Source organism: Vicugna pacos, chromosome 7, assembly GCF_048564905.1.
Source record: "Vicugna pacos chromosome 7, VicPac4, whole genome shotgun sequence".
Classification (NCBI taxonomy): Eukaryota; Metazoa; Chordata; class Mammalia; order Artiodactyla; family Camelidae; genus Vicugna; species Vicugna pacos.
The window spans coordinates 25,636,128-26,212,843 of NC_132993.1; the positions used below are offsets into that span (position 1 = coordinate 25,636,128).

The 576,716-nt window shown below is 38.6% G+C and overlaps 4 protein-coding genes, 2 long non-coding RNA genes and 1 pseudogene across 14 annotated transcripts in view; 5 read left to right on the forward strand and 2 right to left on the reverse strand.

The window, feature by feature from the left end:
• The first annotated feature begins 1,851 nt into the window (after positions 1 to 1,851).
• AASS (aminoadipate-semialdehyde synthase) lies at positions 1,852 to 88,541 on the forward strand. Of its 2 annotated transcripts, XM_072964592.1 has the most exons (28): positions 1,852 to 2,041; positions 9,598 to 9,659; positions 22,636 to 22,684; positions 25,301 to 25,436; positions 30,053 to 30,149; positions 46,333 to 46,557; positions 48,815 to 48,991; positions 51,652 to 51,736; positions 54,581 to 54,648; positions 54,757 to 54,903; positions 55,823 to 55,901; positions 56,032 to 56,159; positions 57,584 to 57,732; positions 58,998 to 59,120; positions 59,501 to 59,612; positions 64,015 to 64,074; positions 64,262 to 64,329; positions 67,000 to 67,121; positions 67,309 to 67,435; positions 70,896 to 71,006; positions 71,099 to 71,207; positions 74,054 to 74,194; positions 79,791 to 79,958; positions 83,523 to 83,618; positions 85,279 to 85,394; positions 86,059 to 86,147; positions 86,678 to 86,854; positions 88,276 to 88,541. In XM_072964592.1, exons 5-28 carry the CDS (start codon positions 30,147 to 30,149, stop codon positions 88,392 to 88,394), a joined length of 2,799 nt encoding a protein of 932 aa, XP_072820693.1. In that variant the 5' UTR covers positions 1,852 to 2,041; positions 9,598 to 9,659; positions 22,636 to 22,684; positions 25,301 to 25,436; positions 30,053 to 30,146; the 3' UTR covers positions 88,395 to 88,541. The 2 variants fall into 2 exon arrangements, with proteins under 2 accessions (XP_072820693.1, XP_072820692.1); XM_072964591.1 differs by lacking the exons at positions 1,852 to 2,041; positions 9,598 to 9,659; positions 22,636 to 22,684; positions 25,301 to 25,436; positions 30,053 to 30,149 and adding exons at positions 37,625 to 37,704; positions 62,898 to 63,026.
• LOC140697355 (uncharacterized) lies at positions 37,796 to 38,577 on the forward strand. Its single transcript, XR_012074314.1, has 2 exons — positions 37,796 to 37,969; positions 38,254 to 38,577. It is a non-coding gene; the product is annotated as an uncharacterized lncRNA (long non-coding RNA).
• A 10,446-nt stretch (positions 88,542 to 98,987) lies between the features above and the next one.
• On the reverse strand, positions 98,988 to 261,763 carry PTPRZ1 (protein tyrosine phosphatase receptor type Z1). 3 transcript variants are annotated; one of them, XM_031674222.2, is made up of 30 exons: positions 261,388 to 261,763; positions 207,968 to 208,033; positions 173,760 to 173,939; positions 171,559 to 171,710; positions 168,455 to 168,550; positions 167,857 to 167,923; positions 161,842 to 161,999; positions 161,541 to 161,691; positions 153,059 to 153,243; positions 151,551 to 151,677; positions 145,116 to 145,162; positions 140,091 to 141,081; positions 132,552 to 132,696; positions 126,091 to 126,182; positions 123,303 to 123,388; positions 120,758 to 120,778; positions 120,490 to 120,586; positions 118,229 to 118,311; positions 116,797 to 116,931; positions 116,100 to 116,234; positions 115,128 to 115,291; positions 113,344 to 113,479; positions 111,830 to 111,976; positions 108,997 to 109,090; positions 108,617 to 108,690; positions 107,138 to 107,266; positions 106,231 to 106,377; positions 102,489 to 102,631; positions 101,551 to 101,686; positions 98,988 to 99,958 (listed from the first exon to the last, which is right to left on the reverse strand). In XM_031674222.2, the coding sequence occupies exons 1-30, from the start codon at positions 261,443 to 261,445 to the stop codon at positions 99,818 to 99,820; spliced, it is 4,383 nt and encodes a 1,460-aa protein (XP_031530082.1). In that variant the 5' UTR covers positions 261,446 to 261,763; the 3' UTR covers positions 98,988 to 99,817. The 3 variants fall into 3 exon arrangements, with proteins under 3 accessions (XP_031530082.1, XP_031530083.1, XP_072820694.1); XM_031674223.2 differs by lacking the exon at positions 120,758 to 120,778; XM_072964593.1 differs by lacking the exons at positions 98,988 to 99,958; positions 101,551 to 101,686; positions 102,489 to 102,631; ... (13 more) ...; positions 126,091 to 126,182; positions 132,552 to 132,696 and having other exon boundaries at positions 136,662 to 141,081.
• Positions 261,764 to 281,258: 19,495 nt separating this feature from the next.
• On the forward strand, positions 281,259 to 282,186 carry LOC140697249 (small ribosomal subunit protein uS2 pseudogene; annotated as a pseudogene).
• A 25,392-nt stretch (positions 282,187 to 307,578) lies between these two features.
• Positions 307,579 to 519,122, forward strand: LOC140697357 (uncharacterized). Its single transcript, XR_012074315.1, has 4 exons — positions 307,579 to 307,659; positions 395,879 to 395,989; positions 517,396 to 517,490; positions 518,863 to 519,122. It is a non-coding gene; the product is annotated as an uncharacterized lncRNA (long non-coding RNA).
• On the reverse strand, positions 517,215 to 550,145 carry LOC140697356 (uncharacterized). 6 transcript variants are annotated; one of them, XM_072964597.1, is made up of 5 exons: positions 549,037 to 550,145; positions 538,889 to 538,981; positions 537,655 to 537,856; positions 536,823 to 536,981; positions 536,451 to 536,615 (listed from the first exon to the last, which is right to left on the reverse strand). In XM_072964597.1, the coding sequence occupies exon 1, from the start codon at positions 549,795 to 549,797 to the stop codon at positions 549,099 to 549,101; it is 699 nt and encodes a 232-aa protein (XP_072820698.1). In that variant the 5' UTR covers positions 549,798 to 550,145; the 3' UTR covers positions 536,451 to 536,615; positions 536,823 to 536,981; positions 537,655 to 537,856; positions 538,889 to 538,981; positions 549,037 to 549,098. The 6 variants fall into 6 exon arrangements, with proteins under 6 accessions (XP_072820697.1, XP_072820699.1, XP_072820698.1 ...); XM_072964596.1 differs by lacking the exons at positions 536,451 to 536,615; positions 536,823 to 536,981; positions 537,655 to 537,856; positions 538,889 to 538,981 and adding exons at positions 517,215 to 517,457; positions 517,579 to 517,864; positions 520,470 to 520,571; XM_072964594.1 differs by having other exon boundaries at positions 536,823 to 537,856.
• The window catches only part of FAM3C (FAM3 metabolism regulating signaling molecule C), a 44,868-nt gene continuing 17,618 nt past the window's right edge, over positions 549,467 to 576,716 (forward strand). Inside the window, exons 1-5 of the mRNA XM_006202231.4 lie at positions 549,467 to 549,604; positions 562,024 to 562,078; positions 565,577 to 565,681; positions 572,266 to 572,295; positions 572,962 to 573,085. Of these exons, the coding sequence (XP_006202293.1) occupies positions 562,066 to 562,078; positions 565,577 to 565,681; positions 572,266 to 572,295; positions 572,962 to 573,085 (272 nt within the window). The 5' untranslated portion in view covers positions 549,467 to 549,604; positions 562,024 to 562,065. The remainder of the gene's footprint in view (positions 549,605 to 562,023; positions 562,079 to 565,576; positions 565,682 to 572,265; positions 572,296 to 572,961; positions 573,086 to 576,716) is intronic.

A 576,716-nucleotide genomic window follows, 5' to 3' on the forward strand; every position in this document is an offset into this window, starting at 1 on the left:
CAGCGGCCTTGTTTTTAAAAAAATGCCAACTGATGAGACGAAACTGTCATTTTCTCCGCAAATTACTACAAAAACTACAATTTAGGCTGATTTTCAGCCTAGATGAAAAAGTCAGGTTTACATATCAGAAACATGGGAGCGTGCATCGGTCACTAAGAGAGGCTTTGGAGGCGATGAGACTCAGGTCTAGAGGCCAGCACTGCCATTTTCCAGCAGTGGGACCTTGGGCAGGCCACTTAATTCCTCTGACCTTTTATTTCCTCATTGGAGAATCGCAGGACTACTGTGCAGATTAAAGAAAGTATACATAAGCACCCAGTGGATTCTTAGCTCATATTAGAGCCTCAATAAATTGTGTCCAAATAATAATAATAGTAACAATATACTTTATTTACTAGTAGAATGATGAATTATTTCAAGTGACTCTTCTGTGTATTAAAAATGTATTCTAAAATATGAATGTAATAATGTATAGATTATTCTAGAAACATGGCTTCTAGAATAGAAGGCTTCTGGTTGCATCATACTTTAAAGATCCTTCTGCTGAAGTCAATACCTTTACCAGCAGTGCTAAGATTATGCTGAAGGATAAAAGTTTTTGTGCATGTGTGTGTAGTGTTTCAAATCGCATCTTCACGTCCAATTTCCTGACCTGTCCTTTCAACAGTTCGCAATGAAAGAAGTAAACTATCACTTGAAAAGAGTGTATTATGTAAAACTGGTTCCTAAGAAACTTGATTTTATTTTAAAAATTTTGTTGGTGCTCAATTTGGTAATGGAAAACATTATTTCACATAAGAAGTGTTCTCAAGAATTGAAGCTTTTCCATTAAGTGCTAAAGATTTCACGTGGTACCAGGTTTTTTAAAGGTTTTTGAAAGAACACCTAAAAGCACCAGTGACACAGCTTGTTCTGCCTGTGTATTCAGAATTAGAATAACGCTTTTGACAGTACCGTCAATATGCTGACATTATTATTAAAGGTCCTTAACCTTATCATAGAGGAGTTAAAGGATGCTTTACAAGTTTACCCCAGAATCATGTGCGAAGGATTGTTGGGTTTCAAGGTTTTCAGGTGCTTTTTCCTTTTCTTTTTTTTTAAACCAAAAGTAACGCTGGCAAAGACAAGGGTGGAGTGACAAAAGCTACTGGTCCCCACAGAGATGAGTTCTCACGCTATCGTTACTAGTGAAAAGAGTTGCTAGCCATGGGTAGTGTTTTTTCATACACTATTATTTTTAAGTGAAGTACTTGCATAAAATTGCTTCCCTCCCCCGTTTTGGAATTCACTTTGAGAGGTCGTAAAATACCCTATTATATAAACTTACAATGGATATTTCAAAAGTGTCTCATATTGCCTCAAGTGAGGTACGCACGGGTTTAATCAAGGGCATTGCTAGGCTTAATGTGCCGTCGCATCCTTGGGTGTGACTGCAACTCACAGCCACTACGTTTTTGAAAATGTAACATTCCAATTCACCTCCCTACTTTATTCTTTGGTTTCCACCCTCCCCCCGAAATTAGAAACATATAAAGATCAGAAATGTATAAAGAGGACAAAAATGTTACCAGACCTCCCAAGACGGTCCCCAGCATGGGTCCTCCTGCCCAGTGTCTCTCTCTCTCTCCAATAGAAGGAGACCAAGGTCGGTCCAAAGGAAAGCTTTATTCTCTGATCAAAGAATGAAGAGCTGCGAGCTTGCGCTCTAGAGTACGGGTCCCCCGGACCCCTGCAGTGGGCGGGGCTGTTTTACAGGAGGCTGGTCAGCCGGGAGGAGGGAGGGGCGGAGTGCTCCTGGGTTCTGCGCAGGCGTAGTTGTGCTGGCTCCCGACTGCAGCGCCGGGTGCAGCGGCTCTGCGCTCAGCCCGCTGCCGCCATGCTGACCTGCGCGGCTCTTCTGCACGCGGCCCGCAGAGCTGGCGCGTCTGGTGCGACCCTGTTCGCGCTAGGAGCTCGGGTCTGAAGGGCTAGGAGCAAGGCCTCTGCTCGCGCTACCCCCGGACCCAGGGAAGCTAGACTAAGCACAAAGGAAAAAAAAAAGGTTAGATTTTATTTTGTTACCCAGACTCTATTTTTATTTTCCAGGAATTGTTAGTGGGCTTTGCTGGTGACAAAAATGGTATAACTACACCATCCGGATACCTCCAGTTGAACTTTCTAATTAAAAAAATTGAAGTACTATATTCACATGATTAGAAAGTTACAACAGGGGCCTGAATGTCAGGGTATTGGTCATGTTAATCATCAATCGGGTTGATGATTCACAGGGATTCCTCTTATTTTTTTAGTTGAAGTATAGTCTGTTTACAGTGTGGTAGTTTCTGGTGTACACTATAACACAGGGATTCATTTTATTGTTATGCTTCAAAATATATATAGATGTTTCATATATTCTTTTGGATGCATCCAATATTGTGTGAATGACAACCTTTATCCCTCTCCCAAATAAGCAACAAAAATAGACTGAACTAAAGAGTAAACATCTCTTCCATCCCTAGGCACTCACCTTAAAGGGAACGACTACTTTAATAATCTCTAGTCTGTCTTTCCCAGGAAATGTTCTAAGCATATAAAAATACACCTTTTAAATATTCTTTTTTTGGACTTCAAAGACAACCGGGCTCCAGAACTAGGAAAACTGGCTGGGAACCCTGTCTCCTTTGATGACCAGTTCGGTGACTTTGAGTACGTTATTTAATCTCTTCATGCTTCAGTTCCTTCATCTGTAAAATGGGGCTAGTAAGCCTCACAGCTTGTTTTCAGGATTGAACGTGTTACTTATATCACATGCTTTCCTGACACAACACTCAGTAAATGTGAACTATAGTTATTACTTACGCAAAGCAGATTATATTCATTTTTTCCAGAGTTACTGAGGTACAACTGACAAAACTGCGAGATACTTAAAGTGTACAACATGACAACTTGATATATGTTACATTGTGAAAGGATTCTCACCAAGTTGATTAACACACCCATCATCTCACCTGGTTACCTTTTGTTCTGTTTTTTTTTTTTTTTTTTTTTTGGTGAAAACACGTAAGCTCTACTCCCTTCGCAAATTTCAATTATACAATACAGTGTAATTGTAGTTGACTCTGTCACTGTGTTGTACGTTAGATCCTCATTTATCTTACTGCTGAAAGTTGGTACACCCTTACCATAGCTTAAGGGCTCACTCCTATTAGACTGCCCCCTTAACCTTCAGATGCCAGTTGCAAGTCCAGCTTGTCCCCTGTGCATCTGACTGTCTATAGATTGGAAGTTCCAATGACCCACTCCTCAGGTTCCATTAATTTGCTAGAGTGGCTCCCAGAACTCAGAGAAACATTCTACTTACTAGATTACCAGTTTATTGCAAAAGGCCATTTGGAAGAGATGCATAGGGCAGAGTACGGGGAAAGGATTTGGAGCGTCCATGCTCTCTCCAAGTATATTATTCTCCCCAAATCCCTACAAATTCACCAACTAGGAGGCTCTCCAAATCTTGTTCTTCTGGGTTTTTATGGAGGCTTCATTATAGAGACATGATTGATTAAACCACTGGCCACTGATGATGAATTCAACCTCCATCCTTTCCTTTCCGAGAGGTCAGGGGGTTGGGACTGCAAGTTCTAACTCTCCAATCGTAAGGTTGGCTCCCTTGGAAACCAGCTTTCCAAACCTCACCTCATTAACATCACAAAAGACACTTCTATTGCTCTCATCACAGGAAACTCCAAGGGTTTTAGGAGCTCTGTGCCAGGAACAGGGATAAAACAAAATGTATATTCCTTATAAACCATGTCACACCATATTGTCACAAATGAAAATATTTCCTTCTTTTTTATGGTTGAATCTATTCCATTGTAAATACATGCCACATTTTCTTGATCCATTTGTTCATTAATGGACGCTTAGGTTGTTTCCGTTCCTTAACTATTACGAATAATGTTGCCACTGAACATGCGAAAACAGACTTCCTTGGGAAAGTGGTTTCGTTTCCTGTGCATATATGCTCAGAAGTAGGAATGCAGGATTATGTGATGGTTCTAATTTTAATTTCTTGAGGAACCTCTATAACAGTATATATTCCCATCACCAGAGTACAAGGGTTCCCTTTTCTGCACATGGTCATGAGCATTTGTTATCGCTTGTCTTTTTGGTAGTAGCCATCCTGCACAAAACACCAGTTTTGTTTCTGTTTTCGTTTTGGGAGGTACTGGGAAATGAACTCAGGACCTCATGCATGCTAAGCATGCACTCTACCACTGAGCAATACCCCTCCCCCTACAGTAGCCATTCCAACTGGTGAGAAGTGATCATCATTGTGTGTTGTTGTTTTTTTTAAATTTTTTGTTGAAGTGTAGTTGATTTACAGTGTTAGTTTCAGGTGTACAGCAAAATTATTCAGTTATACGTATGCATACATTTTTTTTTTCATTGTAGATTTGATTTGCATTTACCCAGTGATTAGTGCTGTTAAAAACCTTTTCACGTACCTGTTGGCTATTTGTTTGCCTTCTTTGGAAAAAAAAATCTATTCAGGACGTTTGCCCATTTTTTGATTGGGTTTTTTTTTTTTCAGTTGCAGGAGTTCTTTTGTATAATTTGGATATTAACTATAGCTTTGTAATATTGTTTGAAACCAAAAGGTATGATGCCTCCAGGCTTCTTTCTCAAGATTATTTTGTGGTTCTATTCAAATTTTAGGATTGTTTTTTACTGTTTCTGTGAAAATAGTAATTGGAATTACTTTTGGAATTTTGATAGGGATTGCATTGATTCTGTAGTTCACTTTGGGTAGAATATTAATTCTTTTGGTCTATGAAGCAAGGACTTTCTTTCAATTTATTTGTGTCTTCTTCAATTTCTTTCATCAATATCTGACAGTTTTCAGTATACAAATCAACCATCTTTCATTGATTAAATTTACTCCTATTTTATTCTTTTTTGATGCTATTGTAAGTTGGATTGTTTTCTTAATTTCTCTTTTTGATAGTTCACTGGAAAAACATCATATTTCAACTCCTGCTTTATTTTAGCTAGCTTTGTGTAACCATCTTTATATATTCTCATTTTAGAACTTTTTCTGAATGAATGACATTGTTTTAGATGTATCTCACATACAATATATAATTTTTAAAATTTACCAAATATAATCTTTTTCTTTTGGCAAATGAATTTACACTATTTATATTTGTTAATATAGCAAATGTATTGTTTTTTATTTCTTTCTATCATGTTAATACCTCATAGTCTTTCTTTTGCTACATGAATTTTTTTGATATGTGCAGATTTTTCTTTTTATAATTTGGACAATTTTTTTGGTCTATTTTAAAACTTATACTTACCTTTTCAACTTTATATATTATACCTAATCTTTTTTTTTTTAGCTACTTTATACTATTTCTTGTAGAAGGAAATAAGAAAGTCAGCAATTTACACTTTCTCTTAACTATTTCCTTATCTTTTGTCTTCTAAATTTTAATTAACATTTTTATTTTCAGTCACTTCAGTAGTTCCTTTTATATTTTTATGTAGTTAAATCTTGACTTACCAAAATGTAATAAAAAATTTTTATTCACTAAAAAGAGGTGCTAAAAGTATAGAACTTATACTTATTCCCGTTTTCCTTCTAAATTTTTGCTTGTTGTATTATTTTTATAGTGCCAAAACTTAAAGCCTTCATTTTCTGCAATTATATTTCCCATAGTTGTTTTTCTTAGTTCTATGTTCAGCGCTCAGAATGCACTGTTTGACCCCATATGTTATGTACAATTGTGCTCTTAAATTTGCTTTATGGTTATAACATTTTTTTTTGTTACTAATTTCTAACATAAGTGCATCGTGGTCAGAAAATGTGGCCTGAATGATGCCAATATTTTACCTTTCTTGAGGCTTTCTTTATGGTTTGTGGTCAATTTTTACTTGTTTCTGTGTGCTGGACATGAATATATATTGTCTATTTTTAAGGTGGCAGATTCTGTATACATCTAGCCTGTTGCATTGTTCAACTATTTTCCGTCTGCTGGTCTTTAATAATAGAGAGAGATATCTTGAAATCTCCATCTCTGCTGGTGATTTGTCCATGTCTTACTGTGTTTTAATTACTTTTTTCTTATTTATTTTGAAGATATTTTACAAGGTATATAAAAAGTTAAAATTTTAAAATAAACCATTTGACTAATTGAACTTTTCATCTTTATATAGTGATCTTTTTAGAAAAGAAATCACAAATAAAATTTTTTGTCTTACGGTCTATGTTGTTTGATATTAAAATTTCCCCTCCTAGTATAGTATGAAATCTTTTACTGGTTCTTACCATTTAACTTTGTGCTTTTTATTTGCCTAAGTTACTTTTCGTTTTTTCTTTTTCTTTCTTTTTTGCTTATTTGGTTTTTGCTCATTGCATATTTTTTCTCTACTGGTTTGAAAGTTATACACCGTATTTCTATTTTATTGAGGGCAGTTCTTGAAATTGTACCATTTAGATTTAATAAAATCCAAAATTAATTGACTGCTAATCCCCAATCCAGACAAGGATCTTGGCACATCTTAATTCATATCACTACTTCTTTCGGTTTATCTGCAATCAGTTTTTTAAAGTCTTCATTTCTTTTTGTGTTCACACCTTCTTTCTGGACTTACCTTGTTTCTTCCTAAAGTCCATCTTTAGGATGTGTCTTAGTGGAGCTCCATTGCTATGTACTCAGTGTTCCTTTATCTTCCCACAAAGACGACACCAGGCCCATACATACATATAAGAAAATTTTTGTTCTTAAAAGATAGTTTTGATGGCTCTAGAATTCTAGTTGTTAGTTTGTTTGGTTTTTTTAGTGAACTCTAAATGTATTATTTTACTTCTCTGGCAACAGTGGACACTAACGTAGTTGCTATTGGTCTTTCTATTAGTCCTTTCTCTCCAGCTGTTTTAAAAATGTAAAGTTTTAAATTGAAAAATGGTTGCTTCAATCTTCCTGATCTCCAATTTTATTATAATATTTCTATATCTCTTTAATTTCTTTTCCTATTTTCCATATTCCTGTCTCTTTGTGTTGCATTATGGTAATTTTTGGTTCTTCAATTTGCTTTCAGTGATATTTAACATACCACTAAGGTGGTATTATTATTATTATTATTAATCAGTAGTAGTAGTAGTAAATGTAAGTTACCATTAATATCCTAGTTCTTGGATTATGTGGTGGATTTCCAAATGTTTATTATGTTTTTAAGATAAAATGAAATAAAATGGCCATTCTTGAACAAATGATTCTAGTGTGCTATGAGTCAAGGGTTACGATTAAATCAATTCTGTGCACCTACTTTCCAATAAAAATACATTTTCAAATAATCTCAGAAGCTTTAAACAGTTTTTTCTCATTCAAAAAATTCTATTTTTTAATTTTTAAGTATATCCTACCTAATAATTTTATATTATGTATTGTTTTTAAAGGTTTCAAGATAGCCTATTTTATTTTTTAATTTATTATTTTAAATTGAAATATACTCAGTTTACAGTGCTGTGTCAATATCTGGTGTACAGCATAGTGTTTCAGTCATACATATGCATACGTATATTGCTTTTCATATTCTTTTTCATTATAGGTTACTACAGGATATTGAATATAGTTCCCTATGCTATACAGTAGAAACTTGTTGTTTATCTATTTTATATATAGTAGTATCTGCAAATCTCAAGCTCCTAATTTATCCCTTCCACTTTTCCTGTCTGGTAACCGTAAATTTGTTTTCTATGTCTGTGAGCCTGTTTCTGTTTTGTAGGTAATACTACTATGACATACTGTGTATCTTAATTTCAACATCTGAAGCCCATCTTCTGAGTCTGTTATGTGTTTTTAATGCTATATTTGTTACTCAAAAGGCTTATAACTAAAAAAGGAAAGATTGATAAATTAGGCCACATTAAAACCAAGAACTTTTATTTATTAAAAAAGTCATTAAGAAAGTAAAAGGAAAGATTTAAAAGGAAAGAAGTTTTCTTGCATTCATGTGTCTGACTAAAGACATATTCAGAGTATTTAAAAAAAAATCCCTACAAATCAAAAAGAAAATGAAAATCATGAGCTAACTGGGCTAAGAATTTGAACAGATACTTCACAAAAGAGAGTTTCCAAATGGTTAGTAAGCCTATAATAAGGTACTTAACATTATTACAATTCAGGGAAGTTGAAATTAAAATTAAATAATTAAATACCATTACACACCTCACACAATGGCTAAAATAAAAAAGACTGGCAGTACCAAGTGTTGGCAAGCCTGTGGAATTCCCATACATGGCTGCTGGGAGTGTAAACTGATACAGCCTCTTAGGAAAAATTTGGCATTATCTACCGAAAATAAACATACGCAAACCCTATGACCTGGAAATTCCACTCTCAACAGAAATTACACCCAACAGAAACATTTACGTATATGCACCAAAAAGCACATACTCTTCAGTGTGGAATTATCCTATACTATCACTGTGTTAGGAATATCCCAAAGCAGCAGTATCCAGTTATAGCTCCAATAGCTCATTTATATTAGAGTGAAAAAATAAATTGTGGAATATTCATATAATGGCGCAATGAAAATGGAGTACTGTGAACACACAACACCATGGATTAATCTCAAGACACAATGAGGAGGGGCAAGAAGCTAGACACAGGAATATGTACTATATTTTGCATTTATATAAAGTCAAAGAATGGGCAAAACTAATCTATGGTGTTAGAGACCAGACACTGATTAACTTTGAGACAAGGGTATTGACTGGGAGACAGACCAAAGGAATGAGCTTTGGAAATACCGGTAATGTTCTATTTCTTTATTTGGCTAGCTAGTGTGTGTATATTTTAAAATTTTATTTTTCAATAAATTTAATTATTTGTGTACTTTGCTATACGTAGTCATACTGAAGTAAGAAGTTTACTTGAAAAAATAACCTGTATATTCTCTATTCCAGAGTTTGACATTAACTTATATAAAATTCATTTTCAATTTTTTAAAGGGCTCAAATTGGCTTTGTGGATTATATTCCATATAACATCTACTGCTTGCTGCGAAGTATACTAAATATTTTGCATTCACTATCTTATTAAATCTTCACAATAATCCTGTATGTTAGAAATTAGGCCCATTTTGTATGTGAAGAATTAAACTCAGAGAAACTGAGTTTTTGCCTAAGATCATACAACTAATAATATAGCTATGCTGGGCTACCCTGACGATAGTTAAAGCTACAAGTTAATTTCAGGACAGAAGCAGTTTTCAAATTGGAGTCTTAAGCATGGAGAACATAGTAAGTCATTTAACCTCAATGTCTACTTTCTCGCTATAATATAAATTACCTTTGACAAGCAGAATGGTACTGATACTTTTTTTCCTGAGTTTTTGAGCTCCTGTAAATAAAGGGAAAAGTTCTAAATGACCACTGTTAATGCTAAATATTTTCTTTGAACATGTTCACCTCAATAGTTTTCTAAATAAAAGGCTTAGAAAATGAACATTCATTTCTCTGTATCTGTTGTTGACTAAAGAATTTCACCCAGTCATTGGGCTTCTGAGGCTGTGATAAATACTTTACTACTATTTGTCTTTTGATGACTTTTACAGGGAGGCAAACTGTGTAGCACTCCAAAGGGATTCTACTGTGAAACAAATTGTCTGACATTACAGTAAGTAGCTTGAAAATACTGTAACCACTGATGAACGGTTGTTGTTAAAGTATCTTAGAATCAATGAAAGAAATTAGTAAATAGAAAACCCAGTCTTAAGAGAGATTTTTTTCTAGTTAAGAAAAAATAAATTAGCACTCTCAGCAGGGGTAAAGCAGTAGATTGTGTAGGATTCTCTTGAAAAAGGAGACTTCACTCCCAATGTTAATTTAATTTGCATGCACTTCTGGGGAAGTCATTTATCACTTTACTGTGGATATACCTTGAATAATATTTATATGTCTATATAAGCATCTAATAAAAATAACTCCTATCTCTGGAAGACCAATTCAGAATTGGTTAACAAAGACATCAATTGAAGGAAAATTTTGATAAGAATTAAGTATAATCCATTTACACGTCACTTACGAACTGTTTCATCAGTGTTATGCACAAAGACTGAGAACAAGGAAGCTCTGGTTGTATTTATCCATTTCTTGTGCTATGTACGATGCCCTAAAATTCAATTCTTTGATTCACAAAATGCAAGTTATCAGGATGCTGACTCCATTTTCAGCAGTCATGAATTTGGGGAACCCAGTTAACAAAAAGAAGACTGAAGCTGATTTGCCTTACAGAATCTGAGTGATATTGCTGATGTCAGTGTGAACTAGGGTATAAATACGGATAGCTTAGCTTCATAATGAACGTACAGGGCAATTAATTCTATCTGAAAAGTGAGAACCACTCCGCCTCTTACCCGTGACTGTTCACCTCTAACGAGGACCTGCTGTTGGGAGGCCCCTCCGGTCTTGCCCTCTTCACGCCCACGTGACTCTCAGCCCCCTGGTGCTCTTTGCTGAAAGGACAGTAGAGTCCAGCATTTACTAGACACCTTAGCGTTTTGGTTTCCTCACTCGTGTAAATTGAACTCCCTCTTCTTGCCATGGTATCCTGAATAAAAGATCAGACACTAAAATTACTTCAATTTTTCATAGGAAAAAGGTGAAGGCCAAATATTTGAAGACCAGAGGGACTACAGATATTTGCTAGATTAAGAAACACTGCAAGACAAAGAGGGCTGTGACTCTGCCGCCCCGCAGGGTAGTGGCGGGAGGGTGGGGGGAGGGTTGGCACAGCTTGGTGGGAGAGCGCATGCTCAGCATGCACAAGGTCCTAGGCTCAATCCCTGGTGTGTCCATTAAAAAAAATTAAAGAAAAGGGACTTGGACTGCCCAGGTTCAAGTTTCCCCACCTTCACTCACTAGCAGCGAGACTGGAAAGGACTTAACCTCTTGAATCCTCAGTGTTTTAAAGTCTGTAAAGCAGGAATAACATCTAATTCTTTGGGGAAGTGATGTAAGGATGAGAAGCAATCATATAGCTACAGTGCTCATTAATTATGATGATAGTATTTATATAAGTATATAATTATGTAAGTGTAATTATATGTTATATATTTTATGTTGCAATATAATATAAAAATATAATAAGAACATAAATACACTTACTAATTGATATATACATGTGTTATATTTTATATGAAGTATTTATTATTATATTATGTATTTATATAAGTATATACAAGTATAATTATAGCAATTATATTCATTATAATTATAATGCCTAGCACATTTTAAATACCCACATTTAAAGCTGAAGGCTTTTGGGTCTGTTTAGCAGCCCCCTCCCCCTTCATCTGGAGGGCAACGTGATTTGAGCACGTGGTTTGAATACTGCCAATCAGTGTCCCAACCCCAGTCACCATGATTAGTTTAGGGTGGGCAAGGGACTGAGTGGGTCAGTTACCCTAAATGTAATTTATCCCCCTTAATTAATATAGTAGTTACTTACTACAGCTTTTATCATTATTAAGTTATTTAAACTATGTCATAGTGTTAAGTCCGTATGTTTATAGAAAACTCTGGTAAATAATAATGAGGTAATTTGTCACATCTTACATGTTAAAGGCAGAAAGAATGGGAAAGTGGATCCAGTAGTAAGTGAACATTACTTTCGAACGGGACTCATGTGAGCCCAGATATTTCCTTTGTTTTATTCCATAATCTGGTTGTAGCAAGCATTCTGCCACTCACTAGCAGAAGAGTTTTGACTAATATTAAGAAGTAACAGGAGTCCTCCAGGTCCAGAGACATTGTTCAGTGGGCTCCGGGAGCAGCACCCAGGGCAGTTGAATCCTAAGTGCATCGTAAACTCAAGCTGAGGCCAGATTTGGGTCCGTAATAAAACCATAACATTCTGGTCAGCTTGGACAGATCAGATTTTCTTTGGGATTTTGACAGATTCTGCAAATCAGATTCAGCAAATTGCAAATGCCCAGATGACAGAATAACTGATAGTAGAGTTAAGATACTGCAACACCTTCCTTTCACCGGAAAAGAGCTGCTCCCCGAGCACCCCTGCTGCTGGCCACTGGTCTCAAGGCCGACTGTCTTTTTTGATCCAGCCGAGAACTGATCATTTTGGTAGCAGTCATCTGACATTCCTGACGGAAGCTTTAAAATTCTGCCTCGATTAACTACAGTGTATTGCTCGACAGCTACTTAATCCTAAATCTAATTTTTTTGCGTTTCCCATCTGATGTTTGAAATGAAAATATAAATTCTGATTCTGACTTTTAAAAAATTTAGTCATAAAACAGTTTGGATTGATGAACTGATCAACTTACGTGAAGAAATTTAAACCTCCTGAATTTTTTTTAATGTCCAATTTTATCCGATGGTAAAAAAATCAGCTTTCAGTACTTGATTGTGAAAACAGTGCCTCCAGAAAATCTGATGTCCTGCTGAGAATGAGACTGGTCAGTGACATTTAGTTGTGTCTTTATCTTTTATCTAGTTTTCTGTTTCTTTCCCCCTACCTCCCACCACTGGTCTTTCCCATGTCTGGTCCATTCATGTTCTGCCTTTAGGGCAGAAAATTGCCTGTATTAGAAAAAGCTATAAGTCGCTGTGGGCTCTGGGCTCCCAGCTGCCACTTGAATAAATAATGCTTTTTTAATAAAAAGATCGTGCAATCTAAAGGTCACATTATAACGACTCGCTTTAGTCTTTAATATGACCAGTCATCAGAGATGGAGTTAGCAGTGAGATTTGAATAAGAAAGATTCACAATTCTGATTTTCATCTGTTCTCCTTGGCAACACTTCCTGAGAACAGTGTGAACGAAATTCCAAGACTAAATAGCCAATAGCATAATACACTTTCCAGCATGCTGAGAAATAGAGAGTGAAGAAAATTAAAGCTCCAGAGCTTTCCCATGGAAGATTTCATAAATTATTTTCTAGTACAAAAATGAGGTTGAAAATAGCTCCCATAACATTTTTATACTTATACCAGGTTTAGACAAAAATCTAAAATTATGCAGGTATTGATACACAACGTACTTACACACGAATAAATATAATTTTAATTATACTGTCATGTATTGGATACCTACTATTTGGCAGGCACTGGGCTGAGTGCTTTACAGGAGTTAGCTCATTTAATTCTCACAGTAGCCCCAGTGTGGTAGCTATGATAAGGTCCGTTGTACAGATGAGAAACTGAGGCTTATAGGGGTTAAGGAACTTTCCTCGATCTGTCCAGCGCAGGAGCCAGGGCTTCAGTGCGGTTTTGTTGGTTTCAGAGCCTGGACTTTTCTTGACAATGCTGTTCCATGGAAACATTAAGTTTGTTTATTTGCTTTTTTTCTTTACAGATACCCTATGTTTGTCACTTCCTACAATGAAACATAAGTTAAAAAATTTTTTTTTCAGTATATATGCATATATTTATTTTTATCTTTTAAACTTATTATTTTGAAATTATTGTAGTGCATTAGGGTTCCACATAGTCTAGTCTGATTTCATCAGTTTTTACAAACACTTTTTGTTCACCATCATTTGGTACAGGATTGTGATGCCTTCCATTAAATGGAAGTTCCCAGTTTTATTTTGTCAAATATTTCAGCCCTTCTTTTTTTTATTGACTCTGACTTTCTTGACTTGCTTACAAAGACTTTTCCCACCACCAAGTTATGGAAATATCTTTTAATGTTTTCTTTTAGGATTTTATTTCTTTTAGAGTTTACTTTTTGTACAATTTAATTTTCTCTCCAAAAGTGCAGCCAGTTTTGATAACATCATTTATTGAATAGTCAGTCTGTTCCTGCTGATTTGAATGCCACTTTTATCGTATAAATTTGTCCACCATTATGCCCTTTATATTGTTCTATTTTTCTTTTAGTCTATTATTGCACCAATACTGTGTAGTTTAGATGTAATTTTCAAAAGTGTATAAATAGCACACTTTAACAAGGAAATAACACTGATGGGGGCCTATGGAGCATGGAGTTTCCTTCTCTAAGTCCATGATGGTCCTGTGCAGGGCCCCAAATCACATATTCTGGGGACCAGGCACGTATCACAAATGTGTGATGAGGTCAGTGCTAAGTAAATAAAAATTGGTCTATACCATAAACACGTAGGTAATGCCTCTCTTAAAAGCATTCCATTTTAATATTGTAATATAACTTCCTGTCCAAACACATCTGTGGCCTCTAAATGTCTACCTTTGGTCTAGTGGAAAGAATTTGGTAGAATCAAAAATCTTTCCAAGCTTCACCATTTATTAACTCTAAGACTGAGCAAATTACTTAACTTCTCAGAAGTTTAGTTTCTTCATTATGAAGGAGAAATAACAGTACTTTCCAACAGGATAGGACTAATTATTACATGAAATAATATGTATAAAAATACTGTGTATAGTGCCTTGTACATGATCTTCAATATCAATAGATATTCGTGGAATTTAAGCAGTGACTTATTCAGGGAAATAAATGTTGTATCATTTGATCTAGGTAAAGGGTCTCCCTTTTTTAGCAAAAAAGAAAATATGTTGTTTTAATTTCATGTTTTTTTGTTTTGGGGTGGCAGTGTGATGTCATCTTTCAATAAAGGCTCTTTTTAGCCCATTATATTCAGGCAGCTGGAAACCTTGTAAATAAAAATTTATGAGCCTCATGTAGAACACTTGTTTTCGGTACTATCTAGGGAATACAAATAATTATCAGATGTCATCCATGTAGTCCTTGCTCTTGATAAATTTATACTCTGATTAAGACACACATATTGTAGAGGACTTTTTATCCTGTCCAACATCTTTTCTCTTTGAGAACTTGACCACCCTACTCTCAATTCATGTGTTGAGTTGGGGTTTACCTAGAAGTAGGCATATGTGTCACAGGCCTGGCCTTTCAGAGAAGTTCACTTTCTACCAGCTATCATTGCTTCGAATCTGAGCTTGGTACCCAAGTCAGTTAACCGAATTCTGAGACTTCTGCTAGAACTATGGCAAAAGAAAATCTTTGAATGAATTGTTAATGCTAGCAAAATATAAGCCTAAAACTGCCTATGAGTCATCACATTGGCAGTCTAAGAAGACTGCCACTGTAGAAGGTAGCAGAACTGAGAGATGGAGGATGGAGACCAAGGCTGGAGCCCCTGAATTTAGCTTTGTCTCTGTGTGTTCATCCCTTGAACCTCCTGATTGCCTCCTGGGTTTATGCTAGTTTGCGCTGTGTTTCTGTTATTTTCAACTAAGTATTGTGACCACGTAAGAGCACAATACGGGTATGAAAAACATGCAAGGAAGCTTACAGTGCAAAATAAACCATCAGTCAGTTTCTTGGGAAATCCGAGAGTCGACTCCGCTTTCTAGGCGTAATGGTTCCAGGTCTAGTTCATACCAACGGGGGAGGAGTTTTGGGAGGAGACAAGAGGGATTAGTGCAGTTTTAAAATGTATCCTTAGAAATTGAGGTTCCATTGGCCCTCACACATAATGGAACCCCAAATCCAATGTAGAGGAATTTTCCTTCTTATGACTAGCCTGCATTATGTTTCAGCATGCTTCCTTGGTGGGGTGCAATGAAATGGACTTAACAAAAGTAGAGAGAGGGAGAATTCACTCAGGTGTAAGGACTGAGATTCAGTTGGGTGATGTTTAGGTGCGGCAGAAAACATACTGGGATGGGAGTGGCCTGGACGGACTTCATTCTGCTGCCCCCGGATGCTTCCTCCCTGTCTTTCTTTCTTTTTCTTTTTTTTTTTTTGAGTTTTCTTTCTTTTTTTAATTGAGGTATAATCAATTTACAATGTGTCGGTTTCTGGTGTGCAGCATACTATTTCAGTCATACATGTACATACATATATTCATTTTCATTATAAGTTACTACGAGATAGTGAATATAGTTCCCTGTGCTATACAGTAGAAACTTGTTGTTTATCTGTTTTTTTTCTATTTTTTAAAGAGCTCAACTTTTTATTGAACATGTCACAAAAGAGGTGGGGTCAAAAAGACCAAAGCCCATGTCATCATCACTGGGAATATCTTTTGGGCACATCTGGAAATCTCTGCTCAGTGCATCTCCTGCCTCAGGGCTCAGCATCAGGGCCACTCTTGCTTCAAGACATGACATCTTTACATCAAGACAACTTCATTAACACGTGTAATTGTGTTCAAAGCGGACATTAGAATCCATAAATCAGGTATACTTTTGTCCTTGAGATCACTAAGCCGAGCGCTAAGGCACAGGACTGGCAAGTTCTAACCTGAGTGAAGTCGAAGGGATGATGGAGAGTGGGACAGGGAGGAGCGTCAGTCACGGCGGCCTCTGGTCTCCCTGGGACGACACAGGAGGCGTGTGAGAACAAGGGCGTGAAGAATCGGGCCTTTCTAGGCTTGAGTCGCGGCCCTGTTGCTAACCGTGGCAGTTCCTAGGAGCTCAGTGTCCTCTGCTCATAAAAGCAGGCAATACTAATGCCCACCTCAAATGACGCTGAGGACACTGATCAGGCGTGGCCCACAGACCACACAACTTGGGCACATGTATGTAGATGCTCAGTGTTTTAGCTTTACCGTTATCCTTATCATCATTGTTGGTGTTGGTTTTATTATAATAGAAAAGATAGACGCTTTAGGGACCGGGCTGCTGCTTTAAGGCAGGCATGACTCACTTCCCAGGTTTGCTTCAGGCACGTATGTTCTGTTGGAGCACCACTGTCCGCCTGGTGGGGACCGGGTGGGGAAGGTAAAAGCTACGTATGCGCCGGGCCTCAGTGATTCCCGAGAAAAGAAAGGAGAGAGAACCCTGCCACGGCGAAACAAACTTCTGTTATGGAAATGTGTTCCACGCAACACATGGAAATTAGCAGCCTTTATTCTTTTTTCCTTCTCACCACAAGCACATGCTGGATTATAAATATCGACAGTATCTGAGTACTTTATCAGATCCAAATAAACAAATGTTTCTGTTGCTAGGAGTTTTCCTCTTTCCGTGAATTGGGAATTTTGCAACTAACAGAGTATCGCACTGTGAACACTGTATGTGTTTGATCCCGGTCTCTTGGTCTCCCTCATCCCCAGACACACAGATAAAATACAAAGCATCCAGCCTGTGGTTTATTACCAAAACCCAAATGTCCTGACACCTGGAAGCACTGACCTGTGGTCCTGGGGAGTCAGAGTATTTAGATGCCAGGGTGGGGATTTTCTCCCTTCTTGTTGCTCAGAAAACATCACAAACCCACTAGACTCCAGATCCTGAGTCCCAGAGAATCCTGTTAGTGTCCATATTCAGATGGTTTTCAGCAGAGTTCTTTATAGTTGTATCAAAGGGCAGCATAGGAAAATGAACACAGCTTCGGGAGTCACGCAGACTTAGATTTGGCCTCCGTTTCAGCCCTTACTGAACATGTGAGAGATTATCATAGCAGTTTGAGACTCATTTGTCTCCTCCGCAAGGTGGAGATGATAATCTGTGCTGAGGACTGAGGGGAGGAGGGGCGTATCAAGGGGCTGTGATTTCCACGGAGAACCTAAAGCTGGGGTGAGCAGGAGCTTCTCCTGCCAAGAAGGGGTAGAATAGGAGAGTGGCAATTGGGAAAATTAAGGCTTAGACACCAGTTTATGTCTCTGACATCCTATGACCCAGTAGTACCATTTCTAAGACTTCACTGCAGACATACACTCACACATGCAAAAATGCTTGCACAATGATGGTCACTGAAGTAATAATAAAAACATTTTTGGAAAATGACCCCAGTGTCCCTTCATATACGAAGTATTGGTTAAATAAATCATGGCAGAGCCATTCAATATACCACGGTGGTACAGCTATTAAAAACAGTGTGGTAGGTCTATATATACTGACATGAAAAAAATGCCCCCAAATATAAAATTAGGCCAATAGAGTAATTCAGAAAAATATATATCATTATCCCATTTGTATAAAAAAATTTCTCCATGAAACTGGCAGTAGTAGTTTTCACTAGGGAAAGGAGTTTGCTGGAGAACTTCACTGTCTATAACACTCATTTTAGAAGTGATGGAATTTATCCCAATGAGCATGTATAATTTTTGCTATAAGGAAATATAAAGATTCACCTTAAAAATTGCAACCTTTCCAACCAATGAAGAAGAAAGAGACACTGGAGTATTTTCAGCAGCAAAATAATAATTCACATTTAACAGAATCACTGGCAGCTGTGTTGATCGTGGAGTGTAGGGAGGGAAGACGGTGGTGGTGAGACCAGTTGTGAGGTTATTGAACTAACTGAGGCAGGAAATGGATGTGGCTTGGACCAGGGTTATGGGAGAAGGAATAGGATGAAGTGACTGTCTTTGTTTTGATCTGTTCAGGCTGCTATAACAAAATGCCAAGACTGGGTGGCTTATAAACGGTGGAAACTCATTGCTCACAGTTCTGGAGACTGGAAATCCAAGATCAGAATGCCAGCCCAGGGTTCTGGTAAAGGCCCTCTCTGGGTTGCAGACTTCTCCTTGTATCTTGGCAGAAGGGGTTAGGGAGCTCTGTGGGGTTTTTTGTTTTTCTTTCTTTGTTTTATAAAAGCACTATCCTCATTTATGAGGGTTCCACCCTCTTGACTTAAGCACCTCCCTAAGGCCCCACCTCCAACTATCTTCACAGTGGACATTAGTGGATTTCAACATATGCATTTGGGGGGAGGGGGCACAAACATTCAGACCATAGCAGTCCTGTATATGTTTTGAAGGTAGAGAAAGTACAGTTTGGTAATGAATTGGGTCTGCAGTATGAGAGGAAGAGAGGAGTCGTGGATAATTCCAGGTATTTCTGGTCTGAGCAACTGGAAGGAAGGAATTGTCCCACGAGACTTCTCTCTTGCCCCCAATGCACTATCTTCTGGTTTTGCTCCTTCTCCTGTGCACATTTTTTTCTTGGTAGTAGGTGAGAAGGCTGGTTACGATGCCCAACTAGCCAGTGTGTAAAGTATAACATTTTTTCCCTTGGTTTTCTTGAGATACAATTGACATATAACACGTGGAAGTTCAAGGTGTAAAGGAAGTTTAAGGTGTAAAGTGTGATGATTTGATATATGTGCACATCGTGAAATGACTAAAGCACAAATGGATGTATAAATTACCATCAGAGGGAAGAGGAAAGAGGAGCTATGGGCCAAGAACATCTGAAGGTTCACTCTCTTTAAGAGAAGGCCACTTTGGTAGGGAAATCGAAAGATGAATTCATAGATCAAGGGAATAAACAGTGGAGTGAACTCTTAGAGCAGATTGTTCAAGAAAAGAGGTGGTTGTCATAAGCTTTAGTCTCCAACCTGAATTCATGCTGGAACGTATTTGCATTACTTTCTGTGTCTTTGTACCGTGAGTTTCTTAAAGTTTATGTGACTTACGTATTTGAACAGTTTTCCTTTGGATTACTCTAATTTCGAGTTTAAACATTCATCGATGTTACATTTGATTTACTTTGAGTCGGCACTTTTGAAATGTAATGTTCGTTTATACACATATTTTATTTTTTTAGTTACAAGTACGTGGTGCAGAACTGTTGGTTTTCACCATTGACTTGGAGATTAGGGTGTGATTTTACCTGATTGAAGTATTTCATTCTTAACTCCTGTAACTTAAATATTTACTTTACTGCAGTGCACCAGTCTCAATTTCAAGTGAAAATCAACTTTAAAAGATAAAATTTGGTGCCATCCAGTGGCTATATTGTGAACTGCAGCATAAACTCAATTGTGAAAAGATACTCACATTGAAACTGTAACTGGTTCCTTATTATACCCTGCAATTCAGAGACACCAATAACTATAAAAGAAAAATGGCATAAGTTTGGAATTACTGTAAGCTGCAACATGGGATAATATAATATGGAAAAAAAAAACATTGACTTAGGAGAATGGAGACAGATGTTCTGGAGCTGCTTCATTTATAAAATAGGAATGTTACACTGTGGCTGAGAGGTGGAAAACAAGATTCCTGGAACATAGCCCGCTGCCTCACCACCAACCCACCGGAAGAAAGTCACACACCCTGCAGGCCTTACCTTAAATTTTACCTATAAAAATACTTCCCTGAAAACCATTGGGGATTTCGAGGTTTTTGAATATGAGCTGCCCATGCTCCTTGCTTGGCCCTGCAATAAACCTTTCTCTTCTCCAAACTCTGATGTTTAGGTTTGTTTGGCCTTACTGTGCACCAGGCGCACACACTTGCCCCCTTTTCAGTCTCCACTTCCTCTGCTCCCGTTCTCTCGTGGATCTGCCCAGGTCAGGAGTTTACCCCCATCACTCTAGTTAAAGTTGTCCCAATCAGAGTCAGAAAGGACCTCTCCTGTTGGGAAATCCAGCGGTGTATTTAAGCCCTCATCTTTCTCACTCTATCAGAAGCATGCAGCCACTTTCTCTCCCTCACTGGTTGCTCCTTCTGCGTTTCCTTTGCTGGACCCTCTTTATTTTTCCAACTTCTGGTCCTCTTTCATTTTTCCATTCGCAGATCACTTTTCTTCTTCTGCATTCACTCCCTGGGTGACTTCGCCCGTTTCCATGGGTGGCTCCCATTTCCATGGCTTAAGTGCTATCGGTGGTACTTAAACATTAAGTACTTAAATTTGGGATGACTTCCAAATTTTTGTCTTCACTCAAGCCCTCTCTCCTGGACTTCAGACTTGTAAACCTGACACCTCCATCTAGGTGTCTAGGCATTTCAAAAATAGAAGCACTATAAATATATTCTTGACTTTCTCCCTTAGATCTGTTCGGTCTCAGCTGTCTCCTTCACAGCAATAGGCAGCTCCGTTCTTCTCATTTCTCGGGCCAGAACCCAGGAGTCATTCTTGATCCCTCTCTTTCTCTTGTGCTCTACATTCAGTATGTTCAGAAAATTCTGTTGGTTCCATCTTTGAAATATATTGTATCAGGATTCCATTAGAGAAGCAGAACCCTACGCAACCTGTATCTATATGTGAAAAGGATTTGGCCTTATAGAGCAATTGTAAACCTGGTCAAGCAGTCTCCATAAAATATTGTCATCACATCTGATACTGGATCTTGAAGCCTACAGCTCAGCTAGTCAGGATGGGAAGATCCGTATCTATATCAATATATAGATTTATTTATCAATATCTGTATAAATGTTTCTGGATATATTTATGGATATCTTTATCTATATACAGATGGATATATACATATATCATTCTGCTCCCATATCTTCCAGAAGAATCTACTCAGACCCACCCTAATCAAAAACTTACATGATAAAGAATTCTGAAAAATGTTGTTCAACCTAGCCAAACTGATAAGCCGCCACAGTCCAATCCCTGCTTACTTGGCATCCACACATATTTCTTAAACCAAAGTTGATCTCAAATGATGACAGGAAGGCAGTCATACTTCCACCTCACCTGCTGCAACTCTATCACGTACAACTGAAAAGCATTCTAACGCTTTCCCCAGGAGAGGCTACAGGTCTCTTTTCTGTCCTTGGGTGTTCCTCCTTCTCCTGGCTGGTCAGCACTCCCCCTTTGATATCCTCTTCACTTAAACACTTAGTTACCTACTATTAATACAATGTATGCTAGATAATAAAGGGTGAAAAGGGTAGGAAAACAAAAATTTTCACATAAAAATAAGTAAAAACACTCATAAATGTCACAGTCCTCATTTCCGCAACAGAGCACGTGGTGGTAGCTCATGTTTATAACACCATCCTTTCCTGCCTCTTCCGTAGTTCCTTTGCCCTGAGGATTTACCACAACTGGTCATGACTCTGCCTGGTGAGGCGACCCTAAATTTCATTCCCAAGGAGTCCGAGCCATCGGAAGTTCTGCTTGAATTGATTGTTGCTGTTCTCCACGGACTTTACTCACAGAACCTGACAGTGATAGGAGGTGTCTCTCATCACGTACTGACAATCTCGAGCTCCCCCTTTTCACTCAGGACCACCCAGCCCCTAGCAGGACAGCCATCCCTTCTCCTGCCTGTTGATTCGGTGTCACGAGGAGCTCAGAGTGTCCAGGTGCCAGTCTCACCTCCCAGTTCAATGGGGCCATTGTTGTGACCCTGAAGAGTAAGATTTTTATTTTTTTTACTGGGTGTTACACTGGTTTATTTTCTAAGTTTCACATGTACACTATATTTGTACTTCTGTATACACTACAGGATTCTCACCACCCAAAATTATAGTTTTGTAAAGTAAAATTCACATTTTATGGCAAGACACGAAAAATTTAAACAAACAAAAACACGTCTCTGCCCTTTGGCCTCCTCTCTCTACCCCAGCCTCCTCTCCCCCCGCACTGTGCACTGTGTGTCTGCACTGTGCATCCACCCCGCCTCCCCCATCGGCAGGAGTACCTGCCCAACCGTGCAGGCCAACATCCTCCCAGCAGCAGCAGGACAGCTCCTTACAAGATAACATTCCTTCTGGATCCTGTGAGGGGCCACGATGACCCACCACTTTGTATTTAAAGACCTGGATTGTGTAAACGGTCGAAAATACATCATTTAAAGTATAGCCTTCAGTCTCAAAAAAAAAGCTTACATAACTGTGCCTTGACTTCTAAAGGGCAGAGCGGTTCTCAGAGCTCTCTGAGATGCTGTTCCCAGGTTATAATCCTCAATTTGACTCAAATAAATTTTCCCATTTCTTTCTTAGATCGACTGATTAATTTTTCACCGACAATTTCCATCTGCCACCACGGAGGGTAAGTTTAACACAAGCAAAGTGTTAGGAAATCCATTGAGGCTGAACGTGTAAGCCACATCCTCCTCCTGGCTTTTGTCAACAGTAAAGATGATGCTTTGGGCTCTGTCAGATTCCTGCATCTATTGGGGTAGGGAGAGCAGAGTGCCATTTATTGTCTTTTTAAAGCCACAGTCACACTGTCTACAAAATTAAAATAAATATAAATATTTTATTTTTAAAATTATACCCAGTCAAGCTAATGTAGACATTTAGGGAGGTGTGCTTTCAGGATTTATGCTGAGCTCACTCTGAGTTTTCAGGGATCCCGTTGCACGTGTCTGTGTTCTGTTTGGGGGTCCAATCAGGCCCTTATAAGGACATCACTGCTGAACATCTTGAACCCTCAAAGTTGCCACAACTGAAGTTCCAGTTGCCAGGGCTCCATTTCCTCATGGATGACAGGTATAGTCTTTCCCAGCTTTGGTTCATGCAAACTGGTTTCTGGTTTCACACAGTGTAAGGGAGGTTGGCCTTGACGTACGTATGTGCATGGGGAAGAGGTAATTGGTTAAAAAAGTAAAGTGCAGCAGCAGCAGTCTTTGAATTTAGCTTGTAAAGCATTTATTAACTGAAATATTTTGCACTTCTTTTTCCAGTTATGTACATATTTTTTGCTTTCAAAATACTTTGACAGTTGTAACCAGAGAAATAGAAAGAATGGAAGTTTTCAAATAAAAGTGCATTTATAAAGCATTTGTATCAGAATACAATCAATCTCCCCCGAAGTCACTTATCACCTGTGTTGTTCAAAAGCAACTGCATATTCTGATTGCTAGTAGCAAGCTGTATAACTGAAAAAAAAGATCATCTAATCCAATCTAAATCCCTTTCCAAGAGACTCAATCAGTGATGGTGTTTAGAAAAAATGCAATAAAAAAACCCTGTTCCCCTTGTAGCCATTATTGCATGTTTATTGCTGAGATAAACTTCTGGTTTGGTTGCCATTGAGGAATTTTTCTTTGAAACTGTGAAAATCAAGGTAACAGTTTATTTTCAGCCTTTTGTTACTATGGAAGTATTCATTATCTTGGAACATCTAATGCAAAGGAAACAAATAGAAATATAGAAGGCATTAATGCAATATGAACTTGTGACCCCCATCACTAAAGCTCAAAGGAGTCTCTTTCCTTTCCTTTCTCAGTAGATTGTTTGAAACTGAGCTGTGAGAATATGGGATGGTAGCTGAGGGAGTCCATTAAGTAAAGTCTGGGGGAGCTAAACCAGGATCCTGCTGCCTGTTAATGCTCACACAGGGTTTCAGCCTAGGGAGTGGGGAGGCAGAGAAAGAGAAAAGGTGAAAAATTTGAGTGTTTGGCTTGGCAACGTTGCTGTGACTAAAGCTTGGCCATTGTGTCTTTGGGAGAGTCAGGTAAATGCTCCAAGCCCCAGTTTTGATCATTTTCCATTTCCTTTAAATGGATGGAGGCAATAAATGAGACGTGTCATAAACGAAAGCCAGGTTGCTCTCATCAGTGAGTGTCTCCCAAACAATTCAGACAGCATCCCTTTCATACCTTCTAACTAACCAGGTGTTCTCTCGCCATCCACTCCTGGTCCTTGACTCTCAGTACCAATCTCACTACAACTCTTAGGTCTTATCTCCACCCCACATTGATACTCATGGGAAGTTTGAAGTGCTAATGTCATTTTAAAGATACGTATGTTGAAATAAATCTATTTATCTTCGTAGCAGCAGCAGTTGACTGAACACAAGCCACCTCTTTCCTGCTGCTGCTTCTTCACTCAAAATAGACAGTTACGGGGAATAGTAGTAGGTGTTGCTGGTGAGAGGCTGAAGGAAACATGCAGGAGAGGAAGTTTTTTGCCCTCTTGCTCAAATTTATCTTTGTCTGTGCGAGATGGCTATGAATGGCTGGAAATAAAGACATCCTGGCTGGGTGACGGGTGATGCAGCATGGTTATTAAAACTTTAAAGTCAGCTGTGTGAGAAGTTGGCCACCAAGAGCTAAAACATATCTTGGAATTGCCTGTCCCATCCTTTATTTCTGAATGATCACAATTAGACCTCTGATATTTAATCTAGTGATTTTTTCTTCCTCTCCCTTCTCTTCCAACTTCTCCTTCTTTTTGTCTTAATTAAGAGCAGCATACTTTCTGGTGGGGATGGCAGATTTGGTGGGGGTGAAGGGCCGGGGAGACGTCCCATGGGCAATGAGTATCTTCATTCACAATTTCCATTTTACACACTTACCTCACCTTGGGTATGTTCGTTTAGGCAAAATCAAAGTATTGGCTTGCTTTTTACCCAAGTTCTGCAACCACTTTGCCAGTCCCCAGTCTCCTTCCCAAGCATTCCAACTCTCCATAATTTCATAGTTGGTATGTCCTAAGTATGACCCAAACTTTTGCCTCTTAGAACTTTAATTTTACTTTCATTTGTGCATTACTGGTCATCTTCAAACACCTATGCTCTTTTCCCACATTTTTCTCCAAAGGACCTTGTTGCCAACATAAAATTTCTCTATTTGTCTCTCTTTAAAGGGATTCCTTCAGGATGTTCCAGATACCACTTCTTCTCCACCCCTGACCTTTTGAACCTACCCATTTCTTTCAGTTCAGACAGCATGAAGTCTACACCCAAGCCTTGGAAATGATTTACGTTATCTAGTATGGATGGACTATATTTCCTATTGGTTTTGAAGGTGAAAGAAGCAAGGATCCAGACTCAGAGAGGCTGCCACCCACAAAAGGTAAAAGCTCTCATGTTTCAGGACCATTTGTAAGCAGGCAAGTTCTAGGACAGCAAATTGTATAGAAAGCAGTAGCCTTACAAAAAAAAATTTATTAATCCAGGTTCAAATTCACAAATTACTTTTTTCTGAGAAGAATCATAGCATAGTGGTTAAGAGCATGAGCTTTGGAGTCCACCAGGGACTTGACCTAAGCTTAGCTCCTCAGCAGGGAGCTGAGTGTCCTCACTTATCTAAGCCTCAGTTTTCTCAAATTGATTGAGGCTAGTAGTATCCACCTCATGAGATATTTTATGGCTTGCATGAGATACTATAAGTTTAGCACTTTTCATAATACTTGACATATTGGTGTTCAAACATGGTAACATTTCTTGTTACCACTTTATTACCATATAATCACCTCATTATTTGTGTTTAACACTGTATACACTTATATTTTTGAATTTCTTCCTGTTGATGAAAAATTAATCAGTTGATCTGAAAAAAAAAAAAGGAAAAAATTTTATTCAAGGCAAATTGAGGATTTTAACCTGGAAATAGCATCCCAGAAGCCAAGGCACAGTTGTGTAAGTTTTCTGAGACAGAAGGCTGTACTTTAAATGGCTGAACTTTAAATGTTTTTGACAATTTACACGATCTAGATCTGTAGATACAGAAGTGATGGGTCATAGTAACCTCTTAGAGGATCAAGAGGGAATGTTATCTTGTAAGGAGTTGTCTTGTTGGTGCTGGGAGAATGTTGCTCTTTGTGGTTGAGCAGGTATGTCTGCCGATGAGGATGTGTGGTTGGTGCATAGTGCAGACATACAGTGCAGAGTGGAGCGGGGGGAGGAGACCAAAGGGCAGATACAATCTTTTATGTTTTTCTTATCTTGCCATGAAGTATGAATTTTATTTCACACTTAGAACTTTCTAAAATACACGTTATATTCTTGGATTCTGACCTGTGTCTTCACCACTTTTCACTTCACCACTCTCTGTTGTTCATGCTTCTTTTTTTTCACCCCCATAGAAACCGTTAGGGTTATGGTTTTCATGTATTTTAGGCTCATTTGCAGCATGCTTTTCACTGGTACTCTATAGAGAACATTTAGGGACTCATCAGTTTCCTGTAAGAATCCAATATTTGTGTTTATATAGTTTTCCAGCATTTCTGCTTTACATGCCTGGGTTCAGGACTCCATCTTCTCCATGAAAGGAAAGTAACACAAGCCAGTCATCAAAATATTGTTAAGAATACTATGCCAAGAATTCAGATAAAGGAACTCAGATCCCTAGGAGCTTATATTGGGGTATTTCTACAAGTTTATATATTCTCCATTATGTCTTGAGTCTAGAGAAGTAGATCTTGAGGTTAATCCAAGTCCACTTTTGATTATCCAGATAAAACCTTTTAAATGAAAAAGGTGGTTCTTCAGCCAGGATGCTGAGTCTTTAAGATCTTATCTGGTTGATCAGTTAGCCCCTCCACTCAGTCTCCTCCTCCTTTCCCAACATTGCTCTTCCCAAGCTGTCCACTTCCCCACTCCTCCACTCCATTTGAATGCTAAATAATAATAACCAGTGCTGTTAAGTTGAATTTCCACCCATCAGTAGCAGAGCTTTATAAATTCTCCAACTGAAACACATTAGTATGTGTGCGTATTCCTCAGTGTTGACATTACATGATATTTTAACAAGATTCACATGAATAACCCACACCTGTCATTCCCTGTTTTACATGCTATCATGACAAGTCACCAAAATTCAACAAAGGGAAGACGATCAGTTTCAAGGACTGCTACTATTATAAGGATAAGAGTTGAGTAATCATTAGTGCCAGGAAATTAAAAAAAAAAGTCCAGATACGCTGTGGTAATTTTGTTTGCTCCAAATGACATTAGCAAACATGTAGAGTATTATTGGATAATATTTCTAGTTACAATTGTATCAAATATAATTTATAATAAATGATATCTAAAACTGATAAATTCCATTTTAACAAAATTGCATCAGCAAGTTATTCAAACTCATTAAACCTCAAAACGAAAATATAATCAAAGTAAAATAATTATAAGGCATGTTGGCTTTTGCTGAGAAATCTTTCCATTTAAAAGTGAATTTAGATAGGGGGGTCCCAAGACTCTAGAAAGAGTTTTACATACCACATGCTCATACGATCTTTAATGTTAATTGATTTAGACGGACAAATATTGATGTGCTTGCTATGTAAAGGAGCTTTAAAAATCTTATCAACCTTAAATTTTATAATTCAGGAGTTATAACTTTAAAAAACAGGTTTTTTAAAAAATATCAACATGATCAAGTTATGCTGATTATTATCTGAGTGCTCTGTCACACCCATTCTCCAGGTTTTTAGCTTGTTCTGTGCCCCACTCAGGAGGTTGACCTCTACACATTGCATCCCCAGAGTTTGCCCTAAGATTGTTTGTTGATTTGGGTTGATGTCATACTCTGGCCACAGTTTGGTGTATGGGAAGTAAAAGATGCCAAGGGACTCTGAGTTAGCAATCTTGCTGAGACTCTGGCTGATATTGGTCCCAGAAGTGATCCTCAAAACGGGATTCTGAGGTTGGGATGCTCACATATTTGAGCGTGTAGATACCTACCTTATTGGGAGGAAATTAGATTATCATTGAAGGTGGCATATGATGGAGTACAGGAAGAGAAGAACTTAGTGAAGGATCAAATAGTTGTTCAGTTAGTTGCTATGACAACCATGGAATGGACTGGACACTTCTGGCTACTCTGGAGAGTGTACATAAAGATAAACTTAAAGTTTTGAATTTCCAGCTCAAAGCACTAGTCAATGAAAAATCTCAATAGTTTTATTAATCAGAAACACCAAGGATCCAGATTTTGCAGGCAAGAAGGTTTGGGTAACTCCACTATATAAAGAATTCTGTTCAGCCCAGGAGCTGATAGAGAGTAAGGGAATGAGTGGGAAAACAGAGAAGCTATTATTATCAGTTTAGGTCTTGTGATCAACTACAGAACACTGTAGCAACAGTTTTAGGTTAATTGTTTTTTCCCCTTTCCTTCTTACATTTGATGAAGAATGCTATTGGTGGCGAACATCACAGTTTAGATTCCAGGGGTGGGAAGTGTGACAGAACTGACATCACTTGACGATGATACTATGGCTGTGATACTTTGTGTTTTCCTGTGTTGGGGTCACAAGTTCTTCTTCCAGGCAAAGGTCAGGAGTGAAGGCTGATGGACAGTAGGGTTATTCTCTGTTTGTGTACCCCCACCTCATACCTTGCTCCATACCATGCCCTTTACCCTCTGTGGCTCAGGACACTGACCTCTGTAGATTTGTTTACCAGGCTTCCCTTGCCCTTTGGCTTCTAGGTGGGTTTTGCCGAAGGGAGGCAGCAGCAGGGTATTGGATGGTGAGAGGAGAAGGATGCTGAGGGGGGTGTTCCCTCTGTCCCTAACCTTTGCTTGGCCACAGTTTTGGCAGCGGCCTATGTTTTATAGTTACAGTGTCTGTCCAGCTCTGCCTCTTCTATGGCTCCAAGCCTTTACTGGGCTCTGGAAACACTGCTTCCCATTCTTGTCCCTTCAGTTGTGAAGTAGCAATGATTTCCCACTCCTGCTGATCCCTGGGTGTTTTGCCAAGCCTTTGGGTTCCCTTAACCTTGCCTGTACCTCTTTCACAGCACTCTTCTCAGTTACAGCCTTTGTGTCAGCCATTTCTCTCCTGCTGGTCCATTAATGCACCATGGTAGGAAGAACAAATTGGGATGGGCTAGGTGAGGATAGCCATTAGTAGTGAGATGTGGCTACAGGTGGTGGAGAAAATGTAGCTAGGAAGGCAGAACACAGAGTACAGAGAATGTGGGTCTAGACATTAGTTGGCATTCCAATGATCTATGTTTGCTTTTGTGTCAATGCCATGCTGTTTTGATGACTGTAGCTTTGTAGTATTATCTAAAGTCTGGGAGGGTTATGCCTCTAGATTTTTCTTTTTCCTCAGAATTGCTTCAGCAATTTGGGCTCTTCTGTGGTTCCACATAAATTTTATGATTATTTGTTCTAGCTCTGTAAAACATGTCATGGGTAATTTGATAGGGTGGTGTCACTCTTTTTAATTAAAGCACTGGTTTATCCCTTGGTCCAATGGAGTTGATAATTCTTTTTTTTTAATCTATTTTGTATACATTTTTATTAGAGTATTTTTCTTACCTGTGAATCTGATATAGTCAAGATTGAGGACTGCTGAATTAGACATAAATTCATCCTAAACTGATATCGTAATTGGTCCTTAGAAAATGGAGTGAGCTGTACCTTGTGGAGTGTGTGTGTGTGTGTGTGTGTCCAGGGAGGGGAAGAGTCCAGTATTTCTTGCTAAGTGTATGTATAGGCTTGGAGCCAGATGGTCCTTGTTGGAGATGTCAAAGATACAGTGTGACTGGTTCAACCAGGGATTCTCAAGATGACATTATTTGCTAGAATATCCACATCAAGCTCCATCATTGTTACCAGCACTCTTGGTTCTTAGGGAATGACTCATGCCAAAATGAGTCATTGTCAAGCCAAAATGTCACTTAGTATTCATTTTTGATAAGAAATACATGTTACTGCTTGACTTTACTTTCTGTCCTGTGCAGGGACGTCTGCTACAGTGGAACACAACCCTCTCTACAGAACTGGATGTAGCATAAAGTGAAAATTTTTCAGCTTCAGCCCCTCCCTTACCTGAACATGGTGAGTGCTGGGAGTGGCTGGGAACCGTAGATTGTTCTAGGAAGAGAGAGGAAGCCAGAACTGCAATCAGGAAGCATATCTATGCAAACATTTTTGGTAAATTGCCCAAAGAGATCTCAGAAGAATGGGACCTGAATTTTCAAGCCTCTAATTATTCATCATGAATTCTTTCCTTAGTATAAATAAGAATTTATTTTTGTACTTAATTTTGAATTTACAATTTTGCCTTTTTTATTGAGGAAGGTCCACCAGATGATACCTCAGGCTTCCCCAAATCTGGATCTGCTCCTGTGTCCTTATTGTAGGAATTTGGGCACTCTGCTGGCCTGACCTGCAAGACTTTCCTTTTTTTTTTTTTTTTGTTTTAGATTCCATGCATCTCATTGCTCTGGGGTTATATCATCGCTTCAGGCAGAAAACAACCAATTAAATTACAGTTTGTCTACATAATCCTTTCCCACGGAGATCTTGAGAGGACAACGGGCTCTCCTGAAGGAGAACTGAAAAATTCCTTAGTACCTTCAGTGATTCATTTAAAACAATTTCTAAAGTTGCTCTTATCTTTCATTTGAGGATGGATTCTTTTCATTTTTCTCTCATTCTCATGTTATTGTGCCCAGTGTACCATGTACAAGAAAGCAGTGATACCATTTTCAAGACAGCATCCCCCAACTCTCTGACACGCTTTTCGTCAGCCTACCTAATGAAGCAGCTTGGGGTACAGAAAACTTGTCAGAGACGGAGGGATTAAAAACAAGTTCGTTTCCACCAGTTTGTTTTCATAGAGGCATTTTCATAAGCAAAATACTCTTGCTAAATGAGCCTGTAGAAATTGCAGGTATAAGAGTGCTTCTCCAAAATCCATAGGCATAGATCTTTTAAAAGTAGAATCAGCCAGCTTCAGTGCACCTGTATTTCACACTGGTTTTAGAGTTCACAGTGAAGCCGTTGCTCAACTGCATTTTCTCTAGACGCTTAAGAGTGAGCAGTCTTTCGAAGATCAATCTAGCGAAGTGATCTTGACTTTTAAATTCCTGCCTATGCAGATGTTGTATGTTTCTACCCTCTTTGTTCATTGCATGATTTTATTTTTTTAGATTTTTATTTTTTTAATATTTTTATTGATTTGTAATCATTTTACAATGTTGTGTCAAATTCCAGTGTAGAGCACAATTTTTCAGTTATACTTGAACATATATATATTCATTGTCACATTTTTTTCACTGTGAGCTACCATGAGATCTTATATATATTTCCCTGTGCTATACAGCATAATCTTGTTTATGCATGATTTTATTTTGTTTTGCGTCCTCAGACAGTGATAGATGAGCAATCACCACAATGCTGGAGGGCAAGCTGGCTCTTTGGTGAATTAAGGATGTTTCCTCAGGGCTTCCATAACAAAGTGCCACCGACTGAATAACTTAGAACATAGACCATTGTGTCACAGTTCTGGAGACCAGAAGTGTTGTATCAAGGTGTTGACAGGCGAGGCTCCTTCTGTAAGCTCTAGGGGAGAATGCTTCCTTGCTTCTTCGTGTTCCTGGTGGCTTCTAGGGTTCCTTGGCTTGTGGCAACATAACTCCAATCTCTGCTTCTGTCCTGGGCCTCTTTTTCCCTTGGTGTGTCCTTTTCTGTTCCTTTTGATGAGACTTTCAGTGGCTTTAAGCCCATATGAATCAGGTATGATCTCATTTTGATTCTCTTCTTAATTATATCTGCAAAGACTCTATTTCCAAATAAGGTCACATTTCGAGGTGCTGGGTGGACATGAATTTTGAGGAGACAGTATTTGAACCACCACAAAGGCCGTCGAAATCCAGGAGGTGCTGGGAACGCCGTTCCCCTCCCATCAGTGGAGATGGGATTGCACTGTCTTGGGCTCAGCCGGTGGCACAGCCACGTTCCCACCAGCACGGCGCGTTCTCAGCAGCCGGGAAGCGGAGAGGAAGCTGAGAATGTGAGCAGGCCAGGGCTGCCCTGCCCAGGAAGGAGGGCTGGAAGAAGCACACGTGGTTTCGAGCTGTGAAACATCTCTTGAGCTTAATTCCTTTCTAAAATCCAACAAAGGTGTCCTAAGCTGAGGGTGGTGTTCCCCTGACCTCTGACTTCTTTGTCCTTTTGGGCTCCGTGGCTGCTCACACTCCTGCGCCCCTCACACAGGCCTCGCACTCAGGGAGGAAGCTTTGCCTCGATCCTTCTGCTGTCAGCCTCTCACCTTCTACTCACTTCTTTCTTTATTCCTCCTCTTCTCCACACTTCCTCATTTTGTTCTTTTTTCATTTGTCGGATTTCATCCATGGTCTAAATCTATTCGTGTCACGAAGCTGCTCAGAGCCCTGAGGCCCGGGCGTGCAGGGCGGGCAGTGGACACATTCCTAGGACAGAGCAGGAGTCCCGGACTCCTAAGGGTTCCTTCACTGCTGGGGTGTTTGGACATACCTTTGGCATCTTAGGCATTTAGCTGCTTCCGGTAAGGAGAGTGTTCATTAAAACTATGTTTACAATATAGCTAACAAACACTGGAGTTAATCTGTGTCTGTAGACCCAGGCAGTGCTCTCTTTACTGAGTCAATTCTTGTCTTTCAGGCTTTTGCCTTTGTTTTGTTTTAGAGGGTTGAGGTCACTCGATAATAGTAAGTAACAGTGACAGGCAGTCCTGTGCCTGTCGTGGGCAACCCCCACATTACACCGCCCAGTGGGAACGCCCTCCTGTGATGCTCTTTCTCTGTTCCTTTCAAATTCTGTTACATTTGGCCAGACGGCGACGATCATGAGCGTCAGTTTAGCATCAGGGTTACTTCCTCTGCCTGACTTTCTGCTTCTTGATACTACCTTGTCTATGCTGAGATTATTTTTCCTAGCTGCGACTTCTTACCCTGCAAAAAACAATTTTTATATTCTTTTCTCCCTCCTATCTCTATAGCGAGATGACTACTATAAAGGGTAAGTTTCGTTCCTCCCTAACCCAAACTAGGACTGGGATGAGAAAGTCCTGGCTCTCCTGCCTCCTCACGGTGACCTGCTGGTTGACTCCAGCTCGATTAGACTTACAATTACTCCAGAAAAACTACTCTTGTATTTTATTTTTGCTTTAATTACTTCCTCCCTCCTTTCTCCAATCTTTTCTCAGTCCTTCAAGACATCTTTTCTTTTGAGACTTTCATTCAAAGGAGGCTGAGAGGAGGAACACTGGCTTGTCCTCCTTGATTTGAGTCTGTCAGATCCTCACTTGTCAGGAAGGTATATTCCAAAATTTGCTTCTCCCAGATTTGCTTATATTATCAGAGCATCTAATTGTCACCCAATTTGTAAAAGGCAGAGATGTGTAACTGAAAATGTAGGAGTCCTGGTAGATGTGTAACAGCAGGTACCAAGCAGGTGGTGATGGACAGCGCACTTGCCCGTGAGCTGTGCCTGCGTAAGCCTCCCTCAAGGGACGCCGTGGTGCTTGGGGACTTTGTGAAACATTAGAAACCAACAAAAGTTGACCCCGGAAATGCCCAGTGATTTAGAATTTCCTTAATTTTTTTTTTCCTTCAGAAGGCTCCCTAAAGACTGCTAATGGTAGAGGAGGTGAACTAAAACTTTGTTTTCTCTTCTTCTTTCATCTAAGGGTCGGGGAAAATATAAACCCCCAGGACATCACTATCTCCGCCCAGAACCTGTTTGCAGCAATTGTGATTTTTCTGTGGGAGGTTTCTGCTCTTATCTTACCGAATCAGATGTTTAAATTCCTTGATGGAGAAGAAGATCTGTTGCATTCCCAAGATAATTTGAGAGTTAGGTAACAATAGTAATTGTCCTCTAGAAACTTTTCTTCCCTGAACTACTTCTTATTTTATACATTTGATTTTGTGTGTCTTGTCTGCGAGAAACTCCTGTTTATAATAAGTAGAACATTTCATTAGGGAAGACTATAGGTGATATTGTGAAATCTGCTGTTCATGTGAGAAATAGAAAGTCTTGAGAAATCAACAGAACAAGTTGAGGAGGACACCGGATTCCTTCCTCCTCTTCCCTCCAAATGTCTGCCTCTTCCCTCTTTACGGCAAAGTTCACTTAAGATTGAGAAGGAGTTCTGAATACAAAGAAAAGGGAGAGGAGGATGAGAGAATAAAGTAATAAGCCCCAACAATAGCTCACATGTGTTAATAATTTGCATCACTTAGTCTTCTTGGGAACCCTGTGATGTTTCCCAGCGTCCCGATGGGGAAAACGGGACACAGTGACCAGCTAGTGAATTGGCAAAGGAGGGACCGAGTCTGGGTCTGGCTCACCCCAGTGCTCACGTGCTACCCTATGGCCTGTCAAGAAGAACAAAACCAAAGTAAGGAACAATGAGGGAAGAGAGAAAGCCAAAGAAGGAGGGGAAAGAGAGTTAGCTTGAGCAGTCTAGACTCAACTTCCCAGTTTCGGATGTGTTGGCCCAGCACCCTGCACGGGTGGAAGGGTTCTCCCATCTTGAAGGAATCTGAAGAGCTGACGGTGGGAGTTGGCTGTGGAAACACTTGGGCCGTAGCCAAGCCTTGTTTTTCTTGCATCTGTTGTCCCTTTTTATTGTGAAGAAATGTCTGAGGCCTGTCACACTTATGTCACTATGATGAAAAATGGTTGAACTGCCCATTTAAAGGAACAGTATTTCTCATGTGCATATTTTGTGAAATTCCTGAACACCATAAGCATTTGGACAGCAGTTTGGAATTCAAAAGAAGGATTTTTTGGCCAGGTTAATGTTTCATCGGCAGGTCAGAAGTGCATGGGATTTCAAAATAAAGCAAGAGAGGAGCTAATGGAGCATCACAGGCCCTTGGTTAAGTCGCCACAATCCAGGAGCCTTTTCTGGCTTTGCCCACATTCAGGGATGCAGTTTTGATAGTTTTCCCATGAGTGTTCAACCACTTGCCAAGTAATTCACAGAGATCAATCATAAGATTCATTCATTTCAACAAGCATTTGCTGAATACGTTTTGTGCTGAATAGATTCCTATGAACCTTCTAGAACTTCTGCCCCCTTCTCTGCCTGCTCTGTTCCTGAGGGGCTGTCCTTTATGGACTGTACCAACCCTCTGGCTTTCCTCGTGTTCAATTTGTGGAAGGCACTAGTGGGAGAAGGGAGGGCAGGAGAGGGAAGTAGGGTTACTCATACCATAGACCTCGAGTCTGCAGACTATGGCCCTTAGTCCCAAATCTAGCCTGCAGTTTATTTTTATAAATAAAGTTGTATTGGCACATGTCATGCCCATCCATTGAAGTATTGTCTATGGCTGCTTTTACTCTCCAAAGGGCAGAGCTGGATAATTGTGACAGAGACCTTATGGCTTGCAAAGTCTAAAATATTAATTTTCTGGCCTTTTACAGAAAAAAAGTTTCTTCACCTTTGCCTTAGGTAGCTCCCTCTCTGAGCAGGGCTATTGATTCCTTAGGCATCTTCCTTCCTGTCAAAAGCCACCACCATCAGGTGGCACTTCTTACTGCTTCAGCTACACCACAGTGAGAGCTCCTCTTATCTCTTCCCCTGGCCCAATTAAGGCCGCTGGTAGCTCTCACTGTTGCTAGGCCCACAGTGCATCCCTGTCTTTTGTTATCCTCCTTCATCCCTGCACACACTCCCTTCGTGTCTCCTAATTTACCCGGTTGGAATTACAGAGAATTACAGATAAGTAGACAACATGAGATATTGTGAAAATAAATAATAAGTGCCTGTTTCTTTAGCTAGACCCTTGGCAGAATACTTTGGACATTATGTCATTTTATCCTCATAATGCTCCCATGAAATAGTTTCTATTATTTTCCTATTAACAGGTAAGGAAACCTAAACTTTTTTTTTTAGACTAAGTCACTTGTCCATCATTTATATCTTGAAGGGGAAAAATTAGGACTCTGATCTAGGCTCTTAATCCTTAGGGAGACAGCAAAGCGCAGATTGCATTTCAGGTTCCTTGCAAGCTGGTTCTGCTGTAAAACTGAAGCTGAAATGGCTGATTTTGGCCATATCTTGAAGAAACTCACATATTGTGTGAAGGACTTTGGGCAAAATAGTCTGGGCATTAGGCTCGAAACAGATGTGTGTAACTCCGGGAAGAAAAGTTTCGAATTCATGTATGTCACTCTTGTTTAGCAATATACACTTTTCAAGGTATTTTCATAGCCTCATAACAAGCCAACAAGCCTGTGAAGCCAGATGACAGTTCTCAGAGCAAACTGAGACTGAAAAATTGAGTGTAGTATATCCACATCCAGTGAATATTAAGCATCCATGCCTATATGACAACGTCCAGTATTCTTTAAAAGTGCTGACTAAGTGGCCCCGGGGGGACAGGGGAAAATGCATTTTGTGAAGACTAGCCTCAGCGCTAGAGGTTGAAAGAACACCTGAAGTCCATCCGTGGTCTTCCTAGGGAGTCAATGGCCAGAGGGTAATCTGTCTTGTTTTTATAACTTTCTCCAATGCATACTTTTCTCATATCTGCTACAGATGCTTTTAACTATTGAACTCTCATATCAACAATCTCGAATCTAGAATATTTTTATAGACTCCATTCATATCACCAATTGCAGAGAAAATAAGAATCTTTTCTGAAAGTTGGGATTTTCCTCTTTATCTTTAGCTTTACATAGCTAAAATCATATTCCTAATTATTCCTCTAAAACCTTCCCTTCTTGCTGCGTTTCCCAGCACTGCTATTGACGTCACCAACTTCCTACTCGCCACGTAACCAAGTCTGAAACACCAGATTTGCTTCAGTTCTTCCTGCAGCCTGTCAGCCTCACCCCTGGTGTGGACTTTGCCTTTCTGAATCCCTTTACTATTACTTTCATTCAGACCTCTTTTATGCACTACCTAGACCATATTCCCTTAAGCACACAACTCTGGTCATCTCATTGGTTTGAGAAAAAAACCTCTGGGGCTACACAGTTCATAAAAATGAAAATTCATTATTCAAATTATTAAATTCATTAATGAAAACTAATATTCATTGGATGTGAATGTAGAGTTGAATTCATTGTAGGATGATTCATTGGATGTAGAGTCTCAGCTGGATTCTAAAACTACTCTAAGAACTGTCATCTGGCTTCACAGGCTTGTTATGAGGCTGTGAAAAGTGTATATCGCTAAACAAGAGTGATACACGTAAGCTCGAAACTTTCTTTTTCCCAGGAGGTACACACATCTGTTGAGCGTGTAGTGTTCGGACTATTTTCGGAGTCCTTCGGCTCCGCCTGTCTTCTGCTACGGACAGTTACAAACAACCTTCCTGGGAGAACGTGATGCCCTCAGCTAACGACGTAGGTCAGAGACCTAAAAAGCAGAAGGATTTTTGGGGAGGGGCAAGGGCAGGGCATGACCCAGTACCCAGCAGCGCCGCCGATTGGCGGACGGGAAGGTTGTTCCCTCAGAGCAGCCGCTGATTGGCTGCGGAGGAAGAGCCATGACGTCCTGAGAAGTTGAGCAAGCACCTCCTCCTCCCGGCTCTCATCCCAATTTCTGCGGGGAGTTCGGAGCCTGCCCTGCCCAGAACCGGGAACGCAGAGGCAGCGGGGACTGGACGAGGTGAGGAGGGGTGCCCCGAGGGGGCTGAGCAGGTGGGCGCTGGGCTCAGCCTGTAAGATGAGTTTGGAGATCGCTGGCAGGTACTTGCTGTCCCCCGGGAGGGGCCGCGAGCTCTGCCTCCTCCTCCCTGCACCGCGGGAGACCCGGGAACTCCGCGTACACCGGCCGTTGCCGGGAAGACTGGGGAAGAGGGTGGCGAGCGTTTGGGCCTCCTCGCCAGACCTCCCTTCCGAGCGAGCGTTTCCCTGCGGGCGGAGGATAGAGGGTAGGGGGCTGTTAGCGCGGCTCCGGGATTTCTGTATAGGAAGGAGGAGTGGCAATTTGCATTTCTTTTTTTTTTTTTTTCTTTTTTGGCGGGGTCAGAGGTGGGGGCGGTTGCCGGGGAGTAAAGGATTGGTCTTGAAGGTGTAGAACAAACCACCTGTTGACTGTTGGGCTGCATCCGTATATAGATGGGCTGACTCCAGGGGGTGGTTGATGGAGATTGTAGGCGGCACCCCCCACCCCACCCCAGGTTCTTTTGGCACAGTTATTGGTTGACCTTTCCAGCCCTGGCTTGCTTTACCAAACTCGGATCACGAACTTCCTCATCCTGCCCGTATGGAACTGGCCCTTCTCTCTGAGATGGAGACAGCTCCGCACCCGTCCCGCCCACTGATGCTGCCGCTCCCAGTCCATTCTCTAACAGAGACAGGAGAAGTGAGAAAGCCGTGTGCCTCGGGGGTCAGCGTCCCCCGAACTCTAAATGTCTTGACTACTCCTGGAAGAAATGTAGTTTTCAGGCACTGATTTCAGGAGATTTGGGAGTGGGTGGGGTATGGGGAGAGGGAGAGAGAGTGTTTAGTAACTTGAATAAAGATGAACATTTTTTGATATTGTGGGTTGTCAGTTACCAGAATGTGGAGAGGATGTACCAGTGATTACACCCACCTAACTGCACAGGACTGAAGAATCGTTGACTTTGACATGTGATTTTCATATACTTTATACTGAAACAAAAACAAAAACAAAAAAACCCAATACACTTGATGTGACATGTGGCTGTGCTCACCTTAGAGGAGTGGGCAGGCTTGCAGCCTTTTTCTTAACATTTAGTAGTCTTTACACATGTGCTCAGTACTTTATGCACATTAGCTCAATTAAACTTCACAATGGCCCTGAGATGTACATATTAACATGATTCCCATTTTGCAGATGAGGCGCAGATAAGTTAAGTTACTCACCAAGGTCATAGAGTAAGTGGGAGGCTGAGGACCCCAGGCCATTTGTGGAGGAGATGAGTCAGAGTTCCTTTGCAGTACACCCTCCTGTTGCAAGCTCTGGGCTCCTGGTCAATGCAGTTAATGCAGGTGATTTAGGTGAATACTCTGTCTTCCTCCATACTGTCTTTGGTATTTTGTTTGGTATTTGTTTCCTTGTTCAGTGTATATTAGCTGGATCTTTGTGAGTCAATTTATGTTCTAAAATTCTAATGCTTTTGTAATCCACAGTGCCCAGTCACTACTATACTTAACAGAATCAGTAGGATTTTAGTATTATATTTCAGTTGGGATGAGGAAACTGAGGTGAAGTAAGGAACCCTGTAGCTAGTTATATGTCTCAGCATCCAGGTCTGGATTTTGCTACCATAGTTTATTGCATTTCATAACATTCATTGGTCTATAAGATCTTGGAAAGAGACTAGATCTTTTGTAGGGCATTGTGGGGAGGAGAGCGATGAGTCCCTGTCCTTATTCATGAGTCTATTTTTTTTCTCTGCTACATGGGTCTTTATGACATTCATTTAAATTTGCTCATTGATCTATTCATTCTTTCCCCAAACACTTGAGTTCTCCTATGCAGTAGTCACTGGATATACAGAGATGAAGAAAACGCAGTTCATTCCCTCCAAGAATTTAGAGTTTAGCAAACAGACAGACAGAGAAGCAGGGAGACATTTTGGATTAGACTCCAGTTCAGAACTAACTTTGCATTCCATCTCAGTGAAGCTTAATTTGTGGGCTGGAGACCATGAGATTCATAGGTCCTGTATCTTCTGATGACTTAGAGTAACCGATGGACTTGAAAACACATGAATATTCTTGACAAGATTAATTAATATTAATAGACACCCCCCCGCCATCTACTTGTTTTTACTTCTATTTTGTAAGGAGCTTAACGTTAAAAGAATATAGCTACGCAACAGGAAATAAAAGTGTGGAGAACAGTGCTGCTGCATGCCCAAGCCTAGTTCTAATACGCTTTGGGGTTGGGAGCTATTTGCATTAGTTCTAGGCCATCACCAGGTGTTCCATTCATTTGGAACTCTTTTGGACCTCTCCAGGAATATTATGATCTGGATACCAAATATGTATTGTGGGCCAAGACTCATGGCCATGGAGCTGACTACCCTTGTTTACAGTGCCAGGGCTTCCTGGGAAGCCACGGCTTTTTAAATATGCTTGCATTTTTTTGAATGAACTGGAAGTGTGGATGTATATCACTTGCATTTCTCACTCAGTACTTTATTTTCTTCAACTCAAGGCTGCGCCATCCTTAGTCTTTTGATTTCTAATCTAGATGTGTGTCTGATTATTACAAGTAACTTGGCACTGAGAAATCTCCCCATGTGATCTGATAGTCTTAGTTTGAGTCACTGAATTATGTTGTAGTGGAATTATTTTAAAGATCTGAAATACAAGGACTAAAGGGTACATCTCTGACTTTGGGGCCTAGCCATAGATGATTTGGCCTTAATTTCTTCAATAATGAATTTGTAATCATTTTTACATGTCCCAGTGGAAGCAACAGAAATTAGCTCTTTTTATACTTAAGCTCTTATATTTGCTTGCACATTGTTTTGGTTTAGGTAGGTGGTTTTTTAGGTTTATAAAGTTTTCTAGTTAGGTTGATATTACAGAAAGGATTGAAGAGACTTAAAGAATTTTTTTAGTATTTGGTGGAAGAATACAAAACTCTATGTAGACCTCAGCTCTCTTCATCTACCTACCATTCTAACTCATGAAAACCAGCACAAATTAGATACATTATTTTATGGCATAAGTACTACCTGAACAATAGCAGATAAATGCAACCTAATCCAATTACATTTAAAAGTCATACCAACCAAACAGCAGATGGTTTTATTATGATTCATCCATTGAGGCTTGGAAAATGCTTTTTATGAAACGTGAAAAATTCCTTATTTATATGGGGCTCACTGCCTTCATTTATATTATCTGCTTTTAGATGATTTTCTCTCAGGTCTATTCTGACTCTAATATTCATCTATAGTTAGTAACTGATAATTCACCAACAGATTTTAATTGGAGCCATTTAAGTAGATAAAATTGTTTCATCCTGCTCCTGTTGGATCCCAGGAAAATGGTCAGGGACTAGATTGCTGCCTCTTTGTAAGCACCTAACATTGTGCTCTGCACACCTTAAATGCCCCCCCCCCCCAATTTTGTTTTAGTTAGAGAAAGAAAATCAAAACTCCTCTCCCATAATCAATGGACAAATGATAGTTCCATCAATAAAATTTCTGGCTTTTATTATATTTTATTATATTAAATTCTCTCTAATTTGAAAAGTTACATGCACCCCAATGCTTGTAGCAGCATTATTTACAATAGCCAAGACATGGAGATAACCCAAATGTCCATCAAAAGATGATTGGATAAAGAAGTTGTGGTAGATACAATGGAATACTACTCGGCCATAAAAAGAATGAAATAATGCCATTTGCAGCAACATGGATGGACCTAGAGATTATCATACTAAATGAAGTAAATTAGACAAAGACAAATATCATATGATATCACTTGTATGTGGAATCCAAAAAAAAATGACACAGATGGACTTATTTACAAAACAGAAATAGATTCATAGACACAGAAAACAAACTTATGGTTACCAAAGGGGAAAGTGGGGTGGGGGGAGGTATAAATTAGGAGTTTGGGATCTGCAGGTACAGATACTATATATAAAATAGGTAAAGAACAAGGTCCTACTGTATAGCACAGGGACCTATATTCAATCGTTTGTAATAACCAATAATGAAAAAGAAATAGGAAAAAGATAAATATATATCTATAACTGAATCACTATGCCATATATCAGAAACAAATATAACATTGTAAATCAACTGTATTTCAATAAAAAATTAATATTAGAAATATTAGAAAATATTCATGCTAGAAACAAATGACCAACTTAATTACTATATTAACACATGCAATTGTGCAAAAAACCCAGTCTACTGACCACTTGAAAGGACCTTCCCAACTAAATAAGCGGTCCTCTGCCTTTGAAGGTGGCTTTTCCTCAGGTATAATCTTCTGTAACTACACCTCACAAAATCTTTTGTTTCTTCTCATTATTTAGGGTGATCATGTACACAATGACTATGGTTTATTTCATGGTCACTGAAAGAAAGTGGTGGGTTACGTATGGAGTTCTAAGCTCTATCTACTATCTGTCTGCCTGTCTATCTCTTTTCTTCTAGTGACCATTTTCTTTCTGATTTCTCTTGAAAAGGATAGAAAACACCAAGAACATTTAAGCATATTTCCCCTCCTGCCCTGGTGCTCATATGTACATTGTAAAGATAGGTAATTTGCAGGATAAGTAAATTACAAGAAATTCTTAAGTCTTCCCCCAAACTGAGAGATGGGAAGAGAGTAAGGTGATGTCATATAGTATGTTCTCCTGTTGCTAGAGTCCACCTGCTAACTGTCCTCCTAGATCAGTACATGTCTGTGCAACTCACTACAGTATCTCATGGCTTTTAGAGACATTTCAGATTCCTAACCAATCCTAGGCAAGTGAAAATGTGTACCTTAGTGTTGTTCTTGTTTTCACAAAAGCAAAGAATCTTTTTAAATTTTATTTTTATGCTATTTGAAACATTGGCCCTTAATGAGATGAATGGAAGACTGTTTAGAAGAAGTCAGGGGAAGGGTCTTGTTTCACGTGCCTGTGACCCTTCTCTTTCTCTCCTTGTTTCTTGCCTCCCCTTCTTTCTCCTTGTTTTCGCCAGCTCTTTCCTTCTCTTCTTCTTTCCTCCTCTTGCTTTCCCATATCCTCCTTGCTCATGCTACAGGCTGTTAACAGCACCCAGCCCTGTCAGGTAACCTCACTAGAGCCAGTGGGTAAGCCTGGAGTCTTACTGCCTTGCTTCCACTTGAAGGCATTGCCAGAAATAAACATCATTTCCTTATATTCTTGGAAAAGCCCACAAAACCCAGGACAAGGAAATCAAGGACAGTCCACCAGGGCATTTCTGTGAAATACCAGGCACCTGCAGTGCTTGACCTCAGAGCCATTCAGAAATCCTCACTGTGACATTTCCTTGACGACCTTAGAATGAAACCGATGATGGGCCCATCCAGAAAGTTCTAGGCTGAGACTAAGTTTCAACGTTCAAGCAATTACTAACATGGTCAAACCTGCTATCATCAAATCTTTTTTCTAAGCACTCAGAAACCTAGAATTTCCCTTGGCAGGGATTCAGGGAGGATTTTTGGTGACACACAGGAAAGGGGTTGATAGAGGCACCCCATGCTGCTGGGAGAACTGGTCATATAGTCAGTACCATATGGATCCGATTTATTTCTGAGATGAGCTGCCAGTAGTTAACAACGTGGGTCAGATCTACAAGGTGCGGATCTGCAGGCTTTGGCAAAGAAGAGATAATCCTGAGTGTTAAATAATAACCTAGGGGTCCTGCTGCTTCTTAAAAGCAGCACCTTGACAGATTTCACTTCAGTTTCTTCATTGGTAAAATGAGGATATGATAGTATCTGCTTACTAAGATTTTGGCAAGGAGGAAATGAAAAATGTCTGTAAAGTGCTTGGCATAGTGTTAAATATAATGTTAAATCAGTGGTAGCTACTGTTGTATTTGCTTAAAAACAAAGCATCAGGATTTGTGATTGAAGAATTCCCTACAAAAAGTGAAAGTGAAAGGAACTTCCCGAATAAAATGCAGCCGGTCAGCCTCTGCTGCTTTCCTTCCTTGTCCCCGTGGAAAGTCTGCGTTTGCAAACATGGATGTGTGTTTTACACGTGTGTATGTTTGTGTCTGTCCTCCCACACTGTACCCCGGACTCCAGACAGAGGCGGGGGAGAGGAGGAGGGGGAGCACTGTTCAGAGAGCAGAGGCTGTGGTTATGAATCAAGTTTGATTAAATTATTTGAACATGATTCCTAATCTTTGTGCCAAGAAATGCTACCAAGTGTAGAGGATTAAGATCGCTTGGTGGCCTCTGCTCTGTGAGATACAGCCCCTGCTGGCAAGAGGGGACTATTTCTGGGCTTACCCATGTGTTCAGAGGACTCACTTGTCTTTGGAACTGGTTTCATTTAAGAACATAGGGATTCAAGTTCTATGGGACATCGACGATTTTCGCTGGGCTTGAGGGAGAATACATGCAGTGGGCTTGGCCTTGGGTTTGGGCTTAAGGTATTTTCTTTTAAAAAACAAAGCCATATAAATAAACCAAAAAGTTAGAGTATGTCACAATCTATTACTGAAACATTGACATCTGTGTTTCGGCCAGATGGAAGCTAGCCTGAGCTCCTGATCGCCGGTGCGTTCGTGTGCTGGGTGTGGCATTTTCTCTCCCTGCCCCTCTTCTAACTAAAGCCTCCTTAGCTGGACTCCTTGCTATTGCCTTTACTCTTTTAGTCTGTTGTGTTGTGAGTCGTCCTATAGATTTTCTGTCTAGGATGGCAAGTCGTTGTTTGCCCCTAGGAAATGTACTTGCATGTTCACTGTTTGGACCAAACTTCCCCATCTACAAGGTGGATCTGATTTAGAGATTGCCATCTGATGTAGCAGAAATGTGTTCCGTAAGAATTTTGCTAGATACTAGCAGTAATTGGTAAGGAATTTCTAGAAGGTGTAAAATCATCTAGTCCCTATATTTTGATGTCAACCTGAAACAGAAAACTCAGGTTTCAGGTCCAAATGATCCAGCAAACTATCATCTGACATGACCTTTGCCTACTAAATTTACATGCCCATAAATAACGGAATACCATTTGACATTTATTTTTTTCTAACATTTTTTATTGATTTATAATCATTTTACAATGTTGTGTCAAATTCCAGTGTTCAGCACAATTTTTCAGTCATACATGGACATATACACACTCATTGTCACATTTTTTTCTCTGTTAGTTACCATAACGTTTTGTGTAAATTTCCCTGTGCTATACAGTATAATCTTGTTTATCTATTATACAATTTTGATGCCCACTATCACCACTCCTATTCAACATAGTCCTGAAAGTCCTAGCCACAGCAATCAGGCAAGAGAGAGAAATAAAAGGGATCCAAATTGGAAAAGAAGAGGTTAAAGTATCACTATATGCCGACGACATGTTACTATATATAGAAAATCCTAAAAGGTCCACACAGAAACTACTAGAGCTGATTGAAGAATTCAGCAAGGTAGCAGGTTACAAAATTAACGTTCAAAAATCAGTTGCATTTCTTTACACTAATGATGAATCAACAGAAAAAGAAAGTAAAGAAACAATCCCCTTTAAAATAGCACCCAAAGTAATAAAATATCTGGGAATAAATCTAATCAAGGAGGTGAAAGAATTATACACAGAGAACTATAAACCAATGATGAAGGAAATTAAAGAAGACTTTAAAAAATGGAAAGATATCCCATTTGACATTTATGCTTTAAAAATTTCTATAAAATGTACTCTGTGCTGACACATAGTAAGCCTCTTGTAAATATTTCTTGATTGAATAAATGGGTAGAGTTTTATGATCTGGAATAACAGAAAAGTGATGGAGACAGAGGTCCAGGTTTAATATAAGAGCAGGAGAATGCGGCACGGGAGGAAACTCTGGAAAGGGGAAGAGCGTGCTTAGCGCAGCAGAAGGGTCAGTGAAGTGAGGCTGGGGTCTCGGGGGGGCGGGGGCTTAGGGCTGTGCGCTTCAGCCTCTAATGCCTGTGGGGAAGACCATGTTTGTTTTGTTTCTTAAATATAAATGCTTTTATAAAATTCAGTAACAGTGAATTACTAGGAAAAACGATCCTGTGATCTAAAAGTTTCCAAGTGCTTACTTTCTGTTTCTGTACCTGTCTCACCGTGGACCAGTAAGGAGCAGTTCACTGCCTGACAGCAGGCTCTGAAACGCACTTTGAGCACACTGGTGTAGGGAACGGGCAGAGGTGAAACTCGGAAGAGGCTGGGGCTGGACTGTCCAGAACATCACACATGGTTAAAGGATTCTCAACTTTATATCTTCAAAGTTGGCAAAATTATCTTCCTGTATTTACCTTGTAGGTTAATTTGCTTAAAACTTTTGTGCTGAATAAATGTTTGATAAAGCATATTTAAAAAAAAAAAATGATTTCCGCTTAGCAGATACTGGTTAGAATTCCGTAAGTTGCTCAGGACATCTTTTTATTTTGGGAAAAACTTCGTTTGTGGAAATCTGTTTTTCATTTTTCGGGTCAAGGAACACTTGACGTCATCCAGGTTTTCCCTCGCCCTCCTCCATCTTGTATCTGTTACCATCTGAGGTGGCTGGATTTTACAACAGATTTCTCTGGAGACCAGAACTAACCTGTGCGCCCTCCTGCCTTGTGCTGTCCTGCTCTCACGATGTCTTTACAGTCACCAGGTTTCAAGATGCTGCGAGTGCTTAGGACCCGACCGGGCAGGCTGGGGCTCAGCCGCTCCAGAGGGCTCCACCACAAGGCGGTGGTGGCCCTGCGGCGGGAGGACGTGAACGCCTGGGAGAGGAGGGCTCCTCTGGCCCCCCGGCACATCAAGGGGATCACCAACCTGGGGTACAAGGTCTTAATACAGCCTTCCAACCGGCGGGCCATCCACGACAAGGCAAGTATTTCTAGTCCTTTACATTTGTGGGAATAAAATGACCCTGTGTGTGAAAATTAGGGGGCATCTGAGTGAAAATAAAATGTTTGCTAGTGTCACTTACATACCACATGGCAGTTTTCCTTTACTTTAGTTATACTGAGATCGTGTAGTCATAATGAGACTTCTAGTTTGAATCCTTTGAGTCCAGCATTTAGCCAATAAGTATTATTTCCACCCCATTCCATGCCTTCTCCAGCTGCGAAATCAAGGGGTTGCTTTTAGGAGATGATGTCCTTCAGTCACTCCTTCACGTGCGTCCCTCGTTCTGGGACTGGGGGAGACAAAGACTCAGGAGCCTCTCTTTACCCTGCCAGCCACTGGGTGAAGCCCTTGACATTCCTCGTTCCATTTATCCTTCACTGTAATCTTATGACACAAGTTTTTGACTCTTATTTTTATCTTACAGAGTGCTGTGTCCACAAGTTATCTGAATCAGTTTTTTTGTGCGGTTACACTGTCAATGTGCTACCTGGTTGGATATTTATTTTTGTTTCAATGACACTTTCACGTTTGCTTTTAAATCCTTTTCGATTCAATTTTATTTTTCAAATGAGTTGAACACTTGCAAGTTTCCAAGATCAAAACCATGTAAAAAGATGAGACCCAGAGAAGTCTTGCTCTCCTTAGGCCCCCACATCCCACCCCCACCACCCCATAGCTTTCAAGTGTCATCAGTTTCTAACTTCGCATTCCTGTGTTTCTTCTTGCAAAAATAAGTCTGTGTGTACGTGTGTGTGTTCTCAGCTCCCCTTCAGTCTTGTACAGAAGGTTGTATGCGATACGTTCTCTTTTGCACCTGGCTTTGTTCAATCTACACCATATCCTGGAAATCACTCCATGTTAGTTCATAGAGATCTGCTTCACTCTACTTAGTGGCTGGGTCGTAATTACCCCACTGTAATGACTCCATGACTTACCATGATTTATTTAGACAGTCTACTATAAATGGGCAAATAGACTGTTTTCAAAGAAACCACAAATGAACTGTACATTTATTGTTTTCTTTTCTCTCCTATGCATCTGTACTTTCCTTTAAAGTAGATTCCTAACTAGATGTATCTTCATTTTATTCAGCTGCCACCTTTGATGCTTTTAAAATTCTGCCTTGTGCATACCTCCCCTTTATTTAAAAATCTGAAATGACTGTCTGTAGCCTCCATGTACTAACTGTGCAATCTCGTTAAATGCCTAAGCCTCAGGTTTCCCACGGGCAAAATGGCAATAATAGTACCTTCCTCATGGGAGTTTTATGAGAATTAAATGAAATAATTCATGCAAAAAGCTTAGTAAAGCATATGGTAATTTATTGATAAATATCAGTGATTATTATTTTTGTGTCATTTTCACCATGAGGGTATTTAATATAAATAAAGCTTATATTCACTATCAGTAACCTAAATGTTCCTCAAATTGATTTACCCATTATGCCCCTAAACATCTTACTTTCCTGTCTCCGTATTTGTATATATTACTTCAATGCCTCTTACTGATATTACCATATTGTATTTCCCATCTCCATCCTTCCAAATCCTACCCAGCCTGTAGATTAATTTGAATTTCCCTATTTCCTTGGTCACCTGGGAATTATCTCAGTATCCATTAAATTAATATATCACTTAGATTATGCTAATCATAATGTTCTTTTGAATTCAACGTCATGTACTGTGCCTCTGGCTTTTTTTTCTTACTGTGTTTTGTGAGCTCCTTTACAGGAGGGATCTTGCCTGTCTTCCTTTGTGTCTTATCACCTCATCTCTAGCACCGTCCCCTGTACAGAGTAAAGCAGTAATAAATACCAGTTGAACCCCCCCAAAAAAGAAAAGGAAATATTGTATGTATCTATGTCCGTCTTTTAAAAATACAACTGAGTAATAAATTACTATTTAGCATTTAATGTTTCAGGGCATTGTTGGTACAAAATGCACATTTTACAAGTATACTGAAATCACATGTGTTAGTGGTTATGAGCAAATTATTAACTGTTCTTAAATAAAAGTGTGCTGAATTTTCTAATTTTGCTTTTGCTACAGAAGTCAGACATGTTAGGTTGATCTTTAACCAGCAGGTGAAATATTAAAAGTAGCTTTTCTATTATTTGTTCCTTATATTTCATCCCTTCAAAAGGTTGTACCTTTAATGGCTACATTTATTTATTAAAGAAAATAGAGATACGACGAAGCAAGGGAATAACTTTTAACCAAAATTACATTCCCAGGAATATGTCAAAGCTGGTGGCATTCTTCAAGAGGATATTTCTGAAGCTTGTCTCATTTTGGGAGTTAAAAGACCCCCAGAGGAAAAATTAATGTCCAAGAAGACTTATGCGTTCTTCTCCCACACAATAAAGGCTCAGGAGGCCAATATGGGTTTGTTGGATGAGCTTCTAAAAAAGGTAATTAGTGACCAATATTCATAAATGTTAACATAGACACATATTTTTTTTTTCTTTTAACTGTCAAGTGGAGTTTTAGCTTTCTTTCAGCATCAATTGTTCACCTCGATGGGAAAAGTGATCTATGAGTTGGTGCTTGAATAGCTCTGCTGCACTTAGGGCTCCTCTGCTGGGCAAGTTTAGAGTTTGTCATAAGAGCAACCAAACAGATTTCATTCCTTTTGTATTCTGAAATGGAAAGAATGATAGAAGCATTTGACCCAAATGATTATTAATTTATAAGGTTAATTAGTCAAATATTGCCAAGTAGACTTTTAGAGCCGAAAAGAACCTCAGGGATCATGTAAGCCACCACCCTAATTTTTCAGATGGAGCCCAGAGAGGTGAAGTGACTTGACTGAGGTTGCACAGCTCTGTAGTACCAGAACTGGACTGGAGATTATTTTTACATTTATTAACATTCATAAGGGAAAAAAAACTTTTTTTGAGATTAAAAATACCATGAAAAAACTATCAGCATTTAAAATACAGAGTAGTCACTTAACCAATATTTACCAAGTGCCTGCAATGTGTCTGACCCTGTTTACTGCAATAGCAGAGCTTACATTCTAGTGGGAGGAGACAGATGATAAATAAATGACATCTCATGTGTCATTTGGTGATATGTGTAGTGGAGATAAATATGATACAGAAAAAAAAAGGAGTGGCAGTGTTAGTTTAAATAGGATGATCAGGGAGTGCCTTGCTGCGAAATTGACATTGAACAAAAATTTGAAGGAGGTGAGGGATCAAGCCACATCCGCCAGGGAAAAGTCTTCCAAGCTGAGAGAATAGCAGTGCTGAGGTCTGGCGGTCTTTTTGAGTGGAGGATTAGAGTAAATCATGTTTTAAAATGTTTATTCTGCCTCCTGTGTGGATAATAGTTGGAGGTGACAGGAGGAGAGCAAAACTGATCAGACTGTTGGCTTGTACTAGCTCAGATGCTTGGTCATAAATAATGGAGGCTTACATGAGGGTGGCGGAAGTGGAGGCTGTCATGCACGGACAAATCTTGAATGTATTTTAGAGGTCTGATCCTCCAGGACTCACTGATGAAATGAACGTGGACTATGAGAGAGGGAGGGGTCAGAGATGATTCCAAGATTTTGGTTTGAGTAACTGGAAGGTGTTCCTGTAGAGTGAGGTGGGGTGACTCCAAGAGGAGCAGACTTGGATGGGAGGGTCAGGAGTTGAGTTTAGGGCCTGTCGAGTTTGATTAGCCCATTAGATATTTAAGGGGAGATGCTGAGTGGGTCATTGGCTATGAGTCTGTAGCTCAGGAGGGCGGCTTCTCCTGATACCCATTCGGCAGTTGTCAGAGACTAGATGGTAGCTAAAGCCAGGAGACTGGATGAGAGCAAGGAGTGAGTGTAGATGACGTTCAAGGTCCACGTCCTGGGATAAGAACGTTAGGCACCAGAAACTAGACTCTAATCTCACAATAGGCAGAAGACAGGAGAGTTCACAAACAGTAAGAGCATGGGGAGAAAATATATTTCACATAGGTGTATGGAATACAGTCTCTTAATTTCATATACACTGGATAGTGGCTGTAGTTAATTTGCAGTATTTCTGAAGAACAAATTCAAAAAGTACTTAATGGAAAGAGTGTTTCACTTTAAGCAGATAAACTCCTCAAAAATTACCTTAGAAACATTTTTTTGTTATATGAACTTTTGTTCATTACAAGAAAGTTAATAAAAACAGACCCAGCAGGGCTGCTTTTGTTCAACATTTTGTAGCCAGTTACTTGTAGTTGAATGAATGTAAAGTATTCTTAAGCTCATGCACATGGTAAAATCATATTATCTGAGGAAATAAAATGACTGTTTAAAACATTCTATAGTTACAATATAATATAATGTATTTTTTAATGCACGAATTTATAAGACATTTCCAAGAGAGAGGGAAGATGCCCAAGGAAAGAGGAAGAACGTGGTTTTATGGAGGTGAGGAAATGAAAACAGGCAGCATGTGCTACTTTGAAAATGATGCTTACTTGTGAAAGGATGGAGAAAGAGACAGAGCCAGAGAAAGAGAGGGAGAGACAGAGAAAGACTTGTGTACGGACTTGAGAAGGAGTGTTGTTATTTTTAAGGTAGAAGAGAGATCTGGGTGTTTTTAGAGTAACTGAAAGGAAGGAACACTGTAATTACAGGGGGGCAATGCAAGAAAGAGAAAAAATTCAAGAAGAGTTGTCTTGGAGGATTTAGAAAAAAGCTGAGCTCTAGCTCACTGGGATTAGTCTCAGGAAGGACTCTTTTTGAGACCAGAAGGAAGGACATGGGGATGAATGGGTCATTATGTAGACCTATTTGTAGATGGTGCTGGGCTAAAAGTTAAAGGAAATCATGCCTTTGTTCTTTTACTGACTACTATTAGGGGCGTTTGACTCCCTGCTAGGACCTTCCTTTCATCTCTAATCACAACCCTGTCCTTGGTTGGTGACCTGGCATTTTCTAAGTATTTCATTGTGCACCTGATGGTAATTTATGTTAGCAAGGCAAGATACATTTTATAAGAGGAAAAAATATGAAATGCTCACTTGCTTGTGAATGTGTTTTACTCATTAAAATTAAGCTTGATGGGTCTGGTTGAGAAATTTTTCATCCTTTCTTCAGGAAGTCCGCCTTATCGACTATGAGAAAATGGTGGATCATAGAGGAATACGGGTAGTGGCGTTTGGACAGTGGGCAGGTGTGGCAGGTAGGTATGCCAGGGCGGTTGTCTCACCCACTTTATACATTTGCCTGGAGAGTAACTGTATGTTGTCTCTTTTCTGTGGCTCACTTCCACCAATAAAAATAAACATGGGGGTGCGACTAAGGGTTATGACTGTCAGGGGGCTAGAATAGGAAGGTGAATCATCATACTATATGTATTACAAAAATTAAAAGGAAAAAGCAGAGAGAAGGATAACCAGTATGGCTAGGCTCTGGATTTTAGGTAGTTCTATTTGAAAGAATAGAAGGAGAGGTCAATTTGGTGATGAGAAACTTAAGAATGGAAGAAAGGGAAAAACAGAGGGTACAGGTACAGGCAGGAACCAGCAGAGGAGCAGTCAAGCAAGGATAAGAGCCGGAGAAAAGCTTCACTGGACTTTTGTCCCAGTTGGTACTTTGAACTGTCTTTAGTTGAGAAGCACCACATGTTATGACTCTGTATCAGGTGAGACTGCTTGGATGTCTGTAGTCATCAGAGTAAGCGGACAGTAAATGTGCAGGGATATACGGTGCTAAAGCCGTACCAGCCACACCGACGTCAGTGGCAGGTCCTGAGCACTCCCCCCGCCCCCGGCAACTCAACATGGAACACGTGTCTTTTTCAAGTTCATCCGGATGGTCCCTGTGCTGGGTCACAAAACAATTCTTAATAAATTTAAAAGGTTTGACATCACAGAGTATGTGCTCTGACTATAATAAAATTGACTTTGAAATTATAATAGAAAGAGAGCTTTAAAATTTCCAAATATTTGGAAGACAGTGTATTTTTGAGTAACCCTTACGTTCAGAGGAAATCACAGGAAAAATCAAAAAATATTTTGAATTGAATGAGAATTTAAGACATGGCGTACCAAGATTTGGGGGATGCAAATAAAGTAGTGCTTAGAAGGAAATTTATAGCACTGAGTGCTTTTATTAGGAAAAAAAGAAAGTTCTCAAATTAATGATCTAAACTTACATCATAAGAAGCTAGAGAATGAAGAATTTAAAATCAAAGCAAATAGAAAGAAGGAAATAATAAAGGTAAGAGGGAAAAGTCAAGGAAATTAAAACAGGAAAACAGTGGAGAAAATAAAAATCTGGTTCTTTAAAAGAAATCAATAAAATTGTTAAACTTCCTATTAGACTATTTAAAAAAGAGAGAAAAAAAAGAAAAAAGAGAGAAGCCAGTATTTACCAATATTAGGAATACAGAGGAATCACACTATATATCTTATAGCCGTTCAAAGGATAAGGGAAAATTATGAATAGGCCGATAAATGTAATAACATTGATGAAAGAGACAAATCTTAGAAAGACACACGTTTCCAAAACCAACTCAAGAAAAAATAAAGAACTTTAATGTCAGTGTACAAAATTCCACTCACAAGCATTTATCAAGAGAAACAAATTATGTTTTGTAAAGAATTATTTGTAGTAGCTGCATTCGTAATGGCCCAGACAATCCAAATGCTTCTCAGCAGAGAGATAAGTAAATGGTGGTACATGCACACATTGGAAAACTCCTCAGCAATAAAAAAACAAAAGCAAACTAGTGATACACACAGAGTACTCACGAATCTCAAAAACATCGTGCTGAGTGAAAGCAGACACCCAAAAAAGAGCAAAGACTCATTTCATTTGTATCAAACTGTAGAAGGAACTGTACAGACAAAATCAGTCGTTGTTTGGGGCCAAGCATTGAGGAGGGTTGAGTGGGGTGATGGGAATGTTCTGTATCTTGGTTATGTTGGTGGTAATGTGGGTGAGTACGTTTGTTGCCAGTGATCAAACTATACACTTTAAATTGGGGTGACTTATTATATATAAATTATTCCTTTAAAAGTTTGACATCAGTAGGTCAAAGAAAATTCAGCCAGGGTACAGAGAGGGAAAGTTCTATTGCTGAAAAGAAGAGGAGAGTGAATAATGAAGTCTTCTCTACAGGCATGCTGAGTATTTGGTCTCTAAAGGACACCCAGAGTGAGAGACTCATAAGGTGGTTGGTTGGGTCTTGAAATAAAATACCTGTGTTAGAGATACAGGCTTGGAGTCATCAGTCTAGAGAGAGTACTTAAAATTTAGGACTGGATGAGATTAACTAAGGAAAAGATACGTAGAGATTGAAGAGAACAGAGCCTGGAACAGAATCCTGAGTGTGACTGGTGTTCAGGAAAGGACAGGGGACACCACGATAGGAGGGGTGGGCGTGGGAAGAGGAGCCTGCAGGGACGTAGGGTGGAATGTTTGAGTCAGGCATGTGCTAATGGAAGGAGAGTTCCTCGTGGCTCTGAAAAGTGAGTCAAGATCTGACAAGTGCCCACTGAGTTTAGCTACGTGGGTCACTGAAGTAGCTGATGGGCGGGCCGTGGGGCAGCTCATAGTGTCAGTGGTGACTTTGTTTTTGCTTGGTCATTTGTTTTTGGTACGAGAGAAATGGAGGCGTGTTTAAATGGTGCTAAGAAAGAACCAATAGAGAGGGACAAAGAAAAGACATAATTCAAGAGTGAATTCCTGAGAGAGAGAGAGAGAGAGAGAGAGAGAGAGAGAGAAAGGAAGGAACTGGGATGTGGAGCAAAGGTGGAGAAATTAACCCTAGAGAAGGAGAGGGGCATTCTTTCCATTTTAGCAGAAAAGTGGAAGGAATCGGTAGGGACGCAGCTGGGCTAGTGCTTTTGATGGCAGAAAGCTGAGGGGATTGCGAAGATGACTACTGGGGTCCCTTCCCACTCTGGGATGCTGTGGTCTGCGCTTTCTCAGAGCACCGAGTAGGTTGGAGAACGGGCAGGGAGAACAGCTTCGACTCCTCCTGACTAATGGTCTGTCTACTGGTCTGACTCCGCCACAGGGATGATCAACATTTTACATGGAATGGGTTTAAGGCTCCTTGCTTTGGGACACCACACCCCTTTTATGGTGAGATGTTTGTTGTGTTTATTTCTTCTGTAACTGCATATCACATTTCAAGAACAGAAACACGTCTCGGGTGGTAGACTGACTGGAACCGCGTGTGCTTGCTTGCAGCACATCGGCATGGCTCATAACTACAGGAACAGCAGTCAGGCTGTGCAAGCTGTCCGCGACGCTGGCTATGAAATCTCTCTGGGTTTGATGCCGAAGTCCATAGGGCCCTTAACATTTGTGTTCACGGGGACTGGTAACGTATCTAAGGTAAATTCCAACCGCCTTCTTTGTGTAAAGCAGCCTGAAACTCTGACAGTCACCCAAAGGATGTGGGAGTTTTGTGGGCATTTCACAGCCTGTCTCTTCCGTGACTGCATTCTGTTTGGGGTACTTTTCCTACCTATGTAGTTTTCCCATGGTAAAGGTCCAAACTTACTGTCTTTGCTTTTAGTTGGTTCTAAGCTGTTAGAGACATTGGCTGCTTTTTCTTTTCTTTTCTTTTTTTTCTTTTTAGAAGGATAACTCCTTGTTGTGTAAAGGTCGGTTCTTAGGGTGTTCTGTTTTAGCTCCATCCCTGAGATGTCTAAAAGTTTGGAACTGGACCCCAGGATGTAAATTTTTCAAGACTACTTGGAGTTTTGCCAATAAGATGCTAAGAAACTAAATTCAGGACTGGAGTTAATACTTTCTTCCTTCTGGGATGGTTTTTAGAATGCATCTGTGATCCCCCAGAGTAACTTGTAATTGTAAAATAGATATTTCTTCAATGAAAATATTTTACCAATAGGACATCACTGTTTTGTATTATACTGTGAGAGAGTCATCTGAGTGTTTTTTTTTCTTCTAGGAAATACAGTTTCCTTATCTGAAATAATTTCTGCAATGAGGCAAAAAATAAATAGAAATATTTTTATTGTACTGCCATTTATAAACACTCTTGTTTCTACTCTGAGTAACTGAAGTGAAACAAATAAAGCCCCTTCCAATGTGGTGTTCAAACGGGAATAAAAGCTGGTTTGCAGCCCACATGCAAAAAGCTGATCTGTGCTCTGTGATGTGGTCCAGTATGCGGGCAGGACAAGTCAGGCTGTGGAGTTGTGGGGAAGATGGGTTGGAATCTTCACAGGAAACTGTGTTAATTCTTTTCCTATTGATTTTTAGATTTTCATTCATGCCTTATTTACAGGGAGCCCAAGAGATCTTCAGTGAATTACCTTGTGAATACGTGGAGCCGCACGAATTAAAAGAAGTTTCCCAAACTGGAGGTAAAGGGGGAGGGAATGGGGACTGCATGCATCCTTTACTGTTTTGAATGGTTTCTGTGTTATAATATTTTATCACCATAAATCTTCATCATTCATGACCCACTCTGCTAATTTCTTTCTCCTCTGCAAGATCTGAGGAAGGTGTACGGGACGGTGTTAAGTCGCCATCATCATCTCGTCAGGAAGACCGACGGTGTGTATGACCCCGTGGAGTATGACAGGCACCCTGAGCGCTACACCAGCCGGTTTAGCACCGACGTGAGTATCGCACCAATGCTGCGGGCTTGGCTGCTCATGCTACACCCTAGTTAGGCTGCTTTCAAAGAGAGAAACTGTGAGTGTGTGGACCGGGTGTCAGTTCCCCGTGTTACCTCGTGAGCCCTTTGGGGACCGTGAGGTGGCCTCAGGAGTTGCTGGCTTTTACTGATGTTCGGACTGGCCTTTGCTCAGTGGCTTTGGCGGTTTCTGTGGGCATGCCCTTTGCTTCACTGAGTCTGTTTCTACTCCGGGTCTGGGTGTACCCAATAGCTCTAAACCATTTCCTGTGGATTACCATTTTCCATTTTTAATCCTGAACTAGTTAGTACTGTTGACCAAGCACAATGTCTGTGAGGTGTGAGCTCAACATAGGTCTGTCCCTTCTATGGCCACAAATTGCAGCCATAAGCTTAGCTAGTCTTCTTGAAATACATGCCGTGGATTACAGGGGACAGGATGAAAGAGTTACCTGTATAAGCACGGACCCATCCCCACTCTACAAAAAAGCTCTTTCCAACTCCGATCCTTCTGATGGGGAGACACTGGTCTCATCCTGTGAGAAGGATAATATGTTTGTGGGCTCTGTAGTCACTGTACAGTCCTCCTCAAAATAAACCAACCAAAGTGTAGGCACTATTGTGCACTTATTTCCTATTGTGAAAAGGAATGTTTTAAGTCATTTTAAATATGTTTGAAGAATATAACGCTTTTAGATGCTAGTGTGAAACTTAGCGTCATAGCATGTAGAGCATGTTACAGAGAAGGGCTGTTACCTGTAGCTTGAGCATGCTTGAGGTGCTTGAGAAACGGTTATAGAACTCATTTCAAGTTGAAAAACCTTGAATCGAGTATATTTCCATCCCTTCTCTTTTTTCCAATCACAGAAGTGTGGGGTGGTTGGATGCATCCTAAAATGTATACTGACCTAGTTACCATGTACGCATGCACGTAGCACACTTGTCCGTGGAGCTTACAGATGTTATCTGATTTAATCTTCACAGCATTCCTTTGAGGAATGGGGTACGTATTATCCCCGCCTGGCAGGTAAGGAAGACAGAGCCCAGAGAAGTTGAGGTAGCATGACTGAGAGCACATCCAACTAGAGACTGAGCTGGAAATAGAGCACTAGGTCCCTGGAATTTCTCTTATTTCCTTTTTCTTAGCTACGCAACGCATTACAGAACGGGAATATTAATATATTTATGTTCATATATTTCTCTATAATGGGGGTAATTCTTCACAGAAATCTGGGTGGGTATTTATTGTCTCTGCCTCGAAAGGTGGCGAACGACTTGGCAAATAACAAAGTCAGTTAGAAGTAACGTTAAATTACTTCTCATGAACTTGACTGGTAGGTCTCTTTGAGCACCCTGCTTTGAGAAAGGCTGTTTCCTCTCTCCTTGAACTTGGAACTTGCTTTACAGATCGCACCGTATACAACTTGTTTAATTAATGGAATCTACTGGGAACAGAACACCCCTCGTCTGCTCACTCGCCAAGATGCTCAGAGTCTGCTGGCTCCAGGCAAGTCCTCAGGTGCTGGTGTTGAAGGCTGCCCGGCACTGCCACACAAGTAAGGACTTCAGCAGTAATGGCAGTTTTCAGCCAGGCCCTGTGAGGGTGTCACACATCGGGGACCCGCACATCACAAGACTTGACTACCAATGGCCAGTTGTCTGCCTTGTCTTGTTCGACCTCCTGGCAGACATTGACAGTTAACCTTCCCTCCTGGGAATTCTCTTAACTTCTGTGACTCCACATGCAGCCCAGAAGGCAGCTCCTCAGAGAGGTCGTCTCCTGCTTCCATGTTCCCAGCTCCCTTCAGTCTGTTACTGGGTTTTTTCCCCTGAAATTTATGATCATTTATTTCCCTGTGTTTATGACTTTCCCTGCCCTACTAGAACTTAATCTCTCTAAGGACAGGGGCCCTATTTATCCTGGTCACATGTACTCAGTACATTGTCTGACATATAGTAGTCATTCAAATAATTACTAGGTGTTGAATAAATTAATTAATCAGTAAGTATTCGTGGAACACCTGGTCTGCCTGGCACTCTGCTAAGCTGAAGGGCAGAGGAAAAACATGGTTGCTACCTTCAGGCATGTGGCTGGCACCAAGTAAATGCCCAGGGAATGTTAGGAGCAACCAGTATCACAAGAGTGTAGAAGAGAGTGGGAGCGAGGGCGCAGCAAGGCCTTTAGGAGGAGTGAGGAGAATAAGAATTTCAGGTGATAGGATTGGTGTTTGATAAATATGGAGCCATCAAAGCACAATTTAAGACAATGAGTGGGACAGTCTAGCCCCAGTATGAAGTTTATATGGGCAAATGGAAATTGGGAGGTTGGGCAGGAAAACTGGTCAGCTGCTCAAGGAGTTTGAATCCTAGGCTGAGACTTTTGTTCCTAATTACAGAGATTTCTGTCATAATATGTAAAATCATGTACTATTCAGCAGGATGGGGATGGTGTAATGAAACCTTTGTAAGTGATTTAAAGTTGGCAAACTCGTTAACTTGAGGCTGCTCGCAATGATTTCTCAAGGTATGGGTTTTTGTTTTTACTTTTCTCTCTTCCTTTTCCTTCATCCTCCCTCCGCTTCCTCCTCCTCCTCTTTTTCCTTTTGCTTGTGGAGACTAAAACTGCTACTGGGAAGATTCTCTATATCCCAGAAGATCAGTTTCCTGAACAGTGAGCTATAGGATAAAGAGCTGAGAGCCTCAGAGATGTTTGGCATCTACACTGAAAATTGTTCAAGGACCTTTCATTTTTATTCATTTTAAATTTTGTTGGAAACTTGAGCGTTCCATGCCCTCATCTAAGTATCGATGTTATTTACAGACTTGTGGCAATATGTGACATCTCGGCCGACACAGGAGGGTCTATTGAGTTTATGACGGAGTGCACAACAATTGAGCGTCCCTTTTGCATGTATGATGCAGATCAGCATATTATTCACGGCAGGTGAGTTCGCTAAAGCTGAGATGATACATCATTTGCTCACTTGGGAATATGAGGCTAACATAGTCAATATTTTACATCTGTAGGAAGGCTATGCAAATTTCCAGAGATACGTTCAAGCATATTAAAAAAAATTGATAGAAAAACCACATAAAAATCTGAAAGCTTAAATACATATGTACTGTATTTAAATGGGAGACGGGTTGCCGAAGAAGGGAAAAGTGTTGTTTGAAAAGTCCTGTTTGTTTTCTTATGTACTGGGGTAACTGGGGTACAGAGTCACAAATGATTATGAAACAAATGTAATGGAGTCAACATCTGGAAACATTAGCGCTTACAAATAACATTTTGTCCGTCTGAATAAAGCGTGTTGCTTCTCCTAGTGTTGAAGGCTCTGGGATTCTGATGTGTTCCATTGACAATTTGCCGGCACAGCTTCCAATTGAAGCTACAGAATACTTTGGAGACATGCTTTACCCTTATGTTGAAGAGATGGTAAGCAGACGGGTCGCGTCCGCAGCACCTCTGTGGCTTTAATAAGAACAGTGGAATAATGATCTTATGAATGTTCTGGTCTTCCGTGTCTAAGAAATCTGTTGTAAAATGAAATGCCAGCCCTTCCCCAAAGTACTTATTGACACTCTTATTTTACATATTCTGCTTACTTGCCGTTTGGGAAATATGATTGTATAACCACCTCCGTGCTTAGTTACCACTGCACTTGCCTCTTATCATGCACATTTTATTAAGAGTGTTCCTGACATGTGATAAAATATTTGCTTTAATTTAACTTCTTTCCCCTGCTTCCTAGGTCAGTTCATTCTGGGACATTCTTACTGCCCTGTGATTAGCAGATTTGAAAGATCATAAATATAGAAAATGTTACTGGATTTTAGTCACTAATGTTAAATGACAGTTAAATGACAACCTGTGTTCTGGTCGCATATCTTTCACTGTGATCAGTGATTGGATGCTGAAATACTGTGCAAGTTCCGTTTTCTTTATTAAGAAAATCTTTCTTGTTTCAGTGTGTAGCCCGTGTTCATCCCCCTCCTGCTTTATTTCTATTGCTGATGACTGTCTGCCTCTGGCCGTGGTTCCAAAGGCATGAATAGTGGCTCTTGGCCTTTGCATCCACAGTTTCACCCAGGAGCTCTCACTCTTAAACGGGACGGTAGTTAGTGAGGCATGAATAGGGTGCGACTTCCAGTCTGTGACCTTCCTGGCTTTCTCATACTATTCCATTTTAACCCTTTCTGAAAAAGTCAGCAGGGAGACCTAACAGGCTCTAGAAAACGCAGGCAGCAGGTATTATCCTGGTTAGACACAGTGGTATGTAGTTCAGAGCAACTCTTAGCTTATTACATCAAATTATGGGAAACGTTGAATGCTCATTTGTCTTTGCGGGTGGGTTTGACTGTTATTTCTTGGAATGTCTTGGAATGTCTGGTTGCTCTGGCATCATCAACCACTCTAAGAAGTTGTTCCAAGCCATTTTCAACTCACAAATTATTATGTTTCAGAAATTCAATTGTAAGTTTATTTCTTTTGGCCCTTAGAACGTTTTTTCACTTCAATTTGTCCTTAATCAAAATTGCCATTCATTCAGTACAGTTGATCTCATACAGACGTTTGGAGAAAATCAAGCCAATTCAGTGAACTCTTAGAAAGGTGTGATTGAGGGTTAGCCCATGTAACTGATGAGGGATAATTAAAAATTTTTTTTAAAGAACAAAATATAATTTTTTACATTGTATAAGAGTGTAAATATTAAAGTGGCACAGATAGATGATGCATAAGTATGCAGCATGATAAATTATGACAAAGACACCCAGGTAAACAGTACATAGGTGGATATAGAACAATATTAACATCCCAGAAACCCCCTTGTGCCTCTCCCAGCATGATTCCCACTCTCCTTCCTAAAGGGACCTACCATCTTGTCTAATAACTATGGATTAGGTTTACCTTTTTGGGGAAAATTTTTTTTTTTGGACACATTAGTCAGAGTTTAAACTCACTTCTGATAATTTCAGTAAACATCTGGGGTCTGCTTATGTTCTCTGTTTTACTTTTTTCTTGGTTTTCAGTCAATTCTTACCACTTATTATACCTGTTTATTTGTAATTGAATGCTGAAAATTGAGTGTGTAAAGTTTTAGAGATGATTTGAGGCTCTGGATGTTGTGTCATTTTCCCCAAAGAAGACTTCCTTTGTTTCTGGAAGGGAGATAGGCCAGGAGAAAGTCACCTCAATTCAGGTAGGGGTGGAGGCCATTCAGAGCTGGCCTTTAGTCCTTTGGGGACCCAGTGGTTTTCAGTTTACCATTTACTTTAGAATACAGGCTTTCAGGGTCTCAAATGAAAATCTGGCCTTTGCTAGGGTCCCCTTCAGCAGAACTTAAACTCCAGTTTTTGGTACCCTATTGCTTAAAGTCGGCCCAAAGCTCTTCTCAGTTTCTCAGTCTCTCTGCTGCTTGGTGCTCAACCTCTCAGCATCCCAGCCTCTGCTTCCACATTGGCAACTACGTCTAAGAAAAGTGGTGCTAAGTGTTGGACTCCTCTCTTTGGGCTTCCTTCTCCAGAACTGTGGTGCAGCAAGTCTTTGCTACCTTTGAACCTAAAGGCTGAGACTTGTCAGGTTTTACCTGATTTTACTCAGTTGGAGGATTGGTCTGAAAAGTGCTAAGTCACCACTGCTGGATGGAAAACATACATTAAAAAAGGTGATATGCTTGTATGTACTTAAATCAGTAGCTGATAGACTTTTAGGCAGTGGGACATGGTGAGTTACGTAAGACAATGAGGTGTCGGAGATTTCTGGCCAGCCCAGGTGTTGCTTAGATGTCCAATGACGAAGCCAGCACCTTCCTCCTCAGCAGTGTGGTGGGATCGCCTTGGTGGCATCTATCCTCAGCCTATTTTTAAGCACTGGATGTTTGTGAAAATTGGTGACTGTCTCTTTGCAGCCTTGATATATGTGTATCTGCTTACCACTGAAAAATGAAGTATACATGTCTGCGTTCTCTTCTGATAACTGTATGGGAGCTGTATTTAAAGTACCTCGGAGCATACTTCAGAGATTTTGTGGGATCGGTTCCAGACCACTGCAATAAAGTGAACATAGCAATAAAAAGAACTGCCAAGCTTTTTGGTTTCCCAGTGCATATAAAAGTTAGTTTTACACTATACTGTAGTCTGTTAAGTGTGCAATAGTATTATGTCTAAAAAAACAATGTACATACCTTAACTTAAAAACTTTATTGCTAAAATAAGCTGATCATCATCTGAGCCTTCAGTGAGCCTTAATCCTTTTGCAGTAGTAACGTCAAAGATCACTGATCACAGATCAACATAACGAATATAATAATAATGACAATGTTTGAAATATTGTGAAAATTACCAACATGTGACGCAGAGACACAAAATGAGCAAACGCTGTTGCAAAAATGGCCCAACAGACTTGCTCGGTGCAGGGTTGCCACAAACCTTCAATTTGTTTAAAAAAAAAAAAAAAAAGGGAGGGTTTGGGTAGGAGAGGCAGAGCCTGACTGCGGAGGCCAGGTAGGGGGCCTGACACTGTCTAGAGGGCGATGGAAAGCTACGGAGTACTTAAAATAGGGAAAATAATCAGCTTTGTGTTTTAGATTGGAGATAAATGGAAGCAAGAGGAGTGGGAAGTGGTTCCTGTGGTCCCAGCAAGGCCTAAATAACGCTGTGGAATTAAAGAGCAGAGAGGGGGAAAAGGTACACAAGAGCTCAGCGGTTTCAACCTATACAGGTGAAATTTGAGCTCATTTTGCTGTCTCCGCATGGCTCCTGGCTCGTAGACAGAGTTGGAAGGTGGAGAAGTCGGCTTGAGAAGGGAACACTCCAGAGGTGCCCAGGAGAAAGGAGCAGGGGACCCCAGGTGTGTTGATTCCATGAGTTTCCCAAAGGACGCCCTGGCTTGTGAATATGTCTATTTATCTTTTTTCCACCCCCCTAAAGCCCATATCCCAGGGATACATTAAAGTGGTTTAAATATTTATTTTAACACAGTAAATAAATACTGTTCTGCCAGCATCTGGTGGGTACGTTTTGCCCTTTCTTAGCTGAGCGAGTGTGCTAGACCTTAACCGTTGGATGAGGAGGGCGCGACTGTCTCATTAGCCCTCCGGCCCGGCTCATCAGAAGTAGCACTGCTGACTTAGATGACTTTTACCCCCTGGTAGTCTGTTCAAGACTTGGATTCCTTGGGGGAAAAAAAGGAGGACTAGAAGGATGCTGGGATGTTAATATGAGAGATGTGGCTTTTGTTGGCCATCTGACCCACTCCTGTGAGATAATGGGGAGAGCGTGAATGACTTTCTGAGATCTACGAGGTGAAGTCATTTTTCCTTGAGACTTGACGTTGTTGAAATGTTGACGTGCCTATGCATGGGACTGATACTGACCTGAGGGAGACTCCCTGTTGGAGGGTTGGTGGCCCTGCTGTCTGGAACACCCGTTCTCCACTTCTGATAGAACGGCCTGGCCCTTGGGGCTGGGGTGGGGGCCCTCAGAGTGAGGACCACGGCTGTAACCCTCGCGGTGGTATTTGCCTGTGTGCTCAATATGACACATCACGCTGGTGGGGAAGCGTAAGCTTTTTCATGATTCCAACAAGCAAAGATGCTTATAATTAAATGTTTGGTTTTAGAATTAGAAATTATACGGAAGTAGCATGCTCTCAGGGGCAGAATTCGTTGCTTGTAGAAAACTTCTATTACCAATTATTTATACGATTCAGTGATTTTTCAGAAAGCTGTTTTCTAAATTCTTTTTTTCCTTTGGCTAACATTTTAATATGGATATAAGTAGCGAGAAGCCTCCTTTACAATGCCATTTATCTCTTTCCAATTTCATTTCCCTTTCAGATATTATCAGATGCGACACAGTCTCTTGAGAGTCAGAATTTTTCTCCTGTGGTTCGAGACGTAAGTTACGGAGATAATCTCTTTTCATGAATGTATTTCCAGCGTCACTCCCCTCTCCCTCTTTCCCTTTTTCTCTCCCTGCCTTTCTGTATCTGTGTCACCCTGTCTCTCCTGTACTAGTCGTGAGCCCATGTTTGTGGAACTAAATGAAGTGACTAAAGAAATGTCTTGTGTCGTATACCTTTAGGCAGTAATTACATCCAACGGCACGTTGTCTGATAAATACAAATATATCCAGAAACTCCGAGAGAGCAGGTAAGCATTGTTCAGATCCTCTTGTTTGATATTTCTAGTCTGACCTGGGGTCTCATGAGTATTGTTTATGCTCCCATGTGAATTCGTGATACTAGGTATATATACATTTTTTTAAATGTCTGTAAATGTAGGAAATTCAAGCTAAGTGACTGGCCAAAACCAACATGAATTATTTCCTCTTGAACGGTATTGTAACGTAATTTTGGCCGTCTAATACCCTTTGTAGACTGTTGTGTGAGCACGCAGAAGTCCAAAAGCGCAGTCCTTTGGGTCTCCTCTGCTGCTTTCTCTAGAGTTTTGCACGTTGTAATGTCTCAGTTATTCTCTCGAAAGAAAATGAGCACGCTAACACTTTCACACTGGCTTCAGTTTGGTTTTTAGCTAAGAATTTGGATGCTTTTTTGCTTAAGATGATACTCAGCAAAGAGGGCTCTTGGTGAGAAATTTTAAAAAGTAGTGAAGAGAGAAAATGGTGAGAGGCCAATTTTCCTTGGGCATTCTTACAAGGAGGAAGGCACCGAAACGTTATGCGGCAAATCTGCTCAAGAGACTAGTTCTTTTAGAAAAGGCTCTTGTTTCCTTTACTGGGTTTACTACTCACACTTCGGAAACATTGACCTTTCTTTGGAACGTTCTGGTCTTCTTCAGCTGATTGCATTTGATCTATGTTTATATCTGTTCCACTTGTCTATTAACATTTAACAAAGTAACCTATGCACTAAATTCTCAGGAGAAGCCAGAGTGGAAAAACTAAAAACAAAGAAACTGTCTGATCTTGTTTCTCAGTAGTTTTACCCTACAGAGAGTAAATAGAGATCTGACCAGATCGAGTACTACTATGTCTTTTTTGGTGTATGTAGCTTACGGTTACTTATTATGTGTCAGTGAAGTATCTTGGCATGATATCAAGAGTGTGTATATATATTTTTAAAAAGGCCACTAGCTATTCTACAATTTTGAAATCCTGCCCGATTATAGACTGTATAGTACAGGGAAATATACACAAGATCTTATGGTAGGTAGCTCACAGAGAAAAAACTATGACAATGAATATATATATGTTCATGTATAACTGAAAAATTGTGCTCTGCACTGGAATTTGACACAACATTGTAAAATGATTATAAATCAACAAAAAAAGTTAAAAAAAAAAGGCCACTAGCTCAATAACCCCATAGGAGAGTGTCTCATAGGGGAAAGCTGCCCACGTATTTGTTTGATGTAGCTCTGTGTGTCTTTGGATTCTCCGCATCTGATGATCTTGTATGTTACTAATCCCAATGACGTGCCCACCATGACCAGTCACGATGATACCTTCCCTCTTTATATACTGTATTTCATGTAGCAGCAGGTCTGCTTGGCTCCAGTTGCTAGGACTTCCTGTCTGCCTTCCCAGGAGGGATCTGGTGCCAAGAGACTGATAATGAAGACTGCATTTTGAAAGGAAATTTGAGCTATCTTGAACCCTGCCTTATCCATTTGTTCTCTTCATTCCTTACCAGAGTGATTATTAACCTGGAGTGTTTGGGGTGGCTGATGGGGTGGACAGTATTAAAACTTAGGAGCAAGTTTTTAAAAGTGTATTTTGAACACTTTATTTTTTGGATATCACAATAACATGTTTCAGTTACACAACCCATAGAAAGTGTTGTTAGAAAGGATATACAGTAGTCTAGTAGTAGTGTTTCTTTCTGGGAGGTGGGATGGGATGGGGGCAGAAGGTGAAGGAGACTTCATGTCATCAGTAATAGGAGCATTGGGGGTGAAGGTGGGTAGAGACATTTTATATTTAAATTTATTTTTATTCACTTATAATTACTGAAAGGGTTAACGTTTGAGAGACATCCTGGCCCAAGAGATTCCAACAACAGAACCTTCTGCTTAAGTCCCTGACACCAAGCCATTTCCGTGGTTCTACAGTGACATCTGGGAATTTAATTCAAAAGACTTTCATGAGTATCTTCCATATTTAAGACAAGATGCAGTGAGCATTAATGGGTTTATAAAGATGGATATGATTTAGTTAACTGTCTTGGAGGTCATAGTTTGCAGGAAAGACAAAGAATTATCTGTCAGGAAGGCATAAATTCCAACAACAACAACAAAAGGCTAAGAATTAAAATTCTGCCTAGTGACTCGTCTTAGGTTTGTTGCATTTAACCCATGATATTTGTGATTTCAGAATTATGGTTTTAACTGCTTTCAAGTGACCCTAAAGATAAACGTCAAGACAGTTTCTAATATGGATGATAATAATCTCCACCGATTGCTGTCTCCTCTGGATGTTGTGAGGAGTAAATAAATAAGGTTCCTGATGTCAGGCTCTAGCATGATTTTGAATTAAGTTCCCAGAGAAGGAGAAGGTGTGAGACCAAGTTACTCAGCTGTGAGTCAGCCAGGCATTGGTTCAGCATCTGCACCTCGCTGGTGATACTGGGAATTCATGCACCGCAGAGACGTCAGGGTGTAGTGTTCACCTTACAAAATCTAAAAGAATTTGTGGAAAATGCTAGTATAGGGAACTTTTGTTGAGGTTCTTGTCGTAAAGTATGTAGGAAAAATTATTGCTTCATAGTCTATAAGTTTTAGTTTGGCTTGGGGATAGCAAGATTTTCTTATATAAAGATTTTTTCTTAAAAATTTTCTCCCCTCCCCCCCTTTTATTAATAGGGAACGCGCTCAGTCCCTTTCAATGGGCACCAAGAAAAACGTCTTGGTTCTTGGATCTGGATACGTATCTGAGCCTGTACTGGAATACCTGTCAAGAGATGACAGTATAGAAATAACAGTAGGTAAATAAGCCCCAGTTGTTAAAAAAGAAGTAAAACTGATTTCAAGACATGGTTACTTTGTGAATTTTAGATGACTGTCTTGCTTCTAAACTTTGAAAAAAAATATTTTTAGAGATATTGAAACATGTCTTACTCACTGACTAGTGGAAGGAAATCTAAAGATTGGACTTTTTTATTCTTGAAATAGCCTCTGACATGAAGAATCAAATTGAACAGTTAGGCAAGAAATATAATATTAATCCTGTTAGCCTGGTCATTGGGAAACAAGAAGAGAAGTTGCACTCCTTGGTGGCAGCACAGGATCTGGTCATCAGGTTAGTATGTAACAAGGAATGATTTCCATCTATTTTATTGTTGTTGTCATTTCTCTTTCTGTATTTTCTCCCCTCCCCTCCCCTCCCCTCCCTTCCCCGACCCTCCCCTCCCTTCCCCTCCCCTCCCCTCCCCTCTCCCCTTCCTTCACCTCCCTTTTCCTCTCCTCTTCTCATCTATCAGTAAACTTTTAAATTGAAGTGTGCATCCAGAAAAGTGCACAAATCATTAAGTGTGTAGTTCAATGAATTTTCACAAAGTGAACACACTATGTACCCATCATCCATATCCAGAAACAGAATGGTAACCAAGAAGCTCTCCTTATGCCCCTTTTTATTACTAGTCCCATCCTTCAAGGGTAAGCACTGTCCTGGCTTCTAACACAGAGATTGGTTTCTGCTAGTTTTCAGTTTGTACAACTGGAATCTTTCAGTACGTCCTCATTTGTGGCTGCCTTCTTTCATTCACCAATGTGATTGTGAGAGTCATCTGTGTTGTTGTCTGTAATTGAAGTTTATTCTCATTGCTGCATAATATTCCATTGTGTGAATATACTATTATTATTCATTTGCCTGCTAATGGATGTCTAGGTTGTTTCCGGAATTTGGCTGTTAAGAATTGTGCTGCCAAGAACAATTTAGCGTTTGTCTCTTGGTTACCATATGTACACATTTCTGTTGGGTATCTGCCTAGAGGTGGACTTGCTGGGTCATGAGGCACTCATGGCTCATATACTGGTCGCTGTTTTATCCTTTGGACTTATGAAGCTTAAATGAAGATGAGTAGATTTTCTAGCTCCATGACCACTTTTAGCCTTAGCTGAGGATGTATCTTTAAATATATCATTTCACCGTGTAATAAAAATGCAGATCTAACTTCCAAATACAGGGCCACATGAGGGTCACTCTATAATTAAACATGGTTTTGAAATATCAAAGTGATGAGAATGAGCCATGTATACTTAGAATATAATTTTTCCAAGGTGGAAGGAAGAAATTACCTGCTTATTTATACTTAGATGACTTTCATAGTTAGATCAGACTCAAATGATATCTTTGGAGAAAGCTCTGTGATGTCCTTTTTTTTAAAAAAAAAGGGCTTGGAAAACAGACACAAAGAAAGGTAATTCTAAGTGAAAACTTTTGCATTATCTCTTGATGTATTTAAATCTAGGCTCACTTTGGGCACTTAAAATATTATTCAATGTATATAAACTTACTGTGCATTAACTATTTTTTTAACAAAAATTTACCAAAAACCAATAGACCTTGTCTGTCAGGATATGATAATGAAAGTAAGTCCTTGCTCAAAAGTGAGCCTTCTGAATAAAACAAAAAAAAATTGTTTTGCCACACATAGGTACCTAAATATAACATTGTTTTTTGATTAAAAAAAAAGAGAAAAAAACCACTATTAAACATGTTTGGAATGGAATTAAAAGCAAAATATGACAACAGACACAGACAATAATCTATTAATATGTGCAACTTTTAAAAGTCAGTAAGCTGATGGCTTTCAGTAAGACTGAGCATTAGCAAAATCTGCTTTATATTTGATTTTTCTCCATTGGCTGAGTTTCTATGCTGAACAGTAGAAGTGCTGTGAAACATCGTTATCCTGTAGGTTCCTTACGTAACTTTTTATTTTTTAAGTTGGAGAAAGAATGTTTAGATGTAAATAAAATGTTAGGGACTACTAAAGTAAAATGAGTAAAGAATGTGTTTCATAAAAATATTTTATAATAATATATCAAATCCTCATGGTTTTATTTTGCAAGGTTAGTTTTAAATGATTTAATGCAAAGTAGTAATTGAGTTTGGTAAGTTACTTTGAAAATTCGATTTGTATTTTGTGTGAATTTTTACAAATGGCATTTCCAGCTGTTTGGATTAATTGAGTTATGTCCTCCTGAGTAATTGCTACGTTATATACACAGTGAATTATGAACTTAAATCCCTTTGTCTAAAATAGGTGCCATCAATCAAAGTCCTGTCCTTCTAGTTCTCAGCATATTAGGTTAGTGCTGATCGTGCCAAAGTTTAAAAATATTATTAGGTCTTAATAAAATTTTTAGCATACAACTTTTCAATGTAGAGAATGTGACAAGATGTCCTCACTTAACTTTTAAGATAATGCCATTAAACATTTTCTATTAATTCTTTTCCAACGGAGTTTTGCAAGTATTTTGTTCATTGGCTTCTAAAAGGCTACCAGATTTAGTAATAATTCTTTTTGGTTAAAAAAGCCAAAAAAAAAAAAAAACCAGAGATCAAGGGCTTTCCTATTGATACTGGCAAAAAATTTATACAATTTTATTCTGCATGATATTAAATCTAGGCAGCAAAACTGTTCTGTTAACCTGAGGAGGAGTAAGTGCCTAAGAGATAGTTTTATTGTTCTGTTTTATGTGGACTAGAGAAAATCTGAAGTATGCGGGAGGAATTTAACGAGTACGGTGACATACCGTAATAATGTTTGTACGTTCATGTTTATATTTTCATTGGTGCTTTATTGCTTTACCAAATGGGCAATAAGCTAGTAGAACTTAAATATTGTTATGTGATTGACAGAATGTTTATTATTCCTTGGATAGACTATGAATATACTCATTTATATCAACATTTATGGAAACTCATTTTGTGTGATTGTATAGTCCCAGCATGAAAGTACAGAGCCAATCATTTCTAAACCATTGGGTTTAGAAAACCCAATCAAAGTGGAGTTTGGAATACAGCTTCACTTTTTGCTCACCATATAGACTTTTAGCTGTTTCAGTAGCCTTTTCACAATCAATGCCATTGAACCTTAGTTCCTCACCTGGCGTTTCTCAGATTGTGCTCTTTAACGTAACATATGGGTCCCCCTGACTTAGTTTAACACTAGCCATTTGGGAGATGTGGAGGTTAAAAAAAATAGCAATGCTATTGTTTAGTAGGGAATCCAAGACAGAAAATCATAGAAATACAGGGATGAGTGGAATAAATTCCATTAAATGTTGTAAAGAGATAGCTGAATGGATGCAGAGGAAGATTTGGATTTGGGGGAATCTGGGAAAGCATCTTGGAAGATATACCTTTTCAGACATTTCTTTAAGGAAGGTATGACCTCGGTGGGTGGGTGGGCGGGTGGACTATTTCAAGTGGAAGGCACAGTGAGATAAGGTCCAGAACGGGGAAAGTGAAGGCTGTGAGTGGAGAATTTCAGTAGCTTCTTTTGTTCCCAGACATGATTTATGAAAGCGATGCAGGGAGGAAAAATGGAAAGGTTAGTTGAAGATCATATTGTGGAGCGTTTTAAACGTGATAACAGGATGAATTTATTCTATAGTCTTCAAGGAGTCGTTGGTCGCCTCTGAGAGAATAATTTAATCAACGTGATATCTTTAGTGCAGTTCACGTTTAGTACATTGGATGGAGTGCTGGGAAGGAAAGTTTCTGATTAGTCTTGCCCTCTGTTTTTAAGCTTGTTGCCCTATGCGTTGCATCCTCTTGTGGCCAAGGCGTGCATCATAAGCAAAGTTAATATGATCACTGCAAGCTACATCACCCCAGCACTGAAAGAATTAGAAAAGAGGTAAGTTTCAGTCATTTTCAAGAAAGTAGCTCCAGGGAATTGTTTTTGTTTGCTATCTAAATTTCCCTCCCTTCTCTTTCCATCTCTCGTAGTGTGGAAGATGCCGGCATCACAGTCATTGGCGAATTGGGATTGGACCCTGGTCTTGATCACATGTTGGCAATGGAAACAATAGATAAGGCCAAAGGCGTGGGAGCCACGGTGAGCCCAGCTGACACCCAAAGGTCCTTTTAGCAAAATATTAAGAGGTCCAGATTTTTGTGTACAATAATAATCTTTCTATAATTTTGATTAAAGAAGCTGCTGTATCTTTTTTTAAAGGTTATACTTCACTTATAGTTATTATAAAATATTGGATATATTCCCTGTGTTGTATGATATCTCCTTGTAGCTTATTTTATACCTAATAGTTTATACCTTTTAATCCCCTGCCAAAGTAATGCCCCTCCCCCCTTCCCTCTCCCTACTGGTAACCACTAGTTTGTTCCCTATATCTGTGTTCCCTATATCCCTATATCTTATATTCACAAGTTTGTTTTACTTTTTAGATTCCACCTATAAGTGATACCATACAGTATTTGTCTTTCTCTGTTTTACTTCACTTAGCATAATACCCTCCAAGTACATCCATATTGTTACAAATGGCAAAAGTTCATTCTTTTTCATAGCTAAGTAGTATTCTATTTTATACACACATCACATCTTCTTTATCTATTCCTCTGTTGATGGATGCAGGTTGCTTCCATATCTTGGCAGTTGTAAATAATACTGCTACAAACATTGTGGTGCACATACCTTTTTGAATTAGTATTTTTGGTTTTTTCAGATTTTTACCCAGGAGTGGAATTGCTGGGTCATATGGTAGTTCTATTTTTAGTTTTTTGAGGAAGTTCCGTAATGCTTTTTCCGCAGTAGTGGAACCAATTTACATTCCCACCAACAGTGTAAGAGGGTTTCCTTTCCTCTACATCCTTGCTGACATTTGTTATTTGTGTTCTTTCTGATGATAGCTATTCTGGCAGGTGTGAGGTGATATATTACTGCGGTTTTGATTTGCATTCCCTGATGTTGAGCATCTTTTCATGTGTCTGTTGGCCATCTGCATTTCCTCTTTGGAAAAAGCCTATTCGGGTCATCTGCCTATTTTTTAAATTGGTTTTTTTTTTTTTTGATGCTGAGTTGTGTGAACTGTTTATATATTTTGGGTGTTAATTCCTTATCAGTCATATCATCTGCAAATATTTTCTCCTATTCAGCAGGTTATCTGTTTGTTTTGTTGATGGTTTCCTTTGCTGTGCAAAAGCTTTTAAGTTTAATTAGTTCCCATTTGTCTACTTTTGCTTTTGTTTCCTCTGCTTTAGGAAACAGATCCAAAAAGTTATTGCTGTAATTTATATCAAAGAGTGTTCTGTCTGTGTTTTCCTCTAGGAGTTTTGTGGTTTCTGGTCTCATATTTAGGCCTTTAATCTATTTTGAGAAAAAACTACTGTATTCTAACTAATACTTTGACTAGAAATTTCAAATAAAATTTTGAAACTGCAGAAGTATCTGTGTGGTAAAAAAAAAGTCCAAGTCTTAAGAATAGATTTTTAGAGAAATAAATACTACTATTATATTTTGATTTGATAAAAGATTTTAGACTGCTTTGGAGATTCTATAACAAAGTTTGACTTCTAAAAGTGGGCAGATTTTTGTAGTATCATTAATCTGTTGGTATATAAAGTATCTTGTACACACAAGAAAGAACACGACATAAAAATGTTTTGGTAAATCAGATAAAATATAACCTAACCTAATGTAATAAATATATTACCTAAAATAGGTTTTATATCTATAATGAGTAATATATATATAATCAAATATAGAATCAAATTATTTAGAATATTAATTACTTACATTTTGCATTACTTACATATGAATTAATAAATGCCAACTATCATATATAATCAAATTATAATCAAATCTATAATTTGAATACAATGTCAGGAGGCACTGACCAAGCAGAGTTGAACTAATAGCTGGATCTTTTTTTTTTAATATAAGTATAGTTGATTTACAATATTAGGTTCAGGTGTTCAGCAAAATGATTCAGTTTTTTTCAGATTATCTTACACTATAGGTTATTACAAGATATTGAATATTGTTCCCTGTGTTATGCAGTAAATACTTGTTGTCTATCTATATTATATATGGTAGTGTACATCTATTAATCCCATACTCCTAATTTATCCCCTTCCTTCACCTCTTGGTAACCTTAGGTTTGTTTTCTACATCTGTGAGTCTTTTTCTGTTTTGTAAATAGATGAATTTGTATTATTTTTCAGATTCCACATATAATAGTGATATCATACAGCCTTTGTCTTCCTTTGTCTGAGTTACTTCACTTAGTATGATATTCTCTGGGTCTAACCATGTTGCTACAAATGGCAATATTTCATTCTTTTTTATGGCTGAGTAGTATTCCATTATCTATCTATCTATCTATCTATCTATCTATCTATCTATACACACACACACACACATATATATATATGTACACACACACACACACACACACACACATCTTACATCTTCTTTATCCAGTCATCTGTGGATGGACACGTAGGTTGCTTCCATGTCTTGGCTATTATAAACGATGCTGCTATGAACATTGGGGTACATGGTTCTTTTCAAATTAAAGTTTTCATCTTTTCTAGATATATGCCCAGGAGTAGGATTGCTGGATGATACAGTATCTCTATTTTTAGTTTTTTAAGGAAACTCCGTCTGTTTTCCAGTATGTTTTCCAGATTTTTAGTGGAGCAAAATGATAGTCACAATCTCTAGAGGATTTAAACTATGCATATATAAAATATAACTGATTAACCAAATAGTGTTTGGCTTTAAGGATATATTTTTGAAAGCCTTTGTAACTTTAAGAAAGGAAAAACTGTAGGAAGTTTACCTTATTTGTGTCATTGTACTCAATTAATTACTTGGATAGATTATTCTCCCCCACTTATTGTTAATTCTCCCTAACTTACTGCTTTTTTTTTTAAATTTTACAGATTGAATCTTATATTTCCTACTGTGGTGGGCTTCCAGCCCCTGAACATTCAGACAATCCTTTGAGGTACAAATTCAGCTGGAGTCCAGTGGGAGTTTTGATGAACATAATGCAGCCGGCCACCTACCTGCTCAATGGACAGGTGAAGGATCTCCACCCAAGCTGTAGGGATATAGACCTGGCAAAGCTGCCTAGGAGAGTCCAAACTCTCTCTCCTGCTAGCAGAGCCCTTCACTGCCGGCTCTGCTTTTTCTGCATTCTCTCCTCCTGACGTGTTTCCCAGCGGGTGCTTTCTGGTCCATTTAGCGCACTCTCCTCACCGTTCCCAGCAAAACCCATCCTCGTTCTTTCCTCTTCGCCCTCCTGCAGGTTGTTTCTGCAGTTTAAATACCTGCTTCTCGACTTCTCTGCATGTGTAAATGCTGGTCATCTCAAGGTGTATTTCAGCATGACAAGCATTTACTGAGTCTCTACTAGGTGCTGGATTTGGGCCAAGGTCTTAAAGGTTGTCACACCAAATGAAGTTCCTAATCTCAGAGAACTCACAACTGGAATGAAAGTGGCTCTCCAAATGGAGAGTTTGGTGGGTCAGGGAAAGAAACTCAGATTCCTTTCCCAGCTGCTCTGTAGCAGAATGCAAGAGGTCCCCGAGTTTAGTGTTATTTTCATCATTGCACCATAAGGAAACTATGGCTCAAAGAGAATGTTTCAAAGTCATCGAGATGGAATTCAAACCCAGGTCTAACTAACTCCAAAGCCTTTTTTCGCTCCTTTACCAGGTCACCTAGTGGCCGGAAAGGCAGACACTGGAATGACCAGCTGCGATCCAATGAGAGCAGTTCCAAAGCGTGCTCACATGCCACAGCGATGCAGGTGGAGAGGGCAATTGATTTGGCCTTGGTGAGGAGGTCTGGGAGAGGAAAATTAGCAGGGAAGAGAAGGTGCTCTCAGCCTTGAAGGATAAGAAGGTGCCAGCCTGGCAAAGACACTGCCACTCAAGCCTGTGCTGAGCATCTAGTTCATTTGATTCTTGCAACAACCCGATAAGGTTTATAAGAGAGAAAACAGGCTTAAGAAACTTAGCAAACTCAGCCGCGGTTACAGAGGTGGCACGTGGCACAGCCAGTATCCAAATTACACCTGTCTGCTCTCATAGTTCATGCTCTCAACTGTAAGGAAAGACACATTTAGGAACAAATACAACTAGACTGAGGCTTCCTCTTTAAATTTTATACCCTAGGCACCTCACTCACGTCGCCCCGTCCCAGCCCTGCGGGGAGTGATGGATTACGTGATCAGATGTGGATCTTAAAAAGATTATTCTGGCAGTCTCAGTGTATCTGTGATCTAAATGTGTTTCTTGTATGAACAGGAGTCATTTGAAAGAATTTCTTAAGAAACAAGGTGAATGTTATCAGCCATTGGCTTCTGTGCCTCCAGGGCAGAGTGTGGCTCACAGCCGTGGCTGCACATTGGAATCACCAAGGCAGTTAAACAAATACTGATGTTTGGGTCTCATGCCCAGAGATTCTGGTTTGCCTGGGTTTGAGGATCTTTAAAAACTCCCCAAGTGATTCTAATGTGCTACTGAATTGGAAAAGAACTGATTTAGTGACCAGAGGACAACAGCTGCACTTAAAACACTACCAGACAAGCAGGGTGCTTTACTGTGATGCTTTAAAGATACACTCATATATTTCAGGGTATAAAACAGGACCCCTGAGTCCTGGTCCGAGTGCTGACCTCCCTCACAGTGTCATCAAAGACCAGGCAATCGTAAAGGTCCACTGGGCATCGGTGTCCTGAGGTGACACGTAGGCTCTAATTTTCCATCCAGTTCTCCAATCCTATGAATCATGAAAGTCTAGGCTCCCCACCCCCACCGAAACTCAGTCTGATGTTCTACCAGGCACATGTCCTTTTCTGTGTCACCGCCTATCTCCTGCTGCATGTCAAAGTTCCTTCCACCTTCTGCAGCCGTGCAAAATAGACTGGCCTACGTTTGATATAAACTCACATGTGAAAGCAGGAGGAATTCTTGCTTCAGTTGGGCAAAATGCTTATTTTCAGGAAGCCATATAAATGATCAAGATGATAACAAGGAAAGGGTCAGCGGAGCGCAAAATGTGTAACAGGAAGAGCCTGGAGTGGGGTGCCAGGGGGCCTGGCTTGATGCGCCGGCTCTGCCGCTGCTGGCCGGCTGGTACCAGAACAATCACGGCATCTGTCTGAGCTCTGGGCTCCTTGCCTGGGGACAGACACAGTCATACCAGCCTTGCCGGGCTCTTGCAGTGACCTCAGTGAGGTCATATAGATTATAATCTGCTGAACAGCAGATTGTCAGGATGTCCTGAGTCCCTAGCAAATATTAGCTACATAAAGAAGTTGATGATGGTGAGGGCTCAGGAAAAGCAAGAGGTTATTTTCAGGCAGCAGAAGTTGTATTTGTTGAATCTGAAGTTTTTCCCTTTCATGCTGAACTCCTTTTGTAAAACAGGAGAGCTTTTTGCATCTCCCTGACACTACGGCAGACACCAGGAGAAAACACGATGCTTTTCTTTTCTTTGCTAAAATGATACTTTTTTCAAGGTCTCCTCTTGTGGATGCAGCTTTTCCTGACCACGCCAGCCCCCGTTCACTATTCTTTTGTCTGAACTCCCACACTTGGATTGTCTGTGTCTAAGAATTTTCCGGATGCTGTATTATTCACTCAGTGATTCAAGTGTATCAGTCTGTCTCCTAACCCAGACTGTTAAACTTCTTAAAGCCTCTCTAGTCCCTCCATCCCCTCTGCCACCATCACGCTCCATCTACCATGAAGTAGGCCTTACGTAATTCACAGAATTATCACAAGGGAGCCAGGTGACTTCTCTGGCTTCTGCTTTAAGTTGAAACCTTAAACTTTTCCAGCAACTCAGGCAGTGGCCCAGGAATTAGAACATATCTCATTGGAAATTACTGCAAGGATGTGGGACAGTGAGATGCAGCACTGGTACTGTTGCTAACTTCTAACTTCTAATCCTGTTTCTAACGAATGTGATTTTCTTCCACATATTTGGAGACAGTGATTGTGTCTTCTTATAGTTCTGTTTCCCTCATGGGTGGTGGGACATTGATGGCACCTGGGGTGACGTGGCAGAGCTTCGCCATCGTCTCCTTCAGCCTCCTCCCCCAAGCCACTGGAAGTAAGGATTGTGCTTGCTCCGCAAACACAGCTGGGGGATAGGTCTTCCAGCTCTCTTCCTGCTGCCCACGCCTCCCTTGGCTGCAGCGCCCCGCCCCTCCTTTGTAGGAAATCAGGAGCTGGTTCTGCTCTCCTCTGCAACCATTCTTAACGCAGTTCTCAGCTACATCCCTGGGGGCGTGCTACCCCTCATCAATCAATAACCATCTTGAAATACTGATCCACAAATAAGCACAATTAAGTATGGTGTAGTAGAAAGAACATGGACATTGGAGTCAAATAGACCTGGGTTTAAATCTGCCTCTGGGTGACTCTCTCAGCCTCAGTTTTCACCTCTGAATAATGGGTTATTGCATGGATTAAAGGTAATGTATATAGGGCACCTGGCACATGGTGGCCCTTTTATAAATGCTTGTCTGTGTATTACCTGTGTTAAACGTCTTGTTAGTTTAGCAATCAAGCTTATTGTCAATGATTCTCAACGGTTAGAAGACTTGTGGGAGAAAGAGTGGCACTTAGAGCCGTCTGCACCAGCAGTGAGTAACGAGCCACTGTTTCTGCCAGGGGTGGGTCTCGGATGTGAGCATTGTTGAGTCAGAAAAAAAAATGCACACTCTCTGCCAAATAGGTAAATACATCTTTCTCTCTTTATTCAAGTCATTAATAAGTATGAAACAGGGTAGGGCTTTTTAATGAACCCCATGATATGTCACTAGAAATACAACTGTGGATTGATACCAAATTATAAAGATTACCCAGTAATTTTGGGGTCAAGTTGCTTCAGCAGCCGTCAGTCTCTCTAAATGAATCATTACTGTTCAGCTTACATTTCCCTATTTTCTCTAGAAGGATCGCGTGATAAACTTAGGAACTAGCTGATTTATTTCTGATTAGCTCATTGCTGGAATATAGTAGTCTTTATTGAGTTTAAAAAAATTTTTTTTTAATTTCCTAACCTTCAAACAAGTAAAATCACACTTCAGAATTGCCATAGGGTATAGAAGCGAGATTGGTAGGGAGACTCTAAAAGTTAACATTTGTCTTTTTATTAGACTTCTTAAAAAATTTAGAATCCTCATAGAAGAAATTTGTTTTAAAAAAATAGTGCAGAAATGGTTCCCCCAGAAGTGTTTACTGGGAAGTCCTGAAGAGTTTCACAAGAAAATTAAATCAAAAACATACCTCGCTTCCTTCAGATTCTCACTCTTGGAATTTTCGATGGTGCTTGGTGTTCTTCAAAGTGAAACTTTTCACTGGAGAGACCCCGCCAGGCCTGACTCTGTGGTCAGCTTTCTTACCAAGACATGTGCAGGAGCTCCCTATAAATAAACCCCGGGAACCATTAAGTTTAACTGAAGCTTCCCTTGGACAGATTCCTCTGGCGCCATCAGCAGGAGCACCGGCAGCTCCCTCCTGCTGGGTTGTTTGATGCAGCTCTTAGACACGTGGTCAGGAATCGTTCCCAGTGTGTGTGCAGTCTTGTTCTACCAGGAAGCCCAGCCCTGATTTTATTAGTCCAGTCAGTACGTTTTCCATGATCTCAGGGAAGATCATCAACCTCACAAACTAAAAGCAAAATTTAGTCCTTTAATCAAAATTAAAGGGAAAAAACGTTTCACTGCATTTTGTGCGTGATGTGGGGGAAGGAAGAGGTGAGAGGGTTACTGAGAAACCAGAGGAGCTTGGGAATTGGTGATTCAGCTTCCCACCGGCAGTAAGATCAGGAGGTAGCACTTCTTTGAGTTTCACTGTTAGTTCATTGCATTGTCCTTCTTGTGAGGGGCAGGCCCCCCCACTCCGCATCCCCGACATACACACACGCATCTGTCCAGTAGTCTAGGCTGTGAGCTCCTTACTGTTGGCTAGTGTCGCTCCGGACACTTGGTAGACCTTCAGTAAATGCTTGTTCAGTGAGCAAAGGAGTGAATGGAGACAGGAACTGAATCTTTTTAATATATTTTTATTGAAGTATAGTCGGTTTAAGGAATTGCTATCATCGCTTTCCTTATCCCTCCCACAGTGAGAGCGATCCAGGCACACACACAGCAGGTGCTCAGTCCATGCGAGCTGTGTGGATGGACGTGTGGATGGAGACTGGGGCCTGATGCGGCGTTCAGATAGGGGATGGGATGAAGAAAAGGAACAGAGTGAGAATATCGCCGTTGCTGTCTGGACATAGGAACCCCTTAAATGCATGTCTGTTGCTTATAGTATGTTGTTTATTTAAAAACAAAACAGAACTCTAGTGGGACATAATTCAGTGCCATCTTATCCAGGGGCAAGAAAAAGTCAGAAACAAGATCTTAGTGAAAAACGAAAATGCTTTAAGGCAGATTTTAAAGCTTGTTAGAAAAGAGACCTTGTGAATTATGATATTAGTGGAACAGATTACTATGGTATGTTGATTAGGGTGGTTTCATTAAGACATTTTTTTTTCACATTCTCTATTTCCATCTTGTAAAACCTGGATTTCTTTATTATGCAAGCAATGCAGGTAAACCCTAAGGAGGATGACCCGTTTTAACCCCCTGTGCCCCTGTTCAATGTTCCGCAGGTGGTGAATGTTGTGGGCGGGGCCTCCTTTCTGGATGCCGTCACGCCCATGGACTACTTCCCCGGATTAAATTTGGAAGGTTATCCAAACAGAGACAGCACAAAGTATGCTGAGATTTATGGCATTCCGTCGGCTCACACGTTGTTACGGGGGACACTGAGGTACAAGGTAAATGGCTCCACTGGAGATGAAACATGTTGCCTGTTTTGGTGTAAGTAAATACTTAATTTTTCTTGGTAATCAAAATGACTAAGATGATAAACTAGCTTGCAGTCTCTCTCGGGACTCTTCTGGTTGATTGTTTCAGGAGACAACTCAAAACAGCAGGAACAGAGAGGGAAGTTTTGACTCATGAAAAGTGGGGGTAGATGAAGGGCCAGCTTCAGGTGTAGTGAGATTTGAGGGTGAAGTGACCTCACCGGGACATGGTTTCTCTTCACCTGTCACCCTCTTCCTGCCAGCGTTGGTTGCGGCCCCCTTTCCGCACGACAGCAGGGGGTGGCAGCATCCCTAGCCTCTTAGGTTCACATCCTGTGGGAAGGACAAAGTACATCTTCATGGTTAAGAGTACAGTTTTTGTCTCCTAAGCCCCTGAGGTCAGTGGGATGGAAGGTACCGGTCAGCATTGGCTTCTGTTTTATGTCCCTGATGCTGAGGATTTATTCAGTGTCACTTTCCACAAAGCAAATCTGAAATGTTTTTTAGCACAAAACGAAGTATAGCTTCTACATTTTTCATCACAAAGGAGTGGTTACAGGTGTGACCAGATTAATACAGCTCGTGTAATAGTTCCCTAGGGCTGTTACAACAAATTACCACAAACAGTGTGCCTTAAGACAACAGAAATGAATTCTCTCACCATCCAGGAGGTCACAGTCTGAAATTAAGATGTGGGTAGAGTTGGTGCCTTCCGGAAGCTTTGAGGGAGAAACTCTCCCTTGCCACGCTCTCCTCCCTTCCAGTGGTTGTGGGCAATTCTCAGTGTTCTTTAACTTGCAGATGCTGATCCATCTCTGCCTCCATCTTCATATCACCTTCTCTGGTTTGTGTCTCTGTGTCCTCTCCTCTTCTTATGAGGACATCAGTCATTGGATTTTGGACCCACCATGAATATAAGCTGATTTCATATTGAGATCCTCAACTAATTATATCTGCAAAGATCCAAGTCAGGTCATACTCTGAGGTTCTGGGAGACCATGAATTATGAGGGGACACTCAACCCACTAGAGCCAACTTACCTAAAATACATAGATCTTTGAAAATTAGAGATCTGATTTCAGATCTCTCTGCCCTGTAAGATTTCCTGGTACCTGTACTCTCCACAACGTGATGTCCTCACTGTCCAGGAATCAAATGAATTGTTGGTGATGACATCCTGAGATCTAAGAACCAGGGATGTTTCACAAGCCTTTGGCACAGCAGAAATTCTGGTGTGAACTGAAGCCACACCATCTCCACATCTGGCAGATTTTGATTCTGATTTCTTTAATTTGTTCTAAGATTATTAGGTAGTGACTTTTAGGGGAGGAGGGAGGTTCAGAAGTTAGGATTTTCTGATAGCTTTAGGTATAGTCTCTTGCCAAACATATACATCCAGGAATAGAGGATTTTCAGAGATTTAAAATTAAATAAAGCTCTCAAGAATATGTATAGATAAGTCATCCCCACAGAACCCCAGAGGATGGAAGATGTCAGAGTGTTTGTATCCATGAGGGCCACCACCCTGAGCAATGTCAGCAACCCTTCGGTAACGCAAATATTCTTTCCAGCATAAGAGATGAGACCCTGTTGTCCAAGTATGGCAGGGTGCTGCTCTCCTGCACCTGCCTGTCACCTGATCCCTCCAGCTCCAGCTTGGTGTCACCTCCTCATGGGGTCTTTCTTATCTTCTCTCCTTGACTCCCTCCCCCACATCTACGTGAATTTCCCTCCTCTGTGTTCCCATGGCTCTGTGTTGACCCCATCCTAGCACCTCTGACATCCCTCTGTGGTGTGGTCACCAATGGCCACGCAGTTCTGCTCACCAGGTGCCAGGCCTCCTTTGTTCGAGTTATCTGACCCTGTTCCTGGACTCTCGTTTCCTCGCTGGTGGGGACGGCACTGTTCATCTCTGGGGCCTCAGCCCCTAGCCCAAGTCCCACACGTGGCAGCAGTGTGCTAAGTACTATTGATAAATGGATACACATAATAAATTCATTGCTAGAGGTCACTGTAAAAATGTATTTCTGAGATGAAGAAATAGCTTGGAAAAATTGCAGCATTTGGATGATGTTGGAAGAGAGAGTCTCTGGCATTTGTCAGATCCTAGAAGCAAGCTGGGGGTATTGCTTTTTTGTTTCTCCTCTTTGAAATTTATTTACATTGGGTTAGGGTTAGAGCAAATAAATGTGAATTCTTTAATTAGTAACCTTTCAACAGTTTGAATAATACAACCTTCCAGAAATGTGGAGATTCATACATTAAATTGTGGAATATCCAATGGCGACAGGCACTATTTTATAACCAAACAGCTTTACGGCTTCCTGGAATAACTCCCTGCCCTTTGTCCTTCCTCCACTTCCTTCCCCTCCTCCTCCTCCTTTCCCTCTCTCTCTGTAACTGCAGAAGCTATAAAGCCACTTATTCTGACCGTCCCATTCCCACCCCCACCCCCACCCCCACGATTTGCTCACAGGAGAATGTACATCATGGTCTTCCTTCACTTCACAGTCATTCAGAACCTATTCATCGAGTCATTGGTTCTCTTTCAGCATATGGAGTGATGGATAATGGAGTGATGGATAATGGAGTGAGGGCGTGGCGAGGAAGGGGACACGGACACACACACATTCTCTCTCTCACACACAGTCACACGCTTTCTATTCCTACAGTCCAGCAGCTGAATAGACAGTTAGTTACAGTTTGCATTAAGTGCCATTATAGACGTTTGTACACAATGCTATAGGAATGCAGAGAGGAGGGGAGAGCCCTCTCACCGGGGGGGCTCAGGAGGTGTGCTGAGCTGGGTCTTGAGGGAGGAGTAAACACTTCACGGGTGAGAAAGGGTGGCCGCTACATGCCAGGCACGGGAGCAGCGTGCACCGAGGCCCGTGTCTCTGCAAGGGCACAGCGGCTTGTCTGGGGAACGGCGAGGGGTGGAGGTGATGCTCAGTAAGTCAGGCGGGAGGGGTGTATTGGGATGGGTTTTACATCACATGCCAAGGATTTCAGACTTGTCCTGTAGAGCACGAAGGACACATGAGGAATTTTTATTTTAGAAAAGTCTCTCTAATTCCTGCCTTCTCCCCTGCCTGCTGTGTGCGTTAGGATATTGGCTCTTCGTTGGTAGAATGGATGGTCTGCTTTGGGGATATGCTTACAAGCTCTGTCTTGCGTTATAAGAAAGAGAACAACTGTTCTATTAAATACTATTCTGCTGACCTGAAAGCATATAACACAAGAGGAAATTTGCCCTTATCCTCTCAGAAAGCGCCCCTCACGTGTTACCCGGAAACAAAAGTGATGACCCAAGTTTTGCAAGGTCTCTTATGTAAACCGGTGGAGTTGTGACACTACTGATTTTGGTTTGAAGCTGAAGGTGGCTGCATCCTTACTAGCAACACAAATGGCTGTTTTCAGCCTGTTTCCTAAATGAATGACAAAGATAGACCCCTCTTTTCCCAAAGGCTTTTTGATTTTTTTTTTCTTTGAAGAAGAACATTTTTATATATTGCTTAATAACTCTTGTTATAGGGCTATGCCAAAGCCTTGAATGGATTTGTAAAACTGGGTCTTATAAACAGAGATGCGTTTCCTGCCCTTCGACCTGAGGCCAACCCGCTCACCTGGGTGAGTGACTCCATGTTATACACTGCCTGCTGCTCTTCAGAATGCCTTCGGAAATGGCCAGGTTTGAACTTTGGTTTGGGCCAGCAGAGAACCAGTTCTGTGGCTTATGTTCAGGAGATTCAGCCCTCCCCCCAGAGCCCCCTTTCCCTTCACTATTATGGGCGGATGGAGAGAACATGGTGGCCGGCTCGTGGGGCCTGTTTCCTGCAGCTGCGACCGCTTGATTGCTCCCTCAGCCCTGGGTAGAGGTGGACGTGCTCTCTGCCTTGTGCTTTGGGCTCTGCCACTTGTCTAACTAGTGACCCAGTGACAGCAGTTAAGCTTGGGCCTCCTGCAACTGTTAAGGGCAGGAGGGCTGCTGGTGGTATCATGGAACTGGATTCCCAACCCCCGAGTCCCATTAGTTCTTTCATTTGGCCGTTTGTAGCCATGAGTAACTTGAATCTTTAATCGCTGAGTTTACGCCCATGTCAGTGTTGTATTGAAATCCTAGGGTCTTAGGGTTGGCAGGCACTTGGGACGCTTGGGACTGAATGCAAAGCAGAGTTTCCGCCAGCTCCCTGAATGAACTTGTTACTAGCTGGCCGTCCAGCTTAAATTAATGCACACAGACTGCAGTAGAAACGCTGGGCGTTTATCACAAGGAGAAAGGAATCAATGTTGTAAATCCCAGCGTCTCACAGGTGCTTCGGTATTGTTGTTGGCCAGTTGTTTTTAAACTTAGGTTTTTTTGTGTATCTGAGAGCCTTTTCAGTCTAAGTTTCAACTTTCATGAATTTGCTTGTTGGACAGGAGAGGGCAAGCATCTCCGGAGGGAATCTGGTGTCGAGGCGGTTTGGCTGGGAAGGTTGTTGCAGGCGTTCTTGGGGCTGGTCCTCGTGTCTTGCAGCAATAGTCTAGGACAGAGGCGGACAAACTTTTTTTTTTGTAAAAGATTGTAAATTTATTATTAGGTTTATGGGCCATATAGTTTATGTCTGACCTCTCAGTTCTTATGTATAAACAATACATAAACAACAAGAACAAAAAACCATGGCTGTGTTCCAATAAAATTTTTTCATTTATAAAACCAGGTGGTGAGCTGAGTTTGGCCCGTGAACTAGTTTGCTGATCCTTAATCTAGAGCATAACTTTACCCTTGAGAGTCTGGACAAAGTCTTGTTTAGGAAGTAGGAAAAGCTATGACCACCGTTTATATGTTCTTCCCTTGAGATTTTATTATCTGCAAGGTCTTTCTCATTTCTTGAACCTATAAAAGAATGCTGGTTGCTACTAGCAACCACAGCAATAAGCCCCTTCCATTCTATCCTGGCCAAAATCAGCCTCTGGAGGGTGAGACTTAATGGGTGAAAAAGTGATGGAGAGGCTGTGCAAAGGCAGGCAATGTGGTGGGAAATAGGGTATCACCTTTTTAGTATTGATTTAATGTTATGACCCATTCTGATTGCTGAAATATTATTCTGAAATACCACATGTGTATTGATGCATGGGTATGCAGATGTGTGTACGCACTTGTATGTGTCACCGTTCACTCTTTCTAATTATTCCTAATTTAAAATTTGAAGAACATTTGAGGTCCAGTGTCTTAATATGATCATTTCTCAACTTAGCTTTTATTTTATTAGGAGCTTAGAATTTTTGTCTTTATTCGTCTAACCAGAGAGAACTCCTCTGTGGCCTGGTTGGGATTGCACCCACCTCCAAGTGTGATGCGCTCAAGGAAGCTGTCTTTAAGAAGCTGGGAGGAGACCACACTCAGCTGGAGGCTGCTGAATGGTAGGCACGCACCAATCAACTTAGAGCGAAATACTGGATCAATGATCACTCCGTCCTTTCTAGTCAAAGAAAAGTCAAGATAGAATTAAACACTTCACATTGTCTTTGATTAATTTGCTGCTCTAATGTTGGCCCATTGTAGAGAGACAGCTACGTACCATGTTCATGTGGGGATAAAAAGCAGATAAAGAGAGACATTCGATGGCAGTTATAACTTGGGAAATACTTGTTTAGAATACTTCAGTGCTCGGTTCCCGAGAAAGGTGGGATGCTTTTTCTCTCCTGCAGGAGATTCTCCCAGTCTTCCTTTAACTGCTTTAAAACACTTACTCATGTGGCTGCGGCACATTATGTTGGTATCCTTGATGTGGGAGAACTAACCTGCAAATCAGACTCATAAAAACTTGGCAATAGTGAATGCTTACAGTGTGTCTGTCCCGGCTCCAGAGAGCACTCCTGGGGGTGGGAGTCTGGGGATGATTCTGAAGGTTAAAACATTACTATTGCTATTATTATTCTATAAGCACTCAGGAGTCCTATAGCTTGGACTGTCAACTTGTGATTCTGCCCTTTCAAGATAAAATCCAGTGAGCGCTCCCTTCCGCTTCCCGGGTGAGAGTATGAGCAGGACTGAACTAATGCAGCCATCTCTTGTGCCTCCCAGGTTGGGCTTACTCGGGGACGAGCAAGTCCCTCAGGCAGAGTCTCTCGTGGACGCCCTCTCCAAGCATCTGGCCGTGAGACTTTCCTATGGTAAGGCCACGGGCTACTAGCTAAACCTCCCAGGAGAAGACTCATAAGAACTAGTGAATTAGATCGGAGGGCCGGAGCCACACGGTGGGAATGGGGAGGCACGGTGTGAGGGAAAGAGCGCTTGGACTATTTTTCCAGAGGGGAGAATAAGAGAGCGAGTAAGTCAGAAAGAACTTGGGTCATATGGCAAAGGAACAAAATCATTAGTTTGACTTTTACTGTGTAACATATTGGGGAAATGCTGAAGGGACATTCTGGGGACAAGCGGGGGAGGCCTCTGCGGAGGGGCCCTCGTGTCGGTAGCCAAACTATAGTGACACCAACCTGGACAGAGTAGCCCGATCACGGTTATCATTTCCTGGAGTTTTTTATGTGGTCTCTAGGCTAAAGAGCAGTGTACCTAATTGTCCACGGAGAGCGTGTATAAAGGGAAGCGAAACGAGAGCAGAAGGCCAGGAGCAGCAGATGAAATATGATTTTGGAGTTTCCATGATAATGACATTTTGAAATGTCTGTTTATTTATTTGAAGGCCCTGGAGAGAGAGACATGATTGTGATGAGAGACAGCTTTGGAATCAGGCATCCTTCTGGACATTTAGAAAGTAAAACAATTGATCTTGTGGTTTATGGGGATGTCAATGGCTTTTCAGCCATGGCTAAAACTGTGGGGTTACCCACTGCTATGGCGGCCAAGATGCTACTTGATGGTAAGTTCTTTCATCGGAGGACCGAGTCTGTCTCCCAATCATCTACAGGTCTTTCAGTGCCTGGACAGCAAATAATTCCTGGCTTTTCACTAAAAGTGAGCCATCTCAGAAGATCCTTCATCTTTGAGGAAGGGGTTGTCATCCCTAGTTCATAGGGTTGCTGTGATGCTAACGAATACATAAAGCTCCTACTGCACAGAGGGGCCCCTAGGGAATGTTAACTGCCTTTCTTTCTTTCCTTGGCTTTTTTTTTTTTTTTTGTATTTTAGGGGTGATAATGCTAAAATAGCAGAGGATATTTACTTCCAAACTTCAAAAATGTAGACCATGTTTTATCAACCTTCATATCTCAGTAAATTATCAATACTCATTAAATATTTTAGACTAAAAGAATTCAAATTTCAACTCTCCACTCTCCCCTTAGGATCACAAATACTTTTTTTTTTTTAATAGACTTTATTCTTTTAGGGCAGTTTCAGGTTCACAACAGAATTGAGCAGAAAATACACAGTTCCCACATAGCCCTCGCCACCCACACATATGTACTCCCCTACGTCAACCTCCCTCATCAGTGTGGCATATTTGGTACAATCAATGAACCAACGTGGGCACATTATTATCAACCAAAGTCCACAGTTTACATTAGGGTTCACTCTTGATGTTGCACATTCTGTGGGTTTTGACAAATACATGATGGCATATAGCCACTATAGATAGTATCATACAGAATAATTTCATTGCCCTAAAAATCCTTTGTGCTCCATCTATTTATTCCTCCCTCGCATATACTTTTAATAAACATTACCTCTGAATATAACACCCCGTTTGGCCCTTGTGAAGGTATGAAGTGAGGTAAAAAACATCAAGGCATATAAATGTGAAATCATGAGAAGACACACCTATAACAGCATATCAGCTGATATCAGAACAAACCACCTACTTAGTTACCGAGGAACCGGAGTGAGCAAATGGTAAAGGAGGAGGTCTTCAGGGCCTTGAAGGAAAGTGCCTGACTTACTTTTCCAGCTGTCCTAACAGATGCCCGTGCCCAGACGACCAGACTGGCTTTAATTTTATCCTGCTGGTGTTAATGCTTTTTAAAAAATGACACCAGCCAGTAAAACACACCAGTTAGGTTGACTTTACCTTCCTAGCATACTTTTCTCTGATTTGGTACTTAATGTAGTTAAGTGTGTAAATTCAGACACTGTCCCTAAGTCCAGCTGTGCTTTCAATTAACCCCCTTTCCTTACGGAGTATTAATAATTCAGCAGGGCCGTGAAAGCAGCTATTTTAAAAAATCCCCAGGCCTCTAACTGTTCGTTGACTTGGAGTTTACCACTGTATGGAAACCCTTGCTGTAGAAATTAGCCCTTAATACCACCTTTAAAAATGGTAACTACAAATTTATTTTCTTCCAGATGAAATTCAAGCTAAAGGCCTGATGGGGCCCTTTTCAAAGGAGATCTATGGGCCAATATTGGAGCGAATTAAAGCAGAGGGCATTATGCATACTACACGGAGCACAGTCAAAGCGTAATTGAGAATTATATTTTGTTTTTAACCTTCTCAGGCAACGTGGCTCTGAACATTTGTGCAACAAACATGCTTGCTAACGTGCTGTTTTAAAATATAAAGCATGATATGTTTTGATTAAGTCAATACAATAGTGTTTTTGAAATATAAATCTCTATTTTAATATGAAGACACTTGGCTCAAGAGACGTTGGTAATGCCAGAAAACATTAATAATTCTATCATGTATTTTTTTCCCATGTATGTAAAAGCACGAATGATTGTGCTATATGTTAATTTATTATATAACTTTTTTCTTATAGGAATATATTTTCCTATAATCAGCAGATGAAGTTTTATTTTATCTTTTCAGGAAGATAAAGTTTCTTCATGCTGCTTTCTTTTTGTATTTTTAAAATTGAGTCAGTTAGATGCTTCTAGATTACTTACCTGCAAACCTTTGCAGTATTGCTTTTTTTTTTGCCTTTTTTGTTAAAATTACGATTTATTTAGAAAATGATATTTCTTGTAGTTTTCTTTTGAGTATTTGGAAAAGGAAATTGGTAAGATTAAATCAAAATCCACATGATCACCTTACTAGGCACAGAAAAAGCATTTAAGTGAATCCAACACCTTTTCATGATAAAAACACTTAACAAACTAGGAATAGAAGGGAACTTCTTCAACCTGACAAAGGGCATCTATGAATAACCTGTGGCTAATGTCAGACTTAATGATGAAAGACTGAAGGATTTCCCCCTAAAATCAGAGGCAAGACAAGGGTGCTTGCTCTTGCCACTTCTATGCAACTTATACTAGAAGGTCCAGCTGGGGTAATTAGGCAAGAAAATGAAATTAAAGACTTCCAGATATTAGAAAGGAAGCAGTAAAACTCTCTCTATTTGCAGATGGTATGATCTTACACATAGAAAATCCAAAAGAGTAAGAAACTATTAGAATTAATGCATGAGTTCAGCAAAGTTGCAGGATACAAGATTAATATTCAAAAGTTGATTGTGTTTGCATACAGTGTCAATGAATGAAACAAAAGTATTATTAAGAAAATAATTCTAAGAAAAAGTGTCAAGAAGGAATAGATTGAGAGTTCAGAAATAACTTATATTATGGTCAATTGAGTTTTTGAAAAAGGTGCTTAGACAATTCAATAGAGGAAAATAGTCTTTTCATCAAATATTCACATGCAGGAGAATCGGGTTGGACTCCCTACCTCACAGCACATATGAAAAATTAACTCAAAATGGACCAAAGACCTTAAATAGAAGAGCAGACATGAAACTTTTAGATGAAATCATAGGTGTAAATTTCCAAGGCCTTAGATTAGACAATGGTCTCTTAAATAATGACACCAAAGCACAAGCAACAAAAGGAAGAAAATAGGTAAATTGGATATTGGAATTTAAAACTTCTGTGCTTCCAAGGATACCATCAAGAAGGCAAAAGACGACCTGCAGAATGAGAGACAGTTTTTGCAAATCATTTAGAAAGTAAGAGAAGAACTTGTATGTTCAATTAAAAGATAGCCTAATTTAAAAAAAAAATGGACCAAGGATTAGAATTGACAGTTCTCCAAAGAAGATATACAAAAAACCAATAAACACATGAAGAGATGCTCAGCATACATTAGCTATCAGGGAAATAACAAATCAAACCAACAATGAGATACCACTTCAAAACCACCAACATGGCTATTATGAAAAAAATTATAAGTGTTATTGGTGAAGATGTGGAGAAATTTGAACCTTCATAAACTGCTGGCAGAAAATAAAATGATGCAGCTGCTTGGGAAAACAGTTCGGCAGTTTCTCAGATGGGAAAACAGTTACCATGTGATCCAGTGATTCCACTCTTAGGTATATACCCAAGAGAAATGAAAATATGTTCACACACCAGCTTGTAAACAGATGTTCATAGCAGCGTTAGTCAGAATAGCCAGAAATCAAAGCAAGACAAATGTCCATCAACTAGTAAATGAACAAACAAAATGTGGCATATCCATACAATGGAGTATTACTTGACAATGAAGAAGAAATTAAGCACTGATACATGTTACAACATGGATAAACTTTGAAAGCATTATGCTTAGTGGAAGACGCCAGGCATGAAAAGCCACATGTATGATTTCATTTGTATGAAATGTCCAGAATAGTCGAATCTCTATATAGAGAAACTAGATTAGTGGTTGCCTAGGACTGGGGTTTTTTGGGGGAATGTGGGAGCGACTGCTGATGAGTTTGGGGTTTTTTGGGGGGTGATGAAAATGTAGAGTTGATGGTAGTAGTGGTGGCACAACTCTGTAAATACACTAAAAAATCACTGACTTGTATATTTTGTGTGAATTGTATGGGATGTGAATTATATCTGAAGTTGTACAAATAAAGCTTTTTTTTTCTCCTTGGAGAAAAAAATGTTTGTCTTTAGGAATATAAATTAAACTTTCTGCTGGACTGTGCTCATCTTCTGGCCTATGAAATGAATTTTGCCCTTGAAATAAGCATTATTATATGTGGGACATAATGGCAGCTGAGGAAACATCTGTGCAATTTGAAAAGGATCAAAGTTGATTCAGGCCTGGTCCCAACCTGTCAAAAATAACATGTGGAGATCAGTAATCTATTAATGAGTTAAAGACACATCTGTAATGGCAGTTTTTTACCACAACACCGAGTATAACATGATCAGTTAGGAAGTACAACTTGTGTGCACCAATCCCACCCCCCAGTCTGGAAGAGCGCCCAGATGGCGTGGGGAGTGGGGCACTAGCTCCTGGGGTGGGAGGGGGGAACCCATGGAGACAATATAATTAACTGGTCTGGGCTTTATGGTAATATTGAGTGATAAAGGGGTTATGCTTGAAGAGGAGGTCTAACATCAGTGCTGGAAAGGGGAAGGCCAGTAAGCTGGAGTAGAGACAGGTGGAGTCAAAACACTGTGTTACTGGCTTGCAGTAAGTTTTGCAGCACAATTTCATAATAGAGGTGGTGGTGGTAGGATCTGGGTGTGGATGGATAGATTATAGTATAAGCATATGGCCCTCGAGCCCCAGTTCGCGAACCTCTCTTGTAACCGTTTGGGTAGACTTAATACTCAGATCTTTTTGCCTTTTTTGCCCCCCCACCCCACCCCACCGGGAACACCGATGCGTGTATTTCCAGCTTTCCCTATCCGAGACTCATGAGACGCGAGAAGCTTCTTTTCGGAGAAGCAGTGTGATTGGTTCTACAACATACCGGCCGTTTCCTTTTCCATAAGGTGAGGGTAGCAGTAACTCGCAGGATGGTTATAAAGGTCAGTGAGAGAATGTGAGAGGAGAGCCGGACAGCTAGTGTTCAGAAACCCTCGCGTTCTTCACTCTTTTGCAGTAACATTTCTGCTTGAAGTTTCTATTAAAGATAGTGAGTTTTAGCTTTGAGATTATTTTCACTCTTTTGGATACTTTGGAAGACCCCTCCGGGATCCTCATGCTTCTCAGACAAGCCATGGCTGTGTCTGCTCCAAAAAGAGAATCGTAAAGTGGCTGTGGAGGGAAAGGACCACGTTCGTCGTGCAGCCAGGCCTCTGACCTTACGGAAGAGAAAACACGTCTCACAGAAGTTAAATGACTTGCCTAAGGGGACAGGACTTACTATGGAAATTTGATCGTCATTCAGAGACTCAGGATACTCTGAACTTGGGAAAGAACTCTGAGTTAGAAAACCTCTCTTCCTGTGGGTTCTTAGGGCCACTACTATCCCACGTGATGCCTTTAAAAAATACTTGTTTTGGGGGAGCAGCTACATTTTTTTTAACTTATTCATATTTAATGGAGGTGCTGGGGTCTGAACTCAGGACCTTGTGCGCGTGCTAGGGGCAAGCACTCCACCACTGAGCTATAACCTCCCCTTATGATTCCTTTTTGAGAATCAGGGAAGGGCACTCCTTCAAGACACTTCTATCTGTCAAAAAATCGTCAGATGTGTAATTTATTAGAGCAATACACTTTACTACTGTCTGATGGGAAAATGTCATAATAAATATTAATCATTATATACATGTCATAATAAATATTAAGCATATTAAATAAATGCCATAATAAATATTCAATGTCTATGATGTGATTAGCTGCCCCCTAGATGCAGGGCACAATTTGTATAGCCCTGCGAAGTAGCCAATCTTATCCTTGTATGTTGTATAGATCAGCTTTCTTTAAGATGGTTCACATTTGTTGATGGTTTGCACTGGAACGACATTGACCAGACCTGAATTCTGGAAAGGATCCAGTGAGAAAGGCTGCCTGTTTGGAAGGAATATTTGTTAGTCACTGACAGTTACTCTAATACCTTCCTATTTCCAATTCTTTTTCAGTCCTCACATTCATTTTTAATTTTTAAAAAATTAGCCAAGTATTACAAAACATGGGGTTAAGCCCTAACTTGCAAGGTCATTGGGTTCTGCCCCTCTGGTTTGCATCATCGGTGTGCTAAAGTAGGAGGTTTCCAGTGTCTTCCAGTGTTGATTGATAATGGGTACCACATCACTGGATAACAAATTTCTAAACCCCTGGGAGCCTCACTCCAAGGCTGTGAGCCTGACAAAACTGCAGTGATGCAGTTCTGTCTTTGATTGAAGATGATTCTGGGTTGTTACCACGCATAACTAAATCAGCAGCCCAGCCCTTGGCTTCAATAATCTGAGTTCAAGTTCTTTGGAATGAGGTTCTTTGTGAAGCCGGCACTGGGCGAAGCAAGCAGCCACACCTGATCCGAACCCCCCACCCCAATAATTCCGATAGAGAAGAAACATGCTTGCCTCATTAGCAAACTACTGAAAATGAGGCTTCTTCTTAAGTTGAGAGAAATACTTAAAAAGAGGTAGAAATCAGATGGGAGTTTAGCAGAGGAAAGAAACTGGAGTAGGTGCTGTGAAACATGAAGAAGACCAAGGCAAAACATGAGGGAACTGCAAATCGCAGTGGCGTGGGTTGTTAGAATACTTTAATGTTTGAAAACGTAAATATTTTGTTTGGCACGGTGTGGTTCTTTTTATTTTCTGGTCTATGAAATTTGACATTTAACATTGTCTGAAATGGGGAAAATGGTTCAATACATAAGATGTTTAGTGACGAGGGTGGTCCTATTCAGCCTCCTATTCATCTGCCTGTCTGTTAAATGGAGATGCTCTTCAGAGTTCATTCCAGCTTCTGTTTTCTTTATAGATGTTCTCTCTGTGTGCATGCAGCCTGCTCTATGGCTTTGAATATCATCTATATCTCTCATGAATTCCTGCCTTTCTCACCTAAGCTTCAGAGTATATATGCATCTACCTCTGGACATCTCTATTTGGATGTCTCCTGGTCTTTTAAACTCAATGTAGATTTAAGAGTTTATGGTATAAACTGGTGTTTCTCAGTGGGGCCACTCTTAAGAATATCCCCCCAAACTAATTTTTCCACCTGATTACATGTCTCAGAAAATGGCAACCACCATCTTCCTTGCTGCTCTGGATGAAGCATCAAGGAATGCTTCCTTTTCTCTCATTCCCACATTCAACAAACACATAGCTGGCCTCTGTCTTCTAAATCTTGTCTGAGGGTATCTACAGGGTGATCAGCAATTCAGCAGGGGTAAGCAAATACATAATGTATGTTTTATTACAATATCACCAGGCATGCTAAAATAATATCTATGTTTCCAAACATGGCTTCCTATGTTTGGTGGAACATGATTCACATCCAGAACCCTAGCTGCAAGGGAGTCTGGGAAATAAAGTTTATGGTTTTATTAGCTTGGAAATACAAGACGAGTTCTGGTTACTCTCACTGTGTAACCAGCTACCACAAAATATAATGGCATAAACAGTGATTTATTTTGCTCATCAATCTGCAATTCGAGCATGGCTCAGTGGGAACAGCTTGTCTTTGCTTCACACAGTCTCATTTGGGGTATGTTGGCTGGTAGCTGGGGATTCCATTTCAAGACAGCTTGCTCACATAGCAGGCAAATTGGTTCTATCTGGAAGCTCAGGATAAGGCCTTGGTTTCTTTCCACACGTGTCTTCTCGTGTGTGGGTCTGTCAAGGGATGATGGTACTGTTCTAAGAGTGAACTATCCCAAGAGATCCAGGCAGAAGCTATATTGCCTTTTATGACTTAGCCTCAGAAATCACATAGCATCACTTTCATTGTAGTCACAAGTCCACCCAGATTCAAGGGAAGGAATCGTAAACCCCACTTCTCAATGGAATGAGTTTCAAAGGGTCACACGTGGGCTGAAAGACATGGTTGGGCTATTTTTGGAAAATACAACCTGCCCCTGGAAAGCCCCTAGAAGGACAGTGGCATGTGGGTGGATTCTGTGATTACACAGTAATGACCCATAGTTATCAATTTTTCCTCACTGGCCTTAATTATTTTCTAAGCATTTCAGTTTTTGTCTAGGTGGTTCTTTGAATCTTTTTATATATCCCTGTGAGCTTAGAGCTGGACACACTGTATAAACAAAATGTGGAGTATTTTTCATTTATTCTCTAAAAAGCCCCAGAAATGTGCTTTTAGCTTTGAGTCCATAAAAACACTTACTTGAAGGAAAGGTGCTATAAGACACTTCTCTACTTTAACAGTTTTCATTAAGAACCTTAATGCTATAGTTTTCAATACATAGCTTCATGGAACAAGGTAGAAGCAAGGGAAAAATGACTTCCATCAGTTCATTTCTCTACGTGGATAATTCAGAACTGAAGCAATGCCCCTTGGATTGAAGCAAGATTAACAGGAATCTGAGACGTGGCAAAAATCATGTCCAAAGCTGCAGAGGAAAGGATTGCAAGTTAGCATATTTGGGAAGTTTCTCAAAGGTCAGGCTGTGTTTCTCATGGTCTGATTAAAAGTGATTGTTGTGTATGGAACAAGAGGTTTCAATCTCACACCCACAGTTTTTCTTACTCCCACTTTCAAATCTTATTTTTCTTTTTAAAAATGATTGCTTTGAAAAAAAACTTAACTCTAATTTAATGCAAAGGATGTTTAGGTTCTTAAAACTGGTGTGTGTTTAATTTACAGACCTTAACATTTGATACCACCTACTATAGCACACTGAAACTGCACTAATGAGAAGACCTCTAATGTAACAGGATATTCTGCAATTACCAACTGAGTGGGTGATAGTCAATCATGGTTTATAATAATGAAAATGTTTTGCTTATTTTGACAAATGTGTAGATTTCCCCACTTTCCCTAAATAGTTCATTTAATTCTGATTCTCTGTGCTACCTATGAGTGAAATTCAGTTTTAAGAAAAAATTTTAAAATGTATCTGCTTATAAAGAGATCTTAGTTTCTAAGTTTTGTATGTTAGAGAAATGGTTTAAGTCATTTTGTATGCTAACATTTTAGGGACTTTCAGATCAGAAATGTGAAAATTAAGAGTCCTATGGTGTAATACTGAATAGAATGTGTACATATTAAATGTTTGTATTAATTTTATGTGAAGAAACAGATACCATAAAAAATTCTTAGAGTATTAGACTGGGACCTATGATGGACTTTATAATCCTGGTGCATTTGGCTAAATAGATGAATTAAGCTTATCCTTAATACTTCTCTCAAGATTGCAAAACTGCTCTACATGACTTAATATCAGAGATCACGTCCGTGGAGAACACACTTTTTCAATTGGTCTAATTTATATAGGTGCTATGGAAAAAAAAGTAGACATGTTTTGAAAAATTGAGACATTTATTGTATGCTGAGGAACACTGTCTATAGTGTCAGGTTTCCCAGGTCTATTAAAGAGAATATTTTTGTCCTAGGTGAAAACAATTCATTCACTAATTCTTTATTCATCCATTCATCTAAAATGTATTGAGTGTCTTTAATATCCCAGGTGCTGTTCTAAGTGTGAAAATACAGAGGTTTATAAGAGAGTAAATTAATGGAGGCACTTATAAACTCATGGAGGAGACAGACAACAAAGGAATTTGAAATGTATCAGGAAACAAAATGTGCTATGGAGAAAAGGCAAGCAGATATGGAGATGGGAGGGCCTGGGGGTGAGGCAGGTGCAGGGAGGTGGGCTGATGTCCAGCTGGGACACGCAGGACAGCAAGCCAGCTCAAGGTCCTTCTGTGATCCATGTGAAATAGTCTGAACATCTTTCTTAGGCACAAGGAGGGAATGCCACTCCCACAGGCCGCTGTGGCTGCTGCTCCAGGGAGGAGCGGTTTGAGCAGAGGTCTGAACCCGTGAGCGGAACAGCAAGACCCCAGGACCTCGGCAGTGGGAGGGGAAGCTGTACGACGCTTTCGGAAAGCAGGAGATGATTAGGGCACCTAAAAATGTTCATACGATCTGCTCGCCAAATGGCACTGAGAGCAATGATCCTAAATATGGGAAACGTTTTTGCATAAAGAAATGTTTACCACGTGTTGTAGTAGGAAGACTCTGAAGAGAGCCTAGACAGCTGACATCAGGAATATGATCACCAGGGCCATGGTACATCCGCGAGGGCAGGTCTCCCCACCTGGGTACCACTGACATGTTGTGCTGGATGGTTCTTTGCTGTGACGGCTGTCCTGTGCGCTGCAGATGTGGGGCAGTATTCTTGGCTTCTGCCCAGTAGGTGCCAGCAGCACGTCGCCTTACAGAGGTGACAGTCAAAATGTCTCCAGACATTGCCAAATGTCCACTGGGGGGCAACCTGTCCTTGGTTGAAAACCACTATACTAGGAATATTATACAATGACAATGATAAGTTTATAGATTATATGTAATAAAAATGCCTATGTAACAATATGAAAAGCAGAATAAAAAATATATATTCATAACAAGGCCACCAATATGTAATAAAACAATATGCGGATAAAACCTGTGAATGCAATGAAACAATAAATGAAATTTGGTAATGGATGGAAACAATTGGGTTAGGGTTACCGGCTTACTTACCAGGCTTCATTCATTTTCTCAGAAATGATTGCTGTGTGGATTGTTTTCCTCATAATTCTCTCATAATTGTATTTTCTCATAGTTGACAGTTGTCTCAGAGTTAAAGATCAAAAGATAAAGAAAGATGGCTATATCTGACAGGACTGTCTTTTTAAAAAGTTGGTTTCAGGGTATTTTTATTAGAATTTATCTATAAAGTAATTATACATGATAACTTGCAAAGTTACTTCCTCTCAGAAGAGCAAGACACTTCACTAATGAAAAACCATGTAGGAAAAAAAAATTCTAAGTCCCTTCAAAGGCCATTTGTTCCTGGGACAAAGGCTAAGGAAAAAATAATTATGGTGACATGTACTCTTTGTTCAAATTAGTTTATGATTAGACTTTGCAGGTTATGGGGAAACAAAACTGTAAAACAAGAGGATTAGGAGTTAAGGCTAGAAAAGCAACAGAGGAAGCAAAATTAACCGTGTGGCCATCTTCCCCGGGAGGGTGAGAAATAAGCTCATTATTTTTATACCCAGCAGAGCAGCGCTTACAGACGCTTTGTGACCGTGACACTTCACTCTTTGTTGGACTTTTTTCTACTTCCTATCACGTCATGACTATCGCTTTAAAAGGAAAGCTAAAAAACAGAAACATTCATTTTGAGTCTATTTTAGGATTTGGTGAAAATGCCCTGATTTTGCTCGAGGAAACTGGAGGCTCTCTGATCACTAAGGAGCAGTGGTTCTCAAACTTTATCTGCACCAGTCGCTGAGCCCCAGCCTCAGAGTTCCTGAGATGGTAGATCGGGGACGGGGGCCCAGGATTTGCGCTTCTAACAAGTTCCCAGGTTTTGCTGATGGTGTGGTCTGAGAACCACACTGTGAGAACCCCTGGGGGAGAGGAAACTTTTCTTGCCTTCCGCCTTAGATGCTGAGCTGGGTGTTACTGAGGGATGGTGCCCCCGTCAGCACTGGGGAGGAGAGGAGACGGGAAGGGTCAGAAATCTAATAATACCCTCATCTAACAGTAAGCACTCAAGAATTACTCTCACATTAAAGGAAGAATAATTGGAAAAACAAAACAAAACAAAACGAAACACTCCTGGCTAAGGCAGGGGGCTGCTTCCAGTATCAAAGTAGGCTCGTTACCCATGATTCTCTGCTCCCCTGCCCTTCACCTGCGCACAGACGTTGAATCCTGACAATCTGCCTTAACCCAGGACTTCTTACCTACTTTCACTCTGGGAGATACGACCTCCTGGTCCTTCTCTATTCATCTATCTGCCTTCCAAACCAGCTTAGCTTGTCCCTGACTGGCAAATCTGCTTGCTTCTAACTCCCAGCTGGGTTCTAAACCAGTTTCCCCACATTTGTTGGTACATGGCACGCTTAGTTTCTGAGTGGCATTTTCATAGTTCCCTTAAGCTAAGAGAAATACATAATGGTTCTGTTTATTAAGTAGTTAAGTCCAAGTACTTTAATAGTGCAGTGGTACAGTGTCCGTACCTGTTGCTGTGTTGTCCTCAAAAATGTAAAATTTTGCCAGTTCCCCGTGTGCCTCAATGCATAGTTTGGGAATCGCAGCTCTACGCACAGTCCCATCCCATCCACCTTCTTCCACGCCCATCATCTCAGAGGGACCACGTCCACAGTTTTCTGCTCCACATGCCTCAGCACTCCACAAGCAAACACAAACCAACGGCAATATTTATATTTATTTTTGTGATGACTTGGATAAAAACCATTTAAACAATGTTGGGTAAGGTGTTACTCTCATAAAAACATCTTCTTTCAAAACAAATGCATTTTTTATTTTCCATAGAAGTTAAAATTACATGCTACAACAGAGTTAATCACTAAACACAAAACGGTGTGTTTGTATCAGAAGACTTGTCAAGTAAGACCAGATAATGAACTACATCATTAAACTAAACAATTACACAGAACTAGAAAACTGACTCAGTAGTAAAATATAAAAATCTACAATTATAAATATAAATTTGGTCCAGGGAGACTCTAGAACAGTATTTACAGTAAGTATCAGATTATTTCTACTTCAGGTGAATACTGCAGTTGTAAAATGTTGGCTATCATAGGGAACAGTGTTTTATTTACAGTGAACTATATTAAAAGTTACATTTCTAGCAAACCTGATGATTGCTACAAATACAGCTAAAAATTTGACACTAAAAACAAACATGTTTTCTGTAGTTGGAAATTCCTAGTATCTATAAATTGAAATTTTCTGTTAAAATCAATATGAAAAAAAGATACCACAATTCCATTCTTAGAAACACTGTAAATTTCAATCATTTTAGTTTAAACACAATTAAGTGAATTACAAGAAGTTTTGCAAAAAGGCACACGTTGTTAATGATGTAAATTTGGCAGCAGAAGCCTACGTCATGAAAGTTACTGTCAGGTAATGAGAAGCAAACAGATGACAGAAGAACTGAATGATGTTCCTGTCTAACTTTAGAAAGAGGACAACAGTGCTCAGATGTGGACTCCCCTACCCGTCTCTGGCTTAAACTAAAGACTCTAAGCTCTCGGCTATATTTCCATCAGGCAGTGCTGTGCCATTGCTGTCCAGAGAGGTGGACGGATTCTCTTCCTGCCTCGTGCTCACAAGGCTGAGAACTGCTTTGTAGAGAAACTGATACTGCTCCTGGGGAACAGAGAATGGGAGGTTAGGAACAGGAAGCTCCGTGAAGACACACGTTTGTAAAAAGAAGGACTGTTTGTAGTCACCCTTCGACACCATCCATGGAAGGGCATGGTGTTCAGGGCTCGGTTTTAATCAGCAGAGGTATACCATCTACATGAATGCCTCTTTCTGATTGAATTTAAAGTAGTTCTACAATTAGCTGAGAACATTCACCTAGAACATTGGCCCACATGCATTTGCCAATGGCAAGTACTCTGTTCTCATTCGTTTAACCCATAAAATTGGATAGTGATGTCACAGGGTTCTGTTACTGGTTTATCAACTTGTGTGTGAACCCTTTGGCAGTGGGTATCTGTGACCTACTCATAAATAACTTACTCATTCTCCTTTCTCCAGTTGTGTTGAGGTCGGTTGGGTTTGTCTCTTTATGGAGAGGTCTCAGAAAGGACTGTGCCGTCAGCCCAGGGACTCATGCAAAATGCAAGCCTTTCACAAAACCCACTGTTGACCAAGGATTCCTCACCCTCGACCAGCCTGACCGGTCCTATGCCGTGCATTGTGCAAAGGTGAGCGTGTGCCTGCTGTGGTCTCGGAGCAGAGACACACAGAAGAATAAAGTAGTTGCTCTCTTGCAGAGGCCGACTCCGGGTGGTGGGATGGGGGAAGGCAGCTGCAAAGAACGTGGGCTGGTGGCTAGCAGTAGGACCACAGGCCTCATTAAAAGCATTTGTGAAACTTGGGTTTAAGTTCAGTCTCTGGAAAACAATTTCACACAGGACAAGCTTGATACAACTCAACTGGCCCAAACGAGCCTTTTAATAGGGCACCTCTGAAGTGCGTGTGCACAAGGGTCACCTTGCTCTCTGGCCAGCTGCTCTGGGCTGGAGCTTTGAAGATGGACCCTTTAAAAGGCCCTTAAACATACCCAGACCAGGAAGCTGGAAGTGGGCCTATGACTCCTACACCCACCTAAGCTTCTCCCACTGGGGCATTGGCACCAAGTTCCCTATCGTCTTTCCAGCCCTTGTTTCTACAGTAATAAAAACCTCCAAATCATTTTCGGAGTTGAGACTTCTCTTTACAGATGTGCCATGTGTCTTTCTCAATTGTATTAGTCTCTTTCTCTCTCTCTCTCAAGAGGACCTCAGAATTAGCTATTTCTTAAGTTCAGAAAATGAACTTGGCTTGAGAAAAAAACAGTTTTAATGTTTAAGTCTCTGACGTCTATCTTCTGACTTTTCTGAGGCTATGCAGAACTTGAACCCCAAGAAAGAAACTATTTTTTTGTTGGATAAATCTGATTAGTTGGCACTCCGACTGAGGATATTTTTAAGAATTACAATGAGTCTTGCAAAACGGCACACAGAAGATTTAAAATTTTTGATCCATCAATTTTCTGGAAGATAAACTTCAAAATGTTTACTGTTTATTGTTCTGGTTCTCTGGATTGCAAACTGAATATAATTCAGCTTGAAAATGAGATGCTAATGTTATCACCTTGCTCTTTCTTGATACGTGGCAAAATGGTTTCGGCAATCTCTAGAAAGTAGTGCTCTAACAGGAAAAGTTTGGTTCGTTGCTTTATTACTTACAATGTCAGCAAAGACTCCTGGCCTCATCAGATTGATCATCTTGGCCACCTGGTAAACATCCATGGAGTTTTCTTTTTCTAGTTGGTGCATAAGGGTTGTCAGAGCACAGAAAGTTCCTGCTGTCACTCCTCCGTGCCTGGAAGCAAAGGGAAGGGACAAAGACTCCATTCAGACGCATCAAGTGTTCACCGCTGGAACTCACAGAGCACGTGGCTTTGACAACTTTGCAGTAAGAACACTGAAGTTTTTAATTGTTTCATTATTTTATTGTGCATGGAACTGTGGTTGAATTAAATGTGATTGAACTAATGTCCATGATATTAGTAATGAGGTGCTTTATAGAAGTTTGATATTTGGTTATACATTTAATATTTTTATACTATGGAGAGAGTTGGCAATAAATCACAATGATCTGACTTAGGTATAATATATATTATATAATATATATCATACGTAATATATATAGAAGACAACTCCAGCATATGCATTTTTTAATTTATTCACAACAGAAACCTGGAAAGATCCAAGGGATAAAAATTTCTATTTCTGGTAAAAAAGAAATATATTAATTTCACTCCTATCTCAGGAAGTCAATGGCTGAGAAATGTCTCACTGGTTAGCACCACCACCAGCACCACCAACAAAATTCAGGTTCTAAAACCCTGACCCATCACACGAAGTATTCTCAGCGTACATAACGCAAGGGCAGATTCTTCTGATCACGCTCCCATCTTCTGCCTTCAACAGGAGCTCCAGGAGAAGTGGAAAACAACCTCAAAACTATTCTGTGTTAATCTGGTCCCTGAGAAGCAGATAATCCACCCTGGCTGAAGAATTCACTATTGGTCCAAAGTATTAGGTTAGAACAAAGACAACAGAAATACACAGACACCCAGAAAATGCTCGGGCGTGAAACGAGTTAAAAGTGTGAAACTTACTCATCGTGGACAATCACAGGCCCATCCCTGGTGGCAGCTTCTTCTTTGATAATACTTATGAGTTCAAACGTTTTACTAATGGGGCTATCTGGATTTGGCCATCTGGGACACTGAAAATGTCTCACTTCAAGTACATAATCATCCTATAAGAAAACATAAAAATGAATGTTTTTAAAAGAGTCATATTGGTTAGTGAGTAGATTTATTGAGGAAAATCAGAAATGACAGGAAGGTAATAAAACCAAATCACACGCAGAGTGAGCAGCGGCCGTGTGGCCCGTCCTCCAGCACGGAAGGGAGAAACCGCTCTGACGACACATGTGCCACGTATGGATGTAATCTCTTTTTTACTCCAAAAATAAACCTTGTTCGTGGGCTTATCTTGCCAGTCAAATCATGTCTAAGGATGTACCAAAGATGTGTGTGTGCCGATAAATGTAAACTAACAAAAAGAAATCTTCAGGTTTAAAATTTGTTGTGACAATAGAAGTTCTTCCTTTAAAAACTGTGAATCACTGTATTGTACACTTGTAACTTATATAATATTGTACATCAACTATACTTTAATTAAAAAAAAGAAAAAAATAGCATAGACTTCTTCAAATACTGGCATTACTGAAGTTTAACTACGAGAAGAATAAGATTGCATGACACAGTAGGGGAAATACTGGCAAAGAGGACAGAGATGTAAGTCCACTATTGTGCCAGTTTTGAGTCCTAGATAAGTGACCATACTGGATTGTGTGACTTTAAATCTCTTAAACCTCTGACCCACAGTTTCCTAAAGTCACTTATGCATATACAGAAATTTGATTGATAACTGAACTGGTATAGTTGATTTATAAATGATGTTGAACAGTGGTTATTCATATGAAAATAATGAAACTAGACCCTTGACTCACAAAATATAATACAAGACATTTCAGCAGAACTATCAAACACTTAGAAAGCAATGTAGAAAGGTATCTTTATGATTTTAGTGTAAGAAAGGATTTTTAAGACCCTAAATGATGGTTTCCTTATAAAAGAGGGAAAGAAAAATATTAACAAATCCTTATGAGCCAAACTTAGCATCTACAATTCTCCAAAAAAAAAAAAAACAAAAAAATCACAAAGTCAAAACATCAAATTACAAACCAGAAGAATGTGTTTGCAATATGTATAGTTGACAAAAGATTACTATCCAAAATATATAAAGACCAGCAATAAATCAGTAAGAAAATGACAGACTAACAGAAAAAAGGGCAAATATAATGAACAGAAACTTTACAAAAGATGCTGTAAAGATATTCAATTTCATGTGCAACATGGAAAATGCAAATTAAAACCACCATGAGATCCCATTTCATTCCCACCACAATGCTGGTGAGGATGCAGAGATTCCAAATTACTTGTGCACTCCTGATGGGAGAGCAGACTGGCAGAATCATTTTGGAAAATCGCTGGCATTACTCAATAGGGTTGAGGAAAGTTGACGATGCCCAGACGCAATGACCAGGCAGGGGAATTCCCAGTACACCTAAGAAAAAATTTTGCACGTAGCTAAAAACATTCATGGCAGCACTATTTGTAGTAAAAAAACAGAACAATACAAAGCAAGTAATAACCCCAATGGAGAATGGGAAAAAAAAGCATGTATTTATAGACTGGAATGCTAAACCACAGAAGTAAATGAATTTGAACTACAATACTCCAGTCCATGGGTAAATCTCAGCATTGTAAGGATGAAGGAAAGCAGAAAATCTCTGATAAGTATATATAATATGAAGCTCAGAAATACTCAACACTAAGCATGGTGTTAAGGAGTACAAAGAGAAAGGGGAAAATTATAATGTAAATCACGAAAGTGATTAAAATGGATTCAGGAAGTGGTTACTTCTAAAGGGAGGAAGAGACAGAATGGAATGGGGGCACAGGAGGGACTTCAAAGGCAAAGATTGTGTTCTTTTTCTTGAACTCATTGATTGTATCAACTTTATATCACATACATATTTTATGAACATTCTCTTTAATCTATTCAAAATTTAATAAATCAAAAAGTAACTCATACCAAGTGAATAAGTAAAAGGCTCTTTTTATTCGTTCTTTCTTTTTTTTTTAACGGCCCCAGCTCTTGATTTCAGTTGCTTATACCAAACCTCCTGGGCACTATAATGAACCCTGAGTATATGGTGTAGACCATCGCTTCCCTGCCAACCTCAATGCTGTGATTTTTTTTTTTTTTCGCCAGGGAGGCAGGGAGAAGTGTCTACAAATGTCTGAAGTTATGGAACTTCCCACTTCAGCCTTTTCTTCTTGCTTGATCACTGCTTTAGAAACACTGCCCTCTCCTGTTAGACTCCTAGGTTGTCAAGCTGTTCATCCATAGCAGCTGATTTACATAGAGATGACATACTAAATTGGGATCAGTCATGAACGCTTATTCTCTGTTTTGGGTTTTTTTTTTTTTGGATAATACTAGGAGAAAAATTGTGCTGATTACACAAAGCCAATCTAGGTATTAGACTTGGTCAGTGATCAGGACAGTGGGTTATGATAAGATAATGGTATCTAATGATGATTACTCTTGTGATAAGCTTTCTACTAGTTGGTGAGAGTGATGAGAGGAGCTCATGAGAAGCACAGAGCTGAATGGGTGTTTAAGGAACAATTATAGGTAGAAACTAGCGTGGACTGTTAAGTGCTCTCAGGGACCACAGTATTCTTCTAATTGTTGCCCCTCATTTTACAAATAAGGAATGTAAGTCACTCTCCTCAGGCCAGGTTGTTGCTTATCAGTGATCAACATGTTTGTTTGTTTGTTTATTTGATGTACACTCAGTTACAATGTGTCAATTCCTCGTGTACAGCACAATATCCCAGTCATGCATATACATACATATATTCATTTTCATAGTCTTTTAACATGTTAATTTTTGTTCTAATCAGGTAGGATACTATTCCACTGCTATGTTGTTTACATTAAAATCCTATTTGCATTCTTAATTTTATAAATTTTGATCAATCAGATATTCTAGAGAACAGTGAATCTTCCTATATATCCTATATGATTCACCAGTTTCCGAATTAGAGTGAAACTTTTAAACCATCTAAAATGTGATTTCATTTTTTTTTCTTATTGAGAAGGTACCCTGAATCTCACAGGCCGTACTCCTCATTATTAGCATCTTTTAGTATTTCACTGGAGCTGTACAATAGTTTGTGAACTGTGCTATAATTACAGAAATAATTATTAACAGAGAATTCAGATGGGTGCCTTGCTGATAACCAGGAGTTTAGTAAAACAGCCCTAGTTCACAGCACTGCACGCTTTCCAGCAGTTCACTCGTTAGCTCGCTGTACATTGGGAGAGAGAAGTGAGCTCGTCTTGATTGGTGCTATTTTTCCTATTTTACTTAGAAGAATACAAGGTGAGAATTAGGATTAATGAAAACTTTTTTTTTCTCTGTTTATTCTCAACTTAAGTTCTATCAGCAACTGCTTTGGAATACAAGGAAAATCTCTGACTTCCTGCACGTGTAGAAGTCAGGAGCGGTGGAGTTTAGTGACGACTAATTGTTAAGGTTCTATAAGATTTTGAAAATAAAATTGACAAGTAAGGTAAAATTTATTATTTGGGTAATCTGTCTCCATTTATAAGAAATCAGATTCCTTCTTCTGAGTTCTAGGAAAGATCCTTCAATTAGCATATATAGAACGTGTGCTTAAGATGAAAAGTTTGTCATTTAAACTACGTCCATACCTGTGTAGCTTCCAAGATGAAATCTTGCATTATAAGTTTTTCTTCATTAGACAGACATTTGTGTTCTTCAGCCATAAGAGTGACCTTAAAACTCTCACAGTTTATAGGCTCATCTTTATTTGGCCAGTAAACAAATTCGTCTTCTGCCTGGAGGATTAAAAACCAAAGAAGATTCTAGATTTTAAAAAAACATCTTTAAGTCAGACTGCTAACTGAAGTTAACTGGTCACCATAGAAAATTCAACTCAAATTTTTAGTTGAATCTCAAAATTTACTCTTAAAATCTTGATTCTTAAAACAGATTGATGTGCAGAATAAAATATTAAACTTAAGAAACCAAATTGGTGCTTTGTTATGTTGCTTTCTTAGCACATCAGTAACAAAGGTAAGTTGTTGCTTCTATAATTGATAACTCAGCAGACAAGAGTCAAGTGATTTTAGGAGCTCAGCAATTTTCAGTGCTGCTTGGAATGGTCAGTATGACTTCATAAACAAGAAATGAATCTCAAAGTTAAGTTTATATGCAAACCCTAAATGAAATAGATGTTTTAAAAAAATTCTACAGATCTCCCAAAACTTAGGGAATCTCCAAGTATCTTAACAAGTTTTATTTGAAAAAAATGTAAATAGAAGCATATGGGCTGACTTCATTCATGACTGCAATTCTAATTTTCATAAGCAGACTCATAAATATTTAAGTTAATTTTAACCTACTTTTATTTAAAACTATTGTTCAACAATTTCAGACTTGGGAGACTGCATTTAAACAAGGCCCAGTAGTAGACAAGGTGTAACTTCAATGACAGTTTATTAGTTTAGAAAAATACACTGTATGGTGGACATCTGGTGGTTGTGCCTTGACATTTCCCCTGAAAAGAAAGCACCTAAAGTGACCCGAGGGACTCACCATATTTTGACCATCCGGAAGCATAATGACCAGCTGGGCGTTATGGTCCCATATCATCCTCCAGAAATCCTTGATGGTATGGAGAAGGGGATGCTGGGTGACGATGAATTCATTGCTCTGGTAATAACCCTACAAAACCAAGAAGATAGAAAGAGCCCTGGCATATGACTTGAAATATTCAGAAAACATTTATAGGTTAATGGACCTGAAGTCAAGTCAGGCTTTTTTAAGATTGTGTCTCTAAATAATAATGTGATTCTTATTGCCAATGCTATGGGCATTTCCCACGTGCCAGGCATAGCACCAAGCGTTTTCTTCCCTTTACGCCATTCATTCCTCACCGCAGTACTATGAGAAAGGTAATGTGATCCCCATTTTACAGATGATTAAACTGAGGCTTAAAAAGTTAAGTGTTGTGCCCAAGCTTACACAACTCTCACATCTAGAAGGAGACTTACTAAAATGGCTTGTGGACAATGTCTCCTACATTAGGTAGAGAGGAAATCTAGAGATTTTCTCTTTCTTCCTTTTCACAAGTCCCAGTGGCAGGGTGCCAAGTTTCACAGCTACTGGTAGCATGATACCTTCACACCCTGGCTCCAGCACAGGAGAGGAACCAGGGAGGTACTTTGCAGATTTTGCCGCAATAACCTGGAAGCTGGTGCCAATGAACGAATCATGATTTCTACATTGCTGCTTACTAAAATCATGGCTCAGTTAGCCCCTTCTGCAACAGGGTCTCTCAGATCCCGTTCCCATCCCCCATGGGCTCATTTGAAGTGTGGCATGTTTCTAGATGCCACCATCACACATCCCCCTGTTCCTGCATGGATATTCCTCTGTACTTTCTTTTCTGGATAAACAAAACAATGGTTTTGGCATGGCAATCAGGACCCTCTCAACTGAAGTCAAGCTCTGTGACTGACTGACCTGAAATAGAGTTGGTCACACAATCGCTACTAAAGCCCTTACCCCTCTGACAGCAGATCTAAATGCAGACGGAAAGGATTGTATCTTGTATTCTATCTTTAGAAATCCAAGTCCCCAGATGAGCCTAGTTTGCAGGGGAGGAATCGTACCATAAACCTGGCGCCACCAGGTCGGTGAGACTGGGCTTGGCTAAAGCTGGCGTGTCCTGGGTCTGCAGGGAATCTGCTTTGGTAAATGAGACGGAGCCTCTTAGGCGGGTGAGTGGATGTTTTGTATTGGCTTATCAGTTCTGAATGATGGATGTGGTTCCTACATCTCCTCATTTCCCTTGATTGAGGGTTCTCCAGTTCCACACCCATAAAACATCAAGGAATGCTGTGATTCTACTGCTGCTGTGGGCTGTGACCTGCAATTACCAGATGTGACTTCTGTCCACCAGGGGTGCTGCCCCCACCCCGCACCTGCCAGTCACTGCTTCGGGCAGTCCACCCTGGTTGTGGTTCTGGTAAAACAAGCCGGCGGGCAGTCTCCCCCGTGACCCTGACTTACCATGATGTAGGAGGCGTTGATGTAGTCTGTGCCTTCCCCACTCAGGGATGAAATGCCAACCCTGGATCTTTCCACTGGAACACAGAACATTCATCACAAACCACCAAGCTCAGTGCTGTACCGCTCCCCGCCCCCAACCCCCAACAGCAGAACAGCTGCATTGTTCAACTTGACTGTCTTTGACTTTTAAGCTAATTTTGTGCTTTTAGACGAGACTTCAGGATTTAAGAATCCTTGTTAACAGTTACATTATCCGGCATGATTAGAAAAATATGAGAGCATTGTTTTTGTTCCAAGATGTACAAATATTGTCAAATTACCTACAAGGCTTCTATTATTTAAAACGTTTTTTTTTCCCCCCAAGATTCAACATAGCTTACCAGGGATGATGGAAGAAGTTCTGTTCTTTTCCCTGTTGCATTGCTTTAGGGCTGTGGAATAGTCACTTTGCTGTATATTTGACTGACTCAGAAGCTGAGAAAGGATGTCAGGGAAAAAACACAGTCTTTCATTTAAGTCACTCAAATACTCAAACACACACACTCATGTACACATGCAATCCAACAAAGTTGAAATACTGAATATAAATATATGAGTTGTTTCCCAAGAATTCCTTGAGTTACACTTGTTTTAGGGGACTTCTTGGCACATCTGTGTTCTATACAAGGGGGTTGGAAAAGGAAGAGACCACGTGATGTCTAGCTGACTGTTAGCACTGGGAAGCTCTCCTCAGGGCTTTCTTACAGGTGTGCACCCTCTGCTTTCTCTACCTGAATCTTCCAGGGCATTTGGGAGATAAATTGCATGGTATGTGTCTGCGTGAGTGTGTAAACATGAATAAGCAGACAGCTGGATTTTATTCATTTAGTACTCCATCACATGAATAGTCCACTTGCTATTTATCTAATCCCCAGTTAGTGAATGTTTGGGCTACTTCCAATGTTCGCTATTTCAGACTCTGTAGCGATGAATACCCCTTGTGTAATTCTCAGTGCGCATACATGTGAGGGTTTCTGGAGACAATCAGGAGTCACTGGTGTTTGATATTTGACAGGCTAACAGATGAAAAATGGTACATCACGGTTTTGATTTGCATCTCCTCAATTATTGTGTGACTGTGAATTTTAGTTATTTCTACTTTGATGATTGCCTTTTCGTATTTCTACTTCGCTGTCATTTATTAATTTGTAGGGGGTTTTGATGTCTTAAATGTACATCTACAGTCTAAGAAAGTTGCAAACGTCTTTGCTCTCTGTAATCACTCAGATGTTTACAGACAATTTATTAAGCTTTTCCTTAAGATTTCTGTGAATTACATTTTTTACGTAAGAAGTCCTTCTCTACCTTGAATTCTCAAAAGATATTTTCCAGTATTTTCTGTAACAGTTATAAGACTTTGTTTTCATCTTTAGATATTTAATCCATCTGGAATAATTTTACTGTTTGAGGTGTGGAAGGGACCTAAGTGTACTTGTTTCCACATGGAAATTGTCCCAGCATCATTTACTGAATATTCTGTTCTTTCTTCACCAATTTGTAATGTCAAGTCTGTCATATAACAACTTCCACAGGCACGTGGTGCCTCTGGCTAATTTGTTTTTCAATAGCAATTATTATATTTGCACAAAAAGTCTTTCATACATAACACAACAAATTTCTATTCCTTATTTTTCAGTATCTCTTGGGATATTTTTAGTTCTTTACTTTTCAATGTTAATTTTAAAATCAATAACACACACAAAATCCTGGCCTGATGTAGTTTTCTGATAAATATTTGTTGAATAAATAGACATGCAATTCATTTCAAGGACATTTTTCTATAGGTAAACTTGAAAAATACCTTTTCTTATTGGACAGTGTACACACCCCGTACACACTTCCCTAAATTTCCCTGGTTATGATGGTAACAGGAAACAGAATCAAATGTCTCTCTTTATAATTGGATACTGATCTGATAATTGACATTTCCATTTTGATCCTGAATTATCCAATATAAGTGATATCAATTCTTTTATGTAAATGTGTGTGTGTGTGGGGGGAAGTCATATTTAAATGGGAATTCTGTGGAAAATGGGTAATACATGTAAATTTTTTCAACTTAGAGAAAAACTGTACTTTGCAACCTAATGTCAGTGCTTTATATTTCTTTATTATCTGTTTCTGGATGCTGTACTGTGCACTTTTTCTTTCCTTACAGTGTTTCTTTATGACTCAAGTAAGCTTGGCTGAATATAGTAGTTACATCTTCCTGTCAGCAGGTTTTCTAAGTCCAGCATCCACCCTTAATCTGTCTCTTACTCCTAACAAAAGCACAGAAGGTGCTGACTGAGAAGGCAGAAAGTCAGAGGGAATTCATAATGACTAAATCTTCTAGGTTGTAAGTCAGGGGAAAGAGAGAGGAAAAAACTGCAGTCTCAAAGTTTGCTGACTCTCCTGGGCTTTTCCAGGGCCTTCCAAGTTCCTCCTAGACAGTCCTTCTTTGGAAACCGGCCCTGTTTCTCTAGCAACCCTGGGAAGTAAGAGGTTAGCACAGGGACAGTGGGGAACAAAATAACACGCCTCCATTCCTCTGGACGGCCACAGCCCTTCAAGTCCCCCATCCCAGCTGGCGGGGCTGATGACAAGTGCCTTCTGAATTCTCTGCTGACTGATTTCTGGAAGTCGGAGGGCCAGGCTGGGGGAGGTGGAATATGGAACAAAGCACGCCCACCTGCCCCCTCTAGCTGACTGCCTCGTGACAGGGTGAGTGGGAGAAGTCGGGGTGGAAGAAGCTATTCGTGCGGTGTGGCCTGTTCCCGCCCAGGGGCTTAACTGAGACAGCCTCTTCCCAAGAGCAGCGGGAACAGCCCGGGCCGCAGCACTCACGGCTGAGTGGTCTGGTTTTCTCAAAGCAGTAAGAGCACTTGTCCTGTCTGAGTCAGAGGTTCTGCCTGTTCGTTCTGCTCTGCCCCGGGCCCTCCTGTTCTGGACCACGTCTGTGTTTCTGAAAGTCAGTCTAGGGTTTCTGAGCACTTTCCCTCCTGCTGCTCAAAATTAGGGTGTTCCTTGAAGTTCACCAAGTGGCTCTGTTGCCTGTTGTCAAGAACAGCGTGAAGCCACTTGCCTACAGAGCCCTCAGCCTGTCTGTGTGGCCTCGTCCACTCAGACGGGGAGACACAGGGACATGCCATTCTGTTGGTGACACCCCAGAAAGGGGCTTCCGAGAAAACTCACCTTGAATTGTTTTTCTAGCTTTGTTTTGCCGGACGGCCCGGGAATGAGGAGCGCGTTCACGTAGGCGTGGATGTGGCTGTCGGGTACCTCGGTCTCTTTACTCAGGATGGCCTCCACCAGCGCGTCATGAATGAAGACGTACTGTTCCTGGCAAAACAATGACAAAGAGGAATATTACTTCAGGTTTTCCTTATATGTATCCAGGTACAAAAGTATCTTCCAGTGACGGACAGAAAGACTTTTACAAAATGGTGGTGGTAAACACAAAACCTGGCAGGATGTCAGATGGAAGAAAGGAGGTCGTCAGGAGAGAACACAACTCTTTCCACACCTCACTTGTCTACTTCTAGTGTATCGGTGTTTCTGGAAGGAGGCTACCAGAAGATTTCCGGCAGCAAAGCAATGCCCTCGCTGCCTGTCCTTCAACCCTGAGACCCTCTTCCCCATTGTGCGCTGACTCCTGTACTTCTGATGGGCCCTCTCTTCTGTCCCTCCCAATTCTCTCCTTTAGCCGGTCATATGTAACTTAGAACAGTTCCCTACACTGGTTTTAATAGTTACCTTCTTTTCCATGTTGGGGGCTCTTCCCTGGCCTTATCTGACTGCAATGTCATTTCCTCGATGGAATGAAGTTCGCTTGGTTTGAAGTCCACTCGGTCATATGTTTCTTATTGCTTATAAGCTGCCATCCTTCGTTTTCAATTTATATCCGATTTTATTTAGAAACAGTGAAAATAAAATACAGATACACAGACTTTGTCCTGTGTCATCGATGGTAAATGATATTGGTCTAAAAAGGGATATACCTGGAGCATAATTCACACTTTTTAAATGTGAAAATAAAGCCATTGATTCACTATATGCAGAAAAACTTGAGGATGCTGCCGGGGGGATGAGTGTTAACTGATCCACTTACTCTTTCTGAACCTTCTCTGCGACCAATGTCATTTCAAAGATAGTTTCCAATTTGATCACAAAATAGACAAAATGTAACTGGATGCATGGCTTATACACAATTACCTGGTGTTACAGGTTGAATTGTGTTCCCCAGAAAGATACGCGGAAGCCCTAAACCCCTGGTACCTTAGAATGTGACCTTATTTGTAAATAGAGTCATTGCAGAGGTAATTAAGTTAAGATGAGACAGTGACTGGTGTCCTTATAAGAAGAGGGAAATTGAGACACAGACATGGATACAGAGGAGAGATGGCGTGTGAAGCCGGAGGCAGAGACTGGAGTTACGTGCTACATGTAAGGAAATATGGGGCTATCGGAAACGTGAAGAGACAAGGGAGGATCCCTCCCTATCGGTTTGGGAGGGAGCATGGCCCTGCCGACACCTTGCAGAACTCCGAGGCAATGTATTTCTGCTGTTTCAAGCCACCTAGCTTGTACCACTTTATTCCAGGGCGCCCCATGAGACTAAGGCACCGGCTAATACAAACGCTGGTCTAGCCAGCATTTTAGAGACATTTCCAACCCGCAGATAAATGAAATCACCCTTTTCATCATACCTCAGTTTGCACCAAGTAATTTCTTTGTGAACGAATGTGTTTTAAAAAGCCGAAAACGTTGACAGTTCCTTCGTGTTGAATTTGCTGCAACATACTGTCCAGCACGATGTACGTGCCCGTTCTTCCAACCCCAGCGCTGAAGAGCACAAAGGCAAGAGCGATTACAATGTCAAGTATAAAATACGTTTGACGACAAGTCACTGCCGGCTGTCTTGGAAATTAAAATAAAAATTGCCACCCCCAAGCAAATGAGCCACTTTAAGAAATAATCTAGCAGTCCCAAATGGTAAGCGTTTGGGAAGTGAAGCATAATGCTTCAAACAACAAATAAAAAGTTGTTTTTTTTTTCTTTTTGGCTCACAGGTCAAACTACAAAACAACCTGACTATTTCTGTTGGAGATTTTTTGTTTTCAATAATTATAGTTATTACTCATTATATATTATAGAACGAAAATATTAGGCATCAGAGCATAGCAAACAGACATATAATTGGAGAAAAATAAAAGCATCAACTCCACCAAACTCTGAAAAGAAAAGGTCTCTGGGTCCGTGTTGCCAGGTAAACACGTTTGTAAAGGTTTCCGCATTAATGGAAATAAAAAGAGTTGGCGAAGGCCTTCAGCTGAAAATACCATTTCAGTGAGATGGTGAGGAATAAAGCATAACTTCAGTCATTTCTAAAGGGCCATTATCTATGGACTTCTTCAAAGCCTCCTCTACTGGAGGGACAGAATTCATAGACAGGATTCTTTTCAAATGCTCTGACAAGTAGGCAGTGCTACAGCGGAAAATTAGCACCTGCTCCACACAATGCTCGGGTCCTTCTCCATTTGCTAAGAAACAATCCCTGACCTTCAGAGCTATTTTTCTTGTATCTTCCTGTTTCCCTCAGCTGATCGTCAGGCTAACAGATAAAAACAAACTCCAGATAGGTCTCTCAAACTTGGAGGATAACTCCTGAGACAGGTAATTAGAATGTGTCGGATATGCTGCATATCAAAGGGAAACACTTGCTTCTGTAAAAACACAGACATGGCTTTGACGAAAATACGACACGGAGAAATGAATTTGATTTGTGTGGTCGTAACGCTTGGCAGAGAGTCAGCACTCAGTGAACATTAACTGCTATCTTTATTTTCACTGAAAAATATTCCCCTCAAACCTCTAACACATTTCTTTTTCTCTTTCTTTGAAATAACATTATTTCTATTCATCATCCCAGGCTTGGAAATGAAACTACTTGGGCAATGATGAATTGGTAACACATTCAAGAGGATACATTAGAAGGAACTCAGGAAAATGAGAAAGGGGTTTTGATCCCAAACTGTTTAAAAACAACTGAGAAGTGTCTTGATACATTCCCCACACTTTCTGGGCTTTGGTTTTTTGAATGTAAACCTGGAAGAACAGGTCTACAATAGACTACTAACTCTTAGCAATAGGGGCTGTGTCTCAAGCGTTTTTATCCCACGACATTATGTTGTAATAAATGTTTGTTTAGTGACAAAACACTATGCTGCCTGCCTCACCCAGTTATTAAGTTGAAATCCAATTTCAAATAGAATAATATACACCATTAAAAACACCTGGTGCTTTGACATATTCACCAATCAGATCCTGAGTCAGGCACCCTCACTTCCTCAGGGCCCCGTGGCCTCCTAGGACAACGGGCGCGTACTTTCATGAAATCCTTCCCCTTTTCGCAAAAGCTTTGTTCCTCTGACTCCCTTTTTTGTTGGCGTAAGCAATGCTCTGGGCGTAGGAGCCGGGCTCCGAGACGCACCTGCAGTGGACAACGACAGGCCCCACGGCGTGGCGCTTGGCGTGGGACGCCTTCCTCACAAAGGTCAACACAGGCAGCGAGTACTCGGGCACGCCCATGTCCGGCCACTGGGTGTAGTGGTACTGCGTGACCAGGCGCCCACTGGGTCTTCCTTTCTGGGACCCCTGGAAGAGACCGGACAGCTGATCAGCTGGAACACACATGTGTGAGCACGCACACCCACACCCACCCACCTACACACACACACACACACACACACATGGGGTCCTGAAGCATCAAGGACTCATAGCTTGATGCTGACTGAGCACACTATGCACCATCACGTGAGTAGGTCTCAGCTAATCCGCTAATGGCCTTAGGAGCAAAGGCTGAGGTTTCCCGAAGAAGGTATTCTCCTCAAGATTAAACCACAGAAACCTTGCCTGAATTTCCAGCCTGGAGTCTATTTCTTAAAAACAAACAAACAAACAAACAACCCCCCCCCCCTCTCTAAATATATGTATGTATACATACATATATATATATATATATTTTTTTTTTGAGGAGCCCTGACTCATAAATTCCTTTTCCTTTTCCTCCTCCTTTCAATCTTTACACATTTTAGTTGCATGTGCAGCGGTCACATGGGACAGGGACTTCTGCTCATGTATCATTGCAACCACTGGCACCAAGACAAACATGGTGCCAAAGCCAGAGCTGGCATTTCTCCTATGGAGACTCGGGAGAAACCTTTGGGGTTAAGGTGTAGCTGTGGTAAGAATTCTTAACGACTTGAATTATATATATTTTTATCCTGTTTTGGTTGTACCAACCATTCACTTAAAAAAGGACAGATGGGTTACTCCATTAATGATATCTGTCATTTGCAGACTCACCTCTTTTGCTATTTTAAATGGAGGTACTGGGGACTGAACCCAGGACCTTGTGCATCCTAAGCAGGTGCTCTACCACTGAGCCATACCCTGCACTCACCTTTTTGATCTTTGTGTTTCTTAGAGTGAAATTCCTCACAGTATAATAAGCAAGCGTTTGAACGCTTTTCTGCGTGACCAGAAAGTTCCCATATTCTTCACTCCCATCTGCAGGCCAGTACTGGTCGCACTTTCTCTGCAAGAGAGAAAGTAAAGGTGCTCTTTCCATATTTCAAATGCTCAGTGTAAGTCGTTCCTGAAATCAGCAAAGATCAGAGGCCACAATTCCCTCATTCTTCTAAACGTTTTCTTTCCTTTCTAGGTGACTGCAGGTTAGTGGTAGAGGAGACCAGGGACAGAATCACAGAGCTGAAGAGACTTGAGATGCGTGGGTCCCACTTCCCCCTTTCACATGAGGAAAGCGAGGCCAGATGTCCTGAGTCACTACACAGGCAGGACTGGAATCCATCTCCCGTGAATAAAATCTACTTCACTCTATGTAGCTTTTCAGTGAGTCTCATTTATTTATTTTTTTCTCACAGAACAAAGAATGTATTTAAAGAGCAGGTAGCTTGATTTATAGGGAAACCTTCGGACCTACAGTGTTCAGAGTTTCCCTGTAGCTGTCATACCTACTAGACAGGAATGCAGAGCAGCTTTCCTGACTCCTGCTGCGTTCTCAGGCTGACTCTACTAAAAGCAGCTGAAAGCACTTCTAATCACTATTCTGGGGGAGACACAATAGATTACCCACATACCCTTCCTTTCTCCACAAGGTTTGTTATCATGACAATAACTTCCACGTTATGCTCCCATATCATTCTCCAGAAATCTTCGGCTGTGGATTTCAGTGGGCCTTGGGCGGCAATGTAAGCTTTTGGTCTGTTGTAGCCCTGAAGAAACAAATGACAAATGTTTCTTACTCGCAGATTTGTATGCCATTTTAAACCGTTAAGGTTTTAAGATCAGCCTGTTTTTCTATGAAAGAAAATTATAAAAAAAAAAAAAACTTACACTCTGGGGAAGAATACTTGTGCTAGCACAGGCAGCAACTCCTCTTTAATATGACTTTTGTTGTAAAAGAAAAGAGTTCTTGTATTCACACAACCACTCTCTGCACCTCTAGTCCAAGTGCATTTAATCCAAGCCCATTTACTTTGCTTAGTATCTGGCCCTTAACGGTGCTGCTTTGAAATGCGTTTGCGGCATTAGGACTCAGTTGTCTACACCAGTCAGGAAGCGTTTGGTGCTGTCTCCTCACCCTCTCCTTGGTGGTACTAAGTGATGCTCATCATTAATAGCTATCTTCCCTTATTACCCACCATTGGCCAAGACGCTTTACAAACATTAACCCTAATGCTTCCTCTGTATGCAAAATGGAAACATCAACACTGATTTGGAGACAATGGAGCTGAACCTCAGAGGGGTTACGGGGCCTTATGCTAGTGGCCAAGCTGAGATTCAAAGCCAGTTCTAACTCCAAAGCCCGTGTTCAATCTGACACTCTCTCTTGTGGAGGTATGAAGTGGTTGCCTACAACAAACCTGCTGTTTCCTTCTATTTGGAACTCATTTCTTCGAATTCACTGTCCCAAACAGCATAAACCTAAAGGCAGAGAGACTGCGAGGTCAGTGTCAAGAACATAACTGCGTTCCCCCGGCATTCAGCCGGCCACAGTGAAAAACCAGGAGGTTAGTCAGTGGTCCACGGTCCCTGGAGATCTTCAGTAAGTTTCTCAAAGCTGGGTATGCTGAGCAGTGCCCGGGATCATAAAGGCTGATAACTGGTTTACTAATCATGTGCTTGCCTTTTAGCCAGGGCTACCCTGGGCATTTTTCAGTCAGTAGTTATTGATCATCTGCTATCTACATAATATTCATTGTGCTAAATAAGCACTGATCCTACCCCTCTTGTTTAAGGAGCTACAAACCTATCAGAATATACACATCCTACTTTGAACGTACATTTTCAGCTGAATTCCCTCTCTCAGCCACGGGATAAACCAAGAACAATGACTCGAGCGCCATTCAATCTAAAAACCTCTGGCCACGGGGTGTCTTAATGCTGATTTGTACTTTTATTAGCTTTCATGTAATATGTAGTAAGCACTGTTATACATACAATACCATGGCGTGATAAATTTGTAGTCTAATAGAATTTTCATAAATATTTCAGTTGAAACATACTCACATCAACATAATTGGCATTGATGTAATCAGTCAGTTTGCCATCTTTTTCAGCAAGTTGTGCAAGTTTAACCCTACTATGATCATCTGTAATAAAAAAAGAAAGAAAATACTTCACTACAGCATGAACTGCTTTTCAGCATAAAGGTCATTTATTTTGACATAATAATTTATCAAATACAATTAAAAGCAATGGAATAATCATTTACTTTAGTAGGCTTCTGGAGGCTACCGAGATGACAAAAATAAAGATAGATATAACAAAATCCTCTTCTTGCTGGAAGTTTTCCAACATGGAAGGTGAGAGTGGCCATATACACAGAAAGGAATGTTCAAGTGTCGAGAGAGGTACAGGATCCTAGAGGGCCAGGAAGGCAGAAATCATAGTGGTTTGGGATGACAACAAACCTTTCCACAGAGGTTGAATCCTGAAGTTGGCATCTGAGATGGGACACTGGGGCTGTGAACACTGGAGAGCCAGTGAAGGGGAGAGAACAGTGATGGGGGTGGCAGAAAGCTGAGGAAGGATGGCAGCATACACGCTCTGATGTGCTGATGGAGGAAGGGGAAGTAGAGGCGGGAGCAGAAGGGGTCTAGGAAGTGTCCGTCAATGGTTACTGCAAACAGCTCTTTCAAGGGAAGACCTCAAAGAGGAACCACCGCAAAGGGAGGCGGGAGAGTGACTGCCCAAGAACTGGATCCCGCACCGCCAGGGAAGAGGGGATGAAAACCATGGTCACTTACACATGGCGCATGGGGGTCATTAAATATGTGGAAATGGGGAGTTACTTCAGTCCTACAGGGAAGCCATTTATTTGGAGGAACTACGTAATGAGAAAGGAAAGCGATCCTAGAAGGACACGTGGTCTCTCACTTGGCAGACTATTTTTTTTCAAGGATGAAGACGTGAAGATATGAATACAGTGAATACAGACCAAGCAAGTGAAAGGTCTCCTGGGACAGTAATGCCTCAGTGGCAGCAGCAGCTCCCAAGGTGCAGGAAGTGAACACAGAACTGGACGCACAGCAACGGGAAGATGGGTTTGGAGGCCAGGCTGACCTATTTTTGTATTTTAGTTCTAATATTTTTAGAAGGGTGTTCCTGGGTAAATTTTCTGGGTTGGTTTTCTTCATCATTAAAATGGGACTGTTATTAACTATCTTGACAGGTTGCTTCAGGGACTGAATGAAAAATGGCTATATAGTGCTAGGCACATAGTAGGTGTTCAACAAATATTCACCTCCATCCACTTCTTAGTTAATTGGTGAGTATTTTCTATTTGGCTTGTAGAGGGAATGGTCTAATTACCACATCTCCCTGTCCAAGAAGCAACTGAGTTTTCATGTGCAGCAGGGTAGAGGCTTCAGGTGAGGAAGGCAAGCATAAAGCAGAGCCTTCCATCGAAGAGAAAAATTGGTGTAAAATGTGTGGGAAAAAAGACAGCATCTATGCGAATTATTTAAAACAGTGATCATAGAAGTTTCCACTCCAGAAACTAGAATGAAACCAGAATTTAAATCACTAAGCTGGTAATACTGTGTTCACACAAATCTAGGAAGGTCCACTGAATATATAAGGAAGGATGCTGAAGTTTGCGGGAAGAATGAAGACAGATTTCAAGAGATGGAGGGAACTATAAAGGAAAATAAAAGGGAACAGATGTGAATAAGAGATGCTGCAAGAAGATGGAAGAAAGATGATAATTTCATGGGGAAAAAGTAGGTAAACTTACACTAAAGAAAAGAGCCAGATAGCTGCTCACGGCAGAGAAAAAGAGAGAGCAGCTAAGACAGTAAAGGGAAGGAAGCAATAAACAGAATGAATCCAGCTAACCCTTTATAAGACCCCAAGATAAATGTCAGGAGAGGAAGGAAGAGGGTAGAAGGGAAAAAAAGTCTAAAGAAAATCCCATTTGGGTAGTAAATTCACCTAAAGTAGGTGGATCTCAAGTGAAAACAGGACTATGGAATAGAAACGATAGAAACCATAAGAACAGATTTACAGTCCATGGGGTCTGAAGAAAGGACTGGATTGAAATTTGAGTTTATTTTGTTTAATGAAAGAAACAGATACCAGTAACCGCAGAACGTATCTGAAGTGCGGAGATATAATGCTATGTGTTCTCTAACGCAAGTCTTATTTCCTGATACAAAGGTCCCGAGAACAGCTACACTGAGGTCTGCTGTCAAGAGACTTCAGGACGTGGAATTAAAAGCCCCGCAGTGACTGAGAACAAAGGCAGAGCTGAATGAGGACATACTTACAGGCAACGATATTTACATATCGGTTCTTGTGCTTATTGTCGGGGTGATTGGAGCTGTCTGCTGTGATAGCTAAGTCAACAGTACAGCTCTGCACCTCCTGGAAAGAAATTGTACGTGTAACATTTCAACACACGTCCTTGCAAATAAAGTGCCTTAAAATATACTAAGGAAGACAAAACAAACAAAACAATCTACTCCCAAAAAATTTTTTTTCACACGTTACAACTATTTCTGGGCTATAAGAAAATGCAGTGAAAGAATGCCTTACCTGGTAAAACTCTTTCAGTGTCTAATGAGGGAATGAATGCCAAAAAAGTAAAGAAATCAAATTCCACAGCACACGACAAATGAGAAAGAAAAGTGTTCATATTAGGTTTACAATGGAAAACCACGATCATGCAATAAATACATTTGTCAAATACCAACAAAACAGAGTGTTTCAAACAGTTGCATGCAAATCAAACTTCTAATACTTTGGGACCTTAAAATTACATAAAAGGAAAAAAAATAACACTTTTAAAGGGGACAGTGGTATAACAGTATGATGAATTTTTAAAATGCTGATGAGAAAAACCACGTATTTGATGACACATTTTTGACATATCAGATTTTCTAATGTCAAAATATAATTGTATTTGTCCTCAATAGCACTATTTGACACTGAGTTAGTGAAACTTTTTTTTGTTTATTTTGAGAAATTTTAAAGAGTAAAAAGCTTCCTATTAAGTGGTTGGTAATAGATTTAGAACTGTCAAAATATTAGCAATCCCCTAAAATTTTTTATTGTATATACCATGTATTTTGAAATAAAATTTAGATAACATTAGTTTCTACATATTTAATTAGTAGATCTCTTTTTAATTAAAATTTCAATGGGGAGAGAAAAGTTAGTTTTGCCATTTTTCTTTTAAAATGAATTAAAATCCTTCTCAGGGATGTCTTCTACCTAAATATGTTAACTTGGAATTCATCATGATTTAGTACGTATTAAGATATTAACAGGAAAGCCTTATAATTTCTGAGAACATATATAACCCAAATATAAATCTGATTCATCAGCAAAATGGCTCAGCCTTTCTCCAAACAAGCTTTTAAGGCCTCTTTCTCAGCAAATCATTCTGACGCTGGGTTTAAAAACAATTTATTACATAAACCACTTAAAAGGTGTTGCATTATTATTTATTTATCTGATTATTAAGTTAATGAAAAGTTTTCTTCCATCAGACTGTGAGTTAAAAGCAATGGAATTAAGAAAACACTTTTTGAGTAAAAATGTGAGGTTATTCTATTAATTTAATCATTATGAACTGCTTCGTAATTTTCAACATGATTTTATAGTTGTGAAAACCGTGACTCTGCCCTTGTGCATATGCTATCAGCACCTTTTATTGTAAATTGTCTGTTTTTCATTACGGTTTTGAACATTTGGAAGATCAGACCTATCCATAACAGTCTCTCTTCTGCAACTATGATCTTGTTTGGTGTGTGCTTGATCATTTCTATGAGTTACTACTGCACCACCCAGTAATCTCTATTATGGCAAGAAAAAATAACATGATGTTTTAAATATATAATTCTTTATATTATTCCACATTACCCGGTAGTCACCTCACACTGTTTTCTTATTCAGTGCAGTTATGACTTAGATTTCTTTTAAGATCAAATGAGCTGGCTTCTGTTTTTAATGACAATGACCATATGACAATACACTTCACTTTCCTTTGGGTTCTCAAAGTTTCTAATCTCTGGCATTTTCCTTCCCTAAGTATGTTCTAGTTGACGTGATTCCTGGGAAGCAGCTGCTGGATGTGACGGGGACAGTGGAACACCACTGGATTAGGATCTGAGCTCAAAGGGCTCTGAGCACTTGGGGGTGAGGTGGGGAGGCAAAAAAGCAATGAGATGCTTCCAAAAGGGGAGAGACTGGGCTGAAGCTGGAGAGCCCTCGATTTCTAGAATGGAAAGGGCATGAGAGTTTAAATCACAGACTAGGTTTGAATCCCAGCCCTGATATTTGTTAATTGTTAATTAACTTCTGTGGAAGTTGATTTCATCAGTAATAAGAATAGAAATAAAATGGGTGAGGGTTAATTGTTGAAGCATTTAGTACAATGACCAGCACAGGAGAGAGGTAACTTTACGTTTTGTGGTTATCACTGTTAACTGTGGGCTTATGTCGCCCTATTTTGAAAAATCTGCCTAACTGATCGCTTGGGAGGCCGTGATAAATATGCACTAAATGTCTCTGCCCCCACCGTCTAAGTGTGTTTTACAGAATATTACTAGAAAAATCTTCACTGGTTGTTAAGTTCAAATGTGTTTTAGAAATGCGTACTTTCTTGAGAAGAAGACGGGGTTTTACCTTGCGTAGTATTCATTATGCCTTCCAAATCAGTGCTTCAGCACTTACACTGTTTTAATACTTACAATTAAGAGCTTGTATGTACTTTGGCTGAAAATTATGAAATTTAGTTATTTACTATGATTCACATAGTTTAGAAAATTAAAAGGAATCAATCAGTTTTTGATTTAGACTTAAAAAGGGAAAAGAATACTGGAGTTCTGATCATATGGGAGAGAATCAACTATGTTTTGGTTTTTTCCACTAGTACAATTTGACTTTTAAAATGGAAAGCCGATTTTCTAAATTACACGACTCACCCATAACACATCTCCTAAACACATAATTGATTATGGAACTAATATTCTCGCTAGAAGTAAAAATGGTTTCAATGTTAATAAACAGTCTACTGCTGAATTTTTAAAATTTACCATTTTCTATATTATTTAAAGTATACACATTAAAATCATACCTCAAATTCTTCAGTAAACCCACTACTTGCATGTAAGTCTGCAACATGTTTTGGAAAGTGCTTTATTGGAATTGCTCCAACATCATCTAGGTGAATAAAAAAAAATTGGGTTGGAAAGGACAACTGAACAGAAGAAACTGTGCCTCTCATTTATAAAAATTTATAAAAAGCCTTCTAAAACAACTTCAAAGTTCAGTTATTTCTATAATCTGGATTGAATCTGTGTTCAATAAAACATGAAGCCACAATTACCAACTTTCTCTATATTTACTATCAATCATAAGCTGCATTTTAGAATTCTGATTTGATCAGGAATCCCTTTTCCTTTCATACTCTAAAGCGAAAAGAATTAATTTTCAAAGTTAGGTTATAAATACTACCAAAGCCTTACTTCTTATCAATGGACTGCATCTCTTTATAGGTAACTTTCTTAAACATGAGTGATAATTGCCTGTAAATTCTAGGGAAAAATGCAGAAATAATATATTTTCAATTTTAACGTGGACTAAACATAACATATAATGCAATTTCAGTTTTATAAAATCGTACAATTTAATGTCTCTCAGTTAAATATTCAGATGTTTATGTCTGAAAGCATTTTTTCCTTCTCTCTAGAAATAATAGAAAACATTTATATGCAGACTATTCATTAAAGATAATGTCAAAACCTTTGGGACTTTAAATCTGTAAAATTTCAAGAACTGTAACTTGAAAATATGCTACGTAAACAAAGTCATTAGGTCTGTTAATTAATTGTGAAAGGGCCAAATTATTTTATCTGTTTTTTTTTCCCCTGGAAAGACTTTCTTATACTAAACATATTACTAGTTCACAGTGTGCAATTTCACAAGTGATATCTTGGACAAGGAAACATCAAACACATTTCACTAGAAACAGTTATTTACATCAACAGATGTTCAGCATCTAGTCCATTTAATATTGTTAAGCTTCAGTTACCAAGAATTTATTGATTTACAAAAAAAAATTAGAATCCATCTGTTCTCTTTTAGATGAGTATACCTGAATATTAAAATTGAATTAGCGAGTTAAACTTAAGAAACACTAGACGAAGGTGTAATTCCACCTTCACACCTACAGAAGGAACTTGCCTGGAAGTAGCTTTTATAATTAGGTAAGAAAACAGAAATAACTTGTCACATCTAAATCACTAGTTCTCCTAGTAAAGGTCTGTCAAACCCACAGAAATTATCCTGCACAGCTAATCTCTTTCCATGAGCGAAACGACTACTTTTTATTTACAATCATGTCTTTTGGTAATTTCTTTTATGAACTGGTCCGCAAGTAAGTGAGACTAACGTATCCTTTTATTTTCTGATTTTATATGAAAATGCACATATGGGGCAATCAGGAGTGCATCTTTTGAGGGCGAAGCAGGTGAAATGAGGACACGCCCTTGATCACTGTTTGTCTGAGAAGTAGAACAGGTGATTCTGGATTCCCCTGGGCAAGGTCCTGATTTTGGATTAATTATTGTTAACAAGAAAACTACATTGGCCTTTGAATAATGTGATTAATGTTCATAGCCACCCTAACAGAGTATACAGGAGATGTATGTTTGGAAAGTGAAGAGAATCAAAATGCAGCAGATAACTGAGAGCACCTGGTCTCAAAATTCTAAATACATTAATAAGAAATTGTGCTCTACTAAAAGAAATGGACAGAATTTTAATATAAACTAGAAAAACAGAAACAAAGTCTTGGTAGTTAAAGACAGAGAGTTGGGAAAAGAGTTAAAAGAGTGAAACACTTCTAATTCCTATGCCTGTTGAAAATTACAAGGAAAATGCTTCTCTTTTGAATTTTCTGCTTTTTAGATTACGAGACTTGAGAAGATAACATCATGTAGAACTTGGGCCTCAAGCAATGACATGTGACGTCTCAGACGATTTACATTTAACAAGAGGCTTCTGTACAAAGACCACGACCACGGAAAGAACTGTTCCTTTTGCTTCCCCTGGTTTGGTGACTCTCCGTGTCCTTGGCTCACGCTCTGTCCGTCAGTACTGCTTTTGTAGTTCACGTATTTCTAGACAAACTTTTTTTTTGTTATCACTTTTCATTCTGAAATGTTATAAAATGTTAATTCAATAAGTGTCTGTGATCTTAGTGACAGTGTGAACTTTAGGGTCAATGAGCGTCTTACTCAAAATGACTCAGGTTGATTCTTGAACACTGTTAACTAGGTACGTTCTGATAAAACACATGACGTTTTTCCCAGGTATTCATCTGTCTGACATTTTTACTTAAAAGTATTTCAGGCAACCATACATTCTTTGTGCTACCCTCACCATTTTTATAGTTTCCTTTTTTTCTAATGTAGTTAAGAAACTTTTTCTCATATACACCCAGATAATCAGAAAGGAATTACACTTTGCCTTTATTTTTGTGGTTCTGTCCTGTCCATCTTTATTGAGCTGCTTTAGTCTGGCTTTGTCGTTTCAGTTTCCATTAAAGTCACTGAAATGACCAAAAGTCAGCATCATTCCTTACTAATATTTTATTGCTATGTTTATGCTTTTGAAAACATACAACATCTGAACAATTATAAATTATTTTGCAGTATCACCTGCATGGTTAAGAATGTTCAAAATTAATGAGAACAATTAATAAACCTGAGTGCCTGATACACAATATTTTGGGCAACACAAATATTCCCTGATCTACATCACAGTCATTTGCAAAGTACCCCAGTAAGGACAAACCTTCCAACATTGTGCTTTTCAGTTAACAGCTACCAGCTACTCATGGTCACACTTCAAGCTGTTACCTGAAATTGGAAAGATGGGCGTTGGAGGTGTGGATATTACTCGAGGGGACGTACTGTCCTCTAAATAAAAGTGTGCAGTCTGGAAACATTTTCTGGAAAGAAAAGAAAGCAATTTATACTACTCGCTGGTATGGACAATAAGACAACTTCTGAGCTGCTTAAAAATTATGACAGAAATCTCCAGGATTAAAACATCAGTGGATCTCTATACCTGTTTTTACAAAACACAGGTATTAAAGAATTTTATAGCCTCCAAACTTGTCAGTTTTACCTGTACCAGACGCAGAAGAGCGAGCAGATTTGAGACATGCGGAAAGCAGAGATGATACTTGCAGCTGAGCCAAGTAGGAGGACACCTCAACGCCCAGTCCCCCACAGCTGCGATGCCCCAGTGTGCCCTGCCTCCCTGGGCAGGACCAGAGTGGGAAAGAAGGTCTGTCCAAAGCTATTTTTCACTCAATATTTAAGTGACTGTTCCGGGTATATGCAGCTGCTAGCAAAAGGCAGCAAGCTATCACCATGTAGCAGTGAAATTCCACAGTGGTAACATGTTGATGAAAAAAGGAGGCAGCTTTACCTTTGAAGTTTGATAATGCAACAATGACAGAGCAAAGTGAGGAAATAATGAGCATATAACCCAAGACAGGGACGATTTTCTCTCCAACAGATACTAGCCTTGTTGGCGAGGGTTTTGAGAGTGAATGTATTTGGAGCCAACGACAACCATGACCTACAATGTCACCTGGATCTATTTTCACTCAGATAATAAGAGTAACATCTGGCAGGAGCAAAGTGCAGACTACTGAGAAGAGCAAAGAACCAACTGCTGCTGAAAACTAATGCAAACTACCCTTAATTAAAACAATTTCGATGATTAAAACTGCTAAGGACACTCTTTGATGCGGGTCATTTCATTGATTTGAAATATTACTCATGAGTGGTTCAGTCGAAATAGAAAGATCTGTTTGAGGGAAAATGCCAGTCTTCCTTCCATTTAAAAGATTCCAGGAACAAGAAATTTATCCTAATGAGCTTTAACGTAACATTGTGTTCTTATAGGACACACTTCAGTTGCGGTATTTTCTCAATAATCAGTTCCCTGCATAGAATTCTTCAGTGGCTTCCCGCTGGAATTAGAAAGCTTTCAGTGACTTCAGCAAGGGCTGTAGGACCCTTCTGTGACCTAGTCCCCTTTTGCTGTAACTGTTTCATCTCCAAGTCTCCCTCACCCACTAGGCTCTAGCCCTCACTGGCTCCTTCTTTCTCCCTCAAAGAAGCCCTGTCGGTATCACCTTCGGGCCCCGGTTTCTGATTTTCCCTCTGGCCACCTGCCTCCTTCCCATCACTTATGCATTGGCTCAAATGCCATTTCCTCTGAGAGTCCTTCCCTGACCACCTGAGCGAAAAGTATCAGCACATCCTGCCAAGTCACTAATCTTCCCCCTTCTGTTTGCTTTGTGGCACGTACCAGTATCTGAAATACCATATTTATACATTTGTTTATTTGTCTTTTATGATTTTAGTTGGTCCTCCCTCACTGGAAGATAACTCCCCAAAAGGCAAGGTACTTTGTCCTAACGCAGTGTCAAGAACAGTGTCTGACTTGTTGTAGGTGCCCTGAAATACCTGGTCAATGAATTTACGCTGTATGTCTGGGTGGGACAAAATTATATTGTTTATTACAACTTTAATGTCACAAGACAAAAAAATATTCAAAAGCAACGATGCGGATAGCAAAAACTAGCTTCCTGCTCTGACGGTATAAACCTCTGATAATCAAACCTGTGAGAACGTACATAATTGACAGAACGTAAGAATGTCTTCAAGAGAGGTAGGAGAAAGAGGAGCAAGTGAGGAGTAGCGTCCAAGGGACCCTGAGCTAGGTGCAGATCCTGGGAAGTGGGAAGAGCATGGCGGACTAATGACAAAGGGGAGGGATGAGGGCCACAGGTGATTATGATAAAGAAACTATCCTACTGAAAGTCCACACTTGAGCAGAACTGACACCAGTCTGGAGCAGAAACAACAGGGCACATGCGGCTTATCCGTGCGACTACAGATGTAGTGTATTCTGACACACTGATATGGAAACACCGGGTTTGATACCCACTTTTAAGATCACAAAATTAAAATCTCTTTGAGTTCCCCTAAAATCCAGTTCTATAAGCTGGTTAAAAGGTTTCTATTTATTTTTCATTGCATTTTAAAGTTGTAAAATGCCTTAAGGGACCTAGTGCAGTATGACAGCTGATACAAGAATCCCTTCCCCAGCATCTTTGATGTATAAAGAAGGTCTCGTATGAACACCTTCAGGGACAAGGGGCTTACTTCTTTATGGGGACCATCTGTAGTTACTAGACATTTCTTATACCAACCGAGAACGTAGTCCCTTGTAAGCAATCTCCAAATGGTACACAAAGAGGAGGCTCTCCTATTCCAAGTAAATCCCACCAACCATAACGTACTCAGCTGCATTCTAGACTCTCTTGCCTACCTGAGCCTCAAATGAGATTACCTTAAAATTTCAAAACATTTGGGAGGGAGAGGTAGAATATATAGCTAGAGAAAGATGGATGGATGGATAGATAGATGGATAGAGGACATGTCTGGGATAATGGGAAGAAGACATATAGGTAATGAAGTTTAACAAATTACTAGTATTCATTGTAGTATCTGGGTAAATACCAGCTCTATTCTTTTCAGCTGTGTAATCAAATACTTGTTGGTTTTAGAAAACAAGTGGTCCAATAATGTTACTTGCATTAATAAGTAACAAGGAAATGTATAAATCATGCCAATAAGCTTGTAAGTGGGAAAACTAAAATTAAAACAGTACAGGATGAATTCTGGATGAAAAGCATCTGAATTGGATTAGTTAGGTACACTTTCTAGTGCAGTCTTCCCAGGAAGTGACATTCTTCTTAAAAGACTGCATGATACTAAGAGGCTACCATGCTGGGTTGATAGTTACCTTCAGTGACCCACAGGTTTGAATTCAAAATCAAGAGAGAATCCATATCGCTTCTCTTCCCCCTCTCCAGAGCCAAAACAACTGTGTCTGTGGAAAGTTCTGTTTCACATTGCTTTTGATGGAGTGCTGCTTTGGTGTTTTTTAGATTCTAACTATTCAAAAAGCTTTCAAAAATTCACCCTCTATCATCTTTAAAAAGAACGTTTAAAACATATTCCTTACGGAAGGAATTTTGCATCTTAGAAACTTACGATTTGGCTCATGTAAATTATACCTTAAAACATCTGGAAAATAATTTCAAGGCATGTTATTTAACGTATGACAAGATTCAGTATCCATGGTCCATCTGTTCTGTATCAGCAGTGAACGTCTTCGTGTCTATGTGCTAAGTGTTGATAACTGTCTCCTGCTAATTATCACTCAGTCATGATGAAAAAAGTGATGACTGTTTTAAACTTGTAGACATAGGTCCTATCAATCAATGATAATCCGATTATTTAATTTACACCTTTTCATCACAGTATTTAGAATTAAAAGCTAGAAATGTGTAATTATTATTCCATTTTTGGATCCTTATACAAATATGAAACAATATTCATCATGCTGTATTCATCACAGAAGCCCTAAAGAAAGTCTGACTGCAATCTTAAAGATGATTTCATGGACCCTCCCCACTAGTGGTAAAAAGAGGTCACTAATTCTTTGCTGGGTAAGTGTCTGGTCCAAGGTCATGTAGCAAATGTCAGGACGATATGGGAAAGTGGCCCTGATTTCATCACTTCTAATTTGTTCTGTCTTTCTGCTACAACATGCTTTCCATCAAGATTCACACAAAACATAGAAGACCACCTTAAGTTAGGTAAATTAGACAAAAGAGAGGATTTACTATACCACTTTGAGATTATTTTTCTCTCCTAAAAAATTAGATTAGAGAAGTGTTTAAATATATAAACTGGAAAAATTTAGAAGGAAAGGACCATGTTATTATCAGGACTCTTATTGGTATGCCATTAGATTTGTAAACCTTTCTACAGGCTGCAGCTTCCACCAAGGTTTAGAATGTTTTCTTATTGGCTAGTGAAATCATATTGCTTAAAAATGCAGCTACACTGGAATTTGAATAATTCTCACAAACTTTAAAGAATGCACTAACATGGTCATTCTGTAATTCAGCAAATTGCTAAGTTATTATTTGCTGAATTACAAAATGCCCCTAGTGCATTTGTATTACTGACCTAAAAAGTTACATTTTGAAGCGAATTGACTTCATATGGTTGTGAATCAGAGAGATATGAGTAACAAATCTTATAAGGATATGTGATAGTTAGATACAAAAATACATACATAAAACCATGAGTGCTCATGTTTTTAACTATTTCTGTACTCAAGTTATGTGTTATTTGTGAAGAAAAGAGAGACATTCGTGAGAAAAGAGAAACATTTTATCGATGAAAGTCAAATTAATATTTTCCAACTTGTAATTTTACCTTTTTTTCTCCACATTAAGTACAGATGAAATGACCCATAAATAACAGGAGATAAAAACCACTCCAGATTTGAATTTTCCATGAAATCTCAAATCATATTAAATAAGACACTGATTTTAAAATTTGTAGAAAATAAACTTGGGATATTAAATAACAGAGATGAAGAGACTTATTCTACTTATTTCAACCTTGTGACTATAAACTGACATCTTTATTGAGATTTATTCAAATGTTATTTACTATGAAGTAAAATTTGGTCCTATTTTCCCTCCTATTTTATATTTGTTTAAACTCATTTTCCATTAACTTCAAAAATTGGCTTGGCAGAGAAAATCAGATTAGATATAAAGCAGTAATACGAGCAAACATGGTATCAATGTGGCCAAGAATTTTGGCCAACAAGCCCTGTGGGGAGTAGGAAGAAAAGAAATATGAATTTTTTGTTGAGTAGACATTTATGGACGAGGTACTGGATTCATGGTACTGTTCTAAGCATGGAATCTTCTGTAAAAAGAGACACTGCAGTAACAGGGATCGCTAAAGAAAATGGTTTTGTTTGCACCATGTTATGAACAAAACAGACCCCTAACCCATGGAGAGTAATAAAAGCACGATCTGTTCTCCATAGCCTGCAGTCTACTCTGTTCTGTCAAAGAAGGCAGATGTGAAATACAGGTGCTCATGTAAACATTCCACCTTAGCCACCAATGTGCAACCACATGCGGCTACAGGAAAATTCTTTCTTCTTAATAAGCATAAATTTCTTGACAGCAAGGACTCTCATTCATTTGTTCATTCATTCACTTAAAAACTTTTCTTAAATTTTTATTTATTTATTTAATCTTTTTTGGGGGAGGAGCTAATTAGGTTTATTCACCCATTTACTTAATGGAGGTACTGAGGGTTGAACCCAGGACCTCATGCATGCTAGGCATTCACTCTACCACTGAGCTATACCCTCCTCAGCATTCATTTACTTTTTCTACTTTCCCATAGTAGTTAACATAGTACTAGGCATATGGGAAACAATAAATATTTTTGAAGACAGTAAATATTTTTGAATGAACTAAGAGAATATACTTTGGAATAACACAAAGAGAGGTGATATGAACGTATAGAAAGATGTTGCTAAACAGAAAGGAATTATAAATCTTCTGAACAAAATTCTCTTTTATTTAAAAGTAGAAAGTACTAAGCTATGTCCTTTCTTAGTTCGCAGATAGGACTTCTTGAATCATCATAAAGTCTTTGTTTTCCAAAGACTGTTGTAACAGTTAAACTGATTTGCATTGTGCCTCTAGTAAACTTACCAATTTGCAGAATTCTCTGCTTGTTATATAGGATGGGAAGCTTATGATGGGTGCAATGTTCCTTGTCCTTTAAAGGTTTTAACAGGTTACTGATAAGAATGAAGCTATCTTTCATCCGCAAGGCAAATTCCAATGAATTTAAAAATCCTATGCATCTTAGTCTAGTCTATTTTCTAGTTATACTTATATTCCAATACTTGATTTTTGCTGTTGTACACGGGTTAGCATTTTTTGTTATTAGTATGCAGTTGATATGTATCTTATACAAAATCCACTGCTATAAAATTTTTTATTATATCAAAAATCATGTTTTCCAAAATAATACCTTTTAAAGTTATGACAGTTGGAGCATTTAAAGTGGGAAGTTTGGATTTATGTCAAATGCTATGATAATGTTTGAATGCTAATTAGATTAACATGAATGTGCAACTGTCAAAATACTGCGGTAAACGTTAACTGAGCTAAACTTCCTCCCTTTTACTCTTAATTGTTTGACAGAAGTGATAAGTAATCAAATCTCTTATTACTATATCTTTGGATTTACAAATTCAACTTATTCAGCTAGCTGGATAAATTCATGGTAGCTCTCAAGTAAAAGACCTTTTGAATATGCTTTGAAGAACGTTCAGGTAACCAACAGGCAAAATCAGAGCTCTATGAAACATACAGTTCCTCAACAAACACTCAACTTACCTCCAGTAGATGAGAATACCCACAAGAACCACTAGACAGATAAAAGTCAGGGCTGACACGATCACGAGGGGTATAACTGCCTTCTTCTCGGATTCCAACCCCTCAGCTAGACCAACGCGAGACTCATGGCTACTATTACTGGCCTCTGTAGTCAGAGAAAATCGAGAGAGTTGACATTTTAAGCTGTAGGAAAAGTACATTTTTCAGCCGAATAACTGCAACCTTCATTGCTTTTGCTTACCTTTAAAATTTCAACTTTATGAAGCAACGAATGTCTGTGATTCTACGCTAATTTAAGTAACACAAAGTTTAAAAAGTAAGGCAGGCTATACAGTTGCAAAAAAAAAAGTCACGGGTATGAGATGTGCAGTGTGAGGAATACAGGCAATCACTATGTAGTATCTTTGCATGATGACGTATCCTCACTAGACTTTCCATGGTGATCAGTTTGAAATGAATAGAAATACTGAATTACTATGTTGTGGAGCAGGGATTGACATAGAGTGGTAGGTCAACTATACTTCAAAAACAAATGAACAAATAAACTCAGAAAAAAAAAAGGTAAGGCAGGCTTATTGGAGCTGAAGAATTATAATATCCCAACAAAGATTCACACCCAGGAAAAGGTGCCGGCCGTGGCAAGAAATGAGCATAATATTGCCTTGAAAAGCTTGTTAGAAGGGAAATGAAAGTATTAAAATAAGAAAACGATTCAGTTTTTAAATCAAATGATCAGGAAAAACAATGCTACTTACCGAATCACCATAGATAATCTCGATTTTCCAAAATTAATTGTTATGGAAATATTTTTAACCTCACAATTAGGTAAGTAATTAGGAGCAATTAATAATTTCATGAAGACAGAATCTTAGGATAATGCTTTTTACATTAGGATAAACCTTCATTCCAGTGAACCAAAATTTAAATGTAAGTTGCTTTTAAGACATTATTTTGAATACCCTTCTTACCAACTGTTTTTCTCAGTTAAAAATAAAAATCCTATTGCATGTGAATTGAAGGAATGCCCAGATCTAAGAAATTCTTTTTATATATGCAAATGTCAATTATGAAAAAGTCAAAATTCTGTCTTTAGGTTAATTTTAAAAGGTGGCAAATAATGATTTTTGTGACCAACCAGGAGCATTATTGTTCTAGCACTTTGAAAATCACTGCAACTGGAACTATCCTTCCAAATTGTCAAAAAAAAAAAAAAAGGATTCAGAACTGCAGGGTGTCATTGGCCAGTCACAATTCTTCCCTTCTACTTTGAGGCGTGTGCAGAGGGAAACCAAGATGACTGAACATTAGAACCGTTCTGCCATGATGACATGCTGACACTGCTACAAAGTAACAACCCTTATCCTGTCTACCTGTAGAAGTTCTGGAAGAACTAAATTTAAGTTCCTCATCAGACTCTGTATTGCTTTCTACACATCTGGTGCATTTGGTACTTTTATACCAAGTGTCTTACTATTAATGATATGAGACAATAGCAATCAATTTAAATTGAAAATATTTAAGAACAAATTTGAGAGTCACAAATTCATAAATACAGCATTGAAATATACTTAACTGGAGAGAACTTAAGATTTTAAATGATAGCTTCCTTCTATAAGGAGAAATGATATAGAAAGGGTCAAGAATTTAATCCACTTACACAGAAAATATATCAAAGGAGTATAAATGACACTCAGATTTCCCAAGATGTTTGTTTTCATGACTGCGGAAGCATGTTAGAAAAAAGTGGAATTCAAAAGTGTGACTAAAAAATCATAAAACTGTATGAAAAGTGGGACTATTGTAAGTCAACCGATCCCTGAGCTGTAGTTAATAGTCTTGTGAGAGAAGGCTGCACTTCACCTTCTATCATGTTAATCATACGCTCTGGTCATGACATCCTGTGGTGAGGCTCATGTAGAGGTCTATGTCATCTGATGGTGAATGTACTGATATTTCTTTATGAAACTTAGGAAAGCAAACTGATTTACATAGGATTGTCTTCTCATTTTCTATTGTAACTCTTGTTACCTAAATGGAATGTTCATGGTTAATAAATGAAATAATCCACTTAGCGCAGTCCCTGGTAGCTAGAAATTACAAATGGAGGTTAGCATTATTATCTACTTCAGTCATTCTTGAAGTATGCTCCCCAGAACAGTGGCAGCAGCATCACCTGGAACTTATGAGAAATGCACATTTCGGACCCCATCCCAACCATACCAAATCTAATGAATCAGAAACTCTGCAGGTAAGACCCAGCAAGCTCTGTTTTAACAAGCCCTCCAGGTGATTTTGATCCACATTAAAGTTTGAGAACCAATGATGTACATTAACTTATATACAAAGTGAACTTATTTAATTATTTAGGTCTTTGATGACCACAAATATTTGTTGCAATATGTATATAGGTATATGAACATATATATGTATGTATCTTGATATATTTGCATACATATATATGAAATACTTCTGATCAAATATGCAATACATATGTAAGATATATAACAAAATATGTAACAAATTATCATACGGATTTATCACACGCACTATACACACGCACTAACACACACATATGCATGCACACATAGTCTTTTGTACAGACTTTTCTCATAAGTTCTCTGGGAGGTTGGATTTTAAAATAAACCTTTTAATTGAGGAGTTAGAATGATAAATCCATGGTAATTACACATTCTGAAACCGAGGTGTTTTATACAAGATGAGATTCCACATGAAAGTACAGACAATCACCTGGCTGCTTTGCATACTATAATGAGCAGCTACTTGTATTGATTTTTAAATTCAATAATTACGGCTAAAGTTTTTTTTGATTTGACTCCATAGTGTATATGGGTTACCTAAATGGTAAGAATCTACTACTAGATGATTAGGAAGATTAATTAAGATTAATATTTAAAAATACATTTTGAGAATAAAACAGTATAATTTTGGTATTACAAATTAAGCATTGTATATATTCTATTGTCCTCAATCATGAAAACATAGTCTCTAGAAGCTGGACACCAATAGTATGTTTCCAGTCTCAGTTTTGTACTGACTCTCTCTGGGACCTACGTCAAGCAATCTAGTATCTTTGGACCTCAGTTTATGGACTCATAAATTGCAGATACTAATATCTGCCTTATCTATATTGTTTTGAGGAACATGTCTTGTAAATTATTCTACATTCTAGAAGTTGATGATAAAATGATAAATTTCAGAATTAGTCTATATGCATAAGAGGCATATTCAATTATTGGATAAGACAGACTACATAGGATTTTTTACAGAGATAGCTTTAAAAACAGGCAACAATATCCCCCAAACCTGTTTGATCTTATTTACGTCATTAATGATGTTACTTGATGACGCTGGATGTTAATCGCATTTTCTCCTCATCAGTGGGAGAACACACCCTTTAAATAAATCTGATTTGAGAGTGGAAGAGAAATTGCTAAGTCTTAGTCAATACTAGGTTTGGCATTTTGCAATATATAAAGTCTTTCCATAACAGCATAATCTAGCAAGAACATATAGATGATGTCACTTACCTAGTAAGATAGAAAATTGGATGAGTTCCTGATGCTTTCCTTTAAAATAGATCTAATAAAAATTTTAAAACTACAAGTACTATAATTGAAGCCAGATAACAATCCATATATATGGCAACACTAATGAATATGGTGACCCAAGAGTTCATGATTCATTTTCACATAACAGAGTGTAAGTGTTTAAACTGGAGTGCAATGTTAAATTGGTCTCAAGTCAGAATGCAGAAAAAACTTCTCTATCAAAATGTACAAACTTTTAATTGATGCTGCACTGAAGGAAAAGCATACAACTAATTCAAGGGAAATAACACAGAGGAAAAACATCCTAATGAGATTGGTGTCTACGTTCTGGATTTTAAATATCCACTTTTATGCGATAAGAGTGTAAGAGGTTACTTCAGCCTATCTTTTGACTTACCACTGAGATTTAAATATTCTCATTGTTAATTTAAAAAATGCCTTAAAATTTAACAAAAGCAAATTATAAAACTCATGATCAATGCAATGAAATCATCTAGTATTTCACCTGCTTCAGGGTATTGAATTTCCTTTTTTTTCCCCATTGGCATCTAATGCCAACATCTGTATTATATACGCTGCAAGTAATCTGCTCGAAGAAACATCTGGCAGATAAATTCATCTGCGTAAAATACATTAACAACTGAAATGCATTTCTACAGAAAATGCTCTAGTGTTGTACATCTTGTCATATAATACTTATACATACCATGCATATTAATGCTCATTATTTAACTTCTTGGAAAGCTGTACCATAGCAAGTAGGAAGCAGAATGTATTTTGTGAGTTCACACTGCCCTCTTCAGACAACATTAACGTAATCAAAGGCATTTTTTAAAAATTAAAACCTTAAAAAAAAAATCTTACCGCTAACTCTCAAAACTTAGTAAGAGAACTTTTTTTTAAAGCTCCCAAGCTGATGCAGATGTGCAAATTACCTAATTCCTTTCCACTGGATGGGTCAGAGAAAGGTGCATATATCATATTACTATCAGAGTTTATAATTCATTTTCTACTTCGATAGAATTAGTTTACAACTTATTTTGGAATATAAGTAAACATTAAAATTAAAATCATCTAAAACACACTCCAATCTATTATTTAAAAAGCAGCATACTAAAAATGTATTATGCACACAGAATTGCTCCATGTAACAGGTATCTTGTAGAATATGAAAAAAAAAATTGACAATAGATAAAAATCAACTTATCTCTTTTAGAGAGAATTGAATTAAGGCCCAAAACATGTTGAGTATTCATTTGAAATAATGAATAAAATCAGGCTTTAAAAAGTGTAAATTGATTTGTAAATATCTTGATTTAAAAAAATGGTGGTCATTTTACCAAATTTCTCTCTCCATGATTTTTCTATTTTTTGAGGACGCAAGCCACCACAGCTCAATCTATCCTTTGGATCCATAACTAACCTGCCTCTGAAATGTTGAACACTTCTGAGTGCCCGCTACTAACAGTCGGTGTCGAGGACTGTGGGGGTCCAGGAGTCTTTTCTGAGTCACCTGCTTCCGGGACCCCAACGCCATCTCTTTCATTAACATCTGGAAAACTGAAATCTGTGGAAGTCTCGTTATCATTAAGGCTATCTGAGGCAGCTTGCCCCGATCCACTCTCTTCATCACTTGTGAGAACTGCCCATGCTTTAGACTCTGGGGTGAAAGGAGGCAGGGCATTCCCAGTCTGAATGTCATTTTCCTGTTTTCCATCATCGTGCTTTGGGGGTGGCACATTTGTTGTTGCTGGTTTATCAGTCTGACTGTCTGATATTACACCTGTGGCTTTATTTTCCTCTTCAGATTTCTCAGATAGTGAGTATGAGATTGGGTTATTCTGATCCACAAGACCGTTTTCCTGGCTGTCTGAATCATTCATTACCTTTTCCTGTGATTCTTTATAGGAGAAGCATGACATGCACTTATTTATGGATAAGCCACCTCTATCTCTGTCATCATAATCATCATCATCGTAATCATCACTGTCACCATTGTCACCACCACCCACTAAATCGGCATCAGATCTGGCACTCTGAATCAGCTCCGAAGTTGTTCTAGAAGGAAACAGCAACTTGGTTGTGGTTACAGAACCATCTTTGCTGGGAGAAACAGCTGTAACAGAAACATATTCATACACATTTCCTAAGGGAACAGAACGATCAGCAGTTACAACTGTAGGAACGCCAGCCAACACCTCATCAGAAGCAGGACCCTTGGTGGAGGTGAAGACTTCATCAGAATAAATAAACGTGTTTATAAGTGTATCTGGGTGTGCATCAGCTGATAAGACAGGGGTAGCAAATGCATGCTTTCCTTCTGGGGGAAAGGCAGGGTTAAGCTCCAAATTGGCAGTTTGGAATAACGCATCAGTACTGTACAAGGAGGGTACCACTTGCTGGGAACTTTCACTTTTAAGCAAAACTGGTTCAAAATATTTCTCACTTGCGTAAGAAATGGTTAAACCTTGAAGTGAAGCAGCGTGCATATTAGAAGTAGGCGATACACCAGAGACCGGTACAGATGCAGAGGGCTGCGTGTTTTCACTTGAAGCAGAATCTGATGCCATGAGATGCAATGCTGTTGAACTAATTTGATCAACCTTGGGGGTTTCAGCCAACACTGGGTCACTAGGCACAGCTGGAAGAGCAGTTCTAAGCAACGTGTCAACAGCAGAAGCCTGAAAGGAAGGCTGCAGCAACGCTTCAGTATTAAAAGAAGCTGAGGGCTCATAAAATAAGAGCTGGGTTGAAGGAGATAACATTTCACTAGAAGCAGGGTCAGCGGAGGCTGGCTCTGAGTTTGCACTAAGCACAGGTTTAAGTGAAGTATCACCAAATGCTTGAGATACAGCGTGTGAAGACTGAACTAAAAAGTTATTTTCTGGAACTTGACTAATCTCACGATCAAAAACCTTAGTAGTGGGATAAGCAAGCAGCCCTGGAAGTACGCCCTTTGTGCTAGACATGGAGACAGGGGACTCCTGTAAAGACGCATTCGACTTATTTACATGATCATACAGGTCAGGCAAGACTGCGCTTCCAGAACGGTAAGCCGGCTCACTGAAAGGAGAAATTTGCTGTTCAGTCTCATTGCCACGTATCATCTCACTTTTAGAAAGCCGCTTGTTATCATCACCAAACAAAGGTGATGGATGTGTAAATTCGGCTACAGAAACAGGTGAAGACACGTTAAGACCATCTGTGTCAGGTAAAAGAAACTCTCTATCAGAGGAGGCTCCAGACCACTCCCCATCACCAGAGAGGCCATGAGTAGGCGGAGGCAACGACGCGGTTGGGGTTACTAAGAAAGACTTAGGCATCGGTGTGTGGCTAGGGCTGCTAAAGAGGGAAGCCTGAGCAGAATCCTGCACAGGTACTGCAGAACCGTAAGGAACAGTGAAGAAGTGTTGGGAGCCCTCATTATTACTTAAGGCATAAGAAGGTTCAGGCCCTGAAGAACGTGCATGCATCACGGCCTCACTGCTGGACGGTTCAACTTGAGAAAACAGAAGCGTTTTATAAAGGACACCAGGTTCACTACCGCCAAATTCCACGGTCTCTGAAGCAGCACGAGCAGTGGTCTGATGTGACAGCACATCAGAGTACGGAGCAAGGCTGGGCTCTAACAGCGCATCACCCCCAGCCACTGGCAGAGAAGCATGCAGGGACACCTGATCACTCTCAAGAGCTGAAGTGACGTGTGGAAGGATTTCAGAGACTGTATACACATGGCGAAGCAATTCACTACTGAAGGAAGCAGAGGAGAATGGAAGCAAAGGCGCACCATCATAGGAAGACAGGATGGATTCAAACGACACACCGACACTGGGAAATACAGGTGTAGCATGCAAGGCCGAATCACTACCTGAAGCAGCAGGGGTAGTGTTGAGGATCTGATTGTCAAGCAACAAAGGGGTGGCTAGAGGAAAGACGTCACTACTGTAGGAAGGTTGAACAGGTGTCTCACCGTTGTAGACTGGCTGGGTTGTCTGCAAGTGGACCCCGTGGACGGTGGGGACTGAATCATGCTGTCCGGAGGACGGAGTAAAAGCATGAGGATTTACCTCCGTTGGGAAGGACGCAAAGGTAGGATAATGTGGCATCTCCATATCCGTGAGCGAGGGGCCCTGTGACACCACGGGGCCTGGAGAAGAGGACTTGGTGGTCTTCTCGGGTTCATCAATGTCTGTCTCAGTGTCATTAGTCTGGGGAAAGCCCTCTCTACCTGATCCGACATCGGGCTGTGTCGTCACATCTGTGGTATCAGGAAACCACACATTTCCATCAAGGGAAGGGTCCCCGAGAGACTCCTCCGAACCTGAGGACGCTGAATCTTCAGAAGCATTTCTTGTAGATGCTGGTACAAGGACATCGTATGTGACTGCCTCTGGGTTTTCTGAAGAAGTTTCGTAGCCATGGGATCTGTTCTCAGAGATGAATGGCACAGCCGAAGTTGCAGGACTGGAGCCTGAAGAATCATCAGCTTCCGTATCGAGCTTGAAACTGGTCAATAAACTCTCTTCCTCACTGATGTCGGTAGATGCCTCTGGAGATTCCGTTCCAGAAACCATATGGAAAGATTCCACAGTCCCAGACAAGTTCATCTGTGGAACTCGGACAACACCATCACTCAGAGAGGCCGAAGTGTCTTCCAGAGTGAGAGGTGGCAGCTGGGTCACAGGGCGTGAAGTCAAAGGGACACCTTTTTCTGGGGCTAGTTCAGTGACTAGTTGGGAAGTGGAATCTAAGGATGTGTTGGGAGTACCACCCTTTCCAGAGAATTCACTTCCTCTCGTTGGGGACCGGTTAGTCTTGGCTTCATTGTACTTAGCCCCTCCTCGGTTGTAGTTTGTCGTGGTAGGAATCTGGGGTTCCTTCCTCCTTATTTGGTTTGTGGCACTGTCTCTACCAGGATTCACAATGGTGTCTTCTTCAATGTCTCTTCCCTCTTCTTCCTCCTTTGAAAAGCAAGTAAGATTTAATGGAACATCTGGAAACATGAGAAAGATGAAATCTTAATAATATCTTATACTGCATTATACTGCAAATCTTCACTTGTGGGATCTTGGCAACTTCTCATAAAGCACCACCCTATCAAACCCACACCTCAATTCTATAACCTTTATTATCTAGCCTCTAGGGAAAGTAATTAAACTCAATGAAAACATCTTATTTATGTCTGCTTTTGTTTTAGGGACGGAAGTAACGAAATGAACAGATATCACAGCTTTCAAAAGAAGAACACGCCGTAGTTGTATTTCCTTATCGAGCGTGTTATTTCACATGGTATTTATTTTCTTGTTCTTATATTTCTCTGTTCAGTTCATCTGGCAACAAGCTAAACAGCCATTAGATTCTTGTAATGTGAAATGGCAATGAAGCAACTTATTTCAAAGACCAAAGTAGGTGTATATGCAGAATGCTTCATTGTATATATTCAGAATAAATCACAATTTTAAGCCATCATAAGAGGAAGGTTTAGGACTAGAAGAGGTTTTTGTTTTGGTTTGTCATTTTGTTTTAAACACTTTTCCCTTAGGATTTAATCTTAGACCTCGGGGGAAATTTTAAAGACAGCTTGTAAAAATATGCTTCTAGTCCTAGCCCTTTAAATTTGTTTCCTTTCAAAACATCATTCAGGTGACATCTTTTGTGAACATTTAAGTCACTGTAATGGTCCAGGAGTGATCTGGCCAGAGGTCAACCAAAATCCATGCTTTCCGTTTGTTTTCTTAACTGCACATCTTGTGTTTAATCAGATGCTTAGAAAACTAAATTGCCAAACGTATCAAAATATGATACGTTTAGTCCACATGAGACCTGATTTTGTCAGTTTATTGGCACTGTCATCTGTTAGATCTTTCAAGGTCATGTCCCTTAAAAAAAAAAGAAAGAAAGAAAAAATTGATTGAGTACAAATTGTGAGAATTTGACCAACATCAGTAGAAAGAATCTGAATCTTAAACCATGTGTGCTCACGAGCTTTTGTCTTGCACACATAGAAAGCTGCTCTGCACGAAACATAAGCTTTCAAGCATCATGCAGTAACGACTGCATCATTATCCAGAGCTTAATTATTTAGTCGGTTTTAAGAATTTTTTCTTTTTTACTTCAAGGCATATGTGACAACTCTGAGAAAGGAGTCTGCTTTTATGATCTGGATGGTATTAATGCTGAAGTGGAAATTCTCCAGAGTTTTGCTAAGGATCAATGTGAAGCAAATCTGGATATTTGTCTCATTTTCTGGTATTCCTTCACACTCACATTCTACCAAGATTTTCTAACTTTTTTTTCCTGCTCTATTCAAGCCTCCATTTTCTTTTTTTAAAAAAATGTTTATTGAATGAACAAATGACTATTTTTCATGAATATTTATTTAGTTCTTAAATGGAGGTACTGGGGATTGAACCCAGGACCTTGTTCTTGCTAAGCATGTGCCCTACCACTGAGCTAACACCTCCCTGCCAAACCTTTATTATCTTCTCTCCTTATCCTCAGCAGATGGCTTTCCTGTTTACAGAGAAAATAAAAGTCACAGACAAAACCACCCCTTTCCCTAACATTAAAATACCCAAAACGGACCAACCAGATTCACCCGGCCCCTCTCATCCTGTAGTAACTGAGGTGTTCCCCTTCCTTTCTAATTCCTACACTTGCGTTTTAAATCCTTTCTCTACTGTCTTTTCGGGAACTGAACACAATTGAGTATTTCCCTCTATTTCATGTTTTCAATTTTGTTTTCTCAAATGGATCGTTCTTGTCAGCTTAAACTCAAACCTCCTCTACTTAAAAGGAACATAAAGGCAAATCTCTAATTCAGCTTCTAGTATTCATTCTACCTCTTTCCTCTTCACAGGAACGTTCCCAGAAGACATGTCTTCTATAGTTCCTGCGATCTGTCCATCTCCATCAAGTCCCACAATAACATTGCTTCTCTTCCTCTTTGCTTACATTCTCACACAAACACACTTTATCATTCTCTTATTGTAAGCTATGCAGATTTCTATAAAATTTTTCTTAAAACAGAAGTTACTCACCTTTTCTTCTGTCAGATCTTTTGGGGAAAATAAACCCTATACACATATTAAACACAAATATTCCTTTCACTGCTTTTTTTTTTTCTAGCAGATTTTAGACTGTGAGGTTCAGATACCTCTCAGGATCTGACGAAGGTGATGGACCATTCATTAATCCTACTCAGCTAAGTATGGTGTGTCTCTATGAGGTAATGTTGTCTTGTGTCAACATTTCAAGAGAGTATATGATTCATGCTCTATGATTATTTTAGACATATCTGAAACCCCAAATATTTTAATGGATACTGTTTCTTCTAATTGCTTATGGAGTTACTGTGAATTCCTCTTCCATTCCGGTTTTGATCTGTATCACACCTGTTACCCCTCACAACTTCTATTTAAAAATGTTTATTAAAAAGCCTTGATCACACTGGAGACACTTTGTCTTTCACAGTCATGCATTCCTATTGGAAGAGGATCTGAGGAATATCCCTCAAACTATTCATTTCCGTATTTGGGTGTAAAACCATTACAGACGCATTCCAGGCAAGTGCCGACCTCTATCATTCATTCCTGCGTGAATCAATGAAAGTGAATAGTGTTGTGGACTGTTTGTGCTCCCCCCCAAATTCATATGTTGAAACCCTACACCCCCACAGTGATGGTTTTAGAAGGTAGGGCCTTGGGAGATCACTAGTATCAGATGAGGTCATAAGGTGGAACCCTTATGAATGGGATGAGTGCCCTCATATTAAGAGTCTTGCCAGAGATTGCTTCCGCTCTGCTCGCCACCATGTGAGGATGCAACAAGAGGTCTACAGCCCCAAAGAGGGCTCTCATCAGAACCCAGCAGTGCTGGCACCCTGATCTCAGACCCCTAGGCTCCAGAACGGTGAGAAATAAATTTTTTGCTGCTTATCAGCCACCCAGTTCATGGTATATTTTCATAGCAGCCCAAACTAAGACACAACCCCATGATTTGTAAGTATAATTTCCTTTTCCTGCCTTTGACTTGATTCTAGTAGTCATTTCTAGGTATAATCATATCCACATGCCTGTGCACATGTGTGTGAATGCAAACACACACACACACACATACCTTTAGTTGAATTCTGTGAACTCGTGTTGAAATATGGACTGATCATTTTAGTAAAAGAGTTTTTGTAAGAGAGAATTATCTTAAGATAAAAAATTATTGAGGTAATTACACATGTGATAACACAACCTAATTGCTATTTATTGCTAGATAACAGCATCAGTTTCCACACATTATCAGCTCATACACATGCATTTACTTACAGACACATCCACAGTATCACTAACAATAGCACCTGGATTCAACACATCATCTCAGTTATAATGAATAACACATTTGGGCTTAGGAGGAAATATGAATACAGTCACTTTCTCTCTTTTGTAGGAATTAAGACAATGTTAAAACTTATAAATATTCTTAAATGCCCATTTACATAAAGGACCTGGTGCCAGCAACAGACATTTATAATATAAGTAGTCCAAACACAAATAATCAGATTAAATGGGCAAAAGAATATATACAATTTATACTTTGGCTCATATTTATTACTGATCTACCAATCATTGGTTAAGTTGGTTAAAAATAAGCTGTAGTAATATTAAGAGTTGCTTAAATATTATTTTAGACTTTCAGAAACATTTTTATATTAAAAATTCCAATTTGGGGTATAGTTCATAGCTATGTTTACTTTTAAAGTTCATTTTTTCATTATCAACCCTTTTCTATCTCTTTTTAAAATTGTATCAATTAAAGTGTCTTCCAAGTTCTCTGTAAAAAATCATGTATATTAATTACATGTTTATCTACAAAGCTCAGCAACCAAACCCACAATGAATAATATAACACGAACTTTTTATTAATGCAAAATCTGAAACCTAACCAATAATTCAAAATAGACTTTTCAATTTTAAAGCACTTGAATAAAAAATAGCTATGATACCTTAATTATTTCTTCAGTTCCAATTAATTCAGGAAAGAGGTCAAGTTCTACAAAATTAAAAACAAAATTATTAAAAATTTTTTCAAATATTTCAGCCTTATGGGTCTACTGTAGGATGGAAAGAGGAAAAGAGACTGTTAGCTTGGAAAATATAGAATCACTCCAAATGAAAATGTCAAATTTCAGTTTTCAAGACTACTGAACATTACATAACACTACCTAAACCTCTATGAAACTGCATTTAAAATCTTCATCTCTATCTTTCACTCCAGCCCTCTTTCCTATTCTCATCCCCAAACGTAACTGAAGCTAAGAAAGGAGAGGGGCCAACAGTGAGGCTGATATTACTGGTTGTAAAAAAAAACCTAAGTAATTTTTCATCAATGTAGACTCACTTTCAATCTTAGTATGGCTGATAAAAGCATAGTTGGGGAAATGCCAGGGATCTGGGGAGAACTGACAGATTCATTTTCTTATTCAACTACTTATTCCTTAAGTTCCTCTTCTGACTGAAGGTCAAGTAATTCTTTTTGTTCTGCAGACTTGGGCTCATATCTGTTTGTACACAGGGTGCTGTAACAGGTAAAGTGAATGTTTTCCAGCAGGTCCAGCCTGGATGGGCAGCAGAAAGGACTGACCAGACTGAGTCCCATGCCTTCTTCCCAGGGACACTGAGCGAATGCTGTCTATGCAAAAACCTAACGACCAGGAGGATTCAAGTCTGTCTTTCCCAACTGACCAGAATCCACACATTTCTAGTCCGTGGATATTTCAATCCTAAAACAAGACCTGTTAGTCAATGGTAGGAAAGGTAAGGAGCTGGTTCTCTCTCCAACAAGGAATCTAGCCTCACTGCCAAATTACTGAGGAGCTAGAGGACCACTTTTCCTCGCTTTGCATCCAAGGTGCCTAGATAATCTGGAGGATGGGAGAGAGGGTGACGGTGAGGGCTTGAGCATTATCACAAAGATGTCCTTCTCACTCCTATTATTTTAGAGGCTCTTGTTCCATCTCCAGAGTTTATGCTCTTCACTATCCTAATACTGCGTAGGTTCTATTTTTCATGTCTCTATAGATCCTCAAACGTGGGAAATGCATACGCTATAGAATTTTCAGACAGAAGATAACTGAACTAACATTAAATATTTATCAACCCCAGGCCTGTTTTACAATATAGACTTACTGAGTTTATTTTTTACCATAAAATTTCTTGGTGTTAAGAAATGTAAAACCATAAAATATAGTTAAATGCCTGAACTCTACTTAGAGGAGAATTCAAGTAAAATGGCGAAGTCAGGAGAATTTAGATAAAATTAATACTCTTGACTATTTAGCTGTTTTAAAGTTACTTACCCTGGACAATTTTCGGTGCTATAAAAATAAAAATATTCACTGGAAAAAAAATCAGAGCTTTAATTTTTTAACTCTTAATTATTATTTTTTGTTGTTGTTGTTAAAACTGGCCATGAAGGAGTTTGGACACTTTCATTTGAGTCATTAGTATTCTCCTTGTTCTATTTTTATCTCTATGAAACTTTTTTCCCTCACACTTTTTCATGCTCTTTTCTCTTTATATTTTCAAATTAAAGTGACCTCAACAGTCTGAAAGAGCTGTGTCTCTGTAACCTCTCAGGAAACCCAAACAAGTGAATTTAAAAATGAGATGTCACTAAGCTGTGAAAGACAAATAAAAAGAACCTTCAATATGATTTTCTAGAAACTACAATTAGAGAAGTTCATGCATGGGAAATCCTTCAAATTCAGCACGAGACAATGCATAATTTTACTGAGAAGGCTTTTAAATGCAGACACTCTTTTTCATGTATTTTAAAAATACTTTAACGTTTAAGGGAAAATCATAATCAAATACCTGCTAGTGATACCTACATTGTATGTATCATATATTGTATATTTCTCTGTTAAGAGGCTACAGAAAACTGTCTCAATGATAGTCCATTCTCTTCACCATGCTTAAGGAAGTGTTCTAAAAACTTTTTTTTAAGTGGCCTAACTTCACCTAAATTCATACTTCTAATAAACAAAAGTAATTTTCTTATTAATTGTCAGAGGTGGGGTGGGGTAGACATAATTATCACACTGAGGACTGGTCTTCTTTGCTTTCAATATTCTCTGTGTGTATTGCGTTTGATTAACTTTTATCCATTTACCGGAGCATAATTTAACTATACAGATTACATAACTTAACTATTAAGTTAACACAGATAGTTGTACCCGGTCATTCCCTCTACAGGATATCAGAATCAGTGAGTTCCGCTGTTAACTGTTTTACTATTTGCTGCAATAAGAATTAAGAAGTTTCCTTTGGGTGGTGTCCTAGGCCCTGGATGCAGAATGAATAATGGACTCAGGCAGCCTTTACTCCCTCTTGGTTTCATAGTGCTCTCGTGGGCAAACACCCCAACCACGGATGCCTTCATGTTGGTATGTAAAAACCCACTCCGAAGGACCTTCATTCTGGTTTCCTACCAGACTTAGATCATTTGAACCAACTGAAATTCTGGGGTTGCCCTGGAACACTTCAACAGCCCCACTCCAAATAATCCAGAAGTCTTTTGCTGAGCCTCTTCAGAACAATTTTGAAAGACAGTTTTTATCTGTCTGGAGAATCTGAGCCATGCTTCTGGGTCTGAGAGCTCACAGCACTCAAGGTCTAGCTCTGGTGCTTGGCACAAGACCTCCCAATGGGTACCCTTAACCTGCTGTTTCCTTGCAAATAATGACCAATGTTTTAGGGGCCACTGGTCTGACTCAGGCACTACTGATATATTTAACAGTCCAAAAATTATACTGGTTTCCAGAATCGACAATTCTCACTTCATCAAAATAGACTCCATGAAGGCCACAAAAAGTCCAATAGTGAAGACTGTCTATATCTATATCTATCTATCTATCTATCTATCTATCTATCTATCTATCTATCTATCTATAGATAGATAGATATATATATATTTGAGTTAACATGTAAAATTCACATTTATGTGATAACTGAACAAAAGCTACTGGACCATTCTGGCTTTGCTCTGGGACACACGCAATGTTAGATTTTCTAAAAGAGCATGTTAGTCACACATTAATACTCCACAACACAAAAAAGCAACACTGATGTAGATTGGCAAGCATGGCTTATTTAATTGTTCAAAGATAAGCCAAGTTTCACAGTGCAAAAGGTAAAAGCAATGTAGACTGCAGTCTTTTTAAACTGTGATTTTAAATGTCATTATGTAATAACACGCATAGCATAGTGTAGTATAGACAGAATAAGCACAGATGTATAGCAATTTAACAAAGACAACTATTATGCAACTGAAAAGCACACAAAACAGGAAAATGTGTTGCATTTAAATTAATTTGCCATGCATTTAAATTTAACACATACAATTATCAAGGCCCTAAAACATGTACTTAAACACTGTCCTCTATAGCTATATAATAATTTGATCTACATTACAGAAATGAGCATAACTATTTTAGTTGCAACAAAATAATTATATTTATGAATTGTTCACTCATAAATACAATTTTCTAAAAAGCTTTTGAAAAGAATATCCATTTCTGTTTAACCTTTAAAAGGTTTCCTTAACAAAATTAAATTCTTTCTGAATGTGAGTTTATGCATTTATTTTAAAACAGCAGTTTATAATAATATGTAATGGACACTCATTTATGGTAATACTGTTGTACACAACAACAAATGTAGTGAAATTCACAAGCAATAAATTAATCAAATTAGCCCAAATTAAATGCACAATTTGGAAGAGTGATTTTTTTCCTTCATAGATACTGATTAGAATATTTAAAATATTTGAATATTAGAATATTTAAAATCTGTGACTGAAAGAATGAAGGCAATTATAAATAACCTCCTTCATTTCTTTTTAACAAAAGCAACAAACAATACAACATTTAGAAAACAGCTTATCCCAAATAATAACAGATTAATTCAACAAGGTGTATTACACTGTTACTAAGATAATGAAACAACACGATTAACAGGATGAAATGGTACTAATAAAAATCATGAAATAAGGGGCAAACTCAAAAGCCTCTTACATCTATACTAACCACATAAATCATAAAATTTACAAATCTGATAAGTACTATCACACTAAACCACAAGACAGGACTGCTGTCAAGACTTTTACTGTGATACATTTACCACAGAAACAATATTTAAGATAATGTACTTTCAAAAATGAATTGAAAATATATGGATTGAAATGCCATTGCAGTCTTTACGATCAGAAAGAGTGAGTTCTAAGAGAATTAATATTTTCCTTATAAAAAGAGCAAGGCCTCAAACTTTGGGTAAATTGGTTTTTGATGAAGGACTTTTTGGTAGAAATAATTAAAGAATAAACTAAGTTTTAAACTTTTGGCTTTTAAGAGTAATATCACAGAAGAATATCAAGTTAAATACAATCTTTTAGTAAAACATCATTCCTGTACAAACTGCTCTAAGGGACATCCATGGAGATTAAACGACGTTTCCAAGTTAGCATCTCATTAGTTCAATGGTGTCCTGATCCTTTGAATAAATAGAAATTAAGTTATAATATTTGTTATTTTGTACAAATGTGAAAGTGCTACAAATGATAGAAGAACGTTGTACGTTGTGCCAACATCGAGTCAGTCTAAAAGGATCACTCAGAAATCACTTCTGTAGAAAAGACACTTGATCTGCTTTTTTCATATGCAATAAGCTTCTCTCTCAAAAGACAAAAAGGAAAAAATCTGGAAAGTCTAAACTTCCAGCATAGTTTACAGTATGAAAGCACACAACATAAATAGCTAAAATTATTTTTTGGAAACTCCTGGGAAATTGTTTTATGTTCAAAAATTAGATTGGTATAATTAAACCAGGATGGTAAAATTAAGTGAATGTACGCAATGTAATTCATATCCTAAAGTACACAGTAGGAGTAGAGGAGATTTTTATATGTCATATTTAATCAGTGCACATATGATATTGGCCAATACAGTCAACAGCGTCCTGCTAAAGATGTAATTTTTGGGGTGGATAAATATGGGAAACTCTGGTGAGGGATGACATTCAATGGAGGAGCGTGATATAGTATTACTGAAACCGTGGTCAGTTAACTTGATACTCATCTTTCAATAAAACTTAGAGCTCATGTTCCATTTAATTACAACCTGATTTTGAAAAACAATGCTAAATAAAAGCAATAGGAAAGATGGTTATACCCAGGCCATGAGGCAGGTCATAAGAAATATTATTAAATAATGATACTGCCATCATGACAGTAGTAATATTCATTAGCCATCAGTGTTCCAACTTGGGAAACATCTTGGCAAGTTTTGTAGCCTGCTGAAAAGGATACATAATCTAGCATCTAATGCTTTGATATACATTCTTTAACTGAAAAATTCAGCTAGTGAGAACCACCATGATGAGGTAATCAGTGAACAAGCTCATAATAAAGTCCTGCTATGGCATATAGATCACAAATGCAAGCCAATATACATCAGTTTTCCTTCTGTACATAAAAGTGGAATAGGCAACAATTAGTATCACTTGTAACCACTGCCATTAACACCTCGTGAAAATTTCAGTGAGTAGCCTCATCGTAGGGATGATCAAAGAATATTTACATTTATGAATATGTGTCTGCATGATATATAAACGTATATATGCGCACATACATATACACATACATATAAAACTCTATTACTTCAAGACTGCTTACACTAACAAAAGGAAGACTTTCGTATGTAAATCTGTAAATAGTCAAATTATGATGGTCAGCTTCATTCTTTCACTTAACTGAACTTCATTCAATTACTGCATATGCTTTGAGATCAAAGATTTTCCCATAATACTTAGAGAAGAGGCATGCAAATAAAATACGATTAGAAACACACTTTTTGTTTGCTCCTGTGAAATAATACTGGCAAATCTAAGAGGAAAGCTCCCCCTCGCCACCAAATTACAAGAGTGGATTAAAATATCTAAGATAAACTTTTGAGATGCTTTGTAGATATTTCAAAGAACCTCACATGATCCTAGGATCATGATATACTTACTACAAAATGCTTTGTGGGCTGAAAGAGGAAAAGACACAAGTGAAACCAACTCTCCATCATCCAAAATAACAGTCTTTACATTTAGTCAGCAGTTTTCATCAGATGACCAGTACAGACATTGCAATCGGTTTTGCGGTTCTTACTTTACAAATAGAAAACTTCAATATTAAGAGTAAACTTACTTATTGTTTTGTACCAAAATTGCTGAATAAAAAACTGGATTCTATGCTTTACAAAATTTCCTGATGATCCAGATTAAAAAGAAAATCGTTTTGCCTTTGGGCCAAAAGAATACAAAGTCAGAGAGAAAGCACCAACACATTCAGAAATTAAACTAGCCTCACTTATAAGGCACATCAGGAGAGCACTTACCAGGGTCATTGGAAGGCATGTCGACAATCAGCTGGTCGCTGTATTTTCCATACAAGCCATTAGTGCATATGGCTACGATTTGAAGAACATAACTCATATTGGGTAGTAAATTATTAAGAATAGCACCCTAAAAGAAAGATGGCAGTAACTATACAAATATGTTGTTCTCACAGGAGTACTAACATACTAGACCTCTGTCCTTAGAAAAGTTTTTCTCAGTTGTTCATAGAAACTATTTTCATTTCGTTAACCTAAGAAAAAAGTTTATGCGATGTTGTTAAGTTGAACTTGTGATATTTGTGAATTAGGAAGATACTGGAAAACTAGGCTTTTTAATTTTTCTTTTTAAAAATCAGATCTGGTTTGAGAAAGTTTCTTTATTTTTTAACTGGGATTGATCAAATTCATAAATGAGTAACCAGAACGGTAGATTATTGTTTTCGGCAAACAAACCTGTAGCATTTGCCAGGGGCAAAATGTGAAAAATGAATTTCTCTCTTTTATTTTAACAATGTATAAGCCAGACAGGACTAGAATGATTATCTTCTTTGCATCATTATGGAATGAAGAATAGTATATTCCCAGAGATTCCACAACTTTCCCAATTCACACTGTCTCTGCGGTAGACAACCCAATTAAAGAGTTATTACAAATTTCATCTGTCTTGTTTATATGACATTCAACACCGTGATAACAAAGACAGTTTTTGCTTAAATGCAGGTTGCTGGGACTTGCGGGACTCTTGCCGTCTGTACTCAGAGGTCAGCGTCTTGGACCTACAGTGAGGTCATTCTTGGGCCACACCTAGATGGAGTTTTCTCAACTACACCCCAACACTGCTCTACCAAGACAAAGTTTAATACTGAGATGCTCAGATCACAGAAGGAATCTGTACTTCGTTGTCTTTCATTCTTGTGCATGGGAGGGAGGAAGCAGAGGTGGATCTTTCCCTGAGGATTACTTGCCTCGTGTCCTGAAAGTACTGACTCAGTTGACTTCACATGTTACTTGAGCATCTGATGCAAAGAAAAGGACATTCAAGTCCCCTACTCTAGTCCCCACTCTGTGCTCCTTGTGCTAGTAGAGTATGACGGGGGAGCTGTTTCACACAGGACGGTATCAGAGCCTGAGATTCCAGTCCCAGTTCTTTCCCCAGGTGTGAGAGCACAAAGTACTTAACTGTTCTTTGAGTTCCTTTCTTTATAAAGGAGACTCCCCTAGATGGTCTCCAGTACGTAAATCTCTACTGTAAGTGTTTATTCTACAATGCGGTTGTTGGCAAAGTCAAGGTCTCCGTGTAATTCAAACCATAAGTTAAGAACCTGGTGTAAATCATTGTAAGTTTTGACATAATTAAATAAAGCTTCTGCTTCCCCGTCTCCGACTAGAGAGCTTCATACAAAGTCTAAAGTCATCAAAGGCAATGATACACAATTATTTGTAAATTCTTACCCTGAAAATTAAACTAGAATGTCTTCAATATATGAAACAACCGATCTGATAGTTACCAAGTCTTGGTAGCCGTCAGTCAGAAACTCGTGCTTGGTCTGGTCTTCTCCCTCCAACCGCTGGTACAGCACAGCAAACTTCTCAATCATGGTATCATAAACCACTCGAGGTCTCTCCCATGTCACAAGGAGGCTGGTATAGTTCTCCGGGTCAGCTTGAACATTTTCTGGTTCTGAACTACAGACTTCAGAGGGGAAAAAAAAAGTGCACTTATTGATAGAACAGCCAGACTCTAGGATTTTAACAAGTAGCACATTCTATGAAAATTTCTGTTGTATTTTAGTAAAGGCTAAAAAGTGACACTTTCCCACTGTGGCACTTTTATTCATGCCATTTCCTGTACCTGAAGTACTTCTTCCTTCCCTCCTACCTCCATCTGCTCAAGTCCCATCTTCCCACCCAGGAAAGGTCTCCATCAGGTGCTGCCTCCTCTCTTCGGCACAGTCTGATCTCTGCTGATGTGATCTCTGTCATTTTCAGTTGCCTCTTGTGTTTACCACTATTATTGCATTAATTGCGTGTTCCCTCATACTTTTCTTTTCTGAACAATTCTTAACTCCCCTAGTAGATTATAAACATAAGAACCGGAGTTTTTTTTTTTTTAATTTCTCTACTGCCTAGAACACTGTCTTGAATAGATCTGGCGTACAAATTCATTTTCATAAATAAAGGAACAAAGGCTATCTCCAAGTTTATGGTGTCTTTATTATTCTAGTTTGGAGTAATGAGGAGAATTTCAACGATAAAAGATGGTCTATGATCAGACATTTTGTTGTTTTAAAATCCTTGAAGTAATCAAAAATTCCCTACCAGAGAAAACCACAGAAGAACTACTAAAAACTATCATTTCAGTATTTTTCAGACCTGCTGACAATAAAAATCCCACTTTGGCATCATAAATAGATTAAGCAATTAATTTTAGGGAATTAGAAGATTTGCTTGTCTTAGCTGGAAAAACAGTATTTTGAAGATCGTTCTGGGACTTCTTAAAATGAACTGAAGCCTATGCTGGGAATCATGCCAAAAATGCAGCCCCATCAGGAAGAGGACTCTGATTCTTTCCGAAATACATTCATAATGTGATAATTTGGACTAACTGTGAGCATAGAAATGATAAAACTCATGATATTGTGCTAACGGAGCAAGACAATAAATATAATCTCTTCACAGGCCAGGTAGATTCGCCAAAGAGAGGGAGAAAAGGGTCTCTAAGGCCAGAAGAATGATTACATTCGTGGAATCCAGACTTCGCTTTCAGGGGACACCTGAAGTTACAAAAAGCACTAGATGAGACTGTGCAGTTGACTTAAGTCAACCAACCGTTATTGTTACCAAAACTATTTCAAGGACTCAACAAAAGCAAGCAAGCAGCAGCATCACAATGCGACCAAAAAGCTTTGTCTCTCACAGTCTGTAGTTTTTTCTCATGAACACAGGAGGGCACCCAAAACTAACAACCAACCTTACAAATTGAAACAAATTTTTGTGCGGTTTTTAATAATAGAACTTTTAGCATATGTTATGCTATGTTAGCAGTGGTATATAAATGATTCAGAAAAATATACATTATATACTTTAAATAAATGTATGAATAACTTTTTATGAATTAGAGACAGAATTTTTCACTGTTAAAACTATAATGTTGTTTTTGTTCATTGAGGATGTAGGGTGGGGTGTTCTTTTAGGAATAAGAGGACAATTATTCCATTATCAAAAAACATGAATGCAGAATTAGAAAGTGTATTCTAATTGAGGTCTGGACTACATCACTGTTACTCTATCTAGCGCCACTCTTATTAGTGTCCACCAGATGGCAGAAGACCACCAAATCATCTCAAAAATGAGACACATAAACTGGAGGAACAGGATTGCCTCCCTCTTGCTTCTAATGAACCCCAGTTATTTTCAGAAAGTTGAAAGTGATTCTGGACAATTTCATTTGTAGACTTTGTTCTCCTAAAATCAATCCCATTTTTATAGAATTAGAATGATTTCAAGTGAACTATCTCTTCCTCAAAGAAGAAACTCTTAAAACGCATTAAGGTTTTATGTATGCACATAAAACACAAAAACCTGAGAAGCTGTGAAAAACATTAACTTCTTATCTGTAAAATGCCCAAGGGACTACTTCCTAAATAGTACAAACTACTTTGGTCAGATGTCTATGTTTATCTCGCATCTTGGTAGTAGAAATCAGCAGGTACTTCAAATTTTAAGAATCAGCATTAATATAAAGCAGGACTCTAAAAAGAAATTCGTATTTCCTTGCCAGCAGGTTTTAATTCCTATGCTTTATTCTTTATATATCTATAAAAGGTTACTGGCAATTTGTGTAATAATTTAAAATCGCATTATAATTAGAAATTCATTTTGTAAAACACCCTTTTTGTTTACTGATAATCATAGCTTAGTAATAGGCTATAAAGATTCGGCTGAATCTTATCTTTTAGATTCTGAAATACAGAACTTCATAAGACACTAAAAAGATACACAAAGATATAGACTTTAGAATGTATTCAAGAGAAAAATCAGTATAAAGAAAATCAGTACAGATCATATCAAGTCTGTGATCTTGCCAAAGATTGCCCTTCAATAAGGTACGACTGGACCTTTTAACAGACCATCTAGTTAATTCCATACACAGTACTTGATGTTCAAATATAAAGCTGTGTAATGACCATGGAATAGGTTATTAATTTGCACTAAATTTCCCAGGTTTTCCTTGTATTTTCTATTGAAATTGGTTTAATTACCTTATCAGAAGGACACACACTCTATAAAGTACCTGGATTGAAAACCAAGAAGGGTGTTCCAGATCAACATACACTCAAGACACCAAATACAAGCTACCAATAGATATAAATAAAATAGTAACGAAAATATAATTTCCTTGATTAGGGGGAGTTCAGAACCATGCTGAGGTCCCATTCCCTTGCATGCTTTCATTGCATGCTCTGATTCCCTTCTACAAGCTACATGTGATCTGGGTCGTGGTTACTGATTCTTTAAGGGACATTGGTCAAGAAGCAGAATCTGGTTCCTGCAAGCCCTTGGTCATGAGCCAGACTGTGACAAATCTGGCGTCTATGTCAAGTCACACAGAATACAGGTCAGTGCTTCAGAACAAATGCAAAGGATCCTTACATGCAAAGAATGAGGATATGGTCTCCTTTTTAAGAGAGTGATAAGTGTTCTTACTTAGAAACTTACTTTTAACATTCAGTTCTCATCTGGTCAGTTCCAGGTACCCTTGGACATACAAATAAAGACAGTTCTGTCTCTTCCTTTAGGAAGACCGCTCCTCTGATAGCCTCTACTCGAATTCAGTGAGCTAGTAAATGCAACGAGTGCCTTTAGTTTCCAAATCCCAGACTCCATTTACAGAGGATGTAAAAGAAATTTTTCAAAATTCTGCCACTTAGACCAAACTAGGTCGTCCGTACTTTTCAAAATTACACGTTTTCCCACTAAGGGTTATAAAAGCTTCACCACCTTAGTTGACACAAAGTCATTTCCGCTCTCATCGCTGGTGGGAACGGATGAGAAGAGTGACTACCTGTCACACAGGAGTGAGCAGGACTCCCAGAGCAAGTCCCGAAAGATTAATAGCAAAGCTCAGGTGTCACGAGAAGCACGAGGAGAACATGACGACTCTGGCTGCGTTACGTCTCGTGATCAGCTAATGATGAAAGTTCGTGTCGGTGGTCAAGGGGAGGCCTGAGTTTCCTTCCGCCTTTGTGTTCTATGCGCCCACCTTGGAAGAAGGGACACTTACTCTGAGGGAGCAGGTCCAGTTTTAGATCCATGGATTATAAGCAAAAATGCAAGCAGGGGTGAAAAGATAGGGTGGTGACTCTTGGGGAGTAGCAGAGAGAATGTCACAATTACCCGAGACGTGGCTAGGTTCTGACCCAGTATTTCCCACTGTCTTGCGGTCTAGTACGGTTCCACACAGCCCACAAAAGAAGTCCTTCCGCGAATGCACGCTGATAAACCCACCACTGATAAATCCTTGCTTGAGGTTTATGAGCCTCATTTTAAAAGGCATTCAGACAGGTAATTTGATGACTATTATGAAAGGAACTTGAAGATTTACAGACTCAGAGGACAACCAATATTAAGGTGGTAATTCTCCCTCAGGGGGTAGCAGATCTTAATGAAAGTAATATAAAGACTGCCACAAATGTTAAAAATAATACCTAGAAATGATCTGTCACTGTTCTGCACTTCTAAATGCTACATGCCATTCCCTTCAGATAAAAAACCAAAAAAAAAAAAAAACCAACAACTTCCAAATTCTACTTAATTCAGTCCATTTTCTCTAGGAACACACGGTAACTTCTCCAACAGTTCAGTTTATGACACACAATCTTCTGAGAAGCACATAATCGTCATGTCATTTTTCTGCATATAGTTAGAATGCAGTGGTAATTTACATGTGACCTTAATGAACGCTATTTACAACTACTGACCTTCAAGAAGGTGAGACTACTGATGCATAATTCATCATGACATTTTTCAAGAAATTACAGAAAGTTTCTCATAGCTCAAAGACAACATTAGGCTATAAAGACACTCCTTTCATGCTACCTGGCCTTGAAAAGCATTTTATATTCCATGGGTTTTTTTTTTAAGTTTGTATTAAGTATATTACCACGCTAGCAAATGAGATTTAAAGTGCATTTATAATTCTATTCAACAAACAAAAGCCTTAAACATGGAAAACTTGAATAGTACCCAATACTCGAGGTGACAGTTTGCCCCCTCTACATATACATACGTACAGATGCACACACATCTCACACACACACATACACACGCACACACACACACACTGCAGTAACAGTAGCTATGTGTCCGGAGCGCATTATTTTCAAGAAACAGTACTGCTTTGCAAACTTCAGCTCATTTAAGCCTCACAACACCCCTACAAGGTGGCCAATTTAATCTCTCATTTTATAGGTGAAGAAACTGAGGTTTAGAGGAATTAAACAACTTGAGAATTTTCATAAAAGTAATGAGTATTTGCACTGGGGTTTGAAACCAGAAATTGCCTGGACTTTAAAAGCTTAAGCTCTTCCCCCAGTGCCTCAGGAGGTCCTGCTTCTAGTGAGGGTCTCTCAGGTAGGATAAGGGGCCAGCGGGAAGCATCCTGTGCCTGGAAGGCACGGGGCAGAGCTGGGCTTCTCCGGCTCCACACGCCCGTCGTGTCTGTATGGTTATATTCACAAAGAGTGCTTATTCACTAAAAGACAGCTTTTACCAGCTCCTTCAAGATCAGATGGTTCTATTAAATTCCATGATCCTTAGAAAAGCCGAAGTCCATTCCATGAGGCCAAAAATAAATGCCTTTTAATAAGTGGCAGCGCTACATAAAAATGCAAAAATAGAGGACTGAAGTTCTGGTAAAGCACGCATTCACTCACTATGAGTTCTGCTATGAAGGCAAAAATGAATACAGCTTGATTTCCACCCTCAAGAAGTTGACATGGATATGCAGGCCTCATGTGGTTTTTGCTATTCTTTGCAATGTATTTTGCAAAATATATATTTTTTACAACATTTACTGAGAGCAGAATTCTGAGAATTTTTATGCCACCTCTTACCTCTCTCTTGGTCAAAATGAGGATGTTAGATATTTATAAAGGCAAAATATATAAGTATAATCTGAATGTCCAAAACTGAGAAACCGATTTAATAAGCTGCTCTGATTATAAATGGAATAGTGCATAAAATTAAGAATGGTGTATTAATGATACATTTATATCATTAAATAAAGCAAAATCAGTTAACAGATAAATGTAGTACAGCCTCATTTTTGTGAGACATAATAATATATTTTTAATTTAAGAGAAAAGCCTAGGATATTCCTCAAAATTCCCATAGCAGTTATCTCTGGGTAATGACGTTACAGGAAATTTTTATTTTCTTCTGTGTGCTTATCTGTATTTTCCACTTTTTTTTATAATGTTCATGTAATAAAAACATTTTCAGATAAAATTTTATAAAGATTAAATCCTGAACACAAATGCAATCCTCAACTCTTATTTCAAATTCAGCTCAAGAAGGGAGACAGTGCATCCATTAAGAAAAAAAAATCACGGGAATATGCACACGGAAAACAAGTGCTTGGTGAATGCCAGTACTCATGATGGAAAATGCAAGAATTCAATTGTTCTACTGTTTGAAAAAAGCCAAGACAATTCTTTTATAAATCTGACATGTCATTAAAGTCATCAGTCTTTATTATAAAATTATATAAGCATAAATTATGTTCCTTTGTAAGTATAAAACATCACGGGGAGAGCTTGGAAGTCACTAGAACCAGGAAGACCTGGTTCAAATACTGACTCCAGCCATTTACAGTTCTGTGAACTTGGGTAAGCACTTAACATCAACTTGCCAAACTGTAAACTGAGGACCATAAGGACAATGCCTGGCTGAACACACTGGGTCACATGACACCTGTGAGCTATTACTGTTTTTTGTTACGATTACTTCTGGCCTTCATGACTTAACTCTGAAAACAATAGCTTTCTACATTAAATCTGAACTACATATGGGTTTATGCATTGAATGGTGCAAGAGGCATGCGTCAAGCATAGCCTGTCACATTTTTATGATAAGGAAATGGATTCTTTCAGTTATTTGGTGAATATTTGATGAATGAGAGCTTTACTTTGGCCCAGCAATGGAGGTAAAGTGATAAAAGACTTGGTTACTTCCTTTTGGAGCTCAGAGAGTGGTGGAGGAGACAGTTAAGGAAACAGACAATATCATACAACGGTAGCTGCTAGGAAGTTTGGATGCGCGGAATATAGGAGGCTCCCGGGCACACGGCACAACTCCCACGGGCATCGTTCACCTTGTACTCGCTGGGCACGGCACCTTCACGAGTGCACACTCCTGTGGCTGTGCCAGAGTCACACTTGGTAGGGATGGAAGTAGAATCAGAGATGGCTCCCCAGTGGAGGCAGTGGTCTACTTGAGTCTTAAAGAAGGAGGAGATGAGCAAACGAAGACAGCAGGGAAGAACATATCATGGAGGGGAAACAGCGTGTGCAAGTGCCTCCTGGGAGAGCGTGGTCTGCCCATTTCAGGGGACCTCACAGAGTTCGGGACGAGGGACAAAGCTGGCTGGGGAAGATAAGCTCTAAGACCAGTGAGTACCAAACAGGTCTTAGCATGTAATGACAAACTGTTTGGATTTTATTCTGAAAGCAGTGGAAGACCCTGGGGTTTTTTAATAAACTACAGTTGATAAAAGTACATGACAGAAAAAGAATCATATTTATTTATTTTGTTATTTGGTCATTTATATTTTAGAAAAAGAGATGGTTAAATTGTTTATTTTTTCTAATTAATTGTGTATTACTTACTAGACAGGAAGTTTTAGTATTTAGCATTGCTGGTAGAAATATAATTAAATTTCCTCACTTTGCGGCAATATAATTCAAAACAATGTCACATTAAATGCAGCTATTCATCACTTGTCTTGTGCTCTGGGTTTTTTTTTTTGTTGTTGTTGTTGTTAAAGGATAAACAATTCTCCCAAATACCACACTGAAACAATAAAAACATGCTGTTTTAATGCCTAATCTTCAAAAGCAGGCAGTTATTGAATTAATATTATACATGCCCCAAAATTCATTGCAGGGCTGGGATCAAAGAAGACCATGTACTTGGAAAGGTTTTCCATCTCCAAAGCAAAGGCCACTTCAACTATTTCTTTCATGAACCAGTGCACCCTCAGTGTGAACTGAAAAGAACAAGTCAGCAGATGCAACTGAGTGTGTCCCCTGGACGTTTTCAAAGGCTTCTGACAGCTGTGTCGGCTTCAAAAGGCAGAGAAGCCACTCCAGAGACTTTCCCTCTGCCTCCTCTCCATTGCCTACTTGACAAGGACAAACTTCTTTTCTTTCAAAGAAGGAAACTAGGCGAAAGTCTCACTTTTTATTCATTAATAATTCAGTGCCTTTGGTTTCAATCCTTACTGGGCACTAGGCTTCCCTGGGAGCTGCCAACACAGAGATGAGCACTTGTTTAAAACCCAAATCACGCATCACGACTCAGGTCAAATGTGGTTCTCCCACGGAGACTCCCTAATCATCCTAACCAGCGGATCCGAAGCCCTCACCCCTTATTCATTCCTCTCGTATAGCTGTTGGTGAAGGCAGAAGCTACAAAGTGAATTTGGAGGGGTGTGTGTGTGGCTTTAAAACCTACCTCCCTTACTGAATCTCAGTGTTTCTTATCTGCAAAATGGGGTTGTTTACATGGGGAAGCGCACATATTTTAAATTGGCGTTTTATAAATATGGAGACTGAGGTTCAGAGAAGTTAAACAGCTTACCTAAAGCTACAAAGCTATCATCAAAATATTTCCAAAAATCTACGTCTTATATATTTTCCATTACATCACAGTACCACTTCCAACACAGAATCTATAGGAATTGTAGAAAAAGTGTATTTCAACACGTACCTGCTTCATGAATCTCTTCCTTTCCCGTGTATGAGGAAAACACCTGCCTAGAGAACTTGTACTGTTGTTCTCGAAAATTATTTTGCAAGTAGTCCATCAGCATGACGTAACCAGACTGCTGCATTGTAAGAACTTCACAAAAAACAGCCAACTGGAAAGAAGACCATTTAACATGTAATTTAACATATCTACTTCAAAGGGATCAGTAAGTGCATTGAAATAGATGCTCTGCAGTGAAGCTTAGAAAGTAACTTTTTAAATTGCTTCAAATTACTTCATGTGTTTGAATTTCCAAGATTACCTGGCTTTCAGAGATGCTAACTGTATCTTTAAAAACAATCCAGTCAACAGTGTCTGTGCAGGGAGGAGACGTCAGGGAGCCATTGTACGTGTAATACTTGTCAGTTGAGTTTGGCAGAAGGTTCAGCAATGTGAACGGATTTAACGCAGCCTGTTTCCCTACAAAGGAGTAACATACATCTTAGCCAAAACCCCAACGCTGGAACTTATCTGTTCAAGGCTTCCATGAAGCAGAGACATATGCTTTGGTATGTATTTAATCAGAACTGAAATTTTAACAACATTTTAGATATATCTCACAAATGGTGATAAAACTCCGAATCTTCTTGCATATATCAGTACCTAGTGTTATTAGGTGTTTTATCTTTACACGGGCAAGATGCCAGAGATTATTTTTATATATAAAAGGTATTGAGAAATCATATGGCCATCTGAATAGATACAGTAAAATCATTTGATAAGATTCAACACCAGTTCGTGGAAAACAAAAACAAAACTTTATTCTGATGAATTATCTTTAAAAGTCCACAGTAAACATCATATTTAAGGATGATTTCTTGAAAGCTTTCCTTCTAGAGACAAAGAATGAGATAAAGCACCCTACTATGACCATTTCTATCTAACACTGAACGGGACGGCTATGTACTTTATTCACTTACAATAAAGTAAGAAAAAGAAAAAAAAGTCCTGAAGATTGGGTAGGAGAAAATGATATCATCATCATTTGCAACTTACATGATTGAGCATGTAACATATCAGAAATAACTTACAGATGATTAGAATTAATAAGTGCATGTCGCAAAGTCACTGCATACAAGAGCCATACACAAACTTAACTGTATTTCCATGGGCAACAAACAATAGAAAATGAAACTTAAAACAACATAACACAATAGCAGCAAATATCAAATACAAGTAAATCTAATAAATGACATGTAAAACGTCTATATTAAAAATTTTTAAACTTTTCTTGAGAGAATTAGATAGACCTTAAAATGGTGGGAAACATCATATTAATGGAAAGACTCAGTCTGGTGAAGATGTTGATTTTCACCAAATTGTTTTATGGAGTCAATGAAATCGTAATCAAAATCCCAGATGGGTTGGATTGTGTGTGTGTGTGTGTGTGTGTGTGTATTAATTAACAAGCGGGTTTTATAATTTAAATGGAGTTGCAAAGAAAAGTTAAGACAATCTTGACCAATAACAAAGCTGTAGACACCAGACATCCATACATATACGGTTACTTGATTTATGACGGAAAAACCACTATGTAGTTAAAATGATGGCCTTTCCAATAAACAGTGCTGTATCAGCCGAATATCCTTATGGGAGTACATGAATCTTTATTCCCTACTTCACACCATAAGCACAAGCCAGTTCTAAATAGAGTGTAGATCTAAATGTGAACAGAATACTAAAGCTTTTAGAGGAAAACACAGAAAATTATCTTAATAACCTTAGAGTGGGCTGAAAGTTCTGATATAACATGCAAAAAGTGTTATTCATCAAGGGAAAAGTGATGTCTGTGGTACTCAGGACCAATTTGTCAACAGTCACCATTAAGAGAGTAAAATGGCAAGACAAAGAGTGGAAAATATATTTCAGGTTTTACATATCCATACAATAAAAGTAATGATTTATTCTGGCTATATATACAAATATACAGAACTTGTATTGAGAACAGAGAATTCCCACAAAAAAGTTGGTAGAGCTTTCCTAAGTGTTCCATCCAGCTTTAGAACCTTGAAACAATCCAACTATATCTGTCTCCCTGAAGAGTCCCATTTTTTTGATCTTGCATCTTTCCAACAGCACTTACCGATGGCACTGCCTTGGCCATTTAGTTCTTTGTGTACCAGTCCTCACTCATACGGGCAGCAATCTGCTTACCAGTGAGGTCTGTGTCTAACTTATTTCCCCATCCTTTTCACTACCCAGGCCATTGCATGTCCTCCGCTCTGTCTTGTAGATTTAGGTCATTAAGAAATAATAGTCCCTGGAGCCAACTGAATCTAGCTGAAGTGACGCGGCAGAGTGCAGAGCAGTAGTTTCATCCTTATGCAAGTGCTGTGGGGAGCACCAAACAATACCAGAGTCCCAGACCCCATCCTAGACTCTTGAAATTTAAATCTCGAGCAGTGGGACCTGGACATGCACATTTTTAAAAAAAGCATCCCCAAGTGATTCAAACATGCAGCCAGGGTTGAAACACTTCAGTAGCGTGAAGCCTTTGCAAGCTTTTAGTCTTACTGAGCCCCACTTTCCTCATTACAAAATGAAATAGCTGGACCAGATGATCCTAACAGTGTTCTTACAGCCCTAAATGATAGGAAGACTGGACATACCCAGAAAGCCTGAAGGAAAAAAAAGATTTCCATTTAAAAGATAAATTATTGAATGTTAATTTTTCTGCAATACTGAAACTTCTGAAGCAAGAAGGGATACAGCTGATAAAGTTATAGACAACGGCTTCCAGTCTGAATTTAAGACTAAATCTTGGAAGTAAAAACCAGTTGACAGGATTGATAGTGTCATGTAGATAGAAACTAAATCTAGTTTTAATCTATTTGGAAATTCAAGCTACATTAGGTTTAACAGGTTAATTAGTAACTTCTAAAAGTATGTCTTCCCCCCCCCCCAATGTCAAGGCAAGATTATTTAGAACTCAGACTCAGATTCAAGTTCTCAGAAACAAAGGAAAATATTTATTTTTAATATGTGAATATTTTTCCATTTTTAGATTCATTTTTTTAAAATAAATTGTTATTAAATAACCTCCTTCATAATCATCAAAGGACTACAATTCTTCCTTTCTCTGAAGAAGACAAAATGTATCTTACAAATGTCCCATGGAAATGTCGAGGTGGAGAACGGTAACAAGGTAAGGAGCCAGAAACTGACTCACTGCTAAACTAGGTGGGAAACGACCGAGAGGCCAGAAAAGGGAAAACAGAAGATCTGAACAGGAAAGGTGAAACAGATAATTTTCATGAAATTGGGAAAGAAATTAAAGGGGAAAAAAGTTAAGAAGAAGAGAAAAAATCAGAAGAAAGTTTTGATTCCATCTTCCCTCATCCCAACATAGAGCCCATTCCTTCTGCCTCTGAGCCCCAGGACCACATATCTAGTCTCTGTTATGGACACATTAATGGTTTTGTACCTTTTTGTTGTTGTTACATACACACATGTCATAAGTTTCCACTGTCACGAGACTGCAATTACACTATTACTTTCCAGTTACACCACTATCTTATGAGAAAACTGGACTAAGGTTGTTTTTTGCACCTTGAAAAAAACATGCACTTCGTCTGAATAACCTCACTGTTGCTAACACAAGAGAGAATCACCCCTGAGCCAGTGCCGCTCTGTTTGTGATCAGTCACGCACTCAATCCATACTTTTCATTTGAATGTGAATAATGACTAACCAACCAGTCGGATCCTCCTCCTAAGGAAGGTAGACAGTACGGGGTGGCGGGGGGAGATGAGGAGGGTGAGAGGCAGGGAGATAAAGGCAAAGACCACAGTCGGGCCCAGTGCAAGAGAAGAGCCATTAAATATTTAAAACCAACTCTTATCACGCAGGACAATGACGCTTATTCTGGGGCCACGTCAACACTGCCTGTGAGGACTTTTCAATATCCAAATTACCGGGCTGCATTTGTGATTAAGAAAGTACCACAAATCATTCTGATGAGAACTCCCATTTGAGAGTCACTGATGATGGGACCCTGGGTGTGTCTCTTCCTTGCAGTCTGAAAAGATTTCAACTAATATTTTTTTGCTTTCCTGGGCTCTGCTGGGGGAATATGAATGTATCATCTCTGTATTGTCGCAATACCATCCTCTTTCTCACCACTTCACGTGAGAGCAGTGCCTAACATGGAATGGGTATGATGGAAGGGAGGGAAAGAAAAAAGGTAAGAAAGAGGGAAAAGGAAAGAGGAATGCGTTTGTCTCTTAGATATATAAGAAATGAGCAACCAGCCCACATTGTGATAAGATAGATTTTATAATCCAAATGACGGGTGATAAGTGTTGTTGTTTTGAATAACTCACATTATACGGAGACCATGCAGCAGAATTTGGGAGCTGACGGGCATTTCCTTGTCCTAAGGACAAGCACTGCCTTCAAGTTCCCAGCAGCGATGGCCGGCAGCCAGCACTGGGAAGCCTTCCCTTTACTGGGCACTGGGGGATTTTCTAGACTCTGAAAAAAGACTAAATTTAATCCAACAATTCTCAAAATGAAAACGTTTAACTCTGGGAGGATTTAACTTGTTTAGTTTGGACAGGTCATATCTCACAACCATTCAAGTCAAACTGACATGTGTTTCACCTGTGTTCTGAAACATTTAACTAATATAAATCTCTACAATATATTGGAACAAACTTTATGAACAGACTAGGATCTAAATCCTGGCTCTACCACCTGCCCCCTACATGGGCTGAGGTATCCTTGCTAAATATGTGGAAATATTAAGTATCTAGTAGATGAATTGATAGGCATGGAGGATTTTAATTTTTTGCTAAAAGAGGAGGTAAGAAATTGTTGCCTGGGTAGAGAGACAGAAGATAGAGAGGGTGACAGAGGGCAGACTAGCGCATGCTCCCAAGCAGCCCAAGAAACGATTTGTTCCGCTTCCAAATTAAGAGCCAGGACCCAGGCAGAATGCTGTTGGGGAATCCATATTCCCAGGAAGGGTATTACACAGCAGGGCTTTGATGATACAGCCCCACCCCGCCCCACCCAGTGGCTTAGACAGTAGATATTAAAGAGGAAACTTTAGTCAAAGAGTATGAGCCAGCTGGTCCTTAAGCTCATTCTACACCCTCCTAGAGAGCCCCAGGAATAACTGAAGAGGCCTCAAAAGAAAGTGGCCGAAGTGCCCAGTTACGCGAGTCAGGGCTAACACCAATGTTAGCATCACTCTGGTTGCCCCCACAGGCTGGGCAAAGCCTAGGAACATTCAGATTCATATTTCACGTAACTTTAAGTGCAGGAATTCAAACTAGCTGCCTCCTTGCAGCCTGCATAGATCCACTTTCTGACTAAACCAGGGAAAACTTAAGTGTGGCTTACAGAGGTCAACGCTGAATTTTGCAACCTAGGTGGATGGAGGGAGATACAGCTTTATCCTGTGTTTGATTGCACCTTTTATAGACAAACCAACAAAAAAATGAAAACTGCAGTCCAGGAGCGCACATATTCCTGACTTCTGCAAAGTCTGGTCAATTCAGGTCCTCACATGTAATTGACAGAGATGAATCAATCCTGGGTCAGGCCTCTGCTTTCAAGAAAAGGATCTATGTGAGTTCTGTCTCTGATTTCAAATTTTGCAGCTTCCCTGAGAGGAACAATCCTCATTTTATTGCTAACTCAGGACAATGTTAATGTCCCATTTGTGGGTGCTTAATAAAAACAAAACAACAATAACAGCAGGCTTGCTGTCTCTTGCCAGTGCTGTCAAAGCATTTGCTGTGACAAATGACAAGATCCATGAGACAGTGGTACCAGTATAAAAGCTCAGTCCATCCTGTTCTATGTAAGCATTCACCTTCCTCCAAAAACCTTTTCTTGTCACACTGGTAAAGCAAAGGACTCACCAAGGAAACCACTAGGGAATCCATTTGAATTTGAGTAATAATTCCCTTTTCACTTTAAAATACGATTTTTACAAATTTAATTGTTTTCAGATGATAAATTAGTCTTTAACAGAGACAAAATTAAAAAATACATTTAAATGCATGATGTGATTAGATAATTTTCAATAATAAAATTAGAAAACTTCAACTTCCTGTGTACATTAACATTTCATGATTTTCAGGCATCACAAATTTCTGATAAATTGTTCTTTAGTGAGAAACGTACAAATTGTCAAGTGTAAGAAGTGAGAGAATTCTCCTCTTTACAAATGTCTTCCTTCTAACACAAGAGATTTTCACAATATTGTAAAAATTCATATGTATCCAAAGTAGGATCTGGAAGAAAGAGATTTCTCCAAATAGCTTACCAAAGCGACTAACCCTCTCGACTCCATCAATAATTGCTTTGTAATCCAAATTTTCTTCTATTCCGACCTATTAAAGAAGAATGACATTCTAAAACCAGGATAAAATATTTGACTGACTGTTATAAGAAAGTGTAAAGATTAGTGAATTCCATTTTAAGTATTCACAAGTAATGTTCTCTGAATGCACATTTTTCACAGCAAGGTAAGAACAAATAAACAAACAAAAATCAGGTAACTTTTAAATTTTCCATTAAGACTAGGACATTTTAAAGTGTAATTCACACTTTAAAATTCAATAAAAACTCACACAATAAAAATTCAATATGCTGTGTCCTGACGATGCCTTGCATGTACAAATAAGCAAGTAAGCAAAACTCGTGGTATATAAGTGCATGGATTGGCTCCAGCTGGAATTGATGTCCCCAAGGAATGAATACAAGACCCCCTTCCAAACGTACCAGCCAAGGGGTTGTTCTCTTCAAAAAATGACCACCAGTTATCATCCCACTTGTGAGCTCTCCTATTTGTTATAAAGTGTGTTTTGATATTTCTCATGATTGAAAAGTTAGTGCTAAATAAGTCTCCATATAATGATTACCTCAAATAAAATGGATAAAGCTCTCAACTTCCCTTTTCCTTTCACTGCTTCCTCAAAACTTGAAAATCGGTCCACATCAAAGCAGTAGATTTGCATCTATAAATGTAACAATGATGGCTTTAGTACGCACAAAGACTTGACAAAAGTCAGCAAAAAGACAATAAGATAAATGACCAGTTCAATAAATTCTATTTGAAAAACTCTATAAACTATATAATTCTATACTTTTTGAATTTTCAAAACATTTTATCAGTTATGTGTGTAGACAACTATATTTACCATCACTTTGCATCCTTCAGTGAAGACAGAAATACAAAGTTAGGTCTAGAACTGAAATTACCACTTTGACATTACCAGGGGACACTGAATATTTTGCTAGAGTAGTTATCAAATGTAATAAATTACCAAATGTGATTTTTAACCATTTTGATGGAATTCTTTCAAATATAGTTTCATTCTTTCTTGAATAGACACTCTTTTCTTGATGGTCTGAGTTACCAGCATTGGACATTATTGCACTGAGCTCTATTAAGAGTGAAACTCTCAAGGCCTCTCTGCTTCTACCTAAAAAATACCAAGAGTTTTAAGTTGCTTGTTTTAAGTCTCTCCTGCTGCGAGGCTATATTCATGTCTACTTCAGTCCATATAACTACCTGTAACAGCCTCTACACTCACTGATAAATTGGTGCTCCTCCTGTCATGGGCCTGGAAATGAGATAACTCAGGTGGGTTTAGAAGTTTAACTAAGGGAAGAACAGAAAGCCTCTGCGAAGATCAGTGTGCAGTTAGGGTTACGATCAGAGAAACAGCGGGCGTGAAGCAGAGGAAGTCAGCGGCTCCTGCCTTGGGTGGTCACCAAAGCCCTTTTAGAGAGAGGATTTCTAAGCTGACCCTTGAAGGATGAGTGGCTTAAAAGCTGACAGATGAAAAGGCAGAAGAGATGAATGTGTGTTCAAGTCTGAGGGACCAGCTACCAAAAGGCCTCCAGGCAGCAAAGTAGGAGAAGTATAGGAAACTGAAAGCAGTTTGGCAGGGTTTCAGCTGAGCTTCTGTGAGGAGAGGAGAGCGATGAGGCTGGACAGATCGGCAGGGGCCACACTGGGAAGGAGAAAGAGGCAGGCCCAGCTGTTTGAGCTGGAGGGCAATGCAAAGGCCTTGATGGAGAGAGGGCAGGGCTGGGGAATGAAGGTAGAGTGGGATGTATTAAGAGTGGAGAGAAACCAAGTGCAGAGACTTACAAATCCAAGCAAGAGACAAAGGTGGTTTGAACCTTTTTCTGACCTCCCACATCATTTAGGGGCAGAACTGAGGAGACCTGGTTATAGGACATGGGAAGCCAGAAAGGGCAGGTCAAGGATGCCCCCTAATTTCCCTGCCTGCACAATTACATGGGAAGTATTTTAAAAGACAAACAACAAACAAATGATATCTCTGAGAGATGATTTGAAGGGCTTTTAAATTAAAAAAAGTGTATGAGGTTTAATACACAGGTTCTGTACCATTTCTTTTGCTGAATCACGGTTTTTGTTGTTAGGGTTTTTCTTGATTTTCATCTTTATTCTAAGTAAACAGTATTGAGGGACAGCTACTCTCAGAAATGAGAATGTTGTGTGTTTAATGAGCTGACTTTTGTATTTTGAGGGGAGCGAGAGTAATTAGGTTTTTTTTAAAGGGAGGTAACTTGGAATTAAACCCAGGACCCCATGCACGCTAAGCATGCACTCTACCACTGAGCTATACCCATCCCCTTTTGTATTTTTGACAAACCAAATTTGATAAATATGGTCTTCTTTAAGGATATTTAATATATTAAATATTTTAAACCATAAATTTGAATGTGCATATCCACATTAAGATTTTTTAATTCTTTATGAAATAACGAACTCATTTTTATTATCAATAAAGATTTTGGATTATAAAAGTAATACAGCTTTATTACAGGTAATGTAGAAAATTTGGGAATTTGACGCAGACTCTGTACTCTCAGACACTAATTAGTTTCACGTTTTACAAAATTTGGAATAATAATAATACTGTGTATATTATTTTATATTCAGCTTTTTTAAGGCATTAATATCTTATGATGAATCTTTTGTGTAAAGTAAGTCATTCAATAAAATGATTTTTACAAGATCTATAATAATCCATCACAGTGTATTTAATCATTTCCTTTTGTTTTAATTCTTATTATTGTATTTTTTAATTGAAGTACAGTGAGTTATAATGTGTCGATTTGTGGCGTACAGCACAATGTCCCAGTCATGCATATACATACATATATTTGTTTTCATTAAAGGTTATTATAAGATATTGAATATAGTTCCCTGTGCTACACAGAAAAAGCTTGTTTTTTAAAAAAATCTATTTTTATATACAGTGGCTAACATTTGTAAATCTCAAACTCCCAAATTTATCCCTTCCCCCGCCCTCTACCTCATTAGTATCCTCTTTTTTTCTTTATTTTAGATTCCACATATGAGTGATATCGTATGGCATTTTTCTTTCTCTTTCTGGCTTACTTCACTTAAACAAATCTTTGCATATAAATTTTTGAGCATGTCTTTATTCTTTAAGCTGCTATAAACTGAAATGTTGAATATTGAGAATAAAATATTTAAAGTTCTTGATAAAAACAAGTGAACTGCCCTGCAGAAAGTCTACCAATTTATACTTTCTCCAGATCCATGTGAAAGTGTTTACACATTTCACTGCACATTCATTATTTATTATAATTACATTTATTTTGACAAATATGAATCTGAAAATTTTTCTCATTTTAATTTGAAGTTTTTTTTATTTTCCAGTATGTTGATGAAAATGCCCCCCGACTTTTTTTTTTCCTACTGAGGCTATGAAAAGAATTTCATTCATTCATTCACTTGTCAACATTTGTTGATCGTCTATAATGTGACACTCTGGATTACCAGGAAGTGGGAAATCCAATATGGTTCTTATTGACCTTAGTCTAGTGAGGAAGACAGATTTCAACCAAGTAAACAAAATATAACTGTATAAATTATAAAGCTTGATTACAAATGAATCAAATTATATGCTAAATAAAATCCTAGTGATTTAGAAAATGAAAGAGTAACTAGCGGACTTACCTCAAGTGGAAATTTTTGTCCTTCTAAACTGTGTTCTGACCCATCAGACGACATATTGCATTTCCCCCAGTGAAAAGTTATCTTGCTTGCTTTGAACACCATTTCGGAAACTCCTCCACTGAGACGGTAGTCATTAGTGAGGTTAATTTCCACTTTAACAAAACAATAAAATTGCATTTAAGTCTCTGAAAATCAAAATTATCAATTTAACTGAATTTTCTTCAATTAAGGTACATTAAGAAAATAATTTATTTGATAAATTAAACAAGTAAGTCACCATCTTGGAAGCTGAACTTCGTAAGTCTGCATAGTATATTTAATGTATCTTATTGCCACAAGCGTAAAAAAAACCTCAGACCTTAACTGCACTACAACACTATAAGCAGGAGACAGCCAGTTCACCTGTCCAGTTTGTTTGGCATCCTGAGAAGGCCGGTCGCCCAAAGCCCTGCTCCCCTAAGGCACAGGGTGGCAAGGAGAGGGTCAGTCACAGAGAGAAAGAACAGAAGGGTGGAAAGAAGAAAAGTCTTCTGGGGATACCGCCCCTCCCCCCACCACATTCAGCCTGTTTCTACTCCTTATCAAGCTGCTGCTCTTATCCCACCTCCTTGTGCCTCTAAGCACCACCCCAGGCTTCATCAAGCTTCAGAACTCCTGCCCTAGACTGCATCAAGGGAGTCGGGAGACTCATCCCTACTGAAAGGGTTTCAGCCATCTCATGTTTGAACAATTGATGGCAACTCTCAGAATCTTAAACTCTTCTATTTAAGCTTCATAGCAGATATTATCTGATTATCTGGAAATAAATGATTCTCTTGAGAGCCTAAGGCAAGATTTCAGAGCCTCTCAATCAACTTTAAATAGTCTTTGTTCTATTAGGCAGAAACCACTGTTGGCACTTGGAACTGAATCCAACATATTGGCCAGCCAGCTAGGGATACAAACTGTCATGAATAATCATAGCCATAACATGCACAATAACAATAACGGTCAACATTTATTTATCACTTACAACGTGCCATGCATTACGCTACTTTACATGTACCAAATATTTGGTCCTCACGTAATCCTAGGAAGACAATACCTTTAAGGTTCCTACTACAGATGAGGAAATTGAGTCACAGTGAAGTTAAGTAGCTTGCTCAGGGTTCCACACTGTGCTTTAAATGGCCAGTAGTGAAACCTAAAAAGTGTGACTAAAGATCAAGGGCTTGACCACACTCCACTAGGAAAAACAAAGCAGAGATTACATGCTTTACTGCTTTGTAACATCCTTTAAAGCTGGTAATTAAAATGTCAAGATTTGGGACAAAATACTTTCAAGTATTTAATTAATAATATATTATAACGTAATTATTTTCTTAATTATTCATTCAACAAATACTTATTGAGTGCTTATTATGTATCAGGCACCGATGTAGAAAAATTTTTACTCTCATGAGACTTAAAATTAAATTACCACATTCAAATAATTATATTACCAAAATATGGAAAATAGAGAATAAAAATTCATTAATGATAAAACCACTCCGGCATAGCTGCTATTATAGTGAGTATTTTTTCTAATCTTTTTCCTATGAATATATTTGTTTTTATATAACTTCATGATATACATACAATTTCATTGAAAATATAATGTCAGAAAAAGAATGCTGTTTACTTTTATAAATTATTTTGTCTATCGTTTACTGGAATTTCTTACAGTATTATATTTTGCATACAAAGAAAACAAACTTAGAGAGTATTTCCTAAGAATGGTAATTTTAAACTTTCTATACAGAAGGGTTAGTAATTTCTTAAAATTCAATTACAGTAGATTGCTTTTTTCACATCCAAATATTGAATATAGCAAAAGGCTGAGCAGACAAGAGCAAATAAAATGCCCAAGAAAAAGAAGTCCTGATTGACTAAGTGATTAACCAGTAATGGGGTTATTAAATTACACTGGCTATGTATTACATTATCTTTATCACATCTTCCAGTGAAACATCTTTATTGTTATATTACTGGAGAACATGACATGATGACTTTAGTCATTTAATTTTTTGTATACATTTTCAAAATGTCTAAACTTCCAATTTTCTATGTTCTATTTGATTTCTTGTACCTTATTAGTCAAGGAAAATAAAATGAAAATAACCTAAACATACTCTAGATCTGATAAACATCTTAAAGTCACAAACAAAATGCAAACATTTTACCTGTTTTCCCAGTGTTATGAATGAATGTGTTTTCCATAGATGTTTTATCCCAACCCTGAAATTTAAGTTTCTTAAGATTCACATTTACTTGCGTAAGATCTTCATCAATATTGATAGGAGATTGTTTGGGGCTATTACATGTTGGATATTTCTTTCCCCAATTTTTTTGATTCAATGCTCCTAGGGAAAAAAAAGGTAAGAAGTTAGTTTCTGAAGTTAATATGTAAAAGCTAAATTTAATATTAAAAATTAGTTAATATATTACATAAAAAATAGATACAATAATAGGAAAAACTGAGGCATCTTTAAATCAATTCTTAAAACAATTACAGTCTGCCCTCTGTGGCCACAGGCTCCACACCTGCAGCTTCAACCAATCTCGGAGCAAAAATATTCAGGAAAAAAAAATTCCAGAAAGTTCCAGAAAGGAAACTGGAATTTGTCAAGGGCTGGCAATTATCTACATAGCATTTAGGTTGTATTTACAACTATTTCCATAGCATTTACACTGTATCAGGTACTACAAATAATCTAGAGGTGATTGTAAGTATACGTGAGAATGTGTGTAGATTATATGCAAATGCCACAGGGACTTGGGCATTCTTGGGTTTTGGTATCTCACGGGGTCCTGGATCCAATTCCACTCCAATACTAAGAAACAACTCTATGCTTAGATTTGGATTCTTGGTATTAATATGATACGCTATAAAAAGATGCTTACAGAACAAGTGCAGGGTTCAACAACAGCCTTGTTGAGCCACCAGGCTCGTCCAAATCAGGAGGAAATCTAATTGTCACATCAGGTACTTCATCCTAAGGTTTCAGATTGAAGGGTGTCCAGATGATAAGAGATAAGTTCTGACTTCCTTAGCACTCTCCACAGGGGGAGGTTGCTTTAGACTTTCTCTCATCCCTGCCACTGAGTGATGTGGTTTAATTTCCATCTGCTCAGGGTCTTATTTATAACAATGTAATCACTAGGCTAGCCTTGAAATATCTTCTTCCTTCCCTTCTCCCCATTTTTTTTTTCTGGTCATAAAACCTACCAGATTTTATTGTTTAACAGTAAGAAAAATAAAACAGGGCTTTCTATAAAGATTTTTGCTTATAGTAAAGTGAATTTTCATCTGTTCTACAGAATAAAGAGTTCTCTGAACCAAAACTGCCCTATGTTGCCTTTATTTCACTACCACCTGAAACCACAAACCATCTCTCACAACCTTATTTCACTGGCCATTAACTGAGCTAGCACCCAAGCAGTGCTAAGAACGGGTAGCGTTTATCTAAAGGTCTATTAAAATATATGAGATGTTGTGAGTCCAAGTCTTAACTTTTATTTGGCTAAACTCTAGCATTTTTGCAGCCATCCCATGAAAGAGCAGGTGGCAGCACTGTTTTCAGCTTACATCCTTTCAAATGCTTTTCTTTCAGACATGAGCATGGGTAAGGCCAAGATTTTACATGGCTGGTGTTCAGAGAAATGATAAGAAATCATACTTCCAAACAACTCTAGTGTATGCCATCTTCTTTTTGTGATAAGGCAGTCAATGAGGATTGACCTCCATGCAAGCTCTCATAATGTAACCAAGCTGATTTTGAATAATTTAGCCCAGGAAAGAAATAATAATTAGTTACTCCATGAAACTGCCTCTATAACCAGAGAAAATTAGGTAGTTCATTTCCTATTGAGGCATCCACCAGAATCAATAATAGGTGTGGAAAACTTACTTCATTTTACAACCTAGCTCTATTCTTAGAGATTGTTTGAATACAGGATGCTTTAAATATGCACATTTGGGCTTCTAGAAACAGTTTTAAAGATCTGAATAATAATGTTGATTTCATTGTAAAGAACATTGGCAAGGGGACAAGAAACCACTGCTTGTTTTACTAATGTTAACATAAAAGAAGTAGAGAGAGAAACTGCAGCACGAATCAATGAGACTTTTTAAATGCTTAAATTTTTAATAACAGTACAATAAATTCCAAGCACACCTAGGAAGGGTCTCATAGCTGTGGTGCATAGAAACACAAAATTTTAAGACTCTAGTTAACAATGCATACAATTTCTAAACTCTTTTTTTTCCAAAGCATTTAGTGATCATCTCTACTTGGACTCTAACTTAGCGCACCCACAACTGAACAATTGACTTCTGTCTTGCAACAGGTTCCTCCTACAATCTTTGCCATCCCCTAAACGTAGAGGTCATTCTTACGCCTCTGTTTCCTCCTCAACAAACCTTTTTGGGTCTACCTTCAAAATACTTCCTTAACCAGACCATTTCTCGTCTCCACTGTTAGCACCCCAGCCCAAGCCACTGCCATGCAAGCCTACATCTTCTCTTCCACAAGCAGCATCACCATCACCTAGGAGATGGCTAGGAGAGTCAGCTCGCCACCGTAGCCTCACCAAGTCAGAATCTACGTTTTAACACAATCCCCGGGAGATTCAGATACACATTACATTTTGTGAAGCAATGGCCTGCCTTCTGAGTAGCCTCCAGCTTCTTCTCTTGCCCTATCACAATTCTGCTCCCCCTTTACCTGGTAGGTGGGATTCTGAGATGCTCCCCACCCCAATTTCCACACCCTGTTGTATACACCTGGTATAATCCCCTCCACTTGAGGGTGGGTAGGACCTCTGAATATGATGGGATAATCATTTCCTTGATTAGGAAACATTATGTGGCAAAGTGATGGAGGTGATTATGTTCTTCTGTAGGAGGTTCTGTCTTGGCAAATTGGGAAAAGACAGAGAGAGAGAGAGCCAAAGTGTGAGAGATTCTCCTGCTGGCTGTGAAGAAGTCAGCTCCCAGGGGGAGTGGCTAGGAACTGAGAGTGGCCCCTAGGATCTGAAATTCCCACCCCCCACCCCAGGCTAACAGTCATACAAACAAATGAGCCAGTCATAAAAAGGAAAATACTGTAGGCTTCAACTAAGACGAGGAAGCCAAAGCAGTCAAATTCACAAGGAGAGATGGCAGAAGGGTGGTTGCCAAGAGATGAGGGAAGGGGGAAAAGGGGAGTTGTTACATGGGCACAGAGTTTCCGATTTGCAAGATGAAGAAGTTCTGGAAATCTGTTTTATAGCAATGGCAATGTGAGTATACTTAACACTACTGAACTGCACACTTAAAAAGGGTTAAGGTGATGAATTTTACGTGATGAGTTTGTTTGTTTGTTTACCACAGTAGAAAAATGGTTAAGATGGGAAAAACAAACAAACAAAGGACTGGGGACCTGGACCTCAATCTTGGAACCACAAGGAAGTAAGTTCTACCCACAGTCTTCACACTCTTGGAACAGGACCCTGGGCTTCAAATAAAACAACACAGCTGGCATCTTGATTCTAGATGTATGAGGCCCTGAGTAGAGGATCCAGCTCAGTGGTTTTAAGCCACTAAGTTTGTAGTAATTTGTTTTGTAGCATAAGAAAGCTAACGCAATCTGTAGCTAAAGTAATTGTTTAAAGTACATTTCAGATTGTGTGTAACTCCTTGGGTCAGCTCCTTCCAATACCTTTTTTTTCATCTTACTCAGAATAAATTATGGACTCTTTCCTGGGCTGGCGGATCCTATACGTGACCACTCACACCCATGATGATCCCAATTCTTACCACTCTGTTCTATTCTAGCCACCTTGGCTTCTCTTCTGTTCCTTAAGCATTTGAAGCTTCAGGGCTTGCTTGCCACTTGCTGTCACTCTTTCTGGAATCTTTTGCCCCAACTGTCTGCCAGGCTCGTTCCAATCAGGTCTCTGATCAAAAGCTACTCATTGGAGTAGCTTTCTCTGAACAATATGTATAAATACGCTCCCCTTCCTCAGGCATTCTCAACCCCGCTCCTTACTTTATTTTCCTTCTCCTAAGATATGATATCTTTCGTTTTATGAATCTGAGCTCACAGGGGTCTAACATAAAATGGCAACAAGAAATAAAAAAAGAAAGAAAACTGACCAACTAAAGAAACATTTCTAAACTCAACTGCAGGTCACGTTTGACTGTTTGCTATATGGCAGTTTTGCTGAGTAATCGCCACTAAACCTCTGCTGGAACGTATCAAGAAACACCTGATGTCTAAACTGTATATTGTCTGTCATTGTCTGACAATGACCCCGAGTCACTGGATTATATCTGAGGTGCATCATCTGATTATGCTGAGTTCAAAACACCTACTGGATCATGATGCCAAGTACACTGTAAGTTCAGGAAGCCTCCTTAATTTTTGTGATTAAAAGACAAAAAAGGCCAAAATAGTGACACGGGATTTTTTTAGTGAAAGGGCCATAACACAAAAAAGTCCATAAAAAATAAGACCCTGAGGTTCTTTTTGTAAAGGACTCCAAAAAGAGGATATTTCAAATCATCATAAGTAGAAAACCAGGGAAAGTAAATTAATAAAGTGTTAAAATGGTGGACAGGGATTAAACACAAATCACAGAAGCACTAAATGTATTTTACCTGTTTTCAATAATGAACCATTAAGTTAACCTTATGCTTAAACATTATTTTTTAAATTCCCAAATTGCTTTTAACTTCGCAGTTGGAGACTTCAGTCCGTGTAGTAGCGAAAGCCAGGATGAGGCAGCTGAGAAAGCAGGTGTACCACACTCATTAGACTACACTGAATCACTTGAGTGTTATTAACAAACGTTGTGAAGGAAGAAATTAGGACATGCATTGTAGCTGCAGCAGATTATCAAGGTGATTTTACTCATCAGGAGGACTGCCGAGTACTAAATGTCAGCTCGAGAGAATTAAAATAAATTATTCATTCACATATTCATCCATGCTTTCACCATTTATTGACTCACCTGAATTAGTACCACTCCTATAAATTTCCTGTGCTCACTTCTACTAGAGCACTTAACAGACTGCATGTAGTTTATCAACTTGTCTATCACATCTATAGCTTATTGCCAGACTCTGAGTCTGGCACAGAGTAGAAACAAATTAAATGCTTGGGAAACAGTCTCTGTACATCAAATGAACGTATTCAGTGTTTACATCCTGTGCACTCTTTATTCCAAACAGAACAGAAAGCAATTGTAGGCTCTGTAGGAGACAGATATGCATGAGTTCAAGTTTGTTTGCTTGCTTGCTTATTCCTGCATTTCAGAAGGTTGCAGCCATATTCAATAAAAAGTAGACAGATGCCTAAAGGAGGAGAGGGGCTGAAAGAAGGTAAACGTGGATATCAAAAGCACACAACGCAGGCTTTGAGGGAAAGGTTGGAGGATCCTGGCCGGCAGAGAGCTGAGAACATGTGTGGCTGAGCGATGAGCCCGAGCAAACTCACGGTGGCAGTAAAGTGCAGGCGATGCTCCCAGGGAAGTGAGCAGCCCAGAGAGGTCCAATGAGCCAAGAGTGAATGCTGGCATTCTATACAGGGAGATGGAAGGGCAGACTGTCATTAGACATACCTGCGGAGGCCAGTGGAGGCTTTGGAAAGGCAAGGAGCTCCCTGCTGCCTCGTCGGAGAGATTGAGCCTGGCAGGAGTGCAGGAGGAGCAGGAAGGGAGAGGCTGCACAGTTAGTGGACATTTGCATTGGTATCTCTACTTGTCTTCATTTGATTTTTTTACATAATCCCTGTGCAAGGGACTGAATGTTTATATCCCTCCAGAATTCACATGTTAGAATCCTAACCCCCTGCAAAGTGAGGGTATTTGGAGGTGGGGGTCTTTGGGACGTGATTAGGTCACGAGGGCTCTGAACAACATGAGCGGTTGGTGCCCTTATGGAAGAAAGCCCAGAGAGATCCCTCGCCCCTTCTGAAGCGTGAGCTTATAGTGAAAAAACAGTGGTCTGGGAAAACAGTCCTCACTAGACATGGAACCTGCCAGTGTCTTGCTCTTGGACTTCCAGTCTCCAGAACAGTGAGAAAAAAATTCTAGTGTTTATAAACCACCTTAGTCTATGGAATTCTGTTAGAGCAGCCTGATCGGCTAAGACACCTTGTATTTATTTGAGCTACAATATGTCTGTCTCTTCCTCAGATCGTAACTGCAGCATCTTTCTTAGAACCTGGCACTTGAGGATTAAATAAACATCTCCTGAATGAATAAGTACTTCATTAAAATATCTACGGTTACCTACATTTCAGTATCTTTTTACTACACACCTTCTAAATAGGAACATGTTATCAAAAATATTCCGTGTAGGGAAGTATTATTCCACCAGTCTCTAACATAAAAATATCAACTGAGGAAAACTAAAGACTGAAATAAAAAAGGGATGAGTAAAAACAAAATACCAATGCAAGTGTTTAATATCTGAAGAAAAAAGTGAGAAAATGATGAAATTGAAAGTCAAAGAAAAAGATCATTCTTCCTGTTTCTTTCCTGCATGATTCCCGTTGAGTTTCTTAACTTCTAACATCAGAAAAGTGGATAAAATAATTACAGTGTAAGGTACTCAGCAGAGACCCACTGAAAATTCATAGAAATATGATTAAAATCCCAATATTTCTTTATTTTCAAGGTTTACCATAAATTGCTGATATTTAACAAGATTTGAATAACAGACTTCAATAACAGTAGAATAAGAACTGATTCTTTGAAGACTAAGACACTGTTAGGAAAAACATATGCTTTTAATCTTAATGGACTTCTTTCCTAGTCCAGGTTTTGATGTAAGAAAATGTTTGTGTCTCTACATATTTATACACACAAATACTAGTAAGAGGCAAATGTAAATGTAATATTGGAGTGTAGACTGTAGTAATGATAGTGGCATTGATTGCAAATAACTGCTTTGAATAAACTCCACTCAAGATTCCAAACACTATAAATCAAAGCTTTATAAATCACTGTGGGCTTGCTTTATCTAGCAAATATAATAGAAGTCAAAATTTATAAGTCACTGAAATACTATAAAGCTATCAGCAATCAATGTCTTGGATTCAAATTTCAGTTTATTCAAATACAAAAATGAAATAAATCTGTTATTTCAATAAAAGTATAGCACATAACTTAATACTCCAGCAAAATGGAAAGAAGATATATTTAAGTAGACATTTTTTCAGATGAGCCAATCAGCTGCTTGAGAAAGGGAAGGTTCCTCCAAAGATAAGAAAATAAAACCTAAAAGTACAGAATAACAATCATTAAGTGATTCTATGTCACAGCAGTAAATGTCATTACATAATTTGAGAGCAAAGGAAGAAGGATGTCTGAGGTAACTTTCCACGTTGTAACAAGAATGAGGATGTCTTTTTACCGGCACAAATCAGCGTGCCTGCTTATGTCTTTGGTTAAACAGAAGTCTTTGGAGCTGGAAAGAGCAAAATAGCTGGTGAAGAAAGACAATGGCTGCTATTAAAACTGCACTGAAAGTAGATCAAATGCAAACAATTTCAGAATGAGAAGCTGTCTAGCCAAGACTACATTTTCCTTTATTATCTGTCCCAATGGGACACTCACATTAGGGAGGCAGAGAATCTTTGCAAGCCCGGCAGATATAGCCAATTGACAGAGAGTGACAGGTGGCAGGAAGGATAGTTATCAATTTATTTAGGAAAATGCTATGACAGGAGTTCCTTTAGCACTATGATATCGAGAAATTTATTAACTGAAGTTCAGTATAAATAGAAAGAGAGAGAGAGAGATCAGAAACTTACTTCAAAGTTCCCATTTAAAATTTTAGGACTTTCTCAAGTTGGAAAAATCCAAAGTAAACAAACAAACAAAACTTTAAGGAACATAAACAATAAAAATTACTGCTCTATAATGCAATAAACAACTTCAGTTTTTGAAGATGACAGAGAAAAAAAAAAAACTCAAGATGAAGATGATCTAAGGACACTGACATAATATTACTCTGAAGATAATTAATCACAACCTGATGATACATGGTGGGTATAAAAGAAGTCAAGGAGCAGGACAAGTGGAATGGAACTCATAATGGGTCACAATGAACCAGCGCTTTAATAAAAAAATTAAATGAATCCTACAGAGAAGTAAAGAAAAACTGAGTTAAGGTAGGAAATTACGGGTAACACAATCATTGAAGACTGAAAATAGGATGTCATTTTGAAGGGTTTAGACATGTTTAAATGATTTTTATTTGAAAGTGAGAAAGAGAGATACACAAAGGATGACTCCCAAGATCCTGACTGGAGCACACCTGGGTGTATCATGTTGTGTTGATAAAGAGAACGGATGGAAAGAAAGACTGCATCTGATTTTGGACCGTAGACTGAGATTCCCACTGAAGTTCATTAGGCAATCAGAAATGGGGGTCTGAGAGCCAGGGACAGATTTCTTCTACATGGCACAGAGAGCTATATTCAATATCTTACAGTAACCTACAATGAAAAGGAACATGAAAAGGAATATATATACATATACATATGACCAAAACATGCTGTGCTCCAGAAATTGACACACCATTGTAAACTGTCTATACTTCAATTAAAAAAAAAGAAGTCTGGACTAGAGATGGAGGCTGGTGAACGTCAGCACAGAGGGGGTAATTTAACACTGTGAATGTGGATGAAATATTTCAGTTAAAGTCAGTAAGTGAGAAGAGAGAGGGCCAATGACGAGACACTGAAGCGTATGAACATTTAGGGAGCATAAGGGGAGGAGGGAGCCCCCAAAGGAATTAAGAATAAATGGCCTGGAAGAGAACTGTAAACTAGGAGAAAATGGTACCCTGAAAGTCACAGAAGAATGGTTCCAGCAATGAGAGGTCACCCCAAAACAAATATCCTACACAGCAGAGAGCCCACAGGGTCATGAGTGAAGAGTAAGCACGGGATTTGGTTATTTCTATCTTCAAATCCTATATTCCTAGAAAAAAACTATTTCAAAGAAATGGTAGAACCTGGAATTCAGACCACAGTGGGCAGAAGAGTGAACTGGAGGCAACCAAGCAGGGTTAAAAAAGTGCTTTTTTAAAGTTCGTTAAGAAAGGAAGAGTGATGGTGTAGCACACAAAGACTGATGAAGGATGAGAAACGCTATTTTTAACTCAGGGAGAGATGTAACATGCATACGTATGGAGAGGGGAGAGTTATTACAGGAAGGAGTTTAAATAATGGGAGGTCCACGATCAAGGTCCCCCCACGGGGAGAAGACAGACCATGGATGGACAATTATTAGCCTAAGAGAGGAAAAGAAGCATTTAAAGAAGTCAAGGAAATATGGATTTATTATATCTAACCATTTAGAGGTGAGGGAGTGAGAAATCTGACAGTTCACACTACAGTTTCAGGTACAGAGCAGAATCACATCACGTGGAAGGAAAAGATGTTTGGGAGTAGAGCCGACTTGGGTTCAATCCCAACACCACCATTGTCAGGCACCTCTCACCTGAGCCTCAGTTACCTTCTCTGTCCCAGGAACAAGAATCTCGCTCTCTCAGACTGTGCAAATTAAATGGGGTAATACATGTAAATGGGCTGGCAGACAATATGAATTGTCTTAACCCCTTTCCCTATTTTCTCAGGAAAGCTGGGAGCAGGAGCACTAGCTGCGGGGGAGACACAAGTAAGAAAAGAGATGAACATGCAATAGTGACACTGCAGGCTGAAGGAAAGCCCCAGGCACTCCACAGATGTGGGAGGCCATGAACCTGCAGAGGCACCACTCAAAAGGGTGTCTGTGTCTATTTTTGTTTTTGTTTTTTGTTTTTGCAAGTTCATTAGTCCTGGCGGACACACAGAGAGGGTAGGGAGTTGCGATCTGACAGTAGAGATGAGGAGGTCAGGTGAGATAGAATTATAAAAGGTCAGGAACTTAGAGGTCCTGGCTAAAGAGTGTGACGCTCCCCTCCAACCCCAATCTCAAATCTGATATAGGGCGAGAAGGGTAATTAAAAAAAAAAACTATTAAATAGTTACAACCACAGTGTCCTTGTCATCCTTCGTCTTGTTATAAAATGACGTGTGATGTGTAACGCCCAATACTGCAGTATTTCTACCGCTATACCCTAGTAGGAAATCTCTAACTAATCAAAATCAGGAAAATCACCACTGAAATTTAACAATCCCCAGAAACCATGAAGAGTTCTTGTTCCTTTAACATCACCCCCTGACAAGCCACCATTTTTAAAAGAAAGAAGAGGCCTCAGTTATGACCTTATCTTTGCCTCAATTACTTCAAATGAGTCCACTGTGTTTAATATTCAAGACTGAGGCTAAAGGCAGTGCCGGCTGATTAATTGCAGGACTTGAGCGTGGCGCTTGTTCTTAACTAACTGACCTCAGTAAAAGGCAGGCCAACCATCTGTGGAAGGCTGAGGCAGATACAGAGTAAGATTTCGTGGTTGCTGCAGACCGCCTACTACTAGCGAGAGAGCAAATCCAGAACTAAAAAACATCCCTGGGAATTACTCCTTGGTTTGAGGAATAAAATACTTCTTGCAGAATAGCTCTGAATGTTGCCTTAGTTCACTCACTGCAGCTTCCCCTGTGGTCATCTACGTTTCCTCTTCCCCAATAACTGAAGAGCCAAGGTCTTCGAGCAAGGGAGGAACAGCACAGCAGAGAACGGTGACAGCGGTGGTGACAGTGACACCACCATATGTCCATACCCAGTGCTTGCTGTCCACGTACTCATTATCAGTACAGGGCATGACCGAGGCTCTGCTTCCCACCTCTGCTGGGAGGACCAGGGATTCAGAGTTGAAGCCTGAGACACTGATATTACCTGTTATCTTTGTATTTGTAACAGGACTTCTGATAATTTTCCTACATTGTTGTTTAACTGTTTTGGTTAAAGAACATGCTGCCTATAAGACCAAAGACTCTGGGTGAATTCCTCTATAGAACCATCAGTTCCTCCTTTCTGTATACACTTATCACAAAATACTCTCTAAAATCAGATCACCTAGATGCATGCTACTGGTCACATGCAAGGGCTAAGAAAGGAGCTGTAGGGGAAGACCACAAATCCATTGCTCTGGCTAAGAATTCTACATTTTATATTATCTCTAGATCTTATCTAAACCTAATTCCAGTAAATACAGCTTTTATTTGTTCATTTATTCACTCATTCATCAAATATTCATGGAGTGCCTAGTGTGAGACAATAAAAGTCTGGTACAAAAGATAAAGAGACAAATAAAACAGTATCTATCATCAAAGAAATCATGTTTGAGTGAGGACCCAAGACAGCAAATGGTAATTATAATACAGCCTACAAAGGGTAGTAGCAGAGACATGCACAGAATATTCCAGAGACACAGAAGAGCTGTATCTAATCCAGAAGGGACAAGAGACAAAGGCTTCCTGAATGACAAGATGCCTGAAATAAGTCTCAAATGATGCGCAAGTATTATCAAAGGAAAGGTGGGGAAGGAACCCAGGGCTAAAGGCACCCAGGAAAAGAGAACGGCATGACCACAGATGAGAGAAAGAAGGGTTATCTGAGAAAAACCTCCAGAAGGTCTATGTGCTGGTACATCAAATGCGAGGCAGGGAGAAGAGAGGACTGCACAGAGGTGAGCAGATGTTGAGACCGTGCATGCCAGGACAAAGGGTTTGGACTTTTCTGGAAGGCTGTCTAAGGGGTTCCAGTCACAGGTGGCATAGCTATGTTTAAGTTTCATGGAGGTAACTATGGTTACAGAGTTGACGAGGACACCGCTGATGGCAGATCAGTTAAAGTTTTAGCAGTAGTTTAGGTGAAACATAGTAAGGATCCAAACCAGGGGAAAGTGAAGCAGGGAGAAAGAAGAAGGGACAGATTTGAGAAAAAGGAAACAAACAAAACAAAACAAAACAAAACAAAACAAAACAAAACCTCGGGGCCAGGGAGTTGATTCGCAGTAGGAATTAGGAAGAGGGGGTAGGGAATGTTGACTTTAATCTTTCTGGTTTGGGAGATTGAGGAGGGCAGTGCCACCAGTCAAGAGGCCATTCCCCCAGGGGACTGCTTGCCAAGCCATTCTCTCCCATGTCATCCTCCGTGGCCCCTGTGCAACTGTGCGTCAGTTTCCAGGGAGGGAGATCCACACTCTTCTATGGTCTACACTGCAGACCTGACAATCCCGGGAGCAGCATGAGAGTGTCCTCACTGAACTCCTCTGAGGGTCAGAGCCCGGCCACGGGTGTGGTTAGAGTGGCACCGCTGGCTACAGGCCTTTGCAGAGCATGGTGGCTGGTTTTAGGGTTTTTTTTTTTTAATTCCTATGGTTTAAAAACAAAGGCTAATTATTTAGTAAACATGGAAGAATATTAATTATATGACCTTATAGAGAAGGGCTACCTACACTTTCCCTGAATATCTGTGAAAATATCTTTATTTCAACCATGTTAGCTAATATCCATGACTTCTATTGCTTTTATAAAGATTCATCAGGATTTTAATGAACTGTCACCTTTTTATCCTGAAAAAGCAACTGGCACAGCTATTTAAAATTTAGAGTGATCCTCAGTCTTACTTTAATACAAAGAACAACCCCCTGAACACTTAACTGACAGGATCTACGGGAATGTTTGAAATCAGTGACAAACATCACCTTCACTGAGATTTCCACTGTACACTTTATCTTACAGGGTCCTTAAATTTCCATGGAGAACAGATATAAATGATCCCCACCTAACACAGAAGGGCTCCTTTTATCTCTGAGGCAGCCACAATCAAAAACATGAGTTCGCATAAAATGACATAAAAATTTTAGCCTGATGATTCCATACATGAGAAAATTTAGTCTTCACCTTATTCTCAATAAAACACTGCTCTCATCAATCTAGAGAATAATTTAATGGCAGCAGATTCCTTAAACATGTATATTATTGAAAAATAATATTATGTGACATCAGTGATCATTTTGATTGCTCTTTATAACAGAATAAAACCAGAAGATAATGTTCCTTAAACTAATAATAGAAAGGACTAGAATTAAAAAAAAAAAAAGGCCAAAGAATTCAAGGCCTAGTAGTCCTTTGCATAAATCTGCCTTTTCTCAGGCATGCTATTATATCATGGTCCTTCCAAACCAGAGAAATATTCTATAGACAGACACTCATATAGATATTACTCAAGGGAAATGATAAAATTTATTTCTTCACGAGCAGTTTGAAATAAACAGTCCAATGAGAGCTAACAGAACCTGTGAAATAGAAAAGAAATAGATGATGAAAAATTACTACCCAGATTAAAAGCCTGAAACGAGAAAAATAAAAAGTATCCAAGGGATAATTAAACCAAACTTCTTTCTAAAGTTAGCAAATTTAATGCTTGGTTTAAAAACTCTTAAAGTTGATTCATGAATTATAATGAATTGTTTTAATGTGGCAATAAACAGCTTGTGAGAACCACAAAGTCTACTGCTGTGTCTCTAGCCTTTTTGTTTTCTGAATCTCCACTTATTTTTTAATTAGTTTCAAGTCAGGAAATTCCTGTAAATAGACAAGTTTGGACACTGGCACATTAATTTTTTTCCCTAATATATTTCTTAGTGATGATGTTTGAATATAAGAGTTTTTGAATGTAAGTAATTCCAGTAAACGACAATCCATTAATCAGATAAAACGAGCTGGTAATCAATTTACATCGCAAAGAGATTTATTGCCAACAGTCCACGAAACTAGCAAGGGCCCTTACTCTTTAAGTATATACATAAAAAGGCTGAAGGCTTTAAACTAAGATGTTATGAGTCACTGTCAAGGGACTATCAATCTCAAATAAAGAGAAAAAGATTAAAATTGTCATGTAAGTCAACTATATTTGATTTTTAATAAATTGATTCTTCAAGGCTTTATCTTTCATGCAAAATAAAGCTACACTTGCATGGATTCAAATGCATCTTAACTTGTGTCTACCTTGTGTCCAGCTCAGTGGAAGATTCTGTCACACTCTTCAGTAACTATAGATATAAATAGATTCTCTTTTTGGATTGGCAAGTTCCCTGCCCTTGCACGACTAAACAAAGATGGTGCGACGGGAAGCTGGGGCAAAGGAAGTGAAGCAGGAGGAGAAGGGGAGCCCTTTTAGAAGTGACCGAAATTCTAAGGGGGGCTTAGGGCTCCCACAGGCAGCAGAACTTGAGGGGGTGAAGAGGAAAGATGAGCTTGTGAGTCAACACAAACTAGATCTTTGAAAAGCTGGGAGGCCCCAGCTGACATCTGTTTTGGACATTTTCAACTAATTAATACTGAAGAATGGCCGAAATTAAGAAGAAGGTAAAAGTCAACAACACATGTGCAGAAAAGCAAATCCCTCTGTTTGCTCTGGTTCAGTTAATGTGGTATCCATGCCTTCACAGAGACCATTAGCAAATAAGAAACACTATTTCTATAAGGCGTTCCAGATGATTAAATTAGGAAAATGCATTAAATAAGTCACTCTTTGTCACTGTCTCAAAAGAAACTTTAAAAAGTCATGTTAATCATACAAGAAGTATTGCAAACAAAGTGCTTTTTTTTATTCATTGGTATACAGCTGAGGTGATAATCACCTCAACTCCAAGAAGCCACTGGTGTCCTTTGTTCAAGAAATGTAGACTAGATAGACAAGATTATACTGTATAGCACAGGGAAATATATACAAGATCTTGTGGTAGCTCACAGCAAAAAAAAAAATGTGTGGCAATGAATATATGTATGTTCAGTATAACTGAAAAGTTGTGCTCTACACTGGAATTTGACACAGCATTGTAAAATGACTATTACTCAACAAAAAAAATGTTAAAAAAATATAAACCTCCTTATGGCCTTAAAAAAGAAAGAAATCTATGTAAAATGCTGGGAGTTTAAAGAAGCTGACCCTAGACTATATCTCTATAACGGATGACAAACTGGCTTAGCAATTGTTATTGTCAGCAAATTCACTGTGATTCTATTTGGTACGTCTCTAGAACACCAAATGGAGAAAACATTCCAGATCTAAGATCTAATTCCATAATCACTCATCATGTCTTGCGTGAATCACTTGGATTTTATAACCTTCTAAGTCAAAAATATGTCTTATGAATGAGTCTTCTGATTTTATGTTCAAAGAGCACATGTCTATGACCTTGATGGGTACTTGGAAAGTGAAAGCTGGCCACAAACAGGTTATGTTTCTAAATTCAGCTTTGACTTCCTGATCCTATTCTCTGGACCAGTAGGAATCTGCTACTGATTGTCTCAGTTAGTTTTTTTTTTTTTTTTGTAACACTTCTAGATCTGAAAACACAAATATAAACTTTTTCTTTGGTAGTCTAGGGTCTAGAAGGAAAAGACATATGGATAAACAAATCAATGCAATGAGAAGTAATTTAATAAAGACATGTTTACATGATCAATTCCCTCGGGTGACAGGCTTAGTTTTGAAAAGGAGATGATGTTGACTGTAGAAAGCTGAGTATATGTCACTAAGACAGGATTACTCCTACTTTCTAGCCTGACTCAGAGACCCAGGTCCTTTGAAACTAGAGAAGACAGTGGGGTTTTGATACTTGACTGCAACCCTCGTCTGGGTTTTTTCTTTTTTTTTTTTCTTCACCTATATCTGGCATCAGGGTTCTATGCCATGCTCTGTCAAGTCTGACTCTCCTGGCTTCTGGTTATAACTTGTCCATCACAGAATCTCAGGAATGGGAAAATCCACCCTAGTCAATTATCCCATCATTTCTTGAATTCTCTATACAACACTCTTAAGAATAGGTTTTTCTGCCTAAGCTTAAACATTTCTGATGTTAGAGTATCTTTATCTCCCCCAGCATAGCTTATTCCAATTTTGGATTTTTTTTCAATGTTAGACAGTCATTTCCTCTAATTAAGTTCCTCTCCAAAAGTAACTTCTCTCCAAATGGTAGCTATCTGGGGCCATATAAAATGTTCAGTTATTTTTCTACATAATGACCCTGTAAAAACACGAATACTGACACTGTCATCTCCTGAGCCTTAACTTTTTCATGATAGATTCGCACCTGCTTCACATATATCAAGACACTTTACCAACTAGGGGGCCTTCTTCCAAATACTCTCCAATTTGTCTATATTCTTTGTAAAGCTTGGCATCGAGAGGAGGGCAATGAAATATGGAAATATTCGATGAGTTTTCTAAGCTATAAAAGATAACTGAATCTTTAGCATAGTAATAATAATAATAACAACAGTAGTTTACATTTGTATGGTGCTTCCTTTGGGAAAGAGCATGGCATAATGTTGAAAGAATGGGTTCTGAAGTCAGACTTTCTGGGTGAAAATTGTGTCCCCCTCCCCACTAATCAGATGACTAATGTTATAGGTAGGTCTCTTCACCTCTCTGGTCCTCAGGATTACCATTTAAATGTATGGATCATAATAGGCTGAGCCTTGTAGAATAAAGTACTAGGAGGCTTCAATGAGCTAGTACAGGGAAAGTCATCAGCCCGGTGGTTGACACAAAATAACGGGCTATGTACCCTCTCCATTTTACCACACTTCACTTTCTCTTTCTCCATCACAATCACTTTTTTTGCCTCAGTGCCTTTGCACTCACCATGCACTTGCTTGAAACACTGACCCCCCTTCAATGACTATTTCCTTCATATTTCAGCTGAACTGTCCCCCTCTTGGAGAGGCGACCCCACCACTTCTGCTAAGCTACTGTCTTTTACATCACTGTGTTTATCCTTTTGACAATAATTCTCACATGCTGCCATTATCTTGTTTAGTTGTTTGTTTTTCTTTCCCTAATAGAATGGAAGCTTAATCAGAGCAGGTACCTTACCTGCTCTGTCAACTGTTACACTTACAGAGACTAATACTGAATGAATAAATTGATGTGTATCACCTATAATTATTCTTGTTATTGTATTTATTAGCATTCATCATGTCTCTTAGTTCTCAAGAGTGCTCTCTGAAGCAGGCAGATCATATTTTTAGAATAACTAAAATGCAGAGCAAAATGTATTTCACAAATGTAAGGGGAAATACGGCCACTGAAATGAATAAATCCGCTAAAACTCTCCCAACATTTCTAAGCGACTGCAGAGAATTCGGTTCAATGGAGCATGAAACTCCATTTCATGTGCCCCAGTTTGTCACATTAGGAAATTTCAATATGCGTGTTAAAAGGAAACACTTACTTAGAACCCAGAATGATAATGTTACCATAGCAGATCTATTTAATTTAGTCTGGATTTGGCCTCACAAACAAAATTCTAATAGAGACTAAGGAACAGAATCTTAAAGAGTTACAAAACAAATTCTCACTGCAACATCTTGCTTTCATTTATTTCAGTTAGAATTCCCGGCAGACTTTGAATAAAGGGAAGCGCATGTGAAACGATGTATTTCTGAGACCCCTTTGTTATTTTCTAATCTAAATCATTTCTATACAAAAATCATTAAAATGTAGAATTACTGACTGAATTATCTTTGTTTTCCAATTAAAACTAGAGGTAATTAATAGTTGAAACTAGTGTAACTGAATTTCTGCTCTGCTAGGTAGATGTTTGTGGGTTCTGTGATATTATCTTTCCCTTTTTTTCTGTTAAACAATTAAAATTTGTATGTATTTTCAATGTGAGTAGCAACATATACAACTACACAGTAAAACAGTAAAAGATTTCCTTTTAGTCTTCCTCACCTTCTATTTCTCTTTTATTTTTCTATTAAAGTATAGTTGATTTACAATGTTGTGTTAATTTCTGGTGTACAGCATAGTGATTCATCCATACATATATGTATATATATATATTCCTTTTCATATTCTTTTTCATTATAGGCTATTACAAAGTATTGAACATACTTCCCTGTGCTACACAGTAGGACCTTGTTATTTTCTATTCCTCTTTTATAAGGTAAGTCCTGTTAAATAGTGGGTGTATACAGTTATCCCCTAGTATCCCTGGGGGATTGATTCCAGGATCACTTTGGATACTGAAATTGATGAACGCTCAAGTTCCTTATGCAAAATGGTGTAATATTTGCACATAACCTACACACATCCTCCCATACATTTTAAATCATATTTAGATTACTTATGACACCTAATATAATACAAATGAAATGTAAATAGTTGTATATGTAATGTAAATGCTATGCAAATAGTTGCCAAATTCAAGTTTTGTACTTTGGAACTTTCTGGAAAATTTTTTTCTGAGTATTTTCAGTCCATGATTGGTTGAATCCAACGTTTCTACCTAATGTTCTCTTTGTATCAATAGGTCTCTGATTCCCCGTGTGAGGCTATCACCTTGAGCTAATACACTTTGCCCTGGAAAGTCCCCCTTTTGGCTGACCATTCCATTGGCACATGGATTTATTTCGCTTGGCCTTACCTAATGGCTTGAAGACTGAAATACTTGGGAAAGAATGAAATGAAAGGGAAATGAAGGGAGGAGGAAGAAGAGAAGAAGAGCCCCAGTCCTTTGTCTCTTCATTTACATTTGTATGTATGTGCATTTATCTGTAATTTTGTTTCTTCTTTTTTTCTACCTAAACAAGAATCATATTACATACTTTGATTTGTTTGCTTGTTGTCTCTATACAGTGTCTTGGAGATCACTCAACGTCAATATATCTAACTCTGCCACAATTACAGAAGTGGCTGCATGGTATTCCACAGCATGGTTATACTATTGCCTACTTTTACACACACACACACACACACACACACACACACGTAGTTATTCACTACAGGCTATAAGGTTGATTTCCAATTTTGCTTATTACAACCAAAGTTTCAATTAGCATCTTTGTATACCTTTATTTTAATCTCACTATAGAAATCACATCCTATTAAAACAGAGTGACAAACTTTAGAGAAACTATAATGCAGTAATAACTTCTTTCACTTATGGCTTCTAGAAAGCTGTTGAAGTGTGACATAACAAGCAAAATGTTCAACGTTCTCTGATGAAAATAAAACTATTCTTTTATCATGCATGGTGGGTGGGATGCAAAACTTTTAATGAATGAAGGAGATGTCACAATCAGGGAATGGTCCCTACTGAATTCTATTCTGAAGGTACTTGACTATGCTTAATGATAAGAATTTGACCAAAATGACATACGGCTTCTTCCAAACTTTTGAGAAAGTGACCCAGTCACAAAATCTAACATTCTTCTCAGGATTCTGGGAAAGTTGTCCTCACCCTAGGAGGGATATCCGATGGTTGATAAGGGACAGAGGATTTCTTCTGCCTGCACTGGACATGGACTGAGATGTTACTATGCTTGACATACTGTCACCAGGGTGTGGATGAAGGGAGGTCCAGAATGCAAAGGAGGAGTAGCTATGGCTGGTTGTAGGTATTAACTTGAAGTAGGTGTGATCAGCAGTTTTTCAGGCGTTCCTAACACTGACCAAGTCATTACTAGGCATGGCTCACTTGGGACTTTTCATATAACCTGGAGGTATATTATGAATCCTGCCAAGCCAACAGGCAAAACTGAAATTAAAAAATTTCGTTTTCAAAACTTTCAATGTTAAAAATTTATCTGAAAATAATATTTACTTAAAATAAGACAATGGCTTGGCCTTACAAACTTGGTAGTTGTTTATTTCCTTGTCAGTTTAGTCCCTATAATTTTGGAAAATCTCCAGAGGATAACAGATTAAAATGACTGTACTCAATATTCATGAATGGGATGGCATCCTTATGCAGCAGAATTTAACAGGTCACTCTGAGTCATTTCCTTTACCTACAGATGTCTGTGTTCTGCTGACAGATAATAGGACTCAATTAAAATGAGCTGAATGAATGAATAAGTGAATGAAGTGATTATTGAAGAAGTTAAGGCTCTCCCATCCACTGTAAGATTTTTAAACGTTTTCTGTTAGAATAATAAGATCTGAGAGAAGCTTTTTTTTTTCTCAGTTTCTAAAGACAACTATTAAAATTTTCAGAAATATTCCGTAGGGTGAGAGACGAAATTCCAAGAAAACTGCAGCTCACTGATGGAAAATACAATTTGTATATGTAGAAGTAAAATAACTTACTGTGGAGTTGACATTAGAGACTTGAAAAGTGACAATTACATGAGTTACTTAACTCCAAACAGCTACTGAAAAAAGGAATAACAAATTTTACTAAAAAACCCCCAAATATTTCAATTCCACTTTTAAAATTATGAAGGTAGCACTAAATTACATTACACAACAGCCCCCAAAATTTAGGAGGACATTTTTATTAACAGCATACTTTAGGAGGACTACAAGACTGGAATCTGGAAACTGAAAAGAAAAAAGAACAGGAAAAGAATCTAGAAACTATAATATTTTGATATCATCAGAACCCAGGATCTTTTAGAACCAGGTCAATAAAAAATGATTTTTAAAAGGTTACGAAAAAGAACTTTCCTTGGAAATTGCTAGAAATAAACGTGTCTAGAGTAATACAAGATAATGGTAGCTTACAGTCAGACTCACTAGTGAGGGATTCCCACTGTACCCACCCAGACCAGGCACTTCTCTGTGGGGAAAGATGTCCCTGTCTAGATGAACAAATTAATAGAGATTGTGTGAACAACTGTTCAAAAGCTTAACTTCTCCTTTTACTGACCCAGGTAGCAGCTTTTGAAAATAAAATTTACAATGTTATTATGTATTATGCAGAAGCAACAATAATATTCTTTCATGTCAATGTACCACATCCAGACAGCTAAAGCACTTTCGTGTGTATAAACAGGCACATATATGTTTCTCTTTTTCACTCTGACATTCATTCGTTCCCCAAATTAAGACAATACAAGCAGAGACTGATCTAGATTCTGGAAACTGCAAGATGAGGTTCCCCAGAGCAAAAGCAGCAGGACCAGGGAGAAGTGCTAGGTGTTAAATTTACAGCCTCCCTCTCAAGATTTACTGAATCAGAAATTCTTGAAGTCAGGCCCAGCAATCCTGTTTTAGTGAGATTTACTTAGTAATATTTAGGTAACTCTGATGCACACTAAAGTTTGGGAGCCACCAGTTTATTTAGACCATAAGCTATCAATATTTAATGCTCATGTTAAGCTGTACCATTGTAATTGCCCCTTTGGCAATTTCATTTTCAAAAAAGGAGCAAAATGTAAAAGGTTAGGAACCATCCAACTAAGAAAATGGAATTCACTACTAATCCAGTATTTTATAATTTTTTAATGTTATTTAAATATGAAGTACTTCCATATAGTCACAAAAAGTTATTTTTAGTTGATATCATTTCACATACTGCGAAAAAATAACACTAAACAACTGTCTATTGTAATTTACCATGATTCTTAATACTATTAAACAGATAATAAATAATTTATCAGTGATAACTTGGAGCATACAATCCTCCTAAGATATGTGAATTTCAACACGTTTTGTAATCTGCTGTAATACAGTCCAAATATGGTGAAAAACTTGCATCTATCTGTTTGGCAGAGTTTAATACTTATCTGACCAACAGCTGTTTGCCGCTTAATTGCTTAACATTAGAAAACTGGATGGCGGTGAGACTATTCAATGCCAAATATTAATTAGGATCAAATAAATATGGTTCCTTAGATCTCTGCGGTATCTAATCTATATAAACGTCTTGCAGTGATAACTCAGAAATGATTAAACAGAGGTCAGATGCATTAGAGGAATTTGCATCATATGGCCAAACGTAATTTTCTAACTCAATTTATTTTTTAAAATGTTGATGGCATAAAAAAATGTCAGTGGGACTTGGACTTATTTAAATCAAGCCTTCTTTCTTGTGCTTCAGTATAAAAAAGCAATCTCAATCTCCATAAATGAAAGGAGTAGAATAGCTATTATAGTTTACCGAACCATATACATTTGGAGGGTAGAAATCCTAATTAAAAGTCACAGAACCTTCTCCTCAAATCTACTCTGAAGCCACAGAAACCTACCACAGAACTGGCTTCCCTCACTATCGCCACAGAAATTAAAGACGTGATTATTCTGCTAAAAAGAAACAATAGAGGCTGCTCTCTAAAGATAAAGCGTTCTCCTTTCAAAAGAGAACGAACTCTTTCATGTCAATAGAGGCTCACTTAGAAAATGGTGAACCGGGATGGGGAATCCTTTGGTCTGCAGGTCAGCAACACTGTCGATCAACCTGCAGGAGAATCTGAGCTCCAGCAGTGGGTGACTGCTCTGAAGCATATCCTGAGGGCTCATCAAGGCTGGAGGTGACCTGCCTAATGGTTCTGACTTTCTTAAAAAACTATACTTTCTGGTAAATGATGTAGAAAATGTGACTGAGCTGGCAGTGATTCAGACGATCAACTATGAGAAACGGATTCTCACTGAGCTGGGCTAATGACCCCGATTGCGAAACGAATGCAGGGTGAGGACACTGAACCACAGCAGAGAAGAAAATCAAGTTGTGTGATGACACTTTAGGTGCCCTCAGTGCAATCCTGGCTGGACTGAGTCCAGGTGAAATGCAAATGTATAATGACATGCCCAACTTTCTAAGAGATTACTAGCCCTTTCCACATAAATGACAATTTATCACCTACTATTTAAGGGCACAGATGATTGATAAAGTTATTTCCAACCTTACTGATCTGTAGAGAAGTTCACCTGCTACGATCAAGCAGGAAGAGACCCAGACACAGGCCTTTCAGCTACATAAACCATCAAACTGTTACATGAAGTGAGGAAATACAAAAGAGCAGACTTCCTGTGACTCACAACAACTTGTTAATCACACATAGCATATTAATTTAAATTAATTTATAGTATATTAATTAGACCTTTAGCCCCACCTTTCTCCAGCTCAATTATAAAACAAATACATGTTTAGTGTAGACAAGCTGGAAGATACGGACAAGCAGAGATGAAAATAAAATATACCCACAGTTCCACTTTTCAGAAGTGACTGCACTTAACACATTCCTTAAAAAGGACACACATATAAAGCAAAAAGGACCATATCAAACACAATGGCTTTGGAAACAGCATTTTTTATATCTACCTGAGAATTTAAAGATCTAACAGCTTTATGTTATTACCGATATCGCTGAAACAAGACTCAGATGTGGCCACAAAGGGTCTCAGGAGGCGTGCTGGCAGTCAAGACCCAGGTTCAAGGTCCTTGACTCCTGCTCAATTTATGACCCTGGGCAACTGACTTCATGTCTCTCTTTGGCCATTTGTAAAATGAAAACCCTAGCACCTCTCAGCTTTATTCACTCATGTCATGAATACCTGCTGGGCTCATCCTGTGTGCCCCACTCTGGGAGAGGAAGGCTGAAGAAAACACGGCTCTGTGTCATCTGCCACAAGGAGCGGGGAGGGCCCAGGGACACGGGTGGAAGTGAGGGGTCTGCCCTGGCCTGGAAGGCTTTCCATCTTACAGCAGGTGCAGGGGTGTGGTATTCAGGCCAAACAGTGAAGAACAACCAGAATCAGAGACACTTGCTTTTGAAAAAGCTGGTTCAGCAGGAGGCAGAGGGAAAGATGACTGTGGGGGACAGAACAGGATAGGTGGGCTGGAGCAAATCACGAAAGTCAGTCCAGGCCACAATACAGAGTCCATTTTTCATTTTGCAGGTGATGGGGAGCAACCGAAGGGTTTAAAAAAGCAGAGTAACATAACCCTATCTGTACTTTGGAAAGAGAACAGTGTGAGGGATGTAAACCCGGTATTAAGCAAGTCCCAAGTATTACAGAAAACGGATCTGCCTCGAAGCCTTTTATTGAGCACTTTATATGTACCAGGTACTATTCAAAGTGCGATGAATATACTGACTCACTTTTCATTGCTGCACCTTTCGAGGTAGGTACAGTTCTTAGGTCTTTTTACAGATGAGGAAACAAAGGAGCCAGAGCCTATGGAACCCATTTGGAAGCCAAGCAGTTAGATAGTCTGACCGCAGATCTTGACCCTTATCAGACGAAACAGCAAAGGAACCCCCACTATAACCAGCTTCCTTAGAGCATGGCCAGGTCCATCACCTTTATCTCACCTTGTGCTCCCTGTGATGCCATGAGACATTGGTGGTCAGTCTGTTCTCCTTGAAACCCCCTCTCATTTGGATTCTGTAAAACCCTCCCTCCTCCCCCTACCTTCCTCACATCCTTCTCTTTGGTCTCTTTTACTAGTTCCACTTCCTTTGGTTTATTGAGTAAAGCATTGATGAAAAATCATGCCTAACGTCCCTTAATGCAAATTAGTCAGTGACTAAAATCTTAAGTCATCGCCAGTTAAAATATAGCGTAAATTTTACTATCCAGGATTTTGGATAGGATAAAGGAGAGCAGTTAAGCCAGAATTAATTCACGGGGCCCTAAGAATGTTCTCGTCACATTCCTAGTTTTCAGTCCAGGGAACACTGGAGCGGCTGGGGCACATCAGTTTCAGTCTCACCTGCAGGTTAGCATGGCTGCTCCCTTTGCCTGGAACAATCTCTCACCCATACTGGCTTAGTCAGCCCCTACTTATGCTTTATCTCAGTCTAAAGCCCCTTTCTCTCCGGGGCGTCCCCCGAATCCCTTAACCTATGTAGGGGCTGCAGACCTGTCACCACAGTCTACCACTGGGGCATTTGTTCCATTTTGCAGTCACTGTTGTTGAAGGATGGTTTCCATCCTTCACTGGCTCCCCAGTACCCAGCACAGTGTCTGGCTCCTGTCATCCACCCAGTGTATTAGTTAATTACATTAATCTCTCAAAACTTTCCATTTTCCTTTGAGGAGGAGTAGACAACACCCAGGTAGGAGGCACGTCAGGGAAGTGATAAGAAATCAACTCCTTCACAGTCTAACACAGATTAACTGCACCCAAGACCTTCTCAAGGACACACGGGACACCACTGGCGTGGATGCAGCTCATCTTCAGGAATGAACCTTTGGAGCTTTGGAAAAGAAAAACTCTTGTTATTTATGAAAAAAAGTGCAACAAATAGCTCTTACTTCCTAGAGATGCTCATGAAATATGGAAGGGACCACACGTGACAAAGCCATATTAGCCTCTCGCAGTTTAGAAATAGTCTAGTTTGGCACGTGCCAAGTTTTGAATGTGCTTTGACGCTGATTCTGGGTGGCTCTGCTATTATTTCAACTTCCAGGTGGCAAAGAGCTACAAAATACAGCTTTTTCTGTTTTCCAGTTCATTAATATGTATAGCTGTTTTCTAAAAATTCCAAAAATATATATATTTATATATAAATTTATTTAAATTTTATATATTTAATATATTTATTGGTAAACATTTATAAATACAATATGTATTTATATATTATGCTTATGAATATTTTTATATTCGTAAGCATAAACAAATTTATATATTTATATATAAATAAATCTATATGATTTTTCTTAGATGAATGAATATTATTTTTATAATGAGAAATAAATGAAGTAATTTCCATTTTGCAGGAAAACATATACCAGATCGTTACTCTTGATACTCAACAAGATAATGGCTCAGATCTCTACACTTCATAGATTTTGTCATTGGGAGTGAAATGATCAGAAAGGCATCTATAGTCTTATCACACTCAGTCTCCCCAGCCTGGCTATGGTCTCCTCTTTCTCCATTTGTCACCAAAACTTTTTCTGTTAAATTACAGAGCCAAATGGCACCTTCTAAGGGAAAAAGTTTAGCCCATGTGGACAAGAATCTGACTTTAAGTCCAAGGCTGCTGTTCCTTCCTAGATCATCAACCCCTCCCCTGGCCACGAGCATTTGCTTGGCTGGATTGGGTGCTTGCACTTCGGCTGGGCTGCTCTGTGCGTCTGCCTGGGAACCCCCAGGTCTTCCTCTTCTCATTTCGAGCTCTTGGAGAAGGAGACCACAGTGGAGTTGCTTGGGCTCTTTGTTTCCAGGACGTGCGTGGAGGCAGGAGGGTGAGGGAGGCTCGCAGTGGGGAGTGGCCATGTAAACAACCGGGAGCATCGCAGTCCCACCGATGCCAGGCTCCACTCGGCACTCAGCCTTTGCTGCCAGGTCTCTTCCTCAGTCACAGCAATCATCTCCCAGGGGCTCCCCACTGCCTCTCTCGGTCCTGGCTTCCATCAGGCCCACCTCCTTAGGTTGTCTGAACCCAACTCTAAATAGGTTTTGAATTCTCTTCCCTCCAATGGAATCCTAGGCTTATATAGTTTGAGGAAGGAATCTGGGCAGCTGTTATGTGTCCCAGAACGTCCTGTGAGAGTGAAGAAGCTCCCTGCACAGTCTACGACAGTTTGGAGGCTGGTTTGCCAGAGGTCATAAAGAACCTGTAAGTTCCTCTGCACTCCAGCCAGAGAAAGTTCTAGCGCAGGCCCAGGCAGGGGGCCTCTCACCTGAACCAAACCTACTACATGGTTAAAACAGAGACCTGGATAGGTAACAGGATGGAGGGAGAGCCACACAGACACATATAGACCTCCAATGGATAAAGGGGAAAAAAATCAGTCCGAAGCATGCCTGAATATTTTTCAAAATAATTTTTGTAATTCAGTGCTGCACTTAATAAGAAATCTTTCTGAATACAAGAAATGAACCATTTACATAATTTTCATCTTTTTGCCCTTTGAAAGTCATTGGTTTAAAGAGTCAGAATTACCACACAGAAAACAGGAAACTAAATTAGCCTTGCGTTCAGGCTTTACTGATTCATAAAACAAGAAGTTGACGTTGGTCAACTCAAACAACTGCAGTGGTATTTTGCCTAAGAATTGAAAACATTTAAATGACTCTTACGTGATAACAGAAACTGTGGCCTGATTTAGGTGTTTTTTATTAACCATGTAATATTCGCTCTCCCTCTTTTTTTCTGAAAGGTGTATTCTATGAACCAGGACACTTCAGAGTAAAGAACACAGAGGGTGAGATAAAGGAGGTCCAGAAAAGGAGGAGAGAATAGTGAACCCGCACACGAAGCCCAGACGTCTGAGCAAAGACAGAAGGAGAAGCAGCCAGGCGTTCTCATCTTGAGCTGCCAAGGGACCTGTCCCGTCCATTCAAGACTCCACGAAACATCGGGTCAGCAGGAGTGGTTATGAGGCTGCACTACCGAATCTATGCAATTTTAACCTTACTCGTGGGGGAATACTCACTAGTGTATCATTTTACTCTTAGATAAATTTAGCAAGGATAAGTAAATTATAACACCATTCTGCAGCCACACCTTCATAATTTTTTTTCAATGCTAGACTGAAGTGATAGTTGCAGACAAATAAATTCTGAGTTTTGGATTATGTGAACTGCACCCTATGCAGCTTCTACAGTGAGGCGTGCTCTACTCATCACACTGAGCACAGGAAAAGTTTGTTCAGTCATAAACCTTAGCTAAACTTTGAAAAATGTACAGGTGATAGGAAATATCCATCTATAGTATGCAGGTAAGAAATCAACTCCTTCTAATCCTCTTGTGAGATTATCAGATACACCCAGACTTGTTCAATCTGTTTGGGCTCAGGATAAGACAAATTGATAATCACTTGGATTTGTAGTGTGATTGCTCAAAGAGATTTCTTGCAACAATGTGAAACCTTGATTTGATTCATGCACAACTAAGTAGGGAGTTATTAAAAACTATTTAGTGGTAAGAAAACTAAAATACAGAGCAGCCTGGTCAGTCTGCCTGTTAGTGATGACCAGAAAGCCTGACTTTACGGGTCCTGATTAGCTGTCTGTGACGTCCTCTCACCGAGGCTCAGCCAAGCAGAGACCTACGCTCTGAGTGGTGAACATGCAAAACTATGGTTCTTATCCAACTATCTTGCCTCTCTTAGCTAAAAGTAATATGAGTAAGTTGAAAACCTTTTGTTTCAATATTTTTGGACTGTGCTAATCAAAAATTAGCACACTGTAAATAGCACAGAGTAAGTGGGGAGAGTTTCCTGCCTCCTGTGGCCTGGCCCTCCACAGTCCCATTCCTCAGGGGTAACCACTGCCTACAGGTTGGTGTGTATCTTTTCAGGCCTCTCTTTTATAAAATATAAATATAAATGTATAGTATTTCACAAAAATGAGATAATTCTACACACGGAGTTCTGGAACTTGCCTTTTCACTCTTAAGTTGGAAATGAGAAGTGAGCAGTCCGCTTAAGATAAGGAGTAACGAATCAAAGAGGGAAATAAAAGACGTTAAAAAATTTTCAGATTCTAGATGTTAAGAGAGGTCTGGATGAGCCAGAAATCAGTCATTGTCCTACGGAGATCCAAATTTTCTTGCCGAGTTACCTTTGCTCTTCTTTCTCCTAGGTGAAGAGAAGTAAAACTATGGAACCTATGTCCAAAAATAAGTGCCAAACATCAAACCACACAACGCACAACCTCATATTAGGGCTCTTTTGTTTTCCATAAGTAGTATCTTCCAGTCTATATACTTGTTGGAAATACTACTTAGACAGGGGATTCTATTTTAAGGAAACAGAATCAATTCAGCATTCAGAGCCTCCCTCCTTCTGAGGTTTTCAGGCAAGCGTCTAACAGTGACTCCCGTGTGGCCCTTCTTACTGGTATCCTGTGCAACCCTTTTCACTAAACATTTAAAGGTGTCTGGGTTTAAGAACACTTGAGAATATATCAATACAAAATTTTCCATTTCAAGTTGCCTTAAAGTATTGCGAAAAAGAAACAACAGAATATTTTTTAACATCCAGGAAAGGAAGATTACATTTCAATAGTGACTCCTTCTAAGAACGGAGCGGTGAAGGTCCCTTCACCTCTGATGATCTTATCATTGCTTGAAGATGCTAAGGTCTAACAAATCAAACCAAAAGAAGATTTTAATCCCATGGGATCATCGTGAGCTATGTGTTCCTGATATATATATATATATACACACAAAAAAAGACCAAATGACTTATTTTTATTGAATTATCTTTGCTCAGGCATTATTATAGAAAATTTAAGGTTAATAGAAGGAAGAAAACTCATTTTCTGAAACCCTTAGATGAAATGAAGTTCCTGAGGAAAGGACTAAGTTTTGGTGCTGACATTCCCAGATTTACAATTCACTCATTGCAGACTGACAAACAAGCTTTGCTTACCTTCCTGTAATAGCTTTAAAAATGGGACTGTTGCCTATACTTACCAACCCTGTCATTTCTCAGCGTAATTATAGCAATACATCCAGAATAAAAAAGTTGTTTATAACCTATGTAAAAACACACAACTGAAAGAGTAATACCTTCTCCTGTTTTTTCACCCTCGATTTCTCCACCCATCTGGTAGCCAGCAGGGATTTTTATTGTTTCTTCACATATTACATATGTGTCATCTTTCTTAAACAACCTTAAACAATCTTTCTTAAACAACATCTTTCTCAACAACCTTAGCTTAAGAGATTCCATTTAAATCATGTTTGACATGCCATATGATGTTTTTAAAGGGCTTACAGTGAAGCAGTGAGCTCTCTTACAGATGGATGTTATGATGTTCCTAGTGATTTTTATTAGCAGAACGCTATGTATACAAACATTCAAGGGCAAAGTCTTTCCTTCTGAGATTGCAGCTAACCTGACAAATAGTTCAAAGAGCTAAGCTCTTATGAATGAAACTAGGACTAAGCGTGGTCAAAACCAATTTACTTCAGCCATTCATCCATTATTTAGATTTAAGAATCTTAAAACTAATTTATCCTCAAATTTTATACAGTTAACACATATACTTTTTCACTTTCTAGATGTAATAACAAGCATAGAAACTGAAAATACTACCAACCTTTAATTTCTTGTATTAAAAATAAAAAGAGATAACGTACTTAAGAGTGAGTAATCCACATTTAAAAATCTCAGCTTTGGTGTGATTTGCTTGGGAGCGATACAGTCATTTGGATACAGGCTTCATTTGTTTTCTTTTATGACAAACTAGGAATTCAGACAAAGTAATCGATCCGTACTCAGTTTGAGCTAAGCAGTTATAAAATGTCCTCATCTGAAACTCTTTCTAGTCTCTTCTTAGGACACTCGAATATTCTAGGAACAGATAATTTTCCAAACCAATGAGAGGTACCAATGTAAGCAGAGCAATCCATTCTTTAAAATTTTGGCAAGCTTCCACCCGCACCTCAAATCTGGAACATTCCGTTTTGGAACGCACCACCCCTCCTCCTACAGCAAATGACCCTTTTCAATGAGTCTATCCCTTTGATCACCAGCGTGTCTCTTTAAGGCGCAAAAGCCAACAGCTATTAAATTATGAACAGAATGATGCAACTTGCTTATAAAGCAAAACATTGCATTGTTTACGCATAGACTGGCCACTCTACCGGTGCCACATCTATATGCAGTTTGCCCGCTGAAAGGAAGAGCTCTGTGACTTCCCACCAAGATAACAAGATACACACAGTGGTATTTGCCAAACGCTACTGCTAAAATTGCTGTCTTTCCTGACCTGAGGACACATGCCCTCAGGGTTCTCAGGGATCTCAGGCTGCTAGAAACAGAATTACCAATCCACACCACGGCCCTTCCCTGGGGTGGTGAGACTGTAAAAACCACCCCACTCACCCAGCACCTAGTCTATAGGGCCTCCGTTTTCTGATGCTAGGATGAGAGAGAATAAAGGACGCATTAAAGTTTGTTTTTCATTTTACTCATACTTGGTAAATATCTGAGTTCTGCATTTAAAGGCTCACTGGCTAAAGGAAAATAACCTACTTTTAGTTCTACCTCTGAAACTAGGAAGTTTGTTGTTAACAAAACTAAACCAGGCTGATTTTTATTCTATGAATATCTTTATGTATCAAGTTTCCTACAACAACTACGTATTACTTTTTTTTAAGAAAATTATACTCATTATGCTATATATTAATCCCATGAATTACTCATTTTACAATTGTTAAATTTATAATGTTCAACCATATTACTTTTTTATCTAGAGCAAAAACTATCTAAAAAACAGCAGAGTGGTGAATTTTTAAAAGATGGCTTGTAATATTCTCAGTAATTACAAATAAAAATATAAATGTAACAGGCCAAAGCATGTAGAGCTTCAATACTCATGACAGATTCCTTAGAAAAAGTGTATCCTGGAAGTAGCATTCCTCAATCACTACTAGTGATATCTAAATAAATCTTTTAAAAATTTTTATTTAATTTAAATAATTCATTATTTATTTATATATTTAAATATTATAAAATTATTAATAATGCCCAGATGGTCACTGACATCAGCAGATATTTTTCAGGAGAACAAGGGGACTGTCCGTCATGATGCCATCTTCCATGTTAGGGATACACTCCAAGCATTCATAGTCTTTCATGCTTTTCTCATGCTTATCAGGGGATCAAAAATAAGCTTTTACAAAAACACTAGGATTTCTACTTTGGAGGAAATGAAAGACAAAATGGGTTATAGCTGTCAAATATAAAGTTACAAAGTATATAAATTTTTTTGAAAAGACAACAATACTTTATTACATTAGTTAATAAACTTACAACCAAATTTGTAATACACATAAAGACATACATGAAAATCTCAAGTTTCATATTAATGCATATATATTACTTTCTGTCTAAAGCCAACTTTTTCTCTGTAAAAATAAATGACACTTCTCTTTAAAGAATATTACAGGATGCCAAAAAAAAAAAAACTTAGGAAAAGCATTTTGGCCTTTATTGTAATCAAAGTAATTTTAGAGGAATTTCCTAAGTAATTTATTAAAAGTAACAGTATACCCGGGCCACATCATCAGAAATTGTATTTGAATACGCAAGACTCCCAAACGTTTCAGAAAATATGAAAAATTCAGAAATTGAAAAATATGCTAGCAATTATTTTGTATAAGATTTTTACCTTTTTCTTTACATTTGTTTTTGTATTTGTTCTTCTTTGACAATTGTTTTACTGTTAATATTACTTTAGCTCTATATTATTTTAATAAAGTCAGACCAAAGAATAATATTTTTCCTCTATGCTCAAATCCTTAAATACTTAAAAATATTTAAGAAAAATTTTTATTTATACTTTAAATACAATTTGAAGATACTTAAAAGGTTTCTTTACCTTTTGCTCAAACTAATTTAGTCTAAAATCTTTAGTTTATATGAGTTATGTATTTAATAGAGAAAAATTGGTCCAGGATCTAGGATCAAATCCATATTCAAGTAGAGTATAATACACACTTTTACTGAAAACACAAGTGAAATTGCTTAGGGTAAATAAATGGATTGTTCATTTTTTAATACTAGTTACTCATGTCCAACATTTTTATTCACTTAACTATTACCTTAGGTAGTATTTATTTACCATATGTAAATACCAAAACCCTAATCTAAACCCTGCTGCTTGGAGTAATTTGAGAAATTAAGTAATTGGCAAAAAGCAAATTAAAAATGAGATTTTAACTTTTTCCCAATCAAGTTGACCAGATTTTTTAAATTAATGTGAGTAAAAATGAGAGGAAATGGATAAATTAACATGATTATCTAAAATGTGACTGTATTTATTTGACCACATGTATCAATATTAAAAACATTAGGCACTTTGATCCAACAACTTTTTATTAAAATTCATTTTTTTCTGAAAATTATTTGCTCAAGTAAATTGAATTTGAGATGTTCATTACATTGGGTACATAATAGCAAAATATAAATAAGATTTTTAAAATAGAAATAATTTAAATAATTAAAAATGGTGTAAAGTTATGGAGAATCTTTGTTTTTCATATTTCTCAAGATTAAAAAATTTAAAATAGCAAGACAGAACTCCTTAGATATATAGGTCATAATTATAAATGGGTAAATTAAGGGCAAGTCTTGCTGTATAGTATCATACAGAACTATCACGTACCCATCTGCACAGTAATCCACAGGATAGATATGTCTTAATTTGTTCATTTTTTCCCCTGTTTTGATGGATAGCTTGATTATTTTCCATGTTCTAATTTAAAAAGGTGATACCAATAGCTAATAAAAATTAAAATCCTCACCAGCAATAATCAAATAGAACAAATCAAAACAAAATGTCATTTAAAAAAATATATCAAATTAGTGAAGATTTTCAAAGTGATAGTCATTAAGTCCTAGTTTGCTCAGGGGGGCAGTCACTTACTTATGCTATATGTATGTATATATATACTATCTGGAAAGTAATTCAAGCATGTGTATCAAGAATTTTTAAAGCATTTATTTTTTTCTACTCAGTTATTTCATATCAAAGATTATCTAATAAAAAGTGATAAAAATATAAAGGCATACTGTCTATTCATCTATTTATCACTGTTTAGAGTAGCTTGAATATCCAAATATAACAGATAATTAAAAATAAAACATTTATTCAGTGGACTATTTGGCAGACACTAAGTACCAGGATCAACAGGAATCATCACTGAAATAAGAAAATGCTCAAAAATAATTTACAGGATAAATTGGGTGCAAAACTACATAAAGATATATAAACATAATATAATAAAAACTGGCCTGAAAAGAAGATACCACATTTTCTAGGGGATATCCCTGGAGGGAGTAAAGAGTGATTTTTTACATTCTTCTTTGTGCTTGAATGTATTTTAAAATTTTTCTACGTTTAAAGTAAGAATAAAAAAATAAAGAAAATGAATGCCTCTCTACAAAATCCATCATGCTGCTGCCCTTTATCTATAAAATAAAGTCCAAACCGGCCAGACTCAAACTAAAGCCCTCCTAACTCACTTCCATCTTATCAACCCAACCTTATTTCTAACGAGTGCCCACCCAGCTCAACCACTCAGCTCTGACTCAGACAGCCATCAGGTATGTCACATTCCATCTAGATTCTGCCCAGCCTCGTCCAGTCAGGCCTAGAGCTTCTCTCCTTTCCTAAGGTTTCTGATCATGATTTCTGGGTGTAACTATTTTAAGCCAACTTCAGCTACTCCTGATGCTCTAAGCCAAGTCTGGTAATCGTACAAAATCATGTTAGACCCTGATTCCAATGAACTCAGCACAGTAATTCAGAAGGAAACCCCTTTTGAGAGCAAGAGTCCCGTCAATATTTGTTAAATGAATTAAAAAAAAAATCACAACTGTCATCATAAGAACAAGAGCAGTTAATGTTTATTGAGAATTTTCTGTTTATAAGGAGGCACCACGTCAACTCCATTTATCTCATTTAATGCTCAGAAAAACCCTACATTTCCCAGATGAAAAAACTGAGCCTCAATTAGGTTATGCATTTCTCCCAAGGAGATGTAGCTAGTGTGGACCTGAGAGTCACATCTAGCTCTGTCTGATGTCAATATACTCTACACTACCAATGTGTTAATGGAAAGTCACTAGAAATCATTTTGCACGTGGTATATTTTTAGTGATTAATCTAACTGCCTACCCAGGTAGCTAAGTTAAAATGATGTGCTGAGCTACAAAGTTTTCTTCTGCATATAAAAATACAAAAAAACAATAAAATTTGCTACTGAGTCTCATTACATAATAATATATTTACCTGTATAGGACCAGCCAATCTCTTCAACAAGTTTTCTCTGTTGTCTGTAGTATCCATGAGTCCAATCTATAACCAAGAAAAAACCAGTTAATCAATGTGTAGAAATATATACGTGTGCAAATTTAAAAAATACATAATATGCTCAAAGCATCCTTCATACCATAAGTGGGCCTCGATTAGTCTTTTCTACGTCACCTTCCCAATGGCTCCTCCCTACTCCAACCACCACCATTTTATACTTCACTGTCCCTGTTCTGGTACTCAGTGTAAATTTTAGGGGGGCACATTTTAAGATTACTAAAGTTCAGGCAGAGGCAAAGAAAATATTCTGTGTAAAACAGGAGCAACCTAGAGGGTTTCAGCCCAAAGAGAGGCTAAGGTCGGAAAGGACAAGCCTGCTCTATCTCCAAATTTTTCTTACTTTTCCCTAAGTTGAATGCTTGAAATCCTATTGATTAAAAAACACTTCTAAATTTACAGCCCACGTTTTATTTGTAACTGCTTCTAGGAGATGCAGAAGTTATGTTTTCAAAATTTATTTCCCTTACAATACAAAGCAAAATCAGCTGCCTTGAAGAAATGGAAATTTCAATATGTTTATGTTGGCTGAGAGGAAGGTTGCGTTAGACAGTGTAGGTGAATTTGTCTTTTGGAGGAACAGAGGCGCCTGAGGAAGGTAACACAGTGGGAAGCTTGGGGCATCGCAAAAGTAGTAGATACCTCATGACCTAGAGAGAGAGGCTCGAGATCATGAACGTGGGGGAAAGGGTATAAAAAGAATAAATGGATGGAAGGCAAAGTCTCACTCTGCACAATTCAGAACTGTGCCTGGAGTCACGCCTGCACCGCACATGTGGGGACGTCCTTATGACTCATCCTCCACCTTCCTGTGCCATAGTCTCTTTCTCCCAGACTGTGGGAGACCTCAGCTGCACTGTGGGTTCAAAGAAATCTCTGTGAGCTGGGCTTCGAACCTGATCAGTATTGACCAAACTGTTTCTGTAGAAAAAGCTACAAATAGCTAGTTTATAAATGAATTTGTGGAACATTACTTATTCATAAATTGGGGTTCCGTCAATACAGCTTTCATCTGAAGGCAAGGGTTTACTCACAGTATACTATACCATATCATACCATTCCACATATATATTATATATCATATATAGATAGATCTTTCTCATCTATTGGGAAGAGAGATTATTTCTTCTTTTTCTTTCTACACAGTTTTTTTTTTCCTTTACTGACAGCTCCCAATTTCAGGGAGACAGTTCTCTCAAGGACATTTCAGAAATTATTTTTCCCTCTTGCATGCTATATATAATCTGATTAGTATATGCTAAAATATTTTATAAAAACTAAAAAGCAGGCCAGCCACCAGAAATACCCATTCTGAATCCATAGATTATTCAAAACCAAAACCTACCTTGGAGAAAACAAACAAAAAAAATTGTTTTAAAAATATCACTACCCATAAATAGAGGTAAATATTCTATTGGCCAAGCAGCACATTTCAACAAATAACTGTTTTATATAACTGCTTTACTGAAATATGATTTACATATCTTACAATTCACCCGTCAAAGTGTACAACTTAACAGCATTTAGTATATTCAGAGTTGTGCAATCATCACTGCAAACAATTTGAGAACATCTTCATTATCTCAAAAAGAAACCCCATACCCTTTAAGCTGCCACCCCTACCCTCCTCCATCCCCTCTAGACCTAGATAACCACTAATCTACTTTATCTCTATAGATTTGGATATTCCAGATATTTCTATAAGCAGAATCATGCAAGATACAGCCTTTTGTGAATGGCTTCTTTAACTTAACATAATTGACATTTCCAAGGTTTCTCCACATTGTAGGACGTATCAGTACTTCGTTCCTTTCATTGCCTGACAGTACTTCCTTGCATGCTGATCAAGATGGCCTTACAGTTCCCCTCCGTTTGACTGAACTTTGGACAGGCTTCTTCCTGGCTCTAGGCTCCTGACTTCCCTTTTCTCCCAGCATTTAGTTGAAAAGTATAAATTCTCTCTCTGTTCCTTTGAGATATAAATCTTTATGAATAGCCACATGCCAGTTTTACAACTAGGAATGCACTTCTCAAGAATATGGGAACCATCTCTCTGAAATGTAAGCATCAGAGTAAATAGCACCCTTATCTCCCAGTTTCTGTGGGAGAGCAGGAGCCCAACTTCCAGTGAGATGTCTTCCTCCAAGTTGCAAAAACTACCCTCTGTCATAATGATATGTGTTTAATTTTTCCTTTGGGTAAAGCCAGTTAGCAAACGCAGATGACCCAGGCCTTCCCTCTAACATCCTACATTACTTTTACACAGGGGCTCACCCTAGTTCTTAAAAAATCCTTAACACCTCTGTTTCATCAGAGTTGAATTCAGACTTGATTCTGCCCTCTCTCCCCTGCTGTAAAACCCTTGGATTAAGTTTTCCTTGCCTGTTCAATTTTGTATGCTGTAATTTTCGTTTTGACGACGGATATGCCACATTTTGTTTACCTATTCATCAACGGATGGCTACAACTTCGGTTGTACCCTCTTTGGGGCTATTATGAATAACACTGCTATGTACTCATGCATAAACTTGCTTTCCTACTTAGACATGAAATACTAGGTTCATAATTTATTTTTTAAATAGAGCTGTCCCATAAAATGGTAGTAATTGAATGGTAGTTCAATTCTGGAGACAAGTGTTTTTTTCATGATCAAGGAATATATACAATTAGGTGTTAAGGCCTCAAAGGTCATTTGATTCAGACTTTAACATTCTAAAAAAAAAAATTCCTATTTTAGAGATAAACACTTTTTTTCTCCCCAAAGAAATGTAAGTGGTGTGTACAGGTAGAAAGTGACAAAAATGGAAAAAATAATGCATGGCTCCTGCCCCCTACTCCACTAAATGTTCCTAGCAACCCTGGGTTATTGGTTACTCTCTTATGTGTTTTGCCGAAGTCGGAACATCTTCAAGAGAAACAAAATAAAACAATACACTGAGACTGAACTTCACCAGCAGAAACTGGACAAATAAATTATGCTGATAATCAAAATCAAGTCAAATACATTGATTGTATACCTGATCTGACCAGGCCACCAGCTGGAATTCTCCTCTGAAAATTTGCACTGACCACAGGGAAAAGCTCTATCGTCAACCTTTATGTTCTAAATATAAACTTTTTTTTAAATGTAAAGACATTTTTGTCACAGAAATGCATTTTGATGATTTCAGAAGATCCCATACCATACAAAACCTACATTTAACAAGTATTCCATTGAAATAAACAAAACAGTAAGCTCTTGCTTTAATGATTCAAGCTAAAGGCCGACAGCAAAGTATCAGCGGATTTTAGCTTTCCTTGTAGGGCTTTATCGCTACACAATGAGCATTTGTCCTTGGTTTTTAATTACTTACGTTAAGAGAGCTTTTTTCAATGCAAGATTCCCAGGTGTTGGTAGCTCTCCTCAGTGCCTTTATGTATTGTTTCCTTAATTGTTACTTCAAACAATCTGTTACACATTCATATGCTAATTACATAGTCCTTGGGCGTGAGAGAGTACCCCACTTTTAAAATTCTCCTTAGAGGTCTGATAGATGAGATGTGATGGCTCCAATGAACAAGAAAAAAAAGAATCTAGGTTCACTTTGAAAACCAGTAAATCCTATATAAAATAGAATCTATCAACGTGCTTACAGATTTTAAAATCAATTAAAATGATGAAATATAGAATTGTTTTTGTTTCTGTGGATCTCTGTTTCTTTAGTTTTTATATTTTGTTTCTTTCTGCTTAAAAATATTTGCCAGGTCTGATTTGGTGTGTTTTGTAATGAGAAAACTAAGAAGTAAATTTCAGGAATGAATTGTACACAAGATACACAATAACACAATACTTACATTATTAAACCTTTTTAAAAGGTAACTCTAAAAGGTAACTCCAAAATTTGTCCTGAAAAATTATTTTTCATGAAGTGGCTTTTTGACTTCCTACCAAAATTGAGAGAAATGTGGTTTATATTAGTTTAGGTAAACTTAAATATCTCTCTTTTCAATTTATTCTGCCTTGGACTTACCTTGCACCTAAATATTTACAAGCATGTATATGCCACATATTCCTTTATTTTTTTTATGCAAATAATGGAAATCAAAGCTCTGATAACCACCACATGGAAGATGTAGACAAACTTAGCATTGTTTTGCTCATGTTTTTTAAACCAAAAAAAAAAAAAATCAGGGTGCTCATTTTCTACTAAAAATATCATTATAAATATTTTAAATTATATAAATGTCTCTGATTTTGTCCTTAACGCTAAAGAAAGTCTCTGCTTCGTACTGATCAACAATTCATCACCTGCATTCTACTATAGAATCCAGCAACAGTGCTCTTACAAAATCCACACGCACTTTAATGCTATTAAGGAGCCAAACATGTGACAGAAGAGAAACAGAGTGGTCCTCAGAGAGAGAACCTTCAGGTAAAAAAGTAGCCACAGGTATAAATCTCAAGACTGGGATCCTAAATCTAGATTTTTCAAAGTAGATTTTCCAAAGTAAATGATACTTGCATACTTCACATTCTTTAAAACTATCACTAAGGAACTTTGGGGAAGAAAAGGAAGTCACCTGATGGTAGAAATCTGGAAAGGCAGAGAAGAAGGAACAGGATTAAAGATGACTCTTTAAAGCCCTTGAGTATAGACTTTGATGAGGAAAGACTTAGCAGGATGGACTGAAATGTTGCAGGTAGATGAAGACCATGAGTACCAAGAAGTGGCAAATCATGGAACCAAAAATTTGGGAAGCCAGCTGGGCTCTTCTGTAAGGTCTGCGTAGGTCACTAGGGACTCATTCTTGGTGATGACTCACCGTGATACAAGGGTCATGTAATTTTCACTTTTTGTTTTCATCTTCTCTCCTTTTATCTAGATTTCTTTTAAAAGCAGGAAAGACATCATCTACTGAGCTTACTGATAAGTAATGACTATATTTTGTTTATTGAGCATATTTTAAAGAAAAATATCAAATAAATAAACAAATAAATATCTTTAATTGAAATGAAAGACGTGGGTGGGAGGAAAGTGGGAAAGAAAGGTTAAGTGTCTGGTGATCACTTGGAGAAGAATCTGGGAAACCCCGGAGACAGACGTATTATCAGAGCAATTATCGTCCCTTCAGTCATCTGACAGTCAGACATGCATAAGGCTGAAGTGGCAGTGATGAGAAAGGCTGATGGTTACAGCAGTCATAGCCACCAATTACTGAAAACAAAATAATAGCAGTCCTCTCTCAGAGAAGAAAGAATAAATAAAATCAGAAATGAGTTCCTTTAAGGAGAGAATCAGCTTTCGATTACAGAACACCTGTGAACCCATCGCCTGGCTAGAAAAGCCCTTCAGATACTCTACTGTAAACATCTGTCTTTGTCTGATAAGAAAGCTGAGTTTATGACCCAAGTGATCTAAACCAGAACCCTGGTTAGCTAGCCAAGGCAAACTTTCCAAGTAAAATTCAACCTGCCCATGAGTATAACATAGAGTCTGTAATATCATACATGGCAGATTTTATCTGTGGATTTTCCTGTCGTTCAATGTTAAGCATCAGCTGGCTGTCAAACTGTGTTAGCACATAGCCTGTCTTTAGCTAGCTGGATTACAAGCTCGTATCCAGCATATATGCAAAGACGTTTGTGAAACATAGTTTAGCTAATTATGGTAGTTCAGATAATAGGCTTGTTTAGGATATGTTTATAGTTCAAACATTGTACTTACTGTTAATCACTTCAGATGTAACTTTAAAAAACACACTTTAAAAAATATAATTTCCCTCCAAAATTTGTCTTTCCATTTCAGCTGCTTTCCAGGGTTAGAAAGAAGAATACCACTAGTTTTCTCTCCTCTGCAAAGGTTTAAAGATAAAAGCACTTTTTACAGTCTCAAACCTTAAATTGCAGCTTATCGCCAAATAGGAGGGCACATGAATCCATACTGTTAAAGACAGAAATTTGGGAAAGATATGAGTTACTATAGTTCAGGTGACCTTTTTATTTAAGAATAAGGTTAAAGAGATGAAAAAGTAGATCCCTGAAGTACTATACTAAAAAAAAAAAAAAAATCAAGTGGTAAAATTGTCAAAGGAGATGGAAAGATTGACCGTAGTAGATAATGTAAAAGAACTAACAGTGGGAGTTATTTCTTCCATGTGCTTGGTGTGGTTGTCAGGCAGCCAGTTAGATGCACATTTTCCACAGGACTAAGGATGGGTTTGGAGGTGAGCAATTAGATCTTACTGTTCCTGAGACTCTGAGGACTGTGTATGCTTTCCCAGAGAGGACTGGTATGTTGGCAAGATGTCCACCAAACCAACTCAAACCTTTTCAGTGAAAGCTCTAAATATTCACAGGCTTGTTTTAGAAAGCCAACAGGGTATTTTCTTACTTAGATAAATATGTTTACCCTAATGTGATTTATCCACATTCATAAAATTGAGACGGTTTCTGTTAAAAACATGTTAATAATTTTTATCTTTATCACATAATACCTGTTTCAGATAAATTAGAAAGATAAAGATAAGCAAAAATAATTTTAAAAATCACCTATAAGTTCATCTTTTAACAGAAACCAGTTCTTGCAATTTTCTGCCTATAGATGTTTTTCCAGATGTTGCACTATTCATATACGGTAATTCCATACTTTACATTAATTGAATTACCCTGTTTCATTATAAATCGCTTCTCAAGTTAATAAATATGATTTTACAGCACTATAACAATTCACTTAAAGCATTCTCTACTTTTTGGATATAAAAATAAAAAGTCGACTTAACTTTGGAAAATTTATTCCTTGGGCGTAAATGATATGAGTGATAAAATTGTCCATTAAGCTAGTTTAAACTTATATATAAAAGAAAGTCTATAGGAAATTAAATGCCACTTTTTTCTCCCTGTCAATCCTCTTCTGCAACACCAAGAAAACACTAAAATGGAACAAACTCATTGTTATTGCACAGTGCTGCAAACAATCATTGCAGCTACCTTGTTTTGCCTCCATAACTAACAGTGAATTTATTCCCCCAGAAGAGAGAAACTCAATGGCTGATGAAACAGTGGTAATGGGAGGAGAGATAGAAATAACATGTGTAAAACTATTAGAAGAAGGAACTAAAAATTTAAAAAAGTGGGAAAAGAACAAAATCTATATAAGAAAAGCTGATGAAAGTGGGTAGAAAACATGGAATCCATCAAATTACAAAAAATAATGTGTCATTATATTTGTTATATATTATATTAAGATACCACTATATACTATTATATTACTATCTGTAAAATAATACTGTGTTATTATTCAACAATCTAAATAATCTTAAATGCTTCGTATCCTTTGAGACAATAATTTCATTTCAAGGAATATATTTTAAAAGATTAACAGAGATGAGAACAAAGTGCCACGTGCCAAGATGTCATGGCACTGACAGTGACAGTGAACAATTGGAAAATACGTGAATGTACAAAGAGTAGGGGGAAGTTTAAATAAAATGTATAATGTACATACTAAGAAACAATGTAGGTTATGTTTCAAAATTATGTTTCAAAAATACTGATGCAGAGAAGTGTACATGCTATAGAATACTGTTATGATACGAAATTTGAAAATACTACACATATTCAGAAATGTAAATTTCCTCATGTAGAGCCATTGGGAGTGATTTTTTTAACTTTTTTAAAATGTTCTTACACTTTCCATTATTTTATGAGTTTGCATGAGTTAATATTTTAAAAATGTAAAATGTATTTGCACATCTGAAAGAATATTTCTGATTCTACAGCTGAATTGGTTAGAGACAAATATATAAATATGTTTGAAGATTGGGTAAAGAAAAACTCGAAACCCATGTTTCATTTCTCATTTTGGATTTTACAATAAAACCTTCTCCTTATTCACATGAGCCTGCATGCATTAGCAAGCGTTAACCACATTTTTAAGTTAAATTCAGGAAATCATTGCCAAGTCCACACATGGCAGGCAATCTGAGTACGCCAGCTACCAAGAAAACTAGAAACAAGAATCACAGCAAAACAGGCAATGCAGTAAGTCACAGATCACCTTATTGGCAATGATGATCAGACTGAGCGGATCATTTATTCTTGGGTAAACTTTGAAACAACCTTATTTTATTTTGTGCCTTACTTCTAACAATACTTTTTGCTTAGGTAAAATTCAGTCCAAGCCCAAGTATCTATCCATTAAGTGGGAAAACCTGGCAATTTGGGAGTTTGCAACCTATTCTGAAATAGATGTAGATCATATGTTAAAACTGCCGCCAACGTGTTGTCTGGTTCACTATGTAGTTACATCTGGGCAAGGCAGAAAGAGTTTCTTGACTTCATTCCAGGGTATTGACTGAAAATTCATTTTTGCCGTGGGTTTCATTTTGACTCTTTTCTTCCACTGGTCTAGGAAAAAAGAAAGCTTCAATTCATAGGAAGCATATTCATTACAATAAAACAGCCTGACTTTTTCAATGGATTTTTAAAATATTCTCGATTTGTCAATATAAGGTTAATAAGCCACATTAAGCCTACTTGAGCTTAGGCAGTAATTCAAAAAGATATCAGGGTGAGCACTGTAGATCTACCAAATTTAAACCACAGACATATATCAACATTTTGTGCTTCTTTTCACCAATTCTTGGGGTCAGAGATACAGACTCTCCCTTTGAGTCCTGACCTTGGACAAAGTCACACATCTTTGCTTGTATTTCTACAACAGTAAAATAGCAAAAGGTGTCTCCTGTTTGTTAACAAGCATGCTGCAACAAAAGATAGGGCATATGTTAAGCCATTTTGAGTTCCTTATTAAAAATGTGCTTTTTCAATTCAGGTCATTTTCTGAATTTATTTTTCAAGTATTTAGTTTTTCCTTTCAATAGTGAAGCAAAAAAAAAGTGAAGCAAAAAAAAGGGATGTATGTGCATAGCATGATAGCATATGCATGCTCAGTCACAAAATTATTCGTTTTCTGTTGCTGTTTGAATTTTAGCCTAAAGTATTCTTTAATCTTAAAGATAAGTATGGACACCCAATGCAGACAGAAAAATACAAATCCCTATATTCAAATGTTGAACTGAGTCCCACAAGAACAATGTGAACACTAAAAAACATAATATTTAATGTTAATTAAACTTAAAGGGACTATCCTTATCTAATTTCCCAGCTACATTCTAAAATGAGTGTATTTTAAATAGCAGGATTTTTAGAACATTTATGCTTTCCATGTTTCAGAACGCTTAAGGGAGTTTAAGATCATTATTTACTTATTCATATTGTTTACATTTTAAACAAGTTCTGCATTTTAGAATCACTTTCCCCACTAGCAGTTTTAAAGAATTAAATGCTTTGATGACATCCTTAATTAGTTGGCTTTCAATTATTAATAAGCACTTACCTATAATAGTCACTCACTTTGCTCTTAACTATATGAAAATTACATCTATTGCTTTATTGATACAGATGTTTCATCGCCACCAGACTATCAAGAGATAATTATTATTCATCATCTTATTTTTCTCTGTTATAACATGTATTTGAAGCGAGTGGAAACTGCTCAAATCCTATTGGGTCAATTGATTGATACAGTATAGGGAAGCTCTATCTGGCTAGAAGAATAATTTTATTTGCTTTCCTCTGCTTGATACTTGAATGTGCACCCTGCTCCCATTCCCAGCCCTGTTCCCCCCACAATGCCTCTCTGCACAGCACCCTACTTGTGCTCTCTTATTTTCCTCCTGCAGACATATGCATTCTCCATGGAACCTGGTGTCTCCACGATGCTCATTCTGTGACCCACCAACATCTACTTTAAGAGGAGAGGAGTCAAGTTTAATCATCAATCACAACACACTTATTTTCAAGTCTTGCCTTGGTGACTGCTCCTGACCAGTGACAGCACTGGGTCTTCCTGGCCCAACGTCTTAACAGCTTTTCTCAACTTTTGCCTGGAACTTGAAAGCTCTCTGCAGTGGCAGATGCTCAAAGATGCTCATCAGGTTGCCTGGATAATCCAGGTTACTGCACTCAGAGGAACAATATCTAAAATGCATTCCTGTTTAGTACATAATGAACAGCCTTGGAGAATACGGCTCATTAGTTACTTTTTACACACAATCACAAATGGTTGGCCAGGGATTGGCTGTATTTATTTTGGAATAGTTAACTCAGTTGGAACAAATACGTTTTCTCTCCAGGTTTATCGTCCTGTTTGTGAGGAGGTCAAGAGACTGAACAAGTCAATGCAGTGTTTCAACCTGGACTTCAACCAGGACTCTGCTGGCATTTTGCCCTCGAGTCACTGGGCCACTGGGACACCTCAAGATAATTAACATATTCCTGCAGTGTCTAATGTGATAATGGTGACGGGTAAATGTAAAAGAGCATCTTACAACAGACCAAGAGTCCCACCTTTGTAACTCAAGGGAAAATAAAAGGTGTTTTTCATGAAAGGATTTAGGCCTTGGGATTTATACACGATATATCATAAAGATGTAAGATACTGAGATAGAACTTAACGTTTTCTTTAATATATTTTTAAACATCTATGTGACTTCATACCTTTCTGAAGTTTATGCTTTTGCCATTGACTTCCTCAATGGCAAATATTTTTTGGTGGAAAATGTTCAATTGATAATCTAACGTATGTGTGGCCAAAGACACATTGATTTATCCTTGTAAATAAAATTTCATAATATCCATTTGGTGCTCAAGTAAATGCTGTTTTATCGATGTCTTGAGCTTTACAATAAAAGAACAACAGAGTGACTGAACAGATCTATGATTAAATGAAATGCTACAATCACCACTCTAAGTTTACTCTTACATATAAAAATGGCAAATTTTGATTAAAAATAATACTCTTCTCCCATATTTATTCTTTAAATGGTCCTACAGACTGAATATAGATTACAGGAGAAAAAGGCAAGGGCTAAATGTTGAGTGATCTTGCATCTTTGTAACGAGCACTGACATTCATTAAATATTTTACATTTATGTTCTGGTTTACAGCTACTTCCCGCCTACAGTGGCTCAACTTCTCCAGTCCAGGGTGCCGCTCACAAAAATGAAGAGCTGTTTTTCATTTGTGATGCTGTAAAAGGCTGTGTATCAGAATGGGAAGAGGCTGGAACTAGAGACGGAGCCAGAAGAGCTGGGAATGTAAATCCTGGCTTCCGAATTTCCCAGCTGTGGGCCTTTGGAAGAGCCCTTTGCCCCCGGAGCCTCAGTCCCTCTATCTGAAAAATAAGTTCCTCTATACTGGCCAGGTGGTTTGGGGTCCAGTGAATTAATTCATTTGAACGTGTTTATAAACATCAGCAATTATGCTTTCATCTGGGAAGAAAACCGAACCCGATTTACACATTATTTCGTAGAGTGAACAATGGTTATTTAATGTATTATGTAAGGCAGGAATGTCCTCTATCCTTTCTTTTATGTTCCACGTGAGATATTATCCAATTACTGTTGCTTAAAATGGCTGCTGGATTGCTTACTAGCTCTCTGGGTAAGTCAGTGCTTCTAAATCTCAGTTCCCATATCTATAGAGTGGGTATAACAGACATTATCACATATGTTTAGGATAAAGCACACGTAGCTACTAGTCAATAAATATACATATGGATATATTACATTTAGAGTTTGTCCTGCTATTGTTTTTTTCCCAACTTCAACGATTTCACTGATTCTGTATCTTCTTTGCAAAACAACATACTTTGCCAGCAAATGGGGAGTGGCAAGTCATTTTACATGAAGATATTTCAGAAATATGTTCAATGAATTCCAATACAAGAAGAAGTACACATTTTTTAACCGATGATTTTATAGTCAGTTTTACTCAATAACATACTAATCTAACTGAAAAGATCTAAAGGAGAACTAAGCTTTCAATAATATACAAATTTTAATTTAACCAAAATCAATTCATTTTAAAAGCCGAATAGCTACAGAAATAGCTTCAAAGCCAACGAGCATATAGAATTCTTCTTCTATCACATTAGCAATACCCACAGTTTAGATTTTCGCATCTTCAACATCCACGCAACTACCATGAATCCAAATGGAAGTCAAAGTCATAGAAACTATCCTACCATAACAGACCTAATATAGACAACAGTGTCTCATGCAAATAAGAAAATCTGAGGCCAGAAATTCAAATACCATCAAAAAGTGACAGTAGATAGTTGAGAAAGTTGACCAAACCACCATTAAAAATCAGAAAGATACATCAGCCATACTTCAATTTAAAAAAGTCAGAAAGACAATCCCAAAAGTAGAAATGGACTATTTAACGATGTGAAAATGGCTTTCATTCTTCAATAGTGTTTTAAGAAATTATTACAGATATGAATACTGATACATCACTTAAGAAGTTAAATTATATTAAAAATATCGTCAATAAGTTAGAAAAAACTTAACATTTTAAAAAAATTTTCATTAAAATACTGGGTAGAATTTGTGCTTCAAAGGATGTCCTCCAGTTAACTTAAAAAATTCAACGCTGTGCAATGCCCCATTGCATCACAATAGTGCCAAATGGGATATTCATGCACAATTCAGTTAACAGTCAGCGGCTTCATATTCAACTCCATGCACTCAGGACGCACAACGTAAACAAAACAGGGCCTCTTCAAGGAGGTCACAAACTAGCAGCATAATGCCTCAAGTGCTTGAACATGTCATTCAAGTTCACTGGCAAGCTAAGAAAACAGTAACTACAGACATACACTTTACTTTCAACTACCTTTTATAACCCCAGGGAAAGTAGCTTACAGACAGTCAAACCCTTCAGTTTTAAGTGATATCTGCAGAACTCCAACTAACTGAAATGTCTTGCTTCATATAATATTTAACTGAAAGGAATGTTTTTCGTGACGGTGGAACTCCCAGAAGCCTCTCTGGTATCAGAGCAAGGAGCACTGCTAAGCCAAGAGCTTTGGCTTTTCCCAAGAAGATCCCAGCCAGACCCCTGAGGCTCTGCCCCCATCTTCTACCTGAACACCCCTGGGTAGTAGAGTGGCTACGGGTGCACTGCTCCCTCCTGCGTGCCTGCGGATCTGCGGTGGTGTTCCGTGCCAGGGGACCTGGTGGTAATGCCATGCCCTGCCCCAGCTTTCTCATCTCACGCAGAGCCCCTGCCCGTTAGCAGGGCTGGGTGTGCAGTACACTGAGATGCCCTATGGGTCTTGCTTATTTGTCTCTCTTCAGAGGGAAAAAGACCACCCCCATCGCACTGGAACATCCAACAAGAATCAGTGTAATTTTACCAGACCCTTGGACAATGTTGCCCTTAATTCCCAGCCTACCAAATTATTTATGGGAAACCAGCAGTGCTCTTGGATCTAACAAGAAAACCCCGGGATGCTTTCACCTCTCAAACCAGCCTGGCACATAAGTGAATAAATGAATGAAAAATATGAGCCTCACTTTGTGTTTTGTTCTGTGCTCAGAAGTATAGCAAGTATCCACTAAAAACTCTTCAAGAAGAAAAGGCATGGAGGGTTTTATTCCATGGTCTTTAACAATCTTAGTATGCTTTAGTTTTAATCATATTTTTCATTTTGGTCTTTAAATACTACTGACCACTCAGGACAGTTCAGGAAAAAAAAAAGATTAACAGATGATTTACGATTTTAATGAACTTGATTCTTTGAATTCAAGGCACATCTTGAGGATTTTTCACAAAAACAATTGATCCTTTTCACGGCTTAATGCCGCTGTAACTTCCTGCACACAGCGAGCGGATTGCCATGGACACACGCTCCCGTGCCTTTCACACTCCCTAGTCTCCAGAAGTTTACATTCCGGTACGAGAAGAAAGAGCAGTGGGATCTTTTCTATGCATGACGTTGACTTAGGATCTTAAACAACACACACTTTTGTGAGTGATGATACAGATCGCTACCAGAAATTTCTAGTATGCTAAAAAAAACTTTTTCTATGTGACTGAAAAAGTAAATGCTTTAAAAATTCAGAGAACATCAAGCAAATGAATGATTTAAGACAGTGGTAGACACTTTGGCTTTCACAGAGGTGTAACAACCCAGCTCAGAAAAGCTTCTCTTTAAATAGGTGCTGTATACAGAGGTAAAGAGGACACGTATACAATTTAAAAAATAAATACAGTCAGTGTAGCTGGATAATTCCAGGCAACAGGACAAGTTTTCTCCAGAAACTCAGTTGGATTATTTTTGCCTGAACCTTATGAATGATTTGCTGAATTGTTTATTTAATCTGTACACTGGGAATTCTTTTGGTTAAATATTAAATAATGTGAAATTCTACCCAATCTTCTTCTATTGTACTGACAGTACTCAATAAACAAGAAATGAGAGAAAACTTTCCCTCATACCTGCTGCTCCAATCTTTTTGTAAGCAATTCCAAGAGAACTTTAATTTTACACACTACCTGCTGATTGGTTTATAATATTTATCAAATTAGTAGAGTTTAAATGCAGCATCATTTTATCAAATATATGTTTCTTAAATAGATGAATTAATTCAATGTCTGTAAACACATAAAATGTAAAAACATCTAAAGATGTGCCAACTTAAGTTAAACATTCAGATATCTCACCTACTCCAGGCATCCTGCTGATGATACAGATGAAAATTTCCAGTGTCAGTTCCCCTAATGTAGGTCTTCTCAAACTTTTCCATATCGTAACTTGGTTAGGTGATAATCTGTGCAATGTGCTGAGTTAACACGTAAGAGCTGAGCAGATAAATAGCAGACACACCTGTCACCCGCTAGGGGCACCACAACAGGATGGTGGGAAGCTCCACCCCACCACCCTCAGGTCACTCCTCTCAGAGCCTTTGCTCAGCCACGTCCCTGCCTGGGTACCTCTACTTTCTCCCTCCTCTGCTTCCCTACCCACTCCCAGTCCTTCTCGTCCTTCATGTGGTCTTTGAATACCACTTCTTCAAAGAAGTCCCTTGTTATAACTCTTACACAATCCTCACAATTATAACTGAGTATTAACTTGGGTAATAATTTGCTGGTAGGCTACCTATTCCTGGAGAATTGGAAATGTGTCCATCTTGTTCTGCTGTATACTTAGCACCTACCATAGGCACACAGCAGGGATTCAGTAAATATTCACTGAACGACTAAACCACAAATTAAGGATTTAAAATCTCAGGGGAATGTTCCCCTCCATGTTTAATTCATTTACCCTTCCCTGGTCATCAGCATTTTCCAGACCAGTGACTCTGCTAAATCTCTCCATTTACTATTAGGAGCCAACCCAACATTTTGTTATTGCCAAGAAAACAGAAGCCACTGCACAGGAAAATTTGCAAGATCCCCCCACTCCACCTTTTAATCACCTGTTATCTTCACTCATAGGATTCTTTCCCCTTGTCTGCACACTCTCCCATCCTCTGACCTTCTCCAGGATTTCTTGGGCTTCAATCTCTCTTCACTGGATTGTGTTCTTGAGCTCTTGTAACTCAGTTAAGTCTGCTACCCTAAAATTCCTCTTCCCTAGACCCCTCTTTACCAAATGCACTAAGCCTCTGTTCCTCCACACATTCTTCTAATGGCACTTGTCATTCTCCTTCATGAACAAAGGTGTGTCTGCCTCCTTACTGTCTGGGGTTCATGTTTAGAGCAGAAACCAGCGAATCCTTGGATCCTCTCTGGTCCCAGGTACAGAGTAAGTGCTCAATACATACTTAACACAAAAATGAATAAAAAGGGACAATGAATACAGGATGATGCAAAACAGTGCCGAACACATTATCAACTTTATTGAAATCTCTTATTTTGGTTTCCCCCAAGTGACTGCTCTCAAAGAACAATGGATAAGGAAACAATACTGTAACAAAATGCCAACTTTGCCTTGTCATTATTCTCACGTAAAGTGGCTGCAGCTAATGAAAATGTATGAAACTTACTTCAAACTCTCTCCTGAAATGAGTTTTTTAAATCTAATACTTCTATCAATTACTGGAATCTTTATATATTAGCCCTTTATGGGTAGAAGAATCCAAGTTTTCGTACTGCTGGAAAATACTTCAACATAATTTTCTATTTCAAATGTAACATGGAAACTGACGTTTCCCTTTTCATAACAGCTTGACTTTTTATTAACAACTCTTTCATAGAACTGTAATGAATTTCCCCCTGTTGAATTCTTCCTGTGTGGATTTGCCACTGAGATAAATGTAAGACCGACCTGGCTGTCTAGGTGCCTAAAATGTTGACTAGCTTATTGAAATGTTGAATAGCTCATTAAAATGAAAGGCATTTCATGCACATGTGTGTATAAAATTAAAAGGCTTCTAACATATAATTTTTTTCTTACATATTGTATATGATACAATAGGTCGTACTCTCTGAAAGGTACAGATACAAAGCTATCCTATGCCTTCAAATAGTATAGAAAATGGAAAATATACAAGTAAATTCTGTGGGAAAAAAAAACTCATATGAATGAGGCTCCAGTCAACTGCTTGGGGAAATGCAGGCATACCATGGTGATAACTGTGGATTTGGTTCCAGATAACCACAATAAAATAATACTGCAATAAAGTGAGTCACTCGAATTTTTTGGTTTCCCGGGGCATATAAAAATTATGTTTACATTATACTGTAGTCTAGTAGGTGTACAACGGCATTATGTCCAAAAACCAATGTACATACCTGTAAGAATGCTTTCTTTCTAAAACATGCTAACCATCCTTTGACAACGTATCTTCAATTCATAAAAAAACACAGTATCTACAAAGCACAACAAAGCCAATCACAATAAAATGAAGTATGCCTGTAACAATGTTTACATTGCAAACTACCTGAGAATGGGACTGCTTTCTCCATGACTTTTTCTCTTCGTTTTGAAACTTTCTCTCAGCAACCTCTGGCAGGGGAAAGACCTTGGAAAGTTTACCGTCTTTCATAATCACTTTTTTCCTACCAACCCCTGCCACCCACCTAGGTTTCAGGAAAGGGATGGGCTGTGGAAGGTCAAGAAAAGGAAGAAGTTAAGAACCAGAGGTGGGGGAGGGCCACGGTACACATCACTCAGGTGTGCATCAGACTTCAGACCTGAATAGTAACTTTAAAAGTATTCAATAGAGAAACATTTGTTCTTTACGAAAGAAAACCACACTGTATACTTATTCATTGTTACAAATTCCTGGGACAAGAAAAAAGGAAACTTATTTTATTAAACTGGCCAACTACAATGTAATCAGATTAATCCATAATTGATGTTTTCAAATAAACAGTCAAAATGAGAGCACAGAACCTTTTCCTAATTATTCCACAGCTTGAATCTATGCAGGTTATAGCTGTGTAAATAATTATTAAGAAATGTATATGCTTTCTTTTCTAAGAAAGCTTTCTAGATGTTAGTGACATTTACTTCCCTGAAATGTTACCATTGAAGACTGAATGTAATGTGTTTTGAATAGAAGAAAGACTATTAATAAGTGCAATATTGAACCTTTTATTAATCTTGGATATGAGTTTTGATATTCTGAAGCACAAAAATCTTCATCTTTGTAAACTAAACCTAAACTGAACAGATTATAAAAATGTCAGAAAACTTTCTACAAAATGTTTTTTGCTGCTGTTACCTAAGTTATTGTACAATCCTTTTTTTTAATCCAAATCCAGAACTTCTATGGCTTTCAATGAAACATAATCATTTTTAAATGTCATTTTTGCATGGCTATGAATGCTGCTAAGTTCTAGTAACATATATTAGAATCCCAGTACTCTTTATTTGCAGTTTCTTCTGCTCACAAAATTGATGAAATGTTTTTAGGAATAATCAGATTTTCCTACCATTTTAATCAATCCTATGTTCAAAATCTATCTCAAGTCACTTCTCTTCATTCATCTTGCATTCAGCCCAGACTCAAACCATCACCATCTTGTCTATGAAATGGTTCAACTGCCTCCTAACTGGTGTTCCTTGTTTCGCCCATCCCTCCATTCTTCCTGCCCTCCGTTCCTTTAATCCTCCTCCCTTCATTTAGTTAATTGATTCATTCAACCGATATATATTGACTGTCTATGTTGGTGCCAAGGCACCTGGATACACCAGTGAAAAACCAACCAGCAGCCTGTCCTTGCAGTGCTCTTGTTTTAGTAAGGGAACATTGAAAGTAAATAAGGAAGGTAACAGATGAGCCAGTCATGTAGTGTGTAAGAAGGTAAGTCTCTGGAGAAAAGTATTAGTGCGGAATAAGGCAGATGAACGAGCAGGCGCAATTTTACAGCAGGCGGTCAAGGACAAGCTTGCTGAGAAGGTACCATTTAAGCAACGACTTAAAGATGAGTGAGTGAGCATGTAGATACCTGCTGGGAGAGCAGCTCTGGTGCCGGCGCAAAGCCCCCAGGGCAGGACCACACCTGGTGCATTTAAGGAACAGCCAGGAGTCCAGGATGGCTGAGGCAGAGAGAGGGCAGGGAAGGAAACGAGGTGGGAAAGATAAAGACTGCCTCTTCCATTCTCCTCAAACTTCCAACAGCCACCAGAGTATGTTTTCCTTTTAAAAATATTTATTTTTACCAAAAAAATGACCACGTAGTCTAAACCTTCAAGCACTACTGTGAGACTCACAATGGGAAGCAGCCGAACCTGCCTCATCTCACTCCACTTTTCTAGCCTGTTTTTCCAGAGACCACAATTTTCACCCCTTTTAGCTACCTCTTCTGCACTTTAACCTCGTAATTTTAGATAGGACAGTTTTACTGTGATTTCTTGACTTATGAATTTCGGACATTATGTACTGCCTTTTTACTTTGATGGATGCGTTCCCCTCCAACTTAAATAGCCTCTTCTCCTCTCCAAACTTCCAACATGGAGATCATACTTTAAAAATATTCAACAGTATAATTATGTTAATATTGATGCTGCCAAGCCAAGCAGTACACTATGATTACTTCCTTTCTAATCAACGTTTTCTTTTTCTTGCAGTTAATTAATGCCTTTATTTTTTAATTTGATTCATTTTCTCAGTACCAACTGCTAATTTCCCCCAAATCTGTAAAGCCTCTCGAGATCTCTAAAACACGGACAGATTTTGAAATTGTCTGTTGTGGTCAACGAGTTAGGTAAGAGAGCATGTGGATTTTTAGCCCTGCAATCCTTTGGTTCCGATCGGAGGCACCGCAGCCCGCTGCCTAGCTGGTGTCCTCAGGTTCTCCTTCATCCTGACCGTGGTTTCATTGGTTTCAACTGTGGTTTCCTGAATTCCACGAATCCCCTTTGTGGGTTTTTTCTCTTGCTTTCGGTGGAGCGCTGAAACACATCCTCCAGCCACTTCTGAGAAAAAGTGAATAACATGAAAGTTTCGAGCCTGCCTATGTCTGACAGTGCCGAGTTCTACCTTCACATTCTAGGTTGTAATAACTTTGCCCCTTAATTTTTCAAGATGTGTATTGCTCTCTTCTATCCTCTGATTTCCAGTATTGACACTGAGCAATTTGATGCCTTTTTTATTCTCAGTCCTTTGCAGATTGAGTCTGTTTTTTTTTCTCTTTAAAATTCAGAATCTTTTTTTTTTAATCTCCAGTGTTCTGAATTTTCATTAAAGATACGCTTTTGATGTAGATCTTTTATCACCGACTATACTGGGTCTAGTTTGGCTCTTTAGGTTAGAGTTACACGTTCTTCAGCAATAAGATATTTTCTTACTATTTTCCTTTATAAATTTCTCTTGTTTCTCTTTTTCATTTTTCTGAAACTCCTATTAGTTAGCTATCTAACTCCTATTAGTTAGATACTTGATTTTCTGGATTGATAATCTTCTTTTGATGATCTCCTCTCTCTTATTGTCCATGTCTTTGGATTTTTGTTCTACTTTAACGAAAATTTTCTACCTAACATTTGATAGTATATTTCAACAATTATTTCTTCAGTAGTTAAAAAAATCCTGAGGGCTCTTTCTTGTTCTCTTATTATGCCAATTTAAAAGAATCTTGTTCTCAAGTTATGAATGCAGTATCTTCTATTATGTCTCTAAATATATTAATTCTATATTTTATAAAATTTCACTTGACTTTCTGCTTTGTCTCAGTTTCTCCTGAGTTTCTTTTTTCTGCTTATCTGTTTATTTTGATCACCTTAAGCTGAAGGCTTTGCTTTAATACCTGGTTATCCTCAACTGGCCCTTCTTGTTTATGAATAACAAACAAAAATACAGAGCAGACGTATTTGGTGAGTGGAGTTTGTCCGGTGATGCATTTCACTTTAGATCACAAGATAAGATAGATTTTTCACTGTAGAGTTCTAAATACTCAGATCTGTTTTCCACACGCTTTTGTCATTCTGGGACCAAAACGGAGGAAAGCACCTGAAGACCTCACATCTGACACTCGGACCTTTAGTTAAGTCCCCTATTTTCACCCCCATGATTCCTTCTTATCTCTGCTATGCATGGGTCTCCAAGGCAAGATGTAAAGGGCAAGATGAAAGTCTTAATTTGAAAATAGAAGAGATAAGCTTAGCACACACGCACAGTACATACATATAACAATCAGACATGTTGCAATACTAAAGCCTAAACATGTCCATGGATTTCTGACAAATCCTAAATAAATTTCCATGAAAACTTCAGGCACCAATGAATACCCATGCAAAATTCAACATCATTGATTTTTTTCTATGTAAAAAAAAAAATTTGCTCTATACTTGCAATTTTTCTAGCCCTCACTCAAGACTATCCGACATTTATTTCAAAAAGATGAGTAGCACTGTCACTAGAGTGTCACGCATGATGTTATTCTAGCCTGAAAACTGCTCACTGGGAATATTTTTAGGTTCTAAATGGTTATTTAGTGACCTATTTTAGAGTTTCAGTTCACTCAAGTTTCTAATTTTTAAGAGGAGCATCCCTAAAGTGTGGTCATTTGTAACTAAAGGGCAGCAAAAATACAGAGAAAATCATTACAGAAGTATAAGGTCCATTCCAGAGCACAGGTGTTGTAAGGCTGGTGAGGACTAACATCAGAAGCCCCACGAGGGAGGCTGGGTGAGAAACTAAATCTGATGCAGAAACTAAAATACAGCACAGACAAGAAGGAACATAAATGTCGGATGCATCAGCATTCTTAAAAGGAAGAGAAAAAAACTGAACACAAACTAAGAAATAGAAATATTGTGCAGTTGATAGTCTTTTCCAACACAAACGAACCACACATTGGATAAGATCTGCTATTTCCAGTATCTTGTAGTAACCTATAATGAAAAAGAATATGAAGATGAATATGCATGTATATGTATGACTGAACTATTATGCTGTACACCAGAAACTGACACAACAACATTGTAAGCGGACTATACTTCAATTAAAAAAAAACAAGATCTGCCATTTCTGATGCACCAATTCAGCTGCTAAAGAAGTGGCTGAACGAGATGCAAATGCAGGTGAATACCAGGTGGCTAAACATACAAGGCTGCGATTGTGTGGCCAGAGCATAACTAACCATCACCAAAGCATTTCACCCAAATATTGACGAGAAATTACTCATAAGTGTTCTACCAGCAAATGAGTACCCATCCCTAATTTAAAACATGGCGCCGGTCCCCTTCCTCTACACTTGTTTGACAATAACTGACATATTTGGTTAGAGCTTGACATGACCAAGACCAGAGTCACTGGTTTAATTCTCATGCCAGCCGTTACCTTCTCCGTGTTCTGTACCCGAAGACTGAATATCTGACTTTGGTTATCATTTTGAGACTGGGCAGACACGTGTTCTAAATCCACTTTAAAGAAGAGCATATAACCTTCAAATGGTGACCCAGTTTACTTCATTACACATTTGAAAAAGAAAAGTGTATGACACTTAAGTTACCTTTAATCTTGTGAACTTTACAGGTTAGAAAGTTAATATATATGAGATAAATTAGACTGCTGCAATACGCTAATTTATATATATTTTAAAACACCTTGACCTCAGGCCTTTCTAGATTGTAATTAATGTATAAACACTCAAAATCATGAGAGAATCAAGGCTATTTTCTAATCACTGAAAATACTCTTTTAAACCTACGATTAAATTAAACCATGTGAAAAGTTAGACAGACACTGAGATCACTCTTTAATGTATGGTCTTGGTCCATTACCAACAAAATGTAAAATCATTTAGCATCTACATACCTCCTAATAAAAGAATGGGAGACTTCAGGTTTTCATTCATAAAATATGTTTTTAGTTGTTCAGCCAGATATAATAATGGAAAATAAATGTCTTGGAATTATTTTCCATATTTAATTCATTTTGAACACATGTAAGCTGTTTGTTACGATGGGTCGTTCTTTAGTACAACTAATGATATTTTTAACAAATGTGTCACTCTGCTTAAAAATTATTTTTAGACCTGTCACTCTACATTTAATAATGGCAAAATAATGTTATCCCAATTTTGCATTAATGTAATTAATATTTGTGAATAAAGTTATGTAACATTTTCGTCTTTCTTTCATCCTTTTATTGAATAGTCAGTCATATTCTTAGCTGTCAATGAAACTGAACCCCTGTGAAGAGTGGTAAACAAATAAGGACTCATTGAAGTATGAACTTCTAATACCTGCATTAGAGAATTAAAACTAGGAAATCATCTTTGGGAAAAATCTCTCTACAAACATAATATAGAAGTATGTTATTACATCAAATTGTCACCTTAAAAATGTAGAAACAATATCTTATATGCATACAGATACAACTCAAGTTTAACTCCCAAAAGTATGGATTATACACTTCATTTTCACTAGTGAGTAAAACCTACAAATTCACTACTTTTATTGATATCAGGAAATGAAGAGCAAGCAAGCTACTCTCTAGATGCCATTCAGCCAACAAATGTCTCTGATGTGCTGTGACAAGTGTTGTCAAAACCCTCTGCCATGCCCCACGCCCCACCCAAGACCTCCCCTTGAAAGGGAGGGAAAATGCCAACCACTTACAACACCTTCAAATCAAACTCAGTTTTTGAAACTTGATATTAAGTTAGGTACCCAACAAACAACAACAATGTTCAACTTAATTATAATTACTTTATAAGCCACGCAGCTTAATTTGAACTTATGGAAGCCCACCTCATGACACTGTATCTAAAATATTGTACTGTATTTCAGACTGCTGGGATAGAGACTAGGTTGAACAAAATGGACAACAGTTTACTGAAAAACAAAACTTCTTTCATTTAAACTCCAGTGCACTAGGGAAAAGACAATCCACATAATTTTATAAATACACTGCTATTAAATATAAAAATGCATAAACATGTTGTATATCAGGGAGTGATTAATACTTATCCAGATGCTTCCTTAAGTCTGAAATTTATGTTTTGGATGTAAAGCTTCACAAGACAGAAAACATTCCAGACTTAATCTTTTAAGCTCTGATATAGTATTTAGTCAATCACAGACCCTGTGCTTTTGGAATAATTGCTTCCTTTAAATAGAGGAAAAGCCCTTTTAAAGCTGTAATTACCAGTCTAACTTCTAAGACTAGAGGTTCAGCAAAGAAGTTTCCTAGAAAAAAGCACCAGTGAAACATTACGGTGAGGACAGAGAGTGTTACTGTATATACAGAGAACCACTTTTTTTTTTTTTTGAGAAGCAACGTCTTATGGAGTCAAGATCCTTGTGCCCTCTGTGTAGCAGAGGTAATTGAAATAGAAGGAAAACTCTTGTACTATGATCAGCATCTCTTATAAACTTGGCTACAAATCTAGGAGAGGGGCACAACAGGGTGATGGAGAAAGAATGAAAAGGAGAGGTAGTGATAGAAGAACTACCAGAAAAACGCTGCCGATTCACTTGTGGTAGGACTACATAGAAAAGGTAAAGTATTTTCAAAGCAGGTCTTGATGTGAGTTCATAACACAGACTCTTGTTTTTCTTCACACTTTGTGTGTGTGTGCGTGTGTGTGTAGAAACTAGAACAACGGAATTGCTGCACTTCGCATATATTTGCAACTGTCAGCAAAACCTTAGATGTGAATCTTATGGCTGTCAATTTCCACTTCTTGCAGAAACCCCAGATCTTTCGAATGATTCTCATGTGCTAATCCCATATTCACATGGCTCTGTCATAGGCTGAAGTCAGGAAGTGGGGAGAAGAACCCTTATGGTGAGCACTGTATAAGGCAGCTGTCGTTGGTAAGTCACCCTACGTCTCCCTGGTCCAGGACTCTCCTCGCAAAGGCTAGGAAGTACTTCGAGGGACGCGGGGGTGATGGCTGACTGCTGTAGGATTTGCTCTCTTTCTATGCCCTGGGGAGGGTGTTGCCTCCAATTGTCGGGGGTTTTCCATAGAAGATGGAACTCTTAGGTACCTTGGTTTTCATCTAAGGACGAACATCAGCAATTCCAAGGCAAGAGGAAAGTCCTCCTCAGCATCCTATTGCAGAATTAAATTACCTGTAATTTCTTTGGTTAAATTAACGTGAAACACATATCCTGAGGTTCAAATCAGTAAAAGGACATTCAGAGTTTTAAAAATGGAGATAGACCTAAGTAAATAAAGTTTGCTTTAGAAAATTTTAACTAAATACACTGAACAACTTTAGTAGGTAGCAAAAATGAAGCTGTTTGGCATCTACCAAAGTCAAACTAAGGACCCACCTATAATTATTGGGTCCATGTTAAAAATGAACTATGAGAGATTATGTATGTTGTTACTTTTCCAGGTAGTTGAGCAAAATTGCGCTTGCATGTATTAAAGTAGCACTGACGTGAAAGTTACGTTTTCTATCCAGAGTCAAGTTCTCATTATCTTTAGAAACCAAACCATTAGTTCTGGAAGGTACAGAATTTATTCTCTCAAATTCTAGAAACTCTGGAAATCATCCTTTCAAACTTACTAGACAAAATTATCTGAGTATCTTCTGACTACAAGGCCCATTAAAATTGTATTAATAAGAATTAAAATCCATTTCCTGCTTCAAGGGAATGGTGACACAGAGTTAAGATTATTTACTGTGTTAAAATGGAATAATAAAAATGTTAAGACTCCAAGTAATTATTATATTAATTATGGTCATGTAAGAAGAGGAAGTCAGCGCGTAATGAAAAATATGATACACAGTAAACATTCTCTAAAAGGTTGAAAACAAGGAATGAATAAATGAAATGAGCAAAAGAAATTAAATTCACGGATTTGCTAAAAGTTAATCTGATTATATATATAGGACTATGTTCTAGTCTGATGTATCACAAAACATAGTTGGTGTTTGGACCTTAAGAGTTTGAAAAAAAAAAGGCAAATCAAGTTAAAGACCTCCTTTGAATATAAATTACTTTTTTCTGTATTATTCTGTTAAATGAGTATGCCTTGGAGGTCTCACTGACAGATACCAAATAATTCCCCATTCTGGTTGAGCACGTTTTGAGTGAGGGTGTGTGCTGATTTTGAACTTCCTTCCGGAGTAGAGGACAAAGGAATTGAAGAGACAAGGGAAGGTGAGCCATTTTTCAGGTGTCCCGCTCAAGAGGCTGGCTGCCAGCTGAGGCGACCGCAGAAGGAAAAGAGTGTGGAGAGGACCCCTGGTGGTGAGGTCTGAGATGGGAGGAAGATGGCAGTCTAGAACGAGGTCTCCTGTGCCAGGGGTCTGTGCCTTGGGGGTGCCTCTGGGGCTTGTGCAAAGAGAACAAACACACACATGACCCCACCCATGGAGGGGATTAACCAGAAAATGAGCGATGACTGAAAGTAATCTTTTCTTTTTCTTTCCTTCATGACTGCCAAATGAGAGGAGCATTTAAGAGAGGAGGGGAAGGAGCCAAATGGCAGATTAAGCCTCTGTGCTCCAGGCTTTTCAGGCCTGAGCTAAGGAATGGATAAAAGATGGGGTTTGAGTTGAATCTGTGATTGATTTTTTAAACAGAAACGGACTTTTAAAAACCAAAAGTGAGCAGAAAGTTGTCGAACCTGCTGAGGATGCCATCACATGATGGAGGAATCTGACCTCACCTGGATGGACACCATGACTGGGGCAAAAATTAAAAAGTGCTCATACTTATTTCACTGAGTTGATGATCCTCATCAACAAATAGTTGAGTGAATAGTTACCAGTTTACTCAAAAATGAACAACAGAACCCAGGTTTTCCTTCCCCTTGCCTTAAAATCCAGCAACCTTTAACCAAAGCAGAAAAATCAAGTGCTTTAAACAACAGAAGTCTATAGTAAAGTTAATCTCTACCACGTTTTATGGTTAAAAAATAAACATGACAACAGCTTTTTAAGTCAATAAATTACATTGCCATTGGATAAGTTGGAACTAGAGAATTCCTAGCAAATTTGTACCTAGCAGGAAGAAAAAATGCATTTCTATCAAATTAAATACGTTAATTTTTGAAATCAGCATAGAATACGTTATGTGATCCTTAACCACGAGGAGCAGTTGCCCAACCTTAACTAAGCGATGCTACAGTAATTAACATGGCATTAGCACCAGGTCTGCACAGCAGCAGTAGCCTCTGGAGGCGCCAGACCAGACAGGCTTGTTCTCCTCTGTATTCCCACTGCTCAGCCAGTGCCTGTCACATAATAAGGACTCTGTACCGAAAGAATGTGAGAGCTTTCAACATAGGGAATTTGTGGTAGGCAGCTGTCGCCTCTGGTTTTTCTTTCTCCTACATTAAGAAGGAAACCTGCTGATTTTCTATATTATCCTACATGGCTACAGAATCCTGAAGAAACACAGAAAGCAATGTTCTAAGGTTTTTGCTTCACTTTGGGCATGCAAGGATGATATTACAAATAAATCTTTGGAAATGCATGAAATAAAAAAATAATATAACCATTTTCATGACACCGGATTATAACAGTGAAAGAAAATTCTGGATAACAAATTTCTGGGACAAAGGAATCCTTTGTGCTCTGACATGCATTTATGGAATAACTCCTAAAATCACTTCAGTAAATAAAGTCAAAGGCTAAGTAATCAATATTTTCTAAAAACGTGCTCCTGCAATAAAATGTCAAAGACTAATAATAAATAAATTCTGATTTGACTTGTTAAATATTTCCTTCATCAAATTTTAGAATATACTAACCAATAAAAGCATTTTTAGTAACTATATAATTCCATAATACCCACTGAATTATTTTAAAAGTGATCTATGTTTTATATTATATCCTGGAACAAACATGCAGAAAAAAATTTAAAATCTCATTGTTCTGTTTCCCCAACTAACACATCTTTTTTGGTAATAATATTTACCTAAATTTAGCTTTTACTACATTGCTTAGAAACTTTCCATTGGATTGCCTTAGTCCTACTTTTAGTTTTTTCTCACTTCGAGTAAGTTGTGAATATGAAAATGAGATTCCTGGCACACATGTCTTTGCCTGAATTATGGAAGGCACTTCTTAAAATATTGCTCTCTGTTACTACATTCATTCTCAAGAAGGAGACACTATCACTTAGAATCTAACGGCACTCACGCTGGTAAATATCAGAAACAGAGACTGGGGCACACACATAGGGACACATAACTACTGAGATCCACTCTTTCTTGGGGGCTCAGAAACTAAAGCAAGCTCTCCTACTTACCAACTACATGACATTGGGCAAATTTTTTGACCGCTCCATACTCCACTGCATTTGTAAAGTGGCTATAACAAACCTCATGGGGTTGTTGTTCCAGTTAAATTACATAAAATTACATGGAAAAACACTTGGCACACAGGTGCCTGGCACACAGGTCATGTACAAGGAACAGTGGTCTTTGTGCTTCATAATAGACTTTCCATCATCTTCATTTTGTTCCCCAAACACTGATTACAGCAACGAACAAAAAATGCATAAACACAGCTTCTCGCTCCAGGCATGTCCATATGTTCCTATGCCCTTCTACAAATGTAAAGATTTAAAGCAGGCAGGGAGAGGCACCTGAATGAATTGGGGCAACGTGATTTACCCTTATTCATATCCCAGAATGAACCAATAGGGCAAGGCTATTTGTTGGTTTTTTTCTATTAGCAGATACAGATCCTCAAGACCTCGCTGCCAATTCAACACACTCACATGCTCCCTGGTGAGCTAGTCTTTGGCATCAAAGAGTTCACAGATTGGACGGGCAGCGAAATGTGTGAACAATTACCATACTATGGATGCAAGCAATGAGAGACACATCCAGACAATATGATTTCACGGCAGAGCGGCTCTCCCTGGAAAAATAAGTCAGAGATAAGGTGAGGCTTGTGTCCTGTCCTCGAGGGTGAGAGGCCTCTCCTGGGTTGACTGATTTCCTGAGTCACTAGGGCTTTGACCCTAGGTCACAGTTATGACTCTGTCCTTGGCATCTAATTTCGGTTCACTCTTTCTATTAAGCTTCTCTCTGGTCATGTTTCTTACTTCTTTCCAGCTCCCAGACTTGATCTCTCCACTGTGAAAACCAAATATGATTCCTGACACCTGTATCTTAGGTTTCAACATCCGCTCTTGTGTCCTGTCCTGCCTCAGTCCGAGGCGGACTTAACCTCACTCAGACTTGGGTCGGGAGAGTGCCTATTGACTGGGCCAGAATTTCCTTCGGGAAATGGATCTGGGTCTGTTCCAAGAGCAGGGCAGGCCCTGACATTTCCCCACCGAGAACACAGTTATCATTGCTATTACACAACCAGGTCCTGAGTCACAAATGATAGTTCCAGAATTTCCTGTACTTTAAAAACTCTCTTTTGCTCCAGGCCCCAAGCTGGGTGTTGAACAATTCATAGAGGCACGCTCAGTCTTTACTCTCCATGTAACCTGCCTCAGGGCACCTTTCAGGCTCCCCAGTCCCGGTCTGGCCTGCTCGGAGCAGCAGAGCCTTCCCATCAGCTCTGGTCCTGGCAAGGGCTTGAGGCCTGGGTCTCCCCATGTGCCCGGTCCACAGCCACCCACCCTCTCCCAGCCTCAGCTCTAACTCCCAAGAACGCCAGGATCCAAGCTTTCTCGGGAGGGAGATAAAATCTGAAAGAGACCAGATAAAGTTCCTAAGTGATCGTTCTGTTCAAATAAAATCCAAGCTTTCAGTAAATGTAAAGATAAGAAAAAAATTAAAAAACTATGATAACATAAAAAATCAGATACAAACTTGTACAGATGGCAGAATTTATCTTTCGTATTTCAGAGTGTCAAACATAAAAACAGTAAGCATATAATGAAGCCAGAAATATGCAGAAAATCTATTTGAGAGATCTGGAAATCATACATGAATAAATCGCCAAGGATTAGAAGTTAGAGATATTTTGAGTCATGGCTGAAAATAAATGAATCCACTTGAATTGGGACGTGAACCCCAGTGCCTGGCAGGATTGGCAAAGAAGAGGAAGAAAATGGAGACACGATCCCGTAACTTTTGTTTCAGTCCAATGAAGCTCTTAGTCGTTAGGAAGCTGTTAGTCCAACGAAGAAGGCAGTTAGTTTTGGAACTAAGAAGTTTTTAATACCCTGGAACTTTAATGTTAAGACAGACTGGGGGGGTGGAGGGAGGAAAACAGCGATGGTAGGTTTTTAATTAAGGAAAATTTCAAATATAATTTCAGGCTTTATGATAATAAATAAACAGAAATAGTAGACAGGATTTGCTGGGTTCTCTATGTAGTGACACATATCAACTCGTCATGCACTCCCATCATTAACTCTTCTGTTTTCTGCCTTCTTTAAAAGGCAGAATTCTCAGTTTATTCGAAAGAAACATGATCAAGATTATTCCTTCATCTACTCAAAGTAAGTGCAGTAACAGAAATGAATTTGCCACTATTCTTGCAGGAAAGAGCAATACTTTTTTTTTTTTCAGTCAGTAGGGGTTGACAATAAACTTCAACTTCTCATGCTCTAGAACATGCTATCTGAATATAACAAGAAGATACCTATTATTTACACTCTAGTTATGCAAAACAGCAGGTGAAAGGCTTCCAAGAAATTCCTTTAATAGCAGAGATACCTTCTGAATTGTATGCAGCACCATTTGTGGAGTGGACAAACTTCTACGTCCTGCCTCTTCTGGGTTCTCTTATACTGACACCATGCCTAGAACGTGAGACAGGCCATCCAACTCCTCCACGGTTAGAAGAGAGCTTCGCTGAAGGGAATTCAGGGAGTGCGGTGAGATTGCTGAAGGCTGCACACATTCTTGGGTGTCTCCAAATGCTTCTATGGTTTATTGTTTCAGCACCAGAAAGGCTCATACTTTCCCTCTATACATTTTCAAGTATCACTTTCTGCTACGACAGACTGAACTATACCACCAATGGATGTGACTTTCCTACTTTACTGGGAAAGAATTCCTCTTCATTTTCTCCTTCCTATACTTCCTTCTCCTCCAATTCCTCCTCCTCCTCCTCTTCTTTACTTAAACTAGGTCAACCAATGGACCATTATAATATCATAAGATTTTAGGGAAAATAATGAGTGCTCAGAACCCGAGATAAATGATTGAATGAGAATGAATACATGAGATGGACCACTGCCTGACACACCACTACGCACCTTGGTGTTTCTGGCCACCACAATCATTTAGTGTTTCTTGATCACCTGCTCTTTTTGCCCATGGAGAGTAAATATAGCCACTGCACACTGCTTTGGGAAAGAGGCAGAGAAGGTTGTTGTGCACGGCTCTAGGTGGAGAAGTGCTGTGAGACAACAGGAAGACCACGGCACAGGTGTCCTTCTTAGTTGGGAAAGTGAACACCACCTTCCAGGTGCTGAAAGGGAGGGTTCCTGGTGAAATATGGGCATTAAGACTGGCAGTGACACAGAGGACAGACTAGCCATCCAGACAGCACTGTGCTCCAGGCTCTGGGGACAGAGGAATGCACAGAGGGAGGGAGACCAGTGACAAATGTCCATACTTCTGAAAGCACCATGGCAGCGGGAAGCCTGAAACCAAACGCATCAATGCACGAAACTCAAGATTCTGGTTTCTGAAGAATCATGTTACATGTTTTCCCCAAAAAGATTAGTTCTTTGATATCTAAGCTAAGATGAATTTATGTTAAACCTGAACTCCAACCACTATCATGAATAAAGCCATTTACACTGAAAGGTATAGGGATTAAAAGCAGAGGCTTTGGAATCAGCAGACCTGGGTTCAAATCTTAGCTCTGCCACTTTCCAGTTGTAACTTTAAGGAAGCTGAAAGATGAATAAGGAGTTGAACAAAGAACAAGGTCCGACTGTATTGCACAGGAGCCACATTCAATACCTTGTAATGGCCTATAATGAAAAAGAACATGAAAAGGAATATATATATATATATTCCACTATGCTGTATATCAGAAATTAACACATTGCAAATTGACTATACTTCAATTAAAAAAAAGATGAACAACAATAATGTCTATTATAGCTTTATAATGATTATACGAGAAAATAAATATGAAGCATTTGGTACCAGGAATATCTCAACAAATTACTATTAATAATGAAAATACTAACCAAGCAAGTGTCTCTCTTCACAGAGGCAGTGCTGATTATTAAATAAACCCACTGCTAACCTAGAGATTAAGGTTAACTTCAATGGAGGGAAAAATAGATTGGAGTCATAGATACACAGCAATGGAAAATATCCCATCCCAGAGAGTCTGCTGCCTCAATTCCTCAAAAGTATTCCACTCTGTATTTACACCAGTTACACCCTCATTGGATAATGAAACTTCTTAAAATGTACATTTGTCCATGTTAATTTTGGTCCTTTACAGTCCAGCATGAATTACTTTGATCAGATAAAGCAGTGAAGAAATATGCAACTGAGTAGCAAGGAGATTTGACTGGGAAAAGAAGCAGAACTGCTGACTAATTAGGGAGCTTCCTTGACAAGGAGGAGGACCCAGAAAAGGTGCAGAAGGAGTGGACCAGTCTTCCAAGTGCAGCCTGACATACTATGTATCTGGGGAGGGTGGGTGAACACATCAAGGAGGGGGTAAGATGTTAAGCAAATCTCCTTTTCTTTGAGATTTTCCTGGGTGTCTGAAAGGCCCAGTCTTTTGTATTTCATTGACAATTATCTTCTTAAACCATTAACAGACTGTAGGTTGCCAATGTCTTTCATATCCTTTTCTCATAAGGCCAGCCTGAGTCATCTCGAGGACTCTCAGATGATCTTTTTAGATGAAGAGATCTTTATTTCTGAGATCAACAGTGTCTAACACTAGAAGATTCATAAAAGTGTAGCAATAGTTAAAATATAACAACTTTATACCCTAAGCCTTCACCACAACATGTGGTTTATAAAAAAATCTCTACTCTTCAGTATTTGACATTTCTTTTAAAATATTATCATTTTATAACTCTCTCAATAAATGTCTAAAAAAAAAAGAATTGCTATTTTTGGTGCAAGTGGTCTGCAAGAATTCTAATCAGCTTATGGGATCAACCCCACCCAACATTTGTCAACCTCCTAGGTGTCCTCATTTTCTTATACTAGAACCCCACTGTCTCCAGACACGTATATAATGATTATCTCACATCTGTAGGACTTGACGGGGGGCAAAAACAGGACTAGGAAAGAGCAGAAAGGAGAGACGGGTCTTATTTATTTTTCTCATTGAGTCACAGCCAGATTTTTTAGGCCAACGTCTATTTTTGGGGGCTCTAAAATGAAGGATGAATCCTCTGCTTTAGAACGGAAACAACATATCTGTTCTAAATTTGGATCTCAAAATAGCTAAAGATATTTAAATAAAAGAGAGAATCAATTTATGCAAATAAAAACTCTCAGAGAACGTATGTCACATGGGTCCCCCACATTTTAGGAGGGGGATCATTATTTTTAAAATTAGGGTGATATCTTCACAGAAGAGTTAACAATCACGACATTTAAGGTATTTTTCACTTCTAAAGTCTACTCACTTTCAGAGTGATGAATCCCAGAATAATTGCACAAGCTACATGGGACAAAAACAATGAACATAAGCAGTACATTATGAAGTGCAAACTACATCACTGACTTTGGAAGCGAGCAAGCCATCAGTCTGGCCTGACGAGGAAAAGAAAAATAAACTCGGTTCTTTGAGCCGCATCTTCCCTGGCAGTTTCTTCCACTTGAAATCAACCTATATTCTAACTAATACAGCAATTTAAAATGATGATGTTTAATGACATGGCAAACTCCTGTATTTTAAATTCAAAAGGCAGACCACCAAACCATTAGTAGAAGGCAATTATGCTCGCTCGCTCGCTCTCTCTCTGTGGGTGTCTCTCTCTCTCTCTTTCTCTCTCTCCCCGGTCCCCTCTCTCCCTTTCTTTGTGGGTGATGTGTGCATATGTTCTTAAAAAAATGTGAGGAAATTGGTAGACTAAAACGTTAAAAAATATATTTATCTCGGATGGAATTATGGGTGAGATTTATTTTTACATATTTTATGTAAAATTTCTGAATATTTGTAATGACTGTGTATAATGATATAATAGTGAAGTTGAAAGGTTACTACCTTTTAAAAAGTCTTGAATTATTACTATCTCTATTTTGGGACAAATCCCAAATGCCTTATCAGAAAGATTGGATTTTCTTAAAGTTGTTGCATGAAATTTACAGACACACACACACACACACACACACACACACACACACACACGTGAGAAATGCTTGCAGAACTCTAAGATATACAGGGCAGATAAGTTTGCCCTTTAAATGGTGAAACAGATAAGCCAAATTTAATACTTCTGAAAGAATCATGTTAAATATTACAGTTGCAAATACACAGTTTTAATGTATTTAATTATTTTCACTATGGATGGAGACAAAGTGGTACGCTCTGTAGGTCTAATGTGTCCACCAGTGAGAAGTCTGTGTCCCTTCCTCTCACCAGACAGGCTCTGCATTTTGAAGAAAGCAGAGTACTGCTCCACTCCCACCACCCCTGCCTTTTAATTTTGGCAGCCATTAAATATGCCCGTTCTGGCAGAAAAAAATAGTTGCCTTGGGTGAAATGCTCCACTTTTCTCAGTAACACTCAATGCTATAACATAAAAAAGCAGAGCCCACACATTTTGTAAGAAGAAAGGTTGTGACCAAATAATTTTATGTCCATCCAGGTTGTCTTTCACATGTGAAGAAGAAAAAGATTTTAATTTGTCTTGGTACAGAAAACAGGTCACCTAAGTAGCCTTTAAACAATTATTTCAAGGAATAATCCAACCAAGAAAGATAACATTCTGGTATAAAACAACATACTGTAAGCTCTAAGGCATAAAAAGCTATCCAGATATATATATAACAGCTGATTGCTGAACTAATAATAAATATCCAAAGAAAATATAAAAAAGTAGTAATAGCAATGTTCTTTATTTAAGTTAACAAAACTGGGTGTGGGGGGAGGAGGGAAATAGGTGAGGGAGATTAAGAGGTACAAACTTCCAGTTACAAAATAAGTGAGTCAGGGGTGTGAAACATACAGTGCGGGGAAGACAGTCACTAATTATGTAATATCTTTGTATGATGACAGATAGACTTATCATGATGATCATTTTGAAATGCATTGAAATACTGAATCACTATGCTGTGTACTAGAAACTACCACAGTGTTGCAGGTCATTTATACTTCAAAAACAACCAACGAAACAAACTTACAGAAAAAGAGATCAGGTTTGTGGCTGGAGGAAGGGGAGTTGGAGGAAGGCAGTCAAAAGGTACAAACTTCCAGTGATAAGACAATTAAGTACTAGGACGGTAATGTATAACCTGATAAACATAATTAACATTGCTGTATGTCATACATGAAAGTTAAGAGAGCAAGTGTTAAGAGCTCTTATCACAAGAAAAACTATTTTACCCATTTCTTTAATTCTGTATTTTATATGAGATGATGGATGTTCACTAACCTTATTGGGGTAATCATTTCATAATGTATGTAAGCCAAACCACTAAGCTGTACACCTTAAAATTCATTAAAAATAAAATAACCAATCTGTATGTACATTACCAAGTAAGAGTAACAGAAAAGTTTGGGGAAGCTGGTTGGAGGAGAGTAAAGCATTTCATGTCTGCTGTAGTGAAGAACTCAGAGAAATAATTTCCTTCTTGATAATCAGAGAAAAGCAAAGCTTTAAAGTATTCTATTAATGGCAAGAAGTTAATGGCAAGAAGAATTAGAAATATGACCAAGAAAAAAATACATGAGAAGACTAGACAACGCATAAAGTAAAAACCAGAGAGTATGCAAAACAACTAGGGTGTATAAATATGAAATCATAAAACAAGATGAAAAAATGTTGAAAAAAATATGCTAAGGTTTCAGATAAAGCCAAAGATTGACTATATGATGCTTCAGGGGTCATTTAATGAAAAGTAACAAGAAACGTCAAGATTAACAAGAAAGCTTAAGATACTCATGGCAACACAAACCAAGGAAAGACATGGTGATATGAGCCAAAATAGAATTCAAAGAAATCAAACTGAAAAAGCATAAAGGAGGTTGTTTTATTTATCCATTCATTCAAGAAATATTTACTCAGCACCAATTATGTGTCAAGCAGTGTGCTGGGGACTGGGCTAGAGAAAGAATAAGCATACAAACCCTCATGGGACTTATTTCTAACGGGGACAGGCAGAAATAACAGAATTTAAAAATATATAAAAGTGATAAGTGTAAGGAGGAAAATTAGGAGATGCAGGGCATTTGGAGGAGGCAGGTAGTTATAATTTTACAATGGTGGGTCTAGGAAAGTCCTCAATAAAAAGGTGACGTTGGGAAAAACCAAAGTGAGTCATGAAGAGTTACAAAAGAAAGGAATTTCAAACAGAGTGAACAGCAAAACCACAGCCTGGAAGAGAATGTGTGAGGTACAGCCAGGAGGCCAGTGAGGCTAGAAGAGAAGGAGTTGGGAAGAGTGAGGAGCAGGGAGGCATTTGGAGAAATAACAGGAGGCCAGATCCTTCAGGAATCGATGAAAACTGGAGTGACTTTATCTTTTATTTCGAGTGAAACAGGAAATTGGGGGAATGACATGATCTGACTCACATTTGCACAGATCAGTTGGGAAGCTAGTGCAATAATCCAAGCAAGAGATGAGATGGAGGTGTGAACAGATGGTAGCAGTGGCTGGAGATCACAAGAAAAGACGACCCAGAAGTTTGCTGATAAACCGAATGCACGTTGTGAGAGAGAAGGAGGAATCAGAGATGATGTCAAGATTTTTGGCCTGAGCAACTGAGAAAATGACATCACTTACTGAGATAAAGAAGACAGCGCTAGTTAGGAATTGGGGTGGGAGCAAGAGCAGGAGATGAACTTTGGACACATCAAGTTCAAGAGGTGTATTAAGTATCTCAGTGGGTAACTAGATACCTAACTCTCGAGTTCAGGTAAGAGTTCTAGTGTAGAGATATAAATTTGGGAATCACCCAGGTGGAGAATATAGGCGTGAGATATGCAAGCTGTGTAGACAGAAAAAAGAAGCATCCCAAGGAATGAGTCTTCAAGACTTTGATTTTTACAAGTTGAGAAATGAAAAAGAACCAACAAAAGTGGCTGAGGAAGCCAGTGAAGTAGGTGGTCAACGAGATATCCAAGTGGTGTTCTGGAGTTCAAGCGAACAAAACGTTCACAGGGAGACAAAATAACTTCAAAAGCTGCTTGTAGGTCAACAAAATGAGGACCAAGGACACTGACTATTGGAGGTAGCAATGTTGAAGGCCTTGGGGTAACTGATAAGGACAGTATTTTTTTTTGGAGTGGTGGAAATGGAATTCTGTTTAGAGTGGGTTCAGGAGTAATGAGGAAGAGAACACATGGAGATGGAAACACTTTCCAAAAGTTCAGCTGTAACTGGAAAGAAGAAATGGGGCAGAAGTCGAGAAACCTTTTTTTAATGGTAGAATTAACGGTATGTTAAAAAACACACATTATTTTAACCACATTTACTGATTAATGTAAATAAATCAGTATTCATTATTATCATCTAATAAGCTAACAATCTGAAAGAAAACACCAATGCTTTGATTATGAATGGATATAATGCAAGGGAAAGAAGAGAATTCTGCTGCTAAAGTTATAACCTTTATCTGTAAGCATCACACGGAGACTTCAGGATGGAAGTTCTTCCAAGTCACTCAGAGAACTCTTATCTACATTTTATAACATCATATTGCCCCTTCTGCTTTTTGCACAGAAGATAATTTCTTATCTAAAGCTTCTGAAGTCACAGTAAGCTTTTCCAAAAACATAGACTAAACATAACTTCATGACTAACTTTGCCTTCAAAGAACCATAGCCATAATGGCTGAATTTTGTGTGAGGATTCTCATCCTGAATGTTTAATTCAAGTCTCATTTTAAGTAACTACAGGAATTACAGCTTCTTTAAACAACAGGATGATAATACTGCATCCCTTAAAAATTAATATTAAATCCGCCCAATTCTTCTCTGTGCTCAGAATTTTAAAACTTCAATAAATTTATATACTCCCTATATAATTGTGTGTAAAACCTGATTTTCCCAAAGTCTCACAGGGGCCTTAATCATTGCTTACAGCTATTTGTCAGTTCTTCATCAGATCAAATCCTGCTGCTTCTAGTTATTATATAATAATAGCTTTTTAAACTTTAAATAATCTAGTTAATATTCTATCAAGCATCACTATTAATTTAAACAAGCACTTTCTTTTTTCATCATCTTTTAATTAAACATTTGAATATTGTAATTATTTTCCTCTGCTGTTCTGTTTTCTCTTAATTTTGTATTTCTTAAATTATAATGATTATATTTTGTCCTGGACATGGTGAAACATCCATTTTGAAAATAATTTCTTAAATCATCTATTATTCAATATTAATACAATTCATCCTAAGTTAAAACTAATGACTACTTTTCAGTTTAAGTGACTATTTTAGTAGATTCTTTGTCCTACTCGAACCAGGGTAAGTTTTTCTGAATTAGATTTTCTTATTACTGTCGTCTGTGGAATTGGGAAGTTATAGAAGTCTGTGCAAATAATTGCCTGTTAGCCTCATGAGTATTTAAACTATTTTTATTGAACAAAACACTAACTTGTATAGTATTTCACGAAACATTTGCCCCCTCTCAACAGACTTTGTTTTCAGCAAATCTCTGTACGTTTTGCAAATCTTACTGTGGACTCTCCAGCTATGTTTAAACAAGGTCATCAACCCAAAGAGAAGATACTCTGATTCTTGCCACAAAACATAGTTTTAGAATGTCCCTCATAGCCCCTCATGCAGGACAGGGCATAATTCTGCTATCCACACATTTTTTTAAGACTTTCAGGTATCAAGAATCCTGGCTTTTTCTTTTCCAAGAAAAACAGCTTTAACTCTCCAAATCTAAAACTTAGGCTGTGCAAAAATTTTAAAGCATTGGATCTGTGATAAGATGCTGACAATGCAGCTACTGGCAACCACAGGTACCTAGTGGCTGTAACACACACAGTGTTTTCTCCACACTTGAATCAAACAGGATCTCACATATCTCAGATCTTGTTTTTGTTTTTTGTTTTTTGTTTTTTTAAAAGGGGGAAAAGGAACTGAAAGAAACGGTTTTGGCTGGCACTGGCTGGGTGTTGGAGGCATGAGGAGGTGTTAGCGAGAGGGATCCGGTATCTTTTTGTTCCATTAAAACCCTGGCTTGACAGGAAACACAGGGAAAACTTAGCCACAGAAATGGTGCATCCGCTGTGCGCGCCAACAAGTAGATTCTCCCACCGCTCCTTAGAATAAAGAAACTTATAGTCCTCTTTCTCTCGTGTTTCTGGCCACAGTCATCTTTCTTCCCTTCTTCTGCATTCACTATTGTGCTCTATTCCAATCACTTAATTTCCTTTCGTAAAAGTCTGAATGCCAAGAGTAAAAAGCCCTTAGGAAGTTGTCCACGATGGTTTGCCAATTCAATTCAAAATCTATATAGACTCTTGGACCTGTTAAAATGAGAATGTGATTTGATTGACCTACTTTTAGTTAGTTTTTTTTTTTAAATAAGCGGGATTGAGTGAATTTGAGGGTGAACTGAATTTTAATTCCACATGCTGGAAATGTGACCCCAAGCTTCTGACTCTGCTGAGGAGTGTGCCGAACCAGCTGAGGGGGTGCCAACATTTGCCAGATAAGTCTATCATACTTGCTGTTTTTTTAAGGGACTGCTTTGGAAGGAATTTTCTTCCCTAATTTACGCCACATATATTTACTGAGCACCTACTAGATGGGCCAGGGGTCTTCAGAGCCCAGGGCATATTTCTCTTGAGACCAGACTCCTCCAAGGAGGAGAGCCATGGAAATAACTGAACAACCACATGAGTGGTGTTCCCCTCCTCAGACCCAAAAGAGAGAAGGGTCAGAGGACACTTCACAGTGGAGGTGAAAGATAACTAGGCCACACGTCATCGAAGAAAAATGAAAACCTTGAGCCAAAATGAAGGAGCACAGGTGTGGAGGTCCAGGTTCAGCTGAAAAGGAAGCCTGAGTTCAGGTTTTGAAGCATCCTGCGTGCCCTGGGAAGGCCATCATATGACACCAAGAGTTACATGAACCTCTGGGTCCTTCCCATTAATGAGCAGGAACAACTCTAAATCCCATCTATTATTTTCTCAGTGGTTTCCCCGGATGGAGAGCCTCATTCCTGTACTGGGTTTCATTACTGAAGTCAGCTGCGGAAGAATTTCCTTCTGAGAATTACAGAAACACAGTACGTAGAAGGAAAATCCTTCTAAGATGGAAGTTCCTAAAAGCATTCCAATATCCGTTCCACAAACTTGCAAAAGGCCTTTTCAACAGTGGCGTTAGACAAGCAATAATTTATGTCAAGTAAGTAATGATTATAGTGTGTTTATCAAACTGTATACATTTTGGCAAGAGAACTGGTGAGGATTTCCTAAATTAATAGGAGATGTATTGTAATTTTTATGGCTCATTGTGTGTGTGTGTGTGTGTGTGTGTGTGTGAGAGAGAGAGAGAGAGATTTAATACAGTAGAACTTTCCAGCTATATTTTTATCAACTAATATGTATGTTTGGGATTTACAGATGACTGAGCAAGAATATATGTAATATGCAAAAACTTTCCATTCTTTATTACTGAATACTCTATAAGGATCTTGAAAGGTTTAATCAGTGGCAACTTAAACTCCAGTCTACAAATCCTAAGTGGGATTATATGTGAACATACTTTCCCACTGGGACTGCATAGCCTGGCATATTAGATTGTAGCAGAATGCAATAAACAAGCATAATCACTTCCACACAAAAAATCTGTATCAATCTTTTCTTGATGACCTACTTTCAGTGAGTTTTCTCCAGTATGCAATCACCCAAACAAATCTCCAGCAGGCTGTGCACCACAGTCTCAAAGCCTCACACTGAAAAAAAGTCAGTAGTCCCCTTGTATTTAAAGGGAAAACTCACTACATGGGAGTACATCTTCTCTGCCAGTATTCAGAGAAGACCAAACCCATCTCCCAGTAAGAGGCTTTATATTCCGTTATTATGAGAAGAGAGATTATTTGGCTAAATATTTTCTTCTCTTCACTAGCCTTAATGCCATTGTGTCTAATGTAACTTAATCCTCATCATGTTTGTAAAAAATTAAGAGTTGCTTTTTATTTTTTCAAAGAGACAGACGCTATACAATTCTAATTTTAAAATGTGTAAGAGGAGGAGGAGGAGGAGGAGGTGGGGAGGGGTTCGGGGTGAGGAGGAGCCAGCCACCTTGAAAAGCTCCCGCCAAGTAAAGAACTGGAATACTTTCATATGGGTGTTTAACCATCTGAGGGTGGTGGAGGGGCTGGTATAAAATTTTGAATAAATTATTGAGGAACAAAGAAGCATCTTGTGTGTTCTTGACTTCTTCTGCCAAGAATACTAAATAGCTAAAATGTAACGAAAAGTTAGGAAGAAAGAGAGAAGCATTATGGGATACTCTTTTGTGGGATGGATGAAGCCCAGATTGTGCTGTATCTTAAAGGATTTAAGGGCAATATGGACTAGCCATTCTTGGCTAATTAAAAATGATTTCATTCTTCGTACTTCTTTCCAGGAATCCATTTTGCAGGCAGCATTGCTATCTGTGTCCAAAATTCTTGCCCCATTTTGATAGACTGTTAGCCAAGAATCATATGCACACCAACTCATTCTTTGAAATTTTAGCACCAAGAGTTTACCTTTGTCACAGAATAGCAGCTGCCACCACCAAAAATTTAGCCTCAAATTGGGACAGACTTAACTGTGGAAATTATGTGACATTTTCTTAGCAGTAAGTAGGTGTTGAACAGAACATACAAGAAGTGTGTTTTAACTGAACATCTTGTCTATATATGTTGCTCCTTACACTACTGTTTTGAATGTGGTAGGGCAGAATACTGAAGGGGAGACAAAAGATGCGTAAAGTACTGAATGAAACAGTAAACGCTCCATGTTCAAAAGGAAGAGGTGCTGTTCATATGGCCACGAAGACATTTTTTAAATAAATTCACATCTTTATTTTGCCTTTTTTTTTTATGGCTTTCCAGACTTGAAATCTGATTCATGTGATCAAACATTTATTTCATTATTCTCTATTCTGGAAAGCTCGCACCAGGGTTCATTTTATATTTCTAACCAGCCTAACTCCTCAAAGAGAAAAACTATTAGTGTCAAGCACACAGTGGCTGTTCAATGAGGATCTAGTGAAATAAGTGCCATTGATCTCAACCAGACTCAGTCCCTTTGGCGAAGGACAGCACTGTATTCAGGTCACAGGAAGAAGCAGACCTTCCAGGAGGCAGGAAAAAGTCAGGCTGAAACTATTCAGGATAATTCCTATCATTAAACTTAATGATTTTTCCAAAGGATGTAATCTTTTAATGCTCAAAATAAGATAATATCAATTTTGAGAAGCAGAAAAACACACATATATATTTATTTATTGTGTATATAAGCATATCTAAACAATATACAATCTATGCATGTATACATATATAAATATATTTATATATAAAATACTTACAGGAATGTATTTTATATATATGCACATTACATGTCATTTCCCCATTCTAAAAGCCATCAAAGGAAACTTGACTATAACCAAATGTTACTCATGTAAAATTCATTCAGCTATACTTCTTAAATATAAAAGTCTTGCATCCAACTCGTATATCATAATATAGCTATATTTCTTCATTACACAAGGAAAAATATGCTCACATTTCTATCCTTGACAGCTGCCACTTTATCCCTTTCTGAAACTTAGTGATTAATTTACCACTTTGTATATGCTTAATATATCTTAAGATACAGTAGATAAAATCCCATCATATTTTTCGTACATTAAAAGGAAAAAATTACCAAAATCAATTTCAAATCAAATGCTAGGAAGCTTATTCCATCATTTTCCATCGCACCGTTTTTATGTAAAACACAAGCTGCAAGCAATTTACAAAGATAATAGCTTATGCGATAGGACTATGATAGCCTTCAAGCAATCTGAAATCAGGGATCTTTAGAAAGCCTATTTACTGGCAGACAGTTGACTGAAATGTACAATACACCATGCTCATTTTAAAAAGGACAAAAAACAAGGATTTTAAAGGTGAAAGAAGTAGTTTTGATAAGATGATGAAAGTAGCCTGACACTATGAATATACTCAAATCCTTCCTATCCTTAAGCTTTTTTTAAGGTCGTACCTATGATCTCCTCTAAAATCAATAAAAACAGATCATTTTAAGCAACACCATTTCTTCTTATTACTCCTCAAGGCACTGAGTTAATCAGCTCAGAGGAAATGTTTACCATCAATTCCCATGTTTTGAGGTAAGAAGCCTGGAGTTCTACCACTCAGTAAATAAGAAGTGGTCACGCTACCTGCCTCTATTTCTCTCTCTTTTCTTCCCTTCTAACCATCAGCTTTTATAGCATTGTGTATATCTGCTGCCTCCACTTTTCCTTCCTGGATATTTCTCTTAACTCTGTATGGTCCTCGCAACATCTTCACCTTCTCAAGGAGGATGTTCCCTTGTGTCCCAATGATGACTCACTCTCTAGATAATGGCACCAAGTCCAAGCAATGAGACCAATGACACTTATGTCATATGAGGCAATGTCTTTGGAAATACTTTTAAACATTAAAGTATTACACAGAGGATGGTATTGATATACCTCCAAATTATCTACCTAATGTCCACTTTGACTGACCCAGTGTAACAGCCTTTTAACTGAGTTTCCTCATTCCCAGTCTCACTCTGCTCCAGTCCACCCTATACTCTGATACACCTAAGAGATCTACTCGAATCATTCCACTGCTCAAAACCCTTCAATGGTTCCCCCCTATGTATTAGGCAATCTCCAAATCCTTCAATTAGCCATTAGAAATCCTACCTACTATTTGAAACTTATCCACTAATATACACCCATCCCAATTTTCCCCTCCCTCTAAACACTACACTCTCATTCTTATTCCATGCTTCTGTGTATACCATCATTTTCGTCACCAGTGCCCTTCTCCCAAACAGTGACCCCTGAAGACCTACCTACCCCCACCACCCAGCAGGGTCAACATCCAACATCATCTCCTCTTAGAAACATTCCCAGAGGTGAATTTACACTCCCACACAACTCACAGTTTCATGTTCTGCAAACTCTGCCATGTATGAGAGCTACTTCTGTACAGATTTTTCTCTCTTGCAAAGGTTTACCAGACCACTAGAGAAATATTCTCTCTAGGAGAATATTAATCACAAACAAGGTGCTCAATAAACATTCAATGACTTGATTTGTGCTTGTGTTCTCACCATTTATGATTAAGAATATTAAAACAGTTCTTTGGACCATCTAAAAAGTTCTTTGTAAATTTCTAAATGCTATCAGTGCTTTTCAAATATAGCAAAAACAAATAGTTTAGATAGCATGATAAATAATGAAAATGTAATTTTAAACACATACACAAAATGAACTGCTGAAATGAAAAAATACAGCTAAATCCTGTAACTATTACATAATAAAAAAATCGTAACTCTGATTCTAACCAATTATGCATGGAGAAAGAAAATAATCAAGACAAGGGAACAGTAAGAATATGTATCATTGACAAAAAGAAAGATATTAGGTGCCCATGTCCTGGTAAATGCACTTGTGTCTCCAATCGGAGTGGTTCAGTAATCCTCCCATCTGCTGACAGACTTGAATCTCTGGACCAACTCCAAGACCGTCTGGCCTCCTATAGCTCCCCTGGCTTGCAAAGACTGTGAGGTCAACCATTATAGTCCACACTCCTCCTTCTAGGGTTACTCTGAAACTGAAACTGCCTTAAGAAGAGGAGAGAGGGGTGGGAAGTTTTCCAGGGCCTTTGTCCTGTCTAGCTTTGTTTTAGGATAGGATGAAACTTGCCAGTATCTCCACCTTAAGAAAAACGAACTAAGATTGGTAGTATCACGAGGTTGACCTAGATCTGTCGTTTTTAAACCCTGGCTGTACTGTGTAATCACCTGGGGAGTTTTAAGAAAATATTCACGTCTGGGCCCTTGCACCCACTCATGTACTTGATCCAGGGTAGGGCCCAGATCAGTATGTTTTAAAAGTTCCTGTGGAATATAGTCAGCTCAGGCTGCTATAAAAAGAAAACCATTGACGGGGTGGCTTAAACAACATTTATTTCTCACAGTTCTGGAGGCTTAGAAGTCCAAGATCAAGGGGCTAAAAGATTTGGGACCTGGAGGGAGCTCTTTCTTGGCTTACAGATAGCTGCCTTCTTTCTGTGTTCCCGCATGGCAGAGAGAAAGAGACCTTTGGTCTCTCTTTCCCTTCTTAAAAGGACATTAATCCCATCAAGGGGACTCCACCCTCATGCTCTCACCCAAACCTAATTACCTCCCCAAGGTTCCACCTCCAAATACCAGCACAATGGGGGTTAGGACTTCAACACAGGAATACCAGGAGGGACACAATCATTCAGTCCATAACACCAGATAATTTGAAAGTCCAGCCAGGACTGAGAACCACTGACCTGGATTGGTGCTTATCAATCTTTTTTCACACTGAAACAAACACGACAGGGGATCATGCATGCAATACGCTCCGACAGGCAGACCAAGATTCTGCACGATTCTGTGTGCTGGGTGAGATGCCACCCTTATGTGTCCCATTCCAGGTAATGTGTCAAAATGCAAGAGGACGAAAATGTCATTACAGAAGTACTTCTTAATCTAGTGACAATGTGATTGACAACCATGAGAAAAACCTAGAAAAGTTCCTTATATCTGGCCAGCATTTTTTTTTAGACCAAGCACACAATCAGGACTTTGGTGGTGACCATGATTTCTGCAAAAAGAGGTCATTTTAAACAGAAACATTTTCTTTCATTCCTACTCGAGGTACTAAGTTTATCAGTTCAGAGAAAAGGTCTATTGTCAAGACCCAAACTCTTTAGGTAAAATGTTAGAGCTCTAGGCATCAAGAAATAAGCAGATGGGTCAGTGACAGTGAAAGAAAAGAAAAATAATGGTGACAATGTGGAAAGCAGAGAGAGAGAAGGACAGAAGGATCCTCCCAGAGTGGAGAGGTACCTGCGGACACTGTTCTCAATATTTTAACAGAAAATTCTTTTTTCCTACTAATTAATCATCATTCTTTCCAAAGCTATAAAGCCTATATCTCCAAGGAAACTTGTACAAAATTTATCTTTTGTCAGTGGGTCCATAAATTGGTATGTGCCTACTGAATGAAACCAGAAAGTTGACATTAACCAGGACTCTGAATACTCGCATTTATCTTAACATCTGCGTGCAAGTATCAGAAGCAAAAAGAAAAAAAAGAGAGACAAGCTGCCCATTTTTACATATTATAATTTTTAGGCAGAAAGAAATGTCAACACGTGCTTATAAAATTATGTTAACTACCAAGTCCCCAAAGTTATATTAACACAGTAAAAATATTTTAAATAACAGTATCAAATGGCGTCTATCTCCTTCCTATCAAATCCTTCACCACAATGCTGAGCAATGGTGACTTTTCTTTTTCAATCTTAAACTTGTGCTTAAAAGAATTGAGGTGAAGAGGAAATAGAAACCAAAGAAAGAAAGAGAGAGAGAGAGAAAGAAAGAGTAAGGAAGGAAGGTGAGTGAGGAGAAAATAAAGCAAAGATCCTAATCAAAGAGCAACTTGTTATTGTTTTTAACTCTTGTAATAATTTCTAACTCATCCCATGCCCTGTTCCATTTGAATTCAACTCAGTTCAAATATTTGCTGAACATCTGCTACATGCAGGGCTGAGCCAGATGCAGCACCTATCATCTAGGACTAATGATAAAACCTCAGACAAATTAGACAAACTCCAAAAGCACACATATCCACATAATGTAACTGTACTTCCTGTCAGTTATCTGCTTTCCAGAACTGCCTTGGGCTACTACTTCTCATGGCCAGCTTGACTAGAGAGGACCCAACATGATGGCTTCTGACTGACTGAAAATACTGCCTTCATGGGCTCAAGATACTTCATGGCTCATTAGTGACCACCCTTCATGCCCACTGCCCTCTCCTCCCTAACAGGTAAATGTGCATGCAAGTGCATGTGTGCACACACACACACGCACACACACATCAAACGCTAGCTTTATGCCCTGCCCTCTCCCCCACCCCGGGCACATCCAAGCTTTCTTGCTGCCAACTCATCTAAAATTAAACTCTCACTCAAAATTGCTCCTGCCACCACACATGCAGTATCAAACATGGGGGCTGTATTTTTTCATGAACAGATAGTGTCAGGATCTAGGTGATGCTTCAGTGCATTTCTGGAAGAATCAAAGAAAGTGAAGGTCTGGTGCCAGAAGTGGCATTAAAGATGGATGGCTAAAGATCAGTGCTGACCTAGTTCTTGGATTGAGATCAGAATCAAAAGAAGGAAAAGCCAGAGGAAACTGGCTGATCTCAACCACAAAAAGCTCCTGCTATCTAAGAAGCTTCACAGTACTCTCCCTCTATGACCTTAGGAATTAAAGATTTATTATGCACCTACTGTAGGTGCTAAGTCCAAGAATGCTAAGTCCAAGGATGAATGAAATACAAGTTTTTGCCCTCAATGAGCTAGTCTAGGGGGAGAGAAGGACAGGTACATCACAAAACAACACAGTGAATGCTAGGACAATTTATGGGAAATGAGTTGTGCTCACTCCCGAACCAGCAGCTAATCTCTCCCATTCAACCCCCGTCTATAAAGGCCACAAAGTGACCAGTAAACTCCGTTCATCTGTTGCTATTCCACCTTGGGCCACCAGAATGTCTCTGTGATTTCTGTATGCCTGACACGACACAGGGACACAGGCCAACATAACCAACTCATACCAATACTTCAAATGATTTGAATGACTTTAGAAGTCTTTTCAGTTGAGTTGACTTCTCATCAGTACTATCTACCAACACTTTATCAGTTTTTGATAGACTTTCTGCAGTGATATGAATGTTCTACGTGTGCACTGCCCCATGCGGCAGCCACGAGTCACCTGTGCCCACTGAGCTCTTGAAATGTGGCTGGTATGAATGAGGAACTGAATGAATGCATTTCAATAAATTTGCAATTAAATAGCCACATATACCTGGTGGCCATAGTCCTGGACAGCAGAGTTCTAAAATATAAGTGCTTTATAGGATTGTGCCGTATGATCAAATATTTTTTCCCTTAAAGCCTACACGTATGTTATACAAGCCTCTGAAGAATTACAAACGTGAAGAAAAACTGATTTCCTTTTGTAACCTGCAGCTGCTGCCAGGGACCACTCCCAACAAGACACTAAAAGTTAAAGCACAATCGAAACATACATATGTCTTATATAAATTGGTTCTGACTTTTACCACTGGACTTCTTGATGAATTGGGAAAAATTTTTAAATATTTGAGGTGCATGTATCTTTTCAAATTAGTTTCCTCCAGATATACAGCAAGGAGTGGGATTGCTAGATCACAGGATAAGTCTATTTTCACTTTTTTAAGGAATCTCCATACTGTTTTCCAAAATGGCTACACCAAACTACATTCCCACCAACAGTGTAGGAGGGTTCCCTTTTCTTCACACCCTCTTCAATGTTATCATTTGTGGACTTATTAGTGATGGTCATTCTGACTGTGAGGTGATACTTCATCATAGTTTTCACTCAATTCAAAAGGACACATGTACCCCCAATGTTCATAGCAGCACTATATACAATAGTCAAGACATGGACGCAACCTAAATGTCCATCATGAGATGACTGGATAAAGAAGCTGTAGTACATTTATACAATGGAATACTACGCAGCCATAAAAAAGAATTAAATAATGTCATTTGCCACAACATGGATGGACCTGGAGATCATCATACTAAATGAAGTAAGACAGAAAGAGAAAGAAAAATACCATGATATCATTTCTATGTGGAATCTGAAAAAAAAAAAAGACACGAACTTATTTACAAAACAGAGACAGACTCACAGACATAAAAAACAAACTTATGGTTACCGGGGAGAAGTGGGTGGGGAGGGGAGTTTGAGATTTGTAGATACTAACTACCATATATAAAGTAAACAACAAGGTCCTACTGTATAGCACGGGGAACTACATTCAATACCTTGTAATAGCTCATAATGAAAAAGAATATGAAAAGGAATATATATATATATACACACACATAAATATATATGTATAACTGAATCACTATGCTGTACACCAGAAATCAACACAACATTGTAAATCGACTTTACTTCAATAAAAAATATTTGAAAGTTAAGATATATAATACATTAAGAGATACTTGTGAAAGATTGTTAACGAGTTCTAAAAGAAGCAAATATCTTCAAAGTGAGACTTAAAGGAGGTTTTCAAAGCGGAGATTGATTCAGATCAGCTGGATTATAGGGATCATGTGTCTTAGGACTCTATGTTTATGCGCTGCTTCATTATAAGCGCCCATCCAGTACACTAGAAAAGATAAATTATGCCTTAATTTTTTTTAAAAGGGAAAAAAGTAACATGGGAGCACATGGGAAAATCATGACTGGAGATCTGAAAGAAAGCAAATGAGAACGTGAAAGGTAGCATCACTTCTTACGTGGAGAGTTAGTAAATTCCAAACAGTAAACTGATCTCCTAGGAATGAAAGGAGAAAGAGGATCAGACTTGGGAGTAAGAAGAAACATACAGGCTGAGGCAGGCTGTATGATGTTAGGTACGTCATTTGACTTCTCTGTGCCTCAGTTTCCTCCACTGGAAAATGTGTAAAATGAAAACACCTACCTGAAACAGTTTTGGGCAGAATGAAGTGAGAAAATGTATATAAGATGTTCAGCATTGGGTCTGCACCCCGCGAACACTGATGGATGGTAAATGGAAATAAAATATAAGCTTGTCTTCTTAATCAAGCCCCTCCCTTGAGGTCCTCTGGTCCAGAATGGAGGAGTTCCATCTCCATAATACAGTCTGAACAGTTGGCAAATGGGAGGTCAAGCAAAGCTACCAGGTTAGATGTCAAGTCACTCAAATCTCTTTGGAGTCAGGGGAATGCGGAAATGCAGTGCGTGCTTCCAGAAAAACCTGAATTTTTGCCAGAAGCAAAATTCTCACAACATAAAATTCTAAGCAAATTCTCAAACGTCTAGCACAGACATGAGAGTATAAACGAATTCATCAATGAAATGATGTATCCTGGCAAACTTTCCTGAGTGGAAGCAACTATAGTCTGTAATAAAAAGGAGAGAGAGATGAAATAAAGAAAATTGCTACTCTGCAAATCAAAATTAATTAATTTTCTGAATGGAAACTAGTTACTATTTGGGGAAAAGAAGGCATGAATATTTTCTATTCCTGATTATACTTTGTTTTCAGAAGATAAATAGACCAAGCTGAGAATCCCAGCATACTGGATTTCACCGATTCCATACTCAAGATAAATTAAGCAATTAATTCTTGCAGAGGAATTGGGTATAATCTGTAGTCAAGCAGTTATACTTGACTTAAAAGTTCAGAATTTGATTAATTACAGATTTTACAATAATACTTAACATGTTAATTTAGTGTACCTTGCAGGGTTATAACTCCCTTAATTCAAAGATCCTGAATTCTTATTAGCTGAAGGAAACTGTTCCTCCTTAAATGTTCTTAAAACGCCTACCTCTCCTCTATGACTCATAGTTAAGTCTCCTTACAGAAAGCCACTGAAGATTTTCCCATTACCTGTTCAGTAGGTCACAATTAAATAATAACCAGAGTTACCCAGGCATTGCATTAGTTCTCCACCTAACAGAAAACCTCTCAATTATTTTAGAGAAGGTCCAAATTCACTTAGGGAATTATCTTGGGGACATCATTAATTTCTGCTTCTCTGAGTAATAATCTCCTTCAGCTGAATAACATTAAATGTTGCGTTCCTGGTGTAATTTTTAAAAATTATTATGTTAATATTTTAAGTCAGGTATCAGAAATCAAGTCCACAGTAAAAACCTATTAATAATCCAGAGACTTTATTGACATTTAAATGCCAGACTAGGTGGTGAATAGTTGTTGAAGTATGTACCTGGACCAGTAGCATCCGCATACACTAGGAACTAGTCGGACATTGAGATTTTCCAGCCCAATTCCAGACCTACTGGATCAGAAACTCTTCAGGGTAGGGCCCATAATCTGTGCTTTAATAAGTTCTCCTGGTGACTCTGGTGTACCCTAAAGTTTAAGAATTGTGATCTAGCTAATTCTGGCAAAAACATTTGAGGCCGTGGAACAATCTTGATATAGTTATCCAACTAGATGAACTCGCAGGTATAGTTAATACCCACCCCCCCAAAAAAAACCCATAATGTTTCTCTGTAGTTTCTAGTAATTCCTAGTAGTAATTTGAAAAGTAGGAATCTGTTTCACTCCAAATAATCTAATGAAGATTTTTCTGCTTGGAGGGTTTTTTGAAAGAAGCAATCGATCCGTATGTCCAGTTCAAAAGATCAGGACGTTTCTGATGCTGAAAACGATAAAGTTACCGCAACATTCTTAATTGATCGCTAACAACAGACTCGAGTGAATTCTATAACTTGTTTCTGGACAAGGATAAGGAGGGCAGTCTAACATTCAAATTGTACCAGAGCTGTCACCCTGCACAGGAAGTCTCAGTGGGTAGACCTCTCCTGAGCATCTATCACACGTGCCAGGTCAGCTCTTGGCTCCAAAGACACTGAAGATGAGTGGCAAACACATCCAGGAATACGACCATTGATGTTGAGGGATAAGTAATGGTAGAATAAATTTTTCATTTGTAGATAGTGTGCCTCAGTGTTTTAAAATGTGCTACCTCGCAATCAAGATATTCATTCTATCTGAAGTGGCCAAGGCCCCGAGGTCAGCCTGCAGGCAGCACTGTAAAAGGCCAGCTTTGTTTAAAAGGGAAGGGATACAAAAGTATTCACCTGCCAGTCTCAAAACCCCCACATTTTGAGTTCTAATACAAACTTACATTCAATACCATCACATAAACTTGTGATACACTTAAACAATTAAACTCTTTCCAGTTAAATTTTACATCATCAAAGCATTAAAGAAAATGTCCAATAAGCTGAAATCTATAAATCCAAAACAAGAGGCTACTGACAATGCTTTACTGAGAGAAGCCTTTGCAAAACATGGTATATTGAAATGCAATATGATTCAGCCATGAAAAAACTGAAGTACTGATAACATCCTACAACATTGATGAATCTTAAAACATGCTAAGTGAATGAAGTCAGACACCAGAGGCTATATGATTCTATTTATATGAAATTCTCAAAATAGACATATCTATAGAAAAAGAAAGTAGAATAGTGATTGCCAGGGCTGGGGTCAGAGAGAATGAGGAATGAGTATTCATGGAGTTTCTTTTTGGGGTGATTAAAATGTTCTATAATTAGTGATGATGGTTGCACAACTTTGTGAATATACTAAAACCCACTGAACTGAACAATTTAAAAAGGTGAATTGTACACCACGCAAATTATATCCCAATTTTTAAAAATTCACAAAATACTCAGAGCATGTGGTCTAGATGGCATATAGATCAATATTCTCTGGTTTATTTTTATACTACAGTGAGATTTACTTTAAACAATAATCTAATTACTAAGAGGATCTGGCTTTGTAGTTAAAACAGATATATAACAGAAATATAAATTCAACAGGTGTGTGTATCTGATGACCACAGCACTTTAAAAAAAATTGTCTTCTCCTCTCCAGAATCAACTATGTGGTTTTAGAGAAAACCAGGACCAGACTCCCTGCAAGTCTTAAACGTCAATCGTGTGCATCACATCATTCCTGACTACATTCATAAAGCTTTTAGAATTTAAATTATGTCCATGTATCTGGGGTCCTATTGGCAATTATCATCATATTTGCAATGCAATTCTCATTAGTTAGAAAATGAGGATGATTTCTTTTTGTAAAGGTTACTGTGCCAAGAGCAGCACCATCTATTGGATGAAAATGTAGGTTAATATCTACTTTATTATGAACAATCTCAAAAAAAAATTTAGGAACTTCTAACTGAAAAGAGTAAACTACATGTACTCACAGCGTAAGGTACATTTTCTAACTTTCAGGTTAATGCCTCCAAACCTATTATATTCCATCATAATAGAGTATCTTCTTAAAGGAAAAAAAAGACATTTCTTTAATAACATACAAAAAAAAATCCAGTCTTAACAATTCTTTCTGAAAATGCCTGGAACACTTAGTGAATCTGCATTCCAGGTAAATATTCTAACTGGCTATTTCAGAAGGCGGTTTCAATATCTAATATGTAACCTAGAAGGTGGTGGGTGAAGGATGAATCCATGAACAAATGTATCAACCTGCAGCTCTCCTCTGATTTTGGTAGCAGTGGCAAAACGTTGATAGAAATTTTTATTGAAACTTTTTTTTTTAAGTAACTGCCCAGACTTGAATGTGCCTAAACTAAAAGTACTGAAAAACACTGAAAAGTCAGGTTGGTGCCTGTTCCTGTTACTACCTTTCAAGTGTGTGTGTGTGTGTGTGTGTGTGTAATTCGCACCAGACACGTGTATTTCTCATTCCCGCTTACAATATCCTTAATATGAACTTAACAGCAAGAATGTGTTACGGTACGTAGCCCCCCACCACTGCTGTATTTATTTTTTTTATGTGTATCTAAAAGGCTCTTTCCACACCTCCTTGTAAAAGAGGGAAGAGAGCTGCGAGGACCGGGAGAGTGATGGGCAAGCCTCCCTCTCCCGGCGGCGGGAGCGGCCTCGCCGCGGGCAGCCGGACGACGGCGGAGCTGCGAGGTGGGCAGGGGGCGCATTCGCCCACGCTGCTGACACCCGTCGTGCGGCCGCCGACACCGTGGGATCCCCAGTCCGCCGTCCCTCTCTCCTTCTTGCTAGATGGCGGCGCGGCAGCAAGTACCGAAAGCTCTGAAATCCCCCCACCCGTGTCCCAAACGATCCCGGAGGGAAACCCCCACCGAGGCTCCTCAACTCACCCAGGCGGCAGACACAGAGGAGCTGGATACAGGCGAGGAAGCGCTTTAGGATGCGCATTTCCAGACAGTCCGAGGGCCCCCACCGCGCGGCTCCTCGGCGTGTCGGGGTGCAGAGGGAGGGGGCGCCAGGGAAAGGTTTTCTCCTCCAGTGTATAGACTGGCGCGAGGTTGTGTGCGTGCGTGTGTTTGTGTGTGTGTGTGTGAGAGAGAGAGAGAGAGAGAAACAACCGAGAGGAGGACGCGTGGTGCTCGCGGGCCGGGGAGCCGCTAGCCGAGGCGCATGTCGGGCGTGCGGGACTCGGTCTCCCTCGCCGGCGGCGGCCGCGGTCTGAGCGCTCGGAGCGCGGCGCCGCCTGTGTGCCGGGTGCGCGCTCGGGCCAGGCTGTGCGCGCCGCGGCGCGGCGGGGGCGGGAGCGGGGGCGGGGGCGCGGCGCCTCGACGCAGGGAGCGTGCCGCCGGCCCGGGGCGCGCGCGGGGGGCGGAGGGGGGCGGAGGGGCGCGGCGGCCGCTCGGGGCCGGGTCCCAGGGTAGCGATTCACAGAGCGACGCTCCTCCCCCCCGGTCCCTGCCAGTAGCTTCGCAGGACCTGGAGTTTGCGGAACCCGCTGGGATTTAGAAGCTTCGCGGAGAAAATGTCTCTTCGTTAAGACTCCTTCATCCCTTTGGAAGAGAAGAAGAGGCCAGACCCTCATTGTCCTGCACAGCCAGAGACTGACCTTTGAGGTTCACCTCTGGAAATGTTTTTCATTTGATTGTTGCCCTGCCTGCAGATGCTAAGTGGGTCCAATCAGAAAGGGGGCGGGGGGGGCCCTCGGTAACCCGGGCTCCCCTTTCTCCTTTCTTTCCATTTTAACAAATAACCAAAGTAGTTCCAGACCCCATTTCCTTCAGGGCAGTTGACTGCGAATAATCTCTGGCCCTGATTGTGACCAGTCAGACCCTGCCCCTGCCCCAGACTCCGGTCGAACTGTCCTGCTGTGCACAGCTGCCTGGAGGAACTTTCCACTTTGCAGTGGTCCTTCTGGACGTACGGAACTGCCTAAGTGCCTCTTCACAGAGTAGCAAGGGAAAAATTTTTAATTGCTTAATTGAAGGATATACAAAAGAAATATAACACATGCCTCATGCTGCCTCAAAACTGAAAATGTCACGCTGTACCTGCCTCATTCTACTGTGTTTTCTGTTTTTCTACTTATATATGAGACCCCATTTGTAGCCTACAGGAGTCCACTCGAAGGCACAGGAAGTCAAGTTCTGGAATTATTCTTGTATTCATAGCAATCATTTGTTGCAGGTTTTCTATACAAGTGTGTATCCTGTGTCCTGTTTTTGTCTCAAAAATAGTATTTTAGCTTTAAATTTTTAAAGAAAGCTTATCACATACAAAATTGGGTTCTGAATGTATTTCAAGTGTTACTATCAGTTCTCACTAATACCCACAACCTCTGGACACTAAATGTGCAAAGCTAATGATGCAGTTTGCTATTGCTTCAGGCATCGATTAGAGCTGTGCAATAAATTTCAAATCTATATAGAATATTTATTCAGGAATGCATATAAATATTAAGAAATTGATCTTTGATCTTAACTTCTTCCTGTGAATAAAAATAGAAATGCTGCAACTTTTACGAGAATTATAATGAGAATTGATGATTGCTCATGTGAGTTTCCACTTAGAAAGAAAACTTTTGCTTGCAAAGCAAGAAGTGTGTATCTAAACTAGAAATGCTCTGGAAGGTCAGAGAAGTCGTTTAATATGATCTAGAGTAGGCAGAGAAACTTTCCTAGAGATATGTAGTTAATCCGGAAAGACTGGCTGGAAAAATAATTGATGTCAAAAGGGGTGGAGACAAGAAAGAAAGATGAAGATGTTATGTGCTATATAAAAACAACTTGAGTTAAATTTGAGCAGATTGACTGTGGTTAGACTATGGGAAATACTGATTTCCTCGTGAAGGAATTTATACCTGAAGTGTTAAGCAAGAGATAACCACAAAAGAAACTTCCAAGAACAGCATCTGTTTAGAAGTTAGGTTTGCTCAGGGCTTGTATCGTGTTCTCAATTATCAAGTCTACCCCATTAACCTGCCAGTATAACCCAGTGGTAACAAATTTTATCCTAACTCCCCTCTTATCTGGCTCAAAAGTCACACCACTGGTCACTTGTTTTGAGTCAGAGCTCAAAACAACAACAGCACTGTTAAAATCAAAGTTCCTCTGGTAAAAAAGGCAGATGGATCCTGTGCTCTCTGCTGATTTCATTCTCACAATTGAAAGTATTGTCATTCACTTGGGAAGGTACAAAAGCCACCCTGAGAAAGTAGACAAGTTGCTGTTGAGGTTTGTACTGGGAGCAGGATGGCAAACAATTCTAAGTGACTTAGTGATAGCAATGGAAAACTGACTTGGAAGACTAGCCAGTGTGGATCTGATAGTCCTGGGGAGGCCAATGGAGTGGGAGGCTTGGGAGGTTAAGTCCTTGGAAAATAGGTTATTGCAACGCTTCACCTGTGGAAGAGAAGGCATCAGAAGGGAGGGAACATCAAAAACATCGTAATTCACATTTCACAACTTTATGGGGGTCATGGCCATTTTTTAGATATGTTACCTGACCAATATACATTAGCCATTGTGAGTTAAAAGTTATAAACCCATAAAACCACATACCTGCATTCACAGTCTGAATCAATCTATTGTCCATCTATTCACCTGTGTTCCTATTTATCCATGGATAGATAAATTGATGTAAATATATTCTCTGTATATTTTATATATTTATGTAAGTATATTTGCATATTTTATATTTATATTCTATATTTATTTATTTCATATATAGTCAATATATATATTTTGTGTGTGTATATGTGCTGGTAAAGTTTATTTACAATATGCTGTTTCATGTCAATCACATTTAAGTCCTGGAAGTTTGTTTTTACATGCAGTACTCAGTACATTCCTGGAAGAATACTTCTTATTTTCAAAAATAATAACAAAACAGGATGCAATTGATATGATAGTTGGGTATATTACTGAAGGTTGGGGGGGTCTCATCTGGGATTTTAGCGTGAACTCTATTCAGAGGCTGCCAGTGGCAATTCATGAGAGAGTCACAGAGTTCTTCACTTTTCACCATAAATTCTTTGATAAATTCCTTAATGTTCAAATGAAAATTTGGATCTTCTAGTGGGTCTTCATTTTAATTTTCAGCCAGAGCTGTGATTTCCTCAAGTACAACCAAAGTTTCAGGCGGGTGTCCAGAATTCTCTTGTGCAAAGAAGGTTGTATCCATTTTCATCCATTGCACAGCCATAGCTACAGCCAGAAAGAGAATAACAGCTGTGCTGTGGCTCATACCAGTTGCCAAAGGGGTAACCCTGTTGGGGCTGGAACTCTGGCTTCACTCTTTTTAATGTCAGTACAAATAATCAAGAAACAATTCATATTAAGGAATAGACGATAGTTTTATTTGAGTCAAACCCAGGACTATAGCCCAGAAGACATACATTCAAGAGACACTTGAATTGTGTTCCACTAGACTACAAAAAGGGGGAGGATTTTATAGGCAAAACCTGAAAAATTATATAAGTTGTTTGTCCAGAATTGGAATTGGAAGTGGCAAGAAGTAAGGGTGCTTGTTAAGAAAGGATTGGTGGGGGTCAGAAATGGTTGCATAGTTAGTTGCAAGGGGAGACCTTGAGACCACAAGGTTGCAGCTGGCAGCAGCTAGCAGATATTGTTTTGAAAATGGCTGGTGGTGTCCTTGAATTTGATACAGTACAGAAAATTCAAGTTTTCAGTGATGCAGGAACGTGTCTGAAACCACATTCACAATGGCCACTCAGCTCCATTTTGAATGCCTGAAACACAGTTACTCTAGTTTGATTTTTAAATGCATTCTTTTCTTTAATGGTTAAAGAAGATGTACAATGCATGTTTGGCAGGACATAAGATAGACTGTTACAGTTAGCATAAAGTTCAAGCCAAACCGTAAGTAAGCCAGAATGACCTCCCCATACCTCAATATGTGAAAATTTCTTCCATTAATTGGTACCAATAATAATTATTTGGTTGAGCTGTGCCAACAAAATAAACTAGAGAGTAAATATCTATATCTATACGTAAATCTATCTTTCTCTATCTCTATTGGGTCTTTAAAATTCATCCTTGGCATTCATTTGTTCATTCATTCATTCATTCATTCATTCAACAAAATTCTATTGTGTATCTGTTATGTATCATGCATTGTTTTCGGGGCTGGCCATTCAAGTATGAATTACTCTGTCTCTACCACAAAGGAACACACTGTCAAATAGGAGAGAAAGACATAGCTATTACCAAATGCCATTGCCAGATAAAATACAGGATGCCAAGTTAAATTTGAATTTCAGATTAAACAATGAATAAAGTACAAACTAATTTTAGTGCATTTTAATACATTAAATTTAAAAAATAAATTTAATGACTAATTTTGGGTATAGTAAATAACTTTTAGTACAAAGTAATTTTTAATGTCGCCATGCAATATTTAGGACATATTTCTATTTTTAAATATTAAAAATAATTCTATTTTTAAAAGTTCATTGTTTATCTGAAACTCAAACTTAACTGGGTGTCCTGCATTTTCATTTGCTACCTCTGACCATCTCACTTTGGTGTGTCTGAGAATTGTCTGATGTCAGGGCTAGTCATTTGTGGTTGTGAAATGTTCATGGTTTCCTATAAGTTTCCCTACTCTACAAATTATTTCCAAAGTGCTCCTAACGTGAATAAAGATAGAGGCAGATGGAGGAAGGGGAGTGTTTTCTCTGAAGAATCTGTTTGGCTCGTAAGTTCAATGGAAGTGCTAGGAGACTACAGAATATTGTAGTCACTGAATAAAACATGGAATTAAAGGAAAAGTAAAATATCTGTGCTTCTTAACACTATGACAGTAATAAGATGTTCCTGTTTGACTCACCTATACTATTGCTTATTTCCATCCATTGTCATTGACAAGTATGTTTGAGCAGAAGTCATTGGATTGGATCCATTAAATATTTACACTCTGAGAAAGCAATTGTTATTTTTTCAGCAGTAAAATACTTCTTAATTGTGGGTTGTATTAAGATAATTATTAGTTGCACTAAGAGAAATGTATTCTTTAGAATGGGAGAGGCAATTCCTCTTCCACAGTGTGCTGGTTGTAAGCTGCTGACTGATGGTTCAACATCTGTACACGCTGCTCCCTTATTCCCACCCCATGACCATCCCTATTATAAAACATAACAGAATAATCATATTTCTCTTTCCCCCTAACCACCATGATCTGAACTCCATTATTCAAATAAGTTCCAAGGGAATGTGTCCTCAAATTTGTACGGCATTAAAAGAGATCCGATGGCCAAATATAGATTTATTGCTACTTTTATTTCCTTGCCATTTAAAGGTGAAAACACACTTCTCCCTGTTTTATCAGAGACAAGCATGGGATTTAAAGTCTTCCTACAAGCTTAATTTAAAATCAATATTTGCCTGCTCTCCTAGGCCTTTGAAAAATGTCCAGGGTAGTGTTAGAGTAGAAAAGCAAATGTGCAAAACAAGTTCTACAAACCAGAAAATCAGCCTTGGGCCGGGTCATCGGAGTGAGCTGCTCTATTTGAAATGCATAAACTTTCCTGATAACTGTTCACTTTGCTGTTTCTTGCCTATCTCCAGTCAAAAACAACATGCAGCCACTCTAGATGATCCAATATACTTTTAACAATGTTAAAAATCATTACGTTCACCTTTATTTTTAGCTAAAATATGATCTCTCTATAACTGTTGTCTATTTGATTTTAGGACCAGAAAAATCTCTTCCCTTTACTAGTAGAAAGAACTGCTTTCCTCCTATCCCAGATAATAAAGTTTCCCTTCTTTGCTAAATGTTCAGTCTTCCTAGCTTGATCTGAACCTCCTAACACTTCTGGAGCCAATGATCCATCATTTCTTTGAATCACTCCCTCTCAATTTATTCTTCTCACTAAGCTGTTAAAGTATTTTCCCATTAAAAAATTATTTTCTTGACCAGATGTCTCATTATATAGTACCAGGTGTGGCTTCCTTCTTAATTTTCTTGTAAGAATAGACTATAATCATCTCCACTTCCTTACCTCCCATTTCTCTCAAACCACTAACTTACTGCCTTCCTTATTCCATTTATAGAGGTCTTTAAAAGGTATTGAACCACATTCTAATAGCCTTGCAAGTGCAAAGCACCTGAAACTAGAAACTCATCATTCTTCAACTAGCACTTTCTTGAGTCCACAAAACCTTGGAAGCTTCCTTGACCCCTTCTTCCTCACCAACCCCATCTAATCAGTCACCAAAGTCCTAGAGCTCACTCATAAAATCCATCCTGTCTCTACCATTATTGTTTTTACATAATCAATGGACCTGGCATATATTCAGTGCTTAATGTATGTTTAAATATATGAACTAGTTTATCAAAGAAGGGCGACTGTCAGGCCGATACTACCAGCTACTTCTCTTGCCTACTTGTAACAAGGTTCCAGAGAGTTTCTTGATGTTTCCCTGTCAGTTCGTGGACACTAAGTTAGACTCTCAGACTCAGGAGGCAACCCCTCTCCCTGGACTTTCCAGCTGACATTTTTGACAACAGACTTACACAGCTCGTCACACATTTGCCTTCACTTAGAACTTACGAGGATTTTCTGTCTTCAGCTGACAGCGTGTCTAGCAGGCCTAGAACACCTCCAGCACGTTCCCAACCTATTATGATCTTATTCTCTCCTCTTCCTGCACAATTAACTCCTCCACTGATTCCATTCAAGTAGAGAACAGGCTAGGCCTGAGAACTTCAAACTGCCTCTATTGTTTCTAGCAGCAGTTTTTGGCCTTTAGTTATTTAAAATGTTGAGAGTTAAGAAACATCTATATTTCTGGGCTGTAACAAAACCCTGACATCTGCCATTAGCCATTCTCCCTAAGTATCTACTTTTTACTTACATTATTTCTAGACAGCTTCTCCTGTTCCTTAAAAGAGGAGTAAAAGCTGAGGAGGTCCCTATCCCTAGAAGATTCCCTCATTACTTTCATAAGAAAGAGTATAACCCAAACAGATAATATGATTAAAAGCTGGTATAAACCAAAGTTCTAGAGAACCAATGCTCAGTGCTTTACTGTATCTCCTTCTACCATGATAGTGATTACAGACACATATCCATGACACCTATTAGGTGCCGAGAATTGTTCTAAAGATGTCATATATAATTGTCTAATCCCCCAGCAAACTTACGATGTGAGTAACTTTACCATCTTCCCAATTTTATGGGAAAACTGAGGCAAAATGGTTTGTCCAGTCACACAGATCATAAGTGACAGACCTTGGGCGTAAACCCGTCTACTGAATTATTCATCTACCGTGCCTCTCCCTGAAGGCACTTAAGAGATTCTGCACCAACTAATCCCTTACCAAACTCAGGCCAGTCGCCTTACATGGTTGGAAATGTGTTCTTACTTTGCTTTCCTGATACATATCACAGGTTTACAAAGCTCATTCCATGTCAAATGCCAGTGATATGAACAGTGTGTGATGTGAGAAATAAATACCACTCCAGGAATTCAATATGCTGCCTGCCCAAATGAGATTATTATTCGCCTGAGATGAATACTGGCTTGTGTTTCTCTTCGGTTACCTAAGTAGATATATTTTGAAACTAATCCCTGAAAGGATTTGGGAAATCAGTATAGGAGAGTTGAGACATCAAGACTGGAGAACAGAGGGATGCCATTAGGAGCTTTGTTTTCTTCCCTGAAGCCTCTGGCACCTGGTGAATTTCCAAAATCTTATCAAGAAAGCAACATATAATAATAGTAATACTTATCCCCTATTGACTATCAACTCTATGCCATATATTTTGCATCTGTTATCTTTAATCACTCCCAAACCCCAAATGAGATATATCATTTCCCCATTTTGCAGACGTTTCCCAAGGCTGAATGAGTTAAGCATTACTCAGAGTCAGAGAACTTGTGATGCTAGAACTGGAATTAAAGATTGAGTTTCTCTGATTCTAGCGTGTATGCTCTTCCCAAAAATACCTTGAATTCAGTCAGCCATGGGAAGGCATCTTTCTCGAGCAGCAGTAGCTCAGTACTTACCATGCCCAATAGTGAGCACCACAGTTCAAAGTGAACTGCCAAGATTCCTGCTAGCTTATATTCCAATGAAACTGATTCTTCATAGCATTTATGCCTGTTTATCTATATATATGCACACTTGGCAAATTAAAATTTGAAGGTCGATCAAGCATGTTTAATAACAGGAAGAAGTGCCTAATGATGAGGGTAAATTAAAATAACAAAAACCAAAATGGGGAAATATGTAACAAAACTGAGTATATCAGGATAGACTAGGTTATAATGCAGTTAACAAAAAAAGATGAAATACCTGTGATTTGACCAGACCAAAAAAAAAAAAAAACCAAAAAACTATTTCTTGCTCACTGGAAGCCAGTTTAGGGTTCACATGACTCAGCAGGGTAGCTGACTTGAATGTGGCTGTTCGGCAATTCAGGCTTTTCTGAGATTTTGGCATCTCCTTCTCAACATGTGTTTTCACGATTGCAAGGAAAGTGCTGGTGGGTCTTTCATTGTCAACTGACATATTTCCCCACAGATATGACATTTATCACTTCCATTCCAACCTATTGGTTTTTCCAAAGTGCCTAGAAGGAAAGGAGAAATGAATATGGGTGAGTAATAGATATGTCTCCTACATGGAGTTAAAATCAAAGGGAGATAGAGAGGGAGAATGAGAATATAAAATAAAAGGATATAAAGAAACTCAAAATTAATAGATTACACTGTTTTATGATTGCATAATGGTCTGATCATTGTTTTGCTACCTTTTCTTAAGTTTTGAATGTTAAAAATTACTCTAAAGTCTTTTAGAGAAATATGCCTGTGTAAATCTCCATTGTCAGAATTGAAAAGCTTACAAAATGTTAATCTATATCCTCCATCAATCTTGGGGATGTTGTCCATCCTTGAAGGTTTCTGTAGGAGGGTGAAGAGGGTGGATGGTTAGGAGTGAAGAGGCTGAATATGATGTCAAGGCAAATAGTTTGTATTAGAAAAGCAAATCACTTCTCTGATTTTTTTCCTACCTTTTTTTTAACCTTTGAAAAGCAAAATGTTGATTACATTAATATACGTTAAGATCATGAAGGCATGAACTCATTGCTTGTGTTTATAACAGCACTAGACATTTGATCACTACTTAGAAAATAAAAAATGATTTTACCACTTTTAACTTGAGCCACATTTCCTTGATTTTTACAGTGAGAATATAGTTTTAGAAAGAACCATTGCTGGAAGTAAAGAGCCTGAGGAAAGAACATGGTCCTCCAGTCCAGTTGAGGGACACTGTGCTCCTCTCCAGGGTTAATGTAATCTAAGTCACATACAAATTGACTTGGCTGTCCAGATTTTCATATACTTGTAACAGATTATTAAAGAACACAGACTCTTAGAGGTGAAAATATGAGGTTAATTTTTTTTCCCACTAACTGTCCTTAGTAGTTACTATGTTATAAACTACTTTTCCCATCTCTTACTGCCTCTTGGTCTGAGTCTACACATTTTTCAGGCACTGTTGTTTATTAAAACTCCACTCAAGTCTACAACATCACTATTATGTGGATTCAAGTCTCCTTTTCTTCTCCAGGGATAGATAGACTCAAACAGCTTGGTGGTGGTGCATTCTTCTTACAGGATTTTTAACTCCTAAATCTTCTCAGAACTCTGACCCCTCAGGGCTTGGGACAGAGACATCAGGGAAAAGCGGCAAATCTCTCCTTACTTATCAGTATGATGGCACAATCTTCTCTTCTTGGTTCTTGACACTTCTCTGGCTGTCATTGATTGGCTGTCGGTGCTTTTTGGAGGGTATTCAAACACTAACTCTTAACCATTGGGCAGATAGATGGTGATTTGGAACTTCTCCACTACAAAGTTTTCTGATGTGCATGATCCAGAGTTGTCTCCACCTTTCCTCCCTTGAAGCCTACAACCATTGGTCTACAGCTCAGACCCTTCAGGCTAGTTACCCTATGGTTTACCAGTGTAAATACTTTTTCAGGTGAACAACTAATAACATAGCTGAAGCCCAGCCACCTTCTGGATTATCCACATCCCTAGCTGTGTTGAACAAAATAGTGGTCCCCCCAAAGACTTCTACATCCTAATCCCTGCAGTGTGTCATGTTACATGGCAAAGGGGAATTAAGGTTGCTGACAAAATTGAGGTTGCCAATCAGCCTCCAGAATTGTAGGAAATAAATTTCTGTTGTTTATAAACCACCCAGTCTATGATATTCCTGTTACAGCAGTTTGAACAGACTAAAGCCCCTTCTAATTTTTATTTTCTCTCCTACCACTGCTTTTTTTTTTCCTTTGATTCCTGGAAGATTTTCCTCAACTCTTTTCCAACACATCTATTGAGTTTATTGTTTCTTTTACTGTATTTTTAATTTTCAAGAGCTCTTTTTAGTCCCTAAATGTACTTTAAGAGTAGTATCTTGTTCTTGTTCCAGGAATGCTGCGTTTTACTATCCATTTTACCTTCTCCAGAGACTAAAATCTCTAGTCTCCACTAGGTTGGGGAAAGTATAGTGTAGAGAGTATGTGAAGAAAGTGAAATGATCTAGGATTCTGGCTGCTTCTTAAACAGATTTGCAGCCAACTGCTGCTTTTAAACCATCTTTCTCCTTACTTCCAAAAGCTTCCAGCTCCTGGAGTGTTTTCAAGGATCAGCAATGCCAATTGCATTGCCTCTTGGCCTTTTACCATTGCCAGTTTAGGATTCAGCTCCCTCGGGGCTGGAAGATCAGTTAACACTCATTCTGATTTCGAATTCTGATATTTCATTTGTTTGCCTTTGCAATTATTTTTTTCTCCTTTTTTTTTGTATTTGCGGTATCTTTCCTTAAAAATATTCCTATTCACGCTTGTTTAAGTAGGGCTTCTATAAGGAGGCGGGATAAATGTAAATCTTCAGTTGACCATGTTGAATATCTTCAATTGGGATGGCACCACACATCTTTCTGAATGACTGACTTGGAATCCTCCCTGTCATCCTAATCACTTGGCTTTGGGGGAAGAAAGGAGATGGTACAGATAAAGAAAACCTTCCCAACACAAACCCGGTACTTCTGGGAGAACTAAGCACTGCTCGCCTGTCCCCCGCTGGTGGTTCCAGAGCTGGATCTACAGTCTTTTAGAAAATGTTGAATTAAAGGCACCATCCCAATTTTAGTTTCGAAGTGTCTCTTTTTAGAATTTGGCATTTAATTTTTGGCTTTGAGCTTTAGCTAAAATTCTGAGATAACAGAGAAGATCCCATTCGGTAGTCTTCTGTGCGCTAAGCTGATTTTTCTTTATTTCTTAAGAAAAGTCTTTTTTTTTTCTTTCAAGTTAAATTTCAGAGTTGTTCTGAGTGATCAAACAACTGATGATAGTTATTTTATTTGGGTTTCTTTCACCTGTACCTTTTGATTATCTGTGTCCTTGTCCTTAAACATAAGAGCAGGGATGTATTTTGTTTTTGTGCACTCACAAGTCTTCAGATGCTAATTATTCAGTGCCCAGAATACATGTGTCTTCCTAAATGAAGACGTGATTAGGTATACTTCATAACATACAGTTCTGTGTGCTAAAGAGTGGAAGAACTGAGTTTGGACTTTTAGGAAAAATCCTTATGTAAGACCATCAATCAAATAATAAAAGATCACATTTATATTTTGAAATATTTCATTTTTCCCTTCTTAACTTTTAAAAATATTTAATGGCTTAAGACAACTTGAATACCAGTTCTAATCCCTTGAACACACACACACACACACACACACATACACATCATAAATTCCCAGAACCCAAGTTTAAATGGTACCATAATCAATGATTTAAACTCTGTAACATCACTTCCCTTTTTAATACTCTCTGATTCCATTTAAGGAACTTACTCTGGGACCCTATCTATGTCTAGCAATAATAATATTCATTCCTTGGTGTTCTTTTCTCTTCTATTATTCTGTTATTCTGAAGTAAATTCAAATGTGAGTTTATTTTTCTATATGGTAACAAATAGTATTATTGTTCTATAAATTTTTACACACCAAGGTCTTCTATTTTTTTCTTTTCCTGGCAGTGGGGCACTGCTGGATTTTCCTCAATGACAAGCTTATCCAAAGGTTCTGTGCCTAGTGTCTTGAGCTCATTTTCATCATCATGTTCGAACTTACTAGAAGCATGATGTTGGGAGAGGAGAGTTTCCCTCATCCTATGTATCTTGCATATGCCTGTTAGCAATATTTTATGATCTCACTTTCTACAAAAATGTAGATAGGTTAGAGCTGTAATTTCTGGTAGCTAATTCAATCACAGTGAAAAAAAAATAAAGGAGAATTGTGCTGTACTGCCATAAATTCATCATTCACATTAGGGTGCTTACTTAGCAAAATGGAGCTTCAATCTTTGTTTGAAGTGATGATCACATTTTTGTAAGTGGCCAATCAGGAAAGTAATCAGAAAAGAAACAAAATGCGAGCAAGTGCTGGCTTTGCCTAGTATTGAGCCATTTCACTTAGAGTGAAAGGGAAGAATGAACTAGAGCAGACTGGTGTCAATTAATGACATATTATAGTTAAAGCCCGAGTGGGTTTGGGGGCACAGAGACCCATATGGACTCTGGTCTGTCATTTGCTAGCTGTGTGAGTTTGGGTAGATTACTCATCTAAACCTCAGTTGCCTCTTTGGGGAAGTAAAGATAGGATTCTTGTAAGGATTAAATGAGATAAAGCTTGTGAATGCAGTTTGTACATTGCAAAATGCCATGGAAATCCAACTGGTATGATTAACACTTTGTGTAGCTGAAGGGTGGATGAGATCGTGTTGCAGGACTATCTGACACAGTGCCTGATGTAGAACATGCTCCATGAATATTAGTAGTTCCTTTCTCTATCCAAGAAAGAAAAATGTGTCATCAGTAATGAACAACTGTAAGACACTGTGGAGATTTCAGTGCCACATACACATTTTTGGGGGAAATGATAATGACATGGAATATTCTAAAGTCCATATAATCCAATTGTGTAAGGATTATTATTGTAGCAGAAAGAGTAACAACTATGCTCACGTGGGTTATACAGCACAACTGGTTTTTCCTTTTCCCAAAAATAAGACTAACTAAGCTAAAATTTACATGAGGAATCAATAGCTTAGGTGATTGTGATAATAATAATGGTGAAGTTTAATGCTTTTTAGGAATAGAAAAGAAATTTAGAAAGCCTCTCCTTTATATTTCAATAGAACTGAGATTACTCAGAGATCTAATTTAAGTAAGTAATTATTTAGTTGAATAACTAAGTTACTAAGGAATCTATCTAGTTGGTAAGAAAACCAGAACTAAAATTCAAATCTACTGATCCCTCACTTCGTCCTCTTTCTGCAACGCCAGGCTGCCAATTCTGTAATACATGATTTCGTTAGTTTGATTGGACTTTAAAATACAGTGGTCATTGGAAAAACATTCCATTATTAAACATTCTAATGTGTGAGCCTGGGGTCTAGTGCCTTAGTCAAGATGTGTCTGGAGACTGAGAGCTCTCGTATATGAACAGCCAAACACTGCAATGGTGTCTACCTAAATGGTGTACCCAATGGGGCTAAAATCCTTTAACAATGTTTTTTTTCTTTGTTCCCACTAGTGTTCTTAACTTAATGGTCATTTTGTGTTTAAATTCATGAGATTTCTTGACAGAACAAAAAAGTCTAAAGTAATATTTAACACCTGGGGACATAAATAAGTACAGTCATACTATATATTTCTTTCCCAGTTAGTACAGAAGAAGGCTTAGCAGTGGACAAAAACCTATCAGATTGAGACAGAAATGTTTCCATAGGCATTGTGAACTCAATTAAAAATACTTATTAACCACTTGCTTTGAACATTGTACTAGACACCACGGGGATGGGGCAGAAGGTGGGTACCAAGAAGCATGAGGAATGTCTTTCTCTGGCCTTGAGGAGCTATCAGGCTTTAATTTAATGAATACTGGTTGATACTAGTCAGTTGGACATTGGGCAAAACATATATATGTATGCACACGTCACATTTTGCTCTCTGTAAATAAATATAGTATAAAAATGAAGTTTTTAGTGCAAATATGCACACATATAGCAGTTGAGACTCCTCCTCAATATAATTTTTATAATGCTCTTCTTTAATATATTTTTGGAAGTGATTATTGGATAAATCCAAGAATGTAGTCTTTTATTATGAAAATGGATTTTTGATTAAAAATTATGGGCCCTCTACTATCCTGTCTGATGTGTTGATATCTCAGGCTGTCATTCAGGATAGGTGAGTTGCAAAGTACAATGAAGCAACTCATTGTGGGTGAGCCAGAACGAGCTTAAATGTGTTTCGAAATGATTTTAGGGCAAATTTCACAATGCTAATTGTACTTCAAAGCAATCTCTCTTATGAAACAAATCTAACCAAATAATTGAATGCCATTCAGTTATTATATAAGAAAAATGTAAACTCGATCACAATATATTAGTATGACATAGGGTAATACTACATAAGTATAAATTTTTTTGATAATTAGATATATAAGTTAGACTTAAGTTATATAAAATACAAATGAGTATCTTTATATATTTTGTAAATACGAGAAATTTGGCAAAGTATACAATAAACTTACAGTATTCACTCAATCTCATAAATGAATAAGGTGAATATTTTTAATATATGTTAACTTTCAGTAAGATACAAAAGAATCATTATGCACTTTCATTATATATGTAGAGGAAACAATCACATTGTCTAAAATTTGGTTGTTATATATCAGTACATTTTATACAGATGAGGCATGAAACCACATATGATAAGATAATTATATCTTTATAAAATGTTATTTTGTTTAACAAAATTTATTTGGGAAATGATCAATTAACTGCATTTATTTGATATTCATTGAAATTTTAATTCTAAAATTGTCAAAAATATCCACTGAAAATAGACATGCCTATCTGCTAAATAACAGGCAGTGTTCATTTTAATTAATTGAATTGCTTTTTCTGACAAATATAATAAACTTTTAAACTATCTTTAATATAGTAGGTTTATCATGTAATGCTTCATTTTTTAAGCAGTGAGATGAATTAAAAACAATACTTGAGAGAAATTGCATTGCATCCAAAATTAGTATTCCTAAAGTAAAGTTTCTAATTTACTTTTGTATTTGTCATTATTGAGGATTTAATTACTTATAATTAGAAAGGAAAAAAAAAAACAAAACAAAGCTTTAATGGAATCATCCTATGCTGAAAGTGCATTTTGTGGCTTGTGTCAATTATGATTTATTATACTGGCTTGCTTTTGCTTCTGAGAAAACTGAAGAGCATGCCAAATATGGCAATGAATCAGTGTGGGGGATTGGGCAATCATTGCAATTTCAAAAGGCTTTATATGTTCTGTATCAACATATAGAATATCTCACAAAGTGAGAAAATAAGTCATTATGCCATAATTTAGTGCTACTTTATGTCTTTAAACAAAAAATTTGTATGTATGTGATTTTTTATTACTAAAGTAGAAATATAAGACTCTTGAAAGTATTATAATATAAAGAGAGGAGATGTTGTTTATGATTTTATACACAGATCAAAGGAAATGTAAATTATCCCCTGAGACAAGAGAGCAATTGTTTTGTCCCAATTTCTTCATAGATCTACAGGCTGAAAAGACTCCCCTGCATGGAATGATACCAATCAAAACTAGGGGCAGGAAGGATGGTGGAAGTTTGGGGAACCCTCCTTCTGAATGGAGTTAAAGTGGAGAAAAAGTTCTGAAATATTTTGTAAAAAAAATGAGAATAAGTTTTGAAATCTTCTGTAAAAATAGCTTACCATCTGTATTAGCTATCTTTTGCTGCATAACAAATTACCCCAAAGCTTAACAGCTTAAGACAAGTAACATATTATCTCTCATAGTTTCTGAGGATTAAGAATCCAGGTGCAGTTTACTGGGTGGTTCTGGCTCAGGGTCTTTCACGACATTGCAGTCAAGCTGTTGGCTGTCATTCCAGTGTGAGGATTTGAATGCAGCTGAAGTATCTGCTTCCAAGTTCACTCACATAGCTGTTGGCAGGAAGCTTCAGTTTTTCACCATGTGCCACTCATGACATAGCTTCCAACAGTGCAAGTGATCCAAGATGTATAGTGTAGTATAAACTACCCTGAGAGTGGCACACCTTCTTGACTGTAGTCCGTTGGTGTCACATAGACCAACTCTGGTGTAATGTGGAATGTGACTGACTACACAAGGATGTAAGTACTAGGAGCCAAACCACATTGGGAGTCATCTTGGAAAGTGGCTACCACACTGTCCTTCATTCAGCTATTTTGTTTCTGCATTCATTCATTTGTAAACATTCATTAAGCCTCTTTTAAGTGCCAGGAACTGTGTTAGATCCTGGAGATACAATAACCAAAATAGACATAGTTTCTACACTCATGGAGACAAAGAAGTACTATACATTTACAGTGATTAAAGCTATGTTAAAGAAGCCCACAGACTATCTCATAAATTCCCATAGTATTTTGTTATTTCCTCAACGTAGCTCTGGTGCTCATTTGACTCCAGGAGTGTAGGGAACATTCTTACGTTAACTAATAGCACATCTCCTCTTCTCTGATGATTTTCATTTCCATTCCACCTTACTATATACTCCATGTAGACCATGGAATTTTTCATCTAAAGCCTCTTCATATCCAAAAGCACTAATTTAATTAATCAATTATGTAATCACAACCGATACTGCCAACTCCCTTGTGTAACTAATTGTATTAGGATTGTGCTTTAGCACTATTATGATTTTTAGTCTATTTATCCCACTATATTTCCAAATGTAACCCTCACTGCACCCTCTCTGTCTTCTATCTCTCTTCATTTAGTGGAGGAAAACCACTGCTCTGTTGCTATCAAAGACTAATACCTCTATGTACACATGGATCACACCCTCAATCTAGGTCCTTATCACATCAGTTCTCATTTAGCTTTTTCATTTCTTTCACCTGATGCTTTTTCTGAAATGTTTTGAATGGCATGTTATAAATTTGTATCTCTACCCTATTTCCTCTGCCTTCCAAAAGTCTGCTTTAACTATCTGCCTGGATGTTCCATGGGTATCTCACACTGAGCTTCTGATCTTATTCCCTATGACCTGCCCTCCTCCATTAGTCCTCATTTGAGTACGTGCATCTACCAGCTACCTAGTTCCTCACTCCAAAAGACAGAGTCTTCTTTGAGACCACACTCCTCCTTAGCCCCCAACTCTCATTAATCTCTCCCCAACATATCTTAAATACATTCTCACCATCTCTATTAATACTGCCCTAGGTTACTTCTCACTGACTGCTATAAGAGCTTTTTACTTGCTTTCCACATTCATTATTTTCCTACCTAAATGATTCTCTGAAAACTAAGCTTCAAGTAAGATTTTAAAAGGTTACTGATTTCAATTATGACAGAGGAACTGGAACCAAACTTCCTCGCTTGTCATAAATACTAGTCAAAATATAGGGAAAAACTATGTTTAGATATTAAACAATATATAGCTCAAGACCATGACTCCTGACATAAGGGAAACAGACTAGGTGACCCCTGCACTAATCCTGGTTTTCTGGCTAGAAACATCTCTGGACCACAGTGTAGGAGAGGAGTACCCAAGCAGAGCATGGTGATCTTGTTGACTTGCAGAGACAGATGAGTTTTAGGAGGCTGACTGGCTAGAATCTTGGGGGAAGTTACACAGGAGAGGGGCACTTTTAAGAGAAAGAGCTCTAGAAATCAGAGTAATAATTTGCTCGAATCTGTGGGTAAAAACTAATGAGCCTTAGCAAAGAAGAATGGGAGAGCTATAAGGGAAAAATTCCCAGAGCTTCCCCATGGCTAGGAGACATTCAAGTGCAATGATACAAAGATGACATACTTTGAACATTTGTAGTATTCATTAGAGACTCCAAAAGTCATATTGTACTAGTCAGGTTAACCTATCTTCCCAGTAAAGTCTGCTCTAGATCCACTCTAGAAAAGTAAAAAATAAATCTCACTAATGGGAAATGCAATGTGCAGCATGAGGGTATAACAATACTGCCTAACCTCATCTGAGTGGTCTAGAAAGACTCCCCTGGGGACATGATTTAAGCTGAAATTTAAATGTTAAGTAAGAGTTAGCAAGTTGAAGGGGTAGGAGGAGAATCAGGTATTCCAGCACGTGCAAAGGCTTGGAGGCAAAGAGGACTCAGATGAATTTAAGAACTGAAAGGACACTGTGCCTAGAACACAGGGAGAGATGGGAAGGTGATCTGTAATGACACCAGGGAGACTGGCAATGGCCATAGAATTTAAGGTCTCAGAAACCATATTGTGCAGTTTATCATTTCACACTGTGCCCTGGATGCTTCTCTTACTCTTCGGGTACTGATGACTCATGCTGATGAATCCAGATAACTTCTTCCAGGAATCACAAATGGGACAACGGAAGAGAGAGACAAGACAAAAGGGATATGGAAGAAAGAAAAAAACACAAAGGTTGTGGGAGCACCTTAGACACAGAGGAAATGCTAAGAAGGAAAAAAATGGCTATGTTCTGCAATTTTAAAACAAATTAACCTTAATATTATCTTTTAATTTTTATAATTATATCTCTAACAATAATTAAGAGAAAATTCATTATGACTGAAATGTCAAATAAATGAAGGACAATAAATTTCAGCACAAAAAGTGATCTTTTTGTTCACATGAACTAAACATTTAAGATGGACACAATAAAAAGTCATTAAGTAGAAACTGCACGTTGGTAGTGTCGTCATCAGTGAGTACCAGGGAAGAGATTATAGGTTTTCTGTCTCCAAAATTTTTTCTCTAACAGAAAATGTCACGGTTTGCCAGTGACACAGAACAAATAGAGCTGGGACTTGAGCCTTTCCGTGTAGAAGCCAATTTTATGTTCAACACTTCTGGCACGTTTCTTAGCATTTTATTTTCCTCAGCTGTAAAATTGTGTGAGCAGGGTAGGTGATAGTGGCAAAGAGGTAAGCATGTCCGTTTTGGAGACCTGAGTTTGAGGTGTCTGAAGGGGACTTAGGACTAAGTGAAAAGTCAAACATTGTTTTGGGATAAATTGAAAACAATATTGTAAAGATGTCTTATTTCCCCGGATTATCATAAATTGTTATGAGACCATAAAAAACTATGTTTGAAACTAGACAAGCTAAATTCTAATATTCATATGGAAAAAGGGCTGCTTAGGAATAACCCAAAAAAAGAAGTCTGAAAAAGAAGAATAATGAATATGAATTAACCCTACCAGTTATTAAATGTATTATAAAGCTACAGTAACTTAATAATTTTCATATTGACATAAGATTAGATAGATCTACGGAATAGAATTAGAAATTCAGAAATAGGTTAAATATGATATTGGAATTCAGCATATAATGAAGACAGCATTTCTAATCAGTGGTTACTTATCCAGTATAAGAAATTTAATTCTTGATGGTGGCACCTGCCAGCACCAGTGTCCGAGCACTGGGGACAGCTTCCAGGGATAGCTGCCATCAGTGAATATGTCCCCAGGGTGAGCTACTGCCCACCTACCCCCAACCCTGCCAACTCTCCCTCTCCGGGAGCCTCTCCAAGACCAGCAGGTTACATCTAACACTAAGACGCTGTATAAATACAATCCTCTTCTGCTCCAGAAGTAGAGAAGTGAATATTGATGAATAAAAGTAATAACTGCCACAAGAAAACCTCGCAAGATGAATGCCACCAAGCCTTTTCACGCTGCCCAGAAAGAAGTCCAGATGGCGTTGTTCTGGATTCCCGTAATAACCTAAAGGGAAACTTTCACAGCGCCCTGAGCCCTTGATGTCCTACGAATAAAGAGCAGATGTCCTCAAATTTCCTGCAACAGGAACCTACTTACGTGGCACCAACCTTGATTTCCAAATAGAACAATCATCTACAAAGGAAAAGTGATGGCATTTACCACGTAAATCTGACGAGGACAGAGGAGCGGCTTCTGGCAGCTCGTGCTACCTGGCCGAGGCCAGCGTCACATCTTCCAGGAACACCGGCCAGTGAGCTGTGCTGAACTTCGCTGCTGCCCCTGAGGCCACTCCTACCGCTGGCCGCTTCGTTCCTGGAACCTTCGCTGAGCAGATCCAGGCAGCCTTCCTCCCGGAGCCGAGACTTCTGGTGGCTACTGATCCCAGGGCTGACCACCAGCCTCTCACAGAGGCGTCTTATGTGAACCTGCTCACTGCCGCCCCGTGGGACCCAGACTCTCCTCTGCGCCACGAGGACACTGCCATAGTCCGCAAGCAACAACAAGGCAGCTCGCTTGGTGGGTCTGGAGTGGTGGACGCCGGTCCCGGAAGTTCCGCGCGTGCGCGGACCGTCTCCCAGGAACAGCCCTCGGAGGTCAGCTCGATCTCCGTTTCCACAGAGATGCTGAGGAGACAGACGGAGAAGGAAGAGCAGGCCGCTGCTGCGAAGGCGGTGCCCAAGGAGGAATTTCAGGGTGTTTGGACGGCTCCAGCTATTCCTCCCGAGGTCACGGAGGGGTCTCTGCCCACCCGGCAGTTCCCTGCTGAGGACGGAGCCCCCGCCCGCCATGAGGGCCAGCCTGCAGCCCCGACCGCTCGGGCCACAGAACGGGTAGGAACAACCGCTGAGTGGTTTTAAGCTGTTCTCCCATACACTCTTTTTAAAATTTTAAAATTTATTTTATTTTTAATTAAAATATAATCGATTTACAATGTTGTCTTAGTTTCTGGTGTACGCATAGTGACTCAGCGTACATGTGTTTATATGTGTATGTATATATATATGTTCTTTTTTCATATTCTTTCATTATAGGTTATTGTGAGATATTGAACATAGTTCCCTGTGCTATACAGTAGAACCTTGTTGTTTATCTATTTAATATATAGTAGGTGGTATCTGCAAATCCTAATTTATACCTCGCCACTCCCTTTCCCCCTGGTAACCGTGTTTGTTTTCCATGTCTGTGAGTCTGTTTCTGTTTTGTAAATAAGTTCATTTGTGTTTTTTTTTTCAGATTCCACATATAAGCGATATCATATGGTATTTTTCATTCTCTTTATGGTTAATTTCACTTAGTATGATCATCTCTACACCCATCTATGTTGCTTCAAACGGATTTTTTATGGCTGAGTACTATTCCATTGTATATATATACCACATCTTCTTTATCTAGTCATCTGTTGATGGACATTTGGGTTGTTTCCATGTCTTGACTATTGTAAATAGTGCTGCTATGAGCATTGGGGTGCATGTATCTTTTCAAATTAGAGTTTACTCTGGATATATGCCCAGAGATGAGGTTGCTAGATCATATAATAAGTCTATTTCTAATTTTTTAAGGATCTTCTACAGACGCTTAAACACAAAATGGAAATAAGAATGACAGAAGAAAAGTTTCTTTGAAACAAACACACACAAAATAAATTTAATTATTCATTGACTAATGTTTATAGACAAAAAATTGCATCTTTAAAGTATTAGAAGGAATGATAATATAATTATTTTATGATTTGGAAATCAAAATCCAAAAACTGAAAATCTACCCAACAAAGTTAAGTACATCTATATTAATATTATTAGTTAATTTTTTATGATTATAAGTATCAGGAAATACAAATGGGAGAAATATTTGCAACTTATATAAGACTCTAAGAGTTATTTTAAAAATATATACAAAAAATAAAAAACAGAAATAGACCTTATTCAAATCTAAAAAAAATATTAAGAACTCAACAGACTGTTGGACAAAGGATATAAACAAGTTTTGTCCAAATCTAAAGCTCAGGTGGCCCAGTAGACCAGAGTTGTGGGCCAAAAGCCAATGAAAAAATTATTTCAATGGAATCAAATTCTGTCTGAGATCAAGCATTTGGAGGGTTGAGGTGAGGCCACTGGATATTCATTCAGGATGTCATTTTTGATCTTTGACCAAAAAGTTTAGGTGGAATGCTGGGGAGTAGAGGCCAGATTCCAGTGTGCTGATGAGTATAGCAGAGTTATAAAAGTGGAGGCAGCGATGTAGGTGACTGTCAAGAATTTTAGAAGTATCAAGAAGGGAGGAGAAAGCAGGAGCCAAGAGGGAGGCATGGTTACTAGAACGTTTTTGGTTTATTAATTAATTTTTTAGGACAGGAATAATCAAGCATTTTTGCAGATTGAACAGAAGGCATCACTGGAGAAGTTTTAGAAGAAGAATGGATAATTAATGAAGCAAGAATTTGGAGAAGAGAAATAAGAAGACCTTTGGGGTTTAGGTAAAGATTAAGATGGTATAACGGTAAAGCTCCCATCTTAAATTAGAGATGAGCAAATCCATGCTTTAACCTAGAGACACAACTAAATGAGTGCTCCTACTGTGTCCCCACAGCACCCCCTCCCTGTGGGCTCCCCTCTTCCCCCTTTATCACTGTGACTGTTTACAAGCCTGTCTCCCCAGCCCCCTGCTTCCCCTATCCAGGGAGGGCCTGAATGTTGGAGAAGTGAATGAGCATCTCAAGCCCTTAGCCTTAGCCCAGCTTAGGAGACCAAGTTTTATAAGTAATATAAAGTTTTAAAGGCTCTGGGAGGAGTTAATAAAAATGATGCAGTTTGGGAAAATAGAAGCTATGTAATGTAAAAAAAGAAAATTCTAAGAGACAACCCCATCATTCCTCCTCCCCATAACCGACAATGAAATAAGGAGGAAACAAGTGAGAAAAGAAGGAAATAAGTTGAACAGTACATTAGCACTTACTAAAGATAAAGGCTTCAATTGCAGAAAGTTAGTGGATTATTAAAACCATTGCCCTCCATCCCAGCAAGAGGATTTCTGCTTCTTTGGTGGAAGTCTTATAAAGATAATTGTTACCACTCTCCACATGTGATTTTGTGATGTTGGAGTCAGTTTAAAGAAATCTTATGGGTCCTGTTCAATCTTCAGTGGTATAACTGACTTTTTCTGATGAGGAAATAGGCTCTGGAGACATATGAGGGCTGGATATTTGATGACTTACAGTTATCTGTGGAGGTAAATTTGTTTTAATTTTTATTCCTTTTTATTAGTTTTTCTCCTGTCTTGGAGTGAGATGGATGGGGAACCAGAGTTGAGCTGAGCAGGTCTCTTGTATGTTCTGCTGTTTGTGAGTGGGTGCGTGTGTGTGCACGTGTGGCTGTGTGTGCATCAAAGGGACAGGTTTGGTTACCTCTTGCTACTGCATTTCTCACACCATCCATTTACTTTCTGAATTTCAGATACAAGACAGCTGATCAATGTTAAAATATAGAGTTAGCAAAGGTACAATCACAAGAACTATTAGGTCCACTTAAAAGTGAATTATAGTCATAAAAGGCTGACAGGATCCATAGTTGAAAAAGGCAACACGATAAAGAAACATGAGAAATAATAGGGGAAAAGTGGAAAGCCTGAAAATGCACTTAAAAGATGCCAGAATGGCAGCATAATTGGTGAGGGTTATTTGAAAATAACTGCAATCCAGATCAGATCTAATGAAACCTTGGGGGCATCAAGTTCTAAAATGATTGATAAGGTGCCTATTTTTATTACCCATTGAAGAAAAATGCATTATTATAAACAAATAAGATTCCATTAAGTTATAAATAATAATAATGCTTTGCAATGCTTTATTTTATTTTTTGTTAACCGATTTTACCTTTACCTCTAATATCAACATTTTGAAACTTAAAAACTTTTTCCATGTCACTAAGTCCATAATCAAGGCTGAAAGATTTTCTCACACACACAAATCACATACGGTAAGTAATGAACCATTTTAGAAACAGTATGAGTAAAATTTTAAAAACAAAAAAGTACGGAGTTGAACTCAGGAGAGGTAATTTTCAGGTGCCCCTCACCCCCAAAAAGGGAGAGAAATCAAAGCAAAGCAATAAACAGGTGCTGATGCCAACATCCTGGCCTGTGGGATTTGGAACACAAGGGGCCGGAGTTTTATTTCTCATGTGGGGAAAAGATGTTGGACTGGAAAGAAGGTGAGCAGGGAGGGGAGTGAGAACTAATTATTCTCTAAAGGTCACAGTCTCTAAACACAGCCCCTACTCTCTCTTCCTTGTGTCCACCAGAAACCTAGTGTCATTTAGAGTGATTATTCATTATTATGTAAGATAAAGCAGCGACTATTGTTAAATAAATCTTTTTTTTTTCAGAGGAGAGGAAACTAGTTCAGTTACATAGTCTTCACAGCAAGGGTAGGTCTCAATGTAAGGCCATATTTATTCCATGAAAAAAAATGATGAAGTCCTCTCTTCCTTCTTCCCTTCCTCCCTCCTGCTGCCTCTCCTTTCCTTTCTTTTCCTTTCCTTTCCTTCCTTCCTTCCTTCCATTTTTTTCATTTTCTGATTCTTTTTCAGAATAGTATATATATAGTATATATCTGATTGAGATAGATAGAACCCAACTTAATTCCTGTGTGGCACAAATTTGAACATAATTTATGATTAAAATCAAATGTGGAGACAGTTATGTTTAATATTTAGCCACTTAAGGTACAGCAGGAGTGGTACCACTAGAGGATAAGAAATCATAAGAGAGGGGTGGGAAGTATATATAGCTCAGTGGTAGAGCATGTGCCTAGCATGTATGAGGTTCAGGGTTCAACCCCTAGTACCTCCATTAAAAAAAAGAAATCAGAAGGAAATTAATATTGAAAACTTATACAGGACTTAAGAAAACCCTGGTAGAGCAAATCAGGAGTATTTCTGGAAAACTGGCTAGATTTGTGGATGGTTCTATTGTGGTACAGTCAGATGACACTGCAGTGATGGTCACAGTGATCAGTGAAACAAAATCTTCCCACTCTCTGTTCATGCCTTTGGTGGTTGACAATAGACAAAAAGCTACTGCAGCAGGTGGAATTCCTACATACTCTCATAGAAGAGGTGTTGGTTTCTCTGATAAAGAAATGGTTACACACTAATCATCAGGAAAATTCAAATCAAAACCAGGAGATATCACCTCACACTTGTTAGAATGGCCATCATCGTGAAGACAAGACAACAGGTGCTGGCAAGGATGTGGTGAAAAAGGAACCTTTATACCATGTTAGTGGGAATATAAATTAGTCCAACCACTTCAGAAAACAATATAGAGGTTCCTCGAAACATTAAAAATAAATCTATTATAGCAGAGTTTCCACTTCTGGGTATATACCTGAAAGAAATGAAAATAGGATTTTGATGGGATATATGCACATCCATGTTTATCAAATCATCATTCACAATAGCCAAGATATGAAAACAACCCAAATGTCCATTAATGGATGAGTGGATTAAAAAATGTAGTACTTACACAGAATGGAATATTATTCAGCCATGAGGGAAAAAAAGATATCCTTCCATTTGTGACAACATAGATGGAACTTGAGCACATTATGCTAAATGAGATAAGTCAGACAGAAAAAGACAAGTACTGTATGATATCACTTACATGTGGCATCTAAAAAAGTGAAGCCTGTAAAACAGTGGTTACTAGAGGAAGGGGATGGGGGGAAACAGAGTGATAGTGTTTAAGGGCATAAATTTGTAACAAATAGCAAATAAGCCATACAGATCAGTATAAAGATATGGACAATAATATTGTATTATAGAAAAAAGGAGAAATGGTTACAAGTGAATAATAGGTTGGTCAATTAAATATCTCTTTCCAGCTGAGTTTCATGAAACACATTCCCTTTGTAATATTTTGCAATAGCGGATCGTCAACCTGGTGTGGTAGCAAATAGTGGCATTTTTGTAGTCCTCTTGTTATGTGATATTTCTTGGAATGAGTATTGCTGAAGTGATTTAAGTAGGAATAATTGATGGAAAATGTGTTAACATAATATATACACCCCAAAATGTCTTCTCATACTTTACATTTGATGGATGCTGAAGCACCAAGAAGTCAGATTGTTAAGTTGGAAATGTTTGCCAGCAATGTAGTACATTAGAATTCCTCTCATCACATTAAAGTGGCACTGAAATCCATCCACAAATAGTCCAGGCCATATAGCAATGAGTAAAAGAAATAATGTCAGGTAAGTCAGACATTATTTACTGCTTTCTGAGAGATTGTGAGATACAGTCATACAATCACTTTGGAAATATTATTTCATTTTAGTTTTGAACATCTAAAAATTTCCAGAGATAAAGCTATCAGCAAGATAATATGGAATACTGAAGACAGCTAAAGGAAGACTTTCTTGAGGTCATTCCATATGAATAGACTCCTTCAACACCATTTTACAGGAGGTTTTCAGAGTATTATTTTGAATGACTTCTAAAAGTATGATAGTTGAGATATGATGGCACTTAGGTACATAAATTGTAAGGTTGTTATGTTTAAAACTCTTCATTGATTAGTACTGTTTTAAAGAAAACAATTGCTGGCACTTTGGTCACATTTGATTCATTAGATTCATTATGAAGTCTGATTTTATTACAGTAGCTATAATGCAGGATAAAAGATGTAAGTTTTATACTGCACTATGAGGTTCGTACTTATACTACTAATGTAACTGACTAAATCATTTATATAGAACTTGACCATGGCACTTTGACAGATAAAGCTTTATATACAATTATTCACAAAGATTTTGTTTTCAATCAAGAATCACTGTTGAGTTCCTTGAATTAAATGGATTATCATCCATAGAGATGCTCTCCAGTAGAACCCTCTGCAATGATTAGATTGTTCTAAATCTGTAATGTCCAGTATGGTAGCTACCAGCCATATGTGGCTTCCTGGGCTCTTAAAATGTGACTAGCATATCTGAGAAACTGAATTTTTAATTTAATTTATTTCTGTTTAAGTCTGAATTTAAATGGCTGCACGTGACTAATGATTACATTATTGGACAGTGCAAATCTACAGCATTGACCTATACTGGATGGTAAGAATTCGTGAACTCGGGGTTCCAACTGCTCTTGCTGGCGTGGCAATGTGATTAATTACCAAAAACAATCCTGAGGAGTGTAAAATAGGAGATGATCATTTGTTGATAGAATCAATGGGAATTGAAGATTTAAATGGTGATATGAATTTTAAAGTAGCTGATATCAAAACAGAAAGAGCTGTAATGCAGCCCAATATTAAATTTCAAGAAATATCAGTAAAATTTAGTGGAAGCCATTCAATAAGCCTCAGTAGTAAAGAAGAAATAGCAGTAATAAGCAAACAATTCAAAGCCTTAAGCATCTAGAAAATAATACAGGCCTGTTGTAGAAGATGGCCAGGTTCCATTATCAAAAATGATCTGACTTCTTTGGACTGGGAAAAAATGTTATTTTTAAAACTTTAGGTAAAAAAATGAGTAACAATTCATCAGTCTAACGAAGAAACATTTTCTATATTTGCATCAACTTATACTACCTGTAAGAGACTTCATTCCTAGTATCTTCAAAGATAATTAGGGGCTGCAATAGGATCTGAAGGAGTTTGCACTGCCACAGTGTCTGACACTGAAGACACTGGAGCAATGATAAAGCTGTATCCACACATGAGTGTGGTACTGCTTCACAACATCCGGCCCAGCTGATGATAGATTAAACAGCCCACAGTCCTACAATTAGAAATTGGACAAAAAATCCAGGTGAAAGAACTTGGATGTTATCTGGCTGATAAAAAAAAATGAGGGTTTATTATAAAGTAATTCAGTTTTCTGCTGTCACTGTTGTCAAACTCTAAATGATAGAAGCAGAATAGTAATGAAGGGGCATTTCCTCAGTTATTAATTCTTCTTTCCTGTGATTTCTCAAGTAATTATAGGGTAGAATTCAGCACACCAACAAAGACAGCAACACTTCAGGAGTACTTTCTAGTGTGTGGATGTATGTGTAAAATAAATATATACTAATATTTTGTTAAAAGTGAAATAGAGGGAATAAGAAATAAGAGAAACGAAGTGAAAGACCTTGGTAGTGTGAAAATAGAAAAGGAATGTTTAAAATGAAGCAATACATTTCTATTGGAAAATATATCTGAGGAAATTTTTGAGAGAGAGCACAGAAATTAAAGGATGGAAAAATATGAAACATAGGTTAGGAGAAAGGTTATACATTTTCTTAGAAATGATGCATCCTCATCTAGAGTCCAACACAACTTCTTAGATGCAAACCAGAAAAAAATGATCAATAAATCATTTTTAAAACAAAGAGGGGTTGACTAAACTTACTGTTGCAATCATTTCACAATATATGAGTCTAACCTTTATGCTGTACACCTGAAACTCATACAGTGATGTTATGTCAATTATATCTCGATAACACTGGGGAAAAAAAAACAAAAACAAACCAGAAGCGGCAATAAGCTACTATGAACAAGTCAGTAGAAAAAACAAATAGCAAAATTAGACTCTCAAGGACTCAGATATAGTAACGTTCAGAAGTGGATTATAAAATGATTTATGAATGAAAGTTTAAGAAAATTAAAATACAAAGACACAAAATAAGCATACACTATGATTTAAAATAACAAAGTAAATCTGAAGAACAAACCAGAAATTTTTTAGAAAATCACTGAAACTGCAAGATCTAAAGAGAGTATTAAGAATTCAGCAAAGAGACACAAAGAGAAGGGAAAAAGAAAATGCAAGTTAGGGCATATAAAGGCTGGAATGAGAAAGGGTAGCATACGTCAGATGAGGGTTCTGAAAAGATAAAAATGCAAGAATGGGAAGAAGCAATATTTGAAGAGATAGAGGCAGATAATTCCCCAAATTGAGGAGAGAAATGAATTCTTAGGTTCAGAAAACATTCCACATCCCAGAATGATAAATAAAAATAAATCCAATCAAAAATTCCATTTCAAGACATTCTTAGCAAACTTTGAAGCACCAGAGATAAAGAGAAGATATCAAAAACAAGTGGAGAGAAAAGCTAACTTATCTGTAATGCAAAGTCAGTGAGGGTCACTGCAAGTCTCTCAAAAGCAGTAATAAAAACCAGAAGATGATAAAATAGTATCTCAGTAAGGCTTCGAGGAAAGAACTATCAACTTAGAAATATATACATGGAAAATGATTATATACATGGGAAATGATAGAATTATATACATGGAAAAAGGCACCTTCAAACAAAAACAAATTTTATTACAATTACACATACTTAAGAGAAAATATTAAAGAAAGAAGACAAAAATAAATCCATCTCAAACTAAGTCAGAGATACAAATAGGAATAAAAAGCTTAGAAATTTATGAGACTGATGTGCTGCCTACTGTGCTAAGAAGGTAGATGACAAAAGCTTAGAAATTTACAAACGTGGGTTAGCCACAAGATATGAGCCACAATAACGTCTAATTTGTGGGGTTATAAACAACTAGATGAAACTTATTTCTGGACAAAGTGTAACATTAGATATGAAATGTGTGTAGGCATTAAAGCGCTACATATTGGGTGTCTTAAGAATGTAGACATTGGTTATTTTTGACTTTATAAATTAAACATACATTTTTTAGAATATACATTGATAGTAAAAATAAGAGTATATTACATCCAAGTTAATAATGTAGGGAGAAAATGCAATTAAAGAAATGCCACTAGAAGGCAAGAAGACAGGAAAAAAATGAAGTTTAAGCATATCAATGCAAATACACGTAAGGGGAATAACCTTCCGTTGCCTCCTACACACAGAGCTAAAAGACAGTTTGTTGAGTTATAGGTTGCCTAAAGAAGATATATACAAAGCATAAAGACATAGAAAGTTGAATATAATTTTCAAGATGACCATATAAATTCAGGTATTTTCCTTTTTTTCCTCCTACAAACCATTCAAAATCAATAAAGAGAATAAAAGCTTAAAGTACAAATGACATTTTGTACATCATGGCCACTGGCCACAAATACACACTCTTTACCCCCAGCCCTAAACCTGAAGGATAAAATATACAGTCAAAGATCTGATATTTAAAAAATGGACATTTAATGAAGCCACTATTACTTGAAAAAAGGAAAGCACAGAAGACTAAATAATGAGCAATATTGGATGACGAGTTGGATTGTTTGCCTCCACCTCATAAAATAAGAAGGCTAAGGCATTTTGCGCTACTCTTTTACTGAGGTTGGGTGAAGTTTATAAAAACAGGTAAAAATACTAAGATAATTCAGAATTTTTTAAAGTAGGTAAATTAATATCTAATATATAGATTATTAATGATAAGCTTACCATATCACTTTCTATGCTATATTATAAAAATTATATTTCTGTGAGGCCTAGGAATCAATAGACTTCTCTCAGGAATGAAGAAAAAAATGAAAGGAAAATGATTATAATGTTTAAATTTTATATATTGTATTCTTTGAGCTCATAGTTTGTAGTCCAAAAATATTTAGCATCGTTTTAAGTTTTTTTCATATGTTAGGTTTATACTGGTTTTATTGTTTATGTTGTTTGCTTTAGTCACTTCCTTGTGTATACATTTCTTCAAACACTTGCAAGGAATATTTTTATTCTTATAGAGTGGGAATAGTAAAAGAAAAAAATGCTTCTCTCCTCACAGCACTTACAGCACTGACGAAAGTCCGGGTCTCCCGTATTTCTGACCTTCTTGTTCTAAATCAAGGGTCCCCATGAACCCCCTCTTTGGGTTTGAAAATTTGCCAAAACAGTTCACAGAACTCTAGAAAGTGCTTTCCTTACTCTTACCCATTTATTAAAAAAAGGACACAAGTTAGGAGCAAGCACATGGAAGAGGTGTGGAGAGCAGGTATGGCGAAGGGGCGGGGAGCTTCTGTGTCCTCTCCCCACATTCCACCTTGCCATGTGTTCCCAGCCCAGCTCTTTGAACCCCTTCGTTTAGGAGGTTCCATAACAAAGGAATGCTTCGATCAAATCATCGGCTGTTGGTGAGTAAGTCAATCTCCAGGCCTTCTCCTTTCCCCAGAGGTAAGGAGTTCGGGCTGACAGTTTCAGCTCTCTAATCATGTGGTTGGTTCCTCTGGCAACCAGTCTCTTTTCTTCATTAGCGTAAACTTGGGTAGACCAAGAGGGGCTTATTATAAATAACAAAAGGTGCCTCTCTCACTCTTATCACTCAGAAAATTCCTAGGGTTTTATGAACTCTGTGCCAGGAAGAAGGGACAGAGACCAAATATATATTTCTTCTTATGTTACAGATAGTTAAAAAAATTAATTAAAAAAAGCTATGTCTTGTATTTTAAAGGAATGTATAAATTAATGGCAGAGGATGGGCTAGATAAAGAATGGAAAATAGCAAACATGAAACTATTAAAAATAATTTACAATCCAGAAGGAACTTACTCTTCCATTTAGATTAATATGTACATGTATTAGAATTTATGTATCATACTTATTGTATTTACCTTAAAGGCACATTTCATACAATCTTTATAAAGTACACTGATTTTTTGCTTAGATTAAAAAATTAATTAGTAAACTTGACTGTCTTTTTCCAGTACCTAAAATCTGTTAGTTTGTGGGTGGAATTTGTTATTTTATTGTGTCATGCACTGTCCAACTGTCAATTTGTATTATGTCAGGTATATTTATATAAAAAGAGCAAATTATTTTTAAAATGATTAGAAATATTCCCTGTTCATTCCAATAAAATTCTGTGCTGGTGCTTTCTGTTAATTGTCCCTGGCTCTGTGCATAATAACAGATGGACTCCATGGCTGAAAGGAAAAATTTGTGCATTCTAAAAGCAACTTTAGTAGAAACTCTCAAAGAACAAAAAGGCATAAAAAGGAGTATTTGAAGGCAAAATTGTGAAATTTATGCATTATTCTTTGTGGGCCAGACATAAATATTTTAAAAATGTGTAGGTCGCAGTACAGGTTTCTCTCGCTATCCAGAAGTAGAGCATTCCTATGAAACCTTTCATAAGCTGAAAAGGTGTAAAGTGCAGAAGCAGTAATTACATTAGGACACACCTTCCTAATGGATGCACAAAATAAATGAGGTAAAAGCACAGATGCTCATGGACAGAGTGCCAAGCTCTAGCACCTTGATGACGCTGAGATGCTGAGTGTAGTTCCCGGGGAGGGAGCGTGGGGAGGCCACTCTCACTGCTCGGGGTGTGCTGTCTCTATAACAGCTCCCTGCAGAACAAACACTGAATGCCATTTTCATTTTGCACTTTTTTTTGTAAAAATAAAAATCCTCTTTGGATTTCATTTTGTTAGTGAAAACAAGCACTAATGTAGGTCTTTGATAAAAGCAAAGTGGCAAAAGGTGGACTTTTGAAAAGTGGGGAATACCTGTAAATACTTTCCAAAACACTTGATAATAGTAAGGAAAGACAACTTTTCAAATTCATAACTTATCTGTAGTTCTGTGTTTTTTAACTGCAGCATATTCTCTTTGTTCTTAGATTTGTTGTTCTGTTTTTTTTTTTTTAAGGTTTGTTTGAGCTATATATTTTTGTGAAGATTCTTGTTCTGTGTTTGAGGGAAAGGGCACCGCTAGTGCAACCCAACACTTTTGTGTTAAAGGATGACTAACTGTATCCTTCTCTTGTTCACACTTTTCACTAGTCAGATGAAATGTTTTGCAAATTGACAACATATGCACCATCTGGCTTTGGTGTACATAATTCACACAGTGAAAGACAACGTAGTTACATGACTAAAAGGAACCAATTTGGATCCAGATAGACCTTCTTTTGTAGTAGGCTGTGTGAATATGGACTAATTATTTACCATCTCTGGTTTTCAGTTTCCCTGTCTGTGAGTGAAAACAACCTTAGTTACCTAGAGAATTGCGACATGGATGAAGTGATAAACCAATAAAAAGCTATTGGCTTAAAAACACTACATACATCATTTAGAATTGAACATTAGCTAGTAAGGAATGGCTAAGTTTTTACCTATATATAAAAAATTTAATCATTAAACAAAATCAGTCCTTATGAAAAGAGAAGAATTTTTTTCCCACTAGTCTAGTATCTTTTCTGAATTGGTGGCCATTCATGCCATGGTGATTAGAGGAGCAAGCATTGTGGGACACAAAGAAGGGGATGTCAGCTTGATTTTGGAGACAATAAAAGGCCTGAGGAATCACAGAGATACTTCAATTATAAAAGAAAAATAATCTGAAAAATTTACTTAATATACCAGATATTTGATGATGTGGACCCCAAACCAACACAAAGTCCTTGTACTCCTCCAAATTATCTGTCTGTCTGTCTGTCTGTCTATCTATCTATCTATTTACCTACCTACCTAAAAATTTCTTCCCTGCCCGGCCTCGGGACTCAGGACTTGCATTACATGTCTCCTAGTCCTGGAGGATCTGAGTTGGCTCCTGAACTTGTAGGAACCCTGCCAGCCATCCACCACCATCAGTGCTCCTCCTCCCTTTTAAACTGTAAGATCCAGAACTAGACAAAGCTGTCTATTGAGAGTAAGAAAGCGTGAATTCAATGTTCGGACGATTTTATACTTGTGTGTGTTACATTTTAAAGGGAATGCTTCCACATTCCCTCCTGTTTTGAGATGTGCTTGTGATCCCAGGCTCCCAATTTGGGGTTCAGGGAAAGTCAAATGATCATGTTCATCACCTCAGTTATTAAGGACCCTTCTTTCCTGACCATCATAGCAGTACTACTGATGTTGAAGGTCATCCTTTGCATGTCCAACAACTCTGCCTAATACGAGCCTTATATATTCTCCCAGAAGAAATGTCTCTGCATAAAACCTACAAACTGGGCTGGGCAAAAGAAACTAAAATGATTTGCTCAGGATTTACAGTTACGTGGACTATTACTGTAGCTGTATAGAACAGCACTACCTAATAGATACACAATGTGAGCCACCCATATCATTTCAAATTTTCTAGTAGCCACACATTTTAAAAGTAGAAATAAATAAGTAAAATTTATTTTAATAATATATTTTATTTAATACAACATACCTAAAATATCATTTCTACATGTAACCAATATAAAAACTTTATTGAGATATTTTCATTCTTTTTTCATAAGACATCCTTCAAAATCTGGTGTGTATTTTACATTCATATTGCAGGTCAATTCAGGATAGCCACGATTCAGGTGCTGAATGGTCTCTTGTCGCTTGTACCTTCCATGTTGGACAGTAGAGGGGCGTAGGGTTAATGCAATTTAAGGAAAAACGTGATTATGCACGGGAAGATATTCTCATTCTAGAATTCATGATTGATGATGACTTTTATTTTAAAAACAACTTTCCAAAATACACATACTGGGCAAGGGATGAGAAATCTAGCACACAATATTTCATCTCTTTAAAATTTATAATATGACCACCTAGAGATCCATAGCATTAGGTCCAAATGTCAAATATCAATGTGATTTCCAGTTGAAATTGATCAAAAAGGAAAATTCATATCCTAGACCTGAGAAGACTCAAGAAAGCAGCATAGCTGCCTTTCAGTATCTGAAGGAGTCTCAGGAGATGACCAACACAAATGCTCTTTGTTCAAAGAAACTAGTACTTTAGATGTATATTTAGAACTCCTCTGTTGTCATTTAAATCTAACGGTAGAGTCAAATTTCTGCTGAGAACTGACTTCCTGTATTTCCATCCTGAGGAGAAGCCTGGATATACCCAAGTCCTTCATTCTGTAATTATAAGTCTTGTGTCTCAATCTCCTTCTAAAAAGAGACCCCCTGCCCCCAAATGCTAGGAAGTCATTAGAAATTCATCACCATTCAGTCTTTCAAATCGCTGCCAAGATTGCTAGTAAGAGTGCCAGACAGCTCTTAGCTGCTTGCAGATCTGGGCTGAGCTGAGCAGGCAGGCTGACACCCAGTCTTTATCTCCCATTACTGATTTTGAGTGATCTGACTTCCTATCAGTTTTAATTTTGATGACTTCTATTGGTTTTATTAGTGAGAACAGTAGGAAAAATGAATACTAACATATGAAAAATGTCTATAATGGAATCATATTACTAACATGGATATTTCATTTCTTAATAGCCGTCCTGGTCACAATTTGTAACTCATTGTCAGCTGGGTATTGAATTTTTCAAAAATTCAGATTCTCTGTGTTTGAAATTAGCTTCCTCTGCTTCTTTTATTTTTATAATTGTCATAAATATGGAAGCATATAACATATTATTTCTTAATCATTAAAGATGTGTGACATCAGGGAGAGAAAAATTGAACTTAGTTTGTGGGTCAGCACAATACAGACAATTAATTGCTTTTAAGTTATGCTAAGAGATGGTTTTTATTATATGCAATGTCTGTGTTTTCCAGGGTTTTGAAGAATTATATCTATGACCATATATTATTCAAGATATAAACCTAAAACCCTCCCCTCTGCTCTCTAAAAACAAATCATTATTGTCAAGCAGTGTTTGCCCTCTGAGTTTATCAACCATATATTCCTTAATGATAGATGACTTAAAAGTGAGTGACAGTTCACCTTATAAAACTGTTTAGAGTAAAAAAGATGCAGTTTACTATAATCGGTTAACTACCCTCCCTTAAATTTCTGTGAAATCTCAGCCTGAAAGTAGCTTGTATAAATACCAAAAGGGCATAGTTTGAGATGACACATGCTAAAAACTTTTACTTTTGAGGACTGGAGAAAGTAATGACTATGGAGGTATCTTGTATATTAGGAGAATATCTTTTATTGAACACTTATATGCTTCTTTGGAATAGCCCCTTTCAAAATCTTATATGTCACAGTAAAAGAAATGAAATATACCTTTCCATCATGACAGATCCCAGAAATCGGCCATTAAGTGGCATATATAAAAATACACACACTCTAGAATATACTAGAGACTTTAAAAAAGGAATGACTTGTTTAAAGTTGCACTTTTCTTGTGTTTCTTTAAAAAGAGAAAAAAATAAGACATTGGGTAAAAAAAACAAAGCCATTTAAGACACTCAACCAAAAATGGAAACAAAAACATATATGTATCTGTGTATATATATTAATGGAAAAATGTTTATTTTATATATACATATATATCACATATAATATAAGGAAGTATATACATATACATATACATATATATATGTATATGTATATACCTTTAAAGTAGCACCAGTGGTGCATCACCAACCCAGCTGAGCACTTTATATCTTGTAAGGTCACTTTTCATGCAGATTACTTGGAAGATGACTGCCTCTCTTCTGTGACTTCCATTAAATCAGCATTCAGTAAGCCTGGCTTCCTGGCGAAGAACAGAACATTCAGCTCATATGTGAAGAAAGAGATCTCTCCAATGAGAAGGGAGGGCAGAGAGTGGGAAAAGTAGCAAGTCGGGCACAAAGGCACAAAGGCCTGTGATTCATAAGGAGGGTGGGAGAGCCAGGCCTGCCTCCACTCCAGCCACAGTATAGATGCCACAACTGGCACTTACTTGGCAGACGAACCACCAGGGCACTGCCCTTGGCAGCTTTACAGAGTTAACCTTTATGTGAAGAGGAACCGTTCTGCGACAATGTCTCCAATATGCTTGCCACAAAAATTCTTTTTCCCCCTACAAAAAGGAGGGGAAATGCATGGAAAGGCATATTTCATTTTTCCATTCACCATTTACCCCTTGCTGCAGAGGCAACATTCATGGTTCATTGTGGAAAATTTCCTCTATGCCTTGTGTGTGCCTCATAGTCCCCTAAGGACATGTAAAGGACGGTTCATAGAGGACACAACAACAATGGCTTTTATTAGTTCGCTGCATTTTCCTTTCAATTCAGGGTCATAGCATAACTCTCTCTCCCTGGTCACTTTCTGTATGGGTCATCTTTTAGTCGGTCTCATTCCCAATGGCATAGTCTCTACCTGGAATGTTGTCTTCTGTCCTACTGTCCCTTCTTCACTCACATGCTGCATTATACAAGTGGCTGTGATGGTGGCCTTCTTGCTTCCATTTATATGACAATCAATTGCCTGTAGTTAGTTATCCTCAGTACTCATGCACTGACCGTCAGAAGTGCCAAAATATACACGGTACCTTGTGTTTGAGAAAGAGAAAGCTCTTGTTTAAGAAAGTTGGAGGGAATTTTATTGAAGTGTTGTTCAGTTACAGTGTTGTGCTAGATTCTGAGCTACAGATTCAGTCATACATTTAAATATATATATTCTTTTTCATATTTTTTTCATTATAGGTTATTGCAAGATACTAAATATTGTTTAATATCTGTGCTATACAGTGGGACCTTGTTATTTATCTATTTTATATAGAGTAGTTTGTATCTACAAATCCCAAACTCCCAATTTATCCCTCCCCCAACTTTCCCCTTTGGTAACCATAAGTTTGTTTTCTGTGTCTGGGAGTCTGTTTCTGCTTCGTATATAAGTCCATTTGTGTCATTTTGTTTTTCTTTTTAGATCTCACATATAAGTGATATCATATGGCATTTGTCTTTCTCTTTCTTGGGAGGGGGCGCACAGTTAGAAGCATGAATTCAGCAGGAGAAAACAAACATGAAAATCTAACTTTGTTTTTTGATATCTGTAGAAATACTGGGAACAGTCTCAATACTGAAAAAAAAAAGTATATTTGAAGTGTTTACATGCCTGTGCATGCATACTAGGCTGCCAGCTGAGACTGGTGGTAAGCCCATTCAGAAATTTCAAGCCAGAGCTCCTTTGGGAATAATGTGCTATTGTGCCTGCGAGCTCCAAGTCAGAGAGGGCTTTTTCCCTTACAGCTGGTGTCAGGCTTCGTGATGAATCACTTGCCTCTTTATATTTTTGCTCTTCTTACTTTGTTGGAGATTACTGGCCGTGATTGATGGCTGCATGCAACGGGTAAAAGCAGAAGATAGCTGCTCGAGAGTAAAACAACAGGAAGAAAAATGCCGCACGCTACTTCTGCCTCAGGTTTCCAGCTAAACCAGTCAGCTATGCTTGCCCCAGAGCGGGAATTTAGTTTCCTGTTTTGTCCCTCAGATATTATTGGCTTCACTCATAATAACCAGATCATGCTGTAAATCAAGGAAAATAGCATCTCCTAAACTAGCAAAGGCTTTTAAGCTAGACTGAATATGGCTCCATTTTCAAAGGGTGTTTCAGATGGTAAGAACAGTATCATCTTATATGTTCACTTTCTACGTATGGATACTGCATTGCATAATTTTATTTTTAGTATTGATCATGATTCTAATTAATTAGCTACTTATTAGTCATTTGTTTATTGACAGTCTTACGTGCTAAACTAAGCCCCGACTGAGTAGGCACAGATCCGTCTTGCTCGTTATCCTGGTCACCTAGCACGTATGAGATGCTTAATAAATATATTATGTACTTTGTTATTAAAAATGTATGCATTCCTATGAACATACGAGGAAGAGGTAAGAGTAACAAGATAGGAAGTGATGTAGAAGTTTGGAGGAGGAGACATTTGCTTTTTTGACTCAGGAGGGGAGCTTACAGCAGGCTACAAGGCAGTAATGGTGTTTGAAAACAAAAGAGCAGTGGAAAGATTGAGGGGCTTAGAAGCATAGAAGATATTTGGATAGATCAGACTGTTGGAAGCAGAGGGCTGATTTATGGAAGTTGTTGGAAACCATGCTGGAAAAGACAGATTAGGATCTGTTGGTCCAAAGGTTTATGTAACAAACCAGAGGATTTAGTTTCTGTTTAGTCAGAACGGAAGTCAGCAAGGCTTTTCTGCAGGTGAGTACCATGATCAGGGTGAGACAGTGGGAAGTCTAATCTGAGAACAATGGGAAAGGTTTGTTGCAGTGTGAAGGGGGAAGCCAGGAGTGGCATTAGAATGCTATTGTTACAGTCCAGAAAGTAAAATAAGAGTATGAAATATGGTAAAGGATGAGCATTTGAACTTGGGAGAGTGATGACTTGGAGGTTTTAAGCATTAATTAACAGGCCAGTCATGGCACTGTTAGCAGAAATATGAAAAACCAAACGATGAACAAGTTTGGATGACAAGATAATGAATTTGGTCCTAATCATGTTAGGTTAGAGGCACTGATAGGCCTCTTGTTTAGAAAGTTGGACAAAGCAATTAGAATTTCAGAGTTTTACATCTTAATGGGAGAGCAGTACAGGATAACGGAGACTGCTAACAGGAGGAGCAGTGGATGGATCACATGGGTTGGAGGTGAAGGTCATTGGGTCATCGGAGATAAGAAGGTGAAGTTCTTGAGTGCCGAGTAGTCTGGGGGTAAAGGGTGAGTCAGAGGAGGAGACAGACACAGAAGAACTCTTTACTTGTTTCCCAGCTCCTAGGATCCCTTCTGGCTATCTAGAACTGATGGGAACTAGGAATGAAATACAATAAACCACTAAATATTTATTTAGCTTTTTATGCCTGCAAGCTGCTTGACTGCAGGACTGATGTCCCCACTCCTTTCTAAGATAATCAAGATTCCTGAGTGGCTCCTCTTACTGCCCCTCCTTAGTCCATCACCTGCTACTTGTGACTTTCTTTTTACTTTGTCCTGGGTCTTAGGTCTGAGCCACCCTCTCAGGTCCAGGCTGTAGTCTCTGTGGGCACTGACCTGCTGCTCAGAGCTCACCAGAATTGCTGGCTCCCACATTGGGTCATTTCCCTGCATTGAAGACACCGCCTGCAGCCCTTCCCTAGGGTCCCTTGGCAGTTGCTCTGTCTTTATCAGAGTTTGGCACTGCAGTCACTCTTCTCTAGAGCTTTCAGTGGATGTCTTCATTACATCACACACTACCCATGTGGCTTTCAGGGTCGTATGGTAATGCCGAAGCCGTGAGAAAGTGTTCTTAAGGGAAACTAGCTGTACTTATTGCCATTATACAAGGAACCCCAGTGCCTGATTCGTGACTCCACTCGCCATTTCTAATTAATGCCAATTAAAATGCAGATCACTTTCCGAGAGACCTTGGATTTTCCCTCTGATGACTGTCTTGCCTCAGGGTCTTCCCGTTACACTTTGGCTCCATTCCCAGGAAAGCTGCTAGAGGCATGGTCTCTGGTGGCCACCTTGGTATTTCTGTCTCGCCCTGTTATTGGAGAATCTCCAGCCCGGTGGAGGTCCAGATGACTGTCCCTCCCTTATCTGGTGGGTGGATCTGGTCACAGGGCATGTCATCATCCTTGATCCTGAGCTCAGAGCTATAATAAACTCTAGACTCATTGTTAGTTCACCCCACCATATCATCACAATACCGAAGGATATAAGAACCTGAAAACTTCATTCAGACAGGAATTGACCAGGTGAAAAAGCTGAAAATTCTGGAGAGCCAGAGAAACTGATCCGAGGTACAGCTGTATACAGAGGCTCAAATGACAACCTCAGGACCTGAATTCGCTCCGCACATCTGAACTTACTTCCTGTCCTTTCCATTTCCAGACAGATTCTCTCACACAAGTGGAGACATGGCTACCATATGCATTGAACCAATACCCTCCCAGCCTCAAATTCAAGGAAAAAGGAGGTCTCCCATCTTCCATTAGAAAGTTCACATTAGGCGCGAATAAGTTCTTGACAGTTCCTGAATCGATCATTGATGTAGGGGAATGAAAGTTACTAATTAACTTAGTCTGGGTCACATGCCAGACTCTAGAGCTGGGCATAGGGGTGGCCCCAGAAGGAATTAGATCACTCTTACCAAAAAATAAGAGACGGATGCTGAATTTCTCCAACCTGACACATACCTACTACAACTACCATGTGCCTTTGTCCTGTGGCATACTGGTGGAAACCCACTGAGTGGATATTGTCCACCTACACCTGGAAAGCTGTCCCATGACCATACACCCAGAATTCTGAGATAACCTTGTACAGATTCATTTTTATTTATCAATAATGAGTTTATACTAGGTTTACTGTCTTGTAAACCAGTTTTAATTTTTTTTATTTCAGCAGTATATCATGACCATCTTTTCATATGGATATATATAATTATATATAAACCCTTTTTTGATTTTATAAGAATCTTTTGGAAATATTGTCATAATTTATTCAACTATACCATCTCCTTATTGTCAAACAGTTGTTCTTTTTTTAATTTCAAGTAATTATAAATAGCAATAAATATTCATATGGCTGATACTTAAGGACATATTCTTCGTTGCCTCCTTAGAATGAACTACTAGACGTGGAAATTTGTGACTGAGGTATACAGCTTTCTAAGGCTCTTGTTACATATTGACAGTATGGTGCAGTTTCTCTCTCTCTCTCACACACACACACACACATTCATATTACACTGTTGGTTCATACTAAATTTGAGGTCATTATTTCTTTTTCACACATGTAAACTTCTGCTAAGCTAGGTATTCTCATTCAAGTGCAAAAGCCATCCAGAAGCTTCAATCTCTTAAGACTTTCCGAATACTTTTTCTGTACTGCATCCAGTCGAGGTTTGTGTTATCTGTAAATTACATAAGCAGACCTTCCTTCAGTACCTTTATCCAAGTCTCTGTTAAAAATTCTAAACCGTGCGCAAGCAAGGCCTTGTTGCAGTCTACAAGTCTCCTTCTATGTTGATATCAAATTGGTAGAACTTTAGAATCTTTGGATTTTAGAGTAGGAAATCAGCTCAGAAGGAAGTAGCCCAAGTGCTTATTTTTTTTAAACCAATTAGGGAATAGACTCAAAGAAATTTAGTAATGTTTACAAGGTCACACAGTGAGAATGATAGAGATATAAAATGTTAACTGTTGTTCGTATTTAATTCCACTCTCCTTCCTCCCTACTCTCCAACTGTTTTATCCAAAATTATGTCATTGGAGGATTCCTCACATACATCATTGAAATCAAGACATTTTATGTCAATGACATTTTCTTCTCAACACATCAGCAGAAACAAAGTCAAAGTGACATGACTTATTTTTTAGTGTTCCTATGGTAGCTGTTCCATTTATTAATTCAACCTACATTTTCTCCCTGTGCTAAGGAGTATATATATATATATATATATATATATATATATATATATACCCCCCTTCCTAGCTTGAAGGGCGTGCTCCTTTATGGACACTGGAAACAAAAATTAGTTGGATGGGACCTTGGTGTCCCACATCTTTTCAGTTGAGGTGGCAGGAATCTTGAGTCAGTTGACTTTTGTTTGTCATCTGTGACCATTTCATTATATGCCCTGAGACTCTATTTGACTATTTCTCTCTCTCTCTTTTTTTAAATTTGAAACATATCTTTAAATTTATTTTTGAGGCTCATCTTGTTCAGTGTGGACTTTCGTCTTCCTGATACTATTCATGCAAGTTCACACTAATCTTAGGTTAGCCTTGATCATGTGCCCACGTTCTGTGGCTTGTCCTAGTCTCTTTTAGAAGGTGTCTTTAGTTGCCTCCCTCCATAAAATTTTAAAAGAGGATTTTAAAATGATCACTTAGGCAAGATTCTTTCCCTCCAGCCCATCCTAGATCATCCCTATTATCACAAAGCCCATCCCTTTATAATAACGTATTTTTGCCCTAAACTTTTGAAATACCTTTTCTAAAAGTGAAGCAGAGTTTTCCATTCCCATACCTTACTGTTACTTGGTAATAATCATTGTTACCAAGTTTTGGGCAGCATTGTAGCCTCTATCCAACATTGTTGCCATGTCTACATGGTCAATTTGTTCTTCAGTAATGGTTAAGGTTAGGTAGAGAGTTTTTCTTTTTCTGAATGGACCACAGTTGTCTGGAGGATTCTTTTCCATTTCTGGTATTTCCCAGCAGTGTCTGTGATGGGGTGTATAAATCTGTGTAAGTCAGCAGTTCAGTCCTGCAAAGCTCACTTAGCTGTTGACATAGTTCTCCACAATCAGCTTTATTGGTAATTAAGTTTACCCTCTTTGTGGTATCTATGTATTGTTTCCTTTTCTATTTGTGATCTCTGTCTAGCTCTGCTCTCTCTTAGCTCAGGCAGGGAAGCAGAGATGTTACCTCTTGAGCTCTACCACACCCAACACCTGGGAACCATGTTTGAAGACACTGAGTATAACTCAAATGCCTGTGCTAAAAGCGTGTTAGCCTCCCACTGTGAAGTTCCTTAAAGGTAGCTCTAAGGGACTGTGTGGCAGTAAAATGGGGAAAGTTCTAGTTGGTGGAGAGGAGGAAAAGGCACTAACAATGGAAATAAAGGGGGAAGAAGAAGATGGACAGTGAGAGATGATACAGGAACTTACAGAAAACACACAATTCAAATAGGTTATAGATTGTACATGTGGGGATTTTGATGGTAAAAATAAGTGAGATGGAAAGGTAGCCAGAAAGGCTGTTAGGACAATAGAAGTTCTAATCGTTTTTTTTAAGATAAAGGATATTGATAGGAGGAAAGAGTCCATGAAAAAGACTGAAAATGTTACAAAGGAAGTGTGTGTGTGTGTGTGTGTGTGTGTGTGTTTGGAGAGAGAGAAGGAGGGGGAGCATCTTCTATCAATGTTTCCTACAGTAATTTAAAAACTCAGATTCTTTACTGGACTCAGGGATCTGTATGTTAACACCTGGTGGTTTCTAAGCACACTAAAGATCTTAATCTTTATTTCGAACTTTACTTAGAACTATCATCTCAGCACATTGGAAAGGGATGGAATTTAGTGTTTCCTGGCAAGAGATGAACTTTAAATAAGAGGTAAATCTCTTTTGACACTAGTTGGAATGATGAGAAGATAGAAATATGTTTAGTACACGGTGTAAAAAAGGTGTATGAAAAGAAAGGCAAGAAGACCTGTGTTACTGTATGGTGCCTGATTTTTCACTTCTGTTATTCATTTCAGGAGATAACTTTCTCTGTGTATTAGTCTCTGTGCTGGATACTTTACTTCTGTTCTGTGACTTAATCCTCAACGGTCACTCTCTATATAGACATTATTATCCCTCTTTTGTCTTGAAAAAACTAAGGCTTATAGAAATTGAGTAACGTGTCAGGATGACACATCCAAGTACTGGCTGAACCAGGGTCTAGTGTCAAGTGAATCTGTCTCCAGATCTCCAGCTTCTTTAGCTTAGGGTAAGGGTCAAGAAAGTTTTTCTGTAAAGGGCCAGGGAGTAAAGGTTTTAAGTTTTGTAGGCAACTACTCCACTCTACTATTGAAGTGCAAAAGCAGATACAGATAATAAGTAAATGGTAAGCATACCCAATTCCAGGAAGGCTTTATTTGCGGACGCTGAAATTTGAATGTCATGTAATTTCCATGCGTAACAAAATATTTTCCTTCTTTCAATATTTTTTTCAACTATTTAAAAATGTAGAACCCATTTTTACCTCGTAGGCTGTTTAAAAACAGATGGCGGACCAGATTTGGTCCACGAGCCATGGTTTAGCTCCTGGCAGAGGGCGCTGGCTCGCAAATTCACGCTCTCACAGCATCCATCCAAACATAGGAACTAAGCTTATCCAATCAGGGTGAAAACTAAGGCTGATAGTGTGAAGTAAAAGTCTGAAATAATTATTGTTTTTCAGAGGTAAAACACAACTCTGTCTTAGTTCTGTATAATTTTGCATCTTCTGATCCTGGACCAGAAAAGGCAAAAGCAGGCTTATAACGGGGGCTGTGTTGCCCAATATTTATTTGTTTTTCCAACTTCACATTCCATGCTGCTCTGAGCCCGAGGAAGTTGACCTGAATAGGTGCCTCCTTACTCTCTACTAAGGTCCCTCATCCTCCCTAAAAAGTCCATGCAGGTTGGATGCTGGCTCCAAGGTTTCAGCTCCTTTTCAGGTGTCCCTCTTTGCAGGACACCCTTCCCCTAGGTCTCAGGAACCACTGTCCACCTTGCTACTTCCGGGTATGGGGGGTGCCTGAGTCCTGCGCTACTAGCCACTAGGCACCGCGCTGTCCCTCATGTTTTTCCACATCTTCCTCACGCCTTTGTGTACAGTCCTTTTATTGATCGTTTCCCACAGTACACAACTGGAATGCACTCTGTTTCCTGTGAGGCTCTTTGATACAGAGAGCGTGACTGGCTTTTTAAGAGACTTCTGCACTGTGTCTCATCCTCTGCAGGAAAAAAAAAAAAAGGAACCAAACAAACCAAAACCATTACTTCCTTTGTGTCCACATTGTACCCTGTAATATATTTTTAACAGCTTGTTGAGGTTTAATTGACATAAGATACCCTGCACATATCTAAAGTGCACATTTTAGTAAATTTTGATATATGTGTGTTCCCAGGAAATCATCACCACAATCAAGATAATGAGTATATTCATCGCACCTAAACATTTCCTTGTGCCCTCTTGTAATCTCTCCCTACTGTCCCCTCTCCTTTGGCCCCATCCCCAAGCAATCATTGATCTACTTTCTGTTGTTAAAGTTTCTTTTATGTTTTTAAGAATTATTTATATCTGGAGAATCATTTTAGTGTGAACCCCTTCTTTTTTTTTTGGGTCTGGCCCCTTTCTCTTGGCATAATTGCTTATTACAATATGTTCAATCATTGTCTTAGTCAGTGTTTATTGCCTGCACATGCCAGCATATCCATTTGCCTCTGTTTAGACTTCAAGTCCTTCAAGGTATGCTAACTTGTCACTATACCCCTAGGAAGTAGTACAGTAGTTACTTGTCGTAGAGATGACACCCGGTAATTATGGAAGGAAGGGAAAAAGGGAGGTGTGGGATGGCAAGTGACCTCCATCCCCTGAGAGCTATTTGCTTCTCTAGCAATGAAATTTCTTAGGTACCTTCTGTGGACAGTGCTTAGTAATCTGTTCATAGTTGAAGGCTGTCAGTAGGATTGGCCCCCAGGCAGAAGATGAAGCAGGTGAGTTTCTTGCTCTTTTACCTGGGCTCTGTTGTCCTGCCCACCTCATCAGTCCTCTCATCCCCTCTGCAGGATCCAGAAATCTACCTCGGTCTGAGGTGTCTAAGTGATGTACCAGCTTCTCACCATCCAGACCAGCAGAGGAAAGAGGAGGAGTGGAGAGGGGTCTCCTGGGGAGGAGTGATGAGGTTAGACAGTGTGGGATTCCAGAGCTGAAGCAGTAGTAGTCTTGCATACGTACATGTGATTTCAGGTCAGGGTGTGGGTCATGTACTCCCATACAGACACTGTCCCAGGAGAAATGATTAGAAATTGTACCTTCAAAGCTTCTTTCTCTGTCGTTTTGGGCTGACTCTGTGGAATCTGAAGGACTATGAGGACCTTTACTGAGAGCTAAGTAGTGTGTGTGATTCCTTCCTCGCAGGTTTCTGAACCACAAGACACCGAGCTCGATTCTGCAGGAAAGCACAGGCCTTGAGGAATCAGCTCTGGCTTCAGGCTACAGTGAGTACAAGAATTGATTTGGTTGAAAATCCTGTGATTGAATCCTCTTGCTTCCTCCAGATCTGTGATGTATGTAGATCTTAGCCCATTCGAGTTTGGTGGAGCCTGGGAAAGCCCTCCTCTTCTGTGTTCCCTGGGTTTATTAACACCTATTCAAATTGTACCTCTATTCTGGGACGGAGATGTACACAGAGCCCTTATAGAATTAAAAGGGTAAGGAATTCCAGTTGCCTCTTCCATCTCCTCTGCTCCGTGGTCTTCTGCCTTGTTCGCCTGTTAACGGAGTCAGGACTGATTATTCACACTGTAGTGTGATGGAGTTTCAGAGACAAGCCCAGGCTTGCTGGGCCAGCAACCAGGGGACTCCCAAGGGGTCCTGGTGCTGAAGGAGTACGTGTAACTGAAATCCCAGGCTACAGTTTTCAAGAGTGTTGCCTCTAATTTCTTTTAACTGTGTAGATATAATAGTTTATACGAGGACTAGATAGATTTGCGAGCTAACCTGGAAACTTAACCACCATGTATGACGTGTTTTAGAAGATTCCTTCTATTCCTACTTTGCTAAGAGATTTCTTGGAAAAGCGGAATGGATGTTGTGTGTTTTTCAAATGGTCTTCCTGAGTCATTGAGATGATCGTATAAATATATTTTTCTCTTTTGATTGTTGATATGGAGAGTAACACTGATGGATTTTTGAATGTTAAATCAACTTTGCATTTCTGGAACAAACTCCATTTGGTCATCACATATTATTCTTATGTTGTTATATTTGATCTGAAACTACTTTGCTGAGGATTTTTGCATCTATATTCATGGGGGACACCTCTCTCTGTCCTTTCTGTTATGTCTTTGTTTAGTATCAGAGTGATGCTGGCCTCATTTAGAAGAATTGGAAGGTATTCACACTTTAATCAGTTTTCTGCAAGAGTTTGTGTAGAATGGTAATTCTTCCTTCAGTGTTTGGGAAAATTCACCAGTGAAGCCTTCTGTGCCTGGAGTGTTTTATGTTGGGGTGTGTGTGTGTGTGTGTGTGTGTGTGTGTTTTAGTGGGAGGATGTGTAACAACAAACACAATTTAATAGACATAGGGAGGCCATTCACGATAGCCAAGCTTATTTTTGAGTGAGCTTTGTTAATTTGTGTCTTTCAAGTTCTTTGTCCAGTTTATCCAAGCTGTTGAATTTACTGGCATAAACTTGTCTGTAATGTATCTTTATGCTTTTAATATATTTAGAATATGTGGTGATATAACTTCTTTCTTCCCTAATGTTGATAATTTAAATTATCTCACTTTTTCCCCTTGTCTGACTAGAGAAAAACTTGACTAGAGTTTATCAATTTAATGGTATTCACAAAGAACCAGCTTTTGATTTCATTGAGTTTCTCTATTATTTTTGTTCCCAATCAGATTGATCCACACTGATATTTATTATTGTCTTCCATCTTCTCAATTAAACTTGTGCCACATTTCTATTTTTTTTAATTGGAAGCTAGATCATTCATTTGAGACCTTCTCTCTTTTCTAATACATGCATTTAGTATTATAAATTTTCTTCTAAGTACTGCTTTAGAGGCAGCCCATAAATTTTTATATGTTGTATTTTCGTTTTAATCGAATGAAAATTTCTAATTTCTCTTTTGACCCATAGGTTATATAGAGGTATGTTATTTAGTTTCCAAATATTTGGGGATTTTTCCAGAGGGCTTTCTGTTATTATTACTAATTTACCACATTGTAGTCAGAAGACATACTTGTATGACTTGAATTTTTTTAATTTATTGAAATATTTATTATGACCTAGAATATGACCTGTTTTGGAAATATGATGTGTGCAGGAAGATGAGAGTATATATTCTGTTGTTGGGTATAATGTTCTATAAATATCAATTATGCCAGTTGGTTAATAATATTGTTCAAATTTTCTGTATCCTTATTGAACTTTTCTCTGCTTATTCTATTAAGTATTGAGAGAAGAGATTGAAATCTCCTACTATTGTGGCTTTTGTCTATGTCTCATTTGCAGCTTTTTCAGTTTTCATTTCATGTAGTTTGAAGTTCTCTCATTACACGTGTATAAATTTCTAGGACTGTTACATCCTTCCGATGAATTGATCTATTTATCATTAGAAAATGCCTTTCTTTACATCCTTGTTCTGAAATCTACTTTTTCTGATATTGATATAACGATTTCAGCTTTCTTTTGATTAGTGTTCGCATGGTATATCTTTCACTGTCCTCATACTTGTAACCTATTTGTGCTTTTATATCTGAAATGCATTTCTTACAGGTGGTATATTGTTGTGGCTTATTTATTTATCCAATTGGAAAGCCTCTGCTTATTAAATTAGGTGTGTAGGCCACTTACATATTTTTATTTTTTAATATAGTTTGGTTTAAGTTTATCATTTCGCTACTTGCTTTCTATTTCTCCCATCAGTTCTTTATTCCTTTTCCATCGTTTTCTGCCTTCTTTGGGATTAACTGAACAGTTTTTGTAATTTAATCTTAATTCATTTGTTGCCTGAATGGCTGTAAATATTCTGTTATTTTAGTGAATATTTTAAAGATTAAAGATTACATGTCTTTAGCTCATTACATTCTACCTTCGGATAATATTATACCATTTATTCAATAGTATAAGAACCTTATAACTATGTGCTTCCATTTCTTCTGTGCCAACCATTGAACTAACAATTAATACATATTCTACTTTTATATATGTTATAAACCCCATGATACATGGTTTCTACTTTTGTTTAAAGAAATAGTATCTTTTAAAGAGCTTTACATAATAGCAAAAAAAAAAACCCTCATTTTTCACTCATGTGGTTATAGTTTCTGTTGCTCTTCCTTCCTTGTGCAGATCAGGTTTTTTTCTGGTATCATTTTGTTCTGCCGGAGGTCTTTCTTTAACATGTCTTGTAGTGCAGAATGTGTTTGTGATGAATTCTTTCAAATTTTGTATCTCTGTAAATCTTTCTTTTGCCTTTGTTCTTGAAAGATTTGTTCTAAAGTGGGCTTTTTCTTTCAGTATAATAAAGATACTGCTCTACTGTCTTCTCACTTGCAATGTTTCTGGTAAGAAATTTGCCTTAATCCTTATCTTTTTTTCCCTCTTACACAGTGTGTCATTTTTTTTCTCTGACTGCTTTTAAGATTTTTTGCTTCTCACAGGTATTGAGCCATTTAATTACAACGTGCCTTGAGGTAGTTTTCTTTATGCATGTCATACTCAGACTTACTGAGTTCTTCAATCTATACAATTATAATTTTCAGCAAATTTGGAATATTTTTAGGCACTATTTCTTGAAAAATTATTCAGTCCCATCCTCCAGCTCTGCTCCTTCTATGACTCCAAATACATGTATATTAGGCTGTTTAAAATTGTCCCACAGCTTGCTGATGTTTGTCACTTCTTTTTTGATTCCCTTTGCTCTACATATTTCATTTCTGATAGTTTCTGTTGCCGTGTCTTCAGTGTATTAGTTTTTCTTTCTGCTATTTATTCTGTCTAGTGTTTTTTTTAAATCTCTAGAAATTTAATTGGAATCTTTAAAAATTTTTAAATATCTTCCATGTCCCTACATAACTTTTTGAATACAAGAAATACAGTTTAACAGTTTTAGTGTTCCTGTATGATAATTCTAACATATGTGTTGGTTTTGAGTTGGTTCTACTCAGTTGATTTGTTTCCTATTTAGGAGTCGCATTTCCTGCTTCTTTGCATAATTTTATATTGGCACTGTGAATTTCAACAGGATTTGTGAATGTTACGTTGTTGGGTGTTATTTATGTTAGTGTTTTTATAAACATGATTGAGCTTTGTTCTGTGATGTGGCTACATTTCTTGAGAAATTGATTATTTCTGGTATTACTTTTAAGAGTTGTTAGGGACCAGAGCAGTGCTTATTTGTAGGCTAATCATTTTCCATTTACTTCCAGATGGTAAAATTTTCCATTTTATCACAAGGTAAAAAAACTTGTGTGTACTACCATTTCTCAATTTTTGAGGTTATTCAGTTTGCTGGGTGGGAGCAGGCACTACTTGCTGCCTTGTGTAAGCACTGGGCACCCTTACCTAAATTATTTGGGTGGTTCTTTCCCAGGCCTCATGTAGTTTTCTCAGTGTATGCACTGATCAGTGCACGGGTGAATACTTCCAGAGGGTGCCTTACAAATCTTCAGGCGCTATGATATTCTCTCTCTGTGCTGTTTCTCCTTTTGGTCCTCTTTCCTGAGAACTCCGGATGCCCTGGTCTCTTGGGAATGTCAGTTCCATCTCCTCAACTCAGGGAGTCTCCAGTCTCCACCTGATTACTATCTTCCTGTATTACAGTCTAGAAGCTCTCTCAAGACAGTCATAGGGCTCGTTGCATTGTTTCCCATCTCTCAAGGATCACTGTCTTCTGTTGCCTGATGTCGGTGCCTTGCAAACCATTGTTTCATATATTTTCATTTTTTGTTATTTCAGATGGGAGATAGATCTTGTCCCTGTTTCTCCATGTTGGGTGGAAGTAGAAGTCTTATGTTTTTATAAAGAGAAAATATATCAACAATTTCAAACAACTGACTAGGGATCAAATTTTGAAATATCAACTGTTTTTAATTCAGGTATTGGCTGTATAGTCAGCTCTTTCATTCAGAATGAGAAAACTAAGATAATTTCACTGTGTTGTGCAATAAGAATTGTTTATGGCGAGCCCTTATGTTACCTAAAATAAGCTGAAATATCTTTTGAGACATGAAAAACATGTCAGACTATTTTGCCAGAGTTTTATGGTTCCAAGTTATCTTGCATCCTAATATCATGCATATGATAACTCTCACTTGAAGAGAATACTTGTATCAATTTTCAGCTATTTAGGATAAAGTTCAGGAGTAACTGCCCTAAAGATCTCAATTATTTTATACTCCTTTCTAACAAGTTTATTTTCTCTTCACTCTCTGTCTCTCCTGAGTGGGTTTTATTAGCATTGATAGTGAAAGCAAAAGATCATAGTATTGAGTTTTAGGTTTCTTGCCCTTTTTCTTTCCTCAATTTTTTTTTTTTTTGCTAGAGCGTATTTTTAATGTACTACTCCTTCCTAAATGTTTTTCTAAAATATTAATAAATTATATGCTACAGTGTTGATATCAGTATGCAAAGAGGTATTTTGTTTTTGGAAGCAATAAGATCGTTCATCAATGGTATTCATTTTACAAGATTTTATAGATGCTTGCATATATGTACGTAATTGTTTGTACCTCTCCACAGGAAGAGTTAACATGTTACTAAGCAACAATGACCGCATAACAATAGATGCATAAAATCCTGGTGGCTGTTAGTTTTTACCTGTGTTTTAGCTTTTGAAGGCAAGATATGCCTTTAAAAAAAAATGGCTTGTAGCAATAACATAGGTTAAGTAGAGGAGAGATGCAGAGAAATTGGTAACAGTAATGTCTAAAACAAGCAAATTTAACCCTCAAAATAGAACACAGATGTTTGGGTGGCATCTACATAAGTCAGTGATGGGCATTCCATAGCCACTTTGTGTAGGGACAGCTGTTGATTGAATTTGAAGGTGAATATTTAGAGAACTGTCTGCATGTTACTATTTCTCATGTATACCTGAAGATGAACATTCACTGCTAAATGGCAATGACAACGACATGGTGGGGGTCTTTCCCAGGAAGGCCCCGTAGGGTCCTGCTCTGTTTCAGCTGTACCTTTATATATGTTATATACACAGGGATTCTGTGAAAGCTTTCACTTCAAAAAAAGTTTTGGACTTTCCTGGAAAAATCTGAGAATAGTTCTTTCAGAGTTAGAGAACCAAAATAAACATTTAATTCCTAATTAATAGAATTACTAAGAACTCTGAAGGTCTTTTGTATCACCCAATAGTGGCTGATACAAAAGAAGACAAGAAATAATTAGAATGTAGATAAGTAACTGTATTTTGAATTGATAAATTAAAGTATTCTATCAATCTGTGAAGTCAAGATAATTCTTAAATACTAGGTGGATAATTTTTGATTCTTAGCATCGAACTTTACCAGTGTTTGAGAAATACAAGGATAAGACCACCCTTATTTCCCTGTTGACTTTTACCAGTTTAACCATATATGTCAAATTATTTGGAGTCACCAGTTGGTCATTTTTTTAGTTGCTCTTTTAAAAAGCTGTATGAACAATTTGAAGAGTCTTTGCCAGCTTGAAGCACTTGCTTGTGTTTGGGAATATACTGATAACTAAAGGAGAGAGACTAAATCCAGAGAAGATGTTATATGTCTGATACAATCTCACTTGAGGTCTGTTTAAATGAGATAGGTGCAAAACGTAGTGTTACTCCATCACAGGCCAGGCTCCTTAAAGTGCTTGAAAAGCTTGCGTGAGAATGCGAATCAACTCTCTAGATCCTTCACTGGGAGAGTCTTAAGGTGGAAAATTGTCAGCTGAACTAGACAGTGTGCTTAGTGATTGCAGTGGACTGAACGTTTCTGTCCTCTCAAAATCCGTATGTTGAAATCCTAACCCCCGAGGGGATGGCATTAAGAGGTGGAGCCCTTAGGAGTGACTAGATCTTGAGAGAAGAGCCCTCATGAACGGAATCAGAGCGCTTATAAAGAAAGCCCAGGAAAACCTTTGCTCCTTTAGCCATGTGAGGCTACAGCAAAAAGACGACTGTCTAGAAGTGGGCTCTCATCAGACACTGAGTCTCCCACATCTTGATCTTGGACTTCCAGCCACTAGAATTGTGAGAAATAAGTCTCTATTGTTTATAAGCTACCCAATCTGTGATATTTTGCTATGGCAGCTGTCAGGGAGGAAGACACTTCCTTCTACCCTTCTAGGTTCTTCTGGCTGGTCTAAAAATTAAACTGGCATGAGACAGATTTACAGGAGAAAATCAAACAAATGTTTAATAACACATATACATGGGAGAGACCCAAGAAGACCAAGTAACTTGCCGATACGGCTGAAACCTTCACCTTTAGCTATAGACAAGAGAAGACATTGAGGGTAGTGGTTTGGGAACTCAAAGAGGAGGAGGTCAATTGACATAGAGGTAGAAGAGCAAACGTTTGGTAAACAAATGTTTGTTAGGCCATACGGAGACAAGGAGACACAGAGAGGAACCAATTTTTCTAGGCTTCCTCCTGTCTGCACAAGGCAGCTCCAGTCCCAGAACAGTCCCTCTACCTAGTTTATTCAGATGAAGGAAGATCAGAATTTCTTCCTGAATCTTTTGGGCCTTAATTACTTTCAGCTCAAAATAATTTGCATGCCAAAGAGACATTCTGGGGCTGCAAAGTTTGCTCCCCTTCGTAGCCCAAATGGACTAAGACAGTGACATGGATCGTTTACATTCTGACACAAGCTCCTTATCTCATTGTATACTAACAACAAGGCAGTTCACAGACAAGAAGCTGGGCTGCAGACTGCACTTTGAATAGCACTAATGTCAAACGTCCTATAGGAACTATCTCTGACTCGAGTTCTCCACAGACCTAGATATTAAGACTTCAAGCCATGATCTTATCAGCAGTGCTGAAGAGGAAAGAGTTTCTTCCCCATAAATGCTGTGAAAGTAGAAGCTTTAGGAAAAAAATACCAGGTCACAATGGTAGAGATGACATGCAATGTGCTAAATATGCCTGGTATAAGTCCGAGCCCACCTAGCTGTCAAGTATCTGCAGCCACAGGAGAGACGATAACCACATGAAGAGGTTAAAGTGCCAGACATCACGCAGGGTATTTGTGGTAAAGAGTTAGAGATTCAGAATTTAATTAGGGGAGTATGTAAAGGGAGGCTGTATGGCGTGACAGTTCTGTGTGTGAGGAGAGTTAAAGAAACTAGTAACCAAACTTCCCCGCTGTGAAAATTCAGAAGATGAATATAACCTCACTAAGCTTCAGTTTCTTTATCTGTAGACCAGGAGTAATGATAATCAGACCTAACTAATAGAGCTGTAGTGAGGATTAAATAAAATATGCATGAAATGCACCCAGCATAGAGCATGCTTAATGCATGTTAGTTATTGTAATTTTTTTTTTGCATCCAACTAAAGGACTTTCTACAGTACTTGAAAATAAATCATAGATATTCTTAAGTGTTATTAAATGATCAGGAAGAAAATGTATGCTATAGAGGGAAAGGGTCACACCAAGCTTCAGAGTTTATATTATTTAAGGATATACACTTATTAAAGGTCAAAAAATTCTATACTTAGGTTTGGTAAGCTGAAAACAGCGGAGATGCAAACTAATGTGTTTCAGACTCAATGAATCCTGAAGATTTCCAGAAAAAAAAAAAACAGGTTCTTCCTTTGAAATTTTCTACTTAATGGTGGTTGTAGTCACCTAGTGGAAATCATTTACAGGTCGCTCATCTAAGTCTACTCCTGGCTGCTTTTCTAAAGGTTGCAATTTCAGGAAAATAGCCTCTTTATTTGCAATAACAGTTTCCTCTGTATCAGTAGAGACTCTTAACTTCAGATGGTAGTGAAATAGCACTCACTGATAGAGACAGAGTGTACAATGTCATTCGAGTCAAGAGGTTATGTACCAGGGAAAAGTATCCTCAAACATATATCCCATGACATCAGAGCCGTGCTGGGAAACTCTAGGAGGAGACTCATCCAAGGGCTTAGCATGAAATGAATAATTGCTAAGCCACCAAAGAGGGAAATACCAACATTAGCTTTCGCTTGGTTCCACTGGGAGGAGTCTAATTGGAACCAGCCTTAGGCAGATGCAACAGGTGCACTGAGGTCCCGACTGCCACGCCTACAGCCGCAAAGAGAAAAATGGTGCCCTCTTCCCACCAACCAGGTGCTCCCAAGTCTAAGCCTGGTGAAGATGAACTAGTGCTCAAAGAGATCAGCTCTTGGGGAAAGCACTTGAGAGCCAGGGTATCAGCGACATCAGAATGACACAGAAACGTCACTGTATCCAAGCTCTAGCCACGTCCCACTGCTGGGAGAGGGGCGGACTGCTGTAGATTGGAGAGCGTGTCATCACGTAGCAGCATCTCTCCCTTGCTCCCTTTTTCTCTGACTTACCGCATAACCACCATTCCCCCCATTCTGTATTTTACACTGTCTCCTCCAGTAACTTTTCACCGTAGTCATACTGATGTTAAAAAGGCATCACTTTGTGAGAGTTTGCTCAGGAAGATTCACTCTAACTTTATTCCAGACTCTGCCTACATGTTGCCTCTTCAAGGACTTCCCTGGCCACCCTCTTTAAATATCACACCCTCACCTCTTCATTCACTGGAAATCCTTTTCCTTCTTTCTGTTTCTTTTAAAATTTTGTCAGTACCCTGTGTTATTTCTGGCTTATCCATACAATTCAATCAGCGCCTAAAAAGTACTGATTCTACAAAACAAGGATTTAAGACTTCAAGATCCAGTGCTTTTAAGTCTGTTAGGAACTGTGTTTCTTCAAGTGTGTTTCTTCTATAGACAGTGTCTCTTCCTCAGATATATCCCTATGACTTTTCCTTTGCTACCTCCTTGTAGCAGATGCCTTGCTATAGATTGGGTCAGAGGAGGCTTGGAAAAGAGGCTGCTTGAGTTTTTGTGACAAGCTCCATAGCTGCTCCTAGTGTTTAAGGGTTTAAGGTTTCTACCACCATTTATAAAGAGCTGTTATATCTACATACATAATATTTAGAGGCATATGCCTTCTAAGTCCAGTTCTGCAGCTGTTGACAGAGAAAAGGGTGTACAGGTGTTGTTCTGGAAGCTGACTGTTTTCTTCAGCTAAGATTGTCTGAATGGCACTTCCTGATGAGTCATGGAGTCTATGGGCAGGGTGCTCACATGTCATTACCAAGGTTACTGAAGCACTCTGCCGTCTGAGTGTATTTTCAACAAGGCTGGCTCTGTAAAGAAACAGACAAGGCAGCAATTTTGTTTAATTTGGGGGCCCTCAAAAGGCTAGTCTGAATACAGATTTTATTCGCACTTACTTGATCTGAAATTCCTACCATGGTCACCTTCTAAAGATACACATCTCCTAAATAAATAAAGATTTTTTTCCCTCTAAACACTAGAATTACAAATTAGCTAGCTGACACATTAGCAGGGGTTAGTCACCTGATCAATATTTCATCAGGTCTTTCTTCAATCGGGGGAGCTCAGGTATCTGACATGCGAAGCAAAGTGGTAGTTGATTATGAGGTTAAATAAGACATTGTATGTACAACACTCATCATTTAAAAGGTGTTGGAAAAAAATAATAGCTGTCATTATAATCAGAGGAAAACACAGAATAAATGATTACTAGGTTTCTAAGGCAGGCTAAAAACCTATGTTTATGATATTGTCCCTCAAATTCTGTGTAACGGTTATGAGGACCAGAAACGTTGCTACCACACACACTTCTGCAGTCCCCAGATCTCTTAAAAAGAAGCTCCAGGTGGTTTTACCTGTACCATTTCTAATTCTAAACTATTCACACAGAGATGTAAATGATTAATGTCAAATCAGTCTTTGATATGGAGAAGAGAGCACAAAAATACCAGGTAAATTACAGGGGACAGGTGCGCAGGGGGAAAAGCAATGTCAATTTCTTCTCACTTCAGTCTAAGGCCGACTTTATTTCCTTTTCCTCTTGACTTAGCCTCAAGTGTTTCAGTCACCGAGGGCCCTGCCCAGTGACTCAGTAAACTTAGTTTTCCTGCATGCTAGCGTTTCCTCGAGGCTTGCCAGCTGAAGACTGCAGTTGACTTCTTATTTCAGAAGACTCCTCAATTTCCTCGTTACTATTATGATTTACCCCCATGCTAGCTAATTTCTAAAGTGAAGACGCAGCAGAATGAGTAATACAAATGCTTGAGCAGTTTCTCTGATGATTGATATTCTGAGATAACAACAGGGGACTTGCTTTCCCTTTGGTTTTTGTAGGCTGGAAGCAACAGCATTGATCCATAGGTTCTAATCTTTCTGGAACTATGGCATTCATGCCCAGTGGGCTCCCCTTACGCAGACTTTGTGACCAAAAGGGTTAACAAACATATGCCATTCGTAGGACTCTGATCAGAGAAGGAAATGTATCTCTATGTAGGCCACTGGATGGGGCCCCCTTTCCTATGAGAGAAGATCCAGTTTCCTCTGGAAGAGCACCAAAGCAGACTCCCTTCATCGACCTTACTGATGCCCCATGTCCTTTAGAGTTCTGGCCAGGAGTTAGGATGCGAGGTTCCTTTCATCTCAAGCTCTTACCCCTGGGCAGTCGCCCAACCTCTGATACCTGGTCCCCTCAGCTGTAAAATGAGCATAGTGTCTACAGCAGCTACTTTACTAATTGTTAAGAAGATCATCTGGGATAATATATGAACTTTTATTCAAGAAGCATTATGGAACAAGTTGTGTTAGCCACTCTTCTGGGCATGGAGGGTACAGCAGTGAATAAAGCAGAGTCCCTTCCCTCAACTGGAGTCAGACATGGAAATAATGGCTGCTCATCATCGTAAGCAGTGTCTAGACATACAACAGACATTGGTTAGGTTCAGATAGAAAATTGGTTATTAAAATTGTGAATTTAAAGATGTCCATCGACAGATGACTGGATAAAGAAGTTGTGGTATAGTTATACAGTGGAATACTACTCAGCCATAAAAAAGAATAAAATAATGCCATTTGCAGCAACATGGATGGACTTGAAGATTGTCGTTCTAAGTGAAGTAAGCCAGAAAGAGAAAGAAAAACACCATATGATATCACTCATGTATGGAATCTAAAAAACTGACACAAATGAACTTATTTATAAAACAGAAACAGACTCACAGACATAGAAAACAAACTTAAATTTACCAGGGGGCAAAGGGGGTGGGAAGGGGTAAACTGGGAGTTCAAGATTTGCAGATACACACTACTATATATAAAATAAATAAGGACCTACTGTATAGCACAGGGAACTAAATTCAATATCTTGCAGTAACCTATAATGAAAAAAAATATGAAAAGTAATGTATATATGTACATGTATGACTGAAACATTATACTGTACACCAGAAATTGACATGACATTGTAAACTGACTATACGTCAATAAAAAGAAGTGAATTTAATTAGAACATCACATGAGTGATACACATATAACTTTAATGTACCCATGTAAATTACATTTATTGGTCAATCTTTTAATATTGTATATAGTTCCTTTGAGTACTGATTAAAGTTCTGACTTCCCTTTCTTCCATAAACTATACCTATAAGACATTCTGTATGACACCTAGTAACTACAATTTTCTTAAAACAGAATGAGAGTTTAAAGGCACTTGTAAAACAAACTTATAAAGACACTTATAGAATCCTGTCATATTTTTTATGATTTTTTTCCTTTGATTTTTTATTATTGGCAAACCCATATCTCACTCACTAGATATTTTTCTTACAGGCTTATCCACAAGCTAACTTGGTTTTCATTCCATTTATATTTTATTGGCTTACATCTTGAATAAATAATGAAAGTATTAGATACGAATGGCATACAGAAGGTTGGGAAGGAATCAGCTGCCTTTGGATGAGCATAGAAGTCACTGTCAGAGGCCAAAGGATACAAGTACACTGGAAAGAGATGACCTGTCAGGTGCTGTGAGCAGGCACGGGCAACAGTCCATGTGCTTGCTGGGGGAGTGGAGAAGGTATTGGTGCATTCAGCACACTGCTGCGTTGGTTCAATAAAGATTGGTTAAGACACCTTTACCCTACATACAAAGTGCTCTGAGGGCGCAGCGGAGCTACTGAGTATTTCTGCTTGGATTTGGTCTGAGATAGCCACCAGAGAGAACATGTTATTTGCAGCCAGATCTTAAAGGAGTTCAACAGGTTAAAAAAAAAATGCAAGTTGCGGAGCCAGCAAGGGGCAGGCGGGCTTTCACAGTGAGGAGACAGTACGTGGAAGAACCGTGGAAATAGGTGTCAGCCACACTGGCCAATGCCCACTTGAGAAATGTGGCCAAAGACTAGGCTGCCCCAAATCAAGTGGACAGACAGGTATGATTTTAATCTCTATGTTCAATTTTTCAGTGACTCTCCACTATTCATGCTTAAACATCTAAGCTCTATGAACATTTAGCTCATTTTCATGTCACATTGCTAAAATTTCTGATCAGGTTCATCTACAAAACCTCCTTCCATTGATAGGAGGGGAGGGAGGGCCGGAAGAGCATCAATATGAGCACATTCCTAGCCTGTGGGACCCAGGGAGACTCCATCACTATGGACTGAGAGGACTAAAGTTGCATTCTTACCGACAGAATGTGCAAGCTTCCTCCACTCATCCTGCTGAGAAAGTATGACTACAAAAAACGTGTTGCATAACACCTTGTACTGTTAGAAGGTTGACCTTTACCCACCAAGCCTTCCTTTAGGGATCACTCGTTACCTAACTCAAATCTATCTCCTTTTTTCAAAACAGGCTCAAATGCTGCCTATCCATAGGCAGTGTGTCCTGAACTCTGTCTCTTAGTCTGATAGCATTACTCATCCCTTTGTCCTCCCTGGCGTGTCTCCTGAACCTCTGTTAGAGTAGTTTCTTCATTCTGCCTTGTGCCAAGGGCTATGGGATGCATCATATCTGTGTCTCGGGGTTGTGAGCTTCCTGGACACTGACTCTTTACTCCCAGTAGCATCTTCCACAGTGTAGTCAGTAGCTTCATGTTTAAGTACTTACTTCCTCAAGTGAAGAAATGAAGATAAGAGTAAGAGGTCTTGGTCGTCTGGAAGAGAAGATCAGCTGCGTTTATGAAACATGTTCCTAGAAATGATGGCAAGAGTCGGCAAGAACAAAGAATTTGGGGGAGGTATGAGGAGATTAGAGGTCTGGAAAACAGGACCTTTGAGAAAAGGTCAGAGGAACTGGGATGGTTTAACATGGGAATGAGAGAATTTAAGGGAATTAATAAGATGATAATAATAAGTTATACTAAGAGGCTTTAATTATATACATTAAACAGCTAAGCAAAGGAAGATTCCCAGCTGTTTTCTGGCTCTGCTGAGGATGAAACCAAGAGACACACAATAAAGCTTGTCTACTTTTCTTTCACATATTTTTTAACATTAGGGTCTTTTCTCTGTCTAGACTGTTTCTGTGCAACTCTAGAAAAAAAGGGAGCAATGGTACTCTACAGGCCATTAGGATTTTATTAGGCTGGGATGTGACCATCAGATTGGTCAGTATCTGGGCCATTGTCCATGTGTCTGAAATTCATTTAAACATTAGTGGGTGTTGATACCGCCTTCTGGACTCTCCCATTGTACCATCACCTGGTCAGGATGTGTGCGGGGCCCCAGCCGCCTCTCATGGATATGTGCTCTGTGTGCAAGTGTGTCTAATGGCCACGAGGAGCCTGGGCCCGGGGTGGCCGTGCTCTCTCCTGAGGTCACTTTATGTTGGCGGTGGTTTAGATGAGGAAAAGAGAACCCCCATGGGAGTGCTGCACAATTATCCAGGATGTGATAAAGAAACCCTGAGAACGTTCTTCTCTTACCAGAATGAGAAGGCTGGTTACTGTCACTCAGGAGATTGGGGGAACAGGTGGAGTCACCCTTAACTGTTCAGTCAGCCTGCACCGGTACCATAGAACTAGACTAGACGTTCCTTGAAAAATCACTTAGACCAGAATGTGAAAGCTATTTCTCACATGATTACTAATTCTGTCTTAAGGAGTGATCACTACTAACAAATACAGTTTTGCTATTAAAATGGAGCAGAATCCAGGCTTATTTGTGCGGTGGCATGTTTGGTGTGTGTGTGTGCGCGTATGTGTGAACTGCATATTTATTTGTGGTTAGAAGACAAAGCCTCATAACTGTGAAAGAGGTAGGCTGACCCCAGAGGCAGCTAGTGCAGAGGGAAATCATTTGCATAAATACTTTACCCTACCCAGGGCAGATTTGCGACTCATCACTAAGGAGCTGGAGTGGGGAGGGCGAGGCGAGGGAGAGAGGATTACTTCTTTCACTTCCGCAGTAGGTTGACCTCACTCTTCCCTTGAATAAGTGAGTCTGTGGTGGTGCCAACATTCATGGTTTTCCACAACCTGAGTTGTACAGAGAACCACAGCTATTTTCAGTAGAATCAGACCCCAGCTGAGTAGCATTCTGCCCTGCTACTTTTTTCCCAGAACCGAAGAAATACAAAATGACTTGGCACCAGACGTTAAGAACAAATACACTTCTTCAGTTCTTGTTTTTCTCCCACAAGTGTATTAAGGATAAGTAGCAATAACAATGCGTTAATTCTCGCCTGGCTTGAGACTCAACGAAGCACACCAGTTACCATCAGCATGATTTTACCGATCATTTTGGTTTCTCGGATGGCAATTAAAATGAACATTCTGGTTATTATTCCCTTTTGATGAGAGCCCTATCTTTTTAGATGAGAATCTAACAATAACCCCCCCCCAAAAAAAACAAAAAAAAACCGACAAAAAACCAAATCAAAGCAAATAAACAAACAAACAAAAAAACCCTCCTAAACACCCTGGACTGATTAAATTAAAAATGAAAACGAGGATTGAGTCCTTCTCGATTTAACTTGAGTTTTCAAAATGATGAACGTTATTCATGAATGTTTTACGGTTCACTTGAATGCATATTTTATCAACTTTGAATGCATCTGCAAATTTCTCTTTTAGTTTTGTCTTTTAAAAATAGTAGAACCGAAACTTGTCTTGCCAAGATTTAAAGGGATATTAGTTTTCTCCTCACATATTCTGTCTGGTCTTGGGAGAGGGGTCCATTGTACCCAAGGACAACAGTTTCTTTGCAGTGCTGAATCTTAGACACTAAAGACAGCCTCTCTTCAATGGGGTTACTACAGGGGAAAAAAGAAAATTTCAGTACATCATAGCAGGGACAATCTAATCCTCTTTGCTGGTACATCTGCTCTGGCAGTTTTGCTCTGCAAATCAAAAGGCATCCCATTAATTAAAGTTCCTTTTCCTTTCATTTTTATTCAGCTTGTGAAATGTGACCAGTATTTACCCCCAAAAAAGAAAAAAAAAGTTTCAGGCCACTTTGGTCACAAATACCCCCCCCCAAGGGTGTGCACTTTGATTTGTTGTCTGGTTTCCGCTGACTGTCCTTCCTCATTTTTTTTTTTTTTCTCCCTAAGAAGGAGCCCTTCTGCTTTGGCAGAGTGCAGTATATTCAGAGAGCTTTACAAAACAAAGCTTTCAGCTCTGAGTCAGCAACAAACTCATCTTTGTTCGCGTGGTTCTATTAAGGAAAGAAGGCCAATTTTCTGCAGGTTTCTGTGGCTGGCTTCACAAAGGCATCGCTCTGTGTGCAAGCTCTCTGGCAGGAACAGCCGACTCTGAGATCATCGTTTTCCATGATGACCAGCTGCAATGATCGAAGAAAGAAAATCATAAACTGGTTTATAGAGTGATTTTCCTAAGGGGCCTGAAATATAGGATTCATTCACTGGGAGACACTAAAAAAAAGGCAGCTCATTGGTTGCATTCACATGTACAGCCCAAGGCCTCGTCCACATTTTCCTTTATCTCCAAACACACTTTGATTGGACATTCACATCATTTGTCTTGAGGAGGAAGTGGAGTTCATTTGCATTTCCCTGGGTTTCCCAGGAAATTCCCAGGAATTCTTGCCCTTCATTCGATGGTGTTTTCGTGTGTTTGGGATCACATTAAATTATAATCTCACAGTGTGTCTCCAGGTACTGAACTTTTGTTTAACACTATAACTAGAGGACTGTGAAGATTTCCAGTTGGCCCTCAGGGAGATGGCTTAAGACTTCTAGGACATACAACAAACGTTCAGAATAGAAAAAAAGAGTCTCGTACTCCTGAAGCAAGGTTTTTAAAAAACATACCCCTGTTTGCCATGAGAATTAACAAGACAGAGTTAGAAGATGTGAAACTGTGTTGAGCAAGCTGTGCTAGTGCTGCCTCCTTAACAGTGCTCTATGATAGGTTTATACATATTTGGATTTAAAAAATTTCTAGACTGAAAAAATTGAGTGGGGAATGCTGATCTTAACAAAATGAAACTTCTCTTAAGTGCAGGACGTCTCAGAATCTTAAATATGCTAATGCACACCGTCATTTTCTAAAAAGATGCCTTCTTCTCCTTCCGTCCTCACAGGAACATCTGCTTAAACTTATACTCCATAGAGCTTATTTTGGGGGAAGTGCTGATCAAAACCAGTGGGATGATTGACAACTAAATGCTTCAGAAGTTTAGGTGATCTTGGATGAAGTTTGCAAGAGGAGCTTTAGACATTTGTTTTAATATGGATATATCAAATATTTAGTCAGATGTTATCTGAAACTAGCTATTCAGAAGGCAATTACAGCATGAAATAAGAGAGCCCTGTACCTCACCCCCTCCAAATGTTATCTTTTTATACGTCGAGCATTAGGGGATCTCTATTGGTTTATGGGTACGCTGGTTGTATGACTCTCAGTTCCAAGCCTTCATGGCATAGAAGAAGAGCTGTGATGGAATGCAAAAAAGTCCAGGCTACGTAAGTACATGGAAACCTAGCAGGGACCACTTTGCTCCTTCTCAATTCATGGCTACCAATTAGTCCAGAAATCATCTTTTTGCCATGTTTAAGTATGATGTATTTTTTTTTGTCATCATATGAAAACTGCTAGCAAAGACTTTCTTCATTCTTCTTTTTAATTGTTTCAAACAAGAAATATTTACTAAACGCTAGCTTTGTACCAGGTACATTGCAAATAAGACAGACAGACATGATCCTTGCTCTTCTGGAACTTACCAGCCAGAAAGGAGAAATATCATGTTTCATGATTTCTAGTCACATGATGATTTGTTCATTTTTCCAAAGGGATTTCTGTGCATTTAGAACTGAGTGGGCAGGGCAGAAATTATGGATATTTTGAAAGAGTAATGCATCGGATCCATCCTGAAACTTTCCTGACCCGAAGGGGTCACCCTTATAGGCATCAAACCTATATTTTGTTGTTGCAAGCACCTTGCCTTTAGCATGACTTTACTTTGGGCAGAAATTCATGATGGATAGGTATTATTTGCCCAGAACTCCTGAGCAACTGTTTCTGTTTTTCAGTGACTGATGAGTCACAGTTCAAAGGAGATGTAATCAGTGTGTCAATTGTTGTAAAAAATCAAGGGTGAATTCTACCCTGGAATCCCTGATACAGGTCTAAACTTATCTCGAGTTAAAAAATAAATCCTCAAGGCACATACCTGAGTACTTGATATAGTACACCACATAAAGGATCTTTCTGCATTCTTGAAGCAAGTTGGGGCTTGGGTTGAGGGTGTTTTTCTTATGGAAAAGGGAAAGATAATGGCTGAACTACAGAACAAGACATTTAAAGTTACAGTACTCAGGATGTTTCTGCAGAAGTTACACAGTCAGTTATTTGAAGGATTTTAAATGGATCAAAAATAAACATCACTATAAAAATGTGAAATTCCTGATATCATTGTCAATATGTCTTCTTTGAAATCAACTAAATGGTACAGCCTTTTAATTACTGAAAGAGGAAACGCTTTTAAAATGTTGAAGTTATAGTACTTCCAAAAGTCATCATCTACATGAATTAAATGTAGCCACCTCATAGGGAAATATATTACCTCATTGAGTAATATAAACTTCAGTAAGTCATGGAAATGATTTATATTCATTCAGAACACAGCTGAGAAAAAAAGTGTATATAATCTTGGTTTCTAGCTCCTGAGTGTATGTACTATAATGTCTATTTCTTCATCTCTTCCCATTGTTTTAGTAAACAAATCAGTCATTTGTACGATTTCTACTGCAATTTTTAATATTTGGCTGTCTGGACTGTTTCTGTGTATTTGTCTTTTTTTTTTTTTTGTAGTCCAGATCGATCTAGTCAATTCAAGCTTATTTATTTGTTCAAGAAATACTTAAGCACCTCCTACTGACTACAAGCACTAAAGATAAATGTTAAAAGTGGAAAGGATGCTTTTATAGGATGTTACTTGAAAAATAATTATATATGCATATGTAATGATTCATATTTTTATATGAGGTATTGTATCATATGGAGACTGTTTCTCCTCTTTAACTTTAACGCCTTTATTCCACCCACATACTGTGTATTGAAGGATAACAAGTACTTGAGGCACTGGTCCACGCAGATGGCTTCTCCTGCCTCGTTTACCAACCTCAGAACATTTCTGCAGCTACACTGCTGCAGATGAGCTACGTTGTCAGTTATTTGAAGGATTTTAAATGGATCAAAAATAAACATCACTATAAAAATGTGAAATTTTTGATATTGTTACTAAAGAAATCTTTGAAGTCAACTAAATAGTACACTTTTTAATTACTGAAAGAGGAAATGCTTTTGAAAATGTTAAAGATTATGGGAACTTATTCATCCTGCTTAATTGAAGTTGACATCGTAAGCAAATTGCAGATTAATTCACTCATTCACTTCTCTTTTATGTGTGTCATATGTTTGTATGTGTGTGAGAGAGAAAGAGAGAGACCCTGGTACTTGTCAAGAAGTGTACTGGGAGCTGAGTGTACAGCAGTAAATAAAAGAGATCAGGGTTCCTGCCTTTGTGGAACTTAATTCAAATGGAGGGAAGCTGTTTAATAAAAGGCCAGGTGCTATTTTAGGAAAGTGCTAGGGGAGAACTGAAGTAGTATCGGGGCAGAGAGGACAACACACAGGAGGGGTTTGACACAGTAAAGGTGGATGACCTCTCTTATGAAGCCATACTTGAGAAAAGACTTAACGTTTGGAAGCAAGGCTTTCAGCTGTCTGAGAAAGAGCATTCCGGAAAGAAGGGCCTGTACGTGGAAGGCTGTAAGGCAGAAGCATGCCAGCTGTGATTTAGTAACAGAAAGACAGCCCGTAGGAGCAGGGCGAAGTGGGGCGGGCACAGAAGGTGCGCTAACGAGGAGACAGCGCCCACCTTACACAGCTGGGCCCAGGGGCAAGAGCACATGGAGGCGCACGGATGATGTGTCTGAATGTTTAAAGGTTACAAGTCAAGCTAACATACTCTTAAATAAAATATGTTCTCTCCCTCTTCTTTAACCTTCGTAACACCCAGGAAGCCAGGTTTAAATGTAAAATTCTTGGACTCAGATTTCCAGGTTGGTGAATAAGAAATTGGCCCCTGGTCCTTGGTCTTCAACCCCACCTGTATTGTGAGAGATTATACATATATATGGACATCCCAGACCATTATAGTCAAGTGCCACTTCCACCCCTGCAAATAGCTGCCTCTTGGGTACATCTGCAATGAGACCTGTCCTTAGAGACATGGATCATATGAACAATAGACCGCAGCCCTGGATGTAGGCTTGCAGACATCTGGTGGGTAATTCTGGGCCCCTGGAGAACCAGGGCACTTTCTAGAACTGGGGCTGTAGACTCCAGTTCTGCACATTCCAGTGACTTGTAGACTCCTCAGCTGGTAGGAGGTGAGTGGGAGCAATTGGTCATAGAGTTGGAGAGAGGTAAAAACTGGGCTTTGTAAGCCTGCTCCAAGCCAGGTTCTAAGAATGGTACCAGCTGTTCTTGTAAATCTTGGTAAAGATTTGGCTTTTAATGTAACACTGAAGTGTTTCAATTTGCATTTTCAAAGTCTCACTTTGGCCGCTGTACAGAGTCACCTGGAGTAGAACCAGAATTAAAGGAGGGACCTCAGTCAAGAGGCTATCATAGAATTTTAGGCAGGAGGTGGAAATCTCTGTGGCTTCCTATGAACAGCCATTGGTTCCCAATAGACAAAATACTCTCACACTTTTAAAAGCCCTTGGAGATTCTAGAAAACATTTTTCTGTGGGAGGAGAACAAAAGTGAGAAATGAAAGCTATTTTCACCCACACAGCTTACCAGTTACAATAATGTGTCTTTATAATTCAGCTGTCTTCACTAACATGATTTTACTTATCCACAATTTTTATCAACATGATCTTATTATTTCAGAAAACTCTTGTGCCGAAAGATGTAAGTTACAAATAGCTTTATTGTTTGCTCCAAGAGCTACCTGAAAAAAAAAATGAACCTCAGACTGTTCAACTTTTCTATAGATAGCATCAAATGACTGACTCTTCCTCTTCCAGGCTCTGAAAACTTCTCTAGAAAATCTCACCTTACCATGTTCATCAGTACTAATCTATTTTATCATGATCCTTACACAATCTCAATAAAGTCCTCTGCCTTGGGAAACAGTCTTAAACCAGTCCCAAATCTCCCAAATTTGCCCTCCCTCCTTGGAAAGGCTGCCAAAGTAGTATTCTCCTTTGTCCCATGAGGAATAAATTCAGCTTTGTCTCTTCAGTAGGTTATTTTGGTGATATTTATAGGGAAGCATCTTGGAAGCCTGTTGAGATCTGATCGAGATCTCACACTTCTGCAGCCCAAGACCATCACTCTGGAAACACAGCAATCCTCTGCAAGTCCTTGAGCTTTTAACTCAGGAGTGTTGCTTTGGGTCCAGTCTCCTAGTTCGATCTTTTTCTTTTCTTTTTTTTCCTTTTCCTTTGGTTCCCCAAATACTGACTTTATTTTGTCCTCTAGGAACAATAAGCCTTTTAAAGGAACTCTTTGATCACCTAATTAGATTTGTAAATCTCCTATTCTTGCTGGAAATCTGTCTTATTATTGTGATATTGTGATACATAAGAAAAATAAATTTGGTTATTCATGTATATATAAAGTCTTCGTCCACAGTTTCTGGCTCACAGCTCCCCAAACCCTTTGAATTTTCTGAGCCAAAAGAGCAATGAGAGTATCTTTTGTTATATATAATATTTGATCTCTTGTCCTCGGTTCCTGAAAACACTTCAGAGCCGTAAGGATGAAGTGAGAGTCTCATTATTCATAACAAGCCCGTTTCTACCACAACTGGGTTTATGTTAATGATGTGACTTTTGTAAAGCACCTAAGATTGGGTGCTGGCCCCGGGGGAACCAATCAAGAGTAGAAGGTTGTAAATTTAAGTCCTACCTCCTGAGATTTCCAGTGAGGGGAGAGGGGGTTAGAAGTTGAATCAATCACCAATGGCCAATGACTTCATCAATCATGTCTGTGTAATGAAGTCTCCACAGAACCCCAGAATGCAGCAGTTTGGAAGGCTTCCAAGCTCAGGAAACAGAACACCTCCAAGTATCGCAGTACTGAGCCCCAAACTCCATGAGGGCAGAAACCCCGCTATTTGGTACCTCACCCTGTTTATCTCTTCATCTGGTTGTTGATTTATATCCTTCATAATATACCAGTAATCTAGAGAGTAAAAGGGCTTCTTGAGTTCTGTGAGCTGCTCTGGCAAATCAATTGAACCCAAGAAGGGGGTCATGGGAACCCCTGATTTATAGCCAGTCCCTCAGAAGTACGGGTAACAACTTGGACTTGCACGTGGTATCATGAGTTGGGGGTCACTGGAACTTCCCACTTGTCACTGGTCGGTCAGAAGCACAGGTAACAACCTGGGCTTGCGATTGGCATCTGAAGTGGAGGGCAGTCTTGTGGGACTAAGCTGCTAACCTGTGGAATCTGATGCTGTCTCCAGGCAGATAGTATCAGAACTGAATCGAATTCTTGGACACCCTGCTGATGTGGGGAATCTCCTACCTCCATACATTGGAAATTGGGTCCAGGAACCCAATTACTGATGCCACTAAATTTGTCTCTGTCTTTGTCATTTTTTGGTGTATGTCTATAAATGTTAAGTTCTTAGGGAAGAGGACAGGTATAGGCCCCATAAGTCTGTTCCTCGAGCAATTCTAAGACTGAGAAATTCAGGTTTCTACTCAAGCTGGCTTCACTTGGACAAAATTTGCTCCAGATGATAGGTCATTTATCACAACCCCATGGGAGACTTCCTTAGCCTTGTTCTTTTCAGTGAGTCTGGTTCTGAAAGAGATCGCCTCTAAATTTTTCCACCTCTTAGAAACTAAATTAGTTCAGTTTACAGTTAGAGGCAGTCTAGCTTTAGGATGGGGCCCTGAAATGCAGGGTGCACAAGCCACACTTACAACCAACTGTTCCTAGATTCTTGTGAGTTCCTCTCTATCTACACCTAAAACAGCTCCCCTCTGGATCAGACTCCTGTCTTTCATGTATTTATGCTACAACCTAAAATTAGGTACTTACTTTCCTAAATGGCACAATTTCAGCAAGGATAATTTAGATTTACAGAAGCTACTTTGTGGAAATTTTTTTAGATCAAGAAGAAACCCCGATGAATAATAGCCAGCATATTATGGAACTTTTGATTGCTCTAATGCTTCATAAGGAGGTTGCTATTACAAATAAGGAGTTCATTCACAATTGGGTACAGTGAAGGTTAAAGGAAATGGCCTGGCTGATCATTATACCAGACAGCAGCTTCACAAAACTCCTTACCCTCATGGTACACCAAGAGTCTAAATCTTTGGAGAGTTTCAAAGGGGCTCTTACAAAATGCCAGCTATTAGCTCCAGAATTAGAAAATAAATACTGGGAGAAATCTGGATGAGAATTGTTTGAGGACGACTTCTAATGCTCTTAGGATATATGCCTCGTAGCACCAGAGAACCTCAAATAGGACCTTGCAACTGTAAGAAATTACCCACCACAGCAAGGATGAATTGTCTGCTATATTTAATCAACATGGATGGAGCAGTTTTATTGAAATTGCTGAGGGTGTGACTGGTTCAGGTATCGTCTGTCAATAATATAATTCTAGTAAAACTGTAAAAGTGGAGCATGGACAAGGGTCCAAACCTCAGGACCCCTTGGTGCATCTCCAAATGGACTTCACAAAATTACTCCCAATGTTTTGTAAACCACTTTATTGAGATGTGATTGACATACACAAGGCTGTATTTATTTAATGTATACAACCTGAGGAGTTTGGAGATAAGTTAACACTAGTGAAACCATCACCATGATCTATACCATAAGCCCATACATCATCTCCGAAAGTTTCCTCCTGCTCCATTTATTTTTTGCATAATAAGAAAACTTAATGCAAGATCTACACTCTTAGCAAATTTTTAAGTATACATACAGTATTGGTATTATGTTGTACAGTAAATCTCTAGAATTTATTCATCTCACACAACTGAAACTTTATACCTTTTGCCACCATCTTCCCATTTGCCCCTCGACCCAGTCCCTTAGTAATCACCATTCTACTCTCTATTTCTATGAGTTTGACTATTTTAGATTACTCATATAAATGCAGTTCTGTAGTTTTTGTTCTTTTGTGTTTGGCTCATTTCACTTAGCGTAATGTGCTTCAGATTCATAGATGTCATTGCAGATGGCAGAATTTCCTTTTTAAGGCTAAATTAATATTCTGTTGTATGTATGTAACACATTTTCTCTATCTGTTCATCGATGGACATTTAGGTTGCCTCCATGTCTTGGGTATTGTAAACAATGATGCAGTGAACATAGGGATGCAGATTTCTCTTTGAGATCTTGATTTTAGTGCCTTTTGATAAATACCCAGAAGTGGTATTGATGGATCATATGGTAGTTCTATTTTTAATCTTTTGAAAACCTCCATATTGCTTTCCATAGTGGCTACACCAACTTACATTCCCATCAACAGTGTACAGGTGTTCCCATTTTTTTCTCCACACCCTCACCAACACTTGTTATCCTTTGACTTTTTGAAACTAGCCATCATAACAGGTGTGAGATGATATCTCATTGTGGTTTTTGTTTGCATTTCCCTTGTGATTAGTGATGCTGAGCACCATTTCTTGTATCTGTTGGCCATTTGTGTGTCTGTCTGGAGAAATGTCTATTCAGGTCCTTTGCCCATTTTTAATTGGGTTATTTGGTTTTTTGCTATTAAGTTGTAAAAATTCCTTATATATTTTGGATATTAACCTTTGTCTCAGTTTTAGCTACTATATTAAAAATACCAGAGAGTAAGTGGCTTAAACAATAGAAATGTATTTCTCACAGTTTTGGAGGCTGAAATGCCTAAGGGTGCCAATGTGTTCAAGCTCTGGTGAGATCCCTCTCACTGGTCATAGACTGTTATCTTGTTATGTTCTTACATGGTAGAGAGAGTAGAAGCAAGCTCTCACATGTCTTTTTCATAAGGACACCAGTGGCATTCATGAGGGCTCCACCCTCATGAGGACTCCACCCTCATGATATAATTACCTCTCAAAGGCCCCACATCCTTTTACCATCACATTGGGGGTTAGGATTTCAACATATGAATTTGGGGGGATACAAACATTCAGTCTATAACAACAATTTGTCAGATATTTGGTTTGTAAATATTTTCTCTTATTCCAAATGTTGCCTTTTCATTTTGTTGATTATTTCTTTTGCTGTGAAGAAACTTTTTAGTTGGATGTAATTCCACTTGTTGTATTTTGTTGCCTTTGCTTTTTGTGTTATATCAAAGAAATTCTTGCCAAAGCCAATGTCAAGAACTTTTTCCCTATGTTTTCTTCTAGGAGTTTTACAGTTTCAGTCTTATGTCTTAAGTCTTTAATTCATTTAGAGTTGACTTCTGTGCATGGTGTAAAATAAGGGTCCAAATTTATTCTTTTGCATTTGAAAATATAGTTTCCCCCTCATCATTTATTGAAGAGACTATCCTTTCCCCATTGTGTGTTTTTGGCACCTTTGTCAAAGATCAGATGACTATGCATGTATACATTTATTTCCAGGCTCTCTATTCTGTTCCATTGGCCTAATAGATTTTTAATATATTATGGTCGTTTCTATTTCTCAGTATTTTAGCAGCATTTTCTTGCTTAAGAGTTAGGCTCTAAAAATGCCAAAATGTGTTCCCAGTCTAGGAAATTCTAGCTGGTCTTTCTGGCAAAGAGAGTACCCATTTCATTGGAACTATTGACAAAAAGCTTTGCAAAGTCCTACCAGTTAGAAACTACTGTATATATTGTCTCCAGTCACTAGGAAAGGAAGAAAGAACAAACAGAACTCCAGAATTCAAATCATCAAAACTTTGAGAGACTCAGACTTCTAAGGCCTAAGGTATTGACACGGAGATCTGCTCCTGGGTTTCAATGACTCTCCCCGTATCTTTAATAACAGACTGACCCATATAGCTAGAAATATCACCTGCAATTCTAGACTCCACCTACAAGAAACAGATATGATCAAATTTTGCAAGAGATTCAGGAGGTAGATGCAGTTATTATCAAGAAGTTTTTCAGCCTTTTCTCATATCCTTTCTAGAAAATCTTTGAATGACCTAAAACCTGAGAGCAGGTCTTCTAGAAAGAGCCCACCAGGCACCGTTCACAACTAGAACAATAGTAAAATTCCAATGGGTTGATCTTTGGATTCATGTCTTTCAAATAAAGAAGTAAAAGATATTCTTGAATCACTGGAAGATGGTCCTTAGCAGAGATCTTAAGATGAGGACTCTCTGGATCTCTCCAGAAGCAGACAATCTTCTGAAGGAGATTGTTTCATCTCAAGATCTTCTGGACTGAGCAGATGACTAGGTGATATATCTACATCTATCTGGATGTCTGTAGATAGCGTCCATCCATGATTCACAGAATAAGACTGGGGATTGTAGTGCTTTAATCTGTATTATCTTGTTATTTATTTTTATTGACATTTTATTTATTTTGCTGGTTTAAGGCTATCTTCAACCATGTTATTTTAAGAACCCTATTCCTAATTTTAATATTTACTTCCTTAGTCACTCTGTTGTATGAGTCCCATGCATGGCTACAATTTACTAGTAAACTAAAGCATACAACTAAAGCAACAGAAAGCATATTTTCAATTGGGAGCCACCCAACTTCCCTTGATACGAGTTCCTTATAATAAATCCATTGCTGTCCTGGGTGACTGCATTTGACGGTTAGCTGACACTGTAGCTAGAAAACCCCACAACAGGCCAGATAGTAAGAAATCTGAAACCCCATATCATACTGTACTTACAAAATGAAGTTCCTGTCTCCACTGGAACATCATTCAGTGATCTTTTGTTGGGCCTCACTTTTGAAACTGAGCTTATACAAAAATAGAACTGAGACGGGACTATGGTACAAAAATGGTATATATTTGAAGGCCAACTAACTTTCAAAGATCTAAGAAAAACACACTAATTTTCTTTTGACTTTGATCTATTTAAGGATCTTGATACTACAAACGTCATTGCTTGGCATTGGACCATTCTTGACAAGTGGTGCCAAGCTTCATAATACTATTTGACAGTTGATTAAGGTAGATTATGCAAAAACAGATCACTAACTGGCTATCAATGGCTGGTATTGGATTTGTGTACAAAGGACTACTGATTTCTACCTGCCGACTGGACAGGAACTTGTTATACTGGTAATCTGATTCCTATCTTCAAGATAGTCTGCATCACCCAGGGACCCTTTTAGCCTGTCCATTTTCCCTTTTAGAAAAAAATAGCTCTATGCCTTAAAATAGGCCTGGGAAGTAGGGAGAATTCTACATGCCATGGTTCACAAACTAACAAAAGAGCTAGAAAGTGCCACTGAGAGGAGCCTCACTTGAGAAATTCATGAAACTGGACAGGTGCTTGTTCAGAATAGAGCCTCTTTAGATATAATATTGGCCTCTTAAGAGGAGTATATGCTGTTTCAGGGGAGGAGTGTTGTGCTTACATTGTTGCAGACTTCTTTTGTACTTTAACATCACTAAAAAGATTTGGAAAGGAAGAAACCACAAAATTGTCAGTTTGGCTTATAAACCAGTCTCTGGTACGTTGGTCCTTTGGTTTGAAAGTGAGATCTATTCTCTGTCTAATTTGGAAACCTTAATTCCTGGCTGACAAGTGAATCACAAACTCTAAACATAATTTTCCCCTCAGTGTTTGGTTGCAGTGTTCAGATACATGATCTCCAGATTTTTGAACTATGTTGAGTAGCCACTGTGCTATTGAATTCAACAAATGACCATCCAACAAAAAGAACAGGAAGACCTGACACTTGTCAAGGTTGAAACAACCATCCCTGGAAATGTGATACACTTCATGACAACTCATGTCATGACAGTTTGTGTTGATCACATCACCAGATGTTAATGGACCCTCTCACAGCCCAGGCTGAAGAATGCAACATGGCGGGACAGTGACACGCATTCTGCTTATGGTCTACATATGCAGGACTTCAATTATTTGGCTGTCTCTGTTAACATGACTTTGTTGTCCTTCATCAACATGAATTTAGTATTTCAGGGAATTCTTGTCTAGAAAAAGAAAAGATAAAAATAACCCTGTTTGTGCCAGGAACTTCCCAAAAAACTCATTTAAAGAAGTGCCAAACTGTACAGCTGTCCAGCAGGCAGCATCAAACAACTGTTTACTTCCCCAAACTCTTTGATACTCATGCTTCCAAATCCTTACCTTGCTGGACGGAATCCTGCAGTCCTAAATTATAATGACACATACCAATCTCAGTCAAGCCCTTTATTGAATATACGAACAGACACCTTAAACCAGACTCCCAGTCCTCACAAATACCCTGGTTTTGCCATTTCTTTCTGAGATGTTGTTAAAACTCTCTCAAGAGTGTGTTCTCCTTGACTGTGGTAAGAATGCACTCAACTTTGTGGTCTCCACAGGAGATCTGTATCCATATCTATACATTCCTTTTTATTTTAGCTATATTAGGGGGCTAAAGGTTATCAATTTTGACTTTAATTTGCATTCTTCAAATGGCTATTGTTATCGAGACCTTTTCTATATACTTATGGAAACCTACATCAATACAAATTGTAAGAGAAAAAACCCAAATAATTTATAACAAAAAGTTATAATGATGAATTAAAATCAACAACAATATAGAATTAAAGACAAAGAAAGAGTAACAGCAAATGAATCCTGTAATTTACTAAAAACTACACTGAAGATACCCTAATAATAGTGTATGATTCTACTGGAAAATTTAGGAATCTCAACTGTCTGAAGAAAATTGCTCAGCAGGCCTTTATAACGTTGTGAAGCATAGCATGGCAGCCAGACTTCTTAATGGACTGCTTCATTAAAGCCCTTAGAAGATTCTTTTAACAGTAACTTTGGTTTATGAGTGATAAATGTTAATGAACCTTTATAGCTCACTTAATAGGTTTCTATATAGTGAGGAGGTCCTTCTTATTTGTCTTTGGATCACACTTTGAAGATCACTGATCTAAGCATTGGTTCCCAAAGGGAAAACCACTGGGATATTTTCTCAAAGGGCAGATTACTAGTGTGCTTTCCATATCTGTGTATTCATAAAGTAGAATCCCAAAATGTTCCCTTTGAAAAAAGAGTCCTAAGTTAAGTTATCCAATAACAAAGGGTTGATCTATTCAGAAACATACCAGAATGTACCTGCTAAAGTGACCATTATTCTCTTGGGAGCCTAGTTTTTCTAGCACATTTAAATGCTAAATGATTAGCAATGTATTTGCATAAGATAACTTTTTTTACTCATTAAGCAATTTCCTTAACAGTGTTGCAATTTCTACAGCTTGGCCTCTAACAAAGACAGCTGGGTATTATTTTAAATTTGCTTTAGAATTGTTAAAATGGAGACAAACTAAAAGTTTTATGTATGTTTTTATTGAAGTATAATCAGTTTACAATGTTGTATCGATTTCTAGTGTACAGCACAGTGCTTCAGTCATTCATGAACATACATATATTCATTTTCATATTCTTTTTCACCATAAGTTACTAAAAGATACCAAGTGTAGTTCCCTCTGCTATACAGCATGAACTTGTTGTTTATCTGTTCTACATATATCAGTTAGTATTTGCAAATCTCTAACTCCCAGTTTATCCCCTCCCACCCCCTCCCCTATTCTGGTAACCACAGGTTTGTTCTTTATGTCTGAGAGTCTGTTTCTGTTTGAGGCAAACTAAATTTTTGATTAAAAGGAAAAGCGTGTGAATAAACCATAACAAAAATACCCAGCAGTTTCTTAATGAGCTTCAATAGAATTGTCTAAAGTGAACTGCCAAAGATACTTTCAGGAATTAGAAATAGACTCATAGGGGCCAAACTCCCAGTCTGAGTCTCTGCCCTAGTTAGTATTCCTGAAGCCTGATATGAAATATCAAAGCAAAATTAATTTTCATTATCCTTAGGAGATGATCCCCAATAGTAGCCTAGAATTACCATTTGTAGTTCACTGAGGACTCAAGATATCCAAATTAATAGTGTGTTTCGAAGTAGTATTTATGACCAGAAAATAAACTTGTGGTCTAAAACATTTTGTAAACTTGTAGATGCAAAGAAAGGCGATTCAGTTTTCTGCGAGATTGGGTTATTTTATAAGATGCCCTATGGTTTTCTAGACAGAGGATATAGGAAAATTTGTTTTGTTTTACTTTACTGTCCAAAATACCGTTTGGAAATGTTTCTTTTTGGCTTTAGTAGTTGGTTTGGCTTGGCTGCTGCATCCTCCTCCAAGAGCCAGAGGATCTAAGAAGTTAGCTCTCTGCTTGCCTAGTCCAGAGAGGATGTGGCCCTGAATGTCATGATGATGGCGAACATGGAGAAGCTCAAGAAAATAAAGAAGGCAAACAAACAGTTGAAATGCTTGGATCCTAGTCTGGAAGACGTAGACGGAATCTAGGGGACCAAAAATGAGGGCTGCATAGTTGTCACTGCTGATGTCCTCTGCATGGTGGGGGACACGAGGGAGTGGGGATAGCTTTGTAAGGACATGTATTCAGTAAATCCATGGATACCATGTTCTGCATCCCTAAATATTGTCTTGTTTAATAAGGATGATGATCACATCATAGGAAACCCAGAAAAGGCCAGAAAATTAATTGGAGAAGGCCAAGACTAAGATAGAAGAAACCATGTTGAACACTATTACAGTTTTGTTTGTTAATTTGCTTGTTTTAATTATGCAAAAGTAAATTCACCATGCGGCATCTGAATGCTGAGATTTCTGGGAGTTGCTGTGAGTTTTAGATGGAGGGGAATATCCAGGTTGCCATCAGGAAGCATTTCACTGTTGGTATCACTGGTAAACAGCCCAAGAAATCTCTGAAGAAAAGGACCTTGAATCTGCAGTAACTTTGATGGTTGATTTTCTCATTCTGAATGAATTTTCACTTTTTTATTTCATATTATCTTTGTATTTCTTTATGAAAGATCTCCCAACATTGCATGAGCTTCAGGCCCAACAAAATCTGAATCAACCCTTGATTTTGTGGCTTGCTGACGATTTCAGACAGGGAGCTGGACTCTTCCTTGACACTTCAGAAACATGCATCCTGTGAACAGATGATTTATGCAATATCTGTAGTGTTCACTACTCATGTCTGAGTGATCTCCTTAAAAAGATCCATCTCAGTATATATGTGTGGGTGGGGAGGGCTATATGCGACTCTCGGTATTTTCTGCTCAATTCTGTTGTGAACCTGAAACTGCTCTAAAAGAGTAAAGTCTATCAAAAAAAAAAAAAAAGATCCATCTCAGAGATAATGGTCACTAACAGAGGAGAAGGTCTCCAACATGAGTTTGCCTTGTAACAGTTTTGGTTGCACAAATGCTGTTAGTTAGCCTTCTTCCAATACATAGCTGTTAAGAGATGAACAAACCTGGTGATTATATCTATATCTATATCTATATCTATATCTATATCTATATATATTTTGCAAGAGGAATGAGACACCACATAACAGGCAGCAGCTGGAGCCATGCAGGTCATTGACATATTAGTAAATTATTATTAAATATAGCAGTAATTTTTAATGCTTCTGAAAGCGAGAATTTCATGTCCTTACGTACTTTGTCAACATTTTTAATAATATAAAATGTATTTCCTCTGACATCGGATACAGTGAGGTAACAGAAAATCTTCCTCATTATGGTGTCCATTTATTCAAGCTTTCAGCCCCTAAGTAGGTAATCAGTAAATGTTTGTTGAATGAATTCTTTCAACTCTCAGATAATGACTCCTAGATATAAAGGGTATATATTTAAATGACCCAGTGATAATCAAACTTCAAAAATTAATGCTTGCTTATGGATGGGAAAATAATTTTTGAGATGCTTTTCAAATTATTGAGTGTAGTTTTACTTGAGGAGAGTTTTAAAAATATGTCTTTTTATTGCTAACTGCTGGCATAGTTGCTGATGTGGCAGATGCTCAACAAGTGTTTGCTGAATTCGTGAATATCTTGGTCATGTTAAGGGTTAGTTCATTCATCTGAAAGTAGACATAGTTTATTTACATTTAGGTTGACAATTTATTTGAATAATGGTATAGACTTGTCAGCAATATATTGAAGTTACTTCTCATGTACTGCTATGCATGAGACCCTCAAGGAAAATCCAAAATAGTGTAAATGAGAAGTAGAGAAAATTTTGTAGTCTCAGGACTGACAACCCTGAAGTAATTATATGGCCAAAGATAGTAAGGATGGCCAACGATAAGCATGGGCCAGTAAAAAGGACAAAGGAGGAAATTTGAGGTTGTGAACAAAAACACATAAAGGGGATGATTAAGATATATGTGGGACGTGCTGGTTTACTTGATGAAGCTGGAGCAGTGGTATGTTGAGGAGTAATGAGATGTTTGTAGATGAAAGTATGGGGATGGTGGACCCCGTTGATGAAGGGTCTTAGATGCCAGACTCAGGAATTTAGATGAGATGTCAGAGGCAAGAGAAAGTGATTCTAAGAGACTGGCATGATGAAAGCAGTGTTTGAGGAAGATAATCCTGGCAGCTGTGTGTAGGATAGAATGACAGGCTCAGAGGCTGGAGACTTAGCAGGTAACTGGGGGCTTCGCAGTCATTCCAGTAAGAAGGGAAGGAAGATAAGGTCTGCTCCTGGGAGGTTTCTAGAAAAAGGAGGAGGAGAATACAAATGCATGAAGAGGGGCAGGGACAGCCTTTTATTGACTAGGGGGAGATTCAGGGAGCCAGTTAAACGATGGTGTCATTTGACTGGGTTTAAGACATATTTATATTTCAGATGTCACAGACTCCTTGGGACATGCCTTCTGACATAGATGAAGGAAAGGGGTTAAATGTAAAGATATAAGCTGTAAACTTTAGGAATTACCAATGTAAGGATGATAGCTGAAACTGTAAGAATGGGTAAATATAGAGAATAAACTGAGGAGAACAAAATATCTAAGTAAGCAGCATGAATCAAGAATAGGGAAGGAGAAGGGAAAGAGTGAAACTGTAGCTGAGGAAATAGGATATTATGTTTTAAGAAGAGAAGAAAGATTTCAAGAAAACAATGACCAGTTGGGCCAACTGTAGTCAGGGGGACTAAAAACAAAGTTGAAGATGTAAAAGCTTAGTCGGGGAAATTCATTCATCTAGGGGCAGAGGAGGGAGAAGAAATGATTTTCCTTCTTTTTTCAAAAAGAAAAAGAAAACAACTTTCTCACAGTTACCCTGAAAATATGAGGGTGGACATGGTATTGTCAATACTTTCAAAAAGATTAATATGAGTTTTAATATAAGGGGGTTATATAGTGAGGTATGATTCTTGTAATATTACAGCTCAAAGCTATGAAGTGGAAAAAATAGATAATTTTAATCCTCCAGGCTGAAGACAGGCAGTTCAGTCCAACTCCTAAATGGAAGAATTAGATATACTTTTAACTTTAGGGTGGATGAGTCATTTTTTTAAGAGTTCTTTGTTGGACTATTCTTAGTGACTTGATACAGAGGCTGGTGACTATGTTCTCGTTCTCTTGCTTAAGTTTTCAAAGTGCTGGAAATAGAAAAGAGTACAGAATTTAATCTTGTGATAAACAGGAAAAAAATACTTATTTTTAAGCTCACTCAAAATATGTAAGAGATGTGAAAATAAATCAAAACTTGACGTTGGAAGGAAATTGAGACTTATACTTCTGGTTCTGTGACTGTGATATTTACAAAGGACATAAGACGAAATGGATTTTGGTTTTAAAAAATCAAGGTCTATTATGTATTTGATAACAAATAGTAAATTATATTTAAGTAATTTTTTGTGATATATGGTAAAACATGAGCTCCTCTTAAACTGACTATATACGGTCAGTTTACTACCCAAGCTTATTGGTCATGTAAGACTGACAAGGCTGAAAGTTATTTGCACTTAACTCTATGCAGTGTCATTGTCAAATATGTATGTGATGGTTCTCAATACAGGTAACTGGTTTATTAGGCAGGTTCATTCTGGTGAAGTGAAAGTATGGAATAATTTTATTCTTTCCCAGTTGCTACTTTCAACCATGCTCTGTTAAATCGCTCTTTCCAGTCCTCTTAAAATTATCTTGCACTGTTTCTGTCTTTTCATCCAAGATATTAAAAAACTGATTCCATTCCAGAATGGCATGAGGTCACCTGCATGCCAAATTAGCTCAGTTCCTCTCTATGTCTTGTGCTTGTTTAAAGGTCTAAGGAAGTTGTACTCTGGAGTTACATGTAGAGGTCCAGTTCTTTCATTTCTTCTTCCTTTCTAATTCTGTCCACTCCTTTTCTGAGTTTACTGTTCTCTTCTTACAGTGGAGACTGGGAAGAGAAAGATGAGACCAGCCAAATGTTTACATGGGATGCATGCATGAAATATTAAAGAGTTTCGCTCCGATTCCTATTCTAGGTACCTCTCATATTCTCTTGTTGCTGTAGTCCTGTTGCTCATGATATTTGAAAGACAATTCAAGCATGGGTATCCTGCCTGCAGTTTCTAGCTGGGTAAATAGTGTCTTCCTCCATTTCACTATTTTTTAACAAGTAGGCACAGAGTCATTTCCCCAGTCCTGTTGTCCAAGGGAAATTAGATGCAGTCTCTACTTTTGCAGGTAATCCCAAATTCAGTTCTTCACTTGGCCTGTGGTGACTGAAAGGATGGTCTCACCATCTTTTCCCTTTTGTCTTTCAGGCAGGAGCTGACGATAGCTCCCCATCCATCGTAGCCAGCTCCCTTGTTCCTTAATCGTCATCTGTTGGCTTCTAGTTATTTGCTGTCCACACCCTTGTACATTGTTCTTTTATTCAGCTGTCTTCCACAACCTGTCAGAATATGCCATGTGTGTTCTATCGTAACTCCAACTGAAGTGAATGAGAAACACAATCTCTACAACTCCGTACCATGAATATTTTAAGGTGAAAATGTGACTTACACATATTGTCTTATGAGCTGTTCATATCCAAAAGCTATGAGGGAGACAGAACTTTGGAATATACTAATTTGAATTAAAATCTCAGCTCTAGAATACATAAGCTCATTTGTAAAGTGAGCGTATACATGTCTACTTCATGAAGTTGAAGAAGATTCACAAAGTTGAAGATTCAATGAGATGAAGGAATCACCCAGCAGGTCATATTCAGTAAATATTCATTCAGCCTCTACTTGAGGCCAGGCACTTAAGTTCTTTCTATATTGTAAAATGTTACATAAATACAAGTTAATTTAATTCTTAATCTGATGGAGAAGTACCTGGCAGCCGTGAAAGCATCCTTCTTTGTGTGGAAGGAGGAAGCTGAGACTGGGGAAACTATGACTGGCCCTTTCTTGTGTCCTTCACTTGATTCTCTTACCGTAACAGCAGCGTCTTCATAGACATCCAGTTTACACCCTCTAGTAATGAAATGAAGCAAAATCCAATATGTTTAAAAAGTCAAAATTGCTAGGGACTTATTTTTATATATGACAATAATGAAAGTAAGGGGAAAAGATATCAAAGCAATCCTGTGTAGAATTACTTAAAAAGCCACTATTAATAGGTGAAAATCCAGCGATTATACTGAGTCCCCATAATTAAAAAAAATTTTTAAGTAAATTTCAAATGGTAAATTTGTAAATAGTACCTGAATAAAGTTTAGTTTAAAAAACTTCATTTAAAGAAAGAATATTGTACTGAGCATTAGGAGGCTTGGGATTTAAGTCCATTTCTGCCATTAACAGGCTATTGACCTCGGGCGATAATTTAACTCTTTGAGGTCTCATTTCTAGTTCTATGGTTCAGTTGAAATATTTTATGGCAAATTAATTTATAAACAACATATTTAACATTTCCCAAATTACTAATTCAATGCAGTTGAGAAAAATGTGTTAGACTCCTACGATGTGGAAAGCACAAAGCTGAGTACCACTGTGGGGAGATAACAAGATAAAGGAAAGCTAGTCCTGACCTCAGTGAGTTAGAGGGAGTAAAATGTCAATGCCAGGAGGAACTAAATAAATTCTGCATCTGAGGTTAATGAAGTATTTAATGAAAATGCCAGGAGAAGCCTTTTTCCCCTGCTATTCAAGGAAGGAAATGACACTGTAGAGTAGACAGCTTTTATAAATCAGTAGTAATTCTAGCTGAGAATTGTCTTAAAGAGAAATCTAGCATTAAAAAGTATTTCCTAAAACTGTTAGCAGCTTTTTTTTTTTATTGATGGGGATGAAAAGAAAATACTAACTTCAAAATTACTAGCTTTTGATAGCTGGTAAAAAATGAATATGTATTTTTCTTTCAATAGATTTTGACCTAATGTCTGACAGGGCCATTAACTCATTAAAATAGTGCTTTAGATTCAACACGGAAGTGGAGGCTTCTGTTTCTCCTGTTCAACATTTCATCAAGGATCCCAGCTCTGCACTTCAAGTACAGGGGAAAACACAGCTTCTGCATAGTTACCCGAGGACCCCTGCTTGTTAAGCTTGGTGACATGCCAAAATCTGTAATAATAACAGTAATAGTAATAATAAATTTTTTAAAACCCTCGAAAGTTACTGTGCCACTGTGATAAGGCTCTAAATACACATTGTAACCACTGGTATCAGGGGCTCTATATTCAAATATGCAATCTATAATCATCAATATTCTTATGCATTCAAATATGTGATGAAATTTCAGTGTTTGAAGATTCTTAACTTCCAGAAAGGAAGATAATCCTTTAAGTATAGGAATTCTTTAAGGTTCCATTTATATGGGTCACGTGTATGATGTGACTTATGATACGTATATTTATAAGCTAGTCTCTTGGAGTTGCAATTCAATTTTGTTATTACTAGTGTTTCTAAAATCACAGATATATTTCTTCTGTATCTGTAATTACATTATAGTTGTATCAGGAGAGCTACCTACTTGAAGGAAATATGTGAAGTATCCTTGTGTAAAGTGAATAATAACAATTTAATTTTGAATAAGTTCATATTTTTATACATTACTTTTTGCTTAAAACGAGGGAACACTTGTATGGTCATTAAATTTTGGGGTCTTCAAAAGCCCTGATAAGTTTTTTCTCCTTTGATAGATGTGGCTGGGCAAAAGTGGTGGTGGGGGTATGGTTTGTGTATGTGTGTGTGTTGGAGGGGCAGTAGTTAACAGCCTTCCCTTCTTTCATCTGAGAAAGAACATATGGGTATTGCCAGCTTATCTTGCCCCACTTCCTGCCCTTTGAAAATAGAAGAGTGGATGGGCATTCTCTTGAGGAGAGCTGTCCTGGAGAATGGCTAATTGCATCTCCCCAGAGGGATGTGCAGGTGGAGAGAAATGGAATGTGCTGTGAGCACAGCATCTGAGAGGCTCTGGCAAGGAGGAGGGAAATGATCCAGGGAACTAGATCATAGAAAAGACAGAGTGAGTCCTTTTATGCTAAGGATGTGAGAGGAGTCTAGGCATTTCAAGGTGCTAAGAAAAGAAGATTCTAATTAGCATCACTACAGACTCTATACTGCATTATGTAAATGTGCAAGTTTTCAGAATGTGCAAGTAATAATTGGAGTTTGTGTTTGGGCTGTGTTGTACTAAATCACATGGGTCATGGCAACAACTGTTATATATGTGAGATACATTCCCTTATAAGGGAAAAAAAGTTATTTAAAGTGCATAGTACACAGTAGGCACTCTATAAATATTAGCAATTATTTTAAAAAATTCTTTTCAAGGAGACACACATACAAACTGCAAGGCACCTTTTGCCATAACCAAATTCTAGAAATTTATCCTAAAGAAATAATTTTGCATATGAATTTCTGGACTATGAACTAAAAGAACAGGAATTGCATATATAATGTTCATAAGAGAAGAAATTTTAAATACTGAAATTTTATTTTAAAAGAAGAAATAATAAATGAGAAAAAGAAATTTAAAAACTGTGATAAATGGAAAGCACAAAACAAGTTAGACTTAAAGCCACATAATGTACACTACATTAAATGAAAGAGGACTCCAGTTAAAAGACTAATGTTGTCTGGCTGTAGAGTAAAAAAAAAATGCAGATGTTAGGTTAAATCATATAAATTGCCAACAATTGATGATTTTTGATTATAGGAATTGTAATTTCATATGATTCAAGCTAATAATGTTATTTAGAACAGACAAATATAAAACATAAGGCTAGAGAAACACTGAAGTTAAAGAAATGGAAAAAAATATCTCTGCAAACAGTAACCAAAATAAAGCTAATTTATCTATGTAAACATAAGATAAAATAGAATGAAAAACAGAAAGCATTATCAGAGATAACAAGGGTCAGTTAATAATGATAAAATTTTCATCTCAGTAAGGTATCACAATTTATAATTTGTAAACTTTAAATATAGTAGCCTTAAAATATAGAAAGCAAATAATGAACAAAAATACAAGGAGAAATTGACAAATCCACAATCATAATAAGGTATTTAGAACCTGAATTTCCCAGTGATTAAAGAGGAGCAAAGAAAAAAAATCAGTAAAGAAATCTTGTGCTAATTCATCTGATTTGAGAAATATAATTAACAAACTGAGGGCTAGATATAGAACATTGTGTTCAACAACCTCTTTGAACCTCCAGTGGTAAAAGTGGAGGAAAGAGTTAATGAACTTGAAAGAGATCAATAGATATTATCCAATTTAGAAAACATAGAAAAAAAAATTTTTAAGTTGCCACGTAAAACTAGAAACAACCCAAAAGAATACACAAATAGTGGAGCATAGAATATCTTATACATGTAAGATGTATAACTAGTTATATAATATATTAATAAAAGTAAGCTCCAGAAAGCTGCTTTACCAAGGAGTTAACAGAGTATCAATAGGTAACAAAATATTGCTTCTTTTTCTTTCCTTTTTTATATTGTCTAATTTTCATTAAATGTTTAAATAATTTTTATAAATAAAAACGTATTTTTCCTCCATCAAATACACAAGTAAGGGGGAAATAGTCTAATAATTAAAATGAGGAACTATCTTTCCAAGTGTGAGGCAGAGATAATCTGTACAAGAATCATCTTAGCTTTCTACTTCAAAAAGGTTATCAGGGTCTATGACAGTCCTATAATCAGAATATCTGGAGCGTGTACCTGGGATTCTTCAGGTTAATATTTTAACAATTAAATTAAAAAACCCCCATTGAAATAGAAATATAGGGGAGATGGTTAAATTCAGGCAAGCTAGCAATGATCTCAATGATTGACAGTTACAATAAGTGCCAGATAGATTTCCTCCACTTTAGTCCACTGACATGGCAGGATGAGTCAATTGTGGATACAAAATCTATTATTCTGCTGTCATATTCACAGAGCATTTGAGCTTGGTTCTGTGATATGAGAAATAGAATCCCTTCGTGGAATTAATTTTGACATTCACAAATAGTGATGGTGCACTTAGCTTTACTTACATATTCTAAAGTCAGGATTTCCAAAGGTTATTTTGTTGTTGTTTCAAGCATAGAGGGCTAGACATTGGAATGATCAAATCCTTAAGTGCACTCAATTTAAATATACCTGTACATTCCTACATATACCTAGCTAAAGACTAAGTATACTTTTGAATGAGTTCGGGGGGATGGAAATTTGAACAGAGGCTTTAAATAATAGGTACTAAATGAATAATTTCTTTCCAATTCTGAAAAAAAAAAGATCAACAATTTGAGAAGTGTCTATGGAGTACAATTTCCCTTCATCCCCTACTAAGGAAATTTAGCCAAAGTTCAAATGACTAAGAGATTTTATTTTGCCAGAAATGTATGTAATTCAGGTGAATAGAGTCAGGTAAACTCAAGTATAGGAGATGGCATCACACACAGTGTGGTTTAGCATAGACAGTGTGGCTGAAGAATGTTAGTTCTGGAATCAGACCTGAGTTCATTCCCAGTGTCTACGTTTATTATCTATGTAATATTGGGTATGTTAGTTAACTTTTCTAAGCCTCCATTATTTATCTGTGAAATAAGAGCTTATATTATTGAGCTCAAAGAGATGCCTACTATTTAGCAGACTGCCTGGTGAATAGTAAATGCTCAGTGAATTATTACTAATATTGATAAATATTAGCACATCTGTATTAGTCAGGGTTCTCCAGAGAACCAGTATAAACCTACAGAGATATAGATACAGATAAAGATACATCTATGAAATATATAGATATGTGTGTGTGTATGGAGGGAGAGAGAGATTTATTTTAGGAATTGGATCATGGTATTATGAATGCTGAGACGTCCCACAATCTGCAGACTAAAACTGGAGAAACAGGAAAGTCAGTGGTGTCATTTAGTCTAAGTCCATGAGCACTGCTGTCAAGGGCAGGAGAAAATGGAAGTCCAGCTCAAGCTGAGAGCAAATTCACCCTTCCTGTACCTTTTTGTTTTATTGAGGCACACAATAGATTGGGTGAACCCCACTTGAATTGGTAAGAGCAATGTTTACTCAGTCTACTAATTCAAATTCTAATCTCTTTTGGAAAACCGTCATGGATGCACCCAGAAATAACGTTTACTATCCAGACATCCTTTAGCTCAGTCAAATAAACAGATAAAATTAACAATCACAGATCCACATTCCCATTTGCTTTTAAATAAAAGCACATTGATATCTATGTCAGTTTTTCTTAAATATCTCTCTTAAAGTCTTACTTGTCAGAACTCTTTAGAGTTCTGTATATGTTGGAAGAAATATTTTGATAAGTAGTTTGGGGTGAGGGGATGAGACTTTTAAGGAGCATTTCTGAGAAATCTCTTATCTTTCCTTGGAATTCTATTCCAATGTCAAGCACTTAATGCTCTTCTATTAATTTCTCAAGCATACCAGCTCCTTCTTCTCCTTTCATTAAGCCTCCCCTCTGTGTATCGTCTCTTGGCATGTGCCTTTACCTATAAAGTGAAATTTGGCTTCTTTAAATTTCACTTTCATTCTCATTAAGAAACTTAACAAAGGTTTGTTCTTGGATTTCGCTCCCTTCAGAAGACCTGGAAGTGTAAATTTTTAAGAAATTTTCCTGTCACATGTGGAATATAAAATATACATATTAATATGTTTATCTGCATATGTATTAAATTATATACTTCCACACACTATACATATATGCTCACCTGGCCTTACTGGCATGGGATAGACAAGTTAAGTTTAGGAGGACTCTCTAGGGTAAGACATGGTTCTCAGCACCCTGATAGGGCTGGGTGATACACGGCACTGGGACTACAGAAACCCACGGGAGAAAGAGACGTCACCAAAACAACAATGACGATCTGTAAAAATTATCCTTTTTGCTCTAGTTTTCCTTTCTACCACACTTTATTGTCTGAAGTTTAGTAGTTTACACTGAAGTTGATTCTCCTGATTAACTCTGAGAAAGTAAAACAAATCAATCAGGATTTTCTTCCCCACTGAACATGACATGAGATGCCATCACTGAACAGGAACACTATGAAGAGCCATATGGCTGCTGGAATAATGAGGGAGCATAATTACTACAGTCAAAATGTGGTCATTTATTGTTCAGCCTACATGCACAACTCATGACACTGTGGCTGTCAATTACTGCCAGTTACTGCCAAGGAATGACAAGGTTTTATTACTGCTAGCATCTCCCGGTCAGTGAGATGCACTACAGGTAATAACACCAACAGCATCGCTTGGGCAGTTCAAGATGCCCCTTTCCTCTTGTCCTCTGTGCAGGCTCCAGCAGGGCCGTTCTGGGGAGGACAGGAGGCACTAAGTGTGAGGACACAGAGAGGAGGAGCCTCAAAGTTGTGGAGATGTGGATGTGGAAGTGGGGCGTGGATGATACACATTCACTTCATCCTCCCTGAGATGAGCCTATCCAGGAATGTGCAAATGCCCTCCTTCTTGGGGAGGAGTTAGGCCTTCTCAAGGCTTCTGTCAGGAAAATGCATCTCCAGCTCAATTCCCAGGGCCTCACCCACCGTAGCAGTTGTGAAGATTTGTGGTGCATTCCCCCCCATTGGAGACTACGTCCTTGATATCCAAGTCTCTCCCGCTGGCATTCCTCTGATCATAGCTCTTCCTCCAACACAGGGTCTACCAGACAGCACACTCACAGTCTCTGCAGGTGTGCGGCCAGTTCTTACTTAAAACTGAGATTGTAGGATTGTTAACCAGACTGCTGTGTGACATTAATTGCTCACTGTCTACTCCATACTTAGCCTTACCCTAGAGACTCCAATTCGGGTGGAACTCTGGGTTCCAATAACAGTGCTCCTCTAACGTACTAACCCAAGTTATCGTGATTTTTAAAAAATTCGGCTTAGGCATATATCACTATGGACAGGAACTGCCTTCTAATATTCAGCCTATTTTCATCCCTCCCGCAGCCTCTAAAAATCACTGCATACTCACATTCATTTCTAGCTAAACTTCCTTCCTTTTCTTGTCCTCAGGTCCTGGAGAAGTAACATCACATTGTCAGGGATTCAAACACCTTCTTAGCTCATATAATAATAAAGCCCATCAGCCTTAAGCTGGAGGAAATATGCAGGAGATGAAGCTGAAAATTTCGCTGGAATCCCTCCTCTGTAGGGTGTGCCTCCTTAAAGTGGCAACTTCTGTGGTTTTCACTTACAGGACTGTCTTGCCTCTAGATGACCTAGTTTGACCTTAGCTGGTAACCTCTTTCCTCCGCTTGCTCTCTGCTCTGACACTGCAGCTGTGTCTTGAGTTCCTGGTTTCTAGACCACAAGAAATAAGTTGTTTTGTATTGATTCTTTTACCCCATGGCTAATGTAATTTGTAAGATTCAGACTGACCTGGGTTCAAATCCACGCTCTGCTTCTTACTAGCTCAGGGAATGTAGATAACTTAACCCCTATCAACTTCAGTTCTGTCATGTGTAAGAAGAGGGTGATAATCAGTAAATTTCTGGGTTCTTGAGGCATTAGCAGAAACCCAATAAATGATATATTATTGTAATTGTTTTTATTATGATATTCTGCATCTTGTTTGCTCCCTGTCTCCAGGAACAGTATTCAGTTCTCTTCTGCTGTCTACCTTTTCTTCCCCTCCCTGTTTGTTGCTTATTGACTTGCAGCAATCTTTAGGTATGAGGAGTAGTTTTGAGCCCCATTTTGGAAATTCTGTTCTCAAATACTTGTCTGTAAGAACTCACACACAGTCATCTTCTGGCTTGGGGTAACTTTATGTCCCAACTCCTGGTACAATCCAAATAAATATCTTTTGTTTTGGCATGATCATGAATATACCTCTTTTGGGTTTCTGGACCCAATTTCCAATGTATGTGTGTGGTAGGGGCTTCCCCCTGCATCCAAGCAATGTTCTGACTCCAGCTGGGTGTTCCCTAATTCAACTCAACTCTGACACTGGCTACCCAGAGAGAGCATCAGACTCCACAGATTAAGCGTTCCGTCTCATAAAACTGCCTCCCACCCAACTTTCAGTGCCAGTTGCAAGCCCAGGTTGTCACCTATGATTCTAACCGACTGGCTATATTTCGGAGACTCCCATGACCACCTTCTCAGTTTTGATCAGTTTGCTAGCAGCGTACAGAACTCAGAGAAACATTTTACTTACTAGATCAGCAGTTTATTATAGAAGGATATAACTCAGGGTCAACCAGATGGAAGAGATGCATAAGGCAAAGTATATGGGAAGAGTCACAGAGCTTCCATGCTGTGTCTGAGTGTGCCACTCTCCCAAATCTCCATGTGTTCACCAACCCAAAAGCTCCTCAGACGCTATCCTTTTGGGTTTTTAATGTGGCTTCATTACATAAGCATGACTGATTAACTCTCTGGCTGTTGGTGATTGAGTCAGCCTCCAGCCCCTCTCATCTCTCCTGAGATAGGGGGATGGGACTGAAATTTCCCACCCTCTAACCTTTGGTGGGCCCCACTTCCCATCCTTAGGTGCTTTCCGAAAGTCACCTCATTAACATAACAAAAGACACCTCTGTGGCTCTGATAGTTTAGGAAATTTCAAGGGTTTTAGGAGCTCTGTGCCAGAAATGGACACAAAGACCAAAATATATAATGGTCTTATTATAAATCACAGTATCACAGTATCCCTCATAAAATTAATAGACAGAAATTTCAATTAAATAGTTTGACAGTCTAGAAGGGGAAACTCATGCTCTTGAACGAAAGCAGAGCCCAACAAGAAGAGGAAAGACTCCTCTTCCTTCCTGGCAAGGACTCAGTCAATGAAAAGCCACGGACTCTGTTCACTGTTGCCCTCCCAACTTGCCTTTCCCCTGTATAAAAGCATGCTCCTTCCTTGTGTGTGGGGACTTGCACTTGGCTCACCATGGTTGCAGACCCTGAATTGCAATTCTCTGGTGATCTTGAATTTTCCTGGAGAGATAACTGGCAGTCTATTTGGTTGTGGTCAATGCTCTTCTATTGTCGAAACGGTTTTAAAATACTAATGATCATATTAATGATCACCCAACTCTGACTAGATCTTGCCTGTGTCTTGAGCCCTCTATTTCTTAATGTTTCCCTGACCTAAGCCTGCTACATTGATAAACACATCCTGTTCTCTCTAGAGTTTGTGCTTGTTTGTGTGACTTGACTAACAGTCCTTCAGTCTTGCCCCAGAAGATGTAAGCTCTAGTCCTACATCTTCTACTTACCAACGACGAGACTAAGGAAACAATATCTTAAGCCTCAAGCCTTAAGCCTTAAGCCTTAGGCCTTTATTCTGCATCTCCTAACAATACGGTAATGATAATGTTGCTTTCTTACTCATGAGGTTGCTAGGAAGCTAAAGCTAAATATGTGTGAAAGAAATTGATAAATGATAAACCACTGTTCAAATACAAGGAGTATTCTGTTGGGCTGGTTCCTAGATGTCCTTAGGTTCCTTCTGCTCAAAGGGGCTGTTCTGCACACAAAGGAAAAACTTAATGTTTATGGATCCATTATTCTATTACTAAGATGTGCAATAAAAACTTAAAGCAAAGACTATCTAAATACTTCTGGTTATTATATTTCAGCAGATTTTAGCCGTTTCCATTCTAGGAAAAAATTCTTTCAAACAAGGAACTATTTTTGTTGGTGAAATCATGAACAATGAGAAAAAGAGTAGAATTTGTGAAAAGGGAAAATCTGAGAATAAATGAGGGTGTGGACATGGTGATGCTATGATTCTGTTGTCCGTTTAACTGAATCATGTCCCTGGAAGATGACAGGCTGCCTGGGGTTCACCTTGATGGCAATCATTATATCAGGGATCACAGTCTCATGCAAGTGAAGTTTTATCCTCTCTCTTCTCTCCCAGGACTAAATATTAAATTATGCTGAAACCATGGTACTTCAGGACTGGCTAAAGCCACTAATTCTTCATTCCAGTTCCCTTGGCTGAAAATCTGGGACACAATTCATGCTCCTTGGGCCTTATTTGAAAAATACTGTGGCTAATGTTCTACCACAGATGTTTGCCTTGAGTCAAACATAGTAGAATTACATATGGGCTAGTGGTAAGCATTGCTTTGATGAGATAAGGGATCATTTAACATTATTCTCATTTTACTTTAATGTTTGAGGTCATCTTATCCCAGCAATAGCTCTGGATTCTGAAGGAGTAGTAGTAGAAATGCAAATAAATGCCCCCAAAACATAATGTTTTGACCTCTAGGAAATTCATCGAAAGAGTAGAAAATTATATTCAGAATGAAAGCAACCACATTATCATGTTTCATAGAATTTTCAAACTTTTACTTTATAATGGGCTGTGCAGTAGTAGCCCTTAAATACACATTTAGTGCAGCGTATGATTTCAGCATTTTTTTTTTATTTGTAAAAGAGCAAGAATCCATTGAACAAATGGGCAATGGAAATCAATGGTAGGTTTCTTGTCACAGTGACATCAGTTACTTTAATACATTCAGTGGAAAAAATCAATAAAATACACTGTGATTTTCCTGCATCTATATGTCATTTCTTCTTTTACACAGACCCTTGCATGGCTGCGTACCATTTTTAGAATATTAAGAAAGTTATTCATTTCTCCACATCCTAGTTTCCCTATCTGTTAAATAGGGTGATATTGAAGATCAGACAATTAAATGCATGTGCATGGCTCATAGCAAGTATTTCATGAGTGTCGTTCATTATGATTACTGAAGACAAGTGACTTTTACATAAATCTCACATCTTGGATTGAATAATTGTGTGTTTTTAAGACTTAACATAAATGTCAATGCAAAGAATTCTATTTTTTATAACCATTATTAGAATGTTTTACTTTTGCCAAATATATTTTTTTCAATTTGAAACTTTATTTCCTGTTGCTTTTAATTTTAAATCATCTTGGTATTAAAAGTGTAACTAATCGATGTTTTTTTGAATGCCTGCTAAGTGTCAGGTACTTTCCAAGACTCTTTGGGAGATTTAAACATAAAAAACACCATCCCTTCCCTTAAACTGCTTACAATTTGTTAGCAGAGACAGGTATATTAACAGGCAACTTCAGTATAAAGCAGAGTGGGAAAAATGTTTTAATAGAAACATGGATCAAAATGTTCAAGAAGGCAGACAAGATATAGATTATACTGTTAGAACAGGTGAAAACTTCAGATATGAGTAGAATTTGGGTTCGGGAAGAACATTTCGGGCAGAGGGAAAAATGAAAGCAAAGACATTGACACGTAAATATGCATAGCATGGGCAGGAAATAAACATTACGCGTTTGACCCTGAATCATAAAGTAGGAAAGTGATAAACCTCCAAAGGTTGGGGCAGATCCCAAGGCTGTTCATGTCCAGATGCGAAAGGATGAGGGCAGGAATAATATGCTGGTGGCAGCAGTGGGATGGAGAAGTGGGGGCAGCTAAGGGAAAGTTTGCAGAGGCAGAAGTAATAGGACTTCATAACTAATTAAATGTGAAGATAGAAGAGAAGGAGATGACACTGATTCTTAGCCTTATATGCCTGGAATAATGCCAATGCCGTTATTAAGAAAGGGACAATGGAAGTTTGGTGTATATGATGATAATGTACATATCAAAATGTTAAGTTTAGCTAATGTTAGCTAATGTTAGTTAAGTAGAGAGTTTCCAGCATGAGCCCCTTTCTTTTCTCCACAGGTAGAAAGGGCATAATGAGTGCAGGTCACAGAGTCAGTCTGTGGCCCTTGAATCAGCTGGGGGTTCCCTGAAATCCCCTGGTGAATCTGGCCCGCTGTACCACGCGCACACACACACACACACACACACACACACACACACACACACACTGTGCACCTGCACTGTATTGGTTCACATGAGAAACAGGTTTTACTTTGTTCTAAAAGGTCAATGTGAAATGTGCAGACCAGAGCTTTTTGTTTTACTTCAGCTCGTGGGGGTCCTGGAGGCAACGATGCTGTGGTATTTATTGTGATAGATGGAAAATGGTGTCTGGGAGCACAGATTTTTCCAGGATGAAGTGCTCAGGCCCTTACACTTGAACATTAGATCTCCAGCATTATTCATTTTGCATATATGAAACATCCAACTCCAGTCTTTTGCATTTGGCTATCCAACTGTATCAGTATTTTTTCCTGAAGAGATTATTCAGTCCCCATTGAATGATCTTGGCACCCTTCTCAAAAATCAATTGGCCATAGATGCATGGGTTTATTATGCCAGGAGGCCTCGGCAGACTCCTGTTTCTGGGAGTTGAAGGAAGGTCATAGAGGAAGGGCATCACAGCTGGCTGGCCCGGGCACTGTTGGATACTTCCCAGCCGAGTGGACGCTAAGCCATAGGCCGCCTCTGCAGAACAGCAGTGTCCCTCCTCAGTCAACTTCCTGAGGCAGGACTGAGGCCATGTGCAGGCCCCATTCTGTATACTGACTGGCATTTTCTCAAAGCTATCTCAGAAACAGAGATTGCCACTAATGGTATTCTTCCAAGCTGTGGGGGCCATCCAAAAAAGAGGAAATGTTGTCAAGTGAAACTGTCGACCTTGTTGATATTTTTTGATTACTGATTCAATCTCTTTATTATTTGTAGGTCTGTTCAGATTTTCTACTTCTTTTTATGTCAGTTTTGGCAATTTGTGTGTTTCTAGGAATCTTTCCATTTCATCTAGGTTATCTTTTTTTTTCATGAGCAGTCATTCATACTAATCTCTGATAAACTGTTCTGTTTTTGTAGGGCTGTAATAATGTCTTTTTTTCTTAGTCTAGCTAAAGATGTGTCAGTTTGTGGATCTTTTCAAAGAACCAACTTTTGGTTTTGTCAATTCTATCTATTGCTTTTCTATTTGCTATTTCATTCATCTCCATTCTAGTCTTTGTTATTTTCTTCTTCTGCTAGTTTTGGGTTTAGTTAACTCTTCTTTTTATAGTTCTCTACAGTGTAGAGTTAGGTTGTTGACTTGAGGTCATCCTTCTTTTTTAATTTGAAGCTGTAACCGTCTCTGTGAGCACTGCTTTTACTGAATCTATAAGTTGCTATATGTTGCATTTTCATTTTTGTTCCTGAAGGAAGGCAGAAAGAAAGTATGAATTTATTTTTCAATGTGTTGCTAGGAAGTACCTGTGAGATAGGATCTGATTAGGGAAATGTGTTTGTACCTGGAAGTCGGAAAAAAGATACCGACTCCAAATACAGATTTGAGAATAATTCTCAATAGTTAGAAGTCATATAGATGAAGGATAATTAAACCAATGTTCATGACTGAGAGGTGGAAAGTATACACAAAATGGGAAAAATCTCTCAGGAATGTCAATATTTGAATTGATTATGGAATAAGCCAGCAAAGGAGGCTGAGAAGGAGATGTTAAAAACTGGGAGTGGGGATGGGGACAAACAAATAGCATTTCAAAAAAGAAGTAGAATATTGTAACAAAAGATGCAAAGATGCTGAGCTGTTGAGAGATATTAGGAGTGAAAAGTGCCCTCCAGATCTGGTGACCTAGGGTAAATGTCAATCTTAGGGCTATAATGGAGGAATATGACCGGATTAGATGGTTGGAGAGACTGAGGTAGACCTGGTTTGAGAGCTTTAACTGTAAAGGACAGAAGAGGCATAAGGTGCAGCTGAATAGTAACATAAGGTTGAAAGTTGATTCTCGAGTTTTATGTATTTTAATGAAAGTTACAGACGATTATGGTTTCTCATAATTTTTCATTCTGCTCATTTTCTTTGTGGCTATCCTCAAGCCCAAAGGATTTAAGAGGGAAATAAGAGAAAACAATCAAACTAAGATTTTTAATATGAGTTATAAATTCAATGCAATATTCTAAATCCTTACACTTTTTAAAATCAGATGAGGAGGTGATGCCTGACTCAACATTCCCTACAACCAGGAGCTATGGGAGAGAGACTTCTAGCCAGAAAAGAATCTTAGGGTGCATTATGGCCAAGTTCAAATGTAAAAACATTTTTTTTCATGAAATGACTTCAAAAAATGTTAATGTTGATAGGAAGAAGCAATATAAAGGGAGAGGAAGAGCTTCAAGGGGACAAAGGATACCCACTATCCTGTCATTCCTAAAAAAACACATTGATTCCTTTTGCCTTGAAGGGTTGTTTGTTTTTTTAAAGCATATGTGTCATTTCTTCAGCTAAATATTAGTTCTTTGGTGACAGGTCATTCTCTTGTTTGGATTTCCATCCCTGAATTCACCCCCTGCCACACATATACACACACATGCACACTGCAAACACACAACACACATTCCCTATTGATGAGGGTACGTAATTAATACTTCATAAATATTTGCTTCTCACTTGATAGTTCAAAATATTTAATGGTTAGTGACCTAGAAAAGGCATTTCCCAGTGACTCTGCCAATAGCTTTCTTCTCTATCGTAATAGAAAATGATAAACCATGTTCTCATTCTCTCATTAGTATTCAGCAGCAATAGATGAATACTAAATCCTCACTGAATAATTTAGCTCGAAATGTTTGCCCTTTGATGTACAAGTACAACATAAATAGAAAACACCATGGACTGAATCTAATCTCAGAAGGTTTTGTTTTAGTATGTTTAACACTTAATATGCCAGATGAAACCCTGAGGAAACGAGCACCAAATGCTTCGAAAAAAGCTTCTAATTCCTGTGATGCATTTACTCTATCCTCTGTGGTCCACCCCTCCCCTCGCACCATCTCCATTTCACACTTGCAATTGAAAACCTGAGGATTCCTGCTCCACTGTCTTTGTTGTTTATCCTGGTCTCAGATATTAATGGTCAAGAGGTTTGTAGTATGTGTTTCTTTAACTCCAACTATAAGTTTAAGTTCCTACAATTTCCTGAGCACTACGGTTCACCAATGAGGCACTGGTAGAGGCGTTGCAATTAGTAGGAAGAACACTGAACCAAAACCGATCGGGGTTCAAATCCTGCCTCTGCCACTTAAAAACTCCCGCTTGGACAAGACTCTTAACTGAGCCACAGTGTCCTTGTCTTGAAAGTGGGACTGAGTTTACTTCCCTAGTTCCTGAAGCATTGTCAGGATTAAAGATAGATGGCCTGGTGTGCTATGAGCCCCCAATGAATGGCTGCATTTGACTGGAATAATGAGCACAATTTCTTTCATCTTGTTCCCACGTTCACCTTCATCAGGAAAATTATGTGATTTCAGCTCCTTCTCTCTCCTGGATTTCTCGTCTGGGCCAATTTATGCTCAAGCCTGTGATGTGCTGGGGTGGGGGTGCGGGTATCCTGGACTGTTTTTCTTGTTCCTACGTCTGGTGATAAATGGAACACATGATTGAGATTCACTGGCTTTAATTATGTCAGCTTTACTTGGCAGCTGATCTTCTTCTGCTCTTTCATGTCTTAGAAAGTGACGTTTATTAACATTTAACTTTTATTTATGTGCCTACCTAGTGATGTGTGCGGTACAGATAATGCAAACATGCCCACGCTCTGGGTTCAGGAGCTTGTGCTCTAAGATGATGGACAGCTCTATGCACACCCTTGAGGAGTAGGAAGTAGAGAGCAGTTGTGTGCAGGCAGGGGGTGCCATGCGCTGACCCAGTGTGCTGTCTGTCCCTGTCCTGTACATACTCTCAGTCTGTTTCACGTGCACAGCCCAGCTTCCAGGAGCTCTGGAGGAAAGCATTTGGTCAGCCCACAGTGCAGCGTGATGGCCTGCAGGGTTTCTTCCCAGCTGCAGACACGGGGGCAGATGCCAGGTTAAGTTTTCTCCCACATGGGACTCCTAAGGGACATAGCTTTATTGGGCTGAAGGTGCGGGATCCTGCCAGAATCCCAGAATCAGGCAGTGTCCACAGAGCAACTGAACAGAGGGTGGAGAAGACAGGAGTCAAGAGTTGAGGACTCCTGGGGACTTAAGAGACAAGCCTGACTCCTAAAAGCCTGGCTGTGGAAACGGGCCAAGAGCTATTGAGAACTCGTCGCCTAGCAACATGACATCTGCTGATGAAGGGGAGTTGGAGGCTCTTTAGTTTCCCAGACTGCAGGTAATTTTTCTAGGGGAAGTCTGTAAAGTGTGTTCTTGTATCTTTTCTTTTCTGGAGTCTAGTATTTGCTCTGCATGTCAGTTAGGCAACAGAATGTAGTGAGCTCTCCCTGTATGCAGAGTGAGATCTTCCAGGGGGTCCTGTCGCTTCAGCAGGTGTGAGCACAGATACTATGTTTAAAATTGAAAGCTCAGGGGTAAGTGGGTGAACATCACTTAATGAAAAGTAGCAGCAGCGACAGGCATACATTTCTGAAATAAGATGGCAGATGGAAACCAGCAGCTGTGATGAGAGCGGTAAATAAAACATCAGCTGAAGTTCTTAAAGGAAATATCAAAGAGTGATGGCATCCTACTTAGGAAACATTTATAATTCCTGGGTTTCCTTGTCCTGTGACTATACAAGCTGTCAAAAACCAGGTTAGGAGAACTGCTGTGAAAAATACAAGGAATCAGCCATGCTCCCCTAACCTAAGAGCTACTCAGAAGGCTGTCTACAGGCTGGTACTGATCAGTGAATAGGTGCCCGTCTGTGATCGGTACAGAAACTGAGAGCAAGCACTTCACAAACATTTTTAGCAATTTGACAGAGTAATTTTATGTCTGTTGAATCTAATATTTAAATTCTATTTTTGTCTTTTTGTTTTATTTTATAGTAGTTTATGTTTATTGTATTAAAATTTAAAAATGAGTCCACTATGGATTAAAAATTAAAAACAAACAGAAAAAATCTGGCCCTTTGACATAGTTTGAGAAGCAGTAGTCCAGGCCAGGGGTCAACATGCTTTTTCTTTTTTTATAAAGATCCAGATACTAAATATTTTAGGTTTTGTGGCTTGTACGGTTTCTGTTGCAACTGGTAAATCAGCCGTAAAAGGGCAAAAGCAGCAAATAGACAATGCGTGAATGAATGCATGTAGCCATGTGCCCATAACACTTTACAAAAAGAAAGAGTAAAGTTTTGTAAGCTTTATTTACAAAAGCAATACTCCTGCTCTAGACTCGTGTTCCTCAGACTTTGTGCCATCGACTCTTGAAGATTCTGATTCAGCGTTTGTTGGGGGAGCCCTGGACCCTGTTTCTGACAATCTCCCAGCTGATGCCTTGCTTCTGGTTCACAGTCCCCCACCGAACGGCAAGCCTCCAGAAAATGACTCGGGAGGTCAAAGTCAGAAGACAATGTAGAGTAACTGTGGGGAAAGTTATTCATCTTCCAAACCTTAGTTTTCTCCTCTGGAAAAGGGAGGTGATAATTTCTATCTTACTTAATTTCCATGAAGTTTAAATTAAATTCATTATGTTCAAAGCGTTTATAAAAATGCAAAAAAAAAATCCTGAAAGGTGTATTGTAGATAAAAAGTGCTTTAAACTGCTTTAGTTCAAGCCATCTGAGGATATGTAGGCAAGCAGATTTTTATCCACGTACTAGGGAAGTTCATTTTTATTTGAAGTCCTGCAGTCACAAACGCACGCCCTGCCTGTGGCTAGTCCATCCACAGGGCCGTGATTATGAGTCCACATCACAGAGGTGGCTGTGAGGGAGGAACTCAGAAAGTGCTGCATAAGCATGCTTTTAGAGACTTTGTTAATACTGGTGTTAAAAACCCAGTATTTATTGTGAAAATGAGTGCAATTCAATAAATGGCTAAAAACTGCAGGTGTGAACAAAGTACATATAAGTCAGCCAGTCCAGCGATCCAGCACCTCGGAGTTGAGCTGTAAGCGTGGGTCACCTTCCAGTCTTGTCCTTTAGTTAACGCAACTCGGCTCGGCCCGACAAGAAGTTTCAGCAAGAATGCAGTCAGAACAGTGTTTCATTTTCACACTGAAGGGATTTTTTTTTTTTTTTGCCAGGATTTGTCAGAGTCCCTGAAAGGGCAAGAACTGGGACTTCACCACGCTTACAGAACAGGCTGAATGACGATTTTTTATGTCCACTGGCTAAGAAATATTTGCGTAGGGGCAAAATGCAGGATGAGACTTTCCCTTGCCTAGTAGTGAGGCTGTAAGGGGGCAGACACAGAGCTCCATCTACTTTTTTTTGTGTGTGTGTGTATGTGTATTTTTTATTTATAGTCAGTTTATAATGTTGTGTCAATCTCTGTTGTACAGCGCCATGCTTCAGTCATACATGAGCTTACATATATTTTTTTCACATTATTTTTCACCAAAAGCTACTACAGCGTATTGAATGTAGTTCCCTGTGCTATACAGTAAGAACTTGTTGTTCTGCAAATCTTGAGCTTCCAACTTATCCCTTCTCACCCTCTTCCCCCCTCCAGTAACCGTAAGTTTCTTTTCTATGTCTCTGAGTCTGTTCTGTTTTATAAATAAGTTCATTTGTCTTTTTTTTAGATTCCACATATAGGTGATATCATATGGTATTTCTCTCTCTCTTTCTGGCTTACTTCACTTAGAATGACAATCTCTAGGCCTATGCATGTTGCTGCAAATGGCATTATTTTATTATTTTTTGTGGCTGAGTAGTATTCCATTATATAAATATACCACAACTTCTTTATCTAGTCATCTGTTGATGGACATTTAGGTTGTTTCCACGTTTTTCCATGTTTCTGTGTCTCAAACCTAACAGTGTGAATGGTCACATTGGCTTCAGCCAGTTTGCCACAGAAGATACCATTATTGCCTCTACAGCACATGACCCTGTTGAAGATGATTAGTTTTCTTTTTCCTCACCTTCTAAAGGAAGGTGCAAGGAAGACATCTTGGATTTACTGAGAGAAGCTGCCCCCACATGGAGGACAAGAGCATCTTGAGTCATGAAGACAGCTGTGTTCTGAACAGCAGGGATGGGGCAACTAGCTCTTTTGTCTACAGCACTGAGATCCTTTGTATGCAGCAATTACAGAAAACAACTTTATCTAGAATGGAGAGGGGTGTGGTTTACCAGCCTATAAACTGGAAAAACTGGCAGATCTGAGAAAGAGAGATGCCCAGGGGAAATAGAAATGAGATTCAGGGTCCTGAAGTGGAGAGCTGTGACGATTCTGATCTAGTGTTCTCAGGGCCAGGGGTCGCCTCTGGACGTGGCTGTGAGAGCAGACAAAAAGCAAGGAGGCACCACTGTCCTGGGAACATCAGCCCCCCAGGAGGCCTGCACTTGAGGACCAACCAGGCCTCGATCTTTGCAATCCAAGCCTGGATTTCTAGGCCCTCTTCTGACATAACCTCCAAACGCTTCCTTGTGTTTCTGTAGTAGGAGGCAAGTCCAGGCAACCGTAACCTTGGAGACAAGGTGACCTGTAGAGACTCAACACGGCATATGATGTGTTTTAAAACTTCTGGGCACTTGAAAGCCCTCAGTAGGAATCTCTATCAAGGGAAGGGGAGATAGGGCTTCTGGGCAGATGCATTCATTTGTTGACTGAAATAAAATACACAACCTATGAGTTGAGAGTTATAGTTTATTTGGTGGACTTTCTGAGGACTTGAGCCTGGGAGGCAGCCTCTCAGATTGCTTTCAGATCTCTCAAAGTGGCAAGGTAGAAGCCAGGATATATAGGAGTCTTTGCAACAAAGACCAGGTAGTGAGAACATCAAAAGATTACTGTTAATTAAAGGAAACTAGATATCTCAAGTTAAGGAATTTAGCACTTTTCTGTGTATGGGAAAGTGCAAAGGCCTGGGCTCATTGAAATCGTTCCTTTGATAAGCACCTAGCTATCTAGGGCCAGTGTCCTGTTCTTCCACATCCTGAGTTCCCTCAGGTGCACCACTGGTGGTGGCAGCAGAGCCTGCCTGCCTGCTTTTCTGCATCCTGAGTCCCCCCACTCACTGTTGGGGGTGGCGGTAGCTGCTGATGACTTGACGGCCACAGCATCCTTTGTTTACTGATAAGTCTGGCAATATATTTTGTTCACACATTGTTGGGATCAACAATCTTCATGGGTTGGATGGTAACCTGAGACTATGTAGAGTCTGAAAATGAGGGCTATGTTCTGCAATCCTGGGAGCTGAACTGGGCTGTTCTCTAAGCTAACTTGTTCTAAGAGGAAGAGATCATCCATGGAAAAGATTCGCCCTGTCCGCAGGGATCAGCATCACCAGAGCAGCACCAGTTCTCAAGACTGACACCATGTGGCCGTGAGGAGAAAAGCAGCCTTGACTGATGTCTCCAGTCTTCTCCCCACTTTGATGTTAAAGCCGGATTGAGCTCTTCCTTTCAACTACATCAACTGCATGACGTTTGATAATTCCTGGGGAAGGCATAGCCATGAAAAGGGAGATGCCTGAAAATAAAGTGAATGGGATCTCATGTCATTAACTAGAAAGTAAGAGATGTGATCCTATAGGCCTCCCTCATTTGTGGAAGAGTTTATGGCTTTGTTGTAGGACTGAAATGAAGTAACAGATGCAGAGATTTCTTGTAAAGAACAAAATAAAATAGTAGTAATAATAATAAAGGTATCGTAGGTCATACATATTACAATGACTACCATAGGCTGACAGTTTGTTATTAGATAAATTGTGTCCTAGGCAACTGTTGTCCTTCTTGCTTCACTTTGTGCTTTTTGAAGTTTCACATCTGGAGGACCATCACTGAGTGAGTTGTGTCCCCCAAAGGATATGTGCATATCCTAACCCCCAGTACCTGTGAATGTGGCTTTATCTGGAAAAGGGATCCTGGCAGGTATAGTTGAGTTGAGAGTGGGTCCTAATCCAATAGGACTGCTGTCCTCATGAGAAGAGGAGAGACAGAGAAGCACACCCAGGGGAGTGCTGTGTGATGCCGGAAGCCACAAGTCAAGAAAGCCGGGAGCTACCGTTAAGGAGATAGAAGAGGCAAAAAGGGATTTTCCCATAGAGGGGTTGGAGGAAGAATTTCAGACTTCTAGCCTTCAGAACTCAGGGACAATGCATTTCTGTTACTTTAAACCACCAATTTTGTGGTGCTTGGTTACAGCAGCTCTAGAAAATTATACAGAGACTAAGACATTGAAAAATGGAGAATTTTCTTATCACTCCGATAGAATGGTGTCCAGAAAACACAGGCAAGGTACTGATAAGTATAAAAACATAAACTTTCACCTGTAGCTTGAGGTTGACAAATGAGCTTAATCAAGGCTGGAATCTCTTTGTAGAAGGTGCATGTGGTAGCTTCCAGGAGAGTTGAAGGAGCCCAACAGATGGGACTCTTTCCAGGTCTTTGAGGGGAATGGAAATGGGACGGTGTTCGATGTCTGCCTTCCTCAGGACTTCCTACTCATCTTCCTATCTCTGGCCTTTTCCCCTTCTTTCCTCTTCTCTTTCTCTTTCCCCTTGACCCAGTCACCTCTGAAAAGGCTCTTCCTGCTTTGCAATCTCTTTAATAGAGTAGTGAAATAAGGAAGCTAGTTTGAAAACCTTGCTAGCTAAAAGAAGACCAACAATTTCCTAGAAAGCTATCCTGGAACCCTTCTCACCTTGGGAAATGACGTATAAACAAAGAAAGTCCCCAAGACCCAAGTGACACCCTGGGACTTCAGCCAGTAAGCTGAATCCCATTCTTTCTCAATGTTAGTTGGTGAGTTTACTGGACAGCTGGCTTCTTTTCCCGAGGCAGCACCTGGGTCTGAGCCTGGGTGAATTTAAAAGAAAGGGAGTTGAGGAACAGGTGTATCAGTGTGCAAATTGTTCTTCCCAAGAAGGAGATTTGGGACATGTCAGTTAAGGGGACGTGGAGCCTTCTCTTCTGGAAAGAAACATAAACACCCCACCCCACCTTCACTCCCATAATGCACCCGTCACAAAGCTGCTATTCAGGAGTGAGAGGGGAATCTCCCAGGGAGAGGAAAACTGAGACACATGAGTTCTGAGGCCTGAGATGGAAACACCAGCAAGGGAATCCTTGAGTTAATTTCCTAGCAGCAAAAAGCCGTTTTGGCAGTTTTGGCATTTTGTTTTCATACCTTGAAAATGGTGACTTCTGAAAAGTCTGAGCAATGAAAAATCAGAGAAGGAAGAGCTTACTGTGGCTAACATTTATTCGACCCCTGTATCTTAACAAGAAAGTAAAATTAGTCTAGTGCCTGGAAGCTCACTAGTCCATGCCTTTTCAGTGATTCTGGCTCTGCAATTAAAACTGTAAAATGGGCATATTCTTATTTGGGGCCCTGGTGTTATAAACTGGCCCAAGCCAATGTGGCCATGCACAACTGTGAGACGGCAGAAAAACCTAAACTTAGAGGGAGAGAAGTCTGTCGATGTCCTCTCCCACACCTTCACAAGGTCAAATCAAAACAAGTGTCAGAACACACCTATCTGCCACAGAGCAAACGTTGATGCGCAAGCCAGTCCCCAAACATGAGCTCCGCCACTCTCTCCACTCCAGGACGTCCCAGCTCTCTGTCCTTTGATGCATACTCAAGTATTTTGCATGACACATTCATTCCAGACAGAATGTGGTGATACTGTTCTAGAAGCAGGATTCAGTTAGACTTTCAACCAAAATTCAAGTCCTGGATCCTTGAGTGAAATCTGCAGTCTCCTTAAGCGATGAGACAGAGCACTTAATTGAAGTCCTTTATCCCAGGGATTTCTATCATCTACACCAAGGAGGTTCTTGTGTAATATTTCTAGACAGTTCTCAGATCGGAGGCATCATTCATTTTACCAATTGAAACTCCTTCCTGATATTCTTTATGCAATTAAGAAGCCCTTAATTGGATATGGAGTATTGAAACTTTTAGAAGCTGCCTCTGGAACTAGATCAGAGCTTTTCAGATGCTAACAAACCATCCTTGAAGTATGTGTGTCTGATTAGAATGCTAAAAATATTTGCTGACTCATACCCCCTCCCACCCTCAGGGTATATACACAAAGGTAACTTCTATACATCACATTGTTTAAAATATTTTAAATTCAGAGAATTTACCATCTGGCCCTCTTGTTCCATTAAGATGGACATTTTTCTTTGAGATATTAAAAACTGCTCCCAAATTTTTATTCACACAAAGGAATAAATAGTAATAGTTTTGAATATGCATATGGGGGAGGAGATAGAAATGGAAACCTTTTATTATTTTGAAATGTTATTTTAAAAATAGAACTGATCCTACTAAATCAGCTCCTTTATGTCACTGAGCACCCTCCCCTGCCACCCTCAGTCAATTAAACAGCTGTTTGAACCAGTATCCTGGTAGCCAAAGAGGGGAGAGAAACAGGTGTCACCTTAGACACCTCTCTTTAAGTTTTATGTTGATGTTTAAAAACATTAAGTGGTGAAACTGAGACATCACAAGCAGTGGCCACTGCTGTATCTCACCAGGTAATACTTACCTTGTTGAACTTACTGAAGACCAGAGACTAATTCTTAGCCTACCAGACTCAGAATTTGAATTTGTCAGTGTTTTGGAACTGGCTGGATTTGGGGACACCAACTCATGCTAATTAAGCAACCAAGTGACTAATATATAGACTGGAAATGTTTAATTCACAATGAAAACCACAACTGCCAAAGTAGATTTAATACTAACATTAATTTGACTAATGTATTTTCTCCCTGTGGGCAAGCTACTGGGAAAATCAAATGATCAAGGTTGCAGTTGAACAAGGAATCAACACAGAGGGGCCTGGTTATGTGATAGAAATATTTGATCCCGTTGGGCTCTGCCAGGCTGATGAATTTCCGTTATAGGTACATACCTGCCAAGGGGACCATTTCCTTATGTTAATTCAACAGATAGCCTTATGCCTCATCCCCATGGAGCTTGGATAGGAACTGGATTTTGTCTCTGGAAATCTCCTTTTTAAAAAATTCTTTCACGGCTGGAAACCTTCCTTTTACCAAACACATCCCCTCTGTAAAGATGAGGGCCTCTTCAGTCTGATTAAAATAAAGTCTGGTGGTTCTTGGAGCCCAGGGACTTTGCATACCTGTTTTGAGCTCTTTGTCAATTTTATGGTTCAGCTCACGTGGCAGCTTGATTTCTAACTGAATGAATTATTGTAGGCACCTCTTGTTCCTCCGTGTACCACTTACAGCTAGCGATTATTCTAATCAACACAAAAAGAAAAGCACAGAACTCTTGTGTTGTTAGAAATGAAATTTCAGGAGAATAGCATTTAGAATAGTGATTTATAGAGGCATCGGTAAGTATCTGTTGAGTTAATAAGTTAGTGAATGCCACTCATACTCATTCTGGAAAGAACTTTAAGTGGTGAAATGAAGGCAGGGGTGTCTTCTGATAACCAAGATAACTTGGCACCGCCATCAAAAGCTTGGAGCCCACATGCTCTGTCCACACTTGCTGTTCTGAGTGAGTTTCCTTGCTGTCAGAGAGGAGGAATCACATCCAAAAACTGGATATGAATCAGCCAGTAAGTCATGGGGAACCTAAAACCACATGGAATATTTCCAACATCCTCAGTCCTGTTCTGCAGGAAGAAATGCTTCACCTCTCCCCTCTTCCCCTGTACCCCAGCACTAAGCTCCCCACTTTTGTTCTCTCTCAACAGGAGTAAATAAAACAGCAATCCAGTGTTAATGAAGGGGAGGCATCATGACAAGAGATAAAAGGGGGAGAAAATGTACTGGAAAGAGCTTTGAAAATTAATTAGGAAAAAGGGTAAATAGTTTTGTTAAATCCCAGAGCTGTAAGTAACCTACTTTTGAAGCTCAAGTGTGAATTTAAAAAACTTCTGTTAAATCAGTTTTATTCGACTGTGCTCTGATTATCTGCTTTTCCTTTGAAATATGATCTCCTTTTTAGAGGTTTTGTCCTACTTGAAAACTTTACTCTGTTTTCAAGATGCATTATGATACCACATTCTGTTTTGTTTTACTTTGTTTCAAGAAAGAACCATAGTGAAAAAGGAACAAATCATTTTTTATCGTCTTGTTTTTGTACGCTGTTTTGTTTGATTTAAAATGCTCTTTCTTCTTTATCAAGATCATACTTGCCCAAGATAAAAGTATTTTTTTCGCAAGAAAGAGTCAGTTATTTTGAGGCTAGCTGGGGTTACCTGGAGTTAAACATTAATAACAATATTTAAAATATAAAAATTAACTCTCCTGCTTTAAATGCTTGGGTGGATACCCAGGTGGTCCTGAATCAAAATCACTTCCCTGTTTGCCTTTCCAGCCTCACCTTTCAGCACTCCTCACTCCTACTCCCTTGCTGTACTTAAGCCATACTGAAAACTTGCACCTTCAAGAATGTGCCGCTCTTTCTTTCCTCTTCAAGTCCATGTTCCTGTTGCTCCTGTCACTTCTGATGCTGATTCCTCATAGCTCTACCTCCCCATCACCTGGTTAAAAGTTCCCTTTCCTTCAACCCTCACAGGACTCTACCAACTGGGGCCCCATCACTAATCACTTAGGACCGAAGTGGCCTGTGGACTCTATCCTCCCGGAATGTTTGTTGAATGAGGTAATAAAATGAATGAATATATGAGTACTTCATTAATCCTATTTTTTGATGGAGAGAACTAGAAGTTTCTTCTCACCCCTTCTACTTCACAAACTTCACTCTTGCTGTCCATGTGTTTGGCACCAGTAATTCCCTTATAAATTTTAAAATGTTTCTACTCTGTAAACATTATTTATATATAATTACAGTCTTAAATTCAAGGGGTCTTAAATTACTTCTTTATAAACAATAACTTTTAAGCATTCATTCAGTTGCTCCTTCGTCAGCTGTTTAATAAAGCTCTCACACAGCCCAATGATTCAGTGGTGGTTTTTTGGAACACTGTTTAGGGAATGTCTTGTCCCCATAGCCCCTGTCTTTTCTTTCCTGTTATTTTTAAATTTTAAGTTGCCCCATATTGACACTCATCCAATATATTAAAAAATATCAGAAAGAGAAAAAAAGTATCTATCAATTTCATTACTCATCTTCTCTGACAAAACATATTCTCAGGAGAATCCACTATATCACTCTTGGGAGAGGTTTGGGGGTTGAAGAAAGCAAAGGAGAAAGAGATTCTGTATAGTTTGCATGTGTCCACCAGCAGAAAATTTAAATCATGTTGAATGAACTCATTTTTTGACTAGTCACCCTATGTTTTGAAATTCGAATCTTGATCTACATGTTAAAGATATTGTCAAGTTTGTTTGGCTTTTAAAACAAAAATAATAGTTGGCAGCAATTTTCTTTTGATTTTAATTTAAAATAATGCTTTAGGTGTATATATATATATGTTCATAATACTTTCATTACATAAAGCATACGTGTGTATATATATGTATGTAGTAATCTGTGCCATCTAAAAACTGATTCAAAAGTAAGTCACTATATTTCTTCAGTTCTAAGATCTCATTTTGAATAGAGAGGGAAAAATACTACTTTGTTTAATAAATACGTTTGTCATAAGACATACTGTGAAAGGAAAATCAAAATGGAGTTGGTGTTGCTAAGAGAGTTCTCTGAAATGGAGCTGGGAGGCCGCTAAGGAAGGATGACTTATGCACGTCTCAGCCCAGATGGAAGACACAATGTTCCAGAAACAGCCTATCTATTTATCAGACGCTTTCCTTACAATAACTTGTGACAGCCTATCCCTTAAGGACAAATATTTCCTTTCTTGCATCAGGGTCAATCATAATTCTTGCCAGACAACTTTAACAACCTTGCGGCTTTTGCCTTTATAAGCTCCTGACTCATTCTCTTCCCCAGAGTGCTCTTTCAGTTTTGCGCAAATCTGTGTCTCCCAAATTGCAATTCCTAAGACCCCAAATAAACTCTTTTCTTATTTGCAGCCTTCTGCATTTTCCTGGTTGACGATATCCCAGTTTTAGAACATTAAAAACATAAAAATAAGCATTTTGAAACCAAAGATCTATTATTTATTTTTTATTCTGCCAGAAATCAAGCTTGATTATGTGATCCTTACTATATAAGTATATTCTACATTTTTCCATTTAAATATGTAGCATGGACACCGAATTTCAGCTGGTTTCTAAATATGACTAAATGAAAGGCTTGATTTCCCTTCAATGAAGAGCAGCGGCAGCACGTCAGATGCCTCTTGTCGGAGCTGTAGTGGTTTTCTGTCTGCACACGGACAGGTTGCTCTGCCTCTTGGCTGAGTGCTCAGTATCGGTATTTTGCTGCTGCTCCATCATTTGACTGTGTGATAGTTTCTTTTACCTTTCATTTCATCCAGAGGTGTGTCAAAGCCCAAGCATAATTCCAGAACAGGACAAAGGCATTACTTGGGGCTGAGTATTATTATCTAAGCATCATGCTGATCTAAAGCTTGGCTTATTCTCATTTCTGCCATTCGCTTTATGTAATCATCAGTTAATCAAATTACGGTTTTGTCATCTTCTTAGTCCAGTGGTTTCTCAAAGCATGGGTTATAGACCAGCACCTGAGCCTCCCGGGTGCTGGAAGAAATGGTAATTCCTGGATCCCACCTTTGACCTCCCGTGCTTACATGTCAGAGGCTGGGCTCTGGAATTTGTACTTCTCACAAATTCTCCTGGAGACTTTAATGCACAATGAATTGTGAAATGTTCTGTCTAGTGCAGCATGCACGCAGGAGCTAGACTGTCTGGGTTGAGTCCCTGCTGGAAACAGAGTGACCTCAGATAAATGATCTACACTGTGCCTCAGTTTACTCCTCTGAAAAATAGGGTTATCTTAATACCTTCCTCATAGGTATCTTTTGAGGATTAAATGAGTGAATATTTGTACAGCACCTAGAACAGTGTTTAGCATGTAATAAACACCATATAATTGTCAGTCTAAATCTATAGAAACCATGGGAAAATAGTAGATGTTTATTTAATAAATATTTAGCAAACACCTGCTATGTGCTGGGCACTGGTCCCAGTCTGCAAACTGCTTGCAGTCTACTGGAGGGATTTCATGCAAATACTTACACACTTGGTATGTGTTACATGCTAAGACCTGGAACATCGATCACCAGATTAATCCTTGCAGTCCTAAGAGATAGATAACGTTATTCTCTTCCTTTTGCAAATGGGTAAACTGAGTCACAAAGAAGTTAAGTAATCTGGCCAAGTTTGGACAGCTACTAAGTGATGGCATTGGTAGTGAACACGGGCAGCTGGACTCCAGTACATGCTCATTTAACTTTGTTATACTGACAACGGTATGCACACCCTTAAGAGGAATGCTCAGCTGACCAAGCCTGAGTTGACTCTTGGTTGAATGAGAACATTTCTGGAGGTTAGAAAAGAACTGGAATACAAAGGACTCACTTCCCACAGGTATGGGTGGTACCCCTTCCTTGGGGGTTTGACTCAGCTACTATTATATTCACAGTAAATGAAGAGTCTCAAAAATTATGTTTTAAATAGACACCAGTTTAATACCAAGTTAAATCTTGTTTAAACTCTACTCACTGAACAATCAAGCCTCCTAATTATTCCAAATAGCTATGTTAACCTTCTTAAGCCTATAATTGGTGTCATCTGGTGGTCAGGTTGATCAGCAGGCTTTTTGGGGTAGGGCTGTATTTCATTTTCTTTCCTGTTGAAAGGAGAAAATTATTTAAGGTGTGGTATCCATGAATAGTACTTTATACTTACATGAAATCTCTCTCCAGGTGTTGAAAGGCTTTCATGCCTACTCCCTTTCAGTTCTTGGATGTGTGGTTAGAGGTCATGATTAAGGATCAAGACTAGGGATTATTTACTGGTTAATTATTCAAGTTCTAGGGTGCCATTTGTTTACATGGAGCATGAGTTTCACAATTACAGACAAAAAGAGATTAGGTGAGGTAATTCACCCCTTTGCTTCCAAACAGAACTCCTTTGCTTCGTAACTACATTTGAAATGGTTTGGTAAGAAGGGAGGAGTGTGTCTTTGGTAAAATTTTTGGTGTATTGTAATTGGAAAGGAAGGTGCTTGTAGACCAAACTGGGCAAGGAGACAAGAAGACTAGAATTTCTATTTGCTGATTGATATAGGGGTTAAAGTATACAGTAAGTAATTTTCAAATTTCTTTAAGTATGCATTATACTAAGTTTAAGAACCCATAAAATAGACAGTAGTCATTTGGCCCTACTGCCCACAATCTTTACTGCTCCACTTTATTGCTTCCCCAAGGGTGTTGCTGTGTGGACACATAGACAGAGCAGCAAAGCGTCACCAAATTTCCAAAATTTTAAAGAGATTTCAGAAATCTGGATTTTTAATGTGAAATCCTCTGAATTTTAAATTTGCTCTATTTTATTTCAAACATTGGTCGGCAAAAGAAAAGACATATATATGCTGGATGCGGCCCCGGGATCAACAGTGGTTTCGTCTTCCTATAATTTATTCAAGATGAACACTGTTTGAAAAGCAAATAGTATCTTTACTGCTAAACATGTTCTCCCTTTATAGTCTCTATTTTATTTTTCAAATAAATGAAAATACAGTTAACTCCTCAGTGGCTCCTCAATGCCCACAATCAAATCAAAATGCCTTTAATGAAATTCAAGATCTATTTCCTGCTCCATGTTCCACCACTACCTCTGTATGTGTGAGAGTCGTTTCACCAAGTTCCTCTTTCCCTCCCTGTCTCGCTGGTGAACTCCTACTCTTTATCAACATGGGCCGGAATGTCGCCTGCTGGGCAGAACCTTCTAAGTGAATAATATGGTGGTCCTACAATCCACCAGAAGGATGTGCAGGAGAAAGAACCTGAATATAAAACTATTTTTATAATTGATACCTACTGAGCTGGTTTGACTCACTTTCAATACTTTAAAAATCAGTTAGATAAATATGTATTGAGTCCCTCCTATATGCCAGTCACTCTGCAAGGCACTGGCATTATGAGGATGGAAAGAATGGTCCATCCTTGTCTTCAGGTTGCTCTCAGCCTAGAAGAGACACGCCAGCAAACAACTGGAATGCAGCATTAAAAATGATTTGCTGGAGTTGGTTAGAAGATGCCAAAGGAGGACAGAAAAAGGAAGGGCCCAGGAGACCTCTCCAGAGAAGATAGGTGAGGTGAAGTGGAAGGATGAGAAGAAGCTTTACCTGGAGCAGGAGGGGAGAAGCCATTTCAGGGAGAAGGAAGAAGAATTTCAATCAGAGGGATTAGTATGTTTATATAAGAAAGCCTGGCAAATTCAGAGAATGGCACTGTTTCCTAGCATTATGAATTCATAACTATGTTTAGGTGACCACTGGCGTTGGGTTATCACTGCTATGCATGGTATAGCTTATATGGAACTTGGCTATGAAATAATTTCCCCGAAACTTCCTGGGATGAGTTATGAGCCTCTTAGTGGAAGCCCTTGATGACTCAATAGATAAATAATACTTCTCATGTCCCTGGACTGCAACCAAATTAAGGAAGCATCTCCACATACCCAAAGTCTTGTGTTAGAACAAGAATGTATTTTCGTTTATAAATTCTCTTTTGACCAATTCCTTGGCTCAAACTATGGAAATTTCCACACCACCCTCACTGTATTCTACTGGATCAAACCTCAATACCTCCTACAGAAATTTTAAATGAACTCACTGGAATTTCATTACAGATAATTTGAGGAATTGGGATCTGTGTTTGATGTTTGTTTCTTTCATAATATTTCAACTTAAAATCATTAAATTATTAATGAACCCTGGTCATTTCATCTCTAAGAACCACACTGTTGTATTATATGGTTTGTGATTAGGCATGTGAAATAGCCTGGGAATCAATAACAGCTCCTATGAACGCGTTTTGTCATCCTTCCTCCTGTTCTCCTTACATAGTAGAATGTCTGAGAATATTGCTGTAAAGTACAAAACTTTTGAATTACAAGATTGTGGGGTTGTGTTGAATTTGAAAAGCAAAAACTGGGACTGGCTTTTAGTAACCAAGATTACAAGCAGCAAAAACCTTGAATTTGCTTAGTCCTCAAAAGATGTGGTTTTGCCAACAAAGCAAATCACCTTGGGGCACATTGAGTCAGCTCATGAGAAGGCCATGAGCCATGCTGTTGTCATTCATAGTTTAGTCCCCATTAAATTCCCTTTCAGAGTTAGGTCAAGCGTGAGCATAGGCAGAGTGGGTAACAAAATGTCGTAGAAAGACTCTTGGGGTAATAGTTACTGACATGCTCCACGCCTACCTTTGCTTCTCTTCACTTTCTTCCTTTTCAGATAATTTTTTTTTCTCCACTGAGATACCTTAGGAATGCCAGTAGAGCCAGAGGCATTAATTCATTCTGATGGTCAACTTGAATTAACTCTCCCCTGCAGCACAGTATTACAAACCACTGAAGTCAGGGACCATGTTGCGGTGCCTGCCTATCTATGTTATCTCTAGTATCTATCAGAGGGGGCCTGTTACACTTAATAACTCAACAAATATATGTTAAATGTGAATGAGATGGGAGGTGGGGGAAATGGGTGAAAGTAGCCAAAAGGTACAAACTTCCAGTTACAACATAAATGAGTTCTGGGAATGTAATGTACAACATGGTGAATGTGGTTAACCATACAGTATTGTATATTTGAAAGTTACTTAGAGTAGATCTTAAAAGTTCTTATCACAAGAAAAAAAATTGTACCTCTGTGAAGTGATGGATATTAACTAAATTTATTATGGCAATCATTTCATGATATATACATATTTTAAATCATTAGGTTGTATATCTTTTACTTATACAGTCTTATATGTCAGTTATATCTCAATACAGCTGGAAAAATGTGAATAAACATGCCTTTGTTATACATTTAACAAATATTTGAGATACTGAAATTGGCTCTGGCTGGGCTGTGCTTGTGCTTTTTTTTTTTAAGTAATTATAGTTGGCAATTTATGCATTTGACTCAGTACCAAAATGTGTTTATATCTTAAAATGTTCCATAACTAATTTCAACTCTCTAATCGGCCTCAATGTGTAGTAAGGGTGGGGTAGGGTAATAGAGACAACTTACTAATTAAAAGAAATTCAGTATTTTCCAGTATGTCACTACTCCTGTTTGTGGAAGGTTTAAATACTCTGTATTTCATAGTTTCTTCCATCTCTTCCTTTTCAAGATGGCCTCCAGATAAAGAAGGGAGTTAAGTGCCTTCTTGCGGTAGAGATGGGACTTCACCTTGGTGAGCAGGCACTTATGCTGGGCTCTCAGGTATCACAGGCTCTGGTGTCCAAGTCCACATTGGCAACACTCCCAGGATGCTTGGCCATCTCCTCTGCGGCCTCTGCCCAATGTGGCTTTCACCATACCGTGGCTCTCTCTATGGCTTGGGTGAAATTCTCATTCAGTGCATTCATTTCAGGGATCTCCTCCATCATCCAGCCACCATTTTTATTCCAAGACTGACCCATTTTGGTTTCCTGTGAGAAGTCTTCTAGCCTGAATAAGGAAGTTGGATTAATGCTTTTTCTTATAATCATCTTTCTATTAAAAAACAAATCACTGCTTTTCCCGTATGTAGTTGAGGATTGAATCTTGGGAGTGCACATGAGGGGAGCAGTTGGAATTTAGAGAACTGCCTGACCACTTGTCTCACAACCTTTTCCCTTTCTCTCCTCCTCTTCTAGGACCAGAAATGCTTTCTTTTCTTTCTTATAATTATATCTCAGGGACTTCCCCCAATGTCATATCCTCTTCCTTATGGAAGTGGCCTCAGGGGAACTTGATTTATAGAAGAATAAAAGCACATTGATTTAATATTTTCCAAGTACTGTATTAATTTTACCCAAGAGAAAGCTAAAGCTCAAAGAGGGTAAAGTAACTTGATTGCAAAGTAGCAGAGCCTAGATTCAAAGCCTGGGTGTAAAGCTTAATGGTGGCATGATGCAATTTGAAGTTTTTGAGTGTTTTAATTCCAAGTGAGCAGCTTCGTATTTCTCTTTGCAAGTTTTATCACCAGATATTGCTTCTTACGAAGTTAAAAACATAATTTGATAGCACATCTCCAGCCTCATATAATGTTCAGCACATGAGACCAGAAGCAATTGCTCTAATTAATTAATTTGACAAATCACAGTTTATGTGTGAAAATGAATTAATGATCAGGTGAAATTAAAATCTAAATTAGGGAAGCACATCTTTCATTTTTCACTCATGGTGGGAAGACTTTCTTCAGTTGAGCATTATCCCTGATATGAAAAATAATTGCATAACTATAATTAGCAAAATTCCTCCCATTTGATTCTAAGGAAAAGCAGAGAAACACTTTTCCATTTAAAACCACTGATCTAAGAGAACAATGGACTAGGATCCGTATTTTTTAAAAAGCAACAACTTTAGGCTTTTAAACTAGAAGCGTAAGATATAAAATTTATTTTTACAAACAAGTTTTAAAACATGGCTTTTCAATATGTACTATAGGAAGTAACAATTAGATTGTTGCCCAAGCCTAGTGTAAAAAATAAGATCCCCAAAAGAGGATGTCTCTGGCTCTAGCACCCCCACATCCAAGGGCACGCCAATTCTCTTTAAAGTAATTCTACATATCCAAGTTCACAAGTCCTCTGCAAGCCAGTCATCTTGGTGACTCTACAACACTTGCTATTTTCTTGGTAGTATTTCCAATCAAGGCTACCCATGTCTGCCAAGCTCTGCTGTCCCTCGTGATCTTTGTGAAGATACCCCTCTGCTGGCAGGGCCTATGGATATTTGAGCCAAGACCTGCCAATGCCTGATGTTTCTGAGATTTATGCCAGGTCTCATGAAGCTTGCCATTTGCCAGCACAGCTTACTCAACTGGCATCAGGGGTGCTGACACTCTGATCTCAAGACACCATTGAGCTTTCATTAAAACCACCCTTTTTGGCTATTACATTTTTAATGTAAAGCTCCAGAGAGCTTAGTCAAGAGGTGGGTTGAAAATAGGCATCATACTATGTTAATGACTATCCTTTTTCTGCTATACTTTCTTCATTGTCCATTGTACAAACTTGACCTCATCTCTTTCTTTTCTAGATTGAGTATTTTCCTAGGAACTTTTACATTCCCTTATGCAAAAATAGCTGTGGTGAGCACATTCATAGGCTCAGATGAAGATCTCTGCAGTCTTTCTTCCTGAACTTCAATTTATGTTTACAACTACCTACTGGATATTTCCATTAGAGATCCCACATCTCCCTTGAATTCCAAATGTCTGACTTGAACTCACCATCTCCCTTTATTTCCCACCTGGGTTTCCAGTCTCAATAAATAAGATTGCCTTTCACCCAGTTACCTGTATCAGAAACCTGGGCATTTCCTGCATCTTCTCCTTCAGCCTGGCCACCACCCTTATCCACTTCCTCTCAAATCTTATTCTTCTCCTAAATATCTCTTAAATCCATCCACTTGTTTTCATTTCCACCATCTTATGTCAGGGCATCACCTCTTGCTGGGTCCCTGCAGTAGCCTCCTAGTGTCTCTCCCCATACTTTCTCTTTGCCTTCCCATCCCCTATTGTGTACTCTACATTGTGTAGAAGTAATCTTGTGTAGAAACGACATGGTAAAACCTATCAAAAATGCAATATGATCAGCGATTCCTTGTTTAAAACTTTGAAATTTCTTCTTATTGTTCTTAGTCCCAGCCTACTCTCTAAGAGGACTTAGAGGTCAACATAATGGCCTCTTTTCCCTCTTGAAACTGCCATGTTCTCTTCCATCTCCAGGCCTTTCCAAATACTGTCCCCCCTGTGTGGAATGACATTATTAAATATTTGCTGATTGAATGATCAAATGAGTAATATTTTCCCAGAACAGAGTACATTAAAGGCCCATCAATAGGCAATTTCCCGTGAATCTGTTGACCTTCAGCTGAACAATTTCACTACATTTTAAAATATGTTTAATATTTTACAAACTGAAAGTAGAACTTAAATTGACATTTCAGTATACACCTTGCAGACCTGTTTTGAGGTTCCAGCAGGATTGTTCAACTAATTCTATAGCTTGGATTACAGTATGGTCCTCCTCTATCTGGGAGCATCACCCTCTTTGACTTGGGTGACAAGTGAAGATATAGCCAATGCCCATGGCAGAATGACAAATGTTGAACAGTGAGGGAATCACTGGACATCTTCCACCTGGCCAAATCCCTCCAATCAAACCTGGCATACGTGGAGTGACAGATGTCAGTGTCAGATTGCTCTAATGTCCTTGACATGACCTCCCACAAGATGCTCTAATTTCATTTCAAAAAGCCTGAGTTATCTTTACAATTTTGGCCAGTAAAAAAGAGGAAATAATTTTATGACTCGGCAAGGCCAATGGCATGCAATCCATCTAGAAACAGACCAACAATCTCATCATTCATAAGAGCATCTGGCTGCCATCTACAGGATGCTGGGCACCTGCCAGCTTTGGTAATTATATTCAGCTTGCCCACCTTCCCTCATTACTTCGGCTGGATGACACACATTCAGTTCTGTTCAAAAGAGACTATGCATGGCTCCTAGTAAATTCTACAAGTCAACGATCTCACTCTAGAAACTGTAGCATTTTACGAGTAAGTGAAGTAAAATAATTGCACAATAAATTCAGAACTGTGGCTTAAAAATGGCAAATTATGAGATAATAAAACTGTTAATTATATCACGCAGGGAAACTTAAATATGTTAACTGGTATTGCCTCTCTACTTTATTAAAGAAGAAAATATTTACTTTTACCTAATCTGACATCTTAATCTGGTTTTCTGGTAATTAGATATGAGATCCCTGTGGTACTAGACACACAGGCAGACACACATAGAAGAGGTTTTGTTTGGTGTGAGCTGGATCTTATATAAAGTTTAAAATATAAAAGTCAAAAAGCAGACAAGTGGAAATTGTATTAGAATATAACAATAGTTATGAAACAGCAGATTCCCTTTTTGTACATTTCCCTAAGCTTTCTATAGTTATGGGGTCTTGCATAGTTTTAGGTCTGACACTTTATTTGAAATAGATTGTTTCCATACTTCAGATATTTTAAAAAATAGTTATGTCCTTCCACGCTATTCTGAAAATTTTTGAGAATGGAGAAAAGATTCTATAGTCAGCTGTGGTTTCAAAAGAATCTACCATTAAGGGAGGAGGAACTTAGGGAAGTATATTGAATATTAATAATAGCCAACCCCTGTGTACACTTCACCACGTGCAGGGAAATGTTCTATGTGATTTGCCTATATTGACCCATTCAGTCCTCATATGAGCTCAGTTAGGTGGGTATTTTTAATATTCCTATTTTACAAATGAAGGAATTGAGGCACAGGTAAGTAAGTTTCCCAGGGTTATGGACAAGCAGGTGGAGGAGCCAGGGTTCAAACCCAGAGAGTTTGGCTCTAGAGTTCATGATTTTATCCACCCTGCTTGACTGTCTGCCCTTGAAAACACTGCAAGAAGCAGTTATTCTTTTTAAAAAGAGTTAAGTATTGCCAGTGAACTGAATTTGATATTAGAATGTTCCTTGAGAAGCGTCATTAATTCCGGGAATGAGATAGAAACATGGAGTTGACCCACTGAAGGCTCTCTTCCAGCAAACTTCATCTCCAATAAGTTAGAGTAGCACTAACAGATCAGTACAACCTGCCCACTGGAACTAAATATAAAATAACGTGATTTGCATATATAAACATACAGTTTGCTTAGAAAGAAGTCTTGGGAAAGTTGGCAGCTCAGTTGAACAAGCAGTCATTTGGAGCTTACTATGAACAAGATGTTATCCTAGGTGCTAGGGGAAATGGATCCAGTCTAATGCCAATCTTTAAGGGCCTCATAGGCTACTGGAGACACAGGAATGTACACGGTTACCTCTAATGAAAGTTATCCTGTGATAAGTATTAAAAGAGAAGCAAAATAAAAATGCAAAGGGAGCACCAAGATGAAACTTAGATGGGAGGTGGCGGATTGGCCATCAGGGAAATTGCAGGAGGTAATAGACTTCTGGGCTGAGGTTATTTGAATGAGACTCCAGACATACAATATAAAATTATCAAAGTCATGAAGCATGGGAGTGGTGTGAGGGGTTAGAGATGAAATTGGAGAGGTATGGTGGTGCTAGATTAAAAGCATTGTGTGTGTGTATTTGGCGCAGAAAACATATGTGTGTACCCAGTGTAGCATCTCAGTGTATGTACTGTATATTCACATAGTCTTCACTGAAGACAAATCTTTGTGTCTGTGTATTTAGAAAAATATTGTGCTTAATGTAGTTAGGTCCTCACTCCAGAACAGTGCATTAAAAAGGCTGAAATCCCAGTTCAGACGTGCAATAGCTCTGTGACTTCAGTTTCCTGATCTAGAATATGGAAATAGTGATATCTACCTCATTAAGCCCCCTGTGAGGCATAATGAAATAATGCATATAAATGAGGCATCCCTTTCAGAGGTCCTAATGAGGCACACTTTTATTCCATGATCTAAATCAGGAACTCAAAGTCACAGAGCTACAGCACACATGTAATCCAAGCAGTGCAGAGGGTGGACTGTGCTTGTCTCCCTAGATGCTGGGAATACTGTTTGCAAACAACCTTCCGCTATCTGTCCCTTCAGGGACTGCCTCAGCTGTAGAGAGCCACCTTTCCTAAAGCCATGCCCCTTCCCAGTGTAGCTCCTATGCAAGGACTGTTTTAATACAGGGGTATAAAAATATTGCCATCTCGGTCTAAGTAAGTATAACCTTTAGCTCCAAAGGCTGCTGTGCTGTCAGCTGAGGTCTACTTTGGGCTTACATCATAGCTTGACTTCTGCCTTTGTCCACTGCTACTTTTCCCCCACTCCTTGCACACGTACTTATTTCAAGGACACTTCTTTAAAAAAATCCTGCGTGTTAAACTCAAGCCAACTTGGGACATCCTTTGGTGGTGGTGCCCGTGGGGATAATGGTGGAAGTGGTAGTAACGTCTCAGTGTTTGCAAAGTCAGTTTTGTTGTGCAGAAATTGCACTGGTGGGCAGCAGCATCTGCAGCAGTTTTGTGTGGTATTCTGGGCACCAGCACTATTGGTGGCAGTTTTGTCATTAAGCCGATTCTTTGGCAGAATCTTGGCCATTTGCCTAGAAGCTTAACTTTGAGTCTTATTCTCTAGCTCTTTCAACAATTCTGTGAGCCGTTCAATAGCCATAGCTTTTAAGTAAAATTCTGTTTAATCAGCCTGAATCAGGTTCTGTTATATGGTAATGTATCTTAAACAAGTTAATATTAAACAAACTCCCATATATTAGACCCCTAATACCTGATTGATACATTCCCCGGGATAGAATAATGTTACGAGTATTATGGATGTAAGTTAAATAATGCTCCCCTGAAGAGGTATTTGGAGCTACATTGGCAATAGTGAACGGAGACTGACATTTTGGAGATGGAAAACAAAGATAAGCAAGTTCAGGGATGCATATGAGAAGTGGATTGATGTAACAGAAGGGAAAGGAATGACAAATAAGGATGATGAGACAGGGACTCCAGGCCAATGGAATTTTACTCATATTTTGATAAAGATGAAATAAAGACCAAATCTCTATAGAGACAGGAAATTTTAATTTCATTAAATAGACACGATTTTTTAAAAGTATCCATTTTAGACTGACAAATTTCTAGCTCTGTTCCATGCCTATCAGGGAATGATGCTGCAGTGGGTTTGAAGGGGACCTGCAGATCCAATGATAAAAACTGGCAATAGGTGGTATGTGTGAATAGGTTGAGCAAAGTAGCATCTTTTCTTTTATTCATTAAAATGCCCTAAGAGTAAAAATAAAAGATGCTCTCATATACAACAGAGTTCTGGGTTTAGGTAAATATTGGCTAATAATTGTGCTTTTACATCTGATTAAAATATGATTAGGGTACAAAGATGACAAGCCAGGTCAAGTTAAAAGGAAAACTTATAAGGTAACACCGCACTGTGTTATTTCTGTACTTACTGTTTTTCTCTGTGTTCTAGTTAAATGCTCCCCACAGACTCAGGCATTTTGGGAGGAGGATCTTCTGTGTGTTGACTTGAAATGTTTTCTTTTCCTGGTACATAGACAAATATTTGATGGCATTCAATAGCAATAAAAGAACAGTGTTTAAAAAAATCCATATGAAATGGTTTCCTAGGGAAATGGCTATGTGCTTGGATGAGTCTGGCACTTTGCCCTGAATGTCAACAGTATTCAGGTTGTGTCAGAGATCTTAGGAGAAAATGTGTTGCAGACATCTAAGGATGTCTTGGCTTCCGTTAGTCTGCAGTTCAAACCTGGAGACTGTCAACAGAGGTGCCCCAGCTGTTCTTGCCTGCATGAATGAAATAGAGAAACAGAAGCTGAGTTCTAAAGGAGCCAAGAATCAAAACCTGCAGGATGTTATATAACAAATTCAGAAGCATGAATTAAACCCAGAGAAGAACCAATGGCTAGTATCGCTAAAGAGCGCAGGTGTCTCGTGTTTCTCTTAGCAGTTACTAGAAACAGCCAGACCCCCAAGGAGTCTTTACATCCCTGGGCCCCTTAGGATAGAAAGACTCAAACTCCTGGAAAGGAAATAATACAGAAGGGAAATGGAAATGACATTTACTTTAGTGCCCTTTGTACAGATGTAGCATGAACCATAACAGAGAAGGGAACTGTTATTATTACCAAAAACTGTGATGTGAAACTGGAAGTAGAGTCTTTTTTTGGTCATTTTTGTATTGCTCTCCACAGTTTTGAAAATCACAAAACTCAGAGACAGACAGGCAAGTTGTAATGCTCTAATTCTTTCATCATTTGGAATAGATGAGTGAGAGAAAGACTTGCAAGAGAACTGTAGCTACAGAAACTAAGCATTCTTTCCTCTCCTCCCAAAATAAGCAGAAGAACTAATTACGAAAGTAAAATTAGGAGTTAGGAGACAAACTGCAAAAGATTCTTAAGAGTGTCTAAGCCTTCTGACTGAATGTAGACGCCACAGAAGACTGTGGAGGAAAGCTGGGGAGAGAACCCAGCAGCTACAGGTTTAATAAAGCCCCCAGAAGAATGCATTTCCTGAAGACATAGGGTATACATGCCCTTTACTAGCATAGCAGGTAAGAGAAACGAGATGAGCAGCTTGATGCCAGAAGTCCCTCAGGATCAAGTCATTCAAAGAAGCATGGGAGGTCTACTACATGAAAAATCACATTTGTGGGAATAAGTTGTTTTTGTGGCAGCTTAGAAGAAAGTATTTAGCTTCCAAAAAATAAATATCCTGTAATTCTACTCTGCCCAGCAGCTAAGAATCTCTTGAAAATAGCTGTGCAATTCATCCAAAAGACAAGTAACAATCATAATTTGCAAAGAACTGGTGCAACTCATTTAAAGACAGATACGAAAAATAATTAGCACAATATCCAGATAAAGACACTAAAAGGAAAAAAGAGGACAATGTCAGTAAATTTGAAAACAGATGGATTTCCCAGAAAAAGAAATTGTTGACATTGAGCAAATGAAAAGTATGGACCAAAATTTTGCCCTGAAATAAAATAAAACAGGCAAACAAGGACAGAATATAATGCAGCAATTGCTTCTATGATGGAAGACCACAAAACAAAAATGCAGAACTCAGAGAAAAGATTGCAGAAGATCAGGAAGAGATGAAATTATGCTCAAAGAACTTAGGTAAAGAAGAAAAAAATAAAATTAACAAAGAAATAAAAAGGATATGAGAAGGAATATGCAAACAAATAGACACTGTAGAAACCATAGTAGGAAACAGAGACTAGAAATGAGAAAAATAAAGACGGTGAGATAAAACTAGTAAAAAAATTAAATAGATGAAAATAAGTTTAAAAAAAGGCAAAAGTGATGCAACGTACACATAATTGGAGTTCCTGAAGAAGAAAACCAAGATAAAATCACAAAGCAAATATTTAGAGATACAATTCCTGACCATTTTCTTGAAATTTAAAAAAAGGACTGTATATATTAAAAGAACACACCATAGCTGAGAAAAAGTAATGTTAAAAAGTCAGTGCTGATACATAATCTAGGTAATATGCCAGATTACAAAGATAAAGATCTTCCTGCATAATTCCAAAAAAATTGTGTTACTTAAAAAGGGGACAAAACTTAGATTTCCTCAACCTTTACAACAACACGTAATATCAGAAGACAATGATCTAAACAATCCTTTAAAGAAAAAAATGTGAGTCAAGGGTTCTTTATCTGGCCAAACTGAATAAAGATCACAGACAAATAGTTTGCAACATGCAAGAAACTGGAGATTCTTATTCCAGTGAACCCTTCTTGGGGAAACTACAAGAGAGTAAATTTAGCCATCAGGAGGTGATGCACTTTGAATATATTTAACAATAATACTTAAATAATATTAATAAGTGTTTACACGACACATCAGAATGTAAATATTGTATATCCTATAATTTAGAAATGTCACTGACAAGAATTGGAAGGGGAAAGAAGGCAGGAGACATTAAATATACTGATTGACTTCTCTCTAATCACTGCAAGTCAAGAGGGTTTCAAAATTGACAAAGTAATAGAATTATATGTGCACCTTAATAGCATGAAAAACAAAAAAAAAATGTTGCTGACTAATGTAAGGTTGTATAGAGGAGAGAGAAGATGAATAGGAAGGAAAATATATGGTAAGTTCATTATTTTTTTCTTACTAGGGATCTAATGAAACAACACAAAAGAAAACAACACATTGAAAGATAAAATGATGATTATGATGATAATTATGATTGAAGGAAACATAAAGGCAACATAATAGATATAAGAGTAAACATGTGCATGTTTTGGACCTCTAAATCCACCTATTAAAAGAAAAAAATTCAGATTAGAACATAAAGCAAAACCCAATTCCATTCTGGAAAGGGCTCAAATAGACTTTAGCATGTTGTGCACTGAACAAATCTAAAGATGCTAATAGTCTGTGTGAATAAAATCCACGTAGTACACAACTATCATAAATGTAAATGAAGTACATGACCCTATATAGAAGAAGCATACTTGAAACAAAAGTTGAAAATAAAAGGACTGGCAAAGCTGTATCACACAAATGCAAACAAAAAAGCAGGGGTCATAATCTTAATGTCAAACCAGATTGAATGCAGGACAAAAAACATTAAACAAGTGAATAAAAACATGTTATAATGCTCAAGCATGCAAATCAAAATGAAAAGACACATTACAATACTGGAGCATCCAGCTTAGAACAAAAATAAAGTAGTGAAAATATCTACCAAATAAACAACAGGGCACCATCAGGGCATCATCATTTCATCATTTATCAAACAAAAACTACTGGAATACCTGGGATAAATAGAAACGCATTAATAAGAAGAGACAAATTTACTACTATTTCTCCACAACTGGAATTGGACAGACAAAAAAAACCATATATATATATATATACACACACATATATATATGTATATCACATGTATATAACCATATGTGTGTATATATATGCTAAATAATATACTTTTGTATTATTTGTAATTTATTAATGTGTAATTTATAAATTAGTGTTTCTAATAATGCAAAAACTAGTATATGTGTGCTAAATAATACAATTAATAGGTAAATGTCAAACTCTGCATCTTGAAAACAGAGGTTAGGTCCTCTTCCCAAATGCCTATGGGATATTCACCGTGACTAAAACAGCAATAGTTTCCAAAAAGTAGCAATCTTGGTGCACTAAAACTAGATATTACTATAAAAAACAAAAAACACTATGTACAAATGGCTCTTGAATATATAAAATTATATTCTTCACTCATAAGAAGTATATAAGTGAAAACTATATTGAGATCTCATATGTTACCCATAAGATTTGCAAAATAATATTTCAAAATTTGATAACACAGTATTGGTGAGGGTGTAGAAAATAGGTGCTCTCATAGATTAATTGCAGGATGGCAAATTGGTACAATATCTATGAGTGGCACTTTGGCATATATACCAATATTGCAACGATTTAATTCATCAATCCAGCAATTCTACTTCCAGGAATTTACCTGAGAGATTTACTTGCATTTATGTAAATGGAATATGTACAGAGATGTATATATGGACCAATACAGCTCTATTTGTGTGACAAACATTTTTAAACAACCTAATTTTTTTATAAATGTATGCATTTTTAATTTTGTTTATTTTAATTTATATTTTTAACTGAAGTATAGTTGATTTACAATTTTGTATTAGTTTCAGATATATAGCAAAGTGATTCAGTTATGTACGTATACATATATATATTCTTTTTTGGAATCTTTTCCATTGTAAGTTATTACGGACTACTGAATATAATTCCCTGTACAATATACTAGGTCCTTGTTATTTCTCTGATTTAAATATAGTAGTGTGTATCTGTTAATCACAAACTCCTAATTTATCCTTCCCCTCCCTTCCCCCTTTGGTAATCATAAGTTTGTTTTCTACGTCTGTGAGACTGTTTCTGTTTTGCAAATAAGTTCATTTGTATTACTTTTTAGATTCCACAGATAAGTGATATCATATGATATTTATCATTCTCTGACTCATTTCACTTAGTATAATAATCTCTAGGCCCATCCATGTTGCTGCAAATGGCACCATTTCATTCTGTTTTATAGCTGAATAATATTCCCCTGTGTATATATACCACATCTTCTTTATCCATTGATCTGTTGGACATTTAGGTTGCTTCCACGTCTTGGCTGTTGTAAATAGTGCTACTATGAACATTGGAGTACATGTATCTTTTTGAACTAGAGTTTTTGTGTTTTCTGGATATAGGCCCAGGAGTGAGATTGCTGGGTCATACCGTAACTCTATTTTTAGTTTTTTAAGGAGCCTCCATACTGTTCTCCATAGTGGCTGCACCAGTTTACATTCCTACCAACAATGTAGGAAGATTCCTTTTCCTCCACACCCTCTCTAGCATTTATTGTTCAAACAATCTAATTTTTATCTACACAGAACCAGTTAAATAAAGCTTATTGTATTCATGATGGGATACTATTCAAATATTAAAAACTAATAAGGAAACTGTCATATATTGACACGGAAAGGTCTTTAAGAAGCATTTAGTGGAGAGCAAAACCAAGTCCAAAATGTTACAGTACACTACCATCGTGTAGAAATGTAAATGTTTTCCTTATTTAAAAAAAGTACCTCAGTTTTAAAAAAAAAGATAAAGAAACAATAAGAGTGGTTACCCATAGAGAAAGATGGTAACAGTGCAAATGGTAGACATGGAAGAGAAGATGACTTTTCACTGCTTACTTTTTTATACTTTTTTGATACTTGTTCCATGCTTATTAAACAGTAACAATGTATTAAATAAACAGGTTTTAAAACTGATATAAATATTTACAGTCTACCTCAATATTGCAAACTGGATATTTTAAAAGGAATCTAGTTTTGTTATACATTTATAAACTGAAGTGGCAGAGCGGGCACGCCCTTACAGCTTCATGTGCATTCCTTGGCCCTCTGCAGTCTACGTTCCAGTGAAATTGCTCTTTGAAAACTCACTAACAGCCTGGCCTCCTAATTCCCAAATCCAATAATCCTCTCCTCTCATTTAAATTCCCGGCAGTGGTTGATGCCGCTGTCCACCCCCTTCATTATTGAAACACAGCCTCTTTGTTTGCACTTTACCAACCACAAGAGCCCTGGACCGCTCAGGTCGCTCCTTCACACAGTTCACTCCCCCGCGGGTCCTGGGAACAGCAGGGTAAGAAAGATTTTTTTTCAGTTATCTTTCCTGGTTGAATGACCTACCACCCCTGACAATGGCGAGAGCCTGTAATGCCAGTTGTCTCAAGCTTTTAATGATCAAAGGACCTTGCCAAAAACTTAAGATCATCTTTGAAGAAGCAAAAAGTAATGGGCAGTTCTATTATTTCATTTCCTTATGGTTGCTCTTCTCTGTTTTAAAGTTGGTATGTGCACTACTTGGAAAGAACAGAATTGGGGCTAAGACTTGAGAGGCAGTAGGGGGACAGCCTCCAGAACCAGATTACCTGGCTTCAAAGTCCAGCTCCAGTCCTCACTAGGATGTGCCCTGGACTGAGGGATTCAGACCGTATCTAGCTGAGTTACTCTAAGTACGTGTCTCGTTCGCTCCTCCCTGAAAGCGAGGCGTCGTGGTAGTATCTAACTCACTGGGCTTTAGAGGGTGTTTATGAGGTAATAGATGTAAAATCACTTTGAACTGTTCCTGCCATCCAAGTTCTTGCATCTATTGCTAACAATGTTCCGTTTAGAAGATTCTACCATATTGAATCCAGAGTCAGAAATCTGAATCCCAGTCCCATTTCTGCTACTCATTGAATCTGTGTTTCTAATAAATTTTGATTTACTGTCTATAAAATGGGACGTGGAAACATGATCTCTATAATTCTTGGTGATTCCAGCAACACTCAACTGCTTTGAGAAACAATGCCTTAGGCATGCTTACTTCAAAGCCTGGTAGCTGAAGTGCTGCCTTATGTATAAGCTGGCAAGCTGTTCTGAAGGTCAGAATTAGTCGCCTCCCAGTATGAGCAACATACCAGCTTGTTCTATGAAAACATGAAGTGCTTTACTTATTTTTGACACAGTAGCTACTTCTTTTAGGACAGGAAAAGAATCCTACTCTTAAGAGATAAAGTGGCTCTATAGTTGAATATTTATCTAATAAGCACAGTCTCTTAGAAAGCTCTGATATTGAGGATATGTAAAATAAAACTTGTGTGGCTTAGAAATAGGTCATTCAACAAAAAAGCATTTATATAAGAAATAAAGTATTTAGTTTGACATCACTAAATTGTAATTTGACATTAGACTTTATCTTAACATTATTTTTGAAAACAAGTTATCCTTTAAATTCCATATTCTTCCAGTCCCCTTGATTGAAACCGTAGGGTTCTATCTTAAACAGTTTATTCTCATTTCCTTTTTATGTCTGTATAGCCCTGAGTCCTGACCTCTCTTTTGCTTCACACTCCATTGCCACTGGGTCCACATCCTTTTCACATCTTGATCTGGCAGCAACAGACTGGCTGACTTCAGCCTTTCTATTTTCAAGCTATCACACAGTCCACTGCCAAGTACCTCTTTCTTTGAAGCACTTTCCCCTAATACTCCTATCTGAAAAAAGCACATTGGTTCACAACCATCGTGTAGTGAGTTTAAATTTCTCTGCCAGACTTACAGAGCTCTCCAGACGGAGGGCTCCTTTAACTGATCTAGCTAGTTTCCTCTCTTATTTCTCTCTTCCCCTTTGCCCCCTCCCACCATAGACTTCAGTTTCCTCACAGTCTCAGGACACAACCTCTCTTATTCCTGATTTTATGCAGGAATTCAGTTCCTCTTCCTGAATAGTTCTTTCTTATTTTCTACACCCACCCAACTCACCCATCCATCCCTCCTCTCCACCCTTGGTGACATACCAACTCACAGTTTTGAATGAAGCTTTGAACTGTTGTCTTTCTGTTGTATTTACTGATGTCTTTCTATGCACTTACTATCAGTAACACAGTTTTGTGACTCTCAAATTATTTCAGGTTCATACATTATAATAAACTTAAATGGGCATCATAATGTAGTAGAAAATGCACTGACTTGGATTTACAAATCAGTTCTGCTATTGACCAGCTGTGTTTTCTTTAGCAAGTTATTCTCAGAATCTCACATAGTGAGGCAAGGAGGGAGAAAGGAAGAAAGAAAAAAAGAATTTAGTAATTAAAAAATCTAAATTGAGAGTTGCTTTCAGAAGTATAAATATAGATTACTTACTAAATTGTTACTTAATTCAGTAAAACTGGCTTAAAGAAAGACTAGGACCTGTGTTAAGGGCATGTCTTAATCATAACCCTCAGATACCCTGGCCATTGAAGGCAGTACCTTCTTTTCCAAATAAATCATGATTAGCCCAAGATTTCTCTACCAAGGAGAAGGCATCATAGTTCAGCCAAATGAAGAAAGTGGAGAGCAAGGCACTGAGCTTTGCAAAGTAAAGGACCCACACGTTTGAGTAGGTGTCAGTCCAGTTGGGACTCTGACCAAAAAAATAGTGTTCGTTGTTTGTAATGTCTGTGGTAGGATTGGATTGGTAGTAATCAGGGGCTAAAAGAGGAATCAGTTAGAAATTCATAAACATTCTACTTAAACCTAAGTCCCAGAGACGGCTAAGAATGGGCTTGATGACTTCAAAGAAGCTTTAGATAGGAGAATAGGCAAGTGGCTTCTGAAAAGAAAGGCGGCTTTGAATAGCTAGGTCAGAGTTGTACCTTTTAAAGTTTGGACCTTTAGGGAACAGTGAATTGAGTCTGAGATTGAATCCTGAGGATAAATGCAAAATTTACCAGGGAATTGTTTGTTTTTAATGATGTCCGTCAGTTTTAAAATTATGTTATAATAAATACATATTTTGTATACTTTATTAACCCAGATAGTTCATTTAATTAACAAGAATATTCACATTGCTTTAATGTAACTCAATATGATTATATTCCTGGATATAGCCAAAAATATTTCGGGTACAGGAGATGGAATGAGAATTTTTAAGGGATTTTGCACCAATTTCTAGGCTCAAAATGTCCATTTTGAATATACATTTTGATACATTCAAAATATAAAGTACTAATATTAACAGTATAGTGGAGAAATCTTTTTCAGGTTGATATAACACAATTTACATTTACCATTGATGTAAAATGTAGTCTTTTGAGGAAAAATAAGTTTGCCTTGCCATGAAGAAGTCTCTCACAACTCTGTGTCTGTAAATAAATCTCACAACCGTTTGCCCAGATCTCCACCTAAAAGACGTGCAACTGTGTCAGAGAAGTCACTCTATTTTAATCAGTATTTGCAACTATGATATTTCAATGCAATCGAAAACATAAAACAGTTCTTTGAAATTAGAAATATGACCAATAGTGAAATACAAATTTATGGTAGATTTGAAAAAATTGACATTTGACTCTTTGTTCTTTCTGTGCATAAAAATGATAATGAAGCCATTATAGGCTTTATGGTTTACAAAATATATTCTTATATTGTGACATTTTCTAAGTGATTGTGGGAATTGTGTTCCTACCCGGCTCTATTTTCACTCAGTCATGCCTCATATTTTGTCCAGTGGCCCTTTTCAAAATTAACCATTTTAACTCTGAATATTACCAAGGAGATCTGTTTCTCTTCTAATCTTTCTTAGCATTTGACCAATAATCTACATCGTTTACAACTGTCTCTCAGTATGTCTTCGCAGTGTTACTTTTCAAATTTTAATTATAACATCTGCTTTGACTGTTCCCCCAGTGGTTGTTTGGGACCCTAGCATCCATCACTTACTGCACATATCAACTGGACAAGGTACAGAAAGCCTTGCTTTGAGGAATTTAATCTGGTGTGGTTCAGTAACCTGGTTGGTTGTTACAACCTCTGGCTTCCGAGTTAGCTTTAAGTATGGCTAAGCAAGAATGAAATTACTTCGGCAATGTAATATGGATATAAATTTGGTGGGAAACTATTCTGCTTAGAGTACTTTGAAACATTTCAGAGCAATTTTTAAAGTTTTGCTTGGAAGAATCACTAGGAGGAAAAAGTCTAGATTTAAGACAAATGCAGAAAACAGATTATAAAATATTTAGAACCAGTGCTTAGCTAAGAATTGATTCAAGGTAAATTAACATTAAAAAGTGCTTGAAGGGGGAACTATAAATGATGTATCTGCTCAGGCAGTGAGGGTGATATTTTCACTTATTAGAGGCTGGATAATCAAGGATTGAACACAAGCATGTGAGTTTTCTTTATTTTCCTTTGTGATCTGGACAGGAGATGTCAAGGCTGTATGAACGACTTAAAAGAAGCTGTATTTCTTAGATACATAATTAGGACCAGAGAGTGGAAAGTTAATATATTCTAACTAATTAGTCTAAATCGGAGCAAGTAGAAATGATTCACTGAAACCTGGCCAGGAAGCCCTGCAGCTTCTAAATCAAACTCTAGAAGCATTGAACACACCAGACAAGCTTGTAAAATTACAGATTCCTAGACTCCACTCCAAATTCTGATGCAGTTTTAGTGTGGAAACCTAGAGTCTGAATATTTGATTTGAAGACAGATGTTCCATGGAACATGCTTTTTTAAAAAAAACACTGCTAAATAGTATGACAAATTTACATTTCCTGTTAACACAAGAAGGGGAACTGGCTTGGAGAATAAAATAAGTGGAAATAATCATGAAATGTGAAACGTAAAATTGCCTTATTTGCCAGGATTGCCAAAGTTCTGCAAGCAAAGCAGCTGTGCGTTGAGAATTTTATAAGCAGATTTTTGCATTTGTTGTACAGTGTGTGCACTCTATTTCTCTACGCATTAACTTTTAGTTAGAACCATTGAGACAACGTTTATATGTACATAATGACATGTACATGGTTATAGTGTTGAGTGTGGACTCTGATGACAGATTGCCTGGGTTCAAATCCTGGCTCCATCGCACAGACTTCGGCAAGTTCCTTAACCTCATTGTACCTCAGATTTCTTATCTGTAAAGTGGGAATGATGATAATATTTATAGCATGTAGATTATTGGAGAGTAAATTACTTAATACATATAAAACACTTAGGAAAGTTTCTGGAGGCCCTTAATCATTTACTAATTATAGTTATTGCCTAATAGAATATAATCTGCTGAAATAAATTAAATTGATTGACTATGATAACAGATTTGAGATGAACTGAAGGCAGTCATTGTTCAACCTAAAATGTGAACCCATTAGAAGAGTGAAATAAACAGGATAAAGTTAAGATTAGAGTGAAGCCTGCACCATGATCTTAAGTGTTACGTCTTCCAAGTTTTTTTTTCTTTTTTCCCTGCTCACTCATGAAACTTTTTTTTTTCTGAAGTACAGTCAGTTACAATGTGTCAGTTTCTGGTATACAGCATAATGTCCCAGTCATGCATGTATATACATATATTCACTTTCATATTATTTTTTAGTAAAGGTTATTACAAGATATTGAATATAGTTCCCTGTGCTATACAGAAGAAATATGTTTTTTAATCTATTTTTGTATATATTCTTCTTTATTGGTGTATTTTCTCTTAGAGGTTAGTTTTTTAAAAGTTCTTAATTATCTATTTTTTAGGAAAAAGAGAATTTACTGGAGATCATTTAGGGATACTAGAGCAAACCTTTTTCTTTTCTTTGAAATTCCTGATTCTCCTGTTCTCTATTCTTCTCCCCAGTGTTGTTTTTCACGAAGCTATGATGAAACTAGTTTTCAGCTGCATCCTCTTCTCTCCTGTATCCCAAACACTTAGTACAATTTTAAAATAATTTTACACATAGTAAAGGAGAAAAACATAACGTTTACAAAATAATATTTTCTTGTTTAATCCCATGGCCAGAAAGTAGGCAGTTCAAGAACCAAAAAGCTAAGAAAAACATTTGTGCCTGAGGAAATTAGCCTGACCATCCTCACCTCAATCTGGTGGTAGAGTATCCAGTTAGGAATGAATACTGAACTTGCAAGAGAAATGTTGTCCATTAGGAAATCTATTTAACAGCAGCCAAACTTCTGTTTTGGAGCTGGGGTCTGGGACAAAGTTCCATAAGATGGATGTGATGGGGATTCTGGGGCAGAAGAGCCCTGAGGCATCAGCCAAGATGCAGAATGAGGTAATGGGTTGAAACTTGAGAAGAGATACCAGGCTCTCTTTTAACAACATAAAGCAGCAGAGAGACCAGTATCAAAGACCTACAGAAGTCATCTGTAGATAATGGAATTCCAGATCTAGCAGAGGAACCTGATTATAAGCCCCATTGTACGGGGCATCGGCAGCTGTTGATAACTTCCTGCCCTAGTCTGAGTTGGCTCAGAAGGAGAACAGAACAGAGCCTTTGGGGACCTTCAAACAATAGACGGGTTTAATGAATCTTGTTGAGAGGAACAGAATCAAAGACCGTGTGCCGCACTGCTGTGCCACTTTGTGGCTCAGGGGATAATAAGCGGGTCGTGCTGAGTAGACAGCAAATGGACTCTGGAGGGGATATTGTCAGCAAAGAGCAGCAGCTGTAGAGAGAATGCCTCACAAATGAAAGAGTTATGTGCACCTTGACAACGTGTGTTTTATGCTATGTGACGTCAAACGATTTTAAGAACTTCTCTGCTTTGCTCAACAGAACGATGTCTATTTGTTTTAATTAACTAGAAAAATGAATTGCTGAGTGAGGTTATAAAGAAAAGGAAATACATTAAAAACATTATTCATGAGGAAAGAGATAAATAAAAATCAGAGGGATGGTCAAAAGACTTCTTACTATAAAACTTGTGGTTTAAATAGCCAGTTTCATCTTTATTTTATATCAATTAAGCATTGACCTTTCTCCTTTCCCTAGAATATAACAGTCCTGGCATACAAGGAAAATGTGCATTATATTAACAATGGAGAATAACTCTAAAATGATACCTTAGATGACGAGATCTTGCCTTGCTTTCTTGTTTTCTTCCTCAGGCTTCAATATTTGTCTGAAAACTTTTCTTTTGCTCTAACTCAGTACCTAGGAAAGACTTTTGGCTATAACAATTCAAGGAGAGCACAAACTTTATAATATATTACTGTGGGGCTTGTCGCTTGGCAAGAAGCAGGAATGGTTGGTATTAATGGGAGCATGACGGTTCTGAAAGAAAACCAGCTCATGGCATAATGAATCATAGGGCTCTAAAACATTTATAAATGAATGAAAAGGCTTGGGGATGACATGAATTATGAGTCTCATTACGGCACTGTAATATCTCCAGCAGTGCTTCAGAGGGGCATGACACCTCCCCAAAAGAGTGGTAAGACTTCCATTACATTATTTTTCTGCTGGTAATTGGCTGTAGTCAAGGTAGGCTATGATCTGTATCCCTGGAGTACACACGGCAACGTATTTCTGCATATAAATGTTTCCATCAGTCAAGATCCTGCAAAACTCCTTTCTTTTAAGTGCCAAGCATTACTGTTGACCTTCAAGAAATAATAACAGGCCCTAGCATGAGGACAGCATTTCCAATCTTTTCATTTCTTAAAATACCATTCAGGTAGGCTATCATGCTCCTATTATGTTCCACATGCTGACACAAACTCAGCTATATTAACAAAGATATTTCCCAGAAGGAAAAAAAAATTTAGTTACTTGCAAGGTTACAGGAGTTGTGAAAAGGAAAAAATGTGGTATGCTCTTTATTAGTGCAAATATAAATGCTCTCAGAATTAGCACATCCTTGATCTTTACCATCTCAATTCAGTCTAAGCTAACATAACTTTACTAATTGTGGACTGGGTGAATTGAAGGAGAAGTCTGTCTGAAATAATTAGAAGCCTGCATTCTCAGTCATTCCTAAGAAAAAAATTGTATTATTTTCAAGTAAATAGGCTTATCAAAACATGGCTTTAAAACAGCCAGTGTCTTTGCTTTCAGTTTTCCATTACATTTTTGTATGCACACTAATATTTCTAAAATGCCTGAGAAAAGTTTGTTAGCTTAAGGAGGAAAACATTCTGTTCAGACATTCACTTAACATTGTTCCTGTGTTGAGTCTCTATACACTCACACACATGCTTTTAGTGTGTATGTTTGCCAATCTATCCATCTATCTATCTATCTATCTATCTATCTATCTATCTATCTATCTATCATCTCCTACCTATTGTGATGATGACCAATTAGAATTATGTGATTCCAGTGTGAGGCAGGGGTACTGCTGTATGGTTTCTAAGCTTCTTTTTCCTCCTAGGACAAGATATAGACTTCAGAGTCCAGCCTCCCTTTCAGTGACATAGGGTCGTCTTACTGAACTCTGGTCCATGAATGTGAATGGGGGTGGTATTTGCCATTTCCAGCCTGGCCTATGAGAACATCCTAGGTGATGCTTTTGCTTACTCTTTTGTCTCACCAGCTGCACAGGATCTGGTAGAGGATTCCAAGGCCTTAGGAAGCTACCAGGTCAAAAGGATCCTAGGTGCCTAAATAACGTCACAACACCTGGCTGACCCACATCTAATATAAGGTAAGGGACAAACATTTATTATGTTAAGTCACTGAGATTTTGCTACAGTTGTTAGCCTATCCTCGTGAATTAATAATGAATTGTTTTTTTAATTTAAAATGTGTGAAAATATGAAATCAAAATATTCCTATTTAAGACATACACCAAAATTGAAGATGTATTTTCCTTCCTTAGCCACGTGTTATAGAAATACCTTCTCAGAGATTCATAGATTTTCATTTGTTAAAAAACTGTGCTTATTAGAGAGAAATTGTTGGGCCAAATTAAGAAATTCTTAGAAAAAAGCGCATTTAAGAACGTGGTTTGGCAGACACTTAGGGGCACAAGTCCAGTCATTATTTGGATCCCATCCTCCTTGATTTATTTATCCCTGGATCCTTGTTTTATACTGCTGTCTGAGCCTCTCGGCCTTCCAATCCCATTACTTTTCTTAAGGATCAATATTTGTTGTAGTTCTGAGAAAAATGTCCTGGGTAATCTGAAAGGAATCACATTAAATTGGTAGATTGCTTTGGGGAGTATGGCCATTTTAACAACATAATTCTTCCAATCCAAATGGAAAGAGATATCTTTCCATTTCCTTAAATCATCTTTAATTTTCTTTATCAATATTTTATAGTTCTCAGGGTATAAGTCTTTTACCTCCTTGGTCAGGTTTATTCCTAAGTGTGTTTTTTTTTTTATGTGATTTTTAAAGGGATTGCTTTGTTTTAACTTAACTTTTCTGATATTTCATTGTCAGCATAAAGAAATGAAACAGATTTCTGTTTATTAATTTTGTATTCTCCTACCTTGCTGAATTTGTTTATCAGTGCTAGTAGTTTTTGTGTGGAGTCTTTACCGCTTTCTATACGTAGTATCATGTCACCTGCATATAGTGACAGTTTTACCTCTTCCTTTCCGATCTGGATCCCTTTTATTTCTTTTTCTTGTCTGATTGCTGTAGCTAGGACTTCTAATACCATGTCAGATAAAGTGGTGAAAGCGTCTTGTCTTGTTCCAGATTTTAGCTAGAAGGCTTTCAGCTTTTCACTAGTAAGTATTATGTTGACTGTGGGTTTGTCATCAAAGATGATACAAATGAACTTATTTACAAAATAGAAGCAGACTCACAGACATAGAAAACAAACTTACAGTAACCAAGGGGAAAGGAGGGAGGGATAAATTAGGAGTTTGGGATTAGCATATACAAACTACTAACATAGATAAACAACAAGGTCCTACTGTATAGCATGGGGAACTACATCCAATAGCTTGTAATAGCCTCTATTGGAAGAGGATATACATGTATATATTTGTATAACTGAATACTATGCTGTACACCAGAAACAAACCCAACATTGTAATCAACTATCTTTCAATTTTAAAAAATTCAATATCTGACTGCACATCATCAGAAAAGCCATGTCTTCCACTTTCCTTTCCTTTTCTGTTATAAGTAGAAAAGGAGTTTGGTTAGTTTGTGAAACGACAACTTCAATTAGTATGTGGAGTTTAGTGTGTTCATTTGGGTTTGCTATACTGATCAGACTAACTTATTGCTTGCAGACGATAAAAGGCTCTTTTGGTAGTGATTAGTATCTACATTTTCTTTTTTCTGAGTGACTCATCAGTATAGAATATCTGAATCACTGTAATAACTACAAAAGATGTTAAATAGAAGAGCAAAATAACATTTTTATGTTGAAAAAGACTATAGGATATAAAGCTTATTTTGGTATATCTAAACCACAAGGTATGAATACATAAAGTACATACATACATATATAATTAAGAAATTCATCTATAATATTCCTAATGGTTTTATAAAACTAGAGTAGGCTCATTCTCTTAAATTGTGAGTCCTTACACTTTCCTTCAGGAAGAACTCAACTTGTTTCCCAGGAAGCTTTAAATCTCCCTGAAATTCATACGTTGAAGTCTTAATGCCCAGTACTTAAGAATGTGACCTTATTTTGTGAATAGGGTCATTGCAGATGTAAGTGGTTAAGATGGGGTCATACTGGAGTGGGATGGGCCCCTGTTCCAGTATGGCTGGTGTCCTGATAAAAAGGGAAAATTTGGAGATGGACACACATTCAGGGACACAAGCCATATGAAGACAGAGATCAGCCACGGGACATCAAAGATTGCCAGAAAACCACCAGAAGTTAGGACAGAGGCACAGAGCAGATTCTCCCTCACAGCCCTCAGGAAGAACCAACCTTTGAATGACATCAACAAAATGGTGGAATGGAAGGCCTCCTGCTCTTCTCCCCCTACTCAGCAACAATCAGTTGGCAGCCGCTGGGGGAACTTTGGGATCCAGTTAAGAGATGGTGAAACCCTGCTGGAGCCCAAGACCAAAGAGGGCTGCTTTGGAAAGGCATCCTTTCCAAGGATCCCTGGGGGCATCCTTGCCAATGGTGCTCCCAGCTACAGACCTGAAAATAGCCCTACACCCCTGTGGACTCAGCAACAGCTCCATGTGGCGTTGATCCTGCCGCAGCACCATCTGCCAAGGAACTACACGGGAGTCATGTCATGGGTGGCAGGCCAGCTGACCTTGGTCCTGGCTGTGGGCCCTGAAGTGGCATGTGATCTAGTTCCAAGCCCTCTCAGATGCTAGTCCTGCTCACCCAGGGACCACCTGGGAGACACACCTTTTTGAACAATTGTGGGTGGACCTGCTGTCCTTGGTCCAATTGCAAATGTTGAAGGAGCCCTGACACCCACCTGCAGGCCCTCACAGCCATAATCCAGCAGCTGTCTTGTCTGCCCAGGGACCTCTTCCGGACTGTGGGATCTCTTCACATTCCTTGGCTTGTGGCAGCATAATTCCAGTCTCTACCTTTGCCTTCACATAGTCTTCCTCCCTGTGTCTCGAATCCCTCCTCTCCTTTTCTCTTTTAAGGACACTAGTCATTGGATTTAGGAAGGGCCCACCTTAAATCCTAGATGATCATCTTGAGGTTCGTAAATCACATCTACAAAGACCCTATTTCCAAATACAGTCACATTTACAGGTAGTGGGGATTAGGACTTCAACATATCTTTTTTGGGGGTCCATTATTCACCCCAACTAAAACAGCTTAAAATAGATGATAACTAGTAAGCAATAAACCTTGGGTATTTAGAGAGTGCTGAAAATATGCAATGTAACCGCTAAACAAGGACTTTTGAAATAGAAGATAATTTTTGTAATACTGCAAAGGAAATTCTCATAATAGTCTAGAACTAAAAATACTAGTCTATCTCAGCAAAACTTGGGAGTAGGGGAGAGGGGGGATGTTAAGGGAAATGAAAGTGTTTGCGAACGGCTCACTGGTTGGAGGGAGGATGGAATCAGTGAGAAAACAGAACATCTTGATGGAGAAATAGTTGGAGGCTTGTTTTCTTATATCAGAGAACTAAGTGCTATATTGTGAGATCCAGAAAAGACAAGGGAATTTTCTGCTCGTTAATAAAGGAGAAGAAATGAATGACAACTTTATCAACCCCTCCACACTAAAAAAAAGAAAAAAGAGAGGCACACTGCAAAACAAGTAATAACATAAAAAAAGGAAAAAATAAAGTATATCAAGTAAATCATTAAAAAAGGCAGTTGTACCAAAATTATTACATAAATTTAATATGATTACAATTAGATTTCAAGCAGATTTTTTTAAATTGAATTTCAATAATCTTAGAGTTCATATGGAGGAATAAATATCCTAAAAACTCTAGACAAATGCAGAAATTGAGGGAGGGAGAGAGGGAGAAGAGGCTCTTAACTACTCAGCTGAACTGAGGTGACAGGAAAAAGTGAAGACTTTACACTGAAATCAAGTAAACGTAAATCTGCTCTTGGAAAAAAAAAAATCAGAGAAACAATGAATCCAGATATAAATCCCAGAATATATGGGAAGTTAACATGCACGTAACAAAGTTAGTACTTCAGTTTAGTTGGAAAAAGTGGCTTATTTGTGAAATGATCATGTACAATTGCTTGTCTGTCTGAAAGAAATAAAGTTGAACTCTTAATCACATGATGTGCAAAAACCGACCCCAATTTTAAAAATACACAGTTGGGAGAGACTTTCTTAACCATGACTGTCGAACCCCAACTATGGTAAATTTTCATCTTTGATTATAGAATTTTAATCATATGACAACAATACTCTGAACAAAGGCAGTGGACAGATAACATGGGGCAATTATTTTCAACATAGAGGAAATGTGAAGGATAATGTCATACATGATATAAGTAGAACTTCTGCACGTTGGCCAGAAAAGCCTACAGCCCGATAGAACAATAGGAAAAGGATGTGAATAACTAATCCCAGTGCTGGCAGGGATGAACTGATAAGAATGTTCTCATATACTCTCGTGTAAAGGTGGCATAAATGTGAATTGTTACAATATTCATGGATATCAGTCTGGTACTATTTACTGGGTAATTCCACACGGCCATTGCACTCTCGAAAATCTACCGCATTAAATAAAAGCCATGATACAAGTTCTGTGGACTGGGTTTGTCCCCCTAAGAGTTCATATTTTGAAGTCCTAATGCCCAATGTAATGGTATTTGGAGATAGAGTCTTGGGGAGGCAGTTAGATTTAAATGAGGTCATGAGGGTGGGGCTCTCCTGATGGGGATGCTGACCTTATGAGAAGGGATACCGGAGAGTGCACCCTCACTGTTGCCCCCGGCTGCCCCATCACTGAAATTTAGTATATTCACATAATTGAATTCTGTTTAGCAGTGCTTTCGGTCATGCATGCATGCATGCATGCATCAGTATCACCGTAAGGGCTTGTTTAAAACAGATTTCTGGTCCCCATCACCAGAATTTCTGACTCTCCAGATGTTGGTAGACACCTAAAGTTGCATTTCTAACAAGTTTCTCGGATAATGCTGATGCTGATGCTCAAGGGCTGACCCGCTGAGTATCACCTCTATAAAGTAATGAAAGTGAGCATCTGCAGTTACTTAGAATAATAGTGAGTAGAAAACCACACACCACTGAACTACATTTATTATGGAGTCATTCATAGAATATTCAAATATGCATAATTATACTATGCTTAGGAATGCAGGTATAGGTGCTAAAGCATTTTTTTTAAGGCAAGCTGATGATTATCACAAAGTTCAGGGAAATAGTTACCTCTGGTGGGGACAGAGAAAGGCACAAGGAAAGTGTTGAGTTCTGAAAGTGCCCATTTTCTTTATATGAGTAATTTCTACCTAGGTGTGGACTTTATAATCATCTTTTTATTCTAATTGTTCTTTATTCTATGTATTTTATGTAATCTTCTCTTCTTAGATTGTGTAATAAAAAATTTAAGATACAAACCAACAATATTTTTTTAAATATATATGTCTGTTGGTCTGCATGTGGTCATACGAGCAAGGACCAAGGCAAAGAAGGGTGTATATGCCAGCCTGTTAACACTGATTTTTAGGGCAGGTAGGGATAGGAAGCGGAGGCAGAAATGATTACATTTGCCTTAAATATTATTTATTGTGTTGTTTCACTCGTTACAACAAACACTGCCTTTTAATTTTGAAAATGTATCAAGTAAGGAACATGTTGACAAAACAGGAAAATTTGCTGATAAGTTGACCTGTCAGGCACTCTGGTCTATTCTCTCCATGCTTTCTCTTCTTTTGTTACCCAGGTTATGTAGCATGTTTTTAAAACTAAATTAACCTCTGCTGTTTTTATTTGCTTGCTTTTTCTTTCTTATTGTTAGAGATGCAATTATGATTAGAATCAGTAAAATAAAAAATATACGTAGTCTGAATACTCACGTATGCTTAACAGCAATAGCTTCGTAGTCAGTACGAGTATTGAGCAGCACATAAGAGGCTCGCTGTGCTGAGCACTAGAACACGGTGGTGAGCAGTGAAGAGCCAGGTCCTAACCTCAGAGCACCGCAGTCTGGTGGGGGAGACAGGCTGTAATCAAATGAACATCCAGATAAAAGAGGAATTGTCACATCTAAAACTGTGCCACTTTTGAGAATGAAGAACCAGGAACCTGGCCAGGTGTGTTGGAAAGCACTTTACAAGCAAGTTCTCCAATAATTTTCACATAAACCCTTTGAAGTGGTGGCAGGTATATCCCTTTTGCTGAGATGTAGAGAGATTAAAAACCTTACTTTGGGGAGGGTATAGCTTAAGTGGTAAAGCAAATGCTTAGCATGCATGCGGTCCTGGGTACCTCCATTAAAAGGATGTCCCAGTACCTCCATTAAAAATAAATAAACCTAATCACCTCCCTCTTTCCCCAATAAATAATAAAAAATAATACGATAATAAATAAATAAAATTTTTTTTAAAAAACCTTACTCAAATCTGTGTAGCTAATAAGTGGTCACAAGGATTTGGAGGTTCATCTGACTCCAGCACCTCAGCCGTTACCCATGACGCACAGTGACACAAACATTTACATTTTACCCGACACTTGATTCAGTCACGTGGTAAGAATCATGGAATTGTGACTGTCAAGTAATTCTAAAGTATTTCAAATATATACATTTTTTTCTAAGTAAGAACTTGCTGTTCTGTTTGCTTATAGCCTCTGGCCTCTCCGGTTCCCTCTTCAAACAGGGGTCAGAGTTGAGTTATCCAAGCAGGGTGAAGATCAGACTGTATATTGGCTTGGGCCCTTATGAACTAAAATGTGTAAATAAAATTACGTCTAAAAAAATCCTAGAACGAGCGATCAGTAAATGTTCATTTCCTTTTCTCTCCCTTTTCTAAACCCCGATTTCCTAGAAAATAAAAACCAAGTTCTTTGGATCGATATTCAAGGTATTTAGATACTTTGACCCAACCTGCCTTTCTACATTCAGTTCTTTGGTGTCTGTAATGTTCTCAACCAGATTACAAGGCTCAGTTATTCACAAGCCTGTCTAGAACATTTGCTATGCACCAAGCACTCTACTAGATACTAAATTTTAAAATATATCTAAAACATAGTCCTTGACTCTTAAGAAAATTTCAGTCTGGCGGAGGGCAAATTCAGGTCTGTAAATTATTTCAGGATACTGTGATTTATGCTGTACTTGAATTATTTTACATCAGAAGTCATCTATCTTTGACAAGATACCATTCTGCGTATAACCTAATAGGTGCATAGTACTTCTTGATAGGCAACTTTGTCTGAATTCATAAATAATTCTTAAATTGTTACTGTGTTGAAGATATTTATAGCTATTTGAAAGTAGCCTATTACCTAAACAAACACACCCAGACACTTCACTTGATTTACATGGTGACATAAAAATTAAGAAAGCAAAGGCAATCTTAATGACAGATGGAGTAACAAAAGTTATCTGAGTAGCTCTGAAAACACAGTCTTCAACTGTTAAAGGATTAATCGATGTTGTATGAAAGTCTTAACTTTCTCTATTGACTACATTTTCTGTTGAATTACAGTCATTTTCACAGTAAGAATAATACTAAGAAGTAGGTAATTGAATTGAATTTTTTCCCCACTGTATATATACATACTAGATGTAACAATAAATATTAGTTAATGGTGAGAGTGAGTTTTTGGCTTACAGATTGCTAGCAGTGATTAGGACCAGATTTAGAATTTTCACAAAGATTCTAAGGTAACATCTTTCAATTTTAAGAATGGTGTTGGGCCCCTGCATGATACACACTTCTAAAAATATTTATTGTGTTATGAAGGTATTTAATGTCAGTTTTGTATTACTCATTTCAGGGCAGCTAAGTCAAGGGTTTAATTTTATTGAAGTCACTGCAGATAATCTGAGCATGAAGTGATGTGAACGCACTGCTTCTTCATTCATATCAGGAATTAGGTCATGCTTCTTCCTTGTATGGAGGCATATGTGTATACACTCCCCTCTGCTGGAAGACAGGGATCATAAAGATACAATTCCATCACTGCTTGTGACAAATACTGAGTACGGGAAAAATTAGAATAAATAAATTTCTAACTAACCTGATTTTACTCACTGTAATCTCCAGTCCATGAAAAGTGGGCTTCAGAGTAAAGGAAAAAATGGTTGAGAAGCCAGCAAGAGATGTGTTTCGAACTGAGTTTTGGATCATATCACATAGATATTCTAATGTGTTCAATATAAATTTAGTAATGAGTATATTCATACTCTCATTAATAACTTTTTTCCTCTGGGAATGTTTTTTCAAAATGAGTTTATTTCCTGGAAACCCACAACTCCTATGTAAATGGAAAAAGATGTGTTCTTGAACAACAAAGCTAGGGTGTACTAACTTGGGCTGTGGTGACTCTCGTTGTGCCCAGCTAAAGTACTAAGTGATCTCCACCCACACCTAGACTATGTATCAATCTTTATAACAAGGGGAAAAGGAAGAAAAACATGAAGTAGTTTCCTTACATGCCTCTGTCAATAACTTCCTTTAATTTGTCTTACTATTTTGCTTGTTCGGGAGCTCGAGTGCAGAGAGTTGGTGTAATCATAACTCCTTATTCCACAGTGCACTATCAGCTGTCACCTTTGGTTCTTGCAGAGCCTGCCGAAACCGCTCTCTCAGTGTAACCTCCCACCGGCAGTGCAGGAGAGTACCCTTTTACCCACACCCTCACCATCCCTTGGTATTATTTACCTCTCTACATTTGCAAAATCAGAGGAGAGCAATGTTTAATCTGAAACTAAGATGATGGGCCGTGACCCTGAACAGATTTTGTGGCACATGGAATTTGAGCGTGATCAGTTACTGTGATATAGTTAATACCGATTAAATAATCCATTTTATATAACATTAAGAGGATTTTCATGTAATACTCTCTCATTACATACAGAGAAGATACACAGAGAAAATAGAATCTGAGTATTTGAATGGAGAGAGAATAAATAACGGATTTGGTGCCGAAAAGTATTTACTGTGTAACTGTGATTAGCTCTTGACTGTCCAGTGACTAGTTCTAAGAGAGTCGGTATTGCAATCTTACTATGTTATTTGACCCAGGACGTTAAGTAGTTAAGTTTTTCTGAAACTGTTTCATGGCAGAGACCAAAAAACAACACCCTCAAATTCTTTCTCTCAGATTGCTATATACTGGTGATGATCTGAAGATTTTTAGGCTGATATGACTAATGTGTAAAAGGTGGAGTTTCCAGCATTGAGTTAATGGTGCAGAAAAATGCCGGAGGGAGAATGGGAATAGACTGGGTTTTGTTATGCTAACGTAGCTGTAGGCAAATTTTGTTTCAAACTGAGGACAAAGTGTCAGATCTTTCTGGAGGAATCTTCTAGCTAGGCAGAAAAAGTCACTTTCTACTTTCTTTTGCATAAAATCAACACCAGTGAGCTGGACAGCTGTCCTAACCCACTAACCATTATAAAATAAGGCAAAGGGGGGCTTGTCCCTGGCTCATCATGAGGCGTCAGCCTTTCTTTCTGCTGTGGCTGTCTCAGGTTTTTCTCCACCTTCTCTGACCTCAAACAGGGAAGGAGGAACTAGAGTCTCATTGGAATTGATTCCTTTCCCTCTTATATTAAGAGGGTGGAGAAGATGGCTGTCTGTCACACTCCCCAGTTTGTATCTCAGCCTCAATTCCCAGGCAAGAGTAAGAGTCCCATTTTACATCTTTTTATAAGGGAGATCAGATGGATCTGGGAAGGAAAGCAGCTTGAGCCAAGGAGAACAATCAATGATGCTACGAATAAAGATTTGTGTGGTTTATAACAGAAGTGAGGGGGAAATAAAAAGTCTTAGGGAGATGCATTATCATTCTAAACCTTTACCATATTAATGAGAAATAGGGGTAAAACATCTGTTCCTTTCCTAGTAGGAACGTAGGTTAAATCCACTTGTACATTGTTGATAAGAATGGTTTTGTTGTTTGAAATGTCTGACTATGATATACTGCCCTTAGGGATAAGTTTACCCAGAGGAGAGGGGATCATTCAGTGAATCTGAAATGTGAGGTGTTTGGAGTAGAACCACCTAAGCTGTCCAGTCAAAACCCCAGGGGACAGAGTGGGGTTACTGCCGTCTTCAAGGTGCACCATTCATATCCCTCTCCAAGAGGGAACCTGCTGTGAGGAGTGTGGTTACCTGGCAGCATCCAGCTGCTGCACCATCAGGTCTGTTGCAGTACAAATGCTGAGGCCATGCTCTCCCCACATGGTCTCAGACAGTGACTGAGCATGGCGGCCCCTTCTGCCCAGTGCAGCACTCCTCTAATGGGCAGTCATTATTCTAGGGCCTGACTGAGACTTTCTGAGAACAGCAGTGCAGTCTGAGCTTCTGACTTAATGTTCCTTCCTTCCCGCTCTGTTTTCACAAAGGTCAGACATGCAGTGTGCCTGAAGACTCTCCTTGCTCCCTCCCCCTCTGCCCAGGCATTTTTTTCTCCCCAGAAATCTCTGGCACTTCCAATCCTGTCTTAGGGTCTGCTTCCTGGGGGACTTGAACTGACACAGGGGATGATCTGACAGTGCTTATTTTGTCAGAGGGAAAGAGTAGCAAAAAGCTCTTAATGATTTCAGTGCCCATTCTTAAACCCATGCCTGAAATTTCCTGGTATTTTGCTGTGGCAGACTAAATATATCAACCATCCTTTCTGCTAAAAAATAAAGGTGCTGGGTAAAATATTTTAAAATAAATTCTTAATTTCATCAATGACCTGGTGTTCAGTAAGGAAAACCCAGAGACCAAAACCAAAGTTAAAGAGCTGGGTTAGTTCAGATCCACTGAGCCATGAGCTTGGGTGGCTCCAATAAGTAATTCATTGTAAGATGGAAGTGGTACATAAAAGTTTGGGCAAGAACAGAGCCAGAGGCCACAATAATCTTCAGATGCAGGTGGTTCAACGCTATCAGTCACCACTATTGCACCATGGGGTAACACATAGTCAATGTTTAATTAATGGTGCAATAAAGGACTTTCATTTGGTACAGCTCTGAAAAGCCATTCTAGTTCGATAGTTCCCATCAACACAGAACAGAAGCCTCAGTGGCCCAAAGGGCTTAGATCCAGCCTCAGACTAAAGACACTAACTGAAAAATAAGCCACTCTGACCCAAGAGTAACTTCTGAGAAGTGAGGCTTAACAATGAAATCACAGTCATCCCTACCACTCTAGAAGAATGTATGCATATCCAAGACTGTGGCCTCTCAGAACGATCAGAAAGGGAAACTCCAGGATACTAGGCACTGGAAGAATGAGAGACAAACACACATAAAATTCTTGAACTGTGATAGCATCTTCCAAGCCACACATACATATCCAATGATAATGGGTAATAATTTAGCTGACTAAGGGTGCTTAAGCACAGCCTTTAAACAATTAGTGGTTTATCCCAGCACAGAGGCAAACCCTAGCTTACCATAAAAAGATAAAAACAAACAAAAAAATCTCTAAGCAAGAACACTGAAGGTTGCACAGAGCAGGGAAAATAGACTTCACAAAGATAGTTCAACCAAGTCACTATGCAAATAAACAATCAACCAAACAACAAAAAGAACCCTGGGGTTGGGTAGTGGGAATCAGGAGCCAGAGTTGCTAAGATAAATTATCTAAAATGTCCAGTTTTCAACAAAAATTATGAGACATGCAAATAAATGGTAAAATGTGACCTATATACAGAGAAAAAAAAAAAAAAAGCAGGCAACAGAAACTGCCCAGATGGTGGATTTAGCAAACAATAATTTCAAATCAACTATTAAAGGTATATTCAAAGAACCAAAAGAAACCATGCTTAAAGAATTGAAGGAAGACTTCACTATCTCATCAAATAGAGAACAACAATAAAGGATAGATGATATTTTATGAAAAAAGGCAAATCAAGCCATTGCCAGGTTAAAAATAAAACTTTAAAGAGGGTTTGTTGATATTAAATCTGTCTTACAGCCAACACTAAAGGAATTTCTTCAAACTTAAAGCAAGTGACATCAGGCAATAATTCAAATACACACGAAAAAAAAAAGTGCCAATAGAAAGTAAGGAGATGAAAAGCGTCAGTCCTAGCCCTGAAACATGGTAAGCAGGCTCTGAAAAGACATAAAATTTTTGATCCAGAAGTTCACATCCAGGTATTTGTTTTACAGAATTAAGGAAGCTTTTAAAACTTTGGCTACAAGAATATTCACTAACATGTTAAAAACAGTGAAAAACATCCTACCATGAGAAATTGTTTTAATCAAATGTAGAATATCCATATAATGGAGTGCTATGTAGCTATAGGGAAGAAAAAAAAAAGATGGTATAGAACTAGAAACAAGCAGAATCTTGATAATATTGCCCTTGGGTTTTATCTTTCCTGGTTGAAAATTGTAGTCTTTTTCATCTGCCTTTGTGAGGAACCTGTTCTGCTCACATCGTTCACATGGTCATTTGTGATCCTCTCCATTAGGATTTATGATTCCACCAAATCTGTCCCAATTTTGTGAACAAATTAAATGAGTGATTCTTAACCCTGTTAATGGTGACAAATAAACTACTGGTCTCTTGATTGGAGCCACATTTATTAATCTTGATGGAGGGGTCATATTCTTTAGAAGTCTCCAACAACTTCTAAAGCGTGAAGAAAAATCTCAAACATTGGCTTACAAAGGAGTAAAGAAAGTAACCCAGAATAAGTAATGTTATGATTATTGACACTTCAATCCTGATTTTGTTTCCTTTGTCTAAAAATATGTTAAATTATTAGTTAAACCAGAACCTTAAAATAGTTTCTAACATTTAGAAACTGGAAATTAAATAATATATTTTAATTAATTTTACTTCAGCCTTTTAAGTTTTTAGGTAAGATACAGGATGACTTTAAAAATGTACCAATTTTTAAGCCCAAACAAGGAGGAGTAGAAAAATACTTCCTGAAAAAAAGTGAAATTTCACATTTAAGGAAGACAAATCAATTCAAAAGCTTTTAAAGAACAATTATATAACAAGATTTAGCCTCAAATTAAATTTCACATAATTCCTTTTACCCCTCAAAGAAATGACTGCACATCCTTTCACCATTAATGTAAAAGATACAGGGTATTTATTGGGGGGGAAATGACCTAAGCTCTATTTTAGGGAGGTCTTGATATGATGAGATTGAGTTATGCCTAAAGTACTTTTGAAACAATATATATGACACTAACTAGAAAGATGGAACTGATACTATGGACTGAACCAAACTTAGAAAATGTTAAGAAGATTGGATTATAGTGATTATAACCTGCCTGATTGTCAAGCCAACAAATCTATCTTCACAGCTGCTTAGAGTGAATCTACTTAAGAGTATTTCTGTGATACTCAGCTCAGCAACAAATTACTCTTATCACAAATTGTACTCCTCCTGCTCCATCACTCTTTATTAATGAGCCTCTGCCTAATGCCAGTCCCCCCAGTTGAAGAACATTCCCAGCAACTGGTTTTCCTGGCCCTGAATCTCCGTTGCCCAGTGACTTTGGCACATGTTGTCCAGCCTTCTAGACCATCCACTGTTTCCATCTCCACTTACATCCTTTCACTTGCTGATGGCCTCAGCCTTGCCTCACAAGGGTAGATGGTCTGAATCCTCGACTCGGTTTTGCCTTGTGCGTCTCTTATCTTTTCCTTCATGGATTGTACCTCAGTTTCATTCTGCTTGCTCTGTCACCACCTGACCTTCACACTTGACTCAGACAAAGCTCTTAGCTTTTGTTCCTATATTTACATTCCAGAGCTATTATGCTAATCTTTAACATCTCCCAGGCTGAGCCCCAGGCATAATGCCTTGATTACCAGTTAGGAACAATGTCTATTTTTCCTCTTGCCCAGAATCCTTTGTATGCTCCATAATCACACTGTTGTTGATAAAGTACCTCATCTCCATATACGCTGGAATGTCTATAAGAAAGTATTATTACATTTATCATCATCAGAAAAGAATAAAGCACACAGTTGGTATATGGCACTGTTAGATGCTTTTTAAAAGTAAATTTGACAGCACTGGTTCCTACCCTTCAGGAAGTTTTTTTCTGATTAAAAAGGAGATACAGGCGCACATAATTTAAAATAAGATTTGACGTTAGCTAAGGAGAGTAATTTGTTATAGTTATAGTCCAAGGGCTTTCGTAGGACCCACCAGAGATGATGGATGATGATTCAGTATCATCCTATTTCAAGGAGTTTATTAAATGTATCTATCAATGTTTTTATGAGGACCATGACCCATAGTGCAGTGATGAAATATAACTTTGCAGTGAGTTCCTAAATCTGCCATGCTGCTGATCATTACCCTCACTATGTTCCTCTCCCCTCTTTCTCATGTTCCTGGAAAGTTTATCTTCTCATTTAGTGGTTATAGAATTTTAAATATATGATTAAAAACAATAGTCTTAATTATATAAATGTGGTCCTTAGGTGCAAAAGAAAAGACTCAGCTGATGTTAGAGATGCTTGGAGACTAATATGGCAAGTGCATACCATTCTCTAGTCAATGTCACTGCTTGGTAAAGCAGGACTATAGGGCAGGGCATTCTTTTTTTTTTCCCCTTAGGATTATAAGGCAAACTAAAGTACCAGGCTGGATCAGAAAAAAAAATCATATCAATTATAGAAAGAGTAAGTCATGGATGGGTTCCATTAAGCAAGAAGAAATAGGTGAGAACTTCTGTGATTGTAGAATAAAGAGGCCAGCCAATCCTCTCTGCAAAATAAAAAACTAAAAAAAAATAATAGTTTAAAAAACTGAGGGGAACAAAACCTGACAGAAATAACCAAAGTTCTTGAAATCAACCAAAGGCAGATAAATTGACAAGCATTTATTCTTGAGAACTTTAAGAGCTTCAGATAAGAATCACACAAGATTTCAAAGCAGTCATTATAAATATGTGGAAAGAACTAAGGAAAAATTTATTCAAAAAGTGAAAATCTATACTAGTGACTAAATAAATAGGGAATTTCAATAAAGAAAGAAAATGTATGAAAGAAAACCAGACTGAAATTTAGATTTAAAAGTATACTAACTGAAATGAAAGTTTCCCAAGTTGGGCTCAGTAGCAGATTTGAGATAGGAGAAGATAAAAATAAAGAACTGAAAAGTAGGCTGACAGAAATGATCCAGTTTAAAGAACAGTGAAGAAAGGCTGGAGAAAAATAAAAAGTCTCATAAACCTGTTGCATTCCATGAAGCACATAAAAATATCTGTAAAGGAAGCTCCAGGGGGAGCAGAGAGTAAAAAAGGGCAGAATAAATATTTGCAGAAATAATGGCTGAAAGCATCCCTAATTTGATGAAAAATATTAATTTTCACATCCATCAAGCTTCAAGTTAGATAAACACAAAGAGATCCACACTTCATCATAAAACTACTGAAAGCTAAACACAGAAAGAAAAACTTGAAGGCAGCAAAAACAAAATAATTCATCACATGCAAAGAAACAATATCATGAACAGCTGACTTCGCAACAAAAACAGCAGAAATCAGAAAGCGGTAAAATGACGTAGGCAAAGTGTTTAGAGAAGACAAATCTGTCACCCGAGACGTCTATAATCAGCTAAACTTGTCTTCAAACATGAAAGAAAGCCGAATAAATGTATGTCAAAGTGAAGACCTGCAACTGTAATTTAAAATATTTCAATTAAAGAAAACTAGTCCAGCCCCAGAAGACTTTACTTGTCAGGAAGAAATAATATTGTTACAAAGACTCTTTCAGAAACAGGAGGAGGGACCGCTTACCATTCATTTTATAAAGATGATAATACTCTAATACCAAAGATATCTCAGAAAGGAAAACTACAGGTCAACAACCTTCATGAAAAGATGCTGAAGTCCTTAAGAAAATATTAGTAAACTGAATCCAAGAACATAGAAAAGGATTATATACTATGCGCAATGGTATTTATCCAAGGAATTCAAGGTCTATTTAACACCCAAAAGTCAATTAGTATAATACACAATATTAATAGATTAAAGGACAAAAGCCACATGGTCATCCATCACACAGGTGCAGAAAAAGCATTTGGTGGGTCTAATATAATCACAAAGGTTTTTAATAAGAGGGAGGCAGGAGGGTCAGAGTCAGAGAAGATGTGATGGTGGAAGCAGAGGTTCGAATGATGTGAGGCTGGAAGCGAAGGAACGCTGGCAGCCTCTAGAAACTAGAAAAGGCAAGGAAACACATTCTTCCTTAGAGCCTACAGAAAAAAGGCAGCTTGCTGACACCTTAGCCCCATAAGACTCATAAGAACTATACTATATCTTTTAGAAAATAGTGCTTAAAAACAGAAATGGTGCTTAAAAAACAAAAAACAAAAAACAGAAATAGTGGTTTAAAAAAACCAGAAACAGCAAGAGAAGAGATAAGAAAATTGAGGACCGGTTCAGAAAGTCAAGCATCCAAATTATAGGAGGATGCAAAAGAGAGAACAAGATTGAAAGGAAATAATTATCAATAAATTCAAAACTTTTTCTAGAAATGCAGCGTATGTAACTTTCCAGACTGTTAGAGCCCACTGCTAGAGCTATAATAGCTAAAATCAGACCCACACCCAGGCACATGATTTGGAAATTTCAGAGAACTTCAGAGAGAAGAGGTCAGCTTTTGAAGAGGAAAATACATATAAAGGACTGGCAATCGGAATATCATTAAACTTCTCAGCATTAACATCAGAAGCTAGAAGGCACCAAAGCATGGCCTTCTTTCAGTCAAGTGTGAGGGGAGAACAAAGATGTTTTTAGGAAAGCAGTTTTCAAAAAATTCACTTCCCATACATTCTTCCTCAGGAAGCTACTGAAAGATGTGCTCCCTCAAAGTGAGAGAGTAAACCAGTACCGAGGAAGGAATGAAATACAGAGGATAGGAGAGCCAACCCACAGAGGTGCAGGAGGTCCGGGATAAGGAATTGCAGCGAGCACGGGAGCAACCAGTCTTACTGGAAGGTGTCAGAAGATTTCTCACGTGATCCCTTCAGGAAGATGAACTGACAGGATGCTTGATACAGTGGAATGTGTGTAGGGCAGAGTAAGATACGTGCCAATAAGAGTCCAGTGAGATTGAGACGCACATAGAAAAACAAGCAAAAAAGTAGCAGCAGCCGAACAGCAACAACAACAAAACAATAAATACCAGGGGACAAAAGTTGTGTAGGAAAGAAAAAAGTAGCACCATTCACTACATTGCTTTACCATCAATTATGTTAGCATAATTATACTAATATAAACACAACCTGTTTGTCTATTCAAAATTGAAATGAAATTATATTGAGGAATAGGCGTGAAAGGGTATTATTAGGCAGTAAGGGTAATGAAAGCAAAGAGAGTTAAAAACCCTTTTCCCCCCTCCAACAAAATGAAAGTCAATAAGCATAGCCTAAAACTGAAACACCGTGATTTAAGCGCAGGGAGATTGATACCAAAACAATTACTAAAATTGGTGAAAGGGAGATGTGTGTATTTGGGGTGGGGGGGGGTTCTGTTGTTATTTTTATTATAAAATTTGCAAATTATTTGAGCCTGAAGCTATGTGTATGTATAACTGTGACACAAATCATCGTTTAACAAAGAACAGACAAGAAGCTTTGCAATATCCATGCTGTTCATTGCTTGATTCTTGGCTTAACTTATTCTTTCTAATAAGAGAAAATTAATTTTCCTTCGTCACTTTTAACTATTTCAAAGGAGTTGTTGAATTTTAGGAACTTAAAACATGATGCTGACTGTAGCAGGTATTTAAAATTCATTTCTAAATAGTTATATATATGCATATATATGTGTCTGTATATATAATTCAATTATATGTATATATAATTCATATATATATGAATATTTCAGGCGACAGATATTAACAATCCAACAGGCTACAGGAGAAAAGCATGCCAAGGCTTTGATGCCCCCAGGAGCTGCTGAAGGTCACAAACCAACTATGTAAATACCTAGTGGTAATAATGCTTTAATGCCAAAACTTCATGTTTTTAAATCTTTTTATTCTGGGTGTTGGGAGAGGAGGTAGGAGAAGATAATGAGAGAAGGAATAAGAAGGCCAACTTAAAAAGCCATTAGGACCCCAAAGAAGACCCATAATAACTTACTATTTATTGTCACTGATACTTCTTATGAAACATTTGTGCTACAAATAAAAAGTTTTATCTGAATTCAGCATCGTTTGTTTAGCTTGAGATCAATTAAGCTGCAAGAAGTCCTCATCTGTGGCACCAACAAGTGTATGTCACAGAACCAGGCCATTCACGCCCACGGGGTGCTAATACATTTAGACAAAAGAAAATCAAGGGTGACTTCCAGAATTTTTACAGCAAATTCACTGAGTGCTATGGTCTCCCGAACCCCTAAATTCACACGTTGAACTTCCAGCATCCAATGTAATGGTGTTGGGGGGGGGGGTCTCTGAGAGGCGATTAGACCATGAGGTGGAGCCCTCATTAAAGGGATTAGTGCCCTCATGGAAGAGATACCACAAGCCCCTAGCCCCTTCCGCCATGTGAGGATGCAGTGAGAAGTCAGCTACCTAAGAGAGGGTCTTCCTCTGACCTTGCTGGCACCTGATCTTGGACTTCCAATCGCAAGGTATTTTTAAAGGAAACAATTTTTTAAAATATTTTACTGTGATCTAATTTATTTTTTAAAAGATATACATATATGTACACACATGAATTCCAATGCCTAGAATGGGCCCTAGAAGAATACACACTGCCTGTGGGCAGTGATTACCTCTGGGAAGGTTAGATGGAAAGGGTGAGGATTTAGAGAAGCCGTATGGACTAGTGATTAAGGGTATAGGTTTTGGTGCCAGACCTCCTAAGTTTGAATCCTGGCCACTGACTGTATGTGCCTTCTAGGTCTTTCCATCTCCTCATCTATAAAGTGTATGGAGGCATGAGGGTTGCTTACAACAGATAAGGCACATAATCAACATTACATGAGATAGCAAGCAGGAAGCAAATGTTCATCAGCATTATTAAGGGAGAACTTCAGTTTTTCTTCTATAACTGCTGTTTTATTTAACTCATACAGTAGATAAATTGTACTATTTTCTAATCTAAAATGAAGAAGAGCAAATCCAGAAATGTTGATGTTATTGCTCTAATAACGATGAAATTGTATAAAAATGTCAGGGCATTGAGTTCCAAGACCTGCTGCCCATTCGCTGCTAAATGAACTGAAGTACTCAGAGTAAATAATTACCCCTTTACCATCTCAAGGGCAGGAAATTATTGCTCTTTCCCCTTAATGAATCCCACAGTGCTGTGTACACAGCGGGTGTGCACTAAATGTTTGCTGATAATGATAATGGTGAGGATGCTGACAGCTGTGACACACTATAAAGCTTAATTTAAAAGCCATCAGGAAAATGTAACACAAAATATAGCCCTTCCAAATTTTGTCTGCTTGAGAAACAAATTCTGTTAGGTTATTAATAAAGTAATTCCGTGCACATTGTATTATTGATTGCTTTGGTACCATCTGAGTTTTTGCTCATTAGTATGATCTAATTATTATTTCAGATGATTCAGAGGGCATGGCAAGGTCCATTTCTATTATTTTAGTATTAAAAGTTGGTCTCCTGAAAGCACTTTCTAAATTAAATGCACAAAATGGATGTTATCAACTAAATTATATTTAATCCCTGCAGCAAGGTTTGCAGCGGTGTGACTGCTTTCTGTTTCCCTAAATTACAGTATTACCTTGAAGGAGGTAATTAGGTTTTTTAAATTTATTTTTAATGGAGGTACTGGGGATTGAACCCAGGACCTCATGCATGGGAGCTATACCCTCCTCCTTGCAATGTTACTTTGTTTCTGCAATGACATACTCCTTTTCTATGTGTTTAAGTAGCCTATGCATGGAGAGAATGACTTTATTGGAAAGATGGTGATGCCACTCTGTTCTAGCTCCCTCCCAGTTTTGGGAGGTGGGGCTCCAACTGTTTACTTCTAGATTACCCGGCCTCTCTTCTGAAATCACTGAAGCATTAGCCAAGTAGTATATCAATGACAGTTATCCTTCCTATCAGCAAAATCTGAAATTCATCTTCGGTGATGAACCTCTGTCTCCTGATGCTATATGGTGGTGACTGCAGTGACAGAAGAGACTCCACAGTAGTAATACAGGAAGACACACTGCAGGGAACCTGAGCCAGGACTGTGGGGTGTAGGTGGCCTTGCTCAATGAGAGATCCTCCTTCCATAGCTATATCCACTGGTATCTTCCCAGGAAAGAAAAACTACACTAGTTATCTGAGCAGGGACATTTTAATATAAAGAATTGCGAGCTAGTGATAGGATATAAACTACTTAGAGGAGCAAGGAGAACTCTAAAGACTGCAGGAACAGCAGATATAGGAAGCAGTTAACATTCTAAGGTAGACACAGAACACCCAGGAAGGGACAAACCGGGAAGATGATCCTCCTCATGGCTGACATACAGAACTCATTGAAGAGGGTTGCACACGTGGCTCACTAGATGGCAGAAAAGTTTGCTGAGGAGGTGTTCCAGGATGGGCCTGGCTGCCGGGGTCCTGATGAGACTCACTCATCAGCTGTCACTGGAGCATTAATAAAACTCACTGGAAAATTACCTTAGGTGCCAGCAAAGACTGAAATCTACCTGGGAAGCCACTTACTGGGGTGATGGTGAGATTTGCAGAGAAGCCTAGGGTGCCCATGAAGCTTTCCAGTGGGAAAGCCAAGCACTGGGGTGCCTTCCTGACTCAGTGGGCACTGCTGGCTGGAGTGATGGCAAGATTCACTGAGAGGTGAGTGTCACTTGTAGCCACACACTGAATGATGCAGGTGGAAAAAAACCCCACCATATCCAGGACAAGAAGCCCCCTTCCTCCTGCAGTGTCCTTCCAGTGCTCTCTATTTGCAATACTAATAGTGTGCTTGCTGGCAAAGAAATATTCACGAGGTTGAGCTTCTGTATCACAAAGCAAGACAAAGAAGAAGCACAGAGGCAATAAATTGATAACTGGCACAGTAGTCAAGCCTGAGATACTGGAATTACATTTTATTAAAGAACCTCCTAGAAATGACTCTCCTAATTTCATGACCATTTATTCATTCATTTATTAACTCAGTCAAGAAATATTTATTGATTACCTACCATATGACAGGTACTATACTATGGACCAAGGTTAGAGTCGTAAATGAAAAATATGGTTCCTGGACTTGATCTCTGATGGCTGGTCTTCTCCCTGGAGCTCTTAATTCCATCCCCAATTTGTTCAATATTCCTGTTACTCTCTCGATCTGTCCCCTCCCCCTGGCTTTGGGCCCATTTGTTCCTAGCATGCTCCTCAGCCCTTGATGGCTACCCACAAATAAAATAGATAACATAGTATTAAAAAGTAAAATTGTTTTGTTTTTAGTCAAATATGTTACATATAAAGCTAGAAAGATGGTGAGATCCTAAACTAGAGCATTGGCAGTTGGAGACCAGGAATCAAAAAAAGAAGGGAGGATGCTTAGAACAGGCAACTCCTGGCAAACACTTGGATGGAAGGGCTAAGCAGAAAGAATGACAATCAGGTTTTTTATGTGCTTGTAGAAAACTTTCCCCAAGAAAGGGTCTACAGAAAGGAGAGGCGGCTTGGCGTGGGGACTGGGTACGAAACGATTAGGTCAATGTACACCTTTGAAGTCTCAGATGCATGAACGAAAGGTCCCGCGGGAAGCTGATGTTTGCCTAGAGCAGAAAGTCTAGGAATCGTTATCATAGGTGAGTCTCCCCTGTCCTTGGACGAGTGACTGAATGAGGAAAGAGGAGAAGAGTAAATGTGATGGGATCTGGGGCAGAGGGGAAGGAAAGTTTCTGTATATAATCCATACACGGTCTCCACTGTGGGACTACTTTTGATCTTCATTCTAAGCTAATGACGGAAAGCAAATTATCTCCATCCCATTTCCTTAGCCCATAACAAGAGAAGGGTGAGAAATAGCAGTGTCAAATCTCTGTCCCTCCCACGCTCATGGCCCTAAGAAAAATCACCGTCACCCAAGAGTGATCCGACAATGACAGATGTGCTGCCTTTCATTTCAGTAGGGTTGATTTGGCTGACCTGCCCCTTCTGCCATCTCACTACTCTCTTAAAGCTCTTGCTCAGTGGAGAAGAATCCTCCTGACCTCTAAAAGAGAAAGAGTTATTCTACAGGAATAAGGGAGTAACTATTTTCCCCACCAGAATTGCCAAACAAGCTCCCTGTAAAAAGAGAATACACTCAGAACAGAGAGAGAAATGAGGGAAAATGAGAGGCGAAATGCGAGTAGTTTGGTCAGGAAGAGAGCCCTGCTTTTTTGCTCCTTGTTTCCAGAGCCACTGCTGCAAGTTTATCCTTACACTTCCATTTCAGGGCCATATCCATCCCCTATTTTTAAAATTCCTTAATAATCAGCAGTGTAACACAGGTTAGACTTAGAAAGCACTAAGGACGTTTTTCCTCCCCTTAGTCAGGAAAATATGATGTGTACTGCAGCCTTAGAGTATTTGCCATCTTTCAGTTTTGAAGAGTTACAGATCACATTCCTTTGGATTGGAAAACCCCACTAAGAAGTTAACTGTCTAGTGAGATTTAAGGGCACAAAAACTATCACTAGGGTATCTCTTTCTTGTTACAGTAAGCCAACTCTCATTATTAATGTCACATTTTGTTAGTATTGCCTTTAGAAGTCCCTGTTCAAGATGTGATTGTGCCATTTTAAATGGATAATATATAACAACATGTTAACGTGTTGACAAAGATGGAGTTTTTACATTATCTATATGTCACATAGCCAATGGCATGAGGTTTTGGATCATAAGACAGATACATTTTTATATGAGGGAAAAACAACAACATGGCTGAAAGATCCTATAAAGAACACTCCAGTGGACATTGAGTCATTCAGGAAGCACTGGGGCACACTGGATTATGAGGACATCTTTGTATTGGCAGAATTTAAATGAAGTCTAGGTAATATAGTAGTACGTATTTCTGCATACAGGTGTTTTATTTATTTTGATGGCTATATGACATATATTTAGGAGAACAAAGGAAGTAGACACTAAACTACTCAGGGATGGTAGGGCATCAGGTGCTAACTCAAATGGTTCAGGGAAGAAATAAAAGCTCTCTATACTAGATTTGCAATTATTCCATACATTTGGGACTGGTTCAAAATAAATTGTTTAAAATATTCAAAAATCAACATTGTAAGAAAATATGTTAAAGAAAATCTCAATCTCATCAGTGTTATTTCGACTCATTCATACTTCTCCGGTAATAACTGCTTTCCTTATGTGATACAGTCTGTGTACATTATAACAGAGATTAAGAGGACAGAATCTGCAACTAGATTATCTGAATTTGAACTCCAGTTCTGTCCTTTACTGTCTGTGGGATATGGACAAATTACCCTCACCTATCTGTCCTTCAGTGTCCTTATTTACAAAAAGTGGGAATAAAATGAGTTAGCATATAGAAAGAATTAAAATACTGACTGATACGTATTTGCAGATAAATGTGATAGAGTCAACTTTGTTACCTAAAGGATTTTGAGTTGTTATAAATATGCTCACAATATACTACTAATAATACAGTGATAGTAATTACAGTAATACTAATAATATATCCTAAATCCATGACTAATGATACATTTTCCACAATAAGACTTGATTTTTATTTTACCTACATTACATATATAGCTATTTCTCATAGCATTTGCTAACTGGTTTCTCTTTCAGAGTTCTGAGGTGATATACAAGGGATATAGGAATCACAACATTTGTTAGGGGAGCATTTGAAAACTGCTTCACCCTGAGTTAAGGGCTGTGTGCTTTAAATAATAAGACACTTGGGACAGCTCTTCACAGAGGTTATATGAGCCGAGCCGGCTCAGACTGTAAAAGCCGTGCTAGTGGTTGCCTGGCATCACGCTCTTTTCTGGGAAAGCTGTGCTCATGAAGTGCAGTCACAGTTTCTTGGGCTGGTGATTTTTGGTTCATTATCAAAGAAATACAGAAGGTTTCCTGCCCAAAGCCCTTATGCCGAGAATTCGATGACCTCCACGAAACAGGCTCAGCAAATTCCCATGATGTCAGTCCACTGGGCGGTTTTCCGAGATAGCAGGTCATGGCTGCGCCTTCTTAGCAATATTCCCACAAAGTGGGGAGAAGGTGGGGGTGGGCAGCAACTCTGCTCTCTCTGTTCACAAAATAAGTAAACGAATCACACTGAGTCTGTCTAGCACTGCTGTAAACTTTTCTCTCATTAAAGAATCCCTAGATAATATTTTTTCAGTAGAAACAGATTTCTTTGTTTCCTTTCTAGATCAGGCTATTCTGACTAAGTATTTAGATCCCAAAGCATATGTTTAATGAGTCAAGTGAGGGGCTCAGAGCATCCTCTCCTGTGAAGGCATGCCTTGTTAGAATGTGGATTAAGCTCAAAAAGAAGTGATAGGTCCACGTGTTTTGTTTCTTAGAGTCCACGCATAAGTGAAAACATACTATCTGCCTTATTTCACTTAGGATAATACCCTCTAGGTCCATCCATGTCATCACAAATGGCAAGATTTCATTGTTTTTTATGGCTGAGTGATGTTCCATTATATACATACCACATCTTCTTTATCTAGTCATCAATCAATGAACACTTCCACATATTGCTATTGTAAATAATGCTGCAGTTAGCACTGGGGTGCATTTTTTTTTTCTTTTTTGGGGGGAGGGTTAGTTAGGTTTATTTATTTATGTATGTATTTATGTATTTATTTAATGTATTTATGTATTTAATGGTGGTACTGGGGATTGAACCCAGGACCTTGTGCATGCTAAGCAGGCACTCTGCCACTTCTACAGTCAACCATACAAGACCACTGCACACGTCATCTGAATATTTCAGCCACACTCATTATCCACACACAATAGTGTTCAGTCACGCTGGGTGTGAGGAGGATCTTGATGGCATGTATGACTACACGCGGTCTTAGCTGTGCTCCAGTCCAGCTGGCTATGCGTGAAGGATGAGCCGTCCTCTGCATGGCCGGCTCCTTCTTGCTGCTCATTTTAATCATCGATGACATAGACTTCTCAGTAGAAAAGCATCTGAGCTTTCTCAGATGATCAGGATGCCCTGATGGGACTATAACTGGGTAAATTCTTTACTATGATTCTGCTTTGCAACAACAACAATCAAATTTCCTATTTATGCTTTACCAAATTGACGATTTGTCCTCATGGGAAGTAGGTGAGGCAGGTAAGATAAATAATATTCTCAGTAGTTTGATGAGGAAAGAAGCTTAGGAAGGTTAAATAATCATACCAAGCTGAACACAGTCAATAAATGATAGAGCTGGAATTTGAAACCAGACCCAGTGATCTAGGAGAATACGAGTCATGTATTAGTTTAACAGGCTTTAGAGTAGTGGTTCTTACACTTAGTGTACTTAAGAGTGAGTGAGCTGAGACTCTGAATACGTAATGAACTAGTCCAGGCTGCTGGTTGCCTCCTCCCAAAACAACTGTGGTGAAACAACAGTCAGAAATGAAGCAGGAAGGAGAAAGGGAGAGACAAAGACCTGCAAATCTAACAAAAACCTGTGACAAATTTTGGGGAAACCAAGGTGTTTGGGTTGGGAGGGGTGGTGCAGTATAGACATAGTAATGGCAAGATTGATTGGATAAGAGCTATTAAATTACCTGAATTCAAAGAAAATAATTTTTAAAAAGAAAACAAATAGAAAGCTATGAGATACAGAGAACAGAAACAGAAGTATCAAAATTGAATAGTATTATAGTAAAAAAAATAGACAAGAAGAAGTATTTGAAGAAATAATAAGATAACTTTTGTCTAATTAAAGAAAGATAGAAGGCTTCAGGTTGCAAAATCTTAAAGAGAAACAGAGGGAAAAAAAGGAAAGTTTCCACACCCAAACATAGTATTAGGAAATTTCAAAACATGAAAGAAAACCTAAAAGTTTCTGATAGAAAGGACTGAAAAATTCTTAGAAGGCAATTTGCTGGGTCAAAGAATGTATTATTCATAATATTAATTGACATTGGCGGGGTTATTCCCTATAGGAATTGCACCAGTTTATACTCAGCAAAGTATGAGAGATGCCAGTTTCCCTGCAACCCAGCCAACATGGTGCGTTATCAGACCTGGAATTTTTGACAATTTGATAAATGGCATTTTAGGGTATTTTTAATCTAAAATGACCTCATTAAGAGTAAAGTTTTACATATTTTCACATTTAAAAGCCACTCATATATGCTTTAATGTGAACTGTCCATTCACTTATCTTTCACTCCCTTTGCTGTTGGGTTTTTGTTCTTAATATTATTTTCCATTTTGTCATTTGTCTTTGGACTTTGCTTATAGGCAGAAATTTCTGATTTTTACATGAATAAAAATGCAAATAAATTCTCCTTTATAATTTCTGAATTTTTGATATTGTAAAGAAGGGTCTTCCCACTCCAAGGTTAGAATTCCCAAGAAGTTAAAAAAAAAAATTCCTAAGCACTTTGGAACTCCTGGTCCTGTAATTGTAGCATAGAGCCCAAACTCTGCCTTAGAAATCTCCTCTCTGGCATAACACACCCTCGTGTTAGATACTCAGCAAGTGACTAATGGCGACAGTAACCCAAATGTCACTTGATATTAAACCAGTCACTGAAGGTATAGCTCTGATTCTCAAAAACTATTAACACTCAAAAAGTCAAGTTGTGATCACTTTGAGTACTTAAAACATCACGAAAACATAGCGTCGAGAGCTGTGGACTAGGAAGCGGGAGCACGTGAATAAGCCTCCCCCCCACAGCCCCACTGCGAGGGTTCCTGTCGCCTCCATTGGTACCACTGCTCCTTCTGGGTATCGGGCCTTTCAGCACAGGTGGGGGCGGGGGGAGGAGGTGGCTCAGGCCACGCACAGGGAGAACAGAGGCCATGCACAGGGAGAACAGAGGCTGGCAGTTCTAGAAAGAAGGGGATTCTTCTTTTGTTGCCCATGTTAATCTGTTCTCTACGCTCAAAATTATCTTCCCTACATCGATTCCACCAATTAAAGACTCACTGATGCATTTAGCATAGCACACTCCTTTCTCTCTCCCCTCTCCTCCCCCTTTATTCTATTGGGTCTTTAGACATCATTTAGTTCAGTGGTTCTCAACCCCAGCGGTACAATGAAGTCACCTAAGGAGCTTTGTAAAACTCCTCCTGCCTAAACCTCAAGCCAAGCCCGTTAAATCAGAGCCTCTGGAGGTGGGGTCCTACGTGTTACAAAACCTCCTCAGGTGATTCTACAGTACAGCTAGCAGTTCAGTTCCTCCTCTGGTTAATCAATGAACACTTTGTGCGCAGTGAAGAGCAAGCCTAATTTTGATAAACCTTGAGAAGTGCTTTTGAGGATACCATTTCTGTATTGATACCATTGCAGTAAAGAACTTGTTTTCCCCGATAGCAGCATGAAAAACTTGGGGAAGTTTGACATTTTGCTTTTTTCTTCCAGCATGCCCTGGGAACTGTTTTCGCTCTCTTCACTTCTCATCTCTCTAAAGGAAAGATGAAAAGTTACAAAGGATCTCCCTTTCTTCCTACCTGTCATTACTCCACACTTCACCCTCTCAAATATACACATCCTTTTGTTTCCCATATAGGCTGCTTTGTAGACATTAGTGATCAGATATTCGGCAGCACAGAAAGTCAGTAGGATTCTTTTTTTCAATCAAAGTGCATTTTTCTCATATTTAAGGACATTCGTCATGTTGTAGTAATTTCCCTCTCACTTCCTGCATGTTTAAATATAAATGAATAGGCTAATGTGTAACTTGTGCTCTGTCTCTGCACACTGGCAGCTGGTATTAATAGCTAACCTTTCAGACAATAACCGCTGTTCCAAACCTAACAATCCCATTCTGTTTACCACAGTCTTTTCCACATCCGGCGCATGTGACCTGAAAATAGAATTTCTATGATTCAAGGCATTGCCTCCATTTTCTCCATTTTCTATTTTGCCATTAAGTCTTCCTTTTCTCTGTTCTCCCACAAGGTAATTTTGCTCATATTCCTGCTCAGCAATTTCAAATAGTTGAAGTATATCTTTTTGAAACAAATTTTATCTATACAGATTGGCAATATGATTGTGTCCATGACAGCATTACTTTGATTATCACAGAGAAAGGAAATAGGTGGCCCCTATATTTTTGGCAAAGTGTACATTGAATCCATCATTCTTTAATTCTATTTTCATGGTGTCCTGCAATAATTATAGATTCCTATTTAATGTTCATGTAACATATTTTGTTTTGGGGGCTCTGAGTATGATAATTTAAGATAAGAAGCTTACCTAAAAACCAAGCTCTATTGATACCAAAGGTATATAATCTAGATAGACATGGTATAAAATAACTTGATTCTTTATACCAGAAGAGGTTCATATTTTTAAAAATATGGACAACTAAACTAGAAAATGATATTAAAATAGAACCTATCAAATTTACCACTTTTTAAAACTTCACTTGACTTATATAAAAGGTGATAGTAAACTCACTCTGATAAAAAGCTTAAAGAAGTTGAGCTAGCACTGATGAAACAACAATATGTTTCTTTTACTATTAAAAAATAACTTGAGAATTTGGGGGAATTTTCATTTGCTGGTAACTAGCTATGGAGCATAATTTCTTCACTAAAAAGCAAGCAATGTTATACAAATTCAGATGACTGAGAGGTTTTAAAATGTCCTCAATATGGAAATAATTTGCTAATATTTTCTCAAACTTATTAGAATATTTTTCTTCACTTAGGTCCAATATTTAATATATTTAAAAATAAAGACTTTATCGAGGCAGAGGATATAGCTCAAGCGGTAGAGCGCATGCTTAGCATGCATGAGGTCCTGGGTTCAATCCCCTCCTCTAAAAATAAATAAACCTAATTACCCCCCACCCAAATAAAATAGTTAAATAATACAATAATAATTAAATAAAATATTAAAAAAGACATTCTGCTCACCACATCCTTTTGCTTATAATAGCAATAGGTGGCAAAAATGTAAATTAGTTTTTATGAATCATTTTTCTTGAGTTTTTTTCAGTCCATTTGAATGCCGTTCACCTTATTGCTTTATGTCCCATTTTCCATGTCACTTTCCAAATGAGAAATGTCAGCTCTGTTTTAGCTTTAACAATGTGCGGCTCTTAGATAGCATTTAGGGTTAATTGGAATTTTCTGACTGGGTACATTCTGAAAATTAAAGAGTCAGTTTATCAATAAGCTTCTGTTATCGTCTCAATTTCTGCTATTCCTTAAATTCAGTATGGGAGTCTGACTTTCATCTGTTATGAGAATGACTGCGGAGCATAAAATTCTTAAATATGGTGACTTGGGGAGGGACATACGTTTCCTCTTTTTTAATGAGAAAGCATGGCATCTTTAAGTGTTTTATATTGTTTTATGACACTTTTAAAAATAAATCTTATGTGACTATAAAAATTAAATGGAAAAGTTTTCATAATTAAAGAAATTACTGATTAGAAATGTCATTTTCATCTTTGGTGTCATGTCTCTGTCTATGGCAGAGGTAAAGAATCCACTGAGTTAACCAGAATGGAATTTAACAGGAATGCATGTCACATTTTCTGCTTATATTTTTAGAAATATTTAACAAGAACTGCCTAGTACAACTTGTGAAAGAAAAGACTTAGAAGTTGTGTTAGGCAGGAAGCGTAGTGCAAATCAACAGTAGCTTTGAAAAAGTGAATTTGTTATTTTGCTACATTATAATAGAAGAGTGTGTTTAATAATCCACTCTTCTCTTAACTGGTTAGCTTACACCTGAGGTATTCTATTTAATCTAATCACAACAATTTATGTTTTAAAAAAAAAGATACAGTATTTCACGGAATATTTTATTAATAGCTATTGAGGGGAAAGGAGGTTCTATGGTCAACCATTGAATTACACGGATTTCTTTGCTGCAGGACTTCCCAATGCCTTTAATACACAAAGCACAGTTTACTTCTATGTGAGGATAGAGTGTGTACATTTTTTTCAAAGTAATTGACAATAGAATTCTCTTTTCATGCAGTATCTATTACCATCTGGAGACATAGCTTGAGGGGTAACTGGGTTCTACAGAATACAGTTGAGAAAATGATGATATGTTCAGTTGGAACTTGATCAAAGGAGAAAAACCAACAAAGCATTTCTCCACTCCTCCTTGTCTGACCTCCTCATCCCACTGGTCTCTCTCTTCTGGTCTCTTCTCTGTGACCTAGATGGTGTCTTAGAGTTCAGCTTATACTCACATTAAAAGAAAAATATATTTCTTGCCTTATGAAATATCGGAAGCAGACACAAGAAATTTGCTTACTATGGCTCTAAAAGATTTTTTATTAAAGGTCAAAACTGGGGTATTAGAATGTGTGCAAACTGTTGAAAGGTGACATATTAACATTTTAGTGCTTTTATTGGAATTACTGTATGGAGATGGAGTTTGTTATTACCTATCTCACAGCTTCAGATCCTTATGAATGTGAGGGTTTAGTCAAATTTTCTTTGGGAGTATATAGCGCAGCAGAATACCATCATTAGCAATGTACAAGATGTGTCCTGCGCATGCCAGATAATCTTTCAATGAGCAAAATACATATAGGAAACACAAAAATTATGAAAGTAGATTCCAGAGCTTCAGAGCACCCTAAAAGCCAGTCAGCACAATCATTTATCTGATAATTGACTTCCTTCTAGCCATTAAACGGTTTGGTAGCTCGGGAGATGATGAAATACCCCACAGCGATCGCGTCCAAGAAGAGTTAACTGAATCAAGTGACTTTCATAGTCCTCTCTCTTCTAAAATGTTATAACTCTGATGTGAAGGATTAGAATTAATCCGAAATATGAAATATAATACAGTTTTATGTATTGCCTCTAAATCATCTCATGTTGATCTGTGGAAGGCAATTGCTGGCATTATTGCTTCATTTTTTAAAAAATAAGCTATTTATGAGACTGTTGCTCCATTCACACCAGAGGCAGGAAATGGTTCTGGAAGAAATGGAGACGAGTTCACACTTGACACATCTCCTAACAAATCAATAGGGATATATTTTACCTTTCATTGTTTCCTAATGTCTGATCGATACCTGGTCTGCTGAGGGCATCTGTGATGCTGAGAGGTTCCCGCCTGAGGTGGACGCCATCTTCAGCTTAGCCAGTAGGCAGATCCTAGGTTACTCCTTCCCTCCCATCTTTCATTTCTCAGGTACTGTCAGTAATTTTGGAGAGTACTCAGCATTTCACATACACGGGAAAATATAAACAAGAGAACCTCCAAAAAGTTTGGGGGACCTAGGGCAGAAAGAACCTGTGCCTTATGCAATAAGATATTAGAATGGTTTCAATGTTAAGTCTTTCGAATTCTTTATTTTTGTTAGCATTATTGTTTTAGAACTGTTGTTCTTTTTGAATTCAACCAGTCAAAATTCCGTATTCAACCAAGCCCTATCCCAAGTCATGCTAATGCCTTTGCAGCTCCCATGAAAATTATTCCCTTTTTATTCTTATTGGTACCTACAAAATATAGCCAGTTTTCAAATCAAATCTGTATTATGACAGTAGTTTTTGAAGTGATCTCGGACTCCTCCCAATTTATTATGCACACCTCAGATGACTTTTCTTGAGGACGTGCAGTTTTGGAGTTTGACGGCCCCTTGGGGATTCTTACCAATCTTACCAGGGGACATTTCAAAACTCAGAGTATTAATAGCTTCCGTTACCAATACTGTACTCAATGTCATTTCCTGCCTTCAGTCCCACTATTCCCCTATGCTATCCTAATCCATTTTTCTTACCTTACTTTTTAAGGATAAGGGTAAGTTCTTTTTCCTTGACATATTCTCCTAAAATTACTTAATTGACGTTTTATTGATAAGATGGGAGATTTGCAGTCATAGAAATAATACAAAGGGGTTCCTTGGCAACATTTTGCAAAATTATAATATAGTATCACAATTAGGATACTGACATTTGATATAATCCACCAATCATATTCAGATTTCACAAGTTCACAAGAAGGCTGCCACGCCTCCATTCATGTCATCCACACTGAGAGGAAGGATGATGGGGGAAAGTGACAGACAAAAAGGTGCCAACAAGATTAGGATAATCCATGGTCTAGGAAGCTAGAAGAAGCCTGGTTTCTTAAGCACCTTCACTAGATTTAATCTGAATGCCTGTGTCTCTTAGTTATTGAGTGAAATAAATCACTTACTTGTTTAGGATTCTGTTACATGGGACCAAATTCAATTATGCTTTATAAAGGAGTTGAAATCACGTAAGATAGGTAGCTTCTATGTAAGATTATGTAAGCTACTTGCCAGTTTCCATAAATTCAGTTCCTTAATCACCTAACATAACATGCTCTACTTTCTCAAGTATTATCTTCCCTTATCTCAATCTTTTAGTACATCATTGCTCGTCCTTTGTTCATATGTCCACCTCATCCCATCACTTAATATATGATCTAATATTTTCCTGGTTATGCTTTCATCTTTCCTCTTTAATTATAGACATCAGTCCACAGGTTTTAGGATAAAGGTCTTCATCAACCAAATACTTACATGCTTCCCCAGAAGACTGCACCCTTTTGTAACCAGTATTGTGATACTACCCTGTGGCTATAATGAACTATTTTCTGTTCCATAACCACATCACATTCTCCCACACGCACCTCTCCCTGATAAGTTATTCACATGGACTGAATACTCACCCGTCTCATATCTGTGTCACTAATTCCTGGTCTTACTTTAAATCTTCAAACAAGCTATCTGCCCCAATGATGAGTGCTTGTATCCTTTGTGCTCTCACAGAGTTTCATGCACAGTTTTAATTTAGATTGCAGCGTCTTGTTTATGTGGCTGTCTACTAAGCCATGAACACCTGAAGGACAGGAAGAGGGTCTTATTAATACTCGTGCTCTACCCTCCCCACCCAGCACCTACTAAGCACTCAATAAATATTGGTTAAATGAATATTGACTCTTAGTTATCCACACCTAAAAGGAACCAAAATGCAGATTAAATTTTCATAAAGTAATATCATTCCAAACCCTAAGAGCCAAGAAGTAAATAATTCTGTTTGCCTCCATGAAGTTTTCCGTCTAAGTTCCAAACCTCTTAAGTAGTAGTTAACAATAAACTTTCCTTGAGGCATGTATTTATCCATCTTTGATATCTTGTGCATACGTTTTAGCCAGGATGTACATATAGCTGGGAATATATACAAACATGTAACACATAATCCCTCTGGTCCCGGGAGAGAAAAGGGTCTTCCTGATGAATTCCCACATTCCCTAATGTTCTCAGGCGTTACCCTAAGTATCTTAGTTTGGGGTCCCCACAGAAGCAGGCTCTGAAACAAGGATTTAAGTGCGTGTGGTTTAATTTGGAAGTGACCCAGGAAACATCAGAGGGGACTGAGCAGTGAGATGGGGAAGGGAAACAGTCTGATAAAGTTTGCATTATCAGCCAGTTATGCTCTGGGCATCTGAGGCTTGGTCCTGCTGAGCCACTGTGGATGACAGTGTGACACATGACACAGAGTCGAGGCTCAGCTGAGAGAAGCTAAAGTACTTGATTTCCAGCTCCCAAAATCATCACCTAGGGTCGCTCCAGAGATATCGCTGTTCTGCTTTTCTAGACTTCTCACACCGGGCCTGAGAGAAAGCCTGCAGGTACAAGTTGCAGGTGTTTGCAGAAGGAAACCTTGGGCATGAAGTGTCAAAGTGAGAGCCAAGGGATGCGGGTGCCAGCCTCTGCTTTGTGTGGTACTCTGGAGTATAAATAAAATTTCTTATTCTCTAGTCTCATTCCAGATGTTCCAAAAGACCAGAAGATATTTTTTACATAGTGTTATTTGGACTCTAGAGCAGTGTTTAAGTAAGGATGTTGAGTACTGGAATAAGGGTATTTAAGTAAAGGATTCTGAGACGGACTATACTGAGAAAACTACTTAACTAAAAAGAATGTCCTTGAAAAAAGAGTTGAAGAAGTCTGGAATGAATAGAAGTCAGTGTAGAGCTGTCATCAAACTCTTGAATGACTGCCATTGTACAGACAGACCTTTGTGGACTCAGAATAGAAAACAGGGACTTAATGTAAATGTAACCAGAGCTTAGCTATGCCAGGTGGGTGCACAGTGCCTCTCACCCCATCCTTCCCACTCACCATTGCCAGATATATCCCATAATATACACAAGTCCTTGATGGGAGAGTCTTTTCCTCTTGATTCTAATGCTTGTAAGAAACAAGTGCCTGGAATAACACCTCCGAGACATGGTACGTACATTCTCAGCTCCCACCTACCTAACCATGTGCAGAGGCCAGCTTCTTCCATCATGGTAAAAAATTTTTCGGAAGATTATTGTCATGTTTTATCCCTGCGGCTTGATCTGAGACATTTGAATCAACATAAAAAAAATTCCCCTAACTTTGAATCTCAAGAAGAAGCTGTTGGATATCTTAGACTCGTTTCCTTCTCGAAGACCCCTACACTTACTCTGTACCAAACCGCCCTCCTCAGAACATCCACATCAAGGAAAAAGCAGCTTTTACTCAATCATGGAGTGTGAAATAAATGTGGTGATGGATTTCCCATTACTCTCCTTCTCCTGGGACATTCCTTGAAGCAGTTATTGCCAGCATGATTACTTGCCTTTCCAATTATGCCTCTAACAAAAAGAAATGATGGCTTGTGTTTCTATCACTGGAGGGTTTCAAACCGAGACCAGATAACACTTGTCAGGAATGTTCTAAAAGTGATTTATACATCAAAGAAGTCAAATCAAATGACCAATAATCTCTTTCGCCAATTTGAAGATTGTATCTTTCTCTGAGAAATTTTCCAGCTTGCTAAAATCGTATTTTCTTTGGGGTGGGGAATTGTCTCTGCGTTAAATTTTGTAAGAAATAGTTCCATTAGGCCAGCCTAGTACTTTCTCACCACAGCATTTTTGTAAAACTCAGATATCCAAGGGGAAGAGGCGCCTCGTTATCTGGGCTCAGTATCTTAGTCCTGGAGTCAGCATTAGCCTCGGAAATACTTGTGTGATTTTGCCGGGGGTTGGCAGATGGGCTGATAGCACAAACGCTCAGCTGCTTGTTGCAGTTCTGATGGAGGAGGCCTGGCCCTCACATTCACACAGCCGGCTCCCGACAGCAGGGACCATGGGCAGTGGACAAGGCATCTGCCTTTTCCAACTGCCACGCGCAGCAAACCAGAAAGCGGAATGGAATGTCAATGTCTTAACCAAAAGCCCTGGTGAAATACATCAAATGCATGGCATTAAGTATAGCACACATCCCTAAAAATTAAAGAGGCAGACATGGGGAGGGAGAAAGAGAGAAAGAGAATTAGAGACAGCCCAAAAGTCAGTTGTTTTGGAAACAATGGGTTATGGTGGTTTCACTGAGTTGAATCCATTTTGTTTGGGTCTAAGTGTTCACGTTGTTAATGCCAAGCCTATTCCTGGATCTGAAGAGATAAATTCAAATCATTCCGCGCTTAGGCATGTTAGCACCCATGGTACTATAGATGGCAAGTTTGCTGTCACACTTGCCCTTTAAGAAGAGTGAGACACAGAGGGGCAGCGTCCCTTCCCTGCAGCCTATGGCGGCTTCAGAGAGTTCTTCGATGTCACCAGGCTGTCTCTGGTGATAACGAAAGATAGATTGTTGCATGTCCTCTCTTTTTGTGGACCATTATTTTATGAGTTTTGAAAATCTGCTCCTTCACAGTGTGTGACATTGTGGACTTCATCTAAGGCTTGTTGCACTACAAGGGACAACCACAAAAAAGACCCACCTGGCTCTAACGTGTCATTGGTGAAATGGCATACCCTGGAAAGGCATCAGGCGTGGGTCTTAACCACTGTCCTCTCCAAATCGCACGCCAAGCATGAGTATTGGTCCAGCTGCCTTTTATGCCTGAGCTTGAGCAGAGAAAATTCAAGGACCGTGTCAGAGCTGAGCTATGTAAATACAGTTAGAGCTAAAGGTGTGTGCTCACATCTGCCACCTCTTGGCTAAATAGAGTATCTGCTCTGATGAATTCAATTCAGCCAATGTACATCCCCTGCTTTGCAGTGCAGTGTAGGGTCCTAGGCACTTCAGGGGATTAGAAAATGGGGCCCATTCTTTGTCCATATACAGACTTATATGATCACAGATATTATATTCTTGCAGCAGTTTGCTTGTTTTATGACTGGAACTTTTTTCACATCAGGAAAACTAATGCCTGGCCTTTTCTAAAAAGATAAACAACGCTGTGCCTGGGGTAATAGTGCAAACCTGTCAGCTCAGTAACACTCCTCCGGAACCAAATGGGCTCAGCCTGGACACTAATGGCAAGTTTATCTTGGGAGCTGAAACTGAAAGGGGCATCATAGTGCACCCAGAGATGCTAATCCCAGGAGGGGCCTGAAGTTGAGCATAAGCCAAGTCTCCAGAGAACAGCCCCGGAGGCCAGACTCCTCTCAGTCACTCAGTCTTCAAAACCAAAGGTTTCAGGACCAGAAATGGACGACAAAGCAAAGGTGTCATCGAGACTGACCCTCAGCGGGCTGGTGGCGGGGAGATAGGAAAGAGAGAGAGAAGGAGCAGAGACAGGGAGGCAAGCACAACCACTGCAGACAAAGCGGCTTTCATCTCCCAGAGGACTCGGCGTACGTGAGTCAGACAGAAGTTCAAGGCCAGGGCAGACGGCCGTAAATGAAAAAAATTATTATTCTTGCCGTTATATTGCGTCTGAATTATAAAGCTTTCTTGAGGCCAATTCCAATACTGCTGAAAACACAAAGAAATGTGTTTTGTTTCTTCACCTAGAAGAGTGCAGAAACCACAGCCCAAGCCATTCTTTTTTACTCACTCAGGTGACACAAATGACAGCTGTAAAGCAAATATCTTTGCTGAATGGCAAGATGAAATAGTTATTTCTGAAGTGGAACATAGACACTAAGATATAACCTTTCCAGTTATGAAATAATAAAGTGATTTTCTGATCGAAGTTTTACAGAGCATATTCTAACAAAGTGACCTTCTGTGTCTCTGGTCAAAGCCCGTTCACTCATTTTCTTGCCCCTTCCGAGAAATGTTTTGAACTAATGTCAGCTTATTAGCTTCCACTTAGGGCAAAACTCTTCAACCTCCATTTTAAAAATACGTTTTATGTATTTTATCTGACATTTAGTCTTTCTCTAGGTGTCAATCTTCTAATCTTCTGTTAATATTAAAGTGAAATTTGTAAGTTTAAAAAATGCAATAGCTAAAATTAATGTCAATAACAGCTAAAGAAAAAAATCCCAAATTATGAAAGAAAAGAATTATAGTGACATTCATTTTACCTAGTGGCCCCTTGCAAATGTATCCAACAAATATATATTGGCACTTACCCTGTGCCAGGCAGTGTTCAAAGCCCAGGAGATCAGCAAGGAGAAAAACGTGGAGGCCGACAGAGTAGAAGAGGGGGGAAATTAACAATACATATATAATAATAGTAAATCGTGTACAATCATGTAAAGTATGTAATATATCTAATAACAAAGTATATAATCATGGCAAATGCAATAAAGGAAAACTAAAGAAAGCTAAAGAGATGGCAAGTGATGGAAATGCCATTTTCGATGAAGGTTTTCTGGGAAGCAAATCTGGCACCAGGATTGTAAAAACGTTAAGGGCTAGCGATCTAGAGGCAAACAGACTTGCAGTCTGCAATTTACAATCCCAACTTGACAATTAATTCATTTTCACCCTAGGGTGGTTATTGTGTCTCCCGTTTTACGTCCGTGGGGGTAATAGAGGAACCTTCTTCCCAGGGCTGGTGTGAGTGCTAAGCCCAATGCTGGGCACACGCAATGCTCTGTGAATGTTCATTCTTATTATCTGAGATTTGAAGCTGTGATTTGTTTTCTAAAACAACATTCGTGCTGTACGTCCCTGCTGCCATAAGGAAGCTTATTCAGCTGTTACGGCACGAAGAGCACATCTATGGCTCTAACACGTAGACTTATAAGCAAGCTACCTGGCTCTCATCAGACATTCCTCTGTGTTTTTCCAGTGGTCAGTGGACTCACGTTGTTTCTTATTAACTTACCCTCCTTGGGGTGCTTCTAAGTCACTTTTACTAATTGTCTCCACTCTAGCAAAATGAAGTGTACAATTGTTTAACTGCCAGAGGTTAGTTGCCATTTCATTTTCGTGTTCTCACTTCCAATATATGAACATTTCTCCTAATTACCAATTTTCTAATCTATCTTCCAACCGGGTAAGGCTACATCTTACACCCAGTGAGGGTAGTTATAATGAGACATGAGAAGAAATGAACTGACTGGCATACAAAAAACCAAGTCCACCTATAAAAAAAGAATTCCCAGCTTGGATTCTTAGCAGCGTTGCCACAGGTGATAGATGTGATCATTCTGAACTGATGAGGCTTTTATTTTTATTTTTTGATGCTTTTAAAGACAAGAAGGATGATAATGATAATGATGGCAGATTATGGCAGACATAGCTCCTGCCCGTACTCTGCCTGCCTTCGCTGGCACCCCAGCACCATATCACTTAGGAATGCTGCTCAACTTGATCACATCCTTCTCAAATCCCCTCCCACACAACCGTGAATAATCATTCAGATTACCTGGGGAGAGGGAGTCATCCAGGAAACTAATCACAGTAGTTTATGAGAGAGAGGAAGTGACTTGGGCCAAGTCATAATTGATGACAGAACCAGAACTAAAAATCAAGTTCTCCGATTCCTAGGTCTCCATATACATCCGTTTCACACTCAGTTTCCCTGCTCTGGGTGAGTATGACCGACTTACCCAACATGATCCACAAGCAGGAATATATTAACAGAGGAGGGATTGACTTTTGCTTAGAGTGTGGCTTTCTCTACAGACCAAGCATAAATGCCATCAACATGGCCATATGTAGCTGTAATATTATTTAAATTTATTCCACTTTCACAAAAAAAAGTGTAATGTTATAAAATAGTAGTCAATGTTTGATCAGTTTAACAGTTAATGGAATCATGTGTGCTGAGCAATAGCACCAAGACTACGAGTCCTATCAAAACCAGAGCTCCAGCAAAGAAACTGCAGCGGGTCACTGTGCTTTTGGTAATTGTATGGTTCCAAAATAAATCATTTATGGGGTGAGATTTTACATAGACTGCGTCTGGTGCTTGAATTCATGATGGCCTTTTCTTTTGTATTTACTTACATGCATGCACAAATTGCTGTCTGTATCTCAAGAGAACTCATTATGAATTCCTCACGATCATTTCAATGGGGTAAATGTATACAAGAAGCATCAATTATCACAAATAAAAGCAAACCAATAATCCACTCCAAGTGCCTACACACACATCCAGTTGTGGACAAAATCCATTAAATTAAATATTGCTTGAAAAATACAGGTTAAAATATTGTCATTTTCCTTCATTTTGAAGTAATGATTTTTTTCATTTCATTTTCTTCATAATGAAATAATAATCCAAAAGCCTACTTAAGATAAGTATTGCCCTTACACCCCAGCAAGAGGAGCTCAGCCCTGGGTCCTGTACTTTTGTTGGTCCTACATAACACAAACAAAACAAAAAAACAAATGTCTTAAAGAATAGCTGGGTACCACTGTCACTCAGAATCATCAGTGCTCCCAGAGCACAGCCTGTCCTCTAAACACCTGTTCTAATGATCAACGCCATGCACACCTCTGAGGCACAGTTATTCACGTCTCTGGCTTTCTATTCTAGAAACAAAAGGCAGCTGCCGGTGAGGGCTATGAAGGTCTGTGGTCTGTGCTGCTGCAGAGGCTAGTGATGAGCATTACTTCAGAGAGGAGCACAGAGGTGTTCCAGCAAGAGAAAAGATACATCAGTCTACTGCTTAGATCCTTCCTCTCAAACAGCATGAATACAATACAGTCTTACATAACAAAGAACAGAGCATTCACTTCCAGGACAACACTGTAAAGCAAAAATTCAGAGTCTAACTTAAAAAAAAAATAGGATCAAGAATTTTTTGTCAGAGCATTTATTATGTATTTAAAAAGAAACAACCTAGATTCTCAACAATAAAAGTATGGTTAAGGATAAGTATACACCAATATGTTGCAATATTGTGACCAAAGTTTTTAAATTATGTTTTTAGGTAATATTTATTGACTTAGGATAATATTCAGGGGGTAAAAAGCAAAATACAAGAACTGTGTGCTTCATATAAGCCTGAATTTTTTAAAGTATTTATATATTGTCAAACAGAAATTCAGAGAGCTTTATTTGAGATGAACATTTTATTGAGCAAGAAACAGATTGTTTGCAAACAGGGTGACTTCAAACCCAAAGTAGTATGAAGTTCAGAGATGTGACATTTCAAGATGGAATATAAAGTGAAAATAATAAGTTTTTTAACCTTCACAATTATTGGTTATTACAGTGGAGCTTTCCAGATGGCAGGGATTGGTTAAAATGAGTTTAGTTTTATTTATTAACAGTTTCAGAAAATGAGTTTAGTTTTATTTGTAAGCATCATAGGCATTTCTAATAAATAACCTAAGTTAAGAGTTGCTTAAATGATTTTGTCTGCTTGGGGGAGTCTTTAAGCCTGGTCTCCATCTTATTTTAATTTAACAATATAAAAGAAAAATACATCAAAAATGCTCATAATACGTATAGGAGTTTGAGTGAGTTAGGGTCAATCAATAGTACTCAGTTAATAACTGCTTAAAACAGAAGAATATTTCTTGTTAATTTAACAAAGTCTGGAGGAAGGCTCTAGTAGTATTCTTTCAACAGCTCAACTCTATCATCAGTGATCAGTGTCTTTTTCTAGTCTTCTATTATGTTGCTCTTAGCATATTCGTTTTGGCCTTCAAATTGTTGCCTCATGGTTGCAAAATAGTTGCTGCAGCTCCAAGCTTCGTATACTCACAAGTGAAATGGATGTTAGTAAAAGAGGTTTTTCTCTAAAATGCAATCTTCTTTTCAGGGGGCAAAATCTTTCCAGAACCCTAGGAAGACTTGCCCTGCGTTTCATAGATCAGAACATGGGTCACATGCTTAAAGATGAAAAGGATAATGGTATTACTCATGTTATTTTTAGATTAATCATGAATCATCCCCTGAAGGCTGGGCATTTTATCACTTATAACCTGGTTTATTTTAGATGAGAAAAAAATGGAAATGACCATTGAATAGGTAATCAACAGTATCTCGCAATAAGAATTATAACTGAAAGGCAGAATTATAGTTGATTTTTACTTGTTGTCTCTCTATGTATTTTGAAATTTTATATAATTAGCATGTATTACTTTATAATAAAAGGATTATTTTTTCTTAAAGAAAATACTTCAAAACATTGTAAAGCCCCTAGAGAATTTTTCAACCTGATGACAAATATATGAATTAACTGGCCCAAGAGCCCTCAAGGGTCACAGAAACATAATCCAATAAATTTGCAAAAACCTATAATGGCTGCACTGCTATTTATGACCTCAATCAAATTGACCTGTTCAGTATGATTTAGGCTGTAGCTGGGGGAAATGTTTGTCTTGCTAAAGTTAAGGAACAATAAAAAGAACAGGATAAATCGGAATCTAAACCTAGTCGGGCAAGACCAGTATTTATACCAACAGAGACCCCCAGTTCATGTAAATTACTTCTCGCCCAGCTGCTTATTTCCTCTTTCTTTGGTGGCTGATATCTCTAGGTTCCAGATTTCTCAGGCAATAGATCCAATTTTTAAGTTTAATAAATATTGCAAAATAAAGCCTTAAGGAAAAATGAAAAGAGAAAAAGCCCAGCACAGAATTTGATAACAATTTTAAAGCAGGACTCTGACTCTAGATCCATAATCTTTACTGCTTTGAAATACTGAATTTGTTATTACCAGGGGCAAGGGGAAGCTACAAAGGCAATTAAGAGCTCATTTTGAAAAGATCCACTTAAATTTCTCATTACAATGTCCAATAAAAGCCAAAATATGGTAGTATTTATATTTTTAAATTTAGATACCACAGCATACATAAATATTAGCATGCATGACCCGCCAGAGTTAATATTTTCCTGCTCCTTAAATTCATTTGTCTTGTACTGGTGCATGTGAATTTTCAATCATAAATGTGATTGAAAGTCACATAAGGCAGTCTAAAGTTTAGAGAGACTTCTTTGTAAATTTTATGTTATACTATTTTAAAGTAGATTATTCTTTCAGAAAGATTTTTAAAATGTAAAGATTTTTAAGATTTAAAAATATTTTTGTATTGGCAAATAGATGTATTCAATCCAATATTAACACAAGAAAGTAAATTATATATATACATATATATATATATATATACACATACATTTTATTAATTTAAAAATATACCAAGTACTACTTACCAAATTGTTTGCAGTAGTTACCACTGGGAAGGGGCAGGGAGTAAAAAGAAACTTACTTTTTAGTCTCTGTATTCTGTATTATGTGAGATTTCATAGTAAGTATATATTCATGTATTACTTATATAATTGAGAGTGAATAGTATTTTTAAAAGAAAGTGTTGCATGCATTGTATTTCATTTTCTGCCATTACATATCATGTATCTCATGCCAGGTTTTTCAAGTTGTGGTGCTAGCAGTGTGCCACAGAGCTCTCTGGGGAACAAAATAAGCATGGTGGATTTACTCTCTAGTTAATCATTTAAAGCCTTATTTTTATGGCAAATTAAATAAAATGCAACTTTTGCTCACATTATTAATGTAAATCATGAGGGCTCAATCAATGTCATCCTTGCCATGAGCCACTTAGGGCTGTGGTTTGTAGGGAAACTTGAGAAGTACTAAATTTTGCCTCCTTCCTTTAAGAGCTGAAAGTGAAGTTTGGAGAAGCTTTGCAACTTGTCTAAGTCATGGCTACTCATTTCCATTGTTAAAGAAAAGTTATTCTGACACTTACTAAAAATGGTAAGGGAGACTTTATGCAAGACTATTGCAATAAGGCGAGAGGTTGATCTCAAGTCTGAATACTGCAGAAACATTGGGATTTTTAGTCAGAGTGAGAGCATCAGTAGATAGAAAATTACTAAGAAGAGATTTCAAGGATCTGGGGATTTTTGCTAAACTGGCTTAGCAGGATTTTTGCTAAAGGCAGGCCAGGGTGGAGGCCTAGAGGAAAAGAGGGCTCAGAGGAGCCTGACTAGTTTGGTCAAGGAGGGAGTCTTGATTATTGCAGGCTCTGTTTTTTATTTTGTTTTGCTCTCTTCTTGCAACCAATGATATCTGCCTGCAAGAGTTTGCTCTGGATAATTGACAAAACCAGTCTTTGGTGGGGAGAGTGAAAATGGTTAGATATGGCAGAGTTTTAAATAGTTTCATAGACTTTGGAAGATTTTTTAACACTTAAAACAAAGAAATAAAATATGATCTTTGATTTCTAAAATATTTATAGAGAAACAGAAGTATGCGGCTCATGAAATGGTTAAACAGACTTTTTCTGAAATGTCTGTCCTTACCTGTTTGTAGGGAAATTATATGAGTTTTGACTTCAATCCATCCACTTCCTATGCAAACAGAAAGCATGAAATGATGCTTCTGCTAAAATTGGTAGCACTTTGCTTTAATTCCTCCTTTCTCAATTTTACAAATTCCAAGAGGCCAAAGAAAACATATTATTTTGAAAGTGTAGTTTATTTCTCAAAGATGTTATTATTTCTCCTCATCACACAGTATGAGGTTTCATGTGGTAGCCCATGTAATTTTTACAGCTAAACATATGGTCCAAGGACAAAACAGTCATGGTCCACGGGAAGCCTAGAGACTCAACATCGTGGCATCCACGGCTTCACTTAAGTGGGTTGATCTTACTTTTCTTACGTATCTGGGAAAGTGTATGAAAGAGTCTTCGTGGTTTAAATATTCTGGGGCACTGTTCTTCACAGGAACAAAGTGAAAAGAAATAAGTTCATATAAAGTTTATTATCTTTTAAAAGATATAGTCTTAAAATTCTGATTGCCAATTAATACCATATTTATGTTTCATTATAGAAGAGTTCAATTCTGTCTTTATGCACCTTGGCTTCTGGCTGTAGGCTGATACCCATTTTTTTCCCTTGAAAGAGAGGTTGGGATTTGAGGTTGGGCCAAGAAAAGCTAAAGAGGCTAGGAGGCACTTACAGATGGAGATAATTAGCATATTAAAAATAGGCCAGCCAGATTTTTTTTTTTTTTAATCAGGAAGTAGAGGGGTAAATGCTGTCTCTGGCAAGACTATAGAAGCTGTGGATAGAGGAAATGTGATTCAGACTCTGGTATGAGAATGGTATTTTGCTTGAACCAGGTTTCAAAAGACTGGAGCAGGAGTTCCTTTTACTGGAAACCATGAAGTTGGCAGGCTTTGTAGGGGCCTCCCTTGAAATTCTGCTCCAAGGCCACTGTTTTGAATTTCATTTGAAAGTCTTAGAATAGGAGACCCTTGGTTTCAGAAGACACAGGATAAACATCGTGACCTCCATTGCTTTCTAATGCATGGTAGCGGAAATGGCATTTTTGATACCACCTCCCATTGAAAGGGGATTAATGAGGAAGGCGGTAGTGTAGGTGGGAACCACAACCCTCGAACAAGACTGCTCAGGCTTCTAGGAGCTATTTTGCCAATCCTAAAGCCGAGGCTTGAGGTTGACCTGGATTTAAGCTCTATCCATGGGGTATGCTTAATTGCCAGATAATTCACTGCGGTTTCCTGAAGTTCTGATTCACAGAGTCAGCCCTTCAGATCCTATGTTCCACCCATTCTCTGAAGTTTACTGTTACTCAGAATAGAATAGGAAGTGTCTGTCCTGGAACTGGGCTTCTCAATGGGTGGTGTGGGCACTGATAAATATAGAATTATGCATGTGGGATAGGAGTTTCATAACAATTACTAAAAATGACCAATTTGTCAATTCTAACAATTTTCTGGAAGTGTAGTTAGCCATCTCCTGCTGAGTCTATTTACCATGGATTTTACAAATACAACATCTTAATTACTCTTGTAGTTTTTTTTTTTCCTTACAGGTAGTTAAATACTACAAAAAATGTAGAGAGAGATTATGGATTTCCAAGAAAAGCATTAAAAAATAGAAAAAACATTATTAGTCTGAGGTAGTTTCACTGATGACCAACTTAGAGGGAAGAGTTAGACCAGAAGACTCTTGTCTTTATTTCAGTGGCCCTAGCTCTGTAATTAAATAAGCCATTGCTCCTTTTGTTGTCAAGATTGGGTCTTGGGTTTGCTTCATTCGTGAGCAGAATCAGGGTCGGTGAAAGAGGAAGCAATGCACTGCTTATTTTTAATATGCTTTATTTAATTTTATAAATTATGTATGTGTTTCTAAAATTTCAGGAAATTGAAAACTTTAATTAAAAAATGGAAAATAACTAACCAAAAACTACAGATACAATTTTTATTCCGGTCCAATGTCCTCAGTGTGATATACAGTTCTCTTTATTCTATTTCTCATATTAAGGGCATAATTCTGGGAATTCTATGAAAATGAGATAATGGGGTGTTGTGGATCAAATGACTTTCTGTCTGGCTTGCTTACTAAGAAGGGTGCAGGGGAACGACTTTAGGATGAAGCTCTGGAGACCTTGCAGTGTCTGTGTAGGGGAAGGCTTGCCCCCCAGCTGCGTGAGTCTGGGCAGGACATCTTGTGATCGTCCTGTGACAGGAGGGGATGGGAATCTGTGAAGCGTGTCTCTAAGACCACCTCCCACTCACCTCCCTAGCTTCCTTGGGAGGCTCATGATGGAGGAAAATTTTCTCTAGACTCTCCTTTTGGGGGCCTGAACAAATAAAATAAAATGATTTTGCCACAAATCTAGTTTTAAAAACACCATAAAAATTCCTATTCTTCCATATGCCTGCTTACCTAAACAGACTTTGAATTAGGTCTATTTTGGACATTAAGAGGAAGCAATCCAAGGGACAGGAGTCTTGTCCTTGTGGGTTGTTGGGTTTTCTTGCTCTGGGTAGTGTGGCAGATGAGAAATAGTCACAAAAGCTGCAAGTTGGTTAACCCAACACTGTTTCATTCTTGAATAAACTTCTAAAAAGGAGAGGTTGTTTTTTTAAGCTCTTATTATCATTAATTTAATTTATATTTGTTAAATTTACTATTCTTTCTCCAAAGTAGAACTTAAACCATGAGCTAAGAAAGGCACAGCGCCCTTGATTAATGCAGAAAAACGTTACAAAGATCCCCCCATCTGTCTGCAGTTTCTGACAGCTGCTCATCAAAGTGATAAAATGTTTGCATCCATTCATCAAGCAAACAACTTCATCCCCCTGCCTTGAGATAGATCCCATAAAAAAGTAAATTATTTCATAGGGTTTACAAATCCCACAGACCTATTTTTGCTTCATAAGAAATTCTATTGTAACACCGTCAAGTAAAGTAACTGACAGAGTGATTGTAGAAACCAATTAGCATTCAGACAGGTTGATGAGCTCTGTACTTGCTCACATTTCAGGGCTGATGTCTATTCTTGAATCCTCTTGCACTATATGGTCTACTTTCCTCCTTCCATCCACCAAACGCCCCATAGTGGAGGTCCTCAGGGACTAACTCTTTCTTCAGATGCATTTTCCTTCCTCCATCCTTTATGAGGGAGCAAAACATCAATAATATGCCAAGGGATCCTGGTCTCTCTGAAATAAAGAGAAACGTAGAGTCATCCCAGCAGCCAGAGAAATTCTAGGGCGGCATGGGTTTGAGAAAGGACTATCCTGCGGATTCCAGTGTCAGTGGAAACTTAGAAATGACAGTCCAAAGCAGCTGTCATGTCAAGAAGTATTCTTTTTAAATCTCTCCATGTGCTCATAAGTGAGCCAACAAGACAGAAAGGCACCTGGGAAACGTCAACTGAAGGTATGAAATGAGGAAGCTGTAGCTTTAAGGAACCCTACTGATCTAATGATCTAGTGTTCTATAGTCAGTCATGTTCTTTCTTATTGTATAGCTTAAGCATTAAGGTAGATTGGGAGCTCAATCCCATGTGTAGCAGGGACACAGTTTTCAAGGTTACTAAATGCAAGCCATTTAAACTTTTTGTACAGATCATTAAGTGGGAGTCCCTGACCTAGAAAAACCCATGTATATCAAAGTGCCATTGACCTAAAAAGAAAGAAAGAAGGAAAAAGAGAGCAAGAGTGCAAAAAAAAGGAAGGAAAGAAGGAAGAGAGAGAAAGAAAGCAAGAAAGAAAGAAAAAAAGAAAGAAAGAAAGAAAGAACGAACTAAGAAAAAGAAAGAAAAGAGAAGATGTAAGTAAGGGCCTAGGAATACAAGAGACAGGTAAATTTGGAATTAATGAGCCAAGGTTACAATAATAATAGTTAATACTTAGCAAATGCTTATTTAACGTTAGCATTTGCTAAAAATGTTATGCTTATTATCTCATTTAACGGAAGGGTAAAGTCATCATACAAATATATGTTACATTTGGAGACAGAAGTTGAAGCTGAAATTTGCCTCCAGGGCCAACGGCCTGGTATTTCTAACTAAATCTGAACGTGTTTATAACCTGGACCCTTAAAAATCTATCAAATTGATGTCCAGATTTAAATCATTCAAAGGATCCACAGTGATCGCTATTAGGGGCAATTGACTAAGGGTAATTTGTTTTCACAAGTAGCCAGTTAACTCCAAGGAGTCTTGAGGCAACTTGTCACTGGCAGTCCCAGGGCAGCGACCCTGGCTCTCTCGGTGCTCGGGGGGCTGGAGAGCCATGTCCTTGGGCTGCTCCCTCTTGAGGGTCTGTACTTTTTGAAAGGAAAGAAAATGCTGGGGTGGTGATCACTGCCACCGCAGGGACAGCGAGCAAGCAATCAGCTGTGAAGAGCAGATCCGAGGCCAAGGGCAGTGGCCAGGATAATGAAAGAAAACCTGAGAGAATAAAAGAAGGAAAGAGCTGATCTGGAAGCCACCGTGACAGGAAAGTGCTTGTGCCCTTGCAAGAAAGAAATCCACCAAAACGAAGTGAAAACTGAATGGCCTCCGGGAACTAGAAGGAAAATAGACTGAAGTCAAGGATTTCTTCTGTTTCCTTCCTCCCGCGTCTCCAGGTCGCTGTTAGCTGGCATGAGCACACCTTTTGGGGCGAGATGGTGAAGCACCAGCCTTATGTATTTAGCAGAGCCAGTTCATCCCCAGCCCCTGGACAAAAATGGAAATGTTTCCTGTTAGTTACTAAACAGTCTCACTTCGGTTAAAATGTTCAGTTTCATGGAGCAATCAAAATTCAGAACGTGGTGCAAAGTTGACACCTCTCCCAGCCCCTGGGGTATGGTCAGCTTCTTCTCCCTTCCTACCTGGAGTTTCTATTCTCCATCCCAGTTTGCTGGTCCAAGGCTGACCCCCAACTCTTTCAGGGATGGAGATGGAGTGAAGAGGAGAATTAAGAGGAGCAAGAATTCTCTGGGCCTGGGTGTTTCTGTGCCCCCTGGGTCCTTAGTGCTTGTCCTAGCCCGTGGCATCTAGCAATGCCTCCCTCCAGCTTCTCTCTGCAACCCTGTTAGAAAGGACCTAGGCTGCCTCCAGGCCCAAGTTCTCTCACCAATGGTCCACATCACACCCACGGAAACACTCACCAGTTATCACCCCTGATGAACTCTAGGAGTGCTAGTGGGTCCTACCACAACCACGTTCCTTCAGCGTGGCTGTCACAGATGCTCAGCCAGCCTGTCACCCTGGGGATTTCTCAGGGGAGAATCAGATACGAGTCCACTGTGTCCTTCAGCCTTGGGGGACACAGAGCAGGTAGTTCAGTTACAGATCTGGCTTCAGGAGAAGGGCAGGCATCCCTCAGAGCTTGCCCTTGGAGAGGGATGGACTGTCGGCACAGCTTGCTAAAGAAGGAGAAGTCACATTTCAATCTCCCTCTCTACCCGCTAATGTTCTGATAGGGGTGAGGAGTGTTAAGGGTTACCTACTGGCTCTCAGTCTCTTACTTTTTAATCCTGATCCAACATTTCAACTTGGACTAGGTATCTGTTGTTTTGCAATCAAAACTTTTCACTTCATCATCCTGGTACAAGGGATTGCATATGGTGTGTATTTGGAATTTTCCATTTTTAAATATAACCCAAGTTTTCTAGGCCTCACCAGATTGGGAGTATGAAATAAAGCTGCAGGCTATTTTTATGCCCAAATTATGACGGTAAGAAGTCCAGCTGGTTTGATGACTAGTCATTAGTGCATCTCTGAGTGTTTCCAAGTTATTTTAGGGAGTTCACCAAAAGGATGCCACACGCATACCCACAAGCCAGTCTGGAACTGCGTGGTGTCTGTTTTTTCCTTCCTTTCCTACCCTGGCTTATAATTTGCCACATTCTCTGCCTGCAGATTTGAGGAGTGTCAGGTCATTGCTGGTTTCCAAAGGGAGGTGGGGGAAATGGCCTCTCCAATTGTGTGCCACGTTTGGTCCACAGGATTCTAAAATGGCTCTTCTTTCCCGGAAAATAACTTTTGGCCATCTCCTGCGTCCCATAAATCTTCTAAATCACTCCTAAAAAAATAGGACCATTATTTTTCTGAACGTCATTTTTTTGACCTTGGGCCTGTAACCCAGTCTAAGGTTATAAAAGTAATCACTCCCATCCTTACCTCCCCACCAGCCACAGACACCAACACCCCCAAGTTCGTTCCTTCTCTTCCCTCCTGCCCAAGTCCAAAATAGAAGCCTCCATGCCTATTGGGGCCTGGAAGGAGAGGGAAGAGGAGGTGAAGTCTCACCAGTAACTTATGGGCCAATGCTCTTTCTGGCTAAGGATGTCCAATGTTATTTTTCTTAGACTCTCAAATTCAAGAACTCTTCAGAAAAAAAAAAACAAAGTAGATGACAGTGTATACAGTCTGCTACTTATGGCAGGAAACCTATAAATACGTACAAGTATAAAAAATATCCTGAGAAAAACTCATAAAACACTAACAACAGTGGTTGCCTCTGCGGTGGGAACTTGGTGACTGAGGATCAGAAGAGAAGACTTACTTCTCCCTCTATTTCACCTTGTACCTTTTGAATATTTTACATGTGTACATCTTCCTTATTCAAAATGAAGTTTTCAAGAATCCTTCATAAAAATGTTTCCCTTCAATTTCTAGTAATTTTTAAAATTATGGCCTGGATATTTTTGACAGCTCTGTTGACAAAGGATTTGAAAAGAAAAAAACATGAAAATTCTTCCCTTTACTGTGTGTGATCACATTTTTCAAAGCAAAAGCATTCTTTTCCAAACAGCACTGCTCTATAGTGTTCCCTCTTCCCCAGTGCTCTAACAAAATGCACGCTCTTTTGGTTTAAGTCTCACGTCACTGAGGAATTTAGACAATGACCAATTGCAAACAGTGGCTGGGTGATCTGTTTGTTCTTGGTGTTCTGTGTGGTATGGATTCCACATCCCCGGCTGAATCCGGCCAGTGTCCTTTCAAATGAGCAAATATCAAAAGTCTCAAAGCCGGAAGCAGAGACTTCAGTATTATTATCTCATATGTTTTGAATTTAGTGATTCTAAACGTATGTATAGTAAGCCAGAATGTGCTTATACTTCCAATGAATAAATGTGTCACGTTGTTTTTCTGTCAGGCTCTGTCTACATGATAGTACAAAAAGATGTTTCATACGGAAGAATGGAGACCATGATTTTTTAATGACAGTCAAATGTTTTCACTGACAATGAAACGTAACCTAGTTTTCCCAGATCCAGTATCAGTTGGAAGGGGGCGGGGGAGGAGGAGAAAAAGAATTAGGAGAACGGTGTACACCTTCAAAGTGTGTGGATGATAATAGGGCTGAGTAAGAAAATCATCTTAATTTCAATGAAGCTCTGAGGGTTACTAGGTTTCCTTGAGACTCCTTCCTTCCCACTGATTCTTTCTCAACTTGGGAATGTGTTTAAGTCTCTTCCACTTTAAACTCTCTCTACTCACACACACTCTCACACACACACCCCATTCCCAGAGAGAGACGCACAGACTCACATATGCACCAGATACACAGACACGGGCACACACACACACGTACAGGCACACTGCCCAGAGTCACCATCTCACACACACACACACATCTGCCATCTCTAGGTGCTCTGTTCCCCCCTGGCTGCTGCCTCTTACTCTTTTGCTTCACCACCAAGCTTTTTAAAAAGGGATCTCCACTAGCTTCTCCAATTTCTCATCTCCCTGCTCCTTCTTTCACTGTGATCTGCTCCCGGCTCCCCCACATCATTAAATGACTCTCTCACAGGTCACCAGTAATTTCCTAACAGCCAGACCCCATGAACGCGTTTCAGTCCTTAGCTTCTCTGACCTCTCTGCTAGTGTTTGACATTGTTTAATAAACCTCTGTTGAAACACACTTGTCAGTTGAGTTTTATAGAATTAGTTAGTCCTCATTTTTCTCTTATCTTTCTGACTTCTCATTTATTCAACAATCTTATTATGTTTAAAGTATTATTTGTATTACGCATAGTAGATATCAGGAACTGCAGCATCTTCTCTCACAGAGCTTACTAACAAGTGGAGAGGAAAGCGAGTAAAATCAGCAATTATCATAGAAAGTAATAAATGCCATGACGGGAGGAGTCAGGGAGCTGGAGCAGGATGGAGAGATAGGGTGGGGGCACTAGCCCTTCTGTACTGTTGGGAAAAAAAATGGCTTCCCAGAAAAGTAATATTAAGTGTAAATCTCAAGACGGAGTAGGAGTTACCCACAGGGAAGAGTGTTCCAGGCAAAAGGAACAGAGTATGCGGAGGTCTGGAAGTAAGAGAGAACATTGTTCAGCAGAGAACCTAAAACAGCCTCACCACAGCTGGAGCACAGGTAGTAACTATTGTCATTGGCACGACTTGGTGCCAAGCTCTAGATTAAGTGCTTTTATGTAGAACATCTCATTTGATGCCAACAATGCCATGTGATAGTTACAGGTATTCTGCTTTTACAGAAAATAAGAATAATAATAGCTAATATATAAGTATTTATAATCTATTCATTATCATTATAAGTGCTTGACAATGTCTTAATCCACTGAACTTTCATTGCAACCCTATATTAAATAGTATAGGTTAATATATATAATATTATGTTACTTATACAATATATAATATACATTTTTACAATATATTGTAAATCTTACAGATACTACTAATATCCCCATTTTACCAGATCACAAAGCATATCAGAGGCAGAGCCAAAGGCCAGCCCAGACAGTCTGTACTTTTGCAGGAGTTAGGAGACCTCATAAGTAGGTGCTAAGAATGACGCTGGAGGAGCGTGTTGGCAGTGGAGCTCCGGGGTCCTGAGGCAGGGGGTGGTGGGAGCTGGATAAGGAAGAGGAAGGACAAAGAATGGGCAGAGAGAGCCCTGGAGAGGATGGATGTACAGAGGGACTATCACCCCAGGGAAGGATCGAGGGATGCAGTGGACACTGGCTTCACTACATCCATATTTTCTCCTCTAGGCCAAGTTTTGAATACTTTTCACTTTAATTGGTGGCTAAGGCGGATTGAGAAATACCAACCCCCAATTTCTTGAACAATGCTTTATAAGGCATAAGCATGCAAGTAAGTTGTCTCCACTCCTAAGAAACAGAATCCTTGACAGACCCACTAACATGATCGAATTTCTTCATTGGGAAAGCAGCCTTTTCCTCTACAACCTAACTTCCAAAATAAGAACAGTACAATTACATGAGCACCCAATACAGAGCAGAGCTGCATGCTCTATCTGCATTATCTCACGTAACTTTAGGTGTAAGTTCTGTATGATTATCCTCATTCTACAGATGAGGAAACGGAGGTCTAGAGGTATTAAGTAGCCTATCAAACAAGTTCAGGAGGTGGAATTAAACCCTACTGTCTGAGTCCAGAGTCCATGCTTGTTCTAGTCCAGCCTGCTCCTTCGAGGAAGAATTAATGAATCAGGTGACGTTGGCTGACCTGTTGAACTATCGAATTCACTCCATTTGGAGAGGTGGGATCACTGCCTTCCTGCTTATACTGCGCAGTAATTTACCACCCCCGCTTCTGCTGCAGCCTGGCACATGAGACCCTTGCAGCTTTACAAACGGGTCCCAGGGAGCCTTCCCCATTCATCTCTCACCACATCTGGTTTTTTCTCCACCCTGACCTCATCCCTACCACTATATTCCCAAAGAATATTTAATGTCATGGAAAATTTTTATGACATTGCCTGAATTACTTTTCTTGATGCCAAATAATATGCATATTATCCCAATTTGGGAGATCACACACATGTGCATAAAAAAGACTAAAAGGATAGACATAAATATTATCAATAGTGATTTCAGGAAGGTTTTATTATAGATGGTTTTTATTTTCTTGCTTATGCTGTCTGGGTTTTTCTAGTGATCATCAATAAAAATGTATTTTAATAATAAAAATAGAGCAAAATGTTTTACAATAACTGTTACACCAATGTGCCTTTTTTTTTATAGCAAAGTTATAAAATTCTCTGCAATTTGCTATAAAGTGGAAAATAAAGGAGGTTGTTGCATTCATAGCCATATTGCTGAGTTTGGATGCATTACATGTATTATGTATATTACTATTTAAAATAAAAAAAATGAAAAGTGGATCCATTTTCATTTAGGTAGCAGCAGCTCCTCTGGCAGGCAGCACATGCAGTCATGGACTGAGCTGAAATCAGTCATTTCTTTCTACTTGCTCAGTTCTTCAGGGGTGAAAGCACAGGATGTATCTTAATGTTCTGTCTCCCAACCGGGGCTCTGGTAAGTCTGTCTCAGCTGGAAGTAGCTCTTTGCACACATCTCAGAATCATAATGAAAATAGTCTCTCTTCTGAAAAATAAATGCATCTAATGAGGAGGTCATAAGTACAAAGGGAAAAAAATGGTGTCATTAACCGTCTTGACCCCAACCAATTGAATCCCTCTTCCCTCATAACATTTTCTCTTCCTTCTTTCAACCTAATGCCATCATGTTCAAAGATTTGGGGCTGTTAGCTCCATTAGAAGTAATCTTCAGAACTGGTAATTTACATGCATCAAGGGTTTTAATGCCAATGAGCTCTATAAAGTATCCTGCAAGAACCCAAATTTCCAAAATACATTACAAGAGCAATGGTTTTGCTTCTCTTTTTGAATTTAGTTTTAACTATAGGAATTCTTCTGTCTCTCTCTCTGTCTCTCTCTGCCCCCCACCCTCAGATTGTCCTAGACCTAAACCTCAGGGGGCTGTTCCTACGTGCCACTGCCTCAACTGCTTTCACCACCCTCCCCTGCTCTCCCATGAACTCTTTAAAAAGAATCTCAGAATCAAAAAATTTAGAAGGCACCTTAAGAGTCTTTGCCTCTTTATTGTAGGTGAGGAAACTGCATTCTGCAGATATTAAGTGGTCAGTTCAGGATTATAGATATGGTTAGAAGCAGAGGAGGGTCTCCTGATCCCAAACTGGGTACTCCTTTCCATATACCGTGCATTATCTCCACTGAATCATTCTAAGGCAAAGACTTCCCAAACAATGTGACAGCATTAGAGCAAAGTTTGCTCTCAAGAAAGCCAAATCCCTTTTACCAAGACTCTCCAGGGTTCTCCTTGAAACTCAAGGTCTCTATGAGATTAATGACCATTTGTTAAGGGCTACTGACTGCCAGGTTATTACCTGCATTGTCTCCAACCTTCAAAACAACCTTCAAATTATCTATCAAAATGCCCCATTTTGCTGGTGAAGGGACTGAATTGAGAACCTTAGCAATTTGCCTAAAACCTAGCTGAACATAGCAGACCTAGGATTTCAACCCAAGTCTTAAAAGCTTTTTGCATGTGCCAGGTTGCTTCTCTTTCCATGATACCAGATCTTAACTCCAAGGACAAAATGATTTATCTATGCCTCTTTTTAAAAAGCTGAAAGATATTTACGGTTTGTAATAAAACATACCCATAGCATACTGCTCTTGCTTTCATTCATTCATTCATTCATTCATTCATTCGTTCAGTAGGTAGGCATTGGAAACAGGCATCAATACAACACTCCAGAAAGAGTCCTAAAGTAAACTTACCATGGTATTCAATAGCGCAGTCTTTGAATCACAGACTTTGACCACTTACTTAATAGGTTGTTCTGGGCTGTACACTTGAGAGAAAAAGCGCTTAGAAAGGAATCTGAAGGTAGCAAAATAATTAACTGTTTGGAAAACAAAGAACTACACAAAGAAGGGAATTATTTTGCCAGCTGAAGATAAAGCAGCGTGATAATTATTTTCCAGTGTATGAAAGGTTGTTATCCTGATAATTATGACGGACCATTCTCCATTTCCAAATAGAATGAGACAAGAAGAAATATAACAAAACATAGAGGGTTTGGCTAAATGTATTCAAGAGTCTGCTAGGCCTGATTTTAAAGTTGTGCTTAATTTATGGGGAAAAAAAAGATCATTGAGTTTCAAGAATGGTGGACTCTTAATCACACAAGGCTTTATAAATTAGTGGTTTACACATGATTAAGCTATGATTTTCTTTAAGTAAGGTACATGTGAGGAGAAGAATGGAACAAAATTAACATTAAAGTACCTGACATCGCCGAAATTCTACAGAATAAGGCATTTATATATCACTATCTTATGAAATGTCTAATCTTACCACTTCCCACCTAAAATTACCCTCTATGTATTCCTGCAGAAGAGCTAGCCAATATTTCCATGACCACTTATATTTTGGTGTCCACAGCCCTGGCTCTCTTCTCCCTCTTACTTGTGATTTGGAGCAGGTGGTGTGTGAAGAGCCCCCTTCCCCAATCTTCCCTGAGGCAGGAACCCTAAAGCTTTGTAAACATAAAGACCAGCTGGGCAATCACTGGTTCTGACTCACAATCATGGGGCCCAGAGAAATCTAAGGAGAGGAAGTGGGGAGGGAAAAAAAGAGGACCTTGTCACATTTGGAAGGGGGTTCCAGGGATGACACTTGAGCAGGCTTCATACCTTTTTTATTTATTATTTTTGTTGAAGTATAGTTGGTGTACAATATCATACAATTTACAGGTGTGCAATATAGTGACTCACAATTTTTAAAGGTGATACTCCATTTACAGCTATTAAAAATATTGGCTCTATCTCCATGTTGTATAATATATCCTTACAATGATAAGCTACAGTTCGTTTTATACATAATAGTTGGTAGGCTTTATATCTTTTAAACTATTGTGCAGAGTCAGTTGCTGTGCTGATTAGTCCCTGTTCAGAGCGGTGTGAACATAAGTGAGTACATTATATACTATATATAATGCTTACAATAATGCCTGAAATAGAATAAGGAAATATTAACTATCATTAGAATTATAATCATGACGGTCATGATACTTGTCCTAGGCTGGGTTTCCTAGAAGCAGCCTCTAAAACAAGGATTCCTGGACAAATGATTTATTGAGGATGTGCTCCCAGAGAAACCAATTAGGGAGGGAGGGAGGGAGGGAGGCAGAGCAAGGCAGCCAAAGAAGCCAAGTTCTAGTAGACTTCAGGCAAAGTCCCAGTTCCAGCCTGACCCTGTGAGAAGCTCTGGAGCATAACATGAAATCTCAGCCTTTGTCCTGCCTTGAGGCAAGAGAGTCGGCTTTCATGCCCCCACACCACAGTCATCAGCTGCTGGCTACGCTGGACACATCTTGCCGTCTGTGCATACTAGCAAAGCAGCTCCAGGAGCCCAAGGGCAGTCTCTGAAAGAGGTCACAGGGCCCAGCAGTTAGAGAAGCAGAGCACACAGAAACTAGGGCTGGACGCACAGAACAGGTGAAGGAGACTCGGGGGATCTGGATGGAGCGCTGAGTGTCCTCTCCGGTGCTCCAGGGATACTGCACAGTTTCGCCAGCACCCAGTGAGCCATTGTTGCTATTGGATTTATACTCTGTCATCCAGGTAGTGGTCACGCAGTACGTATGCGCTTACTCAGGCATCCCTTGCTTCCCTGGCTCTGTTCCCTGACACAGGGAAATCAACTGGCACTTTCTACCAAAAGCATTGTTATTATGTTAAGTGTAGCTTTAAATACAACTCAATAGCAAAGAAACAAATAACCTGATTTAAAAATGGGCAAAGGACCTGAATAGAGATTTCTCGAAAGAAGACATATAGATGGTCAAAAGGGATATAAAAAGGTGCTCCAACATCACTAACCATCAGGGAAATGCAAATCAAAACCACATTGAAGCAGGGAGGATATAGCTCAAGTGGCAGAGTGCATTCCTAGCATGCACAAGGTCCTGGGTTCAATTCCCAGTATCTCCTCTAAAATAAGTAAATAAATGAACCTAATTACTCCCCTCCCCCCCAAAAAAATTTTAGAAAAATAAATTAAATAAAAAATAAAAAAACACATTGAGATATCACTTCACACCTTTTAGAATGGCTATTATCAACAAACACAGAAGATAACAAGTGCTGGCAAGGTTGTGGGAAAAAAGGAACCCTTGTGCACTCCGGTGGGAATGTAAATTGGTGCAGTCATTATGACAAACAGTATGGAGATTCCTCAAAATTTTAAAAACAGGACTACCATAGGATTCAGCAAACTGCTTTCTGGGTATACAGCCAAAGAATTAAAATCAGGATCAAGAAGAGATCTCTGCACTCCCATGTTCATTGCAGCATTATTCACCATAGCCAAGATGTGGAAGCAAGCAACCTCAATGTCTATCAACAGATGAATGGACAAAGAAGATGTGTACACACATACAGTGCAATATTATTCATCCTTTAAAAAGAAGGAAATCTTGCCATTCACAACAACATGGATGAACCTATGCTAACTGAAACCTATGCTAAGCCAGACAGAGAAAGACAAATTCTACATATCACTCATAAGAGGAATCTAAGATGGCCAAACGCATCAAAGCAGAAAGTCGAATGGTGGTTGCCAGACATGAGGGGAAGGAGGACATGGGGAGGTATTAGAGAGTACAAAGTTTTGGTCATGCAAGATGAATTCAGCCCTGGAGATCCATTGTATAGCTTCAAATCTATAGTTACTAATATTGAATTGTATACTTAGAATTTGCTAAGAAGGTAAATCTACATTGTTTTCCCATCACCCAAAAATGATAACCATTAAGAGGGCGGGAGGAAATGCTTGGAGGTGACAGATACATTAATGGCATTGATTGTGTTGATAGTTTCAATGATACACACTTATCTCCAAACTCATCAAGTTGTGCACATTGTATAAGTGCAGCATGCCACTCATACATTAATAAAATGATTTTTGAAAAATACCAGTTACTCCTTTGGATAATCTCAGTTGTTGGAATCTCGGGACAAGAATTAGAGAAGGAAAGGCAGGGCAACTAGCTGAGGTGTAGCTGTGACAGAAGGTAGTAACAAATCTCCGTGTGCTCACAGCTTTCTGAGAGATGTGGAAGGGGACGGGGCACTGGGTCTTGAGGAACATTCTTACCGCCTCTCTACTTTGGTGTCCTTTCTGACATGAAAGTTTGCACAAAGGGAGCACTTGGAGCCCAGGTATCCAAGATATGGAAGCTGCAGCAAAGCACACACGAGAAGTGGTATCACTGCACAGCCCCAGAGCGGATCCCTCCCTACACAGGAAAGAAGAGAACTGATTGATTAAACTATTTATAACAAAGCTAATTTTTCAGGTTCCAGATGCTAGACGCCTTCCGACTCTTGGTCTACCACTCATTTATTTCACTGGTTTTACTTCGGATAAAATTTTGTTTCCCTTGAATAATTATATTCTGGAGAATGTTTGACTTTTCAAAATCAATTCTTAAGTTAACTATCCCCAGAGCAGCTGAAAAATTGCCCATCTGATGGAAAAAGCATTTTCATTTTTATGCTCCAATAACTCAAAATTGGCCACAGTGAAATTTTTTATCAAACATTTTGAAAGAGAGGAAAAAAAAAATCAGTTCTGGATTGAAAGTAAGAGTAAGAAACTTAGGGCCCGTGGGGGACAAGAAACTTAGAATGAAAGTGCTTTCTCAAGCAGAGCACTCCTGTTGAGACATGATAATAAAATGTTCACAGTAACGGAGACAAAATCCTACCTGGCACAATCTGAACAAAAGAAAAAAAAAAACACCTTTATATTTCTGGAAGCGTATCTGTTTGTCCAGGCATTTAGGTCTTTCTTTAGGCAAACACTTGTCACTTTTTATTGCTCACCAAATATTGAGTCGGTTGGATTAAACCTTTGGGTTTGATCTTGTTTTACAAAACAGAAGGCCATTTTCCTACAGTTGAGGAAGCCCGTGGATGGATGGCATGTATAAATTGTTATTACAATCATTTTTCAGCATAGCTGAGCTAACTGACATGCACTCTCTGATCCATTTCCCCAGTGTTTAAACTTTAAAAAGACAAAGAAAATGGAAAAGCTTTAAAGCCATCTGCAAGCCTAATTAGCATGAACTCTAAGGCATTGTCTCAATTCTATTGTTGTACTAGAATGCTGCGATAGTAGGTATTGTTTGAAATAAGTGGGCCATGGCTAGGTCTGAAAAGCAGTTTTTAGTATTTGGAAAGTCTCATTGCTCTAGTAGAATCTGACTTGCAATAAAAATACAATTTAGCACGAAGTTTGCTGTTTTCATGGTTCCAAGAAACCATTTATTAAATGGCTACTATATTAAACTTACAATGGCAGGTTAATATACCATAATCACAGTATATTCAGTGTTTTAAGGACTAAATAGCATTTGCTGGACAATTTTCTACTTATTTAAAAGAATTTTTCTGAAGAGGGGAGGGAACATTTAGGCTATAATTGAAAAGCTAAAACACATACATAGAATATGATGCAGGTGAAAAAAATATATATATGCCAATATTTTATAGCTGTATGTGATAAATGTCAACTAGATGGCCAGACAATTTTTTTAAAGGCTCAGAAGAAGAGATCTTGTCACATTTAGTGGGAACAACACCATCTCTCCTCTAGGATATTGTTACCTAAAGAGGTGGAATTGACTGGGACCATTTTAAATTGACTGGGATCATTTTAAAACATGAGGGCCCAGAATTGTAGAGAGAATGCTCAGACTCCAGATAAATTTAGTAATGCCAAAGCAGAGAAAAAATGTGTTTTGTTTCCCAGGGTAAAACCCAGTAAGAGTGAGTGCGTGGTGTCAGAAGAGCGGTCTCTAGGGATGATGAGTGTGGCACCCAAGGAAAGGCTTATGGAGTCCGCGTAACCTAGGGTTGAGCAGGGAGGACAGTCGAAGATTTCTTGGCTCCTACAAAAAGCACAAAAGATGCCAGAAGCAAGCCACAGACTTAAATGAGTCTAACTGGGGAATGAAGACAATGCAGGGTCATTCACACAGACCCAAAGGGGAGCCTCCACTGGGATTGCATTTGTCTCAGCGTGTCAGGTATCAAAGCCAATGTCGGGAGACCGGGATCAATTACAACTCACTGGTGGCCAACAGATGCTGTGAGGTGGTTGAAGTGCTGAAGGTCCTTCACCTGGATGACACTTACGCCTCCCATTGCTCAGATCATTACAAGGTTTAAGGGGAGAAAGAGAAGCAGAAATCAAGTTATTTCCTTGCACAATGAGTTTTGTGGTTATAAAATCTATGTTGTCTGGACACAATTACCCAGTGATCCATTCAGTCATTCAGTGGCATTTACTGAACTAGAATTTTGAAACACTGATACCATCTGATGATAGCCACTATGTAAGTTCTAAGAAGCATAAGCATTAATGAGAAAATGACCTACCCTGTCCTCAAGCTGGTTACAGTGAATAAAATAGAAAAGCATATAAAGAAACAGTTCTGTTATAAAGTAACATGGGCTTTAATAATACATAAACAGTCCAATGAGAATATAAAGGGAGACATAAACATAGCTACTCAGTGGGGTATATAAGAAAGCCTTATTATGGAGGCCATGTGGAGTGGTTTTTTATTTTAGGAGTTGAAAAAGCGATGAACATTTTACCAGATATTTTAACAACAAAGAGTAAAAGCATGCATATTTATCAAAACAGAGTTAAAAAACAATATATGGTTGACTTTTGAACAACACATACTTGAATGGCATGAGTCCACTTATATGCAAATATTTTTCCAACAAATATAGTGGGAAATTGTCTTGGAGATTTGTGACAGTTTAGAAAAACTCACAGATAAACCTGGCAGCCTAGAAACACACACACACACACACAAATTAAGACAAATGTACGTCATGAATGCATAATATGTATGTAGATACTAGTCACTGTTTACATAGGCAAAAGTGAGTGATAGTTTATATAAAATTAATAATGTGTCAGTTTTCTTCCTGTTTTATATCTGTTCTTTCAAAGAATGACATGCCCCCACAGTATGCCTCTCTGTCCCATAAGTAGAGAAGCTACATATCAGCCTATCATCACAGTTAAGTGGTATTTTTTTAAAAAAGTAACAATGTTGCCTATACTGTATTATGAATATGGCTGCAATACTGTATGCCATAAAAATTTGATAAAAATTCACTTATTAGTGTATAGGTTAGGCTCCCCAGAAGCAATCATATCGAATACACTAGGCTGTCATAAAGCAGTCACATTACGGCTGCTTTGTTATCAATGCATGAATTTTGCACCTGTAAAGAAATATGAATTTCTTTTTCACAATTTTTTCACTTTTCATTTGTGATGTCTGGTGTTAGTAATACATATAACATCCACGGTGTTTTGTATCATATATGACAGTATTGATGTAGGTACTAACGGACAAACAATTCATCTTGCAAACAGACGTCATAAACTTGTAGTATCGATAAACACAGTGCAGTTCTGTAAATGCATTTTCTCTTCCTTATGATTTTCTTAATAGCATTTTCTTTTCTGTAGCTTACCTTATTGTAAGAATACAGCGTGTAATACATATATATACAAAATGCATGTTAATAGACTGTTTATGTTATCAGTAAGGCTTCTGGTCAACAGGAGGCTATTTTTAAGTTAAGTTTGGGGGGAGTAAAAAGTTATACACAGATTTTCAATTGCTCAAGGTCAGCACCCCTAATACTCATGTTGTTTGAGGGTCAACTGTAAATGGTTTAGAATGGATGGGGTGAAGACTCCTGTTGTGGAAAATAACATCAGAGAAGTAGGCACAGACTGAGATTATGAAATTTCTTATGCATCTAGAGTTCATCTGGAGTAGCAAGACAGTGAGGTGCCTCTTGGTTCTGGTGAGAGGATGTGATTGGCTTGTATGAATACTTCTGATGCAGGAAAAACAGATGTGGGGCGTGAGGAGGGCCATGTCCCAGGCTTCAGTTGAGCCCCTGGAATGTGCCCCACCAAGTGTGGGTCCTTGGCGTCGCATAGGAAAGAATTCAAGAGTGAGCCACAGTTGAGTAAAGGTAGATTTATTCAGAGAGATACATTGAAAGGCAAGAGAAAGGCCATGCAGGCCATCTCAGAAGAAGGAGAGAGAGAGAGAGAGAGAGAGAGAGAGGGAGGGTGGGAGAGCAGCGTTTTTATGGGCTTAGTGGCTTCATATGATAGTAAGTGGAAGCACCAGTCTAACTAGCCTGGGGAAGGGGCTGGAATTCCCAGGAAGTTGGCCATTTCCCACTCTTTGACCTTTTGTGGCTAGCCTTGGGACTGCCATGGTGCCTGTGGGCATGTTACTCACCATGTTAATATATTACAATGAGCATATAATGAAGCTCAAGATCTGCTAGAAGTCACATCTCCCACCATCTTGAACCTCAAGGCCTGCTGTGGGTTGAATCTTTCACCATTTTGATGTTAACTGCTGTAGCATTCCTTAAATGGCTGTGCCCTGCCCCCTTCCTGTCGCACTTCCATGAGAAGGCTAGAGACTGAAACCCTGTTTGGAGACAAGTAAGAAGGGCACCTAGTCCTCTTGATAAGGAGAATTGTTTGATTAGGGGATGCTAGTCACAGGAGAGAGTGGGGAGGGGAACGGGCAGTTAGGCCATTCGAAGTCCTCCTGGTTCCATCAGATGTTAAGACAGCACAACATATTGGACCTTAATTTTAGATCTCCTACCACAGGACTGTATTTAACTAAATAAAACTTAATAATTGGTTAAAATTAAACTTACATCAGATGGTGCTGCTTTTGGATGGAATATTCTAAAATTCTAGTGTATTATTTAGAAAGAAACGTAGTACATAGTATGTACTCAATAAATGTTCCCTTCCCTTGCTATCTTTTCCTCCTGATCTCCCCCACGGAATAGTTTCTGTCTCTTTGAAATTGCGTAACACTCTGCAACTCCTTTTTTTTTGGATGTATGCAAAAAGGATGTATGCCTTTTTTTTGCATTTGTCCATCTCTAGATGAGGTAGCTAACATTGCATGTATCTCAAGATTCCCTATACTACTGGGAAAGTGCCATGTACATAGTAGCTACTTGATATGTTTATCTAATTGAACTCCAAAGCAGTCAAGCAATTTAACCAAAACAAGAAATAGTAGAGCCAAATCTCTTGACACCAGTCACATCTTTTTTCAACTCTGCGAGCAGTAGACTGCTTGTATTGGAGATTTGAATACTTGCTGTAGAGTGGAGGAAGTTATTTTATTTGAGGAGATCACATTGCCTCTAGCAAAATAGTCCACAATTATGTATTAATCACTTGAACATGCTTCTCTAGTAGAACATAAGAGAACATAAACATGGACAAAATTAAACACTGAATGACGATAGAATATTTTTAACCTGAAAAATTAGAACTTGACTAGTTCTTATATAGCCTCAAAGCATTAGTCCTTCCTCCACACTGTAAAAAACATTGCCGTTTACTACCTCTTCTCTCTTAGATATTCCTTAATATATCTCTGCAGTTGTCCAATATAAGACTGTTTCAGTGGGAAACAGGTGGGCCCATCCCCAGAACCTGATTTGGTTGCTCTAGGGTAGGGTCCGGGCACACATCTGTACCTCTGGGATAGACATCACTGGGATTCAGAGCCGTATAGCCAGATACCCCCTGGATATTCCAACCTTCTGTCCTACAGGCACCTGTAATAACACAAGACATTTCAAATTCTTTTTTTTTTTTTTTTTTGGTATTTGAGTACTTTATTTTATTTTTATTTTTATTTTTTTACAGACTTGGAACTTGATTTTTTTTAAATGTACAGCAACATGGATTGATCTTTATATGGCGTGAAAATGTAAAAAAGAGAATTAAGTCTGTTACAATGTCATTAATGTAAATTTTTAAAAAGACAAATACATACTTAAATACTACATATTTCAGGATTCAAGCCTATTTAAGGATATATATCGAACACATGTAGAGAAGGGAAATGAGACGAACAGGATGAAGAGAGTACCAGTGAGCCAAGAGGAACCTGGCCTGGTTTTATGAAATAAACTGAGCGGTACATATTTAAATGAATTCTTTGCACATGAGCTTTAGAAAAAAAATACGTGTAATTCTGAGTTCTGCCCTAGTGCCAGGCTTTTAACAGAATCCTCTTAAACATTTTGAAAGCTTTATTTAATCAGGGACAATTATATGGTGATGTTTCAAAGGTTGATCAGTGGATTCATTAATTAACACATATAAAAGAAATTAAGGTGTTGACTCACTTTCTAATTTTTTTAAGTTTAAAATATATAATTCAAAATGTTACGAATGATTTTAGTACTGAAAATTAACAAATGTTGTTACAATACTAGAATTAGAGTTACCAGATTTTTTTTACCAAACTGGGATACTTTTGTGAATAAAAGACAGAAAAATCATTTTAAAAAGTGTATAATATTTGCAATGTTTATTTACTGACTGATCACTCATTATATTGGTGGACAGAAGTGATGACTCTGTTCACAAAACATTTTTAAGGATTCCTGCTTCCAGACTCAGTAAGTAACGGTAACTAAGTTCATTCTCTCACCTTTAAAGAGATAACACAATGAACAAAATGCATGAAGCAAAAGAATTCAGACTCTGGACAACAGGCAGTCAGGAGAGGGATCCCTCAGAGATGGGGAACAAGTGAGGTAAGCCCATGATTACCCCAACTGACTACCTACTAAGAGTTTCCAGGGAACAGGAATCTAAACCAGAGGCCAGCAGATCGCTTAGTTGAAAAGATAGAGCTGAGAACTGGGGAAGGCCGAGAGCCTGGAATTTGCAGCACTTCATCCATTAAATAATTCAATTAAACATTTCCAGTTGATTTTAACCAGAATGCAAAAAAAAATTTTAGAGAACTCATTTTTTTAAGGTTCAATACCATTGGAAAATATAAAGGAGATTTATAAGGTCAACATTTCAAAAATCTAGTTAATAGTAGGCAGCACAGAGGAAAGCATGCATTGCTATGGTAACATTTTTTTTTTTATTCAACATTGACCTAGTCACAAAAAGTGTATACTTCACTCACTTGTGTATATATAAAAATATGAGTAAATTTTTGCAACTATAGTTTTGATTAATACAACATAGATGCTTACTTAAATGCAGCTGTGAGTTGAGTGTGCATGGTAATTAATTCCAAGCATTTCTGCTTTATAAAGTTCTTAATTTAATGATAGCATGGTTTTTCCTATGACCCTGTCCTCCACAAATATTCTGTGTATATTATAATGTCAAAACATATAATTTGTTCTTCAATGTTGAACTTTTGATTTAATTTATGGCACCATTAACAATAGTCAGAAGTTTCACTCTCAACTTAGTGAAATTCCAAAAGCATTTCATTGGTTCTGTTAGTTGAATTTAAAAATTGAACCATTGGTGTTAATTCACCTGACTTTCTACTTGAAGCATCTGAGGTCACTGATATAAAACAGGCCTTATTTAAGTGTTTGACAGGTTCTGGCGGGGCCAGCACATTCAATGCAGTTGCTTCACTTTTTGTATATGTTTTTTTAAAAAAAGTGGAAATCAGAAGTGAGTGCAATTAATTCAAAGACTCATTTGATTTTAATGAAAAGTGGTGCAGAGTCTCCCTAAAATAACTACCCACTACACATTTCTGAAGTAGATGCTAATGCCTCTTAAGCATATTTTTTATTTTTCAGTGATATTATTTACTACAGCTTCCATAATTGGATGATAAACATCTTCAGCTTTTTTTAGTTCATTGCTGTCAAAAGGGTTTATTGCAAAATAAAAGAAACTAACTCCAAAATGAAATATCATATTTACTATATTATACATAGAATATATTATAATATGATAAATAAGTACCATTATACCCTACTTAATAAATGACTAGACCACGGTAGCAGGAGCATTGAGACCACTTTCACACACTCTGCAGAGTAACTGCTGCCTCCATTTCTCCAGCGTACTTTTGTGCTGAAGGTGTGAGAAGCACTTTCAGTCATTCTCTCTCATACTGCTGACTAAATGGCACATCTGGTTCACTGTAGAATTGAGAAACAATTGAGATTTTTACCCAGCTCAACACCAAAGCCTGTGTTCTTAGTGGTAATTATGTTTCATTCAGGGGTTATACACTATATATTCTGTAAAGCCTTGCCTGAAATTCTCGCGTTCTGATTATACATTGCTGCGTAATGAACCACCACAGACATAGTGGCATGAGACAACCACAATTGTAATATGTTCATGGATTCTGAGTCCAGAGTTCCTTTATTTAATATATTTCATTTTTCTGAACAAATTTTATTGTGGTAAGAACATTTAACGGGAGCTCTACCCTTTTAACAACATTTTAAGTGTAAGATACATTATTGTTGACCGTACATGCAATGTTGTGCAATAGGTCTCTCTCTAAAGCTTATTCACCTTGATAACTGGAACTTTACATCTGCTGATTAGTAACTCCCAATTTTCCCCTGGCCCCAGTCCTTGGCAGCCACCGTTCCACTCTTTGATTCTATGAATTTTACCGTACTAGATGCCGCATATAAGTGTTTGTCCTTCAGTGCCTGGCTTATTATACTTTGCCTAATGTCGTCAAGGTCCATCCATGTTGTCACATATTGCAGAATATTTCTGACAAGGTGCAGCACAGATGGCTTGTTTCTATTTCATGAAGACTGAGGCCTCTCTTAAGAGACTCAAGTGGTTCAGGCTGGACCATCTGAAGGCGCCTTCACTCACATGCCCTGTGATGGAGCTGAATGAGCCTGAGGCTGGGTTCAGTGGGAACCAGAAGAGTCTGCTCGTGGCCTCTCCAGGTGGTTTGGGCTTCGCACTGTGTAGCAGTCAGGTTCTGAGATGCAGTATAACAAAAAGGAGTGTGTGGAAACATTTCACAAGAAACAGGCGGATGTTTCTTGGCTTTTTAAGACCAGTCTCAGAAGTCACATAGCTTCATTTCCACCATACCCTGTTGGTCAAAATAGGCACAAATCTACCCAGATTCAAGGGCAGAGAACATAGATCACCACCTCTTAAAAGAAGCAATATCAAAGAATTTAAGGCCATGCATTCAATGACCAAATACTCTTCTCTCTCTCCCTCTCTTTCTCTCTTTGTCTCTCACACACACACACAGATAGATTTGATTACTTCTTTGTGTTCTCATGGTCCTTTGTACAGGCAACTGTCTGATCACCTCTGACCTGTTACACACTTATTTGTTTACACACATACCTTCTCTACTAGACTGTAAGTTTCTTAAGGAGCAGGTTTCTTTTATCCCCAGATCTCAGCATAATGCATGGCATGTACTAGCTGCTCAGGCAGTGAGTGTTGAATAGTCGATTGATGAATAGATGGATTTTTTTTTTTAAAGCAACAACAAAAAACACCTACTTCCTCCAGTTACCAATATAGGTTTTGTGCATTAAAACATCAGTTGCCCAGATCTTTCTTTCCCCCATTCCAAATGGATGCCATGAAACCTCTCTTTAGTGAAGGGCATATGAACAAATAGTCTACCTTCTTTCCTGAAGGTGGAAATCACGCGGGAGGCAGGGCATAGGCTTCCAAGAGGAGGTACTGGCGTCTGCAGGTGACCTGGATATTTGACCTTGGAAGATGGGGCTCTTTACTTGGCCATACTTGGTCCTGTGGCTCCCCTAGGAAAGTTTGCTAAACAAACCTTCCTGCCTTCTTGTCCTCCCCTTAGCTCTGAGCACCGTTCAGAGATCTGAAATCTGTTCAGAATTTCCTGTGTTCTGCTGAATTTTAAGAGCTGGTGATTCTTTAAGCCTTGTATGAAGGAAAATACAATACTTACATTATTGAAATGACAGCCTTTTATCCCATATTTTCCATCTTGACTTTTTTTCTGATTTATGACATGTATTTGTTTTCCAATACTTTGGTATTTCAGATTTTCTTTCTTGTTGTTTAAAAAAAAGGCAGTGTTGAAAATGTAATGGAATGTTTTCCTGGATGAAAATTATATACTTGTTTGCTGCCATTCAACCACTCAACAAGTTGGATTTTCTGCATCAACAGAATATGCCTAAATTTAATTTTATTGTTGTTTGGTTGAGTATCTTGTAATAGTTTTAAAATATAAAACAGATTGTTCAGCGAGATTCCGGCTGCCAGAGAAAACATTACTAAGTGGTTCCTGTAGATAAGTTTGGCTGGAGGGTGACACCGGGGAGTGGCCTTCCTTAGCTCTAAAGTACCTTCAACCTCACTGATTCACTTCTGTCTGTAAAGGGTCACCATGAAGGCTATAATGGGCCTGGGGGGAGATGGCTCTCCCAATGTGGTCCCACGGTTGTCCGTAGAATCTGCCAAAGTGAAATACTTGACCTGCAGTTTACATTTAATAGAACTCTCTCTCTTCACTCTGATCCCCTCTCTCTACCACACTCTTTTCCTGCTCAAGATGCTGGAGTAACTTTGGCATTTTTGGGGATCCAGATAAGCAGAGTTAGGAATATGCCATTTCAACTGCAATTTGAAAATGCGTTTGGGGATGTTTCAGTAGAACAAGATGTAAAGGACAGATTCCCAATTTTCTCATATCAGGGGTAACTTCCTTATACATCTTTAAATTTACTCATTAAATAAATGAGATTTTTTTTTTAAAATTAATGAAATAGAAAAAAACAGGCCATAAAGGTGAGCAGTGAAATCAAGAGGAATTAATCTGTCTTTGGCAAGTGAATTGTAACCCCCCAAAATCAAATTATACCCCAAGCAATAATTCATTAAGAAAAAGAGATGTATTTATAAGAAAAGTAATGAATAGACTCTTGGATTATTTGACAATCCAAATAATAAAGAGGAGCAAATCATATGAACATGTTGGGGAGATATTTAAAATTCTTCCTCACTGGACGTGAACTATTGAGGTCAGTGAATGTACATATATGTAAAATCACTTGCAGGGCTTGTTAAAACCAAGATCACTGTGTTTCACCCCAGAGTCTAAATCAGTAGCTCTGGGTAGGTGGCGGGGGAGGGTATTGAGAATTTATTTGTATTTCTAATTAGTTCCTTGGTGATACTGGTGGTGCTGATTAAGGGTCCCACTTACAGAGCCACTGAATTTTTTTTTAAGATAGTTTTCTTACATCTCTTCTTCCTTTTGCTCTTTTTAGTAAACTTAGTCGCCTGTTCCATTCTTTACAAAACAATTGGCTATAAATAAATATTGTCATACATTAATTAGTAGTGACCCTGTTCTGATTGTTTCTGCTGATTTACTCTTTGGTTTCTTGTATAGAATTCCTTCTCTTTAGAATAAGTTCACCGCCATATGTTGTCCTATATCAATTAATTTCTGACCTTAATAGGTGCATATTTAGATTCTGAAGAATTCAGATGGAAAATTATGCCCTTGTTTGACATTTTCAAGAACTGGTATAAAACCATTTAATTCTTTATTTAGTTCAAAAGATTAAAAAAAAAATCCTGAAGGTCATCACAAATAGCTTGTTATTTTCAAAATGGTCAAAATGATCATATGACTGAGTGTGAATATTACGCTTACCGGGGGGGTAGTCGTATTTTATGAAATTGAGGTTTTGGTTAACTGTTCCAGAGAACCCTCGGGAGTAAGTGAATTTAGGGCATTCAAGTGATTTTTACTTGGTTGACAAGGTGATAATTGATTGTAGACTACTTGGCACATAGGACCGTCCCTGGCAAGTTTCTGAGTTCTACCAGATGTTGGACACGGCTTTTAGGATGTTCAAGGACAGCTTCTCATGAGTGGCGTGTCACTCCACTGCTGCGGGGAAACAAAACTTCGTGTTTCGTTTCATCACAATGTGATTCCTTAGGTATCCCTGTCTCATGTAATGCAGTTCTTACTCTCTGATGGAGACAGAAAATTCATTGATCTTCACAGTGGTTGTATGTCTTTGATTTAAACCCCAAACTACGTTGATGTCTCAAAGTTAGATGCTCAAAAAAAAAAAAAATTCAAGACCAAAACTATAATTTAAGCAGATTTAAGTGAAAACTCACCTCCTTCCATGGCAGATTAATCTCCTATTTTTCATCTTTAAAGATTACACGTGAACTGTAGCAAAGAGGTCTTCATATGCTCTATTTTAAAAAAGTGAAATATTTAGTGACTCTTTTGTGTAAAAAAGTAGTCCCACTTACAACAGAGTACCTGCCTTTATAGTATTGAGTTTGATTATTGCTTTAAAAAAGGACTTTTAAGAAGCAAGTAAGGGACTTCCCTTTCTGAGAAGGTGACATCCAGAAGGTAACGTTTCCTATTCCTCCTGCTTAGTCCAGCTAAGACCCCTGGACATTGTATCAAAACAAACAAAAGAAAACTCTGGAAGGCTGGGAGAAGGCAGACCCAATGGGCACCTCAGTACCCGAAGAACGACATGGTGATGTGTTCCCTGGGGGTTCTCCTTTTTTCTATTTTTTTTTTTTTTTTGGATTTTTGCCTCATGCATCTCCAGACTTGGAGCTAAGGAAGCTGTTACCTGGAGATGCCAATGAATGCAGACAAAACAAACAGGCCAAAAACAAACAAACCAAAAAACTCAGAAGGCTGTTCTCTCTAGCCAGAAGACCAGGAAAGGGACATCCTAGAAAGATTAAAAAAAAAAAATTGTACTGCACAGATCCTTAGGGAGACTCTGGGCTGCCTTGTTGCTGGCCTTTCCCCCGGGACCTGAAGAAGCACTGTAAGCCCAGGTCTGATGACATGATATCAACCTTGAAGGGCTCGCCCCCCCACAGCAGACCACGCATGGGCCGATTTCTCCCCGGGCGGGACAAGTCACTGTCTGCATGTGTGACCTGTGTGGTCACAGGGTCCCAGCCCTCAGAAGGGCTCTGCACTTGGTTTAATACCCTGTTGTTGCCATCTTGAAATTCTTAATGATTTTTGCACAAGGGGGCCTGCAATTTCTTTTTGCCATTGAGCACCTCAAACCAAGTAGCTGGTCCTGACTGTGAATCTGGGAGTGCTATTTGCGCTAAGCACTGTTCTGTTGATCAATCACATTACTCTGTCAGCAAAGTGAGCGTAAATGTTTATCACATAAAGGCTTGTCATGTTTCTTGAATCCCTACTTTTTAGGTCTGCAATGCAAATTACATTTATACTGTCATTGCTGTAATGTTAGAAACAGAAATATGAATATGACTGTAGCCAACTGTGCATTATGAAGCACCCCAGTCAAAGGGCACAAATCCAGTTCCCTCACTTTAATTCTTAAATGCTGTGAGCGTAGAGAAGGCTGTCAGGTCATGTTTATCCTGAACCCTCCACCTTCTCTTTCTTCCCACCGTATCGTCTCGTGCTTTCCATCATGAATGCAGTCCCTCCTGTTTCAAATCTGTTCTCATGATCATTTTATATATCATTTTCACCTTACAATAAAATTTCACCAATTAGCAGATAACTCTGGAATATTTGTAATTTTGTTAACTCATTTCTAATTCTGGACTGCAACATTCTCCTCAGTAAAGAAATTATAAACATCAGCTTTGAAAATGACAAAGACATTTTGCTAAGGTCGCCGAAATTTTGCTAATAGGTAAGGTCTAGACCTCCTTAAATAAATAGAAAATTATTCTGATTTCCAAACGTCTAGATTTTTTGTTTTTTTCTTTGAAAGTTTGACTTGTTTATTTTTTGTTTATTTTTATAAATCGAGTATTGCAATGGTTTAGACTGAGATGAACAGATGGATTATAAATCTCTGCCTCTAATGGGTTGCTTTATCCAGGTCACAAAGATTTGCTTTACTCCATTCACAGGCACCTCTAAAAAACAGGGAAGGAAATGTCTAAATTGACAATAGAGCTGTTGTCATAATGCCCCTATCTGATCAAATTTTAACCAGAAAAAAAATGCTGTATCTGTGCTAAAATTGGAAACCATCAGTAAATGCCTAAATGCACGTCCTCAGACTTTCCTCAGCAACCTACTCTGGGAGGTAGAACAAATGGAGGTTCTCTGATGCCCAGACGATTCTCTGCTGTTCTAACAGCTCAGGGTCACTCATATGTTGACCCTGGTTTATGGCAGATAGAGCTTATCTAGGAAGGAACTGAAGGCATTTTATACTTTTAAATATTTTCGTCTTAGGTAAATGTATATATTGCCTTTCAATAGCTCTTTTAGAAAAAGGGTTTGTGATACTACAAATCAAAACATTAAGTATTTTTCCATTCAGCACCTTCTCTGACCCTCATGTTTTTCAACCTTTTCAAAGCCAACTTTATCTTCCTTCTTAATGCGCCTGTGCTCAAATACACTTACACATATCAAGGGTCTGTTTCCTAAAAGAAAACATCCTGTCTTTTTTTTTTCCCTAAGAAAGTATTGCGATATGATAGTCCTAAAGAGTTAAATAAAATAATTTCTTCCTAATTTCCATGTTACAACATGCATTTCAGTTCAGTTTTTATCTCAAAGATGTATTCTAGCCTTCCATTAACTTCAGTGGAATAGGTATGCAAAATGTATTTGAAGAGAAAATTGTACCAGAGGTTGGTAAGTATTTCAAGGATAAAGGTACAATTGAAATGTTCAGTGAGATCTACATCTCTACTATTCAAATGATGTTAAATGCACATCAAAGTTATACAATGACTTTCCTTGGTGTCTCAGATACTTGCTAGTGTAAGTAGAGGTTGCTCTATTTTCTGCGGAGTTAAGGTCTGCATGTACAAAGCACATGGGTCAGTTATTGGTGTTATTACTCATGTATTTCACTAGATGGCGCCAGGAGCACCTGAAATAGCGCAGGGCCACACACCAGCCTCCTGAAATTTCTTTATTTCAGCATTTCCTTATATTGTATAATATTCCATTTCCGAAAAAAAATTAATTACTTATGAACAGTTTATATACCCATGTATACCTACATACATGCTTTACTATCAGTGTTTTTTAAAAAATCACAAAATTCCGTTGGAAATTGTACATTTTGTAACCTATTTCAGGATTGCCATTTACTGTTTTTCTTCTTTGCTTATGAACCATTTATGATGATAACTCAACTTAATAGCATTCTGCCAAACTGCTATACTGTAGTACCCTAACCCAGTTTATTTTTTCAAAATGTATAAATGTCTACAAAAATATTAGAAATCATGGCTGCAGGAAGGTAAAGAGCTTTATCTAAAGTCAGATGAGCAAGCTAATGGTCACAGGGACCCAACTTCCAGCCTACATAATGAGGAATAATTAAATTATAGCTTCTCTGATTCTAAGACTTTTTGCATGAAGCAAGCAGTGAAGTAGGTTAGAAAATTATGGTCTCAAACAAATAGAGCAGAATCCTTCATTTTGCTGATGTTGGAAAAGAGTTTCTAATTTCCAGACTGCTGACCCTCCCTGAAACAGTTGAAGCTGGTTGGTATGTAATGTCCGCTAGTATATAGGAGAGATTTTTTTTTTCTGCTCATTTATTACTTAAGTATCACTGTTACGGAGAAAGTGAGTAAGAAGGACTTGATAGTCACAGAACTGGTGTGGGCTCTGCTGGGCACAGGTGGAAGGGTAGCCTGAGAAGTGGGGACAGGAGGTGGGAACACAGAGACAGACCCGTACAATCACGCCCAGTAGGGTGTTCAAGACAATAAAACACGTATCACTTGAAGGTGGCAATCAGACCATAGCATCTCCCATAGTTGGCCCCAGGGGGTCTTTGTAATGCCTTAAAGCCAAATTGTTTAGACACAATCAGGCTTTTATTTTTTAGCATCTACTGCTGTTTTATACAGAGCTGTCCTGGAAGGAGATGCTTTCAGATCATATACATCAAGTAATTAAAACCTTATTTTGATTTTCAATAAAATATTTTTGTTTTGATTTAACTGCTCATTTATTTCTATGTTTTCTTAATAATTTGAGTGCTGGTTTGTAACAAAGAATATTCAAAGTAGTGAAAGCTGATTTTTTTAAAATAGGTTTTACGCATTGAGTTCGACTTCTGGAAAAGATCTGCCATTTTGAAACAAAAAGATAAATAAGTGGACACCCTTTGTACAGTTTAATAGATCTCAACAACATGTACTATATAGGTAGAAAGCATATATGTGTGTTTGTCTTAAGGAGTGAGTTTTATAAGTTGTTTACCAATTTCTGAAGAATTAACTCTAAAGTCATAAGATTCGAGAAAGTATGAAACTCTATCCGTTACTACACGTGTGATCCTAGGTGGGGTATTAACCTCTCTGCGCTTCAGTTCCTTGCCTTTAAGATGGCGATAATACCGACCTTACTCAGGTTGTTAAAAGGATTAAATGAATTTAGGTGTCTAGACCAGGCCAGCACTTAACCGGGTGCTCAGCCAATATGGTGTTTTCCCTTCTTCCAATTCCCCTACTCAGAGTGATGGAGTATTATTTAAAATGGGCAGGCAAGCACTAAGTCGATGGTATTTTAAAACAATGTGACAGTCTTTATTTGGTCAGTGGGTAGATTCGCTGTAACTGAGAATTATAAATCTCTTTAAAAACTTGTAATCGCCTGCTGTCCGTATCTCTAAGGCAGAAGTTAGGCAAGGAGTGCCAGTGCCCTCCTAGTCTTATCTGATGGTTCTATGTGCTGATAGCTTTTTGCTTGCATTTCTTTCACTTGTCTGAAAAGTGACAAGGGCAGAGAATGCAGCCCCACCGGTGCCACTACCCCAGGCCACCACCAGGAGGTCCCCGTGGTACTGTGTGCAGGACAAAATGAACCTGACAATTAAGGAAATTTTGTCTCCCGGGTCCAGCTAGTTTCAGGAGGACCAAGAATTCTGATCTTAGCTAATTGCTCATTAAACAAAGAACAGGATGCTGGTTAGAGGTAAAGGGAAGGAGGTGTGTCTGCTTTTGGCATCAGTTTCAGGCAAAAGGGGAAAGGTCTGTGTTTGGCTTTGTCATCACAAAGGAATCATCTGCGAGTCTAATAGGAGTCTAACAGGAACAGCAAGTCTCGTCTAAGTCAGACGCCGGAGGGTGGCTCTTTTTGGTAATCTTTTCAGAACATAAAATGGTGAGGGATTTCTGAAGACAAAAATTTGAAAGACTTCTCAACCATCGTTATTTTCTAGAAGCACAAGTCTCAGGTCAAGTTCAACATTGTCGGTCCGCTTTCTCTTTTCATTCAAGACAAGTGGATTTCATTCACTGCTGAACAACTCAGAGGTGACGGTGAATCACCTGAGCGAGGTGAACCAGGGTCTGAGAAAGACTCTTACAGGGACTCTTGTTGAAGCTGTACCTGCACAAGTAATTGAATCATCTACTGAGAGGCAGTGGCACAGGTCAGTTTTTTTTAAAGTTCTGGAGATCAGTCATCTGAAAATAGAAATGCTGCAGATGAAAATAGAAATATTACTATAAAAGTCTAGGTTAAAGGGGGGAGCCAGGAGTTGAACCCCAAGAATGTTCCATCCAGTGGGTTCCAGGGGTTGGTGGATGGAAACCTTTCCATTATGCAGCCCTGCTCATAAGGTAAGACGTCAGTGCTCTTGGTGGTGTTGTCCAGTCCTGGTTACATCTCATGTAAGGACATGCATGACCCAAGCATTTCATAGACCTTCCTTAGTGGCCCAGACAGTGACTCGTCCAGGGAGGAATCCTGGTCCACTGTGGTGGCGAGCCCTTCAAGGCTGAGATCACGTCCTCAGGCTTTAGCTCCGAATGCTTCTTCAGATCCTAGGGGAAAGGCCAGCGACAAGGCAACCTAGAGTCTCAGTATGGATCTGTGCCATCAGGTTTTTGTTCTCAGCAATGCCAAGTCAGAAAGGAGGGAGAGGATTTGGAAACATTAGTTGGAGGGAAGTAGCCAGACAGTGAAGAAAACAGGAAGAATTTCAAGTTTGGTATGGGCTGACAATTTGTGCAAGGTTGACAGTGTCCAGTCCAACTTACAGGCAGGCAACAGAACTAGTTTTTCCAGAGTCGGGAAGGAAGTGAATTAAATTTTAACCAAACAAGACAGAAATTGCACCTCCGTCAGTTACCTGCAATTTATAAAGAGATCAAATTTGTTCAAAGACAAGGAACATATTGCTGTGACATGATCTTCATCCATCTTAATCAAGCCTTCCACATTGGAAGACCCGCCTTAAACCAAACTCCAAATTTTCAGTTAATATCAGACCTGGACTTTGCCTTTGGAGACACGGACAAAGCTCCTCCTTCCCTGCCCCAGTGAGCAATAAACTCAGCTTTGTCTTGTCAACAGGTTGTATTAGTGATATATTTGGAGAGATGACACTTGACAGTTGAGTGTTGGGTTGGGGAGTTGGCTGGCTTTTGGGGACCAACAACGAAAAGAAGCCAGAAGATGAGACGAAGTCAAGTGCTCAGCTGAAACTTCTTCCACGTTAATTGGTCTTAGAATTAACAAATTTGAGACAACTCTCAGCCTGAGAAATAGATTAGATTTGGCATTCGTATAACAAACAAAATTTACTGAAGACCTTTAAGTAGCTAATTCAGTTTAGTTAAGTTTGTTTCATGCAAAGTCATCCTCTATTAAACATGCTTACTAAAACTTTTCTATCACGATTTTGAAAAGGAGATCCCCAGTCTGGGACTAATCACAATGTCTGAACAAATAAAATTCTGATTTTAAATTTAGTAGCCATTTGTGTTACATTTAATTGTGTTCATAATTAAAATTAACTTCTTATTAATATTATTTATCACTACCACTACCACAAAAATTCAGGAGAGTAGCCTCTAAATAAAATTAAAAAAAATGTTTTCTGACTCTTTGAGGTTACAGAAGGCTCTTTAAAAATTGGAATGTGTAAAAATAAATGTGCTCTGATTTCTGCACCTAGTAATTGTTTTAAGTAAGATTTTTATTCCAAATTTTGTATGAAAGGAGTTTAGTTGTTTAAAGGGACTTTTTATAGCTCATGTGAGTAGACCTGTGAGAATATATATGTTGAATAGACAGGGGCATGGGTGAGTCTCCAGCACATGGTCATTGGATCTCTGGGTCCCACGCTTCTTCATATTCTGGGTTTCTTGGGTTCCTGTGTATGAAATGATTCTATCTTTACATCATTTTTTTCTCTACAGCTTCTTTTGTTGAAGTGCAGTTGATTTACAGTATTGTGTTAATTTCTGCTTTACAACATAGTGATCCATGTATACATATATATATATTCCCTTTCATACTCTTTTTTGTTGTAGACCATTACAAAGTATTGAATATAATTCCCTGTGCTGTACAGTAGGACCTTGTTTTTTTTGTTTGTTTGTTTTTTGTTTTTTGTTTTTTTTTAGGACCTTGTTGTTTTATCTTTACATTATAATTGGTCATTTCACCCCAGGTCAGAGTTGATCTCTTTACAGCTTTCATACTTTTTTATTAGCTTCCTCTAATAGCTTTAGTCAAAACTCAGTTTGCATAGAAAACACATGTGACACAGAGGGAGGAAGAAGTCATTTTAAACGGAAGTAAAAGGGGATAATAAATTAGACATATCATCGTGTTGCTCTGAAACCAAGGTATTTTCCAAAAGTATTATAAATGAGAACTAAAATTGCTCCTTCCTTGGTATAACAGCAAGCTAAGAAAATCTTTTTTTCTTTAAAAAGTTTTTTTATTATTACTTTTTTTATTGTAGTATAGTCAGTTTACAATGTGTCAATTTCTGGTGGTAGGAAAATCTTTAGCCATTTAATGATCTGTTTGGTTCCCAATGTCTTGTCAATATTGTAAAATACACATGCACACTAAAACAATTTTTCAAAATACTGGGACAACCCAGAGGGGTTGGGGGAAGCCTCAAAAAACACATCCAGAAACTAAAACCTGTTTTCTGTGCCGTTTGGACAGCTATAAACAGGAGTGCGTTACAACGAGATCCTTTCCCTCCCCCGTCAGGCTTTCATTTTTGAACTTGTGAAGGTATCTGAGCAGATGGATTAACAATTCACTTTGGCCTTAAAGTCACTGGCAAGGCACGTGTGACTGAGCTAATAGAAATTACTGGTTCACATTTACGAGACTCAGCTTAGCATTGTGCCGGTCTGTAAATGTCAGACAAGTTCCTCGTTAGGATTTCAGGAGTGCAATCAATACCACCAAAGGAAGTTAAGCAAATATGGTTGGTAGTTGCTTAAAAACATACTTCAGAGGTACTTGAGATTAGAACTGACAACATTTCTGGGAAATAACCTTTGGAACCGACTTCAAGTAAGTCATTCCACTGTGGCGCCCTTGCTTACTCCAGCTGTACCGTGAGGTACATTTTCTTTCTTTCTAACTCTTATCTCCCTCTTTTATTTACCTGCGTATAATTTATACCTATATGCCTACACACAGCCTTTTACTGAGAAAATATTTTTTGAGTGCCTCCGAAGCTGCTGACGATCTGCTGGGTGCTGGGGATGTAGAGTTAACCGTAGAGGTGCTCCTGCCCTCTTGGAAGCTTCTAGTCTCAGGAAGGACACAATTACAGTACACTGTAGTGAAATGTGATAAAACGGGGGAAGTTCAGTGTGATTTGGGAGCTGTTGGGAGGGGCACCAAACAACTTTGGGCGTGGGGAAGGAAGTCAGAAACGACTCCTGGAAAATGTAGTGAATAAGGTGAAAAGATAAGTAGAAATAAACCTTGTGGAGGTGGGAAGAAAGGATGGTCACCAGCAGAGATGTTCATGTGCCCTGTATATTCGGAGGCTGTGACTGATACTGATCAATACTAGATTGTAAGCACTTTCAGAGCAACAGCTCTGCCTTTCATTTACGCTGTCTAGTTCATGGATTGTATTTGATACATGCACCATAAATGTTTGATCAAAGAAGTAAAGGGAAAGATGCAGAGAGTTATAGAGTGTCCAGGAAGTAGGCACAAATCCGCTAGAGGATGAGGTTTCCCGATACCTCGTCCAGGACTCCTGGCAGGCGAAGTAAGGCACTGAAAGTTAATTTTATCAGGTCAAAGATACCCACAAAACAGACAAAGAAACTCTCCAGAGCCCTGCGTTCCCTTTGGAGAGGTGTGAATCATGACTCAGGTGAGAACTATTTCTTATATTAAGAGGGACATAGGACAAGAGCAGATCAAGGTAAGAGTTGAGGTAAGGGTGTGAATCAGAGAAAAGTGTGGACAAGATAGAAGGAAGGCATGGGAGCAGGAAAGAGTAAGAAACAATAGGTTTAAAAAGGTGCAAAAGGAAAATGCAAAAGTCTTTGAGTGAGAGGTTAAAGGGAGACTGGGAATAAAAGGATGAACAAGCGAAGGGAAAACAAAATACAAAGCAACAGGAAATAAGGTTTAAATATCCATTCCAAGTCAAACTCATGAGAATGACAACAAAAAGAAGTACCTCTCTGACTTTTGGGGCTATTTTATCAAGAACCTAAAATCAGTTGACTAGAAAAAAATATGTTTCTTTTATTATGACAGGAACCAAGAGTCTGTATGATATTATTGAATCAAATGTTTGTCAGACAAATAGATGTTGATAATTTTGGGAAACGATTGCCCTACTTTTTCTCCTTCAAAAAGAATTTTTTTTCTAACATATAGTTATGGCATTTGTTTAACCACAAGGGAACAGTCAAATTATTTTGTTTATAACCTCAAACCCAAAAGCTTGTTCAGAACAGAAATATGAACCAGAAAAAAATTACATGGTAAATCAAACCCTCATTTTGGGGCTGGGACGCTATGCAAAGTGGTTTACAATTTGTTCTTTGCAGTGTAAATGAAAACCCCAAGATATTGGCAGAAGAGGACACTTTTTTTTTTCTTTTAAAACTATGTTTTAGTACACATGAGAGGCAGACTTCACAAATAGAAATTTCCCCATTTTATAAAAGTTTGAAAGAAAAAAGTGACCTGGAGAAAGTGGCAATTTTAATAGAAAAATACTTTATTTAAGAGAAATGCAAATTAAAACTACGCCAAGACACTACTTCTCACCCATCAGATGGGCAAAGTCCGAAGTTGGAAAACCCACTCCATTAGTGAAGCTACAAGGGAATGCCCCCCCCACCCCCGAGCTGGTGGAACTGCAGAATGTCATAAGTGGATGGAGGGAAATTCGACAATATCTGATAAAAATACATATGCATTTATGTTTTTATACAATGACACCAATTCCAGGAAACTGCTCCAGAGACACACTCTGCAACATGAAAATACATATGCATCAAAGAGTCAATGTCATTTTACTATAATACTAAAGAAGAGAAATAACCCAGATGTCTGATTATGAGACTGGTTGAATAAATTATGGTGCATCCACACAGTAGAGCATTATGTAGCTATAAAAATAAGAATTAAAAATATGTGAAAATGGGATTTTTCTAAATAGTATGGGGTTATGTCTAAGATTTATTGAATTAAAATAGTAAAATAAAGAAAAAAGTGCATGGTGTTCTATGTAGCTTACAAGGGGGATATGAGAATTTTTCTATATATTCTTGTATTTTAGACAATGGAAAGATAATCTATATATATATTTATCTATAAAGAAAGAAAGGAAAGAAGATGGAAAATATAGGAATAGAAACTTCATTTCTTGGTATAGATGACATTTTATGGAAACTACATTTCTTAGTAGAATAATACAATATTCTTTGTATTATTTGACTTTGAAACCATTTAAATATTTTATTTAGTTACAGACCTTTTTTTAATCTAAGTATTTAAGCAAAGTGAAACAAATGAAACTGTGGATCTGTTGGTGGCATCATCACACCAGGTGACTTTAAAACACAGTAATTTGACTGTACATCTGTAGTGGTACGTAGCCTAAAAATAAAAAAGGCCTGCAAGAGAATATTGAACTGTGTTTAGGAAACATCCGATTGGCAGAGTGGCACTTGCGTTGTAACTCTGAGACTAGTATGTGTATTGTGGGACAAAATAAATACTTTAATTAGCGGAGATTTTCACTGTAAGAGAGAGGAGATACATATGTAAGACCATGAGAGTTAGGTAAGAAGGTGTCTAGTCCTGAATTTTTTTGAAAGTATCAAGAGTCAGTATAAGCCATAACATGTTTTTTATATAAAGGTTCATGATATTCATGTCAAGTTTAGAGAAACTATACAAAGTGAAACATAAAGGGGGGGAAAAAAAAGGCTGAAAATATAAAGAGACTAATTGACCTCTGGGAAAATATAAAACAGTCCAACATCAAATATATGTCTATTTGAAGTCTGAGGAGGAGAAGTGAAACTATAGCAGGAAAAAAAATTACATAAAGGCAAACATTTTTCCAAATTCAACTTTTAAAGATCCAACCAGACATCCAAAAGTTCATCAAGCCCCACATCAAGAAAACCACACCGAGGCATTTCACAGTCAAATTGCTGAGCCCTAAAGAAAAATAAAAACTCTTAAAAGCAGACAGAGAAAAATACACACTGCTTTTGTCAGACAGTAATCGGAATAATCACAGCCTTCTCATCAGAAATAATGCAGGCTAGCAGATAATGAAACTACATTTTTAAAGTGCTTTAAGGAGAAAAAAAGAAGGTATTGTCAAAGAAAATATCCTTCAAAACTGAAGGCAAAATGAAGACGTGTACAGACAACCAAAGCTGAGAGAATTTACCACAACAGACAAGATAAGTTAAAGGAAATCCTTGAAGGCTGAAGAAGCATCATCCCAGATGGAAACGTGGGTCTAAATGAAGGAATGACGAGTACAGGAGGTGGTACGAGTACAGGACGAGACACAGGTACCTGTAACAGACTTTATTCTTTCTGACTTCTTGATTTTTGCAAAAGATAATTGACTGCTTAAAGCAAACATAGAATAACTTCATATTTGGAGGATTATGACATACTGAGAAATAAAATGCATAATAGCAATATGAGGAAAGGAGTAAATGGAAGCATACCGTTGGAAGGATCTTAGATACGAAGCAGCGCAATATTAAGCCGAGGTGAACTGTAATAAGTTAAAAGTGTCCATTATAAAAGCTAGTAAAACCAAATTTTAAAAGTTTTGGCTGAGATACCATTGGAGGATAATAATACTCAGTGATTCAAATCAAGAAAAGAAAGGAGGAGCAGGAATAGTAAAAGACGAGATAGATTGAAGACAAATAGGAGATGGTAGACCTAAGCCCAAATACATTCATAATTATCTTAAATATAAATAAACTACACCTCCATTAAAATATAGAGACTGTCAGATTGGATAAAAAAGCAAGACCAAACAAACTACGTAGTATTTATAAAAGATAACCTTTAGATACGAAAAATAAACAAGTCCATTACTACTTCAACACGTCTCAGTTAAGCGATACCGTAAGTGAGAAACAAATCAATGAGATATGGAAAATTTGAGCAGCGCTGTCAACCACCTTGCCCTAATTGACATTTATAGATCGCTATCCCCTCAGTTAGCAGAATATGCATGCTTTTTAAGTGCTTACAGGGGAAAGTGTACATTAAAGACTCATATGAATAAAGAAGAACGAATCATGTCAACTTCCATCTAAAGAAAATAGAAAAAGAGAAATTAAAGCCAAACTAAGCAGAAGTAAGGAACTAAAAAATGCAGAGGAGAAATCAATGGGATAGAAAACAATAGAGAAAATCATGAAAACTGAAACCTGTTTATTTGAAAATATCAGTATAATAGATAAACCACGAGTAAAAAATGGACAAAAAGAGAGGGAGAGAGAAAAAATTAACATCAAGAAGGAAGGAAGAGGAGGCATTCTATAGGTTGTACAGAAATTTTGAAAAAAAGTAAGTGGGATGCTACAAATATCTTTATGTCAATCAGTTTTACAACTTAGATGAAATGAACAAATTCTTTGAAAAACTATTTTTAAAGAAATAAATTCATAATTATTACCCTCCAAGACCACCTGACTTTATCAGTGAATTATATCAAACATTTAGGAAGAAATAATACCAAGTTTACAGAGACTCTTAACACAGTAGAGGAGGAAAAAATGCTTTCCAATTCATATTACAGCATATAAAGCATAACTTTGATACTAAAACTATATGAGAACCTTACCAAAAACAGTAGATTAAAGATCAATATTGCTCACAAATGTAGATACATTTTAACAATATATTTCTAAATCAAATTTATTAATTTATGAAAAGGATAATACATTGTGACCGGGGTATAAAGCAAGATCGGCTTGATATTCAAAATCAATTAACAGCTCAACAAATTAAAGGAGAAAAATCATATGTTTATTTCAGTACATGCATAAAAAGGTATTTGACAATTTTAATATCAATTAATGATTTTTTAAAACTCCCCACAAACTACAGAGAGGAAGGTTCTCAACCTATTCAAAGACATCTTTAAATGAAAGAGGGAAGAAACTCATTATGTAATAATGTGTAATGATCTCCAAGGCACAATGCTAAGAGAAAAGGCAACGCAAAGATGTGTGTTTTAAGAGGAGATGAGACAGATCATAGACAGACAGATAGATATGCATTTACTTGTATATGCATAGTGTATTTCTGTAAGGATACCTACAGAAAATGTTCAATATTAATTAATCACAGAGAGGGAAACTTGTTAGCAGGAAAAAGATAATGGGAAGGAGACTTTTACTATAATTGCCTTCTCTTCCTTTTGAATGTTGAACCATCTTAATGAAGTAGTTAAATCCAAAACTTAAATCAAATTTAAATTTAAAAAAATAAAGAAAAAACACACTTGAATGAATCACAGTTAATATGTAATTCTTTACCTAGCACGTGAGGTGTCCTTTGCTGTTATGCATAAGACAGGTTGAGATGCGACAATAGAATCAGAATCTAGACGAAGAGATATGATAGTACAGAGAAATACCATGAGAATGAAATGTTGTGTGCCAAGTTCCATGACATTGTACAGGCAATTTGCAATATGGCATGAAAGTCTTTTACAGGAAAGGCTGTGCCAAGTAGGCACGCAGGATTCTCCTACAATTCTCACTCTTTTCCCTGTTGCCACTCCAATGCCATCCTCCAGCTCAGTACTAATGCCACGTAAACACAGCCGTCTCTCACTCCTCCCCCAGCTGACCTCATTTTATCTGATACTTTAAAATCCCACTCCAAGCAGTCAAAGCTAGCAAAAGAGATAAAGTAGGATTTAGAGGGAGATGATTAATAGAAGGGAGAGGAGGAAGAGAATTCCTATGATCAAATCTGGGAATCTAACCATCAAATTGTAACCTAATTTATGTGAGAAAATGTATTTATATTCCCTACACAACCAGCATTTATATAAAACACTTTGCTTGGCCATTTTTTTTTATTTGATACCAAAGGCAAAGGCAACAAAAACAAAATAAACAAATGAGACTGCATCAAACTAAAAAGCTTCTGCATAGTGAAGGAAACCATCAACAAAATGAAAAGGCATCCTTTGGAATGAGAGAGAATACTTGTAAATACACATATCCCATAAAGGGTTAGTATGAAAAATATGTAAGAAATTCGTACAACTCCGTAGCAGTATGGAAAACAATATGGAGCTTCCACAAGAAATTAAAAATAGAGCTACCATATGATCCAGCAGCCCCTCTCTGGGTATGTATCCAAAGGAAAGGAAATCACTATCTTGAAGAGATATCTGTACTCCCGTGTGTTCACTGCAGCATTATTCACAGTAGCCAAGGCAGAGAAACAACTCAAATGTCTGTCAGCAGATAAATGGATGGAGAAAATATAAAATAGAATACGACTCAGCCTTTAAAAAGAAGGAAATACTGCCATTTGCGGCACAGGGATAAACCTAGAGGGTATTATGCTAAGTGAAATAAGCCAGACAGAGAAAGACAGATACTGTCTGATATCACTTATACGTAGAATCTAAAAAAATAAACAGAGAGTAGAATGGTGGTTGCTAGGACATGGAGGGGGCAGGGGTGGGGGAAATGGGGACAGGTTGGTAAAATGGTACAAACCTTCAGTTATAAAATGAATGAATTCTGAGGATCTAATGTACAGCATGGTGACTTTAGTTGATAATATTTGTATAATTGAAATTTGCTGAGAGAGTGGATCTTAAGCATTATCACCAAAAAAAGTGGGGGAGGTAACTATGTAGGGTGATGGGTGTGTTAGTTAAGTTGGTTTGATTATGGGAATTCTTTCACAATATGTACATATACCAAATCATCACATTGTACACTTTAAATCTATTATAATTTTATTTGTTAATTATACCTCAATAATGTGTGTTTGGCGGGGGGGACACTTTGAAAGACAACTGATTTATAAACTAAGGAACTTCTACATTTATACTCCCAAATGGAGATAAAAAAGACTAAAGGTCAGAACAGCAAATGGAAGGAAAGAGCAAGTATCACCAAGACTTATATTTGGACTCTTAGTAAGGATGCATTTTTTTCCTGGAAAGTAAATCTTATATTGAATCTCATTTACACACAGATAATGCTGTTCAGTTTATGGAGATTGTGGCAGAAGCAATAGATACGTTAGCACAGGCTTCAAGGGACAGCAGACAATTCTGAAGAACTTCAAGTTGGCAACTTTCAGTAACTTTTTTCCCTCATATATCACTGACACTAAGAATATGTGAACCAGATGGTACCGCTTGGCTATTTATAGTTTGTGTTGAAACTTGTTAAAGACAGTTTGGATCATGATTAAGAAATTTTATCACTTCGTAAATGAAACATACTGCAGGGTTTTTCTTAGAAGGTGTTAGAAAGGCAGCTGGTGATTATAGTCAATGTTTCTTCTTTCTACAGATAATAAATCTAAAATCACCAATGGCCTTCTGGATGTAAGCAAATACACACAGAAAATCAAAGAGGAAATTGGGAGATAGTCATGTCCATTGAATAAGCAGGTGTTCCTTGGCCCCTGACACATGATAAATAATAGATAGATAGATGGATATGGTTAGATGAATATAAGTATATATTTTTCTTCAGTGTATCTTTTTCCTTGAATGAAGTGTAGCTGCCCTCAGAGCTGTTCAACGACTGTTTCCCGCTCCTGCCCTTCTGGGTACCTTGTAGATTTAACACCTCTTTACTTCTTTGTGTCTGGGTGAGGCTGTACGACTACTTCTAGCCAGTGAGCTGTGAACAGCTGTGCAGCGTGGTATCTCTAGACTAGCACACTTACATGACAGTGTCAGACTTCGGGAAAAAATGTTTTTCCTCTCGTCACGCTAACCAGCAGCCACTGAGGCAGGGGCTCCTGTTGCAGCTTTGGGCTTTGAGTGACTTCAGTAGACAAAGCTCATGACCAACCTGTGACAGATGTGGAAGAGCACCTAACAAAGCCGTGCGGTTTCAGCTTCCAGTATTCTTCAGGATGTTTATTATGAAAGTATCATCCAGCCTGTCCTGACTGATACAGGTCACGCTGAAGTCAGTAAATAATAGAGCAGCAGCTGATGACTTATTCATGGACATGGAGTGAAAGAAAAGGTCTATTCCTAGAGAAGGCATTTCTTTCCCTACATAAAGCAGGACAAAAAACAAAAAACAACAGTTAACAAACCAAAGATGGACTTCCAGCATATACTTCCGGGGCATAATGGACAAACCTGCGAAGCCACAGCTGCCCTGTAGGAATAGTTCTCGTAGTTAAGTTCTTCAGGGGGCCAAGACGTGGAAGCTACTAGAACTCATTTGAGTATTGAGGTTTACGGAATCATCAGTGTCTCATAAATGGAGGAAACTTCCAGGAGGTAAAGGAAAAAAAAAAAAAAGAAGTAGACATTAGGGAAACAAATATAAAAAAATCAGAGAAACAGTTCAGGAGATCAGTTTAAGATTTCCACCAGAAAGGAAAATAAGGATATTAAATTAGGAATGAAATCTTTCAGAATAAGTTTCTAGAAATGGAAGAAATAAACTTTCAGATTGAAAAAAAAATCCACTGAGTTCTCTGCATAAAGACTGAAAACTTACCAAGTCATGCTATACTGAAATTTCAGAGGACTGGAAATCCTGAGAAAGTTCTGAGAGGAAAAAAAGGATAGAGAGAAAAACAGGGTGGAGGAAGGGAGAGAGGGAGGGAGGGAGGAGGGCAGGTAGATTTCTGACAAAGCGTCAAGAATCAAAATGTATTCTGTGTTAAGATGACACAGGTGCTGTGCAAAACAGACCCCAAATGTTAAATGCCTCGAAGAGACTAGGTTATCTCCTACTTAGGTGAAAGTCTAAAAAGTTTCCAGGTAACAGGCAGTTCCTCCACACTGAGTAATTCAGGGATTGTCTCATATTGGGGGTTTCTGTTCTCTAGAATGGCATTTTCATCTGCCCCCAGCTGGCAAAACAGAAAAGAAAGCATGAAGGAAGCACACCCTTCTCTTAAAAGCCTTGACCAGAGAAGGAAGCACATCACTTGGACTGACATTGAATTAGTACCGGGATCACCATAACTACAAGAAAGGCTGGGACGTGTAGTGTAGCTGTGTGACAAGGGAAAGAGTGGGAGACTTTTGGTGACTAGCTAGCGGTGTGGAAAAAGATTAATAGGGCCCAGTGATGCCACTAGCAGGGAAGAAGTCTGGTTCCCTTCAGGATCTAAGGAAACGGGACAATGCTTCCATGCAGCCGTGCAATAGAAAAGAGCGTTAAATAATAAAAACCCGAGATGCCTGCTTGGAGCTGAGTCATTTTAGATAATTGATCACATGTGGAAACATCTTCAGAGAAACTGGGACAGTAACCATCAGGCTGATCCTGGAATCAAGATTTTTAGGATGACATAGCTACCATTAATCTTTGTCTTAAATGATTATGTGGAGAAAAACAATCACCCTCCTGAACTAAACAACCTCCCAGGACTATTAAGAGAAAAATAAATCGTATTTAGCCACCAGTATTTTGTGGTGTATTTGTTACAGCAACCTATCCTAATTAATATACCAAATGAGCCTACGATCCTGACCGCAGTTTCCATATCTGTAAAATAAGAGAGTTGGACTAGATTACTTCTAAGATTGCTTTTTACAGTAACGTGCTATGATCCTTAACCTTAGGTTAGGAGAGGCATTCTGTAAGTGTTAATTTGTCCCAAATTGTAGAGAGCTACACATTAAATAAAACAGTTTACAGTCCAGGTATTAGGGGAAAGTAGACAATATGCATCATCATAATAATAAAAAAAGAATTGGTGAATCCAAGGGACCAAGAGGAAGAGGCTTTGGCAGGAGGTAAAGGAGGGGAGAACGAGACCGCACAGAGTGTCTAGAATAACCAGAACGCTGTTTGGCCTGATGTCTGAAGACTGTGCTTCTCCAAGCAAACAGAGCCTTCTACCCACAAAGAACAAGAGTGTGTAACGTGATAGCTCGACTGAGGAGCGAAGCAGGGGAAAAAAAGACTTGAGGAAAGTCAGACAAGTAAAACCCATGTTCAGGAAGACTGAAATTAGAAACGCAGTTAAACCACTGGAACCTAAGAACGGCCACTCTGAGTCAGATCAAGGGATCCGGCAGCCCATTTTTTTTTGCCATCACTGACCATAAACATGTGCATGTTTTGCCTTCTCTGGTTTTATTGCACTTTTTAAAATGTGCAACAATGAAATGTGGAGAAAAAAAAAAGTAGAAAACCAAAATCTGTAAGATCATAAACAGTGCTTTTACAGAAGATGGTATAATGGTTTCAGTTTGTTTCCTAAAGCATTCGTTTTATCTCAGTTGGACTGAGAAGGGGAGAGAGGATGTAAACCAAGTGCAGACTTCGGAGCAGCAATGACAGGAACTCTCAGAGAGAGAGCTAAAACCAGAGGGTCTTCCAAGGCATCAAAGGACCGAGGTCGAGAACCAATCATTTGAGATGCAATAAACGGATTACTTTTTTGAGTGCTGCTATATGCTAGGCACTGTATTGAGGACTTTTCATGTACTGTATCATATCATCTCCCCAAATAAACTTTATCCCCACTTTGCAGACTTGAAAACTAAACTACGGAACAGCCAGGGCAGTAAGTGGCATGTGAGCTCGAGCACAGCCTGTCTCCCTCCAGCGTCTGCTTGGATTGGCTGCATGGGATTGGTAAGCAAAACAGGTGCTGAAGGGTAAACAGCAAACAATGTCTTCATGAGAATCACAAAGATTCAAAGACCAAATTGACCACTTAATAATCCATTACATTTTCTTTCTCAACAATTTGAACTAAGAGACAAAAACTGTCATTAGTTGAAAATAAGTATTTGAGCTGAAAAAAATCCCATGGCATATGGGCAACCTTCGTGCCTTACAGACAAGATGAGCAGCTCAAAGACACATATAGGAAATATGTTCCTGAAATAGAGGAAGAATGGAAAAAAGGAGAATGAGAAGAGAAGAAAGAGAGGAAAGAGAATTCAGTGGCCTTGAGAGTCAGAATGTGCCCTCAGATCTCGACGTTCCAGTTTCTACCTCCTGTGTTGACTCAGCTCAGCCTTCTTCTGCCTTTGGAAGTTCTGGGAATCCCTGGGTCCAGAAACCAGCTGTTGAATAAACGGAGGTAGAGGCGTAGTTCAGTATTGGAAGACTCGGTAGTGTAAAGATTTCGGTTCATCCCAAATTGATTTATAGATTTAATATAATCCCAGTCAACAGCTCAGCAGGTTTTTGCTCATTTGTTTGTTGTTTATGAAAAAGGACAAGATGTTTCTAAAATGTGTATGGAAATCTAAAGACCTGGAATATCTTTATAATATGAAATAAGTTGGAGGACTAATACTAACAGCTATCAGTACTTAACAGAAAGTAACAGTAATTTTAAAAGAGTGGTATTGGCATAAGGAAAGAATAATAAATCAGGAGAACAGAGGCTCTAGAAATGTCCTGACACAGAAACAGACATTAATGTATAATAAAGGCCAGCACATAGAGTTGCTATGTACTGTTTTTGTCCCCTCCAAAATTCACATGTTAAAACCTAACTCTGATGTCATGGTGTTAAGAAGTACAGCCTTAGGGAGGTGTTAGGTCATGAGGGTAGAACCCTCGCGAATGGGGTTGGTGCTCTTATAAGAGCGGCCCCAGAGAGCTCCCTGACCCCTTCCTCCACATGAGGACGCAGCGAGAAAACAGCTGCCTGTGAACCAGGAGGCAGGGCCTCACCAGACACCAAATCTGCTGGCACCCTGATCTTGAACTTCCCAGAATGCAGAATCGGGAGAAATAAATGTTTGTTGTTTATAAGCCACCCAGCTTATGGTATTGTGTTATAGCAGCTCCGATGGACTAGGATAAGAATAGAGCAAGAAAGGACAGTCTTTTCAATAAACGTTGCTGAGTTAACCCACATAGTGTGCATCTGGACAAAAAAAAAAAAAAGAATCTTGACCCTATCTCACATTGTGCATGAAAATTAATTGTAAGTGTATTGCAAATACGAATGATAAAACAAAAATCACCTAAGACTACCTGGGAGAACATCCTTCTATTCTCAGGGTAGGCAAAAATATCTCAAACAGGTCTCAGAAAGCACCAGAAATAGAAGGATAATATTGATAAATTATGAACTAAATTAGTTAAGAATAAATAAAGAACTCTTGTAAAGTAATAAGAAAAAACACATCTCAGTAGAAAATCAGTAGGATACCCCCACAGGTTCTTTACGAAAGAGGAAATCTAAATACCCCAAAACATGGGATGGTGCTAGACATCATTCTCTATCAGGGAAAAGCAAATGAAAATCACAATGGAATGCTACTGAACAACAACCAGAACTAAAAATTAAAACACACACAAACACAAAGGGTAACTCGAAGTGTTGGGAAAAACCATGGAAAAACTGATACTCTCAATTACTCCTGGGAGAAGAGAAAGTTTGTTCAGCTGCTTTAATGTTTTGCAGTCGCTACTGAAGTGATACATATGCTTGATACAGCAATTCTGCTCTGGGACCTGGCCATCTTGTGGCATATCCAACAAAAATACACCAAAAGAAAAAGTCTGAGTAGCATTATTTGCAATAACTAAAAACTGGACTCAGTCCAAATGAAAGAACCATGTGATTTGTCAAATTTTCTCCCGTGCTGGACAAGACTCTGGAAAAGCCAATGTCATCATAATTGTAATAGTGGTGCCGTGGTGGAACAGAGTTAGGGTATGCTGATTCTCTGAGACACTTCCAGGCACCCAATCCTACCTTCTTATCGTAAGATGGTCCCAGGCACCTAGTTTGAAATGCATTGTGAGTTCAAAGGTTTTGTGTACAGACAGGCTGGGACATAAAGGTGGTCTGTTTTACTCCTTCAGAGCCATGAACCAAGGGCCATTACGAGAACAAAGTGGATGAGTGGGTGGCTTCTGCTAAGCCATAATCCCAGTAGTACCTCTTGCATTGCTTTGAAAGCATGGAGCACTTCCAAATGAAATCCAGCAGCAGCTCACTATGTAAGTTGTTATGCCAGAAGGAAAAAAAAAAAAATTGCAGGCTGGAAAATGGGGCTGGGATCAGCTCAGCGAGGAGTCTGACCGCGTCTGACCGCAATATGGCCACCAGCACAAGTACGCTGCTGCCGAGGGTACCCTGCTCCATGAGGGCATTCTCCCTGGCATCCATCTCAAGGGTTACCCTAAAGAAGAGTGAAAAATGGAAACTTCTCCAGAACTCTGCCCTCTTCTGAGCCTCAGACTTAAACCTCCAGCTGCTTGCTTGACACTTCGATTTGCATGACAAAATCAGATTCACACTGTCTTCTCTCCAAAACAAATTTCCTTTGATGTTCCCAGTGATCTGGCCCTGAATAGTCTCTTCTGACTCCCAGTGCCTACCATTCTGTTTTCCTTCTACTCAGACCGTGCTCTGTTTCTGCCTCTCTAGCTTTGCACACATAACTAAAACTCCCCAGCATCCATTTCTCCCCATTTCTTCCTGTAAAAAACCCCGTCAATCCTTCAAGGCCTAACTAATGTCACTTTCTCCATGAATTACTTCAGAATTTCCCAGTCTAAATTAAACTCTCACATAAAGGAAGGGTTTATGTTCTAACTAGATTTTTATAGCTTTTAACATAGACTGTCCCATATTTTAGAGTTTTGTACATTTTTATTGGGGGTATAATTGACATACCCAGTTACATTACTTTCAGGTGTACAACATAATGATTCTATATTTGTATACGCTAGAAGTGATCACCACAATAATTCTAGTTAACATCTGTCATCATAAATAATTACAGACATTTTTTTCTTGTGATAACAATTGTAAGATTTACTCTCGGCAGCTTTCAAATATGCAGTAAAGTATTATTAGCTATAGTCAACATGCTATACATCGCGTTCCCATGACTTTCTTATTTTATAACTGGAATTTTGTACCTTTTGACTCCCTTCACCCATTTCACCCACCCCACCCCACCCCACCCTGCCCCTGCCCTCTGGCAACCACCAATCTGTTCTCTTTCTCTGTGAGCCTGGTACACATATTAAAATTACTCACTAGTTGTATGTCGCACTTGCCATATGCCTATTATATGTCTAGAATTTTACATGTGTTAACGTGTTAATGCAGTCAGCCATCCAACTAACATTTATTAAATCCCTAATTGCAGACTGCTTAACATTAACTATCTTAGGGGTATAGTGAACAAAATGGATATGATTCCTGCTCTGTGGATTCTAAAGGAGGTGGTAATTTTATATACATGTAAGTCCTCTGAGGAGAATTCAACAGGATAATATTGTCTAGGGTAGTGTCTGGCGGGCTGTTTTGAGGCAGTGGTTAGAGGAGGCGCACGTGAGGAGGCAGTGACATCACTGACGGGAGAGAGCCAGCCAGATGTGACTCTGCACGGAAAGACTCTAAGAGTTAGCTGTGCATGATCCAGAAAAAAACAACCATAAATACAGCTAAAAGATATGATGAACTTAAGCAGAAGATTAAGTAATAGGATATGAGAGAGAGAGGAAGGAGCTGGACCATATGGGCTCTTGAAGGCCGTGGTAAAGAGATCTGAGTTCTTTTTTTTTAATTGAAGTGAAGTGGGAGCAGAGAGCAGGGCACAACCTTTGAAGGAATGACACAGCAATTGAGGAAAGGACAAACTGGTTAGAGCCAAGATGGCGGAAGATTCAACTTCCAGGATCTTGAGCCTCATGGCACACCCACAGGCACCATGACAGTTCCTAGACTGATTATAAAAGGTCGAAAAGTGGGCTGGGGGAAATCCTTGCCCCTTCCCCAAAGTAATCAGAATAATCCACCTACCATTAGCATATGAAATTACCAAGTGCATAAAACCTAACAACTCCACACCTGGTGGTCGCTTTCTCTCTTGCCTTCTGAGATGTCCTGCACTCTGTCTATGGAGTGTGTGTCTACTTTTAAACTAAGCACCCCACACCTCTGGGCTTCTCTCCCTCTCACCTTTCTGAGATGGCCCACATTCTGCCTATGGAGTGTGTATCTCTCTAAATAAACTTGCTTTCACTTTACCATGCTTTACTCTTGAATTCTTTCCTGCATAAGGCAAGAACCTATTCTCCTCCAACAGAAGTATAGTTGCTTTACAATGTTGTGTTAGTTTCTGATGTACAGCATAGTGATTCAGTGATTCCTTCTCATATTCTTTTTCATTATTGATTATTACAAGATATTGAATGTAGTTCCCTGTGCTATATAGTAGGACCTTGTTTATCCATTTTATATATTGTAGTTTGTATCTGCTAACCAAAACTCCTAATTCATCCCTCCCTGCCTTTCCCCTTTGATAACCTAAGTTTGTTTTCTATGTCTTCGAGTTTGTTTCTATTTTGTAAATAAGTTCATTTGTAGAATATATTTTTAGATTCCACATATAAGTTATATCATATGATATTTATCTTTCCCTATCTGACTTAGTTCACTTAGTATGATAATCTCTAGTTCCATCCTTTTTGCTGCAAATGGCATTATGTCATCCTTTTTATGGCATAGTATTCCATTATATATATATATATATGTATATGTATATATATGTCTATGTATATGTATATATGTATATGTATCTCACAACTTGTTTATCCAGCCATCTGTTAATGGACATTTAGGTTGCTTCTATGTCTTGTCTATTGTAAGTAGTGCTGCTATGAACATTGGGGTGCATGTAACTTTTTGAATTAGAGTAGAGTTCATTTTGATTGAGGTGAGACGCCAATAGAGGATTTTGAGCAAGGAGATCACATGATCTATTATTATATACATTTAGAAAAATCACTTTAGCTGCAATGTTAAGAATAAAGTGTGGGAAAGGGTACAGACAGAGAAAACCTTGAGATACTATTGAGTAGTCCTGGAGAAAGAGGATGGGACATGGTAAGAAGAGGTCAGATATGAAACTCATTTTGAAGTGAGCATTCTTAAGACTTGCTAATGTATTCAATGTAGACATTAGGGAAAGAAAATAATCAAGTACAAGTCCTCCATTTCTGCGTTGAGATATTGGTTAGAAGGTAGTGCTATTTAATAAGTTAGGGAAGGCAAGGGGGAAAATTTTTTTTTCATTGCAAAAGAAAGTGACTAGCTCTATGTTTGATATACTAAGTTTTGAACATATTAGATATTTTTAATCCTCACAAAAGTCTTACAAAATAGATATCATCATCCTATTTTACAAGCAAGAAACCTGGATATTTAGGAATATATTGTTTCATCATCCTAAGAAGTGTAACTAGAATTCCTTCTCAGGTCTTTTCTAATGTCATAGAAACTGAAGAGTCTCAGAAGTGCCCCTCTGCTTCTCTATGAGCATCCAGTAGACATCAGGATACTGAAAGCAGAAACGACTCAGTCTGGTGCCCCATTGCTTCTCTGTGAGCATCCAGTTGACGTCAGGATATTTGAAGGAAGAAATGACTCAGTCTGGGTCTTCCGCATCGCTTAGCATCAGCCATATAAAAGGTGTTTCTGTAAAATCAATCTCTTTTGAATTGTTACGGGTTTAAATTTATATATAGTCATTGTTTAAGGTGAAATCACTTTCCTCTGCCTGTGAAACCTATTCTTCCCTGGAAGCATCTTTCAATAGCCTTGACAGAAGAAGGGAACTTGAATGCTGGGAGGGGTGCCTCTAACCTTGATATGTAAATATTTGAGAACTGCTTTATTGTTTTACCTTCTGCTTCCAAGCAAAAGCTAAACTGCTGTGTTGGTGAGCCAGAATAAAAGAACTAAAATAGGCAGGCAGACTTTGCAAACATATAAATCACAAAATTAAAAGCCTGCTTAATTATCTCTACATCATCTTTTCAAATTTATTTTTACTGTGCCCAACTTAAAAGCTGTGGTTTTATTAACAATTTGAGTGATTGTGATAAATGGTAGGGCCTAAGTAAATGTCACACTTTTTAAAAACATACATTCGTGTTTTACTAAAAGCCTTTATTTCTCAGATAATCACCTTCCTGATTTTTAAGAGCTAAAATCTCCCTATTCATTAGTCCCATGAAACATTCATAATGATCTATACCTAAAGCCTGGTTTTCCATTGTACTCACAGAGCGTTCGTGTATATTAACCTCTGTGTGTGTGTGTGTGTGTGTAACCAGAATAGCCCTACAGTTATTTTAAGTTTTCTAATAGCTGATATTTTGTTCCAGAGAAATAACCATGTTTCTATGGGTACACTTAGTATTTCAGTTGATTCAATCTACCTTCTCTTTCTCTTAAAACTATTGAACTGAAATATAGAGCTTTGATCTTCAGGATTCTGCTTGAGTAAACCTCACACAGAGCAAAATGATTCTTGCGTAACAACCACCTTGGGAAGATAAAAGGCATATGGTAAAATTCCCACTTAATGGTCTCTTCTGCTCTGAGACATCTTTCCTTCTACAACTGGGCCCTGAGGTTCAGTCCAGTATAGTGATTAAGACAATGATAAGGAGTTAAGGTAAGGCCACCTAGGTCCCAGCACCAAGTTCAAATGCCAGACCTACCAGTTGCCAGCTCTCTGAGTCTGGTTGTCAGCTGCAGAGCAAGGATAATAATACCCCTTACTATTGTACAGTATCCTAGGCAGTCCATGGATTGCTTGAATATTTAACTAGCAAATGTGCTTAAAACAATTCCTAGCTCATATGTAAGATTAAGTTATACTTTAATTAAAAAAAAGACTAAGTTAGCTTTGTTTTTCTCTTCATTTGTTTCTGCAGTTTGACCACAGATAGGTGGCATGCATTTAATTTCTACTTTACTAAGTAGTCTTTTTCTCCTTAAAGCAATTGCCATCCATCAGTGGAAAAAAACAAAAAATCAGAGTTCGTGGCCTAGTTGTAGAAATGAATAAATTCAAGTTAAGGCTGATTAAAACCTATGCATCAACAATACATCTCAAAAAACTAGAAAAATGTACAAAATGCAACTGAAGATTTTTTTAACGATAATCAGTGTGAGAGTTATTACCCATGGAATGTTTGATGTACAATAAAAGATAGCATTTGGGTAGTAGGAACTGTAGAATCTCACCTGAATGATCCCTGCATAATTATGTACTGGGAAACCAAGGAGAATTTGAATCAATATGTTTTTCAAGAAATCGTAAGGCAGAAAATGAATCGATGCATGATTACACTGGTCTGGAAGTACAGTCATTTAGGGCTCATCATATGGCTACTCTATATGCTCCTAAATGTAGCCACAGCCTTAAAACTGTTGTCCAGACTTCACCAAGAGCTGGCTCCTGAGCTGCCGAGAAAACGTTTTGTAGAATCAACAATATAAGAGAGAGTAATAATGCACTCAGTATTTCCCCCACCTGGAGTTCTCGTCTTCAAGATACCGGCATTTCTATGTTCAACGTCATCTTGTGAATAATCTCTCAAGGACCACACTACAGGAGAATAGGATAGCATCCCCCTGCCCTGAACTCTGATCCAATCTTTCACCTTCACTTTTCTTCATAGCTCTTGTAATCACTAGACATATTTTAAATTTATTTATAAGCGTCAAGACTTTGTTTTGTTCACTGCCCAGTGATTGGCGAATAGTTGGTGCTAAAAAAAATAAACACTTGTTAAGTAAATGAATAAATCTTTCTACACATTTAAAAATTCTATGTATATGTTATATGATGTATATGGCAATCTTTGCTTTGCTCAGTAGTGAGAATCATGGAAATGATTGTGCACACTGAAACCGTGAGTTGATAAAGAGTAGGTGCAGGAAATATGTCTAGCCAAATGATGAAAGGGTAAAACAGCCAGAAAGATGAGATGGAAGAAATGAGGGTAAAGAAGAAATTCACGTTGTGTCTCAGCAAAGAATTGGAATCTGCTTAGACTGCATTCTTCAGCTAATTCGAGGAATTTATGGACACAGGGACCGGGAAGGATAGAGTGAGTCATCAGGAGACTGCCTGGAAGGACAGTTTTAGCCTAAATCTGAAGGTTCTGCAGGATTTCAATTCATATGGACTTCATCTATGGAGATATGTTCATTTAAACATCCAGAAGGCAGAGGGGTGAAGCCAGGTGGCCTTTAAGCCCCAGAGCTCCTGCTGCCCAGGACAGTAATCCGTATACCTGCCAGGCCCTGGTGCTGTGACCTGGGAAATCCACACTTGCACTGGGAGCAGAAGCAGGGCCCTGAGCAGGCTAACGACTTTTATCCGGAAAAGGAGCAACATATCTTGATTTGCCTACAAAGGCCACCGAGCTCACTCAGCCCCAGCTGGACACCCCCGTCCCACTCCATGGGGTGTTGCTCTATCAGCACGGCTTGTAAACACAGCTTTCCAGGCTCTTACCAGGCAGGGGGTTTCTCAAACTCTTACCTTTGCTACATTCACATCTACCAACACGAAGCCTTGGGCCCCTGCACTAAGCCAGATAGCTTTGCTTTCCTAGTTGGTGAAAGAGAGTTTTACCCTCCAGTCACTTCCTAGATCCAGCCCTAGACTAGTCTGATCTAATATACTGAATATTCCCAGTTATAGAAAGAAAACAATAGTTTCCCCAATGAAGTCTTTCTCATAAGGAAGAAAGCACACGTAGCCTGTGTATACACAGTAAAGCCAAGTGTGAGGCTCCACCTACGAGCAGAACGTTCTATTAACGGTTTTGATGGGCTCCTGCCTTCCTCCATGGGGCGAAGCTCTCCTGAGCAGAGGGCAAAGGACTGTCTTCCTTCCACTTCCACGTAAGAAGTGGGAGTGAGAACCTCATTGCACTTTCAGTTTGCCTTTTATTTCTCTGCCTAAACACTTGAAATTTTCAGTATCTGCCTCCTTTTAATGTCATTTTGAATTATGATTTCAATGATCAGGTTTCATCTGTAAGAGTACTTAGATTTCACTCCTAGAGAAGGTAGTACAATAGCTGTTTACTTTGTAGCATCACTACAAAGGATAGAAAACTGGAGTTGGGAGAAACAAAAGTGAGAATAAAATGAGCAATTATATGTATTATAATTGAGACATGTCAGCAGATACTACCTTTACCTTCCCGGTGATGGATCTAAGTGATCCCACGTAGCCAGAATCGAGGATATGTATGCATATATGTGCGTACATATACATGCAGGTACGCGTACCATAGTCAGACACACATGTGTGCATTCATACATACACAGGAACTGGTCACTGAGACTTGATCTTACTCAGCTGGTTAAGCTGTCTTTGGAAGGCTGTTCTCTTCATGTCTGAAGCTGGAGCTTGAGGAACATAGGGCAGGCAGTCAGGAAGGAGAGATGGATGTAAAGTTAGGGGGAAGCAAGGGCAGTCTGGAACCCAAATGCGTGAGCCAGAACCTGCAAGGACAGACTGACACCTGAATCAGTTCACACTTTGCCTTTGATCTTGGCAAAGCAGGCGTCCTGCAGATACCAGGTTCTTCTTCACAGAACTGAACACACACACCCAGCCCAGGTGACAGAGAAGATGAAGAGGGATCCAGGAGAAGGCAGAACAGTTAGAAGCCCAGCTTCCAGCCTCCAGATCTCTCACAAGAATTTCTCTTGTGGCCCATTGTAACCAGAAACATACAGGAAGGGGAATTCTGGTAAATGTAGTGTAGCTCAGCCAATGGATCAATGTAAGTGATACATTATTAAGCTAGAAAAAAAGTACTGTGTTTTGAATATTACTGAAAGGTTCATCATCAACTGATAAATTTGATTTCTTTTTCTTCTCTCCCATTACAAGTAATTTTTTTTAAGACTGGCTAGATATCTTCAGCCCTATTTTCCTATTTGTCGTTTTAAAATTTATTTCCATGCTTTATGCTAGTTCGTATTTTCGTGTCTGTGAAGTATATTGGGCATAGTTTTCTCAACTACAAAGCATCTTGCCAAATATAGTCACATACATTTTAATGTTTTCATAGATTTTTTTTTAATGCTAGTGACTCTCATTACTTAAATTAGTTCTTGGATGTAAATTAGGCAATTTAAGGTGACAAATGACTTTCCAATTATATCTGGTATTATTTAGTTACTGAGAATCTTTTACCAAAGATTTACTAATCTTTATAACTAGAAAGCAGCATCTCTGAACCTTAGGTTCATGGTTGGATTTCCAAATTCCAGCCTCTTTCCCTGCTTGGTGAATTGACCTAGCAATTAAAAAGGAAGTGAAAAGGACTTCCTCACACTGACTGTCTTCTCTTCCCTGAGTCCTGAGCCCCTTTTTCCTTGCCTGGCCCTCACCTCTTCTTTACAATTCACTGCAGCCTAATTTGCCTCTGAATCAAGATGTCTCTTCCCCCAAAACCACACAGACCCCTAAAGTGCTTTTCCCCCTCACCAAAAAAAATCACCCTCCTTTCCTAGTCCTGAGCAAAAATGTACTAATACTCCAGCATGTGAGTCATAGTATCTCTTTGTCCTGTCTTCAAACGCTGCCTCCACCCTGCTGCTGATGGAGTTTGTACTGGAGCTGCCAGGGTGGAATGCTGTTTGCCCTCTCTCCAGCACTTTCCTGTTTACTTCTTAAACCATTATTCAGCTGAATGCTATTCCCTAAGCAACTTATTAACTCCTTACAGGATTTACAAAGCTGGGAGTTCTTGAAACGATCCACCGATCCTTCTTGAAGTTTCTAGGTAAATAGGGTAGAGTGGGCTCCCTTTATATTTTTAGTAGATCATAAAAAAAAACATATTTTTAAAATGTGACCACTTAATATGGGTTTATCTTAAGATATATTCTGACATAGCACTTTATTCAAGTTGCTTTAATACCCATTACATTGTGGTTTGCATACTTATATGACTCTTTTTTTCTACAAGTCATATTTCCCTGCACTCTTATTTTCAGAGTGTAGCAAAGGGCCTGGCACACAGTAATCATTCAATAAGGGAAGGTTGAATAAATATGGTCTTAAATGACCAAAGTCTTCCATTAGAATTTTTTTAACATTTTTTATTGATTTATAATCATTTTACAATGTTGTGTCAAATTCCAGTGTAGAGCACAATTTTTCAGTTATATATGAACATATATATATTCATTGTCACATTTTTTTCTCTGTGAGCTACCATAAGATCTTGTATATATTTCCCTGTGCTATACAGTATAATCCCACTTATCTGTTCTACAATTTTGAAATCCCAGTCTATCTCTTCCTACCCCCCGCCCCCTTGGCAACCACAAGTTTATATTCTATGTCTGTGAGTCTGTTTCTGCCTTGTATTTATGCTTTGTTTGTTTGTTTGTTTGTTTTAGATTCCACATATGAGCCATCTCATATGGTACTTTTCCCTCTGGCTAGAATTTATCTAATACCATCCCCTTCTCATCCTGAAGCGGTAGTCTGAATTAAGAGGGTTGCAGACCTCTTCCCAGTAATTTACATGTAACTGTAGCATCCCGACACCCCAGTGAGAAATAAGTGCTGAAACAATCCTCAGGCAAAAGCATTCGCTTCGAAAGTGCCATCTGGAGGTCCTCATGAGATTCCCCACCCTATTATGAAACGTTTGTCAGGGTTCCTGTTTGCAATCAACAGATGATGACTCTGACTGATTAAGCAAAAAGGCAGTTTATTCAAAGCATATTCAAAAATCTTGAAATTGCCCGGAAGGCTAGCGAACCAGACTTCAGGCTTAATTCTCAGGAATAAAGCCCAAAACCTCACTACAAAATTGGCCTGATGAAAAAACCTGCTGTCGTTACTGCTTTCCTTCCCACTGAGCACTGGAGGAGACTTGGCAGCCGCCACCTGGTCGATGATACCTCTATGCCAAGAACTTCGCCTTGGACCCTTTGGGAAACGGCTCCTACCACTGCCAAGGCTGAAAGTTTAATGCATCTGTTGCCACACTCCAGAGCCAAAATGGAAGTTCTTCTCAAGGCCAGTACTCTCCTGTTGGTTCTGATAGACATAGCCCAGGCCCAGAGCCTGCATTTTATCTGCTAGCAGGTCTGGGAATTTGCGTTATGACACAATGAAGAAGCAGGGAATTCACCCAAATATTTAAGAGTCTTTCAAAGGAGACGGTTAACTTTTAAAATAACATTATGTTTTGAGACACCAGCTCATGCTTGCTCTGGTGATTTATTAATCTCCATTTTCCTTTCAACACTCAGCTTTGAAATCTTGGTTTACCTAACTCTAGGTGAGATCCTTACTCCGACACCCAGAAGGATGCTCACTGGCCAAAACAGCCCAGCTGAACTTTTTCCTGTGTAAGATCAAGAGATGAGATTAAGACAGGATCTGGGGCCCTATGCCCCTACTGTTAACCAGTTCCAGATGACCTGTCTGTGGCTTCTGTTCATGAACCATGTGGTTGAAATCAATTAGATGCAGCATAAAAGAGCTGTTCAAGGAAGTAGATGCTGGTAATCTTAGGGAAATATTATTTGTAGTTTTAAATTGAAGATGATTGAGCATATACGTTATAATTTCCTCTGTTATTATTATTTTTAATTAAAGTATAGTTGACTTACAATATTATATGTTTCAGGTATACAAAACAGTGATTTGATATTTTCATAGAGTTTATTCCATGTAAAGTTGTTATAAAATATTATGTTACACTTATTATTAATGGAATAATAGAATGTGTTTTGGCATTATTAATTTAGATGTGCCAGATTGAAAAAAAAATCTTTTCAGAAGTGTAAAGTAGACAGGTTTATCCTGATGAGAAATAGCCAGCTAACAGCCATTTTTCAGCACCTTGTCTCCTTTAGCTTTCTTTCATAACTTCAGCAACTATCGATGACAATTTTGAGACCTTTACTGTCACATTTTTTGCTTTAACCTTCAATAAATTTTGCCTCCATTTCACCCAATGGCCAAACCCTAACTCATCATCTTCCTTCAAAAGTATTCCACTTCCAAGTCCAGAAATTCTTTCTCTGACCATGTCATTCTTTCCCTTTTCCTCTTCTTCTGTTTTATCTACTGAACCCATTTTCCTATCTCACTGTAACATCCAGACCCTGTATGTTTTCCGATTATCCTATGACATCACCTTTTTCTGACTCTACTTGTCCTCCAATTGGGTTAGAATCTCATAATCCCACCACACATCTCCACCATTAAGTAACCCTCACTTAACCCCTTTCCCAGTTTCCACACCAAAGCCGCCAAACTTCACTGGAGAAAGTAAGAAAATCTGCTGATGAGATTGCTAAACGCGCGCTGTCTAACTTAGGGTGTCTACTCTGCTCCCCCTAATTTATGTTTGTCACTTCGTACTGATGTCCTAAATCTCAAAAATTGTTCAAAGAAACATATTCTCTCCTTAAACTCTCTCTAACTCTTACCTTTGGCCAATGATTCATGTTTTACTCAATTGAGCAATCACCAGCACCAGACCTATGCTGCCTGCCCAGAGGAAAAAATGCTGCAAAGTATGATTATGTAAGATTTTAATATGCTGTTCCCACGGCTACAACTCTGATTCAGGCTCATATTCAAAGGCAAAGATGTACCGTGAAGCAAATCAGTTAAGCTTTGGCCCCTTCATTTGTACCAATCTCAAGACCTTTGAAGAGACTCATATTCATTTTCTATTGCTCTGGAATAAATGACTTCACAATATATCAGCTTAAAACAATACACATTTTATCTCATAGCTTTTTTGATGCAAGAATCAAGGCATGGTTTATCTGGGTCCTCTGATTCAAAGTTTCTCATAGGGCTTCAATGAAGGAATTGACCAGAGCTGAGATCTCATCTAAAGACTCAACTGGAAAAGAATTGATATCCAAACTCATGTGGTTGTTGACAGATTTTCAGTTCCTCAAATGTGGTTGTACTGACAACTTCCTGTGTCTGTTTCTAACTAGCTATTGACTGGATGCCACCCTCAGTTTCTTGCCACATGGACCTCCCCTACCTGCTAACTTGCTTTACAAAAGCCAGCATGGGAGACAATTTGCTAGCAAGATGGACATGACTATCTTATATAACTTATTCCCATTACCTTATGTCAGTGTGTTAGAGGCAAATCACTAGGACAAATTACACTCAAGAGGAGGAGATTACACAGGATTATAAATTCCAGGAAATGGGGGTCATTGGCACCGTCTTAAAGTATGTCTGCCGCAAGGCCCTAACAATATGTCCGGTGGGTCATACATTTTCATACAGTTTGTAAAAATAAGATATGTTCATTGCAGTTGGTTAAGAAAACTATCTTTCTTCACTTCAACAAACCTGCCATCACAAGTCCCCCAGCAGCACCCACCCTCCTCTGTGAAGTGGCTTTAGAATGATCACTTGCTTACAGAAATACTGTCATACTGATAAGAGGAAATTAAGTTGGAGCTATATTTAGGGTGAATTTAGTGTGGTCTGTTAAGTGGTTTATGATCACTTCCTCGTGCGGGTAATTTTTTGCTATTTGCTCAGGTATAGGAATGGTTTCCAGGAACCCAGCCACTGCCTACTGTGCAGACCCAGCCGACCTTGTGACACAAAGCAGAGGTTATATCTCGATAAGAACATGTTCTCTGGCTTTCAGCATTGGCAGAATTAGGGGATCTGAAAGGTATGGAGCCTAAAGCTAGCATGGGGGAAATTCAGTCATGAGATGTGCAGAGTTAGAAGTGGAGGATTCAGGTCTCATCAAGGTCTAGTCAAAACAAGTTCTGTCTGGTCAACAGTATATCCAATAATACACCCTTTTTTTTTTTGGTCTTTCTTGATGGCTAATTTGTGAAGTAGAATTATTAGATTTCCTGTGTATAAAACAATAGCATGTATATCTCTGGACAAAGTTGTATATGTTGTATGTTTCATCATATCAGAATCCATCTTACTGTGACATTCCCAATAGGAAGTTTTTAAATTAGAAGAAAATATCTAAATTATCAATATTCTTTTAAACTGTAATTAATATACCACAGAAAAAATGAAACCATCTGATCCCTCTACAAAAAGAATTATGTTATAATATTGTCATCATAAGAAGAGGCCATAAGTATAATAATATATAATTATATAATACATATATAATTATATAATAATTATATAATAATATATAATAATTATATAATAATATATAAGCAGCCAAAAAGTATAAAAAATATAAAATGTTATGAATGTGTCTCAGATAATTTTTATGAGGGGGAGACAGCAAAGATTTTTCAGCAGGGCAATGATGTGATTAGTGTTTCATAAAAGTTATCTAAACTCTTCAGTCTGGCAAATGGGGAGTCTCAGTCTAATCTTTAGTTTTACCGTCACATCTCCTTGTTTTTGCTTTTGTTTTTCCGCCAATATAGTTACTTGCTATTATGAAAACATCACTTTTGGTCCCTTCTCTCCCTATCCTCCCTTTACTGCTAATTTTATTTTGTCAAAATCCTACTCATCCATCCAGACCTACCTCAGATGCTCCCTTCGTGATCTTCCTCTGCTCTCTCCGACTGTGATAGACTCTCCCACCTTCCATGTCTCTAGCGTTTTCACTCCACTCTCACTGTTCGTTGTGTTTTATCACTGCATATTGTATTTGTATCAGTTGATTTTTTTTAAATTTTGGTTCCATTTGTGTATCTTAAACTCTTCGAGAAAAAATGTTACTTATTCTTCATCATTGTAACCTTTGTAGCACCTCTGAAACTCAGCTTGTGGAACAATAAATACTATTAGTTATGAAGGACTGGATGACTGCATTTGACCAAATAACAAGTGAATCTATTCAAATGCTACCATTCACTCATCCATAATAAACAAGTATTTACTGAGGTCATACTATCTGCCAACACTTGCAGTCACTCCTGAGAATCTAAGAACACAGCAAAACAGTAATAAATGACATCCTTGCCCATGGGAGGCAACATTTTAGCAGGGCAGGCAAATATTAATTCAAGAATCCCTCAAATTAATATGAAGCTTCATCCTTGATGGGGCCTATGCAATAAAGGTGACCAGGGCTGTAAGAGTGTACTGTGTATAGGATTTCAGTGCATCGAGACAATTTTGTGCGCATTTCCCGTGATAAACCAGAAGATACAGCTCCATTTTTCTTTTCTCCTAATTATTTTTCTGTAAGAAAATAACTAAATTAGATGTGATTTCATTTAACCACTTTCATAATGTTTCTTTCCTTAACTAATAATTAATTTGATCTTCACATTATGCAAGACTGGAGCATGGTCTGTCCTTTGTTTCTGAAAATCTGCAGGAACTCTTCTGCTGTTCTAAGGGCATGAGTGAGACTGAGAAGCCCCGAGGGAAGGCTCAGTTCTTTCTCCAGGAACAATCCTCCCTTTATCTGGGGTTGTGGCTGTTGGTAGCTAAGTTTATCCTGTCCTGGTGGCTCTTTATTTGTTTGTCAGCCCCTGGCCAGTGCCCTTGCTTGCACGAGTTGCGAATGGTCTGCTGGGCTTTCCCGGGTTAGAGTGTTAGGGGTTGAATTCGTCCCCTCAAAAGAGAAATGTTGGAGTCCTAACCCACAGTACTTCAGAGTGTCGCTTGATTTAAAGACAGAGCCTTTGCAGAGGTAGTCAATTCAAAATGAGGTCATTAGGGTAGGCGCTTATCCAGTATGACTGGTGTTCTTATAAAAAGGGGAAATTTGGACACAGAGACAGACAAGCACAAAGGGAAGACAAGTGAAGACACAGAGAGAACACCATCTATAAGCAAAGAGTACCTGAGGCTGTTGGAAGCTGGGAGGGAGGCCCTCAGAAGGAATCAACCTTGCAAATTCTGGCCTCTGACACTTCCTATCATATAAGCCTCTTGAGTTTACAGCACTTTGTTAAAGCAGCCTAACAAGTGAATGGAGGCATGTATCTGCAGAAAAATTTTTATCAAACTAATGTCTCCTGGATGTTTATCTGATAGAATTTTTAAAATCTCTTTAGAATTATTTACATTTAAGCCTAAATGCAAATTCAGAAACAGCCCCTGGAGTCTAAATGGTATATGGCTGTTAAAAAGAGTAACAATGGCCAAAAGCTCTCTTGGTGTGAACATTTCTTTTCTGGAACTGCCCTAACTTCACCAGGCCAATTTGGCAGGGGCTTCCTCCTCTGTGTGCTGCTACCTCTGACAGCATTAAGAGGGAGTGTATTCAATATAGTAACTTATAATGAAAAAGAATATGAAAATGAATTTATGTATGTTCATATATGATTGTAGTATTATGCTCTACACCAGAAATTGACACAACATTGTAAATTGACTATTTTCAATTAAAAAAAAAAGATCTATATGGTCAGGAGTTAGCAGTGGCATGGAATAATTAGAAAAAAAAAAAAGAAAAGAGGGAGTGCAGCTGTCACATACACCCTTAGGGAAGAGTGATTGAAGCCAACGATGTTTTTGAGCAGGGAATCAAAGAGCAATGTGCCAGCAGCACAATGTAGTTTTATATTGAAGTCTCTTAATGCTTGGGTTACTACCATATTTACTTTAGGAGTTGAAGAGATCATTGTACGTCCTGGCTCAGTGTGAAAGGCATTTTAAAATTCATCCAAATGTTCCCAGTGAAGGAGTGCCTGCAGACTAACTTCTGTTCTTTCCCCAATGGGATAGCCGTAGGGTGCTTTCATCCATCTGGGTTTTAAAATGAAGAAGAAGAGGCACAAAATATATCCACACAAATAACTGCATTTGTGGATATTAGTGGGAAAATTGGTGAAATCTAAAGGTCTGTAGGTTAATTAATAGATCATTCCCCAGTTTCAATCATTGTAATATAGTTACGTAAGATGTTGGCGTCAGGAGAAGCTGGTTGAAGGATATATGGGAATATTATACTATTTTTGCAACTTTTCTCTAACTGTAAAATAATTTTAAAGGTAATTTTTTTAAGTAGGCTTTGAGAGTTCTTTTTGATGGCTCAGAAGTGGACCTGTTTCTTATTCAGCAAGCCTAAAGCTGTATAATTTGTTGGGGAAGAGAATGGATGAATGAATGGAGCTAGCAGTATTGTGTGTAATGAACCAAAGAATTAATTCCATTGTTTAGTGATGGTGTCTTGAGATATATATATATAATATAAACTAATACATATATATTTAAATGTTTTTCTCCTCTCTTTTAGGTTTAACCAACCATTTGTGAGAATGAATGTTTGTTTTAGATGGGAAAATTAATGTCTGTTTACACATTTGCACTTGTATATGTGTATTGGAAAGACAGAACACATGGCAGGGGGGTTGTCAGAGAGAGAGGAGAACTTTAATAATGACCTACTGTATTCATTTCCTGTGGCTGCTGGAATAAAATTCCACAAACCTGGTGGCTTAAAACAACAGAAATTTATTTTCTGACAGTTCTGAAGGCCAGAAGTACAAAATCAGTTTCAGTGGGCCAAAGTCGATGTGTCAGCCTGTCTTGCTCCCTCAGAAAGTGCCAGCATTCCTTGGCTTGTGGCTGCATCATTCTAATCTCTGCCCCTGTTGTCACGTTGCCTTCTGTTCTGTGTGTACAGTCTCTCTCTGCCTCCCTTCTATTAGGTTGCTTGTGATGGCATTTAGGGCCCACCTGGATAATGAAGGATAGCTTCCCAATCTCATGACACTTAATTTAATCCCCCTGCAAAGTCTTGGCCATTTGTAATGAGTTGAATATCCCATTTCCTGGATCCCACATCCCTTTTTATCTTTTTCTTTTTTTCTTTTACTCTCTGTTGGAAAAGCTGATATTTCTATAACATTTTAAGGAAGGGAGCAGAAAAAATGAATTGAGGGTGACCTTTAATTTCATGAAAATGCCTTTATTCTAACTTCGCACTTGATTGATAGTTGGTCTAGCTAAAAATTTTTAAGTTGAATATTTCTCTCAGAATTTAAAGGCATTGTCCCGCTGTCATCTAGCTTTCAGAGGCTACGATGTCATTCTATTTCATAATCTTTTGTATACAGCCTATTTCCCCACCTCTTTGGAAGCTTTCCACGTACACACTTTGCCCAAGTGTGCTGAAATTTTGCATCATTTCTTTATTGTGGTTCTTTTCAAGTTTATCATGCAGGGCTTTCAATGGGCCCTTTCAACATGAAAATACGTGTATTTTATTTCAAATAGTCTTGTACATTTTTATCGACAGTTTGCTTATCTCGGTTTTCCCCTTCTTACATCCTTTGACTTCCGTTAGTCAGATACTCTGTCTTTTGCATTGTTTCCTTCATTTTCTTTCAGTCAATATTTTGTTTCAAATTTCTACATTATTTTCTAAAATTTACCCTTCAACTTTCAATTCTAAGTGAAGTTTTTTTTATTCTGTTATCTTAATTTGAATGTCTCATTACTCTTTCATGTCTCTGATGACCCGTGTTTTTGCCTTCTTATTCTTATTCCACCTAGAATATCACATCTGACATCTCTGAGGCCTTAAATTATATTTTTTGAAGTTGTCTTCTGTATTCTACATGGTTTCTGCTTTTTCTACTTCCTTATTTTTTTTCTTATTTTCTGGGTTTGGTCTCTTTTATGCTGGAGACCTCTTAAATGTCTAATTCGTGGTTATCCATCCTTACTAAATTTAAGGCAGTTAAGATTGACTGAAAATTCTGTGTACGAGGGCAAAGCTGGTTAATCAGTGGTCTTGCCTGAGACATAACCAGCACTGACTGGGAGTTTTTGCTGGGTGACCCACACTGAGGGTAACTGAAGGTAGGTCCACTCCTCTCCTGCCTGGTAGAGGTCCACCTGGCTCCAGGGATTCCAGGAGGAAGGTTAGAGGAGCCAGGGGCTTTCAATTCCATTTGCTGACTCCCACTGTATTCCCTGTGTTTCGGATTCTCTGTCTGAATGATTAAATAGCCTTTCAGTTTCAGCGTCTCCTGAGAACAAACCTACTTCCTTCTCCTTCGGGGAGGGAGGGTGAGAAAAGTGTAGTTATCTGGCCCCGGGAAGTACAGGATGGGCCCCACAGGTGTCCCCAGCTCTAATCCAGTCCCTTTGCTCCAGCTCCTCCTCCCCCCAGCCCCACATCAATGCCTGGTGCCCCAAGTCCTGAAATCTGGGCTGTTGGGGAGGGGGTGCTTGCATACAAATATGCTTGCTTCCTGTTGACACTTTCCCTATGTGGCCTGAAATAACAACTTTCTTTTATCATCTGTATCAGCAACCTCTCCTCTCTCTTCCTTCTATGTCATTTTCCTGTCATTTTAGAAGAGATTTAGCAAGGAGGAAGATTAGCAACAGGAAGTTGACTAAAAAAACTATGTATTTGATGCTGACCGGCTTGAATTCTGCAGTGTTTAGAAATCGCACACGTCATTTAAGGTCATGGTTAGGAAGGCATTCTCTGCTGCATAATAAAACCACAAGAGTTTTCTTTCAGGCATCAGTTTACTCCTGTAGGCAATCAAGTGTGTCATACTGGAAAACTCTAGTGTGTCTCAATTTCCTAGCCAAATTTTTCATATATTTAAAGGAAAAAAATGAAGAAACTAGTTCTTATCAACTGCTTATTGTGTGCCCATCACTCTAATTTAGCTCTCACAGAAATCTTTTGAGATCGTTATTATTAAGACTATTTTTATAGATGAGAAACCCAAAATCAGACGTTAAAGAAACTTTCTTAGTGTCATACACAGCTAGAAAAGAGTAAGGTAGGGTTTCTTCCAGGACTGACTTCAAAGTTCACATTCTCCTACCACTGAATTCACGTGACCCACCACTGCTGCCAAGGCACCAGGTTGATACTTTATGCCAAAATTGATGGGCTTCATTAAGATTCAAGTGATACAATATGACAGTTACGATCTCTTCCAAAGTTGTTCTGTATATCTTGGCTTACAAATGCTTTTCTATATGTCATATCTATCTCTAAAATTATGCATTTACATCGGAAAGTCAAGACCACATTTCATTTCAAAAACCACACTGGTCAGTTAAGTGCATTTTTTCTAATTTGTATTTGACTGTTTACAGTAGTTTTGGACCAAAGCTAAGGGCATTTCCTTTTTTAAAAAATATGTATATATTTTTACTTAGATCCCCATCTATCAAAACTCTACCTAAATACACTACCTGGCATGCGTGGAACACAATGGTATTTACCAACTTTGAGCAAAGAGGTCTTTTTAATTTATTTCATCTTTGGGTTTGTTTGTTTCATAGTTACTTTTTAAAATAAAAATAGTAAAAAGAGCTTTGGCACTTTGGGATCAGACAGTCCTGAGTTTGATTTTTCAGCTCTGATGCTCAGTTACTGTAAAGGTGCGTGTGAATGAAAGTTCACGGAAAAGTCATCAGGAATGAAGGTAACTTGCAAAACGGGCTTTGCCTGCTTTCCCTTACGTGGTGTACGGGCTCCATCTACAACGCCCTCTGCTCCTCTCTGGACCTGCCTCCTTCTCCTCTGTCTGCTAATCTGCTTCCTCTGCTTACTTATAGTTCTCTTCCTTATAACTTCTGCTTGTGTGCGGTTCCGACGTACCACGCTACCAGCTCCTCCTTGTAGTTGCCTTTCAGTTCCCCTTTTTCTCCTGCCTCTGCAGATAAGTGGCAGATGACTTCATTCACTTTTCAGTTCAGGCTGTTAAGAGCAATTCTCTTGACTGATCCGGTTTATCTTTTCAGTTATTGTCCTCGATTGTAGCCGGTAACTAGATGATACGAGTAACTAGATTACACAGGTAACTAGAAAAAGGAAAGAGAGTGAGATGGTCTTCCCCCAAAATGCCACTTACCCTTCTGCAAAAACTAAGTGTGGCAGTCTCCTTAGACGTCATATGAGTTGAGGAGATGACTCTTAAAAGCTCTAGAACAGCGATCTGTACCCTACAAGTTTTAGTTTCTTTTCCCCTTTGATTTCATGGGCCCTGAATGATAAAAATACAGTGCAGATTCCCCTAATCTCATTTTTTATTTTCTTTCTTAGAAGATTGAGTGATGCTGTCAGAAACAGGAAACAATAATTTACCAGTATCCCCTATAGTCAATTTACCATTTGTTCTGGATCTACCAGAGTTAGAGCAGCTGGCTGGCGGGATTAAAAATTTACTAAATCTTTGATGAGATTTTGTATGAGCTCAGCGCAGTACTGGGCATCAAGGTAGCTATAAGAATCAGGCCCTATCTTTAAAGTACTCGATCTTGCTCGTTTGTAAGGGAATAAGTCAAGAAACTGTCTAGAACAATTAATAGGAAGACAGTGAGCAGGAAAGATAACGGGATTAGAGACTAGCTTTGGCTCTAGTTCTTACTCTGCCATTAACTAGGCAGCTTGTTTTCTGGGCCTCAACTAACTTAAGGTGAAGAAATTATGCTAGGTTATTTCTAAAATCCGTTTCAAACCAATAATCCATGTTTCCATTCCTTTCCTTTAAAACAACAACAAAAAAGTTTTCTTTCTTATGTTTCTCCCCTTTGCTTTCCATCCACTGAATTTAGATTTCATTCAGTAGGATTTCTTTCACTGATGGAAGTGGAATGGGAGCATGGCCCTCATTCTTTGATACCTTCTAATACACTTCCTCTGACGGACATGATTTTGGTTATGAATACTCAAACATTCTTGTAAAGTATATAAAACCACTTTAACTCATTGTGAGCATTATGAAATCTTAGAATCTACAGGGATGTTGGTAGTAATGTAACTCTTATGAGTTGAATTGTTTCCCAAAAAGGCATTTGAAATCTTAACCCCTAGTATCTATGAATGTGACCTCATTTGGAAATAGGATCTTTGCAAATATAATCAATTAATGATGAGGTCATAATGAATTAGGGTGGACCCGAATCCAGTATGTCTGATGTCCTTGTAAGAAGAGATGAGACAGAAACACAGACACATGGGGAGATTGTCCTGTGACAACAGAGGCAGAGACTGGAGCCGCGCACCTGCAAGCCAAGGAACGCCAAGGGTTGACAGCCATCACCAGAAACTGGGAAGAAGCAGGAAAGGGTTCTTTGCAGAGTCTTGGAAGGAGCGTGGCCCTGCTGACACCTTCACTGCAAACTTCGGTCTTCAGATCTGAGAGAAAAAATCCCTGCTGCTTCAAGCCACCAAGTTTGAGTGTTTTGTTATAGCAGCTCTAGGAAACTAATGAAATAATGCAGGCCTTACTTGATGTCTTCAGCATCTCAGACTGTGCTTGAATAACTCCTGAAATGGGAGACTTACTACCTCCAATGTGGGTGTCCCCCATAATAGTAAAACCCAACGTGCTGGAACGTCCCGGGAGGACTTCCCATTTACTTCCTGGGCCTTTTGCTTATTACTCTCAAACCGAACACCATGGCATGTCTAAGTCCCATCGTTCCGACAGCGCTTAATGACAGTTAACATGAGCATCTTTCTACATGAAGTGACTGAGGATTGAAAAACAGTCTTCAAGTTTCAAGCATCTTGGGCTTAACAGATAGTTTCCCTGGATTGACGAGAGAGATTGGTATTATTTCAGTACCACCTGACTGACTGACTGAGGGTTTATGCCCATAATCACATCTTTTCAGAAAAGGGAAAATTATGTGACTTTCTTCCTCCTACCTGTGCCTAATTCCACGAGAGGAAAGGTTTGCCGGTTTTCTGTTTCCCTAGTTGCTCTGGTGCTCAACTGGGTGGAAGACAAGAATAGGTATCAATAAGCCCTAATACCACATTAAAGGAACTGAAACTCAAAGCAGCTAAGATGCCAAGGAATATTACGGGGCGAGGTTAAAGCACAGGCCGCCGGTGAAGTGATTGAACGTTCCTTGGCTATCAAACCAGAGGGGAGAGCCTCACCCAAGTTTAGGATTACCATCCCTCGAGAAAGTGCAACAAAAGATCTGTGTGTTTTTTTTCACTCTCAAATGGCCCATGAAGTTGATGCAAGTTGTAATTTGAGGATCATTTCACTTTTTCTGTTAGCAAAGCTTCAGAGAAAACTGAAAACCAGTACCAGGAAGGTAAGTGAATACTTCAGACAGCCACCAACAAAGGAAAATAAATGTTATCTCTACTAGAAACGAGTGTCAACAAAGGTAGAAGTAGATATGGGATACTCAGATAACCACGTACGATGTTAATCAATGCGGGCACTGGAACTGTCTGTAAGTGAAAAGACCATACTGTCTTCTTTCCTTTGATTCTCCACCCTCACCATCTCCTGCAGGCCCACCACAACATGTCTGCCCTAGGTCCAGGGAACTGGAAAAGGTTTACCAGTACTACATTATTTCCTCCTCTATCCTCCTTGAATTTGGCCATCCACTTCTTTCACTGTGCCTGCTTGTCTCTCTCTCTGGTTTGTGTCTCCTCTTCCTCCTTATCATCTGGTAATCCCCCCAGTCATCCTGCAGGAAACAAGGCCTTCTGGCTCACCCGCATTGAATGGGAACACGTGTTACTCAGGTTACACCTTCACACAGCTCTCTTCCAAAGTGCTCTTGCTTTTTGATAGACCTTCTAGACATGAGACCAAATCTCCAGATCTAGAGATGGCTTATCCTACTGTTCCATGTTCATGCTAAATACTCCGCAGGCCTGGAAGCAAGTGGGATGGTGACAGCCCTCCACCCAGGGAGGCTGTGGCACAGAGAGAATTCTAAAATAAGAATAAAAGCAACTAGAAATTGGTCTGCTTTATATTATTGTCACACACCAAGACTTCTACACAATGATAGCATGGGGGTGGGGGCTGCCACCTCCAGCCCTGCCCTTGCTAAGCCTCTCCTCTTGGGTCCTGACCCAAGGTCCCTGGGAGAGAATGGCATTTTCTTTGATGCTTCCCCAGAACGTCTTTGTGGTGCCCGCCATGGCGCTCAGTCCCCAGGCCTTCTGGGGGCCTCTTTGGAGGCCTCTGGGCCTCTGTACCTTCTGTTCAGACATTTTTCTCTGTCCTATTAATCTCATCAAAAGTTGAGGTTCAAACTGGCTCAGCATTTAGCTGAGCTAGGCTTCTTGCTCTTTGTTCCAAATGAGTCTGGGACCTACTTTTACCATAAGTCAGTGGCTTCAAGTGTGGATTTTGTGTAAAAGAAACCCCCCTCATATTTGACTAACCCCCTCCTAGCATGCCAAATGCCCCACTGCCTCACCCTCTTTGCAACCTATTCTTTTAAAATTTCCAACTAAAAATCCTATTTTGGTCTCGATTTCCTCCATAGGAATTCTCTCTGATTATTTAAAAATACCTAAACTAGAGTTTCTCAAATCTTAGCCATTCACATACCACCTTCACAAATATTCTGGTAATCTAATTTCCGTTTAAATAATTATTCACTTGGCAACTATCAGAATCATGGTGCTTTCTACCAATAGCACATATACCATACTTTGGGAAACCTCATCTTAAATCTACAGTATCAATGATAGACATCTTTCTGCCAAGGAAGGGGAAAACTGTTCCTTCAAAGTACAATAGTATTTGATGGATAAATCATTTTTCTAGAGGAAAAAATTATATGTGTATAAATTTTGTCATTACTAATATATCCTTGCTATTGGTGTTCATTGAGGCCTTTCTAGCAATTGATAGCAAAGTTGGTGAATTAAGGAATATGTCGTAAAGAACAGGATACTAAGTCAGCAATTTGCCTCAGCATGAAGTGCTTCTGATTTCTCTCCCCGTCCTCAATACAAAACTTCTAGGAGACTCAGGCCTCTGAGGTACCTAATCGCGTGATTAGATTATTAGCCAAACTCTGCATGACTGAAGGGGTTTTTCAAACAGACACTTTCACTTTTTGTTGGTGTGGTTTTGAGTAGATGCTCAATGAGCCAAAGATAAAGTTGAATAATCTGTCAGAGGATCACTGAGTATTATGTAGAGAATATCTATATACAGACTCTTCCATTTGGCTGAGTCTCATTTGAAGTCTAACATGCTTATTTGTCTTGTAGGCTTTCAAAGTGGCTCTCCCCAGGAGCTCTAAAAGGCAAAAATAAACTTCTGTCACCTGTGTTTATATATGTATATATAAAGCCTTTGAATCATGGGCATGATTGTGGGACATTATCAGGAAGCCATACACTTCAATAGGTATTTCAAACAGTAGGAAACTGAGTTTTTCAGGTGTTATCACCTGAGCAATGATCAAACGCTGAAATGTCCCATTCTGGTTATTTTGCTCTTCAGAATCCATGTAATGTCTTTCAAAGACCCTGGAGAGTTGAACAGCTTTTGAGACAAAATGACTAGATTCCCCAAACTGTATTAGGTTTCTCATCGCTCTCGTGAGAAAGGGTAATATAGAGCCTTGACAACGAAGCCAAAGAGGGAACAAACAATGTCCTGAATGTCTTTTCTTCTGAGTAGGGAGATAATACAGCGGAACTCTTGGGTTAATATGGGTTTCTCAAGCGATAGCCTCTCATCTTTGAGAAAGCAACTTTACTGCACTATTTTTATCACTCAGTTGTGCCCTCATTACCTGAGCATTGACAAGGTTAGATCCAAAATCTGTTACATTTCATGGGAGGCACAAAATCCCATTACATGGAATGTGGTTTTAATCGGGTTGTAAAGAAGTGAGAGATACTTGTGTGCAGTGAGTAAAATGGTCATTTGCCATTATTAAATCATAATGGTTAGAAAAATGTAGTGATGTTATACAAAGACAGAGCTGAATAGAGAATTAAGTTATGCTGAATAAATTGGACACTAGCAAAGATTTGTAATATGTAAGCATAAAACATTTTAATATTGTAGCTTCGTGAATTGAATTGGAAAATGCCTGATCAAATGATGTGATAAATTCCAATTTTTAACCCTGATGAAAATTGTAGATTTGTGAGGTTGACTGAACCATGACTCTAGTAGAAAGACCTGGAATAGAAGGTGCCTTATTCCTAAGGCAACCTGGAGTTCTAAGGATTTCAAGGCTGTATTCTAAAGGGTTGGGAGGACTAAAAGATGGGCTCCGTAAATAGGAGCTGTTCTCTGATACATGTTGCATCCCTATGCCAGGGTTAGAGGTGAAAGTTTACCTTTAATTTCTCATATGCTAATTTAAAATATTTATTTTTGATGTATAAAATATATGTTAATTAAAAAATAACAAAAATAGGAGTAAATGAAATGAGACCCCCTAACTATAAAAATTAAGTTAGAAATGTTGGAAAGGAAGACAATAACATTATGGAAATGGCACCCTCGAGAGCTGGGGAAAACTCTAGAATGGAGCGAGACCAGTGAATTAGAAGATGGCATTGGGGAATTCACTCATAACACAGAGCACAGAGACAAAGACAAGAAAAAGCATAAAAGAGATGAATTAGAAATTAAGAAGCTCTAAAATTTGTCTGATAGGTGTAATGGCAGAACAGAAGGAAGTAGCAGAGAAGTAATATGGAAAAGCATGACTCATTAAAAGAACTCTCTGAGTTTCAAAGAAGTACCAATAAAAATAAATCTATGCCTAGACATTTTCTAATATAACTGCAGATTAGCCAAGGGTAAAGAAAAAACCCTGAAAAGTTACCAGAGAGAAAGATGACTTACAAAGGAACACTAATTAGGCTGGCAGAAGACTCTTGAATATGGCAATAGAGGCCAGCGAAAATTATATGAAAATAAAAGGCAAAGCCCACCAAAAAGTTTACGACAGTATTACGCAGCATGTTCTTAAAGTATAACTTTCAGATACATAAAACAAGAACTGAGGTGAAACACGAACAGTGAGAAATCCACTGTCACAGTGGAATATTCATTGTAGCACTTGTGGTTTTACAAACTTGGAACCAAAGAGAAGGTACGTCCTTACGGTTGTGATCCAAAGCAGTATGTTACACCACAGAATATTATTCAGCCATTAAAAAGACTGAATTAAAAGCATGTCAGTTTCTGTTATGTTCCCACCTAAATGAGAATGTCACAATGCAGAGAGGTAGACGTGAAATGATATCAGTGTTTGAAGCTAAAATGACCCCAGTGTAAAAACAAACCCCACTCCAAACATATGTCCATATTTGGGTGTGATTTTGTGAGCATGAAGAAAGATATGGAAAAATACATACAAGATTAATTAGTTAATAGTTGAAGAGGGTGATGGGCGCAGAAACACTGGAAACATTGAAAATTCACTGAATTTCAGTTATTACAGAAAAAAATAACTTTGATCAAGATTTCTCATCTAAAATTCCTCCCTAAGCGGACCTTAATTCGAAAAGATACATTCACCCCAATGTTCATAGGAGCACTATATACAATAGCCAAGACACATAAACAGCCTAAATGTACATCAACAGATGACTGGGTAAAGAAGCTGTGGTACATTTATACAGTGGAATGCTACTCAGTTATTAAAAAAAGAATAACATAATGTCATTTGCAGCAATATGGATGAACCTGGAGACCATCATTCTAAGTGAAGTAAGCCAGAAAGAGAAAGAAAAATACCATATATCACTCATGTGTGGAATCTAAAAAAAAAGAAAAAGAAAAGAAGTTCACACTAATGAACTTATCTACAAAAGAGAAACAGACTCACAGACATAGTAAACAAACTTATGGTTCCTGGGGAGAAAGGGGGTGGGAAGGGATAAATTGGGAGTTCAAGATTTGCAAATGTTAACTACTACATATAAAATAGATAAAAACCAAATTTTTTCTGTATAGCACAGGGGACTATATTCAATATCTTGTAGTAACCTATAATGAAAAAGTATATGAAAATGAATATATGTGTGTATATGTATGATTGAAACATGCTGTACACCAGATTTGACACATTGTAACTGAAATAAAAAAATAAATTAAATAAAATTCCTCCATAAAGGCTCTAAAGCAAAAAGAACATAAAGTAGCAAGAGAAACCCAGCGAGGGGCACAGAGAATAGGGTCTTTAGTTGTATTCACATTAAGGGAACAGAAGGGTCTACCTGGCCCCTTGAGAGACAGACAGACATAATTCACCTAATGTGTTGGATGGCCAAACTTTGCCATACCTTCCTAGTAGAATGCTTATTTTTCATTTCCTCCAATTATTATACCTTTGTCTTTAATACACTCTTCTGATTAGAAACAAATATTTCCTGTTATAAGTTGATTAAGAAACAGGAAGAAAGTCATTATATGGTTCCTGTATATTTTGTACTGTTTTGAACAAAGAATGCAAAAAAGTAAAAAGCACACATTTTTCCAAATAAAAAGTTCATTCTCATACAGATAAGAATAGAAGGTGAGATAATGGTAGAGTCATTGAGTATAGAGAACTCTTCTGTGGAACTTTGCTATAAAACAAACAGAAAGAGGAGTCAGTAGCTGGAGATGTTGGAATTAAGAAGGTTTGCTGTGATTGCTGTTTGAATACCAGTGATATCAAAGCAAGTGTATGATGGAAATGAGAAGAAAATCCAATGGAGAAGGCAAATTGGATGGATCATGATTATGACAATTTCGGAAGCAACAGAGACAGGTCCTGGTGCGTATGTGAGGACTTGACCGTAGCTTGAAGCACGGACAGTCTCTCTGTCATAAATGGAGGGAGTGCAGAGCGTGGCGGGTGGAAATTCAAGTGATTAAGTAGAGCTGATGTCAGAAGGAAGAGAGGTAGAAGCTTTTCTAACAGTTTCTCCTTTCTCAGTGATATCACAAACAAGATTATGAGCTAAAATTGAAGAGAGGGAAAAGGAGTGTTGGAAATTTAAGGTTACTTCAAGGAAAAAAGCAGACCTGTAAGAAAAAATAGTTCAGAGGAAGAAAACCATCATAAAGTCAACAATCTTGAGTCATCATAAAAGTCAAAATTTCTGTAAACTTAGAAACGAGATTTTACTTTTAAAAGGAAATAAACCTGTACTTGTTTATGATTGTCAGAGATTCAGAAGGGGGTTGAGGGGGGAGGCTCCTAAAGCCAAAGCTCTCTGCAGATTGACCACTGGGGCAGTTTACATCTGGAAGAAGGGAAGAGTGACTCCATTCACTTCCTTGCCAGCCTACTAACTGCTTCTGGTTTTCAAGATGCTTTGAAAGCTAAACTCAGCAAAAAATGCTGCCCAAAGATGTGGCAGAAGTTGAACTGAACTGGTCAAGTTTCATGTTATGTATATCCTTTAATATAACCATTTTATGCCAATAAATGCTTCACACGTAAATGAAATGTTATGCCATCTGAGGGCTTAGCCAAATTGGTCTGGGTCTCAGATGGGTGGTTAGAACTCAGCCTCTCTGATCCTTTGCCTCCTTTGCCAAAACGTGCTTATTCCCATCTAGGTACCCCGTGGGTTTGTTGCTGTGCTGATGTAAATTTATTTGAGAACACAGCTATTGTCCGAGGCAAAGCGCTAAGTATCTAGTAATCTGTTCCTGAAGAAGATGATTAATTAGCCACACAGTGCTAGCACTCCTCAGGAAAAAGATATTAAGTCTAATAACACTGAGATGCATAAAAAGGAACATGATGAGAAAACACTGGGGTTCTGCTAAGTGCTTCTCACCCATCCAAATTCTTCCTAAACTATGAGGATCCACTAAACTGCCTTACGCTTTTGTCTCAGAAAACAGTTCAGCTTAAACCCAGACTTGGGGATGGTCCAGAGCTTATGCTACTAGCCACAGGTAACTATCCAATTTCGAATTTAAATAAAGTTAAATAAAAGTAAAAATGCTGTGCCTCAGTTGCACTGGACACACGAGAGTGAGCAGCACAGATATAAAACATTTCATCACCAGAGAAAGTTCTGTTGGACAGCGCTCATCCAGACCGTGGAAAGCCTCTGTGATTGTCAACCTCAAGATTGTTTCTGGTCCAAGGGAAGCATAAAAAAATTAATGAAATTTTGATGCAGTCTCAGAACCACCTTGGACTTCACACAGACCCCAAACTAGAACTCGGAACTTTCCCAGTCTGGACCTGACTCAGTGTAGACCCACATCAACCATCAGAGTTTGGGAGGAGGATTCAGTGAATTTATACCTCAAATGGCATAATAATGCCTGAGAAGGTCTTTTTAAAGCTACGAAGTGCTGTGCAAACATAAAACATCCTTTCTCTTTCCCTAAGCAATCGCCTTTACTTTGTTGTGGGGATCTCCCTTGATTGTTATATTCAGTGTTGGACTCTCCAGCTCAAGGCAAATGCAGAAAATCTGGAGGTAGTTCAAAGGAGACCCACAAAGATGATGAAAGGTTTGGAAAATAAAATATTGTGGTTAAAGACAGAAGTCATTCATCCTGGGAGAAAATTTTACAATTACCTTCAAGCATAAGCATGGGTATTATTTGGGGAATTACGGCCAGCTACGTTAAGAGATATTATGGCCAGCATAAAAGAATTAGATGAAATTAATAGCACAAAGGGAAATTTCCTGGCAATGGTGGCTGAGCTGGAGCAAGCTAGTAAGGAAGTTGAAGGAAAATATTTAAAGGCAGAAAAAGCTCCATGTACAATGTTTTTTGGTCACTGACTCCTTCTGGGGAAGTAGTCAGATACAATTCATTATGCATATATTTCCATGTTTTGTACCATGTGCCATGTTTTGTTTTCATGTGTTTTGTACCCAGTGACTGAGTCTGGCCCATATCAAGCTACCTATAGCCAGTGACTGCTGTGACAGCCCCATGCCACAGGGGCACTTTATACTGGAAGTGATATAGAGGATAAGGTTATTGCCTCCCCAGGACCCAAGTCTCCTTTTCCTATAACACAATGCCGTATTTTTTATTGTGGAATCATTCCTGACCCACCTCATAGAACCAGGGTCTGGTTAATCAGATCGTTAATTACCCACCCCCCACCGAGGCCACAGTGATTGGTTCAGAAATAACAAGTAACCCGAGTAAATGCAATGAGACTCAATTCCAGAGTTATTTTCCCCAAACTGTTGGGAGCAGAGAACCGCCCTTGTGACATGTTTGGTGGCCTGCAATGGTAAGCCCCATTCTAGGGAGCTCGGTGGGTTGCCACTGCACAGCAAGCAGAGCTGTAGCTCTTACACGCACGTTCGTTCTGTTTCTCCAGAGCAGAAGCATCGAAACACCTGCCAGGGAGCAAGCAGCCAGAGGTACTGAGCAAACCGCTACCTGTGGAGCCAGGGAAGGAGGAAAAAGGAAGAGGTGAGCCGCTCTTCAGTACACACACTTTCCATCTATCCCCCTCTTTACAGCCACACACGCTCCCACCATCAGCGGTCCGTGGCCTCACCACAGCTCTTTCGGACGAACGATCGATCTTCTCCTTAACAGTTTCCTCCGCCCCTTGATCCAGTCACCACTGCACCAGGCTTTCCCTCTGCCAAGCACTAACTGACATTTCCCAACCATGGATGTCCTCTCTTCTGTCTTTTGAGTATTTTTTGGTCCTTTACCATATTTTTTTGAGTATTTTTATCCTTTACCATCATTTCAGTGTGGTCTTAGGGAGGAGACAAATGTGTTTGGTTAACCCATCATCTTTAAAGCAGTTTTATGGTGACAGCAAACCAAAATACCTAAGAAGAAGCAAAAAGAATGAGGATTAAGAAAAGAGAATTAAAGTAAGACAATGTTTGCTAGTTGTGGTCACGAACAAAATGGCAGGGGCTAGGGCGGTCTTACCGAAGAGTCTCTGGAAACCCATTGTGTCCCCACATAACCTCAGAATAACAGCTAACAGACACTTCAGGGAGGTTGGAGACAAAATCCTGCTGGATCCTGGCAGAGACCTGATCTGTAGATGTTTGCAAACTGCATTTCTCCACTGGCCCAGTGAGAGTGATATATAAGATAATTTGGTTGTTTGGGTTTTATTCTCCCTACTTTTGGATTGACTTCAAGTCATTTCTCTTAGGCAATTTTGTGTTTATGTAACAAATATTTAATACCCATCTAATAGGCTCAAAGTATTAAGTTATGTCCTAAAGAATAATGATGAAGACTTGATTCTTGCTTCAAACATTTGTTCACTCTTTTAGAGAAAAGCAATCTGTATATGGCAAAATACAAAAAGAGAAGAATTTCTGAAAGAGAGCAGGGCATGGAAGGGGTTGGAGATGAGGTGGGTGAGGTGGTTACAGGCAACAAGAGGAAATATTTGAAAGTAGTCAGTCCTTTGGTGCCAAACTGGAACATTGGTGTTTCCAGATGCCTCTTTAAAATCCCATGTCAGTAGCAGGATTAATATTGGAGAGACTTACCCTGATATAAGGGTGAGGGGATTTGTCTGGTGAAGGTACAATTGCTAAAATACACACTTTCACTCTGTTTTTGAGCTATAATCTGTGCTCTTTCACGGCTCTTAGTTTCCTTACTTAAGTGTTTTAAGGTTGTTTCCAGTTCTAAAATTTTAGTATTTGAACCCAAATTCTGGCTTCTGGACAGTCTTCCAATAGGCTTCCTGTTTTTACCACATCCTGTTCCCCAAACCATCAAATTCTTTTACTTTAACCCTGATTTGGAATTCTACGTTACTTATTTCAGTCCCCACCCTAAACATATTTCTTTTTCCCAGTTTCTTTGTAAGGTTGAAGGAAAGTTCAAGGGAAACCTAGCAACAGACAAACACAGAGAAAAGAAAGAGAATGGAATTTCTTTTTGGGGGCAGAAGACATTATTTACAGCTAGAAGCACACCAAATTGCTCCCAAATCCATGAGTGGAATTATATTAATTATATTTTTTCAAGGATATCCTGAAGGGGGATTTTTCTGACCTAAATGAATCATCCTACTGTTATGATAATAACAGCCCTCCCAAGCTGAGAAAGCCCAGGTTTTTTGATACTATAATATACAGCAGCGTATTCCCTCTATCGTATAATTTGGGCAACAAACTTTAATTTTGTTTTCCTTCCTAATTAAAAAGACTGCCTTAAAATTGGATGACTTTTTGAAATGGTCGATATTTCTTCATTTTTGCTTTTGAATATCAGAATCATCCAAGTTCGTACCCAGAGAAACTTTGATTATAATGATGTAAAATTCACTGAAAAGAAAAACAGTACAGTGCAAGCAGCACTTCGGCCTTGTTCATGTTATGACACACGTGAAGTGTGCTGATGTTATCAAGGCATGCAGAGATGTGCTGCCAAGGCTGCTGTCAGCCCTAGGCAACAAACCCAAGCCCAGCAGAGGTAGGAGTCCTGCGGGCCGATGGGACCAGGATTTCGGCACTTGGGTCCCACACCAAGGCACCCCAAGAGGGAAGCCTGGGCGGCAACATGGACTTTGGTGCAGAAGTTACCTAAAACTCCTTCCAGGCTTCTTCCAAATTGGCACATCTATCCCTCTACCCCGCCTCACACTTCCCAAAACTTGCATTTTTGCTCACCATTACCACCAACAAGTTAGTCACCAAAAGGCCTCTCCACTTGTTTCACGTACTCCAGCGTAGTGTAAGTGAAACACTTATTTGAGAAACTTCTTTTTGCTGTCTTTTGTAGAAAGTAGGATTTGAAGAGGATCTCATGAATAATCCAGGCCGATGCCCGCATCGTACAGCTGAGGGGAATGAGGCTCCAGGTTGCTGCCTTATTCTCCCATCAAAGCAGCAGCCCTCAGGGCCTCCTGCTCCAGTTTACATTATCTTGGGGAAATAACCTGGTGTGGGCACAGTGCCAAGAAGGGAGTGTCAGGAGACTTGGCCGTGGCAGTCTGTCTGGGGAGGGGTGAACGGTTCTGACAGTCACTGTGTTATGCTCGCCTGGGCAGGTGATGCATCCCGCCTGATATGACGTGAACGTAGAAATTTTTTTTTTAATGTTAAGAAGTTTGTCTCTCAGAACTTTCTCTCTCAGAACAGGCTGTGCTATAGATTTTTGCCTTTTCTATGGCAATGCGGCAAACCTTCCTAGCCTAGAGCTTTCAGGGGAGATGACAAGGAGTCTGAAACCCCTGCTTGGTGAGCCCCTTGCAGATCTTGAGGTCTTAGGAGGATGGGCTCCTTCCTTGGCCTTAGTTCCTGCAGATCTAGGGTACTACTGAGACCTGGATGATTGTGACCACAGAGCTGTTGTGGTCCCTGGATCTTTGTTTGCTCCACGTCCCTCACAGAAAACTAGGGGGCAGAGAGAGGAAGGAAAGAGGGAGTCAGGCCTAGGATGGGGTCCTAGGGTTCTCACCCCTGATCCTCTCACGCAGTCCTACTGTGGCGTACCAATCCCCACACTGGTCTCCAAACTTTAATAGCTTTTTTAAAGCTATATTTATTCTGTTACGGGTATCTGCAGAGAGGAGGGGGAAAGGAGCGTTAATCAAACAAAACTAACATTTCCCCTTGAATTACCAGAAAAAGAATAGAATTAATTACTTTATAGAAGTAAAACCTGACCATGTCTTAATATGACCAAATACAATTTATCCTAGCCAGCTAGTCTTACTAATGGACTTACTTCATTGCACTGTTAGAAATGCTTCATTTGTTCCTCATGGTAAATATTGTAGAATGAGACCACACCATTAGAGAGTATATAATTGCTCTAATGTGGTCTAAAATAAAAGTCAGCAGTTTTGAAAGTCAAATCACAGATTTTGTTTGTATTGAGCTTATGACAAACTTTTGGCCTCTTTTCCACGTGTTGTCACGATGAACATGCCTCTTCCAAAATATATCTACTATCATTGGTTTATTTGCATACATTTTATATTGGATCCACCCAAATGTGCTAGTTAAGAGGCTAGAATCAGGTAGATTCTCTTTTCTGTGTCTGTTTTTAAGCATTTCTAAAACTATATATGTAAACTATCCTTTCCTATTAATTCCCGTATCTGCCCCCAATGCACAAATATAAATCTTATCCATCTCAAGCTGAAAAAAAACCCATAATCTCTTATTCTCCATTCCCAGGCCTCTAGGAAAATGCCCCTCACCCCCAAAATCTTCTGAAATTTTGTATCCATTCATCTCAAACCCCATCCTTCCTCATGCCAAAACCTTCCTACTGTTAACTCCCTTTGGCTGCGGTACATTTGTAACAGGAATGAAATTTTGGTATTGAAAAAGATGACTCAAACTTGCTTCTATAACATAAGACAACTGCATAAATTCTGGCTTTTTTTGTTTGGACTCATTTTTTATATGAAAATAAGCTCTAGAGTTCAGTTAGAATTGGAATAATTGGGACAATGAAGACATAAAATTCTTTACATAATTAAGAGTTAAAAGAATTTTTTTTCTTTGGAAGTCAGGGGAGAAAAAGAGTTGGGAGTCCTGGAACTAGAAAAGAAGCCTTAGGAAAAAAATATTTAAAGAGAAGATGAGAAAGGACTAGGGGGAAAAAAAGAGCAAGTAAGGATATCCTTGTGGTGGGATGTCTGTGGACCTTGAAGAAAAGTGACATGTGTGGTAGAGTGGGGTTTGGGGAACTACCTTTATCTATCAGAGACCAGAGAGCCTCCCTTTTATCTGGGCAGAGAATCTCCTTTTTTTTTTTTTTGCACCGTTTTAAATGAAATATACAAAATCCAAAGCTATCTGTATTAGTTATAACACAGAAAGTTCATCTCTGTAAATTACTAAGATAATTCAAAGAAAGGACATTAACTAAAAATATTAATCAAGAGTTGGGAACTGAGAGAGTTCCAGAGAAAAGAGCTGTCATAGTACTAAGTAAAAGCCATCCAGCAGCGTAGGGAGGCTCTTCAATAGGTAAGGAGGGAAGAACCTTCATTCCGGAGGAAGGTTCCCGCTGGTACTGCTGGGGTAACTTTGTAAGTCAGACCACATCTATTTGAGGAGATAAAGCCTGGAACAGACTGCCCCAAGGTACAGCACCTCCACAGACTCTTCCCTTTTCAGAATTCTGTGAGGGGCGCCTTCCTTCTGCACTCATCACTGAGGAGGACAGGAGGGCTGTCTAGTCACGTTAGCAATCTCCATCATGGGACCTTTCCCTCCTCCCTTTGTTTTTCCTTCTTTCATTCTTTAGAGAAACACAGGACTGGAAGAAAGAATAAGCAACCCTTTAAAGAAACCAAGCCCAGTTTCCCCCCTAAATTCTTAGACAGTGTTGAAACTACTCCTTTAACAAAGGAAGTGAAATGCAACCTTACTATGACTTTTAAAATTACTTGTTGTCTGGATCTCAAATAAAACATAAGCAACATGAAGACAGGGGTTTTTTATCTTCATTATTCATTGCTTTATGCTCAGCACCTAGAAAAATATCCAGATGATAGATGATGCTAAAATCTATGTGCTAAATGGAATAAAGGAATGTTCATACGGCCCTATTATCCTCAAACCCTATGTAGATATCTGTTACGTAAAACAGCCTGGTGGTGGCAGTGCTCGGGAGAATGTAGGAGGAAGGGCAGTGGCCGTAGCAGCATGACAGCTGCAGGAGTCAAGAACATAAGCAGGGATTAAGAATTGAGAGGAAGCAGAAATGTTGAGTAATAGGAGATCAGGAAAACTTGAGAAGGAGAAGGGGACTTTCGTTCCCACAGAACCTAGGATGGTGGCCCAAGGCAATTACTTGGATTGCAGGGAAAGGTGGTCCAGAAATGGATGAGAATTTAGGAACAGTTGAATGAATAAATTGTGAAACCATTCTTTTACTTGGAAAACTCCCCATCAATCTAGACCGTTACCTCAGCCTGAGATTTGGAACCAGGGACCTAAACATCAATCACTTCTTATCAAATGAAGGACTGAGAGTAAATTTCACCCTGCCCCATTATCAGTTCTTAACACTGGACCTACACACCTACACACCAGGAGTCAGTGAAAATGAGCTGAAGCTTTACCAAGTCTCTTTCTCCACGAACCCTCATCCCTCTTTTCCTGAATTGCTCTCTAACCCTGGTCTAGGCTCTGTTCAGCTCTTGACTCAGCAGAACTAATTTCAATCCTACCTTTGACCTTTGGATTTGACACTGAAAGCAAAAGCAAGAAATGTAAGAATAAACAAGGGTTCTCTATCAAACTAAAACACTTCTGTATACCAAAGAAAATCATCACCAAAATGAAAAGGTAGCCTATGAAATGTGAGAAAATGTTTGCAAATCACATATCCGAAAAGGAGTTAATATCTAAAAATATGCAAGGAACTTATACAACTCAATAACAAAACAAGTAATCCAATTAACAAATGGGCAAAGGATATGAATAAACATTTTTCAAAAAAAACACTTTCAAATGGCCTATGGGTACACAAAAAGGTATTCAACATCACTAATCATCAGGGAAATGCAAATTAAATCCACATGGAGATACCATCTCACAACTGTTAGGAAGTCTGTTATCAACAAGACAAGAGACGTAAATGCTGGGAAGAAGGTGAAGAAAAGGAAAACTTGCTGGTAGGAATGTTAACTGGTATAGCCACTATGCAAATAGTATAGAGGTTCCTCAAGAAATTGAAAATAGAACTATTATATGAGCCAGCAATCCCACCTCTGGGTATATATCCAAAGGAAACAAAATCACTATCCCAAAATGTCTGCACTCCCATATTCATTGCAACATTATTCACACTAGCCAATGCATGGAAACAACATATTGTCTATCAATGAAGGAAAGAATAAAGAAAATGTGGAATATGTACACAATGGCATATTATTCAGCCTTAAAAAAAGAAGGAAAAGCTGACATTTTCAACAACATGGATGAAACTGAAGGGCATTATGCTAAGCGAAATAAGCCAGACAAAGACAAATACTACATGCTACCACTTACATGTGGAATCTTAAAAAAGAAAAAGAAAAGAAAGTTGAACTCTTGGGGACAGAGAGTAAGAAAGTGATTGCCAGGAGCTGAGGGGTGGGGGAAATAGAGAAAGTTTCGTAAAATGGTACCAACCTTCAGTTATAACATGAATAATGTCTGAGATTCAACTATATAACATAGTAACTATCAATAATACTACTCTACAATTGAATTTTTCTAAGAGAGTAGATCTTAAATGTTCTCATTAGAAAAGGTAAATTATGTGTAAGGTGATGGATGTATTAACTAACTTGATGGAGGAGTCCTTTCATAAGGTATACATATATCAAATCACCTCATTGTACACTTTAAGTATCTTACAATTTTATGTGTCAATTACACCTCAATAAGGCTGGGAAAAAAGGGTATGTGCAAGGTTATAACACATATAAATTAATAAATAGGTATATATTCCTATGGGGGGAAACAGCTGTTGTCCTAATTGCCATTAACACAGTTCAGTACTCCAGGCTGGGGACTTTCATTTCCATGTGGTAGTTCTTAATGCTATTCCTGTATTTCCAGCTTTCTGCTCTCCAGTCACGTGCTAAACTACACTTCCGCACACTCCCTTTTAAACTTTTTTTTTTTACTGTGACAAAATACACATAATATAAAGTTACTATCTTAACCATTTTTAACTGAACAGTTCTGTGGTATTAAGTACGTTTATATTGTGCAACCATCACCTCCATCCATCTCCAGAACTCTTTTCATCTTGGGAAACTGAATTATACCCATTAATTACTAATTACTCCCACACTCCCCCTTCCTACTCACCCAGGGAAACCACCATTCTACTCTCTGTCTCTATGATTTTGATTTTAACTATTTAAGTACTTCATATGAGTAGAATCATACAGTATTTGTCTTTTTGTGATTAGCTTTTTTTCAAACCTAGCATTATGTTTCCAAGGTTCATGTATGTGTAGCATATATCAGAATTTCCTTCTTTTCCAAGACTGAATAATACTCTCTTGTATGCACATATCACATGTTGCATATCTATTCATCTGTCAGTGGAACTTAGGCTGCTTCCACATTTTAGTTTTTGTGAATAATACTGCTATGAAAATGGATATACAAATATCTCTTGGAGATCCTGCTTTCAATTTTTTTTTATATACCCAGAAATGAAATTGCTTAACCATGTGATGAGCTATTTTTAATTTTTTTGAAAACTATCATACTCTTTTCCACAGCAGCTTTACCATTTTACACTCCCACTAACAATGCACGAGGGCTTTAATTTCTCCAAATGCTTGCCAATACTTTTTATTTTCTGGTTTTTGTTTTTTGAGCTTGCTTTTTGTTTTTTTTTTTTTTTTTTTTTTTTTTTTTTTTTGGATAGTAGCCAGCCATCCTAATGGATGTGAAGTGGTATCTCATTGTAGTTTTGTCTTTTTAGTGGAAGTACTGGGGATTGAACCTAGGACCTTACGCATGCTAGGCACACACTCTACCACTGAGCTACACCCTCCCCATCACTGCAGTTTTGATTTGCATTTCTTTAATGACTAGTGATGTTAAGCATCATTTCATGTAACTATTGACCATTTGTATAACTTCTTTGGAAAAATGTCTATTCAAATTCTTTGCCCATTTCAAATTGGATTGTTTGCTTCTTACTGTTGAGTTTCAAGGGGTTTTATATATTCTGGATATTAATTCTTTATCAGGTATGTAATTTTCAAGTAGTTTCTTCTATTTTGTGGGTTGCCTTTTTTCTCTGTTGTTAGTACCTTTTGATGAAGAAAATTTCAAACTTTTCATGAAGTCCATTTTTTTCTATTTTTTATTTTGTTCCTTTGCCTTTGATGTTATATCCTAGAAATCATTGCCAAATCCAATGTCATAAAACTTTTCCTTATGTCTTCTTCTAAAGTTTTATGGCTTTAGGACTTCATGTATTTTGAGTTAATGTTTTAATCTGGTATTAGATAAGAGGAAAACTTTATTCTCTTGCGTATGGATATCTGGTTCTCCCAGTACCATTTGTTGAAAGGACCTATTTCACAGTTGGCCTTGGCACTCTTGGCAAAACTCATTTGACTACATATGCAGGATTTACTTCAGGGCTTTCTATTGTTCTTCATTGTTTATATGTCTGTCTTTATGCCAGTACCACACTGTTTTGATTACAAATCTACAAGCTTTGTATTAAGCTTTGAAATCAGGAAATGTTCTAGTTTTGCCCTTTTTCAAGAGTGTTTTGGCTGTTTGGGGTCCCTTGCAATTCCATGTGAATCTTCACATCAGCTTATCAATTTCTCCAAAAGAATGTGCTTGCTATTATAGTTAAATGTGAAAGCAACCCAATTTAGAATTAGAATGTCCCTTAGAGGTCATTCAGCCCAATATTCTACTCTATAGATGAAGAAAGACCTAGAGAAGCTGGATGACTTTCAAAAGTCATGAAATGAGCTGATAGAAAACCCAAGACCAGAGCCCAGTCCCCCACTGCCCGATCCAGCATTCCTCCTGCTATACCATGCTGCTTTTCTGAGAGAGGACTGTAGCACTTCACAACAGGAATTAAAAAAAAAAATCTTGCTGACAGCATTCTGCAATTAGAACTGCTTAGCTGACTTTTTCCCATCCTCAGCACCAAAAAATGTTTCTGTAATAATAAAAATTATTTTTACATATTTACTAAACTAATGTGCCTAAGCAGTTTGTATTCTGTATTATGGGTTCTTTGATTACAAGCAATAGACAATGGCATGGCCAGCTTAAGCAAGAATGCTGTGTTCCTAACAATCAAAGGAATCAAAATAAAGACTGAACATTTGGGTTTTAGAAAGGACAGGAAACAGAATGCCTGCCAGGGTCTAAGTAGCAACAGTTCTCCTAGAAGGCATCCTTCTCAATGTGTCTCCATTCATGATTCAGATTTCTGGAAAGGGACTCTGGTTACCCTAGCCTTGACCATGTGCCCTCACTTGACATTACGGGTTGGGGGTCTTATGATTGACAGTCCTCTAGAATCACATGTAGTAGTGGAGAAGCAGAGCCTCAAAGATGAGATACTGCATGACCAAAAGCAAGAGTTCCCCATTGTAAATACACTGCCTCATGTCGGAGCCTGCCGACAATCGATCAGGTCCAGAAAACCTGTGCTGCAGGACTGAGAAAGAAAGACAAGACTAAAAGGTGGGGTTGAGAGGGTCTCACTCTAGCCCGCAAGACGCTAGGTCAAGAGTGGACGACGAGTTTATTTCTTGCAGTTAATTTATATGATTTTAACCCATTAGCTCATACATTCCTGCATGTAGGCAAAGGTATTGTTTTAAGGCACATTAACAACGTGTACTAAAATCATTAACTTGTATATTGTTACAGACATCATTATTGTTTACAGTTCTCATAAAACTAAGATTAAGAGTTCCTGGAACCAAGATGATAAACTAAGGCATTGTTCCTCTAAGCTAACATCGTGACTCGTGTACTATTATCTCAGGTGATTGTTCTTCAGGCTAAGATCACTAACTTGCATGCCGATTGTATCTCTCCTTCCAAAGGTCCTTAGTGACTTGATAGCTCAGGATGTTCCTTCAGGCCTTAATGCACCTGGCACATTCCTCAAAGGGGTGGCGGGACAGAGATTGTCCTTGAGAGATCAACCTCAGAGCCTGACGCCCTGCACTGTGGGAGTTTAGGCCCAACCTCTGTGCTCGGCAGTCCTCAGGTCATGAGTGGCCCCCCGCAGCCTCATTTAATCCTGACATTACTAAGGAGGAAGTTGAGGGGAAATTAATAACTTGCCCAAGTTCACGCTGCTAGAAAGTGGCACTCACATGTTCACTGTTGCTCCTGGCTCAACCCAGAGCCTGTCACTTCTCTGAGCACTATTTCTCCTACATCTTTGTTCCCTGCCCTAGGTGGTATTCCCTACCCTGTTGCTGTGTTAGGGAATTAGGGTAAGTTATAATAGGCTCCCTTTGGTAGGAAAAGTCACTCCCTGATTGAATTCTGGGATGAAAATGGGATGCACGACTATGATGCTCCACATCCGAAACAACCTAGTCTTCCTTTGCCCGAGGTTGATTATTTAACCCCTTCACACCCGCCCAGTGTGGGCGTGGTGATGCACAATTCATTTCCACTTCACACAGCTCCTTCCTGTCACTGGATGTGTTCTCACCTATCACTTCAACAAAAGGTGGTAAACTTTGATAGAGATAAAATTCTGTACTTTTATACATGCCGAGTGATTGTTAACAGCTCCCATGGGACAAAAATAAAAAGAGTGTAGGTTGGGGAAAAATATAGGCCTATTCACAGTTTTGCAAGAATTTTTTTTACTGCTTCTTCCCAAATGATGATAATAACCAGCACAGAACTGATTAGATTTAGTAGATTAAAAATTTTATCTAGCAAAAGAATGATTTCCTATAAGGAGTTTTATGCTTCATATTTTAATGGCTTAGCCTTTTAACTGTTTACTTTGAATTATGTAAAAACTAGAGAAGTAGACATGGTCCTTAAATGTATACTGAGTATTTTTTTAATCTTCTTTTATTATTACATCAGTTTGGTATTTTTCATTCAGCATAAAATTTCCCAATTGTTTAAGGCAAAACTTAGTGAAATTCAGGATCCTGCTGTGGCACTTGCTGTCAGGGTGGGAATAGACAGGAGCAGGTGAGGTATCCCACCTGACAGGGGCCTGCAGTCAGGGCCGTTGTGGATGGTGGACTGGTGGACGGTGGATGTGGATGTGGATGTTGAATGGGTTGGAGAACGGGGATGGCTGAAGGCCTGTGATGGTCACAGTGCTGGGGTCCGGTGCTTGTGTGGGAGGAGGTGACCCCAAGTGGACAGCCGTGCCGACCAGAGATGGCCACCTGTTTTCTATGGTGGCTGCACCAATTTAAATTCCCACCAGCAGTGTAGAAGGTTTCCCTTATCTCAACACCCTCTCCAGCATTTGTTATTTGTATACTTTTTAGTGATGGCCATTCGGACTGTGGGAGCTGGTACCTCACTGTAGTTTTGATTTGCATTTCTCTGATAATTAGCAACGTTGAGCATCTTTTCAGGGGCCTGTTGGCCATCTGTATGTCTTTTTTTTGGAGAAATGTCTCTGTAGGTCCTCTGCCCATTTTTTGATTGGGTTTTTGGTTTTTGGTTTTTTTTTTTTTAGTTATTTTGTTGTAGGAGCTATTTGTATATTTTGGAAAGTAAGCACTTGCCAGTCACATTATTTGCAAATACTTTCTCCCAGTTTGTAGGTTGTCTTTTTGTTTCGTTTATGGTTTCCTTTGCTGTGCAAAAATTTGTAATTTTGATTAAGCCCCATTTGTTTATTTTTGCTTTTATTTCTATTGCCTTGGAAGACTGACCTAAGGAAAGATTGGTACAATTTATATCAGACACTGTTTTGCCTATGTTCTCTTTTAGGTTTATGGTGTCATGTCTTATATTTAAGATGTTAAGCCATTTTGGATTTATTTTTGTGTAAGGTGTGAGCGTGTGTTCTAACTATTGATTTACATGTGGCTGTCCAGGTTTCCCAACACCACTTGCTGAAATGATTGTCTTTTCTCCATTGTATATTCTTACCTTCTTTGTCAAAGATTAATTGACCATAGGTGTGTGGGTTTATTTCTAGGCTCTCTATTCTGTTCCATTGATCCATATATCTGTTTTTGTGCCAGTACCATGCTGTTTTGATTACTGTAGCTCTGTAGTTTTGTTTAAAGTCTGGGAGGGTCATACCTCCAGCTTTATTCTTTTTCCTCAGTATTACTGTAGCAATTATGGGTCTTTTATGGTTCTATATAAATTTTAGGATTATTTGTTCTAGTTCTGTGAAAAATATCCTTGGTAATTTGATAGAGATCACATTAAATCTGTAGATTGCTTTGGGTAGTATGGACATTTTAACAATACTAATTCTTCCAATCCAAGAGCATGGGCTATCTTTCCATTTTTTTGAATCATCTTCAATTTCCTTTATCAATGTTATATAGTGTTCAGCATATAAGTCTTTTACCTCCTTGGTCAGATTTATTCCTAAGTATTTTTTAATGCAATTTTAAAAAGTTTTTTTTTTTTACTTTCTATTTCTAATATTTCATTGTTAGTGTAAAGCAATGCAACAGATTCTGTATGTTAATCTTGTATCCTGCTACCTTGTTGAATTTGGTTTTCAGTTCTAGTAGTTTTTGTGTGGCGTCTTTACAGTTTTCTATGTATATAGTATCATGTCATCTGCATCTAATGACAATTTTACCTCTTCTCATCCAATTTGGATACCTTTTATTTCTTTTTCTTGTCTGATTGCTGTCGCTAGGACTTCCAATGGTATGTTGAATAGAAGTAGTGAGAGTGGGCATCCTTGTCTTGTTCCAGATTTTAGCAGGAAGCCTTTTTTAGCAGGAAGGCTTTCAGAATTCAGCCTTATTTGGAAAAGAAAAGATTTTTTGCAGAAGTAATCAAGTTAAGGGTCTTGAGACGAGGAAATCAACTTAGATTATCCAGGTAAGCCCAAAATTCAATAAATGTCCTTAAAAGAGACACACAGAAAAGACAGACGCAGAGGAGCTGATGTGAAGATGGAGGCAATGGTTGGAGTAATGTGGCCAGAAGCCAAGGAATGCCAGACACTGGAAGAGGCGAGGAAAGATTCTCCTTTAGAGCCTCCAGATATAGTGTTGTCCTGCCAGCATATTGATTTTGGACTTCTGGCCTTCAAAACTGTGAGAGAATAAATTCATGTTCTTTTATCGCATCAGGTTTGTGGTGATTTGTTAGGATTAACCACTGGAAATTATAAGGTGGCTACTGGAAAGTTTATTAGTTTCCAGTGGATACCCTAACAAAGATTATATATATGATAAATAAGATATTACATATCAAGAAATAAGTATTAAGAGTGGAAAGACAGTACATACACATACATACATATTTGGGATGGGCAGTGGGGAAGCAGCCTTTAAGTATGACTGTGACAATCCTTCAGACCTTTAAGGTATATATTGACATCACACCTAGTCTCCTTTTCAATTGACCAGCTTCTGCGATTTTTCATTTTAGGCAAAAACATAGACATAGTTATTGACATATAGATAATAGGTATAAGCAGATGCACATCAGCATACAATATATTTACAATGGTTGATTCTTAATATTTTCTGAGATATCTAATTCAAACACTCCACCACCACCACCCTGTTTCTCTCCATCTATCTCTGTATGGATTTGCTCTTTTTTAAAGATAAGACTAAAACGAATCTGATAAACCACCCTCACTAACATTGTAGTGATGCTATTTTTCAGGAGGGATTTGAATTTTATTAAGGGACTATTGAAAAAGGAAAAAAAAGAGAACTTTTTAATTGTTTCTGGGGTCTTTGGTTTACTTGTCTTTTTTATTATTAGTATTTCAGCCTTGAAAGGGCAGAAATTCAGGTCATCAGGGACAGAGCCGTCCTCAGGTTACAGTCAAAGGGAGACTATTGTTCCAATTTTCCCATTGCTGCAGTTGGTGTTTTAAAAAAGACCTGACGTTCACGCATGTAAACACAATTTGTGATTCTTCTCTTAGCGTCAAGTCAAAACAACTGAAAAATGCATGGTTATTCCTGCTCTGGGCTCCAAGCATCACATACCCATTCAGTCTATATCCCCTTCTTTTTTCCCTGTTTTTCTCTGCAAAATTAAAGTTTGCCTTTGGTGTCGATGCTTTCTTGACCATATTTCCCATATACAGACAGTGTGTGGTTGGATGACAACACTTCTTGACAGTGGTGTTGCTTCCATACTTTTAGAGAAGATCCAAGTGGAAAAGTCTGCTTGTGCACTGGGTTCGTCAGATAAACTCTCCGAGGTCGCTACCTGGTCATCACGCACACTCTGGGTTCCTATGGGTTGTGCAAGCTATGGTAGGTAAACATAAAACTGTGGCAAGGAAAGAGAATTGTTTTACTTTCTTAAGTAAATGCCGAGAACCTCCCTATGTAAATGCTTTTTTGGAAAGAGATCCAACATTATACAACTATAGTGATAAATCTAGTAAATAGAAAAAAATACACAATGCTATGAAAATCAATTAGTTTTCAAGACAAAGGATGAAAGTTTACCCACACTCATTTCTGTCAAACTTCTAAAAAATTAAACTTTACATGCATAATTGACAACAAAAATGGTCCAAACGTAAGAAATATTATCAAGAATATAAATATATATCTACTCTCTTCAAAAATCTAAATAATATAAGTATGGTTGGTTAGCCTTGTAAAGATTTTATAAGAGGAGAATTAGACCAAATGTATCTATTTTCTAAATCTTATTTGCAAAGCTGAATTCAGCCCACTTACTTCCCTATGAATTACAGGATCAGGAGTTAAACATGCCTATTGAAATATTTTAATAGTGAATTGAAAGACATGTAGATGTTATTAACTTCAGCTTCTCCTCCTCTTTTTTAAAATTTCCTCCACGTGGAAATAGAAAACAAAGAAACTATAACTTTAAGCAATTATAATATATTAGCATAGCTCATGATTAGAGTAGGTCTGTTTGAGTAAATGCTTTGAACTTAATTTCACCTTTTTTATGAGTCCACACATGCTGTGAGATAACAATCTTTGTTTCTGAGATCTATTATTTTTTGATATTGTGTAATCCCTCTTAAATTTATCCATGATGATTAGGAGGATACATAGAATCCATTCAACCTGTCACCTTTTAAAATATTGTAACTGTGAGAACAAAGAGTAGACTTGGAGTTCAGAGGTTGATACAAACTCATATTTACTACTTCCTTAGGATACATTTCCATTAATACCAAGTTCACCTCCCTTGAGCATCCAGGTCTTCTCCCTCCCTGAGCTACCCTTTCTCCTTCATTTTCTATTAGATTTCTTTCAGGTATTGGCCTTGAACTCTGCTCTTGAGCTTGAAAAGTTGATCAAAGTTTCCTGCCCTAGAACCTACCATCTCAATTCCCCTCTTACCTCAAATCTTCCTGCATCATGTTGTAAGAGCTCTGAGGACGTGGACTTTACATATTCCTCTCCACATCCCAGGTTCCTACAGCTGTATTTGGCATACAACAGATATTCAGTAAATACTCGTTCAGTGAATATATACACGCAGGCATTATTAGAGTAACTAAAAGAACTTTCTCCTGCTAATATTGATCACTTTGCTTAAGGACCACAGAAAACCTGAATGGCAAACAGGAAGAAGTGAAGAACACAGAAACTATCATCCTACTATAATAATAAACATCTTCTGGAGAGGGAGCCATCAGCCAGCATTAGGGAAGACAGATTGGGTGCTTACTGGGTATGGGCATAGTCGCTGATTACATCTACACCACAAACAAGCTAAGATGAAGTTACCTATCTGACAGCTGAAACCAGACCTCGGTGGAGAATGTGTAAGGGTCTGAGCATTTGGGAAAGAAAATTGACAGACAAAAGATGAACAGTCTTTCAAAAAGATGGCACCAACCATCAGAGGCCATGTGGCTGCCACAGAGATTAGGTCAAGATACTATCCTAAGCAAGTAGGAAAGAATCCACATCACTTAAAGGTGAGATCCTTTTCTTAAATAAGGGTTCCTTCTCTTCCTAGGCTCTGAATTAGTTGCAAATTGGAAAAATATTTTGGTAGTGGGAGGGAGAAATCACTAGAACAAGGTTGAAAAATTAAATTATAGTTATAAGAAAGAAGAAGAGAAAACAAAAACAAAACAAAACAGGGCAGCCTAAAGATATGTAGTATTAGTTTTCTAACCAGATGGGCACAGAGCTCTTAAGAAAGTAAAGGTTGTGCAAAATTAGAGATCAGCCCAGGACCAGGTGACAGACAAGATTATTAACTCAAAAAGAAAACTAAAAAGCAGGCTCTGGGAGGGACAGAGATCCCCACTGAACCACCCACCTTCTCTAGCTGTGGGGACAACACACAGACACCAGAGGTGAGCTCTGTAGCTTGTTTGCTTGCAGACTTGATTGTTTGTCCTGAGAGCTTTTTCCAGCCAAGTCCGTGTGAGCTCGGCCTTGTTTACTTTGAAGTATGCCGTTTTGCTCTATGATACCCTTTCTTCCTGTGCTTCTCTGTTACTTTTGTCTATTTCAATTTTTCCTCTTAGCCGCTTAAGGGGTTGATTTTTGTCAAATTATACCTTGCTCAGAAGTCACCAAGACGAAAGGATATTTTTCTTCTCCTACCTAGAGCAGGAGAAGTAGGGAGTCAAAATAGCCTAAAGATTGGTTTATGGTGATGGCAATATGTGTGGAATCCACAGACAGGAATGATGGGTGGGACCTATGGAGGAAGCAGTGGTAGGATGAGCCTCAGGGACTAGACCTTAAAGGCCATGGGGTGGGGGAGTCAGGTGATTGTGTCTTTGTGTATGTATTTATCTATATTTTTTCTATTTTTCCATTATCATTTATTACAAGATACTGAATATAGTTCCCTGTGCCATACGGTAGGACCTTGTTTATCTATGTTATATATAGTAGTTTGTATCTGCTAATCCCAAACTCCTAATTCATCCCTCCCCAACCCTTTCCCCTTTTGGTAACCTTAAATTTGTTTTCTATGTCTGTGAGTCTGTGTTTTGTAAATAAGTTCGTTTGTATACTTTTTTTTTTAATATCATATGATATTTTCTTTCTCTTTCTGGCTTACTTAGTATGACAATCTCCAGGTCCATCCATGTTGCTGCAAATGGCATTATTTCATTCTTTTCAATGACTGAGTAGTATTCTACTGTATAAATAAACCACCTCTTCTTTATCTATTTCTCTGTTGATGGACACTTCTGTTGCTTCCGTGTCTTGGCTATTGTAAATAGTGCTGCTATGAACATTGGGGTGCACGTATCTTTTTGAATTACAGCTTTTGTCTTTTCCCAGTACACACCAAGGAGTCAGATTGCTGGATTATACGGTAATCCTATTTTTAGTTTTTTTAAGGAAACTCCATACTGTTTTCTATGGTCACTGCACCAATTTACATTCCCACCAGTGTAATATAGAAGGGTTCTTTCTATCTGCATTCTTCCTTTATTACATATAAGACACGTTAAAAGCAATAGAAAATTGTAGTATTACGCATTATATGTAATTCAAAAAAATTACATTAATGAATTAGATGTAATTAAAAAATTTAAGGTGACTGAACCTTGACAGTGAAAAGTGACTATGCAAAAAGTACAAAGGTGTTAAGGGATGACTTTTCAAAGTCTTAAAGTTTATGTAAATGATTAAACCCAAACTAAATATATGAGGTATGCTTAATAATATTTTTTTCAGTGTAGATGTTCAAATGTGTGTCAATAGCCAACCACTTAGCCATTGCTGTATGGCCTTTATGAAAGATCTCTATAAAATGAAATTCTGAACACAATGTCTTTTGCCTTATTTGTTGTGGAGAAGTATTTGAACAGTGTTATACAAGAAATAGTCTTTCTTCCAGTCCACTAAATTCATTTTGCCTCAAGGATGCTAATTGGTACTTGTAAAGGAGACATTATATATAAAAGTGATTCTGGTCAATGAGGTGATTTGCTTAGCAGCCTATTGGCAACTGAAAGGGTAGTTCAGAGGATTGCAATCTGATATCGATGGGTGGACATCAGAAGGCTCCCATACTTTCTGAAATGATAAGCATATCAAAGAGGGAAAAATGTTATTTTGAACCATAACTCCCTTCTAAGGAGGTTGAACCTGTCAAAGGAAACCACGAGGTCTCAGAAAATGCTGGTGCTGTTTATGGAGCAGGTGGCCCCTTTGGAGGGTTAAGCACCTAGATTCTTTCTTCCAGCATTTTTTCTGGGAAGAGAATCCCATGGTTTTCATCAATTACTCATCTGTACATAGGGGCCAAAGGAATTGAGAAGGAAAGGAACTAGTAGAGAGGGGAAAATTTTTTAAGTAATTTTATTTTGCATATTTCTGGACTCCTTGGTATTTTTTAGGAAAAAATCTCCACATTTCTCTCTTCTTTACAAAGACACATCAACATCTCCAGGAAATTGACTCTCTTTGGCATTTCCTCTTCTTCTTTCTAGATATCTGTACTTTGACATCACTGCAAAGAAGCCAAGATGACTCATTCCTTTCCTTGCATTTCTCTTTCAGTTTTCAAAGACAAATTCTCAGCCTTTTCTTTTGGAAACTCACCTCATAAATTTCCATAAGGCTCTGGACTCGCAAGACAGCCCAGTGGAAAACATCTGCCCCTTCAGTATTGGCATGTGGCTGGTGTGTGAGTTTATGAAGGATTTAAACCTGTCCTAAGTCAATTTGCTTATTTCAAGTTTTAGATTATTCATTATAGTTCATGGTAGCTGCGAATACAGGTGGTTGAGAGTTAATACCTACAAACTTGCTAATAGTTTATAACGAAAGTGAGCCTTAGACCAAAATCTGCCATATGCACGTTTATTGAACAAATGTTTATTAGCAAGTGGGCACAGAACAGGATAAAACCATTTATACAAACTCTTCCATAGACACTTTGAAATCCCAGTTCTTTGTACCCTGAAGAGGTTTGAACAACTAAGAGGTTCACTTGATGATGACACAGTATTCTGGAGGCAGAAACATTTGAGAGGCAATACATTTAAGGGCTATCTTTGAGGGTACAAGCCTACTAGAGTATTATACATTGTTCGTACAATGAGAAGAGAATGTTCTAAAATATTTTTTCTGATATATATATATATATATCAGAATATATATATGTATATATATCACAAAACCACTCATTTCATCAATGAATGAATACAATTTCTAACCGTTGTTGCACTGATGAACAGTCTTTGGCGTTGATGGAGATAAAGACCTCCAAGGCCCTTGTAGTATAACTGCTTCCGGGTGCAGCCTTTCTTCAGTGTGAACAGACAACCCCAAAACTGTGCAGTTCTGACTCAGGCACTAACTTCCCTAGAGTTGAGCTCAAAGTAAAACAAACGTATTATCACGCTGGCAAGGCTGAAGTGCTTTACAGTAACATACAGATGTCACGGGAGCCCCTTAAGCTATTCTCTTTGTCTTTTTTTTTTTAACTGAAATATAGTCATTTTACAATGTGGTACATTTCTGGTGTATAGCATAATGTTTCAGTCATTCGTATACATACATATATTTCTTTTCAGTCTTTCTCATTATAGGTTACTACAAGATATTGAATATAGTTCCCTTTGCTATACAGCATAAACTTATTATTTATCTATTTTATATGTATTTGTTAGTATCTGCAAATCTCAAAATTCCCAATTTATCCCTTCCCACTCCCTTATGGCCCTGAAAACCATAAATTTGTTTTTTGTGTCTGTGAGTCCGTTTCTGTTTAAGCTGTTCTTATTCGTGATGTGTCCACACATGACCTCTCCCAAGCTAAATCAGCTTCTTTGTGCCTCATGCAAAGAGCAGCTTTGGGAAAGCTGGGAGATTAGAAGGCTTAGTGGAAGGAGGGCTGCCCAGGGTTAAGGTCACAGCACCACAGTTTGAGAGCCAAGAGTGAGGAGCCTGTGGGATCCACTCAGCAAGCAGGGCCCCGAGAGTTAGTCCTAGCAGTGTAAGGTACACACTCGTTCCCACTGTAACACCCTTAATGTCGCCAGTCACCTTCCTCAGAGGTTAGCTCCCTTTCTGACTGGCCATTTCTAGCAACAGAGCTTTCCATGTTCTGTGTCACCTAAAATCATAGTCTCAATACATTTTGTCTCTGCAATTTTTGCATCCATTCAATCACAGAGCCTGTCTAGTCTTCCTTTATGGTATTTCCCAGTTTGTGACATCATTTGTGCAAAATTAAAATGCAGAAGCCCTGTTCAAAAAGCAAAGAAAAGATACCGTTAAAGGAACAGAACAGTTTCTCCAGGATCTTTCTCTCTCAGTCTGTCCTGGTGCTTTTCCATGTGTGATTCAGTGTGGCCCTCCCTCAGACGGGGGTCACTCAGGCCTCACCCCATGACTACTGGCGGCCAGGTTCCCTTTCCCATTAGCTGCTGGATCACATTCAGGGCCCCAGCTGGGACCAGAGAAGCCCTTTGTCTAACTCCCCAATGGACATTGACCCTTAAGCTTACACCCTCTGTGCCAGGGTTTGCGTAGTGCCCTGGTAGAGGAGGGACAAGAGCTTGCTCTCACAGAGTCGCCCTGAGCACATCATGGCCCTGCCGGCTGGGGCTGGGCCTCCAGGCCCCGCTGTGAGATGCGGCAGAACCTGTATGCCCATCTCCATCCTCTCGATGCCAGCACCAGGCCCCCTGGGGCAGCGGGTGGCCGTGGTCACTGGGTGGGGGCAGGGAGAGGAAGAGGGTGATGGCTTAGGACACCAGGGGTGGGGGTGAGGCTGGTGGTAGAAAACCCACCCCAGGGAGCTGAGGGGGCTTAGGGAGGGGGGTAGGGTTACAGGCGAACCATGGCTCCAAACATCCAAATCATGCTTCGTGGCCCCATCAGGTCTCACAAAACACATACTCAAAAATAAAACTGTTAAGAACTTTTAGACAGCAACTACACAGCATTAAACCCCAAGGAGGGTCCTAGTGACTTTGGGGCCCTGTGGTGTTCAGTTTTAAATGTGTCAACTTGACTGCATCACAGGGTGCCCAAATATTTGGTCAAACGTTGCTCTGGATGTTGCTGTGAGAGTGGTTTTGGATGAAATTACTATTTAAATGTGTAGACTGAGTAAAGCAGATGGCCCTCCCTAACGTAAGTGGGCTTTATCCAGTAGGTTGAAGTTTGAATAGAACAAAACGGCTGACTCTCCTCTGAGTAAAAGAGGATTCCTTCTGCCTGACTGCCTTCAAGCAGGACATGAGCTTTTTCCCGGCTTCAGCAGGACTCCAACCTGCTGGTCTTGGGACTGGAACTACACTGGGGCTGGCTCTTCTGGGTCTCCAGCCTGCCAGTTCACCCTGTAGATCGTGGGACTTGTCGGCCTCTGTAATAGCAGGAACCAATTACTGTTATTATCCCTTTGGTTCTGTTTCTGTGAGAGCCCTGACTAATGCCGGCCCTGTGTGACTGAGCGCTCCCCCGTGAAGCCTGCCTTGGGTGTCTCCCATGCCCTTCAGCTTCTTTCAATTCCCACCAGGTGAGCTCAGAACTTCCCCTCTTCTTGTGAGCTCTACGCCAGAGCCCCGAGCTGATCTCCCATTTGGGGCACTTCCCTGTCTGAGTCTCACAAATAAAACCAGTCAGTGCCACCCTCTTTGAAGGAATATTCCATGGCTCTCATTTATCGTGAACTTCCTTAATTACATTCACAGCCTTTGTGGACCTAGTCTCAATGTAAAATTTCCCTCAATAATCAGGCTTTTGGTGGCATTGATTTTATTTCCTGCATACTTACATTTGGTTGGAGTGGTCATTTCCACCACAATACCTTTGCCCGCATTATTCCTCAAGGCTGAAATGAAACCTATCACCCCTTAAGGCCCATCTCAAGCTATATTTTCCTTCATATAACCCATGAGAAATCTACCTATTACCAATTAACAATGGATCAGCCTCCCTGGATCTCCTGTGCTTGACCCCTGCCCTCATTTGCATTTACACATTCCTTGTATCTACTGTCTTTAAGCTTTGGCATGGTATTTTCCCCCACAATGTGATTACAAGTTATCCATAGATGTCATAGTGCATGGATCATCTTTCCTAGGATGGTATTATGTTCCTATTAGGAGCTTAAGGGATACTCTTGAAAGAAAAAATGGATGAATTAATTATTGCTCTTTGTAGTATGTTGAATGGTGTCTTCTTAAAGGTATATCCACATCTTAATCCCTTGTGAAGGTGACCTTATTTGGAAAGAGTTTCTTTATAAATGTAATCATAGTAAGGATCTTAAGATAAGATCATACTGAAAAAAAATTCATTTTAAGGGCAGGTAGGGTATAGCTCAGTGGTAGAGCATGTGCTTAGCATGCATGAGGTCCTGGGTTCAATCCTCAATACCTCCATTAAAAAAAATTTTTTTTAAATGCCAGAAATTAACACAACATTGTAAACCAACAAAACTTCAATTAATTTTTTTTAAATTAAAATAAATCATACTGGATTATCCAGTGGGCCCTAAATCTAAAGACAAGTGTCTTTGCAAGACATAGAAGAAGAGATGACACAGAAAGAAAAGGAGAAGGCCAGGTGAAGACAGACACATTGATTGGAGTGACACATTCACAAACCAAGGAATGGTTGGAGCCACTAGAAGCTGGAGAAAAAAGGAAGAATTGCCCCCTTGATCCTCCAGAGGGACAGGCTCCACCCTGTCAACCCCTCGATTTCAGAATTCTAGCCTCCAGAACTGTGAAAGAAGGAATTTCTGCTGTGTAAGCCACGCAGGTTTTGGTAATTTGTTATGGGCAGCCCTAGGAAACTAATATATCCATCATTCCCTTGAGCTGTTTGCAGAATCAGTCTCCATCATGTCTGTGTGTAATAGTAGAACCATTTTTATCTTAGCAGCTAGAGAGACAGTTGCCCCAGGCTCCTTGTGTAATATGTGCTATTTAAAAATCTTTAAAATGACAGGTGCAAAATTCCTCAAGCTCTTTTAAAAACTGACATTCAAATTACATGATTTTTCAAGAATGCTGTCTTACTCTAACAGCCAAAAATGCCTCATGTGTATTCTAAAACCTTTTATTTTGAGATCATTATAGGTTCACATGTAGTAGTAAGAAATAGAAGAGATCTGGTATACCCTCTACTTGGTTGGTAAAATCAAATGGTAGCATCTTATGTAATTACAGTGCAATGTCACAGCCAGGATATTGACATGGATACAATCCAAGAATCTTATTCAGATTTCCCCAATTTTAATTGTACTCATTTGTGTGTGTCTATTTAATTTATGTAATTTAATCACCTGTTTTGGTTCAAGTGGCCACCACCACAGTCAAGAAACAAAACTATTCTACTGCCACAGGGATCCCTCACTGCCCTTTTATAACCACACCCACCTCCTTATGTCTGTAACCTATCCCTGAGAAAAACAAATTGGTGAATCTCCAGGGAATTATGCTGAGTGAAAAAAGTGAACCTCAAAATGTTACATACCATATCATTCCATTTATATAACATTCTTGAAATGATAAATTACAGAGATGGCTAACAGGTTAGTGGTTGCCAGGGGGTGTGTATTCTCTTGAAAGTAAAGTTTATTTAAAAATTTTCAGGAGACTCAAAGTTGTCCTATACAGCGAATTAATTTTTTCATTCAGTGAACATTTTGTGAACTCTTTTGTGTGCCCTAATGGGAATACTCAATCCCTGCCTCAGGAAATGCACTAAAATGCCAAATCAGAAGCCTCTAAAATGGAATTACATGTTAAGCTCTTTGGTGGGGAGAATGACCCACCATATATGAGAGGCTCCAAGAGAAACAGTATATAACGGAACAACAACAAAAACAGACAGGCAAACAGTCAATGGAAATAATCAATAAATCCTCTAAAATAGGACTAGAAAAGAATTGTATCAGAGCCAAACTGAGGGTTATAGCCTGGAAGACACAAATTTAAGAAGCATTTGAATTGTGTTCTGCCAGACTACAAAATGGGAGAGGCTTATAAAGGCAAAAACCACAAGGTGGCAATTAGTTACATGAGTTGTTTGTCAGGAATTATAATCAGACCTGGCAAGAAGTCAGGGTGTTTATTAAATAAGGATCAGTTGGGGTCTGAGATGGCAGGGTAGTTGCAAAGGGAGACCTTGAGAGTATAGGGTTACAGCTGGCACCTGCAAGCAGATATTATTTTGAGAATAGCTGGTGGTGTCCTTGAGTTTGATACAGTTCAGAAGATCCAAGTTCCCAGTAATGTAGGAAGATGTCTGAAACTGCACCCACGTGGGCACCTAGGCTCCATTTCAAATGCCTAAATTGCAGTTACTCCATTTTGATTTTTAAATGCATTCTTTCCTTTAATGGTTAAAGCAGATGTACAATACATGTTTCACAGACCGTAAGACAGTCTGTTCTAGTTAGCATAAAGTTCAAGCCAAATCATGTGTAAACCAGAATGACTTCCCCACACCTCCATATGTGAAAATTTCTTCCATCAAAACAAAAAATAGAAACGGATAGGATTGATGGAGAGATACAATGGTGATTCCGTAAGAAAGAAGTTAAAGTTCTGTCTCCAATAAGGAGCTGTGAGAAACTGTGAAAGAGTTTGGCACTTGAGTTAAGGATTTGAGAAAGTAAGCAGTTTAGGTTAAGACACAGGTATAGATAGTTAATTAAAAGCCATGTGGTCTCTGGATTCCTGGAAGAGGGTACATGGACCAGTGACAAGCCTGATCACCTAGTAGGTCTGCCGTTGGTGATGCAGAGATGACAGCTTTGCTGGGCTGGTGGTAGCAAAGGGACGAGGAGCCATGAGGTGTCAGCTCCTATGAATCAGACCATGCTGTCTGCCGAAGTGTAGTACAGAATAGCAGAACGTCAGAGCCCTAGAAAGATGATTCCTAGGGTTTCAGAGAGAACCAGAGTAAGGGCATGCAAAGTTCCAGGACAACCAGTAGCCTGAACTGTAAGCAGATATCTCACCAAAGTTTTTTGTGCAGATCAGGGGAACAGTGGGTAAAGGCACTGAAAAATTCTCTGAGACCATGTATGGCAAATGAGTTTCATCTCCTTTGCTAAAAACTATACTAAATGTTTTCCATTACTAAAGAAAAAAATCCCCCAAACTTTGTCAGGGAAGTGTTATTGTTTTCATTTATGGGTGGAAACTGGCTTGAACAGAGGAAGCAACTTGCCTGAAGTCACTCAGCAGCTAGTAATAGATAGAGCCAGGATCTAAATTCACCTGTCTGACTCCAAATCCAACCCAACTGTCCCATCTCAGGCCTCTCAATGTGTTAAACAATGATGGGTTCAGGGAGGGGTGTCCCAGAGTCACAGAAGAGAAGGGGAATTTGGGAAGGTGACACTGTTTTGGAAAATATAGAAACTGAAGGTTAAATTTCCTACTCCTGGCTTTTTAAAGTGAAGTGAGCAATTTCCCTAACTTTTGCTTCATGAATAGAGATGGAAAATTTGACTATTGGATAGAACTCTACAAAATACCAGATGCTATATTTGAGCAGAACTTCTCTGGGTAAATAAATTACACTTAAAAATATGTACCAAACCTCAGTGAGGCCACAGCAGTCCTACAAGAAACATTTCGAAATAAAAGTGCAAAAAACAAAAAAAAGAACGGCTTAGGGACTCATAAATATCCTTTCATACTTAATCAGGACACAAGTTCAGAATAGCTCAGATGTGGTACCATTAGGGGGTAGGGAGTGAAGAAACTACAATAGAAATTGATGTAAAGTTAAATGCAAAATGCAGCTATTGAAACAAATTTGGGTATGTAAGCTGATTCCAGTTCCCCATCTAGGTCACAAGTATATCAAGGAAAGGCATTTTGCACATTCAGCTTTGCACAAATCATGCCTGTGGATGTGAAAGTCAATGATGTCATCTGGGATTCCAATATTTCCATCTAATTCTTTGGACAGGCAATACCGAAATTAGTAACATTAGGAAAAAGGTTCAACAAATCTAAGAGAATATATAAAACTACAAGAAAAGAACACTCCAAGAGGGCAACAATGCATGGAGTAGGTGTTGTTTTGTTTTGTTGTTTGTTTGTTTTGCCACTTGTGTATTTCTTAGACCTGCTGTAATCATACAGGATTTTGGCCTCCTGGAGTGTTGCTGAATTATCTTTAGTGACCGCTAAATCCGCTAGAGAACAGGTCTTAATGCAATACTAACCAGTGGATGATATTTTGTTACCCATATTCCTGTGGCTTTGCTTTTCAAAGCAAACACTGCATTTCAATTTAATGTAACTAGAGATCTTAATGTTTAATAAAAAATACCACAGTCACAGTGAATCCTTTTGTGCTTAGTCTAAAAGGTTCCCATATTCAGTTCTGAACCAAAGACTGAAGTTACAGACTGAAGCAATTATGTTTTAGGAAAACACAAAAGTTTGTTCAGTTGCTTCTTCTCAGAGGATTTTCTTGTGGACTTTTTTTTTTTAATGAGATGTGGAAAGAAGTGTTTTTAGATGACTTAATGTGAGGCTTATTCATCCATTTACTTAGAATTATATGAAGTCAGGGGTGTAGTCACATCTTGCCACTTGCTCTGCAGCAGTAAAAAAAAATGTTTTCTCCTAAGGACTGATAAATATACATTTAAAAATATCTCATAGATTATATGTGTATTATATATATATGCAAGATGTGCGTGTGTGTCTGTGCATTTAAGCTGATCTCTGGCTTCTGTATCCTTGCTTGGCATTACAAATAGGTCCCATTGCCATTCAAGACTTCAAAAAAGTATTTTTTTAGATTGTGATGCTGAATCAGAAATTTTTCTAGCCAGTGATAGTTTATAAGACAGAATAATAAAACTATTCTTCTGAAAAAACCACTAGTTATCTTAATAATTGTTTATAATACATACTTGTACACACTTTCAGGGAAAGGGAAGTTAATTTGTAGTCTTGATTCCAATACATAGTTTAGATGAGGGTTACCATATTCAGTATGTTATTTAATATGACTTACAACCAACACGAAAGTGCCAAATTTTCCCACACTGAAAGATCTATTAAAAGATCTAATCCAAAGCAGAATTTCCTAGGGAGTAGAATAAGAAAGACATCACTTAAAATTCTGAATTTTTATAATATCTATAATTTTCATATATGTTGCTAGAAAAGTAGCAATAGATGGAAAACTAGAGTCCTTATTTATGCAGAAATATATTTGTTATAATATGATTTCATTGTAGCTTATGTATGTTTCACAATAAATAAACACTTATTTTGTACAGACTGTGTTACCTATGTATCACATACAGTGTCATGAAATCTGTGGGCATGCTGTATTTAAACAACATTAATTTGCATATATGAGGTAGCTAAGGTAGTCACCCTCATAGAAACAGAATGTAGAATGGGTGTTGCAATGAACTGGAGGGACAGGAGAATGAGGAGTTACTGTTTTTTGCTTGTTTCTGTTGAAGTATAGTTAGTTTACAATGTTGCATCAGTTTCTGGTGTACAGCATAGTGTTTTAGTCATACATATACATACATATTCCTTTTCATATTCTTTTTCATTATAGGTTACTACAAGATATGGAATATAGTTCCCTGTGCTATACAGAAGAAACATTGTTTATTTATTTTATATATAGCAGTTAGTATCTGCAAATCTCAAAGTCCCAATTTATCTCTTCCCATTCCCTTTCCCCCAGGAGTTATCATTTAATGGGTAAAAAGGTCTCAGTTTTTCCAAGATAAAAAAGAGTTCCACAGGTGAAAGTTAGTGCTGATTGCACAACCACGTGAATGTACTTAATAACACCAGACTGGACACTTAAAACAGTTAAAGTGGCAAAATTTATGCTAAAATGGTAAATTTATCAAAGGAAAGGAAAGGAGAGGAATTCAGGGTGAGGCATTTAGGCAGAAGTCCACCTGGCTCAGGAGGCCAACACAGGCTGTGAAGAAGAGAAGCCGGGAAATTTGGAGCCTTTATAGAGACACCTAGGCTTACCCTTGGCCCAGCTGCTGACCAGGCTGGCTTGGCAGAGGAGTTGGTGGGATGAGAGGCGTACTACTCGTGTCCCATGGCTTGTACCAACAGGCTGGAGGGAGTGTGAGAGCTCTGAATGCACATTTTTTCTGAAAATTCTGAGCAACACTTTTTAAGCCATGCCCAAATGTGTTATCTAACCCAGTGTAGGTATTAACATTTGACAGTTTTACTCTTGTTTTTATTATTCTACTTTCATTTTTTTCCCTTCGATATTCTTTAAAAGCTAGGAGAGTTTCTGGCTGTCTGTCTCCAAGTTTGACTGTATACTCCAATATAAGCATGCTTTCATATTTTAATGTAACTCTACTCCTGGGGCTGGTCGGCTTGCATTTATTTATGAATGAATGAATGAATGGAGTTTGTTTATTTTTTACAAACCTTTTCCTCCATGTTTCATTAAACTCTTGCCATATAAAAAACTACCACAAAACTTAGCAAGTGTAAATAGTAGCAAACAAGGATTTCTCAAGATTCTGTGGGCTGGCTGGTCTGGACTGGGTGGTTCCCACATAGCATTGTCTGGGGTCACTGGTGTGGTACACCCAAGCGGAACTCAGCTGGGGCTGGAACACGCAGACGAATTCACTCACACGTCTACTGACTCAGCCCACAGAGCTGGATGGTTTGGGCCTAATTAGGCCTCTCTTTCTCTCTCCATGTTGTTTCTTTGCATTCAGTAGACTTGTCTGAGTTTCTTTAATGTGGTGACTAGATCCCAAGACAGCGAAAATGGAAGCTTCAAGGTCCAGAATTTACACAGCCTCCCGTCAGCTGCATTCTGTGCATCAAAACAAGCCCCAGGGTCAGCCTAGGTTCCAGAGTGAGGCGGGAAGCCCCATAAAAAGACCTGCAGGACCCCCAAACAGGGCCACTACTCTCCTGCCAGCACCATCCAGTTCCCTGGCCCAGAGGCTCTATCTCACTTTTTGCCTCTGAAAAGGCTTACTTACTCCTAAAATTCTATTGGTTCCCTGAGCTCACTTCTGATTGGTTATTTCCTTCACTCCTGATTGGTTATTACTCTCACTTCTGATTGGTCCACTTCCCTAACTTCTGATTGGTCCACTTGTAGTACTTTATTTGCATGGAGCTCACTCCTGATTGGTTATTTCTCTCACTCCTGATTGGTCCAGTCCCCTCACTCCTGATTGGTTATTTCTCTCACTCCTGATTGGTCTAGTTCTACAAAGCTTGTTCCTGGTTGGTCAACTTCTGTTATACTTTATTTGCATATGATTTTGCAATGTGTAAAACTGGCAGCCTATCAAGGCCTGTATAAACCTACAGACAGGATCCAGAGCTTGGAGTGTTAACTCCTCTGGGCGTGGTGGTGTAATAAACCTGAGTTCTCCAGCTCTCCCAGTGCTGCTTGTTCTCTCGCTTGGATCCAGGTTGCTGTCACAACTGAGCTGTAACACCGAGCTGTAACACATTTTTCCGCAACAAGAGGAGGAACTATAGATTCTACTAATTGATGGTAAAGGTGACATGAATTTCCAGGAACGGGAGGAATTGATGGTGGCTGTATTTGCAGGTCCTACTCCATTTACAGATAACTGATGCCAAGTGAAATATTCTGCTTGAGAATGGGTCCAATTAATATTCTGAAGCTTTTCGTCCAGTTTTAACTTTACCAATATTATGTAATCCTTATGTGGGAAATAGTATAGTATAAGTTATAGTTTTATGTAAAACCCCACACCCACTGAAGAGAGAATGAACTTTTGTTTCAACTATAGACAGGGGTGAGCTTTGAATTTGGGGCATGTGGTTTTGAACTTGGCTCTGCCATGTACTAGCAGAATCTTGGGCACCTTTCCTTTTCTGTCATGCAATTTTCTCCTCTGTATTTATAGGATTATTGTGAGGATTACATGAGTAAATATATGTAAAGCTCTTAGGAAAGAGCCTGGCACACAGCAAATGTATAATAAATATTGCCTTACAAATGTAAATTATCATTATGTATTATTATGTAACATAGCAACATTAGTTTAGTTTAAGCCTATCCGAGGGGCAAAGTTTTCTGTAGTCTTTTTACACTTAATCATTAATCCTGACTACTTCTCCAGCCTCCCTACCTCTTGCCAAGTAAAAAAGTAGGTGAAAAAACTGGTTGATTAACAAATGTTCTAAAGAACTGATTTACCGACTTTTAAACACTGCAATCCATATTAAGAAATATAATTTACGTGGTAGCCCAGAACACTGTGTTCCAGACGCTCAACCATACCTAATACTGTACAAATGTTTTATGAAACAACACTTATCCTTAGTTTGTGCTATGAACTCTGATGTTTGTGTTCTAATCTCTTTCAGTGAATCAACAGCAAAATGTTGGTTGTGACCCACTATTATCAATGTAATTACTTACTGAAGGGTCCTAAGCTGTATATTATGGTCATTGGATACCAAACACACTTGCAGTTCAGAAATTGTTTCAAGTGTGGTGCTAAAAAAAATATGGCACATGTCATTTCTGTACAGGCCAATTTGGTTATGGAGCAAAAAGCTTTTTCACAAATATGGCCTGACCTCCCTACTCTAGAGGCTTCTAAATTCTTTAGTGGGACATGGGGCAGTAGGGAAGGCATGGTGACAGGACATGTGTTTTAGGACCATAAGAAACAAAGTGCCGTGTGTGTTTGCAGCTAGATGGACTAGGCTGGAATTCCAACTTCACAACTTACTGCCTTTTTTTGAACAAGTTATTTAAACTCAGCTTTGAAATCCTGGTTTTTTTGTTTTTGTTGTTTTGTTTTGTTTGTTTATTTGATTTGTTAAAGCAAAACCCAGATAATATCTACTGTGGTTGAGTTGTGAGCATTAAATAAGAACACATCCCCAAAGGCCCAGCAAGGCCCAAGCACGAAGGCTCTCAGAATGCATTTATTGTTTCTCCTCTCACCATGGAACACAAACTCCCAAATTCATAGCTATTACTTAAGTTTTGGGCTTTATATTTTCGGAGGAAAGTTAAGACTCAGAATACTCACTATGGTCAATGCAGTTTAGTTTCTGCAACCATGTATTTTTCCAATATTCTACCTGATATTTAATAATGAGAGTTACAGTTATTAATTATTCTGAAATATGGATCTGAATTACGAAACAATTTTGTGTTCTTAAGTTTTGTATAGTGGGACTCGGAATGACTTCCCAGTTACCAACACAATAGTGAAAAAAAGTGTGTACAGGAGGAAAACGTTTCTAACTTCTGTATTCCTAAATAAATTGCATAAACGTGAGGTGTATAATCCAAGCTCTACTTTTCTCCTTGAGTCAAACATTTAAGGTCAACAACGTTCTAGTGCTCCGGATAGGTAGCATTTCACCATAGGTTAGCTAGCTTTTAAGAAGTCGAAAGGAAATTGCATACGACCTTAGGTTGATATGACCATCTCCTCCTATGTCCCAGCTGGTAGATCTCTGGAGTGGGAGTGATTATTTTACAATTTCTGCCTTTACGGTGGGAATTACGGAAGTGCGTGTCAGGCGGGGGAGCGAGGGCAGGACACCGTTGCCCCGTTGCCCCTCTCCAGGGGGGGCTGCCGGGCGCCGCCGCCGCTCTGCGGCTCCCACGTGGCAAGTCCAGGCGGCGCAGCGTGGCCGGGGGCGGGGCCGCAGACCCCTCCCTCCGTTCCCCGGCCCTTCCCTCCGGGCTGGCGGGCGCCGGCTCAGTCCTCCACCGCCAGGGGGCGGGCGCGGCTTCCCGGTGGCGGGGGCCCATTGGTCGCAGCGGGGAAGAGGGGGAGGAGGCCCAGCGGCGAGCTGGCTTCCTCCTGGCCACTCGCGGGGGTGAGGGGAAGCCAGAGGAACCAGGGAGGAAGCGGAGGAGCGAGCAGGAGGCGGCGGCGGCGGCGGCGGCGGCTCCCGTTGGCCTCCGGCAGGACTGACCGCAAGGAGGCCGGAAAGCGGGCGCGCGCGGCGGAGAGGCGGGCGCGAGGCCGGTGAGACGGACGGGGATGCGGACGGAACCGCAGCCGAGGACGGGGAGGATGGAGGGCGGCTGCGGGGAGCCGGGCACCCACCTTCACCTTCATCCTCCGCTCTCCCCGCGACCGCTGGCCTGGGGCGGGCCCGGTCGTGGCCGCTCGTCGTGGCCGGTCCCGCAGGGGGCAGGGCGCGGCAGGACTGGGGCATCAGAGCGCAGTTGGCCGCGGCTCCGGGCCGCCGCCCCCGCGCGGTCGTCCCCAGCCCGGCGACAGTCCCGGGGCTCCGCGGAGGGCGGGGCGGCGCCTGCACCTGGCGCTCCGGCTTGGGGCTGATACCTGGGTTGCGGGTCCGGCGCGGGGGCTCCGGCTTGGATCGGAAATGGGGGCTGAGTGCTCTAAAGAGGCGGGGATGGAGTCGAATGTTGCGTTTGAACTCAGTGGAGGGCGGTCTTGGCTCACTTGTAAAGTTTTAGCGTTTCTTTAGCTGGAGGTACTACTTCTTTTTAAAACCTATCCAGCCCATTGGTGTTCCGTGTCATTGATGAATGTGCTTTTAGTTTAGGGTTTTTTTCCCCCATTTGTATGCTGTTAACGTCACAGTCCCTACCATGTGTGACGATTTGTGATCCTAGATCTAAACAATGAGTGATGGACTGATGATTTGAGATTAGGATCTCCAGCTGTGATTTTTTTTTGTTTTCATCATCCTCGACTTTTTGCTTTTTTTAAAAAAAAGTCGTATGATAGTAAACCACTAATTGACAGAACCGTTTCATTTCTTTTTTTTTTTGATCAAAAAGAATATGGATACAATGATACTAGATAATATTAGATTGCTTACTAGGGCACTGTGTCAAGTGCTTTTCATACGCACATTTATTTCTTACAACCCGTAGAGTAGGTCTGTTTGTATATGTTTCCCAATTTTACGAAGAAAATACGAACTCCCCTAGAGGTTACCTAAAGGTTAATACCAACAGTAGATCCCAGATCCCTTGAAGTCTTGACCATCTTGCGGAACTAGTGGTATACGGTCACATTTTACATGTTTTGGGAGATTTTAATGTTACTCATACAGTGCATTATTGGGTATAGAGGGCTCTCCTCTTGAAGTTCCTCTCCTTAGAAAATACAAGTTACCAGCTTATACCGTTCAACAGGAGATTGACAGAATCAGCACCCTGTTTTGGTCCTATCATTAACTGTACCCCTTTCTAAAGGCTGCCAGTCTCTTGAGTTCTCTGGCAGTTTACTAAATAAGTCACAAATTTTTCCAATTTTATACAGGTGTGGGACACCTTGTTTCACTAATTCTGCGTAGTTTTCTCAGCTCATTAAAAACTAGCATTTCTTGATAGTAAGAAATAAAGAGTTTGATGCAGTGATTCTCAATCACCCACAAATGGGGCTTTTTAAAAAGGGCACACCAGTTTCCCCCAAACCCCCAAAGTCTCAATAAGACTGAACACCACGGGTTAAAGTGACTTTTTAAATACAGTTAATATATGTTACATTTTTAAAAAGCATTGCTAACTAATCTTTTCATAATTAAAGATGCATTAAAAAGGGAAAGGTAATTGGAGAGAGGGTCAGAGGACCAAGAGGATGTTGAATGGTGAAAATTAGTCCCATTTTTTGTGGAGGAACAGAAGAGTTTTTTTTTTTTTTAACCACATATCTTAGGTCTTACATGGCCAGTCTCAGTATTCAAAAACTTATATATTCATTTAGACATATGAGAGGGCCTCCACATGCCGGGAGTTATAGGTATCATGGATGCTATGAATAAGACAGCCTGGGGCCTCACTGAGCTAATTTATCTTTGAGACAGTGAGTCCTTCCGCCCCTCCCCCCTTTTATACCTATTTCTTAAAACTGAAAAATCCATGACCTAAGAAGTAAAAGAACTTGGTCCTAAGTCTCACAGAAATCCATCTAGCAAACATTTGTCTTGCATTTAGTTCAGAAGGATTCCTGAGTTTAGGATCAGAATATCTGATTTTAAGCAGTAGTTTTGCATTTAGTTCATAAATGACATTGACCAAATTACTTAATATCATATATTACCTAATTTCCTTACTCTGATTGGGAAGGTGGAGCATGGTTCCCAAGCTCTTTAAACTTTAAAAGGTTTTCTGATTTTTATTCTAAAATAGTCAGCTGACTTTCTCTCACAGGAGGAAGTGTTCCACTGCCTCTGAGTTCCCACAGTTTACCCCATCAGTATTCTTTCACTGTCGTCTTCATTGGCCTGTACATTTGATTCAAGCTATTTTATTACTTACATCTCCCTTACTTCTAATTAATTTTCATCTGTTCATTATTTTTCTAGGTTCACTCTGGTGAGTTTTTCCATTTCCTTTAAAATTTAAATTTAATCCACATAACATAAAATTTACCATTTTTAAGTGTACAATTCATTGACATTGAATGCATTCATAGTATTGTGCAGTCATCACCTTTGTTTAGTTCTACAACATTTCATCACCCCAGAAGGAAACCTCGTATTCCTTAAGCAGTTACTCTGCATTCCATCCCTCTCTCCAATCTCTGGCAACCACTAGTCTGCTCTCTCTCTCTAGATATTTACCTATTCTGGGTATTCCATGAAAATGGAGTCATACAATATGTGATCTTTTATGTGTTGCTTCTTTCACTTAGCATTATGTTTTAGAGTTTGCTTCATGTTATAGCCTGTATCAGTACTTCATTCCTTTTCATGGCTAAATAATATTCCAATGTTCCAAGATACTTAATGCATTTTGTTTAGTCATTCATCCGTTGATGGGCCCTGGTTTTTGTGTGCTAGTGAGAAAAGATTATGTGGACATCTGTATCTATGAATCTGAATTGATTTTCATCATAAATTCTGCAAAGCTTGTCTGGGTAGTGTCTTGGTTATCTGGTGTACTATGATACCATTTAGCATATGCAGTTAAGTGATCATTAAATGCATATGGAAGGACATGTGGTCAACAAAAATGAATTTTTTAATTGGTTCAGAAAATTTTACACTAGAAGCTTTTTCCTGTTCTTTGCAAATGGCTGCTAACTTGCATTCTTTTTGTGCGAGAAATGGTGTGCTCTCCAGGGTCCTTGGGCACATAGAGCCACTCTGCTCCTCCATTTCTTCACGTGAAAAGTTCGGCTGACAAATGACATCTGCCCTGGTGCAGTTAAATTCTGCAGATTACTTAAAGACAGTAGAACTGGAGTGGATATGTAGGGAAATTCTAAAACATTCATTCAGAATAGAAATCTGTAACTGCTCATCTGATATAATGTAAAATGCTCTACTTACATGAGATGAAGATAGTTATACTGTATGTAAATTTGGGCCTCTCTAGTCTCTTTGTAGCAATTGATGATCTGGACACTTCTTTATCCTACTTGTGTTCTACTTCTTATAGTTAAAATGTATTTAGTTTTATTTTTGCCATTGTTCTAAGTAGTATCTGTTTCTTCCTCCCTTTCTTTCCATCTATCCACCCATCCATCTTTGTCCCCCTGGATGGTGTAGTGTAGAAGTAAGGTAGTTACATTACAGCTGTTTAATCAACAGTTGTGGTGCTCTGAGGGAGCAGGCAGAATGAAATGTCATTTTGTCTTGTTTTGTGTTTTTGGTGTGTTTGTACTCTGTTACAGAAATCTGATCCCCATTTCATTTCTTCAACTGGATTCTGACTTTTAAAGCAAAATTCTGCTTTGATAGAGGGGCAGACTGCAAGAAAACATTTGAACGATTTTAAGTTTTACACTCTGTTGTAACCACTGCAGACAGCTCTCTCGCTCTGTTGTTCAACACATTATTTCCAGATTTATTCACTGCCCACCTCTCCCTCTGCACCCCCACAGGAGACCTGGCCCAGAGTCAGGCTAATTTCCATTCACTGTGAAGGAAAGAATGAAGATTCTTGTCTTGCGAGGTTTACCTTTGGGCTTTTTTGGCCTAGATCTGACTCACTCCCTGCCCCTTACCCAAACTTCTCTGCGTGTTTGGATCGGTGTACAGTTGAGCTGAAGTTCTGAGTCAGAATAAGGGTCGCCTGGTGAGCTTGTTAACCATGCAGGGGTTTTTATCCTTTCTGGGAGGAATTCTGGGCTCAGGAATTTGCATTGTAAAAAACCCACCAGTAATTGTGCCCACGGTGTGGGTCATTTTATAGTCAGGGCTTCTAAGAACCAGGTACGATGTTTCATTGAATCCAAGATATCTGCAAGGTACACCATGACTTTGTACACTACTAAGAGGGGGAAAATGTGGTTGTAAGGCACATCCTGATTTAAGATGTTAAAATAAGGGAAGTAGTGTGCACCTTAGACTCAATAAAATAGTGTTGGGTACTTGAGAAAGCACAAGCTCTCTTGTTATGGTAAAGAGTTATTATGAAGCTATGAGATGAAAGGCTTACAATGCAACATTTCTTTAGACCTTTAACTTTGTAAAGTTTGTTGATGATAGAGTTTAACATAAGATGTCCACACTTGATACATGTCTGTAGTGAAGATTATACTGATGACTCTGTTTTAAAATGCAAAGTAGCTGTATCACAGGGTGTAACGCACTCCCGTTTGGCATCATAGTATTTTCATCCCACCCATTTCCAGTCTTTTATGTGTTGGTAGTCCAATTCAGGAGTCTTATTTTTCAGCTTCTTTGTACTTTGGTGATTTCCATTTTGTAATCACAGTCCATTAAAATATTGACTTAATGTCACATTGAGATTGGTGTGGCTTGATCATTTGATTTCTGTCTTTTTTTCCCCTCTTTTTTCTGTTAGAAAGTTCACAGCCCTTATTAATGCCAACTCGCAGGTTACACGCATGCACACCAGCCATCTACTGTCCCCTGTTGAGTGGTTTTAGGATATTGCGGTGATCATCGGTGTCCACACCAAGTCTGGGTCAGAGTGAACCTGAACTCTGGCTGCCCGCTTAAAAAGAAACACCATGGTGGCACACGGGGTCTTGAGTGAGAGAATATCTGCAGGTTAGAGTTCTCACCTCACCAGTGAGAGTTCTGCGAAGAGCGTCTCCACCCGCTTATGGTGCTTCCTTCAGTGGTGTCATTTTAGCAAATAAAATATCTTTGTCGGGAAAAAGCTGCTTAACTCTGTTGGATTTGAGGGGTGGGCGGGGAGCAGAATACCTGTCCCTTTCATTTCTAATCACCTGAAGTATTTACAGGAAACATGTTAAATGCTTGTTGATCAGTGGAAGTATTTCAGAAATCTAACATCTCAAATTTGTGAAGAGGTAGGAACCAGAGGCCCCTCTAGCTAACTCACACTGGTGGAAGGAGTTGTACGGAATCCTCAGTGTGGTGTGGACAGTGTTGAAATACTTTTGCTCTGACAGGATGGTGTGCCTGTGGTCTGTCAGGCCCGGGGACTTCTCCCTCCCTGGTCACTGGGGCCAAGTCGGAACAGGCAGGATGCTTGCATGCTTAGCAGGGCTCCTTGCTAACCGGTTCTTAACTGGAGGGACAAGTGAGTATGACAGTTACAGTGTGTCACATCTCATTCTTCTAAGAATTTTACACACCTGCTGCAGATCAGATAGAAGTTTTCTCAAGTGTTTCTCCACGCACAGCCAGGAGAACCAAATAAAAATAAAGGATAGCAACTTATGATGGGTTGACTGTGGAGGAGAGCTCAGTGCACCCAGGACACCTGGCAGGAGTGGGGGGCGCCTTCCGGTGCATTTGTGCTTTTGCATAGTACGCTTGTAATTCTGTTTCTGTGTCTGAGGCCCAGTTAGCTATTAGTCCTCTTTTTAATGTAATTTCAAGATGCTGCTAGTAAGAAAGTAAGTAAAGCCATGTGGTTCTAGTTCAGACAGCTTGCAAACCCAGGATTAGGTCATCCGTATCCCTCTCAAGATTTTTAACAGAGCATTAAATTTTTTTTTTTATAAAAGACTTAACCTATTTCTTGATTCTTTTGAGCCATCATTTAAAATTTTTGGTTTATTGCTTGCAGTCTCACCTTTTTGAAGGCCACTTTGCAGAAGAGTGGATATACTTATATTTTCCTCAGTGATCTTTGGAGAAAGTGAATATATTCTTGGCATTATAGAATTATACAGATCTCCCTCCCTCCCTTCCCAAATACTTTGTTTTCTGCTCCTTTTTTTTTTTTCCCACCTTCTAGTCAAAATACAAGATTAGTTTGGTCATTTAAAACCTGGAATACTTTTCTAATTGTTGGGTAGACATCTAAAACATTTCTCTTTAATCCTTATCGAGTCATATGCTTAAAAGGTGTCTGCCACATGTGTGTGTTAAAATGGTAGATTTTTAAAAACCATTCTCTAGGATTTTATATCAGAATTTCCTACTAGAACTAAAATATTTTCAAGGTAGTAATTAAAATTTTTTTCTGTTTAGCTTTTAGTGTGAATAACACGTTCTATTAAATTCACAATATTTATAGCACAGTGATAGCAGCTCCCGTATCATACTGAGTGTCCGAATGTTAAGATCCTTTTAAATGATTGCAGCTTTCTCACTCTCTTCATTTTGTTATTTCAGAAGCATGTTGCTCCTGGTGAAGATGTATGCATAGTGGCATCTGGGTGAAACGGGTACTTGATAGCAGTCTGCACCTACTATGACAGCTTTCTATTACAGCAAAGATTTTTTAAAACTAAATATTTGGAATTTTATAAGTTGTTCAAATATCAGATGCACAGTTACCCATCCTCCCATGGCCTTTAAGCCCATCACAAAAATAATCACTTTTAAACGTTTACAAAAAGAAGATAGTTATGTCATGATCTCCTCACCATCGTATTACAGTTAATGAAATGGGAAGTAATAAGATTTTCCTCCATTTTTTAATGTCTCCTGGGATCACTTTGGAAAACATTCCAGAGTCTAGATGTGTTCCCGTCTTTGCTGCAGGCGGACAGCTTCATCTCTAGGAAGGGAAGGACTCTTCCTTCCTGTTGAAGAGGATCCATTATGTTGCTTCTCCCGGAATATATGCTTCTTCCTTGGAGAGCAGTTGATTATGAAAACGTATGATGAGTACGTATGAACACAGGGTTTGGGGCTGTTTGAACTGTCCTACTTCTGTGCTGGGACTTCTGAGAGGACCAGTAGAAGCCTTGTAGGAACTGTATATCCTGCAAATAGCCCAGCAAGAGATGCCGGAATAGTAGAGCACATTCAGGAAAGATTTTTATTCGTCTATTTTAGAAGTGTCTTAAATGTAAATTTCATTTTTTATTCCTTCACCTCGGGTTGGCTTACTATGACTTGTGGGTCCATATGGTTCATGAGCCAAGATTGGCTTTTATATATTTAAGTGGTTGGAAAGAAAAAAAAATCAAAAGAAGATTTTTTTGTAGCATGAAATTTTTATGAAATTCAAATTTCAGTGTCCATAAGCAAAGCTTCATTATAACACAGCTGGGCCCATTTGTTCTCACATTGTTTGTGGCTGCTTTCCAGTTACAGCTGCAGAGCAGAGTGGTTGAGATAAACTGTGTGGGTCACAGAGCCAAAAGCATCTACCATCAGGCCCTTGAAGGAAAGCTGGCAGCACTTGCTCTATTTTTACATAAATGCAGTTATTTTTTTGCAAATCATTTTCTTTAAATACCATACTTTTGTTTGTAAATATTAGAATAATGTATGCTTGTGATTTTTTAGCTTGTGATGTTTTAGCTGCAGCATCCTTTTGATTACAGTATTGTGTTATTTTCCTCTTTCTTTTAATGCTCTGGGACTGAAAATTTGGTCTCTTGCATTCTGATCCTGAGGGGGCCGTGTATTAGTCTGGGTTCTCCAGAGAAACTGAACCCATTGGAGATACGTGTCTCAGTGAGATAAATGTCACAAAGCATTGGCTGCTGTGACCATGGAGGATAAGTCCCAGGGTCTGCAGTCAGGAGCCCCAGGAAAGCCAGTGGTCCAGTTCCAGTCCAAGTCTGCAGGCCTGAGAACCTGGAGAAGTCCATGGTGTACATTTCAGTCCAGGTCTGAAGGCAGGTGAAGACCGATGTCCCAGCTTAACGACACTGGGCAGGAAGAGCCACTGCTGCCTGACTCAGCCTTTTTGCTTTGCTCAGGCCTCCCAACACAGTGGACAAGACATACTCACTTGGGGAGGGCAAACTGCTCTACTCAAATGTGAATCTCATCCAGAAAGACTCACAGACGCACCCAGAATGTGTAACCAAGTCTCTGGGCACTCTGGCCCAGCAGAGTTGACATGTATAAATTAACCATCACTGGGCCTAAATATACTTTAGATCCATTTGCTTGCGCTTTGATCTTTTTTCCTTAGTCCTTTTGAAAAACCCCAGTTCACGTGAATATTAGAATCGTCTGTACTTCACTAAGTTGGTTCATTTAAAATTGCTGTCCAGGAGGAGGAAATTTTCCTCTGCCCTTCTGGGTTCTTCTGACTGGTCTAAAATTAAATTAACGTGAAACAGATGAACAGAAAATCAAACAAAAGTTCAATAACATGTATACACGGGGGAGACCCAGGAAAACTGAGAAGCTTGCCAAAATGACCAAAACTTTCACCTTAAACGCTGTCTTGAGCTAAAGACAAAAGAGGGCGGATGTTGGGGTGGTGGTTTGGGACTTCAGAGGGGAGGAAGGCAATTCACATGGAGTTGGAAAAGCAGATGTTTGGTAAATGTTTGCTGGGGAATGGGACAGTAGGGGAATTCTAACTGCTAGGTTCCTCCCTGTCTGCACACCTACTTTATACATAGTTGTCTACAGTGATAGCCCCCTTCCTGTCATAGGCCTTTTGTCTAAGTTCTGTAGGCAGCGAAGAGGGGAGGTCAGAGAGTCTTCCGGGCCTTGATTGTTTCCAACTCGAAATAATCAACATGCCAAAGAGACATTTTGGGGTGGCATATTTTGTTCCCCTGCACCACCGTTTTGCCAGCACTGAGTTAAAGCTGGATTGAATTGGTGATAGTTTCTTTATATTTGTGGAGTATAATTTGTAATGTTTAATTCAGCAATTGTTGTTTGTTAATATTAAATATATCAGTGAGTGTGTCTGTACACTTCACTTTGCTGTATCGTTTCTGTCTCAGACGAGTGTTCTAGTTCATATGCTTAGTCATTCTGACAAACCATCAGAGCCTTAGAGTGGCTAGTTGGCAGGAGAGATTAGCGATTTCCAGAGCAATTTGCAAAAGCCAAATTGATTGGCATGGAATTTTGTCAACAGACTTCTGGGAGCATGTCAGTGAGCTACTGGGGTGAAAGGGAAGTGGATTTGTTTATAGTATCATCTTCTTACCCTTCATATGACCTTGGACAAATCCCTTGACCTCATCCATAATGTCATAGGGCTGTTGGGAAGATTACATAAAATTAGAATGTGTGACTTGCTCTGCAGTTTGCATTATTACTTAGCTTTTGTTGACTGACAAAACCTTTCCCTCCTGGTTGAAAAAAAAATGTTTTTATAGCTTATTTTGTTGATACAGAATGGTGTTCTTGTAATTCACCTGAAATCGCTCGAGTCCACTTCTGAAGGAAAGAATGAAAGTATCACTTGGCCAGTGTTTTTATCTGTTGTCCTGCAGGTGACTGATACTAGGACGTGCCTGTTTGTTCAGACCTGATTTTAATAAAACTTCATTGAATTAGACCAAAGTAGACAGTTGGGCTAAAGGAAATGTTTAAATTATAAGAAAGTCACAGAAATCTGGTATGTCCATCTGAGAGCCTAACTTAGGCACTCTTCTTCAGGCCGGGTCACTGGCTTGGCATTCACCCAGAACGCTGTCTCACAGGGGTGTCAGGGTGGCCCTCCTTGCACTAGACTCTCAGGTGACTGTGAGCTTGACACATGAGCAATCTGATTTGCTTCAGTCATTTATCTTTAAAACACTGGGACTTGTTTTGACCTATACTACATTTTGCGGGGGCAGATGTATTTCATAGATACACTGTCAGTTTATTTTATTTTTTAAAATCTTTCATGGAAACACTCTCCTCCCACCACCTGAATTTTTGTTTTGGTAAATGGCTCTAGTTTCTATGCGTCTACTTTTTAATGAACAAACATAAATTCTTTTCACCTTTTGCCTCTGAGTTAAAGAGCTCTGAATCTCCAGTCGAGGCCCCTTTTCCTGCTTTCATTGTTGTGTTCGTTTTTTCTGGACCTGTTCTATCACAGCTTGATTGTCAGAGGTTCATTAAGGTTCATACCAGATGCTGTTAAGGTTTATCCCCCGCCCACCCCCCCCCCCCAGGATGATTCTATCTAAAGATTTTTTTCTTTGTGTTTAGTCTCCTCCTAAGAAGACAAGTTTGGGAATGATTTGGAAATAGCACATAGTAAGTAGATGCCCCCCCCCACCTTTAAATATATTTTTATTGAAGTATAGTCAGTTTACAATGTGTCAGTTTCTGGTGTTCAGTAATGTAGGAACATGCATATGATTCATTTTCATATTCTTTTAAACCATAAGTTACAAGGTATTGAATGCAGTTCCCTGTGCTATACAGTATGAACTTGTTCAGATGCTCCTTGATTTGCTCTCAAAATGTATTCAGTACTCTTTCCTTAAGCTGATTTACACTCTCGCATCATTCATTTGCTTCTTAAGCATACTAATTAAAAGTGTGATGTGGCTGAGATTTCACTAAAATGTTATTCTCTGAGAAACTGAATGGAAAACCCGAATTCAGCTCAACCATTGTAGGTGCTTGTATGGGGGTCTCACGAGTGGTGGGTTTAGAAGCAGGCTTACTAAGTGGTCCAGAAAGGGCCGCACGGTGAGGCAGTGTCTGTAACTGCACAGGCGTGGCCTCCTTGGCAGGTTGTGGAAACAGTGAACTAGAGCAGCAGGTGTCTGCCCAACTGCTCCTCACACTTCCAAAGAAATTATCCTGGGAGATTAGCCGGGAGGAAAGGCGTGTGTGTGTGTGTGTGTGTGTGTGTGTGTTGTGAACATAGTGTTCAGTCTTGCAGAAAGTCAAAAAAGTATTTATAACCAGCTGGGGTTTCATTAGAAAAGCTGAGGGATTTGTTTTGTTTTGTTTTGTTTTGTTTTGTTTTGTTTTGTTTTGTTTTGTTGATTTGTTTGTTTTTTCTGCTTTTATGTGGTGGCTTCAGTAACTCTTGTTTCCTTTTAGTGTTTTCCTACCTAGCCTGTGGCTAAGTTGTTAGTTTAAATAGATACGTGGCATTGGCTTTTCATATGGGAAAGTGTTCAGATAACTAACAAAGGAAAGGAAATCAATAATGCTCAGTTCAGTGTTAGTTTAAATGTTGGTATTTTCTTCAGGGTGGATTGGGCAGAAAGAAGGGAGTTTGATTCTTCAGAGGCTCACCACCCCAACCCCTGCTAATTCCTTGTTGGTGAATAAGAAAACTGGACTTCTCATTTCTCTCAGTGTCCTTCAGAGGTGTGGCTTTGTTTTTATTTGAAGCATTCAATGAATCTAGCATACTAGATTAGACATCAGCATTGAAATGTCAGTATTAAAATGCAGTCTAAAAGAAATATATTTTTTGATTGATGTGATTCATTAATCAAAAATTTCTTTTGCATTCCTTTCTTGTACAATAGATTGAATAGACCATGGAAGCTGTCTGGCTGAACCTGAGCATGAATTTCCTACCTAACTCATATGGTTGCTTTTCCATTTTCTTTTTAAAATTTCACCTATCTTGAGTTATTTCTTAGGGACGAAACACGCAAACATGTACACAGATTTTTTTTCCAGCATCTATTTCTTGTTAGAATAATATCAAAATATGGTTTCTTGATTTGATGGATAACATACACTGTCAATAATGATCATTGCTGGAATATTTAAAATTGCAATTCTGTGCCTCTGGATATGTTCTTTCACAAACTTCAGTGGAAAACATGAAGAGGATGAAGACCCTGGTATTAAGATGAGGTGCCTTTCCTGTGAGCGTTTATCACAGTGACCCCTGAATCCTAACCGTGCTGAAGCCACTGTGGCATCCAGACCCTGGAGTGAGCCCTGGAGGCGGCCGACTGAGGTCCTCGCCCCGTTCCTACAAGTCATTTGTTCCCTGACTAGATAAGCAGCTTAACCTCTTTAGACCCCCTCCGAAAACTGAAGGTTTGAAACTAAATACCACAAGTCTCTTACGATGCATAATCACCGAGAACTGTCAGGCATTATCTTCTGTCCACATGCTTTGAGGGCAGGTTTCCCCTCAGCAGCTCCCTCACTGAGGGAGCGCAGGGACAGGGCAGGCTCAGACACACCCTCCTCTCAGGAGCTTTTGTGGTGGGGCGAGGAGATGGGCCCGATGCTAACGGCAGCTTCCTTAAATGTTAATATTGGTGGAACACTTAGAAACGTCATGACAGTTAGTTAATGTAATATGTACTCTCCAAACCAGACTCAATCTAGGGAGGAGTGCTCATTCTAGACCTAATAATGTTTGCCTTTCTTTTCATTTTAGGAGCTTATTTAATGAAAAGTGCCACAGACTGAAAAACCAAACATGAGGGTAGCAGGTAAGATACTTAAGTCAGTAGAAATAATTTTGCTTTTTGTGAAACCTGTTTGTTTAGTAATGACTGAATGAGAGAATGAATAATCATTTTCTGTATTGAGCGTGAGCTGAATATGACAGAGTAAATTATTATTTAGTCTTTTTGCTTTTTAATGTAGTTGGACACAAATTGGACACTTAGTGAGTTTTGCATAGGTTTTTTGGGACACTTTTGTTGAAATTATTTATGCTAAATATTTTGAGTTACGGTTTTTAATGTTTATGTCCTTATACGTAATTTATACATTAAGCTTGTTTGCCTAACGATAGATATGTCCATATAAAGAACAATTTGGACAATTTAGAGAGACTGGTTTTTGTTTATGCTAAGTTCTAGCTTGTTGAGAAAAATAAGTTTTGAAGTTTAAAAGCCTAAATCTTTCCTATGTGTGCACTCAAATTAAAACTAGTGTATGTAAAGGATTCAGTAAAATGAGTTTTGCTTAAATGACTCTTGTATTTGCTAGTTCAAGTTCAGTTTGTACAAGTGAGGTTACATGCAAGGACATCTGTTCCTAAGGCAAAAGGCAGATCTTGATCAAAAGGCAGATCCATCAATTAACCAGAGAGGCTGAGACCTCTTTCTGTCTATAGTGAAAATAAACGTGGGCCCTCCGCCCACCCCTCCTGCAGCACAGCCATGGCCTGAGGAGAAATGTACACTTTCATGTAGAAATTTCTACTAAGTGTTGTGTGTCCATCATAGGAGATAACTTGTCATTCCTCAAAATCAGGATAGTCTTTTCTTTTAATTACCATGTTCTCACCAGCAAACAAAATATTCCTAGGGGAACATCTCTAAAAGTATGGTTCTGAAAGGTAAATTAATTAAGCATGGTGATTTGAAATAATCAAAGCCAAGTTCTTCTTTCTACTACAATTCTACATTTATTCTAGTTGACATTAACTTTGTCATCTAGTCCATTTCTCTGATTCTGACAATTAATTTCAAGATTAATTGATGGATAATTATTCACTGAGTGAGTGCTTCTTTTGTATTTGGCACTTTCCTAGTATAGGTCTCAAGGGAACTGCATTTAGTGAAGGAACTGGGAAGACTGGCTATTAGTTTACTGCTTTTGGACTAATGAATCTCTTCTAATTAAAAAAAAAAGATCCTGCTTGCTCTGGATATCCTTATAGCCATTATTCTCATGGTGAGACATCGGTATCTAGTGTTTGTGCTTATTGGTTTGTGAAAAATGGGGACACACTCAGATTAGTGCAGTCCATGGCCGGAAGGAGGAGGGGATCTCATGGACGGAGTGGGAACTGTGGTGTGCCGTGGTCAGGCCCCTCCAGTCCGGAAGTGGATGGTGATGGTTCAGGGGAGCCCCTGAAACAGAACTTCCAGAACCCCACCTTATGGAGGCTCTGCCTGCCCCTCTCAGGGACCCTCTGCTTGTCCTGTTACCAGTTACTTTCTTCACCTCTAACTTCTCTCTCTCTCTGAGCTTTTATTTCCTCCTCATTTTGTTTTTGTTTTTGTTTTTTTGATGGTTTCCTAACATTGAATAGGTCTTGGTATAAGACTAAGTTCTGCCACTACCTAGTTTTGTGACCTTAGCCAAGTGATCCAAATTTTTGACTGTGTTCTCCTTATTTGTAAAATGAAAATAGTATCTTGAAAGGCTGGACAAATGAGATTATGCTTATGAAGCAGTTAGCTCCTTAGTAGGCGCTGAGTAAACGGTGTGTGTGTGTTTTTATGTTTATGTATATATTTGTATACATGGTGTATATAGATAGTTTAGTGTAGCCTGAGGTTTAGCTTGCTATTGAATCTAGTCTACAACTGTCATGTATTATAAACTTGGCATTTTAATCATTTTAAAATTTCAGTCTTGAACAACAAAGGTTTCATACGTCTGCTTTAAGGGACAGGGAAAGATGATCACTATCTGCACATGCCCATGATTGCTAGAAAATGAGATTTTTAAGACTATCATGTGATAAATAATCTTCCAACCCTTGATCTTAAATGATCAAGAAGGAATATGCCACCTGTTAACCATTCATCTGTTTAGCAAATACTTGTTGAGAGTATTACTATGTACAAGGCACCCTGCTAGATCCTGTAGGGGAAGAGTTCAAAGCCTAATGGAATTTTACTCTCATGCACTAAAAATGCAGATGACCTGCAATCATTCTTGAAAACAGGAAGCAGTTTCTGGAGGGTGAGAAGGTAAGACACAGGAGGTGGGGGTGGGGACTGTTTAGTTCATTGTTCGGGCCTCCTCATTGCCATCCCATTTCTACATTCAGAGACTGTTTCTGAGTAGAAATGAGTAGCTGTCAGCATCCTCCGCCTCTCTGAGCACCATCAGTTCATTCACTTCCCTCCCTGTAGGATGCAGTCCTGGTCTCTTTAGGTTTATGAATTAGGACGAACACAGTGCATTTTTTTACTCTTTCTTACCGAGTAAGTTGAGTTTTGGCAGTTTCTTCAGAGACAGTGGTAATTTGGTGTTAGTGGAATACTGTGCAAAGCCTGGGCTGTGTCGGGAATGGCGGTCATCCAGACGAATATTAACAGTGTTCCTGAGTGAAAAGTGAGATGGCTCTGAAATTCTAAGAGTAGGAAGATGATGTTTCTTTCCTGCCGTTTTTCATTTCCTTTCCGATCTTGTATTTTTTTTCTTTCTTTGATTTCCTTAGCTGTAGAGAAAAAAGACATGTGGTGATAGATGTTATAATTTGTTACTAGCAGTGCTGTTTCTAAGGCCCTCAGAAACGGTTAAAAGATATAAAGTATGGAATGCTAAGAGTCTGTCTTCACAGAGCTTACCATGCAACCAGTTACAAGGCATACGTACATGATGGATGCCAGTTAAGTCCTCCAGGAGTGGAGAAGGCCTGTCTTAAACTTAGGTATTAAGTATAAGGGGAGATTCTTTGTGGTTCACCACAACAGGAGCATCTCTGTTCTCCAAGAGATACATTGATTGGTGAGGACAGTAAACTTGTTACATTGCGCTTGAGAATTCCTTGCTGAGTGGACATCCTGGTCTGTTGCCTTACTGTCTGCGGAAGGTCGAGTGTTTGTGTATCATCTCTGTGTCGTATTGCCCTTCATATTTGAAAAGGATTGGGAACGCATTATCCCATACACTTGGTGGTGGTGGTCCATTAGCTTATACTCCTGTGTAGTCAGCCAGCAGTTGATAGCAGGTCACTTTTTTTTTCAGTTGTGAGAACTATAGGCAGGTGACTCACGCACTCCTGTGTCTAGGTTGCTAGCCCATCTGATAATTCATTGATCAGGAAAATCCTTTATCTTGATGGATTGTTGATACAGTTTTTGTTGTAACACAAGTAAAATTAAGATCCCCTAAAAAAGAAGTAGAAATTTATTTATTAGTCTGAAGAGTTTTTTAAATAAACTTACATTTTTCATGGAAGTGTATAGTTAAAGTTCTGTGGGCTCATAAGCTCATACTGAACTCTTTCTGCCCTTTAGGTGCTGCAAAGTTGGTGGTAGCTGTGGCAGTATTTTTACTGACATTCTATGTTATATCGCAAGTATTTGAAATAAAAATGGATGCAAGTTTAGGAAATCTATTTGGTAAGTTTCATTTTTTTTCCCTTTCTTAAATTTTATTTTTGATGAGATGGTCTTTGAATTTTTAATAGTTATCAACATTGAGTCACGCTGTTTAGTCTATCTAGAAAAGAAAATTTAATTATATTGTTAAGTATGACTCATTAGAATATTCTAAAATAAACAATAGAAAACCTTACAGTTAATTCATTTTAAAGCATGAATCTTATATTCAACATTGAGTATATTTAATGGTGCCTATTTTGTGCATGCGTAGGGACACTAATCATGGCATTCTAAATGCACATTGCAGAGGATGTCACACCCTATTTGAGTTGGCTGCTTGAACACTTGGAATCAAATCTGACTCTCAATTAGCAAGTGGTCAGGAGTTATGACAGTGCATTTTAAGTACCAGTCATAGAAATCCATCTTGCTTTCCTACCCTTATTTTCCTTCTGCAACTCTTTTTTTTTTCACCACTTTATTTAATGCTATGTTGTAAATATACCATTGTAAGCTGCCTTAACTCAGTTTTAAACAAAATTAAGTTTTTAAGTTAATAAAATAAGTCAACGTTTGAAATATTTGAATAGGCTTTGGCTGAGCATTGATGAAAGTACTAAAAAAAATTACTCATTGAAAGGTGAGTAATCTAGAAATAGTATTTTGATGCAGGAGATAGGAATCAGATGAAACACCTTGGAGATCTCTGGAACAGTGAGTTTTGCTTTCCATAAATTAATATTTGGAAGGGCTCCCCAAGACCTAATACACTCCCTCTCGCATCTAGTTTTAAGACTCCCTTCACCAGTGCTTCTCAGTCTCTAAGGTGAAAGGAACCTCCAGGGAATCTTGGTAAATTCAGATTCTGAGTTGGTGTCCCTGACGGGGCCTGGGAGTCTGCATTCCTGACAGGCGCCCAGGTGGGAAGCTGAGTGTCCTATCTGCTCCATATACTGAGCATCAAGGCTGGAGACGGTTCGGGCGTGTAGCTGTCAATTTCTGAATTTTCATTTCTGTGCATTTTCAGGTGACTTTTCTTACAGTGACTGCTTACAAGTACTTGTGTCGCACTGAATTCTGCCTTTTATACTCCCAAGTAATTTCAGTCCACTGATCCTGCTTCTACCTGCTGGGGCTTCTTCCACATTAATGATCTCTCAAGTAGTTCAGGAGCGGTCATACATACTCCCTCAGGGCATCTTTTTATACGTTTTCATCTTACCCAGTTATAAAATCCTCCCTTTGAACCATTCCTCTTAACATACTGGTTATTCTCCTCCTGAGCTGTTTTTTGGCACCCAACTTAGAATGAAGAATCCAAGAGAGAGCCTAGCGCAGTTACTGCGAAGTGCTGTGAGGCTTCTCTTGACTTCTTCTGGGCTGCATACTTCCGTTACTGCAGAGGGGCCAGCCTCGGGTCCTTGGAGAGCACACCTGGTTTCAGTGGAATGATGGCGCAGAAAAACCAGGAAAGCATTGAGGACTTGTTCAGTGTTGCTGTGGAAACATCGTGTTGTAACTCTTCTAAGAAAGGTTGATGGTAAGGGAAGAAGGTTATGGGATGGTAGCTTGAGACAGAAGCAAGTGGAACATTTTTTTTTTCTTTTTTGAAGTAATGGCGAGACTTTCACTTGTCCGTAGGCCTTGGGCAAAGAGTCAGTGAATTACAGATCAGTGGGAGGTGAGTGAACAGACAAGAACCGGAGGCTTCTTGAGGGAAGGGAGGCAACAGGACTGTCGGTGCAAACAGGAAAACGACTTTGGAGGAAGGCCCGCTGTTTTCCAAGAGAAGTGGCCGGAATCCAGGCCACGGGGTTCCCCTGGTTTGGATCATCATCTCTAGGCTGGATTGTTTATTCGGACATCACAGGGATGTGCCTGTGTCTGTATGTCACCTTTGACACCTGCCTGTCTCACCACTCTCAAGAGAGATTCTCTGAAAACTCTTGAACCTTCAGCATTTCTAATCGCTGGAGAGTAAAATCTAAACTCTCTGCTTGGGATGGCACTCAAAGCCCCCTCCTGTCTCTGCCTTTCCACCTGTTCTCCGCCCCCCACCCCACCTCCCTGTGGGCGTACTCGCTCTGCTCGGATGCACACGGACTGCAGACACAAACCCTGTCCTGTCCTTTGATACCTCAGCCTCGACTCCTGCTGATTGCTCTCCCAGCCGAGTCCTGTAGACAGTGAATGCTGACTGAATGGAAAAATGAATGTAGGTAATTGAGGACTAGGATTTTTACATGGGGAGGAAGAGTATTTTCAAAGCTTTCATTTAAAGCTGTGTTAGTTGACAAGCCATTGGTCTTCAGCAATGAACAAACTCTGAACTACCTTAACTAGGATTGTTGTCTCTTAAATTTCATTCTGATTTTTCCTGATGTTAGGACCCTGCCGGTTTTTATTGTGTGTGTTTTAGCTGTTTAATGTAGGCATCCTTAGAGCAGATGGTTTACTTTGTTGTCATAACTGAAGTCATACTCTATCCGCAAGACCTCATTGGATTCCAGTTTATTGAATTGGTGAAAATTTAATTTGTGTGATTGCTTTTAATTGTTATTTCGGAATAATTGAGCCAAGATGGAGACATGGTTGTCTTTGCCGTTTGTTTAGCATCTAATTTAATTTACCAAAGGGTAACAAGTTTAACTCAACTGATTAACTCTATAATCAGTGTCTTAAGGAGACCCATGAGATTAACTATGGTTCTTTTGGTGATGAATTTTTCCATTTCTTCATCTTTACTTGATAATTTCTATAAATTTGAATTTGAGTTGATTACATAGTACTGTTCTAGAAAAATAAGACAAACATTTCTAGAAAGGAAGAATGAAAAATTTTGCCTGCAGTTAATAATTGAAATTACCAAACTAGATTGGGATTTTTTAAACAATTTTTTAACAAAACATTTTATTTCAAGATAATTGTAGATTCACATGCATTAGTGAAAAAAAAATGATAATAATTTGGAGAGATCCTGCATAACCTTTTCTCAGTTTCTCATATAAGACCATATGCAGTGTCACACCAGTGTATCAGGGTGGGTACCAGTCTTAGCTATGACTGATAGTGGTTTAACATTTTGTTAGTTTTCAACATCAATACTTAACAACTGGCAAATGTACTGAAAACAGTCAAATTATTTTTTGCATATATTGCTGCAGTAAGTACTTGATGTTTCCTTCAGTTAATTTTTTTTTACCTTTCAGATTTAAACCATTGAAGTAGTATGTGCATAAATTACTTGAGATATTATTAAAAACTAAAGTACAAGGTAGTTTACCGATTTCTTTAGCCAGACTTGTTGAAAGACATTCATTGATGAAATCAAATCAGAAATGTTTATTATTGTTCCTTGAAGTGAAAAGCTGTATTTTTTGAAAGGCATTAAAAACTAAAGCTACCAAGGTATTTTCAGGATGGACGTGACAGAAAAGGAGAGGGTTTTGTGCTTGTATATTGTGCCCGTGCTCCACATGTGGAAAACATCCTGTTTTATTTATGAAAATGTATCTGTTTGGCCTCCAGGTGTTAACATTCTCAGAATTGCAGGCCAAATGGAGGGCTTTTGCTTTTGAGGAATATTGGATAAAATTAGTTTTAACCTGAAAAGTTTTCCACAAGATGTTTCTTGTTTTCTTTAAGCATCTTTTCCCCTTACTCTTAGACAAATTAAATGGAGGTGATGTTATTTACTTAAAATTAAAGGCCTGATGACTAAGAAAGTTCACCCCAGATGATATCCTAATGAAGGTTTTTGAGTAGCATTTGTTATGTATTAATGTATCTTAAGTTTTACAAACAACCCATTTTGACCGTTTCAGACAGCTCGTCCCTGGCTTTCCTCCTGCCTCCTTTTCCTCAGCCACGCCCTCCTCTGAGCAGTACTGATGACTGGGGTCTCAGGTTTCTCTCCCCAGCCCTCTCTTCACTTTAAATCCTCCCTTTGCACGGCCTCTTCGCTTGCCAGTTTTCCAGTCTGCATCCTCATCCCAGATCTCACTTACAGCTGGCTTCTAGGCTTGTCCACCCAGACCTTCTCCAAGTATCTTAAAATGAACAGGTCCAGCAGAGAACTCATCACCCATCCCACACCTCGTCTCCTCCCTAGATGACAAACCCCTTGAGTGCGGAGACGGTCTTTTTGTCGTCTGTCTCGTGTGAATGGATAAATGAATGCTTCCAAAAGCAAATGTCTGAGAGGTAAACTTGATTCCTCCCTTTCCATCACCCCTCCATCTAGTCCATTCCCACGTCCCGCCGGTGTTGCTTCCTTGGTGGTTCTGAGCCTGTCTGCTTCTTTCAGATGCACAGTCATATCTTTGTTCAGGCTACTGCTCTTTTTCAGCAGGATCACTTCGGCAGCATCCTTGTCCTTGTGGCCTTCTTGTCTCGAGTCTTGAACCCTCTGCAGTCTGCTCTCCGCTCTGCAGTCAGCAGGATGGTCTTAAGAGCTCGCTACGCTGGCTTCCTGCTTCTAGCAGGGCTAGTGGTTGCTATACCTGTGATCATGAGACCTCAGACATTCCCATTTTGAGGGTGGTGCGTTATGAGTTTCGGTGCTAGAATGAGATGTGGCTTTGAGAACTAGCTCTGCCAGTGACTGATTATGCATAGAACAAGTCCAGTCAGCAAACCTGTCTGTTCTCAGTTTCTTTCTCTTTAAAACAGAGGTGATGAGCAAATCAACCATATGTGCAAAAGTACTTTGAGAGTGCCCAGCATATGTGAATGAGCTGTTAACTTACCCCGTTCTGATCTCGCTGTCTTCCCTGCGTTTGCCTACCATAAGTTGGGTATACCAGAATTCCTGTTTGAACGCTGTTCTTCCGTAAGCATCTTAACACCAGAGCCTGATGCTACGTGTTTATTTATGTCTAAGTGGTACTGAGACTTTCTGATCTTCATGCTGCTAATCACTGGTTGCTGATCACTCTCCGACTTTCGTTTTCTCATTTAGAAAAGTGAAAGCGTTGGGCCAGATGATCCCTGGAATTATTCTTCCCTTGTATGACATAATTAAGGAAATTGAAAGAATGAGCCCCAGTAATCCCAGCACCCTGATTCACTAACTGATCATTTTTTGTTTCCTTCAGGCTTTTGTCCTTACCCATGAATATCTTTTATTACTCACAAAAAGTGTGTTTTCTGTATTATTTCATGCGTTAAACTTTTCCCATGTTACTACATTGCCTTTATGACTTCAATGGTGCATGATATTCTGAGTGTTCTGTAATAACCTTTATTTACTTAGTGATTTCCCTCTTTTTAAACACGTGCATATTATTTTCAGCTTTAACATTCTGTTCTCTAGTTTGAGTACTGGTTTTACAGGAAATTCGCAATTATCTAAAATAGTACAGAACGAAAAGCTAAGTGACTATTTATAGTCAAACAGCTGGCAAACACTTATGACACCGCATACTTATTAGCCAAATCAGGAACTGGCTGTCTGCAGTACTATTGATGATCCGAATTGCAATCTCTTGGGCTGGGATCCAATGTTAGAGCTTTTAAATAAAGCTCTAAGAGTAGATGGCCAGGTTGAGATCTACTGCATTCAAGTTAAGATTTGATCAGAAAATTCTGGTTTACTTGAACTGATAAATTATAGAACTCTTAGTAATGACTTTATTTTTTTTAACTACACCCAACACATTTCTATTTTAGAGAAATTAAAGTTCTCTGTCACCACCATCCCTCTTCCCACCCCCAAAATCTCTATGCACAACACCATACAGCAACAACAACTTTTAAACACTCTAATAGTCACCAAGTATGTATTTAAAGTCATTTGAAGGAAAGTGGAAATACTGTATGATATCACTTATATATGGAATCTAAAAAGGACAAACTGAGAGAGAAGAACAGAATGATGGTTACTAAAAATTGGAGGGAGTGGCGGTAATGGGGAGACATTGCTTGAATGGTACAAACTCCCAATTATAAGATTAACAAGTTTGGGAATGGAATGTACAATGTGGTGATTATAGCTAATAATACGGTATCATATGCTTGAATGTTGCTAAGAGAGTAGATCTGAAATGTTCTCACCAAACAAAAAGGAAATGGTAGCATGTGATGGGATGGAGGTGGTAGCTGGTACTATAGTGGTATGGCATTTTACTACTATATATACCACTGTAGTGGTAATCATTTTGCAGTTTACCAATACATCAAATCAACATGTTGTACACCTAAATGTACACAATGTTATGTGTCAACTGTGTCTCAAGAAAGCTGGGAAAAATTTTTTAAATTAATTTTAAAAAGTTAAGCTTGTAGAGTAACTTTCTGATTGGGATTTACATTTATGATAACTAAAACTAAAACTGTAAAGGTAAAAATAAAATATTCAGTCAGTAATAAAATACTGCCCTCCGTAATTCCTCTACATAATTGGTTGTAATGAATTATGTAGCTTCAAGTTACTTTCTTACTTTATCTCTATAGTGATATTCATGTTTTATTTATTGTATAGTAAGCGATAACTTAAACACATTTTTATAGACCTGTCTGTTAGCTTCACTTATGTTTAAAAGTGATACTTGCCAGTAGCCTTACTCCTTTTATAACAGAGAAACTTTGTTTTTCCCCCTTAGCAAGGTCTGCATTGGATGCAGCTGCACGTTGTAAGTATTTCATCTCAGTATTTTCCAGGGGGTTTATTCTGTTTTATCTTAGACATAGGAGGACTTCTATTTAAACAATGAATGTAGTTCAACGTGAGCAAAACTGATTTTGGAAATTATTCTTTCTAGTTATAAGGATGCTATTTGATTGGAGAGCTCAGTATTTTAGTATTTATTTATGATGGATATTTTCTCCCATTAATGTGTTTTAGCTTCAGTATCACATGTACAGAAAGCATGTAAGGAGAACCCCTAGTGAGAACTGGTCCTGAGCAGGTACCCAGTGACGCAGCAGGCTTTTTACTGTCCATTTGCTGTGTGTACACGCACTGGAAATGCAGAGTAACAGTTCAAAACCTTCCCCATCCTGAATTTTTGAAATAAGCCTAAAAATAATTAGATAAAATATATTTACCCTCATCTAGATCATATTACTTGCTTCATTTATGTTAATTATTAGCTTGTTTCTTAAGAAGTTCTGTTTTTGGTTTTGTTTTGAGATTCTTTGAAACCCTCAGGAAAAAGAAAAAAAAAACCTAGCATGTATTTTAAGATACATGTATCTTGGTGTTTTGCATAATGCCCTTTGTGGTTTGAGCTATGAAACAAACTGATTACAGAGTCCATTATTGTTATTTTCTTAAAAGAATATTTTTCTTCCCGAAGCTACAAAACCTCCCAGATATAAATGTGGGATCTCAAAAGCTTGTCCTGAGAAGCATTTTGCTTTTAAAATGGCAAGTGGAGCTGCCAATGTGGTGGGACCCAAAATCTGCCTAGAGGACAATGTGTAAGTATTTATCAGTTTGGAAGTATAAGATGTGCTATTAAATTTCAGCAAATTGAACCTGAATTTCATGGGTCTTTTGAAAATGTATTGGGCATGTTTTTGCCAAAGAACAGTGATTTCCATTCATGTTATATAGTTTTCGTCCCCACTCATTTAAGGAGTCTTAAAGTTCTTAAATTTCTTATTAAAGCGACATATCCAGCTTCCTATAAAGAAGAGAGACTTCCTCTGGGTGAATTCTCTAGATCCTGTCTGGTAGTCACAGACACAGGTGGCTATTAGATTTTGATTCTTCAGTAATAGGGGAAAAGTTAATTTATTTAAATTAATTCAGGTTAAAAGTCCAGTTCCTCAGTCACACCAGCCACATCTCAAGTGCTCAGTAGCCTTGTGTGGCTCGTACCTGCCCAAGTGAACAGCGCAGAGAGCGTTTCCATCGCTGCGGGAAGTCCCGTTGGACAGCACTGCCCTACATAATGAACGCTTTATCTTACAGACCAACGTCTTTCCTTCTAAATGTTTGAATGCTGCTTGTTGAAGTGTGCAATTACCAGTGGTAACCTGAAGTTCGCTGTGGCACAGAACTGCTTGCCACTAAGCTGAATGATTTCTTATTACTGAGATGCTCTACAAAGTATATCTTTTAGGCTTTTCAATCTCCTCCTTCAGGGTTGACTGTCACTTGAAGTGGACTTCCTGTTTCTGAAGTTGCAAACCCAACTTTTAGTTGGTTACTTTTAATCTGGTTTTGCCTGAAATATTAGATCCATGAGCTTATTTAAACTTCATGTAAAATAGTAAATGTGCCATTAATTGGGTAGAATAAAGAATGAGGTAATTTATAGGAAAGAGGAAGCTAGGCAGTTTCTCCCAGCATTTTGTCTGTGTTGTCTTTTTAATGCAGAAGCTCTTACATTTTTATCCTAGCCCCCTTTTCAGTTAGCTATGGGCAGATTATTTAGCCCCTTAGAATGACACTTTTCTTGAAAAAGTAAGGTGATCTGTGAAGTCTCTACTCATTTCCTTTTTTTCCCTCATACTGGTGATGATCCCTTGTCCTCTGATTTCTCATAACCGTCTTGCTTTACTGAACTAAGCAGTAAAGCACTTGGATTTTAGAAGCTTGTAGATATTATATAATACCCTTCCCATTACCTGAGAATGTTCTCATTCCTCTTTTTCACCTTATTTGGCTAAAGAGGCTACAAATTTAATTCTGAGGAATAAGTAGAAGGTCGTCTTAGAATATGTAACTCATAATCGACGGTCTTTGGAGACCTCTGCCCCCTTGGAGCATGTAAGTTTCAATGCACAGAAGAGGAAATCAAACTCATTTTACCAGCAGCTTCTCTATTCACAGATTATATAGGTTGAAAAGAAAAGAGAAGCGTATGTTTGTATGCAGTAGAGTCTGGTAAAGTAAATACAGGCTCAGAGCCAGAGGATTTGGTTCTAGGTTGCAGGGCATGTCGTGTAGAATTCATGTTTGTTTCTTTAACCGTAGGATTGAGGCAGGCCACCACCTCTCCACCCCCTTTTCAGGAATGATTCTGCCATTCCCATGAGAGGTTAAATAGCGGATGGGATTCTATAGCTATGCCTCCAGCCCTGAAACAGTCCTTGAAGAAGGACTGAATAATTGTCCAGGGTTCCCTAGTGGACAAACAGTAGGGACGATGCTCAGTCCAGTACTTTTTCTAGTCTGTTCTTTTTGTGTATTGAAAGTTTTTCCAACAAAAAGTGTAAAGAGTCTGAATTTTCTTAGCATCATTCATTCACTTACTCAACAAATATTTACGGAGCACAGTCTCTGCTCTCATGGAGCATGCAGTCTAGTGGGAAGATGGATATAAGAAGTAAGTGCAAATGAATGCAGACCGTGGCGTGCACCCTGCAGAGCAGCGCTGTGTGGTGACTGCTGATGGGGGTGAGCCAGGTGAGGTCGAGGGGTCCGGCTTTAGACTGAGTGGGTCAAGGAATAGTCTCTCAAGCGATGTTTAATCTGAGGACTAAAGAATAAGAAGGAAGATAGCCAGATGAAGGGTGGGGCAGAAGCATTCTAGACAGAAGAAAGAGCATCCTCGAAGGCCCTAAGTTGGGAAGGAGCTGGAGAGAAGTGAGTGAGGGCTGGGCCATTGGAATTTACAGGCCACGCAGGTGGAGATGAGCTCTTTTCTGAGTGGACTGAGAAGTTGTTGAACATGACACGTCATGAGGTAATTGACATTGAAGAAGCAGCGATCTGACTGCCGTGTAAAAGTGTTAGAAAAGGAGAGCAGACGCAGCGGTGGAGGACCGTCACCTGTAGCTGCCACAGCTCTTTGATTCTCCCCTCCCCCACCCCACCCCGCAGCACTGGCAAGAGACATTTTTGCATGTGTACTCACTAAGTTATATAAATAGATACTAAAAAATACATCAGCAGAAATTTTAATATTTTCCTGCACATGCTCTGAGCATATGCAAACTCATTTCGGAGACTAGTTTGGATCATTGCTTCTCAGTGGCGGTAATTTTCTCCCCAGGGGACGCCTGTCAAGGTCTGGAGACATTTTGGGACGTCACAGCTGTGGAAGTGCTACTTGTAGAGGCCAGAGATGCTCTTAAACGTCCTACAGTGCACAGGGCAGCCCTTCCACGCGAATCACGCCTATAATGTCATCATAGACTGAGATTTACAAACCTCAGTACACGTAAAAGATGACAGTTTAGAGTTGAGGGCATGGCTTTAAGGACAAGTGGCTACTGGCAAGATATATTATGGCAAGATATATATATTACTGGCAAGATATATCATTGGTTAGAAATAGAAAATCCTGGGTGTAAACATCATGTCACACCGTACAGGAACTGTGGCTTTTTTCTTTTGTATTAGAGAACCCAGAGTTTACTTATGTTCAAGATGTAGCTTTTATTTTAGACATACACCCATGATTTTAGTTTATATGAAGTTGATGTTAGGAATAATATTTCACCTTTTATTACACTCTTAATGTTTGGTATAGAAATGATACAGCATACTACTCTGAGGGATTTTTTTTCTTTTTTCTCTTTTTCCCCCACATTGAAGGGTCAGGTAGTATTTTGGGCTGTCAGAGCCGAAAGGTAAAAATCACAGATACGATGTAGGTACTCACATAATCATTTAAAATGTAACCATTTAAAAATGTAAAATCCATTCTAAGTTTTAAACAAACAAAAACCAGCCAGCTGGCTAGATTTGGTCCATAGACTGAAGGTGGCTAAACCCTGCTCTGAACTAATTTTAAGACATAATATCGGGAACATATAATAGGCATTTGAAACAAAACTATATTCAAGGATGTAGAATCTATATAGACTACAAAGTCATTGTCTTTAGAGTTTTGCCTAGAGGTGTGGCGTGGGGAGGGGGGAACCTGCATATTCATGAAGAATAGAAGGAAATATTGCAGTCATGTTAGTAAGAGTGACTAAGCCTTATACGTTTAAAATCTTCAGTGGTTTGTCATTTGCTTGCTGTAGGTTTAAAAATTGATAAGCTACTGCCCTCTTGTGGGAAGCCTATGTCATAGTGTTGCTTTGTTGCCTGTATTGTCTGCCTCGTGGTAGATGCACACACACTCCGAGATGACCTCTGCTTGGAGGTGAC

Bases quoted from the DNA above. Each gene is read 5' to 3' on its own strand.
- AASS (XM_072964591.1), top strand. From the start codon at position 46,348: ATGCTGCGAGTGCTTAGGACCCGACCGGGCAGGCTGGGGCTCAGCCGC. The intron at 59,121-59,500 runs GTGAGTTCGCTA...TGCTTCTCCTAG, and splicing joins CAGCATATTATTCACGGCAG to TGTTGAAGGCTCTGGGATTC. The intron at 86,148-86,677 runs GTAAGGCCACGG...ATTTATTTGAAG, and splicing joins GGCCGTGAGACTTTCCTATG to GCCCTGGAGAGAGAGACATG.
- LOC140697356 (XM_072964598.1), bottom strand. From the start codon at position 549,797: ATGCCCCAGTCCTGCCGCGCCCTGCCCCCTGCGGGACCGGCCACGACG.
- PTPRZ1 (XM_072964593.1), bottom strand. From the start codon at position 261,445: ATGCGCATCCTAAAGCGCTTCCTCGCCTGTATCCAGCTCCTCTGTGTC. The intron at 168,551-171,558 runs GTAAGTCCGCTA...TTACATTTATAG, and splicing joins GACAAAAATTTCCACTTGAG to ATGCAAATCTACTGCTTTGA. The intron at 162,000-167,856 runs GTAAGCTATTTG...ACTCCTTTGTAG, and splicing joins CGAGAGGGTTAGTCGCTTTG to GGAAACAGGCTGCGTTAAAT.